Source organism: Schistocerca piceifrons, chromosome 2 (assembly GCF_021461385.2).
Source record: "Schistocerca piceifrons isolate TAMUIC-IGC-003096 chromosome 2, iqSchPice1.1, whole genome shotgun sequence".
Taxonomy (NCBI): domain Eukaryota; kingdom Metazoa; phylum Arthropoda; class Insecta; order Orthoptera; family Acrididae; genus Schistocerca; species Schistocerca piceifrons.
In genome coordinates, this window is record NC_060139.1 from 797,806,091 (window position 1) to 798,382,806 (window position 576,716).

The 576,716-nt window shown below is 43.1% G+C and overlaps 1 protein-coding gene, 2 non-coding genes and 2 pseudogenes across 3 annotated transcripts; 1 reads left to right on the forward strand and 4 right to left on the reverse strand.

Moving 5' to 3' along the window:
* Positions 1–38,687: 38,687 nt before the first annotated feature.
* Positions 38,688–485,703, reverse strand: LOC124775864 (1-phosphatidylinositol 4,5-bisphosphate phosphodiesterase epsilon-1-like). Its single transcript, XM_047250697.1, has 25 exons — positions 485,601–485,703; positions 333,270–333,419; positions 320,474–320,572; positions 301,817–302,003; positions 279,823–280,106; positions 264,385–264,530; positions 211,952–212,246; positions 192,286–192,464; positions 190,226–190,397; positions 172,813–173,264; positions 151,630–151,783; positions 148,513–148,647; positions 133,781–134,043; positions 122,908–123,030; positions 118,127–118,263; positions 117,736–117,962; positions 111,990–112,217; positions 110,876–111,100; positions 94,821–95,202; positions 81,790–82,061; positions 75,099–75,392; positions 73,893–75,062; positions 67,822–68,139; positions 53,490–53,618; positions 38,688–43,422 (listed from the first exon to the last, which is right to left on the reverse strand). Exons 1-25 carry the CDS (start codon positions 485,616–485,618, stop codon positions 42,991–42,993), a joined length of 6,471 nt encoding a protein of 2,156 aa, XP_047106653.1. The 5' UTR covers positions 485,619–485,703; the 3' UTR covers positions 38,688–42,990.
* Trnat-agu lies at positions 212,432–212,502 on the reverse strand. The gene has a single exon. It is a non-coding gene; the product is annotated as a tRNA-Thr (tRNA).
* On the reverse strand, positions 366,824–366,895 carry Trnaa-agc. The gene has a single exon. It is a non-coding gene; the product is annotated as a tRNA-Ala (tRNA).
* On the reverse strand, positions 454,488–454,605 carry LOC124778899 (annotated as a pseudogene).
* Positions 455,169–455,286, forward strand: LOC124778604 (annotated as a pseudogene).
* Positions 485,704–576,716: the final 91,013 nt, after the last annotated feature.

Consider the following 576,716-nt stretch of genomic DNA (forward strand, 5'->3'; position numbering starts at 1 on the left):
TTCACAAGGGTAGAGAAGGGGAAGTTGCTATGGTGTGCGTCCTTCACGTTCTCTCTAAATTACACGGGGGAAAGGGGAGGGGTCACTGTGAGTTGTGTCCAAGTCACTCCACGCTTTCACGCAGCTACCAGGCTGCCATTATCTGGTTTGTCCTGTAGAACAAACAAAAAGAGTGCCTCAGACTCTGTTCACTTAATATCTAAGGGTGGGTCACAATGAAATGGGGATATATACAGTTTATCCTTCAATATGTTGCTGGAACAAAGTTAACAGAACCTTTCTCAATTTTACTTATTTTTGCGGTTACTTAATTGTCATAATCGATAAACAAATGGCTCAAAACGCCGTTAGTCACGTACTGGAGAAAATTTATGCTCCTAAGGCATACAATCATAAATCATATTTAATCTGAATTTATTATTTCTGGGCCGGAACACTGAACCAATGCTCGGTATATTCCTGACAAATCTGCATCTTATTTACTTAACTGACTCATCTTTGATTACTTTATTCTTAGAGATAGTATGAGTATGATTAGTGGTTGTTTTCTCAGCTTCCATGTACATGTGAGTAACTTTTGGTAATAGTACAGTTGTGAGTGTTCAAAACACACTACGTTTAGTTGACTATAAAATCCAGTTATTGGTCCTCTGCTGTTGCCAGTTCCACATCTGCAATTAGGTACTTACTTACTTTGAAGTGTATTTATGCGGAGCTAAAATAATGTTTAACGCCTGCCATTATGTACTTACTTACTTTGCTAGTGTATGAACTTAGGTAATACTCACTCTATTAATTTAAAGCATAGGACAGCACATTTATTTCATATTCATAGTGTATTGCAGCTGATCAGTTTGCTCACGTGGCAATCCATTTCCACTCAATCGGACGCTGAAACCACAGGTAGTCTCTCTCAGACCTACCACTAAACTGTATCAAATAATTATGGACGAGCGTAATGCTAAATTCCTGAAACCTATAGGACACCATGAGCTGCTCTGTCTCATTTAACATAAGGGTACCTATGGTCGCATTCACGCCTCCAACTCATAACCTCAATACGTGTAGGTGTATCCTGTCACACTCTACACTAAAATAATGGCCAGCTCCAACCTTATAAATACTTCAGGGACGTGTCCTTCACGTCTCAACCATAAACACTGCTCAATTTTATTACACTGCCTTTCCTTGCTACACCAGGTGAGTTTATTCTTACAACTTGTCTGCATATTTTTTTTATAACACTAAGCAATCTCTTTTACTATTTCTTAGTTAGCTCTAATGCATACACTAGGTTTCATTACCACTTCAGATTCTGCTTGTACATGAATTCATATATCTTTTTAAATTACTGTTGGTGGACCATTTTCAATAAAACAACACTTCATACTTACTATATTACCAGGGTACTATACATAATTGTTACTCAAATACATTGTATCTTAATTACTTCATACTTCTCTATTGTTTGTCACTATTAGGTTTGTCACATTAGGTATTTTTCTTCACTAATCGGTAGATAGAATGGTTACATAACTCATGGCTTGATAGCCATGACAGAAAATTTTCATGTCTGGAAAGAAGAGGTCGAAATTTTTGAGGACAGGAAAGAGGAAGAATGAGTGAGACCTTAAGGGAAAGAAGATCTCACACAGCTGGGACTGCACAGCTGCCACACTGTGTAGAGGTTACAGAACAACCTCCTCCCTACAGCATTCATTGGTTTAATGCTGTAAAGAAGAGTTAGAAATTTTAGGTGGATAGAAAAGATGAAGAGTGAGTGAGACCTGAAATGGGAAAGAAGATCTCACACAGCTGGGACTGCACAGCTGCCACACTGTGTAGAGGTTAAAGAACAACCTCCTCCCTACAGCATTCATTGGTTTAATGTTGACTTGATAGTCATAACGGAAAATTTTAGTATTTGGAAAGAAATGGTCGAAATTTTTTTTTTAGTGGATAGGAAAGAGGAAGAATGAGTGAGACCTGAAAGGGAAAGAAGATCTCACACAGCCGGGACTGCACAGTTGCCACACTGTGTAGAGGTTACAGAACAACCTCCTCCCTACAGCATTCATTCATAACCTTTGACCACGCCACGTCGATCTGAAAATACTTTATGATGCCTTTTTAGAACCTGTCTCAGTTCTTCCTTCTGATTGGCTGAAATCTTATCGATTTCCTGCAACTTAGCTTCTATCTTGTCTAAAATAATTGCTTCTTCTTCTTCTTCTGTATTCAGCTTATTGTTATTAAGATTAACATCCTCGTCCCAATACCTCCTATTTTTCAGAACTCGTATAGGCAGCTCCCAAGTTTCATGATCAGTTACTACATGTTTATCACTAAAAGGTACTATAATTACTCCGGTTATTGGCAAGACCATTTTTAACTGGCTTCTTTCAAAGTCAACAACACTCTGATATTTTGACAAGAAATCTATGCCAATTAAAATCTCAATACTGAGATTATTTACAATTAAACATGGATGATCAATTAAATTACCACTTATGTTAAAAGGTAGCAAAGCTTCTTGCTTTACTGTTTTTGACACCTTGCCAGTAGCACCAATTATTCTTAGTCCTGATATCCTCATTACTGTAAGTTTGTCCTTACCAGGTAACGCATCAAAGAAGGACTGAGATATTGCACTCACCTCACTTCCACTGTCTAAGAGACAACGTACATTGATACCCAACATATTCACTATTATTATAGGGTGGCTTATTCTAGGTTGTACAGGTGGTTCCTCAAATTTATCTAATAGTTCCTTTTGGATTTGTCTCCAAATAAAGTGATCAACACCTGTCTTCATTACATTTAGGTCACAGTGTGTAGGGGTTTCCTGAATTACATTCTCAGCTGCTTTTTCCAGTCGGTCTATTAATTTTAAATCGAAACACCGCACGACTTCATTACATTTAGTTTGCTGAACATAACCCAAATTACTGTAGTCTGAGCGATTCTGCGCCTCCAGACCGGGCATAACATTAGTTACAGCTAAACCACTTTCACCATTATCGTCGGTTTCCTTCTCAAGTGACAACTGGTCACAGCTACTGGGTTCATCGACCCCAAACAGCCTACCCTCTACATTCTCACTTATCTCCTGTCCTAAATCTATTAGTACATTATCAACATCCTGCACAGGCACTTTAGATAAGAGCACATCATCCTCATCGTAAATATAAGCATGAATTTCTTCTGCTTCTTCACCTGACAATTCAATATTTTGTAGCTCATCCCTACTGTTACACTGCTGCGCCTTCTCTTTCTCTTCCCACTTAGAAAGCGTTTCTAACACGGTATCTATCAAATACTGTGAGTGATCTAATATTTCTGTTGTATCCTTAGGTGCTACCGACTCTTCATCCGCATGTTCAGTTTGAGTATTCTGATCTGTCTTACCAATTCCCTTAACTACTGGCATAGGAAAAGTAACCGCCTGGTGAGCGCCAGTGTCCTCATACACGGGAACTAGTTTTCCTGCCTCGGCATACTACTGTTTCCTTTAGTTTCATTATAGTTAGCTGTCATAGCCTTACCTTCCGTACTGTTGTTTACATGCATATTTCTGTTTGGAACAAAATTATTATCCCTTGGACGCCATTGTTGGTTCTGATAATTATTTCCCCAATTCCTATCTCTCTTAGGATGACGAACACCTACTGTTCTGATGTTTACATTGCCATTTTGATCGTTCCTAAAATTACTACCATTATTATTAGCATTTCTATTATTACGTGCTTGCTCCTCATTGGCAGCAACACGTTCTACACGTTCCAAGTACTCAATGAAACGATCCAGATTGTCTCTAGGGGCTGATATAATTCTAGTTTGCCAGTACCATGGCAGTTTAGCTTCCAGACCTAGTATAATCATTTCTGGTTTTAGCTTTTCCGCCAAATGTGACAAACGTGAAATCCATGATCTAGCAAACTCTTTAATAGATTCCTTGCCTGCATTGAAGCGTTTTCCACTCCAAAATTCTCTCAACACTTCATTTTGCTTATTGCTAGACCAATATTCATTAATAAAAGCTGTTTTAAATTCCGCTAATGTTTTACATTTCAACATAACATCAGCTGACCAACGCATGGCGTCACCTGCTAAATGGCTTCTAATAAATGAGATTTTCTCCCGCTCAGACCAAGTTGGTGGAATCACATCTTCAAAATCGTTCCAGAAATCTAGCGGGTGGATATTTTTATCTGGATCGAACCGCAAGAACTGCCGACACCCGATAAAAGCGGCGTTTGCAGCTACAACTTGTTGTATACTACCATTACCAGAAGTTACTGAAGCTACTTTACTCTCAATGTTAGCAATGTTAGTACTTATATTTTCTACTTTCATTTCAACATTATCTACTCTTTGCACAATATGAGTAGTGTCAGTTTTGATTGCTTCTACTTCTGCTTCACATATGTTTACTTTTATATTAACATCTTTAAATCTATCTGAGCACAGTTCAGACTCCGCCTCGATCTTTTCTGTTAACTTGTGCTCCAGCTTCGCATCTTCCATTTGGAAGTCTTTGCGAACCTCAGCGACTTCGGATTTTATTGTCTTATACATTTCAGAAAATTGTTGAGCAACCTTTTTCTTAATATCCTCATGATTGCAATCAATTTTATAATTCAAACTGTCTAGATCCTCTTTCAACTTACTGCAACCAGCCTTGAAGGTATCGTCCATTATCTCCAATCGTTTATTAAAATTTGTTTGGCTGGCCAAAATTTCAGACTTTAATTCAGCGTTCATTCTAGCATTACTGGCTGACATTTCAGCATTACTGCTTTTGACCTGTTCACTTATTTCAGACTTTAACTCAGCATTCATTCTAGCATTACTGGCTGACATATCAGCATTACTGCTTTTGACCTGTTCACTTATTTCAGACTTTAACTCAGCATTCATTCTAGCATTACTGGCTGACATTTCAGCATTACTGCTTTTGACCTGTTCACTTATTTCAGCCTTTAATTCAGCATTATTGGATTCTAACTTATTGTCCATTGCCTCAAACCGCATATTAAAATTTGTTTGACTGGCAGCTATTGCTTGTAATATAACATTTAGATCAACAGCCCCAGCATCTTTGGGTTGCTCACGAGCTGGCTTTTTATCACACTCAGGTGACGAAAAACTAGCTCCAATACCAGAATCATCAAAACTAAATGAAACTTCTGATTGATTAGTCATATCTAACTTCTCCTTCTTAAACTCTACCATTTCTGATGACTGTTTCATTTTTAATTCATCAGAGAAACTATCATCCAATAAATTTACAATTTCTACTTTCCGCTTTACTACTGGGGTCTCTATTATGGAATCATTGCCCCTTCCCACACTACTGTCAGGAGACAACACTTCATATTTCACTTTAACATTACTACTTTCATGCATATTTACACTCGAACCGTTGTCTGTATTTACAGTTCCCTCAACAGACATAGGTTCTAATTTAAGTTTAACCTCAGTATCTTTTGGCGGTTCCATCGCCAACAGTCTTTTAGTGCAGGTTAGTAAAATTTTTAACAGCTTTTCACTTAACTTAGTTCCTTCTGCACGACGTATGGCGTTGCCGGCGCGGCGTACCAGGATTCCTGATGCGACGTGGCACGTTGAGCTGCGGACGGCTCTCCGACGGCTGTTGTGTGTTTGCGTGGCCCGCAATTGCAGGCTCTGCGCCGGCTGCTCCAGGGGACGACTGCTGTGCGGCGAGACTGGCTTCTCGCGATGCCGGCAGCACCGCTAGACTCAGTGCCAACTCCGTCAATCCAGATGCGTTGTTAATCCAATTGCGTCGTCCACATGCACACGTAACACATTCACTGTTTTATACTCAGTTGCGTGTCGCATTTCACTCGCGAATCCGAATAGTTAAAAATCACTTTCACCTAGTTGATTTCCCGGCCGATGCACCATATGTGGGGCGGCGGAATGAGTTTGTAGAAAATAATTTGTAGACTGTAGAAACATTTCCCGGCCGATGCACCATATGTGGGGCGGCGGATAATTTTGTGTAAAATAATTTTCTGTATATAAAAGCTTGCGTGTTGAATCAGTTTCTAGCTTTTAGAATGTTGTTAATGCTGTCTTTTGCCGTTCTCAACACTGGCTCTCTATTTACTTCGTGGCCCCCAGAAAGTGATTTAATAAAACTTGGAGCCAGTAAATAGATATCCTAGTGCCCACTTTAACTGAGAATGTTCTTATAGCTGCAGCTTATAGCTCTGAGGAATTAGGAGATTGTCCGGGATTTCTAATCAAAAACGATTTTCCAAAATAGTTGAGTATATTCTGAAATTCACTGATAAACAACACAAGTATCCCTACAACCTAACTAACAGAACAGTCCAGAGTCTAATACGCTGATGCAACTATAAATGTCCGACTCAAATGTTAAAAAGAATGCTCGCCATAATTTGATGAAAATATTTCATCAAACGCCACGCTAAATATTTGGTAGAATGTCTGTCCCGCGACGGCACGTGAAAATTACGACAATACGCAAACTGAAGCTAGATAATGAAAATCATTCCAGAATTAACACTTCACATATAATGTTTTGATAGTTCCGCGTATCTCTAGTAACTTAATACGGCACCCGAGGCTGTTTGTAGCAGATACACTGATGCGACGCGACTACCGACACAGATGGCGTGTCATTCAGCGTCTGGAGAGAACTGGGGCCTTGCTTCCTCGCGCAGTGTTCTTATATATAAAGCCGCGGTGCGGACGGCTGAGGGATCGCCTGATCAAATCCGCTCTCCCGACTAGCCGCTGGGCTAGTAACGCACCACTTCAAGTTACATAATAATTTATAGCTTCTTTGGCTGATGGCCGAAGAAGCTCTTAATTTAAACGTGCATTCAGCACGCAGGTAAGTATTGATAATAAAATTTTAACGTGGCTAAGTTAAATATTCTGGGCGAGAATTAATCTAATTACACTGCACGCAGCAGATGAGCTCTGAACTGTCCCTTTTGAGATCCGCTATCGCTATAATTTTATAGGTATTAAAAAGAAACTTTACACATTTTCATAATCATAGCGGACCTCCAACCTATTTAAATCTAAACATCCTAGCCTTATTTACTAGCCTACTTAATCTATCTTGCTTCCTTCAGTTTTGAGATGAAAACCACAAAATCATGAATTTCCACTAAAGTCTTAATTTGTGAAATCCAAAGTACTGTTTTTATTAAATCATTATGAAAGATGAATCTAAATATAAATTTTGAAGTCTCTAGCTCTTTTCTGTTGCGCCAATGATTTTTCCAGAAAAACGTCCAAATCTCGGAAATGGCTGAAGTTATCGAACTGATTTTTAACACACACTAATTTAGTATTATTTCTGACCTGCTAGAAAAGTTTTAGTTCATTTGCTTGATTTTTAAGGTATTGCGCAACATTTATGACGTCAGAGCTAGTTACAGCAGACCGGCTGGCACATAATGGAAACTGATGTGAATTTACTACAGCGTGAGTAGGCTGCTTCCCTACAAGTGGGGAACGTCTGATTTACACTGGACGAACCTGCCGTTTTGTATGCTCAAGATATCCAGTTTATTACTTCAAATAAATAGGCTAACACGGTTTTACCAGCAGATCTCCAGTCTTCGCCATGTGATCACCAAAAGTTAATAATTATTACAAATGTTTTTAGGAGATCGACTGACAATTTTCGTCGCACTGAGATTTTGAAATTCCTTCACTGACTTATGGAATTTAAGTTAAGCTCAATTTAATCAGGATAGAACAGTATTGAACTGTGTGAATGTGATAAGCCTGCTTTGTGAATGAGAATTCCCTTAAAATACGCATGTTTTTTACTATCCTGAGCAGTGAAGCTAAATGAGGCCGGTGTGAGAGAGGTTTTTTAAATTTTAGATCCCACAAAAATATTAAATTTGGCTTCACTGTGACAGGACACATTTTTGAGCATTACTTAAACATTGCGTGAATTTTATGTTGCATGTGCACGAGAGAAAAGAAGACGAGGCCTGTTCCAGAAGTCACAATTTCGCCACAACCTACGAGAACGTCGTTCAGACCAGACAATATAAAATTAAATTTTTGTAGATAGAAATTTAGAAGAACTATTTAAATGTCTATCGGTTTGAATCAGATTGATTGAGTGACTGTTGGGTTGAACTTTAGATAGGAAGTGTTTATTATAAGTGAGTATTATGCAAAGTTTAGGTCAGTGATATTATTAACTCAGATACGAGTGACTATATATTTGTTGTTCTGTGTGTTAATGGTTCTTACTAGGGCGGCTTATAAAATGGCAATGCAACAGCAGAGCGAATCACAACAGCCCTCAGCTGTTTCTGAGGTTAGTGAAACATTATACGCTAGCTTAACTGAAGTAGTGCCTAGCGGCAGCATTAATCAGGCCCCACAACAAAGCTTAAGTGTTTCGATGTTATCTGAGCAGGACGAAATAAACCCACTGACCGTAATCATGCAGCAGTTAACACTGTTAGCCAAAAATGTAACAGACTTAACTAAAGCGCAAATAGAGACTAAAAGGGAAATGAATGAACAATTAGCAGCCAATCAAGTGAAAGTGGAACAAATAGCAGCCAATCAAGTGAAAGTCCAGGAGCAATTACTAACTAATCAAACAAAGTTGAATGAGCAATTAGGAGCTGATCAAGCGGAATTAAATAATAAATTAGTAGAGAGTTTTCAGAAACTTTATGATAAATTAAATAAAACTGCGGAAGAATTGAAAATTCAGAATGAAAAGACAGAATTAAAATTAGCTGATCACATTGAGCAAGTCACTCAGCAGTGTAATGAAAATGCGAAGAAGTTACGCCTAGAGCTAACCGAGTATGTTGCTACTAAGCTTGATACTATTAAAGAGCGGTCGAGTCAATCCCACTGATAGTTCAAGCACAAGAACAGATGCAATGTTCTATGGCGGTAATACCGGTATTAGTTGAAGTTCAAGATGAATTAAAGCAACAAGTAAATGAGATGTCAGTAGATATGCAAGATTTGAGACAATCACAAGACAAGATTCCGGACATCCAAAATTTGGATAAATCCATAAATAACATAAAGAAGAGACAAGACGAGGTTGATCATAAGGTAAACATTCTCGCGGGAAAATTCTCGCAGTTAAGTTTGGAAAGGCAAAGCATTTCTTCAGACAGTATTGCACAACCGGTAGGTACAGGTATACAACCTATGACTGAGAGTTCGGAAGAAAGTTTATTTAATAAAGGTTTGCGAGAAGTCGGAGAACAACTAAGCGAAGAACTTAAACAATGGGAAGAAAACACTGAGAGATCCTTAAATCTAGCCCGAGAAGATTAGTGCTTCACGCAAGGAAATGAACCCATAACAAGATCTATCAACGAAGCTACGCTATTTAACCGATCAAGTACAGAAAGGGACATTAATGCACACGTTCGTTTTTGCAATCAACATCAATCACAATGAACCCATAACAAGATCTATCAGTGAAGCTACATTATTTAACCGATCAAGTACAGAAAGGGACATTAATGCACACGTTCGTTTTTGCAATCAACATCAATCACAACACTATGAGGGTAGTCACAATGACTGTAACTGTAAAAGCAATACTAAGGAGAAAATGCTGAAACAACGCCAATTCCAGATCTACAACCCAGACAAGAAAAATGTTCATCCCGTAGCGTTTATAAGAAGTTTTAGGGGAGTATTGCCAAAAAATTGGAGTGAGTGGCAAAAGGCTAGTTTCGTGACCGGTTATATTCAGGGCTCAGGAGCTATATGGGCATCTGATATGATATCAACTTGGGACACATATGAAGATTTTGAACGAGCATTTTTATCCAAATACTGGTGCGAAGGAGTACAAGAACGTTTAAGGCGGGAGGTATTATACCCGGAACCTTTTTCCATTCACGTGGGTCTTGAAAGAAATACTTTGAGAAATATATAAACAAATCGCGGTATTGGGATAAGCCTATGTCTCTACAAGACGTGATTGGCATATTAAAATCTCGACTTCCGGCCAGCATCAGAAATAGAATGCTGTATATTAATGAGCATGACCTTGACTCTTTCATGACTACGCTCGACACTATAGATATGATCGAGGAAGATGAACATCGGCCAAGACAACCGGTTATGCAGAGGAGAGCGATTGAGGCACCAAACGCAAACCGGAACGGAAACGGATTTAATAATTATTATACTAGGAATAGTCAGAGATTCAATGGAAACAATTGCAACGGAAATGGAAATTTCAATAACAGAGCTGCGAGGGGCAGATTCAGAGACAATTGAACAGGTCGCAGATACAACCCAATGTTTGGAAATGCAAGAGATTATCAGATCCAGCAGTTTTCAAACAATAATAATGCGTACAGAAATTCTTACCCTCGTTTTGAAGCAAATAACACAACCAGTCATCAACAACAACCAATCATAAAAGAAGTAGTAGATGATTCAAGAGGAAATAATATTCGACATTTAAACTGAATGGGGCTGCTTTAAGGCCCGTCCGCACGCAACGATCTGTCTGCGCAAATGTCTGTGCACGTCACATCTGCGCAGACAGATAATTGCGTGTGGACAGGAGATTTGCACTGGCATGAGGTGTGTGCAAACCTGGACGTTGGAGTTGGAGGTTTGAGCGAATCGTCTCAATTCTGTGGGTTCAAACCACATCTGCGCAGACAAGTTGGAGCATGTGGACAGGAGATCGCCGCAAATCTGGCGCGAAACAGCTGCTTGTTCAGTAGTGTTTGTCTTTGTGCGCACGGAGCATTAAAATGGCTGACGCTCGTCAGTCTTCTAGACAGTTTATCAGTGAATTCATTGAACTTTATAGAAATGACCCATGTTTGTGGAAGATTAAAGGTAAAGAGTACAGTGACAGGAACAAAAAGACAGCTGCATACAATGCATTAATTGAAAATTACGAGAAGTTGACGCACCAGCGAACTGAGAGACGGTAATAATAAAAATCGTTGTGGACTGTTTACTGTAAATCATTATCAAAAGTTCAAAAATCTCGAAGATCTGGTGTTGGAGTGGATGAAATGCACCAGCCAAGTTTGTGGTATTTTGTTATTCAAACACGTCTAAAACAGCAAAAATATTGTGATTCTTCATCAGCAAAAATATTATTTGTAACTTGACAGAATTAATGTACTTGACTTGCTTTCATGAACTCATCCTTCAGGACAGCGTAAATAGCTTCATTTGTGTTGGGTATAATTTCACTCAATGTTTGTTTAGAAATTGCAGTTGAAACTTTAAAGTCCTTATAGCTCCTTCCTGTTGCCAGGAATCTTAATGTCACCGTCAGCCGTTCATGGAGAGAAATTGCTCTTCTTATTCAAGTATTATTTCGTATAATATGAGAGGTTACGAGCGTTAAGAGACAATTATAAGTTTCGACATCCATCTGTAAATAATTACGCCAGTCGGGGTGGCCCAGCAACTCTCGCCGTAAATGTACGTTCGAAAAATGCTTTCGCTTTAGCAGCCACTATGTATACCATTTTGACCGCTCTCTCTGTTTCCTGCGTTTTGTCTGTATGTTTTTTGCAACACAAGTTGCGAACACAGACCACAACAGAATTTCTTCAATTCCTAAATTTCAAAATAAATTGATTAAACTTCTGACGTTTTCGGCGAGCGTAGTCGCTTGCCACTGAAATTTCTTTTCTCTACCGACAGATGGCAGGCGAGTAGTAGATTGGAGTTTGTGTCGTGTGAACACAACGCATTTGCAGCGATCTTTTGCATGTACAGACATCTGCACCGATATCTGCGCAAACAGATCGTTGCGTGTGGACCGGCCTTTATGCTCCGTAAAGTCGGCCGGGGAATACAAAAGGGGCAAACCTGTTTTAAACGAAATTAATTCCGTGGCAATGTTGAGATATAATGAAGGCGAATTAATGACAGATGAATTGGCGAGAGACTTAGAGGCCTGTGTAGTCGAAGATAAAAGGGTTCCTGTGTCTGAGATCATCACAGAAGTGGGAGGAATTTTAACCAATGTTGTATTGGACACAGCTTCATCTACAGACGTAGTATCCGGAACTTTGTTTCGCAGAATTAGTAAAATTAAGAAAATCCCTGTCCTACCAGTACAAAATTGCCGAGTTATAGGTGCAGTAGGAGCAAAATCCCTGAACGTCAAGATACAAAAGCTTATAGAGATAAAATTGGGAAATGTAGCTAAACAATGCACATTCCTTGTAGTGGAAAAGTTGTTAGTAGATTGTATTCTTGACATTGGAACTTTGCAAGCCTGCAATTGCAAGTTGGACTTGGTAGAAGGAAAGGTGCATTTTAAAATCGAAGATCAATTTGTTACACTGATCTTACTGAGAAAGGAGGCAGTGTATGAGCGATATTTCCGTGGTGCTGCTGTGCAGTTGATTGGTGCTGAAAAAAATAATATGTACCGACTACCGATCAAGTCAATTCAAGTAGAGGATTTCAGACAAACAGTCGAACAGAAGATTGCTGAGTCAGATTGCCTAACGGATACTCAGAGGGAACAACTATTCAATATATTAACAGAATATGAGTCAGTTTTCGATGAAAAGCCCGGAATTATTAAAGGATATGTTTGTACATTACAGATTAAGCCCCATAAGACATTTTGCCGCACACACTATCCCATTCCCTGGCGATTAAAACTACCAGTTCAGGAAGAGATACAAAAAATGTTAAACTGGAATCTTATTGCACCGTCGAACAGCCCATATTGTTCTCCGTTGCTTGTTGTACCAAAGCCAGGAGGAAAAGTTCGATTGGTATTAGATGCAAGGGAAATTAACAAAATTATAGTACCTGTGCGCACACATCCGGAGAACATCGATGAGTTAATACAGAAATTTCAAGATGTATCCTATTTAACCAGTATTGATTTGAGAAGTTCGTTCTGGCAAGTCCAGTTAGACAAGGACTCAAGAAAATATACTGCTTTTATATATGGAGGGAGAAACTATCAGTTCAAGGTCGTTCCGTTTAGTCTCAATATCACCTCTGGAGTTTTTATTTCTGCGTTGGACTATGCCCATGGACCAGAACTACGTAGTCGAATAACAATTTTTGTGGACGATTTATTAATTGCCTCTAAAACTTGGGAGGAACATGTACAACTTATTATGAGGATTTTTGCTGTGTTCAAACAAACTGGTATAACTGCAAATCTAAAAAAAATTCCCCATTTTCTCTACAGAGAATTAAATTCTTAAGACATATGATTAATGCAACAGAAGCGAAGATTAATGCGATAAAAAATTTTCCAACTCCAAGAAACAGAAGACAACTGAAAGGCTTTATAGGCTTGGCTTCATTTTTTCGTCGGTTTATTAAAACTCAAGCAATGAACTCTGAAGCACTAAACCGGCTCCTGAGGATGATGCACCATGGCAATGGTCTAATGATTGTGAAAAGGCTTTTTGTGAAATTAAGGATCAACTGATAAACCCTCCGTTATTATACCGCCCTGATATGAATGTCGGATTCTGTTTAGCCACTGATTCATCAGATGTGGGATTAGGATCTTGTTTATTTCAAATTAGGTACATCGATGGTGTAAAAACCTTTTGTCCAATTGCATTTGCTAGCAGAGTTTTATCCACCTGTGAAAGAGCATATACCACTACGGAATTGGAAGCTTTTGCAGTTATTTGGTCTTTGAAAAGGTTTAATTATTATGTATATGGCTCAAGGATAACTGTTTATTGTGACCACCAATCACTAGCCTTTTTACAAACTTGTAAGTTGCTGCATCCTCGCTTGTCAAGGTGGACGCTGGCGCTGCAAGAATATCAGTTTCAAATTATTCATGTAGCCGGAAAAGAAAATATTACAGCTGACGCATTGTCAAGATCTCCAGAAGGAATAACACCTGAAATGGATGTAAATAATAAGGCAGAATTTCCAGTGCTTCTTCTTCAAGAAATTAATTACAAGTTATATTATATTCATTTATGTAAGACAACGGCTCAGCTTCAGAAGAAGGATCGGCGATGGAATGCTATAATACGACAATTCAATCAACAAAATCCTACGGTCAATTTGGAATACTACCGGATTGTGAATAATATTTTAATTTTTAAATCTGGGAAGACTGAGAATCCATAGTGGTGTGTCTGCATACGCGAAGAAAATGAAGAACGATTAATTTGGTTTACATATTTGACCTGGGGTCATGTTGGTGTTGTAAAGTGTGCTAATAAGATTAGATATTATTGTTACTTCTCAAATATAAGGCGAAAAGTGCACAAATTCATACAGAAATGTGTTCTCTGTCAAAAGGCTAAGCCGGACAACAAGGGAAATAAAATTGCCCTTCACTTAATAATATCTGAAGCACCAAGATCACTTATATCATGTGATATTTGTGGACCACTTCCTAGAGCCAGAGGTACATTATTGGCCGGCCGAAGTGGCCGTGCGATTCTAGGCGCTACAGTCTGGAGCCGAGCGACTGCTACGGTCGCAGGTTCGAATCCTGCCTCGGACATGGATGTGTGTGATGTCTTTAGGTTAGTTAGGTTTAATTAGTTCTAAGTTCTAGGCGACTGATGACCTCAGAAGTTAAGTCGCATAGTGCTCAGAGCCAAGTACATTATTGGACTCTGTGATGTGTTTACAAAATATGTTAAACTATATCCTATAAAATCAGCAACTGCAAGAGCTGCCGCTGTAAAGTTTGTAAATGACTACATTCCTCATGCAGGGATTCCAAAATCTATAATCTCTGACCATGCGAAGATATTTACTGGATATTTATGGAGAAAATTAGTATCACAACTAGGAATAAAACAGATATTTACATCTTGCTATCATCCACAAGGGAATTTAATTGAACGGGTTTTTCGAGAACTAAACAGATTCATGAGAACGTACTGTCATGATAAACAAACTACCTGGATAAACTATTTGACCGAGTTTGAGCAGATTTATAATAGTTTACCACATAGTTCTACGAACTTTACCCCGAATGAACTGATGTTCAGAGACGACGAAAGAAACTTTTGGGTAGATAACTTGCCTAAACTCGAAGACACCAAAATGTCATGGGAAGAAAAATTCGCAATGCTCTCATTAATATTACGGAGAAAGCAAGACAGCGAAAGGAAATCCATGATAGAAACATCAAACGGATTCAGACTTTCAATATCGGACAAAAAATTCTTTTAAGAAGACACATCAAGTCATCAAAGTTGAAGAAGACCGTCAGAAAATGGAATCTAATTTATACAAGTCCATATATAATAGTTGATATACCGAATCCTGGTGCGTATTTATTAGCATATCCGGATTCTGGAAGAATAAAAGGATTATTTCCCCATGTAGACCTAAAGAGGTACTTTTAAGGAAAGTGTTTCAAATTAAGTGAAAAGTCTGTATGAAGTATTTGGGTGTTAAAAAAAAATTGAAGTGCGAAGGACAGTATGCCTCAGCTACTGTGATAGGTTAAATGACAGCATGCCAAGCATCTGTGATAGTTTAATGAACAGTAAGCGATTGCTTCTGTGATAGTATAGGAATATTTAGAAAAGTAAGTGGAACTGCAGCTATTGCTGTTGTGAAGACTTAATTATTTGAGGTGAGTCTGCGCTAAGCAGCCATCGATAAATGTTCATGCAGCCAGTCTATGTTTAGCGTTCGTGCAGTCCATGTGCGTTTAGTGCTCTGTTTATAAAACGTATGGAGATTACTATACAACTGATTATTGTCATGCCAGAGAGTGATAACTAATTTACATAAACCTGAAAATCTACTCCAACGAAAATTGTTTAAATTCACTTAACGCAACTGACAGGTCAGTAAACTTACAGGTTGTGTATCCAGCTTGTCTAGATTGCTTCTGCATCAACTTCAAATCCCAGTGCCCATACTGCATCGAAACAAGTCTGCACTGTGGAGAGAAGGATCAAATGGCGGAAGTTTGTAGAAGCGAACTATGAGCTCATGTTACTGACTGATATGCCAATGGATGTCCATGCTATTACTGTAAAGGTGTGTACAAGATCGGACGTTCCCAAGCATCTATTTCTTCAACTTGAAACTGATGAGTACGCGGTGCATTTTCGCAATGAAATAGGCGGGGGCTCATTAGTCTCGAGACGTATAATCGACTCGGTTGCCCGCCATTCTAACAGTTACCTCTTAAAGTCATTGCATATAACAAACAAACTCTTCCCGTGTGCAGCATAATTCCCACCAAAGCGACGCCGCAGCTAGTCCAACGCTGCCTGGGCCGAATAAAGGTAACAACCGCAGCAGCTGCACGTTTATTGGGGCTAGAAGCCTTTTTGCTTTTTGGTATCTCTATCTGTGATCCTGTCACCTTAATCTCTAACACAATTCTGTTTAATAATCTTCTGGAAATCTGTCAAAAATTCGCTTCTTCCTTTGAACTTCCGATGGCCTGCTCCAATGGAGCCGTAGTCCATACCTGTCTCGAATGTACAGCAGTTCTCAAATTTTGTCATGCTCGTGTTTGAACTCGTTCTTAAAACCGAAGTTGATTGCCTCCAGGTGCTTGGAGTGAGTCCACTCGTGTTTAAACTCGTTCTTAAAAACGAAGTTGATTGCCTCCAGGTGATTGGAGTATTGAACGAGTCACCATTAGCAATAACGCTTCACCCAACGTGGTGAGGCGATAAAAATTTCGGGTAAAATATGCATCTGTGAGTACTGAAGGGCCACTATTAAATCTAAAGTCATCTTCGATTCGTATCCTTTTCTGCTGTCTGATGATGTACGCTCTGAATTAACATTTGGGCAATACTTTGCTAAAAGTGACCTGGCAAATGCTTACCTACAAGTTTCGCTGGACGTAGAGTCTCTCTACCTTGCACGTCTGAATACACCTTTTGTATTATCTTATATATAAAAGGCAATGTTCTAACTGACTGACTCATCATTGTCCAGCTCAAACCGTGAAGAATAGAAACTTGACATTTGAATGGGGTGTTGATCGTACACTGTAGGCGCCGTTTAAGAAGGGATTCCACCCTAAGACGGTGAAATAGGAGATGAAACGTTTTCGAAAATATTTCAATGTTAAGGCAATTTTAAAGCTAGACCTAAGAAAACTGGTATTTGGTTACTCGGTTAGAAATAGAGAATACGTGTCTCAGCACTTTTGGAAATTTAGCCCCTATGGGGGTGAAATAGTCGGTATATGTTCTTTTTGAAAATAAATCGATATTAAAGGACTACAAACTACTTTTAAAGCTGCAGCTATGAAAATAGCAATTTGAACTCTCGGTTGCAAATAATAAAATATGTGTTTCAATGCTTTGAAAATTCAACCCCTAATGGTGTGAAATAGAGGATGAAAATATCAAATATTTCATTATGAAAGTATTTTTAAAGCTAAATCTACGAATATTTGAATCTGGGTTCTCGATTAACAATAAAAAATACATGTTCCACTGTTTTTGGAAATTCAACCGCTGAGAGCGTGAGATAAGGCCTGTTTCACCATCGCCCAGCCCAAACCGCAAAGCATAAAAACTTGAAATTTGGAAAAGGTATGGCTCTTTCACTGTAGTCGTCATTAATAGGGGATTGTTCAAAATTCCACTTCTAAGGGGTGAAATAAGGGATTAAAGGTTTTTTGAAAATAAGTCACTATTTAGACAGTTTTGAGCTAGAAGTACGAAAACTGATAATTTTTTTTTCAGTCAGAAATAAAAAAATATGTATGTGTTTCAGCATTTTTCGAAATTCAATCACTGACTGGGTAAAACAAAAGGATTTTTTTTTTGAAAATGAATCATTATTAAAGACCTACGCAAGTATTTCTGAAGCTCCATGTATGAAAATTGGAATTTGGCTTCTCAGTTAGAAATAAAAAAAAAACATGTTTCAGGGTTTAGGAAGTTCAATCCCCTAAGGGAGGGAAATAGAGGATGAAAAGTTTTGTGAAATTATTTCATTATGAAAGCATTTTAAAACCTAAATCTATGAAAATTTGTATTTGGCAACTCAGTTAGAAATAAAAAAAATATGTGTTTCACTGTTGTTGGAAATTCAGCACCTAAGGTGGTGGAATAGGGATGCATATTTTTAAGAAACTATTTCGTTATATTAAAAAATTATGAAAACTAAATATATGAAAACTGGTGTTTCACTTTTCAGCCAGACATAAAGAACCATATATTACGGGATGAAAGTTTCTATGGAAACATTTCCACAGGAACGCAAAAGGTGTGAGTAACAAAAGCCTTGGACTCCAGCTATAGAATCGGTTTTGGTCGGAAGTACATTCCAAAAAGGCCATGCTTCTATGGCCTGAATTAGGGCGAAAAGTTTAGAATGTGTTGCAGTTTGTGAACAACATACAACTTCGATTAAATGAAAAAAAAAACCTGTGTGGACCATACCGTCGAAGCGAGCGAAGAAGTGGGGCAAAGCTGGTATCCTGCAAGTGTCTTACTTTTGGTGTTAAGTCAACCTCAGTAATTTTTCAGTGCCATCTGGAAGAACTAATGGCTGATATCTCATCCTGCACAATTTACTTGGATAATATTGTTGTCTTAGGAAAAACTCAGCAGGAACCAAACACAATCTTGACCTCCTGTTTTAACATCTGCAAGCTGCTGGCTTGTGCTGTAATCTACAAAAACAAGTGATTTTTCAACAATACATTGAATATCTGGGCTACGTACTCACCACTAGTTAGAGACTATTCGCAGCCAGTCCAGGAAATTGCTGTCCCATGTGTAGGCTACCGTTAACACCACAACACATATGACAACAACTGGAGATGTGCCGTGACTGTGAAGTGTGGACTGCTGGTGAATGGCATCGTATTGTGTTCAGTGATGAACTGCGGTTCTGTATTATCCAGAGTGACCATCGCTGGCGAGTGTGGCCGCGAACTGTGGCGAGATACCATTCTTCCACTGCTTTGGAAAACCACAGTGGTATTACTACTGGTGTCTTGGTGTGGGGAGCCATTGGATATAACTTCAGGTCGTGGATGGTGTGAGTGAGTGAGTACAGTCTGAAGCACAACAGGTTGCCATGGACCCCTGCACTCTCAAGTGTCACCTCTCATGTGACAGTTCCTTGGTGTTATTTCTAGGTTTGCATATCTCAACCGGCAAAAATGGAACCCTTGGGGGATCACTTTACCGTCTGTCTGTCTGTCTGTTAAGACCACTTGTTCTCAGGAACAGGCAGAGTTATCAAGCTGAAATTTTTGTCAAATTAAAAACTTTAAGCTTCTAAGTCATTGCGACCAAAAGATACGCCCATTTATGTCACATACTGTGATACTCGCAAATTCAATTATCGAAAGCAGTAGGGAACTTTCCGTTCACTTGGTATAATGAAAAACCAGGATTTCACAGTACAAGAAAACGGAAAGATCCAAATTTTTTAATTTGTAATTATATCACATAAAAATATTTTTTCCACTTGTTTGACAGCGGTTTGTCCACCTGGTAAGACCCCCTTGTCCTTCCGAGTGGGGTGGTTTAGTAGTTTTAGTAGTTAGCACACTGTACACACATTCGCGAGAATGACGCATCAAATCCACATCCGGTCATCCAGAGTTAGGTTTTCTGTGGTTTTATTGACGTTGTGGTTTGTCACACCACATGTTTCATAACGTTATATGAACATCTCCATGGTCAATATAGGCAAATAGGCTACCATTTCATGCCCCATAGTAACTGCAAACAGTATTCGATACTACCAGTGACTGCACAGTTTGATGTACTTCCCTCTTCCCTTCCTTTCGTTACGGTGTAGAGCCTGCCATTTTCTGCAGCCTTGGAGAGCTTTTGCTAGGTGGCTTGCAACATGGGAGTCATAAATTTGTTTCGAGCTGAAAACTACCTTTGAGACTAGGTAGGCGAAGCAGAATTTCCTACATTAAATTAGATTAGTACTTGTTCCATAGATCATGAATACGACACTTGTGTAATAATGTGGAACGTGTCAAGTTAATAAAAGGTGTCTATGCAAGATATTACATTACACAAAATATTACATGACACTTAATGTATATTTTTTGATGTTTCGATCTTCCCAGAGCTAGCAACATCCTCTGATTCATCCCTGAAAGAACATGTGTCAGGTCAGGTCGTGTGTCAGCTCTGTCCCAGCGCCAGTATCCATGATATCAAAGATCAGTTAAACAGTTGTGGGCCAAGTTTCATCAGGAGGAGGGTGTAATACCGAAAATGCAGGATGCGTGGCACCTGCTACCGATATATAATTTTTTTTAATTGTATGTAAATATTTGTAATTTGAATGCTTTCTTTTAATAACTAAGGACATTCCTTCACTGCATGTGTAAATTTAGGTAGAAGCCTGTTGGCATTTCATTGTATTTATTTGTGTTTTACTGTGAAACTTATAAGCTCTGGGAAAAAGCCAAAGAAATTGTTTATTTTCATCGACTAGCAACGATAATAGCAGTGCTTGTGCGTTGTAAAATCTTTAGGTAGGGAGCTGTTGCGCAGATTGCGCGGTATGTCTAGTAGCAGGAGTACGGACAGTGGACGGGCGTAAGAGGCTGTATTAATTACGATTGACTGTTCCTGTAATTAGCAGAGACTCCACAAGATGCTACCGTCTTCAACAACAGCAGCAGTTCCAGCAACACAGTTTCGTCGTCGGCTCCGAGTTTCGTCGTATGCACAGCACTGAAGTAAGACTGCTCGTTGGTAGAAAGTATTAACGGCTAACCCAGCAGCACAGCTGAATGTGATTTGATTGATAAAATTTATTTAAATAAATAATTTAACTAAACTCAGGGCGCTTGTGTCGTCATTGCCCCTCGACATTGTTATCAAGCAGGGTCCTTGTTCCTTTTTTACCTTATATGCTAACCGAGTGTCATAAGAAACAAATTGAATGGTTACAGCCAGTTTATTAATGAATAATTTCACTTTTAAGAATTTTAGCCTGAGTCTACTTTCACTTAACTGTTGTTCTACAGAGGTTCCAGTATATGACTAAAGTAAATCAATTTAATTTTTCAAGTTTGAGAATCAATTACTGGAACGAATCCAAATCTAAAGAAATGCACAAATTAAGAGTGCGGAAGTTTTATTTATTTTACACATAGCTTGGAGCACATGGCTGTTTGGTTTGGTACATATTCTAGTGTTTAATTCTGTTCAAGTCAGTGAAAAAGGCTCAGTTGTTCAGACAGTAATATCAAATCCAATTTGCAAAATAAGTAACGGCAAAGTAAAAAGTGCTTGCTTTTTTTCTAAATTTCTTTGATGTCGTTAAGTTGAGGTCACTGAAAGTCATTGTTCGCGTAACGAAGTTCAGTACTAACATACAGTTTAATTACATATTTTCAAATCATTACTCGATGGCTTTTTTCAAAATTTAATGCCAAACATAACGTAACAGTGACTTCTCAGTTTTCTTTATCTTTACATACTCACTTAAAATTAGTGTCAAAAAACGTGACAACCTTCAGTTGACACGCAGTGCTTAATAATACATGTTTTTCTTTCCCATCATCTTGTACAAGATTTTGCTTGTAAATTGCCCTAGTGGGATGGCGACCATTAATTATTTCCTTTTCGTTCACTAGTGTAACTTTTGGATTTATGATCAGTGGTACCCCATTTTTGTCCTGTGTTGTTCGTAAGTGAATGCACAAAATAACTTTCATTTTCCAAATTATAGCCCTGTTCGGTTTCATTACTTTTTATTTTAGCAGACTTTCCATCAGAAGGGTCGGATGTACACTTTCCTCTTACTTATCGGTGTCACTTCTTCGGGAAAGATAGCCTTATCTAATTAGAAAAAGTCGATTAGACATACATGCGATATACGGTCATTTTTTATATCGCAAGCAGGATAGGCCGATTAGTAAGAGGGAGGTTACAAGGGCACAACGGTTTTCTGACACACTTTCCAACGGAATCAGTGCATCACTTTGTAATCATCGAAATAACGTCACATACCATCTCAACCCGTGAAATTTCAGTTAGCTTCCTACTCTCCTTCTTTGTGCTTCACTTTCTTGTCACTGGCACTGAAAAACAGCGAAAGTCATAGAAATTAAATAAGGCTACAAAGACCAGTGGAATCACGTAACAGATTCTGTGCAGAATGTGTTACTGAATTAGTTTGTATTTTAACCATAATACATTGTAGATTCCAAGAACAAAAATTTGTACCAGTTAGATGGAAAGGAGGAATCTTAGAACATACTCCGACATCAAACGAAATGGATTATGCGAAACCCTGCGATTTTGTAAAATGACCCCTTGAATGCCGTGAATGAAACAAACAAGATAGATGCATTATTTCTTCCTTTCCGAAAGGCGTTTGCCTTAACTTATTAAGAAAAGTGCGATCATCTGGGATATCAAACAAAAACTGTGACGCGGCTGAGCATTTCTTCGTATGGAGCAAGCAGCATGTAATCTCCGATGGAGAATCCTCTACAAACGTACCAGGCAGCGACTTTCAATTACAGCGTCCTCCCCTGCACGGTGTGTACAAGTACACGTTGTGGACGTCGGCATATGGAAGTCTGGGTGTGGCCCTGGGTCGTTCGAGGACAGCCAAAGCGGTTAAGGCGACCGCTTGCGTAAAGCGGGAATTCCAGCTTCGAGGCTCCGTTCAGCACAAACTTTTACTGTCGATATTCCCTTATACAGCTTTTTGCAGTTAATGCAGTTGTCTGTACTGTAGCAATGTCTGTAAAAAGCTGCGCACGTATTCAATTAATCCCTGATAAGACTTCAAAGTGTTACAAATATCAAAATTTTGTTTTTATTGTTAAGAAGTGTAAAATTGTGTGCTTCACAACGTGTGGAAATGTATTATCCTAAGACCGCATTATCAAAGAGTCACAATTGGAATCTGTCAGCTCATACAGGTAATAATTTGACGGCATTTGGAATATCATGATCACAATGGCTGAATTATAGGTAAAGCATCTGGCAGACTTCGCTTCATTTTTAGGATACTGAGAAAGTATAATCGTTCGCAAAGAGATTGCTTACAAAACACTAGTGAGACCAATTCTGGGATATTAATCAGGCATATGGGACACATACCAAATATGACTAACATATACAAAGAAGGACAACGCGGATGGTGACAGGTTCATAATGAAAAACTTGAGTAGGCGCGTGCTTGAAAATACAGGAAATGTATTCGCTATTCTTCTTATTAACACAGGCATTGCTGTTTCATATTCGGCCACGTCAGGTGGTTCAAAACCTTCGAGCCATCGACGGAATACTCCTTGGCCTGAGTCAAGTGACGACTGTCGTGTGTTTTTTTTTCTTTTAAAGAGAGTGTGGAGCCCCTCCACACGCACACTAGCATGGTGGGCAACACAAAATGTTCTTCTATCACCGCCGGCCACGGTGGCCGAGCGGTTCTAGGCGCTTCAGTCCGGAACCGCGCTGCTGCAACGGTCGCAGGTTCGAATCCCCCCTCGGGCATGGATGTGTGTGATGTTCTTAGGTTAGTTAGGTTTAAGTAGTTCTAAGTTCTAGGGGGCTGATGACCTCAGATGTTAAGTCCCATAATGCTCAGAGCCATTTGAACCATTTTCTACTATCATCTCTGCAAACGATCAGTTATTCAGTTGAGTAGTTCACAGGATACAGGTCTCAGATGTTGTTCGTACGTTTGGTTAAGATCACCCGTTAATACTGGCCCTTCGGCAGATGGTAGACAGAAAAGTTTGAAGAATTAGGGGAATTTTTGCTTATATATTGGTGCTAATCTCTGTGGCTTCACTGGCCGTATAAGGTAATGTTTCAGTTGCAAGATCACTATGCCCACTTGAACCCACTGATGGCCGTAACTGCAGACAGCCGTCTTTATTGAGGGTATCTTCAATTTTTTTTTCTCAATCGCTTCTTATATAATGCTGTCCTAGAAACTATTATTCCGTTTAACAATACATGTTTCTTTGAATACAATTCGGTGGCCATTTCCCAGACGATGCTCTGCCAGCGCTGATTTCCAGGTTGCGTAGGTGGACACACCGCTCGTATTGTGTACGATGTTTGCAATTGTACGCACAGTCTGTGCAGTATAAAACTGTCCACCCCACAGGGTGGCGTTCTGAGGCCCGTATCGTCTTCCACCGATCTCGTGAGATGTTGAATACTGATACGACTATGCCTCTTTTACAGCCAGATAATCTTTCCTGTTACTAAGCCTCAGATCGGCAAAAATCCAAGCTTCTCCATGCCCTCCTTGTTGATTTTTGTAGCCGTTTTCTTGGAAAACTTTCCGTGAGTAGCTCATGTCTTTCAGTAGGTTTTCAGCTTACGCTCGATGCACAAAGGTCCTCAAGCGGACCGTTTCTGTCCTGAGTAGTGGTAGCTGGTAGCGTGCAGATACTGGTCGCTGTGTGGCTTTTTATTTTATTTTATTTTATTTTATTTTTATTTACACGTCTCGTTCCGTAGGACCAAACTGAGGTGCAAATCTCCAAGGTCATGGAATGTGTACATGAAAGTACAACATAAAAGTAATAACGGATAAAATAAAATGTTTATGAACCCTAAAAAAAGTCAAACCATAAGTGTAAGTAAACGCAATGAACAATATAACATAAGAATCGGCTTAAGTTTTCAAGGAACTCCTCAACGGAAGGAGTATCCCATGAGGAAACTCTTCAGTTTCGATTTGAAAGCGCTTGGATTACTGCTAAGATTTTTGAATTCTTGAAGTAGTTTATTGAAAATGGATGCAGCAGTATACTGCACACCATTCTGCACAAGAGTTAAGGAAGTACGATCCAAATGCAGATTGGATTTCTGCCGAGTATTAACTGAGAGAAAGCTGCTAATTCTTGGGAATAAGCTGATATTGTTAACAAGAAACGACAGTAAAGAATATATACAGGGTGTCCCATTTATCTTGACCACCCTAAATAATTGTTTGTCCAGATGCAAATTACAAAATGTTTCAAGCAAATGCTCTTTAACCGTTAGGGGGGCACTCAATCAGCGTGATTGCCTTCGTTGCAGCTTTGTTTTTTTACAAAGATATGAACAGCGGTACGACTTTTTAAATGGTACCCTGTATTTTTTATTCGGTAATTCATTTCCTCTCCTAAAGACCTATTCAAAAGTGTATCACAGTGTACCATTCACTGAAACACAACGCTACTAATTACATAAGACAACATTGACGTTGACGCTCCCAGCGCTTGGTGCAGGTACTCGGGGTAATGGAACACATCCACGCGCTGACGTTGACAGAAGGCAAATGTAAACATAAGTAGAATGCACACCCGTCGTTCCATCAACCATCGTCAGTTGAAGAGTTGTGCGAGTAGAATGTACACCAACGAAGAGAAGGTAGAAAAGTTACTCATCTACGGCGAATGTAAGTTAGCAGAATATTGTTTTCTTATGTATGGGTACATTTAGTACAGCAGTTTAGTCCTTTTAAATACTGTTGAGTAGAGTAGGCATTCACTAAAGGCTGTCATTCCTACAAACTGCATCGACATAACGTTTCTTTTATTGTTGTTGTTGTTGTTGAAGATAGGTAAAATGCTACGCAGGCAGCGGAACTGTGCAGAGCGCGATGTCCTGACAAGAACCCACCTTCCCGACGGATGTTTTCTCGTCTTGTAGAGACGCTTCAGGAAACGGGAAGTTTCAACGCACGACAACGCAATCGTCGTATCATTCGCACAGACGACGCTGCCGAAGTTACTGTTCTCGCTTCCGTTGCTATGAATCCACATGTGAGCACACGATAGCTTGAACACGAGGTTGGCATTCCTAAAACCAGTGTACATCGTAGTCTTACACGTCACTGGTTCCATCCTTACTATGTACACCTACATCAAGAATTGCACGGGAATGATTTCCAGAATCGTGTAGTTCTGTCAGTGGGCACAGTAGCAAATCCTCGCCAACCTGAACTTCTTCTCCAATGTTCTTTTTACCAATGAATGTTCCTACTCAAACAAAGGACAGGTAAATACAAAGAACATGCATTATTGGTCCAGCGACAACCCACGATGGCTTAGACGGGTGGAACATCAGCGTCAAAGGACAGTTAACGTTTGGTGTGGGATGCTTGGTACAACAATTATTCGCCCTTATTTCATCAATGGTAGTCTAAACGGCACAGCGTATGCCAACTTCCTCAGACGACTTCTTCCTGCTCTTCTGGATGAAGTGCCGCTAATAACCAGAAAGCTTATGTGGTATCAACACGATGGATTTTCAGCACATAATGCCTTGATTGTACGGCGTGTTCTCAACCGAAGGTATCCTGCCAGATGGATTGATCGAGGAGGAATAGTTATTTGGCCTGCTAGATCTCCTGATTTAAATACTCTGGACTTTTTTCTTTGGGGGTACATTAAAGACGTTATCCATCGCGATATTCCAACAACCCCAGAGGAAATGCAGGAACGTATCGTGCTTACTTGTAATTCTCTTCAGCAGGCAACACTGGAAGCAATAAATAATTCTTTCATTCAACGAGTACACCAGTGTATCGGTGTCCAGGGTCACCACTTTTAGCACCTTTGAATGGTCTACTCCTGGGCGATGGTACAGGAGAGTCAAAGTCAATTTTGTGTTATGTTTTTACTTGTTTTTCATTTGTTTTCTTACAACTCCAACAAGTGGACGAGTTTGTGATCCCGGGCTCAAAGTCAATGTTGCGTTATGTAATTAATAACGTTGTATTTCAGTGAATGGTACACTGCGATACATTTTTGAATATGCCATTATGAGAGGAAATGAATTACCGAATAAAGGATATAGGGAACCATTTAAAAAAGTCATACCGCTGTTCATATCTTTGTAAAAACAAAGCTAAACGAAGGCACTCACGCTGACTGATGTCCCCCTGCCAGCTAAAGAAAATTTGCTTGAAACATTTTGTAATATGCATCTGGACAAACAGTTATTTAGGGTGATCAGGATAAATGGGACACCCCGTGTATTGAGAGGGTAATGTCAAAATACCCAGAGTAGTGTACAGGGGTCGACAACAGGTTCGCGAACTTACACCACTTATTGCCCGAAATACCCGTTTCTGAGCCAAAACTATCCTTTTAGAATGGGAAGAGTTACCCCACAATATAATACCAATTTCGTTAACACTATGACTGATACGCCCATTCGACGCAGGTGCCATGTCGTCACTTGCCAAGTAACCTAATTTTACACCATAGTCAAGGAGTATCCCTTTCGCTGACATAATAATTGGTGTGGAATAAGGTGTTCGAAAGATTACCAATGAGACTTCAGAAGAAATTCGTCGAGAAACGAGCCGCATTCCTTTAGAATTCATGATGGCAGTACTGACAGTGATAAGAGTTGAGCACAGTGACCGTCACAAGCTCTTTAACGATCCTGCCATTTGACAAGTGCCTGCAGCCCTCATAATGGTAAAGACCGTCTCCGATGCGGAGATTTGATTGATACTGGAGACCCAAAAATTGTCACAACCTCCAACATCCAGAATAATGAGGAAGACGGCGGAGTTTTTGAAGCAGCCTTCATTGGAAGAGAGACATTATAAACCTCCTCCCTCAGACGCCTCAGGCACCTCGATCACCTACGTTTCATGGCCTACCAAAAGTTCATAAGAAAGACACACCCATACAGCCAATCGGAAACGCCGCTGGATGGCTGACTTACAGACTCGCAAAACATCTGGCCATTATCTTTACTCCACACGTTGGTCACTGTGTACAGAATTCCAAAAACACGGCCGATTTGATCAGCTTAATTAAAGGCCTGTGTCTTGAAGATATAATGATCAGCTGTGACTTCTCTCGTTGTTCATGCTCGTTCCTATCAAAGACTGTAGATAAGATACTCCAGTTATTTGACGATACTATTGTGGTTTTATTTAACAGAATTTTGGCGTCATCGATTTTTTTGTATGGCGGAGGATAGTTGAACCAGACGGACGGCTTCGCTTTGGTAAGTCCATTAGCTTAAATTATAGCCAACCTGTTTATGGAGTACTTTGACGACGTGGACCTGGACACGCCACCTACAAAGCCTAGTTGTTTTTATCGATATGTCGACCACACACTTCATGGGCGCGAAAATCTGAAAGAGTTATTGGACCACATCAACAATACCCGTGGCCACATCAAGTTTATGATGGAGGTAGCGATGGACAGTGCCTTCCTGGTCTCCTGAAAAGAAATTTTTGATGTCACGGCTGCAGTACCTAACGAAAACACACCAAACACATACACCGATATATCTACATCTACATTTATACTCCACAAGCCACCCAACGGTGTGTGGCGGAGGGCACTTTACGTGCCACTGTCATTACCTCCCTTTCCTGTTCCAGTCTCGTATGATTCGCGGGAAGAACGACTGCCGGAAAGCCTCCGTGCGCGCTCGAATCTCTCTACATTCGTGATCTGCTCGGGAGGTATAAGTAGGGGGAAGCAAATATATTCGATACCTCATCCAGAAACGCACCCTCTCGAAATCAGGACAGCAAGCTACACCGCGATGCAGAGCGCCTCTCTTGCAGAGTCTGCCACTTGACTTTGCTAAACATCTCCGTAACGCTATCACGCTTACCAAATGACCCTGTGACGAAACGCGCCGCTCTTCTTTGGATCTTCTCTATCTCCTCTATCAACCCGATGTGGTACGGATCCCACACTGATGAGCAATACTCAACTATAGTTCGAACGAGTGTTTTGTAAGCCACCTCCTTTGTTGATGGACTACATTTTCTAGGGACTCTCCCAATGAATCTCAACCTGGCACCCGCCTTACCAACAATTAATTTTATATGATCATTCCATTTCAAATCGTTCCGCACGCATACTCCCAGATATTTTACAGAAGAAACTGCTACCAGTGTTTGTTCCGCTATCATATAATCATACAATAAAGGATCCTTCTTTCTACGTATTCGCAATACATTACATTTGTCTATGTTAAGGGTCAGTTGCCACTCCCTGCACCAGGTGCCTATCCACTGCATTTCTTCCTGCATTTCGCTTCAATTTTCTAATGTTGCAACTTCTCTGTGTACTACAACATCATCCGCGAAAAGCCGCATGGAACTTCCGACACTATCTACTAGTAACACTAGTAACTGGCTACCACTATCCAACAGAGGAACATTCTGCTGTGAGTGGCTTGGTGCATCGAGGGAAATCCGTTTCACATACTGAAAAGACGAAGAATGATCCGAGCCACTCACAGAAAGCTTTAAAGAAAACGGCCATAAAAATCTACAAATTTCACCACCTGTTTCACCGAACACTCGTGAGAAAACGGCGTCCGTGGAGGAGATGAAGAAGCTTGCATGTTTTCCATTGTGTGGCTCAGTAAGAGAAACGATTAGCCTGCTCCAAAAGATTCAGTTTTCGGGTGAGCTCCTACATGTGAAAGATGATGTCCATTCAAATCTCGCACCTGTCATCTAAGAGTGGCACTAGTAGCGACACTATGTGGATGGTTCAAATGGTTCAAATGGCTCTGACCACTATGGGACTTAACATCTGAGGTCATCAGTCACTAGAACTTAGAACTACTTAAACCTAACTAACCCAAGGACATCACACACATCCATGCCAGAGGCAGGATTCGAACCTGCGACCGTAGCGGTCGCGCGGTTCCAGACTGAAGCGCCTAGAACCGCTCGGCTTCAAGGGCCGGCACTATGTGGATGTAAATCAGGTTTGTACACTACTGGCCATTAAAATTCCTACACCAAGAAGAAATGCAGATGATAAACGGGTATTCATTGGACAAATACATTATACTAGAACTGACATGTGATTACGTTTTCACGCAATTTGGGTGCATAGATCCTGAGAAATCAGTATCCAGAACAACCACCTCTGACCGTAATAACGGCCTTGATACGCCTGGGCATTGAGTCAAACAGAGCTTGGATGGCGTGTACAGGTACAGCTGCCTATGCAGCTTCAACACGATACCACAGTTCATCAAGAGTAGTGACTGGCGTATTGTGACGAGCCAGTTGCTCGGCCACCATTGACCAGACGTTTTAAATTGGTGAGAGATCTGGAGAATGTGCTGGCCAGGGCAGCAGTCGAACATTTTCTGTATCCAGAAAGGCCCGTACAGGAACTGCAACATGCGGTCGTGCCTTATCCTGCTGAAATGTATGGTTTCGCAGGGATCGAATGGAGGTTCAGCCACGGGTCGTAACACATCTGAAATGTAACGTCCACTGTTCAAAGTGCCGTCAATGCGAACAAGAGGTGACCGAGACGTGTAACCAATGGCACCCCATACCATCACGCCGCGTGATACGCCAGTATGGCGATGACGAATGTGCGTTCACCGCGATGTCGCCAAACACGGATGCGACCATCATGATGCTGTAAACAGAACCTGGATTCGTCCGAAAAAATGACGTTTTGCCATTCGTGCACCCAGGTTCGTCGTTGAGTACCCCGTCGCAGGCGTTCCTGTCTGTGTTGCAGCGTCTAGTGTAACCGCAGCCATGGTCTCCGAGCTGATAGTCCATGCTGCTGCAAACGTCGTCGAACTGTTCGTGCAGATGGTTGTTGTCTTGCAAACGTCCCCATCTGTTGACTCAGGGATCGAGACGTAGCAGCACGATGCGTTACAGCCATACGGATAAGGTGCGTGTCATCTCGACTGCTAGTGATACGAGGCCGTTGGGATCCAGCTCGGCGTTCCGTATTACCCTCCTGAACCCACCGATTCCATATTCTGCTAACAGTCACTGGAATTCGACCAACGCGAGCAGCAATGTCGCGATAGGATAAACCGCAATCGCGATAGGCTACAATCCGACCTTCATAAAAGTTGGAAACCTGATGGTACGCATTTCTCCTCCTTACACGAGGCATCACAACAACCTTTTACCAGGCAGCGCCGGTCAGCTGCTGTTTGTGTATGAGAAATCGGTTGGAAGCTTTGCTAATGTCAGCACATTATAGGTGTCACCAGCGGCGCAACCTTATGTGAATGATATGAAAAGCTAATCATTTGCATATCACAACATCTTCTTCCTGTCGGTTAAATTTTGCGTCTGTAGCACGTCATCTTCGTGGTGTACCAATTTTAATGGCCAGTAGTGTATTAAATACGCGCCGTAAAGACCGTGGGTTTTACTTACTTTTCAGGTTGGACGTTGTGGATTGATGTCTGTCTTTAATGCCATAAAGACGCCATTATAAACACGACACTGAGTTTCAGTGAGGTGGTGTAACAGAGGTACGAGAAGCTGGATGTTCCTTCTGTGATACTGCAGGAAGACTTGACAAAACTATATCCATTGTACGTGTCTGCTGGCAGCGGTGCTCACGAGAATGTGTGGTCGCAAGAAGATGGGGCTTCAGAAGACCACGTGGCACTACCGGCAGCACTGCCGGCGTCTGGCTCTGGCGCGCCGTACGGCAACTGCAGCAGCAATTTGAGCAGCACTTGGCACCACAGTGACACAACGAATTGTTACAAATCGGTTACTTCAAGCACAGCTCCGTGTCAGACGCTCCGTAGCGTGCGTTCCACTGACCTGAACCTACCGTCGTCTTCAGTGGTGTCAAGCAAGATTGGAGAGCAGGGTGGAGGTCAGTTGTATGACAGCAAGAGCATTCTCGCGATCATGCTAAGCCCTTTCATTAACAGCATTCCAGTTGGTGTTTAGCAACAGGACGACGTTCGCCCACATACCGCTGCTGTAACCCGACATCCTCTACAGAGTGTCGACGTGTTACCTCGGCCTGCTCGACCACCAGATCTCTCTCCAATCGAGCACATATGGGATATCATTGGACGACAACTCTAGCGTCATCCAAAAACAGCATTAACCGACTCTGTATTGACTGACAAAGTGCAACAGGCATGGAACTCCATCCCACAAACTGACATCTACAACACAATACATGCACGTCTGTATGCTTGGATTCAACATTTTAGCGGTTACACTGGTTATTAGTGAACCAGCGTTTCACATTCGCGCATACATTAACCTATGAGCTTGAAATGTTAATCACTTAAATGTAATCCCGAAATTTCAATATTCTGCATTAATTATTTTTTGGTGTGGTGATTTTTTTCCCTTCAGGCTAGAACGGTCACCCATTCCCAGCTGCATGTCGCCTATGTACTTAAATGGCTCTGCGCACTATGGGACTTAACTTCTGAGGTCATCAGTCCCCTAGAACTTAGAACTACTCAAAACCTAACTAACCTAAGGGCAACACACACATCCATGCCCGAGGCAGGATTCGAACCTGCGACCGTAGCGGTCGCACGGGACCAGACTGTTGCGCCTAGAACCACTCGGCTACTCCGGTAGGCGCCTGTGTAATTATTTCCAGTGACAACAAATATTTGATTTTGAGTGTTTCATACAATTATTGACCAAATTTAAAAATTTAAGATCCTCTCGTAATATACTCATTAAAAGTATAACGTTACGTTCAACATTTTTAATAACAATTCAAGTATTAAGTTAGAGACTATGTTTTGTGGCAGCGAAACTCACGGCACACAAATTAAACAGACTGTTTTCATCCAGTATTTGAGAATGAGCGGACTTGGCGACATCCAACACTTTTTAAACCTTTCCCGATTATTTTCTCGTTGACACCCCGAACAAAATAATGAACGGAAAAAAGTTTATTGCTTACTATATTTTTGCTGTTCATGCAGTAAAATGTCAGCATCATGCATTATGTTTCAATTTATTACTTCTTTACCGCCGGCCGCGGTGGTCTAGCGGTTCTAGGCGCGCAGTCCGGAACCGCGCGACTGCTACGGTCGCAGGTTCGAATCCTGCCTCGGGCATGGATGTGTGTGATGTCCTTAGGTTAGTTAGGTTTAAGTAGTTCTAAGTTCTAGGGGACTGATGACCACAGATGTTAAGTCCCGTAGTGCTCAGAGCCATTTGAACCATTTGAACCTCTTTACCATTAAATCTATTCGCGACACAATATCCAGCCGGTAACTATGTAGACTCCTGAGTATACATGCAAAATTATATCACTGGACGGCACTTAGTTCAGGAAATATGACGTCATACATACTGGGATGTACGTCAAACTAGCTTTTCTTAAAACGGAGCGCAAATTACCTGTAGTACACCCACTCAGTGTTTGACATCTGAAGCTGTTTTATACCTGTGACTTCGATTCTGTAATGAATTACAGGTGGGAGTACTGGTTTCATTAGGTCCAGAAAATCAGTAAAAAGAACTGAACACATGTTTTATAGAAATAGTAATTCTATTTATCTTTTTGCCTTCATTCTCTTCCACGAAAAAGTTAGATGAATTTCAGTTACTGTATCTGCTAATTAATTGAAACCCTCAGCTGCCGACAGGTGTTGTTGATATACCTCGATGAGGACAGCTGAAAATGTGTGCCCCGACCGGGACTCGAACCCGGGATCTCCTACTTACAAGGCAGACTCTCTATCCATCTTTTTTTTGTTGTTGATCGTTGTGTTTGGTAGTTGCGGACGTCACATGACATCCGTTAAAGTTCGTATGTTGATCCTTCCACTCACTTTTTTTTATTACAGAGGCCAACCAGCACTCTGACCGAACGCTCTGAGCTACCGTGTCGGCTAATTACAGAGAGCACGTAGCATTTTAAATGAAATGATCGTATGGCATGATTGGCCGGCAGGCAGTCCATCTGAGCCACAGAGGAAACGGATGAATACCGCGATTGGAGGGACTTATGCCTTGCACGCTTCCCGTGAGACCCACATTCCCAACTGTCCACAAGATGGACTGCCTTCCGGCCAACAATGGCTCTCTCTAATAAAAAAACTGAGTCAAGGAATCAACGATCAATTTGAACGGATGTCTTGTGACGTCCGCTCAGACCAAACGCAACGAACTATATCGAACAAAGAGAAAAGAAAAAAAAATATGGATAGAGCGTCTGCCATGTACGCAGGAGATCCCTCGTTCGAGTCCCGGTCGGGGAACACATTTTAAGCTGTCCCCATCGAATATATCAACAACATCTGTGGCAGCTGAGGGTTTTAATTAATTATCATTTATTCCAGAGAAGCTCCACGGTCATCAATGGTATCTGTTCTTTCGAGAACAGCTACTATCTTTATATATACTGTATGTGCGTATGATACTTCATTTGCAGCTCTTTCGCACGTTTTATTTTGAGCATCCCTGTCGCAGTATTCGGAGCAACGGACAAACAAAAATGAATACTGAACACAGGATCGTTTCTCATTTTCCTTGGCGCAGAGACCATCACAAAACCATAGAAGAAACGTCAGTAAACTTCACTAGCAGAGCTATGGCGTGTGCCAAAAATGGAGCATTGTGCGGTCATCTGGCAGCGGCGTGGTGTGCCATACGACTCAGTTGCATTGCGTCAATGTGGCAGGCACTGCTCCTTAGACGGAGTGTGTTCCATCTGAAGTTGCAAGAGGGATTCGTGCACTGTGTCTTGGCTTGTGCCACATCACTCCGATGGGCGATCTGCCTTAGTCCTGCATAGTCAAGTCTGTCAGTAAATATGCCTTCATGCGTTGGGTATACAGGGTGTTACAAAAGGTACGGCCAAACTTTCAGGAAACATTCCTCACACACAATGAAAGAAAATATGTTATGTGGACATGTGTCCGGAAACGCTTACTTTCCATATTAGAGCTCATTTTATTACTTCTCTACAAATCACATTAATCATGGAATGGGAACACACAGCAACAGAACGTACCAGCGTGACTTCAGACACTTTGTTACAGGAAATATTCAAAATGTCCTCCGTTAGCGAGGATACATGCATCCACCCTCCGTCGCATGGAATCCCTGATGCGCTGATGCAGCCCTGGAGAATGGCGTATTGTATCACAGCCGTCCACAATACGAGCACGAAGAGTGTCTACATTTGGTACCGGGGTTGCGTAGAGAAGAGCTTTCAAATACCCCCATAAATGAAAGTCAAGAGGGTTGAGGTCAGGAGAGCGTGGAGGCCATGGAATTGGTCCGCCTCTACCAATCCATCGGTCACCGAATCTGTTGTTGAGAAGCGTAAGAACACTTCGACTGAAATATGCAGGAGCTCCATCGTGCATGGACCACATGTTGTGTCGTACTTGTAAAGGCACATGTTCTAGCAGCACAGGTAGAGTATCCCGTATGAAATCATGATAACGTGCTCCATTGAGCGTAGGTGGAAGAACATGGGGCCCAATCAAGACATCACCAACAATGCCTGCCCAAACGTTCACAGAAAATCTGTGTTGATGACGTGATTGCACAATTGCGTGCGGATTCTCGTCAGCCCACACATGTTGAATGTGAAAATTTAGAATTTGATCACGTTGGAATGAAGCCTCATCCGTAAAGAGAACATTTGCACTGAAATGAGGATTGACACATTGTTAGATGAACCACTCGCAGAAGTGTACCCGTGGAGGCCAATCAGCTGCTGATAGTGCCTGCACACGCTGTACATGGTACGGAAACAACTGGTTCTCCCGTAGCACTCTCCATACAGTGACGTGGTCAACGTTACCTTGGACAGCAGCAACTTCTCTGACGCTGAAATTAGGATTATCGTCAACTGCACGAAGAATTGTCTCGTCCGTTGCAGGTGTCCTCGTCGTTCTAGGTCATCCCCAGTCGCGAGTCATAGGTTGGAATGTTCCGTGCTCCCTAAGACGCTGATCAATTGCTTCGAACGTCTTCCTGTCGGGACACCTTCGTTCTGGAAATCTGTCTCGATACAAACGTACCGCGCCACGGCTATTGCCCCGTGCTAATCCATACATCAAATGGGCGTCTGCCAACTCCGCATTTGTAAACATTGCACTGACTGCAAAACCACGTTCGTGATGAACACTAACCTGTTGATGCTACGTACTGATGTGCTTGATGCTAATACCGTAGAGCAATGAGTCGCATGTCAACACAAGCACCGAAGTCAACATTACCTTCCTTCAATTGGGCCAACTGGCGGTGAATCGAGGAAGTACAGTACATACTGACGAAACCAAAATGAGCTCTAACATGGAAATTAAGCGTTTCCGGACACATGTCCACATAACATCTTCTCTTTATTGGTGTGTGAGGAATGTTTCCTGAAAGTTTGGCCGTACCTTTTTGTAACACCCTGTAGATAGAATGGCTTGGTGCTGACTGTTAAGGCGGAACAACATTTTAATTCTGTACTAGAAAAACTGTTCATATCTACAAAAATGATTGCTTTTGAATGACATAGTAATTTCTGTGATCTTCTTAAGTGTTCTTACTTAATGCCGCGCGGAGTGGTCTTGCGATTTGAGGCGCCACGTCACGGATTGGGCTGCCACTCCCGCGGGAGGTTCGAGTCCTCCCTCGGGCATGGGTGTGTGTGTGTGTGTGTTGTTCTTAGCGTAAGTTAGTTTAAGTAGTGTGTAAGTCTAGAGACCGATGACCTCAGCAGTTTGGTCCCTTAGGAATTCACACACACATATTTTTTATTTATTTATTTCGTTTCCTAAAATGTCTGTTAGTGAGACATATTTTCCATAGCATTTAAAATTAGTAGATTATCAGAAGCTGCAGAGATTGCCAACAACTGCATTTGGTGACCTTTGTTTCTGAGTTTGCCGTACACTGTATCTGCCACAGCTGTTGCCTGAATGATACCCAATTTAATTTGTCTATTGTGTTTAGTTATTTTTTTCTTTTTTAAACTACTTGAGATTCTGATTTCAAACTGTCATCTGATTATATTGTGTTCTCTCTTCCTGATATGAGGTACTATAATCCTCAGTGTTATCAGTATTATGTCCCTGATTGTCTGTAATGTTACCCTTACCTCATTTAGAAGAAACAGAATTCAGAGTGCTGCAGCAATGTGTTTAAGAAAGAATTCCACTATTTTTTTATCTCCATTGCCTGCTTTGTAAATATTTTTCCTGGCTTTTGTCTTTAAATTTAAGTTGTGGGCTAGGTTTTATTAGACACTACTTTCCTTTTGTGACTGAAAGATCATTGACTAGCATATCATTATGATATGATAAATATTTTACTACTGCTACAACAATTTCATGGCCCATGCAATAAAAGACCTTTAAGAGGTACAAAAAAGGCAAACTGTACAATATCCCACCAAGATAGCAAAACAATCTCCTTACCTGGAAGTGCGTCATTGTCTATAATTTATAGAAGTTCATTCATAGTAGTGGTATTCATAATAGATTTTTCCATAATTGATTGTCGTTAGTGGCAAACCACATATTGTTAAACCCATGTCCAAGGTTTTTCTCTTAGCAAATTCCTTTTATCCTTCATAGAAATTAGTTTAACATTGTTATTAAGAAAACAGAACTTATTTTTGTAATGACAAATTGTGGTTGCTCTTGGTAAAGACTACTCCATTTCAGTTTCACATGTATGTCTCAAGATGTTTGATAACAATATGGACATCATCTTTTTTATTTACAGTTGATTAATAATGATTTGAAATTAATACGTATGTTGTTACATTATTATTCACATTGAATTTATTCAGTTATAATTTATTTTATGTAACGTAATGTTCCAAGATTAATTGTATGACATTAGTGATTTACTTTAGGACCTTTGTAGCTGTCTAAAACTTTATAATCTTGCATGTATATTATTAAATAGATGCATTGGACTGACTACAAATAAATCTGTAAAATGCATTGATATGCAAAGTTCTGTACATCATACAAAAAGCAAATATTATTTGCTTTTTATACGTATTGTGTTTGTTTATATTAGCTTATAGTGTTGTTGAATGTTTTGTTTTCGAAAATTAAGATGTATTGCTTATAAGAAACTGGATTTTTGTGAAGTTTTATGGACACACTTGACCTTACCATACTTTTAGTACTTAGAGAATGAGGTTACAAAATTGTTCTTAAGAATTCATTTTTAAAAAAAATCATGAACAGAGTGAAGAAACACCACCATAATTTTATTCTACACTCAAAATAATTTCCTACACACATCTTTTTGTCGCACATATAGTTTTTTGCTTAATTTTCATACAATAGGACTGATCTAAAATGATGATGTAAATGATTTCAAACTGTGTAGAATTTTCTGTAGTATGTTTATTGCTGCTTTTAGTATTACATTTGTGGCTAACTCCACTGCTTAAATTGTGTAATCCTTTGCCCTAGCAGTTTTTTTATGTTGGCTGTTTAGTTCTATATACACTTTCTTTAATACTTATAGAAAGGTATTCTTGAATTTAAACAAATTTATAAAAAAAGATTTGATTCTATAGTTCTTATAACCACAAACTTTAGACGAAAACATCTGTAATGCTGATGATTAGTGCTTATTTTAACCATTCACTCCAGAAACATACCTGAAATAAAGGTTAAAACTGAGTAGTTACTCCCTGATGAAGGGGGCAGCAACAGCACATACGGGGCGTTTGATTATCCCATTAATACTGTTTTTTGTTGTGTTTGAGCAATATTTTAAGGCTTTTATTAGCTGTTTTATTTCATGGAAATAATTGCTTAAGCACCAATGCTATAACATGAAAGCTACTATGGCTTATTTGAAACTCATGTTCCCCAGCAGAGAATTTAAAAATAATTCACTTTGATTTTGTTATAAATTTATATAGGTGTCTTATTTTTAAATATAAATGTTTAGAGGTCATTTTAAAATGGACTCTTGGTGAAAAATTGAAAAGGACGTTCTGTGATAATAAATGTAACTTTTAATGGTTTCCAAGCACTGTAGTGGAGAATTTTTTTCTGAGCACATTTATTTTCACAGTGGCTATGAGAACATAATGTTAATTTATTTGTAATTTTCTTTTGCTTCTGTGACATTGTAACAGCAGAAAATATACTACACTTATACCGACATTCACAAAAGAACTCAGCATTATACTGTGAATGTTTAATAAAGTGTAAAGTAAAACATTAGGCCAACATTGATTTCTGTAGCCTGTACACAATGTCTGTTGTGATTATCCACAGCCTGAACTCAAACAAACACATAAGAAGTAACAAGACAAAGCCACTATGGACAGAGAGTAAACATGAAATGTTTCAGTTAGTTGTCATTTATTTTAATGTATCAAGGGAAATGTTTGTTCAGAACAATATATCAAATATAATATTATAGTTACAGCTGCATGAAAAATCCTCTGACACGAAGGAAACAAGAACAAGATATACATATATTTATATTTATGTATATATAAAAGTGGAAAATTATTTACAAGCAACTTTCTGATATGGAAAGAGTGGATAATTAGTGTTCTGACATTTAATTCTGATTCCGAAAAGTCACAACTGCTGTCATAAAATATAACATGTACAATTTCCTCAAATAGATTTGCATTGAGTTGTTTGAAAATAGAAGAGTCATAACATATTTCAGTTGTATTATAGATAACAGTGGGTAGCAAAATTAAAATAAATTAATCTCCAAGGAATTGATATAAAAAGCAACAGTTACAGTACTGTTATATCACCATAGCAGCTTTCTTACATACCTTGTCATGATTATACCTGTAAGAAGCTTGTCAGTATCAATTCAGAATCTGAATGATGATACATAATTAGTGATGAATGTATACAGTGGGCAAATAGATTTTTATGATTTACAACTTTCTCTCAAGCAGAAGTTGTAAGCACATAAACATATTTCTCACAAAGTTTGTAAAATGGATTTTTTAATGAAAATGTCTTTCATAGTCTGAAATAAATAAACATAATCACAGAGTGTTGAAAAGTTTGGTGGTCTGAAATATATAAAACACTGTACATTATTTCACATCTGGTAAAAAGAACACATGCATGGTACAGTATACTATTTAAAATACAGCTAGGGTTTAGCTGCCTCCATTACAACTTTTTAAACTCAGTCAGCTACTGTAGAAGTAATAAGGAACTCTGATTAGAAATTGTGCAAAGTTAACCACTTCTTGTGCTGCAATGTTATTTACTGGTCGAGAAATTTAATAAATTCATCACATTTGTGCATCAGTTTCAACAATTACATTCAGTGTAATGCTTTCATTCAACAAGTATATATGCTCCATTTGTCTAATATTGCAAGCTAACACAGAAAAGGCTTAGCTCTACTAAGGTAAGATGTATCTGAATATCTAGGAATCATTATTATATAGTTTAACATTTTTAAAGAAATTAGTCAGGTTTCTTTTATTCTGAAGTAGTTCTCATGCCAGATTATTTGTTCTACTTATGAGACCCTATATTTAATTTAGTTGTAGGGCCAGATTCATTCACAGAATATAAACTAAATATATGACTAGCTCCCTGTAAGTAAAGTCATTCTACCTATATATTTTTCTATGAAATGTAATCCTTATCATTCTATAACTTTTCTTAGTGACTGATGTCATTTTAACATTTTATGATGTATGTATCTAAACATGACTCTGGCAAAGTTTTGTTTTAGATCTTTTTCAGTTCAAACTAAAGTTTGTTCTATCTGACTTCAACAAATTATGGCTGAATGTAAATTTCCAGTGTACAGAGTAAGTGGTACCTGTAGCACTAACTATGATAACATTTGCAATATGTGTAGAAATTGCTTATATCACATATAGAAGAATGTACTGAGACAAGAAGAATTTCTATAAGGATTAAAAATAAAAATAAATAAAAATAATACATTACCATATGTAATTAATAACAACTTTCTGTCACAGCCATAATGACATACAGAATTAATGATGATTTAATGAAATTGCAAATTATGAAATCTGATTGTCTCATTGGTAATACTTTAGACATGATATAGGAGTACTGAATTCATGAATTATGTTTGATGGAATATTTAATATTAAGCTTTTTCTTGTTTCAGTACACACTTCAGTTATACTCCTAAACTGGCAACATTGAATTAAATGCAATACTTAATTTCGTTTATTTCTTCTTAAGTAGCAGCTTTATTGGTACAGAACAAAAAGGTACAGGTACATATTAAAAAAAATATATGTAAGAATAATTTCAGAGTAAAATGTAATCACAATACTGATCCAGTTTGTTGCATATCTGTAAATAAATTATGCAACTACATTCCATTCCTTTTTATAGGACACACACATCCAAGATGTCACCCTCACATTAACTCTATGCATAGAACTTCAACACTTAGAAAAATAATTAGCTCCTGCTCTGCTTATACCAATAGGAAGGCATCTGTGCTGATACTTAACCACTGCTTTCTTGGCTCAATTAAAAATCTGGTAACAACATTTTATAAATATGTGTATATAAATATATTTACAAACAGAATAGATGTTTTTACAGTCAATAAAAAGAATATATTTACTTTGAAAGCTGTCAACAAAGAACCCTCAATTTATATGCCATTTACAGGAAAACACTTATCAATCTTAATATAATTTAGGCAACAGACAATATAACACTGCATCTGCAGCAGCATTTATCTTTTTAATACTAAAATTTGTACAGTGTACAATATGCACATTTTGATTTATAGCTGATGTTCCAGGATTTTTGTTTCTTAATGTCTTTAGATGTTATCAATGACTCATGCACTGTAAAGTATTATTTTCTCACCACACGGTATAGTGAACTGGTAAAAATATAACAGTACCTTCTTGGGCAGAGAAGATCAAGCTCAGCATAGCACTCAAAAAAACCTGTTCTCAATATTACAGGAAGTGAATTATCTGAATAACAGAACAGTGTTGAAATATGTGTCATAAAAACAATCATTTGAACTATTATCCAGCATAGTAACAAAACAAAGGTCACATTCGATTAAAAATGTGTACTAAGCTACACACGATGTCATGTACAGTTCAAACAAAAATGAGGAAATTATAAATAATGAAGCAGTAATAATGATTTGAACCTTACGATTATGAAGGTCGGTACCACAGTATAAAATCATGAGACGAGGTATCAGATTTAAATACAATACATAAAAGTATCACAGAAAGTTTCTTATGACTAGATATGGGCAACAACAAAACATCGGGACAACTATTCAGTCAACGCTAATTACAGGTATGTTCCGTTCTCGAAACTTCAAGCAAAATGGGATTTTTCATATTTTTATTAGTACGTTAGTACCTAATTTTAAGAACAAAAATATTGAAGATATGTTAAACATTTGATGTCGAACTTTGGTTTAGCGTTACAAAAATATCCCATTTTTGCAGAAGCCGGTTACCATCGGTGAATTTACCTGTTTTGTGTATTTGAAGTCTGTAACTGTACATAAATCACTGTTCAAAAACGCCCAGCCAACACCTGTGTCACTGACAACATTGAAAAACATTGAGAGATCCACTACAAACTCACATTTACAATACTGTTGACAAAACTGAAGTGAAACCGGCACTAGCACTGACATTAAGGCAACAGGCACAAAACATATCCACACGGCGACACTTCCCTCGAAGCAAAAAGGAGTCTTCTGCACACCACAGAAAACACGGCATTCTCTACAGACCTCACCAGCCACACGGAAACACAGAAACGCACACACGACACGCTACTGTCCTCTCGCACACTGGTCGGTTCGCAACCGTTTCCCTGTTTTCCAGTCTGGGTCGATACGTGAAAGAGAGGGAGGGGGAGGGAGGGAGAGAAGGGGGGGGGGGTTGAGAGAGAGCGCATTTGATGTAAAATGGTTCATTTCGACGATATTTGGGGATTTTAACCCGAACTTGTTCCAGCACAGTACAGAGGAAGGCAGTTTCTAACTCAGACAGAGGCCACTCGATAAGTTACGTCACTGTCAGGGAACCACCACATACGACGAGTGGTTCTAGAAAGGGAGTGGTGACGGGTACCGCACAGCCGCGCCCGGATCGGACGTCTCGTATTTGTAGCCGGGGTGGAACGTCCGTCGACAGAGATGGGAAGGCACCCGGGGTGATCGTCCTCCAGTGTACAGTCTGCTCGGTCTCCGACTGCCACCTCGAGACTGCGAGTGAAGCGAGAGGAGCTCCGGCGGCTGCACGGCGACTCACATCCAGGACGCGCCGGTGTGCGGCGAGGAGTCCTGTCTGGCGCCGTACAGCGCCACCTCCACTCAGGACTTCCAGACGCGCAGCTTGCGCAGCGACACCTTCTTGAGGCGGGAGACGGCGGCGCGCAGGTCCAGGTCGCGGACGTCGTCGTCGCTGAGCGTCTCGCCCTCGGAGTGGACCTCGCGGTGCTGCGTGGCGACGGGCGGCGGCGGGCGCGGGCGGCCGCTGCAGCTGGCGGGGAACTTGTGGTGGCGCACGTGGCGCGACGTGGTGGGGTCGCTGAGCGCCTCGGCCACCGGCGCCTTGCCCGCCTGCGCGTGCGCGTGGCCCGCGCTGCGCCCGGCCGCGCCCGCCGCCGCCGCCGACAGCCCCTTGCTGAGCCGCTCCAGCGTCGCCGTGCGCAGGTTGGCCGCCACGCGGTGGCGCCGGCCCGCCGGCGGAGTCGCGCGCTCCCGCTCGCGCAGGATGAACCGCCCGATGGTCTGCCAGTGTGCCTGCCGACCAGAACCGGACACTGTAGCAAAGGATGCTCACACCTACAGACAACATCTACATCTACATCTATACTCCGCAAGCCACCCAACGGTGTGTGGCGGAGGACACTTTACGTGCCACTGTCATTGCCTCCCTTTCCTGTTCCAGTCGCGTATGGTTCGCGGGATGAACGACTGCCGGAAAGCTTCAGTGCGCGCTCGAATCTCTATACTTTTACATTCGTGATCTCCTCGGGAGGTATAAGTAGGGGGAAGCAATACAGGGTGTTACAAAAAGGTACGGCCAAACTTTCAGGAAACATTCCTCACACACAAATAAAGACAAGATGTTATGTGGACATGTGTCGGGAAACGTTTAATTTCCATGTTAGAGCTCATTTTAGTTTCATCAGTATGTACTGTACTTCCTCGATTCACCGCCAGTTGGCCCAATTGAAGGAAGGTAATGTTGACTTCGGTGCTTGTGTTGACATGCGACTCATTGCTCTACAGTACTAGCGTCAAGCACATCAGTATGTAGCATCAACAGGTTAGTGTTCATCACGAACGTGGTTTTGCAGTCAGTGCAATGTTTACAAATGCGGAGTTGGCAGATGCCCATTTGATGTATGGATTAGCACGGGGCAATAGCCGTGGCGCGGTACGTTTGTATCGAGACAGATTTCCAGAACGAAGGTGTCCCGACAGGAAGACGTTCGAAGCAATTGATCGGCGTCTTAGGGAGCACGGAACATTCCAGCTCGCGACTGGGGAAGACCTAGAACGACGAGGACACCTGCAACGGACGAGACAATTTTTCGTGCAGTTGACGATAATCCTAATTTCAGCGTCAGAGAAGTTGCTGCTGTACAAAGTGTCGTTGACCACGTCACTGTATGGAGAGTGCTACGGGAGAACCAGTTGTTTCCGTACCATGTACAGCGTGTACAGGCACTATCAGCAGCTGATTGGCCTCCACGGGTACACTTCTGCGAATGGTTCATCCAACAATGTGTCAATTCTCATTTCATTGCAAATGTTCTCTTTACGGATGAGGCTTCATTCCAACGTGATCAAATTCTAAATTTTCACAATCAGCATGTGTGGGCTGACGAGAATCCACACGCAATTGTGCAATCACGTCATCAACACAGATTTTCTGTGAACGTTTGGGCAGGCGTTGTTGGTGATGTCTTGATTGGGCCCCATGTTCTTCACCCTACGCTCAATGGAGCACGTTATCGTGATTTCATACGGGATACTCTACCTGTGCTGCTAGAACATGTGCCTTTACAAGTACGGCACAACATGTGGTTCATGCACGATGGAGCTCCTGCACATTTCAGTCGAAGTGTTCGTACGCTTCTCAACAGATTCGGTGACCGATAGATTGGTAGAGGCGGACCAATCCCATGGCCTCCACGTTCTCCTGACCTCAACCCTCTTGACTTTCATTTATGGGGGCATTTGAAAGCTCTTCTCTACGCAACCCCGGTACCAAATGTAGACACTCTTCGTGCTCGTATTGTGGACGGCTGTGATACAATACGCCATTCTCCAGGGCTGCATCAGCGCATCAGGGATACCATGCGACGGAGGGTGGATGCATGTATCCTCGCTAACGGAGGACATTTTGAACATTTCCTGTAACAGAGTGTTTGAAGTCACGCTGGTACGTTCTGTTGCTGTGTGTTTCCATTCCATGATTAATGTGATTTGAAGAGAAGTAATAAAATGAGCTCTAACATGGAAAGTAAGCGTTTCCGGACACATGTCCATATAACATATTTTCTTTCTTTGTGTGTGAGGAATGTTTCCTGAAAGTTTGGCCGAACCTTTCTGTAACACCCTGTATATTCGATACCTCATCCAGAAACGCACCCTCTCGAAACCTGGACAGTAAGCTACACCGCGATGCAGAGCGCCTCTCTTGCAGAGTCTGCCACTTGAGTTTGTTAAACATCTCCGTAACGCTATCACTCTTGCCAAATAACCCTGTGACGAAACGTGCCGCTCTTCTTTGGATCTTCTCTATCTCCTCTGTCAACCCGACCTGTACAAAGGATCCATGGCGCGAACAGTCCGATCGAGGTGGTTCCACAGATACGCGATTGAGTTTGAATCCGGGGATTTAGGCGGCCAGGGGAGTACAGTACACTCGTCGTGGTGGTCTTCGAACCACGCACGTACACTGCGAGCGGTGTGACACGTTGCATTGTCCTGCTTGTAGATCCCATAGTGCCAAGGAAAAAAGAAACTGCATGTAGGCTTGACCAGGTCCCCAAGAATAGATGCAAACTTGTGTTGATCCAATGTGCCTTCCACAATGACGAGATCACCTAGGGAATGCCCTGAAAACATTCCGTCATCCAATGTGAATCCTTCCGACGATTATTGCACGGCTGTACACACCGAAGGCCATCTGCCCGATAGAGCATAAAACCTGTTTCATCTGAAAAGACTACCATTCGCCACTCAGCGGACGTCCAGTTCCGATAATGGCGTGCAAATTCCAGCCTTTGTTGCTGATGAGCAGCAGTCAGCATGGGTGCATGAGCTGCATGCCTGCTGGTGGTGGCCGTGCGCAGTAACATTCGCTGATCGCTTGTCGAGGAAACACCTTGGTTCATCTGGGTGGCAGTTGCTCAACAGTTGTACGTCTGTTCACACATTCACATCTCTGCACCTGTCTGTAGCCTGTGGTGCCCTTGTCAGTTTTGGATAGCGTCTTTTTGCCATGCATAGTATACGTTTACCACAGTGGCATATTGATCTTCTGGTTAAGGACAACCACACCGTAAGCAATACAAGGTCCATCTTAATCAAATTAAGTTTGGTTAGGCCACTTGTTGGGTTACCCCCGTGCTGGTGTTTGAGGGGGGCAGATAGAGCCATGTTGCGGCTCGTGTCGGTGCCATTGGTAGGTTGGCATCGTGTAATAGGAATATTGGTGTCTCGTTTTCTTCTTGTGTTTACTGGCACCACTATGTTTGCTAGCACTGTCTGTCTGCAAGTGGCAGCAGCAACGTTTATCGATATCTAGTACCGTGGTACTATCTTGGGAAAGACGTCAAGTGTTTTCTGCGTCGGAGTGTGTCGTGGAGTTCGGTTGGGACGGAGCAGCAGTGAGGTATGGCAGTACGTGGACATGACGGGACTGCTGGCGGCATGCAGGCACTGCCAGATCGAAGGGCTGCATTTGCGAGGGCCACAACCTCGTTGTCCAGCGGACCCAGGACATTTGAGTTAAGTGAACATTAACCCAGCAGACAAACTTCCACTATTTTGAGAACACACCGTTTGTTCGTCGTTGAGACGAAGAGCAACGAGTGGAGTGTTTGGACTTTGCGAGGTTAGTTAGCCATCTTCCGCTTCTTATTATTAATCATTGAATTCCTTGTGTTTATTGGTGAAGTTCAACCAGCGGTATCTTTCTGCCTAGTGGCCGCTAGCGCCCCAGTTACCTGCCCTGGAGGTGAGCATATTTTCGCGGAGTGTACCTATCCTCGCCTTGCCACTGCTGTCCAGTAAGGCGTGTAGTTCGACAGCCTCCTTGATTGTGATCCAGATATGTTGTTTCTTTTGGACTACTTTGGTCGTAGTGGTTCCTTCTGCTTCTGGATGTTCTAAACACCAGATTCTGAAGACGCAGTACTGTCCATCAAATCCGCCTTGCCTGGGTTATTCCATCGTTGTATTGGTTATCAGACATTATGTAGATTCCGCAAGAGTGTTAGTCTATGTTTAAACTGTCACTAGTTTGAGTTGCCATTCGGTTAAGTGAATACAACTCTTGGCTGCCTATTTTATCGGTTACCAAGTTGAGCGACTTTCCCAGGCCGATCCTTGGAGCGCTGTTTGAGGCCCGCTTCTCTCTTGGTTTGATCAGATTGTGATTATTGTTTTTTAAATACATTTTAATTTTGAGTTATTACTATTGGGGCCTTCATCCAACAAGTAATTTGAATTTCTTGTCAATAAAGCGTTCCGCCGTGAATGCAACTCTTAAGAATTTTTAATTAGATATTGTCCCTTGATAGCGAAACTTTGATGATTATGTTTTTTTAAAAAAAATATTTTAATATCTCTTGGAGAGTTTTAATTGTTTTTAAGAATTTGTTATCCAGGCCTTCAACCATTACATTGTTTTGAGTTATTACTATTGGTGCCTTCAGCTGACAAATAATTTGAATTTATGTTCCATAAGGCCTTCTGCTGTGAGTGCAACTTGCTTAAGAATTTTTTATTACACATTGTGTCTTAATAGTCAAATTTGATAAATGTTCCTTATTGTCAACCTCATTTGCAATTGGTTCCAAATAAAGCGTACGTGATTTTTAAAAAAACTAAGCAACCAATTGTAACTGAGTAAGGCCCTGTCCACACTGAATCCTGTCTTTCCCTAAGTCCCATGTTTCAGTGGTAGTTACGACAACGGCTGCACTGATTTTTGCATCTCCCTGACACAATATACCCTCCACTGCTAGAACTGCTATCTGCCGTCTATGAGTGGTTGTTGAAAGTTGACATCGAACGTAGGAGGTGCTCACATTAACGTAACTCGACCTTATATATCTCTGCTTCAAGCAACATTGCCAGAACGCCAAGCTGGAAGTCAGTGAAAGGAACAATATTTTGAGGACACTCATAGCCAGCAGCTGGGAGCTAGTCGTCATGTCCTGAGAACTTCTGCTCTTGCTTTGTGCGTGTCACAGCAGAGTACATCTCACCCGTGTGGCGAGTGTCTGCTCACACCATGCATGCTGACAGTGCAGTCATTGAGTCTGTTCGAATCCTGTTGGGATGTATAAAGCCAACTCCAGTCGACAAGCTCTACCTGATGGTATGGCCCCCTCTCCCTCTGACAGAAGGGTTATCGCTGCCGATGTGGGGAGTGTAAAGCTGATCAATGATCCCTATCGTACACTGCATGATAATCAAGCCTCAAGCTGTAGCCTGTTGATTTGTCGATTGGAACATAGAACGCGCTTTATCATTAAGATTCAGTCTCTAGAGGGGAAAACCAGAGTATAATCGCATGATAAGATGGAAGAGTAAGCTGCTGACGGATATCCCTACGAAGGAGAAACTAGCCCCAGGAAAAGATATGCCCTGCTCTGTTTGGACATCACCCAATCGCTTTAGGGGGGCGTCCCTCATTGGAAGACCAACATGCAAAAATGGAGCATCCCTCCAGCTATGAAGATGTGCCCCACGGTTGCGAAACAGCAAGAGATCTGGGCCATTTGCTCATATGCCCTACTGGAACAACTGACACAACACAGGACTTGATCGAGATGTGCGGCCCCTCCCGTCAGAGGTTCGAGTCCTCCATCGGGCACGGGTGTGCGTGTTGTTCTTAGCATAAGTTAGTTTAAGTTAGTTTAAGCAGTGTGTCAGTCTAGGGACCAATGACCTCAACAGTTTGGTCCCTTAGAAATTTACACACATTTGAACATTTTTGAACTTGATTGAGCAAGAAACAAGGCCATTGGAGTTGTTGCATTCTGGAAATGCAGACGGGACAGGAAAATGAGTGAATTACTGTATGACACCGCGCTTCTAGACTTGACAATGGCCTCGATTCGGCGAGGAAGACAGTTCACAACTTTGAGCATGATAAATCCAGCTGACGCTACCCACTGATAAATGGATCCTGTAGAGCTGCCAAATAACGGGGATGTTGACTATTACGTTTCACTTGCTGATCCAAATAGTCTCAGCCATTTTCCGTGGCATTAATTTTATGTGACTTCGCGGGTCGAGTTTCGATAGGGTGCCTGAATCAAATCAAGAATGTATGCATGCTGCCCTGAGGACACGACTGTTGTCATCTTGTAAGACGAGAGTGTTCACGGCATACTAACATGAAGATACTGATGAAAGGGCAAAAGCTACTCACAAGTAACGTTGAAATAAAAATCCTGTCTCTTGTTCACGATAATATGAATGAGTCTGATCAAGTTATGGTATCCACAAATCACCGATACCTCTAAAACAACATAGCACCACCTCTGGCCTGATATATACCGTCTCCATATTGAGGGTTAAAGGCCTGCACTTACCGCCTAATATCATTTCAAAACAGGGAAAATCGCGACTAGTCGGACTACGCTACACACTCCATGCAGCTACAGCCCAATTTTTGTACTATCTGGCCCACTGAAGACGCGAAACTTAATGTGCTGGTCTGACCAATGCCTTTTGAGAGTTACTCGACTGCATATCACCTTCGCAATATTCGCTGGGACGCTGTTTGAGACAACGTTGCATTATCTGACAATGGCAACTCTTTCTGGATTTGAAACGATTACTGTTGACAATCCGTCACACTTGTCTCCGTCCCTTGTCGGTTTGGATCTTTTTAGGTCCTCTGTTGTTACACTGTGATACTAATAAAACAGTGGTGACGTTTATGATATGATGTTATAATGTGCGTTTTTCTCTGAAGTCGTGATGGTGTTAGTGGTTGGGGTAAGGAATTTACTCCTATGTATAAATAGGACTGGGGAAGATGTTTTAATTGCAGAAAAAGACACGTAATGGACATGAGTGAAGGCACTGAGAGTTGGGATGTAGGGATTAGGAGATGGGAAGGATAATGGTAGGCTGGAGGCTTCGTTTGAATTTTGATGGGTGGGATAGGCTGTAGCTGATAAGATGCATAGGAACCACAGATTATTGCATGATCTTAGTGAATGTAGGAATTCAAATTTCGTTGGCTGCTACCAGCAGCAATTCAGGGTTCTCAACCCTAGGGGGTTTAATGAGGTACTGGAACTCAAATTTAAGAGAGATATAGAGCAGACATAGGTATTACAGGTGTTTGAGGTGTGGAAGCCTTCTGAGCTGGTACAGGATTCCGGTGGTAGAAGGCTGTCATAAACTGAAAGTGAGGCAGAGCGCATGTTGTTCAAGAATTTGGAGGGGGCGATAAATCTTGGGAGGAGTGAAACAAAAGCAGATTAAGACATATCTCCGCATCGATGATGAAATCATAAGAGACGAAATACGAGCTCAGACTGTGCAAGAATGGTGAAGGAAATTCGGATGAATCCTTTTCGAACGAACCATCCCGGCATTTGCATTAGGCGACTTTGGGAAGCCATGGAAGCTAAACCAGAACGACTGTACGAGATCTGCACGACTCTTGGCCGGAGTGAGAGGCTAGTATCTTGCCTCTGCGATTCCTGACATGGTAAAGCAGTGCAAGTTCGTGATACAACTGCATTGGCGAGAGGATGGGTTGGGTGGACGCTTTGAGTATATGGATGATGGTCAAGGGATTTGATCGCCCTGTCTCGCCTGTTGATAGCTTAAATAGTTGTATTGCGAACTCTTTTTCATGGTTTGTAGGTGGGAATTCCAATTTAGTTTACGACCAGATATTAATAAAGTACTTTGGTGTTTTGATTACGTGGATTGGACTATTGAGGACTCTTAGGCAAAGGTCCCAGGGATGGAATACGTGCGTGATTTTCCCTATAACTGTTGCCTGATTTTTTTGTCTGGGGTGATAAAGACCTACCATCGGTTGCAACAGCCAACGGCCTTGGCACAGTGGTAACACTGGTTCCTGTCAAATCACCGAAATTAAGCGCTGTCGGGTATGGCTAGCATTTAGATGGATGACCGTCCGGATGTGCCGAGCGCTGTTGGCAAGCGGCGTGCACTTAGATCTTGTGAGGCCAGTTGGGGAACTGCTTGACTGAGAAGTATCGGCGGTCGGTCGGTTCCGTTGGGTCTTCCGAGGCCTCTTCAGATGGTGTTTTTTATTCCTTACAACAGGAGATGAAATTGTTGGTGTGGAGTTGTAGGGATCGTTCAATGGATGGCCATAACAATTTTTTCCCTACCCCAAAGGCTAGACTAGACTTTTGAGACCATGCACGCTGTAGAGACCAGTTCTTTTCAAGCAAACAGCATCCAGTGGGACAGAGTGGGCCCCAATTAACAGTGTTTTGAAGGAGATTTTTAGTTTCGGTACTTGCCTTGCAGCAGGGAAAACTCGCGAAAACCTTGATCGAAACCGGTGGATTGGAGTTAGTCTTAATTTATTTCTGGGACAGGACGTCCAAGAAAAAATATGAAATATGAGGCCTAGTGTGTATTTGAGTTTATGTTTCGGAGTGTAACAGAGCCGATGACTTACTCGACATGTGTCCCTTGGCAGCAGGACGCTTAATGCATACAGGCAGAATGTCAGAACCCTCACGTACTCACTTAAAAATGCGGACATATACTTAATCTTTCAGTGTAATCTGTTAATTTATACTTCAATCTGTTATTTAATTTCCAACATACTTATCATTTTAAAAATAAGTGTATTTGTTACTCTTAAGATAGAAAGAATATTAGTGAGCGTACGAAAGGACTACCTGCGTCGGACAAGATTTCACTTTTTAAGTTCTTCGGCACTTATCACCGTGATAACGTTCTACACCTTCATAATCCGTACAGTCCTCGTGTAATGTATTTCTTTACGTTTATCACATTACAACAAGTCGTCAAGTTTGCCTCCGCAGCTGAGTTTTTTTGCCTGGTTAACTACCATGCTTCCTGATGCGAAACAAGGAACTCGAAGGTCTACAAGACCGACAACAGCCGGGAGAGTGGTCTGCTCACCCCACACTCCTCAGTACCGCACCCAGACTGATCCATCTGTGGCCAGATTTGGTTGGTCTGGATCCAATCGTCATCAAGATCACACCAGCACCTTGTGCAAAGGCAACCATTTTGTTCTTTCTTTTTCATATTTGTGGAACACCCTTTTTCTGGTCTACAAGTTCCTATTTTCTTTTTCTCTCTCCCCTTCGGTTACCCTTCCCCCATTCTTCATCTATTTCTGTTCGAGAACATATGATGAGGACAGGATTTCCGATTTTTGTGCCCTCCATTTTCTTCTGTCAGCTGACGGCAATTTTTGCAGATTGCACTTCAGAAATGGGCTTATGCGCTTGCAAGCTTGCGACGCTGACTTCTGGCACTCCTGCAGAGCTTCCTGCTTGGATTTCCTTCGCTGGATCACTGTCTCCAGTCGTATCATTCTCCTCGATGATCAGAACTATAGTGTCATCTCTTGCCGTTACACGAGAGGGAGCCAAATCCCGGTCGAATGAGCATTAGGATTATATTATTCGGTTACATCAAATGATTTTGCTGTCTGCTCTACTGTTACTGTGCGGCAATGGCCACTAGTGAATAAACGGCTGTAGTGGTGCGTACTCTTACCGGAAATTATCTAGTTGACAAAGATATCGTTAGGTCCCGCTACATGATAGTCATCTAATACCATGTGTACGAGGGAGCAATATCAGTGAACTTAAGAACTGAAGCAATAAATTAAACTACAGTTTCTGTTTCGTATAAAACATTAAAATACAGGTTGCGTATGTTACATTAGAGCCTAACAAAAACGCTTCCTTGTCTGAATTCCAAGAAAGAGTAGGGGAGTAACGTCTGGTCTATATGTAAGTACGCACTGCTAAATGTGTTAGAAAATGTCAGTTTCCCATCAAGTGCAGCCAAACAGCAAAACTTAAAAAGCGTAGGCCTAGTCCTAGGCGATGCGCACTCTTGACCGACACTCCCTTCTGTCATTCCTACACGCGGTAGACAGCATATCTAGGAGTCATACCTGGATCAAAATAACAAAGTGATTGACAGTTACGTGTTTACATGACATCTGTCAAGGCATCAACAACGTCTTCCATTCTGTCCATCGTCATAATATCGGTAATGATATCGTTCTGCTAACTCAGGTGCCAATTGACACTGTCGGTTGAAAACGATGCTCAAGACAGGTAAGGTAACAATAGGATTTTGTTTTCGCTTTTTGAATCGTTTCTCAGTGAAGTTTGTTTATTTTACGCGACAGAACGTCGTAAATTAGATGTAAAAGTGAGAAGAGAAATGATAAATAAATTACTACCCTGCTAAGAAAACCCAGTACTCTACGTTAATAACAGCTCGTGAATGTATCCAGAACAGAAACACCCAGCTGTTGCTGCCGCACCATACTGTGTGCGGTTATTCACTTTGTTAATTTGATCGAGGTATTGTTGTAACGAAGTAGCGCAGTCGTGTACCTGTGTGCTGTAGACGTTTTCGTCGTCAGCTAGAACCCTCTGTTGGCGGGTGACGGAACTGCCGCTGCCGCTGCTCCACTCCAGCTCTTCCACCAGCACGAAGCGGGCCGGATCCTCCATTCGTCGCGCCTGCACAGAACATCAGCTTTGAGAAACGCTCCAAGCTGTCACCTCGAAATCCTAGTGAGCAGCAGAGAAAAGGCCGAACACCACAGCCAGACTACATAAAATCGCAAACTGCAAAATTTCATACGAAAAACTTAGAGATTGTCACAAGTTAATCTCCCGACAGCAATTATCCGCGAGAAAATCGCCCAAGCGATACTTTGGATACCTTATTTAACCAGCAACTTGGAGGCAAGTCAAGAAAGAATAAAAAAAAACTATAAAAAGTATGTATGCTCACGTGGAATCACTTCAAAGAAAGATCCATTTCCATTAACACAAATTTAAAGGACTACAACACAATCATTCATCTGGAAGCACTATACGCAGCAGAAAGAACACATATTGCTGGACTAACAAAAATTAAAGAATATCGGATGCAGGGACGGAAAATCTTAGTAAAATTTACGGACCAATAAAGAAAGAAGGAATTTGACTGAAGAGACCGACAACAGAAACACACAAAAACACAGTCCGGACCACGGACACGTTCAGGAAAAGAAGAATAAAATTTCTCGTACATATTAATAAGGTGAGAGAGGATCACAAGAAAAATTATTGGAAAAAGTGTACAAAACTATTTGAGCACAGAAACACATTTTCCCCGGCTGCTTTGCACGTAATATGCTCTATCAGGCCATACTGTATAGCCCCATCTTTAAAATTAATTTAGTTTCAGGCGAGAAATCACAACAAAATAAAATTTACATGTTATAGTTTTTAGGCCTAAAACAGAGAGCCAACCACAAGTTTGCATAATATTTTACAGAAGTAAACAAAACGATACCCAGGGAAGTTGACACACAGGTGCTGAAAGATGTTTACGCACATAATAAAGAAAGAAAAAAAAAGTATTTTTAGAAGGCATAATTTTAAAACCAAACCTTAAGAGAATTTGAGAAGAAGGAAGAAACACAAAGAAATCATATTAAATTACTATTAAATTACTTCAAACGTTTTCTGTAAGAGGAAACGGTCGTATACAAGGCGTATCAAAATAATAGCGAAAACTGAGGCGGATCAAGTTATATGAAAATAGCAGCGAAAAAGTTCTATTAAACCCAGATCCGCAAGGGAGCAGTTTGCGGGATAACTGCGATTACGAAGGTTCGAGTCGCCTCTGACTTTTTAATTTTTTAATTTTATTGGCTTCAGGCAAAGCCTGTCTCACGAGATACAATTGTACCACATAATGATGCAAACAGTACCTTTGTCTAACTGCATTACAAAATTTCAAAAATAATTGTACGAGATATTTAGTCTGCAAAATACATTAGACTAACTGTAGCAACACAATAGAAGTCACAAATTTTTAATGTAATATACATATATACAATGAAACACACGAAAAGCTCCTTACATTTTAAAATTCTCTTGTACAAAGACGGATGAAATGCTAGATACAGCCATGTAACTAAAAACCATCGCAATTTTTAAAATATTATACACTATAATTATTCCTGGATGTCGTCTTTGTCACAAAAAATGATTCAAATGGCTCTGAGCACTATGGGACTTAACATCTGTGGTCATCAGTCCCCTAGAACTTAGAACTACTTAAACCTAACTAACCTAAGGACATCACACACATCCATGCCCGTGGCAGGATTCGAACCGTAGCAGTCGCGCGGTTCCGGACTGAGCGCCTAGAACCGCTAGACCACCGCGGCCGGCTGTCTTTGTCACATTCTGTCATTATATGTACAGTTGCCACGTCAACAAGCAGTAATCACAGCATGGAAAGAGCATTAATTTTAATAAATGTCTCTTATCATTAGTATTCAAGTGACCTGCTCTTAGCTTGTTAATAGTAAGAGTTTATTTCCTCGGGAGCGCCGAGCTAAGAAACTACGGGTGGCGAGGAATGTGTTGCTGAATCGCCCAGTACTATGTGCCTTTGATGATACGGTCCAAGTCCTCCAACTTTTCACATTCCCTTCTTGCTTGCGTGACGAGTGTACCACTGATTTCAATATGAAACACTGGCCTAATTAACACAAATGTATTTGAAGTGCAAACGTTTTGGTTAAGTTACCATCTAACTAGACTTTATAAATCACCACATCAGCTCTGTTTCCCATTCAATGTTTGGAGAAGGCTGCTAGGTGATGGTCTCATTAGGTCACATATTCTTCAAGAGAACGTGGTGGACGGGGATAGCTTCGGTTTCTGCGGCGGTATCGTTGAGGGTCTCCTGAGAATATACCCCTTGCGCAACGTTGGGGTAATTTGGAAGATGCATGTTGGGGCAACGGCATATTTTGTTGCTAATGTAATATATGTGGCGTATCCATATAGTCCACGACGGATAGGTCACGCAGGGCCTGTACGCAGGACTCCGAGATCACCTGACCTGAATTCTGTGTTGTTTTTCTGTCTGGTGTCGTCAGAAAAGCGAAGTGTAAAGCAGTATAACTGATATGGCTGAAAAGCTGGGATAGCGAGTTGTACAGTCTCATCAAGCTTTGCGCTATCGTCCGGGGGTGTCTGAAAGAATTTGTAGCTCACTGCAGATACGAGTGTAATATACAGCATCCAAATGCGATGAACACACACTGAGAGCACATTTCTTAATAGGTAGAAGTACACAGTCAATTAAAGGATCTTTCTTTAAGAGTGATACTTTTTAAAATTGTAATTCCCAGTTTCCAATATATTCTTTGTGTGCTTCCAGGTGTGAAAATATCTAGTACAGTTTGAAGTTTCATTATGCATTGACACACCGTTCCTGAAGGTTAAGAAATCAGCTCAGTTGTGTGTGCTCATCGTTTGTTCATCAGAGAACTGGGTCGCCATCACCGTTTCTCTGCTCGGGCTATACGCCGCACTGTGGCCAAGGTTTTGCGGGATATCACTCTACACAACCAAAGGCCACCAACAACATAACGCAAACCACGGAGTGAGGAAAGTATCACACCAGTAGGAGCCAGTATTGAGGGAGAGCCGAATGTGTCAGTTTCAAGACTATACCAACCGTTGCGGCTATCTCAGACGACAACTTCGCAAATCTTGCGAAAGTATTTGTGTCTGCATTCACACAAAGATGTACTGACTCAAGAGCTGAAGCCAAACCATCACAGACTGCGTCGTGAGTTCGCTGATTGGGCCATACAGCAGTTAGAACCTGATCTTGATTTCAATGGAAAAACCTTCTTCTCAAGCAAGGCGCATTTTTGTGTTAGTGGCTTAGTCAATACGCAAAATTGTCGTTATTGGAGGTGGAAGAACCACAAGTGGTCCATGAAGTGCCACTGCATTCAGAAAAACTCACTGTGTGGTGCGGCGTTTGGCGTGCTGGGGTTATTGGACGTTATGTGTTTCGAGATTGTGAGAGAAGAACGTTTGCTGTCAATGGAATCCGCAACAGGTCCATGTTACACGAATTTCTGTGGCCAGAACTTGAGACCATAGATACTGAAAACATGTGGTTCCAGCAGGATGGCGCTACACAGCCGATGCTACGCTCGATTTGTTGAAGGAGAACTTTGGCGATCGGATCATCTCAAGACGTGGATCCGTGAATCGACCGCCACGGGCGTGTTATTTGGCGCCCATGGATTTGCTTTTTTTGGGGTTACATAAAAGCCCAGGTCTATGCTGACCAGCTACAATTTTTGTAACATTTTGAGGAGGATATTTGTCAGGCTATTGAAGTCATAATGTCACAAATGTTGGAAAGCGCGCGTAACAATTAGGGCCATCGTGAGCGTCAGTGTGTTCGAACTCATTGTGTTGCAGCATTGTTTTTGTTGATGTCTAATTCTATTGGGAACCGTGTGCATCACGACCATAATATTGTCAATATATTTGGGATAAATGGCAGCATCGGTTGTAAAGATTGGAATCCTTTATTTTGAAGATTGATATCGGTCACCGTGTGATTATCTTCAGTGCAATGTACACACATCAAAAAAAGTTTTGCATCACCCCAGTTCCCAGAACTCATGAAGATAGACGTTGACTGTGGTTTTTGTATCACAGACACAGTCCCTTTGACTGTTCAGAGATGTCACTAAACCCGTCTAAAGATGTAAACAACCATGCATGAGCAGCGCCTATTAGACTGACGGGGTCCGACAGCCGATCAGTTCCAGTCATTCCACCAGGAAGGAGGTACATGGCTCGTGTTGTCTGTAGTTAACCATGCCTAGAAGGTGAATACCCGCGGCTCGATCGCCTCCGCATTGTTACTTTGTGCCAGGAAGGGCTCTCAACAAGGGAAGAGTCCAGGCGTCTCGGAGTGAACCAAAGCGATGTTGTACGGACGTGGAGGAGGTACAGAGAAACAGGAACTGTCGATGACATGCCTCGCTCAGGCCGCCCAAGGGCTACTACTGTAATGGATGGCCGATACCTACGGATTATGGCTCGGAGGAATCCTGACAGCAACGCCACCATCTTGAGTAATGTTTTTCGCACAGCCAGAGGACGTCGTGTTTCGACTCAAACTGTGCGCAATAGGCTGCATGATGCGCAACTTCTCTCCCGACGTCCATGGCGAGGTCCATCTTCGCAACCACGACACCATGCAGCGCGGTACAGAAGGGCCCAACAACGTGCCGAATGGACCGCTCAGGATTGGCATCACGTTCTCTTCAACGATGAGTGTCGCATATGCCTTCAACCAGACAATCGTCGGAGACGTGTTTGGAGGCAAGCCGGTCAGGCTGAACGCCTTAGACACACTGTCTAGCGAGTGCAGCAAGGTAGAGGTTCCCTGCTGCTTTGGGGTGGCACTATGTGGGGCCGACGTATGCCGCTGGTGGTCACGCAAGGCGCCGTAACGGCTGTACGATACGTGAATGCCATCCTCCGACCGATAGTGCAACCATTTCGGCAGCATATTGGCGAGGCATTCGTCTTCATGGACGTCAATTCACGCTCGTGCACATCTTGTGAATGATTTCCTTTAGGATAACGACATTGCTTGACTAGAGTGGGCAGCATGTTCTCTAGACATGAACCCTATTGAACATGCCTGGGTTAGATTGAAAAGGGCTGTTTACGGACGACGTGACCCACCAACCACACTGAGGGACCTACGCCGAATCGGCGTTGAGGAGTGGGACAATTTGAACCAACATGCCTTGATGAACTTGTGGATAGTATGCCACGACGAATACAGGCATGCATCGATGCAAGAGGACGTGCTACTGGGTATTAGAGGTACCGGTGTGTGCAGTAATCTGGACCACTACATCTGAAGGGCTCGCTGTATGGTCATACAACATGCAATGTGTGGTTTTCATGAGCAATAAAAATGGCGGAAATGATGTTTATGTTGATCTCTATTCCAGTTTTCTGTACAGGTTCCGGAACTCTCGGAACCGAGGTGATGAAAAACTTTTTTTGATGTGTGTATGTTGGATCGGCGACTGCTGAGTTCACAAGATAGGTTTTTCTGTAATTCAAAATTATTGTATGCAGTAAATGTGAAGATATCCGTTGGAAGTAATCATCACAGTACATATTACACCTCATGGAAAATGTACTGTTATGATATGGGCTAAAAAGTTCGAATAGTTTGCACTGAAGATGGTCACACAGTTACCGAAATCGATCTGTAAAATAAAGGATTTCAATCTTTACGACAGATGCTGCCATTTATCCAAAATATATTGATTATTTTTGTTGTAGCTCATCAGCGCAGTGTGACGAGACAGTTGCAGCTTGCGAGTAATCACCTCAATACAGTAACTACTTCCTACGGCAGGGTGTTCGGTTCCTGCTACCTTTCTGTTGGGCGCTAAACTTGTTTGGCGAATACAACAGTTGCACATTTTTAAATCGCACACATAAACAGCAAAGGCTCGAAGGAAGTCATTTTCCTACGTAGACTGAATAACCACTTCATTTCATTGTTTAACGACTAACTAATGTCTTCAGCGAGTAGCTTGGGCATTACAAGGTACATCACAGTGAAAAAAAAGAAAAAAAAATAATTACAGTGCTTATTTTGCTGTGACGTAGGTTGATAATTCCCAAGGGGGTGAAAGTAGCTAACTGCTAAATAATGAAATGAAGTGACTATTTCAAAATAAAACGGCCTAAGTAGGAAAATGACTTCCCTCAAGAAATTAACGCCGGCTGTCTATCCATATATACAAAAGAATACTGAAATAGTAAAGGACCGTTCCTGTTCGTTGTTATCGTCAAGCTGGCGCCAACGATTACAGAAGTGATGGGGGAGGATTGCGCCTTCAGACAAAAACGTTCTTTACGTATAAATTGAGCTTGGTATTTTCGTATACCTGCTACCCACACCAGTTTTCAATATTAATCACGGTACACCCTGTACCGTATCCGATCAGAAGTACCCTCACACATATTAGTAGACGTTAATATGGGGACTGCGCACCCTGAGCCTTTATGATGGTTTGAACTCTGTTGGGGACACTTTCAATGAGGAATCTGAATGTCTGAGGACGAATGGCAGCCCATTGTTCCTCAAGGGCCGAAAATAGAGAACGTAGTGACGTTGCACACTGGAATATACATGGTGTTTCACTAAATGTGTTTGTCTCTGTAAGTTACGAAGTAATAGGTGACGAAAATATTTATTGCGGTAGGTCACCATAAGAAACGTTACACTGTGTGCGGAGCTATGAACATTGTTTATTGTGTTATGATCCAAAGAGTTACAGCAAAAGATACAATTTTTTAGATGGAACAATAGTTGTTTATATGATGCACTGGAATCAGCAACACCAGCTGTGTATACATCAGTTTAAATTACATTTCTATCACTTTTAGTTTGGGAGCAACAACCCTTCAAAGTTTCAGGGGCAGATACCACACGCTGTACATAATACATGGCTGTGTGGTGGGTGATGGATGTTCTGGCGGTGGGAAGTTAATTTAAATGAGATGTTCAAATATGTGTCCATGTTCCTGATTGCACAATGCAATGCGCCTTCTAAAGGATCTGCGGATGAGATGTAACATCGCCGGTGCCACGGAGCAACATGCGTCCTCGATGCGCCGTATTAGATCATCTGGGGATGTGGTCTCAGTGACATAAACACGATCCTTTAGATGTCCCCACAAAAATAGATCTAATGGTGTTAAATTGGGCGACCTTGCGGGCCATGAGTGAGGACTATGGCGCTCCAACCACCTTCCTGCAAACCTGTTGTTTAGTTCTTCCACAACAGCACGCGCAGAGTAGGCTGGGTGACCATCGTGCTGCATCCACGTATGGACTCTCGTGTTTACACACACATGTTCAAGGAGACCACCCAACCTGTCGACTATAAATGCGCGAGGTAACTCACCTGTCAGTGTACCTGGGAAGTAGTGCGGACCGATGATTTCATCCCGAAGAATTCCACACCACACATTAATAGACCACCTATGCTGACGGTCGACAGATCGTACCCACCGAGGATTGTCTGCGGCCCAGTAATGCACGTTATGGCGATTCACTGCACCATAATTTGTGAGCATAGCACGTGTAAAGACTCCAGCGTGAAACTACGCATGGCCCATTCACAGAATGTACCCTCGCGCGGAAATAGTTCACGTGCAGCTCCTGCGTCAGTGACAGGTGGTACGGTTGAAACCTGTGCCCGTGTACTATGACTGACACCAGCGACTGCAGCAACGGCTCGTAAGCTGACATGGCGATCGTGGTAAACTGCAGCTAAAACAAACACCTCCGTCTCCTCACTTCTTGCAGTTCTTCGTCTGTAACTGCGGCGCATTACCAAGCTGCCTGTTTCCCGAAGTCGTTGTTCGGCACGTAAGAACGTAATGGCTGCCAGAGCTCTTCGCCTAGGATATCTCGCGGCGACGCCATGGCTGCTTCAGTGGCATCGTGTCGGCACTCGCTGAGCATCAGCAACATGTCAACGTACTCGTTGTTCGTGTATGACATCTTCATCCGATGTCAGTAACTGTGGTATATTGAGCCCCGTTTGTTTGTGTGGCTAGAAGTGTCGGGTATACGGCTGTGTGCGGCGACAGTCGGCAGTCTAACAGCGCATCGAAGAAGCTTCTCGCTTCTTGACATCGGCGACGTTACGACTCGGCCGCACCACATTCAGAAGGCGCGTTGCGTTATACGCAGCGTGTGTGGTATCTACCCCTGAAACTTTGAAGGGTTGTAGCTCCCAAACTAAAAGTGATAGGAATGTAATTTAAATTGATGTATACACAGCTGGTGTTACTGATTCCAGTGCATGATAGAAACAACTATTGTTCCATTTAAAAATTGTATCTTTTGCTGTAGCTCTTTGGATCATAACACAATAAACTATGTTCATAGCTCCGCACACAGTGTAACGTTTCTTATGGCGACCTACCGCAATAAATATTTCCGTCGCCTATTACTTCGTAATTTACAGAGCAAACACATTTAGTGAAACACCCTGTGTGTTCTAACTCATCCCAAAGTTGTTCCAATGATTGCAGGCCGAGACTCTGGTGAAGTCGGTTTGTTTAAGGAATGCTGTTGTCAGGAAACCAGTGCCTCAGAGATGCTGCTTTACGACAGGGTGCACTGTCCTGCTGAGACAAACATCCATCGTCTCCGGCTGTCCCTCTGTTGTATGCAGAACACAGTGCTGTAAAATGTGTTCATATCCATCCGTATCCAGCAATAAATGGTCCACACCCTAACTAAGAAAAACATCCCTGTACTGTAATACCACCTCTTCTGTACTTTACTTATGGAACTACACGTGACGCCAGTAACGTTCTCCAGACATTTAACTGGAACCAAACCCTTCTGTGGGATTGCCACAAGGCATAGCGCGACTCATCGCACGAAATCACTCGTTTCCAGTCATCCACCGTCCAGGTGGGTCGCTCTTTACACCACCTCAAGCGTCACTTCGCACTGACTACAAAAATTGTGGCATACGAGGAACTCGACCGTTGTACCCCATTCTTTTAACTCCAACGCACAGTCATTGTGATAGCTGGACTCCTGGTAGTACTTTGGAACGCACAAGTGATTTCTTCCGCTGATTTCGTGCGACTATTTACAACCACCCTCCGCAACATTCGACGGTACGTGTCCATCTGTCAGATCTGCCTGGTCTTGATTTAGGTGCGGGTGTTCTTTCACGTTTCGACTTAACAGTTACATCAAAAACAGTCGACATGGGCATCACTAGAAGGGCCCAAATGTACATGGTGGATCTGTTACTCAGGTGACATACAATGCGCAGTTCACGTCCGATATGACTGTGCTTTCCTACCTGATCTGTACTGCTATTACTGTTTCTCTTCTGACAACACAATGTATGTATGTACGTATTGAACTGGGGAACTAGAAACGACGGAGACACTTCGTCCCCGCCATGACCCTCAGTGGTTCACAGCCCCACAACAGGGTGCAGCAGTCCACGCACCCTACCACCGCCCCGCACCGAACCTAGGGTTATTGTAAGGTTCGGCCCCCACGGCACCCCCCCACCCCCCCCCCCCCCCACCCCACCCCCATCCCGGGAACGTCTCATTCCAGACGAGTGTAGCCCCAATGTTTGGGTGGTAGAGTAATTATGGTCTACGCGTCCGTGGAGACAGTGTTTGCGCAGCAGTCGCCGACATAGTGTAACTGAGGCGGAATAAGGGGAACCAGCCCGCATTCACCGAGGCAGACGGAAAACCGCCTTAAAAACCATCCACAGGCTGGCCGGCACACCGGACCTCGACACTTATCCCCGGGGCGGATTCGTGGCGGGGACCGGCACGCCTTTCCGCTCGGGAAACAGAGCGTTAGACCGCACGGCTATCCGGACGGGCGGCAACAAGATACTACCCGTCTCCTTTTGTAGTGGCTTGTCCGCCTGTCATGACATCAAGTGGCACATTCCGCGCTCCGTAGGTGTCTCCGCATACCTTTGATCAGATAGTGAACAGAAATAACTGGAGTTGCGCTCTACCAAAACTGGTGTTCGGCGCGTATGTAAATAACGTAGTTAGTGGTAGAACTTCCCGGGCGGGAAAGCGTGCTGGCCCCCTGGCACGAATCCGTCAGGCGGATTAGTATCGAGGTCCGGTGTGCCGGCCAGTCTGTGGATGGTTTTTAAGGCGGTTTTCCACCTGCCTCGGCGAACGCGGGCTGGTTCCCCTTGTTCCCCCTCAGTTACAGTATGTCGGCGATTGCTGCGCAAACATTTTCTCCACGGAAGCGTACACAATAATTATTTTATCACGCAGACATTGGAGTTACACTCGTCTGGTGTGAGACGTTCCTGGAGGGGGGGAGGGGGGGGGGTCCACTGGTGGCCTAACCGCACAGTAACCCTGGGTTCTGGTGTGGGGCGGCGGTGGGGTGAGTGGACTGCTGTAGCCTGTTGTGGGGTTGTGAACCACTGAGGGCTACGGCGGGGACGAAGTGTTTCCGTCGTTTCTAGGTCCCCAGTTCCATACAATACAATACAATATGGTAGAACTCCCCGCAGTAATTGAATGTGTGAAAGTGAAAGTTGCAGCCGACGGCTTCTCTTCATTTTTGGGTGTTTTCCACATAATTGGAACCTCACATCATTCAGTTTTAGTCTATTGTGTATTTTATCTTCTTATAATATGTAAATTGCATTTTATACGTAACAAAAGCTAGTTGATCACGTAACTTCTCGCTTTCATGCAACCAAAGCAACTAATTTTGATGTAAGTACAGTTTACATGCGTAACCATAAAAAATCAATACAATTATTGTTATTTTATACTCAATAGAAAGCTCATCATAATCAACGGGAAGAGTTTCCCGTTATTATGGATTAGTGCGAATGGCGTTTGTGAATAGTAGAAACATGCTTTATATACTACTGGCCATTAAGACTGCTACATCACGAAGATGACGTACTACAGACGCAAAATTTAACCGACAGGAAGAAGATGCTGTGGTGTGAAAATGATAAGCTTTTCAGAGCATTCACACAAGGTTGGCGGCGCTGGCGACACCTACAACTTGCTAACATGAGGAAACTTTCCTACCGATTTCTCATACACAAACAGCAGTTGACCGGCGTTGCCTGGTGAAACGTTGTTGTGATGCCTCGTGTAAGGAGGAGAAATGCGTACCATCACGCTTCCGACTTTGATAAAGAGCGGATTGTAGCCTATCGCGACTGATGTTTATCCTATAGCGACATTGCTGCTCGCATTGGTCGAGATCCAATGACTGTTGGCAGAATATGGAACCGGTGGGTTCAGGAGGGTAATATGGACCGCCGTCTGGATCCCAACGTCCTCGTATCACTAGCAGTCGAGATGACAGGCATCTTATCCGCATGGCTGTAACGGATCGTGCAGCCACGTCTCGATCCCTGAGTCAACAGATGGGGACGTTTGCAAGACAACAACCATCTGCACGAACAGTTCGACGACGTTTGCAGCAGCATGGCCTATCAGCTCGGAGACCATGGCATCTATTACCCTTGACGCTGCATCACAGACAGGAGCGCCTGCGATATTGTACTCAACGACGAACCTGTGTGCACGAATGGCCAAACGTCACTTTTTCGGATGAATCCAGGTTCTGTTTACAGCATCATGATGGTACCATCCGTGTTTGGTGACATCGCGGTGGACGTATATTGGAAGGGTGTATTCGTCATCGCCATACTGGCGTATCACCCGGCGTGATGGTATGGGGTGCTATTGGTTACACGTCTCGGTCACTTCTTGTTCGCATTGAACAGTGAACGTTATATTTGAGATGTTTTACGACCAGTGGCTCTTCCCTTCATTCGATACCTGCGAAAACCTACAGTTCAGCAGGATAATGCACGACCGCATGTTGCAGGTCCTGTACGGGCCTTTCTGGATACAGAAAACGTTCGACTGCTGCCCTGGGCAGCACATTCTCCAGATCTCTCACCAATCGAAAACGTCTGGTCAATGATGGTCGAGCAAGTGGCTCGTCACAATACGCCAGTCACTACTCTTGATGAACTGTGGTATAGTGTTGAAGCTGCATGGGCAGCTGTACCTGTACACGCCATCCAAGCTCTGTTTGACTCAATGCCCATGCCTATTATGGCCGTTATTACGACCAGAGATGGTTGTTCTGGGTACTGATTTCTCAGGATCTATGCACCCAAATTGCGTGAAAATGTAATCACATGTCAGTTTTAGTATAATACACTCCTGGAAATGGAAAAAAGAACACATTGACACCGGTGTGTCAGACCCACCATACTTGCTCCGGACACTGCGAGAGGGCTGTACAAGCAATGATCACACGCACGGCACAGCGGACACACCAGGAACCGCGGTGTTGGCCGTCGAATGGCGCTAGCTGCGCAGCATTTGTGCACCGCCGCCGTCAGTGTCAGCCAGTTTGCCGTGGCATACGAAGCTCCATCGCAGTCTTTAACACTGGTAGCATGCCGTGACAGCGTGGACGTGAACCGTATGTGCAGTTGACGGACTTTGAGCGAGGGCGTATAGTGGGCATGCGGGAGGCCGGGTGGACGTACCACCGAATTGCTCAAGACGTGGGCGTGAGGTCTCCACAGTACATCGATGTTGTCGCCAGTGGTCGGCGGAAGGTGCACGTGCCCGTCGACCTGGGACCGGACCGCAGCGACGCACGGATGCACGCCAAGACCGTAGGATCGTACACAATGCCGTAGGGGACCGCACCGCCACTTCCCAGCAAATTAGGGACACTGTTGCTCCTGGGGTATCGGCGAGGACCATTCGCAACCGTCTCCATGAAGCTGGGCTACGGTCCCGCACACCGTTAGGCCGTCTTCCGCTCACGCCCCAACATCGTGCAGCCCGCCTCCGGTGGTGTCGCGACAGGCGTGAATGGAGGGACGAATGGAGACGTGTCGTCTTCAGCGATGAGAGTCGCTTCTGCCTTGGTGCCAATGATGGTCGTATGCGTGTTTGGCGCCGTTCAGGTGAGCGCCACAATCAGGACTGCATACGACCGAGGCACACAGGGCCAACACCCGGCATCATGGTGTGGGGAGCGATCTCCTACACTGGCCGTACACCACTGGTGATCGTCGAGGGGACACTGAATAGTGCACGGTACATCCAAACCGTCATCGAACCCATCGTTCTACCATTCCTAGACCGGCAAGGGAACTTGCTGTTCCAACAGGACAATGCACGTCCGCATGTATCCCGTGCCACCCAACGTGCTCTAGAAGGTGTAAGTCAACTACCCTGGCCAGCAAGATCTCCGGATCTGTCCCCCATTGAGCATGTTTGGGACTGGATGAAGCGTCGTCTCACGCGGTCTGCACGTCCAGCACGAACGCTGGTCCAACTGAGGCGCCAGGTGGAAATGGCATGGCAAGCCGTTCCACAGGACTACATCCAGCATCTCTACGATCGTCTCCATGGGAGAATAGCAGCCTGCATTGCTGCGAAAGGTGGATATACACTGTACTAGTGCCGACATTGTGCATGCTCTCTTGCCCGTGTCTATGTGCCTGTGGTTCTGTCAGTGTGATCATGTGATGTATCTGACCCCAGGAATGTGTCAATAAAGTTTCCCCTTCCTGGGACAATGAATTCACGGTGTTCTTATTTCAATTTCCAGGAGTGTATATCTGTCCAATGAATACCCGTTTATCATCTGCATTTCTTCTTGGTGTAGCAATTTTAATGGTCAGTAGTGTATAAGCACTATGAAGTTTTGAAGCAATGTCTGATACGTTTTTGTTTAGCTTTTTTGTTAAATTTTACATTTTTTGAGGGTACTGTGTTTTCTAGCACTATGTGATAAACGTATTATGTTTTTTATTTTTTCTACAGCACCCCTTTGTTTCACGCTGCAGACAAACAATTTTCGGATAAAACCTGAATTGAAAGTTGAAAGTTTCAATTATGCTATAAATACTGTTTATTTTTAAGCAACAGACAGGTGAACAACTATGCAGAACAGAAATGTTCCTTAGGTTACGCGACACTTTATAGATCCTCACTCAGTTTGCAGACGGCACTGTACTTCTGGTTTCTAGGGACTCCAGTAAGCAGTGATCGTATTCGTATGCAAAGTGATCGAAATGAGGTAACGACCAACAGGTATGTAAGACACATAATGTATGGGTAACGCAGTTTCGGTCATAAGTGACCAAGGCTACGAGGAAAAGTACCGTAGTCTAAGCTACTACGGTAGGCTACGGTAGTCTTACAACTGTAATAATAACGTATAACTGAATTAGCAAGTAGGGAAATCAGTATGCGGACCGACCTTGACGAGCGCCTGGGCGAGCACGTCCTGGGCGCAAGCGCTGACGGGCACCTTGAGGATGGCGTAGGGGATCTCGGGGGAGACGTTGTAGACGCAGACGAGGAAGGTGTCGGTCTCCTCCCAGGGCCGCAGCTGCAGACTGCTGGCGGCGGCGGAGGCGACGGCGGCGCCCTCCGAGTCCTCGGTGGCGGAGCGCCGGCCCGAAGACGTGCTGCGGATGGAGGAAAGCCAGGCGCGGCTCGACGGGTCGTCGCCCATGCGCTTCAGCAGGAAACGGCCCTCGCCCTGCCACTGCGCCTGCGCCTGCAGCGGCCGCTCCTGCCGCACGCAACACACGTTTCTCTTCCGTACAAGGCTACGGTTACACGCCACACAAATGACTTCAGAAAAGACATCTTAACACTTAAATTTACAGGGTGGCGCACGAAACGTGTTACCAATTGTTTCTTTCACAATTTACGGCGCACATTAGATATCCCGCTGGGATCTCAACAGCAGTACCAGCAGAGCTTGGAAAAACAAATGAGTTGCGAAATGACGTGTAATTCACGATACTGCCGCTAGGAGACTAGAAAGCAGCAATGGCTGATAATGGAAGACTAACGACACATCAACGATCGGGAATTGTGTTATTTTTTCATGAAACGAAAAACGTTGTTGTGACTCACAGGCGTTTTCGACAACAGTTTAACACACGATGGGTCCCTTGCAAGAAGACCATCCACAGGTTGTACGATAAATTTGTACAGGAAGGAACAGTATTGGAAGCGAAGCGACCTCGGCCTAAGCCTGTTTGTTCGCTGGAGAATATTGAAGCGGTACGAGCTGCTGTACAGAGAAGTCCCGGGAAATCGTGTAGAAAGGCAGCAGTGCAAGTGGGAATATCCAGACACGCAGTGGTTCATGCAAGATGGAGCAAGGTCACATACTGCAAACACTGTGTTGCAGTTTAATTTTAGAAAGCGTCTTACTACAGCACGTAAACAACGTTAAGGATGATCCTTCACATTTCTGCTTTCACCCTGTCACTTAAAGGCATGTAAATTATGACAAGTGGAAAAACTTAATATTGTTTAACTGCTTGAATAAATAATTCAAATTTACTTGATTAGAAACAATTTTGAGGTGCATTTGCTTTCAGGAACATATTCAGGACCTTTATCTGACAAAGAGACCCCCAGACAGTCTGATTTTGGTTATTTGTTATATTTCTGTGCGTGATGTTCAGAAACCAATAATCAATCTTTCAAAACAGTTCGACGCAATTCTAAAAAATTTTCGACAAAATTGACGTTGATTTTCTCTAGGAACTTTAAATTCACTAAAATTAAGACAGCCGCATGGCTAACTCGCTAGCATGCTAATTAACATATATCTAATTATCATTTTTACGAAAAATGCATGTCTTTTGTTTCTAATTAGGTATTGCAAGTAAAGTTCCAGTTGAAATTCCAATTATTATTTCTTAATATTTTATAAAAGATTGTTCAAAAATGGTTCAAATGGCTCTAAGCACTAAGGAACTTAACATCTGAGGTCATCAGTTCCCTAGACTTAGAACTACTGAAACCTAACTAACCTAAGGACATCACACACATTCATGCCCGGGGCAGGATTCGAACCTACGACCGTAGCGGCAGCGCGGTTTCGGACTGAAGCGCCTAGTACCGCTCGGCCACAGGGACCGGCTAAAAGATTGTTAATAAATCTGTAACACTGTTTTTAATTAAGCAGTCTTTATTAACAGACTTTTATAAAAGTCGATAAATAAGAATTTGTATTTGCAATATGTGGGATATGTAATCAGAAAAAAGATGTTGTGCATTTTTTCACAAAAATGATGATTAGATATTGGTTAAATGAACCACGCGACTCGTCGTAAAAATCGTCCGAAATTAAGTTAATTAGATTAAGTTCCTCGGAAATCTTCAAAGTCGATTTTGTCGGGAACTCTTGAGAGTTGCATGTACTGCTTTGAGTGTCTGCCCCCGGTAGCTGAGTGGTCAGCGTGACAGAATGTCAATCCTAAGGGCCCACGTTCGATTCCCGGATGGGTCGGAGATTTTCTCCGCCCAAGGACTGGGTGTTGTGTTGTCCTAATCATTATCATTTCATCCCCATCGACACACAAGTCGCCGAAGTGGCGTCAAATCGAAAGACTTGGACCAGGCGAACGGTCTACCCGACGGGAGGCCCTAGCCACATGATAAAGACTGCTTTGAGTGATGAGTTCTGAACTACACGTAAAATAAATATGAAAAATTAGAAAAATCCAAATGCCGGATGGTGTGCTTGTGGGTCTATACCATCCTCAGACTCGTACAAATCATCCCTGAAAAGCATTTTCCTAACATGGACATTGCACGCGTTATTCCTACTGGCATCCATGTTTTTGACAGTTACCATTGTTTACATGCACACAAGCCGCGCGGTGTAGCCGCTCGGCCTTGGGCGCCTTGCCGCGGTTCGTGCGGCTGTTCCCGTCAGAGGTTCGAGTCCTCCCTCGGACATTGGTGTGTGTGTGTGTGTGTGTGTGTGTGTGTGTGTGTGTGTGTGTGTGTGTGTGTGTTGTCCTTAGTGTAAGTTAGTTTAAGTTAGATTAAGTAGTGTGTAAGCCTAGGGACCCATGACCTCAGCAGTTTGGTCCCACAGCAACTTACCGCCACATGCACACATCCTGACAAAATTGCCGTCAGCGAGCATTTGAAATTAGAGAAAGTGATGCCATCTCTCGGTCTATCGTGGGACTAGCAACTAATACGAATAAAGCACATCACTTGTTAGTCAACCACAATATTATTGCACCTGGGAGCGTGGATGCTTCGGCCGATTGATTGTGAGCGAGCACGTAATCGAGGTTGACAGTAGAGATCAGAAATAAACTCAGTAAGCTCACTTTATACTCACCAGCGAGTCCTGTGACGTCATATCGGAACTCGCCGTCTCCGTGTGCCCGCAGACTCGACTCGTGGGTCACCAACGCAGCCCACTCGTCACCTGAGCCTGTTGTCGGGTACAAGTGGACTCCATTTGATCAGAAAGGGGAGCGAGTACACGAGTTCGCAAGTATAACCGCGGACTCGTGACATTCCCGCTACATACGCAACCGTTGTGAAAGAAATTTCCCGCCTTAAACTGTAAATTACTATTTATTTATTTTACAAAGTCATCATTTCGGCTTTTAGCCATTCTTATGCGCACTCTGAAATGTCATAAAATGTGCAACTCGCCTAAATGATAATAGCAGATTTCCTACCAATACAGCGACTGGTCAGTTAACATTGAATATTGGGCTGTTTATACATACATTTATTAGATAAAACGTTTTCGAAGACTGGTATAAATTTATTTTAATATGTATTCAGAAAACGTCTAACAAGCACGTTGACATATACACACTTTCAACGTTGGTTGGTTGGTTGATTTTGGAGAGGGGATCAAACATCGAGGTCATCGGTCGCATCGGATTTGGGAAGGATGGAGAGGAAGACGGCCGTGAACTTTCAAAGGAACCATCCTGGAATTTGCCTGAAGCGATTTAGGGAAATTACGGAAAACCTAAATTGGGATGGCCGCACGTGGGTTTGAATCATCGTGCTCCCGAATGCGAGTCCAGTGTGCTAACCACCGCGCCAATTCACTGGGCACTTTCAAGGCATTACCGTGTTTGTAACACCAGTACCAGGAAACATAACATGAGGATGAATTGCAATCTCTAAACGGTGATTAATTATTCAAATGAATTACAGAAATGAATGATAAGCTACACAACTCTCTGTTAGCCTACAAACGCAGGCTACCATGTCCAAATGAGAACCGAAATAACACGCTTTTTTGTCGCAGGGATATAACAGTGACGTTGCTAGGTGCCCAGTTTTCGTTTGTCGCAGGACATTTTTTCTCATGGTGGAGGTGGAAAAAACAAGAATATAACCATTTTGTTTCGCACTAGACGAAATATGTACGTTTTTCGCCTGAAGCGTGAGCTATAGCGTGAAACATATTCCAGATATCACTCCTCGTCTAATGGAAAACATTTGAAGATGTGTACCTTGTATCAAGTAATTTTCGTGTTACACCCTCCACGGTCTCACAAAACATAGCTTCGTTAAACGCCACCACAACCAGAAAATCGACCATATCGTCTCGTCAGTGCTACTTTACAGCAGCAAGATTGAGTATTCACCTTCCGTAGCGACAATAAGTCGCGACTATCCTTAGACTTCCGCTTGCTTCGGTAAGAGAGCAGAAGTCGACGAGTATGAAGTGTCCGCAGCGCCACAGTTCACAGATTCGTTATATTCGCGGAACAACAGCGGGATCGAAGTATGCCCGTTTGCACAGTTGTAACAGCGGGTTCTTGATTTGCGAAGTCTGGAAACCGAACATCAACTTGGCACGTGCATAGCTCCTGATCGCTCGTTGACAGTATGCGATGGTTTTTCTTGTCAACACCGTACTTGTTTACTGTAACGCACAGCGGCCGAGTGCAATAGTACCTGGTTGAGTTTTACCTCGCTTTATATGAAAGAACACTGCTTCTCATCGCCTGCCCCTTATTGTTGTTCACAGGCGAGGTGTTTCAAATACACTACTGGCCATTAAAATTGCTATACCAAGAAGATGACGGGCTACAGACGCGGAATTTAACCGACAGGAAGAAGATGCTGTGATATGCAAATGACTACCTTTTCAGAGCATTCACACAAGGATGGCGCCGGTTGCGACACCTACAACGTGCTGACATGAGGAAAGTTTCCAACCGATTTCTCATACACAAATAGCAGTTGACCGGCGTTGCCTGGTGATTCGTTGTTGTGATGCCTCGTGTAAGGAGGAGAAATGCGTACCATCACGTTTCCGACTTTGACAACGGTCGGATTGTAGCCTATCGCGATTGCAGTTTGTCGTATCGCGACATTGCTGCTCGCGTTGGTCGAGATCCAATAACTGTTTGCAGAATATGGAATCGGTGGGTTCAAGAGGGTAATACGGAACGCCGTGCTGGATCCCAACGGCCTCGTATAACTAGCAGTCGAGATGACAGGCATCTTATCCGCACGGCTGTAACAGATCGTGCAGCCACGTCTCGATCCCTGAGTCAACAGATGGTGACGTTTGCAAGACAACAACCATCTGCACGAACAGTTCGACGACGTTTGCAGCAGCATGGACTATCAGCCCGGAGACCATGGCTACGGTTACACTAGACGCTGCATCACAGACAGGAGCGCCTGCGATGGTGTACTCAACGACGAACCTGGGTGTAAGAAAGGCAAAACGTCATTTTTTCGGCTGAATCCATGTTGTCTTTACAGCACCATGATGATCGCATCCGTGTTTGGCGACATCTCGGTAGACACACGTTGGAAGCGTGTATTCGTCGCCGCTATACTGGCGTATCACCCGTGATGGTATGGGGTGCCATTGGTTACACGTCTCGGTCACCTCTTGTTCGCATTGATGGCACTTTGAACAGTGGACGCTAAATTTCAGATGCGTTACGACCCGTGGCTCTACCCTTCATTCGATCCCTGCGAAACCCTACATTTCAGCAGGATAATGCACGACCGCATGTTGCAGGTCGTGTTCGGGCCTTTCTGGATACAGAAAATGTTCGACTGCTGCCCTGGCCAGTACATTCTCCAGATCTCTCACAACTGAAAACGTCTGGCCAATGGTGGTCCAGCAACTGACTCGTGACAATACGCCAGTAACTACTCTTGATGAACTGTGGTATCGTGTTGAAGCTGCATGGGCAGCTGTACCTGTACACGAAATCCAAGCTGTATTTGACTCAATGCCCAGGCGTATGAAGGCCGTTATTACGGTCAGAGGTGGTTGTTCTGGGTACTGATTTCTCAGGATCTATGCACCCAAATTGCGTGAAAATGTAATCACATGTCAGTTATGATATAATATATTTGTCCAATGAATGCCTGTTTATCATCTGCATTTCTTCTTGGTGCAGCAATTTTAATGGCCAGTAGTGTAATCCGACTGGTTCGCGTGCGGAAGTAGTAATTTACGCATAAACGTTTAGCGCCAGATGGTGGGACAGGTAGACGTACCTCGAGGTCTAGGACGCGCTGCGTGGCCGGGATGTCGCGGTCCTTCTTCTCCCAGCTGCGCGCCACCTCCTCCACCAGGATGTAGTCGTGCACGCGGTCGGCGCTGAGCCCCGCCTTCTGCAGCGCCTGCAGCACCACCTCCTGCGTCGTCGACTCCTGCGTGATCTTGAGGATGGTGTACGGCTCGTCGGGCATGACGCCGTACACCATGAGGAAGAACATGCGGCGCTTGAGCGGCACGCTGCCGATGGCGGCGGCGTGGTCCTTCTTGACGGCGGCGGCGGCGTCGGCGGCCAGCTCGCGGCTGTGCCTGGCCGCCCTGGCGCCCGCGGCGGACGCGGCGCCCGCGGAGACGCCGGCTGCGGCGGCGGGCGCGCGTCCCGCGTGCAGCGCGTCGCCGTTCTCGACGGAGACGCCGTCGTAGTCGAGGCTCTCCTCCTCAGCGCGCGAGTACACGAACAGCGTGGCCAGCTGCAGCGGCTGGTTCTGCGGCGAGCGCAGCCGCACGTGCCGGTAGCCGGGCCGCAGGCACTTGAGCGGCAGCACGCGTTGCGCCAGCACGTGGCTCGTGCTCGCGTCCAGCACGCTGAAGCGCAGGAACGCCAGGTCGCGGAACATCACTTGGAAGAAGAACGTGTCGTTCCAGATGGGGTTGAGCGCGTTGCGCTGCACCACCTTGGTCTTCTGCTTGTTGCAGTCCACCGGGATGCCCACCACCTCCACCTCGACGTAGGTGCTCGCCTGCAGGTTGGTCTGGTTCACGTACTGGCCCGACACGACGTTCACGAACAGGTGCGACGAGTGTAGCCCGTCGAACTCCTTGTCCCACGGGTTGAAGCGGCGGTACATCATGTGCGTGCGGTCCCACATGACGGTCGGCTTGAGCACGTAGCCGCAGCGGCCGTTCTGCTCGAACATGGCGGCGTTGAGGTGCAGCGCCGCGTCCTCCGTCTGGTAGTTGAGCGCCACCATCTGGATGCCGAACGCCCAGAAAATGACCGGGTTGAAATTGGACGAGTCGATGCGCATGCCCGCCGGGTAGGTCCGCATCAGCTGCGTCTCGGTGTGGGCGACGAGCGCGTGCGGCTGCTTGCGGCACAGCTTCTTGGCCGTGTTCTCGTTCAGCGACGAGCACTGGTAGCAGGGGTGGTTGACGTTGGGCGTGCCGCGCTGCGGCCCCGCGCCGCCGCCGCCGCCCCCGCCGGCCGCCGGGCTGGGCCCGCCGCTGCCCGCCCCCGCGCCCGGCCCGGAGCCCGCGGCGCCGCCGCCCGAGCCGACGCCGGGCGACGCCGACAGCGAGCCGGAGCCGTGCGCCGTCGGCGTCGGCGGCGCGGCGGCGGCGGCGGCGGCCGCGCTCGAGGGCAGCGTGGGCGGCGTGATGCCGCCGATGCTGCTCTTCTTGAGTGCAGGGCCGCCCACGGCCGGAGCCGTGCTCGCCGACCGCTTGCACTTGACCGAGCTGTTGGGGCTGATGGTGTTGAGTCCGCGGAACTTGATTGCCTGAGCATACAGAAACATACGAATGTAGTAGGCTCACATCTTGCTCCATCGACACTACCTCGCTCGGCTGTTATTATTGTCTATTTATTTTAGGCCAAAACAAGTGTATATATAAAACGACTGAAGCGATAAATGAAATTTTGTGCCAAGCTCGGGGTTCGAACACAGTCTCCTGCAGCCTAGGCAGTTGCACTAACACTGGCACAGTAGCTTTCCACAGTTGTAGTGATTGAGAACCGACATGTGTTTACGTAGTCAGTGCAGGTGTGGAAAGCCACTATGGCAGGGTCGCGCACTGATTAGCGCATCTGCCTAGTGAGAAGCAGACACGGGTTTAAGTCCCGGCCTTGGTACATATTTCCACTCATTCCTTCAGTCTGCATGTATACATCACATATGTTAGAGACCCGAAAAGGTCTCTGGAACCATACTGTTTCATTTAAAAAACAAGTAATAATAATAATGGGCGTATGGCATTGGTGGCTGGGAGACCCCTCGCGGGGCGGTTCGGCCGCCGCTCCACAAGTTCTTTAACGCCACTACGGCGACTTGCGAGTGAATGAGGATGAAATGATGATGAAAGACACACAACACCCAGTCATATCGAGGCAGAGAAAATCCCTGACCCCGCCGGGAATCGAACCGAACTCGGGACCCCGTGCGCGGGAAGCGAGAAAAGACCACGAATCTCGGGGAAAAAAAAAAAGTATGTCATTAAACGTTTCAGTGAGAGGATCTTACAGGGAGAGTGCAGACCATGCGATCCACCATTTTAGTAGTCAGATCACTCTAAAGTACTTAAAATAGCAGACAACAATGCGTTTAGTGCAAGTGCATCTAAATCTACGGAAGCAGAAGTCACATGCGCAGTTAATGATCACTGAAGTGTTATGATTAATTGAGTATGAAATTATCTTACTTATCCATGTTAGACAAATTATAGATAGTTTGTCTTCGATGTAACCTTGGCTGTGAGGAGAAACCGGTCAGTATCGGTCAACGGTATTCCATTTATGTCAATATTGTTACCTACGTCAGGCACCTATGCGAAAGAGTTTTTTTAAAGCGTGTGTAATGGTATAAAGTACCATTTCATCATCACTGCCAACGCTGTCACATCATTATGGGCTTATTATCTGAAAATGATGTAACCGGAGACAGTCACAAAGATTAAATAAAGCAATATTTGCCGTTTCTGGATTATTCGCCTACGCTATTATTTTGATTCATTGGCAGTCCTCGTATTTGTACAGCGAAACGAACAATCAGCATAATTAGAACAAAAAATAGCTTAAGAATAAAGAAAGAAAACACGATGGCTATGAAGAGTAACAGAAAGCGCAATAACGACTTTCTTATCAAAAAACTTACGAACGACATATCAGCGAAGTGCAAGGGTTCTCCTACCTAGGAAGCAAGATTACGCAGGAAGCCTGGTGCATATAGGATATCAAATGTGGAGTGGTACAGCAGAAGAAAGCATTCGTCAACGAAAAATTTCATCTAGTAAGAAGTAATGGTATGAAACTGAGTAAAATGCTCCTGAAAGCGTTCGACTGGAGCACGGAAGTGTGTAAAAGGAAAACAGAAACCACCAGATGTACGGAGAAGAAGAAAGAGGCAGCATTTGAAATGCGGTGCTATCGAAGAAGGAAATAAAGTGGGCAGTTAAGATACGAAATTAAAAAGTGCTATCAAGAATAAGTGACGGGAGAAGTCTATGAAGATTTCACGAGAGAATGGGACAGGTTACTAGGATATTTGTTAGGGTAGATTTGACGAGAGAAAGTGACAGGTTACCAGGATATTTGTTAGGGTATTCAGGAATAATTAGCTTCGTGCTGCAAGGAGAGGCAGACAGGAAAAAATAGAAGGTGCAGACAGAGAATGTAGTTGCTGGGGTCTTCGGTCCGAAGACTGGCTTGACGTAACTCTAGCCTGTGCAAGCGTCTTCATCTCTCGATGACTACTCCAGCGTACAAGTACTTCAACATGCTGACTGCACTCAAGAATTGTCTCCCTCTACAATTTTTAACTCCCCGCCTCTCCTCCAAACGCTTTCCTCCATTCCATATTGACGATTCATCGATAACTCAGAATGTGTCCTACCCAGTTATCCCCTCTTTTAGTCACGTATTTATCTTTTCCTGAATTCGGTTCAGTTACCATCTCGTTAGTAATCCGAGCAGTCCCTTATAAACTCCAGCATTTTTCTGAAGTACCACATTTCACAGACTTTTGTTCTCTCCTTGTCTGAACTGGTTACAGTCCCTGTTTCATTTCCGTACGAGGCTATACTCCAGACAGCTACGTAGACTTCCTAAGAATCAAACTGAAATTCGTTTTCAGCTAATTTCCCCTTTACGAAAATGTCTTTCTTGCTATTTCCAGTCTGCGTTTTATACCCTATATTTCTCCATTTTGTTACCAAAACGGCTAAATTCCTGTACTATTTTGAGCGTCAAATTTCCCTCTCTAATTCCCTGAGCACCGCCTGATTTAATTGGATTACATTTCAGTATCTTGCCTTGCTTTTGTAGAAGTTCTTCTTATAACCTCTTTTCAAGGCACTATCCACTTTCGTCACCGAGAGAGTTGAAATGTCAATGGCAAACCTCAGAGTTGCTGGTGAGCCTTTCAGGTTGTATGGTCATGGTTCACGAAACTTTTTCATTCAAAAGGTTTCATGCAGAGGGATACCTGGACTCAGCGCATGCAGGAGCACTTCTATGGTATCCAGTGCAACTTTGGACGAAATGTTACGAACGGAAAAGTTTCATGGATCACGATTATACAGCCTTGAATACTCACCAGCATCTAAGGCATCAGATACTGAAAACCTGCATTGTATAAGGCTCAGTCAAATGAAAATGAGGTAAATGGGAAAATGTAAGGAAACTTTATTATTTCAACAGTAATCGCCATAAATGTTAATACACTTATCTTACGGTGAGACAAGACGGTCAGTGTCTTCATGGAAAAACGTTTGAAGTTGCTTGCAGAACCATGATTGTACAAGGCGTGCACCTCTTGGTCCGAAGGATATCGAATTTCTTTCGTCAAGGCTCCAAAGTATGTAAATCGCATAAGGAGGGATCCGGACTGTCTAGAGGATGTGTAAGGGCTTCCTAGCGAAGCTTCTGTGGCATACTCAAAACAACTTTCGCAATATGTGGCCCTCCTACCACCGTCCATTTGTTTCGGACGAAGAGGTGCATGCCTGGATACACTCACAGTTCCGTAGGAAAGTGGCTCTGAGCACTATGCGACTTAACTTCTGAGGTCATCAGTCGCCTAGAACTTAGAACTAATTAAACCTAACTAACCTAAGGACATCACACACATCCATGCCCGAGGCAGGATTCGAACCTGCGACCGTAGCGGTCTCGCGGTTCCAAACTGCAGCGCCCAGAACCGCACGGTCACTTCGGCCGGCGTTCCGTAGGAAACAGCAAACATTTTTACATCAAGAAATTAATGGTCTTGTCTCACAGTGGCATAAATATATTAATAATTATGGCAATTACATTTGAAGTAATAAACAGTTTACTCACTTTCCTCCATCTCTCTCGATTTCATTTGACTGCTCTTACATGATAGAAACCTCCTTGAACCCTAATTCCCTTTCCAAATATTTGTTGGTTTTCTTCATAGCTTGCTTAGTGTACAGGTTCTGTAACATCGGAGAAATGCTACAACCTGACTCATCCCATTCTCAACTACTGCTTCCCTTTCTTGACCATAGACTCTTGTAACTGCCGTCTGGTTTCTGTACAGGTTGTAGATAACCTATTACACCTTGTACCATAACCTTGCTTGCTTTAAGAGGTAAAATACCTGGATGCGATTTACTTGGTGCTACATACGACAGGGTTTATGGTGTAGCAACGTACATCTGGGAAAGTGTGGAAAAGGTCCGCACTCTCTCTACCGGTACTACAAATAATATCCACGAAGTCACTGTCAGAATTGGTGAAATAACTGTTGTGAATATCTATAAACCACCAGGAACCATGTGGCCAGCACATGTGCTAAATACTGGTGACCACCTTACAGTGTACTTGGGAGACTTCTACGGACATCATGGACTACGGAAATACAAACGTAACGATGGACATCAGAACACACAGGTTGATTGGTCTGAAGAACACAGCCTCCGTCTTGTTTTTGACGCTAAAGACAAGTGTACATTCCGTTCTAGTGTCTGGAGAACAGATCACAACCTGATTTATGTTTGTGTCTTCTGACAAAAATGGACTGCTATTGTTAGTGTCAGTGAAAATCCTGCACAATTTCACGTACAGCCAACATTACCCACTGCATCTCGAAATAGCTAGCAGCGTACCTGTAATAAGATCATTTCCGTGACGTAGATGGAACATCGAAAGAGCCGAGTGGTCTGCATTTTCGGAAAATCTGGACAAATGTGTGGGATGTATACCACCAATAAGCACAAACTGTAAAAGGTCAATTGGAGCTATACTATCCACAGTAAAGAAATGTATTCCAAGGGGCTTCCGAAACGTGTATATACCCGAACGCACGGAGAAATGTGAAACCCTGTACAAACAGTTTTGAGACAAGAGTGACTGTGAAGTAGCTGACGAACTTAAGCACAGTATCGACGCACGTCGCCGTATGCATGGACTGAAACACCTGAGACCTTAGACTTCTGCATCTGATGCAGGAAAGCCTGGTCCCTGCTGAGAAAAGTTGGAAGTGCCAACCCACCAGACAGCACGATGGAGGCTGATAATCCCAAGGAATTAGCAGAAAACATTGGACTACCCTTAGAACTCCTAGGATTTGATCACATACAACTAAAGCTAAACAGGAATTGAAGGCTCTCGAACTAGTCTTTAAACATGAGTCAGACCTCCATACCATTGGTCATAAGCCTGTGATCTTCTGTGCTTTGTAAATATAGTAAATTTAATCAACTTATAATCAGAACTTCCTTTTCTGTGTGTTAAATACCTGTTGACGTATTGTTAAAGAAAAATGTTTCCTTATATGATGTGAAGTGCTCAGGAAAATCTACGAGAATTCTTCAGCTTATGTTAACATCGGCGAATCAACTCAAGAATTCCGCATCATGAGGGGTGTCAAGCAAGGCGATCACATCTCCCCAACACTGTTCTCTGCTGTATTGGAAATGGCTATGTCAAAGCTGAGCTGGGAAGATAAGGGAATTAGAATTAATGGAAGAAGGCTTACCAACTTGAGATTTGCTGATGATATTGCCTTACTGGCCAAAGACTTCGCAGAGCTCCAAAACTTAGTCATAGATCTTGCATCGGAATGTCAGCTGGTTGGCTTGAACATGAACCTTTCCAAAACAAAAGTAATGTCCAATAAATGGGTCCCAGCTAGAGATGTGAAAGTCAAGGACAGTCTATTAGAAGAGGTCAGTGAATATGTCTACCTTGGCCAGATTATAAATATGAAGGGAGACATAAGGCTAGAAATCTATCGACGCATCAAGCTTGGCTGGCAAGCATTTGGGAAGAATTCAACAGTATTCACATCAAAAATGCCAGTAAATCTGAAGAAAGCAGTATTTGATCAATGCATTGTTCCTGTGATGACGTAAGGGCTGCGAGACATGGACACTGAACTCATTTACAAAAGGGAAACTTAGGACAGCACAGAGAGTCATGGAGAGATCAATGCTGGGCTGTACAAGAAAGAATAGGAAAAGGGCAGATGACATCCGGTCTGTGACGAAGGTTAACGACATCTTAGAGACGGTAGGTTCCTTGAAATGGCTGTGGGCTGGCCACTTCGCAACAAGAAAAGACAACAGATGGACGAAGCTAGCACTGGAGTGGAGTCCGAGAGAGCACCGGAGGCCTAGAGGAAGACCACCAGACAGATGGGACAAAGACATCAAGAAGATCGCTGGTAACACCTGGCAGAGAACTGCCCAAGACCGTTCCACTTGGAGAAGACTGCTGAAAGCCTACCTGAATCCACTACTCGAAGAGGCCACATCATTTAATGATTGAATTGCCTGATGATGATCATGATGATGATGATGTGATGTGATGATGGCCTTATACTAAATAAATAACCCCTGCTACCTTCAGAATTTCAAAGTTAGTATTGCAGTCAACATTGTCAATACCTTTCTCTAAATCTCCGAAGTAAATTCTGAGTTAAGTCATAGAGTCAATCCTACATTTCTCTGGAATCCAAATTTCTTATCTTCCCCCAGGTCAACTTCTACCAGCATTTCAATTTTTCTGTGAATGACGAACTGATTACAGAACACTTTGGTGCAGTATATTAAAACATTAGCAGGACTTAAAGGTGGGAGACAGGAACAAACCAGCCAGGAACAAAAAGCACGTTACGTCCCAGTGGGGGACTGCCCTATGGGAGGGCGCCCGCCTACCTGCACGTAGACGACCATGTCGGAGAGCTCCTTGGCGATCTGGCTGCTCTGCTTCTTGGGCTTGGTGGGCGCCGGCTCCTCGTCGGTGTACCAGGCGTCTGCCGGCTGGCCGCGGGCCGCCGCCGCGCGCGCCGCGTGCCCGCCGGGCCAGGCGCCGCGCTCCAGCCGCAGGATGCTCTCGTGGCTCGACATGGAGCCCGTGCGCGACGGGCACATCGACGTCGACTTGCTCAGCGACTTGTCCTCCGTGCCGTACAGCCCCAGCAGTTTCTCTGCACACACACACGTACATCTTTACAGTTATTTAATTCCACAAAATCACATAACAGATAGCCGACCAGGGTGGCCGAGCGGTTCTAGGCACTACGGTCTGGATTCGCGAGACCGCTACAGTCGCAGGTTCGACTCCTACCTCGGGCATGGAAGTGTGTGATGTCCTTAGGTTAGTTAGCTTTAAGTAGTTCTAAGTTGTAGGGGACTGATCACCTCAGAAGTTAAGTCCCATAGTGCTCAGAGCCATTTGAACCACGCAACAGATAAGAGTGTCCTACCGGAATGCATTTTCACTCTGCAGCGGAGTGGTCGCCAATCTGAAACTTTCTGCAAGATTAAAGCTGTCTGCCGGACGGGGATTCGCACCTACGACCTTTGCCTTTCCGCAACCAAGTGCTCTACTACTCACTATCCCTCCTCTCTACTATTTTCCAAGAGTCATAAACTTGTAAGGTATGTGGCAAAACTTCCGTGAAATTTGTAAGTTAGTTAGTTACACTACTGGCCATTAAAATTGCTACACCAAGAAGAAATGCAGATGATAAACGGGCATTCATTGGACAAATATATTATATCATAACTGACATGTGATTACATTTTCACGCAATTTGGGTGCATAGATCCTGAGAAATCAGTACCCAGAACAACCACCTCTGAACGTAATAACGGCCTTGATACGCCTGGGCATTGAGTCAAACAGAGCTTGGATGGCGTGTACAGGTACAGCTGCCCATGCAACTTCAACACGATACCACAGTACATCAAGAGTAGTGACTGGCGTATTGTGACGAGCCAGTTGCTCGGCCACCATTGACCAGACGTTTTCAATTGGTGAGAGATCTGGGGAATATGCTGGTCGGGGTAGCAATCGAACATTTTCTGTATCCAGAAAGGCCCGTACAGGACCTGCAACATGCGGTCGTGCATTATCCTGCTGATATATATAGATTCGCTGGGATCGAATGAAGGGTAGAACCACGGGTCGTAACACATCTGAAATGTAACGTCCTCTGCTCAGAGTGCCGTCAATGCGAACAAGAGGTGGCCGAGACGTCTAACCAATGGCATCCGCCGGGTGATACGCCAGTATGGCGATGACGAATACATGGTTCCAATGTGCGTTCACCACGATGTCGCCAAACACGGATGCGACCATCATGATCTTGTAAAGAGAACCTGGATTCATCCGAAAAAAATGACGTTTTGCCATTCGAGCACCCAGGTTAGTCGTTGAGTACACCATCGCAGGCGCTCCTGTCTGTGATGCAGCGTCAAGGATAACCGCAGCCATGGTCTCCGGGCTGATTGTCCATGCTGCTGCAAACGTCGTCGAACTGTTCGTGCAGATGGTTGTTGTCTTGCAAACGTCCCCATCTGTTGACTCAGGGATCGAGACGTGACTGCACGATCTGTTACAGCCTTGCGGATAGGATGCTTGTCATCTCGACTGCTAGTGATACGAGACCGTTGGGATCCAGCACGACGTTCCGTATTCTCTCCTGAACCCACCGATTCCATATTCTGCTATCAATCATTGGATCTCGACCAATGCGAGCAGCAATGTCGTGATACGATAAACCGCAATCGCGATAGGCTGCTATCCGACATTTATCAAAGTCTGAAACATGATGGTACGCATTTCTCCTCTTTACACGAGGCATCACAACAACGTATCACCAGGCAACGCCGGTCAACTGCTGTTTGTGTATGAGAAATCGGCTGGAAACTTTCCTCATGTCAGCACGTTGTAGGTGTCGCTACCGGCGCCAACCTTGTGTGAATGCTCTGAAAAGCTAATCATTTGCAAATCACAGCATCTTCTTCCTGTCGGTTAAATTTCGCGTCTGTAGCACATCTTCGTGGTGTAGCAATTTTAATGACCAGTAGTGTATTTACTAGTTGCATAGATACTTGGAACGTTTCCTTTATAGTAATAATGTGGAACGAGTCAGTTTACGGGATGTGTTTACTTATTAGTGTTAACATCAAAAAAATGATTCAAATGGCTCTGTGCACTATGCTACTTAACTTCTAAGGTCATCAGTCGCCTAGAACTTAGAACTAATTAAACCTAACTAACCTAAGGACATCACACACATCCATGTCCGAGGCAGGATTCGAACCTGCGACCGTTGCGGTCGCTCGGCTCCAGACTGTAGCGCCCAGAACCGCACGGCCACTCCGGCCGGCAGTGTTAACATCAATGAACACATTATCATTTTATTCCTGCTCATACCACTACACTTTAAGAAAAGCCTTTTTTTACTGTTTACCAGGTTTGAAGTAGAAATTCGTCAATGGAATAGAAGGAGTTGTCCACGAGAAATTATTTTAAACTGCATTTGAAACTTGCTTCTCTGCCAGTCAGATATTTTATGTTATTAAGAAAATGACCAAAACTTTTTATTACTGCATATTGAATTCTTCTCTAAGCCACTGACAGCTTTAACAATGGGTAACAAAATTCATTTTCCCCTTTGCTGCTCTAGGTAAGTTCGTCACTGTTCTTCTCAAATTGTGATGGATTATGTATAGCGGATTTCGTTAATGAAAACACTTATTGTGGCGATGGAGTTAAAATGCCTAACTCCTTGAAGAGGTACGTACATGATGCCCATGGGTGAACACCGCATATCATTGCTATTGCTCGGTTTTGTGCAATCGTTACTTCATTCGTAAATGATGAGTTATCCCAGAAAGTTATTCTGTACGACATTACTGGGTGTAAATATGCAAAACATGTCAATGGGTTGATAGTTTGTTTCCAAGATTAACAATTATATGAAGAGCGAAAGTAGCTGAACTTAATTGTTTGAGAAGGTCTGTAATATGTTTTCATGAATACGTACACCTAAAATTGTGAAGTGTTATACCCTGCTTACTGACACCTGCTCATGTCCTACATCAATTGCTGGTATGACTCTCTTTCTTGAACAGAAATGAATGTAGTGTGATAGTTTAAAATTTAGGTAGAGTCCATTTTCAGAGAACCACTTAATAATTCTTTGGAAAATATCATTTAATAATTCTTCTGTTGCTTTCTCTCTAATGGGATTTATTATAACACTAGTATCATCCGCAAAAAGTACAAATTTTGCTTGTTTAATATTAAGAGGAAGGTCATTCACATGTGTAGAGAATATGAGTGGAACCAGAACTGAACCCTGTGGGACTTCCTTTGTATGTTTACCCCAGTAATTAAAATATTCTACCTTTCCAACATTGTATGAATTATTCACGGAACTTTCATATTTCTATTTGTCAAGTATGATCGAAAACAGCTGTGTGTGAAGCCAACAACTCCATAAGACTTGAGTTTTTCGAAGAGAGTATCACAATCTACACAGTCGAAGACCTTGGAGAGATCACAAAAAATACCAATTGGTGAGATGAGATACTGACAGAAGTAAAGTTGTGGATGGGAGTCGTGAATCATGGTTGGATAGCTCAGTCAGTAGAACACTACCTGCGGAAGGTAGATGTTCCAAGTTCGAATCCCAGCCTGGTATAAAGTTTCTGTCTTCCAGGAAGTTTCAAGTGGTTCTTTACACTGACACTATATGGATTGTACCCAGTATAAGTGGAGATGTATTTATATGTGGTACTTTAATATGTACACACATCAGTGTGTTGGTCGTTTTTTCTCTGTGTCAGTCTTCTGCAAACACGTCACAAACTTTACGACCTACTGTCTTCTGCACAGTCTACTGCACAATTAAGCACACTATGTCTGTCAGTATAGACAAACCTTTTTGCGTCCATGCGTCTACACTTCAACAGCTGACCTGCTGCCCAGGGGAAAATAAGCATTAATGGCTTGCTCTTGGCACATGCAGTTAAAGGTACTAACCAACCTAAAACATATGACTTGTAATGGCTATAATTATTAGTCTGCAAATGATGTGAACACTGATGTAGTGTTGTTCAGTGCATCATCCTCAGTCACCAATAGAAATATCTGCACTTATATCCATTACAACCTGCGTAGATGACACTATCAATAAATGGCAAAAGAAAATGGAAGATTCTTATGCACTGACATGTACAGTATTTAATTCACTACTTTTAGCAGATGACCAGGTAATACTGGTGGATACAGAAGATATACTACAACGAGCTGTGTACTCCTCACATTTAATGACAAAATGATATATATCCGCAAGCAAAACTAAAGTTGTGGTCTTTTGTTGGAAAGAAAATCTTTGAGCGGAAAGCATAATCGAGAATTACATATTGGATCAAGTCCATGTATTCAACTACGTGGGCTGTGATATCTGTTACACATATGACAATGATCCTGAAAAGAAACTACAAAGGTTACACATAACTGAGAAAACGTTCCTGAACAAAAACGAGGAAAGAGACAATACTGTGACTGAACCTTCATTGCTCTGTGGATCCAAAGTATTGAAGTGGCAGAAAAAGACCTTTAAGACCTCTGGCAGAATACAAATTAGAAGATAATAAGAGGAACAGCGAGATAAAAACGGTTTGGAAAGGAATGGATCAAAGCCCAATACCAAAGAGAACCCATGATTACAGACCCATGGGCAGAAGAAGGATAGGACGACCACGAACAAGATAGTGCGATCAGATTTCTATTGTTTGGTTTCGGAATGGGAAAAACTGTCTAATCCGAAAATATACATGATGATGATGATAATTCCTGAAAAGGCGAAAGGTGAGGGAGGGACTGACAGTAGAATGTTATTGTTCTTCAGTTGCGCAGTTTTAAAATTCAATCCAGTGAAAATCAACCATGCTATTTTGCCGTAAACTGAAGTGGCGAGACTGTGACCGAGTAAAGAAGAAGCTTTAAAATCGATTCACACTTGTCAGAATGAAAGGGACAGAATGTCAAAATATTTCAGAATGCTTTTCAAATGGCGGCATTCACACAGGCGTGAACGAAATGGAACAGGACTTCAGCACCAAGAACTATCGGCAGACAGTTTTGATACTAACGTGCTCACATGTTACAGTACTGGATTTCGTGCTTTTGTTTCATTTTAGTCTCGTCTGCTTTGTTTTTGTCCCCCTCCCCCCCCCCCCCCCCCTTAGCACTGCCCCTGCCGGGTAGACCGCCCATTCATCACGACGGCGCGCGGGCTCATCCGCCATCAAGGCGAAGCCAGAGGCGCGCCCTTTGGCGGCCGTATCACTTTGCTCGCCTCGTCACGAGCACCAATTGGGAAGATGGATGACAGTACTTTGTCTGGGAAGCCAACCAACAGGGCACATGTTATTGATAGGCACCGACAACCAACCACACGGATTGTCAGTATCGGTCCGCACGGCTATTTAACTGGCGCCGTAGTCAGTCAACAGCTGTTCGTATCCAGTCCGGGCGTGTGCTGTGTGGAATTTGAGTGCTAGCAGCAGTCTCAAGAGTATAAGCGCCAATCAGCAGTCCACAGCAAACAGTTCACGAGCATAGCAGCCGCCACAGCCTCTACTGTTCAGCGAAGTCAACAACGGACTTAGTAGCTCTGGACAGCGTTTATTTCTGGGAAGTGACTATATTGCATATTGGACTTACAAGGAACCCCTTGAGTCGAGGTCACAAGTTCAGTCTTTAGTAAGGGTTATTTAAAACTGCTGTGTTAACAATAATGACAGGAAAAATATTAGCTGCTTATGACACACGATTTGCACCAGGAGGGCGATTGAAAATGAGTGCCTGAGAGGACCAGAGATCAGAGTGTGTTACATTTCACAAAATGGACATCATCGACATTTAAGAAACGTACAAAACAAACAATTAACTTGCACCATGAACACCGAATGAAAAATGGTGCGCCACAGTGATCACAAATGTTTGCACCATCAAGACCGAAGGAGAACTCAGTGGGGAGTTCAGGACGTTCAGCTAGGCATACACTCTTAAAGAATGCATATAGAATCAGACTGATGTAACGGGATGATCAGAACTGATGGAATGTGATGGCATGCAGCCGAATGCGAAATAGTCTGTCATGGAGCTTATCGTGAAACTGGCTATCCTGTAAGGCGTAGCTGCAGATCGTGTGATAATGGGTTTTATAGGCACGGAAGAAACAAACATCCAGAGGCTGAATTTATCCAGTGGTTCCAGGTGGTAAGAACTGCAATGTTACACAATTTTCAGGAGGGATCGTTTGCTCTAAAGGAGTATGATTTTTATGTGCACACCAGGAATCAGGCAAAAGCAAGTAATTTTGAGAATCTATTGGCCAAAATCAATGCTCATGCCACGGTTGTAGTTCTCTTACGTCCATTTCCGCACCCTTGCTTGCTGAGACGTAAATATTTCCTTCTGCCCTTGCAAGGTCACGCACACGATAGAGAATCGTAAGGGACAGAGGACTTCCAACTTCTCGAAGCACAATACATAACTTTCCAGCCAATTTACCATCCAGAATAATAGTCATTATAATTGTATACAAATACGTTAAAGGCGTTGATGTTAGTTGGTCTTGATACGAATCTCTTCGTACCTCTAATTTCCAGTGTTCCTTCCATACGAATTTCCTCTTCAAATCACAATTGGTCGAAGCTAAAAATAGATTCCTTTCTGAACGATGGAATAATTTTGTTTATCTCATCTACAAATTTCCGGACCGATTCCGCAGTTTCCTGTGCACCATCAAGTTGACGCTTTGTTTGAAATTTCGTTAGCTTACGCGTTCCTACTCTGTAGCACTGTTTGAAGTTACGCAGCCATTCACTAAAAAAACTAAAGAAAATTCCTTCCGAACATGCCATGAAGGCCCAACGGTACTGACCGGCCACCGTGCAATCCTCAGCTCATAGGCGTCACTGGATGCGGATGTGGAGGGGCGTGTTGTCGGCACACCATTCACTGCTTCCCTTCAAACCACTGTAATCTGTGTCGCGCGCAGTTTGACGTGCATAGCGTAGTACATCACTATCTTGCACATCCTGTGAATTGTATCGAACATCATTGAAATGTGCACACACAAGTTTTTGTAACAAGTGCGCCTTGTCCTTCTTTGAACATCTATAGTTTTTCTTATGACTTCACGGTCATATTGCTGCGGACTTATTTGAAATCTGTTCATAATTTTTTTAGTATGCTAAGGATGATCAGTGGTTAGACACTGGCCTCGCATTCGGGAGGATGACGGTTCACTCCCGCGTCCGACCATCCTGATTTAGGTTTTCCGTGATTTCCCTAAATCGCTCCAGGCAAATGCCGGGATGGTTCCTTTCAAAGGGCACGACCGATTTCCTTCCCCGTCCTTCCCTAATCCGATGAGACCGATGACCTCGCTGTCTGGTCTGCTTCCCCAAACCAACCAACCTAAGGATGATCTTCCATGCACATAATTATGTTTAGTACCCCCTCCTTGGACACCAAAAGTCCATTACTATGTTTCACTGGAGGCCAGATTTTTGGCTCCCTCTCTGACAAGGATGAACTATACTTGTTAAGCACTTATCGTCATCAGTGTATTCCTCTTGTATACTGTCCGCACAGTCGAGCGTATACGACACCATACAGTCCAATGACTTATCTAGCACAAACGCTAATATTTCGTCTGTTACTTGTTTCTCACATACGAAATTCCTTGGGTTTCCTTCTGACGATATGTCAACTTCGGCAAGTGTTGTTGTAGATATAGTGCTATGTTTGCTTTATTTACCTTTGCCATTGCTCAGCTTAGTATCAACACCATTACCATTATAGCACTGTTATGAGTTACTCGTCGACTAAGCAATTCATATACACTCCTTTAGTCTCACGCTGTGCTCACCATTGGATATCTCCAGTTCCGCACCCTGTTGCCATTAGTAGCCAATATTGGGATCCCATGGAAGACAATATATGGGGCGTCGAATCCCTTTAACATCATTGGCCTCTTACAACCTCGCACTCGAAGGGTTTCTTGTTAGTCTCAGACAGGACAGAGGGATGTTAGTGTCTGACATGAACTGGATGTTATGGTTTGTGTGTTGCAGTATATGAGTATTCACGTACATTGCACTAGTTGAAATGATAGCGGTGTTCCAGAAACAATCACCATAGTGACGCAGAAAACAAACCACAATACATCAGTTTTAGTGACCATTGGGAAGATTCCATTATCACTTTAATATTTTCTTCTGCGGTTTATTCCATGAAAGAGATCAGATATCTGAAAGCGAAAAATAATTTACGTTTTACAACGAAGGACATAAATCTATGAAACCATTTTCGTCAAACAACACTTTTAACAATGGAAATGTTGGCTTTGTTTAAGGGGAGAAATACAGTTTTTACCGTTATTTGGAACTTGCACTTAGGAAGAGAAAAGCATAATGTATAAAGTAAAATGGCTGTATTAACTGCCTTCTAAATGACATTTGATGGGTTTGTATTTATATGTTTTCTCTAGAAAATAAATGTTGGTGTTTTAAAACGTTTTTAGACTTCTCTTCTAGTGTTTCATTTCTCATTGGGCTATCGCAAAACTTTTTGAAGAACATAGATTATGAATATTTCTTTGGCCATTAATAAACAAGTATAAATGCTGTTTCTTAATTGTGATGCTGTATTCCGACTTTTTGCGTCACTTGTTGTATCCCATGACCTCACTTTCACAGTCTGGTATTGAGGTAAGCGAAGTGACATTGTTTGACACAGACTTTGCGTTATGTTCTGTCCCGTTCCCTTCAACTGACGTCCAGTACGAATCGAGCATAATTCTTACAAAAAGTATCCAGTCAGTATTAATAATGCCGTTAATGGTTCTGAACCGAAGTATTGAGACTGTATCGCTTATTTCTTGGTTGTCAATAAAAAGCACATGCCCCAAGTACTTGTTGCGGCACAGTTTAATGAAGCTCCAATGGCCCATAAAAAGCAAGGTGCCTCGAGTTATCGTCGTTTAGGAGAACAGATACCGATTTGAGTTCAGACTTGGGCTGCTTAAGGTAATATATTGCAGGTGTCGATAGCAATATTCTTGAAAATAAATCCGAACTTTAGTTGAAATCGTGATTTTATTTGCCAGACGTTCGTCCCAAAATTTGACACATTAACATCATTTACTGTCACATGCTTCTACAATTACATTACAATTACATAATCGGATTAAATATGGTGGTTCGCCAACGTATATTCAATACTATATCTCGCCAGAAACCAGCAAAAAGGGATTACAAAAGCTCTCGTAAAATAATCTAAAGAACTTGGCAGTCACAGATTTCCCAGTCAGCTATTTGACCAGTAACCAAGGCACTACAGATCGACACATAGATCGATCTGAAGCAATTGATCCAATTACATTACAATGGTAATCGTTGAATGGCTGTTCATGTTTCATTTCGGCTACGATGCACACGAAATGTTGCCTGATGTTGACTGAGGCGAAAGTTTCTTATTTGTGTGGTGTCATCGAAAATCCTGCGTGTTTTTATGTTTTTTGACTGTTTTCTCAAGGGTTGAGATCGAAATATTAAGGTGTATGTCTCATCCTGTATATTATTGTGCAAAATATGATCTCTTCAAAAACCGTCAACAGTGTGATAAATGGCTTTCAATGGCGCTGCCACTGCAAGGAACAAAAATCTCGTTTTCAACATAAGCATGGTAGGGTACGATTGAACAGGTAAATGCGAATTAGAATGGGAGAAAGTGATTGTGATTTTAGGTGAGTTTGAATTTTATGCGTTTTTAACTGCAAGCACATTCAGATTATTTTAACAAGGACGCTAATAGATAATAATTGAGCATCTCTCTCTCTCTCTCTCTCTCTCTCTCTCTCTCTCTCTCTCTCTCTCTCACACACACACACACACACACACACACACACACACAATATCGGTCACAATAAAAATTCAAGTACTTGCTTCAAATTATGGCAATGGCCATGAAAGAGTAACCAGTAAAACCTTTGCAGAAAAATGCGTAAAGCCTAATCATTTATCTGGAATATCCATGACAATAAATCCCTTTCCACGAAAGCCATACTACGTTTCTACCAGACAGTAGTTTTCCAAAAAGCATTCTAAGCAGTTGAGCATTATCATTTTTTGGAATGACGGATACTGAGAAAAATATTCGGACCGAATCTGAGTCGGTATCAGAATGTGCAAAAGCTAACAAGCATTGTATTTCCTGACGGAACGGTACACTTCCATTGCTTGGAGAAGACTTCTATAACTCTATGGGCATACAGGACTAATGGATGACTCAAGATTAACGAAGGAAACCTACATCATAAACGGGACACGAACTACCAGAGTAGGATAGTTAACCGATACAGAAAAGGGTCTCACAGAGTATTCACTCCCTGGCAACTGCATGGACTAGAAATAGAACATAGACTTACAACTAGCTGAAGGATGTATGAAACACAAAAACGGGTGGACACAAGAAAGATATGGGACTCATAGTGAGTGGATGTAGAAATATTGAGAAAAAAGAATAACAAGGAAGACTAAAACTAACTAAAGGTTCTATATGCTCTTAACAGGGACAAACAAAATAACAATAAACTTAAATAAAATAAATGACCATGATACGATGGTGACATTCTCCAAACTGAACGTTGGGAGAAAGTAAAATGTGAGTGTTTCTGGAAGTGCGTCGTATTGGCGTTTCGATAAAGTAGGGACCAGTCGGCTAGTGTGATTTTTAAAAGGAGCGGACAGGGTGAATGTCATGGAGGATGGCCGTGTAAAAACACACTGTGCCTTGTGAGGGAGGAAAGAGGTAGTTGTATGGATGGAATGGTTTGTCGATGGGGAGTGTTAGTTAAAGTTTTGTGGGAGGGGGTTTTGCGTTACACCTGTGGGAATAGGTCAGGTGCTCAAAATGGTTCAAAATGGCTTTGAGCACTATGGTACTTAGCATCTGAGGTCATCAGTCCCCTAGAAGTTAGAACTACTTAAACCTACCTAACCTAAGGACATCACGAACATCCATGCCCGAGACAGAATTCGAACCTGCGACCGTAGCGGTCGCACGGTTCCAGACAGAAGCGCCTAGAGCCGCTCGGCCACTGCGGCCGGCTAGGTCAGGTGGAATAAATTAGGTTGCAGGTTGAACGTGATTGGATATGGTGTGAGATAAAATAGATTTTTATTTTCTTGGTACTTTTTCATTTCCCTGCTAACAGCTGGGAAATCTAATCATAAAGCAGATCTGATATTTCGTACGCTAGTATTTTGGTCACTAGCCGACAGTGCGAAACTGCAGCTAAACCCTTCCGGAAGTCAAGGAACGCGGTACAAACTTGTGCGCTGGCATCTACAGCCTTGCCAGCGAACGGATCAGCTAGGTTTCGAACGATCGATGTTTGTGGAAGTCACGTTGTACAGAGGATATCGCGGTCTGCGGAGACGTCAGAATACCCCACTTTAAAATATGTTTCAAAATTCTACAAAAGATTGACTTCAGCAATGTAGTTCTTTACCGATAATGGACAAAAAGGGTAATAGCCTCCATTAAACGGCAATTGTGACATACATGAATAAACGTAACAGTTTACTTGCTGCGTCAGATTCGGACAGAAACCAAAGCTTTCGATGATAGCCCTCATCATCGGAGGCTAAGTCTAACTGTCTTCAAACTGGTGCGGCTCCCAGCTTTTCTTATTCAGAAGAGCCAGGACTGTTTTAGAAAAGGAGCCCTCGGCTCCGAGATTAGCCGTCTGTCGACGGTTTTCAGAAGAAACGATTATTTTTTCCGTGATATTAGGTCAACGCTCTCTATGAAATCGAGACTCAAGACGCGATGCTATTCAACCAAGTGAAGAGGACCAGTATATAGCGTGGTTTCCATTCTGCAGTGCAGCAATTTGTCACATAGATAGTGTTCTAAACAGGCGAGGAATGAGACCACCCTCCCAGCTATCTGGAAAAATTAAGCTAATGTTGCTATCCGTTTAAGATAATCTCGGCTTGAGAGTACCAGGGATGTATGATGTTCCTTGCAAGACTGGAGAAAGTCATGCAGGCCAGTCTATAGGTACTGTTGCCGAAAGCTATGTTGAGGATCAGCGTCACCTCAAATACAGGAATTTCGAGCGATCAGCGTTGACCTAGAATACAGCTTTTTAAATATACACAAGAATTTGTCTGAACAAGAGAGCATTCTCAGGCATCGAACTAATGGGTCTCTGTGATCAGAATAGCAGCTGGAATTAGGATATGCACTCAGCAATGCATGGAAGCATTTGATAAAGAGTACAGAGGAAAGCTTCTCATAGTTTGCCGCCTAACGTAAGTGGTGGCACTGCAAGTGATGGTGGAAAAAAATGGTTCAAATGGCTCTGAGCACTATGGGACTTAACTTCTGAGGTCATCAGTACCCTAGAACTTAGAACTACTTAAACCTAAGTAACCTAAGGACATCAAACACATCCATGCCCGAGGCAGGATTCGAACCTGCGACAGTAGCGATCGCGCGGTTCAGGACTGTAGCTCCTAGAACCGCTCGGCCACCGCGGCCGGCGTGATGGTGGAGAGCAAGTGCAAACATAATCCATGGACGCATAGGGCGCCATCTCCCTGACGTTGTCCAACCAGTCAGATGGGTTGACAGAGAAGCATTGAGGTGGAGTTACATAAGATTCCATGATGCCAACTGCAGTCATAAAAATAAACTTTTATTTAGCGATCTTGCCTCTTTGATGTTTTTGCATCTATGTTTCGTATTAGTCTAGATCACCCCCGTACTTGAATAATGTCAAGCATATACAATAATGAATTGGACGTTCACGTTCAGAAAATGTCGCCATACAAATGTCGGCCTTTGAGGTGCAACTCACCGTCGATGTTCTCGTCGTCGTCGTCGTCGTCATCGTCATCGTCGTCGCTGAAGTCGTCGTTGGCGGAGCCGCCGCTGGTGATGGAGCTGGCCCTGCCCGAGGAGGGCTGCTTGCCCGAGCCGGGCCCTATGGTGGCCGCCCCCGCCAACCCCACCGCCCCCGCTCCCGCCGCCCCCGGCGCCGCGCGCACGGGCGTGTGGGAGCTGCTGCCGTGGCGCGGGGGCGGCGCCTGCGCAGACGGCGCCACGGGGATGTCGGCCGTCAGCTTCTTGTTCTTGACGAGGATGCGATAGCGCAGCTGCGCCGGCGACGGCAGCTGGCACTCGTCCGTGAAGTCCGGCTCGAATAGGAACTTGGTCACCAGCTTGTCGCCGAACACGCTCTGCAACCGACAACACGTCTGTAGATGGCGGTTTAAGCTCAAACACTGAAAAGAAAAATACCGAGGGGAAATAGCTATTTTACTGATTAGTAGTAGCAGAACCAGCTGCAGTAGTAGTAGTTACTTGAAAATCACCAATGACTGCCCTCAGGGATCAGTATGCGGACCTGTATTCTGTGACTTCATGATAGAATCCCTCCAGGAATCATTAAATGGAAGGAATGCAATTAACGAAACAGCGGCCAACGCTGATGACATCCTCCCTGTGCTACCTGCAGACTACAGAGCAAAGCTGAAGGAGAGAGTGAACGATGCACTCGAACATATGAAGCAGTGGCGTGCAGGCAGCGGATTAAAAGCCCGCACTAAATATAGTAGGAGCCTGATAATCCGTGATTCTCGGGGATATGTCAATGGCGGACTGTCATATATACCGGATTATCAAGGTCTTTGTAAAGTCTTCGTTAATAAAATGGATTTAAGTAAAACCTATTGCTTTAACGTCCAAAAACAAGTAACAGTTACTAATTAAAGCCAATAGGGGTAATACAATACAAAAAATTAAAAGCATGTGTTACGTTTCTGTAAAAACAAAACTGAATTAAAAGTCGAATGCTGTTTTGCTGTATTAAATCAGTTTAAAGCTGAAAGTTTTGGAGACGTTCAATGTACATAAATTATGTTTAGTGTGCCATTTACGAAATAAAATAAGCACCAATGAACCGGAAAGACCAAGAACAAGAAAATTAATGTTAACTGTTTATAAAAATTTGGTGCAGTTTAATTAGAATCATTGTCTTTAAGAATACGATTGAGTCCTTTAGAACATCGGAGAAATGCTAACTTGGTTCTCGGACTGAGCTATTTTTTTGACAAAAATTATTTTGTATCATGTGCAACCTCATAACTTCAGAAGCGATGTATTGTTGGTTACTCTCTGCGAATTTCAGAAAAGTGTTTTTGGCTTCTGACGTCAGCATAACAGATGTCAGTTGTATGCGTTTCATCTTTGTCAATCTGTTTCTGGTCCCTCCTGTGGGTTAAAACCACGTTGCGATATCACGTCGTCAGGTAGCTCTTCTTCGATAGCTGAATTTCTGGCAATGTCGATCCATTCGTCAACTTCTTCTGGTGAAAACGCACTCAGTCCATTAGTGGATTTCAGACCGATCAGTTGACGACTCATCATCATTTACATTGCTTTTCATGTCGGCTTCTTCGACCAGTTTATCTCGGCGAGAATATAATCGCTCAGTGAGGCAGACAATTATTACTGACGAGGCGTTGCGCCATGTTTCTCGAAGGCGTCCAACTGTACTGACAACCACGGCAGACTAAAAATCCGGGAACATTTCTGACGTATAGCGGATTAACGCCTCTGTCGGATATCGAGTGCAGGATTATCGCGGTCTTACTGTAGTTTTCCAAAACAAAAACACTCAAAATATTCCCGATGTCCTGGTGTAAATTAAAATAATAACAACAACATATTTAGCACGATATTGCAGTACCTGTGTTGTTCAGAAATACAATGCAATGTTGCTTCGGACATGCGCGCATGCAAGCGTATCATACAGGGTGTCTCACGAAAGACGCCCGGAAAGAGACCGCAGGTCGTGTGGCATCCACCGGCCGCCGCGGTGCCCGACTCTCGGACACTAATCTGCCGGTAGTTGGCTGCGCGCACGCCTCCCCTGAGTTAAGGGGACCACATCCTGCCTATCTAACCCATTTTAATTCAGGCAAGTATTTAACCCATTTCTGAAAAAAACTATTTGATGCAGGACCTTAATATTTTTACTGTATGTTACATGATGCTAATAGAGTCCACTGTACTATAATCGCCGGCTGCGGTGGCCGTGCGGTTCTAGGCGCTGCAGTCCGGGACCGTGGGACTGCTACGGTCGCAGGTTCGAATCCTGCCTCGGGCATGGATGTGTGTGATGTCCTTAGGTTAGGTTAGGTTTAAGTAGTTCTAGGTTCTAGGGGACTGATGACCTGAGATGTTAAGTCCCATAGTGCTCAGCACCAATTTTTGTACTAAAATCTACATTATCCATTTTATAGTTTTTAAGAAATACTTTTTTAAATTTATTAAGAAAAAATATTAAGTTTTTTCTGCAGAAAATTTTTTTTTGTGGACTTCCTACTGGGGGAATATTAATGAATGTAGCACCAGAGATGACTTTTTATGTTATGCAGAGTCTCTGAAAATTTCATCATTTATCTATGATGGTTTCTGATATAATGGGCATATGTACTGAAAATTTTCGTTTGTGGGAAATTGACTCTAAAGACAAACTTTTGAAATTTTTTTCTTACCGTTAATTAAAACTGTCCTGCTGCATATTATGGCCCTTCTTTGGCCTCTAGCAGGTCTTTCAGCTTCTTTTTCACCTTCCTGGATGTTTGTCTTGCTTTCTCGGCCATATTAGATGCAGACCTGTCTGCATCGGCTATCTTCATTTTATCGCAATGTTGCATCCCAGTGATCATATTTTCACCAGGATTAATTCCCAGCTTTTTCAGTACCCAACACTTTCCAATATTGCCACAATTGAATGTAATAACAGCATCATGAACTCCTAGTTTCATTGTATGCATGCCTACAAATAGCCGGCCGGTGTGGCCGTGCGGTTCTAGGCGCTACAGTCTGGAACCGCGTGACCGCTACGGTCGCAGGTTCGAATCCTACCTCGGGCATGGATGTGTGTGATGTCTTTAGGTTAGTTAGGTTTAAGTAGTTCTAAGTCCTAGGGGACTGATGACCACAGATGTTAAGTCCCATAGTGCTCAGAGCCATTTGAACAATTTTGCCTACAAATACACTTTTAGAAAGGCGGTTCCAAATTATGCTGTTGAAACATTCATTTGGGTTCTGTGTCTGCCCATGCAGTCATTTCCTTAGATGGTCAGGATGAGCCAAGTCTCTGAAAATAGGTTTAATTGCTGTTATAACAGCAGCAGGAAGAGAATGCTAGCGAGAATAAGATTCTCCAGTTGCCTGAGCCCTATTGTATTCGCACCACGAATTTTCTTCTGATGGACACAATCCATGACATGGCTTATCATCAGTAGAGGACTTACGGAAGAATATGGCCCAAACATCTCTCTTCATTGCCTCCAGATTTTCTTTATTTCTCCTAATTGCCTACCCTTAGTATACCTGTAAGTTTTCTATTTCAGTTTTAGTTAACCGACCCTGTCCGGTCAGCAATTTTCCATCCTCTAATTTTTTTCCTCTCATATCAACAGTTAGTTTTCTCAGCCTTGTTCCCAAACGTTTTTGAACATGGCCTACACATTCTATTTTGTTAATAATGGCATCTACATATGGCTTACAGTTCACAGGGGATGGGTTGACAGTCGGTGACTGAAAAGTGGGCGTGGTACGTATGCTCGTAAAAAAATTTTTTTCAGAAAAATCCTTTTCAGAGTACTTAAATAAAACCTTAATCTATTGAAATATGATGGAAACCGAAAATCGATTTTTTTCCACCTGAACCACGGTGTGGTCCCCTTAAGCATAAACAGCGTTGCCATCTGATTAATTTAAGCTTATCTGTATTTACAGTAGGTGCTCAAAATGATGTCCCTCTGTGGTAAGTGCAGCTTGACATCTGATCAACACATTAGCAAACACTCGACGAATCTCAGCTGCCGAAAATTGGGAAATCACTAGCCGAACCCTGTCTTCCAACTCTTCGAGCGTATGGGGATTGTTTGCACACACTTTGTCTTTTAACATTCCCCAAAGATAAAAATCACGCGGATTTAGATCTGGAGAACGAAGAAGCCAGTCAACTATCCTATCATAAAAAACACTTCTTATTGCCGTCATAGAAGCATTGGTGATGTCTGGTCTTTCATTGTCCTGCGTGAAATAAGTACATCTTTTCGTTAGGTGTTAGTTCTCAAAAAGAAGGATTCAGTATATTGCTCACATACCAGTCAGAACGTATTGTTTCGTGGAACAAGATTGGTTCAATAATTCGTCTTACACTAACTGCAATCCACACTCATGTTTTCACATCATGCAGTAATTCATGAGGATTTTCGAAGCTCCAACGTCGATTGTTCTGAGAATTTACGTACCCTGCAAATGCAGCTGTTCTTCATCAGACAAAAAAGCATCTCAGGATTAACTTCACCATCGTGCAATAACGACGTCGAGCAACAGTATCTGAGTTCCTCAGTTGATGCACGACCGTTATTTTGTATGGTTTCAATTTCAATTTGCGGGCAGCTCTGTGAGCAGATGCTCTTGACACACCAGTCTGAGTACGAAACGGCGTAGAGATTTTCTCTGACTTCTTTCAAAGGCCTCCCCTATCTCGTCTAATTTATTTTCGGTTAAAGCACGATGTTCCCTAGCCCTTAGTTTGTGTAACAAAGATCCCTTCTCTTGAAATTTCTTCACTAATCTACGTATCGTCGAGTCATTGGGAACATGCACATCGGAAAATTTTCTTATGAATTCAAGCCATCATTCCACCTGAGATGCTGTTTTTGTATAGTTCAACACAAAAACCACTCGTTGAATCTTCGTGTGCACCGTACCAGATGGAATCTCAGTCTTACAGTGTTTCTCCCTGAGGACCGGGGCAAGCGACATACGTATATGAAGATGGTATCTGTTCTTTCGGACAATGTCCGATATACTCGTATAGTTAAGGCTGGGTTCGAGTCCCAGTCGGGGCACACATTTTCAACTGTCCCCGTTGATGTATATCAACGCCTCTCGACAGCTTAGGGTCTTGATTTCACTACCATTTCAAGCGACATACGGGCTGGGAAAGCCCCAGACTCTGCACACTTGCAGTAATGACGCCTAGCAAGAATATTTGAAGTGATTAAACTTGACAAAAAAACTCAAGAGAAAACACCAGTACACTCGGTCGCACATAGTAGAGGGCACGCGCAAAGTATTGGTGTCCGAGAACTACGCTTAGCGACAACTTGCAGACGCAACGGCAACAACCGGCAAACGCACTGCGCGACCCGCGAATCCCTCTCGGGCGTCTTTCGTGACACACTGTACTCGTATTTATCCGGCGATAATGAGCAAGCGACTTTCAATTAAAATGTCACCCCTTTACTGGAATATACGTAAGGAACGTAGGAGTCCAGGTTGTAGACACATATAGAAGTTTGGGTCTGGCCGCGAGTCAATTTCGGGTAGCCCAATGGTAAGGCGAACGCTCATCATAAGCGGGAAATACGGTTTCGAGTCCCGGTCCCGCACATATTTTCACTGTCTTCATTCCATTATACAGCTGACGGTTGTTCATGTACATATTTAGCAGGCTGATAATAATCCAAAACATCTCAGGATAAGACAACTATAGGAAAGGTAAGCGTCAAAAGTTCTATATGCCATTGTTTAACTGTAATACATAATTTGGAGGTTAAATTCAAAGCAAATATTGAATGCAGGCGTTGCCCTAACATCCGAGTGTTGCAGATGACGAGCTGTATTAATACAGACTTGTAGCTGATTATCTTGCTAGTCACAGGGAACCAATATGTAAAAATTGGTGAGCACGTATGCAATCTAAACAAAAACAAAAACCTGGTACAACATGCTCCTAACGTACATAAAAATGGTATGAATATATTTCAGAAACAATAGAGGAAAAAATGCAGCCAAGATGAGACAAATCTGGTGAAAGATTCCTCGGGGTTAAACAAAACAAGAAGTTTGGTTTCGTGAGAAGACTGACCGTTTTTACGTTATTGTTTTCTGCAGATACGGGAACAGGACTTAATGTTTCGTTATGATAGCAGATCAGAAACTGACAAATTCAGTGCTGTAACTCCTTTGTCTATCTGACTAGAAGATAAAGGGCAAAAATATATTGAACACGGGAAGTTATTTTCTGTTGTTGCAGCCATCCGAATGGAGCGCTCCTTGAAAATAACTCCACTCTCCAGCCGCTGTCCAGAGTGGCGTAAAAGCCATCATGTATCGGGTACAGCGGTGCAGCTGGTTTCTGCAGCAAATGGCGTTAACTTCCTGGCAGTTTGCGATTCAAACGATCGCAATACAAGCACATAAATCTCCGTCTTCAATGGATTTTTAGTCTTTCATTTCTAGTCAGATCTCCAGATGAGGTATAAACTCAGATTTGTGTAATAATGATCTGCCATTTTGAAGCAAAAATCACGAACGTTTCATTAAAAGAATATATTGACCGTTGAATTTTTTGGAATACATAAATCAAGTGATCTTTAATACAGTAAGTCTTTTGGAAGACGCAACCTTCATTTTCTTGTAATTTTAATAGCTATGTGCATGCAACGTTTACAGTTGCAATAAACTGAATCTAGTTTGTCGTAAGGCAATAAGTCAAAGTCATATTACACGGTACAGTCACGTTAATGTGACCACCGTCTACGTTCGATGTCAAGCTGCAATAACAACTCACAGAAGGTAGGTGGCAGCACTAGCAGTGAAGGGTATATAATGCGTCTCGTGTGGATGCGGAAAATAGCGCACTCGTTGTCGTTATGTGGAAACGGAGCGATTTATTGGACGTCCAAATGGGCATGATCATTGGCTTTCGGTCCAAAGGTGGAAGCGTTTCCGAAATGGCTAAGTTTGTAAACTGTACGCGTGCTGACACGGTCCAAGCATACAGTGTATGGCAAAATAGCGCCAACCAAAACCTGCATCGTGGCAACTGTGATGCTCCATGGGCCAGAGATGACATGGGTTAAGACGGCTGCGAAGATGTGTACTACCAAATAGACGCGCAAGTGTTGAACAACTGACCGCCCATGTGAACCAAGGTGCTACCAACAGTGTCTCTTCAGCGACTGTTTTAGTGAACGTTGCTGCGTGCGGGTCTCCGCAGCGGGCACCTGGTTCATGCACCCATGCTGGCTGCTGTTCATCGGCTACAAAGATTTGAATTTGCTCGCCAGTACCGTAGCTGGATGTCCTCTGAGTGGCGACAGGTGGACTTTGCAGAGGAATCACGTTTTATGATTCGAACCGTCTGTAAGCATACACCCTGCAACATCCCTCGGAAGGGTACAGGTCGGAGGAGAGAGATTATGAACTGGAGAATGTTATCGTGGCATTCCCCGGGTGATCCCGTCATTTTGGAAAGCACAATAGATCAACACAAGTATGCACCCATCCTCAGGGACCATTCCCACTCCTACGTGCAGCTTGTTTTTCTTCGGCAGGAGGGCATCTACCAGCAGGACAATGCAACGTGTCACATGGCTCGCAGTGTATGCGCGTGGTTCGACGAGCGCCGGGATGATTTTTCCGTATTCTGGAGGACCACTTCGATCGGACTGTTCGCGCGATGGATCCTCAACAGAGAAACCCAGCACTGTTGGCCACTTCACTGGAGTCGGCGTGTCTCCACATCAGTATTGGTACTTTCCAGAACGTCATTGACTCTCTTGCTGCGCCTCTCACGGCGGTCCGCGTGGCGGAAGTTGGTAATTCAGGCTTTTTCAAGTGTCCACATTAATGTGAGTAGACAATGATGAGATTAGAGACAAAGCAGTGCATGACGTTAATGTTGGTATATACACTCATGCTCATAAAATAAGGATAATTGCAGAATGTTGTGCCACACAACGTGGCACTACACAAAACTTCCGCTAATAGCATAGACACAGAGGGAACACACACGACGATCTGTAAGTCCACGGTATTGGTGATAAGTTGAGAAAACCGTCCTGAAACACACGTGCTACAAAACGTCACTGTTTCCTGCGTATGTACCCCGACATCAATATGGGATATGATCACCATGCGCACGTACACAGGTCGCACAACGGGTTGGCATACTCTGGATCAGGTGGTCGAGCAGCTGCTGGGGTATATCCTCCCATTCTTGCACCAGTGCCTGTCGGATCTCCTGAAGTGTCATAGGGGTTTGAAGACGTGCAGCGTTACGTCGAGCGAGAGCATCCCAGACGTGATCGATGGGGTTTAGGTCTGGAGAACAGGCAGGCCACTCCATTCGCCTGATATCTTCTGTTTCGAGGTACTCCTCCACGATGGCAGCTCGGTGGGGCAGTGAGTTATCATGCATCAGGAGGAAGGTGTGACCCACTGCACCCTTGAAAGGCGGACATACTAGTGCAAAATGACGTCCCGATACACCTGACCAGTTACAGTTCCTCTCTCAAAGACATGCAGGGGTGTACGTGCACCAATCATAATCCCACCCCACACTGTCAAACCACGACCTCCATACAGGTCCCTTTCAAGGACATTAAGGGATTGATATCTGGTTCCTGGTTCACGGTAGATGAAAACCCGGCGAGAATCCATTGTTCAGACTATACCTGGACTCGTACGTGAACATAACCTGGGACTACTGTTCCAATGACCATGTACTGTGTTCGTGACACCAGGCTTTACGGGCTCTCCTGTGACCAGGGTTCAGTGGAATGCACCTTGCAGGTGTCTGGGCGAACAAACCATGTCTGTTCAGTCGTCTGAAGACTGTGTGTCTGGAGACAACTGCGGTAAGGTCCCGAGCAAGGCTACCTGCTGTACTCCGTGCCGTTTGCGGGCATTGATGGTGAGATATCGGTCTTTTTGTGGTGTTGTACAATGTGGGCGTCCCGTACTGTAGCGCCTGGACACGTTTCCTGTCTGCTGGAATCGTTGCCATAATCTTGAGATCACACTTCATGGCACACGGAGGGCTCGTGCTACGACCTACTGTGTTTGACCAGCCTCCAGTCGCCCTCGTATTCAACGCCTCATAACGTCATCAATATGTGTTCTTTGAGCCATTTTCAACACACAGTCACCTTTAGCACGTCTGAATACGCCTGCACACTTACTCGCTGCACCGTACTCTAACATGCACCAACACACCTCTGCGTATGTGGACTGCTGCCAGCGCCACCGTGTGACGACCGCAGGTCAAATGCACCGCATGGTCATACCCCGAGGTGATTTAAACCCGCATACCGCCCACCAGAGCTTTGTTTCACCGTGTATCAGCATTATCCTTAATGTATTAGCATGAGTGTACATTTACGCAATTAGTGCAGTGATTTTTTTCCATATTCTTGTTAACACCAGACTACATAGAAGTGTTTGGCCACACAACGATTAAATATATAATGACCCAAAACTTCATGACCACTGCCCGGCGCGACTCTGAATGCCGCCTGTTGACGTCGCAGGCACGCTACGCGATAAGGAAAGCGGAGCAGAGACGAATAGGGAATAGTTCTAACGACGTTACGGGCCGAAAAAGGGGAAATCCACGGATATAAGCGACTTTAAAAAGGGGCAAGTTGTTACGGTCCGATGCCTGGAAACGAACATCTCGAAAATGTCGAAGCAGGTCGGCTGTTCGCCTGCTACTGCCGTAAGTATTTATAGAAAGTCGTTGAAGGACGGTGAAATCACAAGTAGGCGACAAGATGTTGGACGAGCACACCTCTTTACAGGAAATAAAGGTCAGAGGCTCAGCCGTTCTGTAAAGTAGAAAAGGGAGCAATCTGCGGCAGATCTGATGGCCGACTTCAACGCTGGAGCATGGAGACGTGTGTAGTGCCTCAAGAATATCGGGGTAAATTCTAGAAACACTTGGCCTTCCACCGTCTCGAACACCCGATATTTTAGGTAGGAGTGCGGGAGAGGGAGAACGCTTCTACCGATCCACTTGTTTCTAGGTGCAGGTCGGAAGTTTGATATTAGAAGACTGTAAGAAGGGCGAGTCACTGGCGACTGTCTGTGGTGATTGTAAAAAAGACTAATAAACAATTGAATATAGATTTCTATGCACATCCATGTATTGGACTCGCTCGAGACTAGAGACTTTTATCTTACTTCATGTCTCAGCTCTGCATGGGGCAGGACGCATGTGACGTCCATAAATTATTGGATTGTTACTATGATATTGTACTTGTGTTTTGTCGGGTCTGACGTTTAAAGACACCAGTTGGCTTGCCAGAGTTTACTTACTTATGTGAAAAAGAGTAAATGTTGCTTTATGTTGATAGATGAAAATATACCAAGACTGAACTGAAAGTGTTCCACGACTACACAAATTATTTCAAGAATAGAGAAGTAGCTTAATAAATTCCTGTAATTCGCTATAGTTTTGGGAGAAGAAGCTTTTGGGAGATCGACGTGGCTGGTTACCCCGAGAAGAGAATCGGCTACACACAACGTGCAAGTTAACTGATTTGAGAGACGTGTGTGCCTTGCAACCCAATACCACACGGTCTCTTGTCGTCCGAAAAACGTTAGACGTGTTGTGGAACACACTGTTCAGTGCATATTGTTGAGCATAGAGCTCTCCAGCAGCGGGCACAGGATCATCGAGACTGGACCGTTAAACAATGTGAACGTGTTGTGTTGCCTGGTTGGATAAACCACATTTCTTGTTACATGATCGTCTCCAGATATGTCCTCATCTAGGTCGACTGCTGCTCGAAATAGCACCGCGCACGGGCACAGGCTCGTGGAGGCGGTATTACGCTATGCGGAAAATTCACGTGGGCGTCTAAGCGACCTGAGGTACTAATCGAAGGCATCACGACAACTCTGGACTGCGTGAGCATGTCTTCATTCTTGATGTCTTCGCCGACGGCGATGACTTTATTCAACTTCATAACTTTTCGTGCCACAAGCCCAAAATCATGCTACATTCATCTACATCTACATCGATACTGCGCAAATCACATTTAAGTCCCTGGCAGAGGGTTCATCGAACCACCTTCACAATTCTCTATTATTCCAATCTCGTACAGAGCGCGGAAAGAATTAACACCTATATCTTCCCGTACGAGCTCTGATTTCCCTTATTTTATCGTGGTGGTCGTTCCTCCTTATGTAGGTCGGTGTCAACAAAATATTTTCGCATTCGGAGGAGAAAGTTTGTGATTGGAATTTCGTGAAAAGATTACGTCACAACTAAAAACGACTTTCTTTTAATGATTTCCAGGCCAAATCCTGTATCATTTCTATGACAATGTCTCGCATATTTCGCGATAATACAAAACGTGCTGCCTTTCTTTGAACTTTTTCGATGTACTCCTTCAGTCCTATCTGGTAAGGATCCCACACCGCGCAGCGGTATTCTAAAAGAGGACGGACAAGTGTAGTGTAGGCAGTCTCCTTAGTAGGTCTGTTTTTTAAGTGTCCTGCCAATAAAACACAGTCTTTGGTTAGCCTTCCCCACAACATTTTCTATGTGTTCCTTCCAAATTAAGTTGTTCGCAATTGTAGGTATTTAGTTGAATTTACGGGTTTTAGATTAGACTGATTTATCGTGTAACCGAAGATTAACGAGTTCCTTTCAGCACTCATGTTGATGACCTCACACTTTTCGTTATTTAGGGTCAACTGCCACTTTTCGCACCATTCTGATATTTCTTCTAAGTCGTTTTGCAGTTTTTTTTATCTTCTGATGACTTTATTAGTCGATAAACGACAGCGTCATCTTCAAACAACTGAAGACTGCTGCTCAGATTGTCTCCCAAATCGTTTGTATAGATAAGGAACAGTAAAGGGCCTTTAACACTACCTTGGGGGACGCCAGAAATCACTTCTGTTTTACTCGATGACTTTCCGTCAGTTACTACGAACTGTGACCTCTCTGACAGGAAATCACAAATTCAGTCATAGTACTGAGACGATATTCCATAAGCACGCAATTTCACTACGAGCCGCATGTGTAGTACAGTGTCAAAAGCCTTCCGAAAACCGAGAAATACGGAATATATCTGATTTGAGGAGCATGATAATGACCTCACGTTGACGTCTCGGCCACCAAACTTTCCTGATATGAATCCGATAAAACACATCTGGGGCGCGTCCACAAACCACAGGTATTGGGTGACCTGGTGCCACATACCTTAGGAAACTTACAGACTTGCATAAGGGACGATCAAAAGAGCTTTATTTGATGGTGTTGCCGTAGCGTATATGCAACATAAAGCGACTACGATGCCGGTATATAAACAGCGTCATATAGTCAGGGGATTAGAGAGCCATTCACGTCTTCCCGACGTGCGTGCGGTAAAAGGGGAAACGTGAAAATGGCGACGTTATTACCAAACGTGTCTAAACAGAATCAATGTGCTGTTATTCCTTTCTTGGCTGCCGAAGGACAAACATAAGCAAAATCCATCGGAGAGTGAAGAATGTGATTTTTATCATCAGTGGGTTGTTGTTGTTGTTGTTGTGGTCTTCAGTCCAGAGACTGGTTTGATGCAGCTCTCCATGCTACTCTATCCTGTGCAAGACTCTTCATCTCCCAGTACCTGCTGCAACCGACATCTGTCTGAATCTGGTTACTGTATTCATCTCTTGGTCTCCCTCTGCGATTTTTACCTTCCACGCTGCCCTCCAATGCTAAATTTGTGATCCCTTGATGCCTCAGAACATGTCCTACCAACCCTACCAACCGATCCCTTCCTCCAGTCAAGTTGTGCCACAAATTTCTCTTCTCTCCAATTCTATTCAACACCTCCTTAGTAGTTATGTGATCTACCCATCTAATATTCAGCATTCTTCTGTAGCACCACATTTCGAAAGCTTCTATTGTCTTCATGTCTAAACTATTTAACGTCCACGTTTCACTTCCATCAGAGGGTTATCTGCTCAGAAATCAGTGAACGATTATCGAGTGGCAGTTATATCCGGTCGTCTCTCCTTAGAGTCGTCAGGCGCATTTTCACTAGTGTTTAGGTAGATATTTGCAGTTTAGTTTTTCCATTGTGTGGCTGGCGTCAGCCCAAATAATTTCTGCTCGTCACGTTTTTCATACGAAGCCCAGTGCCAACAGAAAAGGTCGGGTTGTTTCCCATCGCAAATAAATTTTTTTTTTAAATCAGGCTTTTGTGTTCCCATTCGACTTCAAAATTAGTCTAGCCCTGTACGTATTGGCAGGGACAGTAAACGTGAAGAATAAACGAAAATCCGACATTGACTCAATAGCGCTGCATGCCTGGCGGTAGCAGCCAGCAACGGGTGGGGCAGTGCTGTCGCGGGATGGGCGCTGGTTAGTCTTCGAGTTTAACTATCCCTGTCAATACACATCACTAGACTAATTTGGGGCCGCTCTATCGAACTGGCATGTAATATTCCGCTTTAAAAAAATATTTTGTTTATATAAGGTGTCTGTTCTTCCGGACATGTCCGAGAGAACAGACACCATATAATTCAGGCGAGGAGGACCAATGATCTCTTCAGTGCGGATGCACACAATTCTCGAACTCTTACGGGAGTCGGCGAAATGCTGCGAGTAATGAGGATAACGGCAAGGGACACAACATTAATAGTTCCTGCATAGGTTGAGAATTTGGGTCTGGATAATGCAGTGGTCAGCACATCTGCCTGGTAAGCAGGAGATACGGATTCGAGCCCCTGTCGGGCACAAATTCAACCTTTCCCACGGAACAAAATCCTTTGGGTCATAATCATTTTGTTTGTGACGGGAAAGAAACTGATGATTTCCGACGGCACTGAGTGTCGCTTCAAAGACATGATGAGCACTAATTGTTTGGGCTGACTCCAGCAAAACAGTGCAAAAACAAAATTGCAAATATCTGCTGAAACACCAAAGAAAATCCTCCTGACGACTCTTCGGAGAGCCGCGCGGGATTAGCCGAGCGGTCTGAGGCGCTGCAGACAGGGACTGTGCGGCTGGTTCCGGCGGAGGTTCGAGTCCTCCCTCGGGCATGGGTGTGTGTGTTTGTCCTTAGGATAATTTAGGATAAGTAGTCTGTAAGCTTATGGACTGATGACCTTAGCGGTTAAGTCCCATAAGATTTCACAAACATTTGAAAATTTTTTTGAACTCTTCGGAGGGACATCAGATATATAAGGGAATATCTTTGTCCATCAGTTGTGCATCACAAAGGGTGGATATGTCAGATTTATTGTGACAGTGTTTATATTGATTATTATGTGGCCATAGGCAATGAAAGTGGAACCTGTCAGGTGGATGTTAACAATACCATTTCTTCTGCCGCATTCAACAAACAAGTTCGTTTTTCTTCGCAACTTACCATGTAACTAAGACACAGGGCGACACATTTAAGTGTTTTCTATCTCCATGTCTTGGAGAAGCGAACTCGAATGCCCCGAATATTGCTAAACCACGCTTATGTAAACTTCTGCATGCCTCATCTCCAGATGAGCCTGAAAAGGCTCGAAAACTATTTGATAGAAATGAACAAATATCTTTAAGTGACTGGTCAGTTGCCTGTCTTTACATTTCAGTTAATACAGGGCTATTACAAATGATTGAAGCGATTTCATAAATTCACTGTAGCTCCATTCATTGACATATGGTCACGACACACTACAGATACGTAGAAAAACTCAAAAAATTTTTTTCGGCTGAAGCCGCACTTCAGGTTTCTGCCGCCAGAGCGCTCGAGAGCGCAGTGAGACAAAATGGCGACAGGAGCCGAGAAAGCGTATGTCGTGCTTGAAATGAACTCACATCAGTCAGTCATAACAGTGCAACGACACTTCAAGACGAAGTTCAACAAAGATCCACCAACTGCTAACTCCATTCGGCGATGGTATGCGCAGTTTAAAGCTTCTGGATGCCTCTATAAGGGGAAATCAACGGGTCAGCCTGCAGTGAGCGAAGAAACGGTTGAACGCGTGCGGGCAAGTTTCACGCGTAGCCCGCGGAAGTCGACGAATAAAGCAAGCAGGGAGCTAAACGTACCACAGCCGACGGTTTGGAAAATCTTACGGAAAAGGATAAAGCAGAAGCCTTACCGTTTACAATTGCTACAACCCCTGACACCCGATGACAAAGTCAATCGCTTTGGATTTCCGGCGCGGTTGCAACAGCTCATGGAAGAGGATGCGTTCAGTGCGAAACTTGTTTTCAGTGATGAAGCAACATTTTTTCTTAATGGTGAAGTGAACAGACACAATGTGCGAATCTGGGCGGTAGAGAATCCTCACGCATTCGTGCAGCAAATTCGCAATTCACCAAAAGTTAACGTGTTTTGTGCAATCTCACGGTTTAAAGTTTACAGCCCCTTTTTCTTCTGCGAAAAAAACGTTACAGGACACGTGTATCTGGACATGCTGGAAAATTGGCTCATGCCACATCTGGAGCCCGACAGCGCCGACTTCATCTTTCAACAGGATGGTGCTCCACCGCACTTCCATCAAGATGTTCGGCATTTCTTAAATAGGAGATTGGAAAACCGATGGATCGGCCGTGGTGGAGATCATGATCAGCAATTCATGTCATGGCCTCCACGCTCTCCCGCCTTAACCCCGTGCGATTTCTTTCTGTGGGGTTATGTGAAAGATTCAGTGTTTAAACCTCCTCTACCAAGAAACGTGCCAGAACTGCGAGCTCGCATCAACGATGCTTTCGAACTCATTGATGGGGACATGCTGCGCCGAGTGTGGGAGGAACTTGATTATCGGCTTGATGTCTGCCGAATCACTAAAGGGGCACATATCGAACATTTGTGAATGCCTAAAAAAACTTTTTGAGTTTTTGTATGTGTGTGCAAAGCATTGTGAAAATATCTCAAATAATAAAGTTATTGTAGAGCTGTGAAATCGCTTCAATCATTTGTAATAACCCTGTATACAGTTACGGTTTCCTATATTATCTATAATCGACAAACGAAATTAGAGATTAAGAGTTAAGTACCAAGAACATTTAAAACATTTACGAAGGCTCACCTGGAATATTTGTGCCATCCGAGTTTGTTGCTGAACGGAGCAGTGGTTCTCTATGGACAGGATGACGGGGTACGGCGACGTGACAAAGGCACTCCTGTTAATGGCTTCGACGACTGACCTGAACGGTATCTTGGTGGTGAACGTGTGCCCGTGGTAAATGAGCGGCGAGCCGTCATCTCCATCCCAGCAGTCCAGCTCCACACACCTGCATCCTGTTAGTAGCACCTGCAGGAAGTTGTTTAATTATTGTTCTCAAATTATTTCATAAATTAGTTTAACGAAGGCTGCTTGTCTAAGGAAGACATGGGAATAATACAACTTAGAAAAGCTATCGGGGCGGGGGGGGGGGGGGGGGGTGGAGGTAGTAGTGATACAAACTGATACAAATATATTTCCCTGACAAACTTCAGAATATTGTCAAACTGCACAATGCAATGCAATTAATTGTAAATTTCTCTCGCCACAGTGGAAGAAATATCGGAAAAGAACAAAAGACAGACATTTTTAATTATAAATTAACAGTGAATCACGTATAAGGAAGCTTAAAACGCAAAACAAGTTTACACAACTATTTTTTCAAATACGGTACCGAAACAGTGTAACAAACAGTACCTCCCGGGAAATTATAATATTTTTCTCAAGTTTATATTAGCTTGATAAAATTATCCATGAATAGTGTAATAATGAAACAAGAGATGAAGTGATTTCCTTGATGACATGGAGAATTCTTTGTGTTGTGTTAGAGAAAAGCTCCAACACGGGCATGATGCGACAATGACAATTAAAAAGTAAAACATAATGGAGAGGTACCTACTAGTGATTAAAGAATAAACTAATAGACCAGAAATTTATAAAATAGAGTAAAAGTAAGTGTGATATGCAAGTGATTAATTTGAGAAAGATCACTGAATGTGCAGGAATATATTTTCAAATTAGTTGTCTGGTAAAATATCTTAATTTCGCTACTCATCAGTAACTAATGTTCTAGTATAATAATGTTAAAAACAAGTAACATTTAAGAAAAAAAAGCCACGGTACTCTTAACTGTAATGCCAGTCAGCAATCGTACTCATCAGAGCGAATGGATTTAAGGAAAACGCTGATGATCTAGTACCTGACTATATAGCTCGACAGAAGATTCCCCTTTCAGTTGATGGCCTGTGAGGTACGTATTATGGGAAGATGCAATATAATAATGCGACAACGGTTGGTCCATTTCACTTTCTTCTGGGCCCATTCTTTCACTGATAAAGGCGTAGTTGTCCTTGTCCATCATATACCTCGCAAAGCCCTCAAAAGAAAAGCAGTTCTGACTTCGCAACAGAGGATCTGGTTCGTGCCTCTGAAACAATCGAGTATTTTATGAGACACTTTGCACATGAAACACAGTGAAACAAGAAATATAAATAAAGGAATCATTGGCGTGTAGCTTAAAGTGAACAATAACAGTACTGAATGTACACTATTTTGTTTCTCATTTGAAACGAATTCCAGAACAATTATTTTCAAAACTGATACAAGCATAGTTATAGGAGAAGATTCTGTGTGGCTTTTATGATATTAAAAGGAGAGTTCAACACCAGTAATACCAAAGCCAAAAGTACTTTGTGCAGAGCTATATGTGAAATAAGTGTGAAGTAAGGAATATTTGTGGTCGAGACGAATTTCTGATACTTGTCGTCGTTTTTGACCTGTAACGTTGAGATGTTAGTCTTTTTTATTGCGAAATCTGTCCGAGTACCGTACCGGTTTTTGCTGATATTTTTGAAGGTAGCTTCGGCATCGATAGTGAGTTATATAGCTAACACCATTTTTATGATACTACAGGACACTAGCGCGACTCACTTGCAGTATTGTTCGAGTGTTTGGCATCCAGACCAGGTCGGGTTTAACGGAGACTTTGAAGCAATTCAGAGGCGGGCTCCTTGATTTGTCATCGTCAGGTTCTAACAACACGCAAGTATTACGGAAATGCTTCAGGAACTAAAATGGGAATCACTGAAGGGAAGGCGACGTTCTTTTCGGGGAACACTATTGCGAAAATTTTGAGAACCAGCATTTGAGGCCGACTGCAGAACGATTCTACTGCCGGTAACGTACATTTCATTTAAGGAACGTGAAGATAAGACTAGAGAGATTAGGGCTCGTGAAGAGGAGTGTATGCAGCTGCTTTTCCTCGCTCTTTTTGCGAGTGAAACAAAGGAAATGACTAATAGTGGTGTAGGGTATTCTCCGCCACGCACCATGCTGTGGCTTGCAGTGTGTGTGTGTGTGTAGATTAGATTTAGATCTATTTAACATTACATATTTCTGGTTTATGAACTGTACAGTAGCCTGCACACCAGGTATAGAGCTTTTTGTATGACGGACGGTCCGTTCTCTTTCCGATAAGTGCTTCTTTTATAGATGAGTATCACAGTTGTAACTGATGCTATTTTTTCCGGCGTACAGAATTCGAGTAATGAAACTGCGTAACATTTACACTTTAAAACACGGTCAAAGAAATGCCTTTATACTCGCTACGTTTAGTCACCTTGTTCATAGCGTCGTTGCTCAAATTGGGTGCGTAATACCGCTGTCTCCTCTTTATCTAATATTTGCAATTGATGTGTATTCACCATGTTAGCTATGGCAGCACGTGAGTACTGGTCTCTCAACATCCATTTCTTGATTTCTCATAGTATATACATTTTTATTCTGTGTTTTGTGTTGGCATCGACTGACTACTTAAAGTGCGTAACAAAGGGGAGTGCAAATGAGGCTATTAGCGAAAATCTCGTTACTCCTCAGACCTATCCTTTTAGCTACAGCTACTCCTAACGCTCAGTGATTCGTACTTTTTACTATCTATATATTTTATTTTTGTCCATGCACATTTCTCTTGCTTCATTTTCATGATGAGTGTTGAGTATTGGTAATACTGACGGGAATTTGCAGTACCATCACTTTGTGCAGCTCTGAGTATATGTTTTTTGTTTAAACGGGTGGCTGTGGTCTTCAGCCAGATGGTATGACAGTCAAAATTTTTTCAAAATTTTTGTCGTTATTGTCTCCCTACATTTTATTCTTTGTTTTGTTTTTCTTTTTTCATTTTCACTCTGAAGCGTCTGAAATATCTCTTGCTCTTCGAATCTGATAATAAGTCGTTGGCATTTTCATACAGTCATGTCTATTTTTCCTTTCCATTATGAACATCGTAATCCCAATAACTACTCGCCCGTCACAAGCACCTCATCGCTGTCATTGTCAATGACACCCATTCATTTTTCCATATTTTTCCTGAGTCACCTTTTGTTAATGCTGCCTGAGGTGAAGTGACATTTCAAAGTTCCAGCTCTGGAAATGTGAATAACTATTTTGTTCGAGCATTGCACTAGCCAGTTCATGAACTCCATTTTGTTTAGTTAAACAGCAGTTTATCTTTTAAAAGTAAATTGCGTGTGTACATTTCATCTTTCTGTCTTGAATCATCCCTCAGAAGCTTGTAATCTCCCCCACGGAAAATTACCCTCTACCACGCAATAATTAATAATTATCAATCAAATCATCCACATTTATTCACTTTTGGAAAGTATCTGATAGGATTTTCTAGTAATATATGCGCCGACAGCTCGTCGACGCCAAGATATTTTTCTAGTATGTTTATTCTTTGGAAGAACAGAGATACATATATGTACTCTCCATTGTTGTTAGGGACGGATAACTAGGACAGCTTCGGAAGTATCTGTTGGAAGATTGTCGGGTTGCTAAAAGAGACATATTTGCTCTTCTTCTCGCTAAAGCGAGCTATTAACGTTTGTGCCACTAGCGGGTTATTTGAAGAGAGAGAAAAACTGTAAACGCAAATTAAGTAAGACTTGGAATCAACAGAAAACGGAACATGTAATGGAGATGGATTGAATATACAATTTTCCTCAGAAATAAGGTTTGTGACCCTTTTATTCTAGAGTGAATGACGAATGAGTTCTCTGTCTGAATCATTGATGATTGTCTTGGCCCTGTAATTAGTGGGGAAGTTTCAGTTGTGACGAAGAGAGCCTGCAATCACCGAGATTTTATAAAATCGTCCAAAAAGGCTTCGGACACATCTGAAATTCTAAATCTGTCGTAAAATGAACGAATTGTTCAAACGATCGATTTTCCCAACTGAATGCAGCGCTTAACAATAATAACAGATATAAAGATCTTTTACAGCAAGCCAGCCGCTGAATATTAAGACGAAGGGCTCCACCAGAGATTCTATTGGGCTGAGTTCACGTAATGAAATATTATATTTAAAACTGTATATAGATAAAGGACAGCGAGAGAAAGAGAGAGAGAGAGAGAGAGAGAGAGAGAGAGAGAGAGCGAATGAAATTAGAGAAAATACGCAGAATCCTCCATTAGTATAATTGTTTGCCTGTCTTATCACGGATCAGCCTAAAGATAAAACAGGAGGCCCTTACTTTACTGTACAGGTTTATGTGTGAGAGACATTACACCAAGTTAGCGGCAAGCTGCATTCACATACTTTCATCATTTACAGTATAATCCATTATAAGCTCTAGTAATTCCCTACAGAAGAACTGATCACACCTTTCCAATTATTACCTACAGACAGAAGAGAAATGTCCTGCAAGTGATCCATTGCATCGTAACTATAGTGTTCTCATACACAGGTCAATTTATATCAACATGATACCCTTGGGTGTTTCTCTCATCGAACATGGGGAATTACAAGCAAGAAATGTCAACTGTAGTTCTTGCTTTTACCACTCTTGCGTCACCACTCTTAACACGTTCTAACAGCTTTTCTCGAGCTATACAGTTCTTACCATTGCCATAAGACGAAGTTTTTAAAATTTCATCTCTGTCTCTAATCGTTGTTCTAATTTCTTTTGGATCATACCGTTTGTCTAAACGTGGTGTATTTTACTATCGACTTTATCACTTTGTATTATCATAGCAATTTTCCTCGTACATTTTGAAAATTAAACTTATATTCAAGAGGCAGTTTGATCACATTCCTTCTATTTTGGTTTTGTCTTTTAATTTCCATTTTCTGACACGTATTTTACTTGTCTGTTTTTCATGGAAGTATTGTATTCTGTAATTGTCACTTTCAGCTATTATGAGCTTAGAGTTCTGTATTAACTGAACACCGGTATAAGGGATACAGCACTATCTTCTGGTCCCCTATTTTGACGGTTCACATGCAAAAACACAGAGGAAGACTATTAATCATTACAAAATTATTTTTTAAACTGTGTTAAAGTGTAGCGACGACGATACTTCAATGAAGGAGATATCTTATACTTTTCTCACCAGCGAATAATTATTCCCCATTTTCAGCCCTTAAACGGAAACTGGCAGCAAACTATAAGCCAATATTATTGATTTTTTAATATGCCACATTTCAACAGTTTTCGGATAGCTACTGTACGTGGATTAAAACGCCATATACTTTTCACAAATCGACGTTTTACTTCCAGCAACAATATTTTCAGTTATTTAGTTTCATGATCACGCAAACAGTAAATAAGTTAAAGTGTAGAAAGGTAATGACCCTCCTCTGTAATCCGTAAAACAGTATAAAGTGCCCGAGAGAAGCACTTCATTATAACATGCATATTTCGATTTCCTTTATGAATAGGGCTTTGATAGTGCGAGTGCTAATATAATGTTGCATAAGAGGATACTGCCGCGATTTAAGCTCTATGGACTTTTATGGATCTTATGAATGTTACCAGCAACAGCCCTAACAATAGGATCTTGGTTTTATCTAAGTAAGACACCATGAAGCCGTTTGCGTCTTTTTCCGAATATCTGTAGTTTCTGTTTTTCAGCATTTACGTAACCTTCCAGCTAAATAGATAAGTAACCGTTTCTTAGAGTAGACCAAAGATCATTTCCGCATTTGTCGAACCTGATGTGAATTCCATTTAGCTGAGTAGTAATTTATCGTAGTTCTTATCAGTCCCTTTGGTAAATAATTGCGGTTTGTCAGTATCATACCAACAACTCAAAGCCTGTTATTTGCTCTGCCGAAGATTTAATATATGTCATCACTGTAGTTCGCTTCTACAAACATTCTTAGTTCAAGATCGATGGCATGATGAAAAATAAAGCGTCTGAGAAAGTAGTTCTGTTATAATTGTTCACGTTTGTCTTGATACTGCATGTTTCAAACCTGCCTGAAAGTGATCCACGCTGTTGGAGACTTCATCAAAGACCATAAATATTCCTTTCATTTAGAAGAAATGCTGGTTCCACTTCCTGAAATGGAAGCTAAGGCGATTATAGAAATTAACGCAGTAGACTTTTTATATAAATATTGAAATAGATGTATCCTCTTTGGTGGGAGGAACGAAAGGAATCACATTTCTCAGAAATACAGCTGTCAAGAGGATCATTGACGTAGCCCATGGTCGTTAGCACCGATTCAGATATAATAGTTCACTTCTCTAGAGGACATGTAATACCTACAGACACCAGGGATGAAGTTGGAGAAATAATTGTTCTATGTCGCAAACTATAAAGTAGTATTGTTCACTGTCAGTGAATTACGTAAAAAAACTTTTGGTGAAATATTCAGCAGTTAAAAGTGCTTCTGTACAAACGATTCCTGCCTGGCGCTTTATTACAATGTAGTGCAAGGTTTTCGGCAAAGTATAGTATGCCTTCTGTATCACTGACTCTTCGGCAACTTAAGTTGAATAATTCAAGATTTTAAATTTCCACATGAAAAAAATCGGAGGCATTCCTTTCCAGCACGCTCTCGTACACAGAGGACCAAATTAATTTGATACGCTTTAGCTGTGTTTGTGTTGTCGTTTCAAAGGAAACGGGAAACAGATAGAACAGAAACATTAAATACTCACCTGTATTAACGCTTTTATTTCGTCTTCTGTCCTCTGCTCCATTTGGCGGGTTTCTAAAAATTTTGAAAACGTCTGCATAGTTATCACTTGTGATTTCGAGGTGTCCATTCCGGCACAGTTGGTTACAATACTAGCCGTTGCTATCGCGTCGAAGATTTTCTTCTTTTGTAGGGTCCCAGAGCTTCGGTACTCGTAAAGATCCAAGGAGCTGTTTCTTGTGAGCAGTCCTGTGAAATGCAGAACTTAAGTTTCCCACAAACATTTCGTCTAACATGCAAACTTTTCACATTCAAACCGTGGCATGCAAATGTAGCATTTTGCTCTGCAGTGGAAACGGCAGTCAGAGATACATTGTTAAACAAAGAAACGCAAACTCTTGTGTGCAGCTTACCTATTTTCTGAGGAGGTTTCATTAGGTGTTCAGGAGAACTCTTCAGACTGCCATCATTAAGAGAACTGTCGGACATACTTCTGCATGTTATAGCCAGTTGATCGAACAAGTCTCGCAAATCCTTCCTTGCTCTTAAGCTGAAATGAAGAAAATTAAGTTGTCAGAATCGTTTGAAAAATGATAAGGACTGTCCAGGAACGAATCTGATTGAGAATTGGAATTTCTTTCTTTTAACGCAGAGGTATGAAACATGAAAAATCTGCTACAATTTTTCGTCTGTATTGTGGCTAATCGTGTATGGCAGATTTGTAGCATGGCAACCACGCTGTAGAACTGTATAAATATCTCCTACTCCCTTTTTTATTTTCTTATGTCAGAGTAAATAATATTGATTCAATTAAATTGCTGTCAATAACAGGGACAACTAAAGGCTTCACCTAAATTTAATTCAAAAGAATCATGCCACACATAAGGTGACATAATGATGCTATGTTTTTCTCAATCTATTTCTTTTTTAAATTTTAATAGTAATAATGGCAAAGAGCACAAGAAAGGACGTGCGCACGCATACGTAAACGTTGCGTAGAAAAGGCTCCGCCAACACACGTGGCCGAAAACGATTGGAGTGTAAGGTGCACGAGAAATAAGCTTCTTTCGAGAATGGTCCAGAAGGTTCTTGGCGCATGTAGATCTCCCAAGGCGTGAAAAACGTGCGGGACGTATCTGTGCAAGGGGAACCTCTACAGGAGGTGTGCTGTTCAATACAGAGAGATATCGCAGTCATAAGGAAATTATAGTATTTTATTCACCCTACATGTTACAGAGAATTGAGCTGAACAAAAGCTGAAGAAGAAAATTGAGAATGTGAACTAATTAGGTAAATTTCACTGTCACAACAAACTTTAATTCATTACTTAGTAAATTTGAGATTGGCTTTTATCGTTTACGTCGCCGAACTGCACATAGGTGGCGTGTGTGCGTCACCTAACGCTTTGGCGCGCAGTCTGACTCCGTCATGTAAGGACGCGTGTATTAATGCTTCGCAATATGTTAGCCTCGGACATAACAAATACTTTTACAAGTGATAATGCTTGAGGACATTGCGGTGAGTTCCCGAAGTAATTTCTGAACAGTAGTTGGTTTTTAGCTTCGCACAGATACAGGTAAGCTATTTGTCGATGAGGTAATGTACCTTGCAGTGTGAAAAAGTATAATTTTCGCCTGTGAAGTTATTTAGAATGATCGTGGTACTGCGTTCTCAAAACAAGATGCTGCTATATCACAGTGGGAAAGTCATTCTGACGCTTGGCTGAGAATCTGCACTATTTTCGATGTTAGCCAAGGCACATGTTTGCTTATTTTCGCTCACGCTGATGGCGTACTGTTCGCGTGATGAAGTTTTAGCTACAGACAGTTTGTTTAGAGCTCACAGGTGAGCAAGTCTTCCATTTCACAGTTCAGTTTCACGTTATGCTTTGCAAGGATAGTATAAATAACAGTGTGGCAGTGTGTGTTTCATTTCATATTATTTATCAGTTTATAGTCCCAAATATCTTTTAAATTCAGGATCCTGTTGAAGGTTATTTTCAGTCATATTCTAACTAACGTATTATTAATTATCAGGCAGAGAGTACTTGGCTCACGATTTTTCGAATGTAATATGACTGACGGGGAAATCATAAGATGCGTTGGCGAAGGCATACGCCGCAGACCAACATCTTTCGTGTGTTATTGTTAATTACAAAGTGCCTAATACGACTGTACTTACCAATCCCTTATATTCACGTGCAGCCGATAAGGAGAGGCTTACGCTTCTGGACATTAAATATAATCTTCATTAGAGTCTCGGCTACATTATTTTAGTGGTTAAATATCTCCTTCCCTGGCAAAATCTTAAAAACTCTCCACTAGGGAACTAAGGCGTCTAACAGCGGAAGCGTAGCAGCTGGTTTGCTCTTGACTGTAAAGACAACTCATTAATTGGGACTGATTTTTTTCTATGTAGCAATCATTTTTCTGTTCAACTTATTCAGGCCGATGGATACAGATGCTTGTCCAAAAATATGTAAAGTTCTACATGAGCCTGAACGACACAGTTCCTTTATCTCTTACTGATAGTTCTTGTAGTAATCTCAAGATCTGGGCCGTTGACGTAAATGTGACTTGATTTGCACGTAACTTATTTAAATTCGTTCTCAAAACAAGTTCATTCTGTTTTCTTTTTTCTGAAGAGTAGTGTTTCGTAATTCCCTTTAACCAAAAGTATCAAATTTTGTATGAAGAATGAGTTCGCACTATCTGTTGGTTCGTAAAAAGCAGGACTAAAATTTAGTCAATATTTTTATCTTCAAAGACAGGCAGTTTCTTCAGTTTCCCGTAAAATCATTCCTTGACCAAAATACGCCATAAACGGTTATTTTTCTGTAGTGTCGGCTTGTTGTCTACCTATTTTATGTGTGTATAAAACATTTGTCAAGCTTGATCACAGAACTACGTGCAATGTGACAGAACTTTTCTTCATTCCAAAACCGACAAATTTAGCTGACTTTCTCCAAGTTAAGAAAGCTCTTGGTTCAGAGCTGTTGGTATACTTTGTTGTTTCTACTATAATTTAGGTTATTTTTATTTATTTATATAAATATCTTGGGACAGATTTTATAAACAGATTCGTGTTATTCGTAGTTTATTCCTTATTCTTTTCTCTTTTCTTGTCTTCCCTTTCCCTTTGTAATCTGTACCTCGCTCTTTTGTAATCAGCTCAACAGCTAAGTGATACGTCAAACTGTATCTCGGTGTACAGTATTATTTTTAATGACATCCACTCTTGCTATAGAGTTCATTCATATTGACTATTGTACTAGTTGTTGTTATTGCTGTTTTACCATTTGTAACTGTACTTTCCTATTTCTCTGCATTCCTCATTGCTTATTACCAACTAGTTTTTGTGGCATCCTTCGACACCGGTACCAAGCCAAGCCAGACCACGTTCAGAAGTGATTGCACCGCCAATCGGACGCCGCACTTCGCACCTGGCCAGTCTAGCTTGCAGTCTGTTTTTGGCGCCTCGACACACAGCCTCCGATCTGCAGTGTATCTGTGGACTTGACCTGACTCACGGACTTGTACTGTTTGGTGACTTGGATTTGTCATTAGAAACCGAATTAAGTAAAACAAAGGTTATGATACACCACTTGCGGATTTCATTCTTGTGCTCTCTGTCATAGCTCCACTAACTCCTTGGTATCCATTACGGGCCGACCAAACAGTTTTTATGGCTTTCCCTTGTGCAGTTGCTTGCATATGCTACTACAATTTACTGCATGAGATCCGCTTTTCTATTATCAGGATCAACACACAAATTCAGTAAGAATTATTTTACACATTGACACTTGAATATTTTTATTTGGGCAACAAGTCTGCAGTTACATACGATATCATTATTGACAAAATATACTGAAGAAATGGTGTGTAACAATTATTACAGTTACAGTATGTTGATAATTTTTACTTCGTGGATCTTCTAATTACAACTGAATGAAACACAATTTTTGTGCCATGCGCATATCGCTTTATTCTTTGCAAACATCTTCAGTGGCTTGGAATACATACATATTTTTGTTTACACTACATAGTTTACATTTAGAACGTTGTATACATAGGTTGCAAACAGTTCTGGTACTTTTTGCATTTCTACGATGCAGTAATAACTTAACGTTCCACTTACAGATTTCGTTGATGATGATCTACATGTTGTGATTTTGTTCCTTTGTTATCGCTGCCCTGCTTCTTACAAGTACCGTTTGAAATTTTGCTTCTTAGACTTCACAGCACTAGAAACTGAAGAGTTTTTTTGATGTTATGTTTTGGTTGACGTTGCCAATTGTCTAATGTTATTGCCAACTGTCGAATGTTACTCCAGATAATGAATGTGTTTTTGTGGTATCTGTAATCCGTTTGTGTTTGCAATTGTGCGTGTGTGTATGTGTGTGGGTGTGTGTGTGTGCCAAATAGTACTTGTTTTGTTTTGGTATGATTAGGTGATAATATTATTTTTTATTAATAACGGTGTGTGTGTGTGTGTGTGTGTGTGTGTGTGTGTGTGTGTGTGTGTGTGTGTGTGTGTGACAGAGAGAGAGAGAGAGAGAGAGAGAGAGAGAGAGAGAGTACAAGTGGAATGATTTTTATCGTGTCTTTCTTTTACTAAGTTTTGCAGAGATTCTGTAACAAAATTTCAAATTACAGTTATAAGAAGGAGAAAATAAAATTTCAAATGGCAATTACGTGAAGCAGAACAGCGATAACAAAGGAACAAAAACACAACATATACGTCAATATCCACGAAATCTGTAAATAGAACTTCAAATTATTACTGCAGCACAGAGGATCAAAAAGTGCCACAACTGTTTGTAACCTATATAGACAACATCCTAAACGTAAACTAAATAGTATAAACAAGAATGTGTACAAGTTCCAGGCCATTTAAGACGCCTTGCAAAGAATCAAGACGAAACACGTATGGCAAAAAAAAAAAAAAAAACACCGTTTCTTTCAGTTAGAATTACACGGCACACAAAGTGTAAATTATCCACATACCGCAAAATTATAGGCAACTGTGGGCGATACGACAACAAAATTTGAAAATGATTACCTTGTTTACTCTTCAGCTATAGTTTGAGATTTCGGAAAGTAAAAGCTACAAAGCGAGAGGGAATCAAGAAGAGGTGTCTCGTCAGATATTGGGCTAAGTTATATAAAATAATATCAAATCACACTACGTTTACCTGAACGAACGAAAAAGAGCCACAAAGTCAACGAAGTCCAGCTGTGTTTCGTGAGTGATGGACCCAGCTCTGAAATGTCGCATCTGCCATATCTGTTCGGGAAGAGTGGACTTCCCTCGATCCCTGTGAAACGAAAAACAAGATTATCATGTTAGCAGTACATTCGGAATGTTATGAGACATCTGATGTAATTGAGAGTCAAGAAATGTAAAGGTTAAGCTTCTACATTGAAAGCATCACTTGGAAAATCTTATTTAAATTCGTTTGAAGACAGCATTTCCCTCGTTTAATTAATGTCATTTCATATCTCACAGGATTACTCCAAGTACTTATTTATGTTCATTAAGTAGGATTCGTCAGATGCCAAGCCCCGATAGCTGAGTGATCAGCGTGACGGATTGCCATCCTACCAGCCCGGGTTCGATTCCCGGCTGGGTCGGGGATTTTCTCCGCTCAGGGACTGGGTGTTGTGCTGTATTCATCATCATTTCATCCCCATCCGGCGCGCAGGTCGCCCAATGTGGCGTCGACTGCAACAAGACCTGCACCAAGGCGGCCGGACCTGCCCCGCAAGGGGCCACCCGGCCAATGACGCAATTTCCATTGTCAGATGCCAAAATTGGATAGTCTTCGTCAGATATCGAACTGTGAGATTCAGGAAGCAAAAGTAGACAATATTATGAAAAATTTTGGGTATGTTTTTCGGGCATGAACCTCTCGATCCGTACGTCCTTGTTCGGGATCGCAGTCTCGTACAACACAGAACGCAGAGTAATGCAACCCTCAGTACCGTGGCGCTGCAGGAACTGTTCAACGCTTCGTCCCTGTGCCGCTCTTCCGCTACGGTCAGTGGACTCACACAGAAAGTGCACACCGACCAACTCTTCACCAGTAAACCTATCAATACTGATAGGTATCACTCTTAACGTACAACCAACCTCACCGGAAAAAACAAACCCGAAACAGAACAAAGCAGAACGGAATGCCAGCTTGAAGCCGAAGAGAAAACTGGCCGTTACAGTTTACAACAGCAATCATCGTGAGCGAAAGAAACAAGTTTGTTTCCAAGCAAGGCAAACAGCGCGTATAGCGCTGTTGTGCAGATATTTTCAGTGAGCAGATACGCAAAGATGAATAGGGGTAAGAAATCAGAGGCCGGCCGTTGTGGCCGAGCGATTCTAGGCGCTTCAATCCGTAACCGTGCTCCTGCTACGGTCGCAGGTTCGAATCCTGCCTCGGGCATGGATGTGTGTGATGTTCTTATGTTAGTTAGGTTTACGTAGTTCTAAGTCTAGGGGACTGATGACCTCAGATGTTAAGTCCCATGGTGCTCAGAGCCATTAAGAAATCAGTCCAAATACAATTACTCTGTAGCGAACCACTGGAGACCAAGAGCCCCCTATGCCAAAATGCTCAGAAAACATTCCCGAACACCTTACAGAGTATTGTCGGTGGAGTTCTCTTTCAAGCTGCATATTACGACACTTCCGAGGGGTACGTCCAAAGTTTCGTGCACGTCTGACAATTTCTCTTTAATTAAGAATAACGTGTTGAGTTCTGTGCGCAAAGAAGTCTTGACTCCAATCAAAGCTGGCCACGTATTCGATAATATTGTTGTTTGTTCTGTAGGAGACAGTACGGAATTTCGTCGTTGATAGAAGGCATATACAGGGTATTACAAAACGATACCGACAAACTTGGAGGTAATGTAGAGCGTGTCTGATGAACAAACTGAAAAAAACTCGTGTTCGGAAACGTCATCCAACGACGCTACTTAGCGTCGAAGTTATAGGCGCCGGCGCCTGCTGTTAGGACACCACTTCGACAGCAAATGTGACTTTGTGCACTGCCGGACCATAGGCGGAACGTCTCGCAACGTTGATTATCATTCAGTGATCGCGACTGACTGCCGTGATCGAAAATGGAGAAAGTGAAGTTACCTGCTGTGTAGACAGGCCTTGTCCCCTATGTATACGATTCTCTGTTGCCTCGCTGGATGCCGGCTTCAGACACGGATCTATCCGCAGATTATTTTCCTCCTGGAACCTTCTAAAATCCTCAACGTTTTTCGGTATAAAGGAGAAAAATAAGCTGCAGATGCAAACCAGTATCCGAGACCGTCATCCACCGACGCAACTGACAGTCGCATTCATATGAGACAAGGTCTGTCTACGCATCAGCTAACTCCATCCTATCCAGTGTCGATCGTGCCAATCAGTCACCATCAGTGAACAACAAACAACATTGCGAGACGTTCCACCAATGTTCCGTCAGCGTACAAAGGAACGTTTATTGCCGAACGGGTGGCCTAACGGCAGGCGCCAGAGCCTGTAACTTCGACGCTTTGTAGCGCAGTTGGACGACGTTTCCGGACACGGGTTTCTGTCCTTAATTTGTTCCTCAAGACACTATTTACAACCTGTCGAAGTTTGTCGCTGTCGTTTTGTAACATCCTGTGTACTACAAATAATTTATATATATTTTCTGGAAGAAGCGAAACTGAGAAGCATTCCACTGTGAAACCTGAGTCTGGACAGTTTAATTTTTACGAAGGTAACCCAGAAAGTAATGGCCTAGTGCGCAATCCAAATGCGCAAATTGACGTCAGGCATCTGTCCAAGACCGTGTTGTTTCCTTGGCACCTTATCTCAATGTAGCATGAATGTAAGCCGAACAAAGACATTATTGTATATTCTGTCACTATTGGCAATGAATTCAGTGATACAAAGCCTCGTCGACTGAATACTGAGAGGGGTCATTCAGTTTCTGAATGTCTTACGTTAAATACAAGATGACATAGTAAAGAACGAAAGAAATGGAATGAAGTGATACGAAATGTAGAACGATCGACAAACAAACATGCATGACGAATCTGACCCTCTCGTTACAGATGATTTGAAGAGACAAGTGACTTGTGCAAGCCAGCGTTTTGATGACGCTCAAGGAGTTCTGAAACTGATTCTGAGGTGAAGCATTAGATCATCTGGCTTAAAGCCCCTATAGATGGCGCGAGTTGTTGGACTCGATATTGGTTACGACGTGTTCGGTCTCAATATCGTGCCGTGTGTAGGCTAGTCGCCGAATAAATAACGGGACTGCCGATATCGGATGGTCCTGACGGCCAAACTTCTCGGCCAGGCCGATCGGCCCGACTACCCACCCGTTCTGTCTGCTGGTGGACACGAGCGCAGTATCGGTAGAGGACGAAAATGCCCACAAGCGATGGAGAGAGGGGAGCAGATCAACCTCAGTATCCAGTATCGCACCTGGTACGTACAGAACGAAGCCTACACAGCTCTGTTACAGATGTGTCGGAAAGTGAAACCTACAGCGAATTTATCGGATTTGGGAAAGAAACTGTAAAACATGAGCAATTCATATGAAAAGGATAGCTGAATTGTACTTCCCAGATGCCGAAAATAAGGATAAAATGCAAAGAATGTCCGGCATTTTGCAGTGGTTTAGTAACGTAAGATAAGAAATTAGGTTCTGCACAGAATCTGCGAGGAAAGGAGCATATACAGGACACTGACAAGATGGAGGGGCAGGCTGATAAGATGTATGTTAAGGCATCACGGAATAAAGTCTGTGGTACAAGAGGTAGCTGTTCAGGGTAGGAACTGTAGAGGGAGACAGAGGCTGGAATACATCCAGCAAATAATCAAGGGTGTTGGTGCAAGTGCTACACTGAGATGTAGTGGTAGGAAACGGAGAGGATGTCGTGGCAGATGGCATCAAATCGATCATAGAATTGATACCTCCAAATATGTAACCAAACTCACATTATATGCCCACCTTGCAATGCATATCAATTTACGAAAATACTGACGTGACAACGGCTCACACCAAGGCGTGAATCGATTTTTGAAACTTTCCATGTGACGGCAAGCAAACCAGAAAAAGATATTATAGCATCAACAAGACAACAAAAAATATGAAGAGCATTACAGCGCATCTCAGTTCAAGCGACAAAACAGTACAGTTACTAAGAAAATGCCGTGTCTGAACCGTCGGTGCAGAGCAGGCACCCTGATATCAGGTCCGAAATTACGGTGTACATATTGTTGGTCAGACGTCAACCACACAAAACTTGATCTGATAAACCATAGTATCAGTAAGGGCTCTAGTACACACTCTCTGATAAAAAATAACAGGACATTAAAATGGCGCTTGAAATTTGCTGTGGACATGAAGTGTTTGAATGTCTGTGGAGGAATGCCACTCCAATCTTTCTGAAGAGCCGAAACCAGAGAAGGCTGATATTGAACGCTGAGGTCTCAAGCGAAGTCGACGTTCTAATTCGCTCCAGAGGTACCATTGGTTTCAGGTCGGGTCTCTGGGCAGGCCAGTCCATTTCAAGAATGTTATTATCCGCAAACCATTGCCTCAAATAAGCTTCTTTGTGACAGGTCCCATTCTCATGCTGACGCGAACAATCATCCTTTCTGAATTGTAGTCTCTTGTACGCAGTAAAATTTATTCATAGCCTTTCCTAATTAGTGTTTTCTTACCCACAAAAACTATCCCCATTCTGTAACACCATCTCCTCCACGCTTCACTGTTGGCAACACACATACTGGTAAGTAACGTTCTACATCTACATCGTCACTCTGCAATTCACACTTAAGTGCCTGGCGGAGGGTTAGAGGGTTCATAAAACCATTTTCTTACTACTTCTCTACCATTCCACTCTCTAACGGCGCGTGGAAAAAGGAACACTTAAATCTTTCCGTTCGAGCTCTGATTTCTCTTATTTTATTTATCATTTCTCCCTACGTAGGTGGGTGTCAACAAAGTATTTTCGCATTCGGAAGAGATAGTTGGTGATTGAAATTTCGTAAATAGATCTCGCCGGAAAGAAAACCTCCTTTGTTTCAGTGACTGGCACCCCAACTCGCGTATCATATCAGTGACAATCTCACCCCCATTGCTCGATAACACTAAACGACTTGCCCTTCCCTGTACTCCATCGATGTCCCCCGTCAATCCTACCTGGTAAGGATCCCATACCGCGCAGCAGTATTCCAGCAGAGGACGGACAAGTGTAATGTAGCCTGTCTGTTTAGTGGGTTTGTCGCATCTTCTAAGTGTTCTGCCAACAAAGCGCAGTCTTTATTTCGCCTTCACAACAATATTATCTATGTGGTCTTTCCAATTTAAGTTTCTCGTAATTCCTAGGTATTTTGTCGAATTTACAGCCCTTATATTTGTGCAATTTATCGTATACCAAAAATTTATCGGATTTCTTTTAGTACCCATTGGATGACCTCGCACTTTTCTTTGTTTAGTGCCAATTGCCACTTTTCGCACCAAACAGAAATTCTCTCTAGATCATTTTGTAATTGGAATTGATCGTCTGATGATTTTACTAGATGGTAAATTACAGCATCATCTGCACACAATCTAAGGGGACTGCTCGTATTATCACCTAGATCATTTGTGTAGCGATGATTTACCGTCTATCACTACGAACTGTGACCTCTCTGAGAGGAAATCACGAATCTAATCACAAAGCTGAAACGATACTCCACATGCACGCAATTTGATTATTAGTCGCTTGTGGAGAACAGTATCAAAAGCCTTCTGGAAATCCAGGAATAAGGAATCGATCTGAGATCCGTTGTCGGCACCACTCATTACTTCATGGGAATAAAGAGCTAGCTGTGTTGCATAAGAACGATATTTTCTGAATCCGTGTTGGTTATGTATCAATAAGTCATTTTCTTCAAGATGATTCATAATGTTCGAGTACAGTATATGCTCCAAAATCCTACTGCAAATTGAGGTCAGTGATATGGGTCTGTAACTCAATGGGTTACTGCTACTTCCTTTCTTGAACATTGGTGTGACCTGTGCTACTTTCCAGTCTTTGGGAATAGACCTTTCGTCAAGTGAGCGGTTGTGTATGATAGCTGAGAGAGGCGCTATTGTGTCTGCATACTCTGAAAGGAAGCTGACTGGTATACCATCTGGAGCGGAAGACTTGCCTTGCTTAAGTGATTTGAGTTGTTTCGCAACACCTAAGATGTCTAATTTTATGTCACCATGCTAACAGCTGTTCTGGTTTCGAATTCTCCATGCATTCGCTATACCCGAAATCCTTGCATAGGATTGGTACAGGGTATGAGCCTGTCGTGATTCTTCAATCATACACACTCGATTCCAGTCATCCACTGTCCAGGGGCATCCTCTTTACATCGCCTCAAGTGTCGCTTAGACTGACTACAGAACTGTGTGTCTTGTGAGAAGCTGCTCGATCACTGCACCATATTCTTTTTAACTCCTTTTGCAGTCTTTGTGCTGCTGGACTGCAGGTAGAACTTTGGAGCTGAGGAGTGATTCCTTCCAATGATTTCGTAAGAGTTTTTACAACCACACTCTGAAATCCTCGGCGGTCCCTGTCAGTTAGTTCATGGAGTCTGCCTAGTCTTGGTTTACTAGTGGTAGATCCTTTGTGCTTCCACTTCACAATCACATTACTAACATTCCACTTGGGCAGCTTTAGAAATGCAGAACTGACTGTGATGGGATTTGTTAGTCAGGTGACATCCAATGTGTAGGCTGTGTTAGATGTCATTGAGTTCCAGCTACTGAGAATTTTTCCGGATTGGATGGCCATGGTCCACGGAACTCTTCAATCCCCGACGGCAAGACTCAGCAAAACCAGGAGCACCTCCGAAGATGTCCAATGTAGCCTTGGACGAAACGTCAGGGATTGAAGAGTTCCATGGACCACGGCCATAAAACCCGGAAAAATTCTCAGTGGCTGAAACATCCGGTCGTGAAAGCCTTCATTGTGTCATTGAGTTCCCCCGTCCAATATTCCTTCCCATGTTACTGCTTCTCTACTGACAGCACAATAATCCCATGGCCTTTCATGCCAATGGGTCCAGATCTCGTGGCATTTAGTGGTCAATTTCGAATTGTATAGGGGTGTCGGGAGGCTTTTGGTCAGATTGTGTATCGACTGCCTCTGGCTACGACACGGGAATCGGAAAGGTAAATGCTTAAATGTCGTAGATGATTGTGCAGACAAATAAAATAATCATGAAGAAGAAATTCAACGTTGGGTTATGCGGCATGTTTTACTTGAATAAGCTGTTACCCAAATAAAACATACCGAGGATCCAGATATTTATTTTCTTCATTATAATTGAAAGTGGACGTGCACGCCAAGTCCATTACGCAACAAGAGCGGTGCATTGTCAGAAGAGAGTACATGTTGCGGGTTTCCTGCAGACACTGTTCTACTGCAGTACGGATAACAGATGCATCACGGTGTGGAAGTGAAGCGGCGCAGAAACTGGAAACGTACTCCACAGTTGAAGCACCCAGGACAGTACGGTTATTATGGGTAAAACGTTTAAACTGAATACAAATTCACCGAGAAATGCCAGTAACATATGGTCTAAAGGCAATTTCGCGTCCAGCCGTACTGAAATGGTGCCATTACTTTGACGAAGACCGCAGAGATGTGGAGGATTCTGATACTGGAGGCAAGATTTTGCACCTTACGATTTGGTTTTTTTTTCAGCTGGTTGAAAGAATATTTTGGGGAAAGAAATTTTCCAAGGAGGAGGACTTTGACACAGCGAATGGCTCCGTGATGAGGGAGTGGATTTCTGTCGTCGAGGAACTGAACGATTGGTAGAACGTTCCGACTGTTGTTTGTACAGACTTGGTGACAATACTGAAAAATGGTGTCATACGTTTGTGTCACTATGGAGTGTAGTGCAGCATTCAGTAAGAGTTACTTGGTCTGCCATGATAATGTGTAACTTACTTTTGAATTCCCCTCGTGAAATACGAGGGCTATCGAGAAAGTAGATTACATTTTCACCTGCAGCAACAATGGATGCGGCTAGCGTTGCCATACTGAGAGTTGCCCGTTCAGTCGGCATCCATCCTCCCCAGTGTATTGTATCGTTTCCTGTTATTTCACAATAAAAATTTGAAATGTGTGCAGCAATAGAAAATCCCACGAGTTGTGTCGTGTGGTCAGTAACAATGATTTTTTGGCAAAAAACATAAACCGATTGAAATTTATCAGCTACGTTGTGAAGTTTACGAAAACAACGTAATCGCTGAAGAAGGAATGCGCCAATGGTGCATTATGTTGCCGGTCGGAGTGGCCGAGCGGTTCTAGGCGCTACAGTCTGGAACCGCGCGACCGCTACAGTCGCAGGTTCGAATCCTGCCTCGGGCATGGATGTGTGTGATGTTCTTAGGTTAGTTAGGTTTAAGTAGTTCTAAGTTCTAGGGGACTGATGGCCTCAGAAGTTAAGTCCCATAGTGCTCAGAGCTATTTTTTTGCATTATGTTGAAGTGTGCGATGAAGAGCGAGGTGGACGACCAACATCGTGATTGGTGAAATGGTCGCAAAACTCGATGAGAGGATTCAAGAAAACCGCCAATTCACAGTGCCGGCTTCTCGTTTGGTTTTTCACAAATTTCACGACTTTTGTTGCATCATGTCGTTGCACAGAAGCTTAGGCCATCACAAACTTTGTGCGAGACAGGTACCAAAAATCTCGACTGAAAACCGCAAGCTTATAACTGCATCATTGACTTTCTGGGTTATTGCGAAAGGTGGTACCTCCTTCCTTGATCGAATCGTAATTGGATACGATACTTGCGTCAGATATGCGAACTGCTATACAAAATTGCGGTCTATAGAGTGGAGGCATACAAATTCCCTCAAAAAACCAATAAAATGCTTGCAAAAGTTCTCTGAAATTGTTTTTTGGTACAGGAAAAGTTGCTTCTTGTCGATTTTCTAGACCGTGGCACAACAGTAAATTGTACGAGGTGTTGTCAGACTTTGAAAAAAATAAGAAGAGCAACTCAGAATGAGTAGAGAGGAAAGATGGGCTCAAAAATTCTGTTCTTGCACGACAACGCTCGAGCACACAGGTGAAATAGAGTCGAGAAATACTTGACGATTTCAAGTGGGCTGTGCTTCCTCATCCTTCGGACAGTCCGACTCTTGCACTCAGTGACTTCCATCTGTTTCCAACGATGAAAACCTGGCTCTCAATGCAGCCATTTGACGACGACACGGAACTGTGGGAGAGGGCTTATAACTGGTTGAAGCCTCAGGCGGCAGCATTTTAAGACTATGGAGTTTCAAAGCTTGTTCTCTGGTATAATAACTGTCTAAATTGGTGCGCAGACTATGTTGATTGTAGTTTTTAAGTGTTACAACAGTGGTATGTAGGCGATCGTTATTCTGTTGGAGAACGCCCCGTGGAATGCTGTTCGTGCCATGACAACAGGTCGAATGAGCAGATAGATGTACAAATTTTCAGTCAGGCTGCGTCGGATAACCAAGGGAGGGCTCCTGCTGTAATACCAAAACAAATTCTACTTTCTTGATACCCTTCGTATTTTGTTTCTAATTTTCTCCGAGCGGGCTTTACTTCTTGCATTGCCGTCGTACAACGCCAGTAGCGGACACAAATAGAGTATTAAAGTGCGCGTCATTTATGACGGCGGCCGAGTTTAGGTTCGTTCTGCGCATCTGACGTCACAAAACACAGTCAGCCAATGAACAGAGAACGACGTTGCCAGAGCTCGATTGTAGTGCAGAGCACGGACGAGTGCCTTCAGTTTTAGAAACGTTCAGTAATAAATAAAGTAATTGAACAAAAGCAGTGTCTTGATAGCAGACTTTCTTTTATAGAAAGTTTGGAAAAAGCATTATTCATACCAATTGCTTCATATTCTATTAATTAATTAAACCAAACAAGCAATAAGCCTCCTAATTCAGGCGATAGCAAGGAAAGGTGTTTGTATCATTCTCACAAAACGCTTTTCCGCAATAAAGAACAGCGGTAATTGTTTATTTCATATTATACTTCGACGAAACGTGAATAATTCATAGTCATACCAACGGTGTTTGTCGGTATTTTGCGTGACATTTTAAAGTCCTCCGGGAGATGTATTGAATGACGAGCTGCGTTAGCGTAATGGTTAACGTGTATGGATGCTAAGCGAAAGGATCTGAGTTCAAGCCTTGTTCAGTGCTTAATATTTCTTTATTTAAAACAATATCGAAGTGTCTTACTTCATGAATTTTATTCGTTAGAATGTAATTTTGTGAAATTTCTAGTGATAACTAAAATCGACTATACGGAAAGTATACGCTATGGACTTTTACCTCTGCAAACCTTCAAAATTTCGTGCAACGGTTTACTACATCTAATACTGTACAATAACTGCGTTGAACTTCGAAACAAAATTAAGTCATTTATGGGGGGAAGGTATCAGTCAAGAAGATGTGTAAAAATCAAATTTTTGGGCCAAATAGTTTTTGTGAAATCGAATGATAAAGTGTGTCAAAGCAGTCGAAACACCATGTGTCTGCACAGGCGACAAGTGCAGTGATGACAAAATCGTGCACGTCCGCAGCTCGTGGTCGTGAGGTAGCGTTCTCGCTTCCCGCGCCCGGGTTCCCGGGTTCGATTCCCGGCGGGGTCAGGGATTTTCTCTGCCTCGTGATGACTGGGTGTTGTGTGATGTCCTTAGGTTAGTTAGATTTAAGTAGTTCTAAGTTCTAGGGGACTGATGACCATAGATGTTAAGTCCCATAGTGCTCAGAGCCATTTGAACCATTTTTGAAAATCGTGCACATCGCGGAATGCGGAGAGCACGTCTCTGTAGCTGCGAAAGGGTTAATGCGGCCGTGGTAGCTTTACTTCTTAAACTGCGCGCTCCCCCCTAAACGTAACTTTGCGGACTATACTATGGCGCTGCTTCTCTTGGCGCGTACAACCGGCAACGCAGCTATCTCCCGCGTCTAGGCGGGCATGAACGAACCGCCGAGATAAATGAATTGAACTATAATTGGTGATAAGATGATGATGTTGTGAACCTGTGTAGTCCGGTGGAGCTGGAGCTGTAGTGGTGCGTGGGACTGCAGCTGGAGATCTTGTCCAGGTTGTCGGTGGAGTCGTGCAGGTCGAAGTCGCTGGAGACGGAGTGCGATCGCGGCGTGGCGGTGCTGGGGCTGGGCCCGCTCACCGTGACGGAGGTGGTCACCCGGCGCCACGACGGCGGCTCCCCCGGCTGCAGCTGGCCCCCGCACGGCTCCGAACCCGGGCCCCCCGGAGCGCCGCCCGGCTTCGAACCGGAGTCCTGCCGGCAAGCGCGCACAGCCGCGTCAATTACCCGGCCAGCAGCGGGGCTCCGCCTTCTTGCTCCCTAACCTCCTCACCAGAATACGTGCTGCTGTTCATTTGAATACACCGGTCCTTAACAGTGAAAGACTGATCACAAACAATGTAGGTTAATTCTTACAAAGAAGAAAACAGCAACCAGCCACTATTAATACTGCAATTTATTTAGGTAAATAGCGCCGTTACCGGTTTCGAACTGGCAAATTCATCATCGGACGGCTGTTCACATGATTTTCAAGATACGCTTTACATTATCGTCCGTTTTATATTTTTATTATTCCACTGTGGCGAAGTATTTTTGGTGTGTTGTTGCCGGCGAAAATTCCGCGCGATTTTGTTGCGAAGTTGCAGCATTGTATTTTTCGAATATTCCTAAATATATCCAGCACTTATGTAATTTGTACATCTCAATATTGTGCAAAGCACTACACACACACACACAAACACACACACACCAAAAAGAATTTGCCACATGTGAAGTTATCACAAAGATTGCAGATTTACAAACACAACAGTGTCAGAGACGTTCTGACACTGTTGTGTTTGTAAATCACAGTGTCGGAGACGTTCTGACACTGTTGTGTTTGTAGATCTGCAATCTTTGTGATAACTTCACATGTGGCAAATTCTCTTTGGTATGTGTGTGTGTGTCTGTGTGTGGTGCTTTGCACAATATGGTGATGTACAAATTACATAAGTGCTGGATATATTTAGGAATATTCGAAAAATACAATGCTGCAACTTCGCAACAAAATCGCGCGGAATTTTCGACGGCAACAACACACCAAAAATACTTCGCCACAGTGGAATAATAAAAATCGCAAACGGACGATAATGTAAAGCGTATCTTGAAGATCATGTGAACAGCCGTCTGATGGTGAATTTACCAGTTCGAAATCGGTAACCCGGCTATTTACCTAAATAAATAGCAGTATTAATAGTGGCTGGTTGCTGTTTTCTTCTTTGTAAGAATTAACCTACATTAATTGTACACAGCCACGGTCTCACCGTGGCCGGCCGCGGTGGTCTCGCGGTTCTAGGCGCGCAGTCCGGAACCGCGCGGCTGCTACGGTCGCAGGTTCGAATCCTGCCTCGGGCATGGATGTGTGTGATGTCCTTAGGTTAGTTAGGTTTAAGTAGTTCTAAATTCTAGGGGACTGATGACCACAGCTGTTAAGTCCCATAGTGCTCAGAGCCATTTGAACCAACGGTCTCATCATGTCAGTTTTAGACAAAATAGCATGATCACAAACACTTCGGCAGAGTGTAAATTTAGTCAGACTATAATAAAAACTGCTCCTGTCATATGGCGAATATGTCCAAGGCAGAGTTAGTGTTGTAAAAGAAAGGGACTAGCTTATCTGGCAGCTTCATAGACATTTAAATAAAAACATCTTGATATAATCGCGCTTTTTTCATGTTAGTATTATTATCAATGTCATTTAATATAACGTATCCAACCCCAGAAATTTCATCCCGTAAAAAAAAATAAAAAATAAATAAAAAATTACCCTATTAAATGTATCCTCATGACATTTTACACTGACGGAAAAAAATCGCAGCACCAAAAAATAATTAACGAGAATAATGAAATTTGGGGAATGCGTTTGTCTAGATAACATATTTAAGCGATCAACATTGCAGCATGGCAGTTTGATGTAAGTGTGCGGTATGCCATTGCAAATGTGAAATGCTGTCACATTAATAATCCGTGTTACCGCCAGAATATTGAATGCAAGCATGCGAACGTGCATGCATTTTGCTGCGCAGGTGCCGGATGTCAGCTTGTGGGATGGAGCATCACGCCTGTAGCGTTTAGTCGGTCAGTAGAGGGGCGTTAACGCTGTTAGTGAATGACGCTGAACTTGTCATCCGATGATGCCTCGTATGTGTTCGATTGGAGACACATCTGGTGATCGAGCAGGCCAAGGCAACATGTTGACCCTCTGTAGAGTATGTTGGGTTACAACAGCGGTATGTGGGCGAGTGTTATCAATATGGTTCAAATGGCTCTGAGCACTATGGGACTTAACATCTGAGGTCACCAGTCTCCTAGAACTTAGAACTACTTAAACCTAACTAACCTAAGGACATCACACACATCCATGCCCGAGGCAGGATTCGAACCTGCGAACGTAGCGGTCGCGCGAATCCAGACTGAAGCGCCTAGAACCGTTCGGCCACTGCGGTCGGACGAATGTTATCCTGTTGGAAGACGTACCATGGAATACCATTCATGAATGGCACTACAACAGATCGAACGACCAGATTGACGTATAAATTTGCAGTCAGGGTGTGTGGGATAACGGCGAGAGTGCACCTGCTTTCATGCAAAATAGCACCCCAGACCAGAACTCCAGGTGTTGTCCAAGTGTGTCTAGCAGGCAGACAGACTGGTTGCAGATCCTCAACTGGCCTCCTTCTAAACAACAAACGTCCATCATTGGCACTAAGACAGTGCCGGTTTTCATCAGAAAACACAGACATCCACTCGGCCCTCAAGTAAGCACTCGCTTGACAACAATGAAGTCGCAGATGGCGACAGCTGAGGGTCAGTGGAACCGACGTTGCGGGGCATCTGACTCGGAGCTGCCCTTGAAGTAACCGATTTGCAACAGTTCGCTGTGTGTCTGTGGTGCCAACTGCTACTCACATTGCTCCTGAATATGCAGTAAGATGCGCCAGAACCTTGCGCCGAACACGATGGTCTTCCCTCCCGGTCGTGTCACGTGGTCGTCTTGAACCCCGTCTTCTTGAGACCCTATATTCTTGTGACCGCCGCTGCCAGCAGTCATGTACAGTGGCTGGATTACTGCCAAGTCTTTGTGCAATATCTCAGAAGAAACATGCATCTTGTCTATCCTTATTACACTACCTCGTTCAAACTAAGTGAGGTACTGATAACGCGTCTTTGTCACCTTAAAGGAATTCTTGACTAACATCAGCTCACCACGCCCGATCTCAAAGGCAACAGATGCTCACGGCCGTTAGAGCGTGTATTTAAAGCAATCCTGATCTGCATCCTCACAGTGGCGCTACTACCACCACTCTTATGTTTCTGGCGCGAAATTTAAATAGACGACATCTTTCAGGTGTGGAAACCCGCCTACCAACAACTCCTTCTTGATGTTGCGACTTTTTCTGTCAGTGTATTTACTGTGGCTGGCGGCTCTTCTGGAGTTTGAACACAGGATCAGGGAATTTGACCTAAAAACTGCAAACTGCAGGTGTGCCAACACCTTGCAGCTGAGAGAGCTCACTGCGCTAGGGAAGTATGAGCGAACATGTCAAGATATTTTGATTTAAATGTGTTTGAAGTTGCCAGATAATAGAAAAGCTAGTTCGCGTCTTTTACATCCCTAACTCTGCCCAGGAAATATTTGCTTTTTTGTGCTACGATAGGAGCTTTTTCCTTTCTGGCCCCCAACTTTTACTCTATCCTAATTTGGACATTAAACCACCTTAGCTTGGCAACCGATGTAGATCTTTGCTGACTCAGGTGACGGCAGATCCGGTATAAGTTTCTTATTGTCTTTCGAACAATGTTCCTCATATCGTGGCAACGGATGACGCTTCCACAGAACAACAGGATGACTATTGATGACATGTATCTGTTTACCTTTGTACAAAATTTGAACCGATTCGCACAAGTTTGAAGTGGCGCGCGTAAAAGAAAACACAGAAATGTGTTTGTATTGTACGTAAAATCATAATGCAGCTAGAATTTTGAAAGTGAGCTGTCAATTTTATGGTAAGAATGAATTTTTATTTTTATTTATTTATTTATTGTTCCGTGGGACCAAATTAAGGAGAAGTCTCCATGGTCATGGAACGAGTCAATACATGAAATTATAACACGATATTAGAAACAGGTAAAATGAAATATAAAAAAAGACATATTCAGGTGACAAGTCGTAAGTTTAAATAAAGAAAATCAACAATGTAACACTGGAATTTGCTTAATTTTTTAGCTCTTCCAGGAGCTACTCGACAGAATAGAAGGAGTGAGCCATGAGGAAACTCTTCAGTTTAGACTTAAAAGAGTTTGGGCTACTGCTAAGATTTTTGAGTTCTTGTGGTAGCTTATTGAAAATGGATGCAGCAGAATACTGCACTCCTTTCTGCACAAGAGTCAAGGAAGTGCATTCCACATGCAGATTGGATTTCTGCCTAGTATTAACTGAGTGAAAGCTGCTAACTCTTGGGAATAGGCTAATATTGCTAACAACAAACGACGTTAAAGAAAATATATACTGTGAGGGCAATGTCAGAATTCCCAGACTATTGAATATGGGTCGACAAGAGGTTCTCGAACTTACACCACATATAGCTCGAACAGCCCGTTTTTGAGCCAAAAATACCCTTTTTGAATCAGAAGAATTACCCCAAAAATAATACCATACGACATAAGCGTATGAAAATATGCGAAGTAGACTACTTTTCGTATTGAAGTGTCACTTATTTCAGATACTGTTCTAATGGTAAATAAAGCAGCATTTAGTTTCTGAACAAGATCATGGACATGGACTTTCCACAACACCTTACTATCTATCCGAACGCCTAGGAACTTGAACTGTTCCGTCTCGCTTATAATATGCCCATTCTGTCTATCAAAATATCGGTTCTTGTTGAATTGTGAGTTAGAAACTGTAAAAACTGAGTCTTACTGTGATTTAGCATCAAATTATTTTCCACAAGCCACGAACTTATTTCATGAACTACATTATTTGATACTGTTTCAATATTACAGACAAGATCCTTCACTATCAAGCTGGTGTTATCAGCAAACAGAAATATTTTTGAATCACCTGTAATACTAGAAGGCATATCATTTATATAAATAAGAAACAGCAGTGGCCCCAGCACTGACCCTTGGGGAACGCCCCACTCAACAGTGCCCCATTGGGACTGAACGTCACTACCACTCACAATATTGCTTTCTGTTCTTAAAGTAAGAGGGGAACCAATTGTAAGGTACTCCCCTTACTCCGTAATGGTCCAACTTCTGCAGTAATATTTTGTGGTCAACACAGCCAAAAGCCTTCGTTAAATCAAAGAAAACACCTAGCGTTCGCAACCTTTTATTTAATCCGTCCAAAACCTCACAGAGAAAAGAGAATATAGCATTTTCAGTTGTTAAACTATTTCTAAAACCAAACTGAACATTTGACAGCAAATTATGTGAATTTAAATGCTCCAGTAACCTTCTATATACAACCTTCTCGATAACTTTAGCAAACGCCGATGGCATAGAAAAGGTCTAAAACTGTCAACATTATCAATGTCTCCCTTTTTATAAAGTGGCTTCACTACCGAGTACTTTAATCGGTCAGGAAACCGACCACTCCTAAAGGAAAAGTTACAGATATGGCTAAGTACTGGGCTAACATACATAGAACAATACTTCAGTATTCTGCTAGATACCCCGTCATATCCATGAAAGTTCTTGGTCTTTAGTGATTTAATTATTAACTCAATCTCCCTCTTGTCAGTATGATGGAGGAGAATTTCAGGTAACAGTCTCGGAACACTTTTTTCTAAGAGCGCTATATGATTCCGTGTCGGGACTAGGTTTCTATTTAGTTCACCTGCTATATTCAGAAAGTGATTATTAAATACTGTACATATATGCGACTTTTCAGTAACACGGAAATTCCCATTACGCACTGATTCTATATCCTCGACCTGTCTCTGCAGACCAGCCACTTCCTTTACGACTGACCATATGGTTTTAATTTTATCCTGAGACTTAGCTATTCTATCTGCATACCACATACTTTTTGCCTTCCTAATAACATTTCTAAGCACCTTACAATACTGTTTGTAATGGGCTGCTGCTTTTAGATTTTGACTGTTTTTAACGTTTTGATATAATTGCCACTTTGTTCTACAAGATATTCTTGTCCCTCTAGTCAGCCATCCAGGCTGCCTGTTTGTGCTAGTACCCTGTTTTGAACGTTCTAACGGAAAGCAACTTTCAAAGAGCACGAGAAAAGTCTTGAGAAAAGCATTATATTTATCGTCTACTGTATCAGCGCTATAAACATCTTGCCACTCTTGTTCGTTGATAAGGTTTACAAAGGTCTCTACAGCAACTGGATCAGCTTTCCTAAACAGCTGATGACTATATTTAACATGTGTTGCAGCACAAAAATCTTTTAGACTTAAAATTTGTGCATCATGATCTGAAAGGCCATTCACCTTTTTACTAACAGAATGCCCTTCTAGTAATGAGGAATGAACAAAAATGTTGTCTATGGTTGTTCTACTGTTCCCTTGCACTCTCGTTGGAAAGAATACGGTTTGCATAAGATTATATGAATTAAGGAAGTCTACCAGCATCCTCTTCCTTGCACAATCACTTATACAATTAATATTGAAGTCACCACAAATAACTATCTTTTTGTATTTCCTATCTTTAGTTATTTAATTCACTATAACCAGTTTCCGTGCATTCAATTCACGTAACAACGTATTTTGTGTTCTACATTCAGTTCGACTTTAAAACATCGTTTTTCGACAAAGTATGGAGGTTATTGGATTAAAAAAGCTCAACTTTACCCTTTTATCTACCTTCATGCAAAGTTTGAACCGATTCGTACATGTCTAAAGTATAGAAATGGTGCGCTTCAAAAAACTCCCAGAAAAACATGTTTTCTGTACGTGAAATCCACATTCTGAGACATCAAAGGATCATCAATATAGTACTGGAGGGGGGGGGGGGGGGTAACAATCATAGAGGGAGACCAAGAGATGACTACACTAAGTAGATTCAGAAGGGTGTAGGCTGCAGTAGTTACTCGGAGATGTAGAGGCTTGCGCAGGATAGAGTAGCATGGAGAGCTGCATCAAACCAGGTCGGACTGAAGACCACAACAACAGGTTCTCGTATTTTATACTTTTCAGAAAACACACGGTGTGTAGTTTCAGCATGTTTGAAACTGTTCGAGATTGACTCAGGTGATGCAAAACCAATTATTGGAGGTGTGAAAGACATATTAGGTGACTCTGAAGTGCATCTGCAGAAAAATGGGTGGTATAGGCACAGATAACGCATCTGTTATGCTCGGCAAAGGAAATGGAGTTTATGCTCTCCTTAGACAATAAATTCCACAATTAATCGTTACACTATGTTCTTCTCACACCATCCCGTTGCCCATTTCTCATTCTTGTATAGATGAATTACCAGCCGATTTGGAATTCATTTTTCAGAAACAAACAACTGGTTCCACCGCTTTTCGATAAGGCAAAAGGCCTACAATGATTTGTATAATACACTTTGCGATGAAGATACCTTGAAGATACTACACATCGCCGGAACGCGTCGGGTCTTAATTGAGACCGTCTCTGAATGTGTATTTCATCAGTGGGAGGTACTAACATAGTCCTTCACGGAAGCCTCAGTGAATGAAGAGTGCTTTATCGCTCTGAACTGTGTAAAATGTATAAAGGCAACAACCAAAAATTGTTTTTCATATTTGTACGACCAATTCTGCGAGAGTGCAACGTAGTTAATAAGTCTAGATCCGCTGTTCCCACCAAGCTGCTGCAAAGGTCTGTTTTAATCAGAACACTTGTCCAAATTGTTATAGTAAAAGTGTGTCAAGAGGATCTGCTTTTTCTTCATCCCAATCCACATTTGGGTCCCGCTTTTGAAAAGCAAGTAGGAATTTTGCTTACCAGGGGAGAATTACTGTTGATACTGAAATGAGAATTCGGAAAACTTGCACTAACTTTACTGTACGCTTGTCATTTAGCTATAACCCGTCTCCCGAAGAACGTTGAAGTGCTATGCAAAGTATCATCTATAGCATCAGAAAACTGTTTAAGAAGAGTAAAGGACAATAATAACACATCATTAGCTTTATAAATAGGTACCAGACCGGCTATTGTATCTGATGCAGAACTTCAGCAGCAGAACATCAATTTCTTGTAGTGGGAGGCTGTGACAGCCACGGCTGGATCGTGGTTTGAAGTATCATAATATGAGGATGCAGATAAACAGATGCCTTTTAGCGAACGCTACAGTTTGGTTAAGATACTTCTAGTAGTGCCTTGGTCAAATGCAGATGTAGAGAGCTGTTTGTTGAAATGAATATTGCCAAAAGTTCACACAGGAAAAGAGTGGGGAATGCCAAACTAAGTTCTATTCTGACCATTCGTGCTAGCCTTCGGCGCCTCGGAATCTGCTATCTTAACTTTCAATTTGAAGATGCAGTTCTGAAAAAAAAATAAAGATTCGAAATAACTAAAGAGCCGAGTTTTCTGCACTACCATGCTTTACAAAATAAATATGGTTTGTTTCATAGCTACCATCCACGCCTACGGCAAGAGTAGCGACATTAGCAGTGACAACCGACGATCCTCAACATTAACACAGAAAGTGGAAGAAGAAGTGGACGGCACCGAAGTACGTGTTTTTCATGTGGAGTGAATTGTTCCATTCAAAATTCGCGTGTTATATTTAGGAGAAATATTATCATGATAAGGAATTTTTGATGTTCATTAGTCTGAAGAAAGAAATGTTATGCAAGTAACAGAATGCTGAACAAGGTATATTAAAGGTACACGTGAGTAGAGACGACAAGAAACATACGAAGCGTTTTAGTAAACGATATTCTCATCTACAGAGGGCAGTCAGCTGGACCGGTAAAACATTGTGTGAACATGATTGTATGATCGGGCTGCAAAACTGACAAGAATATCACCCGGGTCGATTGTTTCTGGCTGACAGTGAGACTCTCTCTTTTTTTTTAAAGGAGAGGCCAGACAAACCTGAGGTTCCCGCAGAAGGGGACCAACTTTTTGAGTAGCGGCAAGGAAACAGTCTCGTAACAGTCGCCCCACGGCTTTGCTATGCTGGTTCTGCGAACGGCTGAAAGCAAGGTGAACTACAGAGCTTATTTTTCCCGCGGACATACGGCTCTGTTCCATGGCTTGATAACGATCACATCCTCTTGGGTAGAATACTCGGGACGTAAAATAGTTCCCCACTGAACCTCCAAATGGGGACTACTCAAGAGGATGTTGACATCAGGAAAAAAGAGATTAGGTGAACGTCAACAAAAGTAAAATAAGGGTAAAGGAAGGTAATCGAATTAAATCAGACGATAGTGAGGGAAATGCGAGGCTACAAGCAGTAAATGCGTTTTCGTTTCGGGCACAAAAATAACTGACGATGGCCGAAATAAAGAGGAAAAGAAATTGGACCGCCAATAGCAATAAAATCAGTTCTGAAAATGAAGGATTTGTTAAAATACACAATGAATTTAGATGTTAGTATGTCTATTCTGAAGGTATTAATTTAGAGTGTAGTTTTGTACGTGGATGATAGACAAATCAGACAAAAAGAGTGAGGAAGCCGCCAGTAAACCCCTAATTCTTTAAAGAATCGAACTCCCATGTATAAAACAGTTTCAGACGGCTGATTACTTTACAAAAGAGTTAATGCATCGAGCATATGCGACGTTAAGCATGCAATCGAGAAAAAGTTTGCAAAAGGTTCGAAATTATTTTTAATGCTTGTCGGAAGTCGCTAAGTGCTCTCCTTCCCCAATACTGGATGAATGAAGCCTGGGTAATTTGCGTGTCGTGAGTTACGCTGCCTCTAGGTGCACATTCAATTTCTCACTATAATACTTATTGCTATAATATTTGTTGTGTTAAAGTTTAATAAAAGGTTATAGCTCTTAATGAGTAGATTATGACAGCATTTTAAATTTTTAAATTCGGTCAGTAGCTGTACAAACTGAGTTCTGTAATAAATATCAGCTAGTAACTGCGGATACTCTGTTCAAGAATCACAAGAGGAGGAGTTATACTTGGAAAAGGTCGGGTGATACGGCAAGATTTCTGTTAGATTACATCATGGTGAGACAGATTCCGAAATCAGATACTGGACTGTAAGGGGTATCCAAGAGCAGATATAGACTCAGATCACAATGTAGTAGTGACGAAGAGTGAGCTGAAGTTTAAGGAATTAGTTAGGAGGAATCAGTATGCAAAGAAGAGGGATACGGAAGTGCCAACGAATGACAAGATACGCATGGAGTTCTCTAAGGCTATAGATACAGCAATAAGGAATAGCTCAGTAAGCATACAGTTGAAGAGGAATGGAAATCTCTAAAAAGGGTAATCACAGAAGCTGGGAAGAAAAACAAAGATGGTAACTGCGAAGAAGCCATACGTAACAGATGGAATACTTCAGCTGATCGATGAAAGAAGGAAGCACAAAAAAATGTTAAGGGAAATTCTTGAATACAGAAATACAAGTCCTTAGGAATGAAATAAATAGGAAGTGCACGAAGCTAAGACGAAATGGATGCAGAAAAAATGTGGTGAAATTGAAAAAGAAAAATTGTCAGAGGGACTGCCTCAACATGTAGGAAAGTCAAAACAACTTCGGTGAAATTAAAACCAAGAGTGGTAACATGAAGAGTACAACGGGATTCCACTATTAAATGCAGAGGGGAGAGCTGGTTGGTGGAAAGAGTACACCGAAGGCCTCTATGAAGTAGAAGATGGTGGAAAGAGTACACTGAAGGCCTCTATGAGGTAGAAGATTTCTCTGATGTGATAGAAGAAGAAACAAGAGTCCATTTAGAAGAGATAGGGGATCTAGTATTAGAATCAGAATTTATGAGGACTATGCAGGATTTAAGATCAAATGAGGCAGAAGGGGTAGATAACATTCCATCACAATTTCTAAAATCATTTGGGTAAGTGGCAACAAAACGACTATTCACGTTGGTGTGTAGAAGTGTATGAGTCTGGCGACATACCATATGGCTTTCGGAAAAATGTCACCCACACAATTCCGAAGACTGCACGAGCTGACGAGCGCGAGAATTATCGCACAATCCGCGTAACAGCTCATGCATCCAAGTTGCTTACAAGAATAATATACATAAGAATGGAAAAGAAAATTCAGTATGCGCTAGATGGCGATCAGTTTGGCATTAGGAAAAGTAAAGGCACAAGAGAGGCAATTCTGACGTTGTGGCCGATAATGGAAACAAGAGTAAAGAAAAATCAAGACACGTTCATAGAATTTGTCGATCTGGAAAAAGCATTCGACAATGTAAAATTGCGCAACATGTTCGAAATTCTGAGAAAATTAGGGGTAAGCAATAGGGAGAGACGAGTAACATATAATATGAACAAGAGCTAAGAGGGTATAACAAGACTGGACAACCAAGAACGAATCGGATTAAAAAGGGTGTAAGACAGGGATGTAGTCTTTCGCCTCTACTGTACAATCTGTACATCGAAGAAGCAATGATGGAAATAAAAGAAAGATTCAGGAGTGGAACTAAAATCCAAGGTGAAAGGATATCAATGATATGATTCACTGATGACACTGCTGTCCTGAGTGGAAGTGAAAGAGAATAACATGATCTTCTGAATGGAATGGAGAGTCTAATGAGTACAGAATGTGGATTGAGACTACAACGAAGAAAGGCGAAAGTAATGAGAAGTAGCAGAAATGAGAACAACCAGAAATTTAACATCAGGATTGATGGTCACGAAGTAGATGAAGTTAAGGAATTCTGCTATCTAGGCAGCAAAATAACCAATGACGGACGGAGCAAGGAGGACATAAAAAGCAGACTAGCACTGGCAAAAAGGGCATTCCTGGTCAACATAAGTCTACTAGTTTCAAACATAGACCATAATTTGAGGAAGAAATTTTTGAGAATGCACGTTTGAAGCACAGCATTGTATAGTACTGAAAGGTGGACTATGGGAAAACCGGAACAGAACAGAATTGAAGCATTTGAGATGTGGTGCTACAGACGAATGTTGAAAATTAGGTGGACTGATATGGTAAGGAATGAGGAGGTTATGCGCAGAATCGGAGAGGAAAGGAATATGCGGAAAACAGTGACTTCCATGGTACTAGAGGGAGCTGTAGAAGGTAAAAACTGCAGAGGAAGGCAGAGGTTGGAATGCACCCAGCAGGTGATTGAGGACGTAGGTTGCAAATGATACTCTGAGATGAAGAGGTTAACACAGGGAGAGGAATTCGTGGCGGGCCTCATCAAACCTGATGACAAAAAAAAAAGAACTGTACGAAATATTGAACACTAAAATTTTGGAAGCCGTTAGAAAGGAAGCTGCAGTCGTGACTTGATGACAGTGCCCCGTATTAGCTTATTACTAATACAGATTACAATATGTTACTACAGAGGAATGCTGAAGATTAGATGGGTAGACCGAATAACTAATGAGTAGGTTGTGAATATAATCGGGGAAAGAACAAATTTACGGCACAACCTGAGTAAAACAAGCGTTCGGTTGACAGGATACATCCTGGGACATCAAGGAATCGTCACTTTGGCAGTAAGTTAGAGGGTAAAGATTGCAGAGGGAGACCAAGGTTCCAATACTGCAATCAGGTTCAAATGGATTTAGGCTGTAATAGTTATGCAGCGGTTATAAAACAAGCACAAGATAGACTAGCGTGGGGAACTGCATAAAACCAGTCTTCCGTTTGAAGACCAAAACAACAACAACAACAACACTGATTTTACTTGTATTTGAGAAGGGTATTCAAATCCGTTTGTAAACCTACAAGAAGGTACATATTTATACCATCACTAGCTGAATTTCTGGCGTCGCTCAGTTATGTACTTACTCTAATCTTCTACTGTTCCATCTCCTCCTTCCCTCTCTCTTTCTGGCTGTCTCCAGCAACCCCTCTCTCTCTGTGCACCTCCTCCACTGTGCACTCTGTATCCATCTCCTCCTGCCCTTTCTCTGACCAACCCCTCCTCTTCCTCGCTCTGTCCATTTCCTCCTCCCCCTCTGTCTGTTCACTTCCTCCTCCACCATATCTCTGCTTATGCCCTTCTCCCCTGGCTCTGTCCATTTCCTCTTCTTTCCTTTCTCTGTCTATCTCCTCCTCTCTCTGTCTATTTCCCCCTCCACTACCTCTGTCCATCTGGTCGTCTGTGCGTATCTCCTTCCCACTCGTTCTCTGTCCATCTCCACGTCCCCCCTTCTGCCTCCACGTTATAACACACAGCCTCAACAGGAGGTTGGTGGTTCTTACTCCCACAGTATTTCAGTATTTCTTTCCAGATTGTAGTCGATATGCGTGAAAAATTTGATTGAATTAAGTGTTTAGGATGAGCTTTTTACTCGTGACGTTGCTCTCATACGCACATGTCAGATATATTTCACACATATTTAATATATTTCATGCTTGAAACTTCCTGGCAGATTAAAACTTTGTGCCGGACCGAGACTCGAACTCGGGACCTTTGCCCTTCGCGGGCAAGTGCTCTAGCAACTGAGCTACCCAAGCACTACTCACGCCCCCTTCTCAGAGCTTTACTTCTGCCAGTACCTCGTCTCCTACCTTCCAAACTTTACAGAAACTCTCCTGCGAAACTTGCAGAACTAACACTCCTGAAAGAAAGGATATTGCGGAGACATGGCTTAGCCACAGCCTAGGGGATGTTTTCAGAATGAGATTTTCAGTCTGCAGCAGAGTGTGCGCTGATGTGAAACTTCCTGGCAGATTAAAACTGAGTGCTGGACCGAGACTCGAACTTGGGACCCGAGTTCGAGTCTCGGTCCGGCACACAGTTTTACTCTGCCAGGAAGTTTCATATCAGCGCACACTCCGCTGCAGAGTGAAAATCTCATTTATTTCACGCTTATTTGTGCACATATTTTACCTATATATATAAATAGCGAATTTCGCCCTGCAGTTTCATTTTCACGCAGCTCAGTGTTTATAACGTTGTATCTCCGGAGCTATGTGCTGTACCATGATATAATCCTGCAAGTACGTCCAGTATTACATGTGCCTACTGTCTGCGAAATATGTTGTGAAAAGCATTTTTAGTAAAGAAGTAATAAACTAAAACGTAATGCTTCATGTGGCAGTTTTATGAACAGCGAAAATGTAGTAAGCGATAAACTTTTTTTCATCATTTTGTGGGGATCGTCAGCGAGATAGAGTTTCATAAAGGTAAGAAATCATGTGCAAAGTTCGTTGCAAGTCTCTAAGTGCTCTCATTCTCAAATAATGGACGACTAAAGTATGAGTACGCTGGCGACGTGGGCGAGGTCTTGATTGCTTTTTCACCCCCGCCCCTTTGATAGGTGAGTAGTTATTACCCCCACCATGATTCTCTGCAGACATTAAATGATTTGTGTACCAAGTTTATAGGAAATAGTTCATTTTTATAATTTGTGTGGATACGTGTTTCGTGGTATCGATTTTAAAGAATGGTCAGTGGTAGTATTTTACGTCCGACATTCACTTACATCAGGAAATTTCGTCTCCTTGCACATTTTTGAGGTAGTCCTTCGTTTGACACCACTGCTTGTAACCTAATACGACGTCAGCTTGCGGCATAGTTATCACGACGTTTACGTCAAGTGGTGTGGGCTAAGCATGGAGACTGCGGCTCACCTTTAGCGTCTGTATGTTGCCGATGGACTTCTTCTTCTTGAACTTGGCGGAGGCGCCCCTGCGCAGCGTCCCGTTGTCGGGGGGCGACATGCCGGCTACGGCCCCCGTCATGGCCCAGTCCCGGCCTCCGAACACCTGCAACATCAAAACGCATTCGCGCTCTCACTCTGCCGTGACAGCTGGGGCGCGCCACATCCGACCACCAGGCGTAATATTTCGTCATGTGGTTACTAAATGATTTTGGTTACCAGCATCCTTAATGTATCATAATTTTTCTGCAGTGTCCTACGTCGAAACACTGCTCAGTGTAAGGGAGAGAAATAAGCACCTACTCAGTTTCAAAATGTTATAATCAAAGAAAAACATATTTGTGATCCATAAGTAATCGTCTTGCTGGAATTGAAAGATCCTGATGACATGTTTTCCGCGTTAGCGATTACATTTGGGTTTTTAAAATTTCGCGTTCTACAGAAATAACACGAGACACACTAAAGATGACACAAAGACCTCCAAATAAGGTTGGGTAAAGGACAGAAAACAAATTCCTTGTGTTTTGCAGAGCGCGGGGTTTAAAAAACTCAAACTAATAAAAATTACCAACAGCTGAGATGTATCACTATTATATATCATCTGTTTGTAATTTATAATTTATTAAAGACAAGATTATTTTGTTCAGCCACGTCTTTGGAATATGTCACCAAAGCTTATTGTTCAATTGTGTTCTTTCATGTAAAACTGTTGTAATTTGTCTATAGTTAATGTGTCACATATTTTATCTAAGTTAAATATCTTAGATGCATTTACACTGAAATAACCCCGCTTGATTTATTCCTATACTAACACAAACAACTTCATCTCTGGAAATGGAGATACTCTGTGTATGCAGCCGTTTAAAATCTTTGATCCAACAAAATTTCACTGCACCACATACTTATCATTGTACCTGATGATGGCTTAACAACCGAAAACCGCTTCGAGTAACAAATAATAAATATTGTAGACTGTTACACCAGTGTTGTGTGTGTTTCATTCATAATACTTGTATTTTATTTAGGATCTTTATGCCTCTCTGGCAAATGATTTCTATATGTGCATGAAAGTTTTGCTTTTCGTCGACTTTAATTCCAAGGTACCTAAATACTTCTTTTCTTTTCACAGGTTGAGCATTTATTCCGCTTGAGAGATAACTCATTCTTGATAATGTTCCTTTTCGTAACATAAAAAGTTTTTTGTGCCCTGATATCGTTAGTTTGTCATATACGCACCAGGTGCTGAGTCTTTCAAGAACTACCCTCCTGTTTTCCTGTAATTTAGCCCTTGTTTTAGCAGATACTCTAATTAGCAGATCGTCTGCGTAGGCGATGCAGCCTCTAGTGTTTGTTATACTCTGAAGCTGGTTTAGTAATCGCTCTATGCCAACATACATGAATTCTGCACCACAAACAGTGCCTTGTGGGCAGCCTATGGTGATATTTTTCATTATTTTCTAATTGCAATTGTCTGTCTGTGCAATAGTCTCGTAGACTATTACAGAGACACCTGGGACAGTCCGTTTCAGTCTTTTGAATAGGGTAGGTCACGACAAATTATCAAAGCCCCAGCCATATCAATCAGTATGCCTAAAACATAGTTGTCCTCTAAGATGCTCACAAAATTCATCGCGTGATTTGTTGCATCATCGGTGGATTTCCCTTTCTTGAAACCGTACTTCAGGGGGCGCATGCCCACTAATTGGCTGTGGTCCATCAGGCGGCGGCAGAGAAGCTTTTCCTGTACTTTTTCTAGAGCATTTACGAAACAAATCGGCCTATATGTTTTCGGTTCTCTTGGATCTTTTTCTTACGCTTCTTTTAGCATAACGATATTCGATAATTTCCAGATTGTGGGCACTCAATCCTTCAAAAGATATCCTTTTAATAACGCTGTTGTGTATGACACGATTTGGTCCACAAGCTGATGCAACACTTTGCTAGTATTCTATCAGGTCCTGGTGCTTTCTTCTTCTTCATTATTGACAATCTCATTTCCTGCTGGACAAATGGAATCACAACGCTGTTATTCACATGCTGCTCTAATAATTCAGGGCATGAATCGTCATCCGTGGTGAACACGCTCTTCATTAAGAACCATGTCCCGCCTTTCATAATGTCCAGGGAACCAACCATGAATCGCGGTGAGTTCAGCGTAATTGTTATCTTTAAATAAAAGTGTTATTTATGTTCCTTTCACTGAGTATTTCTTTTCGTTACGTTCTGTACTATACGTAGTAATTATTTCCATATATAATCCAAGTTTCATCGAACAACATTACTTGGTAGTGACACATCATGCGAAAGTTGTGGTTACGTGTAATTTAATTTTCTTTGGAAGAAGCTTGATTTTGTAAACTGCCATCAGGTAAAATAAGTAGTATTAGAATGGTCACTGACGTGCACATTATTTACATTGGTGACTGTGGCGCGCTTTGTTAACATCATGTGACCGAGGTCACCGATGACGTCCGTCACTGATGATGTCACTGATAAGCATGTTGACGTCACTGGGTCAATGACCTTGGTCAGTTGATTTGAACAAAGTGTGTCGAGTCACCAACACAAACATAGTTCTTATGAATGCTAGCAATAATTATACTGCCGTAGTGGCATCTGTTAGCCTTTTGAATTCGTGAGTCAATTTCGGACTTTATGGATTCGTCAGAGTATAGCAGAAGGTCAAGGTAATTAAATTCATTGGCCTTTGCGAGCCTCGTGATAATAAAATACGTTGATCTTTGCGAAAGTTGTGTTATTATTTTGCAGAGTATTATTACTTTCCTGATTATAAGATAATGTGAAGCACATTGTTTTATGTGTATCCATCTGCAGATTCGTGCCTTTCGAAACATTTATTATTCATGCTGTATGAGATTTTAATAAATTTTCACTGCCAGCTAGTAGTGCTATGTCGCCAGCATATGCAGTTGATACTTGGCTTACGTTACTACGCAATGCGTACCAAAATAACAAAACCAAAATTTTACTGGTACCCGTACCACGTCGGTGGCGACGTATTTCTTGGTTAACAATCGCTTAAGAGACTGATTAAGGTAACCGTGTTGGGGCGGAGACGTGAACTCACCCGAATGGCGTCGGCTGTCATGGGTCCCTGGCAGAGGCCCTCGTCGAAGTAGAGCTGCAGGTACTGCTCCTTGAGCCAGAGCATGCGCCGGTCCGTCAGCTGCATCTGCCGCTTGAGGCCGCGCACCACCCAGCACAGCCCCGTGTACCACATCCTGCACACAGCCACCGCCACCGCAAACGTCAGTCACACAGGTGGCGTTGCACGGAAAACTTGCATTTGTTATTATTTGCTCAAGCTGTTCATTTTGCATCGTGTTTACGTGTGAATCTCTCAGATAACCTTAGATTTTGTGGAAGTGATGCTTTTCAAGTATTTGTTTTCAGTCGTACTTAACGTAAGGAACGTAAAAAAGTTGAACTGAAAGAAGGCAAACAGCGCTAGAAGGAGGAAAAGTTTCAACGAGTGGAGTGAAGCTACGAAGAAGTTCCCTCAGGGTTCAGTTTCGAGTCCGCTCTTATCCCTTACATATGTGAATGACCTTCCACTTATTTTGCATTAAGCAGAATTAGTACTTTCTCCAGATGGCACAAGTGTTTTAGTTAATTTCCTTAGAAAGAAAAAACCAAAGAAATTATTAATAACGTTTTCAAATAATTCTCATTTGCTTTTCTGAAAATGGACTCTCCGTTATCTTTTTAAAGAAAAGAATAACTCTAAAAATTAATGTAACACATGACTAGGCGTCTTTAAATAGAGTAACGATTTATAAATTTCAATGTCTAGCGAGAAATCACGAAGACGTTCATTCCTGCAGGGCTCACTTTTGAGTCCACTCCTGCCGGCCGGAGTGGCCGAGCGGTTCTAGGCGCTCCAGTCTGGAACCGCGAGACCGCTACGGTCGCAGGTTCGAATCCTCCCTCGGGCATGGATGTGTGTGATGTCCTTAGGTTAGTTAGGTTTACGTAGTTCTAAGTTCTAGGGGACTGATGACCTCAGAAGTTAAGTCCCATTGTGCTCTGAGCCATTTTTCTGAGTCCCCTCCTATTCCTTAAATATGGGAGTGATATTCAATTTATTATACGTTTAGCAGAGTTGGTACTTTTTTCAAACGGGAGATGGTTTACATAAAACGAAATGTAATATCCATTGTTATCAAAAGGAAAATCTGAATAAAACTGTTATCACCAGAAACTGAATAATAAAATAACCGAATAGAATACGAAGCTGTTAATCATGTAAGAGAAGGAAGCCAAATAAATTGTTAACTATGTTTTCAAAGAATTCTCAAATGCTTTTCTGAAAATGGAATCTCCTTTAATTAAAAAACACACTCTATATTCAATTCTGTACAAGAAATAATTCCACTGGTATAACTGAACTTAGCTAATGTAGACGTTTAGCTTTTTTCAGTAACTGTAAAATTTTACCATGAGTGAGAAATGTGGTCTCTGTCGTAGGTCTGTGAGTAATGGGTTACAGTGTGGGATTTGTTCAAAGTATTTTCACTGGGGGGAATGCAGTGCGGAAGTCAGTGGGCATTCTAGCGAGATACTCTCCGGGGAATGCAGAATCCTTAGCAGAATTGAGTTGATAGAGGAGCAGGAGCGTAAGAACTGTGCCCTTCAGGCGCGTTTAACACGAAAAGGAGATAGGTTGAGGGCGGTGAAGGGTGCTGCAGAATGGGAACTGGCAGTTGGCATAAGGCAGCTAGGAGGAAGAGGTAGTCAGACAGTAGTACTTTGCGTATATGCAATAGATCTGACCAACTGTTTGAGCTGAGTGGAGAGGAACCTCCAGGAACATGCAGAAAACATGCAGCAGCCCTCAGCAGTTAGGAGGCCTAAGTCAATTGCAATGTCTAACACGAAGAAGAAGGTTCTGCTGCTAGGTATTTCACATGGTAGCGGTGTTGGCTAGCAGTTACAGGAAGTTTTAGGAGTGACCACCAGGTCACCAGCATTGTGAAGCCTAGTGCAGGGTTGGCTCATATGACTGACGCATGGGGGAGTTACGTAGGAATTTTATGAAGGAGGATCAGGTAGTGATAGTGGGTGAAGCAGAGAATACTCTTGATAGGGACGGGGAATATGATGTGGGTTGTGACCTGGAAAGGATAGCTACTCAAATTGGTGGCAGTAATGTGCATTTCGTGCAAGTTTCAGCATCATGATCGGCCTCATCTTAATGCGGCTGTTAGGCGTGTTAACATGGGGATGGAGAGGGACCTGAAGGCAAAGGGCATGGGTCACATTGCAATGATGCCAGTTGAGTCTATCAATAGATCAGGTTTCACTAGGCATGGCCTGCACCTCAGTAGCTATTGAAAGGGAAGGCTGGCATAACTTATAAGTGACAGTGTAGTGGGTGGTGGTGGGATCACTCACGGAAAAATTCCTGTAGTGGTTGGTGTTAGAGCTGCATCTTTTTTAGATTGAAGTCAGCTGACAGATATGCCTGCTTAAAGGAAGTCCCTCTAATTAAGGAATCACCTTCAGAGGACGTCATGTTTCCAAGTAGCGAAGGAATCAGTATATTTCATCAAAATATAAAAGGTATTAGAGATAAAGTTAGTGTACTGCTTATAGATGTTGACTCTGAAATGATTGGTATATTCGAGCACCACTTAAATAATTTGACAATTAAGAGGCTTCCTTTACCAGGATACAGATTAGCTAGCTGTTTTTTAAGGAGTACCTATAAGAGTGGAAGAGTGGCCATGCACGTAAAAAACAGTATTCCGTTTCAGTACATAGGTGTATCATGGCACTGCACTGAACAGATATTTGAATGTTGTGCAGGGGCAGTTGAATTTAGTGAAACTAAACTTCTAATTTTTTTTGTTTGTAGGTCCCCTAATTCTGGCTTCAAAGCATTCCTGCTCAAGTTAGAGAGGATTCTTGATTTGCTTTATAGGAAGTACCAGAAACTAGTTATATGTGGTGACTTCTATATTAATTTTATATATGATTGTGCAAGAAAAACGATGTTGGTAGATCTCCTAAATTCATATGATCTGATGCAGATTGTGTTTTGTCCAACTAGGGTGCAGAGGAACAGTAGCACAGCCATAGGCGACCTTTTTATTCATTCTTCATTACTAGAAGGGCATTCTGTTAGTAAAAAGGTGAGTGGCCTTTCAGACCATGATGCACAAATTTTAGCACTAAAAGGCTTTTGTTCACAAACAAATGTCACATATAATTACAAACTATGTAGGAAAGTCAATCCAACGGAAATACAGAGTTTTTTAAACCTCGTCAAGGAACAAGAGTGGCGGGATGTTTATAGTGCCGATAACGTTGATGACAGATATAATGCTTTCCTTAATACATTTCTCATGCTCTTTGAGAGTTGCTTTCCATTAGAATGACCTAAACTGGGCACTAGCAGTAAAAGGCAGCCTGAGTGACTGACTAGTCGGATAAGGATATCATGTAGCAAAAAGCAGGAATTATATCAAAATGTTAGAAGTAGTCACAATCAAGCTACAGCAGCCCATTACAAACAGAGGTGTAAGGTGCTTAAAAATGTGACTGGGTTACACAAGGTCGACAATATAAAGTCCGTTCGCAGTAAAAATATTTCTGTTACTGATACATCAGATATATGTACAGTATTTAACGATCATTATCTGAGCATCGCTGGTGAATTAAAAAAAATTAGTTTCTACAGGGAATCATATAACTCTCTCGATAAATGACTTTATGAGATTGATGTCTGAAATACTCCTCTGTGATACAGACAAATGGGAGATTGAGTCAATAACTCAATCACTGAAGGCTAAGGACTGTCATGGATATGATGGAGTGCCTAACAGAATATTAAAGTACTGTGCTGCAAATTTTAGCCCTGTACTTAGTCATATTTGTAATTTTTCGTTTACGAATGGTCAGTTTCCTGAGCGATTAAAGTACTCGCTAGTAAAGTCGCTTTATAGAAATGGAGAAAGGGATAATGTAGACAATTTTACATCTATTTCTATGCCATCAGTGTTTGCTAAAGTTATTGAAAAAGCTGTGCACGTAAGGGTAATTGATCATTTTATATCACATAATTTGCTATCAAATGTACAGTTCGTCTTTAGAAGTCATTTAACAGTTGAAAATGCTAAATTCTCTTTTTTCTGTGAGGTACTGGATGGGTTAAACAAAGGGTGTCGAACGCTAGGCATATTTTTTGATTTAACTAAGGCATTTGATTGTGTTGATCACAAAATATTGCTCCAGAAGTAGCACAATACGGGGATTAGCTCACAATTGGTTCACCTCTTACTTTAACAACAGCCAGCAAATGGTCATTATTTACAATGTTGAGAATGGCAGTGATGTGAGGTCTGAGAAGGGTACAGTCAAATTGAGGATGCCCCAGGGATCAGTGTTGGGGCCACTCCTGTTCCTTATTTATATAAATGATATGCCCTCTAGTATTATTCTCATAATATTTCTGTTTCCTAATGACACCAGCTTGATAGTAAAGGATGTTGTGTGCAGCGGTGGCCCGGTTTCAAATCGTGCAGTTCATGACATTAGCTCATGGCTTGTAGAAAAAAAACTAATGCTAAATCACAGTAAGACTCAGTTTTTACAGTTTCTCACACACATTCAACAAAACCCGATGTTTTAATTTCACAGAATGGGCATATGATTAGTGAAACTGAACAGTTCAAATTTCTAGGTGTTCATATAGATAGTAAACTATCATGGAAAGCCCACTTTCAGGAGCTTGTTCAAATGCTCAATGCTGCCATTTTTACTATTCGAACGGTATTTGAAGTAAGTGATCGTTCGACACGACAATTAGTTTACTTTGGTTATTTTCATTCGCTAATGTCGTATGGTATTATATTTTGGGGTAACTCTTCCCATTCTAAAAGGATATTTTTCACTCAGAAACGGGCGGATCGGGGAATGATTGGTGTAAGTTCGCGAACCTCTTGTCGACCCCTGTTCACTAGTCTGGGTATTTTGACAATATCAGCTTATTCCCAAGAATACAAGAATAAGCAGCTTTCACTCAGTTAATATTCGGCAGAAATTCAACCTGCATTTGCATCGGACTTCCTTAACTCTTGTGCAGGAAGATGTGCAGCATACTGCTGCATCCATTTTCAATAAGCCACCATAAGAATTCAAATATCTTAGCAGTAATCCACGTGCTTTCAAATCTAAACCGAAGAGTTGGCTCATGGGTCACTCCATCTATCCTGTTGAGGAGTTCCTTGAAAAGTTAAGCTGAATCTTAGGTTATATTGTTGATTGCGTTCACTTAAACTTATGGCTTGACTTTTTTTGCGTTCATAAACATTTTATTTTTATCTATTATTACTTTTATGTTGTAATTTCAAGTACTGACACGTTCCATGACCTTGGAGATTTGCTCCTCAGTTTGGTCCTATGGAACTTGATTTGTAAATAAAAATAAAAAAACACCAACGATTGATGTAGCACATGAATAGGATTCATTAAGTACTCCAAATTTTTGGGGGTATATATTGACGAAAACTGGAACTGGAAGGAACGTGTTACTGAACTGCTCAATTAAGTCCAGAAACGTTTTCTCTACGTATAATTGTTAGTTGCTGGCCAACAAACAAATCAACATCTAACATATTTTGCATATTTCCATTCATTAACGTCTTACAGCATAGTTTTGTGGGGCAATTCGTCACTCAGAACGAAAGTGATGCCTGTACAAGAGCGAACAATGAGATTAATTTGGGGCGTTCATCCGAAATCATCTTGTAAATATTTTTTCAAAAAGTTACCACATTTTAAGTGATTCTTTAGTAAGTTAATTCGCAGGTGAATTTTGTCATAAATAATCCATCACCATTTAAGAACGATACTAATGCCTATAGCTAGAACATTAGTAGCAAAAATAGTCGTTACTGAAACAGTCAGTGGCACTTCATTGTCTTCAGGTATCCTGTTGTCCAATGAAATCCGTGCAACAATTGCTCTAAGTCAAGATGTAAGTTTAAGTAGTATCCACATCTAGTGTATTAAGACCGGAATATACACTAAAGGAATTTCCCTATGTCTGAACCACTCGAAGGGCAATTAGATTGCAAGGAATCCAGTTCTGGTGAAGAGATATGTAACGCCCTGGAAAATTAGTTGCGCCAGCTCATAAACAATTCTTTTTCTACGAGAATTTAGGCATTTTGTAAATGGTGATAAATTTGTGTTGAGTATGGATAGGCTTGAGTTTATGCCGGAAACTGGCACGGCTCTGTGCAGCATATGCACAATAAATAATCTGCAAAAAAATATTTCTGGTTTTTATCCAGTTCACTCTTGTATTTCAGCACGTTTGTGAAGTTGCAAGAATATGGACGCTATCTTTTTTATTTCAATTTTATTAGTGTCATTATATTTGATGTCAACTATGGGCAGTTGATTTACGCTGTAGGAGTATGCCAACACGGTCGTAATGTTAGGTGATTGGCGTAGACCGCGATTCAGTCATGGCAGTGAAAAAATTACGAAATACTGCTAAGAAAAATCGAACTTTCAACCAAGTGTTGAACGAGCTGATTGATGAATCAGCTATCGAGAAAGCGAGTGGTAGCTTTTGTGCCCCGAGGAACCCCTTGTAAATACGAACAAATGAGACCCAAATACTTATTTTGAAATAACCGCGCATTTCAAGACACGAACGAAATTTGTACTGAAGCTAGTTTTTTTAAAAGAATTAGTAAAATTTTTCAGGTTCGTTTCCATCAGCGACAGCGTGTTCTACGACCATGTTAATGAGATCCGAGATTGGGGGAAGGGCAGCATCGGTCGTAAATTTTTAATCTGTGTAGCTGTCTTCTGTGCAATTATATTCAAGTCGTGATGACTCATCGTAAATAAAATCGCACGTGGTACCACATTCCCATTAGAAATAGCGAACAGTTGCTGTTTCTAATGGCAATGTGGTACCATGTGCGATTTTATTTATGATTAGTCATTGTGACTTGAATATAACTGCACTGAAGGCAGCTACAAAGTAGCTGGACTCGATCTGAAGTCGAATTAATAAAAAACAATCAACGGAGTTCAAAACGAAGTGCAGCTCTCTGAAGGTAATTGTAATCAAAAGCTGTTAAGTGTTAGATGAAGAGGCACAATGAACTTTTGTGAGTTACTTGTAACTAGAGAATTGCTGAATTACACCATTCAGGCCGCGCGTGGAGTATCTTGGTAGCGTTGCTTTAAGCTGCTTGGCATACGAGCGAATTTTGGAGACAAAATTGTTCGGTATTTCCTACAAATTCACATGTCCCCGCGGAAATCTTACGTGCTGGTCTGAGCGGCCGCCCGCTGTAACGACGAAAATTTCATCTCATACCGGTGAAGTAGGCCAGCTACCTTAAGCTACTCCAAAGGTGCAGACACGTACACGCACTGGTGTTTTCTTAAACGAAAGAGGAGTCGATACGATACCCGTTTCATTGAACATTCAATAATATCTTTCAAGAAACAATCAATGTGCTTGTAAGTTAAATATTTGTTTTATTCTGCAAGTATTTGGAAGTAACGGATGAACTTCAGTACGCAAGTAAGAAATCTAATTTCCTCTCCGCTGCATATGCGAAGGGAATAATTAAAAAGTGGAAACGGAAAACAATCTTAGTCCAGATCTGACATTTGTCAGAGGATTGAAAAAACAACGTATCTATGCCTGTACATAACTGATTTGTACCAAAAAATGAGAAGGTATTCTGATGAGACAGGATTATGAGGCTCACTGTATCAGTACAAAAAAAAGAGAAATTAGAAAATAAATGCACTATTAAGGATGTTCTAAGTGCCATACCAAGAAAATGTTTAGTTCTATGCGTCAATAACAAAGGTTTTTAGAAACTGATTCTTACAAAGAAGGAAACAGCAACCAGCCGCTGTTAATAATGCTATTTATTTATGCAAATAGTAGTGTTAACGATTTCGGAAGTACGGGTTCATCTTCAGACGGCTGTTCAAGTTTATATTACATTTGTTCTTGTTTACTTTAGTTCTTGGCTGTTTTTCCAACAACTAATGTAAACAACAACTAATGTAATATAAACTTGAACAGCCGTCGCAAGATGAACCTGCCGGTTCGAAATCGGTGACGTTGGCATTTGTGTAAATAAATAGTATTATTAAGTGGGCCCGCCAGGTTAGCTGAGAGCGCTAATGCGCTGCTTCCTGGACTCGGGTAGGCGTGCTGGCCGCGGATCGAATCCGCCTGGCGGATTAACGACGAGGGCCTGTGTGCCGGCCAGCCTGGATGTGGTTTTTAGGCGTTTTTTCACACCCCCACTAGGTGAATGCTGGGCTGCTCCCCACGTTGCATCTCAGTTACACGACTCGCAGACATTTGAAAACGATCGTACTATTTTGTGGCTTACACTAGATGCAGACAGCTGGGGTACACTAATTCCATCTCGGGGGGGGGGGGGTGGGGGGGGGGGTGGGGGGGGGGCGGTGCAGGGTGGCGACAGGAAGGGCATCCAGCCACCCTCTGACACTAACATTGCCAAATCCATAATAACACAGCCGACCCTGTGTGGGTGTGCGACAAAGGACCAAAAGGAAATGATGATGAAATAGTATTATAAACAGTGACTAGTTGCTGTTTCCTTCTTTGCGAAAATCACTTTGTATTTTGAACACAGTCACGGTTTCAAAAAATTTCAGTTTTTGATAAAAGAGGAGGAAGAAAGATTTTTTTCCAAGTGCTGTTAATACAAATGCACGTTATATTCGTGATAACGCAAGTACAGAATTACAGCGTTAGGTTTGCAACTAATAGAATTATACGCAACAAAAACCACTTCTCATATCTTTTAAATTTTGGAACTCCAGAGGGAAGCACAGTTTGGCACAAGGACCATGCACCAGCCACTAACGCGTGTTCGTAAGACGTTCCCCGTTGTTTGGCACCAGGTTTAAGTCTAGCAACATACAGCAGAGTACCCAGAGTACAAGAGCATTGGCAATACGTTTTGTGAAACAACATGGGACATTTTCAATTTCCACTTTTCAATTATTCCATAAATCTTAACATTTCGTGCCAGATACCCTAAAGACACAAAGTAAATCGTTTCACATATTACTGAAAGTAAGTTCATTTCGGATATTTCTCGAACTCTCCGACAAACTCTGAAGGACGATGGGTTGCACATATATGATGACTTTCTGGGGAGAATCATATTGTTTCTGCAGAAAGGCGACATTGTGTCCCCAAAATAAAGCAGCTTGCTTTATAATTTTGTAAACGACACACAGTCTAGTACACTTCTTGTTATTGTAATGATGAGTTTCGGCCGAATTACGCTATCATCAGGCCTAAAACAGGAGGGACATTCAATACGTAACGCAACACATTTCTTCCTGTGCAAATTTCGGTTGAAAAACTGCGGGTGTTGCTGTAGGACATCGTGGAATATTCCCGCTTCAGCCCCAATAGTTCTACGTAGTTGAAATAGGTGGCGACTCAATACGTTGCCTTCAAATTGGCGTTTCTAACGGAAATGCGTTCCAAGAAGAACTGAGTTTCTTTTGGAGGAAACCTAGAGCATCGCAGATATTCGTAAGTGCTTGCAAAATGGCTACGGAGAACTGGCAGTGAACAAAAGCACGGTGAGTGATTGAGCGAGGCCTGTGTCATCATCGCAACAAAGTCGTGCAAAACTGTCCGATCTGCTGCGTGGCGGCCGGCAGCACACAGCTGTGACTCCTGCAGTGTTGGAACGTGCGGACACTCTCACTCGAGGTGATCGATGGATCTCAATCAATTATCTCGATGCGCAGCTGGACGCCTTTGCTGATAGTGCTGGTACACTCGTCCACCTGTAGGGGTGCTCAAAGGTGTGTGCCCGCCCGGTTCCTCGTCGGCTAACAGAAGACCATAAAAAGCAACGAGGGACCATTTGTGCGAAATTGTTTGCTCGTTACGAAGATGATCTTGAAAGATGATCTTGACAATTTTTTGTCGAACATGATCATAGGCGATGAAACACATGTTCATCACTTCGAACAGGAAACAAAACGGCGATCCATGGAGTGGCACCACACGACCTCTTCTTTGAAGGAGGAGGAGATTAGTGCTTAAAGTCCCGACGAAAATGAGGTCATTAGAGACGGAGCATGGTCAGGGAAGGATGGGGAAGGAAATCAGCTGTGCTCTTTCAAAGGAGCCGTCCTGACACTAGCCTGAAGCGATTTACGGAAATCACAGAAAACCTAAATTAGGATGGCCGGACGCGGGTTTGGACCGTCGTCCTCCTGAAGGCGAATCCAGTGTGCTAACCACTGCGCCGCCTCACTCGGTTCTTCTCTGAAGAAAAAGTTCAGATCCGCATCTCGAGCCGGCGTAGTCATGGCGATGTCTACTGGTACTCTGAATGAGTTATTCGGTTTGATATCCTCTCTCAAGCTGAAACGATCAACTCTGAAATATATCGTGCTACTCCCAGGAGATTGAAGAAACGACTTCAGCGTGTTCGATCTTCTCCTTCTCCTTCTCCGTGACAACGCAAGGCCTCACACAAGTCTGTGTACCCGAAAGAAGCTCACAAAACATCAATGGACTGTTCTACCTCATCAACCCTACAGCCTGGATCTCGCATCTTCCGACTTCCATCTGTTTGGCCTAGTGAAGGACGGGAAGCAATGCGTGGACGGTGGCTGGTTATTGATGCAGGAAGACTTTAGCTCCTACGTCGACCAGTAGAGAGGTATCATGCGAGCATACAGGCTCTCCCAGTAAGGGAGCGTAAGACTGTCGCATTGAACAGAGATTATGTTGAAAAATAGGGTCCTATAGCCAAAAGAGTGGGGAATAACATGGTGTATAGGAATACTGAATAAAATCAACCTGAGTTCACAAAAAATGTGTTGCATCACTTACTGAAGGTCCCTCGTATAAAGAGGAGGATACCTATCACCGGGTATCAACCGGTGCACATCCTCAAAACTGTGCTGAGGAGTCAAAACATTATGACCATCAGTTTAATAACGTGCTGGTCCACCTCTGGAATGCGATACAACAGTAATTCTGCGTGGCATGGATTCTACGAGTCCTTGGTAGGCTTCCGGAGGTATAAGGCACCAGACGCGTACGCTGAGGTTCAGATAGTTCAAATGTCTCTGAGCACTATGGGACTTAACATCTGAGGTCATCATTCCCATAGAACTTAGAACTACTTAAGCCTAACTAACCTAAGGACATTACACACAACCATGCCCTAGGTAGGATTCGAACCTGCGACCGTAGCAGTCGCGCGGTTCCGGATTGAAGCGCCTAGAACCGATAAGCCACAGCGGCCGGCTGCGCGCTGAGTCACGCAATTGCCGTAAACTACGAGCCGATTGTTTGTGGGCGCGGAGAGCACCCCAGATGTGTTGCATCATATTCAAGTCAAGGTGAATTTGACCACCTCATCGTGAGCTCACTGTCATGATTTTTAAACTACAGTAATACGATTCCGGCCTTGCAGGGCCATTTATCATGCTGGAACACGCATTCACCACTAGGGAAGACATCAAGCATGAAAAGATGCATGCGATCCCCAAAAATGTTCACGCAGACCACAGCCTTCGTGGTGCCCTGATCACTATCACAGGTCCCATGGAAGCCCAGCTGAATGTCTCCCATAGCATTATAATGGTCCCACTGTCCTGCGTCCTTGATGTGGTGCATATTTCGAGCACCCAGTCCCTTGGATGACGGAATATCCGGACACTCCCAGCGACATTGCGTAACAAGAATCTTTATTCATTCGCCCAAACGACAAGTTTCCATTGTTCCACCGCCCAGTCACGCCCATCCTATGCCCACCGCAATAGCAGTTGACATTGTCGTTATGTTAACATGGAAAAACATGGTGGTCGTCTGCGGTGGAGTCCCATACTCAGCAATATGCGCTGAACGGTATGCTCCCAAACTTTTGTGCCTGCACCAGCATCGTACTCTATCGTCGGATGTGCCATAGATCATCACCTATCCAACTTTACAGAACGGGCAAGCCTCCGATGTCCAAATACTATAATTATACTGCTTGTGGTTCTACCGTCTTTCAACCATTTTCCACAGACGCTCACAATAGCGTCTGAACAGCCAACCAGCGTCACCATTTTCTTGGTGGTCGGTCCTAAGCGCCGGGCCAGTACAACTTGCCCCTTGTCACAGTTTCCTATGTCAGCTGATTTCCCCTTTTGTGGCCCGTATCAATAGTGTGAAGCGTATGCTTTCCTGGAAATCTAATAGTAGTTTCTTGGTCCACAGCTTTTGAACCTTTTTTAAATATTTTAGTTCATGTAGCTCTTATTGATTTTAGCACAGAGGTGTGCACGAACGAAGTGTGCTACGTTATGCGCAGAGACTGGCGGAACATATGTCGCCTATTTGCCGTCTTTCTAGTGCTCTTGTCGGTGTCAAAACACTTGCTACACCGGCGCTCTCCTGGCAGGTAGCAAAATGCTGGGACGTGTTCCACACGCAAACTACATTTCTGCCGGTAAATTCGTCTCGAATAATTGATGTACACGGAGCACTGCCGTTCTCTATTGAGTTACTAATACCAGGCGTGTATTCATTCTTCGTCCCATAATGAACACTGCGATAGCAAGACGTGTGTCATCACACGTGCACTAACAGGAAAAATTAACACTTATCACTCAAAACACACAACATGCGAGTTAGACTACAGTGCCACTACTGGCAGACGCGTCGAGTGGTACGTTTCCTTACACACATAACTACTGCATCTCTAACTGCGAGTGTTTCTCATTTTTACAGCATTATTTTCCCACATCAACTGCCTTTCTTCCTACACAATTCAGGCCAGCTCCTTGGTATCGGCCGTCGGCGAATTTGTAAAATTTATCAGCCCTTGTGTTTGTACATCTAACCTCCACTTTTTATTTCTCCATAATTAAGTTTAATCTTCTTCTGTGCAGTATTAATTTTGTTCAATAATCTGTTTCTCAGTTTCTCTACATGTCCATATTATTAATTATCGTTTTGATTTTTTGAATTTCCCGTGAAATTCATTTCTTAGCATCCTATACGAAGCTTAGCCATAGACTTTTAATTATCACCTCGAAAAAAAGCCAAGCTAGGTAATTAATTTATTGTTAATTTGGGATGGACAGAAATATGAAAACATCAAAAACACATCTGATTACCACGTTTAATACCTCGTAAGAAAACCGTTGGCATTAAAACAGCTTCCAATAGTTTCGGTATGGGTAAATACAGGTCCTACGCGGTTTTCAACGGAATCTGGTATCGTTCTTCCTGCAAACCAGTAGCAAGTTCAGGTACAGATGATATATGTGAGATGGATAGCGTTCACGCATCCTCTTCCCCTAAGCAGACCACAAAGAAACAATAATATTGAAATCTGTTGACTGTGGTGACCAAGGGAGTAGCGAAAATTCATCCTCGTGCTCACAACGCTAGTGCCGTGTGATGCGAGCTGTGCGCACACAAGTCCTGTCGTCTTGGAACACAGGATCAACATTGGGAAACAAACAATGTACCATGGGATGGAACTGATAAGCCAAAATGGTCACTTAATCGTTGCCAGTAATGCGAGCTGGCGGAGTAACCATGGGGCCCTTGGAATACCACGATGTGGCTGTCCAAATCATCACCGAATTCCCATCATGTTTCACTCTTGGGACGTAAAGTCGGCCAGAAGTTAGAAACAGTGTGAAACACACTCATACTCACAGGGCTCGCTAGTGCGATGTTCAGTGCTGCAGCGACTTTCGCAGCTGTCGTCCTCTTAATTTTTCGTCAGAGTCCTCTTCAATGACCGTCTGTCACAATCATTCAACACACACTTTCGTCCGCGTTGTGACTTAACGGATGATGTTTCTCCTCTTTGCCCATAAGCGGTGTAAATCTTCGATACGGTGGCTCTTGAAACACCAAACACTTCAGCTGCCTTGGTTACAGAGGCACCCACCATAATAACACCAATAATTTGCCCACATTCGAATGCTCTGACTTCGAACATTATGCACTCAAAACTACACAAAGCACTGTCCTGCCACGACTGAGACTTGCAACGTATTGTGGACAGCATACAGGCCGTCCATGGTGAAGTACACCAGTGCAAACTGCAAGGTTGGGTAGCATCTGAATTTTTGTTTAAGTATGCATTTTTCGCGGTGTTGCCATATCTTTGTCCGCCCCCTCTACACGTCTGCATTAATGGTACACATGCTCCAAAACGTCGCAACACGGTGCTAGATAAGCCAAAACAAAGTGGCTCAGGCCATATGTAAAGTGGAGTACTGTGCGGTAATTCATTTGCTGCGCATGAGGAGGGGGAGGGGGCTACAACGCTGCTGTTAGTCTTGATAAGTTGGTGGGAGTGTACGTCAGCAATACACCATCATATGACACAATGGTTATGTCGAGCAGTCGTTTTCAATGTGACTGAACAAGTTTGAATGACGAAGAACGAAGTGGCAGACCATCTGTCTGTTAATAGCTGGGAATTGCAAGCATTGTGAAACCATGGAGCTCCAAGACCGGCATACCAGAGACGAGACAACAGTGGAAAAAGAGGAAATCAGTCATGGAGCAGTTTTAATCGTCTTTCACGACATTTTCAATGAGACAAAGATTGCAGTCCGCTGCGTTCAGCATTGCTCACACCTATTCAGAAACATAGGGAATGTTGTAGCTCTATTAGACCCATCCAAGCCACCTCACTACCATGGACGAGTTCGGGGTGTACCACTGTGACACCGAAACAAATAAGCGAATCAGACAATGCAAACATGTGGGTTTGCCACCGCCGAAAAAGGTGGAGACCCATCCGTATTGGGCAAGGTGATCACATGTGTTTTGGGACTACCATGATGTGGTACAAACCCATGATTAATGAAAAGCCGCTCCACTTACTTTTGTAAGAACTTTATTAACTTCACAAGAGACTTTATACGAGGTATGTCCACAAAGTAAATTCCGTTTGGTTATATAAAACAAACGTGTACAGATACAGAAATAATATTTATTGTTCAAAAATCTACAACTGTTAAACTACTTTTCTACATAGTTTCCGAAATTTTGTAGGCACTTGTCATAGCGTGGCACAGGTTTTTGTATGACTTCTTCATAGAAGGTTGCCACCTATGTACTCAACCACGCGGGAACATGTTCTTTCAGTTCGTCATCATCGTTGAAGTGTTGACCACCAAGGACAGATTTTAGGTGTAAGAAGAGATGAAAGTCGCTAGGAGCGAGGTCCGGGCTGTACGGAGGATGATCAAACGCGCCCCAGTGAAATTTCCTTAAGAGTTGTTTGGTCACATTCACCGTAGAGGTCAGGCATTATCGTGGAAAAAAACAACAGCTTTTGACAGTAATCCTCGGCGCTTGTTCTGTACTGTGCGGCGCAATTTCTTAATGGTCTCGCAGTAACCATGTGCATTGATTGTTTGGCCTCGTGGTGAGAAATCAATCAACAAAATGCGATTTCTGTCCCAAAAAACGGTGCACATGACTTTTCAAGGTGTCAAGATTTGCTTAAGCTTAACCTTCGTTGGGAATGAAGTGTGCCTCCATTCCATTTATTGCCGTTTTGTTTCAGCGGTGTCGTCGATACCCAAGTTTCATCCCCCGTGACTGTCCTAGAAAGAAAACCATCGACTTCTTCATTGTAGGGTGTCGAAAACTGAAGTGCACTGCCCATCCGTCGTTTTTTATGTTGTTCAGTAAGAATTTTGGGTACCCAATGTGAATAAAGTTTTCGAAATTTAAGTTTTTCATAACAATTTCATGAATTAGTGATTGTGAGATCTGTGGAACTTCCATAGCAAGGGCGCTAAGTGTAAACTTACGGTTGTGCTTATTCTTCTCTTCAATTGTGTGAACCAATTCATCAGTAACCACAGACGGACGTCCAGTTAGGTCATCATCGTGCACTTGATCACGTCGTTCATTGAACAGTATGACCTATCTTCTAACCACTGAATCATTCATAGCATTTTGTCCGTAAACTTCGCAGATTTGCCGATGAATTTCCTTTGGTTTAACTTTCTTTGCATTTAGGAAACGAATCACAGATCTGATTTCACACGCGGCGGCATTTTCAGTTACAGCTGACATTATAAAGAAGCACTACAAAGCACACGTCGGCAGCAGCGATCTGAAAACGGAGTACATGTCTTCTCCTTGAGTCAGAGTAACTGCCGCGCAAGCTCGGAACTGCGATCGTAGCGCTGCCGCAGATGGAAATAGAAACGGAACTTACTACGTGGACGACCCTCGTATTAGGCCATTATCAAGTGTATCTGAAAGTCATGCTGTAGAGCAGCAGTCAAATTAATCAGTTCATTTGACATTGCGTCTGTACAGCATAACTTCCAGATACACTTGATAATGGCCTAATTTAAAGGCCAGAACCAGTCTCGTGAACTTAATGTTCTTAAAAAAGGAAATGGAGTGGCTCTTCATTAACTGAACATCAGTTGCGGAATCAGAAGCACCTCCGTCCAGACATGGAGAAAATAACGAAGTCGTGATATTCATAAATGGGAAATCGACACAGGAGCATACTACCGATTTTTCCTGGCAAGGTTATGTCAGGCTGTCAAGACGAAGTTGCGCAGTAAGATCTCCGATCGGGTGTTTTTCTTCCACGGAGACTCCCCAGCTCATTCTGCACTGTACCCAGTCAGATGTGCTGCTTCTTTGAGCGATTAAATTATGATTACTTATGGACATGCTGTCTACGTTTCAGAACCCTGATTGTGTGGAATAATTACTTATTCGTAAGTCACATTTAATTGTTTTTATGTAATTGTCTGCAGCTCGTGATCTTGCGGCAGCGTTCTCGCTTCCTGCGCACGGGGTCCCGGGTTCGATTCGCGGCGGGGTTATGGATTTTTCCTGTCTCGAGATGACTGGGTATTGTTGTGTCGTCATCATCATCATTCATCCCCTTTACGGTCAGAGGAAGGCAATGGCAAACTAGTTCCACTAGGACCTTGCCTAGTACGGCGGTGCGGGTCTCCCGCATCGTCCCCTACGCTCCTCGGAGTATGGGACCTCATCATCATCATGCTTAACATATTGCAACGCGTTTCGAGGAGGGCCTGCTCATCTTCAGGCGTTTGTACATACAGAAAATTTTTACTTAAAAATAAAATGTCTTAAACTAAATTAAAATAGGACTTTTGCTCATTGTTATCTGCTGGTGTAGCTGTTGGGATACTTGTCTGGAGAGGGGTGGTGGTGAAGTGGTTGACCAGAAATTGATGTCCAGCGATATCTTCTGCTGGTGTGGTGGAGCTGCTGTGTCTTAACGAGACTTTCGTGTAAACGGCTCAAGATGAGCAAAACATGCTCGAAACGCGTTGCAGTGTTGTTAAATTAAACATAAAAACAGAAGTTACTGGCAGGAGAAAATAAAAGAAAGTAATTAAATTTTGCCTCGCCTCCGCAGTCTCTTGACATGATGCCCAGTGACTTCCCCCTCCTCCCTCCGGTGAGAAAAGCATTGCGTGTCAGGCATTTCAAGAAATACGACATGGTGATATTCTAGGTGTATTGATTGGTGAGCAATTAAAACGCAGGCTTCTACAATCAAGCCCTCTGGCATCACCGTGAAAAATGTGTCATATAGAAGGTAAACGTATAGGGAAGGACTAAAAACAAAACCAAGTGTCGCCGTCACAGTCTGATATTTTTCGACGCGGTAGATACAATTTTATGACTACATCTTGTACTGGCGAATTGTCATATCATCGTTCACTTCCTAATAATTATTTCTTTCCTCAATGAGAGGACATAATTGCAGAACGATCCATGGATTTTCGGCGCCTTATTTCGCTTGGAAGAGGTCAGATGCTGGGGTAACCTATCGCAAGGTACAGTCCATCTCCGAGGGGCCACGTCCTTTGAGCTTTTGTGTGTGGAGTGTGGAGCTAAAACACTAGTAGGTGAAGGTGGGGTGAAGTGCATTCTAAAGAAAACTGAATATTTACCAAACCATGGTTATTCACAGAAGCTTGTCGGTTACACATTTGGAACGTACATTTTATAAGGTATCGCACCAAATATTTCTAAATGAAACAGAAAATAATATACAGGAACTACATGCGGTTTGAGGCTTACAGAGTGATCACTTTCCTCTACGTAAGGCGCTAATGCGACCATTGCCATCGCAACAGCATCCCAAGTGTACTGTTCTGGTTTTTGAATATATTGTCTAGGCATTTTGATGCCCTAGCATATGAAACTTTACCAAGTGGCTGGAGCAGACCATTTTAGATCGAATTTTTCTATTAGGCTAAATAAAACAGAACAAAGAGGGTTTTAAATAGTACAAATTAATCAACTCAAAATTGTCACAAAGGAATAGAATGATGAGTGAAGGACAGATGGGTCTAGAAATCAATCTTATCTGTAGTATTGTGCGTGATATATGGAAGAACTAACTCGTATTGGGGTAAACACCTTGACCACTTTTCACGATGAACAGTGTGGTCACTTTTCCCCGATCGGACGCAAAGTCGTCATTAGTGGCCCACAGTGGAAACCATCAGACCGAAGAAACAACAAGGAACTACATTTGATGATCAAAAGACATTATTTAAACACTGTTACGATAAAAAGAGTATTGCTCTACCTTAAGCGCGGTAACAAGAATAATATAAATAACTTAACGAAGTAGATCACGGGGGAGCGGCTAACTGTCAGTGTCTAATGGGTACAACATTTTTACGCAAGCGACCATCTTGCCGTCATCAGGTGCGCTGATGAAGTGACTGCTTGATTGCCGGCTTGGGGCTTATATCGCTTCCCACCCCCTCCCTGCGTTGTGGCGGTCTATCCTCCATCGAGGCCCCAGCATTACCTCGACCACTCCTCGCGGTGTCACCAGCGCACCAGAAGATGGCAAAGTGGTCGCTTGCCGAAGGATTGTGCCCGTTGGACACTGACATCTGGCCGTTCACCCCTGAACTACACTGTGAAACAGAATTAAAGGATCACTTTTTCGAAATTCCGTAATGTCTCTCATTCAGTGGTGGATACGGAAAAACCTCAAGGAGGGGCGCTAAAGACATCTTGATCTACCTCTACTTTTACCGTGATAAAAAATAATCAAGTCACGTGCAGACGTTAAGAAAATTTTATTTAAAGTGGTTATACACATATACAAGAGAATCCATCTTGTGTAAACTAGCTTCCTATTCGGCGAATAGTCCGTATTTATTACGATACGTATCGAATGTTCTCTGTGGAACGAAACAATAGAATATTGGCGACTTTTCTCGAACCAATGCCAGACAGAATAGCGTATCGAGATCACTGGAATGGCTGCCACTTTTCACATTATTTCCTTCCTATCTCTATCCCATCCCGTTTCCTTTCCGTTCCTTTCACCCCAGTTATTCGTGTATACAGGGTGTTACAAAAAGATACGGCCAAACTTTCAGGAAACATCCTCACACACAAATAAAGAAAAGATGTTATGTGGACATGTGTCCGGAAACGCTTAATTTCCATCTTAGAGCTCATTTTAGTTTCGTCAGTATTTACTGTACTTCCTAGATTCACCACCAGTTGGCCCAATTGAAAGAAAGGTAATGTTGACTTCGGTGCTTGTGTTGACATGCGACTCATTGCTCTACAGTACTAGCATCAAGCACATCAGTACGTAGCATCAACAGGTTAGTGTTCATCACGAACGTGGTTTTGCAGTCAGTGAAATGTTTACAAAAGCGGATTTGGCAGATGCCCATTTGATGTATGGATTAGCACGGGGCAATAGCCGTGGCGCGGTACGTTTGTATCGAGACAGATTTTCAGAACGAAGGTGTCCCGACAGGAAGACGTTTGAAGCAATTGATCGGCGTCTTAGAGAGCACGAAACATTCCAGCCTACGACTCGCGACTGGGGAAGACCTATAACGACGAGGACACCTGCAATGGAAGAGGCAATTCTTTGTGCAGTTGACGATAACCCTAATGTCAGCGTCAGAGAAGTTGCTGCTGTACAAGGTAACGTTGATCACGTCACTGTATGGAGAGTGCTACGGGAGAACCAGTTGTTTCCGTACCATATACAGCGTGTGCAGGCACTATCAGCAGCTGATTGGCCTCCACGGGTACACTTATGCGAATGTTTCATCCAACAATGTGTAAATCCTCATTTCAGTGCAAATGTTCTCTTTACGGGTGAGGCTTCATTCCAACGTGATCAAATTGTAAATTTTCACAATCAACATGTGTGGGCTGACGAGAATCCGCACGCAATTGTGCAATCACGTCACCAAGACAGATTTTCTGTGGACGTTTGGGCAGGCATTGTTGGTGATGTCTTGATTGGGCCCCATGTTCTTCCACCTACGCTCGATGGAGCACGTTATCATGATTTCATACGTGATACTCCACCTGTGCTGCTAGAACATGTGCCTTTACAAGTACGGCACGACATGTGGTTCATGCACGATGGCGTTCCTGCACATTTCAGTCGAAGTGTTCGTACGCTTCTCAACAACAGATTCGGTGACCGATGGATTGGTAGAGGCGGACCGATTCCATGGCCTCCACGCTCTCCTGAACTCAACCCTCTTGACTTTCATTTATGGGGGTATTTGAAAGCTCTTGTCTACGCAACCCCGGTACCAAATGTAGAGACTCTTCGTGCTCGTATTGTGGACGTCTGTGATACAATACGCCATTCTCCAGGACTGCATCAGCGTATCAGGGATTCCATGCAACGGAGGGTGGATGCATGTATCCTCGCTAACGGAGGATATTTTGAACATTTCCTGTAACAAAGTGTTTGAAGTCACGCTGGTACGTTCTGTTGCTGTGTGTTTCCATTCCATGATTAATGTGATTTGAAGAGAAGTAATAAAATGAGCTCTAACATGGAAAGTAAGCGTTCCCGGAAACATGTCCATATAACATATTTTCTTTCTTTTTGTGTGAGGAATGTTTCCTGAAAGTTTGACCGTACCTTTTTGTAACACCCTGTATGTTCCAGCTGTTTCATCGCGAGTGGTGTCTGTTCCGTCGGACGGAACAGATAGCACTCAAATCTATAAGTATCAAAGATCTTTTGTCTTTACGATCAAGTGGGTCCACTTCCACTGGAATACCTCCATGTGTATGTACCTCCATTGGAAGGTATTTCCTGCAGTGCGTCCGTGTGACCTGTTTGGTCCTTGTCCTCTCACCTGCACTTTGTCCCCACTTATCAAAATCGGCGCGTGCACAGGACGGCGGACTTACTTGCAGAGCGTCGGCGGGCAGAGCAGGAAGAGGACGCGGTTGTCGCTGAGGTTGGCGCCGTAGACGAGCGCGAGCACGCAGTCGCGCGTGGCGAACTTGTCGAGGCCGTAGCGGCGGCAGGCGGTCAGCAGGTCGGGGTCGCGGTCTCGGTCGCGGCCGCCCTGAGAGATCTCCTTGACGCAGGCGAGGTCGAGGTAGCCCTCCTCGAGCGTGGGCTCGGCGCCCGCCAGCTTGAGCAGCAGGCCGGGCGCGACCGCCTCCTCGGGGTTGGCGCCCAGGCAGTAGTCGGAGGCGGGCCCGCCGCCGCCGCCCGCGCCCGTGCGCAGCGCGCTCCACGCCGGCCGCCCCCACGTCAGCGTGGCGCAGCTGCGCTCCAGGCGCGCGTACACCAGCGCCGTGCGCGATCCGCCCTCCGCGTCCCAGTGCACCGCCGTGCTGCCGTGGTGCAGCACCTGCAAGCGGCGGCCCACTCTCAGCGAACACGGCAAATGACTCTGAGCACTATGGTACTTAACATCTGAGGTCATCAGTCCCCTAGAACTTAGAACTACATCACACACATCCATGCCCGAGGCTGGATTCGAACCTGCGACCGTAGCGGTCACGCGGTTCCAGACTGAAGCGCCTAGAACCGCTCGGCCATGCCGGCCGGCTCAGCGAACGCGGATACTGCGAGCTGCGCACGAGAATTGCCAGACAGTCACTGGTAGCGAGTGACATCTATTAAATATCTGCAGGTGTGCGTTTGCATAAACTCTATAACAATGACAGGGAAGCAGTAGTGAAGAAGGGAGTGAGACAGGTGTAAAGATACTATAGTCGACATCCGTACCAACGATATACAGGACGACCCAAAAGTCCATTAACTTTTGAAAATTCTTCACAGAATAATCCAGGGTAAGAGGTAAACATTGACATACATGCTTGAAATGACACAGGGTTTTACGAGAAAAAAAGAAAAAGTGCACTAAATGACCAACAAATGGCTTTTCATACGATATTAAAAACAATCAGCACAACAATTGATTTTTAGAAAAGACAACGTTCTTTATGCTAATTGCTGAATATGTCGGCCGTCATTCTTCAACACTGGCTCTGAGCACTATGGGACTTAACATCTGAGGTCATCAGTCCCCTAGAATTTGTTGTTGTTGTTGTTGTGGTCTTCAGTCCTGAGACTGGTTTGATGCAGCTCTCCATGCTACTCTATCCTGGGCAAGCTTCTTCATCTCCTAATACTTACTGTAACCTACACCCTTCTGAATCTGCTTAGTGTATTCATCTCTAGGTCTCCCTCTACGATTTTTACCCTCCACGCTGCCCTCCAATACTAAATTTGTGATCCCTTGATGCCTCAGAATATGCTCTACCAACCGGTCCCTTCTTCATGTCAAGTTGTGCCACAAACTCCTCTTCTCCCCAATTCTATTCAATACTTCATCATTAGTTATGTGATCTACCCATCTAATTTTCAGCATTCTTCTGTAGCACCACATTTCGAAAGCTTCTATTCTCTTCTCGTCCAAACTATTTATCGTCCATGTTTCACTTCCATACATGGCTACACTCCATACAAATACTTTCAGAAACGACTCCCTGACACTTAAATCTATACTCAATGTTAACAAATTCCTATTCTTCAGAAACATTTTCATTGCCATTGCCAGTCTGTAACAACAACAACGCTGTACTATTATACAAATAATATTTTTTTTTGATTTTTCGATAAATTAGTGTAATCGATGTTCCGATTTCATTTCTTTTTTTTTTGTTTCATGCCATTATGTTAAAGAAAATGTAAACAATTTTCAATATGAATATTAATGTTTATGTCAAATTTCAAGCGATATTGTAATAGAATTGAAGTGTAACAAACGTTGAATCTATTGTAACATGTTTAAAATTGTAATTGTGCGTCTGGTCCATACGTAGGCAATGTGTTAGGATATGTAGAATGCAAAACCTCTGGTGAATACCCTGTCTGTAGGGGAGCGGTAAAAGGTGGATGGCAGGTGAGCGCGGGAAAATGCACGCGGGCACTGCACGGCATAACGGGCTCAGCAGTAGTAGTCGGAGTTGGGCATTGGTCTGAGCAACACGTTCTGGATCGAGGAGGCTCTCCTGGAAGACGTAGTTTCATTGAGCCTCGGATATGCCGTTCCGACGCCTATACAGCATGGCAAAATTCCATAGGCACTAAATGGAAAAGTATTGCGACGCTATGAAGAAGTAAAGTGCTGATACGTCAAGAGCCATTGCTGTGGTTGTATGTGTGCTCCGTGCCTCGCCATCTCGCCGCCCGCCAACCGCCGCATCGATACGAACAGGTTGAAACTTTTAGTACTGTATTCGTGTGGACCAGTGTTACTTTTGTTCTATACTGTTCAATAACAACTTAAATTTTACCAGAACTGTCCTATCATTTAATTATCCTCACAACTAACCTAGCCAGGGTCCTTTCCAAATATTGTGCAATCCGAGTGTCCCGAAATGAAGAATTAAAGCTTATGTTAATAATAATTACCTGCAGACCTAGCTATGTTAGAATGATGTTTAAAGAACTTTGTTGTTAATGAACTAATAGACGAATAACAAAGGTCTGACAAAGTTGGAATATAATTTTGAAATTGGTTTAGTAATGAAGTTTAATCATTTCGAGACCGATATAATGGTATTTAAATGAGCAGGAAATAAGATAAAAAGAGTAGTAACTCATATAGTGGAAATTTTGAGCACACAATGATTTCAGTAATTAAATTTTTTTAATACAGTGATCATAACAATTTCAGGGACCCCCCTCTTTTTTATTCATTTGAATTCTGAAGTGTTCTAGACTGATTTGATCAGCAAAGTTAAAGTCAATATAAAAAAACAGAATTTATCAGTGTTTTACCTTTATCAAAATTGACATTGTGAGTGTGATTCGAAAGTGCTATTTCTAGGGTAACCTATGCCCGATTTTAATCAGATCAATAGACAGTACGAAGTTTTGTAGTAAACATTATAGTGTAGTGTTATGTATTTATGGTTTATCCCTATCAGTACAGAAAGTGAAATTATCAGTGCAATACATGTTCTGGTTCTAAAATTTACCATATTATGCTGTGTTACTACGTGTTGTTTTGCTTGAACGTACATCAACTTGTAGAGGGAAGAAACTCAGTTAATGCCTAATTAGGCTGGCGACCGTATTATTAACAAATTGGTAGCATCTTCTGTGTTGTTTCTTGTCCGTCCTGACGTGTAGTTGCGTTTCGGACTTGCTTGACGTATCATTGTTATTACAGAGTGGGTGTAAGTCTGATTTGCCTCCATTCAGGTACACGGAGTCAATTTCTATATAAAATCCTTTCTCGTAAGGTGAAGCCCGTCAACTTACCATAGCACAGGCTTTAAGGAGTATCGTGTGCCCCGAAAGCGCAGCGTTACAAGTCTACATTTTCTATCCTCTCTACTTCGACCATCATCAGTTATTTTGCTCCCCAAATAGCAAAACTCCTTTACTACTTTAAGTGTCTCATTTTCTAATCTAATTTCCTCAGCATCACCCGACTTAATTCGACTACATTCCTAGAATTTAGAACTACTTAAACCTAACTAACCTAAGGTCACCACACACATCCATGCCCGAAGCAGGATTCGAACCTGCGACCGTAGTGGTCGTGCAGTTCCAGACTGAAGCGCCTAGGACCGCTCGGCCACACCGGCCGGCTCTTCAACACTACCTTCAGGCGAGGGACAATACTGTGAACGGCAGTGTACAGTGAGAAATTGCCGTCGGATGTTGTGTTTTAGCAGTCCTAATGAGGTCGGACGATTGCGGTAGACTTGCGACTTCAGCTGACCAAGACCAAACATGACGTACATCTGCATCTACGTGATTACTCTGCTTTTCACAGTAAAGTGCGTGGTAGTGGGTTCAATGAACCACCTTCAAGCTGTCTCTCTACCTTTCCACTCTCGAACGGCATGCGGGAAAAACGAGCTCATAAATTTTTCTGTGCGTGCCCAAATTTCTCTTATTTTATCGTGACGATCATTTCTCCCTATGTAGGTGGGTGCCAACAGAATGTTTTCGGGATCGGAGGAGAAAACTGGTGATTAAAATTTCACGAGAAGATCACGTCGCAACGAAAAACGTCTTTGTTTTAATGATTGCCACTCCAATTCACGTATCATGTCTGTGACACTATCTCCCCTATTTCGCGATAAAACAAGACGAGCTGCCCTTCTTTGTACTTTTTCGATGTCATCCGCCAGTCCCACCTGATGCGGATCCCACACCGCATAGCAGTACTCCAGAATAGGGCGGACAAGCGTGGTGTAAGCAGTCTCTTTAGTAGACCTGTTGCACCTTACAAGTGTTCTCCCAGTGAATCGCGGTCTTTGGTTTGCTCTACGCACAGTATTATCTATGTGATCGTTCCAATTTAAGTTATTTGTAATTGTAGTCCCTAAGTATTTAGTTGAATTTACAGCCTTCAGATTTGTGTGACTTATCGCGTAATCGAAATTTAGCGGATTTCTTTTAGTACCCATGTGAATAACTTCACATTTTTCCTTATTCAGGGTGAACTGCCACTTTTCGCACCATATAGATGTCTTATCTAAATCATTTTGCAAGTCTTTTTGATCATCTGATAACTTAACAAGACGGTAAATGACGGCATCATCTGCAAACAATCTAAGACGGCTACTCAGATTGTCTCCTATGTCGTTAATATAGATCAGGAACAATAAAGGGCCTGTAACATTTCCTTGGGGAACGCCGGATATTACTTCTCTTTTACACGACGACTTTCCGTCTACTACTACGAACTGTGACCTTTCTGACAGGTACTCACGAATCCAGTCGAAAAGCTGAGGCGATACTCAGTAGGCGCACAGTATCGTTACAAGATGCTTGTGAGGAACGGTGTCGAAAGCTTTCTGGAAATCTAAAAATATGGAACCAAGTTGACATCCCCTGTCGATAGCACTCATTACTTCATGAGAATAAAGAACTAGTTGTGTTTCACAAGAACGATATTTTCTGAAACCGTGCAGACTGTGTGTCAATAAATCGTTTTCCTCGAGGTACTTCATAACGTTCGAATACAGTATATGTTCCAAAACCCTACTGCAAATCGTACGTGGCGACGCAGTACGCGATCCACACTAAACGATGTACGCAAGAGATTTTTCACACGTATAGCAACATGGGGTGGAGTTCCATCCTGCATCTAAGTCGTACCTTCCAGCAGGTGTTTATCAGCCAGGCTAGGGACGATCTGACTCCCTCGCTGTCGTCGTCGCCCGCCCTCTGTCGAAGTGACCGATTGCTTGTAGACTCATCATGTAGTGCTTCTGTTACAGCTGACGTGTTGCTGTGGGTTCAGCTTGACAGTTGGCATTCCGGTGTCACCTATTGGTCGCCCATCAGACTCCCTCCGTCGTGTGGGCAAGAGCTTGGTGTACTGGGTATTATGGTTGGTCAGCCATCGGACTTCCTCCGTAGAATGGGCAGAACGTGGTGTACTGACTCCCTCTGGAAGTACAGCTCGTTTTATACACGATTCTCTTGCGAATTGACTGGCGTGTTGCTGTCCAGTGCTATCTGTCGGCCAGTTTTTGCTCTAGTTTTTGGTTTCAATAAAACGCCATGTTATTTCCGGGACGTGTGTGAAATTTCACACCTCTACCTACATTATTCTGTGAAGTAGTGCATTTTCAAATGTTATCAGACTTTTGTGTCACCCTGTACCTATCAGAGTGCGCTGCCCGGTGAGTCTTGCCTCCCAATACTGTATTTTCTGTCTTTGCGCGCCATTTCTGGGGGACAGGGAATTGTCGTGCCACGGAGACACTGTTACCAGTAGCGATCGCGCTCAGTCGGTAGTGGTTTTGAGTCGGTCGAGTTAACATGTATGTGGGTGGGTGGGGGGGGGGGGAGGGAGGGAGTGTGGGGGGGGGGGGGTGGACAATACTCGCGGGAAATGGACACGTCAATAGTTTAGTAGTTCTCTATACTATTTACTCGTACTATTGGCAGTACTATCGATGGGTATATGTAATTGATATATGAGGGTTAGTGAGAAGACGTGAGTTCGAGAGGGTTTAGGATTAAGCAGAACTGACTTTACGGGGCCAGTTGCCGACTTCGGCGATTCATGTGAGTATCTTTTGTTAGAGTGCCCACCGGCACGTGGAATAATTTAGATGTAAGGTTACGGGATTTATGATCAGCCTCATACAGAATTAGCTTGAAAGACCTGTGCTTTGTTTGGAGTTAATGGACTTAGATTTGTGAATGATAAGGACATAATTAGGCGTGTTTCCTTGTTTAAAGATCAATAAACTGTAAATGGACATCGTCCTTTATTGCAGGAGATTCTTCTGCTCATTTATTATTAAACTTACACAAACGTCACGAACAGTTAGGCACATGCTTTATTTTCGGTATCGGACGTGATCTGTTGTAACTAGTCTCCCTCAGGAACGTGGTAAGTTAGAATTTTGAAGAGAGAGTTTGCGCAGGGTCATAGACAGTCCCTGATGTTATTAAAGTTGTACATCAAGAGAGCAGTAAAGGAAACCGATGGGAATTTTGGAAAGTTAATCAAACCCCAGGGACCAGAAATTTCAGTTTTGCCGATGACAATGCAATTTTGTCAGAGACGGCGAAGGACCTGGAAGGCCAACTGAATGGAATGGGTAGTGTCTTGAGCAGGGCCGGTCCGAGAACATCTTTCTGCCCAAGCGACTTATTATTTGACGTTACCCCCCTCCTCCCCCCTTTACGTTCGTAGACGTCCACTAGTGCCAGTGGTACTAACTGTTGTACGCACTGTGTAGAAATCTTTCACTTGGCGCCCCTCTCCGGCCGCTGCTGATTGTGATCCTGTATAGAAATTTTAGTGTTGTGACGCCTCTGGCGACCGCTTCAGTTTCGCGCTGCAAGAGGTGGATTGTGTCCCTTGGGCCTTAAGCCGGTCCTGGTCTTGACAAGAGGATGTAAGATCCGTTTCAACGAAGGTAAAGTAATGATAATATAATGTACTTGATTAAATCAGGTGATGATGAGGGAATCAAATTAGGAAACGAGACATATATAGTAGATGAATTTTGCTAATTGTGCAACTAAATAATACCGTCATTGAAGTAGAGAGGATGTAAATTGCAAACTGGCAATAGCAAGAAAAACATTCCTGAAGTAGGGAAATTTCTGAACACTGATTACAGATTTAAGTGTTAGATTGTGTTTTCTGTAGGTATTTGTATCCAATTTACCCTTGGACAGAAACGAAACGTGGACTACAAACTGTTCAGACAACGGGAGAATAAAACGTTTTAAAATGTGGTGTGGAAATCCACAGTCACAGAGCTCAACCGCCATTATCATGGATAAATAAATGTACTGAAAACAGAATCCGTGCCAGGAGAAGTGGGAGGTAAGTGTTAAGGGTTACGGTGCGCACACTTCTTTCTTAAAAACTAGGGAATTACAAGGAACGCAGAATGGCAGTCCCACGTATCTTCAGCACGTGAACGTAACATAGAGAGGCAAAACCATGCGACCCACTGATTTCGACGAACTTTGGTATAGCAGCAGGCGGTCGTTCGAGATTAGGTCACTATGCTTCTGGTTTCGAAAAAATCGAGTATCCGTTTCGGACCAGGTGAATAGTTAGGAAATATGAAAATTTTATGTCTGCACATAAGGTTCTCACCTAAAATCTACAAAGTAGTGGAAGAAATAATGATTTCGATACGTAGCAAATACACGGGTGAAATGTCTTTTTTGACCTATGGCGGTGGCCTAGTGGTGCAGTTTTTGTAAATAAAATAATTTATGAACAAGGTAAAAAATGTGACCTGCTTACATTCCTACGAACTTAATCAACATGCGTTTATGTGTTTGATACTTGGTGCTTACTGTGCATATTTTTTCTAGACAGTGCGAGGAGATCTTTATCGAGTTCGATTAACGACCCATAACAGATAAATGCGCTATACGTATGACAGAATTACTTCTGAAAAATTCTATCAGTGCACACCGGCTATTGCAATGAATACCAACTCACACTGGAAAAGGAAAACGTACTTCCTCGAGGAACTGAGAGAGAGAGAGAGAGAGAGAGAGAGAGAGAGAGAGAGAAAGAAAGAGAAAGAGAGAGAGAAAGGAAAATACATTCTGTGAGAGAAAAATCACCGAAAAAACCCACACTCATCACTGAGGATTAAATATGTTTTGTCAGAGTTCACAGGCACACACTGAGGCGTACCGCCTTACATCGCGCATATTGAGATCGTAACAGCAGCAAACAGACGTCCAGTACGAGTCACGCGAATGACAGGTGGCATCAGATGCGCAAGAGAATGTAGTTTCTATGTGATCTGTCAGAGGTCCCTAGCTGACGGACACTGTTATAGCTGCAGTAAAAATACTGTCATTTTTATTTGCAGTTCTGTTTGTTTAATTTTCTAATGTTTATTAATTACTATTATAATTGTGCTTAGTTATCAGAGTGAATGAAGGTATGAATGTAAAATAATGTTTTATGTAAAGTTTTTGTACTGGTCTCGTGTGAAAGTTCGAGACTGACGTGTGTGTTAGTAATTCGTATTGGGGAATCTGTTATAAACTATTTCGTCAGTTTATAGTACTGGGGAAAAGAGATTAGATTTCGGTAAAGTAGTTTTGTTAAGAGGGAGTTAATTTTATATTTGTAGGTTTTTAAAATGTTATTTACTTTTCTGATTCAGTGACAAATTTTGATTGGTTCTGTGTTACGCGCGGAATTGAGCAGGCTTGATGCAGCTTTTCGACTGGCTGTGATGTTTCTCTGCCAATCAAAAATTAGCATATTCGTGCGTAGTTTGGGAATTAAAAACTTCTTTTGTGTAGAGAGATGAGTTGAGTCGGGGCTCGGATCTCATAGTGATAAGACCTATTAATAGCCGCTTCGATGAAATTTATTAATATTGTGATATTTTGGCACCATAATCTTTAAAAAGTGCCGTAAAGTTTGGAAGAGAATCCGATGAAATGGACGGTGTGAAACTCGTAACTTTTGATGGCATTTTAAATAACTAAATTTCGCGTGGAATGTTGCTTACTCGCGAACGTGAACATTTCGTTACGTGAGACTGATTATAGCAGCATTTGAGCGAGCTATTCTAAAAGAAGCAATCTGCTTGTAAACTTTCTGGGAAGGATAAAAAATATAAACTGGCTATCGTTATGAATGATATGTGCGTGTAGACTTTTCAGACTTTGCGCAGCTTGGAGTAAGGCTTCGTAGTAACTGGCGTATGCAAGCTTAGCGTAATACTGCGAAATTTTACGCACATAAATATTTTTAACATTTCTTTCAATGACAAAACAGTTTTTGGTGCAATTTGTGGTTACGATGCGTACAGCTATTTTTTTCTGTAGCTATTTTCCGGCTGAGAACTGCATTTCAGTAACTTCAAGGAGGTGTGCGTGTGGGAAGAGATTCACCGCGAGGTGAGTGGAACTTTGTTAGCAGCGGCACACCACACCGCGCCTCCCCAACACGTTAAGCACTTTAGTTCTCTGAAGCTTGAAAGTTCCTGGCAAAGTGTGTGCCGGACCGCGACTCGAACGTGGGGCCTTCGCCTTTAGCGGGCAAGTGCTCTACCGAATGAACTGTCCAAGCACGACCCTTGACCCTCCCTCACCGACTTTGCCTCCGCCAGCATCTCACACTGTCGTGTTTGGACATTTCGGTCGGTAGAGCAGTTGCTCGCTAAAGGAGAAGGCCCCACGTTCGAGTCGCAGTCTGCCACACAGATTCAAGCCAGGAAGTTTCAAATCAGTGCACATTCTGCTGCACAGTAAAATTCATTCTGTAAGCTTTCGTTCTTCCTTCACAATTGTGTTTAATTGAAAATCGCAGTGTAGAAGCTTCTCAGCAGTTTCCATTCTCTTGCTCAGGAGTATAGAAATATTGTAGAGCGCGTGATTCGAACCCACGTGCACTGAAGTTCACCTTGATCCAATGGCAGACCTCCTATCACTTGTTGGAAAAGACGACATTTTATTCATAACGGAGACTCAACTGATTGCTTGTTCTGAAAATAACGTATTTCCCTACACAATCACAACAATTTCAGTATTAAATTACCGTTTTCGGCCGTCACCGGCTTCATCTGAAGATGGCCGATGTCGACAGAAATAGGTCATTTACTACTAAAATTGTTGTGTTGTGCCGTGCAATAAATTCTCGGGAACTATTATGTTGCCAGCCTGATAAGTATGTATATAAAATTTCCTTCAGATTTGAGTGTGCTAAACATTCCACCTGGTCTGAAACCGATCCTGCATCATTAATTGGTACCTTGATCTTTATAAAAATAGAACTTATTTCACGTGCCCCCCTCCATCCCCCAACAAGTATGTCGAAGCTCGACTACATCAGTGGGTCGCATCCTCTACCCTCTCCCTATAAGCCTCCAGAAGAGTGTTTTATACAATTTCATTACACTTATAAAAGCACGCTGTTGGTAATCAAATTATTATTTTTCTATGTATGATTCATACTTCGAAAACAACTGATGTTTAAAGTTAATCACATAAACAGAAATCTGTGGAAATGTTGGTATTAAAATGATAATGTAATTTAAATCTTAATAGGAATTTTTCTGCTTTAATTGTTTCAGAAATATATTACGTCAAGTTTTGTACTAAAAAAGTACCTCTAGCGGGATTCTGCTTGCACAAAATAATTGATTCATTTTGTAAAGCTGCACCTAATTAAATGTCAGAATATGTATATGGTATATGAGTACTCAGTTTTTGTCAGAACTGATGATGTAATGTGAAAAGCTATGGTTCAGTGCACTGTCTAAATGAATATAAACCAATCTTCATTATCTATTGGGATGCCATTTCTAGAGGGTTGTTACACTGTCGCAGATGACCATGCAAGGCATGGGGCAGAAATGTGTTGTAACATCTTCTGTGGATAGTAATTATGAAATGCAGAGTCATGTATAACTTTGGTCCAATCAGAATTAGGCTAAAAACAAGAGCATAGTCGATTAACTTAGACTGAGAAACGAGAGTTACTGTTACCCTATCTTCATCAACAGTATGGCTGGAAGCACATTCCTTGCTTGTTATACACAGAGAAACATCCCCTCTGGATTAGAGTACAGCAGCATTTTTTGCTACTACATCAGCGAGGCCTGCCTAGGAAAGTTTGATGTTTTTCTATGTAGACGTATTATAATATATCATGGAGAAATGAAGGGTAAACCTAGGACAACATTAACATATGTTTTTGAGTGGGGTCCGCCTTTAGTAAAACACAATTTTGTTTTTTGTCCCAAAGAGGCGGACCCCACTCAAAAACATGTGTTATTGATAAACCAAACACAGACAAAAGAGCTTCAATATCAAGATGATTAGGACAACATTGTTAATATAGGCATTGCAAAAAAAAAAAAAAAAAATTGATCCTAAGAAGGCGGTGGCCATCTAATAAATGTTTCCTTTCCCACTTATAGACTATGGACTACCTAGCTAATCTAAAAGTACAGGCAGTTGTAGCTATTAAGGCGCGGAAGAATTACCATACAACTACTATCGTCATGTTACGGTTGTGTGGCGTGGAAAATTCAATAATGCTTTTAAGCTCTGTTATAGATTATTACAATGTTATTGTGTACCAACATTTTGAGTAGCGATCCGCATAATGAAATCAGAGGAACATCAAGTTACCTCTGTTACATTTAAACTTTCTGAAGCACTTCTTAATATGTGGCAGATGGTTTCCGAATTACACAAACGTGTTAAAAACGGGAGCTGACAGTCATGTACGACATGTCATTTGGTGTCAATTTATCTTACTGAGCAAATTGTTCCAGATTTCTCGAGAACTTTCGTATTTGTGAGTGTAAGCATTACTATAAAGAAGGCACAGACACTTGTTAGAACAATTCCTGTAATAATGAAAAGAGAAAGTTCTTGGCTGAGTCGATGTGTGTGTTGAAAGCTATCGAATCGAGAAACTAGAGCAAAACAAAAAACTACTTCATTACAAAAGTAACAGGGGATGTTATAAAGTGGAGAAAGAGCAGTAAAACAACAGAATTTTGGAAAAAAATGACAGTGAGAAGGTTGTTGCAGTAAAAGGAAAAAAATAGAATGGGTTAAGTCTCTGACTGAAACTTCCACAAACAAAATGTCATGGTTGGGCATACTATAGTGAGAGAAAGGAGGAACATGTCTTAGGTCACTAGAAGAGGACATTACCCACTTATGGATACAACAGTTACATATAAGTCTTAGTATCGTCTGTAATAAGTCGAGAAGAGCGACAAATTCATTTTGGCAAAATGAGGTGTCATCATGAACACAGAATTGATTTCAGGGAACGCCAGTATATGACTGTATTGATGAGTTAGCCACATGTTCTTGTGCAACAAATATAAAGTTTATCCATGGCAATCCAAAGTTCGAATAGCCATGAGTTTATGTTAAGAAATGATCTTACCATATTAATTAATGTTTGTGTTAACTTATTGTTGTATTTCCTTGTGAAATGCCACTTCAAATAGTTTTGCTTATTATTTAAACATATTATGCCATTTATTGTATATCTTACTTAGTATGCTGCAAGACAATTGATTTCACATTTAGAGCTGAAGATGGTTATATAATTCACTGGAAATGCATGAGAAATGTTCCCTGCTAATATCAGTCTACAACCAAGATGAATGTAAGGGCAAAGTGAAAAAAAGAAAAAGATTAATCTAGGCTAATTGATACTGGTTATAGTAACTAGACAGTCACATTAAATGTGTGTAAGCAGTAGTCGAGAGTGTTTTACATAATAGGTCATGACCATTCATTGCTAACAAAAAGAAAAATAAGAATGTGGACAGCTCTTTGGAAACTAATGTGACACAACAGTAACATACAAACATTGTGCAAACTGTCTCAGCACAGTAAGACCGTAGCATTATGAAAATCAACATTTCGTAGGAGAACACTAGGATATTAAAATGTAACACAAGTGTGAAGACATTAGCATTGTGAAAATCAATGTATCACATTAAGACACTAGCACACTAGAACCAACATAACACAATAAGAACAGTAAACACAGTAAAAGGAAAAATTATGAAGTAAGACACTAAACACTGAAAACAAACAAGTGCAATATAACCCTAATACAATGTAATAAGATACATAGTGCAGTACAGCACGAACAAAACTGACAGAGTAATCAAACAGTAGCATAGTGAAAACCAATGTAGTGTCACAAGATACTAAAATTATGAAAGCTAACATAGCACAGTAAGATAACAGTATTGTGAATACTGGCATAGTGCAGAAGCAACCAGTTTAATGAAAAGTAGCACAGTGCTGCAAGACACAGGACCTAATATAGTATATTATGACAGTACCATAGAGGAACATACCATGGTGCAGTAAGAAGTTAAGGTATGTAAAATAGCATATTTTATTAAGATGTTAGCACACTAAAAGCTATCATATCAGAGTAGGACACTACCATAATGAAAATGAACGTGACACAGTAAGACAATAGCTTAGTGGAAAGTAACATAGTACAGCATCACAGAGACAGTTACTGTAACACAGTACAGTGAGAAGTAATATATACAGTAATGTGCTAAAACAGCGAAAGGACAGGAAAACATTAGCATCATAAAAAGAACATAGCTTAATAAGGCATTTGGGAAGTAAAAGCTAACATAATGTATAAAGACAGTAGCACAGCAGACATTAACATAGCACAGTAAGAAATTATACAGGAAAATCTAATACAATACAGTGAGACACTAGCATAGTAAAAACTATCATGGAATATTAAGCCACTGGTATTATAAAAACTAATGTAGAGTAGTGAGACAGCAGGGTAGTGAAAACTGGAATAGCACAGAAAGGAGCTGTAATCATAAAAACGTACCTAAATTTTAAGCTACTAGTATAGTGAAACTTAACATAGTGTAGCAAGAAATTAACATAGTGTTGTAAGTGATAACACAGAATGAGACACTAGCATACAGAAAAGTGATACAGCACAATAAGGTACTATTATACAGAAAACTAACAGAGCACTGAATGAAGCCAGAATTGTGAAATTAAACATAGCTTAGTAAGACACCATATAGTGAATACTAAAGTAACAGAATAAGATATTATATCAAACATTAACATAATGTAAACTTAGACATCATAATATGACAGTACAGTTAAAGCTTACATAGTGCAATAAGACATTAGCATGTAAAAACTGTTACGGCTTAGTGAGACTCTTGCACTGTGAAAACCCACAGTGTAGAAAGACAGAAGCATAGAAAAAGGCAACATAGCATTGTAAGACACTTGCACTGCAAAAATGAAAATCAGATAATAAGGCACTAGCATAATCGAAAAAAGTTGCACACCAACATAACAGTGTAGTGAAAACTAACATAGTATAGTGAAACAGCAGCATAGTAATGGCTAACATAGTGAAGTAAGACTACAATAGTGAAAACTAATGTAATGCAATTGGGAAGTAGTATAGCGATAAATAATGTAGTACTATAAGACACTAGTGTAGTGCAAGCTTACACAGTACAGTAATTCACTAGCATATAGAAAACGAACATGTTACTGCAAAACACTATTAGAGTGAAACTTGGTGTTGCTTAGTAAGACACTGGCATAACAAAAACTAATATAGAGTAATAAGACACTGGCACAGTGGAATCAAAAATAGCTTTGTGGGGCAGTATAAAAGTAGCAACTAACATAGTAAGGCACAAGTATAATGAAAACTCAGGTAAAATAATGAGACAAAAACATAGTAATACCTAACAGAGGTAGTAAGACATTAAGATAGCAGACATTAACATAGTAAATTAAGAAAGTTCTATGATATATTACATTGCGACCTGTTATAACAAATTGTGACCTGTTATTGTTACCACAAACTCACATAAAAGCACAATTTTCTTGTATCAATTGACACATCAGATAAGCGAAAAAATATCATAGTATAAAGGGGTGCTAACACAGTCGAAACTAACATATTTGAAATACAGCAAGACATTACCATAGTGAAAAATACGTAGGGAAATCTCTGCAAAGTATATTGTTACCATTTAAATGTCACTTTATGATTATGTGAAAGTGTAAATTACTTGGAACAATTGACATAGCACATACTGGGATGGTAGAATACAAAAAAAGTTATACATTAAAATATTGACATGCAATGCTCACAACTCTATATTTATAGAAAATGACATTTTAGGCACTGATATTAGTTTACTTAACAGGATGGTGCAGGAAATCTGTGAGTACCAACATGAACAATAACTTAACAGCCCAAACAGCGTCCTCCATTCTTTGAGTGTCCAGTGATAGCATCTGTGTAACTCTGGCAACTCCTGTCCCTTATGAAGTGCAGCGATCATGTGTTGAATATTAGTTATTATGTGGTCTTGAATGGCATATCTGCTGTAAATGAGCAGTGAATTGGTGAGTGCTTTCATGCAATGAGGCCTATTTTTTCACTATAGTCATCGATATGCTGCTCCCCATGTCAAATGACTCTTAAGGCTACAGTTTGTCCCAAATTGAGGTATTCATGTTTCATCATTGATCCAGTGATGTAAACTGCCCAATGACTGCGGGTGTTGAGGGCCCATGGTCTAGTCACAAACAATTATGCTGATAATGTATATTTCGCCTACACTGTGGTTTACTGTCAAATGTTGGCTAGTACTTGTTACGTCATCTCAGTCGCACAGAATGCAGCCATGTGTACAATTTCTGTGATGTCTGTGGCTTGTTTGTCATATCTGGTGCATGTGCGTGCATCTCTGGATGCTCTAGGTCACTGTATGTTTCTTCGCAGATTGTATTGAGGTAAGTTTGGTGGATCTAGCTGACCACAGAAATGTGATAACACTGTGAAACCACCTGTATGACAGTTTTGCTTTGCACGTATACATAAACATAATGCCGATAAATGATTATGTTGTAAACCTACTGTAAAAAGTAACATTTTTGGTACCAAGGTGTTCTGCATACAATATTGCCCTTCAACCAAACCTTGTGTTACTAAATGTCATATCAAAGGTTAGGGTATCCATAAGTAAACCACCCTATTGAAGCTAAGACCAGCATAACACTTAATGCTTGTTGTTCACGGTGTCACGGCAACAAAAGATTGAACGACTCCTTATAAAGCCTTAAGACTCATATATGAGAGTTGTGTATGTCTACAAGGGTCCTGGATTCATCTCAGAAAGCAAACTGCTTATAGATTATGATAATCCACAACAAACAGAAGGCAAGAGGCAAGAGAAGAATGCATGTAGGGATCTCGAATGTCCAGGTGCCTGTCAGTGGTGTGGGTAGACAGTATCAGAGTTGTCTGTTTACAGTGGCTGGTTGGCGATGGCAAATCATGATCCACCAAATTTATTATCTGTACTAGCTAGTGTGAGTTCACAGATTTTTCTTATGAGCTGCGAGAGATCTTGGTAAATGATTATGTTTCTGTACTTCATAAATGGTGATTTTTTGTAGGTAAACACAGTCTTGATTGTTGACAGATAAAGAGCCTATAGGCACCAAAATTACACAAAATTGGACAAAACATCAAGTTTTCTGAGGCAAGAGCTCTCTTATGGTGAGATATGAAGAAACAGGAGAAAACAGAACAATGTACTGCATTGGTATGTTGCTAATAACTGTAGATTGTAGTTACTCTGTATGTCTTTATAATCTAAGAAACCCATGGAACGTTTTCTAGCTCCTTAGCTTTTTCTCTTAATCATGGAGGATTCCATGATTCTGAGAGTTTACAGTTCTTTCACATTTCTATGATGTTCTTAAAGCTACTGCAATATGAGCAACTATGTTTTAATGTACATTATAATTATATGGCAGATGTCAACTTACTGAATTTATCAGATTAATATAGCTTTTGTAGTCAATGATGCTTTGTTGTAATTCGGAAATGGAAATAACATGTGTGATACATCATTATGAAAATGTGTTTTGGATTACCATTAATTTTGTCTGGAAAATATTTTTATAGTTTTTGTTTTTTTGTGTTACTGGTAAAAGTCATGAGATAAATGTGTGATATATACAATATTTCATCTCAGGAAGCAAATGTATTGGAAGAACCATTTACCAGGAGCTACAGTCATGTAATACACAGAAATTATTTTGATTAATTTATACTACATAACAGTTATCTAATTTCTTATTTTTCTTATGGAAGTGGAACTTGTGACTTGTCACATAATAATATATTAGTCTCTCCATTGAGATACTTGAATATGTTAAATAATAATATCAGGGTTAATGACGGATAAAATATGCTAATGCTGTGTAGAACTACAATGAAAATGTTCCAACCTAAACACTTGCCTGTAAAACGTGGTGATCAATTCTGCTGTGTGGAGCAGATATGGGAAAGAAGCTGACACCATGGTCATTGCTTAAAGGCTGGACTGGCTGGTATGTGTCGAGATCAAGATCATAATCATGGTCCTCAGATTCATCCAATAAATAAGAGCGTTCAATACTGGATGTATGAATGCTGTAAGAAGAAACATGTTCTTAGTAGTTTGAAATGTTGGTCTGGCTGAAACAATTTTGTATTACAATAATAATGCGAATTCTCAAAGTACTTTCTAATAGTAAATGACAATTATTGACCCAAATCAGTTTGTGAATTTAGTTTCAAATCATAATCGCTATTGCCATTGTTCATGTCTATATTATCACCAGAGTTTTAAACATATAGTACAAGTTTTATCTATTTTGGGTGAAACTTCTTCACATCTCAGAAGTTCATGAAAACAAACCTTTTCATATTATATACCTCCCAGCAATGATTTGATGTACACCTCAATGGCAGCTGAATTAATATGATTCAATATTTGTAATGAGATACTTCTGATGTAACTTAATCTGGTAAATGTTAAAGTCACCTTGAACATAATATGCGTTCTAACTTTCGTTAGAATACTGAAGAGCATATCAACTCTTTTGCACAGTTTTGAGTCAATGTTCCTACCATAAAATCAGCTCATTCTTCTCTTGGCAGCCTGTGTCAGACGAGCAATGAGCTACATTTAGAATATCTGTCACTTGTTTATCCCACTTCTACTTATGTAGAGAGATACATTTCAAAACAGGTGCTGTTACCTTCCATGTTGCATAGTCTATGAATGTTTTACTCAAAGATAATTGAAGTTTTTCGCAGATACATTTATTTTATTTTCTTGAGAATTTTATGGAAGCACAACTTTAGTTGTAAGGGGTATTACAATGAAAACCAAACACCAACTACAGTGGGACTGTGGAATGGTTCCATTCAAACGTAATCGCCACAAGGGTTAAGACTATTATCCTCCTGGGAGACGATATGATCAATTCCTGTTTCATAGAACGCTGTCAGCCGCTGATGGATACACAACTGTATACACTCTTGCACTTTCTCATCAGACTGAAACTGACGTCCACACGTCTTACTTCAGGTCGCCAAAGATGTAATAACGTAGTGAACGATCTAGGCTGTACAGAGGATGTTGCAGTGTTTGGCATCGAAATCGCTGAAGTGTAGCATAGATCCAATTTACAGTGCAGGGGCGGGCATTATCATGCAACGTGATGACTCTGTCTGACGCATTCCTGGGTGTTTCGACTTTATGGCACATCACAGTTTCTACAAAGCGTCTTCACAGCGCTGTGCATTGATTGTGGCTCCATACACAAGGAACTCGATGAGCAGATGGCCCCTATGTCGAAGAAGAAGGTCATCATGACCTTACCGGCACTTGTGTGTACAGCTTTGGATTTCTTTTGCAGGGGAGATGTGGCATGTTTTCACTGCAGGGTTTGCCATTCGCTCTTTGGCTTAAAATGCTGGGGCCATGTAAGGTCATGATGACCTTCTGCTTTGACTGCAGGGGTCGTCTGCTCGTTGAGTCCTTCCTTGAGCGTGGAACCACAAGCAATGTGTAGTGCTATGAAAACACTTTACAGAAACTGCAACACTCCATAAAGTCAAAATGCCCAGGAATGTTTTTGGACGGAATTATACTGTTGCACAATAACACCTGCCCCAGACTGCCACTTGGGCAAAGGCTACACTTCAGCGATTTGGTTGGGAAACACTGCAACATCCTCTTTCACCATGTGAGTTTCATATCTTCGGCGACCAGAAGAAAGACAGGTATGAACATCGGTTTTAGCCAGATGGGGAAGTGCAACAGTGGGTGTGGTTTAGGATCTGCCAGTGGCCAACCATTTTCTACAAAACAGGTTTCGATCATCTCATTTCCCAGTGGGATAAGTATCTTAATAGATGGGGTGATAGCTTTTGAATGGAAGCAATTCGTGGTCCCATCGTGGCAGGTATTTGTTTTTCATTTCACTGCCCCTCATACAATGTTGATTAGAGTCATAAGAGGATGTTTCACCTGAGGTGGTCCCTGAGCAAGTTCGGCACTGATTCACGGTTGCGAGCATGGTAATGTTGATGGAATGAGGCAATTCGATCCATAACTGCCTGTGTGCGGTAGATTTTGTCCAAGTTGATGAGACCTCCTGGACCGATTCGCGTAAAGTAGTGGTCTTCTCCATTGTAGTCAGAGATGAACTGCAGAGATAACAGAACATAACCTTTAAATCTATGTGCATTAAAATGATGGTCAATTTTTGTTTGTACATGTGTATTCTGCATTGATAAAAAGGTTTCAGAAGTGTTATATTTATCAACTTCCCCATATTATTTATAAAATATTTATATTTTCATTTTCACAGTGAGTAACAGTACTGCTCCCTCTCTTCCATGACTTGTGCCACAAAAAAATTTTTCATATGGATTTATCCATGTTTCTTCATTACTTCCTAGTTATTTGCAAAATAAGTGTATTAAGAAGTGCAGTAAGAAAAATTGGATCTGTAGCTAAAATACAAAATCATACAAAAAAGAAAGAAGTTGTGATTTGAGTGTTAGTTCAAGATTACAAAGGTGATTCTGAAGATATTGTCAGATTTCCTCTATGCCTTTTTTACACAAATCTTAATTCTTTATCAAATTATCTGTCACTTATTGAATAGTTTAATTAATTCAGTAATTAATTGAGGATTAGCATGAAGAATAATTAAAATCTGAGTAAAATCTGTCTCACAAAGTGCCTTCCATGATTAATTCAGTTAATAAACAACAAAATCAAATAATTTTACATATTAATGCAATTTCAATTCTGGAAGTGATTCTCTGTGTTACATAACATAGGTACAGAACTTTTCAACTTTGTTCAATACATAAATATGAAAAAGAGTTATATGAGAATGAGTTACAAGTATAAGGAACAGGAATGTACTAGAAGTGTTCAGTCAGAATACAAATAACGTATAAAAAATAATCTCACCACTGACTTAAGTTGATTTAACTATCCTCACAATCTTAAGCTGAAGCAAGTCTACAGTCTGATTTAGAAGGAGCATTTTTCAGTTTTTCAACTTCACTAGATTGTCTGTCATTGTTGTTTTATGACAGATATGGTAATAGCAATTCGTTTCGCACCTTTTTATGTACTGAGCCGTTATATGTAGTGTGTTGCCTCTACTTTTTATAAAGCATGTTCTTACTGTATCTTGAACCAGAATAGAATTTTGTTTTCTGATTGTTGTGAACTAAATGATGATTGGTTTACATTAATTTGGGTTGTTATGCATTTAGCAGCTATGCAAAAGAAACTCTAAAGAGAACAACCATTGTTAAAAATTTTCTAGAGTTTTCAGATATTGCTAATTTTTTCTGTAAACATAGTCTTTCGCTTAAAGTAATGTATTTTGGATCTGTGTGTGTGTGTTAAAATAGTGCCACAATATAGACTGGAGAAAAAATATACAAATTAATGGAATCTTATCAATTTTAGATGTCATATACATTTTAAGAACTTCTCATGTTAGTTTTGCTTCAGTTATTAAATTTTAGAAATGTATATAAACACATGACTGCTCAGATGTCATTAAAGCACACAATTGTTTCAGTCACAATTACTTCAGGATTGTCATCTCTTGGTCAAAAGTCAAGGCACAGAACATTTTGTAGGTTGAATACAAAGTTAAATATTTCTGAATTAACGTATTTTTTCTCCCACAGGAGCTAGTAATGATGCAGCTTATATAAAATGATAGCTAAATTTGTTTACTTCCAAATATATAATTTAGAAAATTCTACATTTTCTGGTTCTGGTAATCTATAAATAAGTTTGTCCTTTTTATATCAGGAAATGTAAGGGCATCACAAAAATTTATAGAGGTGGTGGTTATAAAGAGAAAAATGAAAGCCAAAATTTTTCATGTATGATTTTATTCACTATTTTACCGAAAATTTTCAGTACAGTTGTAACAATGTAGCATTCCTTATCACAGATTATAATCTCTTCACAGAATTGTTTTACAATAAAATCACAGCTGTGTTTCAAGACATGTGATATAATTTTTATTAAAACTTTGTTAACCCTAATCTGTAAGTAAAATATCACACATAATTCATTTTGAAAATAGTCTTGCGCTAGAAATTAAGCTAAAACCATGGAAGGCACTTCTGACAAAATTTTCTTGTGATTAATATTTTTTGTAACTAGTCAGTCTATCTGGTAAGCAAATGTACAGAATAATTTGTAGGGTTGACACTGTATACAGCTTAACATGTAACGTTATTTAATTCCGTGCATATACACAACATTAGATCATAGGAAGTAAGTTTAAGAATATTTTAATTCAATGTTGTATGTGTGTACAACACTCAAAAACCAATATACTTAATGCTGAAAGAAGATTTGCTTCTAATGTACAATACTTTTTAACAAATTTGTGATTCTATGTACATTGCTTCTAGTTATCTAAGAATTACCTTATATATAAATGTTTCTAGAAGTAATTCAGCAGTTTACATAAATTTTTAAGTAAAATTTTCCTATATATGTAACATGTTAAAATTTTCTGATATGACACACTACATTATAAAACTGAGAGAAAAGACACACTCAAAAGAGTTATGTAATAAGAATCTAGCACTGGTATGAGTGCTTGAAAAATGATGAATATCTTGTACATACATTATTCAGGTGGATTTACACTAAAAGAATGATGCCTATGATTAATGTGGTTCACAGTACTATCATGTGGTGCTTGTAAGAACACACCACTTTTACACTCAATATGAAAGTTTATTCTGAACACTTTTAATGTCAACACAAACATTTGACATAAGTAAATGTAAGTGATAATGTGCATTTATGCTGAATGATAACGAAATACATAATATATACAGTACTTACAGAGCATGTGCAACCAAATTTGTAGAACTGTAACAAGACTCATACTATGCATAGCGCAGCACCGACATGCAGTTTATGCCATCCCTTCCTTAATATAGTGTTGATTTATCAAAATAGTGCAAAACATCATGCAAAACTCTTGATGAACAGGCAGATAGATGCAATTATTTCACTAGTATATTTTATAACACAGCATTGTAATTCTACAGTGAAAACATATTCAGAGAGAGAATAATTGAACACTGTCAAGAGAGGTATATTAAAACTCTGTCTACACTGTGTAACTAAACTCATGCATTCTATGAAGACAGTTTATAGATTTTTTCTCTTATAACATTACTGACAAGTCTCTAGAATGCATGCATCAAGACAATATAGACTGTTATTACAAATTATGCAGCAGAGCTGGAATTTTTTTCAATAATTATAGTTGTTTTTATTAATAAAAGCATGGCAGATAGATCTAAATGTTTTAGTATTGATGACATTATTCGTTGTTTTATAATTTCATGGTATAGGAGAAATATCTATCTCTTCAAATACATAATGTATTGCTACTGTTTGGAGCAACTGGGGCAGATGATATTTCCTTTCTCTTTAGCTGTTGGATAGCTTGTAATTGCTTAGAGTTAAAGTCTCATTATCACACCACTGGGCTATTCAGTTGTGAAGTATCCATCAACTGAGGTACTGTATCTTGAACAATTAGTGCAATTGAACCTTGATACCCATTACAAACATATAACTCTTGTGCATCACATATTCTAGATAGCTCCTATTAATTTATTTTGCAAAAGTAACCTCAGTTTTTAAAGAGAGCGTGACTTGAATATAATGTCAGAGTCGCTACATCTCCAAAATAAACACAATGCATACTACACAACAGCTACAGCTGCATACACATGGTTTAAGCTAATGTCAACTGTTTCCAATGACGTTCATGAAGTCTCTGTCAGCAAATATAATGAATATGTGATGAAAACTGAAAGATCATGCCATACTGGGACACAAACCTTGATTTATGAGTATGGCACAGATTTTAAATTACTGTGATATATTCATTACACTGCAGGTTCAGTGTATGAGAGCAATTTGCTATAATTGTAGGTATATCACTGCATCTTTGTTACTTTCATTGCCATCGATATATTTTTTCGTTTCAATACATTTATTAATTTCAATTAGTAAAACAATGATCAATATGTCTGTCTATAAATGATACTTATGAACATTATTAATACCACACTGCTGGAGTATGCTCTGAATTTTATGAAAACTGGCATTTATGCTGTATTTTCACTCATAAGCGTCAAAAGTCACAAAACAATTCGACACATTCTGTAATTTTATTACCTGTGGCTTAATTTCAAGTGGATTTGTTATGTCAAGAAATGATTGTCTATTCATCCTCTTAACACTATTAAAAAATGTTTTCCTGGTGAATATGGGATGTGTATATGACAGATTTACAAACTTGGTCATTCAGTTCATCACAAGAGTCTATATTCACATTTCTCTTATTAATGGACAATAACTGTTATTTACAAGTATGGAACTAACCTGTATCATCCTTTCCACTGAATAATTAATCTCATTTTTTCAATGTAACTGATATTTCTTATGACACATTTAATTATTGTTTCTCCTCTTGAAATGATAGGATCCCTCATCAGTTTCCAACTTCTAACAATAGTTTGCATCTTCCTAGATTTCTCATATGTTTTCACATTGACTGAAATTAGATGCCATCAGCTGTTAAATCTTTCTCATTAATCATTGCAAGTACTTGAATCTTCCTAATCTGCATTTTCTGTTAGTATTAAACTTACTGTCAAAGAGCTTAAGACTGAGTAGAAACTATTTCACTGTCATGTTAGACTGATCGTAGATAAGTAGTTATAGTTGTATTTCCTAATTATTCTGTAATCAGTGCGACTAGTGATGAGAGTTGGGGTTTAAGGAGCTTGCTAGGAGATGAAAAAATCTTTGTTTCCCATATAAACTGGTTGTTTACTTTTTGAAATTTATCACCATTCAATACTTATTCCAAATTTAAAACTTTTGTTTCATATTAGAAATATGGTACATTTTACATAATTAAGACTTTATGTTGAGGTATGTGTGTAAAACCTAACTGTATGTCTTTATGTAATGAGTGTCTTGCCAGACTCTGTTAAATATGACCCTTTTCCATTCCATACTACCCCTCCATTGCACAGTTAACTTACTTCCCTCTGTTGCGTATTATTTATGCATTCTAAAGGTAGTACTTCGGTTTCTGTCAATTGTTCACAGCACACTGTTATACTTTCCTGTAGTATTATCTTAGGACAGTGACTTAAGCTCGTTAGTGTTACTCATGAGTATTGTATAAGCTCGGATATTTTTTTTAGATCACCACTGATAGAATGATGTAAACAAAAGTGTTTTTCTTTCTACTTTAGGATCTTGCAACTATGTACAGTTTTACCCTGAGAAACGACATTTAGTCCTCCTAGTACCACTGCAGTCAGTATGACCCCATAAGCAGGCTGAAAATATACTCTGCCTGGTTTTCAAGCCTATTATTTTCAAAATATATACTTTCTCCCTTTGTGCCCATTGTATGCAACGATGTTTTATTCACTTCTATATTTACAACACATTAAAATTTATTCAAGTTGTTTTGCACCTAGTACCACTAGGGTCAGTATGCCCCAGTTTAAATTGTTTGCTTGTTTCTTGAATGTAAAATTTAGGAAAATAGAATGATAATAGTTACTTTGAGCAGCCATTATATGAAACACCTGCAACAATGAAAATATTATTTCAAACCCATTTTTGGTACTCATTTGAGAGTTCTTGCTTCAGCTATTGTTGTGTGATTCCTAGTACCACTTGGGTCAATATGACGCCATTGGCACATTGTAAATCTACTCTCCCTGGTTTTCAAACCCATTGTTTTCAAAATATATGACTTTCTCCTCCTGAGCCAATTATATTCAGTGATGTTTTGTTCAGTTTTATACTTCTAATACATTAAAATTTATTCACCTTCTTTGCACTGAGTACCGGTACCACTGGAGTCATTCTCTTGAACATAACATTTATGTTACCTTGTACACATATAATGTATATTTTTATGTTAGTTCACTAAAATACTGCCAATATATCTCATGTAACTTGCTTGGTGTCTTTATGACCCCACTGATGCCCAGTAAAACTAAAATGTCCTAGCAGTGGGAGGGTTAAAAACTTTTGCCTACATAATCGTCATGAGAGATTCAGGAATCGTTGTCATATTTAAAATTTATCATTTGTTTTGCCATCTCCATTGGACATTTGTTGTTTTAATGTGACTAGTTTTATTCTAAGTTAATGGTCTTCAGATCTGTTTAGGAGTAGTTCCACATGGACAAGACAGGATACTTATGCAATTACACAAATCTGAAGATGATCGACGTTGATCAAAACTAGTTATATCAAAAATATTCATGTGCAACAGAGATGTCAAAAAGACAAATTTTAAGCATTCAAACAGTTATAATCCTTTTCTGCAAAAAGTTTTTCTGATAAGCCCCATTCACTGTTTATTGTGGATCATGTTGTTACCAAGCGAAATAATGAAGGTTCAGTAAGATAATGTGTCTAATGATTTAAGAATATGAACATGTACACATGGCAAAACAGAGAGTGAGGAATGAAGTAAACGACAGGACAATTTACTTAATGAGTATAATAATTGTGTAAGTGTATATCTTCATAATTAATTAATTTGCAAATTATAATGTGTATGACACATGACTATACTGAAGAGTTCTGTCAGAAACTGAAATGGTTTTCAGTACATATATGTATCACGTGTAATGGTTTACAACACCTTCTATGCTGTGGTCCAAAGGGACATGATAGGGGGGAGAGGAAATGACACATTGGCCATGACTTTAAATGACAGAGTAGATTTCTGCACACACGTAGTTAGTGGTTTCTGTAAAGGAGTGGAAGACTTACAGCATCGCATTGGCGTGTGTTTCATAAGTAATGAAAATAACTGCATTGCATCTGGAATGTCTCAGTCGTGTTGTGGTAATAGTGTAGTCTTTGGTGAAGTATACACCACAGTGTCTGTTTTTGGACTACGACTCACTCGCGCCAGAAGTAGTCAGGTAGAAATCACAATCTGACCAGAGCTGAGTACACCAGAGTGTCATTCCAAGTCTTTAACGACGTCGAAAATCATATTGTTCCACCATAAGCTGCCAAATAAAACCTTTATAATTGCTTCCTTCGGTTGTCACAAATTACTATCAGGTATAGGAATTTTTTTCATTCACAGTGTCTGTGTGGACACATATACGATGTTCACTTCCTCTCTGCATCACGTCAAGACGCAAACTGAACCTCACAATGGTTCACATGGCTCTAGGCACTATGGGACTTAACATCTGAGGTCATCAGTCCCCTAGACTTAGAACTACTTAAACCTAACTAACCTGAGGACATCACACACATCCATGCCCGAGGCAGGATTCGAACCTGCGGCCGTAGCAGTTAGCAGCAGCGCGGTTCCGGACTGAAGCGCCTAGAGCCGCTCGGCCACCGCGGCCGGCTAAACTGAACCTCAGAAACCAACACATAACGATCAGAATCTAACACATAACGACGTCCTAATTAAGAGTCTATGGGGATGATGCTGTAACACTTTACAAGCATCCTTCATTGGATGTGTTTTACTGTTAGGTTATTGACAGGCAACATTTTCTGAAGAATGTGTAAATCTTATCTAACGCGCAGTTTGTGTTTTTGAGGTTATGTGGAGCAGAATTGACGTTATATTTGTATTCACAATGACTGAGAATATTTCTGTGCCTCATAATGATATGTGGCAGTCGAAAGTGGAAGTTATAATAAAGGTTTCTTCATAGCAATTGATGGTGGTACAATACGGTTTTCAGCGAGTATCTGAAAGTTATAGGACACCGTCAACTGGAAAGCTTTTGCGACAGTTCTGAGTTACATGGAATGTACGACGTACGCCAAAAAAGGGCTGATCGATATTAGTGTATGAGAAGATGTTTATCTGGACTTAAAAGCCGTAAGACATTGTTGGTTAGGTACTCCGAAGGGCTGGTTCAGCCACTTAATTACAAATGTTTTCCTGTACTTTGCGCACGACCTGATTTTTTCATCGTGAAGTGTGAGAATTGTTTGTTTAAGTGTATCTGATAAAGTGTAGGTGACCGTAATGGGTCCCTGTAGAGCGGTTTCATTTTTGTTTTGGACGATGATGAGGGATGGATGAAACTCGGTGCCAGCACGTATCTTACTCTTCTCGAATAATGCCAAGAAGTCTGCCTTATTTAAGGTCTCTTCCCGTCAAACGGACGGCCATCAATAGTGACACATATCCTCACTTCATGAGACACTGCAGAGAGATTCGGAATTTAATCGTAGTGATCAATACCCATAAACTGAGTAAGCAGCCAACAAGACGTGGGGTACCGTACCCATGTGGTCACCCATTCTCAAGCACTGTCCACGCCTGACGTTTCTTAAATTCGGTGCTCTTAGAGGAATCAGTGTATTCAACGAGATAAGGCCGTTGAATACTCTGGTTCTTGTATGATCTAGACTTAATTACATACTGAAATTCGGCCATGACGCAAGTTAACTGTCTTCAGAGCGTACGGGAACCGCACTTTGGCCACAAACTATATACCAAAGGCTCAGAGCAGTAGGTCTGTAAGCCACACCTCCGGTATTGTGTGCCACTGTTACTTAAGGACAGAATCGAGTCCTTTTATTGTAGTCAGTAACATCAAGAATGGACCAAAACTAAGTGAAAGAAAGTGCTCTTTAGAGATGGAACCCGCTCCGGGTTGCAGCATCAACCTCGTCGCACATTCGCCTGGATGGAAAATTTTAGCCACTAAATCACGGGAACATTGTACAATGAGACAATTCTCATACTGGCATAGTTCAGAAAAGGGTTGGCGTCCTCGTTCCTGGACTTAAGGATGGCCAGAGGAATACCAATACCCTCAGATATGAGGTACAACAACTGCATGTGTGACTTCTCAGAGTCGGTCCACACTTGCTTTCAGGGTCGACAATGTCCGTTCGTATCGAGATACTCTGGTAGATGTATTTACCATAGCTGAAGATATTCATCCCATGGATTCTACAGATATGAAACCTGTGGAAAATACTTGTGATACTCGGAGATACGAACCATATTTCCGACACCAGCCGTTTCTCACGAATGGGATCGACTGTCAACAGACCACCCGAACTATTTTAATTAGAACATCCCACGTCGCTGCCAAAAACTATCTGGCAGCCACATCCTTCAGCAGACTTTTTGTTACTGTAGAAGAGTTTTTCATGGTTGTGCTCCATTTTTCAAAATGCGTACTTTCACGTTCACAACAGGTTTTTGGACATAATAGTATGTAATATTTCTTGTGATCACTTGATTCCATAATGCTTCCGACATTCAGTTTGAGGGGTATGCTCATTTTCCTCAAGTATCCTATCAACACCGGGAGTCCCAAGACTTTCGTCAGAACTACACAGAAAGTAAGCTGAGTATACTGAGATAAGGAACCAACCACCGGAAATTAATATTTCATTAGGTACAAAATGCCTGACGAGTAATTCATGCAGTACAGTTTGTCATTGTTGTTGTGATTTTCAGCCTAAAGATTAGTTTTTTGTAACTCTTGGCACAGTGTCTCCTGCGCAAGCCTCTTCTTCTCTGCATAGCTACTACAACTATTTGAACCTGTTTGATGGAGTAAAGCCTTTGTCTACCTCTGCCATGGTAATCCCTCACACTTCCTGCAGTCACTACACAATTTCTTTAGGCCTCGGGTTGCGCTCTCTCAACCGGGTCAGTGTTTTGGTCCATTTGTGACATACATTTCTGTCTGTCGCAATTTGATTCAGTACATTGTTATTAGTTTTCAGGTCCACCGGTCTATTCTTCAGCATTCTCCTGTAGCACCACTGAAGCTTCGTTCACTTGTTGTCTGAACCGTTCATCGTTCACTTTTCACTTCCCTCCAAAGCTACACTCCAGAAAAATACTGGTAAAAATAGACTTTGTAATATTAAAATTTCTGTTCTGTGTTAACAAATTTCTCCTTTTCAGAAAGATTGTTCCTGCTATTGCGTTTTATACCCTCTGTACTTCGGTCGTCGTCAGTTATTTTGCTGCCCAAATTCGGAAACTCACCTACTGTTTTTAGAGTCTCATTTCCTAATATTATTACCACATCTTCGCCTGATTTAATTCGACTATATTCGATTATCCGTATTTTACTTTTGTTGATATTCATTTTATAACCTTTCTTCAAGATACTGTCCACTCCGTTTACCTAGTTTTGCAAATCCTTTGCCGTCTCTGACAGAAGTTTCTATTTTCCTATCCCTGAAAAATATCTATCCAAATTTCTCCTTGTTCACTGTACTTAATCCCTGCTGTCTTAAGAATTTCAGAGAATGTATTCCAATGAAGATTGTCAAAATATTTGTCTAAATCTAGACTTCTATAAATGTGTTTCTTTTTTTTTCAACTTGTATTCCATACGAAGTGGTAGTGTCAGTACTGCCTCCCGTGTTTAATTCCTCTCGAAAACAAACTAAAATAATCTTCTCTAGGGTGGCTTCTATCAGTTTTTCCATTCTTCAGTGCATAATTATTGTCAGCATTTCTCAACTGTGATTTATTAAACTTATGATTTAGTAGGCCATTTTCTTTTGAATGGGAAGTATTACACACTTCTCAACGTGTGAGAGTGTTTATAAACCGCCTATGTTTTATTTTTATTTGGCTTATAGCGGGACCTGAAGATGACGCAAATGTAGCATTGAAACTAGTCGTCTGAATAATAAATACCTTGAAAATACGGCTGTGGTGTTCCACTTCCATTACTTTAGTCAGAAGATTTCTGGGACTCCCATTCCTGTATATGCATCGTTTGCTTGAAGCCACAGAATCTAATTTAACAATATATTCTTCATTTCTGGGCACAACCAGAAACAATTGTTTTCATATTACCAAATCTCTGGAAAATGAGATACTTTGTTTTTGACAGTCAGGTCCCTCATGTCACATAGTCTACCGTGTCGAATTAGTATCACAAAGAATCCGCAAGATTTTCATAAACAGTGGCCAATAAGAATTTTTCTCCTACAAAGTAATGGTGTTTTACATAAACGATTATTCAAACTTTATCCAAGCAGCTTTCGGAATTCTTTGGAAAAGGTGACAGAAAATAAGCAGATCGCATCGAACAGTCAAAAAGAAATAACAGTTCAAAGAAACCGGTCCGTACGAAATAAATGTAGGTGCGTAGCCCTCTCACAGATTCAAGACTTCTTTACGACGAGGGTGATCAGCGAAGGCCTTTTTCGGATTATGGTTTTAAACTGAGCTTCTTCACAGACTGCATAAGATTAGGTCTAAACAAGCCCGTTTCAAGTCAGTAGTCCCTAAACTGCAAAAATGAGTCCCTGTCTATCCTTAGAAACTGATAAAACCGCCCTGTCTTTGACTAGGGCTACCTAATGTCGTTTGCTTCATGTCGTGCCCTATGAAGAAGTCCTAGTACCACGAAACCCATTCACATAGCCGGCCGAAGTGGCCGAGCGGTTCTAGGCGCTACAGTCTGGAACCGGGCGACCGCTACGGTCGCAGATTCGAATCCTGCCTCGGGCATGGATGTGTGTGATGTCCTTAGGTTAGTCAGGTTTAAGTAGTTCTAAGTTGTAGGGGACTTATGACTTCAGCAGGTGAGTCCCATAGTGCTCAGAGCCAGCCCATTCCCATATACAGTTTCAGGAGACCGTGTATTCAGGAGATAATTGTGAAGAAATTACACGGTCGTTACATTAATCTGACAACCGTTTCAGGAGATAATTGTGAAGAAATTACACGGTCGTTACATTAATCTGACAACCGTCTATGTTCGACGTCAACGTGCAATAACCACTCACTGACGGCAGTTGGCAGCACTAGCACTGGAGAGTAGGTAAAACGTACCGGGGGGAGCGGGGGGACGCGAAAAACAGTGCAGTCGTTGCCACTATGTGGAAAAGGAGCGATTCATCTGACGTTCAAAAGGACACGACCATAGGCTTTCGCGCCAGGCGTGGAGCCATTTCCGAAAGGCTAATGTTGGAAACTTTTCGCAAGCCGCCATGGTTAAAGTATAGCAGATGTGCAATTGTTGAGCAACCGACGCCCAGATGAATCAAGGAATTGCCAACAATGTCTTCTCAACGACTGTTCAGCGAACGCTGCTATGTATGGGCCTCCATAGCAGGCGTATCGTTCGTGGGCACAAGCTTGCTGCCATTCACCGGCGACGAAGGCTGGAATATGCACGACAGTGCCGCAGCTGAACGTCCACCGAGTAGCGACAGGTGGCCTTTTCAAACTAAATACGTTTTATGCTCCATCGGAAAGATGGCCTTTGGCTTATACGGCTCTGCAACAAACTTGGGAAGTGTCCAGTCCAGTGAAGAGAGTGTTACGGTCTGGGGAATGTTTTCGTGGCATTCCTCGGGTGAACTCGTCACTCTGGAAGGCACAATGGACAAACAAAAGTAAGCATCTATCGTTAGGGACCATGTCTACCCCTACATGCAGTTTATTTTTCCTCAACACGATGGCATCTATCAGCTGAACAATGCACCGTGTCACTCACTCGCAGCGTACGTGTCTGGTTCGAAGAGCACCAGGGTGAGTTTACCCTACTTCTCTGCCCATCAAATCCCACAGATTTAAATCAAATCAAGAGTCTGTAGGACCACTTCTATGGGGCTGTTTGCCCCATGGATCCTCAACCGTGAAACCTATCACAGCTGGGTATCGGCACCGGTATCGGCATAGCTCCACAGCACTGTCGGTGCCTTCCAGACCCTCAATGACTCCTTTTCTTTACTTCTGCGCTGCAATAAGTGGGTATTCAGGCTTTTGTCAAGTGGTCATATTAATGTGACAGGACCGTGTATTAGACAAACATAAAATATACATTTCAGCGGAAAGTTGTTAACTCAAATTAGAGGTGGGCAATATAGGCACCGTTTGTGACGCTCTGAATATCAATATGTGCCTTCGATTCCTTGCAGTCGTTAACACGAAATGCTCGAGAGAGCTCGACAGTAGCCCTCTGTGGAAATCTCTTCATTGGTATTGCCTGTCTCCAGGCGCGAACTGATTCGACGTGACAATACAGAGCGGATTACTTGCCTACATGTTCTGACAGTCTTAGTGCAACCACGTCATGGGGAATATTAGGAATCAAAACTCAGAAAGATGATCTCTCCGCCGATAAGTGTCAGTTCACTGTATGTCTTGTAGTTTCTGCGAGGTCTGCTTCTGAAACCATGGAGACGTTTATCAACAGCCCTGTATAGCTGACTGCACATTGAGTCTGTGATTTTTCGTACAATGGAAAATGGTTCCTGTACACATTTTTGCTGTTAACTCCAGAGAATCTGTGATTTTTCGTACAATGGAAAATGGTTCCTGTACACATTTTTGCTGTTAACTCCAGTGTGTATTGCTATTTGAAGAAAAACTACGAAATAAATTTTTTTTAGTGCAGGGTGAAATCTGATGCATGCACGACCACGATGACTTGCTTTAAAAGAGATTGATAGTAATGTTCTTGAGACTATGAAAATAGACCTTGTGTGGTCGAAATTTGTTCTAGATGAAACACTCTGAATACGTAATCCTCTCTACATGCTCTGAGTTATGCACTACAACAAGTCAGACGTTCCATAAAGCACACAATTTTAGTATGCTACCACATAATCATTTTGATTCCTTGTACAAAAGATGATAAAAGTCATTAATATTCTCGAACCATGTCTCTAAAGGAGACACATTCCTTATAACAAAGTGAAACAGAGTTAATGTTAGTACTATTTAATGCTATTCTATCCACCAGTTCAAAGAGTTTTATAAAACGTTAATACTCTACTGTTTGTTATACAACACATATTTTAAGTATGCTCCGCTCGAAAGCCACAGCTGCTGTCTCTGCGTGCGCTCGAAATACTCATCTCATTTGTGTAGCACTTTCTAGCGTTTCTACCACATGTTTTGTGGGGAAAGCACGATAATAACACACGAATTTGATGTTTTCGTCACGGAGCTTCCTAAAGTAGTTTGGGACGCCCATTGCCTCAATAATATTAACGACTGTACAAAATAACGTTTTGACACAACAGTGGAAAATTTTCTAAATGTTATTAGAATAATAATGCAATGGCATTTGTTCTGTAGGACTGCAATGAGGTCAATTATTTGGAAAAGTGAAGAGGAAGCACACACACTTCTAAAATAGGAAGTATTAATAAAGAAAAATGTGCAGGAGAATTCTCGGAGAAACTGGAAAGACGGAGGAAGATGCGAAAGAAGGTCGCGGGCAGCGTCTGGATATCTCAGTAGGAAGAGCACAGTCCGCGAAAAGTAAAATGCCGTGGTCGAATCTCGCCTTGAAAGACAATCTTAATCTGTCAGGAAATTCCACTACTGCGTACACAAACTGACGAATGAAATATTCATTCCGCGTGTACGATCAACTCGAAATCTTCAAAGCTGCGGATATCTGCCCCCCCCCCCCTTTGTCTGGCTGCGTAATTCTCAAACAAATAAGAACATTACACTACATTAAACGTGCATACTGACTCTGGTAGACAAAATCGCTCATGGTGAGTGAATAAATCAGAAAGAGCACTGGTTACAACACAACTCGTATTCGGAAGGAGTGGGGATCGAAACTCCCTTTGAAATAACCGATTTAGATTTTCTGTATTCACATTACCTAAATAATGGATTTATCCTTTCGAGAAGAAAAGAGCCAGTACCTTTTCCCTAAACTATGTCCAATAGAGCTAGTGGCCCATCCATAATGACTATTTTTAGAACGAACGAATAAGACATACTGTGTATAAAGTCACTGTAGCAATATTTGTTTATATTTATATGAAAATCATAATTATCACCAGAACAACTGCCAATAAAATTCTTTTTGTTTTATTTCCATGACTAATTGTGATTTCAGGCTGTGATATCAGTTATTTTTCCTTCCGGTCTTTTCGAGGAAAGTCACTCTGCTTCTGCTTTGGTCTTCCTCTTCCCGTTTATGGACTGTTTTTGACTCCTCAGAAACCTTATACTTCCTCGGACTTTCTCATTCTAGTTGCTCTATACATCTATCTAAGCATCTTCATTCGAGCTACAGCTAGCTTCTTGCCCACGTCTTTGCTCCGTACAGAAAAGGTCTCACAGCTTTTTATTTGACGTGCCTTTAGGTTTGACGTTTAGTCTATGTTTCCACTACCAAATATTCCAGAATTCTTAAGCAATCTTCCAATGTAGTTGATCTTATGTGATTCACCGCCGGAGATACAAAATAGTAGCAAGAAATGCAGAACAATTTCTGTAGTAGCTGTGATGGTTGTAGGTATATCCTTCATACGATAAGTAACAGCTGTGGCAAACGAAATGAATAAAATAGTCTTATCTATATTTTGAGATTTTTTTTTCTTAACGAGGTTCGTAGCTGGACCGCAGTCTGTTTTTTGCATTGAGGTCCGAGACACAGCGAGAGCTGGCAAGGCTACACTCAGGGAGACTAACATACCATCGTTACGTAGCATTTAGCACCAGAAATTTATCCATGTTATTCAGAGGGTAGTGTTTTTAAAAAACTGTAGCATTTGTCTTCATTTTGTCATATTTTTTTATCATTTATCTCTGTGATAAGTGGTATAGTGGTAAGGCAAAGTAATAGTTGAAGTTTTGTTTTCGGAGTTCCAACCGAGTTACGGTTCCATTTTTGCACATTATATTACGGAGACAGTAATACCCTTCTCCAGGTACTCCGAGTAGTATTCTTACCCTACCTTTTCTCTTTTTTCTTCTCTGTTTCTACCCTCTTGGACTCAACATCAGTTAACGATTTCCCCCATCCCTCCCCCCGTTCATGAATTTAGTGTTTTAGTGTTTTAATTGGTAGCATTTCCATGTTTATTCAACTATTTACTCTCTCTTTTCACCGTTTTTTTCTTTTGCTTTCTTTCCTTCTTTTCTTACTGTTTTATCGTCGTTTTCTCTCTCTCTCTCGTTTTCCCTATATCCTTCCCTGTATTCCTCATAGTCCTTATGCACTATTTATTCTACTTTTCATTTCTCTTCCTCTCAATTTTGACTCATCATTTTCTTTAAGACATCTGTGGACCGCTTAACAGTGTTCTATGTTGGACCACCTACTGACGCCTCTTCTTTCATCTTTGACTTCCCTCGTCCTCACAAGTGTGTGGCCTTCAACTGACTATTTGTAATAAATAACATTTTTCTTGATACGTTGAACTTGGGCTCTCGGAGGTTTGAAAGTAGGTCATTATGCATTAAGGCATCTTTCACAGGAGTTTGTTGATACTCTTGTGCTGACTGTACTACCCGTTACGAAGCGCACATTTCTTCTTTGAATCTTCCCTATTGCTCTCAATTCAGCTCGAAAATTTTTCAGGACGACGAACAGTGCTCAAGAATTCGCTGAAAACAATTTTATAAACAGTCTCCTGCATGGGCGAACTTCACTTTGGTTCTCTCGACACATCCGAGTTTGATCTACAGCATCTCCAATATCGGATTAAAGCTCAGACTAGTAAATTATATCAGGGAGATTAAAGGAACGAGCTGGTGCCCTGTAAACTGTACTTGAACCTTTATTTCAAAAGTATTGCCGAGCACTGTTGATGCACTTGTCTCACTGTGACACATGGCCGTAAATTACCGTCAGGTAAAATTCTTGTGGTTGCTTCGTGGACCAGTTACGAACCTTCTGCTCCACTTCCTTGTCTGTGGTGAATTGTTTCCTCTCAGAGCCATCTGTAACTCATCCGCAATGGCATAATCGCAGGAGGACAGGTGCAGACTGTATGGAGGATAACTGAGGACTTCTCGTTTGAATCTATGCATGAGCTCCTTGACTGTGTTTGTTGTATGCGATCTCGCTCTGTCGTGGAGCTGGTGGTTTGCCTTGGTCGTTTCAATTTGATCTCTTTGCGAAGGGTGGTCGAAGAAAAAGGCTTGCTTAATCTTTCCCGCACTTCAGTTTTTTGGATGACGTAGATGCTGCACGCTTCTACTGGAGACATCGTCGTTTTATCTCTGGTTCTCAGTGATGGTACTGTGTCTCGTCTCTGGGTACCATGCGTGACAGGAGCTCATCCCCTTTCCTGGCATAGCACCGTTGATGTTGGAGATAGACTTCCATTCGACATACTTTCTGTGCTGGTTAAATACTTTGAGGCATCCTTTGGACGCTTTTTTTCGAAATTTGAAACTATTCTTAAGTACTTTCGACTCTTAATCCGATTTCTGCTACAATGGCTGTACTTTAACTCGTCGCTCTCGAATAATTTGGCCATCCACCTGCTGGACCGTGCCATTAGTAATGCGGTGTATCGTTCCAGACCATAAATCACTGGCCAACGACATCCGTCCTTCCCTGAATCGCTTGTGCCACCCCTTGACTTTAGCAACGGACATGATGTGTTCTCCGTACACTGGTGCCATTCCTTGATGAATTTCGGTTCCCCGCACTCCTTACGCTGTTAGGCAACTCAATAACCCCCTTTTCCTTCTTTTGAAGCCTCCACTTAACTCTTTTCTGCACGACCGAGTGTAGTGGACGGTCGACGCACACGACTGTTTGCTCTATTGCCACGTGGGTGTGCTCCCATGTCCCTATAGCGGCGAATCTGGGACAGACATGTTCTTATAGGGACCGCATCTTCCTCCGCAGGGAACGACATTACTATTCATTCAGCGCTTTTCTTTTTAAAGCCCTCAGCTCGTTTCTTTTTGATTGCGCCTTATAAATTTCAACTTGTCTACAAGTTATGGGAAGGTAACTCTTTTAATAGGAAGCTGTCGACGGAGATGCGAAATCGGACATCTGCTTAGCAAAACGTGTGAAATTTGAAAAATGGAAGGTAGTACTGGTAGAAATGAATCTGTATGGGTGGATCGTGAGACGTGCTTGGGTACACTACCTGATCAAAAGTCTTCGGATATCCTTGTGTAATGAAGAACTGACCACTATATGTCGCAAGAGATGGATACACGAATATAAAAGGAGGGGGTGGGGGGTGGGGGGGTAGTGTGTTGCCATTACAGAAACAGTAACACCAGAGTGGGTTGGCCAGGAGGGCTCAATACCGTCGACCATGGACTAGACTTTGGATGTGACATGAGTAACAAATTCATCAGGGATTTTTCGATCCTTCCGAAGCCGCCCGGGACGATCGTTGGTGATGTGATTCTGAAGTGGAAGCACGAAACCAAACCAGTCAGACCCCATGTACTGACAGACATTGGCGTCGAGCATTATGGAAGTTGGAAGATCGCATGAAGTTAGTGGAAGGAATCACTCGTAAGTTCCAAACCGTTGCTAGCAGTCCAGGCAGGACGATGAGGCGTGTAGAGAGCTAAAAGAAGGGTACAGAGTGGTCGAGCAGCTGTAGTCAATGCTGAGTGACGCTTGAGGTGGTATAAAGAGCGAAGCCACTGAATAGTGGATGACTGGTAGAGTGACGAGTCACTCTATACACTGAAATGAAATGATCGTACCGCGTTGGTGGCCGGGGGTCCCAAATGCAGAAATTCGGCCGCTGAGTTGCAAGTCACTGGATGACTTGCATGTGGATGATGATGTAAAGGTGACGAGGACAATAAAACACCCAGTCTCAGATACGGCAGGAAATCGAACCCAGGCCCACTGCATGGTAGTCAGATGGGCTGACCCTTCAGCTAGGAAGGCGGGCAGGCTACACGCTTTGGCAGCCTGAGGGTTTGGTTTTCGCGAATGTCTGGAGAATATTACCTGCTACCATGTGTAGCGTCAACAGTGAAGTATGGAGGATGTGGTGTCATGAAATGTGGGTATTTTTCGAAGTTAGGGTGTGGTCCCCTTAGAGCGCTTTTGCAGAAGAATATGAATACATTTTACATCATTACGTTTTGCATACAGTTAAGGAATGTTTCGGAGACGGTGATTGTATGAGGATGATAATGCACCCTGTCATAAAACAACATCTTTGAGGCAACGGTTTGTGGAAAATAACATTCCTGAAGTGGCCGAGGCTGCCCTGTGTCCAGATCTGAACCAGATGGAACACCTTTACGATGAGATCTCTACTACCTGTGGTTTGGGCTCCGTAGGAAGAATGGGCTGCAATTCCTCCACAGACATTCAGACACTTCACAGAAAGTGTCACCAACACATTTCAAACCGTCATGAGGGCGAAAGGTGGACACAACTCATATTAATGTCCACTAATAGACGTTCAGATACTTTGCACCAGACAATGTAGATCGATAAGTGCATTACTTACAGAAACCACACCAGAGGCAAAATGATTCGTTCCGGAAAATCGTAGAACAGTTCAGTTAAGACACATTGGAATAGTAGAGAGGAAAAAGGAAGGTCCGTAGGGCTGACGTAACGAGTGCAGATGGGGATGATGACAGCGCGGGTGTCGGGTCGCGGTCAGAACGAGAAGAACCTGAAGGTGGAGGTGACGAGCGAGCGGACGGCGCGGCGCAGAGACAGCGGCCAGGCCACGTCGCCAGAGGCGGGTGCGGGGGCGGAGCGCGAGTGTCGGCGTGAGTGGGGGCGGAGGGATGGCTTACCACTGCGCGCCGGGCGCGGCCGCGGCCGCCGCTGCGGCTGTGGCTGGGGGCCGAGGAGCGCGCGCGCGCCCCGCGCCGCCGCCTCACCTCGAGCTGCGCCTCCGCCGCCTCCGCCGCCGCCGCCGCCGCAGGGCCCGCCGCCGGCGAGGGCGAGTGCGGGGGCGGCGCCAGCACCACGAGGCTGGGGCTGCCCGCCAGGATGTCCCGCAGCTCGCGCAGGAAGGCGCCGAAGAAGGGCACGACGCGGCACTCCGACATCGCCAGCGCCCGCGCCAGCGCGCGCTCGTACTCGGCCGACATCAGCGCCGCCGACAGGAAGTCCAGCACCGGAAGCGACTCCTTCTCCGTGATCGACAGCCAGAACGGTTTCAGCTTGTTTGACCTGCGGACACACGGCGGAGTGGCGCACTTAGACGTCGTAAATGAGACTCTCAGAAAATTCAAAACGGCCACGCGGGAATGGCTAATACTGGAAGAAGACATGATGGAATTTCATTTTCCTGGAGACATACGAGTCTCAACTTATGTTCGATAAGGACAGAACCTGAAGCAATGAATTAAATTTTGTGCCACGGCTGGGAATCGAACCCAGGTCTCCTGCTTACTAGGCAGATGTGCTAACCACTACACACCGTAGCACTGTGGGTACTACAGCTGCACAGAATACACTAGTCCAGTGCTATCCCTAAACAAACGTCAATTTACAACTTCAGCCCGATCCCCCCCCACCCCCCCACCCCCTCGCCCCTTACATAGTCAGTATTGCCAAGGCTCCCTGACAACTTATCAGATCATAGATCACCTGCAGCTGAGCTACAGGCAGGATTTCCCCATTACGTACTAAGATGGGTGCTATTCCAATGTTGGAGGGCATTTGCAACATTGACGATTTAAGAAGGGGAAAATGGGATGAAGGTGTGATCTGAAGTGTGTGTTAGGGAGGTCACTGGATTAGAATATAGTCTACGCAGGGGTGGCAGTCACGATGCTACAGTGGTGTAGTGGTTAGCACATCTCATTAGTGAGCAAGAGATTTGGGTTTAAGCCTCAGTCATTATACAAATTTTAATTCATTGGTTCAGCTTCTAGCCTTCACTGCGAGTAGAATTTGACGGAATACTGAAAGATATAAGGTCCCTGCAGTATACGACATTCCCTCAGAATTGTAGAGATCGTTGGAAAGCCAGCCACGAGAAAAATATTCCACTTGACATACAAGATATATGAAACAACTGAAATACCAGACGTCAATTAACATGTAATATTTCCAGATCCAACGAAAGTTGGTACTGACAGGTCTGAATATTAGTGATATATCATGTTTGCAATAGACTGGCACGAATTACACTCTAGGAATGAATAAATAAGTAAACACACGTCACACCACGAAGGAATTAAATTCGTAGATGTGATGTACATCTACAGACAAACATCCTATTACTATTTCAGAAAAAATTGATTATTTGTTCATGAGAAAGAGCTTCACAAAAAAATGGTTCAAATGGCTCTGAGCACTATGCGACTTAACTTCTGAGGTCATCAGTCGCCTATAACTTAGAACTAATTAAACCTAACTAACCTAAGGACATCACACACATCCATGCCCTAGGCAGGATTCGAACCTGCGACCGTAGCGGTCACTCGGTTCCAGACTGTAGCGCCCAGAACCGCACGGCCACTCCGGCCGGCAAAGAGCTTCACAAACTGTGCAAGTCACTAATGTGTTGGACCACCTCTGGCCCTTACGCAAGCAGTTGTTCTCCTTGACATTGATTGACAGAGTTACAGGATGCCCTCCTGAGGGATATCGTGGCAAATTCTAACTGGCGCGTTAGAGCGTCAAAATCCGGGCGAGATGGAAGGGGCGGCTCGTTGGAGGGCTCTGTTCATAATGATCTAAACATTCTCAATGGAAAGGCTCTGGCAAACATGAAGACAAGCAGGAGAAACTCTCGCCGCGTGCGAGCTGGCGTTATCTCCCTGAAATATAATCTCTGTAAAGTTTACCATGAGGGGCAACAAAACAGGGCGCGGAATATCCTCGACGTAAGGCTGTGTAGTAAAAGCGTGCCATGAATAGCAAACGATGACCTCCTGCTATGAAATGAAATGGCACCTCAGACCACCATTCCTGGTTGTCGGGCTGTACGCCAGGCGACATTAAGATAGGTATACCTCTGGTGTCTCCAGACATGTATTCCCTGGTCATCGGGGCTTAATTCGAAGCCCCAGACAGAGGTAATACCAACCCGACTGTCGCCTGGTGCCGGCCGGAGTGGCCGAGCGGTTCTAGGCGCTACAGTCTGGAACAACGCGACCGCTACGGTCGCAGGTTCGAATCCTGCCTCGGGCATGAATGTGTGTGATGTCCTTAGGTTAATTAGGTTTAAGTAGTTCTAAGTTCCAGGGGACTGATGACCTCAGAAGTTAAGTCCCATAGTGCTCAGAGCCATTTGAACCATTTGTCGCCTGCTGTATGGCCCAACAACCAGGAGTGACGATGTGGGGTACCATTTCATTTCATAGCATTATCCCTTTGGTTGTTAGCCACAACACACTTACAGCACAGCGATACGTTAACGATTTTCTACGCCCCGTTTAGTTCTGTTTTATGGAAAGCCATCCTGGGCTTACATTCCAGCAAGATAATTCCCACCCACACACAGTCGCCGGATCTTTCCCCAATTGAGAACATTTGGAGCATTATGGGCAGGGCCGTCCAACTATGTCGGGATTTCGACGGTCTCAGACGCCAGTTGTACAGAATTTGGTACGATATCCCTGAGGAGGATATCACACAATTTTATTAATCAATGCCAAGCCTAATAACTGCTTCAGTAATGGCCAGAGGTGGGCCAACGTGTCATTGACTTGCTCAGCTTGTGAGGTTCTTTCTCGTGAATAAATCAACTAAATTTTCTGAAATTGTAATCATTTGTTTGACTGTACATGTACATCACATCTACCGATTTCCGTCTCATTCGGATAATTCCTTGGTGGTGCGTCGATTTTTCGTTTTGTTTTAGTTTATTTATAGAAGTTGGAATACTGGTAGAAGCCATACTCAGAGAAGACTAATTTCAGTTCCGGAGAAATTTAGGAAAGAGTGAGGCGGTACTGACGCACCAACTATCTTAGAAGAAAGGAAAATCTAAATTTATAATGTTTGTAGATTTAGAGAAAGCTTTTGTGTTGTTGACCGGAACACACTCTTTCAAGTATTTGAGATGGGAATGACACACAGTTGTTGCCTATTCCCGATGCCTATATCCTGTACATTGAGCACTCAGTAAAGGAAATCAAAGAAAAATTTGGAGAAGGAATTCTACAACTACATCTACATGGATACTCTGAATATCGCATTTAAGTGTCTCGCAGAGTGTTCATCGAACCACTTTCACAATTCTCTATTTTTCCTATATCGTATAGCTCGCGGAAAGAACGATCACCTACATCTTTCAGTACGAGTTCTGATTTTCCTTATTTTATCATGGTGATCGCTTCTCCCTATGTAGGTCGGCGTCAGCAAAATAGTTTCGCATTCGGAGGAGAAAGTCGGTCATTGGAATTTCGTGAGGAGATTGCTCCGCAACGAAAAACGCCTTTGTTTTAATGATGTCCAGCCCAAATACTGTATAATTTCACTGACACTCTCTCCCCTATTTCGCGATAGTACAAAACGTGCTGCCTTTCTTTGAACTTTTTCGATGCACTCCGTCAGTCCTGTCTGGTAAGGATCCTACACCGCACAGCAGTATTTTAAAAGAGGACGGACATGAGTAGTGTAGGCAGTCTCCTTAGATCTGTTACATTTTCTGTGTCCTACCAATAAAACGCAGTCTTTGCTGAGCCTTCCGCAAAACATTTTCTATGTGTTCCTTCCAATTTAAGTTGTTCGTAATTGTAATTCCTAGGTATTTAGTTGAATTTACGGCCTTTAGATTTGACTGATTTATCGTGTAACCGAAGTTGAACGGATTCCTTTTAGCGCTCACACTTTTCGTTATTTAGGCTCGATTGCCAATTTTCGCACCATACAGATATCTTTTCTAAATCGTTTTGTAATTCGTTTTGGTTTTCTGTTGACTTTACTAATCGATAAACGACGGCGTCATCTGCAAACAACCTAAGACGGCTGCTCAGACTGTCTCCCAAATCGTTTATATAGATAAGGAACAGCAAAGGTTCTGTAAAACTAACGTGGGGAACGCCAGAATTCGCTTCTGTCTTACTCGAAGACTTTCCGTCAATTACTATGAACTGCGAATGTTCAAGAAGAAGACACAAAAATTTTCACGTTCGTCGATGACACCTTAATTCTGACAGAGACAACAAAGAACTTGAAAGAACAGCTGAACGGAATCGCAGGCGTCGAAAAGAGAGTATAAGATGAACGACAACAAAAATAAAACAGGGGTAACGGAAGGTAGTCGAACTAAATCAGGAGTTGCTGAGGGAATTAGATCAGGAAATGAGGCATCAAAAGTAGTTGATAAGTTTCGGTACTGGGCAGTAAAATAACTGATGATGATGGACGTAAGGAGGATACAAAAAGTAGACAAGCTATAGGAACGAAAATATTGTTGAAGAAGAGGAATGTGTTAATACTGAACACAAATTTAAGCGTTACGAAGAAAGTATTTGTCTGGAATATAGGCTCGTAAGGAAGAGCAGTGTGAACGATGAGCAGTCTATACAAGAAGAGAACAGAAGATTCTGAAGTGCGCCACTATAGAAGAATGCTGAACGTTAGACCGCGGAACTAATGAAGAGGTACTGAATCAGGCTGGGAAGAAAAGAAATTTATTGCATAATTTGACTGAAAGAAGGGATCGATTGATAGGAAATATTCTGAGGCGCAAGGAACTGTCGCTTTGCTATTGGAGGAAAGTATCAGGGAGTAAACGTTGTAGAGGGAGACCAAGGAAATGAATGTAGATTTCAGTAGTATTTCGGAGATGCTGAGACTTCCACAGGATAGATTAGCTGTTTAGCTGCCGAACTGTAGACAACAACGACAGTTTCTCCGATGGCGTCACAAACATTCAGGGAGAAGGGACAATGTATCATTTATGAACACAAATCGGGGTTGTGTGTCGATAGTTATGGAACCAAACGTGACGTGGGCTAACTCTGCCAGTGGAGTACGAGTATCTACAAATTATTCTTGGTGCAGTCAATAAAAATGATTATTATGAACGTAGAAATGAATATCGAGTCTGTGTTTATGTGGCAGTCAAGAGTGGACCCTAGATATGAGCAAGAAGGGAAAATGGAGGCAGAGTTCCTGAGGTTAGTTTCGCGGTGACAACGAAACAGTTTCCATATTTCATGATAAATTGTTACGGTCCGCTTTCTCTTGCTACTAGACAATATCCATTTCAGGTTCTTTCTTAGAACCAATTGGTACTGTATTAATTTGTCTGTCTGTGTGACAGGGCAGAATGTGAGTTCAGTTTGTGAAGATTTCTTTTCTAGGCAGTGGTGAGTGGGGTGATGGTAGTACTGGGGGACAACTGCGTTCCCTGAGTAGACGCTTGCTGGCAGTGTGTTAACCAATGTGAAATTTAACATATACATTGCATATAACACAATGCCGGCCGCAGTGGACCAGCGGTTCTAGGCGCTTCAGTCCGGAACCGCGCTGCTGCTGCGGTCTCAGGTTCGAATCCTACCTCGGGCATGGATGTGTGTGATGTCCTTAGGTTAGTTAGGTTTAAGTAGTTCTAAGTCTAGGGGACTGATGACCACAGATGTTAAGTCCCATAGTGCTTAGAGCCCTTTGAACCATTTTGAACAGTAAAATTACTCGCCTTTTGACATATTAGTTGCCTAGCGTGAGATAAGAAACTGCCAATCTTAACTGGAGGGGACTGGGAATAGTTGTTACAATTCATTTCAATGATGCTTGTACAAGAAGATTTTAGAGTTATTTTAATGCGAAACAGCTTGTAATGTAGCACCATTGTTACAGATTCACCGCATTTTTTTTTCCCTTTAAGCTCAGCTAACAGGAATATCATTGATGATTATTACTAGTGATGCACATTGTTACAGTTTGCCCTACAATGTGACATGTTGTTACAGTGGGTGGAGTAAACTGTTATTCATAGTGTAGCCTAATAGGCGTTGACAAAAATGTTACAGTTTTTATTATTGTTTTTCTCTTAAATGTAATTTGTTATCAATATTAGAGAAAAGTCTGTTTTGTTTTTAAAAATTGCTTGTAATCTGACATTACTTCGTTTTCCGCTTCAGTATATATTACTTGTGGCGTTGTGCCTCTGTTTGTCTTCTTTTTGCAATTTCTCATGTTACCTTCACATTGAAGATACATAATAAGAAGCTGCACATGACACGAGGCAGGTTTTTTCATCGTAACAACTAGCCCCACCGAATTTGTAATAAATTACCCCACAAATCGCCACTTCATGTTTGGTTACAGTTAAGCATCAGTTTTCGCTTGTAGAGAAATTTTAATCATATTAACTCTCATCTGGAACTAAGACTTCCACATGATACATTACTTGTACACATATACAGAAAGTCAACATTGCTAGTAGAAAAGTACTCCGAAAAGAAAAAAGTTAGAAACAGATAGAGAAACTAACATATATTATCGCAGTTCCTCTAATACTGACAACCCGCCAGGTTTTTTCATTTTTGTATGGGACATATTGTCACAGAATTAAATTAAAAGTAGTTTTCACTGCACCGTTCCAACCGAGGTTTCCCTTATTGTAACGTAAATGGTGGAACTAGAAATTTTCACCTGTGTCTCATAAGCAGCGCGCCTAGTTGTTAGTTGAAAAATCCACGACACTAAAATGGATCATGACTCGTACAGCCCTCTCTGCCTGGTTAATGAAAAGTTTTTATAAATGTACGTGAGGTCGAAATACACACTGGGTATAATCCAGTATCAAGAAGGTTACTCGCTTTCCGAGGTAGCGGTCGCCTACCGTGAACTGAGTGGCAGCCAACCGTAACTACACAACAATGTCAGTATCATCCTCTTAATAAGTTGTTAACATGGTTTGCACAAAAGCGCTTTGCTCGCATGTCAATTAATATGCGCTGCTCGCCGCATTGCACAAACGCGGCATAGCTAAACGTAAAAAAAGAAAAAAGAATACAGTTGTATCGAGGAGAGGTGCTAGTGAGCAGCATTATTCAGAAGCTGTTACGACCTATGAGAGCCTCTGTTTAGAGAAGTTAAGGCAATTTTTGTCGCTCCAGTCGCCAGCTACGTAGACAGATGGATTGTGTAGCAACAAGAATCTTGTCAATGTATGATCTCCAAACTGTTTCGTTAGCGAAGAGGTATGGTTTTAATGAACGTACGGATTCGCCAACGGGAAGCCAAAGGTTCTCATTAAAAACTTGCCCAGCAAGATTCACCCGCAACATTTTGTGGTGTTCGTTAGACACAAAATAGAGGTAAATGCAGCTTATAGTAGATCGTATAGTTAAGTGATCTACTTCTCCGTGCAAATATATACAGCGGCAAGAAAATATTAAACGCTATAATACGTGTTACAAATTACGTTTTAATACTTCTTACCTTTAATATAGGATACAGTTATATTGGTCGAGGGTCATGCAAGGACTGAACAATTTCATTCATAGTAAAACTTCACTCTTAGTTACATTCTCGTACACTGTACAAATAATCTATTGTATAAAATCTTTTACTTTAAAGAGAATATTTGATTGTACATGACTACTTAGAGTCGTACGCCATATCGAGATTTCAAACCAGATCCTTGTAGTCACCGGGAAGTTGGCCACCAGTGACGCCATCTTATCATATCTACCGGATCCTTCCGTAGCTTCAACCTGCCAAGCAATCCTCTCGTTTCCTTAAAAATTTTGCGTGGAGTAAAAGAATGAATTCTCGTTAAAATAACTTCCCTCTATATCATTTTTCTCGGAAGTCCTCGTCTCACAGTTTCGTGGCAAAGTTTCGGTGCGATGGTGTAATTAGTAGCATTATGCCCTCAATAGTAAGGCGTCCGGGTTCGAATCCCGGTTGGGCACACTGCTCAAACTTACCACATAATGCAGGGGTAATAAAAACAATAAGTAAGGAATAATTCTGTGGACAACTTCACGAGAGGAGCAGACAACGCATCGATCGTTGTGATATAAAGCACTGTCTCTCGAAGCAGGACAGCAGAGGAAACATTGTGGAAGTTAGATGAAGATCAGTCTACATGGATCTCACTGTTGAGAATTTTGAGCGTAGAAGGTAAAAGAAGATGAAAATATTTGCTTGCACGATATGGAAGGAGAGGGAGGACTATTACAAATGAATGGAAAGATAGAAAAATTAGACAGGGAAGAGATGCTTGATAGTTTTTTAAGATTAAAACAATTTTGAGATCATCGGCTATTTAATTTTCTTTTTAAATTAATATCTCTTTACTCCGTCATTCATTTTTACTTTATCAGATTATTTCAGCACGGCGTCATTATCAAAAAGTTCGTGAAATTTGCAACACAACAAGAAAAAAACATCGGTATAACGGTAACAAATGATATTAGTATAGTTTACGCAATATTACTTCGTCAAATAATATTGTAAAGAATTCTATTGTATCGGCAGCATACCTACAAAAATCAAAGCTCCATCTACAGAGGATGCCCCAGGAGGACGGTCAATATTTAAGATTGTGACGGGAAGGATCATTAAGCAAAGAAATCTAGCAGCATGGGTTCTTATATGACACCTTACGAGCTATGGGCACTTCCTCATCTCCGACAAAAATGGTTCAGATGGCTCTGAGCACTATGGGACTTAACTGCTGAGGTCATCAGTCCCCTAGAACTTAGAACTACTTAAACCTAACTAACCCAAGGACATCACACACATTCATGCCCGAGGCAGGATTCGAACCTGCGACGGTAGAGGTCGCGCGGTTCCAGACTGTAGCTCCTAGAACTGCTCGGCCACCCCGGCCGGCTCATCTCCGACACTGTAAAAGAAATTTCTACTGAAAGCTCTTTGCTTTCCATATTTTGGGAGGAGGCATTACGGACCAACCGAGAAAAAGCTCTGAAAATGTGGGTTCTAAAATGCATACCTTAAGAGCGATGAGCACTTGTTCAGTAAAAGACATGCTACACAGAAACGATGATGAACGATTGCTCATAGCTCTTAAAGTATGAACGCCTCCGTAATGAGTTTACAAACGTGATACAATGTTTCGATCTCCATACACCTGTGAAAGCCTTTTTTCGGTTGTGAAACTAGTTGAGTCATAATTAAGTTGCAAACCAAATGACAAAAATCTGCGAAATTAGCTGTGTGTGACCGTAATGTAATAGTTTGTACCGGGTATAAATTTTATTATGTCTTCAGCGTTCCAAAAATAATACAATAATACTGAAAATTTTTCTGTCTCTGATCTAAATCTTTACGAAATATGAAACAAAGGTGCAAGCAAAATGTTTAATGCTCTTTGTACGACTGTATTGCCATCTAAATACGACACGTTCGTGGTTTCCGGCTCTTCTACCTCAGATAGCATAGCGTGACAGCGGGGGAAATGTGCAGTCAGGCCACAGAACTCTGCACATGAGCGAGAGCATTGCACGCCTGCAGAATTCTGGGCTGCCCTTGATCCACATCTTCCTCCGATCCTCACTAAAATTTTAGAAGTACTACAGAAATTAACACGATAATATCCCCAAACACGTTCATAGGATTTGTCTGCCTGGAAAAAGTTTTCGACAATGTAAAATGGTGCAAGATGTTCGAAATTTTGAGAAAAATAGGGGTAAGCTGTAGGGAGAGACGGGTAATATACAATGTGTACAAGAGCCACATGGGAATAATAAGAATGGACGACCAAGAACGAATTGCTCGGATTAAAAAGCGTATAAGACAGGGATGTAGTCTTTCACACCTACCGGATTAAAAAGCGTATAAGACAGGGTTGTATTTTTCACCCCTACTGTTCAATCTGTACATCGAAGAAGTAGTGACGGAAATATAAAAAAAGATTTAGGATTAGAATTAAAATTCAATGTGAATGATATCAATGATACTATTCGCTGATGACATTGCTATCCTGAGTGCCAGTGAAGAAGAATTACAGGATCTGCTGAATGGAATGAACTGTCTAATGAGTACAGAATATGGTTCAAATGACTCTGAGCACTATGGGACTTAACTTCTGAGGTCATCAGTCCCCTAGAACTTAGAACTACTGAAACCTAACTAACCTAAGGACATCACACACACACATGCCCGAGGCAGGATTCGAACCTGCGACGGTAGCGGTCGCGCGGTTCCAGACTGTAGCGCCTAGAACCGCTCGGCCACCCCGGCCGGCAAAGAATATGGGTTGAGAGTAAACCGAAGAAAGCCGAAAGTAATGAGAAGTAGCAGAAATGAAAACAGCGAAAAATTTAACATCAGAATCGATGGTCACGAAGCAGATGAAGTTAAGAAATTCTGTTACCTAGACAGGAAAATAACCAATGACGGACGGAGTAAGGAGGACATCAAAAGCAGACTAGCAATGGCAAAAAAGGCATTTCTGGCCAAGAGAAGTCTACTACTATGAAATATAGGCCTTAATTTGAGGAAGAAGTTTCTGGAAATGTATATGTATGGTGGTGAAACATGGACTGTGGGAAAACCGGCACAGAAGAGAGAATCGAAGGATTTGAGATGTAGTGCTACAGACGAACGTTGGAAATTAGGTGGACTGATACGGTAAGGAAAGCAAGACTGATAAGGTATGGAAAGCAAAGAGCTTTCAGTAGAAGAGATTTACTTCACAGTATCGAAGATGAAAAATTGCTCGTAGCTCTTAAGGTATGCATTTTCGACCCTACGTTTACTGACATTTTTTTTGCTTCTAGTATCGTGTACTTTCAACTGTATGCGTTGCCATTAATTATGATACAAACTGTATATATCACGGAAAATAGAGTCTTACATCTCACGGTCTGAGGAAGGATAAAATACGTGTGGGATAGGGTACTAGAAGAGGATTAAAGCAACACTACAAGAGAGTTTACAGACAGATGCATGAGTTACTTCCGTTTTTATTTTTTTATTTTATTTTACTTTTTTGTGGGCAACGGCCTTGCCGCAGTGAATACACCGGTTCCGTGAGATCACCGAAGTTCAGTGCTGTCGGGCGTGGTCGGCACTTGGATGGGTGACCATCCAGGCCGCCATGCGCTGTTGCCATTTTTCGGGGTGCACTCAGCCTCGTGATGCCAATTGAGGAGCTACTCGACCGAATAGTAGCGGCTTCGGTCAAGAAAACCATCGCAACGACCGGGAGAGCGGTGTGCTGACCACAGCCCCTCCTATCCGCATCCTCCGCTGAGGATGGCACGGCGGTCGGATGTTCCCGGTAGGCCACTCGTGGCCTGAAGACGGAGTGCTTTTTTTTTTTTTTTTTTTTTTTTTTTTTTTTTTTTTTTGTGCGAGAATTGAGAATTGTGTGCCGAGGCATCTTTATATGATTATCGTCTGCTGACAATATAAATCAAGGACCTTACGAAGTCTTGAAGAGAAAAGAACATACGAAAATGAAGAACGAGTGGCATACCCATAGTGTGACAGTGAATGTAGTGGAAGACCCACGGTGGCGGAGCGGGGACCAGCTCTTGGCACACCGCAGCCCCTTCCTCGGCTGTCAGCCTGCTCTGGGACAGCTTTCGGAGTCAGCCGCTTTGTGGCGCCGCACAAAAGGCTGGCCCCCGATTGTCTAAATCGACCGGCTCGTTCGCGCGTGTAACGACTATATCCGTACAATTATCCCGCGCGGTTCTGCGCGTGCGTCGCGTCAACTGGACTCGCCGGCGCAGCGGGTAAAATTACCGGGCGCTTCTACCCTCGGCGTTTGCGTCACCTGAGTCGCTGCTACAACTCACTTCACCGACTGACTGAAAGCTGCGTCACACATGTCAACTGTCAGCTTCTACTACAGGGTGTATCAAAATCAGTCATTCGATTTGCTACGTCTCCAGGGTGGTCCATTGATAGTGATCGGGCCAAGTATATCACGAAATAAGCATTAAACGAAAAGACTACAAAGAATGAAACTCGTCTAGCTTGAAGGAGAAACCAGATGGTGCTATAGTTGGCCCGCTAGATGGTGCTGCCATAGGTCAAACGAATATCAACTGCGTTTTTTTTAAATAGGAACCCCCATTTTTATTATATGTTCGTGTAGTTCGTAAAGAAATATTAATGTTTTAATTGGACCGTTTTTTCGCTTTGTGATAGATGGCGCTGTAATAGTCGCAAACGTATAAGTACGTGGTATCACGTAACATTCCGCCAGTGCTGACGGAATTTGATTCGTGATACATTACCCGTGTTAAAATGGACCGTTTACCAATTGCGGAAAAGGTCGATATCGTGTTTATGTATGGCTGTTGTGATCAAAATCCCCAACGGGCGTGTGCTACGTATGCTGCTCGGTATCCTCGACCACATCATCCAAGTGTCCGGACCGTTCGCCGGATAACTACGTTATTTAAGGAAACAGGAAGTGTTCAGCCACATGTGAAACGTCAACCACCACCTGCAACAAATGATGATGCCCAAGTACGTGTTTCAGCTGCTGTCCCGGCTAATCCGCACATCAGTAGCAGACAAACTGCGCGAGAATCTGGAATCTCAAAAACGACGGTGTTGAGAATGCTACATCAACATCGATTGCACCCATACCATATTTCTATGCACCAGGAATTACATGGCGACGACTTTGAATGTCGTGTACAGTTCTGCCACTGGGCACAAGAGAAATTACGGGACGATGATAGATTTTTTGCACGCGTTCTATTTAGCGAGCAAGCGTCATTCACTAACAGCGGTAACGTAAACTGGCATAATATGCACTAATTGGCAACGGAAAATCCACGATGGCTGCGACAAGTGGAACATCAGCCAATTTGGCGGGTTAATGTATGGTGCGGCATTATGGGAGGAAGGATAATTGGCCAAATGCATTGAGGTTGACTGACATCATTTTCAGCATTTATTGCATTAATGTGGTATTTACAGGTAATCACGCTGTAACAGCATGCGTTCTCAGACATGATAAGTTCACAAAGGTACATGTATCACATTGGAACAGCCGAAATAAAATGTTGAAACGTACCTACGTTCTGTATTTTAATTTGAAAAACCTACCTGTTACCAACTGTTCGTCTAAAATTGAGAGCCATATGAGTGAGAGTATTACAGCGCCATCTATCACAAAGTGAAAAAAGTGGTCAAACTAAAACATTCCTATTTCTTTACGTCCTACACGAATATGTAATAAAAAATGGGAGTTCCTGTTTAAAAAACGCAGTTGATATCCGTTTGACCTATGGCAGCGCCATCTAGTGGACCAACCATTGCGCCATCTGCCCCCTTCAAGCGAGATAAGTTTTGTTCTTTGCAGTTTTTTCGTTTGACGCTTATTTCGTGAGATATTTGGCCCGGTCACGATCAGTGGAGCACCCTGTATATTTCTGAAAGCAATAAACATATACAATGAATTTTCTTTTTTGATGGCCGGGAAGTACCCCAAAAAGTTTTTTTCATACCTTTTCATAGGTGTTCAATATTCCCCCTTTGAGATACACGGCGCATATGTGAATCCAATATTCAAATTGTTCCCACACTGCAGCGAGCTTGTCTTGAGTTACAGCTTCCACAGCTGCTGTTATGCGATGTCTCAGTTCATTAATTGTTGTTGGTAACGGAGGCACATGAGCAGTCTTTTATAAACCCCTCACAAGAAATAATCACATAGTCAAGTTCGCTGACCTTGGGAGCCAGTAATCTAAGGCTGAATCATTTCGTCTTGTGCGACCGATCCATCGCTCAGTAACCTATTGATCTAAAAATTTCCTCACTTTCAGAGGCCAGTGTGGCGGTGCCCCATCCTGTTGCTAAATGCAGTCGTTCGAATCAGTCTCCAACTGTGAGAAAAAAAGAGTTCTCAATCATATCGAGATATCTGCTTCCTGTAACAGTGTTCTCGGCAAAGAAAAATTGACCATATACCTTTTCCCGTGAAACTGCACAAAACCAATTAAATTTCACTGTGTCCCTCTCATGCTGTGGAAATTCATGTGGTTGCTCCGTGCTCCGTATTCTCATATTATGACGGTTCACTTTTCCATTTAAAAGGAATTTTTCCTCGCTCCTAAACACGAAGAGAGGGAGAAAACTGTCACGCTCCATCTTGCCGAGGCCGAAAGTGCATAACTCCACTCTTCGTTGTTTGTCACCTCCACGAAGAGCTTGCAGTAGCTGAATTTTGTATGGTTTCATGTGTAAACGTCTACGCAACACACTCCAGATGTACATCGGGGGCATGTTGAGCTGTCGAGCTGCACGGCGTACGGATTTCTGTGATTCCTTGTGAAACTATGGCGGATGCGTTCGACGTCTGTGTCGGACACTCTGGGATGGCCCGATGACTTGCCTTTACGTAAACAACCTGTTTCTCGGAATTGTTCATGTCATCGTCTAATGCTCTGTGCTGTAGGAGGATCCACACCATACCTAGTACGAAAGTCACGCTGAACGGTTATCACCGAGCCGCACTGCGCAAGACGTAGAACACTAAACGCTTTCTTTTGTCCCGACACCATTTTTACTAGAACTGAAGTGGGTGCACACTGCTGCCACCTAACGGGAAAACTCGAGAGTTTGCTGCTTCCAAAAGCACGTTATTCGCGCACATATCTTAAATAACGTAACAGTTACGATTTTTTAAAAATCGGATGATTCTTTTTGGTACACTCTATATTTTCCGCGTTGCTAAATCGCGAGCAGTTTTTCTAAGATATTCTGTAACCACTAGTTGATATCCGAGATGGAGTTAGTCTTTGTTCACTGGAGATGCCTAGTTTGAGCGACGTTCTTTGGCGGGCATTATCTCGGCGCCAATAGGAGATCAGCACAGCCAGGCCGGTGTGGCTTGGTCGGCGTTCGTATCTTTAGTGTGTGTGTGTGTGTGTGTGTGTGTGTGTGTGTAGTCTGGAGTATGTAAATGGAGTGATTGGCTGGCAGTTGCTGCTTTTGTTTATAGGTACAAACTTGCAATGAGACTTGCTACCTACATTCTCGGTTACGTGCTAATAGTTACGAGGTAACACATTACACAGCGCAGCTTGACGTATCATTTCAGTGCAAGGAATTGACGCCTGTACTGAGCCACTACAAGTGATTGGATTCAACATGCTGTGTACTGCGTGGTATTCAGTCTCCATTCAGGTGTGACAGTATTCTGTTTCCCGATATAACACATCCGAATCATGGGCGAGCTACATAAACCTCTTGATATGTTCTTTTTGTCATTTCATGACACTGAATGTCACTTGGTTCTTCCATGTACTATAAGCTGTGTTTTGAGTTGATATAACCAGAAGTTTGAAAACGATCTCTCTTAATTTATTTGCATTCCTCGCCACTATCAAATTGATAAATGAAATTTCATTATTGTATCTCATTTGCTATGTGCTCATGGACTCTAACAGTTTCGGCTATAAGATGGAGCATGTACACATTTCGTAAGTCAAGAGCACATTTCGTAAGTCAAGTGATGAACTTGCTGGTAGAAAATTGGATCACTGAGGTATATTTAAAATAATAACTCTGAGGCAGTGAATAAACCAAAACTACTCCCTACATCCTTCCTCTGCGATGTGCTTACCTCACAGTTTCGTTGCAGAGTGAGGAAGAAAAGTGAAGGATTCCGTGAGGTTTTAATTCTTTGAGCCGGTCCATGAGCGTGGTTGGAAGGAGTAATTAGTAGCCTTATGAACACAATATTAAGGCGTCCGTGTTCGAATTCCATTCGGGCACACGGCTCTAATGTACCACATATAACAGAGAAGTACTAAAAAAATTGGGTAAGGCATTATTCTTTTGAAAGCTTCACCAAAAGAATGGACTACGGACCAGCTGTCGTGGCATAAAGCACTGGCTCTCGCAGCAGGAAGCTAGAAGAAACGTCGTGGAGGTTAGATGAAGATCAAAGTATATGACCTCACTATCAAGGGTTTTGGGCGTAGAAAGTAAAGAAAGTTGAAAATATTTGCGCAAGATACAATTGGAGGGCGGACTGCTACAAATGAGAAGACAGAGTGAAGACTTGCAGATAGAAGAATTAGATTGGAATAGCTGCTCGATAAGGTTTGAAGGTTAAAACAATTTTGCCGTTTCGCCTGATTAAATTTTTTAAAATGAATTCTTCTTTACTTAAGGCAGACAACTCGCAGTCTACTACAATTTTTATCCCCCACACTTTTGTCCCTTACCAAACTGTCGATTCTTTGATGACTGAAAATGAGTCAAGTTCTGCCATAAAAATCTGTTCTCTCCAATTAGGTTCGATATCTCTTCACTAGTTACACGATCTACCCATGTAATCTTCATCATTATTGAATGGCAGTAAATTTCAAAAACTTCTATTCTTTTCTTATCTGAACTGTTTATCGTTCGGGTTTCACAAGGCTACATACCCCAAAAATACCAAATTTATATAAAGCGTTAAAAAATTCCTCTTTTCCAGGATGCTTCACTTGCTACTGCCAATTTGCATTTTATGTTCTCTCTAGGTTGGCTATCATCAGTTATTTTGCTGCTTAAATAACAAAATCATCTTATAGTTTTAGTGGAAATTGGAAATTTGTGGTAAGGCATTATGGGACCAAACTGCTGAGATCATCGGTCCCTAAGCCTACCCACTACTTAATCTAACTTAAATTAACTTACGCTATGGACAACACACACACACATGCCCGAGGGAGCACTCGAACCTCCGACGGGGGGAGCCGGACGGTCCGTGACAAGGTGCCCCTGACCGCCCGGCTACCCCGCGCGGCTAGTTTTAGTGTCTCATATCCTATCGTACTTCAAAATGGCTCTGAGCACTATGGGACTTAACATCTCAGGTCATCAGTTCCCTAGAACTTAGAACTACTTAAACCTTACAAACCTAAGGACAGCACACACATCCATGTCCGAGGCAGGATTCGAACCTGCGACCGTAGCGGTCGCGCGGTTCCAGACTGCAGCGCCTAGAACCGCTCGGCCACTTCATCCGGCTAACGTACTTCCTTAGCATAGCCTGATGTCATTAGACTACATTCAGTTACCCTTGTTTTACTTTTGTTGGTATTCAGCTTATAACTCTTTTCAAGACGCTACCTATTCCGTTCACTTTTCCACGTCCATTGCCGTCTATGACGGAATTACTGTGACATCGCCTGATTTTAATTTCTTCTCCGTGAAATTTAATTCGGTTTCTTAGTATCTCTACTGTTTCCTTTCTCTGCTTGCGCAATGTACAGACATCGAAGACGGCAATAGCCCTGCGTCACTCCATTCTCAACTGCTGCTTCCCTTTCAGGTCCTTCAACTCTTAAAACAGCTCCTTGGTTTCTGTAAAAGTTGGCGTTAATCTTACGCTGATTACTACTTTAAAAATTTCAAAAAGTGTATTCCCTTCATTATTGCCAAGGCTTTCTCTAAATCTATCAGTGCTATCTCCTATGTATGCTGTTAAACCGAAAACTGGACTTGCTGTTGACGATGATAATATAATAAGCACACAATGAGACACATACATAAAATCGATGCAGAATCAGGTTTATTCGCTTTGAATTTCATGAAGTGCTAACTGAACAACAATGCCATATAAGTTTCTTTTATTTTGTACTTCGTCCAGTTCGTTACTGAAAAAGGTTATCGATGACCATACTCTTATAAAATTTCGCTGACGAGGCAGATCGTATTATTGCATGTTACAAATTCACTACTTAATTTCGTTTTAATTGGAAGTTCTTTTACTGCTATCGAATGTTGTTTTTGACGTTATTTATGTTTGTGAGCCCGTGTGTGAATGCAGTTACAACAGTACTAATAGTATATCTTGCAACCTATACTTATTCAGTATATTTTTCCGTCAGTTTCACCCCACATTGGTAATGTGTCCAACTTACCATTTAACGGAGCGGAATTCCCGCAAATTTAGTAACAAAATGGGCGGTATTGCGATAGAATATTATAATCCACAGTGACGTCGTTATACTAGCTACCGCAAACCGCAAATAATTTGTTCGCGGTTAGTCCAATTGCCACTGGGTCAGGTCATTGTAATCAGTGTAGGTGAACAGCGGCCGAGTTTCGAATGACTGTGGTAGTTATTATACTAGTGGACAACAAATTAATGTGGTAACAATGCCCAAGCATAACTACTGATGTGTTAGTGGGACACGATCCGGACTGTAAGCGGAGGAAGAGATTCCAAGTCACAAAAGGTCTACAGCACATTTGATTTCTACCTTCTCGCCATGCGCTATTACAACATTAGGCAGTTAGTATTAACTTTGAGAGCTACCAGAGACATAGTACGTTACTGTCACTTTATCACATATCACTGATGTTTGTAACATATTATGTTACGTGCTTGGTCCTACACTGATCGACTAATTAGCGTGTTTAGAGACAGTTCGTCTTCTCACGCGAGCGCAGTTACTGGATTCTTCTCAATTCATTAGAGATAAGCTGGAAGAGGACTTCGTGCGTCTCTTCAACCATGTCCTAACGTTGACAGCTTCCTATTCAGAAACCAATATTTTTAACAAACTGACGGTGTTGCTGTGAGTAGTCCTTTACCTCTCACAGTAGTTAACATTTAAGTAGATGACTTTGAGAATAAAGCACTTGAGTTTGCTGTTCCGACAAATATTGGTTATGGAGATACCCCAGTTGTCAATCTGGAGAAAGGGGACCAACAGTTTAACATAGGATGCAAGCCACGTGTAGTTTCTGGCGACTCTTTACATCGTTGAGGTGTTAAGTCTAGGTTAAAGGCAGACTGGAAAATTTCCTTGGTCTGACTGGGATTCGATCCAGTGACCGCTCGGTTTCCAGGCATGCCCTTTACCGCTAAACCGCCAGGCTCTACTTTTTGTTTGTACGTCGCTAGTGTTCCTGTTCTGTGAGATTATGTGTACTGTAGCGCTAATATTGTTTGTGGTTTTGTGATAGCTTGTATTCTCTGATTATTTTTATTTGTCTTCAGTTGTGTTTTGATTCTAGGGTTGAGTCTTTATATTATAAAGGTGTTATATCCATTGTTTTTGGCTGTGAACTGTGTTGTTTCGAATTCTCTTTCATAGTTTTCTCTGCCGAGTAATTTTTTATTCAGTTTGTGTATCGTGTTAGAGAGCTGTTAGTTTGTATTTTTTTGGGTGGATTGATATGGCATATGTAATTGTGTCTTTATGTCTATTGCTGTTAGCTTCGTGTAAATGTCAAATTTGTGTTTATTTTTCTCTCTCTTTATTGCTATATCCAAGAATGTGTATTTGGTTTTGTTTTTTTACGTCGTACGTTGAATATTTTTATGTATACTGTTTGTCTGCATGAAGTTCATTCAGTTTTGAGTTCACCAAAAACACATGAAAAATGACACGAATGTTATTGCTTGATTGCGAAGCCATACATACCACCTTGGAACGATATGGGCAAGCGTCAGAAGCGGAAATTAACAGAAAGAAACAACACTGATTGCCATGGCGCCAATACACATAACTCTGATCAACGCTAGTACAAAACAAAGGAACGACATAAAACATGGGAGTCTTTTTAGAGGTAGACATTATAAAAAAAAATCCTTGTTGATCTGAAATCAGACCGCTAGCGAAAATACTCTGGTGTGCAAAACTTAAGGACGCAAGTAACCTTTTGATGATGTCAGTGCCAAGTCACATACCTCGACTATATTTGCACCATACATAGAAAGAACTGCTATATTACAGTGCAGAAGGTAACTGAAAGAAATATGAAATGACACGAACATGTATGATACTTTTATTGAAAGACAGTAATTACACTGAAGTAGAGTACAAAACAAAACGCAGGAGGTGATTCTCAATAGGGTATGTAATCATGGATGGCAATGCATGCATTGCAGCGTGGCTCCATACTGGTCACGTGGTTGTTTAGGAGTTCTGCTGGTAGGGCGGTCCTCTACTAGCGCTGTTGAGAACTGCTGGATGGTTGCTGGTGCATGTGGGCGTACTGCAGTAAGGTTCCCAAATTCATTCCACACATGCTTGATGGGATCTTTAAGTCGGAGAATGGACAGCCCAGCCCATTCGCTGACTATTCTCTCAGTCCAAGAGCGCCTCAATACGTATTGTTCGATATTGTCGTGCACTGTCACGCTTAGAGAAGAAGTCAGCGACGAATGCACCACAGAACACAGGAATGTTAGGAAGGCGTAAAGTGCACAGTATCGTAGACAGATGTGAGTCCTGTGTTCAAAGATGTAACATTATGCGTCCCACACTGTAACACGTGCACCACCAATATATGAAACACCGCAGGATGCAGCCAGCTCGTCTGTTACATGTTTATTAAGAGTACTAGTTTCTCAGATTCAAGGAGGAGAGAGATTTTTCCCTTTTGTTCGTAGACTGTGGGTCTTAATATACAAATCAATCTTACTGCAGAGGTTACAATGTGCCTCTAACACAATACATTCAAGAGCCAAAGGAACTGGTACACCTGCCTAATATTGTGCAGGGCTCCCGCGAGCACGCAGAGTGCTGGAGGGAATTGGCACCATGAATCCTGCAGGGCTGTCCATAAATCCGTAAGAGTACGAGGGGGCAGAGATCTCTTCCGAACAGCACATGTCCATGCATCCCAGATATGCTCAATAATGTTCATGTCTCGGGAGTTTGGTGGCCAGTGGAAGTGTTTAAACTTAGAAGAGTGCTCCTAGAGCCACTCTGTAGCAATTCTGAACGTGTGGGCCATCGCATTGGCATTGTCCTGCTGGAATTGCCAAAGTCAGTCGGAATGCACAATGGACGTGAATGGATGCAGGTGATCAGACAGGATGCTTACGTACGTGTCACCTGTCAGAGTCGTATCTAGACGTATCTGTGGTCCCATATCACTTCAGCTGCACACGTTTCACACCATTACAGAGCCTCCACCAGTTTCAACAGTCTACTGCTGACATGCAGGGTCCATGGATTCATGAGGTTGTCTCCATACCCCTACACGTCTGTCTGCTTGATACAACTTGAAACGACACTCGTCCGATCAGGAAACATGTTTCCAGTCATCAACAGTCCAATGTCGGTGTTGACAGGTCCAGGCGAGGAGTAGAGCTTTGTGTCGTGCAGTCATCAAAGATACACGAGTGGGCCTTCGGCTCCGAAAGCCCATATCGACGATGCTTCGTTGAATAGTTCGTACGCTGACATTTGTTGATGGCCCAGCACTGAAATCTGCAGCAATTTGTGGAAGGGCTGCACTTCTGCCACGTTGAACGATTCTCTTCAGTCGTTGGTCCCGATCTTGCAGGATCTTTTTCCGGCTGCAGCGGTGTCGGAGATTTGATGTTTTACTGGATTCCTGATATTCAAGGTACACTCGTGAAATGGTCGTATGTGAAAATACCCACTTCGTCGCTACCTCGGAGATGCTTTGTCCCATATAGCACCACATTCAGACTCACTTTAATCTTGATAACCTGCTATTGTATCAGCAGTAACCGATCTAACAACTGCGCCGGGCACTTGTTGTCTCATATAGGCGTCGCCGGCCACAGCGCCTGTTTACATATTTAATCTTCGTGGTTCCTCCGGGAGCGATACGTAGCAGATTATACCATATCCCTAGATTCTTCACTTAATACATTTTCTTGAAAATTTTTCAAGCAGGGTATACCGGGATAGTTGGTGACTATATTTACGCGTCTGCACTTAGGTTTCTTAGCATCTCAGTGACACTATGTGCCCGAGTCAGCATGGTTTTAGAAAGCATCGCTTGTGCGAAACTCAGCTTGCCATTTTCTCACACGATATGCTGAGAACTATGGATGAAGGGCAACAAGCAGATTCCATATTTCTAGATTTCCGAAAAGTATTTGACACGATGCCCCATTACACGTTGTTAACGGAGGTACGAGCATATGGAATAAGTTCACAGATATGTCAGTGGCTCGAAGACTTCTTAAATAACGGAAACCAGTATGTTGTCCTCGACGGCGAAGGTTCATCAGAGACAAGGGTATCGTCAGCAGTGCCTGAGGAAAGTCTGACAGAACCACTGTTGTTCTCTATATACACAAATGTATTGGCGGAAAGAGTGAGGAGCAGTCTGCAATTGTTTGCTGATGATGCCGTGGTGTACGGTAAGCCGTCGATGTTGAGTGAGGGTAGAAGGATACAAGACAACTTAGACAAAATTTCTAGTTGGTGTGATGAATGGCAGCTTGCCCTAAATGTGGAAAAATGTAAGTTAATGAGGATGAATAGGAAGAACAAACCTGTCAAGTCTGGATACAGTATTATTAGTGTCCAGCTTAACACAGTCAAGTAGTTTAAATATTTGGGCATAACGTTGCAAAGTGATATGAGGTGAAACGAGCATGTGAAAACTGTGGTAGGGAAGGAAAATGGTCGACTTCGGTTTACTGGGAGAATTTTAGGAAAGAGTGGTTCACCTGTAAAGGAGACCGCATCTAGGACGTTAGTGCGACCTATTCTTGAGTACTGCTCGAGTGTTTGGGATCCGTACCAGGAAGACATCGAACCAGTTCAGAGGATGGCTGCTTGTTACTGGTAGGTTCGAAGATAACCTAAGTGTTACAGAGATGCATTGGGACTTCAAATGGGAATCCCTGGAGGGAAGGTAGCGTTCTTTTTGGGAAAAACTATTAAGAAAATTTAGAGAACCGACATTTGGAACTGACTACCGAACGATTCTACTGCCGTCAACATACATTGTGCGTTAGGACCACGAAGATAAGATACACCACATAAGGTTCATACGGAGGTGTACAGACAGTCGTTTTCCCTCGCACTATTTGCGAGTGGAACAGGAGGGGAAGTGACAAGTAGTGGTACAGGGTACCCTCCGCCACGCACCTTACGGTGGCTTGCGGAGTGTCTACGTAGATGTAGATATAGACGAATGGACTCACTCGCACGCACATGTTGAGAAAGAGGCATGGGCCTTCACGCGGCGACTACCCTCAAGGCGCACAGATGCAAACACACGTTTAGGTCTAACAAACCTGTGACCATTCTTGCTGCCCTTCTCTGCATACATTCAGTATTCTGTGTTAGCGCTATTCTGTGAAGGTCGCACACACCTCAACAATATTCTGATACTGTGCGTGCAATCATCTTTGCAGACGCCACGTCTATCCCGCAGTAAGCACGTGGGTGCAGGAGATGCAGCAGCCAGACAGCGATGTGATGCCCTCTGCAGGAAGATCTGAGGCGGATGGGGCGGACCTCGCGCTGTTTTTATGGCCACCTTAAGCTGTTATGGGCGTCGTTTACGGCCCCGGGATCTCTCCGGAGTCCCGCCCTCTTGCCCCAGAGGAAGCTACTTGCCTTTAAGTGATGAACAGCGCTGCCGATAGCCCGTGCTGACTGGCGCTAGAAATCGCGAGCTGGCGACGGTGAGCTCCCGCCTTGCCGATCTTATCACGTGCATACGCGCGTATGGGTGGTCTATGATACTGCTACCGCCTCTCTGAACACGAATCAGCTTATTTTCAATATAGCGTCAGTCAGGAGAAAAGGTCCACGCTTTGAAGGGTGATAGTATTGGCATTCCTGATTCTGAACAGCCGGACGCTGTGGACGAGTGGTTCTAGGCGTTTCAGTCCGGAACCGCGCTGCTGCTACGGTCGCAGGTTCGAATCCTGCCTCGGGCATGTATGTATGTGACGTCCTTAGGTTAGTTAGGTTTAAGTAGTTCTAAGTCTAGGGGACTGATGACCTCAGATGTTAAGTCCCATAGTGCTTAGAGCCATTTTATTCTGAACCAAACATTTCAATTGAGCATATGCTCTTTTCTTAACCATATCCGACATACAGCGGTTTGAAAATCACGTGGGCCAGTCGCATGTCCTTCTTCACTACGATTCACAACCAAAGCAACGTTAGGCTTCGTAGAGTTGTCTATAATGGCCATTACAAGGGGCACTTCACTTGTCCAGCATGGGGCGACGAATCCTGTATGCATTTACTCAAGTGAAGGACCATACGAACGAGCTAAGTTCAGCAACAGAGCAGCTGTTTATAATAGCTGCAAAATGCTCTGCAGCTGACAGTGGACTTTTTGACAATCTTTTGTGAGGAAACGTACAGAATTAAACGAAACATTTCACAATGTTTCATTTACTGTCACCTGCGCCTGTTCTGTTCCCCGTTGTTTTCATTAATTTCCTCGGAAATTCTTAAGAACAGGACTTATGTTCATACGACGTACTTCGTTCAGAATCACTAATACTGCCGCCCATCAAAGCATACATCTTCCCTCCTGACTCACCCTGTATTCCAGAAAAAAAGTCATATTTCGGGACCATCAAGTGTTGTTCCGGTCATCTCATCTCCTACATCTACATCTACATCTACCACAACTATAGTAACTGTTTCCTGTTCCGCGCGCAGAGAGAGCAAGGGAAAAAAGACTGTGATATGTTATCTTCGTGGTCACTACGTGGGATATGTTGGCGGCAGTAGGATCGTTCTGCAGTCCCCTGCAAATGCCGGTTCTCTCAACTTTCTCAGTGTTGTTCTTCGAAATGACTGTCTTCTTACCTCCAGGGATTCCTACTTGAGCTCCTGAAGTATACCCGCAACACTTGCACGCTGATCGAACATACCGGTAACAAATCTAGCAGCTCGCCTCTGAATTGCTCTCGATGTCTGCTTTCAATCCAACCTGGTGTGGATCCCAAACACTCGACCAGCACTCAAGAATAGGTTGCACCACCTTCCTATGTGCACTCTCCTTTACAGACGAAACACAGTTTCCTAAATTTATCCCAATAAACCGAAGGCGACCATTCGCCTTCCCTACCACAATTACGCTCACACGCTCGATTAGTTTCATATCACATCGTCAGGTATCATTAAACTTTTGACAGCAGCCTGTCTGGCAACGTTCTTTCTGTGGCGTCAAATAAAATAAAAGCAATGGTGCACCACTGCCCTCAGTAGTAATTGTGTATTACCTTTTTACCATTGACGTCAGCGAAATTTTTATTTTATTTGATGCAGCAGTATGACCGTTACGATCAACAATGTTGTTATACATGAACATGAACAGATGACCGAAACAGGTAGACCAAAAAAATTTATTTCAGCAGTTGTTCTTGACAGTTCTGAAATTTGCCTTTTTTAAATATCTGTGCGTTGTGAGGAACCACCTGCAAAGAATACGAGTATATTCATTTTATCGATTCAGTTCGACGTTTACTCTATTAAGTAGCATAATTCAGCCGGTTTTAGATCCTTCGGAAAAGCCGCGCGCGTTAGCACGACGCTCCCAGCATTCGAGGAGGCGCGCCCGCCCCAGAACGAATACGTCCGGCGGATTAATGACGGACGGTGTGCCAGCTAGCCTGGGGGTGGTTTTTAGGAGGTTTAGTACATCCGGCTAGGTGAATCCCGAGCTGGTACCCACGTCCAGCTTCAGCTACACCATATACAAACATTTAGAAAAAAAACTACTTTCTCACACTTACGCATTGGTTAACATTAGACGCAGACAGTTGGAGTACAAAAATGCCGTCGGGGGAAAGGGAAGGGGGAGGGGAGACAAGAAGGGTGTCCGACCTTCCTCTACCACTATCATTTTGCCAAATCTGAAAATTGGTATGACCTTGAAGGTACGGAATAAGGGCCAAGAAAAATAACAATTTAGTGGTTTTTAAGAATATTCGAAATTTTAATTCTAGAGAACTTATTGTAATTGTGCTGGCTCTTAGCTGACACGAGATTTCGAAAAAAAGGTTATTTATTGTCGTTTCAAAATAGCAAACATAGTATGTGACGTCAGAATATACGACAAAAACTTAATACATCCCGTTTTGTACGCGTTTGAGATCAGCTCCTGGAAAATAAAGGAACAGTTACTGACTTATTTTCTTTTGCGAATTGTTAGTTAGCAGTGCATATAGTGCCGTAGAAAATTGGATGATGAAGAAGAAGATGATGATAATGTGCTTTGACTGCACGACAGGAAAGTCTTTAACGCCCGTCCTAAAATTCTATACTCACAGTATACGGTAGTATGGCATTATTGGCTGGGAAACACCGTCTGGAGTGGTCCAGCTGCCTGGTGAAAGTCTTTCTATTTGACACCACTTCGGCAACATGCATGTCGATGTAGTGATTAGGACAACACATAAACCCAGCCACTGGGCGAAGAAAATCTCCGATCAGATCAGGATTCGATCTCCCGCGATTTTGAAGCAGGAAAGATAACCACCAGATCACGACCTATGGACGCAGTTGTCGTTAAAAGTAGCAGAATAATAATACGTCAAATACAATTAAAATATAAAAATGCCAAAATGCCTTCACCCACGTACACACACACACACACACACACACACACACACACACACACACACACACACACAAATTCTGCATTTTGTCAGTTTAATTCCGTGGAAACAATTAAAATAGCAGAATAGATAGCTGTGGTTGGCTGATCACTGGAATTAAAAGGATGGAGCAGTCACTCTCCAATACATTATAGTTATAAGCCTAAAAACGTAGGTTGACACTACAAAAAATTTTAAAAGCGAACAATGCAAATTTTTGGTCTCAGACGCTCACGAAGTGGTATCAGCGAGTCTAGTGGTAGCATGCAACCACCAACCAATCGTGGTTCTTTCTCGAGCACCACGTGCTCACTGCGTTGCCTGTTTTTGACAAACAAAACACTCAGGTTCCACAAATCTGGATGTAACCTCATGTGGCGAGAGGTGGGAACACGTTAAGCACTCAGGATCATTGTCGGTGGGGGGAGGCATAATGTTACATGGGCCTAAAGACCTCCAAACCTTTGTACACGGTACAATATCGGGTCAATTTTATTGTGATATTGTATTCCTGTGTCGTCTCATGGGCGCATTGGGCCCTGACTTCATTTTCATGGACAATTCCTTACCAGTTATGAATGAAAACGCACACGACACAATATTTATTATTTATTTCACAAACCTGTTTTCGGCTGTCACGCCATCATCAAGTACAAAGATACTCTCTACGGAAAAAAGACGCACCACGAAGAATTATTCAAATAGCATACTAATTATTCCAAATTAATAATATAAGTGTAGACCAGATGTGGCTTAAATTCAAAGAAATAGTAACGGCAGCAATTGAGAGATTTATAGCAAATAAATTAACAAACGACGGAGCTGATCCTACTTGGTAAACAAAACGGGTTATAACACTGTTTCAGAAGCAACGAAACAAACATGCCAAATTTAAACAGACGCAAAATCCCCAAGATTGGCGATCTTCTACAGAGGCTCGAAATTTAGCGCGGACTTCAATGTGAGATGCTTTTAACAGTTTCCACAACTAAACTTTGTCTCGAAACCTGGTAGAAACTCCGAACAGATTGTAGTCCTATCTGAAGTATGTTAGCAGCAAGAAACAATCAATGCCTTCTCTGGGTGCGGTAGTGTTCTCGCTTCCCGCGTCCGAGTTCGATTCCCAGCGGGGTCAGGGATTTTCTCTGCCTCGTGATGACTGGGTGTTGTGTGATGTCCTTAGGTTAGTTACGTTTAAGTAGTTCTAAGTTCTAGGGGACTGATGACCATAGATGATAAGTCCCATAGTGCTCAGAGCCATTTTTGAACCTTCTCTGGGCGATAGCAATGGAGATACCATCGAAGACAGTGCAGCGAAAGCAGAGTTACTAAACACAGCCTACCGAAATGCCTTCACAAAAGAAGACAAAGTAAATATTCCAGAATTCGAATCGAGAACAGCTGCCAAAATGAGTAACGTAGAAGTAAATATTCTCGGAGTAGTGAAGAAACTTAAATCATTTAATAAAAGAAAGTCTTCTGGTCCAGACTGTATACCAATTAGGTTCCTTTCGGAGTACGCTTATGCATTAGCTCCACACTTAATAATCATATAACACCGCTCGCTCGACGAAAGATCCGTACCCAAAGACTGGAAAGTTGCACAGGTCATACCAATATTCACGAAAGGTACTAGGAGTAATCCACTAAATTACAGGCCCATATCTTTAACGTCGCTATGCAGCAGGACTTTGGAACATATATTCTGTTCGAACATTATGAATTACCTCTACGAAAACGGTCTATTGACACACAGACAACATGGGCTTAGGAAAAATCGTTCCTGTGAAACACAACTAGCTCTTTATTCACATGAGTGTTGAGTGCTATTGACAAGAGATTTCAGATCGATTCCGTAATTCTTTGTATTTCCGGAAGGCTTTTGACACGGTACCACACAAGCGGCTCGTAGTGAAATTACGTGCTTATGGAATATCGTCTCAGTTATGTGACTGGATTTGTGCTTTCCTTATCTATATAAACGATTTGGGAGACAATCTGAGCACCCGTCTTAGGTTGTTTGCAGATATCCCTGTCGTTTGCCGGACGTGGTGGCCGAGCGGTTTTAGGCACTTCAGTCTGGAACCGCGTGACTGCTACGGTCGCAGGCTCGAATCCTGCCTCGGGCATGGATGTGTGTGCTATCCTTAGGTTAGTTAGGTTTAAGTAGTTTTAAGTTCTAAGGGACTGATGACCTCAGATGTTAATCCCATAGTGCTCAGAGCCATTTGAACCATTTCCACCCTGTCGTTTATCGACTAATGAAGTCATCAGAAGATCAAAAGAAACTGCAAAACGATTTAGAAAAGATATCTGAATGGTGCAAAAAGTGGCAGTTGACGCTAAATAACGAAAAGTGTGAGGTCATCCACATGAGTGCTAAAAGGAACTCGTTAATCTTCGGTTACACGATAAATCAGTCTAATCTAAAAGCCGTAAATTCAACTAAATACCTAGGTATTACAATGACGAACAACTTAGGAAGGAACACATAGAAAATGTTGTGAGGAAGGATAACCAAAGGCTGCAGGACACTTAGAAAATGTAACAGACCTACTAAGGAGACTGCCTACACTACGCTTGTCCGTCCTCTTTTAGAATACTGCTGCGCGGTGTGGGATCCTTACTAGACAGGACTGACGGAGTACATCGAAAAAGTTCAAAGAAATTCAGCACGTTCTGTAGTATCGCGAAATATGGGAGAGAGTGTCACAGAAATGATACAAGATTTCGGCTGGAAATCATTAAAAGAAAGGCGTTTTTCGTTGCGACGGAATCTTCTCACGAAATTACAATCACCAACATTCTCCTCCGAATGCGGAAATATTTTGTTGACACCGACCTAAATAGGGAGGAACGATCACCATGATAAAATAGGGGAAATCAGAGCTCGTGCGTAAGATATAGGAGTTCATTCTTTCCGCGCGATATACGAGATTGGAATAACAGAGAATTGTGAAGGTGATTCGATGAACCCTCTGCCAGGCACTTAAATGTGAATTTCAGAGTATCCATGTAGATGTAAATGCAGGTAGATGTGATGTTCACGTACGAGCAAAAAAAAAATAAAATTACAGTTTCAAAAGAAATGGATGATTTATTCAAGACGAAGAGGTCCACAAATTGAGCCAGTCAAATAACGCGTTGGTCGACCTCCTGGAATCTCAATGATTGGAGCAGAATTGTCCTCAGTAACGGTAACTGTTCGAACTGAGACCGGACGACCAGCGACGACGTGTCTGGAGACGTCCCAGACAGTAGTGGGATACAAACTTGACTGTCGACCGCTATACGGCCAGAGAAATAGGAGTTATGGTCTGGGGTGCTAATTATTTTCATAGCGGCGTCGCTTTGGTTGTCATCCGTAGTACCCTTACAGCACAGCAGTCCACCGACAATATTGTACGCCTCGTTTATGGGGAGCCACTCTGGGTTTACATTTCAGCAACATCATTCCCATTCACACACGGCGAGAGATTTCACTGCTTGCTTCGTGCTTGCCAAACTCAGCAAGGTCGCTGGATCTTTCCCTAGTTGAGAACATCTGGAGCACTGTGGACAGGGCCCCTCCAACTATGTCCGGATTTTGACGTCTAAGGCACCAGTTGGACAGAATTTGTCACGATATCCCTCAGGAGGAAATCAAACAAGTCTACCAATCAATGCCAAGCTGAATAACTGCTTGTATAAGGGCCAATGGTGGGCCAACGCGTTATTGACTTGCTCAGCTTAAGAAGTCGTTCTCCTTGAATAAATCAAGTAATTTTTCTGAAATTGTAATCATTTGTTTGCCTGTACATGTGCATCCTGTCTACCGATTTCCGTCCCATTCGGATAATTGCTACGTGGTTGGCCTTTTTTTGTCTTAGAGTGCATGTAGTGCAGTGACATTTGTGTGCGACCAAAGTTTTTTAATAAGTGTACCTCCAGAGTATCTCCATCTCCAAAGACGAAAATTGTTAATGCCGGATTTAGAGGCAGAGTATGCACTGCCGCTCGCGGAAATCACACTCCCTACTAAGAACCATTTCCCGGTTTTTGTAATGTCTATGGGACCATCATGAATCGCAGTGGCTTCAGTCTGTGAATGAATGTGTCATTTCTGTTCGTGTCATTGGATATTTCTTTCAGTTGTCTTCTGAACTATTCAGTACTAGTTCTTTGTATACATGGTCCAAATTTCATCGATCTACGTTTCTTGGCGCACCAGTGTGCTATAGGTAGTAATCATCATAATTATTGTATTTATATGTATTGTATTATGTTGTATACTGTACATATTGTATTGTATTTTGTATGTGTGGACAATTTAGCTGCTGGGTCTCATAAAATAGTAATGAGTGAGTATAATAGAAAAGTTTTGTAGCAGCCAAGAGAGAGAGAGAGAGGTGGAGAGGTGGAGAGGAGGAGAGAGAGCTTAGAGAACGAGTTTGAATCCCGGCCTTGCTGACTTAGGGACTGCTGACAAGAGACAGACGTGAAGTATGCGTCGCTGGTGGTCGGCCATGCGGGTTTTTCTTAGCCGTGCCCCTAATAACATTGTTCCGAACAGCGACAACTCACAGACGTCACGAATAGGGGCCACTAGGTAGTACATGCACGTATCAGATAATCCGGAAAGTGAACGCTTGCGGCGAGATAAAATTGTGTGATTTTCTGCAGATTTCGGAAGATAAGTAACAAAACAAATGATGAGTGTAATATTTTCAGTAACTGACGCCCCATGGCTTGTCAGAATTAAGCGAATTCGTATTAAACACCAGCAGCTGATATAATGAATCACTTAATTTACGCAACCACTTTCGATCGCTGCTGATTATCATCAGGCGAGAAAAATGTTTAACATCACAGCATTTCTATATCGTTGCAAACATGTTGCATAAAATACCGTTTGCAATACCGGATAGCTTATTAATAACAATAGAGTCCAATGCAAAAACATTATCGCGCTTGATCAGTTAGTTACGATTTAGAACTGGTGGCATAAATAACGCAATTCATCATATTAGCAGTTGGTTGTTTAACATTACTTTAACGATGACGCGTACACTGTTAGCACAATTGGACGGTGTAGTTTACGATACAGCAACTACTATCATTTTTTTAAGAAGAATTTTTGTTGTGGTCTTGCAGCAAGTTTTAAATACTATGTTAATTTTACCACAAACATAGAAGAGGTAAAGAAGAAATGTTATCCGCATGAAGTGAATTTCAAATCCTTTATTAATTTCATCTCACCATAAGACGATGATAGAGTTTCGTTTCTCCTCCAGTCAAGCTCAACAGGAAAAACTGTTGTCTCTGTCTTTCTTCTTTTAATCAAACAATTCGCAGAGAACGCTTTCTTTGCTAAGGAGAAATCTTCTTGAGAAGACCATTAGTTTAGTGAAGTGCTAACGTCAACGAAATATATTTTTCCAGGAGAATGATGGAGTAAAACGACACAATGGAGGCTCAAACTAAAATGAAAAAAAAAACAGATAGTATACATCTCGAAGACCACGAGTCCGGATTCGAGTCACGGAGCTGCACAAAATTTTCCACACATGTTCGTCCCAGCGTAAGCATCACTTCTCTGAAGTGTAGTGAAAGTTCATCTCAATCGGATAAATGTTTTTGTTTTAGTTCAAAAATGGCTCTGAGCACTATGGGACTTAAAATCTGAGGTCATCAGTCCCCTAGAACTTAGAACTACTTAAACCTAACTAACCTAGGGGCATCACACACATCCATGATCGAGGCAGGATTCGAACCAGCGACCGTAGGGGTCGCGCGGTTCCAGACTGAAGCGCCTAGAACCGCTCGGCCACTCCGGCCGGTTTTTGGTTTAGTGTAGCAACTCAAAACTGTTGCAAATGGCTCTGAGCACTATGGGGCTTAATTTCTGAGGTCATCAGTCCCCTAGAACTTAGAACTACTTAAATCTAACTAACCTAAGGACATCACACACATCCATGCCTGATGCAGGATTCGAACCTGCGATCGTAGGGGTCGCGCGGTTCCAGACTGAAGGGCCTAGAACCGCTCGGCCACTCCGGCCGGCTTTTGGTTTAGTGTAGCAAACTCAAAACTGCCACAGTTTGCAACCATTAACAGAAAACGGTATTTGTTCAAGACTGGAACTGACTGTGGCACGATGCGACCTTAAGTCATTCTAACGAGGTGCACTAAAAACTGTATTTTTTCCTTTTCATAGGTAATTGTTACATGTGATGCTGATATGGCGATTCCAGTAACTTGTATTATCTATTCTTTGATTTTTCTGAGTTGGTCTAAATGTCTTTATAATTGACATTACATTCTAATTTCCTTAACGAACTGTATTCAATGATAGGAAAGCATTGTTAGTCGTAATATATCTCCTACGTTTGGAGTACAACTCTGTTCTTATGGACGAGATTTTGTCACCTTATTCGGTCCCTTCCACTTATTGAAAATAGGCTGCCAAATGAAATGTAATGAAAAAAATTGTAACTAAAATTTTTAGCTGATTAACTACCTTCAACAACTGAGTTTTTATTATGAACAAAAGATGCAGCATTTTATCTTACACTTTTCGCAGCTTGCAGCTTCGCAGCTAACTGCACGACTGAAATGGTTAACAACGTCGCGTATTTTATATTTCCATAACATCAGTTTCTACACATTATCTTGTAATAATTATTAGTTATATTAAAGGTTTCTCGATGAAGTTGTAATTCTGTCAGAAACGGCAACGGACTTAGATTAACTGAACGGAATGGATAGTGTATTGAAGAGAAGTTGTAAGGTGAACACCAAAACAAGGGTAATGGGGTCTAGTCTAAAAATGTACGTTAAAGCAGGTGAGTAGGAAGTAGAACTCTGTAAAGTTCGACTGCAGCATTAGTACTCTGCTGATTGGACAGTTACGACGGTTAAATATCTAGGCGGTATGTTGCAAAGCTATGTGAAATAGAACGAGCAAGTAAGTTCGCAGCAGAGAAGGCGAATGGTAGACTTCAGTTTATTTGGAGAATTTTAGAGAAGTGTATATCATCTACAAAGGAGACCGCGAACAGAATGTTAGTTCTGTCTTGAGTGCTGCTCGAGTGTTTGGGACAGGCACCAGTTCGGATTAAAGGAAGTCATCCAAACAGCTCAAGAGGTGTGCTGCTAGATTTGTTACCGGTAGGTTCGATCAACACGCGTGTGCAAAGAAGATACTTCGTGAACTTAAATGGGAGTCCCTGGAGGGGAGACGACATGCTTTTCGCGAGACGCTATCGAGAAAATTTACAGAGCCGGCTTTTGCGGCTGACTGCAGAACTGTCCCACTGCCGCCGACGTAAATTTTACGCAACGATCATGAAGAAAAGATAAGAGAGATAAGGGATAGTACGGAGTTGTAGAAACAGTCTTGTTTCGTCGCTCCATTTGCAAGTGGAACAGGAAAGAGAAAGCACCCTCCACCATGAACCGTAGGGTGACTTGCGGAGTATGTATGTAGACGTAGATATAGATGAACTGGGCGATGCTGACGGAATTAGATGAGGAAATGAGACACTAAAAGTAGTAGATGAGTTTTTCTGTTTGAGTTGGAAAATAGCTAACGATGGTTGAAGTAAAGAGCATCTAAAATTTTGAAAAATCGAAATTTGTTAACATATATTGTCAATTTAAATGCTGGAAAGTCTGTTTTGGAAATATTTGCTTGCTGAACAGCCTCACATGGATGTGAAATATGGACCACAAAGAGCACGGACAACATAGGTTTTTAAATGGCTCTTACAGAAGAATGCTGAAGAGTATATACCTAGGTCAAGTAACTAAGGGAGAGATAATGCAATGAATCGGGGAGAAAAGAAATTTATGACGTAACTTCAGTAAAATAGGGGCGAGGTTGATAGAGGACATCGTGAAGCACCAAGAAATTTTTCAAGGAGAGGCGCATCGAACTAATCTTCTAATGACAGAGTTCACATGCAGTTTCGTATCCCTCATGGTTTACATATTATTAATTTCAATGAAGCGTTGTAATAATACTCATTTATTTTCTGAACAGCTCGAAAGTTGTTAGAAACTCACCATACTGCCTGTGTAGTCAGCAGTTTCAGTTACGACGTGCTGAAGTACAGTCTTTGGTTACGTTCTACCGAGCGTCACATAAATTATGTTTTGTGTTTTGGTTAGAGATTAATGAGTGTACAGGATGTATCAGAACAGATCATCCCATTTTAGACGACTACACATCCTGCAGGAATGCAGGTGGAATCATGAGGTTACTTTTAACTCACGCATGGGATTAAAAAGTTTTTATGTTATAAAGAACGATCCGATTTTAATGGAGTGTATCTTCAAATGCATGGAAATAAAACCATGGAGTACTTTTTACGTTTACGTCAAGGATCAGAGTGTAAATTTGCCTTCCACGCTTACGTTTAGGATCAAAATTTAATCTACATTTCACTAATATTCAATATGTCCACAGCTCGTGGTCTTGCTGTAGCGTTCTCGCTTCCCGCGCACGGGGTCCCGGGTTCGATTCCCGGCGGGGTCAGGGATTTTTCCGGCCTCGAGATGACTGGCTGTCGTTGTGTAGTCTTCATTATCATCATTCATCCCCATTACGGTCGGAGGAAGGCAATGGTAAACCACCTCCACTAGGACCTTGCCTAGTACAGCGGTGCGGGTCTCCCGCATCGTCCCCTACGCTCCTCGGAGTATGGGACATCATCATCATCATCATTAATATTCAATGTGGCCTTGACTGGATGCATGCAAGACATCCAGACGATAGTCATACGCGTCCAGACTTTTGCGAGCATGTCCGAGTTTATTGCATTAACTGCTGTTGCTACGTGGTGCCGCTGTTCATCTAAAGTGTTGGAAGGGGAGGAAAAAAGTCCTTCACAACATTCAGGGTCATTCCATTGTTGAAGCCGTATTCATGATGCAGATGCCTCCACACAGTAGTAATTTAATTGCGTCTGTTGCAATGGATAATGCAATAACGCCTATTGCTACTGTGTTGTCGCCATTTCGTCTCGACGCACATACGCTAATTGACGTGCATGCAAGCGAGCTGTCTGCACAGGGGAGACCCCTATCAACAACCAAATGAACCAGAAATTTGCGACTGCCACCAAGTTAAGCTGTTAGTTTCGATGTGAAGGTTAAAATTCACTCGAAATTTCTATATTCATTCATGTAAATAAGATGCTTCACAAGGTTTCAAAATAGCGCAAATACTGGCAGCATGTTTTAAAATGTTCGGAACTGTAAAATTGTGCACTTCAAAAATCGAAAAACAAGGTATCCCATCACATACTATCAATGAGACACAACTGGAATCGGTCATTTCAAGCAAATACCTGGGAGTAACAGTTTGAAGGGATATGAAATGGTACGAACACATAGGCTGAGTCGTAGGCAAAGCAAGTGGCAGAATGTGTTTTACTGGTAGGCTCTACAAAGGAAACTCCATACAAAACACTCGTGCGAACCATCCTGCAATATTGCTTAAGTGTATCGTACTCGTACCGCATAAGACTAGCAACGGATATTGAGCCACACAAAGGAGGGCAGCACGAGTGGTCACAAGGTCGTTAGACACACCGTCCGGGGTGGCCTAGAGGTTCTAGGCGCTACAGTCTGGAACCGCGCGACCGCTACGGTCGCAGGTTCGAATCCTACCTCGAGCATGGATGTGTGTGATGTCCTTAGGTTAGTTAGGTTTAAGTAGTTCTAAGTTCTAGGGGACTGATGACCTCAGAAATTAAGTCCCATAGTGCTCAGAGCCATTTTTTTCCCCGTTCGACCCTAGGATCTTTACGAAACAGAGAAAGAACTGTAGACGCTTGTAGATTATATATACTATCCCAAGAAAACCTACTTAGAAAGCTTTTAGAAGCAACTTAAAAAGTGATGAATCCAGGAATATATTACTACTAAGGGGACTGCGATAAAAATATCGGTTCCGCGGTAAATAATACAAATCTAAAGACTGTAAACTCAACTAAATTCTTAGTGCTTGCAATTACGAGTAACTTTTTTGGAACGATCACATAGATAAAGTTGTGGGGAAAGCAAACCAAAGACTGCGATTTATTGGTGGATTACCTCGTAAATGCAACAGGTCTACTACAGACACTGCTTACCCTACGCTTGTTCGTCCTCTTTTGGAGTACTTCTGTGCGATGTGGGACCCACATCAAATTGCATTGATGGAGGACATCGTTATCTATATTGCGAAATAGGTAAGAGAGTGCCGAGAATATAAGACGCAAAATGGGGTGGCAATCATGAAAACGAAGATGTTTTACGTCGCAGGAGGATCTTTTCATGAATCACCTACTTTCTGCTCAGAGAGCGAAAATATTTTGTTGGCGCCCACCTACATACGGAGAAAGGTTCATCATAAATCAGAGCTCGCACAGAAAGATTTAAGGGTTCGTTTTTTCTGTGCACTGTTAGAGAGTGGAACAATAAAGAAATATCTTGAAGGTATTACAGCCCCCTAGTGTCGCTCCCACAGGCATCGCGAGAACAAGATGAGATTAATAACAACATGCACATAGGCGTTTAAACAATGGTTCAAATGACTCTGAGCACTATGGGACTTAACATCTGAGGTCATCAGTCCACTAGAACTTAGAACTACTTAAACCTAACTAACCTAAGGACATCACACACATCCATGCCCGAGGTAGGATTCGAACCTGCGACCGTAGCGGTCGCTCGGCTCCAGACTGTAGCGCCTACAACCGCTCGGCCAACTCGGCCGGCGTTTAAACAATCTTTCTTCCCACACTCGATATCTAAATGGAACGGGATAAAGCGCTAGTAGCTGCTACAATGAGGGTTACCATCTACCATGTACTTCACAGTGGTTTGTAGAGTATAAAAAAAGATGTAGATATACGAGGGCTATTATTTTTCATCCTTCAATCGGTCCGCCAGCCGTAGTGGCCGTGCGGTTCTAGGCGCTACAGTCTGGAGCCGAGCGACCGCTACGGTCGCAGGTTCGAATCCTGCCTCGGGCATGGATGTGTGTGATGTCCTTAGGTTAGTTAGGTTTAAGTAGTTCTAAGTTCTAGGGGACTGATGACATCAGAAGTTAAGTCCCATAGTGCTCAGAGCCATTTGAACCATTTTTTCAATCGGTCCGAAATTAAACCCACAGTGAAAATCCAGTGAAGCTTGCCACACATGTGTTGGCAGTGTCTCGAGTATGCCTGTCTATCGCGACATGTAACGCATTTCAGATCTCAGCACAAGGTGAGTATCTGAAGATATCTAAACAACAGTGACTCCCACCAAATGTAACGTGCTGGTGAAGGGTCTCACCTGATTTCAAACAGCCCATATAACGTAACCGTCACGCGTTTCCTTCTTCATGACAATTCTGAGCCGCACACTACATGTGCAATGGAGACGCTCCTGCTACGTTTTCGATGGGAAGTGTTCGATCACCCACCATACAGACTGGACTTGGCTCCCTCTGATTTTCATCTTTTCGCTCACAAGAATCCCTGGGTAGAGATGAGGACAGCATTTTGGCCCAGACAAGATGCAGACCAACGCAAGGAATTAGCGGAAATCACAGGCGACTGCCTTTATGACGTTGGAAATGGTAAGTTGGTACCACTCAAAAACAAATGTCTAAGTCGGAGCAGCGACTACGTAGAGAAGTAGCTAGATGTGTAGCTAAATGTTTCACATAAAACATTTTTGATTTTCTCTGTGGTTTCCACATGGCGACGGACTGGAGGTTAAGAAAAAAACAAAAAAACAAAAAAATGGTTCAAATGGCTCTGAGCACTATGGACTTAACTTCTGTGGTCATCAGTCCCCTAGAACTTAGAACTACTTAAACCTAACCAACCTAAGGGCATCACAAACATCCATGCCCGAGACAGGATTCGAACCTGCGACCGTAACGGTCACGCTGCTCCAGCGCCTAGAACCGCACAGCCACACCGGCCGGCCGAAAAAAAACCCCTCATAGTTGTGTAAAATCGGAAGAATCTACGAGTGTAGCCATGACATGCAACTTTAAAATCGTAATACACCACATACACTGGGGTGACGAAAATCATGGAATAGCGATATGCACATAAACAGATGGCGGCTGTATCGCGTACACAAGGTACAAAAGGGCAGTGCACTGGTGGGGCTGTCATTTGCACTTACGTGATTTATTTGAAAAGGCTTCTGACGTGATGATGGCCGCACGACAGGAATTAACAGACTCTGAACACGGAATTCCATTTCGGAAATTGTTATGGAATGCAATAGTCCGAGATCCATAGCGTCAAGAGCTTGCTGAGAACATCCAGTTTCAGACATTACTTCTCACCAAGAACAACACAGTGGCCGACGGCCTTCACTTAACGACCGAGAGCAGCGTAGAATTGTCAGGGCTGACAGACAAACAACAGTGCGTGAAGTAAACGCAGAAATCAATGTGGGACGTACACTGTACGTATCCGTCAGGACAGTGCGGGGAAATTCGGCTTTAATGGGCTATGGCAGCAGACGACTGACGTGAGTTCCTTTCCTAACAGCACGACATCAGCTGCAGCGGCTCTTCTCGGTTCGTGACCATATTGGCTGGACCATAGAATACCGGAAAACCGTGGTCTGGTAAGGGGAAACCCGATTTTAATTGACAGGAGCTGCTGGTAGGATTATACTGTGAAGCAGACCACACGAAGCCGTGGACCAAAGATGTCGAAAACGCATTGTGCAAGCTGGTGGTAGATCCATAATGGTGTGACATGTGTTTATATGCAATGGATTGGGTCCCCTGGTCCAACTGAATCGACCACTGACTGTAAGTGGTTATGTGTGGCTACCAGCAGACCATTTGCAGCCAAACAAGGACGGAATTTTTGTGGATGACGGTGTTCCGTGTCACCAGTTACAATTGTTCACGAATGATTTGAAGAACATTCTGGACAATTCGAGGGAATGATCTGGCCATCCAGTTCGCCCGACATGAATCTCATCGAAAATTTGTGAGACGTAATCGAGGGATCAGTTCGCGTACACAGTACTGCACTGGCAACACTTTCGCATTTATGGACGGCTATAGAGGCAGCATGGCTCAGTATTTCAGCAGGGGACTTCCAAAGACTTGTCTATGTCACTTCGAGTTGTCGCACTACGCCGGGAAAAAGGAGGTCCGTCACGATATTATGACTTTTGTCACCTCAGTATTTATGGGTGTAGGCGGTACGGCTGCACATTCTAACAGAATAGTACGCATAAAACTTCACAGATTATTACAATCCCGAACGGCTTCGCCCTAGATTTTTAGCACGGCCGAGACGGATTCTCGTTCCGGTGTGAGGAAGAGGGCGGCCGGGGCCTAATTTAAGGTAAGCAGCGACTCCGGCGGCCGGCGGAGGATGCGCGGGTGGGAGCGCTGCTGCCGTCGGCGGTGACAGAAGTGACGGCTCATTTGGGACTGGGCCGTATAAATCAGTCAGCGGCAAAAAGCGCCTCCCGCACCCGCGCCCGCGCCAAGCGGCTCGGCCGTAATTTTTTGTGTTTCGCGGAAGAGCAGCGGCAGCGGCGGCGCCAGAGAGCAGACAGATGGCGGCAGCTGATGGATGGCGCGACAGATTGCAGCGGGCGCCTGCCGCCTGCCGAAAGCCCAGAGCCCAGCGCCGACCCGCAAAAACGCGCCACTTTCCGTCCTTCCGCTCATCTCTCCCTATTACGCTGCACTAACCACCAGCAAACTGCTGGCGTTTGAATTAGTACCGACGGGGACCGTCCGATAGTCTTTAGTAAGATAAAAACGTAATCAAAGGTTCAAGAGCGGAATTAAATTTCAAGGTGAAATGATATAAATGATAAAATTCGCTGATGACCGTGCTATCTGTGACGTGCTGGCCCCACCTTTTGTGTTGGTTTAAACCTTGAGTGTTACTCAGCGTTTGGCTAGCCGCGGTTATTGAGGTTATGCCGTGGTTCTTCCTCTTTCTACGTGTGGCAGCAGCGGTGTGTATCGATATTCGCACCGTGTATTATCTTTGGTCTGTGCTTATAGTTTCCGGCTAGCCGGTGTGCGGCAGACGGTTGGTTGGTGTGGATCAGCCAGGAAGTCTGCGCGCGTCGCAGTGGGCCGGGCCCGCTGGCGGTCTCTACGCAGTGTCGGAGTGTGTGGGAGCTGTTGCGATTGCTACGAGGTTCGTGGCTAACCGACCCAGGACATCAAAGTTGAGTGGTGATTTAATTACCGAAGCCAGTCTGTTCACATTGTGCCGTTGGTTTTCATGGTTGGCTGCTTGGAGTATTCCCCTGAGCAACACCGAGTGTTCCAGTTGGGGAAAGTTTGACAACCATCCGGTCGAGTTTAATTGTATTTTGGTTATTTGAAGTCCAAGTGCAGCAGCGGAATTTTTTGCCTTGTGGCCGTTAGCGTTCCGGTTACCTGCCCTGGCCGCTGACGTAATATTCAGGCAGTGTCCTTTCCTCACCGTGTTGTCGCTGTCCAACACGTGTGTGTAGTTTTGACAACTTATGCATACTTGGTTGTGAGCGGCTACGCCTTTTACGTTTTGGCTTTGGAGTACGTTGTGTACTGGTCGGTTGGAAGGCAAGTCGTCTTGTCGGTGGGTCCGTTGACTGTCTCTTGGTTGGGTTGCCGGCAGATCGGATATAGTTGGGCCGACTACCTCTCTCTCCTAAGCGAACGTTAATATTTCAAGTGCAGACCGAACCCCGGAAACTTCTGAGAGCCGCTGGCGGTACTGCCTTTCTTGTTGGTATTCGATTGTGTATTTTAATGGCTCACAGCCGATGGTTTGAATCTGTATGCTTTTGGTTGGGTTTTAAATAATGGGCCTTCAGCCGTTTTAAAATTAAAAGTTACTTACTTCTCAAGTCTTGCATTGTTTGGGCCTTCAGCCTCATTTGAAATATTATTTAAGAATTAAGCCTTGCGCTTTCTGCCTTTTGAAAATTTATTGTAGTTGTGTTTTAAATCATGGGCCTTCAGCCGTTTTAAAAATTAAAGAGGTTTTGCCCTTAAGCCGTAAGATTGTGTGACCTATTCAGTCGATAGTTAAGCTCTGAAATTTGCGTTGTAATGTTTGGGCAACTAAATAAAGTTATATGTGTTCGTGTGTAACTGACAGCCGCTCATTTTTGGCCCCTTTCAACAACTCCAACTACCTGTTCTGTCCTGCGAATTTAACCAGGCGTTTCACTATCCTCAGTGAAAATGAAGGAGAGTTGCAGGGTTTGCTGAATGGAATGAATTGAGAGTAAATCGAAGAAAGACTAAAGCAATGAGATTAGCAGAAATGAGAACAGCAATATACTTAACATCAGGATTGGTGATAACGAAGTAGATGTCGTTAAGGAATTCTGCTACCTAGGCAGCAAAATAACCCTTGACGGCCAGAGCAAGGACATAAAAAGCAGGCTAGCACTGGCAAAAAGGGCATTCCTGGCCAAGAGGAGTCTACTATCGTCAAAAATAGACTTAATTTGAGGAATAAATTTCTGACACTGTACGTTTGGAGCATATAATTGTATAGTAGTGAAACATGGACTGTAGGAAAACCGGAACAGAAGAGACTCGAAGCATTTGAGACATGGTGCTACAGACGAATGTTGAAAATTAGGTGAACTGGTAAGATAAGGAATGAGGAGGTTCTGCACAGAATCGAAGAAGAAAGGAATATGCGGGAAACACTGACAAGGAGCTGGGGCAGGATAATAGGAAATCTGTTGAGGCATCAGGGAATACATGCCATGGTACTAGAGGGAGCTGTAGAGGGTAAAAACTGTAGAGACATTGGAATACATCCAGCAAATAATTAAGGAAATAGGTTGCAAGTGCAGCTCTGAGATGAAGACGTTAGACAAGAGAGGAATTCGTGGTGTGCCGCATCATGTCAGTCAAAGACTGTTGACTCAAAAAAAGTTGAACAGTTATCTATGTCAGAACGTCTATGTTATCCCACGACACGTTTCGAGGACTTACACCCTCATCCTCAGGTGTCTTAGTCGATTACATTACATTTGTAATTTTTATCCAGAACAGAAAAAGTAGATATAACTCATCCAGTGACAAAGCTGAGATAGTGATAATGAACTCTTTTCAGTACCTTCTCAAGCATACTACACAATGAACGTAACTTTCATTATGATCTATTCTTTAGTGACCTAAATCATGGAAACAAGTCACAAATAACCAAAGCCATACATTAACAATTAAATAGGCTGTTACACAGGCTTGCAAGATTTTTGGTTTTTTTTGCAACAATATTTTTAACCGAGAAGACTGAACAGAGTGTATCTCTGACTCGCGACGTAAGTGGGTAATGCTCTTTGATTTACACGGCCTGTGTTTCTACATTTCTACAACTTCGGGACAGTTTGAGTTGTGTTGTTGTTTCCTGTTTCTGCCGCATCCAACGATGATCCTCAGGTTTCTCTCTGCAGGAACATCTTTAAGCATCTGTATTATTGTTTAAAGCTTATAATTTCAGTGGCATATTACAATAACAAGTGAAAATTATACTTTACTTGTAGTGGAATGGAGTTCAAAATAGCCGGTTGGATACATCCAACAAGAAAAAAAAAAAGGTCATGTAATCCACTGGTCCACCTGAAAACTAGAGTGTAAGCCCTTGAAACGCGTTGCGGAAGAATATAAAAGCGACTGATTCAGATAATTGCTTTAATTTATCTTTCATGCTACAAACAGTCGCAGTTTCAAAACCACAGTCCAACATGGACGACATAATGTTAAGGCAGTAGTTCTTGCCATAGACGACCGTCCTATACTATTAACTGACACTTAAAAACCTCGCATCCTGGCACAGACACAGGCGAGAGGAAGCTTAGGTCATGCGAAACTCAACGTCATCGAAAAGTAAGTTCCAAATTTCACAGCTAACATTGGGAGAATAAAATACCAGGAAAAATACATCTAGAAAATAGCAACGAATTCAACGCTTATTTGTGAGATATAATGAAATGTTGTAATACTATTTTCTCGCGTGATTCGCAACTAGCGGGCGACATCCGTGAAAATAGAACCAAACTCTGATGCAAGAAGTATCTGATCTCTTGTGCCGGCCCACAATGTATCTGGTGTTCGATGTATCATGAGCGCTGCAGTTCACACGTAAAGGCGAATCGGCAAGATCAATCGTATGCAATCTCTCTTTGTTTACCATCAAGTACCAGATCGACCGTACATATGAATCTAGCATTACCGTGTGCCATAGAGCCGTTATGGCAGCTGCTCCTAAAATGCCCCTCATACTCTACGCTTTCGCAATATGTTATACACATAAAAAAAAAATTACTGACCTGGTGCTGTAAGCAATGTAGCACTCGTAGTGCCGTAAGGGATGACGTCACACTAGGACTAGCACAGTCGAAACACAGACAGCTGCGTCCCTTATCTGCGTTGATTGTAGTGCGGCTTACCAACATTTCAGCACTCGGCACTGGTTTCTAGTTATCTCAAAGACCGCGCAATAAACATGTTTTCGTCTGTTTAATTTGCATTCCAGCATGCATTTGTAGAGAGATAGCATAGTTTTAGTGTGATTTCTGCCTCGCATTCGAAGAGAAATGGCATAATTTCAGTGCGATTTCTGGTTCGCGTTTGAACACAAATAGTATAATTTTAGTGCGATATTTACAACGTAGTATACAACATTGGCTCATGGTAACCGACTTCCACTGCGGAGGAGTTACGAAAAATCCTCATGTGACCAATTCTTGCCGGCCGCGGTGGCCGTGCCGTTCTAGGCGCTGCAGTCCGGAACCGCGTGACTGCTACGGTCGCAGGTTCGAATCCTGCCTCGGGCATGGATGTGTGTGATGTCCTTAGGTTAGTTAGGTTTAAGTAGTTCTAAGTTCTAGGGGACTGATGACCTAAGATGTTAAGTCACATAGTGTTCAGAGCCATTTGAACCATTTAACCAATTCTTGATAAAGTTTATCGATCTTGGATGAGCTTCATGTTGGATTAGGTCCAAAGAAAATATGTGTGCCTCTTCGTGGGGCTTGTTTAGTTACTGCAATAATGTCACAGAAATGATCACTGAACTCCGATGACATGCGCTCCTAAAATGCTACTGGTCTTTGGAGAATTCTTTATACTCAATATTTCAATGGGAGACATTGCAAATGTGACTGTAGACACACATCAGTTCCACCAAATAATACCACACCTGACGACCACACAGGAAAAATTGGATATATGCCCATGTTTGAGTGTGAATATAGAGGAACCGAACATATTCTGTCCAGATACCACCTCAGGCAGTGTCAAGAAGACATGAAAACGATTCTGGTGTACCACATATTCTCCGTTACACGTTGTTCGATGACGTGCATTGTACAACATCCGTAGCTACGTAAGCAAAGCTGACAATTCACCACATCGTAGTGTCAAAACTGCGATACTTGGGATGTAATCACAATGACCAACAATACCACATCTGGTACAGAGCACTGTAGGCAGCTAGTAAAACAGTGTAGAAAACAGGACATCCAAGCAAACTGGCACACCTGTACTAGTAGCTGTGATGCGAACGGCTGGACAGTGGGGTCTGCTAGACATGTAATTTAGCCCATGACACGAATCACAGTTGCTACTGAAGTCATAGAGGGACTGAAACGTTCCTCGTTCTCGAATCTTCCTTGTAATGACTGACAGCGACGTGCGACACGCGAAAAAAAATTCGTGATCTACTACTCTGCAAATTTACTCAGATACAATTATCAGCAGACCCGGATTAATCTTCTCTACTTCTGCACTTACGATTAAACTTCTCTTTTCTCTAAAACCAGATGCCCCGTTGTTATGTGTCTACATTCATTAAAATTTGGAAGTCCTCTTGTAGGTTTAGGAGCTGTTTCTTGTTCTTGAATTGGACTATTTTCATGCCCTTTTCTGTTGTGGTTGGGAGATTGTTTTCTTGCCGGGGGTGTCCTGTAAATGTTCAATGACTTGTGCTGTATTTCATTGTTTTTTGTGTGTTCCTTACTCCATATTTTAAAAGATCTGCCTATTTATCCTAAATATAGAGGATTACAGCTGCTACACTGGACTTGGTGAATTCCAGATTTTTGGTCCATGTCAGCGTGATCTTCCTTTTTTAAACATTTCTGTACTGAGTTATTGCTTTGGTGTGCTATTTTTATTCCTTGTTTCTTGAGGATGTCCCCAATTTTGTGTGTCAGTTTGTTTCCGTGATGGGTACCGTATGTCAGTCTGTATGTGAGTGTACTGTACGTGAGTGGGTACCAGCTTGCCTGCTGAGTTTCTGTGTTGTTCGCTTGCTGTCTAGTGGTGATGTTGGTGTTTGCGTATGTGGTGGGTATTGCGGGTCTGTAGATTTGAGTGGCGTTTTCATTTTTTATTTTCATGTTTTATCTGTAGTTACTTGTTCCATTTTGTACTGGGGGTTCTTGGTATCCATTATTTTTATTTTTGAATAATTATGTCCACCCGCTTGTAATTGTTATATTTGTCAGGGGGTACTGTGTTTAATCCGTGGACCACATATCTGACGGCAGATTCTTTCTGTGTTTCTTGGTGATGAGGTGATTGATGTAATATTGTCTCTCTTGTGGAGTCTTCCCTGTAAATAGAGAATGAGCAATGGCTATTATAACGCCTGCTACTAAACTCTATTGAACATCTCCGTAACAGTCTCACACCGAACAAACGATCTCCTGACGAAAAGCGCCGCTCTCAACTGGATCCTGTGTATCTCTTCTATTAATCCAACCTGGTATGGGTCCCGGGCTGCTGAGCTACATTCAAGAATCAGTCGAACAAGTGTTTCGTAGGCTAACTCTTTCGTGGATGAATTACATTCTCCAAATTAATCGCACTTGTGTTACATTTATTTACGTTCAGTGTCGACTGGAAGTCCCTGCATGTTTCATCAGTCATCCGCAGGTCTCTCTGCAAATCGCTACAGTACTCTGGTGCTGCTACCTTATTATAGACAACTGTATCATCTATGAAGAACCTTATAGAGTTTCCGATGTTATCTACTAGATCCTGTACATATATTGTAAACAGTAACGGTCCTACCGCACTTCCTTAGGGTACTCCTCAAATTACTTTTAAAGTCGTAGATCTTGTTCCGTTGAGAACGATGACTTCTACCTACAAGAAAGTCTTGAGTCCCGTCGCATATCTTGTCCGATACCAGGTAAGCACGCATTAGTTTTCACCAAGCAGTAATGCAGGATTTTGTCAAATGCCTCCCTGAAGTCAAGGAACACGGCATCAACCTAGGCGTCGATGTCTACAGTGGCATGGATATCATGAAAGAATAGAACGATTTCCGTTCGTAGATTAAGCAGAATTCCGCACCTGCGCACAAGAATGAATTTTCAGACTACTCCAAACCTGTTCAAACTGGCAGAATAGCTTCATTGATCGCTCAGGATCTCCCATTCCTAACTTTACACACTCAACGATCTCGACACGTCACCTACTACCGACAGGGCCCACCCCTGAAGGGTGTAGCGAATTTGAAGATTTCGCGAGCTTTCAGCAGCTCCATGAAACTGTTTCCACACCCAGGACTTCCAGTTGCAAACATCAGGAGCAGAATGCAGGCCTTTCTTTTTATCATTTCTATCTGCCACTAACATTGCTCAATATAGCTCCCGCCACAGGAAAATTGCTAGCCACTAAGCGAACGTAGCACGACTCGATCACAACACATTTGTGAGGATTACATCGTCTTCAGGCTGGATAAAAGCACCTACCACCCTGGATACTGGAAACGGTCTCTGGCATCCAAAAAAGTGAAGAGAAAGAGCCAGTGTGTGATATTTTAGAGGTTTAGCAACATGCAGTTTTCTGTACCCAGAACACAGTCCATGGCACAGAGTCACAGCTCTAACTAGGGCTCATAGGGCGGTTACCGATAAAAGGTGGATAGTTTTCTCCAGTGAACTTATAAGGTAGTGTCATTAACACAACACCAACTGCTTTCGACGAATAACGAAAGAGATATGCAGACAGCTGAAAAAGAAGTCATCGGAAAGCTTATAACACTAGTTCGTTGAAAGACGTCACAGTAACGCTCGTCGCAGTGGGGCCCAGAGGCAAGTAGTTTCCGCCGGCCTACAACATTTCATGTCGGCTGGAGGCCGAAAGAAACCCCTGCCCCTAAGCCCTCGTCTCGACGGCTGATGCATCTCCCAGTGGTACTTACTGGCTCCTCTGATGCAGGTGACTCTTGAATGGTTGCTGAAAAGCATCAACACTGGCACCAAGGAGAACACATACGTACTTCATTTCTGAAACTTACCTTCATGTTTTGTAGTAGTGTGACTCGTCAGACAACTTAATTTGAACTTTTTCTTTCTTTCTTATTGGACAAGTGTGTGGGTTTGCGTGAAGTGAGGACGTGAGTAAGGTCTGTAATCGCTGGACAACGATTGGTGCGGTATTTAGTTTTAGTATTAAAGAAGGCGCCCTTCAAGTAGTATTTCAGTGCTTGAACTACTATCTGAACGGCTACTTCTTTGATACTAAACAGTTCTTGAACACCAAAACATCTGGAATAAGATTGAGATTCCGGTTCTTGCCCAATCGTGAGATCTCGAGAGGCCAACCTCTCGGAGATGACATTTTTCTACTCTTAGTATTTTTCTGCCACGTCGTCATTGTTTCTCATTACATGCACCGTATGCTTAACCATAACTGTACAACCATTAAACCCCTGTCTTGTGCGGTAGTGCTCGTCTCGGAGGTAATAGGTTCAAACCCTGGAGGGGAAAGAAATTTTCGTCTTGGAGAGGTAGGTGCTCAGCATCACTGTTTACGATAGTAAGCGATGTTGTGGGTTAAGTCCCAAATAGCCTGCGAGTACCTCGTGGCAGTGAGGATATTTGATACTGTTGATGCTTGACATTGCTAACAAAGAAGGTGATGATGATGTTTGGTTTGTAGGGCGCTCAACTGCGCGGTCATCAGCGCCCATACAAAGTCTCAATTTTTACACAATCCAAGTTTTACACAGTCCAATGTAGCCTCTGTCACGAATGATGATGATGAAACAAAGAATATGATATTTGTCCAGCAGTATGTGCGATTAGTTAAGAATCTGACCGATGAAGGTTGATGTACAAGGCCAAGGGCAAGACACAACCAAATTTCTGGAAACTACAGCATTTCGCACAACAGAATGCGGGCAGGTCGGCAGATGTCACTGAAGTTTGTGCTGCTTGTAAACTATCTCTTGATCTCTACATTCCCTGTCTCTGAATCAGTGCAAATCGGATGACGTTTTATCATTGCGCTGCCTCTGCCAATCGAGCACTTTAATAGTCGTACTGCGCCAGCACTGTGTGATAAGGCGTAGCTTTTGTAATTCCCCCTTTCCCCCTCCACTTACTTCTACCTCCCTACTCATCTGCCGTCAACAACGATCCATCGCCCATGACAGTCCTTGTGTGTGTGTGTGTGTGTGGGGGGGGGGGGGTACAGTTTGCCTTGATCACTTGCCACACCCCTTTGTACTCGAGATCACTGAGAGGTTTATCAAAAGTTTGTCAATTAATTCTTGGTAAGGCTCTATTCAGTACTTAACGTAAATGTTTGGAAAACAACAGAAAATCAAGAAGACCACCGCCACTGCTTCATTCGCATTGATATTTTTTTCTGAATCGTTAAGTAGCGCGTAAAATTTCTCGCATCATTATTGCCTTCAGTAGTCTCGAAAGACAAAATTAGTTGCTAGCGGACTGATCTGTCATCCAGAACGAAAGGGTTTCAGGTCTTGGTTCGACCCAGTGTGTAAGACAGTGTTAGTGTTCTGGAGGTCAGGTACCATTTCCCCGTCCGGTCTTCCAGATTTAGGCTTTCCATGGATTTCTTAAATCGCTTAAGGCCTATCAGGCAAGGTTCTTTTGAAAGGATACAGCCAAATTTCTCCCACATTCCTCCGCAATCTTGCGCTCCGTCTTATATGACCTAGACGTCAGACTTTAATCCTTCCTTCCTCCCTTGTGGGCGACCACAAAGTCACTTAAAACATTTTCTCTTCAACAAAACTACTGCCATTTACATATATCGCCCGTGTTTAAATGTAGCAGCACAGCAATAACTTTCTGGTTAACGAATCGTTAAATTCTTATTTTCCTTGGATTTCGCCATTCCGAACCCCGGTAATCCGAACATGAAAAATGTTAGTCGAAGTATGGAAAACTGTGCGGTAAACTGCTGTACATACACACTGTTTTAATTTACACAGTACAGTAAACATGTATTAGAATAATTGGCAAGAAAACATTAGGTTTAAACAATGAATAACAATGAAAGAAAAACTGACAAACTTACTAAAATAGAGCGGACATTTTATCCCTACTTTTTAGATGACAAAACCTTAGTCATTTTTTTGGTTTCATGAAGACAGTCTGTTATATGACGCACAGTTCCGCCATCGTCTCATAAACATCAAATCAACAGGTGTAGCAGTGGGCTGATGCTCCAAATAACGTAGCGCGAGGTCAAGGACTCCTGCCGCGTCACTGTGTGGCACCAGCTCTCCTTTGTCGCTTTCAGGCTCATTCTCACTTCCTTCACAGCAGTCCACTTCTTCCTGGTCTTGAGTCACAGCAGCAATTATATCAGCGTCAGTAAGGTTCTCCACACATGCCCCATCAGCTGCCATCCACTCATCTACGTCTCATTCACTAGTTTGTTCACATCCAGGGATTGTCTGTATCATTTGTAGTAGATTTTCCTTTTCATTTTCAACTAGGTTATCTTGATATTCAAGAGATGTCCGCAGTTTTCTCCACGATTTTCTCAGAGTATTTTCTGAAATATTCTGCCATGCCTCAGCGGCCCAATAAACAACATCATGTTGGTCTCTTCTATTTTATCCACTAAAGGACTGTTATCATCTTGGATCAGAATTCTTAAAAATTGTTTTCGGTAAATCAGTTTTGATATTTGCAGACGCCGTGGTCCATCGGCTGTAGAAGTGGTGTAACATTCGGCGGCAAAAACTGCGCCACAATTTCTCCATCACATAATTCCTCAGTGCTGGGGTGAGATGGCGCGGTATCAATCAAAACGATTGCACGGGGAGACAAATGATTTTTCTTAGAAAACCGTCGAACAGAGGGAACAAACTGGCCGTGAAACCATTCTTTGAACAGCTTACCATCCATCCATGCTTTTTTTCTGGTTGCGATAATATACGGGCAGGGACTTCATGTTGCAGTTTTTAAAGCTCTGGGCCTAGCAGATTTGCCGATCGGCATTAAAGGCAGCTTGTGATTACCAGCAGCGTTGCTGCACGCTAATAAAGTCACAGGATCTTTGCACACTTTAAAAACAGGAGCATGGTCTTCTGATTTTGATGCCAGGCTTTTTGTTGGCAATACCCTAAAATTAAGGCCAGTCTTGTCAGCGTTATAAATTAGTTGGGGAGAATACTTTTCCTGTGTTATCATTTTTTCAAACTCACTGAGGTTAACAGCCTTCTCCAGTGCTCCACTCAAAGGAGTTCCCCTTTCTCTTTCCTGCGGAAACCATAGGAAAAGAGCTTCATCCACTTAATCGTACTGGGACTGTTTCAAAGTCTGCCGAATTTCGAGTGTTTTTCCCGAAGACGTCGCGCAGGACTGTTCAAGCTTCACTCGGTTCTTCTTCCAATCACAATGGGTGCTTTACCAACACCCAGTTCCGTTGCCAGTTTAGATACATTCTCATCACTGTCTATCCCCTTCAAGCATTCAGGTTTTCTTTGAGAGTTAACGTTGTATGTTTCCGTTTACTCGTGACGAAAATACGTACACCAGAACACCAGAACGAATACAACACAACTGTTACGCCTGCCAGCGATAGATAACTAACATAACCAAGCGCTTTGCTAGCCACATGGCAGTGCACTGACCTCAGACACTACAAAGGTTTCAACAATCCACAACAAAAAGGGCAGGGAGTGAGAGTGAGCCATTGTTCCCACACTTGTTCCCATTTGTTACCATCTTGTACCTATTTATCTGCTTGAAACACTTCATTATAGAAACTCGTCACCGTAATTCCGGATAATCCGAACAAATCGGTAATCCAAACAACGTCCGGTCCCAATTAGTTCGGATTAACGGGATTCTACTGTACATTACTGAGACGCTAATTAGTTAGATTTGTTGCATCATAAGGTCTAGTTACTCCCGGTTCGAATTCAGTACAAGCTCAACAAGAATCAAACACCTGTGATGTTCGATGTTATGATGAAATGACGCCCTTTCAGAATGTAATGCATCCTAATTTATCCCTGTTTACAAGAAAACGAAGTGAAGTCTACACGGTATGTAGCTACAGTCCTCACGAATATTTGTTTGCTTTTCAGTACATCCCAGACTTTTTCGATAGTTGTTATACACTTCTAATTATTCTCGTTTAGTAAAATTCATTGACACTGTTATTCCAACCAAAGCTGAACGGAAATTTGCAGTGTCTGTTTCTTCAAAGTGACGATTACGACAAGTTTCCTCTAATGTCGAGAACAGATGTTAGACCAAACTTTACGAAATTTCTTAAGGGAGCTGATCTGGTGCACAGAAGCAGTAGTCACCCTACAATCGGCGTTTGTAAAGTAATTCGTAACAGTCATCTCATCTCAGTGGTTGGCACTTGTGCCGCTTCGCATTTGATCTCTGATCGGTGTACAGCCGAGTATCTAACTACACAAATCCATACTACTCTCAAAAACATTCTTCAGTATTTGATGAATTACTGTCGGGGTATTACCATCAGTATTTTGGATTTTCTGCCACATCCCATTCTCAAATACGGAACCATATCGGCTTTTTCTCAAACATCTGTTAACCGATCACGCTGATATTTCTAAAGACTCCAAAAGAAAACCAGAAAATCGCCCCCAAAACCAAATTTTACATCAGTACGCTATTTTACTAAGTAAAGCAATTGGAGGCATTATTTTCTGACTGAGCGTCGAGCGTCGTCCAGTCCTTACAGGCAAAGGCGTGAAGAGATAAAGTGTGCGTTAACAAGTACTTAACATGGTTCGCCCTGAGAACTGTGTGATGGGGCCATACAGCTGGTTGTCAATTACTACGGCTACAGAGTGCAAGGCGATGAATACTCACTTGAGTCCCGCCACGATCTCCATAGCACCGTTGAAATTGCCGATATTCCAGCAGGATAGCGCGACGCGCAGGATGCATGATAGTACGGCTTTGCGGTCTTCGTGTGTTGGTTGCGTGATGATTAGGTGCGTGACCCACGAGCTCACCTGCAACATGTGAGAACGGCATTCTCTGATTAGCTCCGTGCGGGCGATGGAGGTACGCTATGAACGTAAGATCACTAGAAAAAAAAAAAGCCATGTGGAGTGTCGAAGCAAATAGTGTAGCGTTCGCACAGACGATAGTGAACAAGTTGCAGCTCAGAGAAACAGTTTCGGGAGCGTCGAATTGCATCCTGCGTGTTTTCAGAGGATCCAGTGCTGTGCTCGATCCTTTCTCCATCTGTAACGTGGGATTTAAAGCGGATAGGACGGGGTGACGAAAGGAGTAACAACTGCCTTCGATTATAGCAAAGGCATCTGCAGGACTAAATAATAAGTAGTTGAGGACACAAGATACGGGGCCTATTTAATAAAGAATGATTAAAATTTATTTACGATCACAATTTTTTGCGCTAGAGTTTAATTTTATGGAATTCTATTAGCTTAATGCATAACAAACGTGCCGTACTAGTTTCATTGCCGGTACTCCTGATTCCTGCCTGTGAGAGGAGGGCAAGCTAAGACACGTGCAGTATCGCCTACTGCAACAATGGACGTAACGCGCGATTAACAGTGTGCACCTTTGAAATTCTGCTTTCGTATCAACAAATATTCATCTGAGGCCTATGCAATGTTATTGGAGACTCTGTCCTTCCCTACAGCTCAGCTCAAAGATGGTTTAAATTGTTTAAAGAGAGGGAAGAATTAATTTGAAAGGAAGGTGAACCTGGCACTCCAGTTACCTCATCAACACTGCTGCTGTCGTTGTGAGAGACAATCGACGAATAACCTTACCAACAGTTTCTGAAATACTGAAAATTTCAGTTTGTGTCACCCACAAGTTGGTGACAGAAAAACGTTGCGAAACGATAATACAAGACCGCATACTGCAAAAATTGTTAGTGAATATTTTGCATCCCTCACCCACCCATCCTATATTCCGGACATGGTTCGGTGCGACAATTTAATATTCGTTATCTTGAAGAAACAGATTCGTGGGAGGCATTTTCCATTGTTAGAAACAATAGTGAAGGCTGCGGAGGCGACTGTGCAGGACCTATCAAAAAATAGTTTCTACCATGTCTTTGCAGACGGGCAGAAACGCTGGTACGCATGTATCGCATCCAAAGGAGCCTATTTTGAGAGCGGCCATGACAATTGTGAGTTTGATTAAAGGTATGTTGCAAAAAAATTATGGCCATTCTTTATTGAAGAGCCCTCGTATTTTCTTCGATTTAATAATTTTTTTTTTTTGGTTTTGTGGACCAAGCTATAACTGAGTACAAGTTTGAGCATTGTGGTGTTAAGAGAAACATCGCATCAAGTTATCCTTTCACTGCGCGCTCGGAACAGAAAAGTGTGATGTGATGAGATTGGCGCGTTTGTGGTATCCGTATATGTTATGAAAATGTGTGTATGTTTCCACATCTTCTCATAAACCACTGGACCGATTTCAACAACGCTTTGTACACATATCCTGTAGTGTCAGACGACAATCGATGTCGGGGTAAGAACCACCTACTTGTCATAGTTCTGGAGAGACGACGTCGCAAAGAGTGAGATGTGTGAAAAATTACCGCATCATGCATGACTTTAAATTTATTACTTCTGTGCTATTAACTCTATTCGCAACACATTTTGCAGATAGTATCCACATATATCGTTGAATGTACCACTGAATTATATCACTGTATCACACATAATCAGAAGATATGAGGTGATAAACATTGAGTTAGCGAAAAACTGCTGCATCATGAGTGACGTTTGAATTTACTACTTCTTTGCTATTAAATGTATTCGCAACATACATCGCAGACAGTATCCAAATATGCCGCTGAATGTATATACATAAATGCATCTTCGCAAAACACATAGTTCAAGAGATATGACCTCATAAGCACTGAGATGCGTGAAAAAAGCCTCATCATGCAGGAAGCTTTAATGCATTTACTCTTTACTACTAAGCCACTGCTTGAGTCGAGTCAACGTAAGAAAATCCCTGACACCTGACAGCGCTTTTAATAGCTTTCAACTGCACGACACCAACTGCTGTAAAAGAAAACAGTAGCCGTCCATAGAGCTATGAAGAGGCGTTGCCATAGAGAAGTTCACAAAACCGCGCTGTAGACGCGCGAAGCAACTGTAGTTATACATCTGTACATTATGCATATTCCTTTGTGCGCCAGTTTCACTATTTTGAAGCAGTTTTCACGAATACATAGAAATGAATTTTTTTCGATATTACGCTACAAATACAGTTCATTTGTTGTTTCCGTTTCTAATAGAAAATTGGCAAAATGGGTACCCAGGCAACGCCAGGTTGTCAGTTAGTGGGCTCTAAAGGTCAAACGCTGCGTAGAACATCGGCAATGGACTCGCCTTTTGCAACCCCAGGATGACAGTGGGATGCAATTAGAAACACAGTTTTGGCTATCGTTAATTCTTTTTGAGATTTCACTGCTTAAAGAGCCAGTGGAAATTCGCTTGGCAGGATACCTTGCTACAGCCATGGACTGTGCGGCTGGTCCCGGAGGAGGTCCGAGTCCTCCCTCGGTCATGGGTGTGTGTGTTTGTCCTTAGGGTAATTTAGGTTAAGTAGTTTGTAAGCTTAGGGACTGATGACCTTATCATTTAAGTCCCATAAGATTTCACACACACATTTGATACCAAGCTAACTGGGACAACGCCTATCAACTGGGTAACGCATGAAATCCCATCGTTCCTCACAATCTGTTCTCAGAAAAGACGACTACCCCGAAGGCCATGGGGAGCGGCAACCCACCGTACAGCTGAGCTTCGCGTTTCCGTCGTCGAGGGCGCTCTCAGCGGGTCGTGACGCAGGTCTTGCAGTCACGATCACTACGCATGCGCTAGACGCGTACAGCGCGCAAATAAATTGACATAGGCAGCCGATGTCAGTGTTCGGAGGCTCACACGAAGACATCTGGCAGGAGGGCATACGAAACGTAGTGCGTGGTATTAACCGGCGACCAGCTGCGCTCCCGGAACATCATCTCGCCTTTTGCAACCATCGAAGTTTGCCGTTGCTGTGCGCACACTATACACCCACCAGGCTCACGACAGAATGCAACAGAAAGAAATTTTGGCTGTTGCTAATTCTTTTTGGGATTCCATTGTTTAAAAAGCCAATGAAGATACGCTTGGCGGAATACGCCATTAACCGGGACAATAGTTATCATTTGGGTAACGCATAGAATCCCATTATTCCTCACAATTTGTTCTCGGAAAAGACGAAACAGTTCTTTCATAATTTTGACAAAAAAGTCAAAAACTGTCTAAACATACTCATTTGATCTGAAATATTGTGGCATTATCGTCTGCTTACAAGATGCGCCTCAAAGGCATCACATTGCTATCAGTCCGTAATAAACAGCTATTGAAATCACTAAGATCCACAGTTCTTTCGACGCTGAGAATACACAATAATTTTTTGCTCGATGTCGTTTATATCCACCGAATGTAACAAATTTTCTTTTACTGACGACTATATGAAATAATTCGTCTACCGGTACGGATATTTCTTGCAGTGAAACTAACAGCCTTAGGTTGAATAGCACTGGGCTGGAATGCGACAGTAACTTTTTTTTTCGAGCCGTGCATTCACCTGAATTTTTCGCAAGGCTCGTAACTGAATCAAATTCCATTTTTCACGCTCCAGACGTAATGAGTATCCTACGAGCGTACGGAGTGGCTTCACCGAAAACGAAGCATAATTAAGACTCGAGGCGCCGCATTAACGAGCACACCGACGAACGAGATACTCCCCGGCAAACAGGTCCATTTATTCTCTCGTCAACGGCCGCCGCCAGGCTTGGCTGAGTGCAACTAGCCATTGTCCCTCTTACCCAGCAACACTAACTCATCCACGTAAATTACTGTTTGTGCGAAACAGCATTTATCTCCTCCTTTCTGTTGTCTCTTTTGTTTTGCACTGAAATGTGGAAGCACTTCTGGGAAACCGTCGCTGCCTCGAAAACTGGAGGTCACGGGTTTGAGTCCTGCACAGTGAGCTTTACGTAATCAGCAAGAATGCAACAGTCTCATTTTACTTTATTGATGTTTTTTCGTAGATGACACGCAGCCGGCAACATGATGATAAAAAGAAATTTACGTACAGATAGTAAAAACACATTAAGGTAACGGCCAACGAATACAGTTCTTTTAGACTGTTGACGGTAGAAATGTTAAAGAGCTGTGCAATAATATTAATTTGCTCTAAAATATTGTGGCAGTATCATCTGGTTACACGATATACCCCAAAGGTATAGCACTTCTGGCTGTCCGTAGTGTGAGTAGAAAGCTTTCCGTAGAAATGCAGATCAATTACTCGCACTTGTGCAGGCTACGATCTATTAAAACGCTCATGCTGAATTTGTAGGTTGTTTGCATTTTCTGTTCCGCGGATAGTGGCGATGTTACTGGTAAATTGGTGTTCCATTTGGATTAGTGACTTGTATGAAGCTATTTGCTGATGGCGACACCATTCAAACGAAAAGATTTGGTGTTCTTTTGCTCTTCAGTCGAAGACTGTATTCAAATCGTTGTGCTACAGCTAAGTGAAATAATGTTAATGGTGAATGAACTGTTAGATTTTATACCAAAATTTTTAGGACGTTCTGAAAGTGTGTTGCTATGATACTCGTATTTGAAGGGGTATGCAAAGAGATCGGGGGCTGTAAACTGAAAACCATTCGAAGGATGGTAATGCCATTGACTACGGAAGAAGGTGAAAAGGATGCTTAAAGAGAAGAGCAAGGGGTTTCAGTGCCTTTTCTGACAATGGAAGGAGTGCCTGGAACAGAAATTCATCAAAGAATGGAACAAGAACCCTTTGGAAGGGCCAAGGCGTGGCAGAGGCGATTCCAGGAAGAACGGATACCGCTGACCGATGATGCACTATCTACTGCAATACCCGAGGCCCAAGAGAAAGACAGGCCGTGGCCCGTACGTCACAACATGTGACACTGCAGGTCTTACAGGTTCCAGCAGCCGTCTCCGGTTGGGAGCAAGTGACTGTTTCAGACGAGTTTAATAATTCTTGACAGCGCGTTTAACCTCATGCAAGCTCTCACTAGCGTAATACAAAGTTAAGACATTTACCAGGTACCTTTACAATTACGTACTGATTTCCGGTGGTCCCTGTATGGAGCCAAGCGTTCGTGAAGTGTGTTGGAGAAGCCGACTAGCGTGACTTCACAAGTTCGTTGCAGGGCCCGTATCTCTCTTGGACCCCGGCGTTATGGATGCTATTGTCCATTAGGTGGGTGCCCTCATAATTGAACATCGGCCATTTACAAAGGCATCTATTGCTGAAAAGATCTGATTGAGCGTTGGGATTACAATGGACATACACTGCTCTCGCTAAACTTGTGCCAGTCTTCGATGAATTTCCGTTCCTCACACTGCTTCCGCTGTACGGGAACGCACTATACCCTTTTGCTCTCTTTTCCAAGACTCCATTTCTCTGTTTTCACACTACTGAGTGCAGGGGACGGTCGGCGCGTGGAAATGTTCGCTCAGTCGTCACATGGGTGTGCGTCCATTTCCTTCTAGCAGAGAGCTGGCGCCTCAACGGTCTTACAGGGCTCACAACCTCTCCCGTAAGCAATGACATTACGATCCCTTCAGCTATTTTCATTTTACAGCCTACGGCTGATTTCTTTTTCAATGCCTCTGATAATTGTTAAATCACTTCTCAAATTCCTGATCGAACTGTATGAAGCTTCCTGAATAAATGTTCTTGGAAGCTATGCTAAAGTCAACTACCAAACACTGATGTAAACAAGTAAATATTATTATTGTTACTGTTGTTGTGATTGTGGCGTTGTGCAGTACATGTGCGAATTATCCCCTCCTTGACCCGCGCCGGTGGCGCCATCGAGAATCGTAAAGCGAAGGTGCGCACAGGCTGTACGAAGTCGAAAGGTGGAGGCAACACAGTGACGTCATGGTACACAAGTAATGCTGGGTTGTTGAAGTAATTGTCTGGCGAATAGCACTGGTTTGGGTTTTGGACTATGCCAGAGCTAACCTGGAGATTGATGACTTGATCTGCATGTGGAGATGTCTTGTGAATTGAGAAGGAGAAGCCTGAAGATTATTGGGCTTTCTTATAAGAGTAATACGATAGTCAGTAAAGGACTGATTTCATACATTAACTTGAAAATTCCTACGTCCACTACTTCTGCTGGGTTTATAAATGTCCGGCATTCGGTGGCTTAAGTTACTGGAGTATTAGAAATGGACAAATTATTCACTATGAATATGAATTTTAATGCCGATGGGCTTGGTGGTATGTTACGCCGTCGCCAAGGTAGCCCCTGTGGGCCGGCAACACATCTAACACAACATAGGACCGAGGTTGTCTATGCCCAAGGCGTAAGCAATGGTAAACATCTGCTGTTTTGATTTTATCGATACTGGACGAGAGGTCGTGGTTGTGAATGTCAATGTTAAAAAATATATCGGCTCAACCACTTGTTTATAGTGTAAAACACTAAGATTGACGCGTTTCGGAAGTCAAGCTTCCATCATCAGAATAATAAAAAGTAAAAGAACCTGTTAAAACCCGCTAAAATGGAAATGCACCAGGCACAATAAAATTGAGAATAAAATCAAAACATCGTGGCTACTTCCCCGGTTGCAGCCGTGTCTTCCAAGGTGGATCTCCACATAGTCGTCAAAATATAAAAAACTCTAAAATGGTGTCGCCTATTCTGTTAAACATCTAACCACATGGCTCTCTCCTCTATCGTCGTAAACCGCCCGTGCGTCTTCGTTGATACCACACACCACGTAACCAAACACGACACTGAAACGCGAATGAGCTCACGCGCTCGTAAACAAGGAAGTCACAGAGATGTCTATACAAACAGATGACGTATACATGTTCCAAGGACCTCATGAAATGATGGTATCCTGCCAATTGCTAAAAATGTAATTACTAAAAGCAACCAGTGAAATGTTTGAGAAAGTTATTTGTATCACCAGTTAGCTGTTCACTCAGTGTGTTCTGATTATCCACGCTATGTATCGTAATTTCCAGCTGTTCTAGCAGATCCAGCTTTTTGCCTTTGTCCTGTCTATGTAAAATAACGAGATCCTGATCTATTCCCAAAATGGGGTGTCCCGTTTCCCAAATATGCGTGGCTACAGCTGACTTTTCGAAATTATTAAGCCGGAAAGCATCGCTACGTTCTTTGTAACGTACTTTAAGAAATAATTTGCAGCAGGAAAGCGATAAATATGAGAGAGCTGGGGGTCTATAAAATTCAGTGTAACACGTGCAAGGCAAGCTATGTAGGCCAAAGGTCCTTTAAAGTACGCTACAAAGAACATAGCGATGCTTTGACGAGTGTCAAATTCAGTTCTACAGTGACTTTTGCAGCTGTCGTTCTCTTATTTTTCGTCATACATGTCTCCAATGACCAGCTGTTACGATCACTCAACACACACTTTCCTGCACGTTGTGACTCAGGGGATAATGCTCTTCCACTTTCCCTACATGCAGTGAAAAACTACGATACGGTGTCTCTTGAAACCCTAAACACTTTGGTTCCTTTGGAGTCTGGTAGTCGCTGGAAAAGATGGCTGAATAATTATGCGGATGAGTTGTGCATAGCTTTCAGCTTACTGGACAAGGGCTTCAGGGTCTCTCCTATTTACCAGACCGTTAGAGAAGGTTATGTCTTCCATGTCCTGTGTGGAATGATATACTTCCATTATTCTGGTAAGTGATAAGATAAAACTACAATGTAAAAGCATTTCAGAGACTTTTCGAAATACAAACAGGTCCCATTAGAACTAACGAATGAGCTGTGCTTGCCGAGAACAATCAATACGATTTACAGCACAATACCAACAGATTTTTATTACGTGCTGCATCCACGGACAATAACAAAGGGGTGTGTCTTCACCTGTTTACTGCATTTTGTAGGCTATTCATAACAGCAAACATAAGAAATATGTTTCACAGTAACGAAAATCAACAAGAGCGCGTACATCTTCAGATATGCGTTTTAGAACCCACGTTTCGTGGACGTTTTCATCTTGTTTTGGTCCATACTACCCGCTCTAAAAATAGAATACCCTTTTTAACATCCTGTTTGTGTAAATGAGACGTACATTTTAAACAGTGACACAAAGGATGACTTTGTAAAACACGGGGATATGAGTAAGCACTTGACACACTGTCGATACTTACCAGGTGGGATAGACAGAGGACATCGAAAGGGTGCAAAAAAGGGCAGCTCGTTTTGTATTATCACGTAACAGGGGAGAGAGTGTGGCAGATATGATACGCGAGTTGGGATGGAAGTCATTAAAGCAAAGACGTTTTTCGTCGCGGCGAGATCTATTTACGAAATTTCAGCCACCAACTTTCTCTCCCGAATGCGAAAATATTTTGTTGAGCCCAACCTACATAGGTAGGAATGCAAAATAAAATAAGAGAAATCAGAGTTCGAACAGAAAGGTTTAGGTGTTCGGTTTCCCGCACGCTGTTCGGGAGTGGAATGGTAGAGAGATAGTATGATTGTGGTTCGATGAACCCTCTGCCAAGCACTTAAATGTGAATTGCAGAGTAATCATGTAGATGAAGATGTATAAATCACCTGATAGTGTAAAAATAAATGACTATGACCATATTAAAACAGAGACGGAAAATGGAATTGATAAGTATTGGTAAGTCATAGGAGATAACTGTGAAACGTCCGGTCAGTGCAGGGAATGAAACGAGATGATATTGTCTCTCCTGTGGGTTGGTTAGCTTTCCCTTCCTACATGACTGCCTCCATCTAGTAACACTGCACGAGCCGGACGCTGGAGTGCGTGGTCTAGATAATTGGTTGTGTCCATTCTCCTGGCCAAATTTCCTCCCACTACTCAAGTCGCAAGCCTCGTCAACGGCGAGGCGAGTTCCCCACCGGATGTGGGTTGCCGGAAGTACTACGTGCTCAGACCAGGCACTGTTTGAGCGAGCGCACGCCCCAGCGTAATTCTTGTAATGGCCCGGGCGCTCCCGGGTTATCACATTATGAACGCAGAGGGCGACGCGACGCGACGCCGCCGCCAACCGGCAGTCTGCCCTACAGCCACGGATTCTTCCTGCGAGACTGCGGCCGCGTTTAACAGTCCCCTATGAGAGTGATACAGCGTGAAGATGAGAGTTTGACGCGCCGTCAACAGCGCGGTCAGTAACACGCACATAAACTGAAGCGCCAAAGAAACTGGTGTAGGCACGCTTATTCAATTACAGGCATAAGTAAATAGGCAGAATACGACGCTGCGGTCGGCAACGCCCATACAACACAAGTGTCTGGTACAATTATTAGATCGGTTACCGCTTCTTCAATGGTAGGTTATCAAGATTTATGTGAGTTTGAACGTAGCGTTATAGACGGCGCACGAGCGATGGGACACAGCATCTTCGAGGAAGCGATGAAGTGGGGATTTTCCCGTACGACCATTTCGCGAGTGCACCGGGAGTATGAGGAACCCGGTAAAACATCAAATCTCCAACATCGCTGCGGCCAAATAAAGATCCTGCAAGAACGGGACCAACGACGACTGAAGAGAGTCACTCAACGTGACAGAAGTGCAACCCTTCCGCAAATTGCTGCAGATTTCAGTGCTGGACCATCGACAAGTGTCGAGGAGCGAATCATTCAACGAAACATCATCGATATTGGCTTTCGGGGCCGAAGACCCTCTCGTGTGCCCTTGATGACTGCACGACACGAAGCTTTACGCCTCACCCAGGCCCTTCAACACCGACTTTGGACTGTTGATGACTGGAAGCACGTTGCCTGGTCGGACGAGTCTCGTTTCAAATTGTATCGAGCGGATGGCTGCGTACGGGTATGGAGACAACCTCATGAATCCATGAACCCCGCATGTCAGCAAGGGACTGTTCAAGCTCTTTAATGGTATGGGACGTGTGTAGTTGGAGTGATATGCGACCCCTGATACGTCTAGACATGATTCTGATAGGTGACACGCAAGTAAGCATCCTGTCTGATCACCTGCATCCTTTCATGTCCATTGTGCATTCCGACGGACTTGTCTAATTCTAGCAGGACAATGCGACACCCCACACGTCCAGAATTGCTACAGAGTGTCTCCAGGAACACTCTCCTGAGTTTAAACACTTCCGCTGGCCACCAACTCCCCAGACACGAACGTTATTGAGTGTATCCGGGATGCCTTGCAACGTGCTGTTCAGAAGAGAAATGCACCCCCTCGTACTCTTACAGATTTATGGACAGCCCTGCAGAATCAATGGTGTCAATTCCCTCCAGTACCACTTCGGACACGGCACATCGTGTTGCAGCACTTCTGCTTACTCGCGGGGCCCCTACACGATATGAGGCAGGTGTACCAGTTTCTTTGACTCTTCACTGTAGTAACTGACCGCAAGAAGCAAACACTTCTGTAGTCCTAACGAACTGTTGCCAAATACAGATCACTCCGAATATCCCTAAGATCCCATTTTACAGATCTGCACCATCTTTCCCATTCAGGTACCTTTCAGTTCATTTTTCTCCCCTCCTCGTCCTTCTTCTTCTTCTTTTGCCGCTCTTCCCTTTTAGTTTTGGCCTTTCGTGTTCTTTTTTTCGCCTCTCACAAAACCGTGGCTATACGGAAACGGCTCCAGGCCACGCACCTTGGCTGCCATAGCTCACTTGCGCTACCGGATACAATGATTGTAAATAGTGACGTAAAAGTCATGGAGACAAGATGAGGGCAGTTCATTTTATAACTATTCCCTTTCTCGTGGGGGGGGGGGGGGGGGGGGGGAGGGGGTTCTGTGGAGCTACTGGTTAAAAAAAATGGCTCTGAGCACTATGGGACTTAACTTCTGAAATCATCAGTCCCCTAGAACCTAGAACTACTTAAACCTAACTAACCTAAGGACATCACACACACCCATGCCCGCGGCAGGATTCGAACCTGCGACCGTAGAGGTCGTGCGGTTCCAGACTGTAGCGCCTAGAACCGCTCGGGCACCTCGGCCGGCTACTGGTTACAAATAGGTAAACAGTTTGAGGGGGAGTAGAGGGGATGGATGGAATTTTTGGAAGGCTAGGACGAGGATTTAGGTGTATCGATGGTATGAAGAGCAGGCTGTTCCACTCATGTGCTGTGGGGCATGATCGCCTGCGGGCGCCTATCAGCTCGCCCTCTGGGCAGTCTTCGGCCCTAGGTCACCAATCAAGTGGCCTTACTACATTGTATTCACATCTTGTTCTGTTGCGTGCGTACAACCTCTCACTCGCCCCAGTTACATCCAGACATATGCTTCATGGTTTATTAACAAAACACTATAACACTTCGTCAGGGTTTTGAGACAAAGATTCAGGACCTGAGTAACGTAAAGAACTGAAGTGAAATTATTTAGCTCTTCTTTTCGAGATCCATTTAAGGTAGCTACGTTTTGAAACGAAATTAAAAACGACTGATTTAAAACATTGCACTTTCTTCACGAATAAATACTACAGTTGCACGAGTCTGTTACGATGGTATCTTGATGCACATATAGAAGATGTTTCTGATCTACTCGCAATGCAGCTGACATCATGTCTGTGGATCAACATATTGTTCTGAATAGCTTTACTCTGTCAAGAAGGAGATGGAAACTCCAGAACCCAGATTGATTATTCAAAACTGAAGAGCATCTGCGTCTTGCGGCAACAAACGGATTAGAGAGAAAAAAAAATTGTGACTTGTGGATAAAAAGAAATTGTACAACCAGAAGTATTAGGATTTTAGTGTTTCTTTTTACTTTGACTGATTTTTAAGTCAAACACTTGATTTCACAATCGCACTTGCTCGGTCTAGTTCCCTCAGTAAACGCTTTTGAAATTCGCAGAGCGTTCGCTGCCCGTGCCCTAGCCATTTGCCCGTCCCCTGCTTGTGAGTGGCCGGCTCCACGACTGCCCGAGGACGAGCAGTTCGCCCACGCCTGGCCCACCTCTGATTGCGGGCGCCCACCTGCCAGTGAACAGGCACTCGAGAGTGTAGAATAGGAAACGTGCTATTATGTGGACAGTGTTGAACGACTGTGCGCTGTAACAGAGACGGCAAAAAACGAATCCCTGACAGTTGCAGTGGACTTAGGACGGCTGCTTTACATGTCTATCTCAGTCAATCACTAAAAGCGATTTTGTGTACGTCTGTGGCAAAGCCTCATTGTTGTCGCACCTCTAAAGACGACTATTGTTTTCACTTGCAACCTTTAGGGCTTCGTAGCCGAAAACTGACTACAGTGCTGCCAACTGTCAGCGATCTTCTTCCTCTACTGTACACCCATCTGGCCACTGCTGCCTGTGGGTGCCTGGATCGCCGACTGCCTGTGCTTGAGCAATGGCGCAGTCTACTTTCTTAAAACGGGACATTTACTGTAATACAAGCACCGACTGAAACATTTATGCAGAAAAGGAAATTTTTAACAAACATTGAAAATGCAACAGAATTTCTGAAAATACGTAAGGGCCAAATAGAGAAGGTTCAATCAATTTCATGTCTTGGATAGATAATATAAGAAAATAGTTCGGAAACGATAGATGAAATGGGAAGGAGATATGGAGCAACTATAGACATTTGCAATCAAAACGAAAAACTAAGGCATTACAATATAGTAGTAAAGCTAGAATATCTATATGCAAGTGAATTTCTAGCATTAAAGTACAATTTAGGTAAATTAGGAATAGCACAAAGTCAAATCGTCACAAAAATATCAGGATAACAAAAAACTATGGAAATTAGTAAGTAATGATACAATTTATCGATACAGAGTAAACATATCAGAAGTAATGGCAAAAATGGTGTTTCTGATAATTTATACCGGATGCAAGACAGAAGTTAATTATATCTTCAAACATTTAGTGTTAAAAAGTCTACAAGTCAGATGCACAAAAAAAGGAGGAGAGAGAGAGAGAGAGAGAGAGAGAGAGAGAGAGAGAGAGAGAGAGAGAGAGAGAGAGAGAGAAAATGAGGGGGGGGGGGGGGGGATTTAGAAGAAAGCAATACACTGGCCTGCAAAACTTAAGGACAAAAGTGGCTTTTGTTTTGCATGATGCGTTGTTGCTCGATGAAACTTGGACCACACAGGAAGAACTGTACAGTATAATCCAATAGCCAACCAAGAAAAATACGTAATGAGACGAACAGAAACGACACTTTTATTCAAAGACAATGATTACACTAAAGTCACGGCGAACCATGATGGTCCCCTGGAAATTAAGAAAGGCGGTTATAGGCGCTTCAGTCCGGAACCGCGCTGCTGTTACGATCGCAGGTTCGAATCCTGCCTCGGGCATGGATATGTGTGATGTCTTTAGGTTAGTTAGTTTTAAGTGGTTCTCAGTCTAGGGGACTGATGACCTCAGATGTTAAGTCCCGTAGTGCTTACAGCCATTTGAACCATTTTGAACGAAAGGAGGGAAATGGTTGTTATTAGGGTGAGTGATCACCACGCATAGCACTGTATGCTCTGCAACGTGCCCCCATGCTGGCCGCAAGGCTGGTAAGGACTTCTTGTGATAGGGCCTTCCATTCCTCCACTGGCGCCGTTGTCACCTGCTGGACGGTCGCTGGTGCATGTAGACGTTCTGCAGTACGTCTCTCCAACGCTTCCCAAACGTTCTCGATGGGATTTAAGCCGGGGGAAATGGGCAGGTCAGACCATTCTCCAAGAGCGAATCCACCTACACTGTTCTATGTGGCCGCACACTGTCATCCATGAAAATGAAGTTACGGCCGAATGCACACCTAAAAAGACCTTCACGGGGAAGGATACAGTCTCACAGTAACGGTGACTGGTGAGTGCTCTGTGTTCAGAGATTTGGAGGACAGTACGACAGTGCAACATTATGCCTCCACACACAATTACACATGGACCAACTAAACGAACATGTTTCAGAATGATCGTGGACGCATTGCGTGTTCTCAATTCTCGCCATATAAGGGTGCATCCAGAGTCACTACTCAGAATGAATATGCTCTCATCCGGGAAGAGCACGCGACACCAGTCCTCGATGGTCCAGTCCCTCCGCTCTTGGCACCACTGCAAACGGTGACACCCACCTGCTGCTCTCAATGGAACACAACAAACTGATCGTCGCGAAAAGAGACCACCCCCGTTTAGTCACCGAGCCAGAGTGGAGCATGAGATTGTGTGCGTTGCACTCCCGTTAAATGTGGTTACAATTGCACCCGCTGTTTGACGTTGATACATTCTATCCTGTTGTACAACATAGTTGTTATCTGCTTCTGTAGCTGACCATGGTCGACTACTTACTCTCCTTCGGGCAGCAGTGTCTTTAGTTCCGAATGCTTCCCACACACGTGAATCAATATTGTGAACAATACGATACGCCTGGGCTGCACTCGGCACACTTCGTTCTACTTCCAGTTTCCCGACCATTTTTCCATATGTGAAGTCGTGCAAATGTTGTCTCTGGGTCATACTGTAATGAAGAACACCACAACTGTGCACCGTAACTGCTCGTTGATTGACATACGTTGTCTTTTCCTGTCCATTCAACTCCCTCGTGTTGAGAACCCAGCCTCATTTGACGCTATATTCGCGGTATGTGGCATCGAACCTTCTGTGGACGATCAGGATACCTTTGGCAAGATGCTCCCGCACTTTCCTTCATTTCCATCGTGTTGTTAATATGTTGTGTTACTTTGTTCATCTTGTCAAATGGTTCAAATGGCTCTGACCACTATGGGACTTAACATCTGAGGTCATCAGTCCCCTAGAACTTAGAACTACTTAAACCTAACTAACCTAAGGATATCACACACATCCATGCCCAAGGCAGGATTCGAACCTGCGACCGTAGCGAACACGCGGTTCCAGACTGAAGCGCCTAGAGCCGCTCGGCCACAGCGGCCGGCTCCATCTTGTCCTTACGTTTTGCAGAGCAGTGAACAGAAGGTGAAGAATCATCTAACAGAGAAGTGTTTAGAGAAGAAGTATTGAATTTGTAAGGATTTGAAGGTAGTAGAGCGAAAAAATGAACTCGTCTGAAGTGATCAGGAGTCAGCAAGGAAAAACACAGTGATCAGATGAAAGAGTGCTGGAAGAAAATAAGAGAACAATGACATGGTGCTTTGTCGGTCCACCCGAGAGGAGGAAAATACAAAGGATGGGGCAGAGGCTGTGGTGAAGGATACAGGAGTTGGTGCTAGCTATAGGGCGGGCAGTTGAACAGAAAGTTGACCTCCTCTGTAAGCAGAAGGTGAGGGATGACCAGAGCGAGGCACTGACCTCGTTGAAGCGCTTGATGAGGCTGCGCACGGAGGGCCTCTGCGCGCCGTGTCCCGGTCCCGCCTGCTGCTGGTGCTCGCCGCTGCTGGGGCTGCCGCTGCTCGAGCCCAGGTCGAGCGTGACCTGGCGCAGGTAGTCGATGGGCGGCACCTGGTAGAAGAGGCGGTGCTCGGCGTCCGCCAGCCGCAGCGCCACCTCCTCGGGCACGTGCAGCAGGCGGTGCAGCGCCTCGAGCTCCTCGGCCGCCACCACCTGCAGGGTCAGCAGCGACCGCTTCACCAGCTCTGGAACACCCCGCCACATCCACCAGTGGAGCCCATGAGGCTCGGCCACGGGCCCCGTCCTGCGCACAAGCCAAACGCGGCCCCCGGCTGCAACGCTAACCGGCCGACCCTGCCCACACATCATGGCGGCGCGCGGTGCTCCTCCAAGGCGGGCCGTCTGCAGACCCTCCCATTTACGTGCTCACCCGGCTTACACGCCACAACTTAAAGATCTCTCAACAACACTTTATAGGGGAGAATCTTTCCAACGAATTTCATCTTCCCGATTTATCACCCAATAATTCATTGGTCTCGATGTAACCCTAGCGCTAGTTTTCTACTTGGCCAGAAGACGATAAGTTGGAAACTCGCCAGAACGATGCAGCAGAACGAAGCTGTTGCTCGGCTGACAAGACACGAGCTTAAAAGTTTTATGCAGGGTGTATCATCACTGCCAGCGAAGGCTTTTACGTGTCAAAGTATACGTTAATCTTACAGTTTGTATGTATTGTATTTATCGTATGTTAACCGGGGACCTAGAAACGACGGAGAGGCTCCGTCACCGCCACAGCCGCAGTGGTCCACAACCCCACGACGACTACCGCACTCCACTTCACCCCTCCACCGCCCCCACACCGAACCCAGGGTTATTGTGCGGTTCGGCCCCCGGTGGACCCCCCCAGGGAACGTCTCACACCAGACGAGTGTATCCCCTATGTTTGTGTGGTAGAGTAATGGTGGTGTACGTGGCGAACTTGTTTGCGCAGCAATCGCCGACATAGTGTAACTGAGGCGGAATAATGGGAAACAGCCCGCATTCGCCGTGGCAGATGGAAAACCGCCTAAAAACCATCCACAGACTAGCCAGCTCATCGGACCTCGACACAAGTCCGCCGGGCGGATTCGTGCCGGGAACCAGGCGCTCCATCCCACCCGGAAAGCCGTGCGTTAGACCGCACGGCCAACCGGGCCGACTAGTCTTACAGTTAGTCATAGAGTTTTAACTATGGTACTGCTTGTTGGCTTTTGGCTCTGGATCTTCGGCTTACATTTGTTGAACGATTTTTTTCCTATTTTAATTCCGTCAGCACGTGTAGTTGGCACTGTCAAAGGTTCAACCTCCACTTCTGGTGATTAACAGACTGTCGCCAGCAGTGGAGGGTGAACTTTCGACAGTGCGAGCCACTTTCGGTGACGAAATGTAGGTCTAGGACCCCAAGACCAGTCAATAAGTGGACTCGAAAGCCTCGACAATTTTGTTTTAACTATCGGCTGGACAATAACAAAATTACGTAATTAATTTTTTGTTTATTTGCAGGATCGTGAAATTCTGGTACATAGTGAACTCCCCGCGCCACACTACCATGAAACGCCAATTGAAGAGGCAAAAATGGTGCAGCCCAAAGTGGAGTAACGTGCGGTAAATTCGTATTCTGCAGCAGTGGAAATGTTGCAGTTGCGTCCGGGTAAACCAACTGACTTCTTCAGCAGTGTGGTCCATTCTAATACAGCTGAAACAATTCCGCTGCTTCCGGAAACTAATTAGCACACGATACTCCACTTTAGAAACAGCCTGAGTCTCTTTGTTTTGACTGATCTAGTGGCGTAATAAGGTACTGTAGCGAGACGACTACGATTTGTACCGAGACTACGGATTTGTACCTGCACTTAACCAAAAAATTAACAACGTAAATTTATGTTTTCGAGGTATTAAGTAAGCCCTTACGTCTACCCACTGTAGAAACACAACATAGCTAGTGAACATGGGTCCATAATACTGTGAATGTGTAGTTACGAGCCACCACTGACTGAGGTATGAAGTAGTGTCCGTCGCCGATGTCGCTAACGCATGCTTGCGCACTTGCTCTCGATCCGGAGGTAAGGCTGTTCGAATCCTTGTGGTGGATGAAATTTTCGGTACCAATATTTGGCTTACGAGGGGAGGAGAGTTGGTGATGTAAAGCTCCTTATCACCAGTCTCATGAAGTAAGGGCAGATTACGGTGTTGATGGTAATCTGTCCATGAGATGGGCTTGCTAAGACGGCGCACACTGGGTGCCACTGGAGAGCAGTACGCTATGTGCCAGCACCGGGTTTCACCCTCTTCCTTCAGTCATCATCATCATCATCATCATCATGATCACCACCATCGCACATCCCAAACATAACACTAAACCCAAGGCCGCTAAACTCATCTACAGTGAAGAAATACACATAAGATACACCTCTCCATATACGCGTGGAAAAGGGAGGAATGGAAATCTTTCCGACTCCCGCTTCCGAACGTGGGATCTCTCACCCAATAATCCCTTAGGACTTTACTTTTTTATAGCTCAAATCTAGCGTAAACGCGAGATATTGGAAAGAATTCGTAACTCACCCCACTGACGAGAGCAGTTTAGCGTCCAAATACGTCAATGACAGGTAAGTACGAGAGTCCAATGAATTGCAAACCTTAACATGCTGAAGTAGAACTGTATTTTACGAGGGCGTGCTAAAATTAATACCTCCGAATATTTTTATGAAAACTATTAGAGCCTTTATAATGCAGCAAAATTTATTCTTCATTGCTACATATTCATTTCTGAAGATAGTCACCTTGGTGACGAACACATTTCTTCCACCCAGAGAACAGTTTGTTGGTACCGTCAATGTACAATGTTTGACTTTGTTGACTGAAGCACAGCGTCACCTCTGCTCCCATCACTTCGTGTCACTGTCGAAGTGAAATCCTCGAAGAAGTTATCTAATTTTTGTATCGGGTGAGCGAAGTTGGGATTGTATGTAGAATATTCGACAGGGAACCCAAGGCGTCGAATTGCTGCAGATGTCGCAGAGCTGGTGTGTGGTGTGGCATTGTCATGCTGAAGGAAAGGGTGCTACATCTGTGGACGAGCTCTTCGAATTCGGCCTTTCGGTTTTGTGAATGTCTCTCACCCACTGACATAGTTACGCGGAAAATTGCGACGTTACACGCTACAATTCGGAGCCCTCTAGTGGTAAAGGGTTACAACTTACGTCAGTGAAGCGGGAAGGTCGGCCGAGTAATATGCATGACTTAAATACCTCAACTCTTAATGAGAACAGAACAAAAAATTCTGAGGCATAACTTTTCAGCACTGCCTCGAACGTTAAGGTAGGCCACGGGTGAAACTTGAGCTCAACAATATGGGGATTTAATCCAAAATATTATATTTTAAATCCATTTGTAGAAGATACGACATAACTTCATGCAGAATTCAATGGTGGCACGTACCAGTCTCGTTTGCGGACTCAAATTTCCTCAACGTTTTCGCTTCTATTTTGGTATACTTTCAGCCGTGCCTGTTAATCACGATAAACCCTGTACAATAGTGTCAGCAGCCCTCTTAGGTAGTTGGTTGACGTTGCTGTTGTGTGCTGCAAAATGCCGTACGCCAAATGATTGTAAGGTTTACTGAAGGAAGAGAGGCTCGGATTTAATGTCTCGTCGACGAAGAGATCAGTAAGATGGAATGAGGAAAGAAATCAGCTCCGAAGGTGTTTGTCAAGGCGACTTAGGAAGGAAGCCGACTGCATCATTAGACTCAAAACAAATTCTTATTGGGAGAGGCTGGAGGAAGGGACTCGGACGGTCTTTTGCTAACGAACCACACCAGAAATTACCTTCACTGTTATAGGGAAAGTGCGGGAAAGCTGAATCTGAATGGTTGTGCGGGAATTTGAACTTTCGTCCTCCCGAGTGCGAGTCCATTGTATAGAGAATCCAAGGGCATCCTGAATGTGTATGGCCAAACGTCAATTGACAGCCGCATTTTCGAACGCGAGTGCAGTGTCTTAATAACTGTGACAACTCTCTCAGTGGCTATACCGAAGAGAAGCTCGTCTTATGTGTGATAAAAGTGAGAAATACTTATAAACAAGAGAAACAACTGATATCGTATATCAGCTCTCGGAACCTGTCATATCCTTTAACATCAAAGGGAAATACCACGAAACGACATCAAATTGGAGAACAGATATATTTACTGGTACTCAAGGCGATTGATGGTGATGGGTGGTGGGGGATTATGACAAAGTGAGGCGGTGCACTGCAGCCGTAAAATACACATAAGTTATTGTGAAATTCGAATTTCTCCCGTCACATACAATGTTCAAAGAACTTACAGGAACTCGACCGCCGCTTGACGTCTTCGACAACCACCGATATCTCGCAAGGTGCACTCCCTGCCATTTTTAAGGCACAAATGTAGCGAGAGAGAGCGATGTGGAATGAAATCTAAAACCTCGGTATGCAGGGCAAAGGCCGAAAGACAGCATACACACACACAAACATCATAAACTCCAGCGCCACCACATACAAAAGGATGACCAATGTCAGAAATTATCGATAATAAGTATGAATTACTAACGGATGAGGTAACATTTACTCCAGCTGCTACCCCGACCAGGGATGGAGCAGGATTGCAAATAGAGTTTAAGCGAAAACTTCCATCTCTGCTCATAAGATCTCTAGCTAATTTAAGCTCAACTGTTTCCTTAATAGTAATATCACCGGAAGTAAGTGCAAGAGTCTCAGTGTTGTATTCGACAGGATGGCCGGTGTCAATGTCAATGCCTCGCAATTGCTCCCCGACAAGTGGAGTTTGTTTCCAAGGAATAATTTCGCCTCCATTTAATGACTGCTTCGAAAATTTCGGCATTTTATTAGAACTGGCTGGACTGCGGTTCTTGGTCGTAGTTCTCCGGGAATTTCTTTCCTGAGCGCTGTTTGATCGCCTAGTACTATCAACATGGCTCTAAGTGACTTAAATACATTTTAGGTTACTGGAATCCATAATAAAATCTCCGTTTATGCATAAATCACATTAACAGATGTAAATGAGACTAACATTGGCATTATTATGCATACGTATTGTAATTACTGTATGAAAATGAGGATTGTTTCTCAAAAACATCAACTCGGATGCACCTGAAAATGAATCTGAAAAACGCAAATGCACATCAATAGCTTCAACGGGCATCATTGTAGGTGAAGAATTTAGTGTGCTATCTACATTAAGCCCCAATTTCTCGCTTGTCTAGTTCTTGGTAACAAGTCCTTTTATAGACTCAAGCTAACAAATGAAATTTTTTGGCACACAACAGTGCTCTCATTTAATGAAATTTTTTCTGCCCGTAATATCCAACCCATAGACTAGATACAACGTTACGTATCGATTAGTGAGCAGCTTACTCTATTCAGTATGGAACTTTCACTCCGCAATAGCCTACACTGTGAGGTAAACTTTTGTGGTAGAATGAAACCATCGGAACAGGACTGGAAGCGGGATCTTCTCCTGTATGAACCACTGCTCTGCTATCAAATTCGATAACCAGTTTTATAGTCACTTCTGGTTCACTGACGATACCGTGTTCATAAGGGAAGTTGTGATTCAAGGATTCAATGTTTTGTGTCCAACCAATTGGAATTGACTTTGAAAACACTGAAGTTACATCCGATGGAGTGCACCTTGGGAAAGCTACCCAAACAGCAGGGATTTTCCAGCGAACTTGTAAACGGACGTGTGCAGTACTTTTGAGCTATCAGAGACAGTCTGCGGTACATTAACATTGTCTATGGTAAAGGAGAGCACGCAAAGAAAATGGCGAGACGGATACTGGCTGACTATCAGTTTCAAAAAAGGATTCGAATGGACGTGATCAAAGAAAACGTACTGGTAGAATATTTCCTGGAGAGAACTTAACCACTTGTGTTAAACTTCTTAGTGTGTGAGTGGTCTTTAAATTATGTGCATACGTATACATAAAAAAGCAAGATCACAAGCAGTCTGCACTGGAACGTAATGGCGCGGATTTTTCGTCGGAACCACCACCATCACAAGGAAATTTAATCAGTTGGGAAACAAAAAGGGAAAGCTAATGTAAAATGTATCTTAACGTGAACAAGCCGTCTGAAGATGAACCTGTGGTTCGATACTGGTAACGGCGCTATTTAAATACACTAGTGGCCATTAAAATTGCTACACCACGAAGATGAAGTGCTAGAGACGCGAAATTTAACCGACAGGAAGAAGATGGTGTGATATGGAAATGATTAGATTTTGAGAGCATTCACACAAGGTTGGCGCCGGTGGCGACACCTACAAAGAGCTGACATGAGGAAAGTTTCCAACCGGTTTCTCATACACGAACAGTAGTTGACCGGCGTTGCCTGGTGAAACGTTGTTATGATGCCTCGTGTAAGGTGGAGAAATGCGTACCATTACGTTTCCGACTTTGATAAAGGTCAGACTGTAGCCTATCGCAATTGCGGTTTATCTTATCGTGACATTGCCGCTCTCGTTGGTCGAGATCTAATGACTGTTAGCAGAATATGGAATCGGTAGGTTCAGGAGGGTAATACGGAATGCCGTGCTGGATCCCAAAGGCCTCGTATAACTTGCAGTCGAGATGACAGGCATCTTATCCGCGTGGCTGTAACGGATCGTGCAGCCCCGTCTCCATCCCTGAGTAAACAGATGGGGACGTTTGCAAGACTACAACCATCTGCACGAACAGTTCGACGACGTTTGCAGCAGCATGGACTATCAGCTCGGAGACCATGGCTGCGGTTACCCTTGACGCTGCATCACAAACAGGAGCGCCAGCGATGGTGTACTCAGCGATGAACCTGGGTGCACGAATGGCAAATGGTCATTTTTTCCGATGAATCCAGGTACTGTTTACAGTATCATGATGGTCGCATCCGTGTTTGGTGACATCGCGGTGAACGCACACTGGAAGCATATATTCGTCATCGCCATACTGGCGTATAACCCGACGTGATGGCATGGAGTGCCATTGGTTACACGTCTCGGTGACGTCTTGTTCGCATTGACGGCACTTTGAACAGTGGACGTTACATTTCAGATGTGTTACGAGCCGTGGCTCTACCCTTCATTCGATCCCTGCGAAACCCTTCATTTCAGCAGGATAATGCATGACCGCATGTGGATACGGAAAACGTTCGACCGCTGCCCCGGCCAGCACATTCTCCAGACCTCTCACCAATTGAAAACATCTGGTCAATGGTGGCCGAGCAACTGGCTCGTCACAATACGCCAATCACTACTCTTGATGAACTGTGTTGAAGCTGCATGGGCAGCTGCACCTGTGCACGCCATCCAAGCTCTGTTTGACTCAATGCCCAGACGTATCAAGGCCATTTTTACGGCCAGAGGTGGTTGTTCTGGGTACTGATTTCTCAGGATCTATGCACCAAAACTGCGTGAAAATGTAATCACATGTCAGCTCTGGTGTAATATATTTGTCCAATGAATAGCCGTTTATCATCTGCATTTCTTGTTGGTGTAGCAATTTTAATGGCCAGTAGTGTAAATAAATAGTATCTTTAATAGTGGCTGGTTGCTGTTATATTCTATTAAGAGGCTAGAGATTTCAAAACGACATTCCACGACACACCCGGGAACCATTTCTACAAGAAGTCTATATGAAAGACCTAAAGCAACACACCTCAACTGTGAATAAGATAACAACCTCTATAGCAATTCTTAATTTTTTTCGTGTGTCTTCACTTCTGGATGCACTCCTACGTTTGCGGAGACAACTGTAGCACCGCTGCAGGTTTAAGACCACCCGCGAAGGCTCATAGGGTACACGCGCACGCCGGAGTGGCACATGAGGGGTGTTACGGAGGGGGAGGGGGAGGGAAAATATACATAAAATCAGAAGGGACGGCGCGCCGATCGCAAAGTGGAAAGCGTACGGGATGGGAAATGGAACGCTTAGGGCGGGAAGCTGGCGCAACAAATTAAATTTGCCTCCACAGAAAATCAAAGGCGGCGGCGGCAGCAGCAGCAGCGAGTGAGGGTTCCCCTGTTCTTTTTTTTATTTTTGCCGGCGGCTTCATTTGCAGCGGCAGCAGCGACCTGAACGTACGCGCGTCACCGTCTCGGCGTGCTCGTGCAAACTCAGCCCGACGTCGTCTGTTGTGCCCGCGACTCCGCTGCCGCGACAGGTAACGAAGTAACACATTGGCGGGGCGGGCCGCGCCGGTGTCTCGCAGGCTGCAGGGAGGCGCTTGGAGGAACACCGGCGCACAAGTCTACTGCTTTCTGTGCATCTCCTGTATGGCGGCGCCTCAGTAACATTAATGGGTGAATAGGGGGGGGGGGGGGGGGGAGAGGCACTTCCCTGAGCAGGTGGAGCACGAGCTTCGCTCCGTGCCGCTACCTGCTGCATACACAATGTGAGTCATCCCATAGAAAATATTTGCTGCAACCATTCGGTACACGCCATTGTGGATCCATGGCAGAGCCCCATGCGATGTGCAACATATACAACTATTAATAACTCTAACTTGAAAGCATACAGTGTACAACAGGTTTCCCAGCAGGAGTGTTAGAACTTCCATTGCCACAATTTCTTAACTGCCCGAAGCGTGAGATACTTGCAGACAAGGAACAGTTGTTCAGCCACAAAATAAAGGAATTTTTATGATCTTTCGCGCTATCGAAGGAAGAAAAGGAGATACATGACAGGGAACACTCTTCGGTAAGTTTCAGCCAACACTTTTTTCTTGGTCCTCAGACTGGTTTGGCGCAGTTCGCTACGCCTTCCCTCCTGTGCCAACCTCTTCATCTGAAAGCCACACTTACACTCAACACTTTCAATTATTTGTGGGACATATTCCAATCTCTTTAGTCCTCTATAATTTTTTTCAGTACCTCACTCTTATACCATGAAAAAAAAATCTCGACAACTAATGAGGTCTGTGACAGACGATGTAGGATTCAGGACGCCATAAGTATATATAAAATATCGTGTGGATCTGGACAGTTTTATGTCGGACAGACTGTGGGTACTATTGCACAGCGGTGTGTAGAACATGAGAGATGCTTTCGCCTTCGTTACCCTGAGAAATCAGCTGTAGCACAGCATGCTGCATTTGACAAGACATCTGTCATTACAATGACTAATATTTTCTTGAATAGTTTTTTTTTAAAAAAAACAACCGTTATAAAAATTTATGACAACTCCCTCAATAAAGACGGTAGCCTGGATCTAAGCACGGCTTAGGACCCGGCCATCGGAAGGTTGAAGCAGGCGCTGCGGACACCTAAGGAAAGCTTTACCTTATATGGCGATGCAGCAAGTACAAGTGACGTCGAAGAAGGCATATAAGGACGGTAACAACAACCAAAAGACAGTTACCACTCGACAATGGCTGAGGTGTATTTGACCGGAAGCAGAGTATTTTAAACCACTAGACGCGGCTGGAAGCTCGAAAGAATTTTATCACTATCACCACGAGAGTTGTTAACTGATAGTAACATACGTCCCATCGTCCTGTCCTTTTTCTTTTCAGTGGTTTCCACAATTCCTTTCCTCGTCGATTCTGTAGAGAACTTTCTTATTCGTTATCTTATTACTTCATTCTTGAAGCGCTGTGTTATTTTCGTCATTGTTTTTCGGTATTCAGGTTGAGCAATAAGGCAGAACGCATCTTTGCTTTACGCCCTGTTTAATCTGACCACTTATCTCTTGGTCTTGCAGATTGGGGCGCTCACATATTTGACACAGCGTCTTGCCTGTGGGGTTCAGTCTTTAAACACTTTCACAGACAATGATCCCATCTGAGGCTTACCAAAGCGACCACAACGACTGATACAACATTCAGGATACGTTACATTAGAATGCTGTACTGCTGGTTTTGAGACATTTACAGAGTCTTCATCCAGTTGTAAGTAAATTTTACATATGTTGCCAAAGGGACATCCTACGAGTATCTCGTCAGTGGTAAGAAACGCCGTTAAAAATTGACAATTAAGCACATAAAGTAGCAATCTGCACCTTTACTCTCTCTTCCTGACACGGTTTCTACTGTTATGTCTTCATTTTCTCATGAATTGCTTGTGTTAAAGTATAACATTTATTTTCAGGTTATTAGTTTTATCTGAATTAGCCAAAGTGAATTGGAGATGTGAATTCCATGGCTGTGCCAGTTGTTTGACTGCCATAGAGCATTAGTGTAATTTCAGGCAGTTTTAGAGCATCAATGCCGTGAAACTGTTTTGGACGGACAAGGAAAGAGACAGCAGTGTCTGCCAAGAAATCTGATTGTGATTTACAAGGAACTTAGTTCAAGTTTTAAGGTTCTTCAGTTATTGCAAATACCTTACACTTTCGATAGCACAATCTCGAGTAAAACGGCAGCGAATATTCCGTACATAACTTCAAAGTTAGTATCAACTATTAAAAGTTATACTTTCTTTCATTTGCAACCCGTAATGTGATATTGACAAGAGCCATACTTTTATTCGCAGTATTACTTTACAAAACATCACGTGTATCTACTGAATCGGGTCGTCTTATTCGGATGATTTCTGGTGAATATAATCGCTGAACCTTACGAGATCAGAATGAGGAAGACGGTAACTACGAGTATATGTGTACGATGCCACATTCTTCGTTGTAAATTGCAATCTCTTACTTCGCTGAGCGGTAATTTAAAAAAAATATTGGTACAGGCCTATGCTTAACTTCACGAGGAGCAGCTCTCTAAGAGATTATATGGAATAAAAAATAATTTTGCATGCGCGATGAAGTCTTATTACATTATTACTAGAACTAACAAAGCACCCTCTGAGCATTTGAAAGTAAAATAATTGTTTTGATACTTAAGTAAGACCTGTACATTCACCTCCTACGTATTTTCCAAAGTTCTAACACTCGTATTGGGAAACTTGATAGTTTCAAAGTAAGCTAATTTTTTTAGTCAGATGTTTCTGGCAATGGACACACATTCAACCAACATACTAGTGCTGGAAACAGTACGAGGCAATGCTCCACATGTTTGAAAGAAAGCATTTTGAAAGTCTGCTGTACTCACCAGATGGGAGTGTAGCGCTCACGTCTACGATAAAAAGTTTACTCGGATTCTTCAAACACAGCGGTATTTGCATTAAATAATTACAGCTGTGTAGACAAATATATGGAAGTTAATTAAATCCATCGAGGAACTCTATGCAAGCAAAACGTTTCGAAACGTAATGACAGAGGAAATTCAACACAGAAATCATAAAATTTTTACTATATATAGTTAATATCGAGACACGGAAACGTTTAAACTGGCAGTAGTTGGAATAGGACACAAGTGATAAGGTCACTTAGCTGGCTATATAGACAGCATTCGTTTCGCGCTCTATACGTGAATGCCACAGGAAAAAATTCTAATACGTGTTACAGTGAGAAAGAAGCCTTTACTATACACGACACACACAGTTGTTTGCAGAGTTAGTTCGTAGATGTAGATACAGAAGATGCAATATGGCTATTATTAATGGTGCTGTATACATGTTTTCCTTTCTTCACGTAAGGTTGTAACTTCATTGTTGTATGACAATCATTCCGGTCTATAAGTGGCAAGCGTGCGAGATATAATGTGACACCTATAATTACCTGCTGTGATGTTCGTTTCCTTCTCCTTAATATTTCCTAGAACGATACCATCGGACGTTTTTATAGCAAAGTCCTCATACTTCCTTTATCGTAGAGTAGGCTGTTTATAAGGCATGCCCCATTTATGTTTCAAACTGAAAGCAACACCTTTCGAGCTAACTCTCTTATCGATCGCAAGTGACGAGTGCGAAGCGTCATTATACTCGAGGCGAAATTAGGACGAGCACCAAGTGCTACAAACAAAAGACGCGTTGCAATGCAACAGCAGGTTTTTTCTTTCTTTCACATGCATTTAGTAGTGCCTGGGTTTTCAGCCAAAAACTTGCTGAAAAACACCCAACCCGAGGAGCGTTTCTGTACGAACATGTGTGATTGGTATACTGTTTTGACTATCTCTATGGTTTATGAATACTAACAGTTGAAATACTCTGCTGACCATAAAAACTGCAACACTAGGAACTACAGCAAATATAAAAATTTTGTTGATGTGCGTATACCGTATAGCGGAAGACTACAGTATTTGCATTTGATTTAGGAGTGTAAAAGCTGCGATCTGGGTATGTTAGTACTTGCTGTTTAAACTCTGCGGAGTAGTTCGTCAATCGTAGTTGCTAGCGAAAGGTATGGGGAAGGTGTTGACCAGAGTAACAGTCACACATCCTTCGTATTGAAGTAGGAAAAACGTGAACATGCGGTCTTGGGTTATCTCGTTGAAAGAAAATGCCAAGGAGACTTCGAAGATACGGCATAGCCAGAGGCCTTAAAACGTCATAAACACAATCGCTGCTGTCCGATTTATCAGCTACACGCTTTATCCAGTGGTGCTGGACCGAATGACGACGAGGAATGCAATTTGGCAGCGTTCAGCCTCCTTGGAGTCTCTAAATTCGGACGCTTCCATTGTTTTTCTGTTCGCAGAAGCGGAACTCGTTTGGAAAAAAGACGTAGTGCCTCTCATGTGCTCGGTATCATCGTTGGGCACATCACTGTCTACTTCCCAGTCTACGAAAGCTGAAAGAATAGCCGCTCTGGCTGACAGTTTATGATGCTGCAGACAGTACCTTAGTTTAACCAAGCCCATTTCCTGATTCAGCGTATGTTACGTGGCTGTGCGATCGTACCTGGCCGCGCAAACAATATGTATGTCCTCTGCAGCGCTAGTCGCGGGGCGGTTGAATGGCGTTGGGTGTGTTCCTCTTGAACCCATAGATTCCATATTCACACAACAATCGTGGGATCACGACCCACTCGGGCAGTAGTATTACGGAATGACGAACCACAATCTCGAAAGCCACGATAGAGTCGCTGCCAAATTCTGTCACGTACTGTTATACACTCCTCCTTCGTATATGAGTCATAACACTATCACCTCTCAAACAAACAACATTCAAATGCGATTTCCGAAAGAGAAACTAGCTGCGTAATCTTTCACGTATACAAAAGCAGGTGGTGTTACGCCTACGTAGTTTGTGTGCTTGCGCTGGAACGCTACTCATTTGCATATCCATGAATTTAGTAGGCCGCACTCCATGCTCCACGCCTATTTGACGTTTGTTACAAGCTGCATTCATGGTGTTGCATATTTTAGTGGCAAACAGTGTACTTTTGCTGGAGGGGTGCACTTCAGACACTTTTTCATCTACGGTCAATTACACATGTAAGAAACTGAATTACAGTTAGCTGGACCTAATGATAAAGCGAACTTGATCACGTGACTGGGATGGCGAGAGAACTTTCAGTGGCTTTCTGAGTCAGTCGAGGCCAGAACAGCGATATCGACACATTTGTTCGAGGGAAGTTCCTACGTGACCGATGAATTGGACACTCCGTCTTCGGGACTGGGTAGATACTGGACCTCACACGTGCCACCGTGTCAAGGATTTTCCGTAAGTACCTCGGTTCGAGGATACTCACTGCTGCTTGAAACGCCTCGGGCAACTACGTAGTGGTAATGATGGGAAAGTAGATTATCGCAGACTGTAATAGCGAAGACGATGGTGAACAACCTGCAGGTCAGTCGCCTATTCAGTGCTGGACAATATCAACCGGGAAACAGCATTTCATTTTGAGTCATCGCTTTTTGATTGGTTTGATGCGGCTCGCCATGAATTCCTCTCCCATACCAACCTCTTCATCTCAGTGTAGCACTTGTTCCCACTATCCTCATTGTTGGATATATTTCAGTCTTCTACATCTACATCTACATCTACATCCACATCCATACTCCGCAAGCCACCTGACGGTGTGTGGCGGAGGGTACCGTCCGCAGCTCGTGGTCGTGCGGTAGCGTTCTCGCTTCCCGCGCCCGGGTTCCCGGGTTCGATTCCCGGCTGGGTCAGGGATTTTCTCTGCCTCGTGATGACTGGGTGTTGTGTGATGTCCTTAGTTTAGTTAGGTTTAAGTAGTTCTAAGTTCTAGGAGACTGATGACCGTAGATGTTTAGTCCCATAGTGCTCAGAGCCATTTGAACCATTTTTTTGAGCGGAGGGTACCCTGAGTACCTCTATCGGTTCTCCCTTCTATTCCAGTCTCGTATTGTTCGTGGAAAGACGGATTGTCGGTATGCTTCTGTGTGGGCTCTAATCTGTCTGATTTTATCCTCATGGTCTCTTCGCGAGATATACGTAGGAGGGAGCAATATACTGCTTGACTCTTCGGTGAAGGTATGTTCTCGAAACTTTAACAACAGCCCGTACCGAGCTACTGAGCGTCTCTCCTGCAGAGTTTTCCACTGGAGTTTATCTATCATCTCCGTAACGCTTTCGCGACTACTAAATGATCCTGTAACGAAGCGCGCTGCTCTCCGTTGGATCTTCTCTATCTCTTATATCAACCCTGTCTGGTACGGATCCCACACTACTGAGCAGTATTCAAGCAGTGGGCGAACAAGCGTACTGTAACCTAGTTCCTTTGTTTTCGGATTGCATTTCATTAGGATTCCTCCAATGAATCTCAGTCTGGCATCTGCTTTACCGACGATCAACTTTATATGATCATTCCATTTTAAATCACTCCTAATGCGTAATCCCAGATAATTTATGGAATTAACTGCTTCCAGTTGCTGACCTGCTGTTTTGTAGCTAAATGATAAGGGATCTATTTTTCTATGTATTCGCAGCACATTACACTTGTCTACATTGAGATTCAATTGCCATTCCCTGCACCATGCGTCAATTCGCTGCAGATCCTCCTGCATTTCAGTACAATTTTCCATTGTTACAACCTCTCGATACACCACAGCATCATCTGCAAAAAGCCTCAGTGAACTTCCGATGTCATCCACCAGGTCATTTATGTATATTGTGAATAGCAACGGTCCTATGACACTCCCCTGCGCACACCTGAAATCACTCTTACTTCGGAAGACTTCTCTCCATTGAGAATGACATGCTGCGTTCTGTTATCTAGGAACTCCTCAATCCAGTCACACAATTGGTCTGATAGTCCATATGCTCTTACTTGTTCATTAAACGACTGTAGTTTTTATTCTCCCAATTCTCTGAACTACCATGGAAGTTATTTCTTGATGTTTTAACACATGTCCCGTCATCCTTGGTCCTCTTTTTGACAATTTATTCCACATGTTCCTCTCCTCGTTGATTCTGCGGAGAACGTCCTCACTTCTTTCTTATCGAATCGCTTAATTTTCAACATCCTTCTGTAGCAAAAATTTCGATTCTCCTCGGCTCCGGTTTACCCATAGTCCTTGATGCACTTTTATAAAATGCAAAATGGTGTGTTCAGAACATACAATCACGTTAATGTTTTTTTCAATTTAACGCTGATATTGGACATTAGTAGACTTCTTTTCGACAGGTATGCTCTCTTTTCCTCTCATAGTCTTTTTGTTCCCTTCTTACTTCGTGTAACATGTGTTATTTTGCAACCAAGACAGCAGAATAAGTTCGTCTACTTCGTGATCCCCAGTTCTGGTACTAAATTTATAATTAATCTCATTTCTGATACTCTTTATTCCTTTAGTCTTACTTTGATTTTCCTACAATCCACAGTATGTGTTCATTAGACTGTTCGTTCCATTACATAGGTCCGTCAATTCTCTCTCACCTTCACTGATAATAGTACTGTCATTGCCGAATCTTATCGCTGATAACGTTTCATTCTGAATTATAAGGTCGCCTCTCACCTGAAGCGATCGTACTACCAATAATCACCACCTAGTCACAGGACACGCTAGTCATCGCAAAACACTCTGCCTGTACTCACTGGCCGTCATAAAAGACTGTAGTTAGCATAAGTGGGTGGACGCTGAAAGCAGGAGAAAAGGTCGCATAAACTTGTGAATCATGGCGCACGTTGGTACAGTAGAATGGTACGAGCGTGTTCAAAGGGACGCGAGATGTCACAGAGCACAGCTGAGGCAGGTGCTGGGGATCATATAATTCGAGTTTCTTTCATGTGGGAAATTTATTAATCTGTACCATGACTGAACTTCCACAACAAACTCTAGAGCTGCTTCCAACCGTCTGCGCTGATCTGTTCCCATATCAGATAATACTGCATACGACTCTCAAAGGCTCACAATCAGCAACGCACCGCAGTGTTCAGACAAATTTTTTGGGTGGTCATAGCTTTATTTTTGTGAAATCTAAGCGTCACAACTGAAAAGAAACACCATAGAAAGCAAAACATCGTATCTGTAATGCAAAAGAGAAAGAAAAATAGTCTATCTGTAATGCAAGATTGCATAAGATGATCAAGCTAAGGAAGACAAAACAATTATTAATCCAAATACTGAATGATTTGAAGAAGTTACTTTACATTGCGAGTAGAGTACATTCGGAAGCGAGTGTTGGAAAGTGTTTTGGGGAAGGTGAATCAAAGACTGCAGAACACTTAGCAGGAGCAAAATTCTACTAGCGAAACTGCCTACACGACACTTGTCTGTCCTCTTGAATGAGATCCTTACCAGACACGATTGATGGACGACATCGAAAAGCTTCGAAGGGGGCCACCTGGAGTATCATGGATATGATGATCCAGGTGGTAGTTGTGAAAAGGGAGATTTTTCACGAAATTACAGTCATTAACTTTCTCCTCTGAACGCCACAGTATTTTGTAGACTTTCATCTACATAGGGAAAACAGACAGTCGTGACAAAATAAGAGAAATCAGAGCGCACGCGGAAAGATTTAGATGTTCGTTTTCCCATGTGCTCTTCGAAATTGGAAAGGTAGAAGAATACTCTGAAGGTAGTTCTTGGAACCCTCTGCCAAATACTTAATCTGAATCGGAGAGTAATTTTGTAGCTGAAGCTATAGTTGACAGAAAATAAGTGAAGAAATTTGTTAACGTATTTGTAGTTTAACATCGCATCCAGTTCGAGATTACTTGAGATAGATTACTAAGCGGAGAGAGATTTTGGCGTGTAAGGTCCAGACGATATAAAGGTAATTACAGAGAAAGCAAAAACTCAGACTGTAGAAGGATGGAGTATAGTAACGGTCGTGCCCTTTTCTAAGGAACAACCGCATCATTCGCCTGAAGTTCTTATGGAAAAATTATCATCAGTAGCACGACAGCCCTTTTTAAGCCTTCCCCTTCGTTGCACATTATTCCGTTCTTTCCTGCTTAGTGTAGAACTACTCCGATTCTCGCTTGCTATTTTCCGATGTCCTCTCTGACACCTACCTCCCACCTTAGTTTCCGTCTTCCAACCCTCTTGACCCCTTCAGGCACTGCATTTACATCTTCTTAAGCATTTTGTCATTAGCTCCAAGTACCATGACCTGCCCATTCCAGCCTTTTGATCAAATTCAACTGACAGTGTACGGTTCATTATATAGATTTGTAATGCATTGTTGAATCTCCTACTCCGGATACCATTTTGTTTCACTGACTCAAAATTTTGTCTCAAGATTTTCCTTTCACATATTCCAAATTGATTTTCACCGAAATTAGTTTTCAGCACCATACGGTAGCACTCACCTCACTAAAGCTTTAAACATCATAGCTTAAGTTTTCCTGCACAGGACCTTAGATGTTTTTTGAGACAATGGCAGCAGTTGTTGGCCAACAATAATCGTTTATGAATTTGGTCGTTGAATTGTCCGTACAGTTTACTCCAGATCCAAGGTGAATTAAACTACATGCAACACCAAATGTATATGAATTTTTGTGAATGGGAGTTTTCATTACGATAATCTTTCTTAGTTACAGACATATAGTACAGTTTTCCACTTTATTTAGTTGCAGATACATCTTTCAAGCAGCTCTTTCAAGACTTGTAATGGCTTCTTTCCCTGACGTTCTTGCAATTGCATGAATACCATCTGAATACTGCAGCATCTCAACTGCTTTGTACTGACAGTCCCTCATGAATTCATGCCCACATCGCTTTCCTTAGGTTATACTAAACAGAGGACAGGATCAAGAATCTCCCTGCCTTGTTCCTTTCTTTGTGGGCACAGTAGTTGATACAATAGCCTGTATCTTAATTTGAATCTGGGTATTTTCCATAGTAGCTTCACTAAGGCGATCAGTTTATTAAGAATCTCAATTTTTAGTTGGGTTCCGTCAATACTGTTATAGTCTGAGAGAAATCTATAAGGAGGTGATGTGCATCAATTCCGAATTACTTACATTTTTGTAGTATTTGTCATATCGTGAAGATCTAAACAACAGTAGATCTTACTTGAAGAAATTCTAAATGATAGGCACAAACTTCATTTTTCAGCATAAGTGCAAACCTACCAAAGACGATTTATGAGAAAATGAAGGGCCTAAATCTCGGTAGCCACAAGGCGGGATTTCAAGCAGGTTTCTCCCGAACGCTAACAAGGTGTCTTGACACATGCGCTACCTCTCGCGTAGCAAATGGCTCTGAGCACTATGGGACTTAACATCTATGGTCATCAGTCTCTCGCGTAGCACCAACTAGGATAAGAACGAGAAGTCCAGTCTGTTTCACGTGAAATAAGTGGTCAAAACGCTGTAGGTACAATAATTTCAAATGAGTATCACCCTTCCATGAAGTACTTAAAGTGTTTTCCAGTGAAAGTTAGTTTCCTTACAGCTGCATTTTTTATTTTATTTTAATATTTATCTCATTAACTTATAAGACGGACATCAACAAAAGTATAACAATGTTAACGGAATTTAGTCGAATTAAATCAGGTGGTACTGAAGGAACTTGATTAGGAAATGGGACACTGAAAGTAGTAGGTGAGTTTTGCTATATGGGAAGAAAAATAAACGATGATGGTCGAAGGAGAGAGGATATAAAATGCTGCACGAAAAGCATTTCTGAAAAAGAGGAATTATTATCTAATATAAATTCAAATGTTAGGAAGTCTTTGCTGAAGTTATTTGTCTGGAGTGTAGCGTTGCGCGGAAGCGGAACGTGAACGATAAGCACTTCAGTGAGGAAGAGAATACAAGTTTTGAAGTTTGGTATTACAGAAGAGTGTTCATGTTTAAATGGGTAGATAGAGTAGCTATAGAGGTACTGTATCGAACTGAGGAAGAAATATATTTATGGCACAATATGTGTAAAAGAAGGGATCAGCTGAGTAGACACGTTATGAGACATGAAGAAATTGTCAACTTGTTTGCGGAAGGAATTGTGGGGGGGGGGGGGGGGGTACAATTGTAGAGGGATAACAAAGGGTGAATGGAATAAACAGGCTCAAATGATGTATATCGCAGCAGTTGTTCAGAGTCCTCCTTCGTAGCTGAGCGGTAAGCGTGGCTGACTGCCATTCAGAAGACACGGGTTTAATTCCCGGTACTGCCAGTGATTTTTCGTGATGCCGATTGAGGAGCTTCTTGACCGAGCGCTAGCGGCTCCAAGGACTGCAAAGTCGACAAAGGCCGGGGGAGCGGTGTGCTCACTCCCACGCACATCCATGTTTTTCTTTTAGTCATCAGTCTTCTGACTGGTTTGTTGCGGCCCGCCAAGAATTCCTCTCCTGTGTCAACCTGTTCAAATCAGAGTAGCACTTGCACGCTACGTCCTGATTTTCTGAATGTATTCCAATCTCTGTCTTCCTCTATAGTTTTTACCCCTTTACAGCTTCCTCGAGTACCATGGAAATTATTCCCTGATGTCTTAACAGATTTTCTACAATCTTGCCCCTTCTTCTTGTCAGTGTTTTCCTGATTTTTTATCCTCGCAGATTCTGCGGAGAATCTCCTCATTCGCTACCTTATCAGTCCACCTAACTTTCAAAATTCTTTTGTAGCGCCACATCTCAGACGCTTCGATTTTCTTCTGTTCCGGTTTTCCCACAGTCCATACTTCATTACCATAGAATGTTGTGATCTAAACGTACATTCTCAGCAATTTCTTTCCAGACTAAGACTTAGGTTTGATAGTAGTAGACTTCTCTTCGCAAAAAATGCGGTTTTAGCTTGCGCTAGTCTGCTTTTTATGTCCTGCTTTTTAATCCGACCAATTCGTTCTTTGTCTTCCTGTCTTATTGTTCCTCTTGGTTCTTGTAGTACAAATTGCTTATTACCCGCCTTTCTCTAAATCTTACGCCTATTATCCTCGGAATTTTGAATAATTTGCATAAATTTACATTGTCGAACGCTTTTCCAAGGTCGACAAATCCTATGGACGTGTCTTGATTTTTTCTTCAGTCTCACTTCCCTCATCAACCGCAACATCAAAACTGCCTCTCTGACGCCTTTATCTTTTCTAAAGCCTAACTGATCGTCATCTAACAGATCTTCAATTTTTTTTCCATTCCTCTGTATATTATTCTTGTCAACAACTTGGACGCATGAGCTGTTAAGCTGACTATGCGATAATTATTGTCAGCTCTTGCAGTCTTCGGAATTGTGTGGATGATATTTTTACGAAAGTCAGGTGGCATGTCGCCAGACTCATGCATTCTACACACCAACGTGAATAGTTGTTTTGTTGCCACTTCCTCCAATGATTTTAGGAATTCAGACGGAATGTTATCCAGCCCTTCTGCCTTATTTGGTCCTAAATCGTCCAACGCTCTTTTAAATTCTAATACTCGATACTTTATGTCATTTCTGCCGATTTCTGTTTCTTCTTCTATCACGTTATCAGACAAGTCCTTCCCCTTATAAAGGCCATCAATATAGTCTTTTTCACTTATCCGCTCTCTCCCCTGCAGTTTACAGTGGAATTCCCTTTGCACTCTTAATGTTACCACACTTGCTTTTAATTTCACCACGGGTTGTTTTGACTTTTCTATATGCCGAGTAAGTCCTTGCAAGAATCATTTCTTTTTCGATTTCTTCACATTTTTTTCCTGCAAACATTTCGTCTTAACTTCCCCGCACTTCTTATTCATCTCGTTCCTAAGTGACTTGCATTTCTGTTTTCCTGAATTTCCCTGAACATTTTTTTTATTGCCTTCTTTCGACGATAACCTGAAGTATTTCCTCTGTTACCCGTGGTTTCTTCGCAGGCACCTTCCTTGTACCTATGTTTTTATTTCTAACTTCCGTCATTGCCCTTTTTTTTTTTTTTAGATATGTCTATTCTTCTTCAACCGAACTGCCTAATGAGGTATTCACCATCGCAGTATCTGTAGCCGCAGAAAAGATCAAGCGTATCTCTTCAATCCTTCGTACTTCCGTATCCCAATTCGTCCTGACGAGTCTCTTAAACCTCTTGTTCATCATTACCCCTCCCTACCGCACCAAATAACGTCTTCGGCTGAGGATGAGATGGCAGTCGGTCGGTTACAATTCGCCCGTCGAAGGCGAGAATGATGAGGTTCAGTCACTTACACATAAAGAGGCTTGCGCAGGATAGAGTGGCGTGGAAAGCTGCCTGAAACCAATCTTTGGGCAGATGACCAGAACGACAGCAGCAATAACAATGTACAATTCATTTCAAGACACCATTGTCTCAGCCGGCCGCGGTGGTCTCGCGGTTAAGGCGCTCAGTCCGGAACCGCGCGACTGCTACGGTCGCAGGTTCGAATCCTGCCTCGGGCATGGGTGTGTGTGATGTCCTTAGGTTAGTTAGGTTTAAGTAGTTCTAAGTTCTAGGGGACTGATGACCACAGATGTTAAGTCCCATAGTGCTCAGAGCCATTTGAACCATTTGAACCATTGTCTCATCTTCAGATAGCTGTTAGATGAGACAATGTTGTCTTGAAAGTGATTGTCACACATATGAAATAACATCAAAATTGAATAAAATACAGCTATAACGACACTGACTTGACTGGAATAAACAGCTAATAGCTGACAGTCCTATAGACATTTTTTTTACGAAACTTTAGAATGTAGGCCTGATCGCGTAGTGAGTGGAGCATTGCCGGATCTGTTGCTGGCGCTACCTTGGCGTCCGACTCGTCGCTGGACGGCGTACTCCTCCAGAAAGTGGGAGTCGAGCTCCTGGAGGAGCTCCCAGAGGGCCAGCCCCACTTGGCGCATGGCGGCCACAGCGGGCACAACCAGCGACCAGCGCGTAGCCCGGAACTCCAGTTGCAGTCGGTCATGGGAGCGGCCGCCGCCCGTTCGCCACTGCAGGCACACAAACAGCAGCACCGTAATAACGGAAGTTCTGGTTGTTGAGTTACTCACTACGTATAGTCTGCATGCAAAACACAACAAAGCAATAAGTCACAACTACATCTGTCACCAATCACAACTATCGGTTGGTTGCAATTAATATGCGGATACTCACGCAGGACCAGTGTGGGCTGCAATTATCGTATAGCAGCTTGTAAGATATGCTAATGCGTTAATGCGGAACCGATTTACGCTGGAAAAAAATTAGTTCCAATATTGGCCACCAGGTGCAAATCTGGCGCTGTATAGCAGCTCATCGACGTCTCTGGTGCTCACAAGTAACAAACTATGTAATCGGTGGTTAATGATAAAATCAACATTATGCCTTTCTCACTTGTATGACCTTTGCTACCCGCATCACATTTCTAATCCAGTATATATGGAAACATTTCTGTACATCTTTTTTGTATTCACAGTGCCAGGTTTGCACCTGGCGGCCAAAATTGGAACTAGTTTTTTTGCAGTGTACTTCGGTTCACAATTAACGCATTAGAATATATACAAAGTTTCGCTGGTATAGTGTAACTATAGCTCACGATGGACCTCGGTGAGTAGCTGCACTTTAATTATAACAACCCGGTAATTCAATTTGTAAAGTAGCAACTATAAAATAAGCCTACTATATTACAGGAAATCGTTTTCTTGGATCTTCTTCTGCTTCTTCAACGCTTAATTCCGTTTCTCTACAGGGTCGGCATTATTACACTACTGGCCATTAAAATTGCTACACCACGAAGAAATTCAGATGATAAACGGGTATTCATTGGACAAATATATTATACTATAACTGACATGTGATTATATTTTCACGCAATTTGGGGGCATAGATCCTGAGAAATCAGTACCCAGAACAACCATCTCTGGCCGTAATAACGCCCTTGATACGAGTAGGCATTGAATCAAACAGAGCTTGGATGGCGTCTACAGGTATGGCTGCCCATGTAGAACACGATACCACAGCCCATCAACAGTAGTGACTGGCGTATTGTGACGAGCCAGTTGCTCGGCCACCATTGACCAGACGGTTTCAGTTTGTGAGAGATCCGGAGAATGTGCTGGCCAGGGCAGCAGTGGAACATTTTCTGTATCCAGAAAGGCCCGTACTGGACCTGCAACATGCGGTCGTGCATTATCCTGCTGAAATGTAGGGTTTCTCAGGGATCGAATGAAGGGTAGAACCACGAGTCGTAACACATCTGAAATGTAACGTCCACTGTTCAAAGTGCCGTCAATGCGAAAAAGAGGTGACCGAGACGTGTAACCAATGGTCGTGCGTAAGAGAACTTTTCTTGAAAAACGCAGAAAATGAAAATTATAGAATCCTATGAGCGTAAACTCCAAGAATAGTGATACGATACGAGTTTGCCGGGTGATACGCCTGTATGACGATGACGCATACACGCTTCCAATGTGCGTTCACCGCGATGTCGCCAAACACGGATGCGACCATCATGATGCTGTAAGCAGAACCTGGATTCATCCGAAAAAAAAAATGAAGTTTTGCCATTCGTGGACCCAGGTTAGTCGTTGAGTACACTATCGCAGGCACTTCTGTCTGTGATGCAGCGTCAAGGGTAACCGCAGCCATGGTCTCCGAGCTGATAGTCCATGCTGCTGCAAACGTCGTCGAACTGTTCGTGCAGATGGTTGTTGTCTTGCAAACGTCCCCATTTGTTTACTCAGGGATCGAGACCTAGCTGCACGATCCATTACAGCCATGCGGATAAGATGCCTGTCATCTCGACTGCTAGTGACACGAGGCCGATGGGATCCAGCAGGCGTTCCGTATTAACCCACCGATTCCATATTGTGCTAACAGTCATTGGATCTCGACCAACGCGAGGAGCAATGTCGCGATACGATAAACCGCAATCACGATAGGCTACAATCCGACCTTTATCTAAGTCGGAAACGTGATGGTACGCATTTCTCCTTCTTACACGAGGCATCACAACAACGTTTCACCAGGAAACGCCGGTCAACTGCTGTTTTTGCATGAGAAATCGGTTGGAAATTATCCTCATGTCAGCACATTGTAGGTGTCACTACCGGCGCCAACCTTGTGTGTATGCTCTGAAAAGCTAGTCATTTTCATATCACAGCATCTTCTTCCTATCGGTTAAATTTCGCGTCTGTAGCACGTCATCTTCGTGATGTAGCAATTTTAATGGCCATTAGTGTATGTTGTTTTCTCGATGCCGTTTCTGGCGCCACATATCCCTCGGGAACGGAATTCACGTACTCCATCTCTCGGTGTCTAAAGTAAATCACATATTCAAGCATCAGAACGTTTTCTAAATGTTTGCAAAGCGTGTATCTGGGGTAGGACGTGAGTAGCAGCTCGTGAATGTGAAAAATTGCCTAAAAATCACAGCTAGGGTGCTTGGCCCACCAGCCCTCGTTAATGCGCGAGGTGGCTTCGATCCGTGGCTGGTTCGTCTCCACGTATCCGGGATGCGCGGCTTTAACGTGCTCGGCTATCTGGAGGGGCGCGGGGTAGAAGAAGTCATTTTCCTGAATAATGCGACGATTTACCCCGATTAGGGAATGCCTTTTTTAATGTTTAAAAGTTGGCAAACAATGGCAATAAATAAGAAAGCTCGTATCGTATCACTATTCTTGGAGTTTACGCTCATAGGATTCTATAATTTTCATTTTCTGCGTTTTTCAAGGAAAGTTCTCTTACGCACGACCATTACATCCACGTTTGTGAGCACATACGAGTATGTAACTCCATTTCACATCTTAAAAAGCTGATTTTTGGGGCTGAAGCATGATAAACTTTGAAAGTGCTCGCATCTTGTATAAGGAATTGAAAAAGTATCTTTAATTTTTTATTGTATAACGAAATTTTATTTATGGAACACCAATACTATCCAAATAGTTTTTGATGGAGGTGCCTTATTTTTGTAGTTTTCAGTATGCTGAATAATAATACGATAAGGCAAACGTATCAATCACTATTCTTCTACAGCTGTCACTCAATATTTTAAAATATTACATTGTTACTAATTTTAGAGATAAATGTTGTTTTCAATATTCCCACATTTGTGGTGAGTTTGTGACCAAGAACGACCCGAGGGAAATAAAGAAAGTGCATTTGGAAATAAAGTTAGTAATCGGAATAAGTCGTTGGCGGCGTATAAGATATGTGCTGACGTTCACAAAGTTGTTGAAACAGGAAAACAAATCAATTAGATTTGCTAGTCCAGTGATATTGAGAATGTTTCAGACATCTCTGCAAGAACGTCTTTCATCCATGACAAGCGAAATAGAAAGGTGGTGTGTTTTTTGGACTTGACGTTCGAAAAAAGATGTTAGATTCCAACTTGCAATCAAAAATGACTGCGGGAGGGGGGGCTTTGGTCTCATTCAAGGAAGTTCTTAGGTAGAAAAAGGAGCTGTGTTATATACCTGTTCTTGCCAAGAAATTCAAAACGTTTGTATGACGAGTTTCAAGAATCACTTCTGAACTGCCATCTCTATTCATTTCTTGATAATTTGTGTGATATCATTGATGAACAAGGTAAGCGCTTCTATCAGGACATCAGAATGATGGAAATACCGTGTCATGGTGAGAGGATACTATTATGATGCGTTACTACTTCTGGTACCGAGACATACAACAGGCAACGTGTGTTTCAGTGTGTGGCGGTACCGAGCAATATCACACATCACGTGGAAACACTCGCGATTTCCATCAGGTGAGGCGGCGTGGTCGCCTGTCGCGCTGTGAGCGGAGCCCAGGCTCACATAAGCTAAAAAAAAAGTACTATGGAAGAATTACCCGTAGGTGAGGGAAATCGGTAGACGTGATGTGCATGTGCGAACAAACAAATGATTACAGTTTCACAAAAATTAGATGATTCGTTCATGAGAAAGAACTTCACAAATTGAGCAACCAATAACGCTTTGCACTCCCTCTGGCTCATATGCAAGCGGTTATTCGGCTTGGCATTGATCGACAAAGTTGTCAGATGTCCTCCTGAGGGACATTGTGCCAAATTCTGCCCAATTGGCACGTTAGATCGTCAAAATGCCGAGCTGGATGGAGAATGTTGCCCATAATGTTCCCAACGTTCTCATTTGCGCAGAGATCCGGCGACCTTGCTGGCCAAGGCTGGGTTTAGCAAGCATGAGGACAAGCAGTCGAAATTGTCACCATGTGCGGGCGGGCGTTATCTTGCTGAAATATAAGCCCAAAATGGCTTGGCATGAAGGGCAACAAAGCAGGGCGTGCAATATCGTAAGGGTGTAAGGGTGACAACCAAAGGGGTCGTGCTATGAAATGAAATGGCACCGCAGACTATCATTCTTAGTATGGCGGGAGACACTCAGGTTGGTATCCCACCACTGCCTGGGGCCTCTCGGGAAATGTATTCGCTGGTCATCGGGGCTTCGTTCGAAGTGGGACTCATCACTGAAGACGGTTCGATTCCAGACGATGAAATTTCAGCCCGACAAACAGGAGTGATGGTCTGGGGTGCCATTTTTTTTTACAGCAATTACTCTTTGGTTATCCTCGGAACCCCTGCAACACAACGATAAGTTGACGATATTCTACTCTACGGTTTGTTGTCCTTTATGGCAAGCCATCCTGCGCTTACATTTCAGCAAGATAATGCCCGCCTGCATACGGCGAGAGTTTCTACGGTTTGTCTTCGTGCTTGCCAAACCCGACCCTGGCCATCAAAGTCGCCTAATATCTCCATAGTTTAGAACGTTTGGAGCATTATAGTCAGGGCTCTCCAATCTCCTTCGGATTTTAAGGATCTAATGCACCAGTTGGATAGAATTTCTCCCTATACTCCTCAGGAGGACAGTCAACAATTCTATCAATCAATGCCAAGCTGAATAATTACTTGCATTAGGAGCAGAGGTGGACAAACGCGTTAATGACTTCCTTAATTTGTAAGGCCCTCACTCCTTAATAAATCATCCAATTTTTCTGAAATTGTAATCATTTGTTTGTCTGTACCTGTAAATCAAATCTACAGATTTCCGTCGCGTTCGGATGAAAAATGTGTGTGAAATCTTATGGGACTTAACTGCTAAGGTGATCAGTCCCTAAGCTTACACACTACTTAACCTAAATTATCCTAAGGACAAACACACACACCCATGCCCGAGGGAGGACTCGTCGTTCGGATAATTGCTTCGTGGTGCGCCCTTTTTTTCTTCTTCTTAAAGCGTTCGTAGTGCGGGCACTGATTTTAATTATGTTTTATTTCAGTTTTGTGTAGATACTACTCAAAGTGATCGTGAATACGAGAAATGTAAATTGGCATTGCTAAAAAATATTTGAATATTTTTTTGCAAATAGCCAAACAATCTACGAGTCACTTTTAGCGATCCACGTTTGAGTCAACGTATCTACGATTGTGCGATATCTTCTGCGAACGGACACAGCTACGAAAGACACAAGGTTAATGGAAAGAACATTCGCGTCTTGTGTATGACATGTACATGTCCACCTGCAATGCTCTTGTGAAATGTCTGGCTGTTACAATCTCCGCAAATCAACATGTTTTGGCAGTAATGACGAGTGGAAATGTAGCACAATGTTTGTGGAATGTAAATGGAAATCCTCGGAAGAAAGACGGCGTTATTCTTCCGAAACGCGTTAGGGTAAATTTCGAAAATCTGTATTCGAAGGAGACTGTGCGATTGTTATACTGCAACCGGTTAGGAAACATAAGAACAAGGTACGAGAGATTAGGGCGCTGACATAGGCAGATATGCAGTAATTTTTCCCTCGTTCAGTGTGAAAATAAAATAGGACAGAAAATGGGTGAAACTGGTGTAAAGTACCTCCACCACCGACTATACCAAGGCTTGTTTGGTTAATAAGTAGATTTAGATGTTTTCTACGTTTTCACTTCTGTAAAACATTTGGGCGCATTGAAAAATTAGATTACTTTTCATTTCAGTCACTTATGTTTTGTTCATTTTCGGGTTTATATTGAAATCTTATTGTGACAAAACTCCATGTGGACGCCAGATAGGGACTGAGTACCATCAAAACTAAACGATAGAGGTATTACCTAACAAAAGGTATCAAGAATAATTTTACGATATTTATATAGAAACACACAAATGACATTAGACCTTTTGTGTACTAGAAAAACGTTTGTTAATACACTATCTGCCATTTGAGTAACAGAAAAAAATGTAGACAAATATTCTCCAGGACGAAGTTGCATTCCGTTATTAACAGTCGTACGAACCGAAGAAGGCAGCTCTGCGAGTCAGGGTCGTACTGCGGTTAGCCTGGCCATCAGGCGCTTTCCCGCAACGGGTCATAAAGTTTTGGCAACTCCTCTTCCGAGTAAGCCTCTCACTGAGTAATCTTCAAGTTGGATGTTCAGTGTCTACCGGAGCAGCTCTCTCAGATTTCACTTTATCGTCGGAGAGAGGCTCATTTCTTAAAGTGAATATGCTGTGGCTATTTATTTTCCAACTCTCTTGTACGATGTTTGAATGAATGATTTCCTCTTTCCGAATATGGCCCGTATGTATCAAAAAGAAATATAATTTGAAACTAGATCAAATAACACATTTCAATTAATGTGATTTGACAGTTGTCAAAACTGAGGTGAAGGAGGAAGGAAGATTTGATTTAGCGTCCAATGGACGACGACGTTCCTAGAGAAGGAGTTCAGGCTCAGACAGAACGAAGATCATCATCATCATCATCATCTCAGACTTTTCCCACGTCACGTGGGGTCGGCGTTGCTTTGCTGGATCCTTCTCTTCTACAAATGCCTATCCAGTGCTTCTTCTCTGAGCCATCCTTTCTCCCGTAGGTCCCCTGCTACCTTGTCTTTCCAACTCAGTTTCGGTCTTCCTCTTCTCCTTGGTCCTTCGATTTCTAGATCTTCAATTCTTCTCCCCACGTAGTACTCCCCTCTTCTCTGTACATGTCCATACCATCTTATGCTACTTTCTTGGATCTTCGTCCCTATGGGCCCCACTTTCACTCTTCCCCTGATGTACTCACTCCTTAGTCTACCCTTTCGTATCACCCCACTCATCTACCTTCACATTCTCATTTCTGCCACTTCCATCTTTGTCTCTTGGGCTTTTGTAATTGGCCAAGTTTCTGCGCTATACAGCATCGCAGGTCTCACCAAAGACTTGTAAAGCTAACCTTCTTATCACACAGTACTTCGCTCAGTTTCCATAGTTCATCCATCCACTATTTATCCTGTGCTGTATTTCGGCCTCCAGTCCTCCATCACTTTGCTTGTAAGAGTCTAGGTATTTACATTTCTTGATCAGCGTCGGTTGTTCTCCTTACAGGTTGATATATAGATCTTTGGCATCCTTTGTACAAATACACTCTGTTTTCACCCTGCCAATTCTCATTCCCCTTTCCTCTAGAGCTTTTCTCCACTGTTCAAGCTTGTCTTGAAGTGCCTACTGGGTGGGTTCACAGGTTACAACATCATCGGCAAACATCAGGCTTCAAGGTGCCTCTTTTTTCACATCTTTGACAAGTACACCCATGACAAGACCAAAGAGATATGGGCTGAGAGCAGATCCCTGATGTAGTCCTTCTCTCACTGTAAATGCCTTTGTTGCACCTGGACTGCTCCCGACTTGTGTCATTGCACCTTCATACATGTCTTCTACCACACTGATATATTTTTCTGGCAGGCATTTACTTCTCAGACACCTCCATATCTCTTGCCTCGGCACTCTGTCATATGCCTTCTCAAGATCGATAAAGGCCATATGCAGTTCGGTTTGTACTTCTCTGTGCCTCTCCATCGGTTGCCTTAGTGCAAATATTGCGTCGGTTGTTCCTCTTCCCGGCATAAATCCAAACTGTTCTTCACATACTGCAGTTTCTAGACGCAATTTCTTCTCAGTTTATCCTTTTCCGGATCTTCATTGCGTGGGACATCAGTTTTATCCCTCTATAACGGCCACAGTTTTGGACAGGGGCGGGCAGGAATCCTGCACGTGTGCGGTGCACTTGTAGCGTGCAGTTAACAGGTGTTCTGCGTGCACACAGGGGCAAGCTGGCTACCCGCTTATCTCCCCTCCCCACCATACCTTCTGTCCGCTCCTTCCTCTGCAATGCGCTTTGTTTCCTAGCTTGCTTTATTGAATGTAGGAATAAGATTAGTAGTAGTAGTGCTTGAAAGATATCATCGTTTGAAAGAGTACCTATTACCTAAGATACGTTTTTTTAATTATCACAGGTGGAGTGGAACAAAATTTCTGCATACAGACAAACGCAAGCAGTTACTTAAATTTTCATCACTGATGTTTGCTCTTAACCGACACTTACTAATTCAGCAAATGGTTTTCCAGCTCTCGCTATATTGAGCTCGTACCGCTGGGCTATTATTGTTGTCGTCCTGAAAAATTGAAAACGGTGCTCCATAAAATGTTAAATCAGTTACATGAGAGACATGACGAAAGGAAGTCGCAGATCTCTCGTGACCACAGCAACTACGACAGATTCATCTAGTATCGTCAGATCGCTCTTCTTAAGCTCAGTCAATTTCCCCATCCGCTCAGAATCCGACAATAAATTGTACTCGTCCTTGTGAAATTTGTTATATTGGCCTTCAATACTAAACTTCCGCTGACCAGCGAGAATACTGCCACATATTAAACATTTTGAATTTTCACGTTTTTGCACAAAGAAAAAGTGATTCTCCCATTACTTTTTAAAACATAGCAAATCTCCACTTCTCCGTTTCCTTGTTTCACACTGCATTTTCCGGTTCTTGAAATACAACGTTCACTACGTAGTGGTCGCTACGCATTAACGTCCGCAGCTTAGCCTGGCACTACACTGCCGCAACCCGCCGGCTGTCGTCACTGCCCCAGTCGACGATTGCACGCGAGCAGCACACGTGCAGCGCTGTGCGCTCATGAGCCGCGTGCAACGTTTGCCCGCCCCTGATTTTGGATATCCCCTTTCCCCTTATATATGGGAAACAGTATACTGCTTCTCCACGCATGCAGCACTCTTTCTCCTTTCCAGATATTCTGCATTAGATGAGAATATCAGTTCTCTGTTCTCTCAGACTTTTCCATGCTTCTATTGGGATTTGGTCTGCCCCTAGGCCCTTCCCATTTTTCATTTTCTTCATCACGTGTTCGACTTCTTCCCTACTTATAGTTTGGGTCATTCCTCCATTTATATCTCCATCCTCGTACTTCTCTCGTACATTTTCCTCATTCATTAGCCTTTCAGAATACTCCCACCACCTATTCAGCATTTTCTCAAGGTCGTGTAATACTACACCTGATTCATCCTTTATATACCTCATTGATGTTATGTCCTTAGGCGCCTTATCTCTTGTTTTAGCAATCCGTAGGAGTTGCCTGCCGTCCTGTATTCTTTCCAGCTCCTCATACGCCTCTTTCATTGCCTCAGCCTTTACTTTTTCCACTGCTCTTTTTGCCATCTTTTTTTCAGTCTTCTAGGCTTCCCTATCTTCCTGTCTTCCTGTTAGGTCCCATTGTTTTTTTGCATCTTTCTTCACTTTTATCGCTGCCTGAACCTCCTCATTCCACCACCATGCCTCCTTATCTTCTGGTGGTCCCTTTCCTGTTGTTACACCCAGCACGTATTTTCCAGCTTTTGTAATTACATTGCTATTATAACTCCACCACTCCTGTACATCCTCTGGTAATTTCACTTCTCTTAATACTGTTCCTTGAATTTTTTTCGCAACACCTCTTTTTCAGTTTCTACCACTTTATTCTTTGTTCTCCTCGCTTGATACATCTTCGTATTTTTTTCACTACCATTTCATAATCGGCCACTAAGAGTTTGTATTGCACAGCCACACCTTCACTGTATATTACCAAGGTATTCTTTATTTCCTTTATGTGTTTCCTTCTTGACAACAAGTAGTCTAACTCACTTTTATGGTCTCCGCTCCTGTACCTTATAGGTTGTTCCCTTATACGATTGAAGTAGGTTTTGGCGATCATTAGGTCAAAAGATACAGCGTATTCTGCAATCTTGTGCCCAGCTGCATTTCCTTCTCCATAACTTTACCCACCATGAACTCTGTCTTCCCCACTCCTCCTCTCTCACCAACTTGTCCATCTGAATCTCCCCCAATTATCACCCGTACATTGTCTGGTATTTCCATTGTTACTCCATCTAGGATTTTACAAAATTCGTCCTTCACACAAAACGAATCTGGGGAAGGTAATTTGCCGTGTCCTCATCTAAAGTTACTATCCTGGCGTTTGCCATAAGCGATCTATGGGAACAAGGAAAACCCAAACGCAGAAGGTCAAACGGTAATTTAAAGGCCACTGTAAGAGTGAGCTATACTTCACGACTGACGTACAGTGTGACCAGAAAGTCAAATGTAGTAATTCACGAAATAATCTAGATAGAGAGGTAAAACATTACACACATTCCTGAAATGACATGAGGTTTCATTGAAACCAGATACAAGTGCAAAAATCGGCCACCAGATGACGCTGGACCGACGAAGCCAATTTCACACTCCGAGGGTCTGTCAACACCCCACAACTGCAGGATTTGGGCTACGAAAATCCTAGAACTGACGTGGAAACCCCATTGCATGGCGAAAAAGTCACGGTGTGGTGTGGATCCACCACATCACTCATGATCAGATTCTTTCTATTCGAGGAACTGCGGGATGATGCTCTTTAGACTATCAGAGTGACGCGTGCGAGATGCGCCGATATGTTATAGAATCGCATCGTCCTTAGTGTGTATGATAAACATCTGCCGAAAAGCGCGGCTTTTATGCAGAACGGCTCTCCACTCCATATTGATACACGTGTGAGAGATCTCTTGCGCACATCTTTTGGTGAGGATTGCATGCTGAGCCGCTACTTCTCTCATGCTTCGCCTCCCATACGCTGTGAGCCACACGCTATGAACCACATGACCATAGCATTTTGCTGTACGCATGTTATTGTTGAGACTCGCAAATAATCAGATACGTATAATCTTGTGAAGAAGGGCACTGAGAACCCGAACCCGGAAAAGAAATTTAATTTCTTTTCTCCAACCGGTACCTTATTACTTTGTTAGAAAAGTCTAATTGTTAATGTAGGATTGATTTAGCATGAAGCTGCAATTTTGATATTTTTCTGTCCACCATTATTCTGTCCAGTTCATGTGTGATGGTACGGCTAGGGACTTTGGCAAGCCGTTATATGGTGTGTCACACCATCACACACATAAGCTCACCGAACAAAATATTCGTGTTCCCCTTTAAAGAGCAAAAATGGTAGCCTTAGAACGTTGCAAACCTGTTAGAATTCATACCAGGTGGTGGTGTGACCTCCCCCACCCTACCCGACCCTCATCGCCATCCCCTGACCCCGGCCGCTAGCTGACAGTGAAGCGGTATGTATGTGCCAATCGATTGTATGGGATCAACGCTGTAAAAAGGATCTACGTGGCAGAATGCTGTCAAGGGGATATCGCGCTTGGACATGTCCATCACCACACCGTGAATGAAGTTACGAGGTTTGTTGGTAATAATAATAATTTCGTGTCGTTCAATGCCCTGGCGCCGTCTTTGAACTGGGCGCCACCTTGGCGACTTGCGCCTCCCTAAACTACCCCAATGATTCTATCGGGAAAAGGGGACCCAAATATTAACGTGAAATCTGAGTCTTAATTTTGTGATCCTCTGTCCTCCGATCCTTGTTCTGAGCCGCCATAGGTGTTCCCTTAAGAACCTCGTTCATGTGAGATTTAGAGTCAGTCTTATAATATTTCACGAAGAATGTGAATAATCTACCTCCGGGAGAACGAGTATTTTTTTTTTTTTGTGCAACTTTCAGCTAACAAGATAAGTGTACGTCGCAGTGAAGCTTCAAGACGTGTGCCTGCGATGATGAAGACGCCGATGTTTAGCTACCACACGAGAACATTTCAGTTTATTAGGTGCCGAAGAATGCAGAGTGTATATAAATGTGCCTTGAACGTACGAGGCCTATTCGGAAAGTAAGGTCCGATCAGTCGCAAAATAGAAGCCAAAGTGAAAATAAAAAATATTTCATTTGTAACAGTTAGCTACATCTTCTAGCTACTTCTCTACATAGTCGCCGCACCGATTTAGACATCTGTCGTAGCATTGTACGACTTAGTAAGACCCTCATCACAGAAGGAAGCCACCTGTGCTTTCTGCCAATTCTCTAAGCTGGTATACAGCTCGTTGTCTGTGCAAGAACGTTGTCTTCATAGTTAGCGGTTCATGTAAGCAGAGATGAAACTCAGGGAGAGTCAATTACGGGCTCTATTGTGAGTGTTGAAACACTTCCCATTGAAAATGCTGCAGGAGCATCTTCATTGTCCCTTCGGCATGCGGCCGAGAATTGTCATGCAGAAGGACAGTTATGTTTTGTGGGCTGCATGAATTCAGGCGAAATCTCACACCAGGCCCTCACACTTGGCGGGAGACACTATGTTCCAAGCATCTTTACGTGCTCACAGTGCGCTCAGAATTGAAAAGAGCTACGTGACGCGATCGACGGGTATACTAGAGATACTGCACAACATCTGTGCAAAGCTTCATCGGATTTTCGCTGTGGTTTCCATTTCGCACCCTATAGGACCTTACTTTCCGAATAGCCCTCGTATTACACTCATACGGTGTAATTCTCAAATAAATTGATAGTGAATAGTGAGATGAGATTTCTTGAAAGGGTTATCGTTTGAAATTATAGTGGTTTAACTTGTGCTAAATCCCGTTTGAGTTGTCGTGTTGCTGTGTGAGAAAGTCCTGATCACTACCGCATGTAAGGTAAAAATTAGTCAGATTTCGTTGTTGTTCATTTACGGATCTAATTTCATTAAAATTTGCATGTTTAAAGGCATTGTAACTGTGGTAGTAGTATATTATGAACTTTCAGGGTAATGTTTGAATATAGTGAACGGCTTTGAACACTAACTAGGGTGCTTACTTCAAAATTATCGTTGGCAAAATGTTGCCCTTTCTTCTACATCTTCATGATGTGGACATCCCCGTCGTTCAAGATGAAGATAATCTGGCGAACACTGAGGTCCTCCCCTCCATCGATTGGCTCCCTAAATGAGTCAATCTCATAATAATGTCATTTGGAACAGCGGAGGTAAAGTAGCATTCAGCTTCCTCGCAATCTTGTAGTTGTACGGGATCTCGAGAAACTTGTGGACACTCTTCCTCATCAAATTTAGCCCGTTGTCTAGGCTACAGCCGGAGTTAGACGCTATTAACGCGATGTGTACTCAGTGTGGACTGAATTTTGCCCTGTGTGCTCTCTTTCGTGCGTGAGGCGCGCACGCGGACGCTGCCAGATCGACCAGCCGGCGAGTGAACGCGGCTCCCAGCCCCCCACCTCCAAACCAGGCCCACTGAAAGGGCCAAATATAGCGACGCCATATTGCAATTCTAGTCAGTAAAGGGCCGTCACAGACAATGCACTGGCCGGCGCGTCGCTCACCTGTCCCCGCTGAAATGGAACGTTTCCTGCAATGGCAGCACTCGACGAATGTTAAACGGCATTTCGGATGAGCTGTAATCGCCCTAAACATCCGTCCACATCTGTATTTATACCTGTTCGCCATCTTACGAATGATAGAAGATACTAATATCAATTTCTCCATTCCCTGTTACATTCACCAATGGTGAGTGGAAAACTGCTCCAGTAAGACTCAGCACGAGATATAATTTCTCCGATTTTTCGTCGCTGTCACTCTGTAAGGGCGAACACGATCTCAGCAATTCAGTAAAGCTCGAGGAACGGACCATTATCCCCCATAATCGAATTCCGCAACTTCGTCTTTAGGTAGAAGCGCCCATGCCTTCCACCAAACCCGTTCAACGACGTCATTTTAGGATCAGTTAGCCTGTGGGCTGGTGGTGGAGACGAATATATTAGTGCTGAACTTAGTGCGAGAAACTAAGGTATGAAAAGTGGTCTTACGTTGGATAATCACGCCGAAGACGAAAAGTGCTTGCATTTGTAGGTCTTTATTATACACTTTCCTTTTTCAAAATGCTTTTTCCTCTTCGTCGTCTCAGGTGGGATGATTAAGACAATAATCTCTTCTTTTGTAAATTTTGCAATAAAAATGTAACAGCACTCTTAATCTTAACATTGCTACAGTCATCGAATATGGTATAATTATTCGATGAGGGAGTTAGCAAGAAAAGGTCGCAGGTATGCTGATAGTAGCAGAGTTCGGGTACTGGTGCTAATGGCAGTTTTGGACAAATTACGGAATTCGAATGTTGAGCGGTTAGAAGTTCATGAGAGCCTCTTCGTGAGAGACGTATGACCGGAACTGATAATCTGACCGACTATTCTTTCATAAACTCTGTCAGAAATTTATCAATAAACGTCTCCATGACGTCCAAAATCTCTCTTGCAGCGATTGCCACTTCAGAGCAAACAAAACGCTGCTGTCGCACTTACTAAACGAATCCTTGCCGAAATGTTCCGCTCTTTCTTGTGTCTCTTCTATCTCGTTTATTAATCCAACTTGGTAAGGATCCCAGACTGAAGAGAAATATTCAAGAAAGGTCAAACTATTGTTCTGCAAGGCACTTCACTCGTGGATGAATTCCATTCAAAATTCTTCCAGTGGCTGTATACATTCTACCTTGGATTGCTCCTGAAGTTAGTCGTCAGTATTTTTCGGTTGTTTTCATTGCTTCATCACCAAGACTGCAATAGAACAGTAATGGATCTATTTGCCTACTTATAAAGAGTACGTTATTAATAAATATAACACATCAGTTGCAACAGGGTCCTCAGTCGGGATAAAGGTTTTTCAGTGGCAGTAATCTGCCGCACAGACAGTCTTTGCTGAACTAGAATGTTTTTTTCATATCTTCATTACTACACAGTTTCGGCTGCATAGCCGAAGCAAATGGTACGACATGTGAAACGGACATATTCAAGTTGCAGTTAAAACTCACGTTGCCATACCTCTTTTAAGTGGTATCTTATGTCACAGCTACTCATGAAATACCACACTGAAGTGACAGAACTCATGGGACACCTCCTAATGTCCTGTCGGAACGCCTTTTGCCTGGCATAATGCGCAACTCGACATGGGATGGACTCAACAAGTCGTTGAAAGCCCACTGCAGAAAATATTGAGCCATGCTGCCTCTATAGCCGTCCATGATTGCGAGAGTGTTGCCGGCGCAGGATTTTGAGCACTAGCTGACCTCTCGATTATGTACCATACATTTTCGATGGGAACCATGTCGGGCGATTTGGGTGGCCATATCATCACTCGAACTGAGCAGAATGTTCTTCATACCAATCGCTAACAATTGTGGTCTGGTGACTTGGCGCATTGTCATCCTCAAAAATTCCATCGTTGTTTGGGAACATTAAGTCTATGGATGGCTGCAAATGGTCTCCAAGTAGCCGAACATAACTGTTTACAGTCAGTAATCCATTCAGTTGGACCAGAGAACCCAGTCCATTCCGTGTAAACACAGTCCACACCATTATGGAGCCACCTCCAGCCTGCACGATGCATTTTTTACAACTTGGGTCTTTCGTGAGGTCTGCGGCATACTCGAACCTTACCATCAGCTCTTACCAGCTGAAATCGCTACTCATTTGACGAGGCCACGGTCTAGGGTCAAACCCATATGGTCACGAGGCCAGAACAGGTGCTGTAAACGTCGTGGTGCAGTTAGGCACTCGCGTCGGTCTCCCATAGAACATTAAAGCCTAATTTAAATTCACTGCCCTAAAGAATACGTTTGCCGTACGTCCCTCACTTATTTCTGAAGTTATTTCACGCAGTGTTGCTTGTCTGTTAGCAGTGACAACTATGCGCGTTCGCTGCTGCACTCGCTCGTTAAGTGAAGGCCGTCGGCCACTGAACTGTCCGTGGTATTCTCGGCACACTCTTGACAGTGTGGATCTCGGAATATCGAATTCCCTAACGACTTCCGAAATGGAATGTCTCATGCGCCTAGCATGCGTCTAGCATGTGAAAACATTCTTCCAATGTCTTAGAGAGGCATAGCGGTGCTATTCCTAGCATCATGGTGCGTATGACTTCCGTTCACGGCTGGTTTGATCGGGGAAACTCTTACGGCACTACGGTGCCTCACGGACAACATGCGTCATCATGTGTTCCCTCACATGCGACAGTATCTTGGTGTCATTTTTCAAGAGGACATTGGTCGTCCACATATAGCTAATGTCTCTATAAACTGTTTGCGTGATACTGTCTGCGTGATACGTATCTGGTTCTACCATGAACAGTAACATTTCCAGACTTGTTTCCGGCAGAACATTTGTGGGACCAGTTCGGACGTCAACTCCGTCCCAGTGGCGGTATCCAGAATATCAAGGACCAGTTGCAACATTAGAGGGCCAACTTGCCTCTGGAAAGGAGACAACGGCTTTACGATAGCCTTTCCAACCGAGTGAGTGCACGCATCCAGGCCAGAGGGACTGCAACGTCATCCTGATAAGTGGGATCGTACTGCCAAGCTCTTCGTAAATTTGACTCGATTTTGTAACTACTAAAAGTACGTCGGATACCGTCTAAATCAGTGAAATTTCATTCTGTTTCCTCGTCCACACATGCGTGCTTCACTTTTTTTGTCTAGCCGTGTAATTTACGTAATATCAACTAGAGGCAACTGAGGAAATACTGAATCTGTCGATACCACTAGTCAGCTTTGACCCATGACGTCATCAAAATGACGGACATAAAACACTATGCCTAAAATACGCACTGCGACAAAAATTAAGTTATTCTCAATGCCTAGCGTTAGTTGGCCACACAATTTACAAATAAACTATCACCCTTGAGCCTAACGAATATCTCGATTTAGGCTCAGAGTGGCTGAGTCTTGGTTAGAGAAATGGCCTGTTAGAGTAAACGTCGACAAGTGCGAAGCCGTTCTGTTCACTGGAAGACCGAAGCAACTGCGCAAACACCGATACTGCAGACCAATAACTCTACATGCACGCCCAATACGTTTCCGCGAGAAAGTCAAATACGTCGGTGTCTGGCTGGACCGGAAATTACTCTGGGGGACCACATACAACACATGACCAACAGAGCAAGCACGAGGCTCACACAGCTCTACCCTATGCTCAACAGGCGTAGTACACTGAACAGAAGGGTGTCGAGGTCCATATACATGACACTTATTTGACCCCTTATGACGTACGCAGCCCCTGTCTGGGGATATGCTGCGCCCACACGCCGGCGCCGTCTGCAGATCATACAAAACAAAGTACTCAAAATCATAAGCAATGCTCCACGATACACACGCATCGCGGACCTTCACCGGGAATACCGACTTGAAACTCTCACGGAGGTAATCCACAAACTCACCACAAGACTATACAGAAACTCCAGACATTCGCAGAACCCGTTTATTCTGAATCTGGGGAACTACGACCACAACCATAGATGGAAACATAAAAGACCAAAAGACATACTTGCAAGGACCTAGCATCTATGGCCAAATACGCGCAAACACAACGGTGCAGGTGAGCCCCTGTTAATCAGCCACCATTACTGGCTATCCTGTTGGAACACACTTGCCGAATAACTCGCACCACTCAGGGAAGCCGTACCGTTCACTGTATGCAGACAAGCTACACCCCCCCCCCCCCCTCGCCGCCGCCCCCCCCCCCCACACACACACAGTGAGATGATCTATGGCCGATCTCCCACTAATATATAACGATCCTGATTGTTCCAGGAATGCAGCGGCTGCAGCAAACCGGGATGCATCGCCATCTCCTGCCACGGTAATGATGCATGATACGCACACTAACAAACCCAACCTTGCATGAACTATTGCAGCTAGTAAGCCACTAATGCTCTTACTACCCATCCCACTGTCGCAGAAGTTTCTTTCCCACGGCACGAGCCTTGGCACTTTTTTCCCCTCTGCTCTTCAAATTGCTACCCTCATTCGCGTTTCGTCCACTATCTATCACCGGATGGACCGTGCTATTGCGTAGTCTTAGCAAGACGTACGGATAACATCACAGCCCAGCATCCTGTGATACACCTATTAGATAACTAACATGTTGACGGAGGTGACAGTAGAACTTTTGGTTTGGTCACGACGTTGGTGCGGGCGTGGAGGGGCCCCATCTCTCGATTTAGGCTACAGATCACCATAGTTTAGGTTTCGGAATTCACATTCATTAGCTTCCCGAACTCACAATCAAACTGTTTCCTTACAAACCTAATCTAACTTCAGGTTATGCTACTGATCTGTCGCTACAACCTACAGCGCAAAAAGGGTAATGTGGAAGGGAAGCACATATAGTCTATATTGTGTTTTATCGCTGTTTGCGGACATCACGTGCTACAACTCCATTACGTCACAGGTCAAAGGCGACGACCGGTATCGGCACGTCTGGCCCACACTCCCGTCTGTTGATATAGAGAAAAAGATCCTTACCTGGAGAAGATCCGCAGTGTTCTGCGACTTGGCGAGGATGCGGGTCTTGTTGTCCAGCAGGACGATCTTCTCGGGTCCCAGGCCCAAGAGTCTCGCCGCCTGAAACAGACAGCCGTGGTTAGAGGTGTCAAACACTCGTCAACGCGCCGCCCAGCCGAGCGCACAATGACGATGACGTCACAAGCACACGTACATCGCCGCAGGGTGCGGGAATACAACTCGCGGTATTACGTAATGAATCTTATACCGAATTAACCAACTGATAGGGACAGAATTCCAGATTTTAAGACGAGGGTTGTATCGTATGGTACACTGTAGGTTAGTTGTAAACTGTAACGTTTGAAAATGGCAGCAGCATAGAAATATTCCGCACTCTTACGTCGTAGTGGAACGATTGTCCTCATCTGCGAGGGACACCTTCAAAATGGGAAACCGCACAGGTGGGGGGAAGAGGGCGGGGGTTGAGGGGTTGTAAAGTCTGATACGTACACCCTGGCTCGTTGCTGATTCAAGTAAAATTTCTTTTCCGCATACTCGCAGGCAGAGGCGTGACGTGCATGTCTTCAAAAATAAAGCACAATTAGCCATCGTCTAATTATTTGTATTGTTCTGCTACCAGTCACATTTATTTATTTTATGTTTGATGTACTGCAAGCGTTCCATCAATGTTCCGCTCATCGTCAGGAGTTCATGCGTGCAGACATACGTTACTTAGAAATAAGATGTCTTAATCTAAATTAATACAGAATACTGTTTTGTTCACTCCTTGCTACTGGAATGCCTATTGTGGTATTTGGACGGAGGGGAGGCAGTGGGTACTTACAAACGGATGCCCAGTGGTGTCTTCTGCTGATGTGGAGTTGTGCTTCGTTTTCTGTTGTGACTGATGCCACAGCTTGTTTGGGAAGCACGTAGTTTCGCATCAGCTCTTATGGTGCGGTAATCGTGTGATACACTTTTCATTCACTGATCAGCCAGAACATTATAGCCAACTAGCTAATAGCCATTATGTGTCTCTCTGGGACGTATAACAGTGACGATGCTTCGTGGCATGCAAGCAATGAGGCCTTGGTAGGTCGCTGGAGGGAATCGTCACCACATCTGCACACACAAGTCACCTAGTTCCCATAAATTCCAGGGAGGGGGGACGATGAGCTCTGACCCCACGTTCAATTAAATACCAGATGCGTTGGAACGGGTTCAAGTAAATCAATTGGCTCGCCATTGTGTTCCTTGAACCACTCCATGACACTGCTGGCCTTGTGACATGGCGCTTTATCTTGTGGGAAAATGCCACTACCGTCGGGAAACATGATCGTCATTAAGGGGTGTACTTTTCTGAAAGCAGCATACCATACTCGTTGGCCATCATGGGGCTTTGCACGAGCTCCACCGGAACCATGGATGCCCATGTGAATGTTCCACAGGGCATAACGGAGCCGCAGCCAGTTTGCCTCCGTCCCGCAGTACCGGTGTTACGTAGCTGTTCCCCCGAAGGCAAAGGATTCGTGGCCTGCTGTAGGACTGACGAAGAAGGTATCGGGGTACATCAGACGATGCAATAGTGTGCCACTGCGGCAACGTCCAGTGCCGATGGTCAAGGACCCATTGAAGTCGTAGTTGTCGATGTCGAGGTGTTAACATCGGCACATACATGGACTGTCGGCTGCGGAGGCCCATCGTTAGGAGCATTCGGTGGCTTGCGTGTTCAGTTACACTTTTACTCTGCCCACATTTAAAGTCCGATGTTAGTTTCGCCACAGTTCGCCGCCTGTCCTATTTTACCTGTCTGCCCAGACTACGACGTCCGACATCTGTGATGAGGGGTGGCCGCCCAGTTCAACGAGGTGTGAACGTGGTTTAACCTTGGTTTCGCCACGTGTTGAAGACACTCACCACCGCACTCCTCGAACTCCCGGCAAGTCGAGCAGTTTCCGAAATGATTGTACCGAGCCTCCGGGTCGTCACAAACTGGCCCTACTCAAACAAACTGATCGCGCGCCTTCCGCATTCTACACACGAACAGCACGCACACTGATATTACATGCGCCGTGTGTGTGTCTGCCTAGAAGTTTTTCTTCGCCAGGAGACGCTGCTATCGCCTGGACTTGTTTATATCGATAATAGATGTTGGTCATAATGTGGTCATAAATTCACACTATTGCACTGCTTAGTCTGACACTGAACTGGACGTAATTCACTGCACAAAATTGACACATAGATGTAAACTGTTTATACTAAGTATAATATAGTATATAATAAGTATAATATAATGTTGTGGACTTACTGTGCGTCGATAAGTATCGACTATCGCCAGTTTACAGCGATATTCGCGATACTGACAGTTGTTTCACACTGATACAACTTAAATCTATTGGATTACAGCTGTCTCAAGCTTTTTTCAGAATTTTCTGTTCTTAAATTCAGTTAGCTCATTAAAAATATTGCCTTCACGAAAACTGACAAGGGCCAGAAGAGCGGTATACGCCCCTCCATCTTCGCATCCAGTGATGCCTATGGGCTGAGGATGACACGGCGGTCGGTCAGTACCTTTCGGTCTTCCGAGTCCTGTTCGGACGGAGTTAGTTAGTTATTGTACTCCTACACGACAATGCAACAGAACGCACGGGGTGCTTATGCAGTCTCTGCTTCAACGTTTTCTATGGAAGGTTCAGTAGCATCCGCCATCCAATCCAGGCCATGTGACATGCAATTTCTACACTGTCAAGTCTTATTGAAGTGACCAGCTGTCAAAAGAGTGAATTATCACTTCTTGCAGCGCGGACTGTTGCAGACGTGCAGGAACAGAGTCAGTGAGGTTCTGGAAGGTGCCAACAAGGGTATGGACTATGGAGCCATGCTGGCTTCAGCGCCGTGGCCAGCTGCGGTCGGTTCCTCGGTTGAGGATGCACGGCGCGAACAACCCGACCGGGGTGATCTCACAGATTTTCGATTAGGTTTAAATCCGGGGAGTTTGGAGGCCAGGGGAGTATCGTGAACTCATCCTGGTGCTCTGCGAACCACGCACGTACACTGCGAGCCGTACGGCACGATGCAGTGCATGTACGGGTGGGCACGGTCCCCTACGATACATACATACTTGTGTTGATCCATCACCCAAGAAATGCCACTAAAACATTCCTCAGACTATGACACTCTCTCCTCCGGCCTGGACCCTTCCGACGATTCTTGCAGGATGTTTGCTTCCACACGTTTCAAACTGTACACGCCAACAACCATTTGTCTGAAGGAGCATAAAACGTGGCTCATCTGTAAAGGCCACCTTTCGCTACTCAGTGAACGTCCACTTACAGTATTGGCCTGCAAATTCCAATCTTCGTCGCAGCTGAACAGCAGTTATCTTGGGTGCATGAACCAGGCGCCTGCTGCGGAGTCCCGTACGCAGCAACCTTCGCTGAGAATACACTGCTGGTAGCTCCTTGGTTCACCTGGGTTGTCAGATGCTCAATAGTTGCACGTCTATTCGCCCGTGGACACAGCCGCAGCCGTCGTTTACACCTGTCACCTATGGCTCATGGTGGAACACAGTTGCCTCGGCGCCGGTTTTGGATAGCGCCGTTTTGCCATGTCGGTATGTTTTTCCAACTGCGGCACACGAACAGTCCACAAACTGCTGTTTCGGAAATGCTTCTACCTTTGGTCCAGAAGGCAATGATCATGCCCCTCTGGGCGTCAGATAAATCGCTCCTTTTCCGCATTACGACAACGACTGCACTGTTTTCCGTGTCCCTCCGACACACTAAATTCACTGAAGAGCCAAAGAAACTGGTACACTTGCCTAATATCGTGTAGGGCCCTCGCGATCACGCGGTAGTGCAGCTATACGACGTCGCATGGACTCGGCTAATGTCTGAAGTAGTGCTGGAGGGAACTGCCACCATGAATCCTGAAAGGCTCTCCGTAAATCCGCAAGAGTACGAGGAGGTGGAGATCTCCTCTGAACAGCACGTACCAAGGAATCTCAGATACGTTCAATAATGTTCATGTCTAGGTAAATTAGTGGCGAGGGGAAGTGTTTAAACGCAGAAGAGCGTTCCTGGAGCCACTATGTAGCAATTATGGATGTGTGTGGTGTCGCATTGTCCTGCTGGAATTGAACAAGTCCGTCGGAACTCACAATGAACACGAATGGATGCAGGTGATCAGGCAGAATGCTTAAATACGTGTCACCTGTCAGAGTCGTACCTAGACGTATCAGGGGTCCCCTATCACTCCAACTGCTCATGTCCCACACCACTACAGACACTACAGATCTTCCACCAGCCTGAACAGGCCACTGCTGTCGTGGACTCATGAGGTTGTATCCATACCCGTACACTTCCATTCTCTCGATACAATTTCAGACGAGACTCGTCCGACCAGGCGTCGTGTTTCCAGCCATCAACGGTCCAATATCGGTGTTAAAGGTCCCATGCGAGGTATAAAGCTTTGTGTCGTGCAGTCATCAAGGGTACACGAGTGGGCCTTCGCCTCCGAAAGTTCATATCGATGATGTTTCGTAGAATGGTTCGCACGCTGACACTTGTTGAAGGCCCAGCATTGAAATCCACAGCAATTTGCGGAAGGGTTGCACTTCTGTCACGCTGAACGATTCTCTTCAGTCGTCGTTGGCCCCGTTCTTGCAGGATCTTTTTCCGGCCACAGCGATGTCGGATATTTTATGTTTTACCGGATTCCTGATATTCAAGGTAGACTCATGAAATGGTCGTACCGGAAAATCTCCACGCCATCGCTACCTAGGGAGATGCTGTATCTCATCGCTCGTGCGCCGACTATAACACCACGTTCAAACTCACTTAAATTTTGATAAGCTACCATTGTAGCAGCAGTAACCGGTCTAAAAACTGCACCGAAACTTGTTGTTTTATGTTTGGTAGGCGCTGGCTACCACAGCGCCGTATTCTGCCTGCTCACATATCTCTGTATTTGAATACGCATGCCTATACCAGTTTTCCTTGGTGCTTCAGTGTATATACTTCACTGCTAGTGCTAACACCTGCCATCTGTGTATGGTTACTGTGCGTTGACATCGAAAACATGCTGTGTTCTCGTTATTACGACTGGGCCGTGCATCTTTACGGCAAGCTCAAAGAACATCTTCGGCGAAAGAGATTTTCCAAGGATGACGACGTCCACACGGCGGTTCTCGAGTGGATCCGTGACCAACCAGTAGATTTCTATCGCCGAGGAATTAAACCGTTGTTTACAGAGTAGATGACCATGTTGAAAAACAGTGTCATGTATCCGTATCACTCTGAAACGTAGTACAGCATTCAATAAAAGTTATTTAGCCAGCCATAATAATGCGTACCTTAATATTTGAAGTCCCCTGGTACAAATTTGTGCCTAGTTTCCTTGAACAACCTTGTCGTACATTGTTCCGAGGGCAGTAAGATGACTTAAAGATGTTGTAAGCAACAGTGACCAACGGAACGTGCGTTACATAATTTTATGGCAATTATAGGAGCCCAGTGCGGTGTGCGTGCATGGGACACGGCCCAGCGGCAGGTAATACTCCAGAGAGCCGCCGGCTCGGTGTTAATTTGGTGGCATCGATCCTCTGGATTACCTGCTGTCAGAGGACGCAGCAACTGTGTTTCCAGTGTTTGCTCGGGACATCAGTTCGCTGTCTGCCTGCTTCGTTGTCGTGGCATACCCGAAAAGTAGGGCAATGGGACCGATCTCTTGCACTAATTGCCAGATTCACACACTCCAGTCAAGGAAGAGCAATGTTTCTGAGAGAGACGAATAGGGATATTAAATCCACTCCTTTAAGATTTTCCGTAAACTGACTTTATTGTCCTGGTTCATGTTAAATACACGTTGGTGCGAGAAGCATTTGACGAGCACCAAAAGTCAGAATAAGGTTCCCGGAGTAGGCGGCATTCCCTCAGAAATATTGAGATCCTTTGAAAACTATTCCAACTGGTACGCAAGATAAATGAAACAAGCGAAATACTGTCAGGACTCTAGAAGAAGGTACCAACTCAAAATTCCTAAAAGTTTGAATAGTAACGTATCAGCAGCTTAGTAAGTCATAACTGCAAAATACTGAAATGAATTATTTAGAGGATCACGGATAAACCTCGGAGAGGATCGGTTTGGTTTCAAGATAAATGTAGAAATACAAGAGGCAATACTTACCACAAGACATAGAAGATAAGTCGAAGAAAGACAAATCTACGTTTATAGCCTTTATGGATTTAGAGAAACCATTTGAAAGCTTTTAACAATGTTGGCTGGAGTGCTCTCTTTAAAATTCTGTCGTTAGCATGGCTAAACATAGCTTGCACAGAAACCGGACTGCCATTGTATGAGTCAAAGGACATAAAATGGAAGCGACATCGTTGAGAAATGAGCGAGACAGGGTTGTAGCCTATCGCCGATGCTGTTCAATCTGCACTTGCAGGAAGCAATAGAGGAAACCAACATGAAATTTGGAAAATAAGTTAATATTCAGGGAGAGGAAATTAAAACTTTGTGATTTGCCGATAAATACATAATTCTGCCAGAGACGGCAAAAGTCTTGGAAGAGCAGTTGTAAGGCGTTGATGGCGTCTTGCAAAGAGATTAGAAGATGAACATCAAAAAAGCAAAACAAGAATAATGAAATGTATTCGAATTAAATCAGACGATGCAGACTGGCAACTGCAGGTAAAGCATTTCTAAGAAAGAGAAATTTATTAACACCGAATATAAATTTAGCTGTTAGGAAATATTTTCTGAAGATACTTGTTTGGAATGCAGTCTTCTACAGGGGTGAAACGTGGATTATAAATAGAGGAGACAAGAGGATATGAATTTTTGAAATGTGATGCTACACCCATAGAGCACTTCTATGCTCTTCCATAAAGAGATGTAAGCCTACTCAATAAATAATGAAAACTATTCGTCTAGATGATAATGCGCAGAAAGACCCACATAATCAGAATGATAACCCATGAAGAACGGAGGGGCATTCTAAGGTATAGATTTTGCCAGAATAATCTTTTCTTCTAACACAAATCCCTGGAAAAATATACGCGTTCAACAACAACAACAACAACGCATTTTTGTTTAGAGATTACGTAGAGGTATTTGCCAAAATAACAGAAAACGAATGTCGGATAGCACGTAAGAAGCTTCCCATTGAATTTTGTATAACTATTCTAAGATACATAGAAAAAAGTATATAAAAGGGAAGCAAGATGTTGTAAAAACCAAATATTAATATCAAACAACAGGATGTCGGATATGCATCACATATTTTGGAGAGCTTGATCAAACATGTTTACGTTTCAACAGGTGATTTGGTTCAGATAAATTTATAACCGCCATCAGTTTCGGCGACGATCAAATTACCAGTTCGGGAAGTTACTTTAAAACGAGAGTTATCAAAATTGGAAACATATCATAACATAAAACATCAGAACCTAAATGAATAGTAGCTTCAGTTATAATATCATTAATAAAACAGTCCTCGAAACCAGCACCAACGAACAGTTTAACCATTTCAAATTATGGGGTGTTTCACATCATTCGTCGGAGCAGAAGATGTCAGGAAGCTACCCGAGAATCTGAGGTTTAAGTGAAAAGATTTTTAGAATCCAGATGGTGGAATCAAGTACAAAAACTGCTTTACGAATATGTGCCCACGCAAATTATTCTTTAACTGTTGGGAGGGGTGAAATATGTTCAGCAGAGGTAAAACTAAACACCTGGGTTGGAGCTTTCTGTTGCTTGATTAAAGAGGAAGAAGAAGAGTGCAAGAGTTACCTCATATTAAATGAGCGTTCTTCACCTTGTTATTCTTGAAATTTTCTCTGTGTAAAATTTATTCCATGAACTTTCGGGATTGCAGCCGGTTTACGTCGACTGCTTGCCAACCAGTGTTGGCAACCAGTCAACCATCTTCAGGTGAGTGTCATTTTGTCTTATCCCTTGTCTCCACAGCGTCGGCATGTTATTTTGGTTTTGTTTGTGGTAGTAGGTAGCTGGGAGCTCTTCGTGTCTCTTCCCGTCCCCCTCATCTGGGACAGAATTCCTTTATCCCAGCTGTCTGAGTATGGTATTCTCACGGTCAAGTGTGAGGACGTCTTTGAAATGTTTACGGATAGTGTAACTGAGACTGGAAGTGCGTACCAGTCCGATATTCACCTAGTAGGATTTGGAAAATCCGTAAAAACTACATGTAGTCTGGAGAGCATACCGGGGGTATACGATCCGGGGCCAGCGCGCCTTCCCGTGTCCCCGGAAGCGGGCGCTTTAACGCGCTTGGCTATCCAGGCGGACGATCAAATAAGCAGAGTATACGTGCAGAGATTCTTCATAGCTATATCTCACCTTTCTGTCGAGTATAAACGCCTGAAAGAAGAGAGCGACAACTTTTGTTTGGAGTAGAGCGTCAACTTTTGTTTGGAGTTCTGGGTCAAATGGCTCTGAGCACTATGGGACTTAACTTCTGAGGTCATCAGTCCCCTAGAACTTAGAACTACTTAAACCTAACTAACCTAAGGACATCACACACATCCATGCCCGAGGCAGGATTCGAACCTGCGACCGTAGCGGTCGCGTGGTTCCAGACTGAAGCGCCTAGAACCGCTCGGCCACCACGGCCGGCTTGGAGTTCTGGTCATGGCTGCGTTCTATATGAGTTCATGACCAGTGTCAAGGAAATCAATAACCAATTTCTTGCAGTGTGATAGGAAATATTACTTTTATTTTTATCCGTCTTTACTATTTCTATAAGATTTGATAATATTAATTTCGTAACGTTTTCCTTCACAAAGAAATATGTTTCACTGTTGAGCCTCATTCTATACGAATTCTTTCAAAAGTGTACAGCGCAGTTTCTACGTACGCTGCCACGAAACTTTCGCGAACAAATGACTGTGCCTCCAGCCCAGGCGTTTATAATAGTTTTGCCTGAGGCCCCTGCCTAATTATCTCTCACTCATCCTGGAAGTAAACACAAACGCTGCGTCCTAATATTACTCTCTGTCTTTCTGCATATCTCTCTTTCCGTTTCTCTCCTTCTTTCGTGTGTACAAGAGCCCACTGTGGTCTGCTGGGTTCTTGTCATATTAACCGCTTATAATCTCCTTCGATACATAATATTTCAAGTTTTATATGTTCTATTTTATGTCCTTTTCATGATATAGTCATGTGCTGCTCGAAATATAGAAAACTATTATTCGGAGCTGAAACCTTCAACAAATAGTCCCATAATAATTCCCTCCAGAATTTTCATGTTTTGTCTCAAATCTAGCGTAGAAATTGTCACTTAGCACTAACAACTCTGCGCAAAAGCCTCTGCTCTCGCTCGTTAACTGAAGGCTGTCGGCCACTGCGTTGTCCGTGTGGAGAGGAATTGCCTGAAATTTGGTATTCTCGGCACACTCCTGACACTGTCGATCTGGGAATACTGAATTCCCTAACAATTTTCAAACTGAATGTCCCATTCGTCTAACTCCAACTATCATTCTGCCTTCCAAGTCTGTTAATTCCCGTCACAATTACGTCGGAAACCTTTTCACTTGAATCACCTAAGTACAAATGACGGTTCCGCCAATGCTCTGACCTTTTATACCTTGTGCACGCGATACTACCACAATCTGTTGTCTTTTGACTGTGTCACCTCAGTGTATATAAAGTAAAATACGTAGAATGCCCGCTTAGGGGTAATAGATGGACTGATGTTCCTAATCATGGCAGGTTAAATAAAGCTCTCATGTAAACCATATATCGCTTAATATTGAACCAGGAGCTGCAATTTCATAATAGCAAAAGTAGGAAACCAGTAAACTCTCCCACACGCTCCCCAATACTTTAGAGAGTAGAATTCCAATCTATAAAACAGATTCAAACGTCTGGTTACTTAAGTAACGAGTTAATGTGTTAAACTCATTGCTTGATACAAAAGTGAAGCACCCAGAAGGGGGGAAGGAAACGGAGTTTAACTTCATGGGTCGAGATGTTTTGTGATGTTATTTCAGTGATTACAATAACGAGTCAAATTTAACACATTTACAAAGAACTATGCACTATGAGACCACCTATCAGTGTGTCATTGCCCTTCTCTGTCCTGGACGCATGCACTGATTCGGTCTGGAAGTGTGTGATAGAGCCGTAGTATCGTCTCCTGAGGCAAGCTAATCCACAACTGTTGTAAATCGATCGTCCTTATCCTGAACACTGACACTGGAACGGAATTGACTCCCGAGATGCTCCCACGCATTTTCTGTCAGACAGATCTGGGGTGTCTTGCGGGCGACGGGAGTACATCAACATAACGCAGACAGTTTATACGGACATGTTCTATGTGCTGACGAGAATTGTCCTGTTGAAAACTGACAAGGGGACTCTACCACCGCAGTGGTAACAGATGAGGACCCAGGATGCGCATGACGTACCAGAGTTTCTTCAATCACTCCAGCCTTGACCTGAAATCCTAACCAATGGATCCCAATACCATGACTCCAGGAGTAACACTGCATTGCTGCCTCAGACACTGGAAACATCGGACGGAGATGATCATCCTGGGTATGCAGAACCGCAATTCATTCCTGAACTCAGTGCGAGCTCATTCATCAGTGGTGAAGAATGCTTCCTGGTCACGACACCACTCAAAACGCAGACGTTTGTGTTGTGGTGTCGATGGCAGCCTATGGATGGTACGGCACTCCTCTAGACCGGCTGTTTCTGGTCTCCGAGTAATGGTGCGGGATGAGACAGAATGTGGCAGAGAGTGTGCTACTTATTCTTGGCCGGCTGGCGCTGACGTGAAGATTGTTCCGATGTGCTCGGTGCACAATACGGCGATTCCCTTGTGGCCGTCAGAGGTGATTGACTGGAGCGTTGATGACGAGCACGTTTGCCCTTGCGTTCCCATACAGTCCAACATCGGGCTCTTGTTACATCCGAATGCCTCACAAATGAGGATGTGCACGATTCGACCAGCTGGCCAAATGGAGACTCAAATTCTGTCAGACGCTGATTATGCTGTCTCACAAATGTACATGATATCTCCGATCATTCATAGTGATAACTCAACCCTTGATATACTCTTCCAGCCTTGTTGAAGGCGGTAAACACGAAGAACACTACGGCGCTGTGGTAGCATATCTATCTGTCACAAAGAATTGCAACTCTAATCATTTACATACACTATGTGATCAAAAGTATCCGGATACCTTGCTGAAAATGACTTAACAAGTTCGTGGGGCCTCCACTGGTAATGCTGGAATTCAATATGGTGTTGACCCAACCTTGGCCTTGATGCCAGCTTCCACTCTCGCAGGCATATGTTCAAACATGTGCTGGAAGGTTTCTTGGGAAATGGCAGCCCATGCTTCACGGAGTGCTGCGCTGAGGAGAATTATCGATGCCGGTCGGTGAGGCCTGGCACAAAGTTGGCGTTCCGAAACATCCCAAAGGTGCTCTATAGGATTAAGGTCAGGACTCTGTGTAGGCCACTCCATTACAGAGATGTTGTTGTCGTTTAACCATTGCGCCACAGGCCGTGCATTATAAACAGGTGCTCGATCGTGTTGAAAGATGCAATCGCCATCCCTGAACTGCTCTTCAACAGTGGGAAGCAAGAAGGTGATTAAAACATCAATGTAGGCCTGTGCTTTGATAGTACCACAAAAACCAACAACGGGTGCAAGTCCCCTCCATGAAAAACACGACCACACCATAACACCACCGCCTCCGAATTTTACTGTCGGCACTACACAAGCCGGCACATGACGTTCACCAGGCATTCGCCATACCCACACCCTGCCACCGGATCGCCACATTGTGTACCGCGATTTGTCACTCCACACAACGTGTTTCCACTGTTCAATCGTCCAATGTTTACGCTGCTTACACAAAGCGAGGCGTCGTTTGGCACTTACCGGCATGATGTGTGGCTTATGAGCAGCCGCTCGGCCATGAAATCCAAGTTTTCTCACCTCCTGCCTAACTGTCATAGTACTTGCAGTGGATCCTGACGCAGTAAGGAATTCCTGTGTGTTGTTGTGGATAGATGTCTGGCTATTACACATTACGACCCTCTTCAACTGTCGGTGGTCTCTGTCAATCAAGAGACGAGGTCGACGTGTACGCTATTGTGCTGCACGTGTCCCTTCACGTTTCCACTTCACTATCACATCGGAAACAGTTGCCTAGGGATATTTAGCAGTGTGGAAATCTCGCATACAGGCTTATGACACAAGTGACACCCAGTCACCTGACCACGTTCGAAGTGCGTGGGTTCCGCGGAGCGCCCCGTTCTGCTCTCTCACGATGTCTAATGACTACTCAGGTCGCTGATATGGAGTACCTGGCGGTAGGTGGCAGCGCAATGCACCTAATACGAAAAACGTATGTTTTTGGGGTCTCCTGATACTTTTGATCACATAGTGTATGTATGATGTTACACTGACATCCGACCATGTCTTCTGGACGCTTCTTCTTTCTTGCCAGGAAGTGTATGTAACGTAAAATACGTAAAATGTTTGACTGTAAAAGAGGGGGCCATATGCCCCTGATCTTGGCAGATTAAATAAACTAGTATATGAAAAAATATGCTGTGCTTGGTGTACTGTCCTTGGTGTACCGAACGTCAACTGGCGCTTGACAATGGTACAGCAGCCGAACTTGCCAAAATGTGGAAATAAACAATAGTTACAGCGGAAGACGCAAGCGTGACTCCAGATGTTAATGAAACACAGCAGCCGCGGAGGACTGCGCTTCTGTAAGCTATGCTCTTTAGAGGTAAGCATTATGAGAGCAGAGAGCGTGTACGCACCTTCTTTTTGGTCTTCCCCCGCAGCAGCTCCTTGACCTGGTAGACCTTGCAGCCGTGCGCAGGAAGCCGTCGACACGTCTGGATGTAGAGCTTCTTCAGCTGCACCTCCGACTCGTACACCGAAGTGTGGAAGAGTTTGCGCTTCTGCTCCTGCAACACAAGGCGAGCGCGCCGCTCAGTGCTCCGCCCAGCGCCAACACCGCAAACGTCTCCACATCGCTCGAGCTTCTGCACGTCCCGACAGAAATGAGTACTGCGGATAGTGAGCTTAAAACTATGAGACTTCATGACATGGGAGACAGGACAGGCAGTCAGTGCACAAGATACCATCACAGTTAAACTAAATGACATAATTCAAAAGTTGTTAGTATTATTCATAATCACTATCGAAATGTAGCTGCTAAAACAGCATTAATGGTTCAGTTGAAGAGGCAAGAGACTATATTAAAAATGTCATTCAACAACATTTTTAAGCTATTAGAGGTAGCCCTAACACTTCACTAAATTTAACAGAATTACAAACGTTGTAAAAAAATATATATAAAAATAAAATCTCATATGGGATATGCTGATCACGGAATTTGAGATAGAATTCTGGAGAGTTGTTCCAACATCAGAACTAATGTCCTTAGTGATATATGTAATGCACCGCTGGCACAAAGAATTTTTCTACACAGTTGAAAATACGCCACTGTTGAACACCTTTATAAGAAAGGTGATAAGAAAATTTTAAATAATTACAGTCCATTTTCCTTACTAACATCATTTTTCAAAGTAATGTACTCAAGAATAGTCTTACAATCAAGTAGACACAATGTGCTCAGCACATTATAATTTTGATTCCAGATGTCTTGCACGATTGAAAAAGCTATTTGGACATTCGTTCACCCAAATATCAAAGGTCTTAAATAATAAAATACCACCACGTGGTAACTTCTGTGATTTTTTTCGATGCGTTTGAGTGTGTAGATCACGCCAGTCTCTTAGAAAAACTTATGTTTAATGGAAGTGGTGACTTAACAAAGAACTGATCTGACTCACACTTTGCAAACAGAATGCAGAAAGTTGTGATGATTAATTCAAACAATGTCGGAAAGATGCCTTATACAAGAGAACGATCTTCCTCTTAACGTTCACCAAGCAGAACTGGTACTTTATGCAGGCGGTACAAGTGTTATAATAACTCTCATTAGAGAGGAAGTAACAAATGAGATTGTTAATGAAGTTTTTCAAAGAACTATTAAGGGCGCCTCTGAAAATGGACTCTCCCTATATTTTGATGAAACACACTATGTTCAGTTCTGTACAATAAACAGCTGTACCATCAACTGATGTAGCTAATGAACAAGGCAGAATGCATCATATTTTTTGGGTCTACCTATCGATGAAAACTTAAACTGAAGCATATTACTGAGCTGCTTAAAGTTCAGTTGGCTCCGCTCTTCGTATAATTGCCACTCTTGGAAACAAACGAATCAATCTTCCAATATATTTTGGATATTTCCACTCAGAAATGTCTTATGGCATAATTTTCTGTGGTAACTCATGACTTAAAAAGAAGGTAATGATTGCACAATAGCAAGTTGTAAATTCCTCATAAACAATCTCTCACAATTTGAGAAGGATAGTGATGTCCACACCTCCAACACTACAACAAAATGTGACTTTTATTACACATTGTTAAAGATGTCAGTGGGTCAGAAAGGAGTTCAATATGCAGCAACAAAAACTTTTAATGTTTATCCGAATAACATAAAATGATTGACAGGTAGCAAAGTAAGTTTTAAATTTAATCTAAGATAATTTATTCTGGCTAACTCTTTCTATTTCAAGGAGAACCTTTTATTTAAAAACTGGTATCCTATAGAACAAAGCATAGTTTTCAAGTGTAGTTGCATGAATGGGACTGAAAAATAATGTGCACATTAATGTTAAAACTAATCATGTATATATAGCCTGTAAAATGACTCTTTTCACATCATTTCGATAAAATAATCTTTCAAATGATCAACGGAATATTTTGCTAACGAACCAACTAACTCAACTCGGAAACATCTTGCTTCACCTTACATGTAACACATCTTCAACGTAAGTACACACATAGAGGCACAAGGGCGTTTCCGTGGTAGTGATATCAATTTCTAGAGAGGATGAGGAACGGCAGATGTAACTCTCTGAGATAAAGAATTTTGAACGTGCCGTGGCTATTAAAAATATACGCTACATTGGGGCTCGAATCCGAATTCCCATCGTTTCGCGAGAGGTCACCTTACCCTTAAGCAACGTCAACAATCGATAGAGCACGATGTAAATTCCCTGAAGATCGAATTATATTACACACACGGCGCAATAAACATCTTCATGCATATTGTAGGGGAACTCAGGCGGAATGGATTCATAAACAGCTCTGTGACTTATATCACATAAATGTCTAAGGATATCGACCGATATCTGTGACATGTATTTTAGAAAAAGGCATGAAACAACACTGGAATATAGTAGAGATCGTCAATTGCAGTTCAATAAAAATCCGCGTAAATTAGGAGTCCCCAACAATTTTTTTAATGTAATCTTCAACAACTTATTTAATGGGTCTTTAGTCTTCTAATGTTCATAGGCATATCTCAAAGGGTCTCTTGAATGTTTTATGGGTTCGCTACAAATATAAGCATAACTTGTTATTAAATACTACAGTACTCGTAAACCAACTTTTATGCTTTACTGACGCAGACAATCCAGTCACATTGCAAACAACCTTTGTATTGATGAGAAGTGAAGAAACACATGAATTAAAACTCTATGTGTGCGACACAGCAGAGGTTATTTGGTGGTGTGATTGCATCGGAGGGACAATCTTCATCGACAGTCCTACTATGTTTTGACGCGTATCAAGTGCTTATCATTATTTCGCGTCTTGAGCGTTCCAACGATAGTATGGCATCCTAGATGGCACTGATGTATTTGTCCTTCATTCGTACTACCATGCTCCCAATATCTCTCTTGCCAAATACAGGATGTATACCGGCAACGAATGAACGTGTATGCGTTGCTCATGAGATCGTTCAGTCTCGTGTAAACTCATTCTGTGACTGCAAAAAAATTCTGTCTTGTCTACCCATTTGATTTACAGTGTCACATACGATTCAGTCATTTAAATTACAACTTTTAATAATTTAATAACAATCCAGTTTGTTCTCTAACGCATTGTTTCAATGACCCTTGAGTCCTCTGTGCAAAGAAGCTTAACAAGTCCAATTTTCACGGGCTTCTGAACACGGTTTCGCGGTTCACCGCTAAAATTCTTACATGGACGCAACATGCAGCTGATAACACGTGAAAGATTAATTATGGTGCTCTGAGCTACTTACGCGCACAAAGTTCTCTTTTGGTAGCGTATTTATGTTGTAGACAAATGCTGGTCTGAGCAAAATTACACTCTCTCTCCTTGCCGGACCTACCTGCTTCTCCATTCTCGATCACAGATGTAAAAAACTGTCGCTGGTCTAAGAAACAAATTCTTCGCTGTCTGACGCGCACCGTGGAGCAAAAATACTTCCTCGAAGTCTTGAAAAAAAAAAAAAAAGTCTCACAAGAAAACGCTCTGCAGCAGAATCGTCGATTGCAATTTACTTATTTATTTAGATACCAGAACGGTTTGCTGTATCTTCATAATGAAAAAAAAAATGTTACTGCTTGACGGTTTACACAAGTAATCAGTGTGTTAAATATGTGTTTTCATCCATCAATCTATTATTTAGAACGATAATACTGCAGACAACGAATTAGAATATTGACAATGTTGTGGGAAGGTGATATGATGGATCTTCTGATTGCACAATGTAGTATAAACGTACGCTCCATACTCAACGATTCTGAGATATAGCTTTTGATTACCAGAAGTGGGAATTGTGCAGTTAGTAGCAAATTCACAGATAATTATTTACCCTCTGATGTAGCCGATCTCCATTGTAATTTCAACAACAAAGGATAAGTTAAATAAGATATATTTGACGCTTATTAGCCAATGAAAAACTTGTATCGCATTAGGGAATCTCAAGGAGATAAGAGTCATGGTTGTAGACAAGGTAGAGCACGGGGATAAGGCAGATATAAAAACAGGCAATGAGGACCTCGAAGAAATAACCGAATTTCACTATCTCGGTGGAACTGGGTGTAAAACAACAGATGACTGAAACAAATCAAGAGAAGAGTGGTAGTAGGCACAACTACCTTCCAGAAAAAGGACATTCTACTGGAGAATCACAATGGCTTCCATACTAAAAAAAGGTGTGTAAATACCTTTGTGTGTAGTGTACTTACGTACAGATTTGAAATATGGACGTTACCAAATCAGGAGAACGTCCGCCACGAAGTTGCGGAAATGTATCTCTGGAGGAGTGCTACAGCTCTTGCTTCGTACACGCTAAGACGAAAAAGTTTCAAGCATTACCTCACACCACGTACAACGCCGTGGCCAACGGCCTTCACTTAATGACAGGGAGTAGCGGCATTTGCGTCGGCTTGTCAGTGCAAACAGAAAAGCAACACTGTGTGAAATGACCAAAGAAATCAATGCGGGACGTACAACAAAAGTATCCGTCAGGACAGTGCGCCAAAATCTGGCGTTAATAGACTATGGCAGTAGATGACTGGCGCGGGTTCTTTGGGCAATAGCACGACATCGCCTGAAATCCATCTCCTGGGCTCATGACCCGAGATGACAGGGGAACCTTGACCTGGTCGGATGAGTCCCAATTTCAGTTGGTAAGAGTTGATGGTAGGATTAGAGTGTGGTGCAGACCCCACGAAGCCATGGATCGAAGTTCACAACAAAGCACTGTGCAAGGTGAGGATGGCTTCACAATGGTGTAGGCTGTGTTTACATTCAACAGTCTGGGTCCTTTGGTACAACTGAAGCAATCATTGACTCGAATGGTTATTTTCGGCTACTTGAAGGACATTTACAGCCATTCATGGATTTTATGTTCCCAAACGATGCGCCATGTCTCTGGACCACAACTGTTAGAGGTTGGATTGAAGAAAGTTCTGGACAGTTCGAAGAATGACTTGGGCACCCACATCGCCCTACGTGAATCCCATCGCATATTTATGGGACATAATCGCGAGGTCAGTTCGAAGACAAAATCTTGCACCTGCAACACCTTCGCAATTATGGAAAGCTACAGAGGCAGAATGACTCAGTATGTTCTGTAGGGGATTTCCAGAGACTTGCTGAGTCCATGCCATAACTGTACTACGCCAGGCAAAAGACTCACCTCGTTGTTGACAGTTTCGATTCTGAGTGAAGGTTTAAAAAGCATTTTGAAAATGCTGTAATTCAAAGCAGTCGAAGTTGGATACCACGCAGAAACATTTGCCATCGATCACCACCGCGCGCTGCCCGATTCCCGCGAAATTCGGACGGCCAGGAAACACGCAAAAGGAGTGGGAGGATTTTCCGGTCATGGAAGGAGTCGTGTACGGTGCTAGCATAGCAGATTAGCTGTGAGTATGAACACTTTTTACCCAAATTCATTTGTAAAAACGGTAGAAGTCCTACTTTTATCTTCAAACGTGTATTTCTCGGTATTGGGGTTTTCAAGCTGACGGAATGGCTTGCTGGAATACTAATAAAGATATCTTTCTGGCATTTGGCTGAGTTACTTCTCTGACATGTCCGCAAGGTGCACTAGGCTAATATTTTTGTATTTTAAGTTATTCATTAGTTAATGCAAAATGTGTGACCAAACAAACACGAGAAAACTAAATCCTCGTTTCAAACGTCCGCAGGTTTATTGTTTTTTTGCCTTATTTCAAGAACGTGTGCTATTATTCCGTGCGATATACTCTACTGATTAAGAAAATTTTTTGTTTTTGGAGTTCCGTACCTCAATCGGTAAAAACTGAACTCTTGTAGGATGACCTTGTTGTCTGTCTGTCTGTTCCACTGTTAAGAATCTTTTTTGTCAGGTCCTGGTAGACATATAAACTTCATATTTATGTCACATACTAAGTTTATGGACGCTTGGCGATGTAAAGGATTTAAGCCCCTACGTCAGTGCGTCAAAAGATACGGCCATTGACGTCACATATTTTGATACACGCATACTCATTCATCAAAATCTATGGGATACCACCCGTTGACCTAGAATCATGATATTTGGTACAAAGCAAGGTTCCACAGCACAAGTAAAGGAAAAGAATCTGAAAATGGTTAGATTGTAATCACACGTAAAAACAATATTTTTTACTGTCTGTTTGTCCATTTGTTAAGACCCCTTTCCCTCAGGAACGGGTTGACGTGCCAAGTTGAAATTTATGTCACATGCTAATATGTTCCTTCTGTATGTGAAACATATAAGCTTGTATGTCGACGTAGTCAAAACATGTGGCCTTTTTTTGTAACGTATTTTTATAATCGCAAAAAGCTATAGGATGGTTCCCATTGTTTTACAATCATGAAAATTGGCAGTAAGCTAGGTTTTGCATTATAAGTAATAAAAAACCTGAAAATTGTTAATTTGCAGATATATCACACAAAAAATATATTTTTGCCGTGTTACCCGACTGACTGTCTGTCCCTCGGTTAAGATTCCTTTTTTCTCAGGAATGGGTATACGTACCAAATTGAAATTTGTCACATACTAACGTCTACGGTCTCTTGGCGATGTAAAATATTTAAGCTTCTACGTGAATGAAATCAATAGATGGGGTCATTTACGTCATATATTTGATATCTTGCCAGTGACGATAACAAACAAAAATCGTCGAAATTCTCTATTCATGAGATGGATGGAATATCTATATTCGTATTTAAGTTTGTGTGGAACACAAGTCCTACTCGTATTTACCCAGATTTTTTGATTTCAGAAAAGATTTGGAGACTGTGGGACTTCCGTCATAGACACACCTCGTTTTGAACAGAGCTACTTTAACTCGTCGTATAAGGGGCTTAATGATGACTCAATTTCTTACAAAAATCTGAAATGTTGTCCAAGAATCAATAAATAATATGCAAAAAGATATACGTTGGTTACTTAATTAGTTAAATAGTCGTAAAAATTGCTTGTTTTATAGGCTGTCTGAGAGGAATGGACGCTTAATCTTCTACAAGATTGTTGCTTCAGTTTCCTTGTTAGTGGCTTAACGTTATTTCGATACACTAGAGGCATTCAATAAGAAACGCAACACATTTTTTCTCGACCAATTTCGATTGAAAAATGGGGAATTTGCTGTGGGAAATCGTGGAATATCTCCCTCTTCAGCCCCTGTAGTTTCATGAAGTTCCGATAGGTCGCGGCGCTGTACGTAGCCGTCAAAATGGCTTCTGTAAGGGAGGTACATTCGAAGCAGAGAGCTGATTGGTTGTGGGAATAGACCAAACAGCGAGGTCATCGGTGTCGTCGGATTAGGGATGGATGGGGAAGGAAGTCGGCCGTGCCCTTTAAAAGGAACCATCCCAGCATTTGCCTGGAGCGATTTAGGGAAATCACGGAAAACCGAAATCAGGATGGCCGAACGTGGAATTGAACCGTCGTCCTCCCGAATGCGAGTCCAGTGTGCTACCACTGTACCACCTCTTTCGGTAGCAGAGAGCTGTCATTGAATTTGTTTGGCGGAAAACCAGGACTTGCAGGTATTTATTGGCGCTCACAGAGGGGTACTGAAATCTGGCAGTGAACAAAAGCACGACGAGTCTGTCATGATCGCATCAAGGTCGCGCAGAGCTGTCCGATCTCCCGCGTGACGGCAGCCCACACACAGCTGTGAATCCTGCAGTGCGGACACTCTCATTCGAGGTGATCGACGAATTACAATCAGACACCTCGCTACAACACTGGACGTCTCTGTTGGTATCGCAGACACACTCGTCCACCAGTTATGGTTCTCAACAAAGGCGTGTGCCTGTTGGTACCATGCGGGCATACAGTGCCCCCCCCCCCCCCCCCCCACAGTAAGGTGAAATACGGCCAAAACTGTGAGGAATAATATGGTGTACTTGGTGTACTGGAATCCTGAATAAAACCAACCTGCTTTCAGAAAAGAAAAATGTGTTGCATTACTTACTGAACGCCACTCGAATTTTATTCTCTTCCTTGTTTTCCGGGTTCCGATTCTGGATGCTTCACGGAAATCCGATTTGTTAGTTCATTAAGTTCCTCCCGCAGCCCTTCTCTTGTCCTCGTGAGGAGAGCAGCAAGCGGGAAGAACAGCCAGCACAGATACCGCGCCGCGTCCTTTCCATTTCCGGGCGTCGCCCGCGCGGCGCCGTTGCTGCGCCACCCCCGCAGAGGCGGGCTGAATGTCACGAGGCTACGCCCTGCAGCTGGAACGGCGAACCCGCGTCACGCAGCTACGCATCCACGCGTCCGCGGGCCGTCGCTCCTCCCACGCCTGCCGTGCGCCAGTACGAGCACTGTGGTGGCACACTCCCGCTCTCCATGTCCGCTCGGATGTTACAGTAAAACTGTTCGACTTGTGCAAAGTCTCCGCATCAGCTGGGCTTCCGTAACTGTGAAAGCACGTATTTCCTAGTTGCCCTGTTTCTGCGATGAGGCACGAAACTCATTTTGCTGGATGTTTCCTAAAGAGTGTCGCCTTCTCTCGGTGCAAGGGGCTCTTGATTAGTGCTCAGACAGACGAAATTGCCTCCAAGATGACGTTAGAGAGTAGGGGAATGGGGCTGGAGAGAGGAGGGAGTGAAGCAAGTACGGCAGATAGGGTAGCCGACGACGAGAGACAGATACCACTGAGAAACTTGAAAGAGAATGATTGAAAAAGTAATATTTACGAACAACCGAGAGCTGCTGATGAAATAAACTTTTATTCGATATTATTTACTCAGCTTGTATGGTACCGTTCTTTCTTTAGCCTGTCGTCAGTCTTCTGAAAGATTTGATGCAGTTCGCCACCACTTCCTCTCCTGTGCCGATCACTTCATTTCAGAGTAGTGCTTTCACCAAACGTCTTCAATTATTTCTTGAATGAATTCCAATCTCTACCTTCCCCTTCATTTTTTACCCTCTACACCTTCCTTTAGTTATCCACTGGTCTTTTAATATATGCCTTGTCATCCTGTCCCTCCGTCTTGCCAATGTTTCCCGCATGTACGAGGCGAGTTTTTTAAGCATCGTTTCGAAATAAAAATGAAACAAGTACATTTTTCTGAGAAACTTTATTTTTACATGAAAGCCTATCCTTTAAGCTACTTTTCGACGTAAGTTCCATCAGCATTAAGACATTTATCTTATCGTACAAACAGCTTTGAATATTATCCTCGTATAAATCTGTCACTGAAGGTACCTGGGCATAACTTTCGATGATTTAAATTTTCGTTAATAATTGCATAAAGCATATTTCTTGACAGTTGAGTCTAAATCGTTAACTATCTGTTCTCTATCACTTTTTCTTCAACGTTCTGTACCAAATCGTCAGCAATGAGTGAAGGTCGCTCACTTAGTTCCTCACCTTGCACATTCGTACGGCCATCTTTACGAGCTCTCATCCATTTCTGTACCATCCCATCTTCCATAAGTGTCAGGAAGTGTGCTTTGTGCAATTGTTACCCGAACGTTTAAATTACCGAAAGTTATGCTCAGGTACGTTCACCCGGCAGCATACGCTGAGTCACAAAACAAGCCATGTAAAAATAAACTCCTCACTCACAGAAAAATGCAGCTTGTCACTGCGGTTTTTCTCAACTGTATCTACCTAAAGAAACGTCGAGTTTGCAAGCTATCACTGATAAAATAAATTTGTTTGCACGCACTAACGTAACTCATCGATACCATAAAGGTCGTGCTTGTCTGGTTCACTTCATCTCTTCAGACGGTGCATTAATTTCGCTGAGTACAATGAGTGGCCTCATAGTACTTGCTGTAAGCTGACACCTTTTTGGCTGGTAAAAGCTTGAACCATATGTTCCACACTTCCAAATGTAAGTTGTAAAATTCTCATCTTGTGGAAATGTTATATTAATCCTCTTATCCCATTCCAACACTATCCTATTCTCTAGACCATTTTCGCACACAAAATATATCAGTTTTAAAAGTTCTGTGACCACGTTTTCAGAATCGGTCGATGATGCAGAATATGAAGGCTATATAATCAGTTAATTACGGGTAACAAGCCGGCCGGAGTGGCCGTGCGGTAATGGGCGCTAGAGTCTGGAGCCGAGCGACCGCTTCGGTCGCAGGTTCGAATCCTGCCTCGGGCATGGATGTGTGTGATGTCCTTAGGTTAGTTAGGTTTAATTAGTTCTAAGTTCTAGGCGACTGATGACCTCCGATGTTAAGTCGCATAGTGCTCAGAGCCATTTGAACCATTTCAGCGGGTAACAAATTCATTGTTTGTTACTCGATATGCTAGTCGAACACCACGTGACATGAGAATATGCCGCTTTAGTTTTGCGAAGTGCTTACACATTTCTTAATGTATAAATTGGTTACTTTGGTTTGATGCAGATAATTTGTAACCTTGTTCTAGATACAAGTTACCACGACTGGGACGCATATCCTGCAGTTAATATCGTTTTTTATACTTCGGGGTGTTCTGTTGTTAGGCCGAACCGAGTAGTATTAATAGAGTAATTGTTCCAAATCATATTTTATTTTAAAATTTAATAGCTGTTAATCGGCGCCTTCTTAATGTCATGTAATTTGTATAAGTTTGACCCTGATTATTAGGGGTATTTATTATTCTTTTTCCCCTTGGTCAATATCACTGATATTTGCTGGAAGTAGCCCGCACCGTACATTACTGAGCACCATGTGTGTGGTTGTAGATCGAGAAGCAGGAAGTGTTCAGCTGAGCGTGCAATTTTAGATGAAACATGAACGCAAAGAAGAATTTTGAACGTCGAAATAAACAGACTGCCACAAACTAATTAATAGAATAATTGTTTACTAAATAAATGTAAACAACGGAACAGCACTCAGAGAGTGTTGCCTGGCAAAAGCCATAACCGTAGCAGCAGAAGTCGCTAGTGTGTGGAACATACGGACGACGGGCGACCACACAGTCGTGGAGAAGGCGTGGTTCTGCAGTTTGGGATTATCTGGCACCACCGAAGACCGTGCATGAAGACGCGAGCTTTACCCCGCTGCTCTTCCATTACCCTAAGTGACTTTTACTGCACTGCGTAATTTATCTCTCCAGCGACTGCTATTTTGGAGCAAAAGCGTTTTTGTGCGCCTAATGCGCAGTGTGTCAGCGTCACTGAGCCGAGAGAAAAAAAATACCACAGGGGAAAGGTTTTAATTTGCAACGAGGCATGGCGAGTGTCGGTGAAAGGCGATGGGTCGACGACCTGCAACTCGTCTGCAGAAAACGCGCACACAGGCCTGATTAGACTCTAAAGCAAGTCGTCCTTTCTAAGGTCGTTTTTATGCTTCTACAATCACATTCACTTAAAAGTTTTCTTTTCAGGAATCACTCACAAGAGATTAACCTCTCTTGCCATACAATCCCCAACAGCTGATGCACTCACCATTTAGTTAGCAAAAATGATATTACTAAGTTTAGTACTGACCCCTGTTTAGAACGTGTTACTTAATCAGTATTTTCGTTGCTACACGCAAGCTTCAAGCGTGGACACTTGTTTGTTTACCTACTGATTTATTTAAACCGCCAAGATCATGGTCATCACGCCATTTCGTATACTTAACGGGACCGGCAGATGTGATGTACATGTACAGACAACAAATGTGTACAATTTCAGATAAAAACTGGATGATTTATTCAAGAGAAAGAGCTTCACATTTACATCTACCAGTTTCCGTCTCATGCGGGTAATTCTTCCGTAGTAGGTCTTTTTTTGTCCTAGAGTGATTTAGACTATGAGGGCTAATAGCATTAGATTCAAATGGTTCAAATGGCTCTGAGGACTATGGGACTTAACTTCTAAGGTCATCAGTCCCCTAGAACTTAGAACTACTTAAACCTAACTAATCTAAGGACATCACACACATCCACGCCCGAGGCAGGATTCGAACCAGCGACCGTAGCGGTCACGCGGTTCCAGACTGAAGCGCCTAGAACCGCACGGCCACACCGGCCGGCTAATAGCATTAGACATGAGAGGAGAGAAACCGAGCGTGATAAAACACAATTAGTGAAGATAGGGGAAAAGAAAGTGGTGTGACTGATTTGAAAATTGAAAAGAGAGAAAGAACCGTAACTGAGAGAAGATGGGAGCATTGGATTTACTGTTCGACATCGGGAAAACTGGCCATATACTATAATTTTTGACAAATGTTGTGAGAGTTAGAGAAGGAAATGGTTCAGTTTCTTCTTTAAACATCTTTTAGCCAATGATAACAAAAACTTTCGGCCTTTGTCAACCGAATACGCAACACTTGAAGAAGTAAAAAATAATTGGATTCTTTAGTGAATACGATGAATGGCATTAATACTTCATGTTAGCCAATAATTTGAACAACTCGGGTGAAGTCACTTATGCTCGTCTGTTGCATTAGTCTTTATTTTGCACGTTTTTATTTGATCCTTTGATCCCCTACACGTAACAGCGCTACCGTAGTCGGAATCCAATCTCGTTAAAAAAGAAGTCATGAAGAATTTTAACATTACTATCAACAGGTTGTGCAATGGGTCAACGTGACACATATACCGTATTACACACACTGATAATGATGCGCGAAAATGCTCAGTATAATTTGATTAGCAAATTAGGCTATTCTATAGGGAGCCATTGGAGACCAAGACTTCCTAGCATCATATTGTCCTAAAGGAGGTAGATTGTATGGGCCACGGTTGAGTGATTACTGGATGTTTCTCGGCACTTTCGGACCCTTAACAAGAAGTTTAATAGACGAGGTACTTAAGATCCAAAACAGGCTAGCTCGTATGGTCACGAGTTAGTCATTGGTAAGGACGAGACCGTCAAGTAATCGCTGTACTTCAAGCAGGGGGATATTATTAATGTTCCGAAAAGACGCACTCCAAGGAGAGTCACGTAACAAACTACCTCCTCCCACACAGAGAGTGACTCGACTGCCCCTACCTATGGTTTTATGCAACCCACAACGCCTACAAAAACCACGCGCGAGATTTTCATATTCTCTCGCTCGCTACGTCCAAACTATTAGTACTAAAGGTAAAAGATCAGAGCGTTTTTGCAACAAATTTAATGTAGTTAAATTTTGCACTGGAGCACTTTTACGCTGGAGGCCATGGTTTTTGCATTACCCGAGAAAAACGCGTTTGAAAGTCGCTTTAGTACGTTTTTCTCGAATAACTCGAAAGTTATAGCCTTAAGGTACTACGATAATGATAAAACCAGACAAGTTCAAGATCATGCACAGGCTTACTGACTGTCATTCACTCTGTGCACAATTCATGGATGGAACAGGTTAGGTTTTTTATCATTAGTTTTCCAACTGGTTTCATGCTGCTGACCACAAATTTCTCAGCTGCGCCAACCTCTTTATTGCGGAGTAGCACTTTAGTGCAACGTCCTTCATTATTTGTCGGATGTATTCCAATCTTGTGCTACAGTTCTCACCCTCTAAAACACTCTTAAATACGATGGAAGTTATTCCTTGATGTCTTAATATATGTCCTTTGTCTTTTCTTCTTGTTAATATTTTCTGCATATATCTCTCGCCACCCTTTCTACAAAGAACGTCCTCATTTCTTGTCAGCCCGATCTTCCTCAAGTTAAGGCCGATATTTGATAATAGCAAGTTTGTGTTGATCCGTGGTACATAAATTACTTTCCACCAAACACAGTAGGGTGGCTTACCGAATACAGGTATAAAAGTATCAAAGCAGTCAGCAGAAAATCCGAATGAAAATTTGATTTTGAGTTCGGATTGACGCTGTAACAATTTTTTGTTTGTTTGAACGGACATGAATTTCAGAGGAAGAAGGAAGATTAGGGTTTAACGTCCCATCGATGACGAAGTCATTAGAGACCCATTACAAAATCTGTTTGGAGAAGGATGGGAAAGGTAATAGGCAGCGCCTTTCAAAGAAAGCATCTCACTGTTTGCCTTAACCCTTTCGTATTTTTTATTGTTTTTTTTTTTTTTAATTGGCTTACTTTCCATGGCCATACAGCCATTTCACTAGTGTAACGTCAGTTACGACGACACGAATGTAAGGACAGCACAACACCCACTTCCTGAACAGAGAAGATCCAGTGGCGTAAGATGACACTGCCCTAAGTCGGACATGCGTTTTCATCGGGATCGCCCACCGGGGTGGCCGAGCGGTTCTAGGCACTACAGTCTGGAACCGCGTGACGGCTACGGTCGCAGGTTCGAATCCTACCTCGGGCATGGATGTGTGTGATGTCCTTAGGTTAGTTAGGTTTAAGTAGTTCCAAGTTCTAGGGGACTGATGACCTCAGCAGTTAAGTCCCATAGTGCTCAGAGCCATTTGAACCATTTTTTCATCGGGATCTCAAGGCAGAGTAATTTTATGATTTTGAAAATGATGTCGATACTTACCTGTTAATTCAGTGGATGAAACAGTGAGTCGATATATAGAGCGGAGAGAAAAGAAAAACCCGATAAATAAGGTCAGAGCAGGATAGGGATACAGAATCAAGCAAAATTTTCTAGATAACCGAATGTCGCTAATAGACTGTTGTACAGCTACGGCCATTAAAAGACTGCCAATCAGCAATTAGCGAGTGGAAATGTGTCTGAAGAGTGAACGTATTTGGGTGTGTCTAACGGTGCGGTTTTGTCCGATAGCTGCTGCTGTATTGTGTTGCGATAATTGTTCTTCACAGTGATGTTAGATGCAGAAAGTTTGAGCAGTTGCTGCAAAAAAGATGATATGAGAAAAGAAAACAGCGTTTAAAATTAAATTTCTGTTTCCTTTCTCGCCACTGTCTTAATTGGCACTTGCTGATATACTATACTCTTTAGGAATAAAGTTCCTTTATGGTCTCTGTTCAGCAGGGAAGATTAAAGCGTATGTCCTTAATTTTCGTTATTAATGACATTGCATCTAATAGTAAACTGTCTTACAGCAGTACTGGTTGTTCAGTAGAGGTTATCATCTCAACAAAGTAATGGCGTTGCGCTACTTTTACCGTGGTTAATTTAATAATCAAGTTGTATCCGGCAAACATAACGTAACCAGCCATGGATATGAATTTAAAGTTTTACTAGCTATGACTGTTCGGCTGAGTACATTACCTTGGGCTAATTTAATTAGAAAGTCTGCCGTTTAGCGTAGCAGGTGTTAGCTGAGACGAGTTAATTCAAATGCACACACTTCCGTCCGCTCGTCGATGAATGGTTGCCGTTTTATGGCCTCTAGCTCCACAACGGTGTGCATCAGACTTACGGCTGTCTGGAGAATTATGTTCGATTTGGTGTGCTCTACCTTGCTCTGGCCCTATCGGGTTATTTTTCTCAATCCTATTTAACGAGGAATCCTTACCACTAACAAAATGAAGCGACGGCAAAAATACTGTATGCGCAATACGAATAAATCAAAGCTCTCCTCAAGCAGTAGATTGATTTCATCAGTGCTGTGATCTACTACGCATCGTCCTAATGTAAGTGGTATTTCTTCGAGTTCTGTACTCACTTATCGAACCATTCACATACGGACATACGGTTAACACCACTCTGATCCATTGTGTAACTCGGCATTCTTTTTTTTCACGCATAACTCATTCCTCGAGTTTGAAGAATCGATAACTGACGCGAAAAAATCCTATGATCGGCTCAGAATTGAACTCCAAACCCTTTAATTGGTAGGTTTACATTTGAGGACATTTGTGCAGTAACCAGAAGTGTCCACTTTTGACCAAAGTGAGGTTTTACTACCATTGAATAGTATGAAAATTTCTCTCTCATGTGGTGCAAACATAAGATCTGTCCATGGGACCAATTCAGAATAACACAGGGAATGGACTTCTCGACGTCGGGTATTTGGGGTAAGAACATATATGTCCAGGGCTTGCTTTGTTATTACATCAAATAGTAAGCAAATTATTGAATGTGAAATACATCCAGAGCGTTCATTGTGGTTGATGCTACACAACATCTTTTTTTCAGACTTCTTGTTCCATACAGAAAAGCTGTTTCGGTCTTACATCAAGAGCGTTAATGACAAGTTTACTGTTTCAAAGTACAGCCTGTAGTTCGCTGTAGTGCATCATTATCACAATTACCTACCAAGACTTAGTCATTTAGAAAACGTCAACTACATTTTCTTGTACTGAGGAAAAGTTTCATAAATTGCCTCAGCAAGTTAGATCTGGAAAAAGTAAAGAAGTCATGAAGCTTGCCAAGAACAATGTGCTAGCCTCAGACTTGGAATTTTATAGTAAGGTGGTCTGTGAAACAACTTCATCAGATGGAGAAATGCAGTAAATTCCTTTAAACACCTCCTCCCCCCCTCTCACACAGACACAGACAGACACGTCTTCTAGTAGGGTATCCATTTTTTGTAATTCTTAGTTTGCTCATCATATTCTGTAACCTCTAAAGTGATAATTGTTGTGTGTCTTCAGTAACTTGTTTAGTTTTTGACATCACACTGAAAAAAATAAAGTTGTTTAGTGCAAGTGTATGACAAGTCAAATTTTTAATAACTATCGTAATAAGCATTTGTTTGGTTATGTAATAATCTTTTCCGGTGTGTTGGTGCCCTAAATAAAGGTTGTGAAAAGACAAGATCGATTAACAAAGTTACCTGGTCTTCATTTACCATCAAATTTTTTTTAATAAAGCTGTTGGTGGTTTAATATATTCTTTATTTTTAACTATGTTCCAGCTACTACCACCACTAGATTCAAACCTAGAATTTCTAAAATAAAGAATTTGTTCCTTTACGGCCGTGAGATCGCATATAGGACCCTACTGTTTGCTTTGAAACCAGCTTTAATGCATATCAGCTAGTAGTATTATTTTACATATAAACTAGCATGATTGTTGGGTATGGCAGACATGTAAGAAGTCTCGTACATCTAGAGCAACACCATATTTATTACACTTCAATGAACTTTCACTTGTTACCTTCTCAAGTAGTACACAACACACTTTTTTGTGACATTGTTGTTCTTCTCAGTTGGGGGTACGTTCATCCGGAAATAAGCCCATGTTTCCACTTGAAATCTCGTTCTGGCCGTACTCACTGATGGTCTCTTGCGAACACATTACTCAGGTTGCTACGCAGTCTCTAGCAGTTACTGTGCAGTTTTCTTCTTTTCACCGATCTTGTGACACAGAATGATGGAGCTGAAGGTATAGATATAAAAACGATAAAGTATTTTTCTACATTCCATCACTGTGTGTCGCAGGGTTGAAAAGAGAGGTATCATCTGGTCTTGATTGTCTATGCAGCTCATTCTCCTCCGGTATTCAAGGTAACTTTGAGCTAGTGTCTGCGGTTCTTTAGAATCTGAATCACTGAAGGACAAATCTCTTACTTCATTATCAATGCTCAAAACACTGTCAACAAGCTTCTGCAACACTTCCTCATCATCACCATCAACCATTCTCTTCGCCGTGTTGTTTGTTTACTAAGACCGCCAAACCAGCTTGTGATTCGTTTGAGAATACATCTAAGAGCCATCTCTTATCAAGAAATTGAACCCACGTCACAGAGTGAAGCGTACATTTGCGGCCTGAACATGTCAAACGATTTAAATGCCACAGCGACTACGTGCTACTACAGCTCACATTTCATGTGAATAGGTTAATCCCAGTATATAATCACCAAAAACTGTCGCCAGACTATGGATTTCGGTCCATAATGAACATCTTCAGATCTGATTAATATCACTGAGCGACTACCCCGGAACCTAGCATCAGATGCAGGTTGCCGACCTAACGGCTTGCAGGGGGAAATAAAAATCTTAGGTTTAATGTTTGGTATAATTACTGACTGAATTTAAAAATTTTAAATGCTTTCATAATCTACGCGCTAAGTGGTATGTGTATTGAGGCAATACGAATTACCCAGACTACATTCATCCAGTGTTTGAGGAGTAGGGCAGTTAGCTACTTGTCCGCAGCTCGTGGTGTAGTGACTAGCGTTGCTGTCTCTGGATCACGAGGTCCCGGGTTCGATTCCCGGCCGGGGTATTTGTATTGTTCTCATCATTTCATCATGATTCATGAAAGTGGCACGATTGGACTGAGCAATGGTTGGGAATTTGTACCGGCGCTGATAACCACGCAGTTGAGCGCCCCACAAACCAAACATCATCGTCATCACTTAGCTACTTACAACAACCCTTACGTATTATTTAAAAGCGTTTGGAAATTTTTTCTTGCTGACAGCCCCGTGCCATCTCCCTCCAACAAAATAATGAAAAGGTTATCTCTGTTCATGCAGTAAAACTTCAGCGTCAGATACGACGTTTAAATTTATTACTTCTTTACTACCGCCTCTAAACGCAACACAGATTGCAGGCAGTATCCACACAATACAGCTGAGTGTAACTGCGAAATTATATCATTGTACGACATATAGCTCAGGAAATATGAGGTCATTAACACAGAGATGTTTGATAAACTAGCTTTTGCTTAAATTTACCCAGGCTATAATAATTCAGTGTTTAACAATGAGACAATGAGAACGCTTAGCGAGTTCCAACAAACTTAAGCCTAATTTCAAAACTTTTCCATACTTTTTCTCGCCTATGTGCTTAGCTTTCGAAATGTGGTGCTACAGAAGAATGCTGAAGATTAGATGGGTAGATCACATAACTAATGAGGAGGTTTTGAATAGAACTGGGGAGAGGAGGAATTTGTGGCACAACTTGACAAGAAGAAGGGACCGGTTCGTAGGACATGTTCTGAGGCATGAAGGGATCACAAATTTAGCATTGGAGGGCAGCGTGGAGGGTAAAAATCGTAGAGGGAGACCAAGAAATGAATACACTAAGCAGATTCAGAAGGATGTAGGTTGCAGTAAGTACTGGGAGATGAAGAAGCTTGCACAGGATAGAGTAGCATGGAGAGCTGCATCAAACCAGTCTCAGGACTGCAGACAAAAACAACAAGAACATATGCTTAGCGTCCAACAGTCAACACTTTAACAAATTTGTATCACATGTTTGAAGGTGATTGATACGTGGGAGTTCAGTTCCTTAAAGAATCTGGGGTTTTCTGGAATTATCGTAATATGATGAAGTGAGTCATAATGAATGGCTGCGTTGATGGCTGCGAGCCTCCCCCACCCCCACTCCCCCCCCCACCCCCCCATCCCTGGGAAAGTTCTGATTTCGACTTGTATTTTCAGTTGACGCCACCTTGGGCGACTTGCTTGTCGATGAAGATGAAATGACGATGAGAACAACAGAACAACCAGTTCCCGAGCAGAGAAAACCTCTGAGCCGACCGCGAATCGAACCCGGGCTCACTGCAAGGCAGTCAGACGCGCTGACCACTCATCTGCATAGTCAATATATGCAAACAACGGTGCGAGGTTAGACATGCTGCAACAGGCCATCGACCACGTAGTTCACCGTTTGCTGTCGAAACATATATATACGAACCTCAACGTGGCAGGGCGGCCGGGCAACGAGCATCGGCAGCAGCGCGCCAAACACTGATAGCGGCGTGTCTTTTTTTTTTGTCACACGTTCGGCAGACGGAAGCGACAGGTCTGTCAGAAATCACTCTATAAGTGCCGGCCCGTTGGGCGACCCGCGTATAACAACTGGAATGAAGGGGAAAAAATAAAATGAGCTTTCGCCAGTCGGGACGCGCGCGACACAAAAAGAGAAAAAATACTGCAGCGGCAGTAGGGGCAGGCTTTTGCAATAAAAATAGCCAGGTGTGCAGTGGCTGATTAGCAACGACGAATGAACGAGGTGGGTGGTGGGTGTTGTGGGAATTGGAGGGGTCGTTCGATGGTTGGGGTGGGGGGGGGGGGGATAGGAAGGGTCGGAAGCGGACTGTCTATTATGGGAGAAAGCGGGCTGCATTAAAAAAGAGAAGTGGTGGAGTGGGACATAGCACCTGCCACGTGCGCGCTGTTGACGTGTAGGGTGCAGTAGTTTCGGAGGGAGGGGAGGGGAGGATGGATTTAGGGAAAGGAGAGGGGCGGGAAAGCTACCTCGATTCCCCTCGACCCCCTCCCCGGATGGCGTATTTGGAAACAGTATTTAGCGGGGAACAGCGGCAGCGCTCAAGTGGCCGGCGATACGAGAGGCCGCTCCACGCCAGAGGGAGGGAGGGCGGCCATTGTCGGCGCTGATTAACAGTAATTGAATGCCGCTCCAGCAGGGCGCCGGGCCAAAAAGCAGGCGATCCGGGCGCGCACCTGTGCAAGGGAGATGCCGCCGCGGCCGCGGGCCTCCCAAAGAGGAGCGCCGACAGCGCAGACGCCGGCCGGCTGCGGATGAGTGGCCCCGCATATGCGCCAGGCGGGCCATTGTCTGCAGCTGGCCGCCCGCGCAGGGGCCTGCCAGTCTAGCCGATACCACGTATGCCCTCTAGCTTTCCTCTGTCGAGTAAAGGGAATTCGTTAATGTACAATCAGATTCGTCACTAGCTTCATACGGAGGTCCCTGCTATGTAACCCTCTTCAGACGAGTGGATACGACTGGACGTGAATGTATGCATATAACTACACCCCAACAGGATTGAGCAACTGCCCATACAGCAGGCCGAACTTTTGAGAATACCTACGCCTGACAGAGCTGTTACCGATGTGTCTGGTCGTGGCCCTACCTGGCTGCCCAGTTCACCTAATCTGTCAATATGCGATTACTTTGCGTGGCGATCCCTCAAGTCTAAGGTGTATCGCAACGTCCTCATAGCCTTCAACAAACGTAGCAGAACACTTCGAATGAGGCTGCAGCAATTCCAGCAGTACATTTTCGATGCGCCTTCGCCGGCCGGAGTGGTCGAGCGGTTCTAGGCGCTAAAGTCTGGAACCGCGCGACCGCTACGGTCGCAGGTTCGAATCCTGCCTCTGGCATGGATGTGTGTGATGTCCTTAGGTTAGTTAGGTTTAAGTAGTTCTAAGTTCTAGGGGACTGATGACCCTCAGAAGTTAAGCCCCATAGTGCTCAGAGCCATTTGAACCATTTTTTTTGCTGTGTTTCTTTGTACCCTGGAACTCTGTTCTCCAGGCCTTTTTTATTTGTCCCACCCTATACCTCGTCAACCTTCGAAATTTTATCACTAGAGACATCTTTTTTTTTGTTCTTTTTGCCTCTGCTGTGCTAACTTCAGAGTTGTGTCCATTATAATTATCCGGGCTGTTATGCCTTGGTCGGTTGATGAATTCTGTGTCAATTCCCAACGTTTCGTCCCCGTCTGCGGGAAACATCTTCAAGGGGGTCTGTAGCTCGATGGAAAGTCCAAGACACCTACTGGCTAGCTAGCTTGAAGATGTCTCCCGCAGACGGGGACAAAACGTTGGGAATTGACACAGAATTCATCAACCGACCACGGCATAACAGCCCGGATAATTATAGTGGACATGACATTTCCGACCGTGAAAGTCTACATTTTAGTAACCTCAGAGTTGCATTTGCACCCTCAATTTCTTGGACATTTGTGGTAAGTTCCTACGGGACCAAACTGCTGAGGTCATCGGTCCCTAGGCTTACACACTACTTAATCTAACATAAACTAACTTACACTAAGGACAACACACCCACCCTTGGCCGAGGGAGGATTCGAACCTCCGATGGGGGTAGTCGCGCGAAGCGTGACAAGGTGCCCCCAGACCGCGCGACTACCCCGCGCGACTCAATTAATTGTTGGATATATTCCAATCTCCGTCTTCCTCTACGGCAGGGATATCCAATCTTTTAGCTTACCTAGGTCGCATCTGAAGAAGACGAGTAATTTTGAGCCGCACATAATATACTTGACATTAACAATAACTGCAGAGCATAAGAGAAAAAACGCGACTGTAAGGACATTATAGTTAACACATTTAAGTAATTTAGAGTTTATTAATTTATGAATCTTTATTCTAAAATAGCAAGATGGAATTAATTTGTTGTTTTATACCGGATATCTTTGATAATTTTATATGTAAGTACTAAAAATAATAGATTTAATGTGACATTTGACTTGCGGAGCTTACAGAATTACGGTACTGTTAGGTAACAAACACTAGTAGTAATTGCAATCCACTGAAAATTTCTTCTTCTGCCGACATGTAGGATCAAAACTACGGTGAAAAATATTCCTTATCACAACTTGCAAGTAGGCTGTTTAGGTTTTTATATTGGTAATGCCACGTAGCGCTCTGTATGAAAATCACTGGCTGTGCTGTAAGTAGGCTGTTTAGGTTTTTATATTGGTAATGCCACGTAGCGCTCTGTATGAAAATCACTGGCTTTGCTGTGTGCAGTCTGTGATTTTCATACAGAGCGCTACGTGGCATTACCAATATAAAAACCTAAACAGCCTACTTACAAACTGTACAGAAATAACACAGAACTTCCTTGAGGTTCCGTAAATTAATTTCATAATATGTCTCTCTAGTTTGGCAGTTTCAACAGAAGTGGTGGTCACAGACCAGCGCATCTGAGAGATTGCCCGGTTTAAAGAACAAGACTCTGACGGACCAGGTATAGCAAGGGCAACGTTTCAAACTGAAAATATTCATTTTATCATAACTTTACGCCGGCCGCGGTGGTCTAGCGGTTCTAGGCGCTCGGTCCGGAACCGCGCGACTGCTACGTTCGCAGGTTCGAATCCTGCCTCGGGCATGGACGTGTGTGATGTCCTTAGGTTAGTTAGGTTTAAGTAGTTCTAAGTTCTAGATGACTGATGACCACGGATGTTAAGTCCCATAGTGCCCAGAGCCATTTGCCATAACTTTACATAAACGGAATTTTCTGGGTTTTTCCCGATTGCTTGATAGGTGCTCACTTCCTGGGCCGCACCGATAACTGTTTTGGGCCGCATACGGCCCGTGGACCGAGAGTTGGATAGCCCTGCACTACAGCCTTCACCCTCTACAGCTCCCTTACCATCGAAGGAATTCTCCAATAACTTCACTCATGTTCTATTATCCAGTCCCTTCTTCTTGTCAGGGTTTTTCACACGTTTTCCTCCTCGCTGATCCTGCCGAGAGCCTCCTTATTCTGTAGCTGACCACCTAATTTTCAACATCCTTCGATAGCACTACATGTCAAATGCCTTGATCACTACGGGTTACCCACAGTCCATGGTTTTCTTCTATATAGTTCTTGGCTCCGTACGTACATTCTCAGAAATGCCTTCCCCAGGTCAAGACCAACATATTACACTAGTAGGATGTTTTTCACCAGAAACTCCCTCTTTACTTGTGCTACTCTGCATTTCATGTCCTCCAACATTCGACCCTTATACGTTATAAAGTTCTTGTGGTAGCGTAAACACGATGTGGATGATGCAGTGAACGACGCAAATAAGAGACAGATTGTACGTCGAATTTTTAAAGTATTCCAACTAACTACGAAAAAGATTAGTAACAGTTCAGATCGCACATGACTACCTGAAACCTCATCTTCACCCCCTTCCCTAGCGGTAGGTGCGACATCTTATTCTGATACTATTTTTATGCAAATAATGAGACATTTATGTAGTAAATTTAGTTGAAATTTCTCCAGGCGTTCCTGGGTCACGCTTTCATGTTACGACTTTTCACCTCAAACTCTCATCCATAGGGATCTCGGTGTGTCTTACGCTCACAGTAAATTTTCCAACACGGCTACTGATACGAGTGCCAGTTTTGGTAGAAATTCCTTGAAGCGCTACAGAGATATGCTGATATGTCACTGACTTTGCTCTCTCCCCTTACACCAACGTCATCGTGACTGTCACCAGTAAGTCTAACGACCGTCAAAACTAAAGATCTGATACTAACATCGAATATTGTTACATGTCTCGTGTTGCACCCCCACTCCCCACCCCCTAGGAGAGATTGTGGTGTCCCTATTACCTCGCAATATTATTATGCAAATAATTATCCAACTAATGAGCCATGTATATACAAAATATGATGGGAATTGCTCCAGACAATCTGTAGTTATGAACCTGCGTGACCACTATTTCATCCTCTCACGCTCCCATACATTATTCACAATGTCACATGTATGTATTGCGTGTGAGTGTGTGCAGTGTAGAGTAATGTTTGTGTTGTATAATGGTGATGATGACCTCGGCCACGTAGGCAGATTCTTTGTACAGGTTATTTCACACTGTTCTGTTGATTTTCAATTTGAGTAACGCGCGCTAGAAACAAGGAACAACGACGGTGGTGCCATGTATAGTAATGCGGAGTGTCGGGATTCATCCGGGGCCAAGGAGATATGTGGACCCTGCAACAAACGTGCAACGTTACACTAGTAGGCTTGTCCGCCACATTTCGGGAACGTTCGGCTCCGTGCAGTGCTCACGGGAAATCAATACTTAATGGAAAAGCTACCACTAAAGGTCTTAATTTTGTCGTATGCTATCGACAACTTGAATGCGTATAAACACGCAGTCAAGAATTACGAAACTCGACTGAAATAGTTACTCGCGGACGGCTCCTGGCACGTGCTGTGACGTACGCATCACGGCCTGTCTTTCTCGTGGGCCTCGGTCTCATCCCATAAACGGGTCAGTAATCATGTTGTGCTGGTCGAAGCAACATCGTGCTTCCGCGGCTGAGTGATACTTTCTCTACGGCGAATCTGTCGTGCGAGTGCAACGTGCCTTTCGTAAGCATTTCAAGATTCAGCTGCGATATCCATTTCCTGCTCGTAGAACAATATTGAATTGTGCAAGGAACTTCTGTGCAACCACCAGTGCAAGCAAACGAAAGTTAACCGTCAGGAAACTTGTGTCGAATGGCCGCCTCGCCCTCCTGCTGTAACACTGCAAGACTTCTACCTACAGTTTATTTGAAGGCAAGAGTGTACTCCGAACGGTCGAGAAGCTTGCAACAGTTAAAAGATCGAATTCACGATGAAATTTCCAGGGTTCCTCTAGCAGTTACGAGACATATGTTCAAAAACTGGTTGAAACGCCTCGAGTATTATGTAGCCGCGAATCGTTGTCATTTGACCGATGTAGTATTTCACAAGTAATCTTGAATAAATGTTGTGTTTTGTATAAAATGTTCAACTTTGTTTCGCGATTGATTTGTGTGATATACAAATTTGAAGTCACGCTTGAATTAATACAGTAACCTCTCTGTGTTTAGTCTTTTCTGTATTGTCTTAGCTTCGACGTTTATACAAATGAGTCAACATTTCTTCAATAAACATTAATTTTTTTGCTATCAAGACTAATGAAATTTTACCGAGAGAGGTGGCGCAGTGGCTAACACACTGGACTCGCATTCGGAAGAACGCCGGTTCAGTCCCCCGTCCGGCCATCCTGATTTAGGTTTTCTGTGATTTCCCTAAATCGCTCCTGGCAAATGCCGGGATGGTTCCTTCGAAATGGCACTGTCGACTTCCTTCCCCGTCCGTCCCCAATTCGATGAGACCCATGACCTTGCTGTCTGGTCTCCTCCCCCAAAACAACCCAACTAACGAAATTTTAGATGGTGTGACAATATGTGGATAGGTTTTATGTTCAACCGCCAGTCTGAGCTAAGATCCGTTAAGGGGGGTAGGACGTCAAACGGGCCGACTTGGAGCAGGAGAGGCACCACAGGACCTTTTAATTTCCACTGTCTATACTTTTACAAGTAAATTCATAAAACTTTGTCAGCACGACCAGGAAAGATTCAGGATTCACAACTGTAGCAGCGGAAGTTCAAAAACATAACAAAATAATTTTTTTTACATGTTTAATTTCATCATTTTTTCACTTACTATTGTCTGCATTTGTTGCTATTGGTACACTTTTCTTCATAAGTATGAGAGACTATTCGATGGATTTTGCAGAGCATACAAACCATACTTGCAGGTGTCTGAAACTCTAGAATCTATTTTACTTATGAAAAATGAATGAGCTGTTACGTTTTAAACTTTATGTTTAGAAAAAAATCAAATTTTGTACTTAATTATCTCAATTTTTAACAAAGTTTTTAACAGATTTGGAATATTCTAGAGTTTCATACACCTGTAAGTATGGTTTGTAAGCTGTGCAAATTTCATCAAAGAATCTCTCTTACTTGTGAAGAAAAATGTACCTATAGCAACAAATGCAGTCAACAGTAAGTGAAAAAATGATGAAATTTCATATCTAAAAAAATTTAATTTTTTATGTTTTTGCACTTCCACTGCTATGAGTGTGAATCCTGAATCTTTCCTGGTCATGCTGACAAAGTTTTATGAATTTATTTGTAAAAGTATAGACAGTAGAAAATAAAATGTCCTGTGGTGCCTCTCTGCTCCAAGTCGGCCCGTTTGAAGTTCTACCCCCCTTACTGTGAAAAATTAAAGTCACACGGTGAAACTACAAGTCCTCGGGGCGAAACGGGCGGCCAGCGTGTTGGGCGTAAAGCGGACGGACGTTAGGTCGTCGGACTGGGCAGGGCCGGCCAGCCAGTGGGAGGCATGCGCCGTGCGTGGGCGTGGCTATTAGCAGCAGTCCTAATCGCCGCCCGCCAAGTATTAGCGATTAATGACATTCTCCGCGGCGCCTGCGGTTCAGCAGATAATATTGCAGAAATTTAATGACCCGAAATTCGTTTCGGGTCGCCAAACAATATAGCGCCGTGGTATTAACGCGGTAATTCCCCCCACACACGGCGTCCGCCGCAAGCAGCAACCCAGACGGCATCGCCACGAGCATGCAACTACTCTCGCGTCCGCGACAGAATTGATCTACAGTTTGTCAATCCCGCCGTTAATCGATAATCACTTTACACAGACACCGGGAGTGAGCAAAGAGCCGGCTACGACCATGGGTTGAGAATATGGTCTAGCAGTGTTTGACTCCCATTCGGACCGATAAGAATTAGAACGGATTAGGGATAAACTGCTCGCTGAAGAAACGGCTTGGCTGATTCATATACGAAATTCTGCAAACAACAGAAACAGGAGAACAGGTATGTTCCGTCTTCCTAGATATCGGACAGGTGTTTGACATTGTGTCAGACGGTCGACTACCAACCAATTTTCGATCATAAAGAGTATCTTCGCGAGAATGTGATTGGTTCCGGAAAAAAAATTTTTGACTATATGATCGAATTTGGTATTATTGATGCTGTCCGTTTTGTCAAAATGTAACACAATATAGAGTGGGGGGGGATTACGAAAAAAATGAATTTTTCGACAATTGAGGGTGCAACACTGTAACGTATATTAAAAACATTTTAACTTTTATTTGAAGTTTTTTGTGTCTGTTACCGTTTCAACGGTATTCTTATCAAACTCACTTTTTTTAAGGGGGTATTTCACCCTTTTAACTTCCGTATGGGCACATATAAAAATATACGTCTCTTATTTTTCTCTATACTACAAATATTCAAAGCCGATCACAATGGAAGTGTACCTTGGGTACGTTTACCTGTTTGAAGGGCAGCTCTCTTTAAATGTGTGAGAAACCGGTAGAATCCGATTACGAGGTAGTAATGAACATCTTGAGCACATCACATCACATTTGTACTTAGGGATAATGAAATGATATGAAACGATATAAAATGAGAGATTACATAAAATCACTTCTAGAAGAGTTAGATTTATTGGAAGGCTAATGACAAAATGCAATACATATACATGGTGTTTAAAAATACTTTTAGAAACTTTGGGAACAGGAACCTTACACCAAAACAAGAAATAAACATCTAGTAAACATGATCTCTAAAATACATGCCTTAAGAACCATGAAAACTTGTTCTTCGATACTGTGTACCACATCTCTTCTACTGAAAGCTCTTTGCTTTCCATATTTTGAATGGACGTAATATGGACCAAAACAAGAAAAAAATTGAAACTTCCTGGCAGATTAAAACTGTGTGCCGGACCGAGACTCGAACTCGGGACCTTTGCCTTTCGCGGGCAAGTGCTCTACCAAGAAAAAAATTGTCCAGTAAACATAGAAAGATATGGATAGGATCGACGACTGATGCACGGAGCGGCAATCGACCTTTCACATGAAGAAATGTGATGCATTGCGAATACATAGACGGAAAGACCCTTTGTTGTGTGCTTACAGGGTTGCAGAACAATCACCGGAAGCAGTTACTTCCATAAAATATAAGAGAATGTGCGTACGGAGAGACCTGTAGTGGAAGGAACACATAAAATTAATCGTGCAGGAGGCAGATGCTAGACTGAGATTCATCGATAGAATCCTCAGGAAATGCAGCCCATCAACAAAGGAGATGGCTTACAAAATACTCGTTCGACCAACGCTTGATACAGCTCGTCGGTCTGGGATCCATACCAGGTAAGATTGATAAAGAAAATAGAGAATACCCAAAGAATACCAGCACTTTTGGTTACAGGTTCATTTAGTTAGAGCTAAATCGTCACGGAAATGCTCAACCAACTCCAATGGCAGCCGCTGGAAGAGAGGCCTTCTGCATCATGATTTGGTTTGGTTTACTGTTAAAGTTGCCAGAGCCTACGTTCATAGAGGAGTCAACCAATATTTTGCTTACTCCTAGGTATATCTTTCGAAAAGACCGTGAAGATAAGTAGCAGTCGAAAACGAAACTTTTGTTATTACGGATAATCGCATTTTCATGCGGTTAGTCATCAAACTAAACATAAAAGGATTATGGTCCAGGATTTGTTAACTAATATTTCGTGAAGGCTTACCACCAACCACACAAAGCAGCCTCCGCCACACCCTAAGGTGGCTTGCGCAACATAGATGTAGATGTTGTAGTTTCTATCTTCATTCACGTAGAAGATATGGCTGTGTGAAATCACATAAGTCTTTTTGAAATACCTTTTACATCTCTCATATCTGCACGCAAACTCACATTAAACTTATACTATGGTTAAATCGATATATACTAGTGATAAAAGGCCCAGAAAAAAACCGCCTGGCTGGTGGGGCGTAGGATTCATGACAGTGCCAGGAAAATTTAATGAAAATGGTTTCGGCCAATTTCCTTCTCCGTATTTTGACCTACCCGAGTCTATGCTCCGTTTCTAATGTCCTTTTCGTTGACATGGCATTGAAGGCTAATCTTCCCTCCTTTTTTCTCAGTAATAATAAAACAGCCACTGTATTTAGAAACGTCTGGAAACACAGAGACGTATCTGGTCGAAACGGGAAGAGGCGTTAGTAGCTAGCCAGTATACAGCGATACGGAGAACGGCCAATGCTCGTTAAACTATAGATAATATGCAAAGTTTGCCGCCATTTTTTCGTCACCATTCGCGCGGGAAATGGTGTCGTCTGTTGACAATCACAGAACATTGATCTGACAGTCACATTACACCAGAATTTCTAGCTTGTAATTTAGTATATGACTACTATAGGCTTACATGTGATGGGGAGTAAATTAAAGTATGGCGTGATACAGTGTATTAGCCATTTATTACCAGGTTCTGAAGAATCAAATGGGAATCCACCACGAGAAAAGAGATTCATTTGTGTTATTTTAGAATCAGTGAAGCGATTTCGATGCGTCCTGATTAAATATTCATGTTTGACGTTAGTAGCGTCTAAGTTCTACGAGGGCAGTTCAATATGTAATGCAACACATTTTTTTTCTGAAACAGGGGTTGTTTTATTCAGCATTGAAATACACCATGTTATTCCCCAATCTTTTAGCTAAACAACACTATTTTTCAGCGTAATCTCCATTCAACGCTACGGCCTTACGCCACCTTGAAATGAGGGCCTGTATGCCTGCACGGTACCATTCCACTGGTCGATGTCGGAGCCAACGTCGTACTGCATCAATAACTTCTTCATCATCCGCGTAGTGCCTCCCACGGATTGCGTCCTTCATTGGGCCAAACATATGGAAATCCGACGGTGCGAGATCGGAGCTGTAGGGTGCATGAGGAAGAACAGTCCACTGAAGTTTTGTGAGCTCCTCTCGGGTGCGAAGACTTGTGTGAGGTCTTGCGTTGTCATGAAGAAGGAGAAGTTCGTTCAGATTTTTGTGCCTACGAACACGCTGAAGTCGTTTCTTCAATTTCTGAAGAGTAGCACAATACACTTCAGAGTTGATCGTTTGACCATGGGGAAGGACATCGAACAGAATAACTGCTTCAGCGTCCCAGAAGACTGTAACCATGATTTTACCGGCTGAGGGTATGGCTTTAAACTTTTTCTTGGTAGGGGAGTGGGTGTGGCGCCACTCCATTGATTGTCGTTTTGTTTCAGGTTCGAAGTGATGAACCCATGTTTCATCGCCTGTAACAATCTTTGACAAGAAGTTGTCACCCTCAGCCACATGACGAGCAAGCAATTCCGCACAGATGGTTCTCCTTTGCTCTTTATGGTGTTCGGTTAGACAACGAGGGACCCAGCGGGAACAAACCTTTGAATATCCCAACTGGTGAACAATTGTGACAGCACTACCAACAGAGATGTCAAGTTGAGCACTGAGTTGTTTGATGGTGATCCGTCGATCATCTCGAACGAGTGTGTTCGCACGCTCCGCCATTGCAGGAGTCACAGCTGTGCACGGCCGGCCCGCACGCGGGAGATCAGACAGTCTTGCTTGACCTTGCGGCGATGATGACACACGCTTTGCCCAACGACTCACCGTGCTTTTGTCCACTGCCAGATCACCGTAGACATTCTGCAAGCGCCTATGAATATCTGAGATGCCCTGGTTTTCCGCCAAAAGAAACTCGATCACTGCCCGTTGTTTGCAACGCACATCCGTTACAGACGCCATTTTAACAGCTCCGTACAGCGCTGCCACCTGTCGGAAGTCAATGAAACTATATGAGACGAAGCGGGAATGTTTGAAAATATTCCACAAGAAATTTCCGTTTTTTTCAACCAAAATTGGCCGAGAAAAAAAATGTGTTGCATTACTTATTGAACTGCCCTCGTATATAGCTTTTTACTTCTTAGCTGATATATTTTAGATGAGATCACTGTGGATCTAGAAACTTGTTATATACCGAAAAAATCCGGAAGACATACTTCTGCAATCATGTTTAGAAACGCTAGAGAATGAAAGCGTGGTAAAACTATTTTACAGTACCTGATTTTCGAAAACGAAACTTTTGTTATTACGGATAATCGCATTTTCATGCGGCTAGTCATCAAACATAAAAGGATTATCATCCAGGATTTGCTAACTAATATTTCAGTACGGTAAACGCGACAGTACGACAGGCAGGCGAAATATTTTGGAAATAATGTTGCCTAGAAATTTTCGAATCGATTTTTGCTTCCCAACGCAAGAAATCCTGAGACATCGTACACCACAGACTGAAACAATTTTCCAAAGGTCTTCAAAACGACAGCCCGCTCCAGAAAGCACTGCGAACAAACTAACCGAGAGAGAGCAAAGGCAAAAAAAAAAAGAAAAAAATGGCGTCGCAGCTGATCAGCCAATCATGTTCGATTTCACCAGTGGCCACTCTCTCTCTCTCTCTCTCTCTCTCTCTCTCTTTCTCTCTGCATATAGGCTCTGGAAGCCTTAGGGACTTGCAGCGCCATTTGTTTATATGTTGTCTAAATGTAGAACTAAACCAGGATGGATTCTCTGCTTAGCACAATAGCAGCGTCATAATTAATCCAAACTGTAACTGAATGCGCTAACAGCGCTGTGATATTTTAGGTTTTCCGAAATTCGTACTGTGATAACAAACTGTATAATTTACCATTGTGTACACTGCTCTGAGCTGTTGACCTGCTTAATATTGAGAGACATTGTAGCTGCAGATGTATAGATCACTAACATCGCATCGTTGACCTCATATTATATATTTCTCGTAAGTTTTTTATTATTATTTTTTTAAAATCCAATGTTGGATGGAGGTTTTCTCCCTTGGAAACAGCGCAATATTTTGTATTCGTGATTCAAGATTGTACTACACGTCCAAAAGTAATGCATGTTTCAATTTTTTCTCTCTTGTTTAATTTACAAATGCAAATATATGTCTGTTATGTTATACGTATGACCGAACATAAAACATGTGTAAATATCATCTGTAAGTAGAAAATGCTATGACCAGGTAGGATAGACCTGTATATTTGTTATTAAAAATTGTGCGGACAGCTGAAAGCGGCAACTGAGAGTGAGAGGTCCGTAGTGGTTGGTGTCGCGTTCATGGAAGTTCACGTACGGAAATTTTGTGGCGAAAAAGCTTATTTTCAGTCTAATTTGGACACCGACCAGCAGAGTGAGATTAAATGAAGAAATGATTTTAAGAAGCAAGCAGACTGAAACAGATCATTGAAGATTATTGTAAGAGTTAAAAAACAAGCTTCCAGAGACTCAATGTGGCGTCGTTGCTGTAATGAGTCATTAATTTTAAGAAGACACATTGCGCCTGAAAATTTTCGACGGAGAAGAGAGAAGAAGGATGAAAGATGAGGATCAGTAGAAGCAGAACAACGAACATTAATTAATAAGATCTACGCAGGAAACGACATAAGAGCGAAGTTCCAAAACATCGGAATAGAATGAGACTCGTTGGCAGTTTTCATCACAGAACGAGACTCGGCAGTTTTCATCAAAGAAACACGAATAATTAGTATGTGTTGATGTACAGTGAATGGGTACGGAGTAAATGGCAGCTTTTATTTTGGCAATGGCGCGGACGATAAAGCAGAGGGTGGCTGTTGCGCTATCATTGTGTTACTAAAGACAGATTTGGAACAGAGCCTCATTTGTCAAAACCATTTACTGTGAGGGACAGAGCAAACGTTGATTTGAAAGTGCAAGTTTTAAAATAAATTGACGTCACGCTACTCAAACAAATTATTCCGCGATCGTTCATTGTTAACAATTTATAACGCAAGCATCCATCCACTGCTAAAAGCAAAACTGTGTGTCCGTAAATTAACGCCACAAATCCCCTCTAAATATCCCATATGAAATGTGTTGAAGAGATTCGGACGTTGGGCAGCATGGCAGGGTGAAGAAGCTTCAGTTTGAGGAAGGATATGAACACGTTTTACAGCATTATGCATTGTGTACATTAAAGGGAAAGTTCGGAGACGATGACTAATTGCTTCGGCATATCAGTATGACAATGAACCTGTCGCAAAGCAGCACGTGTGTGTCAACAGTTTATGGATAACCACGTTCCTGAAATGGACTGAACTTAATGGAACACGTTAAGGATGCTTTAATCAATTGAAACTATTGATTCCAGAGACCTTTTCAGGTCTCAAACATCTACGACGTGTATATGCAGACTGAAGCGACGAATGAAAATTTGTACCAAAGCTGGGTTTCGAACCCAGGTCTCAGGTCAGATGCGCTGACCACTAGGCCACAGAGGCTTTGTACAGCTGCACAGACTATCCTAGTACGGCTCCCTGCTCAATCCAAACTCGGATTCACGCCTCACCCCATTTTATGGTCCCACTAAACTCAGATAGCATTGCAGAGGCTCTCCAACTGTAATGGAATAGCATCTCAGCAGAGAATGAAACAGGGCATCCTGCCTGAAAGTCAGGCACAGGTAATTTAATCAGCTGAGACTACATGGTACCAGTGACTTTTCAAGTATCAAAGATCTATGATGTACATACGCAGACTGAAGTGACGAGTAAAACTTGTACCAAGGCTAGGTTTCGAACCCAGGCCTCCTGCTCGCTAGGCAGATGCGCTAACTACTACGCCACCCTGCCACAGTAGCTTTGCACAACTGCATGCACTACACTAGCATGCCTCTTGAATCATGTAGTTTTAACTGATTAAGCCACCTATCCGTGGGTTTCAGGCAGGTTCCCCTATTTCGTTTGATGCTGAAGTGCTATTCCGATAGAGTTGGAGAGCCTCTGCAATACTGTTCGAGTTTAGGGGGAATATCAAGTGTGCTGAGGCGTGAATGGGAACTTGGATTCGAGAGGGAGGCGTGCTGGGGTAGTCCGTGCAATTGTACGAGTTCACTGTGCCAGGCAGGCGTAGTGGTTAGCGCATTTGCCTAATGAGCAGGAGACCTGGGTTCGAGTCCCGGCCTTAGTGCAAATTTTCATTCGTCGCTTCTATACAGCTTTAAGATGAGTTAGAAAGTCGACTTGCCCAGGACACCAGAGTCCAATCATCACTACTTTGCACGGTTTCGGTACGTCAGGAAGAATGGGCTTCCACGTTTTCACAGACATCAAACACTTCATTGAAAGTGTCCTCACAAGCGTTCAAGCCATCACAAAACCGAAGGGTGTACGAACCTGATATTAATGTCTATCGATAGGTGTCAGGATACTTCTGATCAGACAGTGTGGGTGATTTCAGTGCTGGTGAAGGTACACTTGTAGCGTTATAACATAGACCAGCAATTTGTAATCACCGTCTATATCAAGCGACTGAATGCAGCGGAATGTGGAACTTGAACGTGGGTGACTGGGGGAGGGGGTGGAGGTGAGGCAGGCGGAGAGTACCCGCAGAGGAGACTTCATCAGACGCCTGCAGAGCAGCCGTGGCGTCTCTGTGGCACCGCAGGAGTGCCTCTGCTCGACGTTCCGTTCGGAATGAAACGCTCTCCTCTGCTGGCGCGCCAGTGATTCCGCTAACAAGTGTTTGTCGTCCGGCGCCCCGCTACCGCCGCCGCCGTTTTAACCCAGTTAGGCGCGCCATCTAAGTTGGCTGCCTGCGTTTGATCAATTACCCTACCCGCCCCTCCGCCGCTGCTCTTCCGCTTCCCCCTCCACCGTCTCATCGTAACTCTAGCCGCCGTCCCCCCCTCCCTGCCCTTTTGGATGCGAAGTAGCTGACCTCAAGGTCGCAGAACTCTCGCCCCGTACTTCCCGTTTCAGCTAGGGGACTTCAGTAACTAGCTAAGCGTCAGGTCACGTGAAAGTCTAATGCACGGCATTAAGTGATCGAGCCACGCAAAGCCGCTAGCGATGAGTCAGACACCGACACCAAACGTAATGATTCGCTCAGGTTGCATAACAACTTGCAACAAGAGCGTTCAAATAATATTAAATTTACTGTCAGAAACAGATTATTACCTCAGACAAAGGAAACACACAGACCGCGCACATCTCTAGTTCAGGTCTGAAACCAACATATAAGACAAGTGACAGAAGGCTAAAAGCCGAGTTTCTGTTGTGATACACAATGAGAAGTGGACTCAAAGTTACAGTTTCTCTCGTTTTCAACTGAAATCAAGAATTTATTTTAACAAGTAAACGGCTTGTTGTGTTAGAATTACCCATATAGTAGTACAGTTAGCCTAATTTCTTCCCAATCTATATGTATCAACAACAGTGTCCGTTTGTTTGTACCTTATACAAATCTACAGTTTTATTCCGATCTTGATGAAATTCTGTACACTTCATCTTAAAGACAAAAGGAATATCACTTTCTGCATAAGCTTTCGTAATTAGACTTGAAACATGTATGTATGTGATATACAAAGGGGAAATGATATCTGACTTGAAACATATGTGTATGTAATATATAAAGGGGAAATGGTGTTAGCAATGTCTCAAAAGTTCTTGGCTGATCTCCCAATGAATATTTAAGCAGACATAGGGTATATGTTTTTTTACTATACACAACATACATATAGAGAAACTTTATAAGCAAGCATTTCGAAAAGTACTTGATCGATTTACTTCAGAATTCTTGGCCGATTTACTTCAAATTTCTGCATTCAGATGAAACAATAAAGAAGATTAATAGAAAATTAAATACCTAACTATCGAAATATATCGTGGTAAACTGACTGTAATTCCTGTCGCGAGGATAAATACAGTGGCAATATAGTACCATCAGTCGTCACTAGATCACGAGACGAGCGAAAACTCGAGAATTTGACAGACATGTGACTGCAAACTCTCATTTATTGATTAATTTTCGTTGTTACATATGACATATACCGTAGAAGATATTTTAGTCTGTGGTTCACAGTTATTTTTATTATTAAAATTCACAAAAAATGGTTCAAATGGCTCTGAGTACTATGGGACTTAACATCTATGGTCATCAGTCCGCTAGAACTTAGAACTACTTAAACCTAACTAACCTAAGGACATCACACACAATCCATGCCCGAGGCAGGATTCGAACCTGCGACCTTAGCAGTCGCGCGGCTCCGGACTGAGCGCCTAGAACCGCTAGACCACGGCGGCCGGCTAAAAATCACAGAGCCATACCAGGGCTAAGGCTGGTGGTCGATATAGTACCTACAAAAGTCACTAGATCGCAGGCTAATCAAAAGATCGAACAGAACCCGAGATTTCTCGAACTGTGAAGTAAACAGTTCGAAAAGTTCGAGTCGTGCTCAAAGACGGTTCTACTTGAAACAGTGAAAACTGAGCTGAAACGGCAGGAGACGAATTCTCCAAAAACACAATGAGATAATTATCGCAAAATTTAACGTGATTGCAGTTCCCCATGTGACTTGCATTCGCTATGAGTATCAACAAGGCACAGGGCCTATCATTTTGTGTGGCAGATGGGACTATTAAACATCCGGGCAACGCTGGGCACTGCAACTAGTTCTCAATACTAATGCGGTGATTATCGTTTTTATATTCTATTTACAAACGGCAGAATTACAGTTCTTCAGTGAATTTCTGGTTTTTCTACGTAGTGAGTCACTTAGTTAGCCGCTTCCACAGGAGTGAAGGACGAAATGTCAATGTGGCCGGGAGCATGTAGTATTCTGATGGTCCCTAAACAATATGTATGACATATTTTATCATGGATTTATAAGAAATGACATCCATTATTATCCATAATGTCCGGTTTTTACACAAAATAAGCATTTATGTTATATGGATGTTGCTTAATCCAGTACAGATAGCGAAACATTGTCAAGACTGGAAGCGGAATATATTATAAAATGTTGATTACAGATAAAACTCTTGTATTGAGTTAGATACTAACACTGTGTTGTCTCTAAATCTTCGTCATTCATACAGATTTAGGTGGGAGGACCAAGATACATCATAACTTTTGAAAAATGTGTATGTAGATTTACCTGTATTCTTCAAACAAACTTTAATTAGGGAACGAAATATTACCTTATTTTGCGCATCTTTCAGTGCGACAAAACGCTACACAAGAATTTATCATTGTAATAAACCAACCTCAACTGAAAATACTACAGTTGCGATGAAAATAAGTTGAACGGTACTCCAGAAGTCTTCTGCAAACGGATGTCATCACTAGTCAGCTGATCGATATGTTGCTTTCAATATTATTCCGCCATACGCGGGCTGTACTGTCTGTGGTCTAGCAAGGGAACCTTCATAAGTGTTAGTTCCAGACTTTGTTGAGACTTAGGTATGTTGTAGAGGAACCTGTCGTGTGTACCTGGTTAGAGACTTTTCGTGCAACGGACCCTAATTTCCAAGAAAAATGATGTTGAAGTTTTACGCGTACCTTCTATATCGGTAACGTTAATCCTGTTTCGACCAAGCGAGCGTAGCGCATCGGCTAAGGTTCACGGCTACTCCGCTGGTGGTACTGAATTGCCAACCCTGTGATGTTTAATTTGACCGGTAGGTTAAAATTTTCACGAACAAAATTCAAAATTCTCCTGACTTGCTAAAGACTAACAGAGAAATCATTTTGAGTGAAGATTCCATAAAAATACTTTCTTTAATTCTGGATCAAATTAGTGCACCTGATTCGGCAGGAATGATCAAATATGCACGGTTCGCATCGAAGGTAATCGAAGAAAGAAAAATGTTTTTGAATTTAAACGAATTGTGTTTTCCGTTATCGCTTCTGAAAAATCCGTGTGTCTGCAAGGCAGTAGCTTTCATTAAATGTGTTTGGTGCTCTCAGAATTTGTGTTTCGGTTGCTTTTACGACAAATAACATCCGTAATTCTCTTCCAGTACAGCGAGCGATGCAAGCGGTAGTCAGTAAGACGATTCTATATACAATTCTGTAACGAACGAAATTCATGTTTGAAGAAATTCGTAATAGTGATTGTTTTGTTAATGAAAGTATAATGATGAAAATCACTATTTTTGAAAAAGTTTGAATGATATATACTATTTAAGACGATGAAATCGAAGAAATAGTTACGCATACAGCATTTAAGCTCTTAGCGTATACTTAGTACCCATGATACTTATCTATTGAGCTACGCTCGCTTATTCATAACAGAACGAACGTAGGGTATAGAATACGTATGAAAACTTATCATGGATTTTCTCGGTACTAGGAGCCGTCGCATGAAAAGCCACTAGCTAGGTATTCAGTAGATGTCTCTCTACGACATAACTAAGATTCACAAAAGTCCTTGGTTAACAAGTCTGATGGTATCACTGTAAGATCATTATACTGAAATGTTAACTACAGAAATAACATTTTTATTTTTAATACGATAACGAATTTTATAAAGTCATAACTAGTCTAGAAAGTCATAACTGCGTGCTATCAGAATTATGGCCCAGGTTTTCACGCGGGATCAATTACTGGAGCTCATATCTTGCAAATGTGCTTTTTTTTCCTTTTAAAATATGAGGCCAAGTTGGTGATGTTTTCTTGTCAGTAGATCCAATTTTTCAGCAGCGATGCCTGTGCGATACAAGCCTTGAGTTGATCTAAAAAACAACTCTTTCTTCTATACACTGTATTTTTAGTTTCGATCAATACATTTTCTGCAGAAAGTTGTCAAAGCTTCCGCTACATGCCAGATGAAATCAGAAGCGGTGTGAGTATTCATGGAGAACAAGAACTCAGTAAAATTCTAAAGTAGACAAGAAGTAAGCTTTCCGAGGCTTGGGGAAGGATTAAACGGGAATCATTTGAAGAGAGTATTAATGTTCGACCCGGACTGTCACCATCGTAAATTTCGATTCGGACGCAGACAGAAGATTCATTCTGTTGTATTCATAAGCTCCATTCTGGACTGCACCAAGAACTGGAGCGATCAATAACGGAGAGGCGCGTTACTGTAATAACTGGCACTGAAGTTTGCTGAGTACACATAGCGTGACGTGAGTTCCAGCTGTTAAGTTTCAGGGTTCGTTTGGAGGTGATTCCCTAGTGGGACCCTTTCTCCGTGGACTCCACAGTTGATATTCCTCAGATGATGACGAATAACTCTTTCAGGAACAAATCGACCACAATCTCCTTATGTTTCGACGACTGTATGAAGACGAAAAATATTACAAAAGCTTACAAAACAGTCTTGCAAAACAACATTAGCTCTTACTTTTCACACTTAAAAAAAAGAGTGGTTCCTTCTGTAGCGGACTGCAGGTTGTTTTGAAACTCCTTGAAAGAAAACACATCAGACCAGGACTCACGTATTGTCGCGTTTCACATGCAGTGTTCTTGCTATTGAGCTACCTATGCTTGATCCACGGACTATGTCATAAATTCAAACTTCCCACGCCGACCGAGATGTTATCGCATTGTGAAATAGATGCTAAGTCCCAATCTAGACCTAGTTATGTATATAGTATTATGCCTTTTACATTGTATACCCGCTCCTGTCGTACAGTTAGTAACGATGAAAAAATACATGTATGGATGAAAAGACTTGGTGTACTTGCTGAGAATGTAACTGTAACTGGTGATGTAACCCTGTACTATAATTATTAATAAAGAGTGATCTGTAGCGTCAGCCCCAGGTTTCTGCTTTCCAAAGTCTACAGCCACTCTTGATTACTTGTGAAATGCAGGAGTCTTTACAGGATCTGGCAGGAACTATCACATACACTTTTGTTTTGTTTAAACAAAATCTGTCAATGGTACTGCAGATGACAGGGTGATTCAGCAGCCCCTACCTATGGGTTTTACGCAACCTGCAACGCCTATGTACAAACTGTTAATCCTAAAGAAAAAAATTCAATTTTGTACTGGGATATGTTTTCACTGGAGGCCACGGTTTAGAAAATAAACGCATATGACGGTCATTTTTGTGCGTTTTTCTAGAATAATTCTAAAACTACGGCGTCGGGCGAAAATGTATCATAGTGCAAAATTTAACTATATTAAATTTTCTACAATAAAGATCATGTAAATCTGCAGGCTTTCGTGGGCGTAGTCACTGAAGTTCAAATCTTATGGGTTATTAGGCCGCATCATATTTCTTCTAAAATGATAAACGTTTCGACCCCTCTGCTGGGATCTTCCTCGGGATCTTCTGATGTCAGTATTCTAGCAGTAGTGGACAGTAAAAGGACCTGAGGAAGATCCCAGCAGAGCGGTCGAAACGTCTATCATTTTAGAAGATATATGACGCGGCTTAATAACCGAGTAGATTTTAACAGTAAAGATCATGTTCATTTTTTTTCTATGGGACTAATGGTTTGCTCGTAACGAGCGAGAAAATTTGAAAATCTTGTGCATGGTATATGAAGGTGTTGCAAGTTGCATAAAACCCATAGGTAGGGTAGATGAATCAAATGTTCAAAATGTCGACCTCCATGAACATGAGAGAAAACATAGCGAAACATCAACTGTAGCATTCGCTGTATCAGTCCTGGATATGTTGCAGTTACTCAGTGAAGACCCCGAGCTGTTGCTCATATGATACCACTCAGCCCCCTCCCCCCATCCAGACCTTCTTCCCGAGAAATATTGACGCTGATGTGCGGTTCCGCTGTGTTGACGGGCTATATAAATTCCTCAATCTGATATGCATCGTGGAGTGTTTTAACGTTCCATTTCCCCTCGTTCCCCAGCTCTCCACGAATCCATGCCCACTGACGTTGGCATATAGGGCGAAGTCGCAAAGCATTTTTCGGACAATTTATTAGAATCCAGGCGAAGACCTCATCTGTTAAGTTGGCGTCAAGTGCGGATCCTCCTTCGGCAATAAACGATTGCCGGAGGGTACTGTGGCTATATGGACGCAGGCGGCAGTCGCTCGGCGGGTCGATAGGTTTTGCTGCCATTTTAATTCCGCGCCGGCCCGCGTGGGCAGTAAAGGCGTCTGCTAATGCCGCCGTTAGAGGAGGGAGATCGGCTGCGGCGGCGCGCTCGTAAATCGCAGCAGTAAACGCGCTCGCAAGGCAAGCCAAACCAGACAAGACCAGCGCAGCGAGCAGTGGGCCAACGAGGGCGCTCCAGCCACAAGCGCCAGAGAGGATTAAGTCTTCAAGGTGGGGACAATGGTTATAACCCTCCCACCAGGAAAACAGCTGGGCTAACAGATGTCCAAACAAAATGCGAGAATGGTACAAATGTGCAACAAATACCCGAACAGTGAGCTTAATTCGACATATAAGCCGCAAACTGTCTAAGTACCAAAAATGAGGGGGAAAAACACCACTAGGCGAACCACACCAGGATGGAACTTCCTAGCAGATTAAAACTGTGTACCGGACCGAGACTCGAACTCGGGACCTTTGCCTTTCGCGGGCAATTGCTCTACCAACTGAGCTACTCAAGCACGACTCACGCCCCGGCCTCACAGCTTTACTTCTGCCAGTATCTCGTCTCCTACCTTCCAAACTTTACAGAAACTCTCCTGCGAACCTTGCAGAACTAGCACTCCTGAAAGAAAGGATATTGCGGAGATGGCTTAACCACAGCCTAGGGGATGTTTCCAGAATGAGACGTTAGAGCACTTTCCCGCGAAAGGCAGAGGTCCCGAGTTCGAGTCCGGCACACAGTTTTAATCTGCCAGGAAGTTTCATTTCAGCGCACACTCCGCTGCAGAGTGATTCAAATGGTTCAAATGGCTCTGAGCACTATGGGACTTAACATCTGTGGTCATCAGTCTTCTAGAACTTGGAACTACTTAAACCTAACTAACCTACGGACATCACACACATCCATGCCCGAGGCAGGATTCGAACCTGCGACCGTAGCGGTCACACGGTTCCAGACTGAAGCTCCTAGAACCGCACGGCCACACCGGCCGGCCGCTGCAGAGTGAATTACTCATTCTGCACACCAGGATGTTTCTGCTGGAAAAGAACTGCCTGCGAGCGAGGGCAGGCAAAGTGCCAGATCGAACCACTGCTCAACTATAGCGGCTAATGAACAACAACGGAAGAGTCAACCGTATGGAGATAAAGTTTCACTCCTAAGGACTCGTACTGTGGAAGAACGTCCACAGCTTCGAGGGGCGTTCGATAAGTAAAGGAACAGTTTCGGCTGAAAAAAATGCAGAATTTGCTGTGGGACGTCTTGGAATATGATACTGCAATCCGAGCTTTATTCCGAGTTACGCTGCAAAATCCAAAGGACCTTCGCATTGTAATTCAGAATAACGTAGTAGTAGTAGTAGTAGTAGTAGAAGGGTTTGGTGGGCGCACGACAGCAAGGTCTTCAGCGCCCGTTCAGTATCATAGTGAGACGGATGTCAAGAAAAAAAAACTCAGAACATTTACATAAAACGGAACATAAAACAAGGGGAACAATCATTGAAAAATATGTGCTGACCCACACCGAAGCGTGGGATGAAGCAGGGCGTCAGCAGTAAAACATGGAGAACACAGGAAGAAAAAGGTAGAGGGAGCTAAAACAATGTAGCAGATGGAAGTGGCTGGCTGACCGCAAGGAAAAAGGGGAGGAGTCAGCCACTCTGCAATACACTAAAACCTCCAGCCTAAAAGTTTAGGCCAGAGTCCAGACACATCACAAAACTTAAAAACCCTGGAATAACGTAGGCACTGCGATATCGTATTTATCCGCCGACACCGGGAAAGCGACTTTGAATTAAAATGTCTCACCTGTACGGGAATATACCTAATGGATATAGGAGCACGGGCTGTGGACGCGTGGCTGACGATGTATGGAAGTTTGGGTCTGGCCGTGAGTCACACGTGGATACCGAAATGGTAAGGCGACCACTCGCGATTGGCGGGAAATCTGGATTCGAGTCCCGGTCCGGCACAAATTTTCATCATCGTCATTCTGTCCTACAAATGGTTCAAATGGCTCTGAGCACTATGAGACTTAACATCTGCGGTCATCAGCGCCCTAGAACTTAGAACTACTTAAACCTAACTAACCTAAGGACATCACACACATCCATGCCCGAGGCAGGATTCGAACCTGCGACCGTAGCGGTCACGCGGTTCCAGACTGAAGCGCCTAGAACCGCTCGGCCACCACGGCCGGCATTCTGTCCTACAGCTGATGGTTGTCCATATTCACAATTGCGAATACATTTAATGTTTCGTGGAATATTTCCGCTTCAGCCACTGTAGTTGCATGAAGTTCCGACTGGCGGCGGCGCTACGTGTAGCCTTCAAAATGTTGTGTGAAACAGAAGTGCGTTTCAAGAAGAAAACTCTCACCGAATTTCTTTTGGTGGAAAACCAGAGCATCGCAGATATTCATAGACGCTTGCAGAATGTCTACGGAGAGCTGGAAGGGAACAAAAGCACGGTGAGTCGTTGGGCGAGGCGTTTGTCTTCATCGTAACAAGGTTTGTGCAAACCTGTCCTATCTCACGCATGTCGGTCGGCTGCACGCAGCTGTGACTCCGGCAGTGTTGGAACGGCGGACACACTCATTCGAAGGGATCGATGGATCACACTCAAACATCTCGCTGCACAACCGGACGTCTCTGTCGGTAGTGTGACGCAGTTGTCCACTAGTTGTGGTACTGAAAGGTGCGTCTCTCTGGGTTCCTCGCTGCCTAAGACAAGACGATAAAGGCAGAGGAAGATCATCTGTGCGAAATTGCACTCCGTAGGAAGCAGTACGTGGATGATGGGAAGGTCATTGAATGAGCAATTCGCTGGCTTCGACGTCGACGAGTAGAGTGGTACCATGTGAGCGAATAGATTCTCCCAGTAAGATGGCGCAAGGGCATCGCATTTAACGGGTATTGTGTTGAGAAATTGTTTTTTTTTTTTTTTTTTTTTTTTTAGCCAAAAGAGTACAGAAGAATGCGATGTATTGGAAACTTGAATAAAACCAACTTGCTTTCAGAAAAAAATGTGTTGCGTAACTTATTGAACGTCCTTTGTAAGTCCTAAGAGCCGACGTAAGATCAGCTTGATGCAAAATAGTTTATGAAACAATGCCAACGACAGAAAAACTTATCAGAATACATTTGTCGCAGTCTGACAAATGTGGAGAGTGTAATTGTATCGACACCGTACCACAGAGATACGTCTGTGGAGAGAACAACGTTATATGGGAATGGTGTAAAAAGAGTCTAGCTATCATTAGGCAACAGCAAGACAGCACATTACGTTAACATCGGTTCTAAAACCAGATGAAAACTAATATTCTGTAGCCAAGGAGAATCACCTTGACATGGTTAGGACGAAATGCCCCGCATCACTTAACTAGTGAACGCAAAGAGCAGTCGTGTCCGAGCTATAGAGTACACATCGCAACTCGAGCGCAACTACTGACAAAATTCGTTAAATATATGTGCGAGTACGCAAATTACATCTCATCACTGGAGATAAAGAAAATAAGAGGTGAAAAAAAGAGACGCGCGACCGCTACGGTCGCAGGTTCGAATTCTACCTCGGGCATGGATGCGTGTGATGTCCTTAGGTTAGTTAGGTTTAAGTAGTTCTAAGCTCTAGGGGACTGACGACCTCAGAAGTTAAGTCACATAGCGCTCAGAGCCATTTTTTGAAAAAAAGAGACATAAGAATGTGGCTATTGAAGTTCTTTATTTGACTGGTTACTGGAAATTTGGAAGAGGACGTGAGACAATGTTTTTCAACATTAATACCACACCCAGGAAACAGGATACTGCTAAGGAAAAACTGATGACACAGTGAAACAGTGAAGATGATCGTAGCGAAGGTGCCGGAGGTTAAGAAGAAGATGACGATGATCAGACTGGAATTTGAGACCCATAAAATCTTCATGAAAATCAGCAAAATTATAAATGCGCGCTGTGTATATGTGTATAGGATGTTAAATGATTGGTTATAACTCAGAACACAACATTCTCATTGCTTAAGTACAAAATTAAGACAGAACTTCACTGTATAATATGCTAAAAGGAGTAATAAAGATTGTTGTTTAAAAAAAGGGATGAAACCATCCGCTGCATCGACGTCTATGCCTGCACCTACACCCATACTCCGCAACCCTCCATAAGGTGTGTGGCGAAGGTTACGTTTGGTGAATCATCTTCCTCTTCCCTCCACCCATTCGCGGACACTGAGTGGCAAGAACGAGTGCACAGCGCGTCTCCATATGAACTTGAAAGTTTGCTGTTACATTGCAAATATCAGTATTTAATTTGATATTTTACAATTCAATCATTTTCGCGTATTAGTTACACAGGATTACTGCAGAGATGCAGTTCTGAAACTACATGGATTATGAACAACTTAGTTATCTTCTGGGTAGTCTGGGAGCTATCCGGAAAGTCAACTTTGAGTTCGAAGCGAGTGACCCAGTGAGATCACGGCCGGCTTTCTGGGTACACTGCGCACGAGTTTCAATTGGCACTCTTGTGTTCCACCGTGTTGAAGAAGGTCATTCTTGCTGTCGAATGGCGCGAGATGCTGATCGCTGGACGACGAAGTGGTCAGATGTAGTTGGACTGTGTGGAGGAAGCGCATTTCTGCAACGCGATTCCCTAAATTACTCCGACGAGCGCGTGGTTCGTGCTTAACTATTTCCTTGATTCGCATCGAGAAGTTCATTTAATTTTTCGTGTGTTGGACAAGCGTCTCGTACGCCTTTGTCGCGTATTTGTGTCTTTGTGAAGCGAGCATGTTTCCAAGCTCGGTAGAGAATCTGCCTGCTGTTAATTAAATGGAACAGAGAATATAATCAGTTTAGACACACACTCTATTGGTGAACCTTTGTAAATGCCTTGCGACTTGTGAGGATTATGTTTGTTTGATTTTCTTAAATTTTAAAAATGTGTGTCAAGTGTTCACTGGACACTGGCAATATATGTGTCAGTATGATTTACTCAATTTTCTGAAATCAGTTATGTGAATTGAAATTCTAATTTTCGTTTCAGCTGTTTTCCTTCTCACTCATTTTTCTGTTTAAACGAATTAAGCTGACTATCATGTAGTAGTTGGAATGTGATTATTTGATTCGAAATGTATTGTTTGCTATAATTCTTTGATTTTGTTGCTGTAACTTACGTCAACAACAGCAGTAGTCACTATAGACATATTATGCATGCTTTCGGCGTTCTGGAGCTTATGCAGGTGGTAGAGAAGCAGCGTTTTGTTCTTCAGAAAGTGTGTTTATTTCGATATCTTCTAACTGCATATTATCATACAAACTGAGTCCACATACCCATTTGCGCTGCAATTGGCTGCTAGTCACGTTGCTAAAACACTTTTGTGCTTGGTGAGATATCTGATACGATTGCTCATGTTCACGTCAATTCTTTTTTCTTTTGCAATGCCCCCTAATTTTCTACAAATTCCTTGAAGGCAGATCACGTTAATAAATTTGAATCATGTGTCGAAATTTTCTATATCAGAAGGCATAACTTTTTGGTTGCGAGAATTTAGGCGGGAGATGTCTTCCACAACCGCCGATATTTCAACCACGGTTGCGGCATCTTAATTTATGGTGTTACATCATTTACTGATCAGTACAGTGGTAGGTGGCAGTCATAGGACTGAGCTCACAGCTGAAGTGTTTCCTACGATAATACCAGTGTTAAACGACTCCACCTACAGGACTGTGTCTAGAAACACTACCCCTTTCCTTGGGAGTCGGACCCTCAAAGATGGGCACTCTTCGACACGGTACCGGAGTCGATTCTGCCGACCATTGCAAACGGGGGCCGATCTGGACGGGGTGCCACCTGACTGATCATTCAGCATCGGTATCCGTACAGTGAGCATCGCGTCAAAATTTCAGCACATAGAAAGTTGATGTTTACAGTTGCCAACACCTATCCACTGTCGAGCCTTCACCGCCTCACCAAGTTTTGCCAGCTCCACCTCAGTAAGCAAGTCCTCAGCCACATGCCAAATTCTCACATGGACTGAACTTGGAACTGGAATCTGACTACCTGTGTCTGTACATTGAGGTGTGAGAAGTCATGGTACAGCGATATGCACATATACGCACATCGTAGTATCACGTACACAAGGTATAATTGGGCAATGCATGGTCGGAGCTGCCATTTCTACTCAGTTTCCTACTTGATTATGGTCGCACGGCGGGAATAAGAGTCTCTGAACGCGGAATGTTAGTCGGAGCTAAACGCGTGGGGCGTTCCATTTCGGAAATCGTTAGGGAATTCAGTATTGCGAGATCTCCAGTGCATGACTGTGCACAGAATAAGAAATTCCAGGCATCACCTCTCACCACAGACAACGCAATGGCCGACAGCCTTCACTTAACGACCGGGAGTATTAGCGTAGACATGTCATTGGTAAGCAACACTGCATGAAATAACCACAGAAATCAGTGCGGGACATATGACGAACGTATACGTTAGGACATCGCAGCGAAATTTGACGTTAATGGGCTATCGCAGCAGACTACCGTCCGAGTGCCTTTGCTAACAGCACAACATCCCCGGCAGCTCCTCGCCTGGTTTCGTGACCATATCCGTTGGACCATAGACGACTGGAAAACCGTGGCCTGGTCAGATGAGTCTCGATTTCAGTTGGTAAGAGCTGATGGTAGGGTTCGAGTGTGATGCAGACCCCACGAAGCTATGGGCCTAAGTTGTCAACAAGGCACTGTGCAAGCTGGTGCTCGCTCCATAATGGTATGGACTATGTTTACATGGAATAGACTGGGTCCTCTGGTCCAACTGAGCCGACTGTTCACTGGAAATGGTTGTGCTGGGATACTTGGAGACCACTGGCAGCCATTCATGGACGTCACGTTCCCAAACAAATGGCTCTGACCACTATGGGACTTAACATCTGAGGTCATCAGTTCCCTTGGCTTAGAACTACTTAAATCTAACTAACCTAAGGACATCACACACTTCCATGCCCGAGGTAGGATTCGAACCTGCGGTCGTAGCAGCAGCGCGGTTCCGGACTGAAGCGCCTAGAACCGCTCGGCCACACCGGCCGGCGTTCCCAAACAACGATCGAATTTCTGTGGATGACAGTGCGCAATGTCGGCGTGCCCAATTGCTCGCAATTGCTCTGAAGAAAATTCTGGACATTGGGAGCGAATGATTTGGCTACCCAGACCGCCTGACATGAATCCCATTGAAAATTTATGGGACATAACCGAGAAGTTAGTTCGCGCACATAATTTTCCACCGGCACGATTTTCGCATTATGGACGGCTATAGAGGCACAATGGCTCCTTATTTCCACAGAGGACTTCGAACGAGTTGTTGAGTACGTGCCACGTCGAGATACTGAACTGCGCCAGGCATAAGGAGGTCCAGTACTATTTTAGCAGGTAGTCCATAACTAAATCTCAAAATAATGAATTCCCTAACCATTTTCGAAATGGAACGTGTTGGGAATGCAAGAGGGCGGCGTAGGTTATCTTCTGCCAGAAGATTCCTAAACAATAAGTAATAAAATGACTTTACTAAATATGAACACATACTCGACTTAAATGATGCTTCCTTTTGTGAAATGTGCAGCACATTAGACGTCTGAAACTGTTACAAGTCCTCTAAGATACTAATGTTCTGACGCTGTGCTTCTGAGTGATGCCTATGAAGGCATAGTCTGGGAGACGACGGACGAACACTGCAGCTTGTAGACTCGGCGGTAACTGGAGACTGTACATGATTCGGGGCATTGAAGAGAACTGCCCACCGTAGCTCAGCGCTGTGGTATTTTACGAGGCATAGACCACTCGTTAACAACACACGTGATGCCCATTGGCTGTCAGCTGTGGCCCGTGGCGGACCTCGGTATAGTGTGTACTGCCAATACATACAGCTGCTGTGCTACAAGTGTTTCGAGCCTGGCTTATCGACTCTAGTGCGGTAATCTCTGGAGTCGTGAGTACCATCACCACAGAATGTCCCATGCGTCTAGCTTCGACTATCATACCGCGTTTAAAGCCTGTTAATCCGCGCTGTGCTGCCACGCTCACGTCGCAAAACCTTTTCACATGAGTCATCTGGGTACATATGAAGGTCCCGTTGATGCACTGCGCTTTTGTAGGCGATAACGACTGCTATTTATACATGTGTAAATCGCTGCACCATCACTTTTGTCCCCTCAGTGTATAACATCTTTACAATATTCTATCCATGAACTGTTCTTCTGTTCTCTGTAACCTATGAGAAGGTTACAAAGTCATCGGCAAATCTCTAAATGTTTATTTCTTCTCTCTGAACTCTAATTTCCTTTCCAAATTTCTCCATTGTTTCCTTGATTGCTTGCTCAGAATGTATTTAGAATAATATCGGGTATATCTTGAGGTTTCGTGGATATGGAGAACGTATGGTCATGAACAGCACATAAATAACTGGACCGTTTTGCTGCGTCGATGGTGGTCGTAGTGTGGATGACGACGACATGATAGCCACAGCGCAAATAATACTAATCTTGGTATACGTCTGATTTCGAGTAGAAGTAAAATGCTAGAGAAACTGAGCTCTGCTGCGTTCTCTACAACATACGAGAGACAGCCACACACAGAGACGCTTGCTTCCAGGGAGGCGTAACACAGTTACGTCACACATCAGAGAGGGCGCACTTAACATGGACTATGTTATGATATCGCCTTGCGTCTCGCAAATACACAGCGCAACAGAAATAAAGGATAATTTTTTCGAAACTCTGTACTTGCCTCAGATTACGACTCATGAGTTTGAAACCTTCCCACATAATGGTGCGAAAGCATGGCCTCCTACTACGCCACGGTGACGCTTCAAACAGTAAAGTGTCTACGCATCCGAAAAACAGGCCACAGCTAAGAAGTTCATGATGTGTCATTGGCATCAAATTTCACCACAGTTCTGACCAACACCACCGTGGCCGTGTCACTGGATGAGAAGATCGCCACATCCTCTCTTACCTTTACTTCACCCTTCCTTTGACGTCTCTGCGATGAAGGTCAGAACCGCGACGCCCACTCCCCAGTGGTGCGATCGTGTTCAATGGGGGTGCAGCCCAACAATGTATTTAGAGAAGAATTGAAAGTCCGAGGACATCAGCAGTGTCGAAGGTTGTCAAGAACATCTTCCTATTGCTTATCGCACTGCGAATTGCCGCTTTCAAGCGCAAGATGTGTGGTAATCAACACCCGAGTGAAAGGAGTGGTTTCACTGACGTCCCTTACGTCAACCCCTGAGGCCTTTTCGTTTTGATTCTGAGCGGCGGTGTGTCTAAAATGTTTTCCTCTGCCACCCATAAGAAAACCTCTGAGTATCGCAGGTGTCACCTTCATCGTAGAGGCGTCAAAATAAGGGGTGAAATGTGGTTAAGAGGGGTGTCCACGACCTTCTCATCGTTTGACACGTCCACGGTGGCATTGAGCAGAATTGTGGTGAAATTTGATACCAATGACACATCATTAACCTACCTTTTAGCTCACATGAACGTCTGAGCTGTAACCTTTTTCTCGCTTTTGTCGACAGCTTGCCGTTTGTAGTGTCGCCAAGACCATTAGAGTGGAAAGTCGAAGGCACCTTTTGGCCAGATTTCAAACTTAGGCTTCACAGTGGGAAACAATTACGGGATTTCGAAAAAGTGATCCTGTAGTTTTGTTGTGCAATGTATTTTCCATGGATTATCCATCCGCTCAACTCAGATAGAATATATCAAGTTAGTTCGACTGTATAAACAGCAAATTTTAACACGCATTGACCGACCAGAAGAGCAACGGGACATTTTAATAGTTATTTTAGCTATGACCCACTAGACTCAGGACAAGACCAGTATTCAAAATTATAACGGTGCAAGTGAACTTGTAACAACATTATTGCGCATCATATTCATACTTTAGTTAAGTATTAAGCTTATCAAGTTTCTTTTAGCATATTATTGTTAACTGCTGCTAATCTGTGTTGCCTTCAGTTTTGTGGAATCTGCCTAAACCTATTTGGTTCTGCGACGAGGTTGTATAACTGCTGCATGTAAGCAAGCCACCTCGAGAACAGCAACGAACTCCGATGGTAGCGGGTTCTCTTCCTGTCCTATTTATGTTGGATGCCAAGAGTATCTGGTGTAGACAATAAGCTTCATGAGAGAAAAGGCGTTCTCACTGGACACTCCAGCATCTGCTTATAAACAACGGGCAGTATTTGTTTTGCGACTTTTGTTTTTAAATTCGGATAAAAAATTGCGAGTGGCGCCTGGGGCTGGCTGCAGAGCTGTGGAACTGGCTCGCGTGACATATTGGCTGCTGCGGCAGTGCTATCGCACCGTTTCACCGTTCATTGCGCCGACGTATTTCCCGCTGCATCATTTCCCGGCCGGAAAATGAAATCCGAAGAATTACAGTCCGCTTGGGCGCTCGCGGACCGCAGACTGCCTTCCGCGCAATTTCTAAATGGAGCGCGACCAGATCTGCTCTCGGCGAACGCACCGCGTTTCCAACTGCGCACACATGCCGCTGTTCCCGTTCTGGGTGTGTACTGCACGCTAGTACCATCACAAAATCGTTCCCCTGGAGAGACAGAGGTCCAAGTTCTACACTGAAATTACGAGCATCATTTATATGCGGAAGTGCAGAGCCCTTTTTTTTCTGGCACCTGTGTTCGGTGATTGAGTGGACTGATTCGGCGCTCCTCTAGTACCCCTCCTGTACTAATCCCGTCATCTAACAGCAAATTTACACCCAAGATACCAACCTGTGGTGTATACGAGGCGTATTCCGAAAGTACGCTCCGATGAGTTGTGGAAATGGAAACCACAGTGAAAATCCAATAAGACTTTGCATAGGTGTGTTGGGTAGTGTCTCTAGTATGCACGTTGATCGTGTAACGTCTGTCTTTTCACTTCTCAGCACACAGTGAGCATGTAAAGATGCCTAGAAAACAGTGTCTCCCGCCAAATATGAGTGGTCTTGAGAGATTTCGCCTCATATGATGCAGCCCACACAACATGTCATGCATTTCCTTCTTCATGACAGTTCTCGACCGCACTCTGTAGGGGCATTGAGGACACTCCTGCAGCGTTTTCGATGGGAAGTGTTCGATCGCTCTCCATACAGCTTGGACTTTGCTTCCTCTTTCATCTCTGCTGACATAACCGCTGGCTATGAAGTCAACGTTTTGGCACAGGTAACGAACTGCAGATCAGCGTAGAGAATCGGCGAAACGTGCAGGCGGCTCCGCAGCTCGTGATCGTGCGATAGCGTTCTCGCTTCCAACGCCCGGGTTCTCGGGTTCGATTCCCGGTGGGGTCTGGGATTTTCTCTGCCTCGTGATGACTGGATGTTGTGTGATGTCCTTAGGTTAGGTTTAAGTAGTTCTAAGTTCTAGGGGACTGATGACCATATATGTTAAGTCCCATAGTGCTCAGAGCCATTTGATTTTTTTTTTGCAGGCGGCTGCCTTCTATGACGAGGGTTTTGGAAAGTTGTTACAACGCTACGACAACTGTCTCAGATGGAGCGGCGACTATGTAGAGACGTTGCTGGAAGGTGTGGCTAACTATTGCAAATAAAACATTTTGATTTTCGCTGAGGTTTCCCTTTCGTGACCGATCGGGCCTTACTTTCGGAATACGCTTCGTATTTTAATATCTTACTTCTATATCTATATCTATAACACGCAGGCTACATTTTGAGCGTGATGGAGAATATTTTGTGTACCACCGTTACTCCTTTTCCATGTCTTATTACTAAGAGTCCGTGTGAACTCGACCTCCTCCTCTACGGGCAGTACGCAACATTAGTTTATATTAAACGTCAACTGTCAACGCCATACACCAAGACTTGATCCTCCGTTAGGTCTTTCTGTATTGTGCTACAATTTTCTAGCGTTGCCACTTCTCTGTATATTGCAGCATCATCCGCGAACACCCTCATGCAACCAAAATGAAGTTATATTCTTGAGTGGAGTTTGCGCTAATAGGAAACTTCCTGGCAGATAAAGACTGTGTGGCGGACCTAGACAAGAACCTGGATTCGAGGTTCTACTCTTGAACCGGCAGAGAGTATTAATTTTGTAAGAAATTTGCACCCTCTAAAACCACTGTTTTTAAATTGGCGTGAATATCTTTGCTGGGACGTCTTTCTAATGTGATTTTTGGGAACTTTTCGGATTTTTTCCTTATTGTAATCTCGTCATTCATACTAGAGGGCCTGCCACTTGTAAAAGGAGGTCTGGTTCTCGGAAGGTTTTCGAATACCAGTGTCACTCCTAGAGAACAAGTTATAATTGGGAACCTCTGAGTTCTCGGATTGCACACCAGTAAACCGCTTAACACGTGTTTCAGGATTGTCTTCTACGCAAGAAGTAGCGGAGTGAGACTCAAGTGGGAAGCAGGGCACGCATTATGCTGATCCCATGGTAGGGATGGCGATTATCGATGAAATAATCGGTTTTCGGTTACACCGATTCTTTACGTCTCCAGTTTCACCTGACTGTTACAACCGCTCAAAATAAACTGTTTCTGAAATAACCAATTTTCTACGATAGTGATCGAAGCAGACGAAATGAATTAAAATTTTGCTGCGGCCGCGACTCGAAGCCGGGTCTTTTTGATAGCTAGGCAGAAATTCTAATCATTACACCACCGCAGTACGATGGTCAACATTGCTGCACAAACTACGCAAGCTCAGTGCCCTCCCCAACACAACTTCAGTTCATTTTTCCCTTACATATTATCACTACTGCCACGGATCTCCGTCATCGACAAGTACCCATCGTACTGCGATGGTGTAATGGTTAGCATTTCTGCCTAGCAAGTAAGAAGGCCCACGTTCGAGTCCCGGCCGCAGCACAAATTTTAATTCATTTCGTCTGCTTCGATCACTATCGTAGATAATAAAAGAGACTTAAACGTCTCAGGGAAAGATTTAATTATAACCAGTTTTCCTTTTTATTGCTGTTTCTTCCAATAATAAAAGTCTACTTTGAACAAATAGTGAATAAATCTAATGAAGGTTTAGATGTAGGAGATCACGACTGATATGGGGTTGAGGCTGTGGCACAAATAGGTCTCATGGTCTCCAGCAAAGATTGCGAAGAAGATAGGTGCGACGACAATAACAGCGAAAGTTCACAAATTCATGGCTTCCTTGCATCGTCACTTTATGACTGTATCATTTTTTTCACCCTCAAGCAACCTTAAAATTAAGGATTCAGTTATTAGCCCAAGTTTATAGCACTTCAATAAAATTATAGACACATCAATCAAATTTACCTTCTCTCCCAAGGAACACTGAATGTTTTCTCCTTAAATGATGTCGCAAGTTTGTAGTCTCTCCTCCCGTTTTTAACCTTTTAAACCAATGGAGCTTTGCACTTCACTCTACGGCGCTTCGTAAACTACTTCGACTAGGTGTGGCCCCATTGTGCAATACAACTGGTGTTCGAGGACGACAGCGAAAAACTACGACTAGACCAGATGGGGCAAATCGTTCACACTGCACATACACAGGTACCGTCTAATAGGCCACACAACAAGGCAAGAGTTACATGACTGGCTCTGCAATGCTGTATCGATTCTCACGTCATATATTTGTTGCTACTTTCTAACTGTAGCCGTTATTATCAAAATAGTGCTGATCGCTTTTCCCTGTAATAACCCAATATTTCAAAGCAATAAACATTACTAGTTTTTAAAAGAAGTTTAATTTGAAAACAAAAATTTTCAGCACTGCTGCTATTGGAAACTGATATGCCGGCTTTTTTACTCGATTATTAGCAAAAATTAAAAAAAAATGTTGTAACTGAGACCAATCAAACACCGAAAAATGCCCATTATTCAGAACTGAATTCAGAACTAAAATATCGATATCGGTTTTAAGTGGTCGGTTTTTCCACCCCAGACCTACGCGATCTTTAGCTGCTGCGACCGCTACACTTTCTGTTTCAGGCAGCTTGCCAACCTTTGCGATCGTTCGCTGCACGCAGTAATTTCGTTTGTTTCTATTTCTTATGGCGGCGGGAGTTATTTCATTTGTTGCTACAGCTGTCTATTGTGTATCGCGTAACGATAACACGTTAATTTTAAACCTAGCGATTTGTTTCTTCTAAAGAAATCTAGCAGGGGATGGATTAACTAAAAATGAATAACGACAAAATGAAGATTGGTGCAGCTGTTCCAGGACATAGTTCCATTTGGGTTTATTGAACAGTTTACGGAAAAGACATGTACGATTAAGCATGTGTTGCAAATGTAACTTACTGCGCGTAAATAGGCGTCAAAACCCATTATTGTATGATTAAATGATTACCGAACCACTACTGCAAGCAGTCACGTTTTTAAATATCTGGCAGCATGTGTACGATCCTATTTAAAGTGCAATGAATACAAAACAAACTAATCGCAAGACTGGTAGATGAAAGACAGCTTCATAGGAAGAATCCTCATACACTTTAGTTCACTCACAAAGAAGGTAGCGGACGAAACCTTCGTTCTAACAGTAGATGACTACTGTTTGTCTGGAACGAGTAGCAGTTAGGACTCATAGAGCAGATGAAATCCAATGAAACGCGTTTCGTCATAGGTCCGTTTATAAAGCGAGGCAGCATGAACGATGTGCCCCTCCAGCTGCAGGGGCAGACCATACAAAAGAAGTGTTGGTCATTATGGGGTCCTTTACTGTTAAATTTTCGTGAGCGTACTTGAGCCCTATTTTGTATCCCGCGAAAAGACCATGAAGATAAAATTAGACATATTTTACGAAGGTTATGGCCCAATGCTCGTAAATACTTGAAAACGTCATGATTTGCTACCAAGAACTGATGATATATATATATTTTTTAATTGGGCAACGCGTTTAAGTCCACAGACCGTCGGCAGGTTCATAAAGTATTTATCACATCACACTAGGCAATATAAAATCAACAGCGTCAAATTCATGAATTTCATATTTGACGCCTTGATTTTATACCGTCTACTATGATGTGATAAATATTTTATGGACCAGATGATGGTCCGTGGACCGATAATCGTGATTCAATAAGGAACTTTTATTAGCTGCTTTTGGCGATAAATATGTTTTCCTGAAATTGGAGGGATTCCACTTCACACGGAAGATGACCAGTAACCTTTCTTCCGGCGCCCTATTTTCTGCTGGACGTCTTTTTAATGTGATTTTTGGGATCGCGCCAGTGGTGGGGATGGGGGTGGGGAGTGGGAAGAGGGGTGAGGTGCGCGGAGGTGGGGGTGACGGGTGCGTGACCGGTGGTTCACAACACGACGGATGTAGGTGCCCCTGCGGGATGTTTTCAAGTCTGCTCCGCACCTCGTCGTGCTCCTGCCGAAGAGTCAAGTCTAAAGTAACTCTGAACAAATCCTGGTACACTAAGCAAACTCCCCCCTCTACTGTACGCTGGTACTCCGAGAATTGTAAATGGCAGTGATCTGAATCCTAATTGCCACTTGCGTCGTCTCCCTGAGTCTCCCCTCTGGTAGCTAATTTATTCATGGAAGACTTGGAGGACAAGGCACTAGCCTTAGCAACTTTTAAACCAACGGGGGATGGATGAATTACATCGATTTATTGAGCATTTGAATTCTGCCCCTGCTAGTATCAAACTTACTATGGAAATAGAAAAAGACGGCTGCCTCCCCTTTTTGGATCTTGTCGTTCGCCGTAAACTTGATGGCACATTAAGACATGCTGTATATCGGAAGCCAACACACCCAAATCTATATCTACATGCCAGTAGCTGCCATCACCCTTCACAGACCATAGATGTCCTTAAGACATTAGTCCATAGTGCTCATTGTATACGAGGTGTGGCTAGAAAAAAACCGGACTAGTACTGGTGAAACAATAAAACGAATGCAATAAGGCTGAAAGTCGCGTGGCCTGTCACGTGACTCTCGCTCCGCCTACTGCTCGAGTTTCATCTGCCTCCTGCACTCAGTCTGCCCATGGCGTCTGTTTTAAGTAGTTGACGTTTTGTCTGTGCGTCGGAAAATGTTGAGTGTACAGAAAGAACAGCGTGTTAACATCAAATTTTGTTTCAAACTAGGAAAATCTGCAAGTGAAACGTTTGTAATGTTACAACAAGTGTACGGCGATAATTGTTTATCGCGAACACAAGTGTTTGAGTGGTTTAAACGATTTAAAGATGGCCGCGAAGACATCAGTGATGACACTCGCACTGGCAGACCATTGTCAGTAAAAACTGATGCAAACATTGAAAAAATCGGTAAAGTTGTTCGACAAGATCGCCGTTTAACAATCAGAGCAGTGTCTGAGTTAAGAGGAGTTGACAAGGAAAGTGTTAGGCAGATTCTTCATGAAAGTTTCAACATGAACAAAGTGTGTTCAAAAATGGATCCAAAGTGTCTCAAAATTGAACAGAAGGAACGCCGAAGAATGATTTGTTCTGACATCCTGGAAAACATTGAAAGTGATCCCACCTTCCTACAAAATGTTATTACTTGCGATGAATCGTGGTGTTTTACTTACGATCCCGAAACTAAACGCCAATCGATGCATTGGAAAACTCCTGGTTCAACACGACAAAAAAAGCACGAATGTCAAAATCGAAATTCAAGGCAATGATGATTGTTTTTTTTTTGACATCAAAGGGATTGTGCACATTGATTGGGTACCAGAGGGATAAACAGTGAATCAGCATTACTACATTAGCGTCCTGGCTACCCTACGTGAGCGAGTACGGAGAAAACGAAACGATTTGTGGAGAAAAAAGTCATGGATCCTTCACCAAGACAATGCCCCAGCTCACAGTGCGTTGTCAGTGAAGACGTTTTTGGCAAAACACAACATTCCCATCTTAGATCATCCATCCTACTCACCTGATTTGGCCCCCTGTGACTTTGTTCTTTTCCCTAAAGTCAAGTCAGCTTTGAAAGGAACTAGATTTGAGACTGTTGAAGCAGTAAAAGAAAACGCGACGGAAGTAATGTATGGACTTACCGAAAATGATCTGCAGCATTGCTATGAACAGTGGAAAATTCGTATGGAGCGGTGTAGAGACCGAGGAGGAGAGTACATTGAAGGAGATAACATGAAATTGTAAATAATTGTAAATAAATGTTTTTTCCAGCATCAGTCCGGTTTTTTTCTAGCCGCACCTCGTATCCGATAAGGATAATTTGCCAGAAGAGCTCACATACCTCAAGAGCATTTTTAAAGCGAATGGGTTTTCTCCGATACAAATTCGTAGAGCATTCAATGCAAAACGTAGAATGCAGGTATGTGATGGGGAAGAAGATAGTAATTCCTTCAGATCAAGTGCGTTTTTGCCCCATTTGGGTGCTCTTTCCCCGAAGATCAGCCGTATTCTTGAAAAACACTGTGTTAAGGTAATTTTCCGGCCCCCCACGAAGATTGCAGCTTTACTCGGCTCTGTGAAGGACGATTTACTGTTTTTTAAAGGGGGTGTGTATCAGATGTTTTACGGAAATTGTGAGGAGTAGTACATAGGTCAAACAACACCCACTGTTCATGCGAGATGTATGGAGCATCGAAGGTACACGCGCTTATCACAGCCAGACAAGTCAGCTGTGGCAAGAAATTGCATTCATGCAGGTCATTCCATGAATTACAGTGATGTGGAAATTTTAACATCCACCTCTTCCTTTTGGGAATCTGTGTTCAAGGAAGCTACAGAGATTAGATTAGCTAATAATTTAATAAATAGAGATAATGGTTTTAATTTGGACAAAGCATGGAATCCGACTCTTGGGGTAATTAAACTGCAGAGAAATCGTCATGGTGTCACCGGCGCCGATCATACATCGATAAGCGAATCGAATGTCTGTACGCCTTCGCCACAGGCGGCGAATGTGTGAGTGTATTTCTTAGCCGCCGACCAGCATCTGTGACCCGCATTCGCAGTACCGCCGCGGTGGAGCAAATAAGGCCGCGCTTGGCATCTTGTCATCAGTCTTGTGACTCACTCTGAGGATGGCCGGACGATACGCTGCCGAAATATCAGTGGAGGAAATTTTATTTGCACGGCTGCATGCCCAAAATTTAATGGAATATCCACAGGAGTTTTGGATTTGCGAATCTATGTTATTAGTGAGTCCGCCTCCGTAGCTGCGTGGAGAGCGAGGCTGACTTCCATGCAAAGAACCTGCGTTCCAGTGCCGGTACTGTCAGAATTTTTCTTTGCTGGGTGAAATGGAACAGGTTGCAGTCAGCCTCGTCACGAAGACTAACAGCGGCTGAGAGAGTGCTGAACTGACTCCACGCACCTCAATGACGCATGCAGTGACGCCATGGGCATAGGATGACACGGCAGTCGGTCGGTAACGATAGCCCAGCCACAGCCTGTGACAGAGTTTGTGTTACGTTATTAGCGGTAGTCGAATTACTGTCATTAAAATTATAGGCCCAGTACGAGATCTATTCAAAAAATTCTGGAACTTGGTCCATAAATTTTTTCTACACTGCCTTTTACTTATTGCGTATAGTCTTCTTCGAAATACTCTCATCCACAACTGATAAACCGCTTCCAACGCCGTTTCCACTTCCGGAAGCAGTCTTGGTACGTCTGTTGCTGGATCGCGCGAAGCGAATTTTCTTTTATCTCTTCTATCTTTGCAAGGCGGAGGAGCTGATAGAGGTTCAGGGCACTCTCTTGTCCTAGGGGTGGGAAATTGCCCCTAAAGGCGGAAAAATCAGCAATGATCAACGACATGAGGATGCAGAAGGCAATGGAAACCACTGCATTAAAGACACGTAACGTGTATCCATAGGACACGTGGCCTGTAATTGAAGAAGTGTCATGATGATCTCTCCATTGGCAAAAGATTTCGGAATAGTCCCCCATTCGGATCTCCGGGAGGGGACTGCCAAGGGGGAGGTTACCATGAGAAAAAATTGAATAATCAACGAAAAGAAAACGTTTTACGAGTCGGGGCGTGGAATGTCAGAAGTCTGAACGTGGTAGGGAAACTAGAAAATCTGAAAAGGGAAATGCAAAGGCTCAGTCTAGATATAGTAGGGGTCAGTGAAGTGAAGTGGAAGGAAGACAAGGATTTCTGGTCAGATGAGTATCGGGTAATATCAACAGCAGCAGAAAATGGTATAACAGGTGTAGGATTCGTTATGAATAGGAAGATAGGGCAGAGGGTATGTTACTGTGAACAGTTCAGTGACCGGGTTGTTCTAATCAGAATCGACAGCAGACCAACACCGATAACGATAGTTCAGGTATACATGCTGACGTCGCAAGCTGAAGATGAACAGATAGAGAAAGTGTATGAGGATATTGAAAGGGTAATGCAGTATGTAAAGGGGGACGAAAATCTAATAGTCATGGGCGACTGGAATGCAGTTGTAGGGGAAGGAGTAGAAGAAAAGGTTACAGGAGAATATGGGCTTGGGACAAGGAATGAAAGAGGAGAAAAACTAATTGAGTTCTGTAACAAGTTTCAGCTAGTAATAGCGAATACCCTGTTCAAGAATCACAAGAGGAGGAGGTATACCTGGAAAAGGCCGGGAGATACGGAAAGATTTCAATTAGATTACATCATGGTCAGACAGAGATTCCGAAATCAGATACTGGATTGTAAGGCGTACCCAGGAGCAGATATAGACTCAGATCACAATACACAATATAGTAGTGATGAAGAGTAGGCTGAAGTTCAAGACATTAGTCAGAAAGAATCAATACGCAAAGAAGTGGGATACGGAAGTACTAAGGAATGACGAGATACGTTTGAAGTTCTCTAACGCTATAGATACAGCAGTAAGAAATAGCGCAGTAGGCAGTACAGTTGAAGAGGAATGGACATCTCTAAAAAGGGCCATCACAGAAGTTGGGAAGGAAAACATAGGTACAAAGAAGGTAGCTGCGAAGAAACCATCGGTAACAGAAGAAATACTTCAGTTGATTGATGAAAGAAGGGAAGTACAAACATGTTCCGGGAAAATCAGGAATACAGAAATACAAGTCGCTGAGGAATGAAATAAATAGGAAGTGCAGGGAAGATAAGACGAAATGGCTGCAGGAAAAATGTGAAGACATCGAAAAATATATGATTGTCGGAAGGACAGACTCAGCATACAGGAAAGTCAAAACAACCTTTGGTGACATTAAAAGCAACGGTGGTAACATTAAGAGTGCAACGGGACTTCCACTGTTAAATGCAGAGGAGAGAGCAGATAGGTGGAAAGAATACAATGAAAGCCTCTATGAGGGTGAAGATTTGTCTGATGTGATAGAAGAAGAAACAGGAGTCGATTTAGAAGAGATATGGGATCCAGTATTCGAATCGGAATTTAAAAGAGTTTTGGAGGACTTACTGTCAAATAAGGCAGAAGGGATAGATAACATTCCATCAGATTTTCTAAAATCATTGCGAGAAGTGGCAACAAAACGAATATTCACGTTGGTGTGTAGAATATATGAGTCTACCCATATACTATCTGACTTTCGGAAAAGCATCATCCACACAATTCCGAAGACGGCAAGAGCTGAAAAGTGCGAGAATTATCGCACAATCAGCTTAACAGCTCATGCATCGAAGCTGCTTACAATAATAATATACAGAAGAATGGAAAAGAAAATTGAGAATGCGCTAGGTGACGATCAGTTTGGCTTTAGGAAAAGTAAAGGGACGAGAGAGGCAATTCTGACGTTAAGGCTAATAATGGAAGCAAGGCTAAAGAAAAATCAAGACACTTTCATAGGATTTGTCGACCTGGAAAAAGCGTTCGACAATACAAAATGGTGCAAGCTGTTCGAGATTCTGAAAACAGTAGGAGTAAGCTATAGGGAGAGACGGGTCATATACAATATGTATAACAACCAAGAGGGAATAATAAGAGTGGACGATCAAGAACGAAGTGCTCGTATTAAGAAGGGTGTCAGACAAGGCTGTAGCCTTTCACCCCTACTCTTCAATCTGTACATCGAGGAAGCAATGATGGAAATAAAAGAAAGGTTCAGGAGTGGAATTAAAATACAAAGTGAAAGGATATCAATGATACGATTCGCTGATGACATTGCTATCCTGAGTGAAAGTGAAGAAGAATTAAATGATCTGCTGAACGGAATGAACAGTCTAATGAGTACACAGTATGGTTTGAGAGTAAATCGGAGAAAGACGAAGGTAATGAGAAGTAGTAGAAATGAGAACAGCGAGAAACTTAACATCAGGATTGATGACCACGAAGTCAATGAAGTTAAGGAATTCTGCTACCTAGGCAGTAAAATAACCAATGAGGGACGGAGCAAGGAGGACATCAAAAGCAGACTCGCTATGGCAAAAAAGGCATTTCTGGCCAAGAGAAGTCTACTAATATCAAATACCGGCCTTAATTTGAGGAAGAAATTTCTGAGGATGTACGTCTGGAGTACAGCATTGTATGGTAGTGAAACATGGACTGTGGGAAAACCGGAACAGAAGAGAATCGAAGCATTTGAGATGTGGTGCTATAGACGAATGTTGAAAATTAGGTGGACTGATAAGGTAAGGAATGAGGAGGTTCTACGCAGAATCGGAGAGGAAAGGAATATGTGGAAAACACTGATAAGGAGAAGGGACAGGATGATAGGACATCTGCTAAGACATGAGGGAATGACTTCCATGGTTCTAGAGGGAGCTGTAGAGGGCAAAAACTGTAGAGGAAGACAGAGATTGGAATACGTCAAGCAAATAATTGAGGACGTAGGTTGCAAGTGGTACTCTGAGATGAAGAGGTTAGCACAGGAAAGGAATTCGTGGCGGGCCGCATCAAACCAGTCAGTAAACTGATGACAAAAAAAAAAAAAAAAAAAAAAAAATTCTTTGCAAACTCTACCTTTGCAAAATGGTTGAAATGGCTCTGAGCACTATGGGACTTAACTTTGTGGTCATCAGTCCCATAAAACTTAGAACTATATAAACCTAACTAACCTAAGGAAATCACACACATCCATGCCCGAGGCAGGATTCGAACCTGCGACCGTAGCGGTCGCTGGTTCCAGACTGTAGCGCCTAGAACCGCTCGGCCACTCCTGCCGGCTACCTTTGCAAATATTCGTCCTTTGAACTGGGTTTGCAGCTTTGGAAATACAAAAAAAAGTCCGCAGGGGCCACATATGGAGAGTACGGAGGATGAAGCAACACTGATTTCGTTTTTTGTGCAATAGTCACGCACCAATAAGGATGACAGTGCGAGTGCGTTATCGCGACGCAGGAGCCATGAATTGTCTCGCCACATTTCAGGCCGTTTCCTTCTCACAGTTTCTCGCTGGCGTCGCAACCCGTCCCGATAGTATCATCGATTCACAATTTGTCCCTGTCGGACGAATTCATGATGAACTAATCCCTGAAAGTCAAAGAAAACTATCAGCATGTCTTTGTCATTTGACCTGACCCGACTAGCTTTTTTCGGTCTTGGAGAACCTTTCTCGGCCCATTGTGAAGACTGAACGTTGATCTCAATAACATAACCGTAGACCCATGTCTCATCACCAATTATGAGTTTCTTGAGAAACACCTCGTTGTCATTTGCGCGACCCAAAAGCTCTTCACAGATTGCGAGACGAAGGTCTTTCTGGTCTTGACTCATGAGCCGTGGGACGAACTTGGCGGCAACACAGTGCATTCCAAGATTCTTTGTCGGGATTTCATGGAATGTTCCAACTGAAACAACTGAAATAGTACATTCTTCTGCAATCTCTCGGACAGTCAGTCTTCGACTGGCGCGCACAATTCGTTGACGTTCCTGACACGAGCGCCGTCGGTAGACGTCAAAGGGCGTCCTGAAGGACGGTCATTTGTCGCTTCCGTCCGGCCATTTTTAAGCCGTGTGAACCATTCGTAACACCAATAGAGCCTAAGCACCGATCACCGTAGGCTTGCTGCATCATTTGCCGTGTCTCTGTAAAAGTTTTCTTGATTTTCACGCAAAATTTAATGCAGACGCGTTGCTCTCCTAACTCTGGCATCTCGAAATTCGCGAAGTGTGCGACACAACGTTCTACTCAATACGGCACTGAACAATAACTAACAGACGTACGACAATGAAACTTCCGACAGTTACACTTTAAATACAGGCGCGTGCAGGGATGCCGACCGCATTTCGCACCAACACACCATTGGCGCGAAATTACGAATGATCCGGAATTTTTTGAACAGACCTCGCAGATCTGAGTTGGGACAGAGGGTACGTGCAGCGGCTGAGGGCGGAGCGCGTCCGCCAGATGTTGGCAGTGGAGCAGCCGATGTGCTTCCCCGGCTCGTAAATCTGCGGGCGGTCCGCGCAAACACCTGTTGCTCCGGCAGCCAATATTGGCCGGCGCTTCCATCCGCCAGCCGGCAGCCGGCAGCAGGCGCCTGGTTCAATACGTCACCCCCGGCGCCTCGGACAGCGCGCGTGCTGGGCGTACGGGAGCGGAGAGGTCGCTGCGCGGGACACAAACCTGATTCCTAGGAGGCGCATTCCAAAACTAAGGTCCCTTCGGTCATAAAAAAGAAAAGATTTTCGTTGCCAGTAATATTGTACGACTTATATACACTACTGGCCATTAAAATTGCTACACCACGAAGATGACGTGCTACAGACGCGAAATTAAACCGACAGGAAGAAGATGCTGTGATGTGCAAATGATTAGCTTTTCAGAGCATTCACACAAGGCTGGCGCCGGTGGCGACACCTACAACATGCTGACATGAGGAAAGTTTCCAACCGATTTCTCATACACAAACAGCAGTTGACCGGCGATGCCTGGTGAAACGTTGTTGTGATGCCTCGTGTAAGGAGGAGAAATGCGTACCATCACGTTTCCGACTTTGATTGTAGCCTATCGCGATTGCGGTTTATCGTATCGCGACATTGCTGCTCGCGTTGGTCGAGATCCAATGACTGTAAGCAGAATATGGAATCGATGGGTTCACGAGGGTAATACGGAACGCCATGCTGGATCCCAACGCCCTCGTATCACTAGCAGTCGAGATGACAGGCGTCTTATCCGCATGGTTGTAACGGATCTTACAGCCACATCTCGATCCCTGAGTCAACAGACGGGGACGTTTGCAAGACAACAACCATCTGCACAAACAGTTCGACGACGTTTGCAGCAGCATGGACTATCAGCTCGGAGACCATGGCTGCGGTTACCCTTGACGCTGCATCACAGACAGGAGCGCCTGCAATGGTCTGCTCAACGACGAACCTAGGTGCACGAATGGCAAAACGTCATTTTTTTCGGATGAATCCAGGTTTTCTTTACAGCATCATGATGGTCGCATCCTTGTTTGGCGACATCGCGGTGAACGCACATTGGAAGCATGTATTCGTCATCACCATACTGACGTATCACCCAACGTGATGGTATGGGGTGCCATTGGTTACACGTCTCGGTCACCTCTTGTTTGCATTGACGGCACTTTGAACAGTGGACGTTACATTTCAGATGTGTTACGACCCGTGGATCTACCCTTCATTCGATCCCTGCGAAACCCTACATTACAGCAGGATAATGCACGACCGCATGTTGCAGGTCCTGTACGGGCCTGTCTGGATACAGAAAATGTTCAACTGCTGCCCTGGCCAGCACATTCTCCACAACTCTCACCAATTGAAAAAGTCTGCTGAATGGTAGCCGAGCAACTGGCTCCTCACAAGACGCCAGTCACTACTCTTGATGAACTGTGGTATCGCGTTGAAGCTGCATGGGCAGCTGCACCTGTGCACGCCATCCAAGCTCTGTTTGACTCAATGCCCAGGCGTATCAAGACCGTTATTACGGCACAGAGGTGGTTGTTCTGGGTACTGATTTATTAGGATCTATGCACCCAAACTGCGTGAAAATGTAATCACATGTCAGTTCTAGTATAATATATTTGTCCAATGAATACCCGTTTATCATCTGCATTTCTTCTTGGTGTAGCATTTTTATTGGCCAGTAGTGCACTTTACTCTTCCACATAATGGTCGACCACATCTATACACTTTCTGTAATGCTGCACCAGATTCTTTAACGCCTCTGCGTAAAGTCTGCCGTCTGGGAGTCGCACCAGTTGGTAACTCCAGTCTTGAGTTCATCGTCGTTTTGAAATCGTTGTCCACCCAGCCAATTTTTCAAATGCAAGAAGAGGAAAAAGTCGCTTGGTGCAAGGTCGGGACTGTATGGCGGGTGATCAAAACGTTCACACTGAAACTGTTGAATCCTATCCTCGGTTGTAGTTGCTGTGTGAAGGAGTGCGTTGTCGTGAAGGAGGATTATGCCAGGCGACAGTTTTCCGCGGCGTCGGTTTTGGACCGCATGTCTCAGTTTGGTTAGCGTTTCACGGTATACATGAGCTCTAATTATTGGCCCAAGGTCCACGAAATCAATCAAAAGGACCCCCTTTTCGTCCCAAGGAACGGCAGCGATTCGAGAACAGAGACTGATTAATATTTTTTGGTTTGGGTGAACTTGAATGACATCAAAGCATTGACTGTTGTTTCGATTCTGCGCTCGTGTGCAATAACCATATTTCGTCACCCCTAACGATGTGGGAAAATAAATCATCTCCGTCCTGTCTACAGGGTTACAAAAACTGCTGTGCACTACGCACCCTTTGCTGTTTGTGCCGATCGGTGAGCATTTCTGGAACCCACCTCGCACAGTCTGTGATATCCAAGCTGTTCAGCGACGGTCTTGTGGTTCGAGCAACATTTCGAAATTCATTAGCTAGACCACTTCGAAGTTTTTGGTTCACCTGATCAAAGATGTCGTCGGTCCGAATACTGGGCGCGTCAATCCGCTGTTCATCCTGATCATTTGTGCGGCCGTTTTGAAATTCTTGACACCATTTTCGAACTTGCTTGTCACTCATTATTTCGGGTCCATACACCAGGCATATCTCACGACGAATTTCAGCATCTGAAGATCCTTTTGCCAGCAAACACCTAATCACATCGTGCACTTCACAACTGCCGGGATAGACGATTACCTCTGCCTCTGGCATCTGCTCTCACCGACTGACAAAAGACAACTGAATCAAACCAACAGTGCAGTAGTTTCCTAAGGAGTCAGTACACATCGCTGCATGCGTAAAACTTCATTGAGGCCTACCGTCAGGTAAATATTTGTCACTGGACCTTAGTTTTGGAATACGCCTGGTATAAATAACATTGCCAACCGAATAACTCAAAGATGGCTATGATTTAAGGCACAAAGAAATATAAACAGCTGAAGCCCCACGTTTTTCTCGCGTACCCTCAGTTACATTTTCAAACATTAATAATCGACATGTACATAAACATAATTAATCTGGCGATCACTATCAAGTGTCTGGCAGAGGGTTCATCGAGCCACCTGTAACATATTTATCTACCGTTCCATTCTCGAATAGCGCGCAGGAAAAGCCAACACTTAAATCTTTTCGTGCCAGCTCTGATTTCTCTTATTTTACTTTGATGATCGTTTCTCTCTATGTGAATGGGCGCCAACAAAATACATTCGGATGACAAAGTTGGTCTTTGAAATTTCACGAGGAAATCCTGCCGCAACAAAAAACGCCTTCGTTTTGATGATTACCACCCCAATTCGCGTATGATATCCGTGTAACTCTCTTCCCTATTTCGCAATAATACAGAATGAGCTGCCCTTCTTTGAACTTTCTCGATGTTCTCTTTCAATCCTATCTTATGCAGATCCCACACCGTTCAGTAACACTCCAGAAGAGGAAGGACAGGCGTAGTGTAGGCAGTCTATTAAGTAGACCTGTTGCATTTTATAAGTGTTCTTCCGAAAAATCGTTGTCTTTCGTTCGCATTTCCTATAAAAAAGTTGCTTCCGATTTTCTTATGTACATTGTAACACACATCAAAAAAAGTATTGCATCACCTCGCTTCCGAGAGTTGCGGAACCCGTACAGAAAATTGGAACAGTGATCAACAAAAAAACATTTCCGCCCTTTTTATTGCTCATGGAAACCACACATTGCATCTCGTGCCACCATATAACGAGACCTTCAGAGGTGGTGGTCCAGATTGCTGTACCCACCGGTACCTCCAATACCCAGTAGCACGTCCTCTTGCATTGATGCATGCCTGTATTCGTCGTGGCATACTATCCACAAGTCCATCAAGGCACTGTTGGTCCAGATTGTCTCACTCCGCAACGGCGATTCGGAGTAGATCCCTCAGAATGGTTGGTGGGTCACGTCGTCCATAAACAGCCCTTTTGAATCTACCCCAGGCATGTTCAATAGGGTTAATGTCTGGAGAACATGCTGGCCACTCTAGTCCAGCGATGTCGTTATCCTGAAGGAAGTCATTCACAAGATGTGCACGATGGGGGCGCGAATTGTCGTCCATGAAGACGAATGCCTCGCCAATATGCTGCCGGTATGGTGACACTATCGGTCGGAGGATGGCATTCACGTATCGTACAGCCGCTACGGCGCCTTCGATGACCACCAGCGGCATACGTCGGCCCCACATAATGCCACCCCAAAACAGCAAGGAACCTCCACCTTGCTGCACTCGCTGGACAGTGTGTCTAAGGCGTTCAGGCTGACCGGGTTGCCTCCACATACGTCTCCAACTGAAGGCATATGCGACACTCATCGGTGAAGAGAACGTGATGCCAATCCTGAGCGGTCCGTTCGGAATATTGTTGGGCCCATCTGCACAGCGCTGCGTAATGTCGCGGTTGCAAAGATGGGCCTCGCCTTGGACGTTGGGAGTGAAGTTGCGCATCGTGTAGCGTATTGCGCACAGTTTGAGTCGTAACACGACGTCCTGTGGCTGAACGAAAAGCATTATTCAACATCGTGGCGTTGCTGGCAGAGTTCCTCCGAGCCATAATCCGTAGGTAGCGGTCATCCATTGCTGTAGTAGCTCTTGGCGGCCGGTCGAGGCATATTATCGACAGTTCCTGTCTCTCTGCATCTCCTCCATGTCCGAAAAACATCGCTTTGGTTCACTCCGAGACGCCTGGACACTTCCTTTGTTGTGAGTCTTTCCTGGCACAAAGTAACAATGCGGACGCGATCGAACCGCGGTATTGACCGTCTTGGCACGGTTGTACTAAAGCCAACACGAGCCGTGTACTTCCTTCCTGGTGGAATGACTGGAACTCATCGGCTATCGGACCCGCTTCGTCTAATAGGGGCTGCTCGTGCATGGTTGTTTACATTTTGGCGGGTTAGTAACATCTCTGAACAGTCAAAGGGGCTGTGCCTCTGATACAATATCCACACTCAACGTCTATCTTCAGGAGTTCTGGAGCGAGGGTGATGCAAAACCTTTTTTGATGTGTGTATTATTTGTCATTGGAATTGATACGCTACTAATCTGAGAACACAAACTGCTGTGACCAGTCACATTTATTGTATTATAGTTTCCACTATGCGTACATGAATTGGATTTGCGTCAGTTAATAAGGCTTGTATGTACTGTGTACGTTTTTCGAGTAACCTGTGGCACTGTCTGGCTGCGGCAAAAAAATTAGTACAAAATCGTGTGACAATTTGGGTTTTCAGTTAATCAGTGTATTAGTTCCAGTTAAACAATACTTCAGCGCCGTGTTGGTTTGGTGCCGACGTGGTTCGTAAGTACGACATTAAGTTCTGCAGTGGATTTTGCAGCTGTTGCCCTCTCAGTTTTTGTCACAGTCCTCTTAATGACCGTCTGTCAGGATAAGTCACACTTTCGTCCGTGTTGTGACTTAGCGAATGATGTTTTTCCGCTTCCGCTGTGTGCTGTATCCATCTTCGATACGGCGCCTGTTGGAGCGCCAAACATTTCGGCTGCGTTAGTTACCGAATTACGCACGACACGAGCAACAACGATTTGCTCACGTTCGAATGCACTGCGATTCAACATAATACAATCACAATTACAGAGAACACTGTTCTGACCACGGCTGACATTTGCAGCGTATTGAGGACATTGCACATGTGTAATTAAAGTCCCAGTTTCAAAACGCTGAAGAAAGAGAATTATTGCTCATAATTACAATTTGAACAGCATGCTGGTGGTGCACGGGGAAACATCATGGAACAAAAGAAAATTAACAAAAATTTGACCAATAGATAGCGCTGTAAGCGTCAGAATATGCACACCAAGAGACGGGCGGCACACAGCTGTTCCTCCTTTTGCGTCCGAGACGCCTAACATGACTGTTTCCGTGAAGGATCATGCGCTGATGATAAAGCTCTTTTATAAGAACAGTGACTGTGTGCCAATAGCTCTGCAGAAGTTCCGGGCACTGAAGGGTACGAAAAAAAAAATGCCTTGTTCAGTTGTCTGCTAAAGGACTGGAGAAAATGATTTCGACAAGACAGGTTTTCCTAAAATAAAAAAAAAATAAAAAATTCAATGTAGAAGAGGGCGGAAAGCAGTTGATCCTACGTCTTTCGAAGATGTGGACACATCATTGCAGGAGGGGTCGAGCGGTGGTGTGCAAATATGCAGTGCACGGGGAACTGCCCTAACGATGGACGTCCCTGCGAGCACGGTGCATAAGGTCCTACGAGACATTCCGCACTGCTGTCGTTACAAAGTCACCCACGTTCTAATATTAAACAACAAGATTATTTAGATGCACGGAGAGTAAAAGATGTCTTTATTTGATAGGAATGGAATATTTATTTAGACGACAGAGAAGTGAGAGCTGCTGTAACGACGCATTTCTTGTGCGTTTCCCACGCAGACATGCAGCGTGGGACACTGCAAACGTACGGCGGCGAAGCTGGCGTGTGGACAGACTGGAGGAAACTGCCCTAAGAGTCTGGGCGCGAGGCGGGAATCTTGTCTGCGCCGGGTAAATGGGACGAGAATCCACCGGGGAGCCCCGGCTGTCCTGGAAACGCGGCGCCGGCCAGCAGGAAGAACAGATAAGAGGCGGGCAGCCGACGGTGCGTACATCGATCGCGAGAGGCGCCGGCCACCGGACGACAACACGGCGTCTAGGGGGGGGGGGGGGGGCGGGGGGGATGGGAGAAACGAGGACTCGAACCGACCTTCTCCTCACGCAAGTAGACTACTGCACTGACCCAAAGACGCAATGAAGGCGTCTTCAGTGGCCGACAGTATTTATTGTTTGTTCTTACATTCTAAAGGCGCGTTTACATCTCTGCGCCTTGTGGCCAGTCACCGTGCGGCTGTGCTTGCCACACACGTGTGTAGACGCACGCTTTAGGTGCAAGCTTCTTCCTCAACACGTGTGTGCGAGTGATTCCAATCACACCTGTGTTGACACTGGGCGCGTCCACTTCCGTGTGGGGCAAGCAACAGCTGCACAGTGCATAGCCGCAAGAGGCACAGGTGTAAACGCACCTTAACGAGGGAACATCAGATCAGTAATGTACACATTATTATTGCAGGACAAGTGAATGACACAGATACTTGGCACCGTTTTTCAACACGTCACCAAGTCACGGCAAATAACGACCGTACGTACTACCAATGGTGCACTTTGTGAGCGGCCCGTGTGCTAAGTTAATCTGAGTGCATCGAGAAATGCCTACAGAAAATTTCCCTGATTAAAATTCTCTTATGTATCTATAAATGTTGACCCCTGGAAGTGCTATTATAACATGATCTGGCTTCATTTCATGAACAAGCTAACACAGGAACGCCCTACTTTGCGAAGCTGTTAAACTGGCCGTAAAGAACGTTTAATTCACTTTCATAATCAAGCTTCCTAACAAAAGAACTGATATTTGACTTTAGAAGAGTTTATTGTGTTCCATCTCACAGGCAAAATTAGAAGAAGATTCTAGGATTATCTTGTATGCAGTAAGCGCAGTACAGTTAGCTGAACTGACAACCGTTATTGATTCGTAAGCGATTTCTGTGTTGCAGTAAACTCTCTTCAGGCCCTTGAATGCAGCAGAAACATAATTATGCGCCACAGCGTTTGAACTGTTTTATTTGACTGACACGAGAGAGCTACTGTCCTGCTCTCCTCCACCCAATAGTTTTTAGAGCGTATTTAACAAACTGATGTACATCGTTTCACTTCTATGTTTGTACTGTCCTCACCTAGTAATGTATCAACATTGGCTGGTGTTTCATTTTTTTCAATAAGGTACTAATACTGCGCTGGTCATATGCACGTATGTTATTGCAATTGGCTCAGTCTAATGTGGTTACTATATGATTAGTTTTTGAAACAAAAGAACTTTAAATATTTTGACGTTGGTTTGTAAACTATGACAAATGATATAATTGCCTGAATATGGTGTACTGTAACACCAAATCCACTGTGTATGAATAAACCGGTAAATACATCTGATGGTGCAACCATTAGTACACATAAGATATTAAGTTGGTGCATAAGTTCGTAGTGTTTTTGTTCTGCATGTTGGTATTATAGTTGTTATGGATTTATGTATGAATTGTCATTTTATTTGTAGTTCACTGTTCCTACTTAAGTTTACATGTTGTCATTTTGTCATTTGTGGATACTAAGTAGGGTGCGGACGCTAGGAAATCCAGTGCCAAGTGGAGAAATCGGGACAATTTCGACATATTCTTCTATTTGAGGTCAATAGAAGGGCGACAGCAGCGGAGGCAGCCAGAAACATTTGTGCCACGAATGCGGATAATGCCATTGGAAAGAGCACGACAAGAGAACGGTTTTCTTGTTTTAAGGAGGATCGCTTTGACATTAGTGGCTCTCCACGTTCAGAAAGATCTTCGGGTTTTGATGAAGATCGCTTAAACGCATTAATCCACATCGATCTACGTCATTTACTCGACAACTGGCAAATATGACGAACTGTGATCGCTCCACCATCGTGCGACATTTGCATGCAATGGGGAAGGTTCAAAACTCGGGCGTACGGGTACAGCATGGTGTAGGCCAAAATCACAAATATCAGCGCGTGGCCTCGCGTGCATCTCTTCCTGCTCCTCATCAATTGGCTCGTGAACAACACCAGCCATTCTTGTCCTGTATCGTTACTGGTGACGACCAATCGTGTCTTTATGCTAACATAAGGAAAAGAAGGGAATGGTTGAGCCCAAACAAAGCAGCAACTCCCAGTACATAGGCATGCCTACAACCACAAAAGATAATGTTGTGCATCTAGTGGAACTGCGACAGTGTGACATACTACGAATTGCTTCCTTGAGGTGTAGTCATCACTGTTGACATTAATTTTCCTCAACTGAGACGTCTTGAAGACCCAATCCAAAGACAACAACCAGGAAGACTGCATGAAGTGATTCAACTCTACGATAACGCTCGCCGGCATTCTGCAAGACTGACAAAAAACAGTGTACAGGAGTTATGTTGGGAAGTCACTCCTCACCGACCTCATTCACCTGATCTGGCGCCCTCAAATTTTCATCTTTTCCTCACTCTGTCGATCAGCCTTCAAGAAACTTTCCTTCAAGATGAAAATTTGCTCCGAACGTGGCTCGACGAGTTCTTTGTATCAAAACCACGTGATTCCTAAAATCACGAAAAATAAAAGTTACCCCAACTTCGGCACACTGTTGTAAATACTGAAGGAGAATATAATATTGATGACTAACGTCTACGTTATGTGTATCTGATGCGTAAATTTATGGAAAAACGCTACGAGCTAATGCACCAACCCAATACAATAACGTCTGTTGTCTCAGTAAGCCGGCCGATGTGGCCGAGCGGTTCTAGGCGCTTCTGTCTGGAACCGCGCGACCGCTACGGTCGCAGGTTCGAATCCTGCCTCGGGCATGGATGTGTGTGATGTCCTTAGTTTAGTTAGGTTTAAGTAGTTCTAATTTCTAGGGGACTGATGACCTTAGATGTTAAGTCCCATAGTGCTCAGAGCCATTTGAACCATTTTTTGGTCTCAGTAACCACAACAAGATGGATGTACGGAGATGTTAGAATTTATGTTGTTACGCAGCGAGGGATTACTTCCATGGAGTTGGAGCGAGCCGTACTCTCCGTCCGAATAGGCTTTGAAGGCCAAACGGTAGCGACCGACCACCGTGTCATTCTCAGCCTGTAGGCGATACTGAATTGGGATGTGGAGCGGTATGTGGTCAGTCAACGCTCTCCCCATCGCTGTCAATTTTCGTGACCGGAGTCGGGAGCTGAGTGGACAAAGCTTGCCAACAGCGCTCGGAAGACCCGTACGGTTGCCCAGTCAAGTATCAGCCAAGCTCGACAGCGGTTATTCGATGATCCGACGGGAACCAATGCTATGACTGCGGCAAGGCCTTTAAAATTGCTATACCAAGAAGAAATGCAGATGATAAACGGGTATTCACTGGCCAAACATATTATACTAGAACTGACATGTGATTACATTTTCACGCAATTTGGGTGCATAGATCCTGAGAAATCAGTAACCAGAACAACCACCTCTGGCCGTAATAATGGCCTTGGTACGCCTGGGCAAGATGCAGATGCCCATGTAGCTTCAAGACGATACCACAGTTCATCAAGAGTAGTTCAAATGGCTCTGAGGACTATGGGACTTAACTTCTAAGGTCATGAGACCCCTAGAACTTGAGAATGTGCTGGCCAGGACAGCAGTCGAACATTTTCTGTAACCAGAAACTCCCGTACAGGACCTGCAACTTGCCATCATGCATTCTCCTGCTGAAATGTAGGGTTTCGCAGGGATCGAATGAAGGGTAGAGCCATGGGTCGTAAGAAATCTGAAATGTAACGTCCACTGTTCAAAGTGCCGTCAATGCGAACAAGAGGTGACCGAGACGTGTAACCAGTGGCACCCAATACCATCACGCCAGGTGATACGCCAGTATGGGGATGACGAATACACGCTTCCAATGTGCGTTCACCACGATGTCGCCAAACACGGATGCGACCATCATGATGCTGTAAACAGAACCTGGATTCATCCGAAAAAATGACGTTTTGGCATTCGTGCACCCAGGTTCGTCGTTGAGTACACCATCGCAGGCGCTCCTGTCCGTGATGCAGCGTCAAGGGTAACCGCAGCCATGGTCTCCGAGCTGATAGTCCATGCTGCTGCAAACGTCGTCGAACAGTTCGCGCAGATGATTGTTGTCTTGCAAACGTCCCCATGTGTTGACTCAGGGATCGAGACGTGGCTGCACGATCCGTTACAGCCATGCGGATAAGATGCCTGTCATCTCGACTGCTAGTGATACGTGGCCTTTGGGATCCAGCACGGCGTTCCGTATTACCCTCCTGAACCCACCGATTCCACTTTCTGCTGACAGTCATTGGATCTCGACCAACGCGAGCAGCAAAGTCGCGATACGATAAACCGAAATCGCGATAGGCTACAATCCGACCTTTATCATAGTCGTAAATGTGATGGCACGCATTCTTCCTCCTTACACGAGGCATGACAACAACGTTTCACCAGACAACGCCGGTCAACTGCTGTTTGTGTATGAGGAATCGGTTGGAAACTTTCCTCATTTCAGCACGTTGTAGGTGCCGCCACCGGCGCCAACCTTGTGTGAATGCTTTGAAAAGCTAATGATTTGCATATCACAGCATCTTCTTCCTGTCGGTTAAATTTCGCGTCTGTAGCACGTCATCTTCGTGGTGTAGCAATTTTAATGGCCAGCAGTGTTACGTAAGACGCTGGTGCAACTGCTGCTCTTGAGACGAAGAGGTTAGAGTGGACAGGAATTCGTGTTGGACTGCATCGGACCAGTCGGAAGATCAATTCTCCCCCTCCTACCGCCCCCCCCCTCCCCCCAGCAAACGTGTCCTTTCCCGAAAAGCCGCTACCTCTCTGGTTGACCTACAAGAAGACGCTGTGCGAGTTGCAGAGGTTCCGCGCGCCTGTAGTCCGACCACGGCGTGGTATGGGGAGGGGGGAAGGGCGTCGCCCCGAGCGTTCGCGGACAAGGACTCGCAGCTCGTTAGGCGCCGTGTGCCGGTAAACAGCCGCCGGCCACCGTGCTCACACAGGGCCACGTATGCGTAGCCAGGCGGCGCATTCATACGGAGGACACGTGGCCGCGCCACCCCGTGCACGACGGCGGGCGGGCGACGCAAGTGCGAGGGAGCCGAGAAGCGAAGTGTTAAGGACTGTGAACCGACAAGTATGCGCCACAAGCTGTTTCCTGCTTACAAGGGAACCTCCCCATCGCACGCCCCTCAGATTTAGTTATAATTTGGCACAGTGGATAGGCCTTGAAAAACTGAACACAGATCAGTCGAGAAAACAGGAAGAAGTTGTGTGGAACTATGAAAAAATAAGCAAAATATACAAACTGAGTAGTCCATGCACAAGATAGGCAACATGAAGGATGATATGGACACAGGAACGCCGTCCTCCCGTGGTTAGCGTGAGCAGCTGCGGAGCGAGAGGTCCTTGGTTCAAGACTTTCCTCGAGCGAAAAGTTTACTTACTTTATTTTTGCAGAGTTATGATCCGTCCGTTCGTTCATTGACGTTTCTGTTCACTGTAATAAGTTTATTGCGACCGCACCGCAACACCTAGCGATTAGTAGACGAAAGGACGTGCCTCTCCAATGGGAACCGCCGGCCGCGGTGGTCTCGCGGTTCTAGGCGCGCAGTCCGGAACCGGGCGACTGCTACGGTCGCAGGTTCGAATCCTGCCTCGGGCATGGATGTGTGTGATGTCCTTAGGTTAGTTAGGTTTAAGTAGTTCTAAATTCTAGGGGACTGATGACCACAGCAGTTGAGTCCCATAGTGCTCAGAGCCATTTGAACCATTTTTTTCCAATGGGAACCGAAAACATGTGATCCAGGAAAACACGTCCGATATATTCTATACTACACTGGTGACGGCATGTGCGTCACATGACAGGAATATGTTGTCGACCCACCTAACTCGCACACATGGCGAATGGGTAAAAAGATTATTCTACCTTGCCCGATTTAGGTTTTCTTATGGATGTGATAATCACTCCCAAAAAAGTGTTGAAAATATAAGAGTGTGTCACATAAACTGCAACGAATGAATTCAACAGTTTCACAGTCGCACAGTTTTCTCTGTGCTCTGTCAAAACATATGTTTTTCAGGTTTTCAAAATTTTCCGTGTGTAGACCGTCAAATCCTGCATATGTCCAAGCAAATCTGAACATGTCCTGGAATTTTGGAGAGCGAAATTGATTATGTCTGACTGCCTGAACTCTGATAATTGTCTGAAAATAAACCTTTAAACTTTTTACTGGAGGGAAGACTTGAACCAAGGACCTCTTGTTTCGCAGCTGCTCACGCTAACCACGGGACCATCCATGATGTTGCCCATGTTGCCCATGGACTACTCAGTTTGTATATTTTGCTTATTTTTTCATAGTTCCACTCAACTTCTTCCTGTTTTCTCGACTGATCTGCGTTCAGTTTTTCAAGGCCTATCCACTGTGCCAAATTATAACTAAATCTGAGGGGGGTGCGATGGGGAGGTTCCCTTGTTAGCAACTTCATAATTATGATGTATCTTATCTGCTGCTCTGAGCTGTTCTCCCTAGACTATCACCGTGGTGAGAGCAGTAAACGAGATCGACCTTAAGCCGTCGGCACACGGACCGTGCATCCGAACGTTGAGCGTTGAGCGTGCCGAGTTTCTGACGTCATGGCGTGGAATAGCACGTTCGGGAATCTTTCCGAACGTGCACAGCAATATCTAGCCTGTCGGATATTCTGAGCGTGCGTCTCAGCGTTGACCAATCAGATGGCACAACGCCACCTACGTCACATGCACGCCATCTCTCTTCAGCACAGAGCTGTGAGGCGCCATATTCGCATTCAGTTCAAGCCTATACGTATATATTCCGTTTCTGAGCACCAGCAAATTGAGAATCACTCGCTAACCCATTGTTAACTGTGTGACTCGTTGCAATGAGAAACATCCTATTCGTGGCAAAAGAATTATTGTAACTTGCGTATTATGAGAGTATGTCATTTGAAGGTAGCGACACACTGAGGATTCCCTAAAAACACATTGTTCTTGGTACAATTTGTTACAATTAAATTTCTGTTAGCAAGTCGTGAGATGTTAGAATTTACCAGTATTTACAAGTTGTTGTTACTTTAGCGTAGTGAGTAGCGTTAATGGTTCAAATGGTTCAAATGGCTCTGAGCACTATGGGACTTAACATCGGAGGTCATCAGTCCCCTAGAACTTAGAACTACTTAAACCTAACTAACCTAAGGACAACACACACATCCATGCCCGAGGCAGGATTCGAACCTGCGACCTTAGCGGTCGCGCGGTTCCAGACTGAAGCGCCTAGAACCGCTTGGCCACACCGGCCGGCAGTAGCGTTAATGATACACGAACTACGCCGGCACGGTAACTCAGTTTGTTCGGTCAGAGGGTTAGCTGCCCTCTGTAATAAAAAAAAACTGAGTTAATGGATCAACGACGAACTGAAGCGGGTGTCTTGCGACGTCCGCCACGAGCAAATGCAACGAACGAATACGAACAAACGTGAGATTAAAAAAAAAAAAAAACAAAAAACAAAAAAAAAAACAAAAAAAACTGTAGCGTGATATGATGACGGTTTGCGCCTCGCGAAGTTTTAATGTTTTTTTTTCCCTAACATTCGCATATGTAATAGGTTCTGATGCTTTATTATTAGTGTTGTTGTTGTTGTTGTGGTCTTCAGTCCTGAGACTGGTTTGATGCAGCTCTCCATGCTACTCTATCCTGTGCAAGCTTTTTCATCTCCCAGTACCTACTGCAACCTACATCCTTCTGAATCTGCTTAGTGTATTCATCTCTTGGTCTCCCTCTACGATTTTTACCCTCCACGCTGCCCTCCAATACTAAATTGGTGATCCCTTGATGCCTCAGAACATGTCCTACCAACCGATCCCTTCTTCTGGTCAAGTTGTGCCACAAACTTCTCTTCTCCCCAATCCTATTCAGTACTTCCTCATTAGTTATGTGATCTACCCATCTAATCTTCAGCATTCTTCTGTAGCACCACATTTCGAAAGCTTCTATTCTCTTCTTGTCCAAACTATTTATTGTCCATGTTTCACTTCCATACATGGCTACACTCCATACAAATACTTTCAGAAATGACTTCCTGACACTTAAATCTATACTGGATGTTAACAAATTTCTCTTCTTCAAAGACGCTTTCCTTGCCATTGCCAGCCTACATTTTATATCCTCTCTACTTCGACCATCATCAGTTATTTTGCTCCCCAAATAGCAAAACTCCTTTACTACTTTAAGTGCCTCATTTCCTAATCTAATTCCCTCAGCATCACCCGACTTAATTAGACTACATTCCATTATCCTTGTTTTGCTTTTGTTGATGTTCATCTTATATCCTCCTTTCAAGACACTGTCCATTCCATTCAACTGCTCTTCCAAGTCCTTTGCTGTCTCTGACAGAATTACAATGTCATCGGCGAACCTCAAAGTTTTTATTTCTTCTCCATGAATTTTAATACCTACTCCGAATTTTTCTTTTGTTTCCTTTACTGCTTGCTCAATATACAGATTGAACAACATCGGGGAGAGGCTACAACCCTGTCTTACTCCCTTCCTAACCACTGCTTCCCTTTCATGTCCCTCGACTCTTATAACTGCCATCTGGTTTCTGTACAAATTGTAAATAGCCTTTCGCTCCCTGTATTTTACCCCTGCCACCTTTAGAATTTGAAAGATATACTAAAATATTTGATGTTATGTAAATATAAGTTCACCTTTTTTTGAGGAGTGAGTTGTTCGATTGGTTTGATCTACAAGACAGCTTGCGCTACTTGTATAAAGACGTTTTGTTCCGTTTTCTTTTGAGTTTTGTTTTTCAAATGTCGTAAAGATTCTGCTACCGGGGAGGAACAGTGATCAAGTAAGAATGACCTTAGGATTTTACTAAAATGTGGGAAATATAAAATAATGTTTATCTTATGTGGAGAACTATGCAAATTTGTGTCGCACTGTTTGTAATGAGCCCGTGTCCTTATCGATTGGACCTGGTCCTTCCTTTTTTGTCTTAAAACATGTACCTCGATATTGAAGTTTTTATTTGTGTATATTACATACAGAAGAACGTGACAAGAATATGGAAAATGGAGGACATGTGCGTTTTAATAGAGCTGAAGTGGGAATTTTACGCGCGCCCGTTTAGTAAACAGATTGATTTACGAACTAGAAACGCTCCACAACTGCCGCTGGAGTGCGTTGTGATCTCGTGTACCACGTCGAGGCCCACGTGCCGTGTGCACAAGTCGCATCATTCCGAGCGTTCAGCAGCTCGTTGATCGCGGCGCGCTCAATGCTGACGTTGGACAGCACGGTCTGTGTGCCGACGGCTTTAGGCTCACGAGCGTGGGACAGGGGCTGATCGGTGGAATGTAATGTACTGTAACAACAGCCGTTATGTTGACAGTGTTTTGTTAGGCAACTAGTTTAGACGTTCGAGTCACGTCATTTTTACGCCTGTTGCATGAGTGACATCAGGTACAATTCATGCATGTATGCGGTACTTGATGCCATTCATGCCATAGGCCTCAAAACAGCGTGACTGGAACGTAGAAACTAGTTGCCTACTGAAACAGTATCAAAATTGTTGTGGGTTGGCAGGAGAACCAACACCGGGTTACAAGAGGAAGCCGAAAGGCACGCGTTTTAGCTCACGCAGGCTGGCGTGAGGTCTGGAACAGGACAAGGAAATTAGAATTTAGAAAAAACGGACGTAGCTGGAGGAATACTTAACTTTAATCCATTAATGGTGAACGTCAGTCTGACGGTACATGAATTACAAGATCAATAGCAACAGATAATGGCGCCTAGCTAGGTCGTAGCAAATGACGTAGCTGAAGGCTATGCTAACTCTAGTCTCGGCAAATGAGAGCGTATTTTTTCAGTGAACCATCGCTAGCAAAGTCGGTTGTACAACTGGGGCGAGTGCTAGGAAGTGTCTATAGACCTGCCGTGTGGCGGCGCTCAGTCTGCAATCACTGATAGTGGCGACACACGGGTCCGACGTATACTCACGGACCGCGGCCGATTTAAAGGCTACCACCTAGCAAGTGTGGTGTCTGGTGGTGACACCACAAAAATAACTACAGTATTAATACATTTTGTGCTGAGAGCAGTTCTGTAAGGCTAATGACGTTCAGTTCCCCTAGAGACCATAGAAACATCTTGGTATGTGCTGTGGCGACGTAAAATGACAAAGACTTTACGAAGGCAAGTGAATGCGTTTTACGTCCCTCCATTTTCCGTTATGCAGTGTAATATCACATTTTATTACGGTAATAACTTTGTCAGATAATGTGCCGTGTGGGAACCAAAGATGTTACTCCTTGCATACGAAAAGCGAACATTGTCATTGCGATATCTCTGATTTTTATTGTCTCTGCTGTTGAATTTTATGTCAATGAGTCCGATTTTGTTCTTGCTCTAATAAAGTGAAGGGAACTTGACAATATGAATATAACGTTTTACAACTCGATATTAAGAATAAAAGTTGTATTCAAGAAAGACATAAAGGAGTGCTCATCTTCGATAAATAGTTAGGTGAGACTCGAACGAAAATATTACTCTTTCTGGTCATTCTAATTACTGTACAAAGTTTCAGCTTCACTATGTCGACGTGGAGTTGGAGAGACGCTGGGGAGATTGGCAAACGAATCTGCAAATAACTACGGCGACTTTCAACGCACTCAAGACCACGCAACAAGAAATGTGCCACAGTTCTTTAGCTGCGCATTACCACATGGCAAAAAACACACACAAGGAGAGTTTAGTTTCAAGGGAATTAATAAAAAATTCACCATTTGAAAACCAAGAATACATGCTAATTTTATCTATAAGACCACATAATACAATAAAAATAACAATATTGCAGGCATCTATCTGTCTGAGTAACTTTGGAGTTTGTGGCATCTTGTGGTACGCAGGGTGACAATACTGTTTCCCGTTAATCAGCGCAAGAATATAAGAAAAACAGGACTCTCATGCTCTGTACGAAGAGATGACGTGGACTGCAAAGTTAGATCGATACTGTATCTCTGTAAGGTACCAGAAGATGGAGACATTTGAATGTGAATTTGGTGCACGTCTGTCTGTGAGGATAAAAGAAGGTAAAAAAGACGGTCCTAAAATACGCCATCTCATCAAAATCATTGGAACAGCCCCCCAGGCAACGCAGAACTGGACAAACAGATGTCACGGGACGCCGACTCGTCAGTATAATGTGTTCGATATTGAAGTTTTTATTTGTGTATATTACATACAGAACAACGTGACAAGGATATGGACAATGGAGGAAATTTATGTTTTAATAGAGCTGACGTGGGAATTTTACGCACGCCCGTTTAGTAAACAGTGTGATTTACTAACTAGAAACGATCCACAACTGCCGCTGGAGTGCGTTGTGATAGCGTATACCACGTCGGGGCCCACCTGCCGTGTGCAGAAGTCGCATCGTTCCTGAGCGTTCAGCAGCTCGTTGATCTCGAACCCTTCTATAGGATTGGCACAGTGTATAGCGTGCTCCGTTACTCGAAATCACTCGTTTCCAACCACCCACGGTCCAACGGCATCGTTCTTTATACTATCACATGCGTCGCTTAAGGTGGACACAGCCAATATTAATGTCCACTAATAGGTGTCTAGATACTTTTGATTAGATAATGGAAACACATGTTCGCTTATGCGTTGGGGATGTAAGCTAATGAGTTCACTAAGGCAATGAAAAATGAATATAAAACAATACTGTCACGCTTCGTACCAGGGGATGGTAGATATTCCAAAGTTAAGATGATAGCTCCATCCTTGTATCTTAAAATGGAAACATTTGACTCTGAATTCGGTAGCAGGTAAATTTGATAACAGTAGAGACAGTTGGGAGGCTAAAGGAAGACGGAAAAAGAGGGCACAAAACATACTCATTTTACCAGAATGAGATTTTCACTCTTCAGCGGAGTGTGCGCTGATATGAAACTTCCTGGCAGATTAAAACTGTGTGCCCGACCGAGACTCGAACTCGGGACCTTTGCCTTTCGCGGGCAAGTGCTCTACCATCTGAGCTATCGAAGCACGACTCACGCCCGATACTCACAGCTTTACTTCTGCCAGTATCTCGTCTCCTACCTTCCAAACTTTACAGAAGCTCTCCTGCGAACCTTGCAGGACTAGCACTCCTGAAAGAAAGGATACTGCGGAGACATGGCTTGGCCACAGCCTGGGGGATGTTTCCAGAATGAGATTTTCACTCTGCAGCGGAGTGTGCGCTGATATGAAACTTCCTGGAAGATTAAAACTGTTTTAAAACAGATTTTCACTCTGCAGCGGTTTGTGCGCTGATATGAAACAGTTTTAATCTGCCAGGAAGTTTCATATCAGCGCACACTCCGCTGCAGAGTGAAAATCTCATTCTGGAAACATCCCCCAGGCTGTGGCTAAGCCATGTCTCCGCAGTATCCTTTCTTTCAGGAGTGCTAGTCCTGCAAGGTTCGCAGGAGAGCTTCTGTAAAGTTTGGAAGGTAGGAGACGAGATACTGGCAGAAGTAAAGCTGTGAGTACCGGGCGTGAGTCGTACTTGGGTAGCTCAGTTGGTAGAGCACTTGCCCGCGAAAGGCAAAGGTCCCGAGTCTAGGTCGGGCACACAGTTTTAATCTGCCAGGAAGTTTCATACTCATTTTACTCCGCAGAATGCTCGATTTATGCCTTGTTGTGTGTTTCATACTGTGGCGGAATTTCATTGCAGCTTTTAAATATTTCCGTTTTTCTCTGATTGTCGACTGGATGGTTTAATGTGAGAAACAGTGCATTAACAGCGACGTGCCTGTGTTCAGAACATGATCAACGAGTGCACAAAAGTGTCAATATGTTCCCCGAGTAAACTGCGACGTCCACTGACTGAATTGTCGGGTCTCTGTGCACGAAAAGCTGCGAATTCAGCAACGAAACTACAAAACAGAAAACACTGAATTTGTACTTGAGAGAAGCTGATAGTTGCTGATTATGTTTTGCCTCCCACTGCTAATTAAGTTTTAGTTCCTGTCGCTACTGGAGCTTTGTTTTGATATTGACAGGAAATGACAAATGTGTATCTCGGGGAGATAAAGGTTTAATTAGAACAACTAATTATGCCTTCCAATTAGAGATGAGTTGCAGCATCAGTTGAGCTAACGGACAGTTGACTGCACTCCTGAGTAACAAAAATCACAACCTAGCGAGCAGACTGAATTTGCACAATTGGCTAGACTGCAGTGTAAATGTTTTGCGAAGCGAAGATCATTTACAGAGGGGAAAAAATATGTGACTGGGAACTCGACATAATCGCAAACAGACATCTGACTACAAAAATCATTACCTACCGATTCCCTGTTGTATAAAGTTTAACGACGCTGAGAACAATGCAAATCAATACCGATAATAATCAGTTTCAAACTTTATATTCAAATGTATTGAAAGTGTCACGTGTCACTCTTGCGAAAACAACGTATCATTGATCACCAAAATAAATAAATCAGTTACAGGAGACAGAGTTACCTCTATGATTAAAGGAGTCTTTTGTCGAAGCTCTCAACCAGGCGCCGAGAAAGGTTTTGTGCACAATTGCCGCGAAGAGCGCTGAAGGTCGCTACCTTGACTTCTTAACGTTGTGAGAATTAAAACGGAAGTCGTACTTCGTCTTGTGCAAGATGGCCTTCCACATGAGGCTAATATGTGAAATGCAAGCTGCACATGTTTGAAAGAACCTCACGCATCGCATGGCATATCAAGCTTGATTAACGAACACAGAAAGAAATTGCGCTCCCCGTTATTAAAGTTAATTTTTACAGGCCTACTTTTCGTTGAAAGGGGAAGGGGGCTTCCCTGACATGTCTTAAGAGGAACATCGAATAAGAAGAATGTGACTGTACTGCCATGCTTGACACGGATGGAAAAGAAGTTACAGTATTCGGTTGGTGCACAAGTTCGTAGCGTTTTTGTTTTGGATGTAGATATTCCGGTTGTTATGAGTTTATTTACCGATTGTAATTTTTTTATTTGTAGTTCACTGTTACTATTTGAGTTTAATTATTGTCGTTTTATCATATGGAGATAATGAGTGGAGCTGTGGATGCTGTAAAGTGGAGTGCCAAGTGGAGATATCGGAACATTGCCGATATATTGTTCTCTTGGAGCTCAACAGAGGGGTAACAGCAGCGGAGGCGGCCAGACAAATTCGCACCCTGTAAGTCATTGGAAAGAGTACGGCAAGAAAATGGTGTTTTCGTTTTAAGAACAATCGTTTTGACAGTAATGACTCTCCACGTTCAGGAAGACCTTCGGGGTTTGGCAGAGATCGTTTAAAACATTAATCCACAATGATGCACGTCTGTGTATTCCAGAACTGGCACAAGTGATTGACTGTGACCACACCACTAGAGTACGACATTTCCATGCGATCGAGAAGGTTAAAAAATGGAGTGTTTGGCTACCGCATACTGTAATCCAAAACCAGAAAAATCAGCGTGTGTCCATACGTGCATCTCCTCTTGCTCGTCATCAACTGGCTCATGAAAACACCGATCATTCCTGTTCCATATCGTTACTAGTGATTAGAAATGGTGTCTCTGTGCTAACATAAGGAAAAGAAATGAATGTCTGAGCTAAAACGAAGCAGCAACTCCCCTTATACAGACCTGCGCAGACCTACAAAAGATAATGTTACCCTTCTTGTGGAACAGCTACGGTGTGGTGTGCTAAGAATCGTTTCCCCGAGATATATCAATCACTGCTGACATTTAGTGGTAATGATGATGATGATGATGATGTTTGGATTGTGGGGCGCTCAACTGCGCGGCTAGCAGCGCCCGTACAAATGCCCAACCTTTTCTCACTCCAATCTTGCGACGTGCATGAATGATGATGAAATGATGAGGACAACACAAACACCCAGTCATCTCGAGGCAGGTGAAAATCCCTGACCCCACCGGAAATCGAACCCGGGACCCCGTGCTCGGGCTGACATTTAGTGTCAACAACTGAGACCTCTTGAAGACGCAGTGCAAGGACAACGACCAGGAAGACTGCATGAAGTGTCTTCTGCTAGACTGACAGAAAACGCTATACAGGAGTTGGGTTGGGAAATCATTCCAGATGAAAATGCGCTCTGAGCATGGCTCGACGATTTCTTCGCCTCAAAACCATGTGATTTCTACATGGCGGCATCGATAACTTACCCGAGCGTTGACAAACTGTTGTAAATAGTGAAGGAGAATAAGTTATTGATGATGACCAAAGGCTCTGCTATATGTACCTGTTGTGTGTCATAACGCTTCGCACTTATGGTCAATCCAATAATAGATTTCACTTGACAGACCTAGAGTGGTTTTCGAAAACCGCTTTCGACAAGGCAAAATATCTGCAGAAAGGTTATTCATTTATGAGGGTTGTCAGTAAGTTTTAACTTTATCACACGAAGAAGTAAAGCTACGTAACTAATTCTTTGTTTGTTTGAAGGTATACGTCTGCAGTCTTGGTGCACACTGAAATCCCCGCGCTGCAGTACCGTAGCAGGCCGCTACAGAAATCAAAATTGATAATGTGGGGTGTCGCACGGTGATTCTTCTGTCGCAACAGCGAAAATATTGGAGCTGTGTCTGCCCATCCAAATGACTAAAAAAAGGCGTCTGACGACGTACAAGGAGTCGTTCTCAATGCGTTCGTAGATGTGACGATGTTAAACATGTGTGATTAGTACAGCATGATTATTGTGATCACTGCTCCAGCGAAGACTCGCGCATATTTTAAACGAAATCACAGGTGATCCAATTTCGTCCAACTATCTGATCTTATTTTGGTCAATAAACGGACAATGCCAGATCTGTAAATGCCGACTGAACCGAGAAGTTACAGATCAGGATGAAAAATATCGATAGCGCAGTCAAATAAAAGTTATTCTCAATAGCGTGGAAAGAAAAAGAAAAAATAAGCAAAAGAAAAATGCTGGAGGAGACGTTCAAGCGATAGATTTGGAATTCTATAACTGATAAACAGACCAGATAGAAGACTAGCCAACTCGAGAAGACATCGCGCTGATACTGTGCGACCGCTTGCTTTGGTAGTGGCCTCAATCATGCAAGGAAGAGAATTCATAAATTTCTTCAAGTATGCCCGACCTAGATGAAATCACTCACTAGATTCCGTAGAGCTATAAAACTGTGGGGATGATTGCTACGTTCCACCCCGTTCCAAAAAGTCATCTATAGTATTAAGATTCTAGTCAGATTACGTACTATGGAATATCGTCCCTGTTGTGCAACTGGAATCGTGATTTCCTGTCAGAAATCTCACAGTTCGTAATAATTGTGGAAAGTCATCTCTCTGCCGGGTACTTAAATTTGATTTGCAGAGTATCCATGTAGATGTAGAGACAAACAGAAGTAACATCTGGCGTTTCCCAAGGAAATGCGATACTCCCTCTGCTGTTCCTGATGTACATAAACGATTTAGCAGACAATCTGAGTAGCACTGTTAGATTATTTGCAGCCGATGCTATCATTTATCGTCTTGTAAAGTCATCAGATGAGTAAAACCAGTTGCAAAATGTCTTAGAGAAGATATCTGATGCGCAAAGTGTCAGTTGACTCTAAATAATGATAAGTATGAAGTCATATGCGTGAATAATAAAAAGAAAATCCGCTAAATGTTGGCTACACGATAAATCACACGCATCTACAGGCTGCCAATTCACCGAAATACTTTTCGCTTACAATTATGATTAACTTAAATTGGAACGATCACATGGACAATGTTGTGGCGAAAGCAAACCAAATATTTATTGGCAGAACACAGAGAAAATGCAACAGGGCTTCTAAAGAGACTGCTTACACTACGTTTGTCCGCTCTCTTCTGAAGTATTGCTGTAAGGTGTGGGATTCGTATCGGTTAGGGTTGACGGTAGGCATCGAAAAAGTGCAAAAAAGGACAGCTCGTTTTGTATTATCGCGGAATAGGGGAGAGAGAGGCACGGTTAAGATACGCGAATTGGGATGGCAATCATTCAAGAAAAGGTGCACTGCAGCAGACTCTTCTCATGAAATTTCAATCACCAACTTCGTTCTCAGAGTGTGAAAATGTTTTGTAGGCGCCCACCTACACAGGGAGAAATGATCATCATAATACAATAAGAGAAATCAGAGGTCACACGGAAATATTTAAGTGTTCGTGTTTCCCGCGCGCTGTTCGAGAGGTGAACGGTACGGACACAGCTTGAAGGTGGTTCGATGATCCCTCTGGCAGGCACTTAATTGTGAACTGCAGAATAATCATGTAGATGCACATGTAGAAGATCCGATGATTTAATGGCCAATTTTCATGTGATAGGGTGCCTGGCTGGGTAACGTTTGGGCTATCATCTGGAAAGACGGAAGTAATCTCCACAACATAATCATTGTGAAGATTTAGGAGAAAGTGTAATTCTTGGTCACCGAGAATGTTAGAATCGTGGTTCGTTTTCACAGTAGTCAGAATTATGGTTCAAATGGCTCTTAGCACTATGGGACTTAACATCTATGGTCATCAGTCCCCTAGAACTTAGAACTACTTAAACCTAACTAACCTAAGGACAGCCATCACGAGGCAGAGAAAATCCCTGTCCCCGCCGGGAATCGAACCCGGGAACCCGGGCGTGGGAAGCTAGAACGCTACCGCACGACCACGAGATGCGGGCAGTCAGAATTATGAGCCTAGGAGATGGTACTAGAAGACATCCCCAGAATGATATCAGAACCAACTTCAGCCTGATACACTCTCTATACATTGCGGACTGAACACTTGATAGGTCGTCGAACAACTCTACTCCTTGCATCATCTGAAAAGAGGTGAGTAGTCGGACTACGCGTCACCCCGCATTTTAGTTACCGTTCCGTTTCTGTGATGTCTGGACCACTGAAGATGTGCCGCTTTTTGTGACTATGGCCAATGGTCTTGGGCGAGGTATCCTGCTCCAAACGTCCACCGCTCGCGGTTCTCTTGGCAATGATGGTTCGGAAAATGGTTCTGCAGTTGCTAACAGTAGCCGTTTCTGACAAATTGTCGTACACGAAGCGAGACATTCGCTTATGGCCTATATGGATCAGGAGCCTCCTACGATCGCTGTTTCGCTTTCGGGAGAACAGCGGTTCAAGTCTCGGTCTGCGATTTCCCAAAATTGCTTGATGTAAATGCTGGGAAGGTTTCTTTGATAAAGGCAGGGATGATTTGCTTCCTCCATCGTTACCCAGTCACAGTGTGTAGTCCGTGTCTAATGTCCTCGTTGTCGTCATCATCGGGACGTTAAAATCTAATTAGCCTTCCTGTTCTACGAACTAGGTTCAAGGCATAATTACTTGCAGGCTAATGATGTGTTCAGTCTGTGAACATAAATGAAAGAAGAAAATAAGGTACTGAGCGCGCAGCAGATAGGTGTCAAGATATTTCACTGCTTTCCTGTGAGTGGCGACGGAGTTGCAAGAGCGAATTAGTTCAACTGAGTCAGTCATTTAATCCACTGTAGTTGTTTGTACTTGCATATGACGTTCATCTATGAGCAATGGAAAAGAAGTTGCACAGTTATAATTATATGAGGGTGGTTTCATACGTTTGGTAAATTTCTATGAAAGAATGGAACATTTTTGTTACGTCATCATGGTTGTTAAGGTTAATTAGTGTACGGATCGTATAAAAGATTTCAGCAATGTACATCGTACAGGTCAGTGTTGAGATCCGTCTGAATTGGTCAGTATGTCGACTGCGAATGAAAATGGAGAAAATGAGTTTCATGAAGTTATTAAACGTTTTCATTTGAAGGACTGAACTGCTGTGCAAACCAAAACAGAACTGGACAAAGTTCATGCGGGCTCTGCATGATCATTAAGACCATTTACTTTTGGATTAGTGTTCAAACGTGGTCGGACATGCACCGAACACAAAGGCCGCTCCGGCCATCCAGTTACGTCACCATAAAGGGAACCATTGACAAAATACATGATATGGATAAAATTCGTGAGATTCCTGAGACTATATGCATCTGAACTGAGTGAATGCATAATGTCCTGCACGGAGTGTAGACTACGAAGTAGCTGTGTGCCAGGTTGGTGCCGCGGTTGCTCACAATCGACCAAAAGTGCATGATTTCAGCACAGTGTCTGGCGATGTTTAACGCAATCCGCATGACATTTTCCACCGATTTGTGACTGTTGATGAAACCTGGATCAGTAATTACGAATCTGAGTAGAACACTGGACAAAGACCGGTAAAAGTGCGCCGAAGAGGGCAATGGCCATTTCGTCAGCTGGTAGGGTGATGGCGACTGCTTTTTGGGGTTCCCAGGAAACAGTGCTCATAGATTACTTGGAAAAGAAAGAACCATAACTGGAGCCTATTATGCTTCATTGCTGAAACGTTTGAAAACTGCATTTTCAAAAAAAGAAATAGACCAAGGTTGATACGCAATAAATTGCTCTTTCGCCATTGTAATGCACTAGCCGACACATAGGCGATAAAAATGACGAAAGTGCATAAATTGAGGTCTGAATTGGTTTCTCGTCCATTCTGCTCACCTGATTTTGCTTCCCGTTCCTTAACTTGAAACTTTCGTTTGCTGGGAAGAAATTGCCATCAAATGAGGAAGTGACAGTTGCATTCACCAAGTATTTGGCAGAGTTTGACACAACCAATTTTTCGGATAGCGTGAAAAAGCTGGAGATCGCTGGACAAAGTGTATGTCCGTCAAAGAAGACTGTGTCGAGAAAAAATGTCATTTGTTTATAAAACAAACATTTTTCTTTCTTTTTTCCATACTTATCAAACCACCCTCCTACAAAGTGTCCGGTTATCTTGATCGTCACAAATAACCTGTTGTCGGAAGTTACACGAAAGGCAATCATGCTGGTTAAGGTCTCCCTGGTAGCTAAATAATATTTTTTCGATATAATTTTTATTTTGTTTCTGGGCAGAAAGTTATTTAGGATGGTTAAGAGAAATGAAGCACCCCTTATAGAGTAATTTCATTAATCAATTTTTGCAAAGAAAGTGTGAATGTTAAGTAACGAATGTAGGTATCGATGACAGAATTAGCGCCAGAGCGAAAACATTATTGGCAGAAGAACGAAGAAGGTTGCAAAGTATGAGAACGAAAGAATACTGGACAAGCATAAAGATCGGAAGGAAAGATGCTGATCTGTGTTAAGTTGGTTCTTACGTGGCCCACTACGGTCACAGGTTCGAATCCTGCCTCGGGCATGGATGTATGTGATGTCGTTAGGTTGGTTAGGTTTAAGTAGGTCTAAGTTCTAGGGGACTGATGACCTCAGAAGTTAAGTCCCATAGTGTTCAGAGCCATTTGAACCATTTTGAACTTACTTGGCTAAAACGAGAAGGAGAAGACGAATAATACAAACAGGAAGCTACTTATCCATATGTGACAAATATAACTTGTCCATTTCAGATCAGATGAAACAGTGAAGTAACATTTCTCTTCCCCTCCCCCTTTTTCAATCGATGCGACTCCTGTTACTTGTGTTACCACTGTCGAAATTTATCTATTGTGCGTTCTGGAACAACTTGCTCATGGGAGCGTTCTAGATCCAGAGTTTCATACCAAACATTCTATCGTCGTTAAAGAACGGCGGATCAATACGGCGAGCGGTGCGAGTGTGGGGCGGTGCGTTATCACGCAGCAGTAGCACGTGGGCCCCCACCGGCAAATCCGCGCTTCTCTCCACACAGTTCGGGCCAGCGCGGGAAACACCTCGGCCTGGCGAGAAGGACTACGAAACTCGTCGCCAAGTCTAGCGCGACGTCAGCCGATAAGCATCCTGCGAGGAGCAGATCATAGCATCTGTGAAGGCATGTGGTTGGGCATCAGATCCCTGGACACGAAGTACTCGTAACAATGGCCAAATGCATTGTGTGTGTGTGTGTGTGTGTGTGTGTGTGTGTGTGTGTGTGTGCGCGCGTATGAGCCAACGGTGACTTCGCTGGCTGGGTATACACTCAGGTAACGTAAGTCATGGGATAGCGATATGTACATATACAGACGGCGGTAGTATTGTCATTTGTACTCAAGTGATTCCTGTGAAAAAGTTTCGGACGTCATTATTGACTGCTATGGTCTAGTGCCAACAGGTTATACGCGTAAAGGGCAAACAGTCACAGAAGCGTAGTACCGAAATCTCCCAGCGGGACGCTGAAACCTAACCTTCCTCCTTCCCGGATTTCGTAATCCAGACTGGAGAAGAAGTGGGCTACTCTTTCGTACAAAAAATCGTCTCGTTAACGCAGACTGTCTTGTGCTGTGCCTATCCTACAATGAGGAAAATTCAGCTACCGTGAGAGCTTAAGGTACACTCCTGGAAATGGAAAAAAGAACACATTGACACCGGTGTGTCAGACCCACCATACTTGCTCCGGACACTGCGAGAGGGCTGTACAAGCAATGATCACACGCACGGCACAGCGGACACACCAGGAACCGCGGTGTTGGCCGTCGAATGGCGCTAGCTGCGCAGCATTTGTGCACCGCCGCCGTCAGTGTCAGCCAGTTTGCCGTGGCATACGGAGCTCCATCGCAGTCTTTAACACTGGTAGCATGCCGCGACAGCGTGGACGTGAACCGTATGTGCAGTTGACGGACTTTGAGCGAGGGCGTATAGTGGGCATGCGGGAGGCCGGGTGGACGTACCGCCGAATTGCTCAACACGTGGGGCGTGAGGTCTCCACAGTACATCGATGTTGTCGCCAGTGGTCGGCGGAAGGTGCACGTGCCCGTCGACCTGGGACCGGACCGCAGCGACGGACGGATGCACGCCAAGACCGTAGGATCCTACGCAGTGCCGTAGGGGACCGCACCGCCACTTCCCAGCAAATTAGGGACACTGTTGCTCCTGGGGTATCGGCGAGGACCATTCGCAACCGTCTCCATGAAGCTGGGCTACGGTCCCGCACACCGTTAGGCCGTCTTCCGCTCACGCCCCAACATCGTGCAGCCCGCCTCCAGTGGTGTCGCGACAGGCGTGAATGGAGGGACGAATGGAGACGTGTCGTCTTCAGCGATGAGAGTCGCTTCTGCCTTGGTGCCAATGATGGTCGTATGCGTGTTTGGCGCCGTGCAGGTGAGCGCCACAATCAAGACTGCATACGACCGAGGCACACAGGGCCAACACCCGGCATCATGGTGTGGGGAGCGATCTCCTACACTGGCCGTACACCACTGGTGATCGTCGAGGGGACACTGAATAGTGCACGGTACATCCAAACCGTCATCGAACCCATCGTTCTACCATTCCTAGACCGGCAAGGGAACTTGCTGTTCCAACAGGACAATGCACGTCCGCATGTATCCCGTGCCACCCAACGTGCTCTAGAAGGTGTAAGTCAACTACCCTGGCCAGCAAGATCTCCGGATCTGTCCCCCATTGAGCATGTTTGGGACTGGATGAAGCGTCGTCTCACGCGGTCTGCACGTCCAGCACGAACGCTGGTCCAACTGAGGAGCCTGGTGGAAATGGCATGGCAAGCCGTTCCACAGGACTACATCCAGCATCTCTACGATCGTCTCCATGGGAGAATAGCAGCCTGCATTGTTGCGAAAGGTGGATATACACTGTACTAGTGCCGACATTGTGCGTGCTCTGTTGCCTGTGTCTGTGTGCTTGTGGTTCTGTCAGTGTGATCATGTGATGTATCTGACCCCAGGAATGTGTCAATAAAGTTTCCCCTTCCTGGGACAATGAATTCACGGTGTTCTTATTTCAATTTGCAGGAGTGTATTTACCGAGAGACCGCCGAAAACTGTCATAATCTCCGGTTAGGAATCCAATATAAATGAACAATATTCAGGTCATAGCTGACTCGTTACGTGTACTAGCTTTTGTACTACGTCGGTATGGAGCTGCAAAGAACTTTCTCTGTATAGCAGAGCACCAAGTCATTCAACAAAATGAGCACGTGAATCTCCTCGCAATGGGCGCAAGGCTCATCTATTCGATTTATCCATTCCTACCTTTCAACTTAAAGCGCGCAAAGAAAACACAGAGGCACAAAGGTCGCCAGTACCACAACCAGTAACATATTTCATCACAAAACATGCTTCGATTACAGCAAACCTCATGTGTACTAAAGTAACGTCTCTCGACAAGTGTGATGCTAAAAAATAAATAAATAATGAAAAAATCGTTATTTGAACGAAAACCGTGAGAACTAGTAACAGTGAAACGGCAGTATGGTGCTATAAAACAACGTGCATAACTGCAACGCAAAAGCCACACCAAAGGATGGAGGCACCTGGTGGTCCAGTGGTAAAGCGCGTGTCTAGAAAGCACGAGGTAGCGCCATCGAATCCCTATCAGACAACGGGAATTTTCAGTCTGCCTTTAATTAGCCTTCACCAGTCAGCATCTACATCTAAATGTACATGCATACTCCGCAAGCCGCCGTTCGGTGCGTAGCAGTGGGTACCCTGTACTTTTCCTGTTCCACTCGCAAATAGAGCGAGGGAAAAACGACTATCTATGTGGCTCCGTATGGGACCTAATTACTCTTAACTTATATTCGTGGTCGTTGCGCTAAATGTACGTATGTTGGTGGCAGTGAAATCGTTCTAGAGTCAGCTTCAAATGTCAATTTCCTAATTTTTTTCAAGACTGTCCATCGAGAAGAACGTCGCCTTCGCTCCAGGGATTCCAATTTGATTTCACGAAGCATCTCCGTAACACTTGCGTGTTGTTCGGACCTGCTGGTAGCAAACCTAGCAGTTCGCCTCTGAACTGCTACAGTGTCTTGTTTTAATCCGACGTGGTATACATCCCAAGCACTCGAGCATTTCTCAAGAATACGTCGCACTAGCGACGTACATGCAGTTTCCTACACAAATGAACCACCCTTTCCTAAAATTCTCTCAATAAACCGAATACTACCATTCACCTTCCCTACACAGTCCCCACGTGCTCGTTCCTTTTCACATTGCTTTGCAGCGTTGCGCCCATATATTTAAAAGTCTTGACTGTGACAAGTTGGATACTACTAATACTGTATCAGAACATTACAGGTTTGTTTTTCCTACTCATCCACAATAAGTTCCATTTTTCTACATTTAGCACTAGCTGCCATTTATCGCACCATGTAGAAATTGTATCTAAGTCATCCTGTATACTCCTGCAGTCACCAAACATTAACACCTGCCCATACACGACAGCATCATCAGCAAATAACCGCAGATTGCTGCCCGCCTTGTCCGCCAGATCATTTATGTATCTAGAAGATAATAGCGGTTCTATCATACGTGCCTGGGGCACTGCTGTTAACCCTGTCTCCGATGAATTCTCGTTGGAATCTATTCCACAGGCTCCTAACTTCTTTAACAGTCTGCAGAGGGTAACCAAGTCAAATGCTTTCCGAAAGTATAGAAATATGGAACCTGCCTGTTGCCCTTTATCCATAGTTCGCAATATATAATGTGACAAAAGGACAAGCTGATTTCCACACGAGCTATGCTTTGTAAAACCTTGCTGAAACGATGGGAGGAGACGCCAGGAACGAAACGACGTTCAATTCCACATTAAACTGTAAGTCCACTATTCGCCACACGCTATTATTATTACTACCAAAGCATGGACGGTACCTGAAAATACATAACAACAAGCCTCCTTTACAACGAACCTTTGAGTTAATGCAGCTTAAGAAATAAAATGAGACCTGTGGAAGATGACACATTCTTGATAACATACGTGACTAAGAAATAAGAAGTACGAAAAATATTGTGTTTCGCAGAAGACGAAGTGATTCTTATAACCAAATTTAATTTGCAAACATGGAAAAACCTCAGCAAAAGAAACACTGAAAACGTTTAAGCTACATCCAGTTCGGTAGAGAAGCGCCAATAATAATCATGTCAATGTTAGAGTTTTTTTTGGAAGGGAACATGACGTCAGTCCTTACAGTAATTTGTTAGCAGAACTTTGGTGATTTATCGATGAGGAATCACAATTAGAAAGTCATGTTTAGTAACATGTGGTTCAAAAATGGTTCAAACGGCTCTGAGCACTATGGGACTTAACATCTGAGGTCATCAGTCCCCTAGAACTTAGAACTTCTTAAACCTAACTAACCTAAGGACATCACACACATCCATGCCCGAGGCAGGATTCGAACCTGCGACCGTAGCGGTCGCGTGTTTCCAGATTGAAACGCCTAGAACCGCTCGGTCACCCGGCTGGCTTAATAACATGTGAAAGATGCCAGACTTTGAACTGCGAAATGTAACTTGGATAAATAAAAGCGTTTTAAATAGTATGAAAGAATAAAAGTGTTGTAACGTTTTCATGTAACACAAAGAGATATCTATTATTTCTTTATTTTTCCGTCTCAGTTGTTCTGACAATATAAGTTCGAACGTTTCTGTTCATTATTGAACCATTACCTGAGATATCCTTAAATGATTAATAAAGAATGACATTCGTACATGCTGAGCTGGCCGGCCTTTGTGACCGAGCGGTTCTAGGCGCTACAGTCTGGAACCACACGACCGCTACGGTCGCAGGTTCGAATCCTGCCTCGGGCATGGGTGTGTGTGTATGTGTGTGTGTGTGTGTGTGTGTGTGTGTGTGTGTGTTTGTGTGTGTGTGTGTGTGTTCCTTAGGTTAGTTAGGTTTAAGTAGTTCTAAGTTCTAGGGGACTGATGACCTCAGAAGTTAAGTCCCATAGTGCTCACAGCTATTTGAACCATGCTGGGTTGTAAACAACTGCGAAGCTTCGAACATTCTGTGGATTAATATAAGTACCTACTTCACATTAAGTTCTGCTAGAAAAAATCCTTTTACCAAAATAATGTTGGAATTCTACGAAAAGATATGCATGTGTGAATAATTCAGACTCTCATAACTGACAGCAATGATTTCTCTATGTGCATCTATCTGCATCTTCATCCATAATCCGCAAGCCACTTGACAGTGTGTGGCGGAGTGTACGTTGACTACCTCTATCGGTTCTCCCTTCTGTTCCACTCTCGGATTGTTCGTGGAAAGAAGGATTGTCGGTATGCCTCTGTGTGGGCTGTAATCTCTCTGATTTTATTCTCATGGTCTCTTCGCGAGATATACGTAGGAGGGAGCAATATACTGTTTGACTCCTCGGTGAAGGTATGTTCTCGAAACTTCAACAAAAGCCCGTACCGAGGTACTGAGCATCTCTCTTGCAGAGTCTTCCACTGGAGTTTGTCTATCATCTTGGTAACGCTTTCGCGATTACTAAATGATCCTGTAACGAAACGCGCTGCTCTCCGCTGGATCTTCGCTATCTCTTCTATCAACCCTATCTGGTACGGATCCCACACCGGTGAGCAGTATTCAAGCAGTGGGCGAACAAGCGTACTGTAACCTACTTCCTTTGTTTTCGGACTGCATTTCCTTAGGATTCCTCCAATGAATCTCAGTCTGGCATCTGCTTTACCGACGATTAATTTTATATGGTCATTCCATTTCAGATCACTCCTAATGCCTACTCCCAGATAATTTATGGAATTAACTGCTTCCAGTTGCTGACCTGCTATATTGTAGCTAAATGATAAAGGATCTCTCTTTCTATGTATTCGCAGCACATTACACTTGTCTACATTGAGCCGGCCAGATTGACCTAGCGGTTCTAGGCGCTACAGTCTGGAACCGCGGGACCGCTACGGTCGCAGGTTCGAATCCTGCCTCGGGCATGGATGTGTGTGTTGTCCTTAGGTTAGTTAGGTTTAAGTAGTTCTAAGTTCTAGGGGACTCATGACCTCAGATGTTAAGTCCCATAGTGCTCAGAGCCATTTGAACCATTTTTTTGTCTACATTGAGATTCAATTGCCATTCCCTGCAGCATGCGTCAATTCGTTGCAGATCCTCCTGCATTTCAGTACAATTTTCCATTGCTACAACCTTTCGGTATACTACAGCATCATCCGAAAAAATCCTCAGTGAACTTCCGATGTTACCTACAACCATTTATTTATATTGTGAATAGGAACGGTCCTACGACACTCCTCTGCGGCACACCTGAAATCGCTCTTACTTCGGAAGACTTCTCTCCATTGATAATGACATGTTGCGTTCTGTTATCTAGGAACTCTTCAACCAATCATAAAATTGGTCTGATAGTCCATACGCTCTTACTTTGTTGATTAAACTACTGTGAGGAACTGTATCAAACGCCTTGTGGAAGTCAAGAAACACGGCATCCACCTGGGAACCCGCGTCTATGGCCCTCTGAGTCTCGTGGACGAATAGCACGAGCTGGGTTTCACACGATCGTCTTTTTCGATACCCATGCTGATTCCTACAGAGTAGATTGATAGTCTCCAGAAAAGTCATTATACTCATTTATACTGATTTTAAGAAAATCTAGATCCTTTCTAAAGAGATCTGTAAGTCAATATCAGAGCTTCGTCGAAGCGAATAATTGCAAAAATGCGCAAGTCAAGTGTAAGAACTTATTTAAGCATGGAATTAATTTATTTTTACACAAGTGTAAACGTACAAGAATGAATCACATGTGTAACAAAGAAAAATAAGTCCATTAAATGATGTACGTATGATTACTAACGACATAGAGCTGTCCTCTTTCCACTATGAAACAGGACGAAGCAAAACGCAACTCAAATTACAGCTGCAATGAACAGCAGTATAGCTGTGATGACGCTCATAACTGCGAAATGCGGTCATATGTGAAGAGGGCAAAGCATTTATCGTGCTAAATGGACTGCGTGAGTGGCATTTAAAGGGGAAGCCGTGGGTGGAGGGAGATGATTAAAAAAACACGGGAACACGGGGCTAAGTCACAGAGTCGGTACTGACAATGAGATTCTGCCGAAGTAAAATATAAAGCTAATGATGCACGTACGTGAATGTCTAAAACTTTATCTGAAGAAACTTAACTTTTAAGAACAGCAGGTAAGCGAAAGAATAATCACTTAGGAAGAACAGAAGATAAATCAAATACGATGGTCTATTATAAAAACAGAAGTATGGAGTACAGAAGTTCAATGATTCACGCGATGATAGCATAATGATAATATGAAGATGTAGGATCTGAGAAGAATAATGCTGTTAGGCGTATTTCTTTGGGGTTATCGATTACGCTGCTTTATCTCAAAGTCAATAGAACATAAGAGGTTCACTTTTCTTGCTACACGGCTTTGTGTGTCTACTGTGTCTCACTATCTGACATGATCTTAGAAAAGTAGAGTTGTCGCTTGCGAGAAGGTGCGCCATTGACATCGTTAGTACCACACGGCGTAGTTGCATCATATTTAATAGAGACGACCTACCGTTCGATGTGACCTGAGAATACGATAAAGACTCGATACGCACCATATACACAAAGTGAATCACACATGACAGAATCCATACTTTACTGCCATTTCCGTTTCGTGGCAGAGCTATGTTAAAGGAAGCCCACTGAATCATCTTTGATACCACCAGGCATGGAAATAAGTTGGATGTTGGGTAAAAATGTGGTATTAGAAAATATTACCATGGCAATTACGAGCTGTATTTTTGCATTCGGTCACACGTTTCGACTATGTTTCGGCGTAGCTGAATAGAAATCTTTATGAAAGGACGTTAGCAACTACTCATTTTGCTTCTACGACATCATTAATTCAAGGAATACATCGAGCCAGAATTAAAGCTTATGACGTAACACAAATGCTAGTATGTAATAGAGTAGAAAGTTTAATAAATGCATCTCTCAACTATTTGTAGGTACATGTCTCGAATATTTCACAAATTATCATAGTTCGGTTGTACACACATATTTTATCAGGCTTAACACTACCTTATTATTTTCTGTATATTGATGGCATGCCTAACATCTTAGACGACAATATGCTGAAACGAACCGTGGTATTTTCTGGCAAATAAATTGTATCATAAGAACTATTGTTCCACAATTTCTGTTACGTAATTCAAGGGGTTGTAGACAAAGGTTTAGTGAAGAAAGTTATCCACAAAAACAAACTTCTGAAAACTATGCTATTCCTCGTACCTAAAAACAAATCGATACGTAGTATCTTCCGCATTAGAATTAGGTTTACTTTATGGTAGGCTACATGTGGGACGAAGTAAAGTCTGGTGGTAAATACACTCCTGGAAATGGAAAAAAGAACACATTGACACCGGTGTGTCAGACCCACCATACTTGCTCCGGACACTGCGAGAGGGCTGTACAAGCAATGATCACACGCACGGCACAGCGGACACACCAGGAACCACGGTGTTGGCCGTCGAATGGCGCTAGCTGCGCAGCATTTGTGCACCGCCGCCGTCAGTGTCAGCCAGTTTGCCGTGGCATACGGAGCTCCATCGCAGTCTTTAACACTGGTAGCATGCCGCGACAGCGTGGACGTGAACCGTATGTGCAGTTGACGGACTTTGAGCGAGGGCGTATAGTGGGCATGCGGGAGGCCGGGTGGACGTACCGCCGAATTGCTCAACACGTGGGGCGTGAGGTCTCCACAGTACATCGATGTTGTCGCCAGTGGTCGGCGGAAGGTGCACGTGCCCGTCGACCTGGGACCGGACCGCAGCGACGCACGGATGCACGCCAAGACCGTAAGATCCTACGCAGTGCCATAGGGGACCGCACCGCCACTTCCCAGCAAATTAGGCACACTGTTGCTCCTGGGGTATCGGCGAGGACCATTCGCAACCGTCTCCATGAAGCTGGGCTACGGTCCCGCACACCGTTAGGCCGTCTTCCGCTCACGCCCCAACATCGTGCAGCCCGCCTCCAGTGGTGTCGCGACAGGCGTGAATGGAGGGACGAATGGAGACGTGTCGTCTTCAGCGATTAGAGTCGCTTCTGCCTTGGTGCCAATGATGGTCGTATGCGTGTTTGGCGCCGTGCAGGTGAGCGCCACAATCAGGACTGCATACGACCGAGGCACACAGGGCCAACACCTGGCATCATGGTGTGGGGAACGATCTCCTACACTGGCCGTACACCACTGGTGATCGTCGAGGGGACACTGAATAGTGCACGGTACATCCAAACCGTCATCGAACCCATCGTTCTACCATTCCTAGACCGGCAAGGGAACTTGCTGTTCCAACAGGACAATGCACGTCCGCATGTATCCCGTGCCACCCAACGTGCTCTAGAAGGTGTAAGTCAACTACCCTGGCCAGCAAGATCTCCGGATCTGTCCCCCATTGAGCATGTTTGGGACTGGATGAAGCGTCGTCTCACGCGGTCTGCACGTACAGCACGAACGCTGGTCCAACTGAGGCGCCAGGTGGAAATGGCATGGCAAGCCGTTCCACAGAACTACATCCAGCATCTCTACGATCGTCTCCATGGGAGAATAGCAGCCTGCATTGCTGCGAAAGGTGGATATACACTGTACTAGTGCCGACATTGTGCATGCTCTGTTGCCTGTGTCTATGTGCCTGTGGTTCTGTCAGTGTGATCATGTGATGTATCTGACCCCAGGAATGTGTCAATAAAGTTTCCCCTTCCTGGGACAATGAATTCACGGTGTTCTTATTTCAATTTCCAGGAGTGTATATGGTCTTCACCCCATCTTTCAGCAATGAAAATACGTATCGGACAATCGGGACTTGATAAAGCGACTGCTGCTTTAACAGGCATCGTCCTATAGACTTTCTTTGTGTGTGCAGTTTTTGTTTTTTTATTCTGTTGAAGGACTTCTTTCTTTTCTTCCCAAATCCGAGTCCGTTCATCCAGATTTAGGGTTTCCGTGATTCCCCTAAATGGCTCCAGGCAAGTTCCAAGATGGTTCCTTTGACTGGGCGCGGCTGATTTCCTTCCCCATCCTTGAAACAAGCCGAGCTTGTGCTCCATCTTTAATGACGTCGATGTTACGGCACGTTAAACCCTATTCTTCCTTCCTTGTTCTTCTTTCCATGTAATTAGTTTTTGTTTTTACTTACCTGTTTTCGGGACGTGCCCATACATCCATCTTATTATACGAATGCCAGTTACGACAAATCGAACATGTAGACAACACAACAACCAAATCCCGAGCGAATAAAATCTCCGACCCGGTCGGGTATCGAATCCGGGCCGATTCGGTTAGCAATCTGCCGCGCTGACCGCGCAGCTGCCGAAGCAAACCATATAATTAATTAGTATTTACTAAGAACCAGACAAACAAACATTAGATGCCACCCAATTAGAACTGTTACGCTGCTTCCACAGCAACAATACAGCCGTCTTCCAGGGTGGTATTTGATGATTTTTCGTTGCACGTTCAACGAAACCGAATTAAAAAGTGTTACTTGCTGCTACTCGTTACTGTAACAAAGCAGCTGTATTTAGAATCTCCAGCGTAGTATTTCTTCGTACCTTTTCTAATGGAATCCAATGTAATCCAACGAAACGAACGTAATGTGTGTCTCTACACAATAAATTTAGAGATTGACTTCCTTACGTAGACTGTATGGGCTGATCGCATGTAAGCTTTATGTATAACTAATCAAAAGAGAGAATGCCTGTTTCAGAAGATGAAGTTGCGACACTAAAATCTCTCTCGTGAAATATGGATTAAAAAAGAGTCTCTATATTCGTCGAGATTGGAATATGTCACATCATCGACGATGTAGCCTGACTTAGACAAGTCGCGAGTAGAAGATCGGCTCAAGATAGATAGATAGATAGATGATAGATAGGTAGACAGGCAGATAGGTAGAGAGAAACAGGGAGAGGGAGAGAGAGAGAGAGAGAGAGAGAGAGAGAGAGAGAGAGAGAGAGAGAGGTGGAGGTACAGTTTTACAGCCGGAAGCATGATGATTGTCACTTCTTCAAAAGGCAAGTTACCTCAACTGTAAGAATGGTCCGTATACAGTGGTGCTTCACGAAGAGAGATTCAGAAAGAAAAATCAATTTGCATCAAACATATGATATTCAATGATCTAGCTCTCATACCAGTGCAGCATTTAGAGAGGTGTTATCTCGTAAACAACGTACAGATCCATTAGTTTCTTGTATTTTATTGTCCAAATCCTATGCTTAAAAATTGCATAATGCTGAAAATGCAGTCGTAAAATAAAACACTAACAACTGAAAACAAAATTACATTAAAAAAATACAGATCATTGTCAGAGCCGCGGCTAGACCGTAGAATGAAGAAGGTTGGGTGAAATTATGTGCTCTCGAACGAAAGAGTGATAATAATACCCAATAAGCACCACTGTGTACAGCCGATGATCAAAACGCACGTGACTAACTTCTACGACATAGCCGCAACTTTGGCGACCATGTGTGCGTGGTTCGCGAAACAAAGTTTCTTTAAAAACTTTTGTCTAGCGCCGCAGACGCCTCAAACCTAGCTCTTCGTAGGACAGTCATTTCGATATAGTAAACGATGACTGTGGTAAGGAAACTGTATTAGCTTCACTCCCCAATAGATAATGTGGGAGGAATAATTTTTATTGGAAGTTCGCCAGTTGTTTTTATTTCGTTTCTTATTGAAAATATACCTACTTTAGAGAGAGCTATCTTCGTTGCTTAAAGGTTTTAAATAAAGTCTCTATCGTGGCCTGGTGAAACTGCAACACCTGTGGGAGGCTGCCTTTATGAATAACTGGGGAGGACACATCTACTTTAATGGACAACAAAGTACAACTCGATTAAACACAAGCGATACATGAGTCTCCACCACTGTTTGACCAGAACGAACTTCGTTTGCACTGTTTCTTGTTTGGCTCACACATATCGTCCCGGCAAACTGATACGTGAAAGCATTGATCACATGTACTGTCTACATCCGCAAACATTCATTAAAACACTTTCATTACTTAAATATACCCCTTTATACTCCGCTTTGTGAAGAAAAATTATTTAGAAAGTACGACATTCATTTACAAATATGGTAATAAGTAGTTGACATTGCTACGTGTTTTGTAAGGGAGATTGTCAGAATTTGTGATAAACGTTAAAGAAACCTACCTACTGTAGTTCTCATATTCCATGTTTGGCTTATTTATTCTGTTCCGTCTGAAATAATTTATTTATCCAGGAGCAATCGTTCAACTACGTACATAACTACTTTAAATGAATGTTTTTGGAAGCAGTTAGTCCACCGTTTTATGGTCAACAAGCTGTGAAGCAGACTTTTGTAAAACAAGTGTGTTTAACAGCATTATGGTTCGTTCCGCTTTGATGTTCATACATCGTTTCTATTTACTAACCAACATTGCTTCCTTCATGTCTAACTGCTTCATCAGGTCACATTTAATATCGCTGAACCGTTACGCTGTTAATAAGGCATTAATAGGTCGTTTCAAGAAAAAGCTAGAAGTTCATTTTCTGTACAGGGTGATGCGTGAGGCACATTGCCACAGTATCCTTTCGTCCGAAAGCACACAATTCGATCTAGACGCTGTGACATGACCGAAGATTTGGCGATGGTCTGCCTGTCATCCATGAAGTTATGTTTCTGACAGTGCCAATGTCTGGTGATGAGATTGCCGTAGCTTCGAAAACTATTATTGGAAAATAAATATTTGAAAACAAAACATCACTACTAGCTGCTGGTTAAGGCCGAATCAATCGGTATCAAGCACCGTGATTTTTGGTGAACACTTTCCATTGTTTTTGTTGAAGTTACCAGCAATCTAACTGAATTCACAGCACCGTGCAATTCTCATATCGTATTCTAAGCTCTTGTTTTTCACGTTTTTACAACATCCGACATCCCTGATAATGTTTTATTGCTGGGGCGAGGTGGAGGGGTATGGGGAAGGGGGGTGGGGTTGAGACTAATAATTTACTAGAAATGGCTGTACCCAGAGAGATCTGCAAGTGTAAAGACAGCTCAGGATTTTTTTGTTTGAATTCACACGGAACGTGTCACAGAGCAGGAGATATCTGATGGACTGGTGGACACCTGTTGGCATTCCTCTATCAAGTGTTTTTCCACCGTTAATATTCATATATGAATGATATGCTAGGCGCTGGTTGTAGATCTCTGGGGCTCTTCGGTGACGATACAGCTGTATGTCAGCAGAAAATTGTAACGAAATACGCTTGATACAAGTAGTAGCAGCTGAAAAACCATACATAAATGTATGGCGAAGTACATAAACGTTTGACTGCTGGGTTGGCGATCACACTCTGTAGTTTGTTCGCTTTGATTTAAATCGATTCCGAAGCCTGAAGGGTCTAACTTCAGACGCATAATGTGCAAGAATATCATGTGAATAAGAACCAGCAGAGGTATGAAAACACATCAACTTGCAACTTGCAAGTAAAATGCCGAATATTCAAATGATATACTTACATATGTGCATCGATTCTGGCATTTATGTACCTGGAGAGCTGCAAGATACGTTGTGGGTCTGCTTAGAATGTGTTACATAGTTCCTGAACACAGCTCCAATGACAGTCGCTGCGTCAGTCGCAGAGAACCTTCTCTCAAGCTTTCGAGGGATTACGATTCAATGCAATAATCGTATTTACTGATTGCAACGTAGTTTTAGTTTATTGAGTACGAGAGTAAAATTAGAGGAATTCGTTATTGTCCTTGGGTAGTGCTCCTGTGCTGATCCGTACTGTATGAAACTCATAACGTATAAATACAATGACAACTATTAGGTGAATTTGTCTCATTTTACCTTCAGTTTCGGCCTTTCAGACATTCTTCAGGTACGAAAACGTCTTAATAAAACGACGTGCAGCAAGTGTGCGAAATCATGATGTTAAAAATTTGCAAAGATTTTGTCAAATACATATGAGCAGTTCGTGTCGCCCATTAAAGACATGTAGAACAGGAAATGCATGCGAATACATTTCCTGTGTTTCTTAGCAGTTGTAGTTGCTGCAGTGCCTGTTCCTGCGGACATGCATCGTAGCTCTGAACAATACAGGCATTGCAACATCGAAGATATCTAGTCTGAAGTTTTTGGCGAGATGATTTTAAGGAAAACTTGACTCTGACTGACTCGATAATCACGTTTGGAAGTCATAATGTGAACATGTGTACATCGTGGTGTGCTTATTGTACGTGAAGGTAGTGTAAAGGACCGAAACTAGTTGTTAAAAAAAATACTCACCTAGCACTGTCGATGTGTCTGTCTGTCATGAGTCTCGAAGAGAAATACAATTTTACATCTGAAAAAAAGAGTATAGAAATTTGCTGCTTCAGAAGAATGCTGAAGATTAGGGGAGTAAATCGGAAGACTCATGAGGAGGTACTCAGAAAAAAATTCACGGCACCTCTAGTTTAAAACAATTAATCAGTTGACAGGACACATCTTGGGGCATCAGATTAGTAATGGAGGTAAGTGTTGGGGGTAAAAACTGTGGATGGAGATCAAGACTTGTCTACATTAAGCATATTCAGGTCAGTGTAATAGATAAGCAAAAGTTAAGAGGCATCTGCAGGATAAACTGGCGTAAAGAGATGGATCAAACCAGTCTTCGGACTCAAGACGGCAACAAGACTAACAACAGAATCGTACGGAGGTGCCGCCAGGAGAAACAGAGAAGATTCTGATGCGCTCTGCAGTTTCCGACGTACATCGTCCTTTGATGTACAGATGTAGGACGAATACGGGGCGAAATGATTCCGGTATGGGTCGTCCGGAATCGATGATCATATTTATAAGATAAATTACAGTTAACCGGTTTCGACGCTAGTGACTCATCATCACAACTAAAAGTGCTCATCTTGTTACGGAAGCAACATATCAAATCGTGATCAGACATTCGTTGCGATCACTTAAAACTGACGTGTTACTTTTGTATCAAAGTACATGACGTATTTCTGATGATGATTCTGTAGAGACAAAACCAGTTAAATGCAGGGAGTTTGTTGGATTTATAACTCACTCAAATGGTATGTTGACTAGATGGTGTTTTATTTATTGTTTATGTAATTTCCTTGTATTTTAGCACTGAGGATGTCTATTTATGGCTGAAATATGGATATGCAAGAATAATAAAGAACCAATTGGATTGCAATTGATTGCTGTGTTCCTGTCCCTCCTTATTATCTACTAATTTACAGCAATATGGGAGGCATGACGTTAGCAGCTATTCTGGTTAACCAAACTGTGCAACAAATTTCAGAGAACCATCAAATTTGCAACATTGATTTCCTGTATAAACTCGATGACTAGTTTAGAGCTTAAGCTCATTATCAAAGCCTCCTATAAGCTATTCAATAACATACATTACGATCGCCACATGAATGTTCGTTGTAGTTAAAACATATCTTTAGTATAAAGCACTACAGAGCTGAACTTCATTCACCTAACAAGCCCTGTACTGCTTTATACTAAAACGTTTTTTAACTACAATGAACGTCCGTGTGGTTGTCATTATGTATATGCTGCATAGCTTATTGGACGATTTGATAATGAGCTTAGGCTCGAAACTGGTCAAGGTAGGAAATTAATAATTAGAACTTTGACGGTTCTCTGCAGTTTATTGCAGAATAGTTGCCGATGCCATGGCTTCCAGACTGCTGGAAATTGGTAGATAAATTACAGTTAACGGGTTAGTCTCTAGAGAGTCATCATCACAACTACGTCCCGTAATATGTCACAAAAATAACAAGTCAGTTTTAAGTGACCACAACGAATGTCTGATCACGACTTGACGTGTTATTTTCGTAACAAGATACAAAACTTTTTGTTGTGATCATCACTCTCTTGAATCGAAAACAGTTAACTGTAATTTATCTACTAATTTCCAGCATTCTGAATGGCATGACGTGAGAAACTATTCTGGTTAACCGAATTATGCAATAAATTGCAGAGAATCGTGAAAGATGCAATATTACTTTCCTTAATTACTTAATGACTAGTTTAGAGCCTAAGCTCATTACCATATCATCCAATAAGCTATGCAATAACATACATTACGACAGCCATACGAATGTCTGTTGTAGCTAAACACATCTTCAGCACAACGATCAATACCTTCACTGCGCGATAACAATGGTGATGTTATTGAAGACAGCGTCACATAAAGTAGAATAACTAAAGATGTATCCGAAATTTCTTCACAAAAGAAGACGAAGTAAATACTTGAGAATTAGGATCAAGAACAACTGCCAACATGAGTGACTTAGAAGTAGTTGTCCTTGATTTAGCTCAGCAGCTTAAAACACTTACGAAAAGCAAGGCTTCCGGTCCATACCGTATGCCATTCAGGTTCCTTACAGAGTATGCTGATACAATAGCTCCATACTTAGCGATCGTATACAACCGCTGGCTCTTAGAAAAATCCGTATCCAAAGACTCAGAAGTTGCACAAGTCACGCCAATACCCAAGAAAGGAAATAGGAGTAATCCGCCGAAGTACAAACCCATTTCACTAACGTCGATTTGTAGTAGGATTTTGGAATATGTACTGTGCTCGAACATTATGAATCACCTCGAAGAAAATGATTTATTGAGAAATAGCCAACACGAATTTAGAAAGTATCGTTCTTGTGAAACACAGCTAGCTCTTTATTTTCACGAAGTAATGATCGCTATCGACGGGAGACATCAAATTGATTCCACATTTTTAGGTTTCCAGAGGGCTTTTGACATCACTCCTCAAAAGCGACTTCTAATTAAATTGCGTGCCTGTGGAGTATCGTTTCAGTTGTGTGATTGGTTTCGTGATTTGCTGTCAGAATTGTCACAGTTCGTAATAACTATCTGGTCTGTACAGTTTTTCTTTCTTTAATCGAATTTTTATGTTGTTCACAAATCGCCGACTGCTTCTAAACTTCTGAGGCTATTTAAGTCTCCTGAAGCATGGTCTTTCGCAAATGAACTTCTGATCAAAAAGCGATTCTGGTAGCTGGAGTCAAAGGATATTTGTTAATCATGCCTTTTGCGTTCTTGTGGTGATATTTCTATAGAAACTATCGTCTTCTAACTCACAATTCTTTACATCTAACCGAGAAGTGAAATACCAGTTATTTTAAGTTTAGCTTTAAATTTTTTAAAAAATCACTAAATATTTCTTTAAACAATTTTTATTCCGTTTCACCCATTTAAGTGTTAAATTTCCAAAAACAGTGAAACACCTGTTGTTTCATCCCTGACGGAGATGCCAAATACAAATTTTCATAGATTTAAGTTTTAAAATGCTTTCATAATGGAATAATGTCATACAATTTTTCATCCCCTATTTGCGTCCCCTAGGAGGTTGAATTTCCAAAATCACTAAAACACATATTCCTTCATTTCTAACCGAGAAGACAAATACCAATTTTAATGGATTTAGGTTTAAAAATGCTTTTACAATGAAATATTTTCAAACAACATTTCACATCCTTTTTCACCTTCCTGAGGGTTGAATTTTCAAAAACAGTGGAATACGTGTTTTTATATTTCTAACAAAGAAGTCAAATACAAATTTTTCATAGGTTTAGCTTCACAAATGAATGCATAAAGGAATATTTCTACAAAAACTTTCTTCTCCGATTTCATACCCAAACGAGTTGAATTTCCGAGCACAGTAAAACACTTTTTATTTTTTTTATAACTGAGAAGCCAAATTCAAATTTTCGTGGATTAAGCTTCGAAAATGGTTTCGTAATGAAATATTTCATAAAACATTTCATCCCCTATTTCACCCCAGTAGGGGTTGATTTTCCAAAAACATTGAAATACGTATTTTTTAAATTTCTAACCGAGGAGTCAAATGCCAGTTTTCCTCTAGATGTTACTCCAGGATTACTTTAGTACCTCTTTAATACTTATTTCCAAAAAAACCTTTCATCCAATATTTTACCTCCACAGGGCTTAAATTTCCAAAAATGCTGAAATAGTCGTTATTTTATTTCCAAGCGAGAAACCAAATACTAACTTTCGCAGGGCTAGCTTCAAAGCATCCTTTGTATCGACTTCTTTTGGAAAAGCCTGTCATCCCCTATCTCATCCCCTTAGTGCTGCAATTTCGAAAGATCCCTTCTTAAACGACGCCTACAGTGTAAGACCAACAGCCTCTGCAAATTTCAACTTCCTATCCAGAGAGGTTTGTGCTGGGCAATAATGAGTCAGTCAGTCGGGACATTGCCTTTGAGAAGATCTGGTTTTAATTTACCTATCAAATACAATAATGACATATATACGAATGTGCCAAACAGATCGCTCGCGGCGGTTGCCCAAAGTCTACTAGTGTGGTGGCGACGGCGAGGTGCTGTGCCCACCTGTTGTCCGCAGCGGCGGCGGCGGCCGCCGGCAGCGGGGAGTCCGCGTCGGGCAGCGGTCGGTCGGCGGCAGTCGGCCGGCGTCGTGGTCAGCGCCGCGCCCAGACTGCCGCTGCGGCGGCGCGACGGCCCGCCTGGCCCGCGGCGGCGCGCATGCGCAGCGCCGCGCCGGCCCTCATAACGCGTCCGCGTCCGGAAGGACGTCCGCACCCCTCGTTATTTATACGTGCGGCCCCTCCACCCCTCGCCGCACCGACAGCACGGCGCACGCGCGACGCCGCCGCTCTGTGCGTAGGTGTGTGCACCGCCCTTTTTCTTTTTTTCCCCTTCCCTAATACGCAGTGTACCCGCTGTTAACTCACGCACCGATGACCACGTCGCTTATTTATTTCCTCTCCTTTCGCATCCAAAATCGCAAGAACAAAAACGGTTAAAAAATGGCCTTCTACTGCCAGAATCCGGCACTCTTCTGCGGAACTGCTCAACAGTTCGGCATACACTTCCGAACAACTGTCGACAGAAGACGCGCTGGGCGCGCCGCGAGCGGACAGTTGGACGTAGCGTGCAGCTGACGTCCACCTGTTGCTATCGGTGATATCACTACGCGATCGCGCCGCGCAGCTTTCATTGCCCATCTGCAGCTGGGCTCCTGATTTACACGTGAACTACACAACATCGAAACCGATTTAGATCACTTCCTTATCTTTTTTATGGTTGTCAGAAGTCTTATAACTGGTTTCATACGTTCTGGCAGATTTTCCTCTGTGACAGTCAGTTGTACATATACATGAAGATGGTATCTGTTCTTTCGGGAATGTGGGTCTCGCGGGAGGCGTGCCGGAGATAAGTCCCTGCAGTCGCACTATCCTCTGTGTCTTCGGTGGCTCAGATTGTTAGAGCGTCTGCCATGTAAGCCTGAGATCGCGGGTTCAAGTCCCGGTCGGGGCACACACTTTCGACTGTCCCCGTTGACGTATATCAACGACTGTATGCAGCTAAGCGTAGTGATTTCATTGTAATTTCAGTCACTTTTACATACAATGGGTGGGCAGAATACGAGGAGCGTTCAATAAGTAATGCAACATACTTTTTTTCTCGGCCTATGTCGGTCGAAAAAATGCGGTATTTGTTGTGGGACATCGTGGAATATTCCCGCTTCTGGTCCTATAGTTCTATTAACTTGCTATAGGTGGCGAAGCTATACCTAGCCCTCAAAATACCATCTATAACCGAGGTACGATACGAGCAGAGAGCTGTCACTGAATTTATTTTGAGGAAACCGAAAGCATTGTACATATTCATAGGTGCTGGTAGAAAAGTCTACGCAGACCTGGCAGTGAACAAAAGCAAGGTGAGTCGTTGGGCGAGGCGTCTCTCATCATCGCAACAAGATCGCGCCAACCTGTCCGATTTCCCACGTGGCGGGAAGAAATGACGTCAGTGTGTTCGCCGCTACAAAAACACAAACGAAGTACTCTTTCTCGGCGACAACGCAAGGTCTCAGTTTGCGCACCAGACAGGAGCTCGCAAAACTTCACTGGACTGTTCTTCCTCATCCGCCCTACAGCCTCTCGCACTTGCCAGTTTCAATCTGTTTGGCCCAATGATGCATGCACTCCGCGGGAAGCGGTACTTGAATTACGGGGAAGTTACTGGTGCAGCAAGGCGTTGGCTCCGACGTCGACCAGTACAGTGGTACCATGCGGGCATACGGGCGCTCCCAGTAAGATTATGTTGAAAAACAGAGTTTTGTAGGCAAAAGTGTGGGGATAACAAACTGCATTGAAATCCTGAATAAAACCAATCTGCTTCCTGAAAACAAAATGCGTTGCATTACCTGTCAAACGTTCGGCATAAAACTGGCCCAGGAAATAGACTGTGCAACACAATCAAAGGGTCATATTTTCGAATCCCATAATTGTCTCCCATTGCGACGCGGATAGTTGAAACCTGACTGAAAGGTGCAAAAAAAAGTTCAAATGTGTGTGAATTCCTAAGGGACCAAACTGCTGAGATTATCGGTCACTATACTTACACACTACTTAAACTAACTTGAGTTACGAACACCACACACATCCATGCCCGAGGGAGGACTCGAACCCCCGGCGGGAGGGACCGCGCAGTCCGTGACATGGCGCCTCAAACCTCGCGGCCTGAAAGGTGCCTGCAGCCTTCCTCTGTACTGGTGCAAAAGGGCACTGCTTCGTCACCCACGTGGTTGACGCATCAAACAGCAAGGTGTGGTCACATGAAAAAGAAGTCCGGAGCTCACAAGTTCATGTGTGGTGTAAGGTGGATTAATGAGGTCACATTAGGTCCAAAATGCACCACAATTTTGCGCAACGCCACAGTGGACGTGTCACACAGTGGGAAGGTCGCCACACCCCGTGTTACTTTTCATTCCTTCTTCTGACGTCTCTGCGACGGTGGTCACAACCCCGATGCCTAGCACTGGAATCACGTGGTTACCTGACAAGTGGCAGAGGGAAACATTTCAGACACACCGCCGCCCGGTATCGACACGAACAAGCCTCATGGGCGGCATTAAGGGCGTCAATGAAACTGTCCCTTCCAGTGGGGCCTCGATTCCCATACAGTGTGTGTGTTGGGGTTTATGGGCGCTCAACATCGAGGTCATCAGCGCCCTGATTCCCATACACATCATGCCCGAAAAAGACAGTTCGCTGTGGGACAACGTTATTGGCAACTTTGGGCACTGCTGACACCCCCGAACGATTCGTCCACTCTCTAACGACATCATGGGTCTGCAAACAAACTGGGCGTGATCGCTTCCCTTAGGAGTGTTGCACGGCTGCTGTTTCTGCCCCGGTATACCGGGTGGAACAACTATGGACCGTTTAAAACAATACGATGAAATTTGAACGTGATCCCAAGCAGCGAAGGTGCTTTTTGAAACCTTCTACTTCGTGGTCTCGTGCGGCGTGGTGGTGAGGAGTGGGATGGAGGAGGGGTGCGACATTGAATGGTTGGTTGGTTGATTTGGGGGTCACTGGCCGCTTCGGATTAGCGAAGGATGCGGAAGGAAGTCGGCCGTGCCCTATTAAATCACGGAAAACATAAATCAGGATGGCAGGAAACGAGTCCTTCCGAATGAGAGTCCAGTGTGCTAAACACTGCGCCACCTCGCTCCGTTGCGACATTAAACGTGCATGAAGAAAATAGCAAAGTGTTCCTCTAAGATCCCCCCCCCCCCCCCTCCCCGAGCCACCAGATAGGCAACGCCCTGGATGCGGGCCACACACCTTTCTTGAGCACTTTAAAAATGTACCTGTATAGAGACAGACAGTCACTGATTACTAGGCACCCGTGTGACAGGCATGCTCTTCAACAACCGCATTTCGTATGCGGCCAGCAGGCGCTAGTCTCATCGCCTTTCAGCTCAGGGTTATCGAAATAGTTCAGTCTCCAAGTAATCGGCGACCGTCTACCTCTGTAAAGATATATTTGTAAAGTGCTCAACAAAGGTGTGTGGATAGCACCGAACTGGAAGGCCTTATAAAGACTCTTCGCCGTTTTATTCACGCATGTGTCTCAATGTCGCATTCCCCCGCGATCACGTCCCAGAAGGGCTTGGAACAGGAGGGCTGTTAAGCATAAACATCACTTGCTGCTTCTGGTCACGTTCATATTTCGTTATATCGCTTTGAAAGGTCCGTAGTCGTTCCACTCTGAATACCAGAGCAAAAATTGCGGCTATCCTACACTCCAAACGGATGAGCTCGTTTTCATTTAGGGTTGAATCGCCCTGGGGATGTCAGCAGCGTCAGAGGTTGCTGAGAACGTCTCCCTGTTTCTTATAGCACTGCGAAATGTTGAACTCCAGGTGCAGACCGTGCAAAAGAGGCGTTTCGAATCGCGGTGGTTTACTGTTGAAGTTGAGAGAGTGTGCGTTCTTAGAAGAGTCAACCAGTTTACTGTTTCCTCCTACGGATATCTCGCAAACGGTCCACGAAGGGAAAATCAGAGAGATTGAAGCTGTGCCTTAGCAACGTCTTTCCTCCCGCGAACCATTCGCGACTGGAACAGGAAAGGGGAGAAGTGACAGCGGTACACAACGTACCCTCCGCCACGCACCGTAAGGTGTTTTGCGAGGTGTAGGTGTAGCTGAAGATATACAACGAATGTCCATTACTATGTGTCGTATGTAGACTATTATTTCTCTTCTTCTTCTTCAATTTTTGCCCCCTACAGCTCTCTCATGTGCTGAGGAAGTTATTCCCCGATGTCTTAATAGACGTCCTGTCATCAGTAGCGTAACGAGAGTACCTGGCGGACAGGGTAAATGTCAACTTCTTGCCGTGCTTCCCTCCTCCCTCCCATTTCCTCCCTGCCAACATCAGCACATTTTTTTGTTCAATCGTCGCTACTTAGCGTTTTTTGAGTTCAAAACGACTTCACAATGAATTAAAAATTGCACATTTCAATATTTATGTTAGGTACTACACATTAAAAGCTTGCAACAGCACATAGTCCATAATCGGATTTTTTACAAAAATAGCCCGATTGGTTTTTGTTGTTTCATTTCCGGTCAATCTAATGTCGCCACACGCAGAACAATAAACCTATAACATACTCTTCATTCTTGGTATAACAAGAGTTATGTATCTCGCAGCATTAACGTCTCAGTTCCAAGGAGAGGCAGGTGCCACGGGACTGTTGTTCAAAACAGTCCACTCTCGAGTTTCATCTACTCTTTTCGCCCCCTCCCTCCACAATTTTAGCGTCTTCGGTTCACTCCCTTCTCCTTCTCCTGAAACTTCGGCCACTCTTTGCTCGTTTCCCTTTTATCTCCATCTTATTCATCCATCGCAATATTGCACCCCCGACGGAAACAGCTAACACATGTTAGTGACGCTACTTTTCCACAAAATACCGTAGCTAGCAAACTAATTGACCGAAAATACGAAGCATACTTGAAATAATGGTATTGCAAAAAAAGAAAAAAGAAATTACCGAACTAGCTATACCAGTCCTCTGGTATGCCCCACCTCGCCAATAGAGATACCATCGTTACATCGACGTACATACAATTTCAATATTTCGCGCGAATTATGTCATATTCATGCATTAATGATTTAATGTTGATATGTCCACAAAATGAAAACATTTCCGCGATATACTGGGCTTCCGTAATTCTATTTCTGTGTACTTTTGCTGGGTACTAGATGAATGTAATCACTGTGTCACAGAAATTCCATATAATGAAATTAACAAAACGAAGATTCAATACGTGATTCTAGTATCACTTTGATATAGGACTTCATAAATAAGAGTGGAAATCTTGTTAAACTCACAAAACGCCCAGTAAATGCCAGTGCTCGTGTGAGATAAGAGCTTCAAATGAGAGGAATTTTCGACGGTGAAACTCTCAAAATGACATAACGTAAGGACACGTTGTAAATACATATTCTACATGATAGACCGATTTCTGTATTCTTCCAAACACTGTGAGAAGCGATAACGTTTCTAAGCCTGAGTCACCGCCAATGCTGGTTAATACGGAGATGGAGTCTGCAAAAGAGGAGAAAGAACGACAGTTCAACAGCTAAATAGTTTCCCCAGTCAGTAAACGCATCGTCACGCATATAAAGCTCAGCCACCAATTTGAAAGCTACTATTCCGAAGGAATTAAGCAGGATGCTTAAGCATACAAAGCAAACCCATTTTCTTGCTGTGTCTACGTTTTAGTTAGCAATGTTCAAAACGTACAAGTTTTGATTTGGAATTCACCTCGAAAAAATCTCAACCAAATTAAAAATGTCTTGTAGGTTCTCATCAGGACCAGGGACTGGAACGGTCCTTCAAGTACAAAGTCACATCACAACTTATTTGCTTTGAACAGAAGTGTTATTCCTTTGGTCAACACTGAACTGCGATACTACGAAGAACTTTGAAAAATGTTAATGTTTCTGGTTTCCGATTATTATTTTCAGTTTAGAAGAAATATCTGCGACAGTTTAGGTTTAGTGCACTCAACTATCTCTATTAATTTTCCTTGTTTTAGAAGCAATGAAAATAGGTTGTTTTAGACAAGTCAAATAAACTTATCAGTTTCACATTTGACGTGTCGTTAGCATCGATATCATTCATCGATTCATACAAAAGTTTACATATCGACAGCTAAGAAAATTTTCCCATCTCTGCCTGGAAAGTAGCAATCTTCTCTCCTAAGCGCTGCTGGGCGGCTGCTGTACTGAAAGTAACATACAAGCGATAGCAACTTCTTTATTAGCTCATTAACTCGAACTGTGAAAAAAGCAAGCGGATGTAGAATATGCTTCCCCTTTGTTTAATAACGCTATACTAAAGGAAAATTATGGAAAATGTCCTGTCGTGGACGACGATATTATAGCCGGAATAGAAACAGGGACTGAACCAGGATGAAGGAAAGTCTGCGCTACTGGTTTCAAGCCAGCTATCACAGCATTCACTATTAACGATTTAGAGATATCTCGCGAGGGTTTGGACCGCTGCTAGTCCAGTGTTTTAGCCACTGCGTCACCTCGCTGATGAGCTACCCTCACCCAGAAGTTCGCAAGAATGAGGGCGAGACGATTTGTGCTCAGTCTGTGAGCACTGAATGATGGAGATGACGTGATCTTTAAAACTTCACACGTAGTTGCACGGCTGGTTTAATGTCCACGTACGATAGACAGATTCAGTCAATAGTGAACAGTGACACACCGTGCAACGGTTTGGGATTCATTCTAGAAGTTCAGCGCACGTCGTGATGAAGCAACGGTAAAGAGCTTCCTGGATAAGAGAATTCCTCTTGCTACTACATCGCGCTGTTGACTTTTGTGTCCCCGGAGAAAAAGAAAGGTTAAGTTGCCGGCAATCAATATTTTATGTCATTGATGCTGTAACATTAACATATGCCATCTAAATTCATATATACGTATTATTACTAATATTGCGTGTTCTCAACTATATCTTTGAGATTTATTAAAAGGAATATTCGTATTGTAATTCATTTGTAAAAAACAGTTTTGTAATTTTTGTAATTTCGCTGATTCATAAACGATAGTCAAAATTTTGACGAAAAGGAAAAGAAAAAAAAATAAGAAAGTGCGTCTATGTCTCGGGGTTGTTAGCGCGCCAAAGGAAAAGGCGCGAGGAAGCGAATTAAGCGCGCCAAGAAGACTGCAGTCAGTCAGCAGATAGCCGCCGAATTGCGAATATCCTGGAGTGCAAAGTGAGGCAGAATGGCTTGCAAGTTACTGTAAATGGGCCTTGGTTAGGATTGTCTGAACAGTAATTTGAATGTCCAAGTTCAGTTTTATCTTTCAATCTACATCTTTTTTTCTAAATAGTACAGATTCATGATGGCGTCATTCAGCGCCGAATGATCGCTCTTGTAAGAAATCAACCTATAGTTGCCTATAGTCTGTTAAGAAGATTAACAAATAGACTAAAAGGATCACACCATCCTGTTAATCTTTGGTTGAAAAAGTGCACTTAAAAACTAAATTTGAGAGACTACTCCTTGAAAGTAAGCCATAATGAATGTCACGGCAGCCGCCGTGGTAGATTGGGGCAAACTGTCAAATTGTTACTACAGATTGGAGAAACGCAATTACTGTTTACTAAGACTACAAGATGCAGTCTACGTTTGGTTTTTAGTTCACCGTTAATACTGATTTGTATCAGCAAATCTCTCTGCACGATAAGCTTCGCAGCTGCTCTGCTCTGTTAACATATGTAATTTATGTATAATCGTTGAAGATATTCCCTAATTAAACTTCTCAGAAATATTACTTCTGTGCAACAGCGGTTTTCCTTACAGTTTCCATATCTAACTTCCTGAATGACAAGATAACACACCGACATAAAAAGGGACAAAGAATTAACATAAGAATTTTTTATGATTAATTCGCCGTACGCGTACTGAACACTAGAGGAATAAATTATTTTGAATTAAGTACTTTTTGGTCGTGATTCACATGTAGCAGAGAAACGTATCTCTATATACCCAAGGAAAAGAAGGAGAAACAGTTCTGCACAGGTCTTTAGGCAACGAAATTGCTTCCTGTTTACTTATTTCCTCGGCCTACATATTAATCAGTCTAACTCCAGACAAAGACAAAATTTTTTTAACATTATTATAAATCGCTTAAACCTTTCTTGTCTGTCAGAACTTAAAAGCCCTGTCACTTCCTACAGTCATAAGACAGCAAGGAGCTCAATTCATGCACTGCCATACTGACTGAACGTTTGTGTTCCTCGTCCATAGCACAGGAATCTCTTCAGCCGTGATAATTCATCTTTGCCTGAAGAGGACAGAAAACAGTGAAAGACTGTTGTACCTCTTGGCAGTTCATTTCGTAATAAGAAAGTATTGGTCCTCCTGACGTGAAAGGACATTATTGCGACCGTTTTGGCGCCTGTAGTCTAGTTTCGTATTGTTTTAGTTCATATAAACTGATATTACTAATGAAATAAGTATATAACCCGATCTAATACGAAGAGTACAGCTGACGGGAACCACAAGTCGCACTTCTATTATGTACATAAATTAAAAAATATTTGTATTGAAATGCACTATGTTTTTAGTTGCTTTAGTAATATTCTACATCTACATCTACACCGGTGCGTGTCGGAGGGTACCCAATACCGCTACTAGTCATTTCCTCTCCTGTTCCAGTCGCAAAGTCAACGAGAAAGAACGGATGTCTATGTGCTTCGTATGAGCCCTAATTTCTCGTATCTTGTGTTCGTGGTGTTAAGCGAAATGTATGTTGGTGGCAGTAAAATCGTTCTGTATTCACGTTGAAGCCCCGGTCCTCTAAATTTTCTCAGTAGTGTTTCGCTAAAAGAATTTCACCTTCTCTTCAGGGATATCCTAGTTGAGAACCCCAAGCATCTCAGTAGTACTTGCGTGTTGTTCTAACCTACCACTAACAAATATAGCAGTCCACCCCTGAATTGCTTTCATGTCTTCCTTTAATCCGATCTGATGCGGATCCCAAACACACGGGCAGTATTTAAGAATAGGTCGCATTAGCGTCCTATATGAAGTCTTCTTTATAGATAAACCACAATTTCCCAAAATTAACCCAACGAACCGAAGTCGGCCATTCGGCTTCGCTACTAGAATCCTCACATGCTGCTTTGCAGCGTTACGCGTAGATATTTGAAGGCCGTGACTGTGTCAAACAGGACACTGCTGATGCTGTATCCAACATTGCACGTTTGTTTTTCTCACTCTTCCGCATAACTTCCATTTTTCTGCATTTAGCACTAGCTGCCCTTCATCATACCAAACAGAAATTTTGCCTAAATCATCATGTAGCCGGCCGCTGTGACCGAGCGGTTTTAGGCCCTCCAGTCCGGAACCGCGCTGGTGCTACGGTCCCAGGATCGAGTCCTGACTCGGCCATGGATGTGTGTGATGTCCTTAGGTTAGTTAGATTTAAGTAGTTCTAAGTAAAGGGGACTGATGACCTCAGATGTTAAGTCCCATAGTGCTAAGAGCCACTTTTGAAGTCATCATGTAGCGTCTCACAGTCACTCAACTTCGACTACTTTCCCGTACACCACAGCTTCATCGGCAAACAACCGCAGATTGCTGACCACCCTGTCCGCCAGGTGATTTATGTATATAGAAAATAATAGCAGTCCTATCACAATTACCTGGGGCATTCTCGACAATTTCATTTTCCCTGATGAACTTTAAATTCTTTGGTGCAGTCTTCATAATTCTGAAAGAAAAGTTTTAACCGGAAAAGCTATGTTAATGCAGAGAAATCTTCAGACATAAAAGAAACCTTAGACTATTTCATGAGAATGTTGTAGGACCATTATGCTTATAAGATATATAAATGGTCTAGTGTATAACGTCGGAAGTACCATGAAGCTTTTCACGGATGGTGCCGTTGCATAACGAGAAGTCGCAAAGCAAGAAAACTGTAGCGAAACGCAGGAAGATCTGCAAACGATCGACATTGGACGCAGGAATTGGAGTTGACCCGCATCGTAAACAAATGAAACGTATTGTGCATAATTAAGCCCCGTTACTTTGTGTCTATACGACTGCCGGACAATCAGTGGAAGTAGCCACAATTGCCAGTCGGATTCACTGAGAGAACGCTGAAGAAGTGTAGTTCATCCACGAAGCACTAAACTGAATAAACTCTTGCTTGCCTAAATCATCATGTAGCCGGCCGCTGTGACCGAGCTGGTTGTAGCAAGTAGGTGTCAAACAAAGCGAACACTACAAATGACGCAATAATTTGATGGAGTCTAGTATTCACTGAGCTCAGGGAGAGCGATTTCTTTAAGAATTATAGGTGAGTACCATTTTCTTTAAACTATATGGTATATGTAGCTTAATCGTGGAATGAATGTTGCTTCCTGTCGTCCATCGATTACTATATCTGTATGCAATAAACCACCGGCCATTTTGCTTATAAATATGGAAGATAGAGTCACTCAGCAGTATCAAGAAAGAGCACCACTTCCTGTAGTTTTCTGGAAATAGCAGTTCCATGGCTGTGTACCCTGTATACAGCCAGATCTGCCGGGTTGCCTATACGGCAGACGTCAGCGTCAGAATACGAGGGCTTTATTTTTTATTTTATTTTTTTTCAACTTCCGATCGGCCTCGAAATAGAAACTACAGTGGAAATAAAAAGTGTGTTACTTGCAACATTTAGCTACACCTTCCGGCTACATCTCTACACAGCCGCCGCTCCGCGTTAGACATTTTTCATGGCGTGGTACACTCAAATGGTTCAAATGGCTCTGAGCACTATGGGACTTAACATCTGTGGTCATCAGTCCCCTAGAACTTAGAACTACTTAAACCTAACTAACCGAAGGACATCACACACATCCATGCCCGAGGCAGGATTCGAACCTGCGACCGTAGCAGTCGCGCGGTTCCGGACTGAGCGCCTAGAACCGCATGACCACCGCGGCCGGCACACTACTCTCGTCATGGAAGATAGCCACATGTGCTTACCGCCAATTTCCTACGCTGGACTGCAGCTCGTTGTCTACTCCAAAATGGTGTCGTAGTGGTTCAAGTGAGTAAGGAGATGAAAGTCAGAAGGAACCTAGTCCGGGTGATCAAGCACTTCCCATCGAAAATGCTACAAGAGCGTCTTTATTGCACCTGCAGTTTGCGGCTGACCATTGTCATGAAGACGGACACGTATGACAGTTGCGTTGTGTAAACTCCGTCATAACAGACGCTGGAAGGCCCAACGGTACCGACCGGCGGCCGTGTCATCCTCAGCCCACAGGCGTCACTGGATATGGATACGGAGGGCACACGGCTCTTCCGGCCGTATGTCAGTTTACGAGACCGGAGTCGCTACTCCTCAATCAAGTAGCTCCTCAGTGCGCCTCACAAGGGCTGAGTGCGCTCCGCTTGCCAGCAGCGCTCGGCAGACCTGATGGTCAGCCATCCAAGTGCTAGCCCAGCCCGGCAGCGCTTAACTTCGGTGATCTGACGGGAACCGGTGTTACCACTGCGGCAAGGCCGTTGGCCATTGCGTTGTGTGGGCGGTATGAAATCAGGCTGAATCTCTCAGCATTCCCTTCACACTGGGCAGGAGACATTACTGATCTAGACATCTTTACGTGCTCTCTGCGCGCCCAGAACCGGAAAGTACGACGTGACGCGATTGACCGACGTACTAAAGACATTGTACAACTCATCTGCGCAGAACTTCATCGAATTTTCTCTGTGGTTTTAATTTCAGGACCAATCGAAGGCTGAAAAGAAAAATAGGTTTCGTAACAGCGTTTGTTGTCTGGCTTGCGGAAGGCTCCACTCTCACCGGCGGTGCCAAAATCGCCACAGGCGGCGCCACCGTCACCGCACTACGTATTTCCTTACCCCGATTATGTGTTCTAAGGTGCCGTAACCTTCTGCTTTGCCAGTATTTAGGAAGCCAACAGTTCCGGATATCGAACCAGTTCCGGTGACAGCTCCACTTTGATGAGTTACCACCGAGTTCAACGAGCAGTCGTGCTCATGAAGAAACCATCGATGGATTATCCATCTCCCTCCACCAACAGGTTTTTGTTTCGGACTTTACGTCCAACTGGCCAACGGCCTTGCCGCAGAGGAAACATCGGTTCCCGTCAGATCACCGAAGTTAAGCGCTGTCGGGCTGGGCTAGCACTTGGATGGGTGACCATTCGGTCTGCCGAGCGCTGTTGGCAAGCGGAGTGCACTCAGCCCTTGTGAGGGAAACTGAGGAGCTACTTGATTAAGAAGTAGTGGCTCCGGGAGAGCGGTGTTCTGACCACATGCCCCTCCGTATCCACATCCAGCGACGCCTGTAGGCTGAGGATGACACGGCGGCCGGTCGGTACCTGTTCGGGAGGAGTTTACTTTAGTTAAGTATAGTTTTTACGTTCAACTGATCATTTAACTCTGTTAGATTGGACTTCGCGTCCAAGTGATCGTCACTGAAATTTTGAAGGAAGCAGAGATAACATACCGGGAGCTAAAGGAATCAATCAACTTGGACAGAAAGCAGACGGAAATTATAAGAGTCCAGATGCATGAAAGGGAAAGAGTGATTGAGAAGGTGGTAGTAAAACAGGTGCAAATAGTAAAGGAAGCTAAAGAAAAAACTGGAGAAGGAATTAAAGTTCAGGGAGAAGAATTAAAAACTTTGAGGTTTACCGATGGCATTGTAATTCTGTCAAAGACAGGAAAGGACTTCTGACTGAATGGAATAGACGGTGTCTTGAAAGTAGGATACAAGGTGAACACAATGAAAATCAAAACGAGGATAATGGAATGTAATTGAATTAAATCAGCAGATGGCGAGGGAATTAGATTAAGAGACGAGACACTAAGAGTAGCAGATGAGTTTTACTATCTGGGCAGATAAGTAAGTGATGATGGCCGAAGTTGAGAGGATATAAAATGTACACTGGCAATGGCGAGAAATGAGTTTCTGAAGAAGAGAAATTTGTTAACATAGAATATAGCTTTAAGTATCACGAAGTTTTTTCTGAAAACACACACATCAAAAAGGTTCTGCATCACCCCGATTCCCAGAACTCCTGGAGATAGGCGTTGACTGTGGATATTGAATCACAGACACAGTCCCTTTGACTGTTTAGAGATGTCACTAAACCCGCCCAAAGATGTGAACAACCATGCATGCGCAGCACCTATTAGACGGTGGGGGTCCGACAGCCAATCAGTCCCAGTCATTCCACCAGGAAGGAGGTACACGACTCGTATTGTTTGTAGTTCAACCTTGCCTAGACGGTCAATGCCGCGGTTCGATCGCGTCCGCATTGTTACTTTGTGCCATGAAGGGCTCTCCACAAGGGAAGTGTCCACGAGTCTTGAAGTGAACCAAAGCGATGTTTTTCGGACGTTGAGGAGACACAGAGAGGCAGTAACTGTCGACGACAAGCCTTGCTCAGTCGGCCCAAGGGCTGCTACTGCAGTGGATTACATCTACCTACGGAATATGGTTCGGAGGAGCCCTAAAAGCAACGCCGCGATGTTGAATGATGCTTTTCCTGCAGCCACAGAACGTCCTGTTACGACTCAAACTGTATGCAATACGCTGCATGATGCGCAGTTTCAATCCCGACTTCCATGGCGAGGTCCATCTTTGCAACCACGATACCATGCAGGGGGGTACAGATGGGCTCAACAACATGCCGAATAGACCGCTCAGGATTGGCATCACGTTCTCTTCACTGATGAGTGTCGCATATGCCTTCAGCCAGACAATCTGCGGAGACATGTTTGGAGTCAACGCGGTCAGGCTGAACGCCTTAGACACACTGTCCAGCGAGTGCAGCAAGTTGGAGGTTGCCTGCTGTTTTGGGATGGCATTATTTGGGGTCGAAGTACGCCGCGGGTGGTCATGGAAGGCGCCGTAAAGGCTGTACGATACGTGAATGCCATCCTCCGACCGATAGTGCAACCATACCGGCAGAATATTGGCTAGGCATTCGTCTTCATGGACGAGAGTTCGCGCCCCATCGTGCACATCTTATGAATGACTTCCTTTAGGAGAACGGCATAGCTCGACTAGAGTGGCCAGCATGTTCTGCAGACATGAACACTATCGAACATGCCTGGGATAGATTGAAAAGGGCTGTTTATAGACGACGTGATCCACCAACCCCTCTAAGATATCTACACCGAATCGCCGTTGAAGAGTGGGACAATCTGAACCAACAGTGCCTTGATGAACTTGTGGATAGCATGCCACGACGAATACACGCATGGATCAATGCAAGAGGACGTGCTACTGGGTACTGGAGGTATTAGAGGCACCGGTGTGTATAGCAGTCTGGACGACCACCTCTCAAGGTCTCGCTGAATGGTGGTACAACATGCAATATGTGGCTTTCTTGAACAATAAAAATGGCGGAAATGATCTTTATGTTTATCTCTATTCCAATTTTCTGTACAGGTTCCGGAACTCTAGGAACCGAGGTGATGCAAAACATGTGGTCATACATGGAAGTGAAACAGTGAAGACAAGAAGAAAACACAAGCTTTTGAAATGTTGTGTTACAGAAGACTGTAGTCAGTTTAGGGCGTGCATTCCAGCACTCAGTCCCTGTAGTCACAGAACACACGTTCAATTTTTTTAAAAATTTGTCGCCTCGCTACTACACGCGCAACAGAATTAAAGATTTACATTTTTTGAACTCCATAATTCCCATCCACTGCGACGCATAAGTTTGAAATTTGGCTCAAAGGTGTCTACCAGCTTACTATGTAACGGTGCAAAAGCATGGCGGCCTGCGACGTCACCCAAGGGCTCGACGGTGCAGGATGCAGCTCCAGTGTCTTTAAGGAAGAGATGAAAACGCCTGAGGGTGTGAGCAGTGTCAGAGGTTGTGAAGAACATCTTGCTGTTGCTCATCGTACTGCGAACTGTCGTTTTCAGGCGCGAAATTTGTGGGAATCAACGACTTAGGGAAAGCGGTAGTTTCACTGACACCCTTTATGCCGCCCCCTGAGGCCTTAACGTACTGCCTCTGAGCGGTGGTGTGTCCGGAACGTTTCCTCGGCCACTCAGAAGAAAACCCCGTGATTTCAACGCTGTACCTCGTGGTCCTAACCTGCATCCCACAAGGGTAAAAAATGGATGAAATGTGGGTAAGAGGGGTGTGTGACGACATTCCGATCCTGTGCAACGTCCACAGCGGCAGCACTTTGGTGGCGTGTGGCGCCAATCTGACATTACTGAGCCGTCTTACGCGTTACTTGTACTTCCGAGCTGTTGCCTTTTTTTCGCATGTGTCGGTACCCTGCCGTACGAAGGGTTGTCGAGCCCGAGGGTAGCGCTTTTGCCTCGTTACAGAGGAAGGTTTTAGGCAACTTTGAGCAATATTTCAAACTTAAGCGCCGCAGTGGGTGGGAATCACGGGGTTTCTAAAAAGTGATCCTGTAATTCTGTTGCGCAGTGTAGTTTCGGAATAGGTGGCCCGTTCTCAAGCTCTTATTCTCGCTGAAATCTGCCAAGCTCTTATGCTACAACCAAGAGCGAAGAAATTAATAAAAAAAAATCATGCGGATATGGAACTGCCATTTACAGACGAATTTATCAGTTATGGACCGGTATATAAGTTTCTGCTCATAATTACGTGGCTTACTCCGAAAGTAAGGTCCGATTGGTCGCGAATTGGAAACCACAGAGAAAATCCGATAAAGCTTTGGATGGGCGTGTCGGACAGTGTCTCTAGTATGTCTGTTGGTCCCGTCAAGTTTGTCTTTTCAGTTTTGAGCACACGCTGAGCACGTAAAGATGACCAGAAAACAGTGTCTCCCGCTACGTGTGAGTGCCCGTGAGAGATTTCGCCTGAGTTGATGCAGCCCACACAACATAAATGTCATGCATTTCCTTCTTAATGACAGTTCTCGGTCGCACTCTGGAGGGGCAATGAGGACGTCCCTGCAGCATTTTCGATGAGAAGTGTTTGATCGCCCTTCATACGGCCCGGATTTTGCTCCCTATGATTTTCGTCTCTGCTGAAGTCAAAGTTTTGGCACAGACAACGAATAGCAGAATGGCATTAAGAATCGGCGAGAAGTGGAGGTCGGTATCTTCTATGACGAGAGTATGGCTCAAATGGCTCTGAGCACCATGGGACTCAACTGCTGAGGTCATAAGTGCCCTAGAACTTAGAACTAATTAAAACCTGACAAACCTAAGGACATCACACACATCCATGCCCGAGGCAGGATTCGAACCTGCGACCGTAGCGGTCGTACGGTTCCAGACTGTAGCGCCTAGAACCGCTCGGCCACTCCGGCCGGCTATGACGAGGGTATTGGAAAGTTGTTACAACGCTACGGCAAATGTCTCAGCCAGACCAGCGACTTTGTGGAGATGTTACTGGAAGGTGTGGCTAGCTACTGCAAATAAAACACTTTTAATTTTCACTGTGGTTTGTATTTCGCTACCGATCGGACCTTAGTTTCGGAATACGTCTCGTAATAAGATCATGCACTCCGAATGCCTCTCATTACTATAGCAATTCCAGGAAACGCCGTTACGGTTTTTTATGTAAGGACGCATTCGAATGATCTGAGCTGGGGCAGCTGGCACCATTGTTTCTGTTTCCAGCAGGTACGACCCGCACCTGTGTCGGCAGTGTGTTGCGCGACTGCTCATCTCCAAATCTGTACGCCGGGCAGAAGCGGGAGAGGCGCAGAAGGGAGCGTCAAAGGCGGCGTCGGCGTCGGCGTCGGCGGGCGTCGCGACGCTGTCACGTGTGGCTGGTCCTGCCGGCTCATCAGGCGGGCCCCGCGGGCCGCTGGCCACTCGCGCGCACCACCTGCCGCCACAAAGGCCGGCCGAGCGCGCCGCGCCTGTGTTCCCCGCGCGGCAAAAATGCGCCGCCTTGCCCGCGCCTCTGTGTGCTCGCTCTTCCGGACAGCTAGTGCGCCGCCGCTCCATACTCCTGGAAGACCCGCCTCTGCTGCGCGAATCAGTCATACCTCGCCAGGCAAACCCGCCGCCCTCCACTGACAGGGACCTGCTGCGCGTACACCTATAAGATCACAAACCTGACGCCTCGCCCTCCTCCGAGTTTAATACAGTGGGCATATTAGGCCGCAAAAGTGTCGTTAATCTGTTGCGTAATACTCAGTCTGATACGCTTCGGAATCGCAGCATATCGGGAAGCGCTCAGTCGTAATACTGTTGTTGTTGTTATTGTGGCCTTCTGTCCTGAGACTGGTTTGATGCAGCTCTCCATGCTACTCTATCCTGTGCAAGCTGCTTCATCTCCCAGTACTTACTGCAACCTACATCCTTCTGAATATGCTTAGTGTATTCATCTCTTCCTCTACGATTTGTACTCTCCACGCTGTCCTCCAGTGCTAAATTTGTGATCCCTTGATGCCTCAGAACATGTCCTACCAACCGGTCCCTTCTTCTACCTGTCAAGTTGTGCCACAAACTCCTCTTCTCCCCAATTCGATTCAATACCTCCTCATTAGTTATGTGATCTACCCATCTAATCTTCAGCTTTCTTCTGTAGCACCACATTTCGAAAGCTTCTATTCTCTTCTTGTCCAAACTATTTATCGTACATGTTTCACTTCCATACATGGCTACTCTCCATACAAATACTTTCAGAAACGACTTCCTTACACTTAAATCTATACTCGATGTTAACAAATTTTTCTTCTTCAGAAACGCTTTCCTTGCCATTGCCAGCCTACATTTTATATCCTCTCTACTTCGACCATCATCAGTTATTTTGCTCCCCAAATAGCAAAACTCCTTTACTACTTTAAGTGTCTCATTTCCTAATCTAATTCCCTCAGCGTCACCCGCCGCAATTCGACCACATTCCATTATCCTCGTTTTGCTTTTGTTGCTGTTCATCTTATATCCTCCTTTCAAGACACTGTCCATTCCGTTCAACTGCTCTTCCACGTCCTTTGCTGTATCTGACACAATTACAATGTCATCGGCGAACCTCAAAGAACTTATTTCTTCTCCATGGATTTTAATACCTACTCCGAACTTTTCTTTTGTTTCCTTTACTGCTTGCTCAATATACAGATTGAATAACATCGGGGAGAGGCTACAATCCTGTTTCATCCCTTCCCAACTGCTGCTTCCCTTTCATGTCCCTCGACTCTTATAACTGCCATCTGGTTTCTGTACAAATTGTAAATAGCCTTTCGCTCCCTGTATTTTACCCCTGCCACCTTCAGCATTTGAAAAAAAAAATTCGTAATACTACCCGTCTCTAAATGAGCATTTATGAGGACAGACATAAGTTTTCATCATCATCTCGAAAAAAATCAAGCTGCGCTCGTGGAATTTGGTGTTAGTACCTCTCTACATACGCTTCGAGAAAAAAGTCAGAACCGTAATCGACAAGCTTCAAATGGTTCAAATGGCTCTGAGCACTATGGGATTTAACATTTGAGGTCATCAGTCCCCTAGACTTACAACTACTTAAACTTAACGAACCTAAGGACATTACACACATCCATGCCCGAGGCAGGATTCGAACCTGCGACCGTAGCAGTCGCGCGGTTCCGGACTGAAGCGCCTAGAACTGCTCGGCCACCGCGGCCGGCCAAAGGCAAGGAAAGAAACCAGGTAACTGCAAGTTTTGGCCCACGTTGGAACGAACGACACGTAGAAAAGTTTGAGAGGACTAACCTTCCACACGGAATTTCAGCTAAATCCAAAATTTGTAGCACTGACACCAGAGCTGATTCGTCTAAGTCGTCTATCACAATTTGAGAAGAACAGCGATATACCTACCTACAAAATAGAGGCAAAAATGGCCTTTTTCGCCCATTTTAAAGCTATCAGTGGCTCAGAGAGCAGTTCAATATGCAGCAACAAAAATGTTTGATCACTTGGCCAATAACATAAAATGTTTGGCAGGCAGCGGGGGAAGTTTTAAATCAACTCCTTCTATTCTAATGAAGAATTTTTAACTGAAAACTGGCAGCCAGTAAAAAAAAAAGTGTAATTGCAAGAGTAGAACTGAAAATAATAATGTGTTCATTTACGTTAACAATAATAATGTAAACGTATCCTGTAAGCTGACTCTTCCTTCATAATTTCGATAAAAATCGTTCACATGCTCTATGGAACGTATAACTAACTAATTAATTGTCCCCTTCCCGATCCTGAACAAAATGGAACTCTTCAACTAGAGACTTCAAAAGTGACATGCTTGGCTACGATTTCCAAGAGATGAATCATACTATTGATAACCGTAGCAGCACTTTGAATGGTTCATAGGTAAGCTACACATTAGAGGCTGTTATCTAGGTACGTATGTGTGGGGTGAACATAGAGATTTTCTTCAAGATTAATTTATTCTCGATCCAGTACAAGTAATAACAAAGTAGGAGACGGCGAAATATCAATGTATGATTCAAAGAACTGCCCTGCCCCAACAGATGAGACTTTTAAAATCCTAATTATCGTTTGCCGAAGTATTTACAGCAAAGTGACAAGCGTGTGTCGGCCAGAGTGGCCGTGTGGTTCTAGGTGCTACAGTCTGGAAACGCGAGACCGCTACGGTCGCAGGTTCGAATCCTGCCTCTGGCATGGATGTGTGTGATGTCCTTAGGTTAGTTAGGTTTAAGTAGTTCTAAGTTCTAGGGGACTGATGACCTCAGAAGTTGAGTCTCATAGTGCTCAGAGCCATTTGAACCATTTTGACAAGCGTGTGTGATAATAATAAGAAGCAGCGAGCTCACATAATAGTAAGTACACATAGCTGGTTAAAACTCGAAAATGACACAGATATAAGCGCATAGAGAAAATGTAGTGTGATCTGTGCCTCGCAACAAACAAAAAACTCATATTCGCCAAATTAGAACTTGAAGCTGCATACGAGATTTTTGGGGTAGCACTCATTATTAAGGGTGGACATAAGTCTATTGATGGCCACACTCACCCCAACATGAAGTCGCAAACTTGAGACGAAACCGCAGCGCTGTAATTCACCTCTCTCTCAATCCGAGGCGGGCATTGCAACACATCCTGGTAAACAATGCTAAATACTTTCTCTCAAAACTAGATAGAAAAGACACTATCGGAAAAAATGCAATACCCTCAAAGACAAGGTAGTTTTATTGAAAGTGAGGTCACAGATAGCTCACTGTTGTAGGAGTATGTGATAAATTCAGACCAAATGAAACGCATTGTTAAAGAAGCAGAAACAGTAACATTAATACACATTGTATCCCACTCTGACGGAAACGCAGACGTGTATTTTCGCAAGCGAAGGCTCATAAAGGTGTCGAATAGCATCCTGCGAGACAAAGTCCCAAGCATCTTGGGCTTTTTGTTAAACCTGGCAATGGTTCTTGCAAGTTCTGGAGAAGACTAAGTTCCCGCTTCATCTCGTCCCATACGTGTTCAGTTGGCGAGAGATCTTGTGATACTGCTGACCAAGGCAGCTGTTGTAAACAATGAAGATCAGGTTGCGACGAAGCAGCCGTATGTGGGCGTGTATGATCATGCTGAGATAGCACATCGCCTTGCTGTCGACTGAATGGCAGTAGCAGAGGGATAAAAACATGTGCTATGCCCTCTGCTTACTTTGCCCTGCAAGAACACCGCGCCGGCCGGAGTGGCCGAGCGGTTCTAGGCGCTACAGTCTGCAACCGCGCGACCGCTATGATCGCAGGTTCGAATCCTGACTCTGGCACGGATGTGTGTGACGTCCTTAGGTTAGTTAGGTTCCACTACGGTCGCAGGTTCGAATCCTGCCTCTGGCATGGATGTGCGTGATGTCCTTAGGTTAGCTAGGTTTAAGTAGTTATAAGTTCTGGGGGACTGATGACCTCAGAAGTTAAGTCCCATAGTGCTCAGAGCCATTTTTGAACCAAGAACACCACACATACGGACATAACTCTCACCACTGAAGACAACAGGGCGCCATTCCACTTTCCAGTCAACTCTATCACGACATCAGGGTAGCCATGCTTTTCGTTGTCGTGGTGCCAGTGGTAGCCTGGTAAAACGTGATCGTCATCCTGCTGCAAGCAGGCGGTCCTAGTGGTGCGTGAAGACGTAGCAGGTGCAACATGTCCCTGGATTTTTATCTCTGGATGATGTTCGGCGTGCCACCGCTGCTCACACAGTGCTTCGATATGACGTGCGTGTGTACTACGCAGATGTTCAGATCCTGGTCTCAGGTGTGGAAATGTTCCACAGACCACTGTTTAAAGCAGCGACGCTCCACCGATACGATGTGCCCAACATGTACAGCATACGTCCATCCATCTTCCCAAGAGCCCACGATGCAATCCCGTTCAAAAAGCTGAAGCTGGTTAACGGGTACGTACTCGTCGGTGGAGCATGGTTGTACCCTGGAATGAATGCTGGAAATCACTCTTCGCCTCTAAACTCCACACTTAAAACCTGCAGAGCCAAACCAGAGGGTGCACAGACAGGCCTTCTGAGCGCTGTCTCATTGCCGATGGCCGTGCAAATGAATAACTAACTCTGCAAAATGTTCAAATGTGTGTGAAATCCTAAGGGACTTAACTGCTAAGGTTATCAGTCCCTAAGCTTACACAGTACGTAACATAAATTATCCTAAGGACAAACACACACACCCATGCCTGAGGGAGGACTCGAACCTCCGCCGGGAAACTAGCTCTACAGACCTTCATTATGCACATACTATATCCTGGTGCAAATGAACATAGTCCTTGAGAGTGTTCATTTTTTATGGTATTGCATTTATCAGTCAATGCGATACAATGTCCTAGCGATTAGTCGCCGTTGAATTTATCTCGTTTGGAACTACGACGCCAGCAGCAGGGGTTACTACAGTTCCATTTGAAAAAGCAAAGTTGATACCGATAACTCTGCAATTAATACCAGGGCCGTTCGGAACGTAAGATCCGATCGGTTGCGAAATGAAAACCACAAACTCAAAAATTTTTTGTTCGCAACAATTATGCATACCTTCCAGCTACCTCTCTACATAGTCGCCGCTCCGACTTAGACATCTGTCGTGGCGTTGTACATACTTTCCAGTACCCTCGTCACAGAAAGCACCCGCCTGTGCTTTCCGCCAATTCTCTACGCTGGTCTGCCTTTCGTTGTTTGTGCTAAAACGTTGTCTTCGTAGCCAGCGGTTCCTGTGAGCAGAGACGAACAGCGGAGGGAGCCAGTTAAGGGCTGATGAAACACTTCCCATCGAAAACGCTGCAGGAGCGACTTCATTGCCCCTGCAAAATGCGGCTGAAAGTTGTCCTGAAGAAAGAAACGCATGACATTTATGTTATGTGGGCTGCATAGCTTCAGGCGAAATATCTCACCAGAGCCACATACTTGGCGGGAGATACTGTTGTTTCAGGCGTTTCTGCTTGATCACTTTGCGCTCTGAACTGACAAGAGTGACGTGACCGAAGACACTGCCCAACACATCTGTGCAAAGTTATATCGGATTTTCACAGTGGTCTCCATTTCGCGCCTAATCGGAACTTACTTTCCGAATACGCCTCGTATATTATAACTATGAAGTCAGACTATACGTCATTTAGTGAGGACTTTTCGCAATTCGTATGGTTGATAATAGTATTATAATATCTTGAATGGTTCAGCAGATACTTGAGGTGAATGTGTTAGCTGAATCACCTTGTATATGCGTTCATAATTTAATTACCTTCGTATCCAAAAATGAAATTAAACGAAGGTAAAGGTTTGAATTCTCGTCCGTGACGGCAGACGGATCACAAGCCTGCCCTGCAGAAGGAAGTCGGCCAGACGCCCATTCTGGTTTTTGAGATGTAGCGACACATGGAAAACATAATCTGAATGTAAGGACGTGGATATGAACCGGCGTTCTGTCGAATGTGAGTGCGGTGTCTTATGACTCTCTTGGCCGAAAGTGATAAATTTCCCTTAAGAGAAGCTACGGAAGAAGCCATTACATATTTTGTGAATATGTTTATTTTCCTGCGTTCAGTGCCGGTGATCACGGAGCTAGTACTTTGTCAAAGAAATGTACTCTGTTTCCGACAACAGTCGTTGTCAGGAGTGGCATGACATCTCGCTGCTGCAACGCTACACCGCAAGACTTTTCTATTCCAGCAGCCAATCTCTGGAAGCTGAACCGGGCGCTATGGAATTGTATTTTCCGTGCACAAAGCGTGATAATCCGCCCTCGAGCTCATGTTAAATTCATAAGACTTCTCGCTGTATTTTTCATACGAACAACACTGGTTCTTCGCACAACAGTCTCTCTGACGTTCTTCGTCTGAGAAATGTAATTTATCATAGTGAAAAGAGCATTGAAAATGTTGTCTTGTGAAGACTTTGTTTCAGATAGCAACGTACTGTCGACCAAAAGAGTTCAGTCTATGCATATTTCTTGAAACTTCTTCATTCACTTTTTGGTTTCCTTGCGGAAAAACCTCCAAGGTTCATTATCACATTATAAATTTTTCTCTGTCTTCTCAAATATCTCGCAAAGACGCATATTTGTTAACAAAATCAGCGACTCTTAACATTAACAAAAAAGATTCGCGCAATCGAAGCTGACACTCCGTGCTTAGGCTGCTGCAAGCGAGCGTAAAGGCATTTCCCATTAACAGGCGCTCCCATGAGCCACTGCATCGAATGTCAGCTTGGATTGCGCCAGTAGTATGCAAGCTTCACAGACAAAAGGGCACGAACATTCTAGTTTTATTGTGTGACACAATTTACCAGCCACACGTCATTTACGTTCACTTTATCAAGTCACATGCAGTCATAGTGAAAATCTGCGTTACATTCAGATTATTAATATTTCTTAAAAGTCAGTTTGAGTTAAAGTTATTGAGCCGGCCGGGGTGGCCGAGCGGTTCTAGGTGCTACAGTCTGGAACCGCGCGGCCGCTACGGTCGCAGGTTCGAATCCTGCCTCGGGCATGGATGTGTGTGATGTCCTTAGGTTAGTTAGGTTTAAGTAGTTCTAAGTTCTAGGGGATTGATGACCTTAGAAGTTAAGTCCCATAGTGCTCAGAGCCATTTGAACCATATTTAGAGTTATTGACTTATTTACACAGAATGACTTCTTCATGCGTACAGGAATGTCACATGGACAAATTATACGCAGTTGGTGTGTTCTATTCTGTTTAGGCAACACTGTCCCGTCGTTAACATCAAAAGTTTATGTTTACAGCAACGATGATCGAAAAGTTACGAGTGGTCAAAATAGGCAGCTGTACGTGCCTGTCGGTCGCGTGGCGTGCATTGTGCTGGCAGACAGTAGTAGGCATACAGTGCTGCCAGCCAAGCCAGAAGGAAATACAATGCCGGTAATCCAAAGTGTTTTGTGGCGGTTTACGCGCGTGCAAACGTTGTCTCTGCTATATAAAAGATCCGCTCGAGATAGTGTTGTACTCGGAACCCCGAATTCTTGTGTAATCTCGGATATGCTATTACCCAGCCGTCTTGCATTGATATTCATCACATGCTCATACTAGGCTACATCTTGAAGTCTTACCGTGTTCTTTACTCACCCGTCCGTAACACATTCCTCAGACATCTTGTCTCCATTCGTCACATGTAGCATCAACATTCAGACGTCACGCGCGGCTCTTCTTCAAATGAGACAAACCTCTCTACGATTTTTGGTCAATCAGTTTATGAATCATATGGTAAGATTCAATAGAAAATTTTTCCTCTTGTGCTCAGATACGTCTGTTGCAATACAGAGGAAACTGTAATATAATTATGGACTGGAAATGGGAAAAAGCTGATAATGTGAAATGTCAAAGTGTAAGAAAACAAAAAAAAGCATGATAGATTCACATTACAAACCATTTTACACGAAGAATTGTACGTTATAACAGTTTCACATCGTTTGTAACATCTAACAAAAAAGTGTAATATGTTTAGAAACAAAAACATATATACATATAAAAATGCAATCGAATGAAGCAACAAGTTTACTGTTATCAGTCATTATTTATTTATTTTCACAAAGCGCTTCAAAGGTTTAAACGTCCATCCTTAGGTGGATTTATTTGTGTCAATATGACACCTGTGTGTTGTATCACAACTTCGAGATAACCTGTGGCACTGTCTCCAGTGGTGACTGACTCCTTTCTCTCTCGTAAAACATCACATACAAACTGTCACATTTGGTGCACAAAGATAAGTCTTTGTAAACAAAGACAACATCTTTGCTTGCAAAGTGTGACAGTTTGTATGTGATGTTTTACGAGAGAGAAAGGATCCTCTGACCACTGGAGACAGTGCCACAGGTCTCCCTAGAGTCTAACACAACACACAAGACATATTAGCACAAATAAATCCACCTGTTGATTAAGGTTTAAACTTTTGAAGCGCTTTGTGTGAAATAAATTAAACAGTGACTGGAAACAGTAAACTTGTTATTTCATTCGATATCAATAACAGATACGGTATAGCGTAACCTAAAATGTCCACATTTGAAGATAAAAATGAAAGTTTAGGTAAAGATGTAAGTACCAAACTTATATTCCGAGAAATTACTGAATGAGCACAGCATCACGTCGCTTATTTCGGAGCACTAACAAGAATACAATACTGAGACCACTGGTCCAAAGAGAAAAAAAATTCTATGTATTTCACTCCAAGACCATGGCTAATATGTCCTCCTTTTTCAGCACTGAATTTGTTGGTCAATGGCGGGTGAGGGATATTTCCTAGGATGGGAAAATCATGTACTTTGAACCAAAAAATTACACGATATATTATTGTATTTCATTACGCTACACAATATGCAGTTAAATTCTTCTGATTTCAGCAGCTCCGAAATAAGTGACGGATACTGTGCACATTCAGCAATTTCTTGGAAGTGAAACGTGACACTTACATCTTTACCCAAATATTCAGTTTTATATACATTTTTTAAACTCCAAACATACTACGCTTTTGCAACACTTTTTTTGCAGATGTTGAAAATGACGTGAAACTATTCAATTTTCATTCATTTATTTGTTTCACACACATTTCCTTGAATTCTTGAAGAAGTATTCTTCTTTAAGTGTCTCGTCTTGCCTTTCCTTTTAATCAAAAGGCACTCGAGCCCAACGATTCCCGTCGAAATAAATGAAATGAAGTAAAATATAGTGTTTCTTGTAGGAATGCGAGCGAGAAACAGGTTCGAATATTTTTTATCACTGCGCTAAGACGCGCTCGGTACATTCAGCATTCCTCATGTCACGAACAAATGAACTTGCACACTGCTAAATCTAGTGAAGATATTTTGGAGTACAAGGACGCTTCTCTAGTACTTCCAACCTATCTCAGGTTATTAAGCATAGCACATGCAGCTATCAGCGGTTTGCACGAAAAAAAACAACCGAAAATGTCCAATATTTGCGGTTTCAGAGTTTCCGATTTCCCTTAATTTATTAGATTTACACATTTTTGGAGTTATCGAAGAGATACCAGTAATACTGAAGCTGTGAGGGCGGGCCGTGAGTCGGAAAGTCATCGAGTAAAACAGAAGTAATATCCGGCGTTCCCCAAGGAAGTGTTACAGGCCCTCTATAGTTCCTGATCTACGTATATTAACGACGAAGGAGACAATCTGAGTAGCCGTCTTAGATAGTTTGCAGATGATGCTCTCATTTATCGTCTTGTAAAGTCATCAGATGATCAAAACGACTTGCAAAATGATTTAGATAAGATATCTGTATGGTGCGAAAAGTCGCAGTTGACCCTGAATAAAGAAAAGTGTGGAGTTATTCACATGAGTACTAAAACAAATCATCTAAATTTCGATTACGCAACAAGTCACACAAATCAGAAGGCTGTAAATTCAAGTAAATTCTTAGGGATTACAATTACAAATAACCTAAATTGGAACGATCATATAGATAATATTGTGGGTGGAGCAAACCAAAGACTGCGATTCATTGGCAGAACACTTAGAAGGTGCAACAGCTCTACCAAAGAGACTGCTTACACTACGCTTGTCTGCTCTATTCTGGAGTATTGCTGTGCGGTGTGGGATCCGCATCACGTGGGACTGGTGGATGACATCGAAAAAGTACAAAGAAGGGCAGCTCGTTTTGTATTATCGCGAAATAGGGGAGATAGTGTCATAGACATGATACGTGAATTGGAGTGGCGTTTTTCGGTGCGACGGGATCTTCTCATGAAATTTGAATCACCAGTTTTCTCCTCCGATTGCGAAAACATTCTGTTGGCACCCATCTACATAAGGAGAAATGATCATCACGATAAAATAAGAGAAATCAGGGCTCGCACAGAAAAACTGAAGCGCTCGTTTTTCCCGCGTGCCGTTCGAGAGTGGAACGGTAGAGAGACAGCACTTTATCGTCAATAGCAGAGTAATCACGTAGATGTAGATGTGTATGAATAACCCAGTCGGTGAGAGAATTACCTGCGGAAGTTAGGGTTCCGGATACGTGTCGATGTCCAAGATACAGTTTTAATCACCCAGAAAGTTTCGAATGTTCAAAGCTGATTTCAAAAGGGAGGACAAGAACGGACATCACTTGCACTAGATAACCGAATTGGACTATAACATAATTGGTTGTAAAAGTTGAACGTGAAGAACTCTTAACATTGAATCTGCAGCTAAATTTTGGGGGGAAAATTGCATCACTACATGCGACAGACGAATTTTGCGACTTCTGTGCTGTCGCCGGGAGGAGCTAGACGGACTTAGAGGGAGAGACGGAGCTCCTTGGCGCAGCTGGAAGACTGCTGGTCGCACGGAAGAGCCGGTCTTTAATTTCCGGACAGTCGCTGGCGGCGCAGATGGCCTCGACCCCCGACTAGCCTTCTATATCGGCCGTCGATGGAAAATAAATCAGGAGCGGAGCGTGACTGGCAGCGGCAAGAGGTTGCTTCACAGATCCCGAGATTTTCCACCCAGCTTCGGGACGGACAATTTCCTGCAGGTGTCATAAGTTAAGGGAGAAAATGGAAATCAAAGTACGCTGCAAGGAACGTAACTAACAACAGATCTTGATTAATTTGTTTCAGGTATAAATGAATTCAGGTTGCTAAAATACACTGAAACGCCAAAGAAACTGCTAAAAGCATGCGTATTCAAATACAGAGATACGCTAACAGGCAGAATACGGCGCTTACAACAAGTGTCTGGCGCAGTTGTTAGATCGGTTACTGCTGCTACAGTGGCAGGTTATCAAAGTTTAAGTGAGTTTGAACGTGATGTTATAGTCTGCGCACGAGCGGTGGGACACATTATCTCCGACGTAGCGATGAAGCGGGGATTTTCCCGTACGACCATTTCACGAAGGAACCGTGAATATCAGGAACCCGGTAAAACATCACTGCGGCCGGGGAAAGATCCCACAAGAATTGGACCAACGACGACTGAAGAGAATCGTTCAAAGTGACAGAAGTGCAACCCTTCCGCAAATTGCTACAGATTTCAATACTGGCCCACCAACAAGTGTCAGCGTGCGGGCCATTCAACGAAATAATATCGTTATGGGCTTTCGGAACCGAATGCACGTGTACGGGGATGGAGTCAACCTCATGAATCCATGGACCCTGCGTGTCAGCAGTGGACTGTTAAAGCTGGTGGAGGCTCTGTAATGGTGTGGGGAGTATGCACTCAGAGTGATATGGGACCCCTGATCACATACGACTGTGATAGGTGGCACGTACGTAAGCGTCCTGTTTGATCACCTGCATCCATTCATGTCCATTGTGCATTTCGACGGACTTGGGGAATTCTAGCAGGACAATGTGACACCCCACACGTCCACAGCTGCTACAGAGTGGTTCCGGGAACACTCTTCCAGTTTCAACACTTCCGCTGGCCACCAAAGTCCCCAGACGTGAATATTACTGAGCATATCTGGGATGCCTTCCAACGTGCTGTTCAGAAAAGATGTCCATCGACTCGTACTCTTACGGATTTATGGGCAGCCCTGCAGGATTCATGGTGTCAATTTGTTCCAGCACTACTTCAGACTTTAGTCGAGTCCATGCTGTCACGTCGTGTTGCGATGTCGCTGGGGCCGTACACGATATTAGGCAGGTGTACCAGTTTCTTTGGCTCTTCAGTGTATGTTATGTTAGTGATATAAATTGTCCACAGCTCGTAGTCTACTGTTTGATCTCCCATCAATGCGCCCGTGGAAGGCAAAAGATTTGTAGACGATCCTTCTGCGGACAGTTCCGTGTGACGTGGTAGAAGGCAAGTACCCAACTCTCAACTGGCCACGAGTGTGGAAGAAGATAAACCTTTACTTTCTGCCAAGCACCGTGCACGTGCCGCAACAAAGACACCAACAGAGACACCAACAAAAAATATACGATGAGACACCGGCTGCATAGTATCGGATTAACGGACTCCCTACTTTGCCCCGACTGTCGTCTCTTGGACACCGATGAAAATCGATTCATGTGCGTATCATCGTCCAGCGTTTGGCGACTGACACAGAAGATCTTAACTTGTTACCTCCGTGCCATGCCTGGCGTGATTGATCCTCCAACCCTCCAGTGCCCGCATGTCTATTATTTCCCCTAGCAAAATATCATGAGCTTGATGGTTCAAGGGAATGACCATCGACTACGTCTTCGGCGAAGGGGAAAAGTGGAGCTTGATTGTTGGTGGTACCTGCAAATTATCTACGGAGTGCTTTAGTAACCACTCCCCTGAAGTTGTGGAGTGCTAGGCTGAGTGTGACGTTATACACAGCATCAAATGGAAGACAGAAAGACCTGAATTGTAAGCAGTGACGAAGAAAGGAGACTGATTAATTCATGGAAAGCTGCATTCATTGAGGCGTTAGCAAAGCATCATGAGCCCGTTGAAGGTATTTTATGAGACATTACTGGAGGTACAAAACGCCAATGGTAGTGGACAAGAAAACTCCAGTTGCATCAATCGTGAAGGAAGATTCTTTTTGCTGAAGTAGCACAATTAATATACAAAGTTATTTTAGTTTAACCTTTGAATATCAATTTTTGTAACATTTTGTTTTATAGGATTTTCGTTTATACACAATTATTAGTTAAAATTATTTAATAAAAATAAATAAATAAATTGAAATTAAAGAAATAATTAAAAAATTATAAGACAGTGTGATAACAGTGGGAGAATTTTCGGGAATAATTAGGGGCAACGCCTGAGGAGACAGAGTTCATTTTGTTTTATAGGTGGGTAAAAGTAGCGGTGCCAAGTAGGGGTAGATTCGATTTTCTTTTCATTTTTTTGGAGATTAAACTTAGTCGAATAAAGAGGTAGGCACGCAAAATAGTGCGAGAGTTGCTGCCTCTACATCCAAGGGTCCCGCGTTCAGTGCCCAACATAGTCGCAGATTTTCTTCACTTTTGGGCTGCATGTTTATTTTGTCCCCATCATTTCGTCTCATTATTACATTATTATTGACGCACAGGTCGCCGAAGAGGCTCCATATAGAATGACTTGGACTACGAGGCCAAACTGCTCCAAAAGGAGTCTCCCAGCCAATAATGCCATACTATCATTAGCTTTCAGTGTACTTTGACGTAAACTCCTTTTTTTAAAATTCTTGTTACTTTAATAAATGCCGTATCAGAAGTAACAATATGGCAAAACAATATTTCTTGCTCTCACTTTTTCCAAGGAGGGGAAGGATGGTATATGCAGTATTATTCATAAGTATCTCTGGGGCTTCATAAGACGACTACGCAAACACTGCAAGGCAGAAAAGAATGACACACATCAATGGATAGGGCATCTCTCCAAGTTTTTAACTCAAATTATAGATGCTCAATGTGGACACTGGTTTTGATGCGGCAAACGCCAGTACGTGCGTGCACATCACTGACACGAACTGTCTGGGCGGCGCGACAGCTGGAGCTCAGTAGCAGACCACACCTATTTGTTCACGTGTTGACCCAACGACATCAAAAATGGCTCTGAGCACTATGGGACTTAACATCTATGGTCATCAGTCCCCTAGAACTTAGAACTGCTTGAACCTAACTAACCTAAGGACACCACACACATCCGTACCCGAGGCAGGATTCGAACCTGCGACCGTAGCAGTCGCGCATTTCCGGACTGAGCGCCTAGAACCGCGAGACCACCGCGGCCGGCCCCAACGACATCATCAACTACGATTGCAGTGGGCTCGGTACATAGCGATTCGACCGTCGACCAATGCTATAGCGTCGGTTCTTCGGGTGAATCACATTTTTGCCACACTGGGTCGATGTTTGTCACCACAAACGCCGACCTCGAAGAGAGCGTTGGCTCGAAACATGCCGTGCGCCACGGACTTTGGCTGGTGGGAGCAGTATTAGGTATGAGAGACGTTCTGCTGTGCTTGCACGGGACCTGTGGTAGATATGGGAGACATGCTGACAGCTGCGAACCACCCGCATCCCTTCATGCTTGATGTTTTTTTCCGATCGGCGATGTCATCTTTCGGCTGTGTTATTGGCCATGTCTCGGAGCCAAAATCGTGCTACAGTGGTTTGAGGAGTATTATAGTGAACTCACGTTGATCTCTCGGCTACGAAATTCTCCTGATCTAAATACAATGGAACCCATCTGGGTCGCTATTGGGCGCCTTCACAGATTACGCAAATCAGTGGCCCGTTATTTACTCGAATTACATGATCTGTGCGTAGACATCTAACGCCACATACCTCCACAAAGCTGTCAAAAGACTGTCAATACGCAGAATCAGTGATGTATTTCGGTGCAAAGACGGACAAACAAGCCATTAAGCAGTTGGTCATAGCGTTTTGGCTCATCAGTGCACTCGTATATGCCTATGTTAACATATTCGGATGTCCTAGTGGCGGCGGAACGTAATTTCATTGAAAGGTTGTTATTGATTCGAAAGGCTAGTTGAATATTTATGGCTTTAAAGAGTGCATTAATTTTGTTGCCGATTCTACCAAGGTAGACTGTTGGTGCGTATCTTATTTTTTGTTTGTTTGTTTAGGTAAAGTTTCTCGGGTTAGGCGTATCTCGTTCTGTATTGTGTTCTGTTTTGGCCTTTTACATTTGGTGTATAATTCCGTGATTATGTTTGGGGTGAAAATCATTTCTATGGGCCATATAACGAAGTGGCTTAAGTTCTTTTTGAACTGCTTGTTCTTTTAACGATAGGTTATTTAATGTATTAACCACTGAATGAAAAAATCTTATAGTTTATGCGACTTTGGATGACAGGAAGAGGCATTTAGAACGTTGTCAGAAATGGTATTGTTTCTACAGATATCAAAAGTCCGGTAATTATTATTATTATTTTTAATTTTTTATACACAATCTCAGGAAACTTATATTCATAATTACCTGACAATGGCGATAAATGCCGAAAAGGTTGGTTGTTAATAAAGATTAATTATTATAAGCAGCTGTTCTGGTACACCTTTCTAATAAGGAACACTATTATTCTCACGTAAACTATATGTATCCTCAGTGCGAACTTACATATGAACTCCGCGACCATTGCTCAGACAAATGTTGTTCCCAATTTCTTAGAATTTTAACGTGACCAGAAAATTATACCATATCCCAAAACAGTTTTTCAAAATATTTGTAAGTAGGTGCGTAAGTTGATGTCGGAATATGTACAGTGGTCTGGTATGGACCACGGTGTTCGTTCACATCGGATGCCTTTGATTCATTTCTCCATTTCGGGAATCGCTGCAAAACACTGCATACGTCGATTTCGTCGAGGAGGGTTAATATTGTCAACTGTCAGAGCGTATGGCATGTTTATCTGGGAGACACTGTTTACAATTAGGAAAGTTCATTCGCTGTACAGATAAAGTGTACATATCGCAGCTGACCAACAGATAACGAACACAGTGATTTGTCGTTACTACGGTTCCTGGAATTCCAGTACGCTTGCAAATTCTGTGTCGCTGTTTCTATAGAAATATCGTGTCATACGATAATAGTGTTGCGTATGGGAGAATGAACTGCATTTCGTGAAAGCTAATTTGCATACGGATGACAATACTAATAGCTCTGATGTGAACATGTGTGCGTCACGTGTGAAAATAACCTCTGTAGCAGCAGGTCAACGATATCGCCACAGTAATTCCGGCAACATCCCTGACAGTTCGCTGCTAATGTCTCACTGATGACCGATCCTAAGTTAGGTTGTTACGAGGTTTTTGATACAATTTTGCTGTGGAGACGAATATAATTTAAGAATAAAGTACGGGTCAGCGTTACACCCTCGGCTACATCGTCCTTTTTTAGATACTGCGAAAATAAAGTTAAATACATGGCATTCATCCACTCGTCCAGATTTCCACAAACTCTAAAAAATCTACGATTTCCTTTGAATTTGGATTCAGAGTTGCTAAGCATTTTTAAACTATACAGAATGTTTATAATGTACCATAGCAAGCTGTCAAAATTTGGTCTTAGTTTATTTTACTAAAAAAACGATCGTTACCGATTTAGAATTTACATATTCAACGTCAGATGGAGTGCAAGCTTTGCATTTATCAAAACACATGGTACGTTGATTTACTGGTGAGTTGCCCCAGCATAACCCGACACAGTTTCAAAAGTGTGACGATGATGGTTGCGCTACAGACTCGTGCTGAAATGGGGCTTACGTGAAATGATCTCACGGAAGATTTGTTTTCACCGGCTTGTTGCATACTAACACGAGTTTACAGCGCAGCAAATGCCACACTTTTGGAACGTTACCTGCAAATCTAGGTACCACGTGTTTTGATAAAAGCAAGCAGGGCATATGCGGACGAAAGTACAACGGTACCTTTTTTAAAATAATGTAAACCAAAATGAAATTATATCTGTTTGTTACTATAAATCATAAACATTGTTACCTTATAACAGCCACGACTATTCAATAGCGTAATTGTTTGTCAAAATCAAATATTGTTAAATTATTCCATCGTTCCTGCAACTGCCTTTTTCCGGTATATTTTCCATGTTTCCTAAAAACAGTTGTTAACAGTGTCATCACTAACATCTACGATGCTGGTAACCTGTACACTTTGTGTATAAACCGTGTCCATAGCCTTATACTTTTGTGTCCTGATGTCATACGTACAATTTATTTTCACTGTGTCAAGAGCGCATGGGTAGCGTTTCAACTTTGGTCGTGCCTGTTTTCTCGTACTCACCTGCAGTGAGAAGCAAGGATTTGGGTTTATAAGTCTGAGCCGGCAGAAGTGGCCGAGCGGTTCTAGGCGCTACAGTCTGGAACCGCGAGACATCTACGGTCGCAGGTTCGAATCCTACCTCGGGTATGGATGTGTGTGATGTCCTTAGGTAAGTTAGGTTTAAGTAATTCTAAGTTCTAGGGGACTGATGACCTCAGAAGTTAAGTCCCATGGTGCTTAGAGCCATTTGAATCATTTTATAAGTCCGAGCGACTATTGCGTCATTAGAGAAGAAGCACAAGCTCTGATCCGGAAATGATGGCGCGAGGAAGAAAGTGTGCTGTCAGTATGGTGATTCACTTTATATGCCGTGATAGTGGGGATCTCCGCCAGCCTGCTTGTTGGGGCGAGTGTGTGAATGTAGCTCAAGCTTAGCGGTTAAGTATTGCGGATTAAAACGTCATTTTTGTTATGCCTGCACAAAAAAGAAACCATACAGAAAAATGATAGATAGCAGTGGATAGAGCATCCGCCCAAGTTTCAATTCATGATACGCACCATAGAGTAGTTGCAGGCGTGAAAAATATGCAGAAAAATCATCCGTTCCGGATTGTCTCATCCAATTGATGTGCTGCTGCAGATAGGCAACCCAGTTGACAGATTTTTAAAGCGGGTAGCAGCATCAGTGTCTTCATTGAATGTCCGCATGTACTGACGTTTGCCGCACCACAAACGATGCCCATATCGAGCACCTGTATTGCGAGTTAAAAATGTCGAAAGACGCTCTCTCCACTGATATGTACGCCATTTTATTAATCCAAATGAAACGACACGATTTCAGAGACTTTACCGCTCTTATACAGATGTGATTTTATGTATGTAGACTGAAACGGAGAGTGAAAATTTGTAAGAAGATAGGGAATCGAACCTGGGCCTCGTGCTTACTAGTCAGGTGCGTTAGCTATTAAGCTACCCGGGCACCGCCGTCCACACAACTGCACTGATTACCCTGGCACACCACCTTCTTCGATCCAAATTCTCCCTGCCGCCCCACTCTACTTTAAATTCCCACTTACACACGAAGTGTATGAGTACCTGCACCTGTGTTTCAGGTAGGATCTCCAATATACGATCGATGCTGAGCCGCTGCTCCAGAACATGGAGAGCCTCAGCAATTCTGTTCGTGTGCAAGGGGGAATTTAAAGTAGACTGGTGTGGTATTAGCCGGCCGCTGTGGCCGAGCGGTTCTAGGCGCTTGAGTCCGGAAACGCGCTACTGGTACGGTCGCAGGTTAGAATCCTGCCTCGGGCATGGATGTGTGTGATGTCCTTAGGTTAGTTAGGTTTAAGTAGTTCTAAGTCTAGGGGACTGATGACCTCAGATGTTAAGTCTCATAGTGCTCAGAGCCATTTGAACCATTTGATGTGGCAGTGAGAATTTCGATCGAGGAGGGAGGCGCGTCAGTGTAATCCGTGTATGTAAAGGTTTTTTTAAATTAGCACTACCAGTCAGTAACTTTGTCAACTATTGTATTACTTATTTATTTAGCGACATGTTTCGAGGGAATACCTCATCTTCAGGCTAAATGGCACTAAAAACAACTTTACAATAAGGTCATACTGACGCTACATAGTCTTTTCGTAAATGCTGTGGGCATCCTGTGGAAGAAGAGAGAACTTAGTAGGAGGAGGTGTCACTTTGGTAGCTGGACTGATGTATGCGCGAAAATGTTTTGTAACGGTCACTCACTCTGTTCTTCTGGCGTGGCAGTCTCGTTGTGATGCGCTGAGGTGTTTCCATTTCCGTGGCGCTCTTGGCCACTGTCACAAATTGTCACTAAAACAGCAGTAACTTGGAAACACGTTCACAAACAGTTCTGTAGTGCAGTGGACAAGATGGTGGTCGAAATACAGCTGGTTTCGATTTGACTATCGATTTGTCGATCTATGTAGTGTCAGATGTTTACATGTCTTCTGCACGTCTTGTTATCGTATTATAGATGTAAGTTGACGAAATACATTACAAATTGAGCACTTGTTACAATATTATTGAACACATCTTGATATAAATTATTTATTTTACATATTTCTAAGCTATTGCTGGGGCTAGAGTCGAACGACTGTCATGTTACGTATCTTTTATTATAGGAGTACTGTAGTGAAATCGGAAATGTGATTTTTTGAAGTCTGTCATTTCATGCAGGATCTCGTTATTCCTCCTGCGGCCATGGATGAATATTTCCATTTCTTCCAAGAAGTCCATTTTCCAGCTCTTTTCTAAATTATGCAGTACTCTGAGATCATTGTCTATTTTAACACTGTGTTCTGTTTCATTTATATGTTTCGCTATAGCTGATTTATTCGGTTTGCCAAGTCTGAAACAGTCAATGCGTTCTTTAAAGCAGGTTTTAAAATTTCTTCCCGTTTGGCCAATGTAATATTTGTTGCAATGACTGTATGTAATTTTATAAATTCCTGCTTTGTTAAGTTTTTCTGTGGGATGTGAGATGTCATGTATCAGTATGCCCTTATTGTAAAGTTGTTTTTGTAATGCCATTTAGCCTGAAGCATGTCGCTACATAAATAAGTAATACAATAGTTGACAAAGTTTGTGACTGGTAGTGGTAATTTACATTTTTCTTCAGACAGTCAAGGTCCAAAAATAGTCAAAATGACTTCAAATTCTGTAATCCGTGTAGTCGTGTGAACAGCTGTGCCAAGGTGGCTTGGTAGCACGAGACCTCGATACCGATCCCGGCCTTGGTAAGAAGTTCCACCCGGCGCTTCAGTCTATATACATAAAATTTGACTGATCATTATAGTTGCCAATGTGCAGTACTTTCGTCTAAACATAGGTGGCAGGACAATCATCAGGAATGTAACCCGCACAGTGTAGTCTAATTTCCCAACTGCTATCAATACGTGAGTGGGCAACCTGGAGTGTGCTCATCAAGAACAGTCTTGGATGACGTGATTTCTGTGGAAGGAGGGTTTAAACACTCGGGATATTCACAGGCGTTGGTGGCAGTGTTTTTGCAACTCAACAACGTTCGCTCCCATACGAGACGAAAACCACGGCTGGCATTACTGAAACGGGGTTCCACACTCGCCGTATTCTTCTTACTTGGCCACTTTATCTTCTGTAGGCCTTCATCGAACCACTCTTCTGAAGTCTGTAGCACTCACCGCAGGGCAGCTGCTCGCAATTCCTGGACGTTTGTGAAACGATATCCGTGCAAATTTTTCTTCATAGCCCCGAGTAGGTGGGAATCAAAAAGGATCAAGTCAGGAGAATACGGTGGTTATTGCGATAGCTGGAACCCCATTTCAGCGATGACAATCGTGGTATTGTGACTCTTATGGGGAAGAGTGTTGTCGTCTTGGAAAAGCACTTTTAGTAACGGTGCACACTGTGACAATACACTGCCACCTATCGCCTATGAATATCCGCAGTGTTTAAACCCTCCTTCCGAGTAAACCACGTTGTCCAGCGCTGCCCCTTGATGATACACTCCATTTTTACTGCTCACATAATGCCAACAGTTGGAAAATTGAACTGTACTGTGCAGGTATTACTTTTCTAGTGATTATCCCACCACTTACAGTTAAACCAAAGAACCATTGTAATGGTAACGGTGATCAAATGGCGCACCATGAGTGCAGGAAAAATAAAGTGTTAATCAATATGGAACGCCCCTCGCATGTAAAGGCTGACAGTTGTCACCATCTGGCTCAGTGCGAAGGGGTGCTCTGTACCTTTATTCACAGGGTACAAGTCATCTCAAATTCTGAAAATTTTTCATTGAGCAGCCCAACTCACCTGTCGTAGAAACGGCTATTGCACTATCTAACAATGATGAAACCGGTGAATGATGAAAACAACGAGATGACATCGAAGTCTATGGTCTTTTTGCCTAATGCTGAAGCGGTTCCAAAACTGTTGGTCGTTTTCGGCGGAAATGTGATTTGAATTTTGTTTCTCGACGCCTTTTAAGATTGGAGTCCTTTTAGCATCCGTAATGGATGATCCTGGATTGCGTAAGATGAGAGTCTATCGTATTCCATGCAGCTGTGGGATATCGTACGAGGGTAACCCCAAAAGTAAGGTCTCGTACTTTTTTATAAGTACATAGATCTGTTTATTTCTACAATGGTTTACATCAATTTACAGCTTGAACATTTAGCTATATTTCGACATATCACCATTTCCGTCGATGCATTTTTGTAGACGCTGTGGCAGTTTTTGTATGCCCACGTCATACCAGCTCGCCGCCATGCTGTTCTGAAAGTTAAGAACCTCTTCTTTCACCTCGTCGTCGGAGCTGAATCGCTTACCGGGTAAATGTTCTTATAACCTAGGGAACTGGGGGCCAAGTCAGGACTGTAGGGTGGGTGGGTGATTATGTTCCACTGAAATTGTTGCAGGAGAGCAACGGTTTGCAGAGCGATGTGTGGGCGAGCGTTGTCATGGAGAATGTGTACGCCCTTGCTCAACATTCTTCTTCTCCCTTTCTGAATTACCCATTTGAGTTTTTTCAGAGTCTAAGAGAACCTGTCAGCGTTAGTTGTGAACCCAGCGATTCAGCTCCAACGACGAGGTGAAAGAAGAGGTTCATAACTTTCTGAACAACTTGGCGGCGAGCTGGTATGAAAAGTCCATACAAAAGCTGCCACAGCGTTTACAAATACGCATCGACAGAAATGGTGATTATGTCGAAAAATAGCTACGTGTTCAAGCTGTAAACTAATGTAAACCATTGTAGAAATAAACAGGTTTATGTACTTATATAAAAATAGGAGACCTTGCTTTTGGGATTACCCTCGTATATTGGCCAGAGCACGAGCTTACAACAATAACTTACAATAGTCGGACAAATTGGCTATTGCAGAACACTGTCTTGGTACCCGTCATCCTATGGAGATGTGGCATGCAGTTACAGGTACAGGGGTAGTGTTGTTAAGGAAGCAGTTGAAATTAAATTCGCAAGTGATCTTATAAATAGAAGTGGATTGCTCTCTTTAATTATATGCGGAATCCTGCTATTTCTCTTGTCAAGCAACAGAGGAGCAGAGTTGGGTATTAATATTCACTATCGATACCTTCTGACACTGGTCATCTTTGCTTGTGTGGTGGCGCCATTGTTTACAGTGTGTGTGTGTGTGTGTGTGTGTGTGTGTGTGTGTGTGTGTGAGAATGTGTGTTATTTTTTCTCAATACTAAGGTTTTAAATGTACTTGTAGAGCACTTTCTCGTTACCTTTGTGTCTTGAAATTGGCAAAATGTGGACCTGTCGCAATATCGATGATTGTCGAAAGCGTAATCTGGCTGTACAGCGTATGTTATTTTAACATTTTACACGCCGGAAAAAGTTTCACGTCATTTACCACTCCTTTACATCAGAGCTGCCACTGCATGCCAGACTGCTCGTGAGCACGATGTGCAGGCTGCTTGCGGGCTGAGTCTCGGCCTGTCTCGGCTTTGCTCGGTATTTTTCGGAAGTACTCAGTATAGGACGACATTTCATTCAGCACTGCGATGCAACAGTTTTCGGTCGACACAGCTTTCTTCAGTTCAGTAGAATCGTGATGTCAGTGTTGTTTACCTTCCGCTACTTGTTCATCGTACAAAAGTTGAGAGGTCCAGCGGCAAAATTAGACAGTCTAGCGACCTATCGTCGTAAGCCATTAAAAGTGAATGGGAATGACAGAAGAGAAGGATAAGTGTTCTCAACATCTATTATGCGATATACAGTAGCATAACCTCAGGTAACAAAAATTGTTTTGTAGAGTGATATTACAAAACGAGGAAGCAAGAATTTAAATATTTAGTTGACGATGAAAGAGCAAGAAATTACAATGATCGACAGACAGGATCATTGTTCTGTATATCAGGAAGCACTTTTGCCTAAGTCTGCAGGCACGTATTTCGTCATGAAATTGGTAGTACACGCATTAAATTTTCTGAAAACGACGGATTATTCGACTGCCAGTTGCAACAGTTTTCGATGGAGTTGAACGGAGACTGTAGAGACTTCATATATCGGTTAAGTCAAGGGGCGTGCTTGAAACGATTCTTCGGCATAAAATCCGCTATTGTTGAATTTATGAATTGAAAAGGAGAGCAGGAACAAAAATTTTGAACATCCGGAATGGATTGCAGACCTCGCATATTAAATAGACTTGATTGGGCATTGCCCACAGTAAGACAATGAAAGGCGAGAAAACTTATTTCTGATTTGGTGGGGATGCATATAAACAGAAATTCGCATTATAGAAGGGAAAAAGTCTGACAAAAGACATCGTCCATTACTCTAAGCTCACCGGTGTTAAAGAAAACGTGGGGATTGAAGAATTAATTGTGGCTATGAAAGAATTACAAGGAGAGTTTTCTTTACGTTTTGAGGATACTGCCAATCTTACTTTTTTTTTCGAGGCCGTTTGCCATTTCACCTGAAAGTGCACCTGTGCATGTTCAGATAGAACCGATTGATCTGCACTGTGATTTTCGTTTCAAAGTCAAATTCTTTTGCGTTAAAACGTCCAAGAGTTCTACATTGTTTTCCTCAGGAGGAGTTTCCGTATCTACATAATGAGGTTGCATATCTGATACAATATTTCGATCAAAACATGTGCGTCAAAGGCGTTTTACGTGGCATCCTGACTGTGTAAATCTGTTAAATTATCTGTCTGTTTGCCGGCAGGATGCACCAGATAAAAATTATACTTTAGCGCACAAAAATTATGCACAACTGGCCATTAAAATTGCTACACCAAGAAGAAATGCAGATGGACAAATATATTATACTAGAACTGATATGTGATTACATTTTCACGCAATTTGGGTGTATAGATCCTGAGAAATCAGTACCCAGAACAACCACTTCTGACCGTAATAGCGGCCTTGATACGCCTGGGCATTGAGTCAAACAGAGCTTGGATGGTGTGTACAGGTACAGCTGCCCATGCAGTTTCAACACGATACCACAGTTCATCAAGAGTAGTGACTGGCGTATTGTGACGAGCCAGTTGCTCGGCCACCATTGACCACACGTTTTCAATTGGTGAGAGATCTGGAGAATGTGCTGCCCAGGGTAGCAGTCGAACATTTTCTGTATCCAGAAAGGCCCGTACAGGACGTGCAACATGCGGTCGTGCTTTATCCTGCTGAAATGTTGGATTTCGCAGGGATCGAATGAACGGTAGAGCCACGGGTCGTAACACATCTGAAATGTAACGTCCACTGTTCAAAGTGCCGTCAATGCGAGCAAGAGGTGACTGAGACATGTAACCAATGGCACCTCTCACGTCGGGTGATACGCCAGTATGGTGATGACGAATACACGCTTCCAATGTGCGTTCACCGCGATGTCGCCAATCACGGATGCGACCATCATGATGCTGTAAACAGAACCTGGATTCATCCGAAAAAAAAATGACGTTTTGCCGTTCGTGCACCCAGGTTCGCCGTTGAGTACAGCATCGCAGGCGCTCGTGTCTGTGATGCAGCGTCAAGGGTAACCGAAGCTATGGTCTCCGAGCTGATAGTCCAAGCTGCTGCAAACGTCGTCGAACTGTTCGGGCAGATGGTTGTTGTCTTGCAAACGTCCCCATCTGTTGTCTCAGGGGTCGAGACGTGGCTGCACGATCCGTTACAGCCATGCGGATGATATGCCTGTCATCTCGACTGCTAGTGATACGTGGCCGTTGGGATCCAGCACGGCGTTCCGTATTACGCTCCTGAACCCACCGATTCCATATTCTGCTAACAGTCATTGGATCTCGACCAACGTGAGCAGCAATGTCGCGTTACGATAAACCGCAATCGCGATAGGCTACGATCTGACCTTTATCAAAGTCGGAAACGTGATGGTACGCATTTCTCCTCCTTACACGAGGCACCACAACAACGTTTCACCAGGCAACGCCGGTCAACTGCTGTTTGTGTATGAGAAATCGGTTGGAAACTTTCCTCATGTCAGCACATTGTAGATGTCGCTACCTGCGCCGACCTTATGTGAATGCTCTGAAAAGCTAATCATTTGCAAATCACAGCATCTTCTTCCTGTCCGTTAAATTTCGCATCTGTATCACGCCATCTTCGTGGTGTAGCAATTTTAATGGCCAGTAGTGTAGAATACTGAAGATTTGTTTTGTTTCTGATTTATGTTGTTGAGAAATATGAAATCAAGCTATATGCAGTGTGACTATCTTGTCGTATAAATACGACACTTTCGCAGTTCCGCCCCGCCCTTCTGCCTACTCAGAGAACTTGGTGTGGTGGTGGAGGAAGTGTGCAGCCAGGCGAGAGAGCTACGGCACGTGAGCAAGAGCTCTGCTCACGTGCCGAATTCTTGGTCGTCCCTCCTTTACGCGCATTTCATTCGTACAGCTCCTTTCGATATTCGTACATTGTGGCGAGCTGCCTACAGAGTGTACGCCTATGAGAGCCGTGGGCGGCCTACCTTGATGAGCTTGGCCATGTTCTTGTTGGCGTGGTAGCACGGCGGCAGGCAGTCCTCGAGGCGGCCGGCGGGCAGGAACGGCGGCTGCACAGAAGACGAGGGGTAGCACTTGCGCAGCAGGCTCGAGTTGCGGCCCGGCGAGAAGCGCAGCACCGTGCCGCCGCCCCCGCCCGCCCCCGACGTGGCAGCGCTCTGCCCCCGGCGCCAGGAGCCGCAGGTGACGACTCCGCCGCTGCCGCCGCCGGGGCCGTCCGCCCCCGAGTCGCTGTCGCCGCCGGCACTGGTAGTGCCGCCCCCGCCTCCGTCCTCCGCCTCCTCGGTCAGGGGGCTGACGGGCCGGGCCACGCTGAAGCTGGGCACGTGCAGCAGCAGGCTCTCCTGTTGGACAGATACCACGTTTTCTTATTTATTTTATTTTATTTTTTTTTTGGGGAGGAGACCAGACCGCGAGGTCATCGGTCTCATCGGATTAGGGAAGAACAGGGAAAGAAGTCGGCCGTGCCCTTTCAAAGGAACCATCCCGGCATTTGTCTGGGGTGATTTAGGGAAATCACGGCCGGACTCGGATCTGAACCGTCGTCCTCCCACGTTCATTCTGAGACTGGTCGATACGTGGATAGACTATGAAAAGAGACAATGATCCCGCACAATCACCTAACTTCAGAGTATCATGAGTCTAGATTCACAGTATGATTGAAAAAACGCGCCTTTCCAGAATGAGAAAGTGGGCGGAATCATTCTAAAACTATAGATGGCAAACGTTACGCAAAGGTATCTGCAGATATTCTCCAAAAACACCTTGGTTTCCTTCTCTTACACGAAACTTCATTTTCTTCTTCTTTTACGCCGGCTGGTGTGGCCGAGCGGTTCTAGGCGCTACAGTCTGGATCCGCGCGACCGCTACGGTCGCAGGTTCGAATCCTGCCTCAGGCATGGATGTGTGTGATGTCCTTAGGTTAGTTAGGTTTAAGTAGTTCTAATTCAAGGGGACTTATGACCTCAGCAGTTGAGTCCCATAGTGCTCAGAGCCATTTTTTTTTCTTCTTTTGCACTTCATGGGATATGGTACTCTTACGCGCTCCGGATTCAAAGACGTTTCCAGCGTATCCCGGGTCGTCCTCGATCTCTTCTTCCCCTCTGCATGAAATCCAACGCTGCCTTGAGACGTCTGCTATTTTCTATTCCTTGTAAGTGATCAGCCCAGTTCCGTCTATTATTTAATATTCTATTACAAACACATTTCATATTTAATTCTCTCCTAATATCTTCACTTCGAATTCTATCCATCCTCGTAGATCCTGAAATACTGCTTAAAAATCTCATTTCTGCCGATTGCATTTTACTCTGGTGATACTGAGACAGTAGCCATTCTTTGCTGCCATACAGAAAAACGTGGGTATAAAGCCATTACAGTATACAATTTAATTTTCGATTCTTTTTTAACTTTATTTTTAAAAGTCTTTTGAATGGCCCCACGTACAGTTCGAAATATTCTAACTTTTTGCTCAATGTTCGCGTCATTAATAAAAACTCGTCACAGGCAAGATGTTTAAAAATCATTGCTTCTTCTAAAATATTTGTTTCCTAGAACAATCTTTGATCTTAGCGGATCCTTTTCTCTAAAGGCCACAATTTTCTTTTCATAAACTAAGATTTTAAAACTGTAAGATTTACATAGATTATTTGGCAGCTATATGGATTTTTGTAACTGTTTCTTATTTACTTGAATCATTATTTGATCTTCAGCAAATAAAAGACTGTGTGAATAGACACAGTTTGATCTGTATCTACTAGTTATTTCCATTTGTTTAAAATGTAGTCAATGTAGGCTGCACAGTCACATTAATGTGAAAACTCTCCCAAAGCCTTTTCCAGGAAGAGAGTCAGTAAGGGCTCTGGAAGGTATCCCCAGGGATATGAAGCCATGACAACTCAAGTTTCATGGCCAGCTGCCCTCCGTTTCTCCGCTGATGATCCAAGGGGCGAACACCACGATCGAGTTTGTCCCACAGATCGAGGTGCTCCAACATATTGACGTGGTGCCACTGATTCTCGACTGAGTTTTAAGCCAGGGAGTTTGGTGGCCAGGGTGTACGGTAAACTCACCCTGGTGCTCTTTGAACCATGCACGTACGCTGCGAGCTGTGTAACACATTGCATTGTCCAGCTGGTATATGCCATAGTGCTGAGGGTAAAACTAGCTATGTGTAGTGGTGGACAGCGTCCCCAAGGATACATGAACACTTATGCTGCCGGCCGGGATGGCCGAGCGGTTCTAGGCGCTACAGCCTGGAACCGCGCGACCGCTACAGTCGCGGGTTCGAATCCTGCCTCGGGCACGGATGTGTGTGGTGTCCTTAGGTTAGTTAGGTTTAAGTAGTTCTAAGTTATAGGGGACTGATGACCTTAGACGTTAAGTCCCATAGTGCTCAGAGCCATTTGAACACTTTTGTTGGTCCGTTTTACCTGCTAGAATGACAGGATCACCCAGGGAATGCCACGAATACATTTCCCAGACCACAACGCTCCCTCCTCCGGCCTGAACACTTCTGACGATAATTACAGGGTGTTTGCTGTCAGATGGCCATCTGTTCGATGGAGCAGAAAATGTGAGTAATCTGAATAGGCCATCTGCAGTCACTCAGTGGACGTCCAGATGCGGTATTGTCATGCAAATTCCAGCCCTCGTTGCCGATACAGCGCAGTCACCATGGGTGCATGACCAGGCGCCTGTTGCGGAGGCCAATACGCAGCATCGTTCGCTGAACGGTCGTTATGGTGACACTGCAGTTGGCCCTTGGTTCATTTGGATGGTCAGTTGCAAAGCAGTTGCGTATCTATTTTTCTTTTCTTTGACCTACTACTTGTCTAATGGTGAAGGTTTAAAAGAAGCAAAAGACAAAAAAAAATCTCTAATAAGGATGCAATTTTACAGTGGTTTAATTTGTTGATACTTACATCGAATTGCGATTATTCAGCTCCTATATTGTTAGTGTGATAGAACATCAAGCGTAGATTTGACCACGTGGTTTTTTTGTGATTCTTAAAGTTTACCCGGCCTAATGAGTATTTCATGAGGTTTCGAACTTGCAGCCGGATGACGTCGACATCTTGATCCTGTATTTCGGCTGAGAACCACTCAGCAATTTAAATGGTTCAAATGGCTCTAAGCACTATGGGACTTAACATCTGAGGTCATCGGTCCCCTAGATTTCGCCCCGATAGCTAAGTGGTCAGGATGACAGATTGCCGTCCGATGGGCCCGGGTTCGATTATCGGCTGGGTAAGGGATTTTCTCCGCTCAGGGAGTGGGTGTTGTGTTGTCTTCATCATCATTTCATCCCCATCCGGCGCGCTGGTCACCCAATGTGGCGTCGAATGTAATAAGACCTGCACTAAGGCGGTCGGACCTGCCCCACAAGGGGCCTCCCGGCCAATGACGCCAAACGCTCATTTCCATTTTCAGTCCCCTAGACTTAGGTTTAAGTAGTTCTAACTAACCTAAGGACATCACACACATCCATGCCCGAGGCAGGATTCGAACCTGCGACCGTAGCAACAGCGCGGTTCCGAACTGAAGCGCCTAGAATCGCTCGTCCACTGCGGCCGTCCACTCAGCAATCATCAGCTGAATTTTATCATGGAGACTGTGCTGCACGTTGTAGTTAAAGTGAGGGAAGTGTACTGACGATCTTCCAGTGTAAAACTCAAGTTAAGTCCTATAGTGCTTAGAGCCATCTCAACCATCTGTAAAACTCATCTGAAGACGGCTGAATGGTTGTCAGCCGAAAGGCCGTGGTAAGATGTCGCCTTGATCCGGTCGCAAGCCCCGAATATTATGGAATGTGTTGGTTTTCCTTTTTACTTTTTCCTGCAGGCGAAATGTCAGTTTCCATTCCGCACTGTAATGTTGTGCTGGACAATCCTCTGACAGAACTGAACGATGGCTTCAAAAACATTTGGTTTGATTGCTTTCAAACAGTGGCTACGATAGCTGCAGCTCCGTCTTTTCTCATCTCTGTATACACAGAAGTGCTCATTTCGCTGTCAAGTTGACGGTTGTTTAGTGATGAATCTTCTCCCACTGCATGTAGCACCATCTCATCAAATTCTAATGTGCGAGCAGTTCTTACCGAGACCTGTATCTGGGGATCCTGTAAACGTCTAGACACCCGGATTTGTAACAAAAATGTCAGATTTGTATTTTAATTTTAACAACTTAATTAAAGTTACTGAGCTAGATTTCAACTATTGTCGCATCTGCAGCAATCTCACTCTCTACCTTATCGATTACAGATTAAGGCAGTCGTGTGGCAGCTGCAAGAATAATTTTTGCCTTAAATTTTGAGTCACATTTAGAATCTTGCTATTACAGTCTTTTTTCTTATAAACGATTGTCTCGAACATACTCTTTGTAGTGGTAGATGAATTTACGTATAAGGACATACTGTTTACAAATTTATTATAAACCTAGCGACCTGACCCTGCTTCGTACATGCAGTACCACCTTTCTGCGGCAGGACGACTTGTTTGGAGACGTGGTAGTAAATTATACACACAAACCTTCCTGTCTACATGTTAGTGAGAACCGTACCAAAACCCCTACAGTATTTCCTGAGATTAGTCTTCAAACGTCCGCAGCTCCTGGTCTTGCGGTTGCATTTTCCTTTCCCGCGCACGGGGTCCCGGGTTCGATTCCCGGCGGGGTCAGGGATTTTTCCTGCCTAGAGATGACTGGGTGGAGTCGTGTCGTCTGCATCATCATCATTCATCCCCATTACGGTCGGAGGAAGGCAATGGCAAACCACCTCCACTTGGACCTTGCCTAGTACGGTGGTGCGGGTCTCCCGCATCGTCCCCTACGATCCTCGGAGTATGGGACACCATCATTATCATCAGTCTTCACATACAAGCAGAAAAACGCGGCAATTGACTTTAATGTAGTAGCATGTACAGATCAAAAGTGTGTTGAATTGTTTACCACTTGTAATGCCTCCCATGATGTGTACTATCTGCTTGGTCGGTGTTTGTGTACACTTGCTCAACTCGCTGTGATCTTAAAGTTCCCGCAGACTATTTTCCAACTGGGGTGAAATCGGTTGTTAAAGATTTCTCTGCACATTATTTCGATTTTCCAGGCACCATACATCACACGAATGACTGAAATCTTCGATGTCAATGTCCCCAATACTATGCATCCTACAATTTAATCAAAACACTCAATGTAGGATGTTCTACTATCTGTGTAATATTGATAATAAATGTTTGCGCCATCAAGTATACTATATTCCGCGGGTGGACAGCCGACGATCTGCGAACCGAATCCAGCCAGCAGTTGTTTTCAAGGGTGAATATAAAATGAATATACTCCAAAAACGTTTTGAGGCATAATTTGTTGACGTGGCGTTTCAGCTACGGGTTGTCATTCATTTTGGTGCATTACCCTATAAACAGTGGCGCTAAGAGCGATGCTTTCGATTTCACGTGACGAGGCGACACGAGAGCTTAATTATGTGAGTAGGCGCGCAGGTCACCACATGTTGCCGTCCATGCCTGCTATATTCCAAGGCATTCGCCTGAAACTACAGCTACACAGCAAACAGCCTCGATAGGCGGGTTGCAGCATTTCAGTACTGCAGGCGTTTACCGCCAGAGTAACCATACGAGCCAGCAGGTAACGTTATCAATCAAAACACTGGCTGGCGTCCGTTGTTTATAACGTCAACAGTAAAGCCGACCGAAACATACTCGCTGTAGTCGCTAGGAACTCCAGCAGATGCCACGGAAACGTGGGGCGCCTGCTTGCCACAGGCGGCACCTGTATCGCCGCTGGGGTGCTACATTCACAGGCACCACTTCGCATCCGCGAATCACGTATCCACCTAGCACAGAACTGGTATGCGTTCCCTGGGCACGTATTTAACGCAGAACCTTACCTCCAGCACCAACCTTGGAGAACAGGCAGCCGTTGCTGCTGGAGCCTTCGCTTATTCCGACATAGGCCTACCGTGACTTCTGTGCTTCAAGATTGTTGGTCTAACTGCCGTCTGATGTAACTGTTACGATTTAGCTCAGTAAATTTTGTCAGGCTTAGGAGTCCGACTGGACTTAGACTTTGTAAGTAGGCTGTTTAGGTTTTTATGTTGGTAACGAAACGTAGCGCTCTGTATGAAAATCACTGACTGTGCTGTGTGCAGTTTGTGGCTGGTTGGCATTGTTGGAATTTTTGATATTGTAGTATTGGGCAGTTGGATGTGAACAACGCATAGCGGTGCGCAGTTGGAGGTGAGCCGCCAGCAGTGATGGATGTGGAGAGGGAGATGGTAGAATTTTGAGAGCGTACGATCTGGATGTATGTCCATCAGAAAGAGTAAATTTGTAATACTGGATATCTTGAACTGATATATATGACTTTTGAACATTATTAAGGTAAATACATTGTTTGTTCTCTATCAAAATCTTTCATTTGCTAAGTATGCATTTCAGTATTTAGTGCCTTCAGTAGCTAGAATCTTTTATTTAGCTGGCAATTCGAGTAACGAAGATTTTTGTGAGGTAAGTGATTCAAGAAAGGTATAGGTTATTGTTAGGCAGGGCCATTCTTTTGTAGGGATTATTGAAAGTCAGATTGCGTTGCGCTAAATATATTGTGTGTCAGTTTAGTGTTGATCAGAATAACTAAAAGGAGAAATGTCTGAGTACGTTCAGTTCTGCTCAGCTGTTTGAAAATCAAATAACATAAGAGGTTTATCAGCACAGTAATACATTAATTTTTCTAAGGGAATCTTTCAACTTGTGCTGACAAACTCTCAGCAGTGATTGAAGGTTGATCCGGGCATATAAATTCAACTGTTGTTGTTGCTGTTGCCAGTCACGAAATAAAGGAGGCAGTTGCTCGTTACATACGTCAGATCAAGAATATATTTTATTAGTATGCTGTCAATTTACGTACTGCATCATTCCATTGTGTTGAAATAAAGAGTGTTTTGTTTCTCACTATCTAGGAATTTTGTTTGGAGTTGAGAACTCATATAAGGACTTAACAAATTGTACGTGACGGTCATATGCAGCGCCGAATGAGTGGAGTAAGACTTTTTCAAATAGCTGCAACGGACTGTACAATGCGAGTGCTGACAGTACTGTGGCGATGTGGACCTGTTTGCGACGATAGTTCTACGCCATTTACTGCAGCTGGTCGAGCCTGTATGATTACTTCGGCTTACAATTTGTCATCACAAGTCCACCATGAAGGGTCGTGTACACAGTTCCCAGACAAGTTGTCCTACAGTGACGGCCGAAAATGTTTTAAAATACTGCCGTGTTGCCCACAATCTCGCAGCCTTCACTGATGAACGGCACTGCGGACAGGCGTCTCATGTGATGAATTGCGCTGCCGCTGAATGCAACATTCGATCTCAAGTCTAACGCAAGGGGAGCAGCAAGAAATGCAATTTCTATATTGTGACCTTTTTACCTCAATATACTGCCTTTCTTCAAGCCACTCCACTTGGCATACGTAAGCAGGACGATGTTTAGAAACATATGTCACGAAATTTTGAAGAACGACGGGTGTCGTTGTCTCCACGGCCTGCACATTCGCCTGATGTGTTTAGCATTGTCATAGACCGGAGAAGGAGATTAGTGTTTAACGTCCCGTCGACAACGAGGTCATTAGAGACGGAGCGCAAGCTCGGGTGAGGGAAGGATGGGGAAGGAAATCGGCCGTGCCCTTTCAAAGGAGCCATCCCGGCATTTGCCTGAAGGGATTTAGGGAAACCACAGAAAACCTAAATCGGGATGGCCGGAGACGGGATTGAACCGTCGTCCTCCCGAATGCGAGTCCAGTGTGCTACCACTGCGCCACCGCGCTCGGTGGTCATAGACCGATGAGGCAGAACACTCTGAGAACTGGCTTAATACAGTGTTTGGCTACGTCTGGAACGCCACATCGCAGCGATTCTGAAAAGCGTCGGTTCCACAAACTTTGTTAAGTTTCCGGAGGTGTGTGGTACCAGACAGGTGTCAATGTCCAAGCCACTCAGTTTCCTTGAATTACTGTACGCTGGTTTGCAGGCTTGAATATGGCCCACATTAGTCTCCAAGACGTGTTGAGATCAGGCGAATTTGGTGGGCAAGACATCAATATAAGTTCACCACCATGCTCTTCAGACTACTCTAGTGAGGCTCTGGCCTTCTGACATCGACAGGAATAGTACTGGAAGATGCCACCGCTATCGGGAAAGAGATCAGGCAAGTGGTGCACGTTGTCCGCAATAGTGAACATGTTGTGTGCAACTGTCATGGCGCCTTCGATTAGTACTACTGGTCCCGTGGATGCTCGGGTGAACGGTGCCCGTAGTATAGTATTGGTGCCGCCCCCCCCCCCCCTCCCCCCCTCCCACACCCATACACCCCACCCGTCTCCAGCCGGCCTGCGTCCGTGACGTGGTGCATGTTCCGAGCAACCGTGCCTGTGGATAACATCGTGTCATACACAACCATCGACGTGGTGAAACAGGAGACGTAGTTCATCTGGTCGGGCGACACGTTTCCACCGAAACATCATTCAAACTTGATGATCCCGTGCCCGATGCAATCGTAATGTTGTCGGGTCAACATTGACCTAGTAGATAGTGTCGGAAGTTCCATGCGGCTTTTCGCGGATGATGCTGTAGTATACAGAGAAGTTGCAGCATTAGAAAATTTTAGCGAAATGCAGGAAGATCTGCAGCGGATAGGCACTTGGTGCAGGGAGTGGCAACTGTCCCTTAACATAGACAAAGGTAATGTATTGCGAATACATAGAAAGAAGGATCCTTTATTGTATGATTATATGATAGCGGAACAAACACTGGTAGCAGTTACTTCTGTAAAATATCTGGGAGTATGCGTGCGGAACGATTTGAAGTGGAATGATCACATAAAATTAATTGTTGGTAAGGCGGGTACCAGGTTGAGATTCATTGGGAGAGTGCTTAGAAAATGTAGTCCATCAACAAAGGAGGTGGCTTACAAAACACTCGTTCGACCTATACTTGAGTATTGCTCATCAGTGTGGGATCCGTACCAGATCGGTTTGACGGAGGAGATCGAGAAAATCCAAAGAAGAGCGGCGCGTTTCGTCACAGCGTTATTTGGTAACCGTGATAGCGTTACGGAGATGTTTAATAAACTCAAGTGGCAGACTCTGCAAGAGAGGCGCTCTGCATCGCGGTGTAGGTTGCTCGCCAGGTTTCGAGAGGGTGCGTTTCTGGATGAGGTATCGAATATATTGCTTCCCCCTACTTATACCTCCCGAGGAGATCACGAATGTAAAATTAGAGAGATTAGAGCGCGCACGGAGGCTTTCAGACAGTCGTTCTTCCCGCGAACCATACGCGACTGGAACAGGAAAGGGAGGTAATGACAGTGGCACGTAAAGTGCCCTCCGCCACACACCGTTGGGTGGCTTGCGGAGTATAAATGTAGATGTAGATGTAGATACGGATCATACGCTGTGGAGTACGGTGTTCAACAACGTGCGCTACACGGTGCGCTCCGAAACACTTGTGCCTGTTCAACATTGTGCTTTCTCATCAGATCTGCCACAAATGGTCGCCTATCCTGTTTTGCAGAGTGGACAAGCCTCCGACCTCCACGTTCTGTGACGAAGCGTGGACGTCCAACATCTTGTCACCTACTCGTGCTTTCAGTGTCCTTCAACCACTTTTTCACAGACGCTCATAATAGTAGCACGCAATCAGCCAACAACCTTCACGGCTTCCAGGACGATCGTTCGCAGGCACCGGTGGCTTAACAATCTGCCTTTTTGTCAAAGTCATCCATGTTAGTGAATTTGCAGCCCGTATCGTCACTAGAATCAACCCTCATTCGACTCTGCTTCACTAGTATTCTTTCTTCACCGCGTCACCCATCTGCAACGTCACTAGGTAGCTTTCAGTCATAACCTTTTGGAGCTTCAGTAAATCTGTGATTAGAAACTTGCTTGACATGTTACTTCAGTTAACAATGACGATGTTTTCTGGAAACATACAAACTATAAGAAGGAATTGCCATTTGAGTCAACACCACAATATTTCAGGAGACTGCTTGCAGGTTGTGCTTTGTACACACCACGCTGAATTCTCAAAGTCAGTTATCGTATGCAACTACTTAATAGAATCATTTGTGTATTGTGTGTTACTCATCCGCGGTATAACGGTAACATCAGTCATAGGGCGGGGCGTTCAATAAGTAATGTAATGCAATTTTTACCGGCCAGTACAGTTTGAAAAAAAGTGAAATTAATTGTGGGACATCGTGGAATATTCCCACTTCAGTCCCTATAGTTTCATGAAGTTTCGATAGTTGGCGGCGCTATACAAAACATTCAAGATGGCGTCTGGCCGGCAGGGGTGGACGGGCGGTTCTAGGCGCTACAGTCGGAAGCCGCGCGACCATTACGGTCGCAGGTTCGAATCCTGCCCCGGGCATGGATGTGTGTGATGTCCTGAGGTTAGTTAGGTTTAATTAGTTCTAAGTTCTAGGGGACTGATGACCTTAGAAGTTAAGTCCCATAGTGCTCAGAGCCATGGCGTCTGTAACGAATGTGCGTTTCAAGTGGAGAGCTGTCATTGAGCTTCTTTTGGCGGAAAACCAGAGCATTGCAGAGCTTCAGAGGCCCTTGCAGAATGACTACGGAGATGTGGCAGTGAACAAAAGCACGGTGAGTCGTTGGGCGAGGCGTCTGTCATCATCGCAACAAGGTCGCGCAAACCTGTCCCATCTCCCGCGTGCTGGCCGGCCGCACACACCTATGACTCCTGCAGTGATGAACTTCAGCGTGTTCATCTCGAGAAATAAGAAAACGAACAGGTTCTTCTCCTTAACAACGCTAGGCCTCACAACGCTAGGCACCCGAGAGGAGCTCACAAAACTTCATTGGACTGTTCTTCATTATCCACTCAACAGCCCGGGTTTCTCACCTTCCGACTTCAATCTGTTTGTTTCAACGAGGGGGGCACCCCGCGGGAATCAATATGTGGATGATGGAGAGATTATTGATGCAACAAGACGTTGGCTCCGAGTTGGTCGGTATAGTGGTACCATGCGGGCATACAGTCCCTCTTACTGGTGGCGTCAGGCCATCGCAGGGAACGGATATTATGTTGAAAAATAGGGTACTGTAGTCAAAAGAGTGGGTAATAATATGGTTTATTGGAATCCAGAATAAAACCAACCTGCATTACGTACTGAATGTTCCTCGTACTTATAGGTTATTAACGTTACAAATTTCACAGTCTTCGTTGCAGCTTAAATTCATAGATTCCCAGTTTAATAGATATTAAAACATGATGGTGAATCTCAGATACGGCTCCCATGCATAGTGAAGTTCGATCTACGAAAAAATAAAAGCATGACGAGTATAAATTATTTTCTCAAAAAAGTTAGGACTTCGCCGATAGTGATGAGAAGCATCTGACGTCCGTATATTATATCGGCCGTAAACGTAACTCGTTGGCAATTGCCGTGTTATTAACAAAGATTAACAATGAGCGAACTGTCTTTAAGTATAAAGTTTATTTCAATCAATCTTCACATGTACTTCTTAATAGCCATTAAATAATGTACTGGAGCTTAGATTGAAATATACTTTACATTCAAAACATGATTGACCAATTTCCTTGGCAAACCCCTGGGATTGTATACCTGAAACGCGTACTAGTTTCTGGTCGCCTTCATACGTTTCCACGACGATCGTCTGGTGTCCGACAAATCTTGCACTCGCTGGTGAAGAAAATCTAAAGACAGCGATAGAGATTCCATTATAGATGTTGCGTCGCCCACCTTCCTTATGCAGCGCGGAGCTTGAGGGAGGTTAGGGGGAGGGAGGAATTTCGATTGTTATTCGTAATAAATGCCGAGAGGAGAAATCGACCGTGTGGAGACGCTTGCTTACAATCTGGGTCAACATAGCTTTCTCAAGTGTGCCGCCAAAAAGGCAGCACGCAGTTTTGTTGCAGTCTCATCGGAGTACCTAAGAGCTGCAATTTGTAGTCATCAGCTGGGGTTGTTGACTGGGGGCCACCACTGTAATGTAGATCTTCAAAATGTTCTCTCTCAGGAGAGCAGTTGAATGTTTGAATGATGTCGTCATCGCTCTGACTCATGCCGATTCTCCACGCAGGTTCACGTGCTCCTTGCCTTAAACTGATAATGGGGCACGTTGTAAGTTTGGAAAGAAGGAACCACGATACTCTTATGGAGTCAGATTCTGGTTCACTGGCGGGTTGAAAACAGATGAAAGTGCTGGGGCCGGGGTATACGGCGTACAGCCTAGGGCCGGTCGGGGTGGCCGAGCGGTTCTAGGCGCTTCAGTCTGGAACCGTGCAACCGCTACGGTCGCAGGTTCGAATCCTGCCTCGGGCATTGATATGTTTGACGTCCTTAGGTTTACGTAGTTCAAGTTCTAGGGGACTGATGACCTCAGATGTTAAGTCCCATAGTACTCAGAGACCTTTGAACCATTTTTTACAGCCTAGGCTAGATAGCGCAATCTATCCATCGAAGCTGGCCACGGTATTCCTATTGGAAATATATGCTATCATAATGTGGACGGACAAGAATCTATATGGGTTCTACAAAGACGTGGCATCTACATTCATTCAGACTCCGAAGCAGCTCTGAAATTTCTATCGGCCGCTGCAACGAGATCAAAGATCGTTGTGGAATGCCAAGAAGCCCTTGTGAGGGTAGGAGAAAGCAACAGGGTAAACATTCTGTGAGTCCATTTTCACCCAGGGATTAGTGGCAATGAACAAGCTGATAGGCTGACGGGGGTAGGTACGGCGACTCCCTGTTTTGGAGCGGAATCCTTACTGGTCATCATTAAGGCGGTGGCAAAATCGAAACTACTTAGTTGGCCTAGGAGGCAGGACGTTGAATTTGGACCAAGATCCTAAAATAAAAACAGGGCGAGCTAATGATGCGGAAGCCATTTTCCAAGACAAGTTCTGCAAACATGACTCGAAGAGGAGACAGATTACTCTCTTGGTGTGATTAAGGACTAGCCATTTGCACTTTAAGAAACACCTACACGCGATGAGTATAGAAGAAGTAGCCCTAAGTGTCGACTATGTGGTGAGGTGGATGAAACAGCACCACAATTTAATCTTACACCGCGAAGAATTCGAGATCAAAAGACATAGAATATTCTGGTCCTTAATTCGTGAAGAAACTGTGTCTGATGAAGAACTAGTAAAGGGTCAGAGAACTAGTAAAGCGTGTACTCCTTTAAGGATACCGGCTGGCTTTACCAGAATCAGAGGGAGAGAAACTGCACTATAATCTTAGTCTCGGCGGGGGGTAACAGTGGGCTAATTCCCTGTTGTTTTGTCTCCCTGCTTAAATCAATCAATCAGTCAATCAATACATAAGCCGCATTGTCTCGCTCACGCACCACGCGCTACTGAATCGCACAGAGAATTCAGGAATTCACCTCTATTTCGCAGGTGATTGTACAGGGCGATATCCCGCAGCTAAGTCTATTTAGAGAAAATATCCGACTAAATAAAAACAAGATTTTAACTGAAATATGGACAAATATTTTGTTAAACGAATTGTCTGAAAGTAAAAAATAAAGTAAATTACAGAAACATTCCATGCGCCTTTGAATGAATCTCGAAATCATGCACAGCGAATGAGGAGTGTGAAATGTTTCTCTGATCTATATTATTTTTCACTTTTAGACAAATCATTTAAAGGAAAATTTGACTGTATTTTTTAATTTTTTCTTTTATTTCCAAGTTTTGTTTAAAATGCCTGAAATACAAAATATCTGAATATCGATCGGTATTCAATTATTATTAAGAAAATATAGTCCAAGAGAAAGATGAGAAGTTTCAACGGTTTACACTAACGTACTTTTCTACGAGGAAAATACGCCTCGAAAAGATGAACTTCTTAACGTTTCATTTATATAGCTAGCAGGAACTAACTGTTCCTGAAATATTTCAGTTTTCTCTCAAATCTTTTTTCCTTAATTAACTCATTTTTCCATTTCCCACGTTTCGTTTTGTTGTGAAAATGCGGAGAAAAATCCATTGTGTAATTTTTTCTCAAATCATTAATCACTTTTTTCCTAACTGCCCTGGTTACATGCATGAAATTACTTTAAAAAAAAATTTGACCTCATGCTGGTGAATTTGATACCTCATTTGTTAATTTGTCACTCTTCGGTTTGCTATGAAAATTCAGAGAAAAATACATTGTGTAATTTCTAGGGGAAGAAAAGATACTATACAAGTCATGGGGGTAATGCAAAATTATTCCTTGAGCAGGTCATATAGAAAATGAAATCTTAAAAATACAGCGGAGTATGGATGGTAAAAATTACAGAGGGAGAGGCAAAGGTTTTACGTCAACAAGCAGGTTCATGTGTGTATGCAGAGGTGAAGAGGTTTGCGCAAGCTGGCGTCGAGAGCTGCATCAGACCAGTCGAAGGATTGATTACTACACCAACATGGAAAGGAATTGGGAGAGATTTTTAAAATATGACGTTCTTTACATCATTTATAAGGGATCATATCAAATATGTTAATCCTTATTTTGAAAGGGACAAACGAAACCGTTCTGGTATTAGAAAGTAACAACCACGAACTTCAAAAAAAGGTTTTACCTGTAATGCAACCGTAAAATCGAGCAATAACTCATCGTATTCAAGATAACAACGAGATCGCCGGAAGAATAGAAGAAGAATGGAGGTGACGATGGTAAGCACTGTATTAGCGGATGTTTGCACGGCTGCGAAAACAAACCTGGCTGGCGGTGTAGTTCCGACTAGGCATTTCGCTGAGAGATGGCCGCACTGGCTCGCTAAACAGTGGAGAACTAGTACGCCGGCGGATGTGTGCTAAAGTTAGAGAGGGGGCACGCTGATGAATTAGCAATGGGGAGGCGGGCCGAGACCCGGAAGAGCGGGCGACAAAGCAAACGCCTCGACAATGTGATGAAGCACCTTTCCTGCGAGGCACTTCCACGTATCCCGACTACAGGAAAACCTCGCGGTTCTGAAAGTAGAGCAGCGTCTTCTGTCTGCCAGGTGACTATGGTGACATAAATTGATATATCGAACTAGAAATGCAAACTTTTTTATGATACAGAAAAAAGATACATCGAATACAGCACTTTTGTTCGATACACTTGTAACTTCACTTCAAGAGGGTATGGAATTATGCACGTAAGAACAACTGCCTGTAGAGGAGGGGATAACTAAATCAATAGTTAGTGTTCTCTGTTATACAGAAAAAAACGCTTTAATCCTCGGAAGAAATCACGTTAATACCGTATAATATCGCCTCTGTCCTTGAAAGGCTGGAATAAAAATTAGTTGCAATATTTGCCACCAGGAACAAATCTGGCGCTGTGCAGCATCTCGTCGATGCCTTCTGCGTTCATATTCATATTTAACAAATGGTGTAAGCGGCAGTAAAACATTATGGCTTTCTCATTTGTTTGATATTTCCTGCCCACGTCCTGTTCCTAAACTGTTATAAGTGGAACCATTTCTGTGTGCATTTCTTGTATTTGCAGCGCCAGATTTGCACCTGATGATCCAAAATTGGAATTAACTTTCTTCCAGCTTAGACCATTTCAACATTAACGCATTAGAATATCTATCGAGCCTGTTAATAGTCTGAATTCGGTGAGGAAGACAGTTTGCAAGTTTCTTGATGTGTGCCATATGTAGCTGAAGCCAATCATTGATCATTAGATTCTGCAGAGCTACCAAATTATGGGGAAGTTAATTACAACATTTCACTCCCTGTTCGAAATACTTTCAGACATTGTCTATGGGGGTGATGTTCGCTCAGAATCGATGTGCGATAGCATGGCTGAGTGTTCATCAAACCAGAAAGGTTCACGTGCAGCCCTCTGAATGCGGAAAATTTCATCTTGGGAGACGGGAGCGTCTACAGCATACTCTTCATGATGGTGCGGGAAACAGGGCAACATTTGCTCACCGAGAATGTTGAAATAAATGTCGAATGTTGAAATAAATGTCGTGTTCATATTCACCGTGACACGAATGAATAGCCTCAAGCCGTGGTACGAAAAATAACCCTCAAAAGTCACACAACCACCTCCAGTACCGAGCAACATCCATCGCACTACTGAGGGTGAAGCCCTCTTTGGCCCAGCTGCACTCGACGTCCTGCAGACGAGAGACAAAATCTCCACTCATCAGACCACACTACACGCTTCTGGTCAGCTGCTGTCCGGTTGCTGTTCTGTTTGGCCCAAAAAATAGTCGTCAATGAAACGTAGTTCGGCGACACAGTAATTACGTATACCACAAGTATCTTCATTCAGTACTATGTAGCTGTGCTACAGCAATTAATGTATCATATTCTCTCCAATAAAACGCCAACAATACGTCGTTATCACCTGCATCTTACTGAACAATACCATACAATTACGAAATACAGAAAGTAAAACGAAAAGTTTCGAAATTTGCTAAGAGTAGCACTAAATCAAGGAAGAATTAAAGTTTTTTAAATCATACGGAGGAAAGTGTGTTATTACTATTATCATTATTATTATCATTAGCTGTTTTGTCTGTCACCAAACCACAGTAACGTAGAGTATTCGCAAACATAGAACAAACAGAAGTAAAAGACCTTACGACTGTTCACACGTCCTCAAGAGTATTCGTTTGCGTTTTCCGATTACTGTTTAGGTTAACAAGAAGTCATGCTTTAATTCTGAGATGTACAGATAACGTAGAGAACAGTTTTATTTTAACAAGATCCTTTATTTCGTTTTTAGAGAAGCCGGTTTAATTCCGGGAGGTAAGAACCACAACGGAGGGGTATCTGTTGAGAGACCAGACAAACGTGTGGTTCCTGAAGAGGGGCAGCAGCCTCTTCTGTAGTTGCAGGGGCAACAGTCTGGATGATTGACGGATCTGGCCTTGTAACACTAACCAAAACGGCCTTGCTGTGCTGGTACTGCGAAGGGCTGAAAGCAAGGGGAAACTACAGCCGTAATTTTTCCCGAGGGCATGCGCCTTTACTGTATGGTTAAATGATGATGGCGTCCTCTTGGGTAAAATATTCCGGAGGTAAAATAGTCCCCCATTCGGATCTCCGGGCGGGGGCTACTCAAGAGGACGTTGTTCTACATCTACATCTACATCTACATCGATACTCCGCAAGCCACCCAACGGTGTGTGGCGGAGGGCACTTTACGTGCCACTGTCCTGTTCCAGTCGCGTATGGTTCGCGGGAAGAACGACTGTCTGAAAGCCTCCGTGTGCGCTCTAATCTCTCTAATTTTACATTCGTGATCTCCTCGGGAAGTATAAGTAGGGGGAAGCAATATATTCGATACCTCATCCAGAAACGCACCCTCTCGAAACCTGGCGATCAAGCTACACCGCGATGCAGAGCGCCTCTCTTGCAGAGTCTGCCACTTGAGTTTATTAAACATCTCCGTAACGCTATCACGCTTACCAAATAACCCAGTGACGAAACGCGCCGCTCTTCTTTGGATCTTCTCTATCTCCTCCGTCAACCCGACCTGGTACGGATCCCACACTGATGAGCAATACTCAAGTATAGGTCGAACGAGTGTTTTGTAAGCCACCTCCTTTGTTGATGGACTACATTTTCTAAGCACTCTCCCAATGAATCTCAACCTGGTACCCGCCTTACCAACAATTAGTTTTATATGATCATTCCACTTCAAATCGTTCCGTACGCATACTCCCAGATATTTTACAGAAGTAACTGCTACCAGTGTTTGTTCCGCTATCATATAATCATACAATAAAGGATCCTTCTTTCTATGTATTCGCAATACATTACATTTGTCTATGTTAAGGGTCAGTTGCCACTCCCTGCACCAAGTGCCTATCCGCTGCAGATCTTCCTGTATTTCGCTACAATTTTCTAATGCAGCAACTTCTCTGTATACTACAGCATCATCCGCGAAAAGCCGCATGGAACTTCCGACACTATCTACTAAGTCATTTATATATATTGTGAAAAGCAATGGTCCCATAACACTCCCCTGTGGCACGCCAGAGGTTACTTTAACGTCTGTAGACGTCTCTCCATTGATAACAACATGCTGTGTTCTGTTTGCTAAAAACTCTTCAATCCAGCCACACAGCTCGTCTGATATTCCGTAGGCTCTTACTTTGTTTATCAGGCGACAGTGCGGAACTGTATCGAACGCCTTCCGGAAGTCAAGAAAAATAGCATCTACCTGGGAACCTGTATCTAATATTTTCTGGGTCTCATGAACAAATAAGGCGAGTTGGGTCTCACACGATCGCTGTTTCCGGAATCCATGTTGATTCCTACATAGTAGATTCTGGGTTTCCAGAAATGACATGATACGCGAGCAAAAAACATGTTCTAAAATTCTACAAGAGATCGACGTAAGAGATATAGGTCTATAGTTTTGCGCATCTGCTCGACGACCCTTCTTGAAGACTGGGACTATCTGTGCTCTTTTCCAATCATTTGGAACCCTCCGTTCCTCTAGCGACTTGCGGTACACGACTGTTAGAAGGGGGGCAAGTTCTTTCGCGTACTCTGTGTAGAATCGAATTGGTATCCCGTCAGGTCCAGTGGACTTTCCTCTATTGAGTGATTCTAGTTGCTTTTCTATTCCTTGGACACTTATTTCGATGTCAGCCATTTTTTCGTTTGTGCGAGGATTTAGAGAAGGAACTGCAGTGCGGTCTTCCTCTGTGAAACAGCTTTGGAAAAAGGTGTTTAGTATTTCAGCTTTACGCGTGTCATCCTCTGTTTCAATGCCATCATCATCCCGTAGTGTCTGGATATGCTGTTTCGAGCCACTTACTGATTTAACGTAAGACCAGAACTTCCTAGGATTTTCTGTCAAGTCGGTACATAGAATTTTACTTTCGAATTCAATGAACGCTTCACGCAGAGCCCTCCTTACGCTAACTTTGACATCGTTTAGCTTCAGTTTGTCTGAGAGGTTTTGGCTGTGTTTAAACTTGGAGTGGAGCTCTCTTTGCTTTCACAGTAGTTTCCTAACTTTGTTGTTGTACCACGGTGGGTTTTTCCCGTCCCTCACAGTTTTACTCGGCACGTACCTGTCTAAAACGCATTTTACGATTACCTTGAACTTTTTCATTAAACACTCAACATTGTCAGTGTCGGAACAGAAATTTTCGTTTTGATCTGTTAGGTAGTCTGAAATCTGCCTTCTATTACTCTTGCTAAACAGATAAACCTTCCTCCCTTTTTTTATATTCCTATTAACTTCCATATTCAGGGATGCTGCAACGGCCTTATGATCACTGATTCCCTGTTCTGTACATACAGATTCGAAAAGTTCGGGTCTGTTTGTTATCAGTAGGTCCAAGATGTTATCTCCACGAGTCGGTTCTCTGTTTAATTGCTCGAGGTAATTTTCGGATAGTGCACTCAGTATAATGTCACTCGATGCTCTGTCCCTACCACCCGTCCTAAACATCTGAGTGTGCCAGTCTATATCTGGTAAATTGAAATCTCCACCTAAGACTATAACATGCTGAGAAAATTTATGTGAAATGTATTCCAAATTTTCTCTCAGTTGTTCTGCCACTAATGCTGCTGAGTCGGGAGGTCGGTAAAAGGAGCCAATTATTAACCTAGTTCGGTTGTTTAGTGTAACCTCCACCCATAATAATTCACAGGAACTATCCACTTCTACTTCACTACAGGATAAACTACTACTAACAGCGATGAACACTCCACCACCGGTTGCATGCAATCTATCCTTTCTAAACACCGTGTGTACCTTTGTAAAAATTTCGGCAGAATTTATCTCTGGCTTAAGCCAGCTTTCTGTACCTATAACGATTTCAGCTTCGGTGCTTTCTATCAGCGCTTGAAGTTCCGGTACTTTACCAACGCAGCTTCGACAGTTGACAATTACAATACCGATTGCTGCTTGGTCCCCACATGTCCTGACTTTGCCCCGCACCCGTTGAGGCAGTTGCCCTTTCTGTACTTGCCCAAGGCCATCTAACCTAAAAAACCGCCCAGCCCACGCCACACAACCCCTGCTACCCGTGTAGCCGCTTGTTGCGTGTAGTGGACTCCTGACCTATCCAGCGGAACCCGAAACCCCACCACCCTATGGCGCAAGTCGAGGAATCTGCAGCCCACACGGTCGCACAACCGTCTCAGCCTCTGATTCAGACCCTCCACTCGGCTCTGTACCAAAGGTCCGCAGTCAGTCCTGTCGACGATGCTGCAGATGGTGAGCTCTGCTTTCATCCCGCTAGCGAGACTGGCAGTCTTCACCAAATCAGATAGCCGCCGGAAGCCAGAGAGGATTTCCTCCGATCCATAGCGACACACATCATTGGTGCCGACATGAGCGACCACCTGCAGATGGGTGCACCCTGTACCCTTCATGGCATCCGGAAGGACCCTTTCCACATCTGGAATGACTCCCCCCGGTATGCACACGGAGTGCACATTGGTTTTCTTCCCCTCTCTTGCTGCCATTTCCCTAAGGGGCCCCATTACGCGCCTGACGTTGGAGCTCCCAACTACCAGTAAGACCACCCTCTGCGACTGCCCGGATCTTGCAGACTGAGGGGCAACCTCTGGAACAGGACAAGCAGCCATGTCAGGCCGAAGATCAGTATCAACCTGAGACAGAGCCTGAAACCGGTTCGTCAGACAAACTGGAGAGGCTTTCCGTTCAGCCCTCCGGAATGTCTTTCGCCCCCTGCCACACCTTGAAACGACCTCCCACTCTACCACAGGTGAGGGATCAGCCTCAATGCGGGCAGTATCCCGGGCAACCACAGTCGTAGTCCGATCAGGGGATGCGTGGGACGAGCTGGCCGTCCCCGACAAACCCCCATCCCGATCCCCACAGTGATGCCCATTGGCAACAGCCTCAAGCTGTGTGACCGAAGCCAACACTGCCTGAAGCTGGGAGCGAAGGGATGCCAACTCAGCCTGCATCCGAACACAGCAGTTGCAGTCCCTATCCATGCTAAAAACTGTTTTGCTAATAACGTCTGAACTAATCTACAGAGAGCGCAAACAAATCGACAAAATTTAAACGGTTATTAAAATACAAGATTGCCTAGTAAATGCAGTAATGCTGCTACTTGCGCACTGCTGACACTGCTCGGCGGCGGAAGGAGACTAAGCGAAATTACACTATTCAGGTACTAAAACACGATGCTACACTCTCAAATACTATAATACGCCCGAAATTTATGAATTAAACAATGCAAGAACCAAAAACACGCAAAGAAACTAAGAATTAAACTATGTAACAAATGAGTGAGCTAGGAGTATACGACTTGCTGCTCAGCTGCTTATCCAACGGCGGCAGGGAGCACACTGACTGCGACCAACCGACACTGGCCGTTCAGAACAAAACAGTAGACAAACGACTACGCGAATTTACACTATTCAAGTACTAAAACGCGATGCTACAACTCTCAAATACTATAATACGCTCGAAATTTATGAATTAAACAATGCAAGTACCAAAAACACGCAAAGAAATTAAGAATTAAACTATGTAACAAATGAGTGAGCTAGGAGTATACGACTTGCTGCTGCAGCTGCTTATCCAACGGCGGCAGGGAGCACACTAACTGCGACCAACCGACACTGGCCGTTCAAAACAAAACAGTAGACAAACGACTACGCGAATTTACACTATTCAGGTACTAAAACGCGATGCTACAACTCTCAAATACTATAATACGCCCGAAATTTATGAATTACACAATGCAAGTACCAAAAACACGCAAAGAAATTAAGAATTAAACTATGTAACAAATGAGTGAGCTAGGAGTATACGACTTGCTGCTGCAGCTGCTTATCCAACGGCGGCAGGAGAAAGAAAACTGGCGTTCTACGGATCGGAGCGTGGAATGACAGATCCCTTAATCGGGCAGGTAGGTTAGAAAATTTAAAAAGGGAAATGGATAGGTTAAAGTTGGATATAGTGGGAATTAGTTAAGTTCGGTGGCAGGAGGAACAAGACTTTTGGTCAGGTGAATACAGTGTTATAAATACAAAATCAAATAGGGGTAATGCAGGAGTAGGTTTAACAATGAATAAAAAACTAGGAGTGCGGGTAAGCTACTACAAACAGCATAGTGAACGCATTATTGTGGCCAAGATAGACACGAAGCCCACGCCTACTACAATAGTACAAGTTTATATGCCAACTAGCTCTGCAGATGATGAAGAAATTGATGAAATGTATGATGAGATACAAGATATTATTCAGGTAGTGAAGGGAGACGAAAATTTAATAGTCATGGGTGACTGGAATTCGTCAGTAGGAAAAGGGAGAGAAGGAAACATAGTACGTGAATATGGATTGGGGGAGAGAAATGAAAGAGGAAGCCGCCTGGTAGAATTTTGCACAGAGTGTAACTTAATCATAGCTAACACTTGGTTCAAGAATCATAAAAAAAGGTTGTATACATGGAAGAATCCTGGAGATATTAGAAGGTTTCAGATAGATTATATAATGGTAAGACAGAGATTTAGGAACCAGGTTTTAAATTGTACGACATTTCCAGCGGCAGATGTGGACACAGACCACAATCTATTGGTTATGAACTATAGCGTAATACTGAAGAAACTGCAAAAAGGTGGGAATTTAAGGAGATGGGACCTGGATAAACTGACTAAACCAGAGGTTGTACAGAGTTTCAGGGAGAGCATAAGGGAACAATTGACAGGAATTGGGGAAAAAATACAGTAGAAGAAGAATGGGTAGCTCTGAGGGATGATGTTGTGAAGGCAACAGAGGATCAAGTAGGTAAAAAGATGAGGGCTAGTAGAAATCCTTGGGTAACAGAAGAAATATTGAATTTAATTGATGAAAGGAGAAAACATAAAAATGCAGTAAATGAAGCAGGCAAAAAGGAATACAAACGTCTCAAAAATGAGATCGACAGGAAGTGCAAATTGGCTAAGCAGGGGTGGCTAGAGGACAAATGTAAGGATGTAGAGGCTTATCTCACTAGGGGTAAGATAGATACTGCCTACAGGAAAATTAAAGAGACCTTTGGGGAAAAGAGAGCCACATGTATGAATATCAAGAGCTCAGATGGAAACCCAGTTCTAAGCAAATAAGGGAAAGCACAAAGGTGGAAGTAGTATATAGAGGGTCTATACAAGGGCGATGTACTTGAGGACAATATTATGGAAATGGAAGAGGATGTAGATGAAGATGAAATGGGAGATACGATACTGCTTGAAGAGTTTGACAGAGCACTGAAAGACCTGAGTCGAAACAAGGCCCCAGGAGTAGACAACATTCCATTGGAACTACTGACGGCCTTGGGAGAGCCAGTCCTGACAAAATTCTACCATCTGGTGAGCAAGATGTATGAGACAGGCGAAATACCCTCAGACTTCAAGAAGAATATAATAATTCCAATCCCAAAGAAAGCAGGTGTTCACAGACGTGAAAATTACCGAACTATCAGTTTAATAAGTCACAGCTGCAAAATACTAACGCGAATACTTTCAGGCGAATGGAAAAACTGGTAGAAGCCGACCTCGGCGAAGATCAGTTTGGATCCCGCAGAAATGTTGGAACACGTGAGGCAATACTGATCCTACGACACATCTTAGAAAATAGATTAAGGAAAGGCAAACCTACATTTCTAGCATTTATAGACTTGGAGAAGGCTTTTGACAATGTTGACTGGAATACTCTCTTTCAAATTCTGAAGGTGGCAGGGGTAAAATACAGGGAGCGAAAGGCTATTTACAATTTGTACAGAAGCCAGATGGCAGTCATAAGAGTCAGGGGGCATGAAAGGGAAGCAGCGGTTGGGAAGGGGGTGAGACAGGCTTGTAGCCCGTCCCCGATGTAATTCAATCTGTGTATTGAGCAAGCAGTAAAGGAAACAAAAGGAAAATTCGGAGTAGGTATTAAAGTCCTTGGAGAAGAAATAAAAACTTTGAGGTTCGCCGATGACATTGTAATTTTGTCAAAGACAGCAAAGGACTTGGAAGAGCAGTTGAACGGAATGGACAGTGTCTTGAAAGGCGGATATAAGATGAACATCAACAAAAGCAAAACGAGGATAATGGAATGTAGTCGAATTAAGTCGGGTGATGCTGAGGGAATTAGGTCAGGAAAAGAGACACTTAAAGTAGTAAAGGAGTTTTACTATTTGGGGAGCAAAATAACTGATGACGGTCGAAGTAGAGAGGATATAAAATGTAGACTGGCAATGGCAAGGAAAGCGTTTCTGAAGGAAAGAAATTTGTTAACATCTAGTATAGATTTAAGTGTCAGGAAGTCGTTTCTGAAAGTATTTGTATGGAGTGTAGCCATGTATGGAAGTGAAACATGGACGATAAATAGTGTGGACAAGAAGAGAATAGAAGTTTTCGAAATGTGGTGCTACAGAAGAATGCTGAAGATTAGATGGGTAGATCACATAACTAATGAGGAGGTAATGAATAGAATTGGGGAGAAGAGGAGTTTGTGGCACAACTTGACAAGAAAAAGGGACCGGTTGGTAGGACATGTTCTGAGGCATCAAGGCATCACAAATTTAGCATTGGAGGGCAGCGTGGAGGGTAAAAATCGTAGAGGGAGACCAAGAGATGAATACACTAAGCAGATTCAGAAGGATGTAGGTTGCAGTAAGTACTGGGAGATGAAGAAGCTTGCACAGGATAGAGTAGCATGGAGAGCTGCATCAAACCAATATCAGGGCTGAAGGCAACAACAACAACAACAAGAACATCTCAAGAAGAATTTTCGCTTCAGCTATGTTCGTGTGTCGAACAATTACGAGGACACAGCAAATGGATTATAGCACTGATAACGTTACTGAAATCACAATAGTAAGGTCAAAGAGCTTACGCTGACAGATCAAAATTAAGAAAAAAAGGTGTGCCAAGACCCTGACTCGAACTCGAGTATGGAAACGCAAATCTGTCCCGCGCACAAACTAGGGAGCACAGCTACATAGTATTGAATGAAGGCTCTTGCCGAATCTGTGGTTAAAGTGTTTGTAAATTGGTTTTCTATGATGCTTATTTGTTTCGGAAGGTATGCACTGAACGAAATTTCGTTTGAAACATTTTTGTGCCGTTGGTGCAAAAGCAATAGCGATGTGGTGTCCTAGTGCGCGAAGTTTGGTTCACCCTGCGTATTATTGTACGAAGCCTTACGAAATACACGGGTGAAAAAAGTCATGTGATACCACCTAATATCGTGTCGGGCCACCTTTTGACCAGCGTACTGCAGCAACTCGACGTGGCGTGGACTCAACATGTCGTTGGAATTCCCCCGCAGAAATACTGAGCCATGCTGTCCATGCAGCCGTCCACAGCTACCAAAGTGTTCCCGGTGCAGGATTCTGTGCACGAACCGACCTCTCGATTATGTCCCATAAATATTCCAAGGGATTCATATCGGTGATCTAGGTGGCCAAATTATTCGCTCAAATTTGAGCTCTTCAAACGAGTCGCGAACAATTGTGGCCCGGTAACATGGCGCATCGTCATTTATAAAAATTCCTTCGTTGTTTGGGAACATGAAGTCCATGAATGGCTGCAAACAGTCTCCAAGTAGCCGAATATAACCATTTCCGGTCATTGATCGGTTCATTTAGACCAGAGGACGCAGTTCGTGCCATGGAATGCCATATCCATTAACGCCAGATTTCGCCGCACTGTCCTAACAGATACGTACGTCGACGTCCCACACTGATTTCTGTGGTAACTTAATGCAGTGTTGCTTGTATGTCAGCACTGCCAGCTCTATGCAAACGCCGCTGCCGTTGGTCGTTATGTGAAGGCCGTCGGCCACAGCGTTGTCCATGGTGAGAGGTAATGCTTGAAATTCGGTATCCTCGGCACACTCTTGACGCTGTGGGTCTCGGAATAATGAATTCCCTAACGATTTCCGAAACGGAATGGCCCATGCGTCTTAGTCCAACTACCATCTGCTTTCGCAGTCGGTTAATTCCCCTCATGCGGCCGTTATTTCGTCTGAAACCTTTTCATATGAAGCACCTGAGTACAAATGTCATCTCCGCCAATGCACTGCCCCTTTACGCTTTGTGTACGCGATACTATCGGCATCTGTGCATGTGCAGACGCTATTACACCACTTCGTCACCTGAGTCTATGATTTTCGCGGTAAGCAAGCGCACGATCACGTAAGAATTAAGTATATCACGGCAGTTTTCATTAAATGCTTTTATTTTTGCTGCTCTAGCCTCAGTAGGTAAATACAGATTAACAGCATTCGTGCCCTTGTTCCTTTCGTAAGCACTCTCACAGCTGTGTCACGCAACCTGTTACGGCCAGACAACTGCAAGCACGAAGGATATCCTGCTTGAGGCGCATTCGATCCGTTCGGAAGTTGTTGGGCAGAGGACTGACGCACGGCAGTCGCTCTGCCATGCAAGCAGTACCCGAGTCGCACCACGCAAACCCTGACATACAGACAGACGCGTTTCTTTTCTGTACTTTACGCTGCACTCTTCTCCTAGCGTACTGTGCAGACGTTACGTCCTACAGTGAAATTGAATATACAGGGTGAGACCAAAGTACACCGATAAAATTTCTAAAGTTGTTCCGGGATATTTTCATAGTACATTGGCACCAGGTGAAAAATACTTCTGTAGGAGCACACAAGAACGCGAATATGTTCGCACGCCAAATTTTTTAATGACGAAGGTGGAATGAGGAATGAGGCAGTTGGTTCTCCGCTTTTCTGTCAGGGTCTTTTGAAAGGGGGGATATTCGCAATTTTTGTACTCCGACACGAGCATTTTCAACCTGGTTTTCTTCTTTTCCCTTTACAGAAAGGTGTGTTGTTTATAGAAAACAAATTCTATAGGTCAGTACAGTTTTAACAGTTTATTTATTCACTTCGGTACATTTAGGTACTTTGACACGTGTAAACAAGAGATAAGTACGCATTATACACTGAAGCTCCAATAAAACTGGTGTAGGCATGTGCATTCAAATACAGAGATATGTAAACATTTTATTTTCACAAGTCCGTCTTGATCACACAGATTTCTTACACTTTATTACCGGTAACTGTACCACAACTACGTTTATGGTAACTGGTCTCTCAGGCTGGAAGACTTTTTAGATATTTTTTTTATTGTTACACTTTTTATACTAGCTTATACAAGTTGTATGTTTCACCTAGTCAGGCTAGTGGCTGTATTATATTAGCATTTGTACTTTTTATGGTATTTTAAGTATGAATCCAATTTCATATCAGTTACGTTATATTGTCAGACGCTCGTTTTGCTATGGGAAGTAATTTTAAGAAATTTTTATCTAATCACTGTGCAAGCTGCAATTTAATCATCACATTGGTGACACTGGTTTAATATGCGCACTAGCTGAAGTGTCCTCTGCTGGCATTAGTCTCTTGTGTAAATACCAGACGCATTCTGGGTATTACCAGCACGTACCATGTACTCACATGTTTAACTTGACGATGATTTACATCAGAATATTTTAATCTTACGTATGGCTGCTATATGTGGTTATAAAAATTTTATAATTTTATGTTTTATGTATCACAAAGGCTTGTTAGATTTAGCGTTAACTGTTGAACCTGTCACTTAAACAATACTTATCTTTGTAACAGATCTGAGGAAGGCAGTATGCTGAAACCGGTAATAAGGTGTAAGAAATCTGTGTGATCAAGATGGACTTGTAAAAATAAAGTGCCAAAAATGATTGCGGACTCATTTACAGACTTTATGTCTTCAATTAATAAGATATGTAAACAGGAAGAACACGGCACTTCGGCCGGCAACGCTTATATATGAGACAAGTGCCTGGCGCAGTTGTCAGATCGTTTATTGCTGCTACACTGGCAGATTATCAAGATTTAAGTGAGTCTGAACGTGATGCTACGATTGGCGCACGAGCGATAGCACACAGCGTCTCCGAGGTAGCGATGAGTGGTTTTTTCTCGTACGACCATTTTACGAGTGTACCGCGAATATCAGGAATCCGGTAAAATATCAAATCTCCGACATTGCCGGGGAAATATCCTACGAGAGCGGGACCAACGATGACTGGAGAGAATCGTTCAACGTGACAGAAGTGCAGTCCTACCCCAAACGGCTGCAGATTTCAATGCTGGGCCATCAACAAGTGTCAGTGTGCGAATAATTCAAGGACACATCATTGTTATAGGCTTACCGAGCGAAGGCTCATACGTGTACCCTTGATGACTGCACGACACAAAGCTTTACGCCTCGCCTAGGCCCGGCAATATCGCCATTGGACTGCTGATGACTGGAAACGTGTTGCCTGGTCGAAAGAGTCTCGTTTCAAACTGTATCGAGCGGATGGACGTGTACGGGTATGGAGACAACGTCATGAATCTATGGACCATGCATGTCAGCAGGGCACTGTTCAAGCTGGTGCAGGCTCTGTAGTGGTGTGGGGCGTATGCAGTTAGAGCGATTACAGCAGGACAATGACATACCCCACACGTCCATAATTGCTACAGAGTGGCTCCAGGAACAGTCTTTTGAGTTTAAACACTTCCGCTGGCCATCAAACTCCCCAGACGTGAACATAATTGAATATATCTGGGGTGCTTTGCAATGTGGTGTTCAGAAGAGATCTCCACCCCGTCGTACTCTGAGGGATTTATGGACGGCCCTGCAGAATTCATGGTTTCAGTTCCCTCCAGCACTACTTTAGACATTTGTTGGGTCCATACCACGTCGTGTTGCAAGCTTTGGGGAGGGGGGGGGGGGATACTCGATAGGTGTATCTGTTTCTTTGGCTCTCCAGTGTACAAGTATAATCAAAAACAACTGCCATCCAACGCAAGTCCACTTTACACAACATCGTAAAAAAACGCACATTTGTAGGTTACACCTACAGTATACTAAAAATGAAGTATTTGATTATCAAATACACTGAATTTCGTATGACAAGTAACTTTTTGTAAGAAGCTTACGCCGCTACGTAGCACAAGTGAATAATTTTCAGGTCAACACATGAAGTCATTATACAGAGACAGCGCGTCATAATATTTTATTGGTGAAAAAATTGCGACTAAAAAATAGGTTAGGACCTGAAAAACATTGCAATGACTCCAGAGCCCTCGCCATGTGTTCAACAGGTCAGTTAAAACATTTACGCCTCAGGCTGGCTGTTAGTGCGTGCTTTGCGTTCATAAATATAGCAATTTTGAACATCTGAGCTCGGTTATAAACAGTGATATTCAAAAATTTTCGAAGTTTCCCGAGAACGTCATCTTAAGAACATATCGTAAAAATTTCGACCATTTGCCATCAATAGAATTTGTAGAAGTGGCTGCCCCCACAAGTGCTACTTTTGATGCCCAGAAATCTTAGTTTTTCGGGGTTTTCTCTGGAACCGCACATGAACAAATGGTGCTTTCATAAGCGGCCTTAAGGCCGACCTTAGACCACACCTAATTCAAAAGAACAACCGATTTGCTTTGTTACCCTGGAATGGAGGAAGAGTGTAATGTTTAATTTTTGACCTTGAACCGTAGGACAGATACAGTGTGCACGGACCGATAAGGGATCTGTCATTTCCAGTGACTCGTTACGGAGTCATTGCACTGTGTTTGATTTCTCACACTCACTTATTTTAGTAGCTGTATTTCACTGAGAAAATCTGCACAACAGTGAATATATCGACGGTATGCGCTGTGTGTCCTGTATGGAAGCAAACTTGGTCTACTCATTCAATATCGCTCTCAAACTCATTTGAATAACCTATTGCAGTATTCATTAATTTCGGTTCTTATAGAACAGTTGTCTTGTTCTTCTTTGATATGCATATTTCCTACGTGAACAGCCCTTAACGATATATACGAATCTCACTGTTCTGCTGTTGCCGTAACTAAAGCTCACTTTGCTCCCCTCTCTCAAGGTTGCATTCAATGTTACTTTGTTGTGGGTCCAGTTTGTGCTTCCCACAGTGTTAGTTGTACGTTAACAGTGATAAACAGGCATAGGGATAAGTTTACTGATGAGGTATTGTCCAATATGCACCTCGTACACAGAAGTGACAAAAGTTATGAGGTACCTTTTCATATCATATCGGACCTCCTTTTGCCCCGCACAGTGCAGCATTTCGATGTGGCATGGACTCAAGAGGTCGTTGTAAATCTCCTGGAGAAGTATTGAGCCATGATGCCTGTACAGCCGTCCATAATTGCAAGGGTGTTGCTAGTGCAGGGTTTTGTGCACGAGCTAGCATCTCGATTATGTCCCATAAATGTTCGATGGGATTCATGTCGGACAACGTGGGTGGCCAACTCAGAATGTTCTTCAAACCAATGGCGGACAATTTTGGCCCAGTGACTTGGCGCATTTTCATCCACAAATATTCCATTGTTGTTTGAGAACATGAAGTCCATGAATGGCATCAAATGGTCTCATTTGGTTCAGTCAGTATCTTGCTGTTAGCGAAGGCACTCGTGTCGATGGTCTGTTGCCATAGCCCATTAACGACAAATTTCGCCGCCCTGTCCTGACGTTCGTCGTGCGTCCCACTTCGATTTCTGCGGTTATTTCGCGTACTGCTGCTTGTCTGTTAGCACTGACAATTCTACACAAACGCCGCTACTCTCGTTCGTTAAGTGAGGGCCGTTGGCGGTTGAGTTGTCCGTTTTGAGAGGTAATGCCTGAAGTCTGGTATTCTCGGCAGAGTCTTGACACTGTGGAACTCGGAATATTGAATTCACTAACGATTCTCGAAATGCAGTGTCCATGCATTCAGCTCCAACTACCATTCTGCGTTCAGAGTCTGTTAATTCCCGTCGTGCATGCATAATTACGTCGCAAACGTTTCACGTGAATCAGCCAAATACGAATGACAGCTCCGCCAATGCACTTCCCTTATATACTTTGTGTAAGCGAGAGTACCACCATCTGTACATGTGCATACATGGGCGACTACAAGCAGCTCTAGCCTACCGTTTTAGAAAGAAACCATGTTACAGGCTTTTTTACTCTTGTGAATGTATTTGCGCAGAAACAAAGGTAACTGTAATAATATACCGCGAGCGTCATAATATTGCATTATTACTCCGTAACGAGCCACCGGAGACCACGGGTACATTACACACACAAACAGACACACACACACACACACACACACACACAATGCTCCAACAACCTCAAAAAATTCTGTCGCTGGAGGTCGAGTGCTCCCTGTGTTGAAGCACGAAGCATGCAGAGAAGATCCGTTTCTTAAATATTAACTCTTATTTGTTGAAGGAAGAACGACTGCATTATTTAGGGTAGTTTGATGGCTTAGTTTAGTATTATAGATCTCAAATAAGCTAAAATTCACTCTGATGTTTTTAATCAGATGAAAACACACGCGAAACGTTGCTAATGTAATGGGAACTACGAGGACTGTCCAGAAAGTAAGTTCCAACTGATCGCGAACTGGAAACCACAGTGAAAATCAGAAATGTTTTATATGTAACAGTTAGCTACACCTTCCAGCTACTTCTCTACGAAGTCGCCGTTCTGACTTAGACATTTGTCGTAGCGTTGTACCAACTTTCCAATACCCTCATCATAGAAAAAGCCGCCAGTGAGTGCTTTCCGCCAATTCTCTACGCTGACCTACAGCTCTTTGTCTGTACCAAATGTTGTCTTCATAGCCAGCGGTTCATGTGAGCGGAGATGAAACTCAGAGGGAGACAATCACGGGCTGTATTGTGCGTAATACAACATTTCCAATTGAAAACGATGCAGGAGTATCTCCATTGCCCCTGCAGAGTGCGGCTGAGAATTGTCTTGAAGAACAAAACGCGCGACAGTTATGTAATGTTGGCTGCAAAGCTTCAGGCGAAATTTCTCACCAGGCCCTCGTACTTGGCGGGAGACACTATTTTCTACACATCTTTATTCGCTCACTGTGAGCTCAGAAATGAGAAGAGCGACGTGATGCTATCTAGGGTCATACTAGAGACATTGCCGAACATATCCGTGCAAAACTTTATCGGGTTTTCACTATGGTTTCCATTTCGCGACCGATCGGAACGTACTTTCTGGACACCCCTCGTATTTATACAGTGTAGAATACTTCGTGACTTCTGTGATGTAACGTCATATTTACAGCGAACGTGGGAGCGCGAAGCTATCTGGCCTGTTCAGGTTTTAAGTATACCTGATCCCCCCCCCCCTCCCCCCCCCCTCTCTCTCTCTCTCTCTCTCTCTCTCTCTCTCTCTCTCTGCGACATCCTACAGCGCGTCCCACACGGGGGGAAGGGGGACACTATGCAGAACTTATTTTGGTATGCAATTTTCATTCGCTCTCAAACTCATTTGAATAACCTGTTGCAGTATTCATTAATTTCGGATCTTACAGAAAAGTTGTCTTGTTCTTCTTTGATATCCATATTCCCTACGTGAACAGCCCTTTTCAATATACAAGAATCTCACTCCTGCGTTAACGGATTTGGGATTGATCTCGGCGTTTTAGCGTCCATGAGTCACGCCCATACAGCGGTGTCGAGACGGTCACTGTTTAGTATAATTATATTTGGACTTTTCTTCTGCAGAGACTTCCAACCACCCTATGCAGTGTGCTATATATTTTAGAAAATACGTGAACCTTGTCTTCAAGGTATTGGTCGTTCTTGTACTTGATGAAACATCCAAGTTATTTGGTTTGGTACAAATACCATAAAAGCACGTATCGGTTCTGATTACTGGTCAAATGAAGTTTTTTGCTCTAAATGTTATCTCCTGATGCGATACAGTATCCTGGATTTCTGAGAATAAGACGTTACCCACTGTCGTCCACTGACTTGGCTAAACCCCAGTAGCTGCTTTTGCTTTCTAAGCAGAATCACATCGGCAAACAATAATGTGAACGATAGCGCCAACAGTATCTACCCTTGCTCTATACTAGGTTGTTACATAAGTTCGTAGCGTTTTCGTTTTGCGTGTTGGTATTCCGATTGTTATGCCTTTATATATCGATTGCCATTTTTTTTTAGTTCACTGTTGCTATTCGAATTTACGTATTGTTATTTCCAGATAGTGAGTGGAGCTCTGTACGCTAGAAAACGCAGTGCCAAGTGGAGAAATCGGAACATCTCCGACATATCTTCCGTTTGAGTTCAGTAGAGGGGTGACAGCATAGGAGGCATCCAGAAAGATTTGCACCTTGTTTTGGGATTTTAAAGTCTTGCTCATAATGTATTTCCCAGATATTTTGTCACATAAGTCTGCTGTATGCATTTAGTATATTATAATCTGGTTTAAAAATATTAACATGGAATGTGTTTGTACTCTGCAACGGAATGTGCGCTGATGTGAAACGTCCTCACGGCACATACTCCGCTGCAGAGTACAAATTCATTCTGGAAACAATCCCGCAGGCTGTGGCTCAGCCGTTTCGGTGCACTATCCTTTCCTCCAGAAACAACGAAGAGATTAGAACAAAACAAGTTAATAAATGATAACAGTTGATCAGTAGGAAGATCAACAAATGATAATGATAATAATAATGTGTACTACCGTAAAAAGACAATCGTCGTTTAACTTTGTTACCAAAAATCTAGAAAAATACTTAACCGATTTGCTTCAAATTTCTACACGATACTCTAATAAACTTTCAGACCGACAAAGGCAATATAGTTTTCAAAATATTAGTAATATACAAACGTATAAATGCAATGCATAAAGGGAAAAGGTTTGTACGGAAATTTCGATTTTTTTTTTCTTTATTGTATTTCAATTCCCCAACGGGGCGGGCTGGCAGCAGCATATGCGCTGCTCTTCAGCCGAAAGACATAGAACAAAACAATAGAAGACATTTAAAAACAGCAAAGGAGAGAAGAAGGCGAACATAGATATAAAAAAGGGAGAACATCATGGAAGGCAATAGACAAAAAACGGGGTGACTGTAAAATGGAGATAAAAAACTGTTTAAAAGTAGCACACACAAAAGGCCACACACTGCGACGATTAAAAGAACAAGGCACAGTATGACTGGAGCATAAAGGTGTTGACAGATGGCATAGCACACAACGTAACACTGACGGCGAACCTGAAGGCAGTACACAATTAAAATCACACCTCTTGACGCACACGAGAAACAGCACTAAACACAACACTGATGTGGCACACTGATGATGATCAGTACAGAGGATCTGCCAGGTTCAAGGAGATGAGGGAGACCTGAAGAAGGGAGGGAGGGGAAGAGATGGGGGAGGGGAATGGGGGGCGCACGGAAGAGGGCCAGGTAGGGAGGGATGTGGGAAGGAGAGAGGCAAGTATGGGGTGCAGGGTCTCAGGGGAGGGGGGGATGGAGGAAAATCCGCTCTGGGAGAAGGAGGAAAGAGGAGAAGGGGGCCCTGGGGAGGGGAGGGGGAACAAGGCCGGGTTATAGTTGGAAGGAAGGGTATATGCCACGGCGAAGTTCGTCATCCGGGAGGGGGAGGCGTTGGAAATTGCCCTGATGAAGGAGATGGAGGGTGTGGGGGTGGAGAGAGGGAGGGATACAGCGATAGAGGCGCGGCAACGGGCGGGGGGTGGAGAGGAAGGAGGAAACCAGAGGGTGGGGGGGATCAACCCTGCGAACAATGTAAATGATGCGGAGATGTTGGAGGAACAAGAGGAGGTGGGGGAAGGGGATCAGTTCATACAGGAGCTGTGTGGGGGAAGGAAGGCGGATACGGAAGGCAAGGCGGAGCGCGTGGCATTCAAGGATTTGGAGGGCCTTGTAAAAGCGGGTGGGGGCGGAGATCCAGGCGACGCTGGCATAACAGAGGATAGGACGGATGAGGGATTTGTAGGTGTGGAGGATGGTAGAAGAATGCAATCCCCATGTCTGGCTGGACAGGAGTTTCAGCAGGCGGAGGCGGGAATGGGCTTTCTGCTGGATGGTCAGGAGATGAGGGGTCCAGGTGAGGTGTCGGTCAAGAATGAGGCCAAGGTATTTCAGGGTGGGGGTGAGTTGGATAGGACGACCATAAAGGGTGAGGTAGAAATCATGGAGGCGAAAGGAGCGAGTGGTGCAGCCTATGATGATTGCCTGGGTTTTGGAGGGGTTGAGACGGAGGAGCCACTGGTTACACCAAGTGGTGAACTGGTTAAGGTGGGTTTGGAGGGTACGTTGAGACCGTTAAAGGGTAGGATAGAGAGCCAGGAAGGCGGTGTCATCAGCATATTGGAGAAGGTGGACTGGTGGGGGTGGCTTGGGCATATCAGCTGTATACAAGAGATAAAGGAGAGGGGAGAGGACAGAACCCTGGGAGACGCCAGCCGTGGGATAAAAGATACGGGAGTTGGTGTTGTGGAGGGTGACATAGGAAGGACGGTGCGAGAGGAAGGAAGCGACCAGACGGACAAAATTGATAGGCAGGGCGTAGGTTTGGAGTTTAAAGAGGAGACCGGGATGCCATACACGGTCATAGGCATTTTGGAGGTCAAGGGAAACAAAAATGGCGGAGCGACGGGAGTTGAGCTGGAGGGACAGAAGGTGAACAAGGTTGAGGAGTTGGTCGTCAGCAGAGAAGGAGGGTCGGAAGCCACACTGGGTAAGGGGGAGGAGGTGGTGTTGAGCAAGGTGTCGATGGATACGGTGGGAGAGGATGGATTCAAAGACCTTACTGAAGACGGAGGTGAGGCAGATGGGACGATAGGAAGAGGTGGCAGAAGGGGGTTTGTTGGGTTTGAGGAATAGGAGGATGCGGGAGGTCTTCCACAGGTCAGGGTAGAAGCCAGTAGAGAGGATGACATTATAGAGATGGGCGAGTACAGTTAGGAAGGAATAGGGGCTTTCTCGAAGGTGACGGTAGGTGACACAGTCGTGACCAGGGGCCGTGTTGCGTTTGGACTGGAGGAGAAGTTTAATGTCTTGTGCTGTGATGGGAGTGTTGACGTCGGAGGGGGGCAACTGCCCCAAGTACTGGAGACTAGGGGCAAGTGGAGCGACTGAGGTATCAGCACGTTCCATGACGGTGGGGAAAAGAGAATAATCAAAGTGGGGATCATCGGGGATGGAGAAGACCTCGGAAAGGTGGGAAGCGGAAATTTCGAAAAGTTATTGACCATTTACCTTCACCTTTTACACGATACTATAACGAGTATTCGGACGAACATGTACCGTATATATATATATATAGGGTGGTCCATTGATAGTGACCGGGCCAAAAATTTCACGAAATAAGCATGAAACGAAAAAACTACAAGGAACGAAACTTGTCTAGGTTGAAGGGGGAATCCAGAAGGCGCTATGGTTGGCCCGCTAGATGGCGTTGCCAAAGGTCAAACGGATATCAACTGCGTTTTTTTAAATAGGAACCCCCGTTTTTTATTACATATTCGTGTAGTACGTAAAAAAAATATGAATGTTTTAGTTGGACCACTTTTTTCGCTTTGTGACAGATGGCGCTCTGATAGTCACAAACGTATAAGTACGTGGTATCACGTAACATTCCGCCAGTGCGGACGCTATTTGCTTCGTGATACATTAACCGTGTTAAAATGGACCGTTTACGAATTGCGGAAAAGGTCGATATCTTGTTGATGTATGGCTACTGTGATCAAAATGCCCAACAGGCGTGTGCTATGTATGCTGCTCGGTATCATCCAAGTGTCTGGACCGTTCGCTGGATAGTTACGTTATTTAAGAAAACAGGAAGTGTTCAGCCACATGTGAAACGTCAACCACGATCTGCAACAAATGATGATGCCCAAGTAGGTGTTAGCTGCCGTCGCGGCTAATCCGCACATCAGTAGCAGACAAATTGCGCGAGAATAGGGAATCTCAAGAACGTCGGTGTTGAGAATGCTACATCAACATCGATTGCACCCGTACCATAATTCTATGCACCAGGAATTGCATGGCGACGACTTTGAACGTCGTGTACAGTTCTGCCACTGGGCACAAGAGATATTACGGGACGACGACAGATTTTTTGTACGCGTTTTACTTAGCGACGAAGTGTCATTCACCAACAGCTGTAACGTAAACCGGCGTAATATGCAGTATTGGGCAACGGAAAATCCACGATGACTGCGACAAGTGGAAAATCAGCGACCTTGGCGGGTTAATGTATGGTGCGGTATTACGGGAGGAAGGATATGTTTGTGACTATTACAGCGCCATCTATCACAAAGCGAAAAAAGTGGTCCAATTAAAACATTCATATTTCTTTACGTACTACATGAATATGTAATAAATAACGGGGGTTCCTATTTAAAAAAACGCAGTTGATATCCATTTGACCTATGGCAGCGCCATCTAGCGGGCCAACCATGGTCCCATCTGTTTTCCCCCTTCGAGATAGACAAGTTTCGTTCCTTGTAGTTTTTTCGTTTGACGCTTATGTCGTGAGATATTTGGCCTGGTCACGATCAATGGACCTCCCTGTATATATATAATCTGTTAATATTTATGCAGTGTATAAAGGGCAAACGCTGTTACCTAAAATCTGAAAAAATTCTTACTTGATTTACTTCAAATTTTTACACGATACTCAAATGCACATTCAGACGGGCAGCTGTAATAACAATGTACAAGTTTCATGTTTAAATTGGTTGGAAGAAAGAAACTGCAAAGCTGTGCTCTGCTGTCAAAATGTGCTTGTTTTTTTCTGACAGTTTTAACTTTGGTGGCAGCGCATGTAAAGTATTAGACTAATAGTTTCTCCCATACAAATTCCTTCTCATTAAACACTGAAACGTCCCCTTAGAAAAATTTATGAATGATTATGCTGGTAAACCCCTTACGTTATTTGATTTTCAAACAGCTGAGGAAAACTGAACGTACTCAGGCATTTCGCTCTTTACTTATTCTGATCATCACTAAACTGACACACGATATTTTTAGCGCAACGCAATCTGACTGTTAATAATCCCTACAAAAGAATGGCCCTGACTAACAATAACCTATACCTTTCATGAATCACTTACCTCACAAAAATCTTCATTACTCGAACTACTGCAATACAGCGAGCGCCAATACTGCCAGCTATATAAAAGATTATAACTACTGAAGTCACTAACTACTGATAGGCATAGTTAGCAAATGAAAGATTTTGATAAAGAACAAACAATGTATTTACCTTAATAGTATTCAAAAGTCATAATATAAGTATCAGTTCAAGACATCCAGTCTTACAAATTTACTGTTTCTGATGGACACACGTCCAGATCATCCGCTCTCAAAACTCCGCCATCTCTCTCCCCACATCCACCACTGCTGGCGGCTCACCTCCAACTGCGTAACGCTGTGCGCTGTTAACAGCCAACTGCCAAACACTACAATAACAAATTCCAACAATGCGAACCAGCCACAGACTGCACACAGCACAGTCAGTGATTTTCATACTGAACGCTCCGTGACGTTACCAACACAAAAACCTAAACAGCCTACTTACAATACCTTTAGTATCAATATATACATACAATGTGCCGTTTTGTTTTCTTCCTCACAGTCACTATTCACAGAAGACAGGAAACTTGTGTCTACAGCTTGAAATAAACCAGGCTCATGGTCAGAGAGAAAGGGGAAAGTAGAAGGACAGGCAGATGGGGAATAAATGGACATAGAGACGGGGAAGGAGGAGATGGAGGGAGAGGGGCAGAAGTAGATGAACAGAGAGGGGGAGATGAGGTGACGGACAGAAAAAAAGTCTGAGGAGGAGGAGGAGGAGGTGATGGACAAATAGAGAGAGAGGAGGACATTAACAGAGAGATGGGAAGAAGGAGACTGGGACGTATATCTAATTGAAAAACATTTTGTTTGCAAGTCTGAAGCACTGCCAGGTTCGCTAGTTCGGTAGAATGGTGGAGGTTAGAGGCAGCGACACGCACCTGCCCCTCCGAGATGGGCCTGAGCGTGGCGGAATCGTCTGGCGAAGCGGGCAGCGGGTGCGGCCGCCCCCACGACTCCTCGATGCGCAGCTGGATGCCGGCCAGCGCCGCCGCCTCCTCCTTGCTGCATGGCAGCGCACCGCCCACCACCAGCTGCAGCAGCTGCAACATCGCACCACACACACACACTTGAGCCCCTGTCACACGGTGCACCTATGCAGCAGCGCCGCAAATGTACATGTCTGGAACTGCGGACTGGTTCAAGCCGCACAATTACTCGATACCTGCGAGATAGTCTTGGCGCGAATCCGCGCATGAGCACTACACGACAATATCCCATGAATATCGAAGAGGAATGTCACTGATTTCTTGTAAAGTCATTCATTGAAACTAAAATTTTCTAACAGCTCAACGTTCCTGTTTATTAAGTAATTGTTTTTATTTTTGTTATTATTAATCATTGAGGAACTATATGAAGGAGAAGATATTGCTAATGAGGGAGAAATTCTGGAAGAAGATAGCAATGTAGATATCGACATGATAGGGCCACCTATATCTAAAGAGGAATTCAACAGTGCCTTGAATGATCTAAGTAATAGCAAAGCGACAGGCACAGAAAACATCCCAGCAGAAATACTGAAGTAAATTGGAGAAAACAAAGGAGTACTTCTATAAACTTATTGAAGAGTACTATGAAGATGGAAAAGAACCACAGAAAACAGTAATAATAATAATAATAATAAAAGAAAAAAAAGGAAATGCTCTGGACTATGAGAACTATAGAACTATCTCCTTACTATCCCACACTTCCAAAAACAATGTTAAACATAATAAAAAATCGAATAAAAACGAAAATTGAGGCAAATCTAGGAGAAGAACAGTTTGTTTCAGATCCGGCAAAGAAAGTAGAGAGGCAATACTAGACGAGTTGGAGTTAATAGGAAAACCTACTTGACCTTTATAGATTTACAAAAAGCATTTGACATGGTTAATTGGAAATTGTTATTTCGAGCAACGAAGGAAATAAATCTTGATTGGAGGGACAGAAGATTAATCTGGAACCTGTACAGAAGGCAGGAAGCAGAGATAGAAGTGAATGGCGCGAAGAAGAAGGCAAAAATAAGGAGGGGAGTAAGGTAAGGATGCCCATTATCACCATATTTGTTCAACTTATTTATTGAAAACATCATTGAAAAACTGAAAAGAATAACCAAAGGAATTAAAATTAACAGGGAACGAATACACTGTATCCGTTTTGCAAATGATATAGTAGTACTTGCTGACTCAGTAAAGGAAATGGAGTTTATGTTGCTAAAATTTGCCATAATCCTAAGAGAATTTAATCTAAAAATAAATAAGAAGGAAACAAAAACTATGGTAGTAGGGAAGACAAAAGAAAATGGTAAAGTTAATATTATACTAGAAGATGATGCTCTAGAGCAGGTTGAGAACTTCTGTTATTTGGGAAGCACAATCACTGACGACAAAAAATGTATCACAGATATAAAGAGAAGAATAGCCTTGGCAAAGCAAGCTTTCCAAAATAAAAGGAATTTACTAACAGACAATCATACAAGCCTAGAAAGTAGGAAAAAGTTTGCCAAAACTTTTGTCTGGAGCGTCTTAACATACGGATGTGAAGCGTGGACTCTGGGAAAGGCAGAGAAAAAGAGACTGGAAGCAATGGCAATGTGGATATGGAATAGAATGACGAAAACAAGCTGGGTAGATAGAAAAAGTAATGAACATGTCTTAGGAGAAGTGAATGAGAACAAAACGCTGCTAAATTATATAGGAAAAAGAAAATCAAAAATGATAGGGCACATAATGAGACAGAACCAGTTCCTAAAAAATGTATTTGAAGGAAAAGTTTTAGGGAAAAAACCAAGAGACAGGCCAAGAGCAACGTATTTTAGTAACATCAAAGAAGATATGGGGACAAAATCGTATGAAGAATTGAAGAGGATGACAATGGAGAGAGGGAAGTGGCTAAATCGACAAGGCATAGCCTTTAGTTTATGATGGTGATGTTTAATCATTAAATAATTGTTGGTCTTTTATGTAACTATCACTGAATTATCTTATTACTGTTCTCAGGCATTGGCTGAACTATTCGCTTTATATTACACAAGAATATGTTTATCTAAATTTACATTTACACAGCAATTTGCATATGGAAGATACAGTTATTTTTGGAGTCATTGCCCTAGCAGTGTCTATAACCCTTAGGATTACGGCACGATAACGACGACGAAAAGCCAGAAACTGTCGAGTTCACCCCTGACTAAGAAAAGGGACGAATCCAGTGGCTTATATTCCCATTAATGAAGGACTTGAGACCCGAAGATCCGCAGTAATTTCGGAACTTTGGGAGAATTGACCTGGCTTATTCCGACAGGTTGCTGTCGATGATAAAGTATGGAATTCGCTCCAGTGAGTAATGAAGGAAACAGTTTCACCTAGTCGGAAATAAGAATTAAATCATTTGATTATACAATGTAAGCTTTCACGGATGATACTGACATCACATAAAACTTCCTGGCTGATACGCCGTTGTCGATAAACGTATATAACGTTCTCCTAACGTTTCCTCTCTGACTGCGGAGACATCTTCAGAAGTAAAATGGCGATCTAAAATCAGAACTCGAGGGCATATAGAGGTCACCAAAGTGCAACACATGACATCGGCTACGAGATTATCTCTGGTAGTGTCAGAATTCTCAGCTGAAAATAATCGATCGTCATTCTTACGCTGCAATGTTGACATCCAAATTTTATCTAATTTAACACATTTCTCTTTCCTGTTAATATTATTACGGTGTTATCGATAGCCTTTCTATACATACGGGCATGATAATGCAATGTTTTCAATATAACACTCGTCTCGCCAATGATGGGCTGTGGTGTCCTCTACACTGCCCTTATGTTGTGCCCTTCCTAGAGTTCTGGTTGCAGTTCTCCATTTTACCTCTGAAGATGTCTCCCGCAGTCGGAGAGGAAACCTTAGCAGACAGTTTATCGTCCACGGCCTATTAGCCCGAAAGTTGTAAATCATTTGTTTATTCATATTGTAATCGGACTCACTCTCTCCGACTAATGCCAGTATCTCCTCCCTGGCATGCTGAAATAAAGTAAAAGATGCAACAATATCAAACGTGACCTTCATCAGTTACGTCACTTCATATACAAATCGAAAATCACACGTATAAAGTTACATGCTTATTTACTCAGAAATAAACGATTTTCGACACACCTTATTATGATATAGTGAGTCGTGATGATCATATGGATTATAGACACTTTTCCTCACTACACACTTCAATTACGATGCTTAATGCTAATTTCTAGAAAACCAAGCTATCAGTACATAGAATGCCTTTCCAAGTAGCTTGCATAGTTAAAAAATGGTTGTCAAAAAATATTGATACTGTTTAGTTACTGCATTTACGAAAAATTAAGCACGGAAAAATTCGCAAAATCTCCAATATAAAAACCTTAAGTTAGCTGCTGGCTACAGATGTCGATAATAGTAGACCATAAAAAATACGACTATAACAAGCAGCAAACATACTCGGAGTACCCCTTTTGCGCTTGCCCGAGATATCGTCGTCTAGTGCATATGCCCAGATTCACGGGAGTTTTGAACCACTTTCGATTTCCGAGGGCGGATAGCGTGTCCGCTAATTCTGTCAGTTCCACCCGTTCTACCACCAGGTGAGTGTCACACTAGACCTGTGCCGTTCGTGGCGGATCGTCGCCTGATACTCGCTTAACACACAGTACGTAGCCTCCATGTCTCCTGTACAACAACAGCAAAAAGTCACCATCCAAAAGCTCTTAGGGTGGAAAATACCGAGGCAGGCTGTTGCCGTCAGACTTCACCACAGTGCATGTTATTTTGCGGAACAACCTCCATTCACTGAGCAAAACCGTAACGGTAGTCTTTACTGTTTATACATAGAGTGACCGTCTTTTTCTCCCATGCAAGTACCACATGAGAAGAACTAAAAACGTGAAGTGGACGGGTTCAGCAAGGCTGCGTCTCAGTAAACTGAACAATATTACGAGGTTAATCCCAAAAGTAAGGTCTCCTAATTTTTAATAAGTACATAGACCTGTTCATTTCTACAATGGTTTACATCAGTTTACAGCTTGAACATTTAGCTATTTTTCGACATAATCACCATTTCTGTCGATGCACTTTTGTAAACGCTTTGCCGGCCGGAGTGGCCGTGCGGTTCTAGGCGCTAAAGTCTGAAATCGAGTGACCGCTACGGTCGCAGGTCGAATCCTGCCTCGGGCATGGATGTGTATGATGTCCTTAGGTTAGTTAGGTGTAATTAGTTCTAAGTTCTAGGCGACTGATGACCTCAGAAGTTAAGTCGCATAGTGCTCAGAGCCATTTGAACCATTTTTGTAGACGCTGTGGCAGTTTTTGTATGTCCATGTCATACCAACTCGCCGCCATGCTGTTCAGAAAGTTATGAACCTCTTCTTTCATCTCGTCGTCGGAGCTGAATCGCTGGGACCACAATTAACGTTGACTGGTACTGTGAGACTCTGAAAAAACTCCAACGGGCAATTCAGAACCGAAGAAGAGGAATGTTGATCAAGGGCGTACACATTCTCCATGACAACGCTCGCCCACACATCGCTCGGCAAACCGTTGCTCTCTTGCAACAGTTTCAGTGGAACATATTCGCCCACCCAACCTATAGTCCTGACTTGGCACCTAGTTCGCTAGGTTAAAAGAACATTTGGCCGGAAAGCGATTCAGCTCCCACGACGAGGTGAAAGAAGTGGTTCATAACTTTCTGAACAGCATGGCGGCGAGCTGGTATGACATGGGCATACAAAAACGGCCACAGCGTCTACAAAAATGCATCGACAGAAATGGTGATCATGTCGAAAAATAGCTAAATGTTCAAGCTGCAAACTGATGTAAACCATTGTAGAAATAAACAAACTTTTGGGATTACCCTCGTAGGTAAAAACTATTGTCACAGTGAGTGATAACTGGGGTCGTGTGTCCACATCAAAGATTTCCGTCTAGCGGATATACATACCCCTTCAGTCCAAAAAGTTTCGAGAATGGATTAATAGAAAGTAGGGAAACTTTAATAATATATGGTGGTTCTAATGTTTTAGGTGTTCTACATAGGCTCTACCCATTTGAGTACAACATGCACAACCTTCGTACAAACAACTGAAACGGTTAAAAAAGTCCTTCTTTGAGATGTTGTTCCACTAGCTCGTCGTATTGGCTTGAATGTGGGTCTATCGTCAAAGCGTTGACCCTTCTTTTGAATTTCTCCGCTTCGTCGTTTTGTGGCAGCTTCGTATTGATAACACCAAATCTCGTCACCCAGATGTTTTAAAAAAAAAGGACTGTTCGTTTCTTGCGTTTTATTACAGTCAGAGCAGGCACCTACGCGTCGCTGGTTCAGTTCGGGAGTCAAGGGGTGCGGGACAATCTTGGCCTACACTTTTCAGTTCTTCAGAACATTGTGAAGCATGTCTTGACATTTAGAGATGTTGCTCCATTGCGATTTTTCAAACACCAACATCGCCACACTATGGTCACACTGCTTGCTCACTGTTGACTGGTCCATTGAACATCTTTTGTTTACGGTTGTTAGTTCAAGCTGCCACGGTAGTTACTACACTGACGTCGCTTATATGCCAGAAATAAAATCAGTCTCGGAACTTTTTGGACGGACAGTGTATACGTGGAATTAGTTTTAACTTTAGATAAGAACAAGTGGTCACTATATTTTTTATGATTTATTTATTCAAAACAAATTTTCATGAGAACCAAGTTGTTGTAATTATAATGTTCTTGTTATTGCCTATTAGTATCACGTTTATTATGATTTGTATCTTTAACACAGCTAAGACAATAAATTTAACCAAACACTGACGCAAGAGTAAGCTTCTGCTTCAAGATGAATATTACTGAAACATTTTTAACGTGGTGCAACGTTACGCCTACAGGTATGCCTGGAAAGATTTAATAGAGCGTCAGAATGTCCTGAGCAGTACGATACTTGAAATAAACTAGTACTTCTGGGCTGTAAATGCATTATTTTTGAAATGGATAGTTTATTGTTTATTAATTTATTTACGGAGAATCTGTGACTTTGCTTAGAACAACGAGGATGGGAACATGAACAGCTGCTCGATATTACTTCCTGAATACAATTCGTTATTGAAACAACGACAGATAAATATTTTATAAATTAAACAGTTTTTTTGCAAAAGAACATTTTATGGATATCGATTCACCAAAAGTCACAGTGAGTCACTCCGTTTTTAATCTGCGTTAAACTGCCTTTTTTCATACATATAACAGCATCAATTAAAACGACAGTATCGGGTCGGTCCAGAGGTGGATTCCTAGGAATAGGTGGGAACTGAGATAGAGAGCGAACTAATCAGGAAAAAAAATGGTTCAAATGGGTCTGAGCACTATGGGACTCAACATCTGAGGTCATCAGTCCCCTAGAAATTAGAACTACTTAAACCTAACTAACCTACGGACATCACACACATCCACGCTCGAGGCAGGATTTAAACCTGCGACCGTAGCGGTCGCGCAGTTCCAGACTGTAGCGCCTAGAACCGCTCGGCCTCCCCGGCCGGCCGAACCAATCAGAAGCTCGCGTATTAGTAATATGTTCTATCTCTGGTACATTTCAATTCAGCAGGTCCAGTTGTATACCACATCTGTTGTACAGGCATGTTCGTCGTAGGTAATAACACACAGTGCTGAAGCAAACAAACAGGCTCCGAATGCGTCGAGTGAACTCCACGGTTAGACTGGCTGGCGTCGGTGCGGCGTCTTCTGAAGCCGGCTCGGTGGTGGCGCCAGCCACGCGTGCTGCATTGTGTGGGTCTTCGAGCCGGCCTCGGATTGGCGGGGCACACACATGAGATATCCAAGTTTTTACGTTTGTTGTATTACGTTTAAAAACGGCTGCATTTCTTTCATAAGTTCTGCAACATAGTATGATTCGGCAGAAAATTTCAGGTATTATGTATGCTTGAATATCGATTAAATGTCCCAGATAAACATATTCATTAACATTTTTATACAATTATTGTTCAATATCATTTATCTCCAATTAGCCATCTGTTGTGCATAATGTTTGTTTTGGACAGATTTATTTTTAAGGCTCATTTTTTTCAAAATATACTAATAAATCCTTTATAAAGGACCGCAACTCTATCTTATTGTTGACAATAAGTACTATATCGCCTGTAAATTTCAAATCAGTTATTATTCTGATTCCTCTTTCTAGCCAAATAATTTTGGACGTAGCCATCTCAAGGACTGATATAAATAGTTTCTGGGACACCCAGTCGCCTTTCCTTACTCGTCTTCCAATGGTAAAGTCCCGCAGGCGTTTTCCTGTATTGACAGAACCCTTCGAAGTATAACAGATATTTCATGTGTTTGTGTACCTTGTTTGCACATATTGTTCGGTAAGCGTCTGTGTAATTGCAGTGTGGATGGCAGAATCAATAATCTTTTGAAAGTCTATAAAAGCTATCACAGTGGCATTTCATATCCTTTGGCTCGAATAATTATTTCACGCAGAGTGTGTACTTTCAATTGTGCTATAATCGTTGCTTGGCTTGTTCTATGGATTTCCACAATAGCACAGAAGTGATCTGTCAAGACTTTCTTGAAAACTTTGTAGATAACAGGGTGTAAACTAATGGGACGGTAAATCTTCAAATCGTGAATAACTTCTTTTTTGTGGAGAAGGGATATCTTTTATTTATTCCAGAAGGTGGAGATACTGCCTTTTTGTACATGAACAGTAAATATTGTAACCAGATGTTCGTGTGTTTCTTCATCAGTTCAAAAATGGTTCAAATGGCTCTGAGCACTATGGGAGGTCATCAGTCCCCTAGAACGTAGAACTACTTAAACCTAACTAATTTACTTCCACAAACTTTATCTAATTTGAAAAAGAACTAAATTGGTCGTGTATTCCGTCTGTAAACTGTACAGCTAGCAGACAAGTCCCTACACGCTGTACGCAATTGCCCCACAAGAACAAGAACAAGAACTAACTCACCCAAAATCCTAGCAACCACTGTTCGTCTCACTTAAGAAAGAATAAACACATGCATGCCCGAGGCAGGATTCGAACCTGCGACCGTAGCGGTCGTCTTCACCAGTAAGCTTAAGTATATCAGTCGTAAGACCATCATGACCCCTGGTTTGATACTATGCATTTCATTTATATGTTTGTTTTCTTACTTTTTTTGTCCGTGGATATACCGGTCCCCGTCAGAGCACCAAAGCTAAGCACAGACGGTCGTGGCTGTCACTTGGATGGGTGACCAGTCGGGGCCGCCGTGTCCTGTTGACTTACTGGGCTGCACTCAGCCTCGTGATGCCAACTGAGAGGCTACTCTACTAGTACCGCCGGCAACAGGTCACGAAAACTGACGACGGCAGGGAGAGCGGTGTGCTGACCACTTGCCCCTCCATATCCAGATCCAATGACGCCAAACGACTGACAATGACACGGTGATCGGTTGGTACCGCTCGAACTTCCAAAGCCTGCTCGGACGCTGAGGAAGCTTTTACTTTTTACTCTGGGAGGGCTTCTAAATCTTATTAGTTATAATACTTCCTTTTTTCTGTATTTTTTAAAGCTTTAACGCGGTTAGTGGAAGACAAACTCTCTCCGGTGTGACTGCGCACGTGTCGCCACGCATTTAAAAGGTGCTCTGCGGAACGATGGGTGCAACCTTGCGAAACAGCCAATAGTTGCTTCTTGTGGCTCAACTGGGTACATATTGTAGGGACTCGTCTGCTAACTGTACAGTTTACAGACGGAATACACGACCAATTTAGTTGTTGTTCAAATTAGATAAAGTATGTGGAAATAAAATCAATTATTATGTAGTTTAATACTGTTGCTACACTGATACACCTAATCCATATATTACTGACAGCAAAGCCCGCAATAAAGTTCACGGTTTGTAACTACAAATGAAATTAATGTCAACTAGCCCCTCAATCTAGATAACACAACAAATCTCAATAATTTTCCAAGGTGCGCCTAACAAAATTCACAATATGAATTAGTTTCCCAACGAGATGATAAAAATTACTCACCCAAGTTACAACGCAGCTGACATATCCGACAAATTCACCCAAAAACCTAACGACCATTGTTTGTCTCACATAAGAAAGAATAGACACAAATGATTTCATCGGTGTATTCCATAGAGTCAGCGCTTTGATAATAAGCAAAGACGCAATACACACTGTTATACATGTGATTCGCGCCTTTGAAACTAATAGTTGTAGCTATCTGGTGACAACTGGCCACAATGTGTTACGTTTGACGTGATCGTTTGAGTTGTACAGGAAGTTACGGAAGCTCAGCTGCTCAAAATGGTTCAAATGGCTCTAAGTGCTATGGGACTTAACATCAGAGGTCATCAGTCCCCTAGACTTAGAACTACTTAAAGCTAACTAACCTAAGGACATCACACACATCCATGCCCTAGGCACGATTCGAACCTGCGACCGTAGCAGTCGCGTGGTTCCGGACTAAAGCTTCTAGAACCGCTCGGCCACATCGGCCGGCAAGATCAGCTGCCCTCAACGCCCAAAGTAAGAATGAAGTTTTCCCCAGCCGGAAGTCTGGTTTGGCCGCCACAATCCTTTACTATATGATGTCGTATTGGAGGTGATATGCCACTGACTTCCTCCGATCTTCACACTAGCTTAACCTGCCAATTAAAGGGGAACCTAGAGGTCAAATGGGTTCCGAACAACGCTGTAACTCGACATTTTACACATTAACCAATCAGTGCCAGTGGTGAAATAAGCCACAATTTACAGAAAAGGATCCTGAGGCCGTCTGAGACTCGATTTCTAGACGTCTAGATTTGTTTTCTGACACTTTCCCACCAAGACACCGAGCCAAACCCTCAAGCACTTTTTTTTTGGGTCGTCTGTCTTCTGACTGATTTGATACGGCCTGCCACGAATGTCTTTCCTGTGCCAACCTCTTCATCTCAAAGTAACACATAGACCTAGCCACCTACATTATTTATTTTATACATCCAGATCTCTGTTTTTCTCTACGTTTTATCCCTTTATGGCTCCACAAAGTGCCATGAAAGCTATTTCTTGATGCCTTAAAACCTGTTATATCATGCTGTTTCTTCTTGATGTTCCTCTCCTCGTCGATTCTCCGTACAACCTCCTGGTTCCTCATCAGTCTACCTAAATTTCAACGTTCTTCTATGGCACCATAAATCAAACTTTTCGATTCTCTTCTTTTCCGATATTTCCGCCGTCCATGATTACCTTCCGTACAGTGTTATGCTCCAAATGTATATTCTCAGACATTTCCTGCTCATATTCAGGCCGATATTTGATAATAGTAAACTTCGTTTGGCTAGGCAAATTCCCTCTCTGGTTGTGGTATTTTGCTTTTTATGTCGTCCTTGCATCATCCGTCACGTGTTGTTTAGTTTCCTTGGTAGCAGAATTCCTTCATTTCGTCCATGTCGAGGTCCCCAGGTTGATAACTTTTGATATGGAAAGCTATCTCACCAGCGAGTTTTGTCATTTGTATGCTTTCACACTGACTTATAATCCCACTCCTTTAACTTCTTTTATTCCCTTCACTGCTTCCTCTACGAATAGATTGAATAGTAGAAGCGAAAGGCTACATTACCATCTTATATCCTTTCTGTGAGCACTTCGCTCTTGGTCTTCCATTGTTATTTTCCTCTCTTGATTGTTTTATCCGTCTGCCCATATAGCTTACAATTATTTTCTCGAGAATTTCGAACATTTTGTATAAGTTTATACGGTAGAATGCTTTTTCTAGGTCAACAACCTCTATACATGCCTTCATTTTTCTTAAGTTTTGTTTCCAGTATCATTACGTTCATAACTGTCTCTCTGGTGCCTTTACCTTACCCAAAGCCAGCCGGCCGGTGTTGCCGAGCGGTTCTAGGTGCTTCAGTCTGAAACCGCGCGACCGCTACGGTCGCAGGTTCGAGTCCTGCCTCGGGCATGAATGTGTGTGATGTTCTTAGGTTAGTTAGGTTTAAGTAATTCTAAGTTCTAGGGGACTGAAGACCTTAGACGTTAAGTCCCATAGTGCTCAGAGCCATTTGAACCATTTATCCAAAGCCAGATCGTTGTCTAACAGATTCTAATTTGTGTACATTTTTGTACTTCATCATGTCGTCATTTGAAGACTGTTGTTTGCCGACTTCGTCACTAGTGAAGGTAAATCAACTACACTCCTCATTTCATTGTCGAATTCAGTTCTTCATCTAAACTGTGAATTCAGACTGCTATAATATTTCTCACTGCAAATTGCTAAATACCCTCAAGTGAAGCTTGACTCAACCGCATTCGTCTTTTCGCTGCTCTGGCAAAACTCCTCGTTTTAAATTTTACTGGTGTTTTGGAATCACAATAGCAGGCTATTGTTTATTGCCTGCAGTATGAATTGTGGAAGAACACAAATGTCAACGGGATGCAAATTAGAAATGATTCGTCAATAGTTAGTAACTCACTTCTTATGCGAGATAAGCAAGTGCATGCAGTAATCCCGCTTCTCTCAACGTTATGTATAAAACTAAAGCATAACAGCTGAAACGGGGGAAGGGCGTGTCATTGAAGAAAATCCACAATCACTGGTGGTAAAACAGATTTTTTATTGTCCGGCTTGATGGTTTTAATTTGTCAAAAATGCTAGTTCCGGTTAAACATTAACCAACCTCAGATCTGAGTGTATCGGTTACAAGACTAATAAGCGAAAGTTACGTGCTATTTCATTCAGCGGATTAATGTTGTTACCGATTCAGTAATATATGACGTCGGTTCTTGTTGAACCGAAACAGGTTGCTTTAAAAAATTAAAGCAGTCAACACAGACAGTGAAATATCAGTTTTAAACAGTTGTTTACTGCAGGGTTACTTGGCTGAACGTCAGTGGAAGCGAATTTGCTTTCACCAATGACTACAGCTTCAGAAGCTAAAGTTACATCGATTAGAGATGAAAAGTGACTCAAAGATGATTTCCAAGAATCCGTGATTAACTTAACTCTCGCGTCTGAGGGGAACAAGGTCTTGGTTCAGGTGTGAGGCTAAGTATATTTCTGTCGGCCGACCACGCATCTGGAGTAGTAACATTGACCTCTTTCAACGTTTTTCCTGCGAAGAAAGATATTTACTTTACTTCGTTTATAAGCGAGTCTAATGAGCTTCGGAGAAACGGCTTAAAGAGGAGGTCGTGCGAACTCGGGGTGTCACGTTCAAGGCGTCCGCTGAGGGGAGGATGTTAGTGGTAAGTAATGACAGCTCAGCAGGCACTGCAAATATTTACTTTCATGTTACCGACTAGGCGGCCCACAAGCCGAGCTATTTTAAACAAAATGTAAGGTGCGATTGTTTCTCCTCAACTTGTCTGTACCTTACGGTAGACCACAAGACAACTTGTATCTCTTAACGGGCGTTGAATATACTGCATATGCTAACGTTAATAGATAGGAAAATGACGATGAACCAGATGAAACTTAAGTACGCCAATGAATGGAATGTGTAGGAGGGTAAGGTGAGCAGTTTTCAGTCTTTCTTTCAGTTGGTGCTGAAGGCGACGAATTATGAGACTCATGCTTTACAGTAACATATAAGATACTGGTCAATTCGTTATGCGGAACTTTATTGTGTATTCTAAGTAGTCATGTAAGTAGGGGGACTGGGTGTTGTGTTGTCCTAATCATCATCATTTCATCCGCATCGACGCACAAGCCGCCGACGTGGGGTCAAATAGAAAGTCTTGCACCCGGCGAACGGTCTACCCGACGTGACGGGAGGTCCTAGTCACGCGGCATTTATTTATTTTTAATGGGGACAGAGTACGCCATGGTGAGCCATGTATGTTTTAACATCCCATTTATTTCCCGACTCGTTGAAGATATGGAAACGAGTTATATATCACATGATAGCTGTTGTACTGTTAATACGACCAACTCTTATATCAACCGAGATATTAAAGCAAGTATTTTTGTGATGGAACCGTACTTTTTAGGGAATGCAAAGCTCTTGAAAAACGAGTATTGTGGTATAAGGCTTTTCAACGTTAAAGTTGAAACTACTCATACACTATATAATCAAAAGTACCTGGACACCTGCCTGAAAATGACTTACAAGTTCGTAGTGCCCTCCATCGGTAATGCTGGAATTCAATATGATGTTGGCCCACCCTCGACCTTGACGACAGCTGCCACTCTCGCAGGCGTACGTCGATCAGGTGCTGGAAGGTTTCTTGGGAATCAGCAGCCCTTTCTCCACGGAGTGCTGCACTGAGGAGAGGTATCGAAGTCGGTCGGTGAGGCGAGGCACGAAGTCGGTGTTTCAAAACATCCAAAAGGTGTTCTATAGGATTCACGACAGGCCCCTGTGCAGGACAGTTCTTTACAGGGGTGGTATTGTCGTGTAACCGCTGCGTCACAGGCCATGCATTATGAACGTGTGCTCGATCGTGTTGAAAGATGCATCCGCCATCCCCGAACCGCTCTTCAACAATGGGAAGCAAGAAGTTGCTTAAAACGTCAATGTAGCCTGTGCTGTGATAATGCCGCGCAAAACAACAAGGCGTGCAAGCCCCCTCCATGAAAAAACACGACCAGACCATAACACCACAGCCTCCAGGTTTTACTGTTGGCACCACACACGCTGGCAGATGACGTTCGCCGGGCAATCGCCATACCCACACCCTGCCATCGGATCGCCACATTGTGTACTGTGATTCATCACTCCACACAACGTTTTTCCCATGTTTAATCGTCCAATGTTTACGCTCCTCACATCAAGCGAGGCATCGTTTGGCATTTACCGGCGCTATGTGTGGCTTACGAGCGGCCGCTCGACCATGAAATCCAAGTTTTCTCACCTTCCGCCTAACTGTCATTGTACTTGCAGTGGATCCTGATGCAGTTTGGAATTCCTGGATAGATGTCTGCCTATTACACATTACGACCCCTCTTCAACTCTCGGCGATCTCTGTCAGTCAACAGACGAGGTAGCCGGCCGCGGTGGTCTAGCGGTTCTAGGCGCTCAGTCCGGAGCCGCGCGACTGCTACGGTCGCAGGTTCGAATCCTGCCTCGGGCATGGATGTGTGTGGTGTCCTTAGGTTAGTTAGGTTTAAGTAGTTCTAAGTTCTAGGGGACTGATGACCATAGATGTTAAGTCCCATAGTGCTCAGAGCCATTTGAACCATTTTTGAACAGACGAGGTCGGCCTGTACGCTTTTGTGGTGTACGTGCCCCTTCACGTTTCCACTTCACCATCACATTGGAAACAGTGGACCTAGGGATGTTTAGGAGTGTGGGAATCTCGCATACAGACGTTTGACACAAGTGACACCTGACCAAGTTCGGAGTACGTGAGTTCCGCGGAGCGCCCCATTCTGCTCTCTCACGATCTCTAATGACTACTGAGGTCGCTGATATGGAGTACCTGGCAATAGGTGTCAACACAATGCACCTAAAACCTATGTTTTTCGGGGTGTCCGGATATTTTTGATCACCTAGTGTATAAGTATACGTTGAGTGAGTTTGTGAGTGCCAAAATGTGTGATATACGTGGCTCTCTCTTTTGATTGTATTGACTTAGAAGCTTAAATTTTTATACCGTCAAGGGATAGTACATCTTAGAATTTTATGACTTTCAACCTGATACCGGTATACCCATTCCTGCGTTCCTGCGAAAAAGGGGCATTAACAGTCGGGCGGACAGAAGGACAACAAATGGCGAAAAATATTTTTAATATGGTATAACTATAAATTAATAGTTTTCGGATTTTATTACTTCACGTGTACTTTTAAACCTTGCTTCTTCTCAAATTTCATGATTCTATGTCAACAGACATTACCCTGTAGGTTTTGAAGAGTGAGTTTGCGAGTATCGAAATACGTTACACAAATGGCCTTATGTTTTGATCCGATTGACTTACAAGCATAATTTTTATACACCGCCAAGAGATTGTATACCTTAACAGGTAAAATAAATTTCAACCTGATACCTCTAGCCCACCTGAAAAGAAGTGGTATTACAAGCCTGACGAACAGACGGACTGATAGACGGACGGATCCCTAAGCTTACACACTACTTAACCTAAAATATCCAAAGGACAAACACACGCACCCATGCCCGAGGGAGGACTCGAACCTCCGCCGGAATCAGCCGCACAGTTCAGGACTGCACCGCCTTAGACTGCTCTTCTAATAACGCGCGGCTTAAAAAATGAAAATTTTGTAGTTCTATTCGTCAGTTAAAAGTTGTCTCTTGTTTCTATGACCGTCCTTGTTGAAGATATAGTCTCCTGAGAACTGATAAACCTCTTTGAAACAGTATTGCTTGGCGAAAGTCCGGCTTAGATAGCTTTAATCACTTATTCTGATCAGCCAAAACATTATGACCACTGACCTGCAATCGATATAAACCAGTCCAGGCGACAGCAGCGTCACCTGGCGAGGAATCACTGCTAGTCAGACACACGCCCCGTACATATAGTATCAGTGAGCGTGCTGCCCGTTTATACAGGGTGTTACAAAAAGGTACGCCCAAGCTTTCAGGAAACATTCCTCACACACAAATAAAGAAAAGATGTTATGTGGACATGTGTCCGGAAACGCTTAATTTCCATGTTAGAGCTCATTTTAGTTTCGTCCATCTACGCTCAATGGAGCACGTTATCATGATTTCATACGGGATACTCTACCTGTGCTGCTAGAACATGTGCCTTTACAAGTACGAAACAACATGTGGTTCATGCGCGATGGAGCTCCTGCACATTTCAGTCGAAGTGTTCGTAAGCTTCTCAACAACAGATTCGGTGACCGATGGATTGGTAGAGGCGGACCAATTCCATGGCCTCCACGCTCTCCAGACCTCAACCCTCTTGACTTTCATTTATGGGGGGATTTGAAAGCTCTTGTCTACGCAACCCCGGTACCAAATGTAGAGACTCTTCGTGCTCGTATTGTGGACGGCTGTGATATAATACACCAGTCTCCAGGGCTGCATCAGCACATCCAGGGATTCCATGCGACGGAGGGTGGATGCATGTATCCTCGCTAACGGAGGACATTTTGAACATTTTCTGTAACAAAGTGTTTGAAGTCACGCTGGTACGTTCTGTTGCTGTGTGTTTCTATTCCATGATTAATGTGATTTGAAGAGAAGTAATAAAATGAGTTCTAACATGGAAAGTAAGCGTTTCCGGACACATGTCCACATAACATATTTTCTTTCTTTGTGTGTGAGGAATGTTTCCTGAAAATTTGGCCGTACCTTTTTGTAACACCCTGTAGAATTGGGAAGGCGTGCGATCTATCTGTGTTTGACCGAGGGCAGATAGTGAAGCCCCGGTGGCTCTTCACGAGCATTTCGGAAACTGCACGACTTATCGGGTGTTCGGGGAGTGCTGTGATGGATGTGTTCAGCAAATGGCGAAACCAGCGTAAAACCACGTCTAGACGTGGTGGGGTTGGGCGACCACGCCTTATTACGGCTGTTGGACGTCGTAGGCCGGGCGGCTTGGTAAAACTGGACAGGCGGCGAATTGTGGCGGACTTTAATGCTGGGCAGAGTACAAGTGTGTCTAAACACACAGTGCACCGAACACTCCTAGCGATGGGCCTCCGTGGCCGACGATCCATGCATGTTCCAATGTTAACACCACGACATCGGTAGCTACGACTGTAATGGGCACGTGACTGTCGGTACTGGACGTTGCCGCAGCTGCAGAGCGCTGCATGGTCTTACGAAACCCTTCTTCATCATGCGAATGGGAGTGTGAGAATCCGTCGTGTTCCAGGGAAACAATTCCTTGACACCTGTACTGCGTGACGCAGAAAAGACGGCGGTGGTTCCATTAGGCTTTGCGGAACATTCATGTTGGTATCTATGGGTCCAGTGGAGCTCTTGCGAGGTACCGACGAGTAGTGTACACTGGTTGCAGACCACGTACAACGCTTGAAATGGTTCAAATGGCTCTGAGCACTATGCGACTTAACATCTGAGGTCATCAGTCCCCTAGAACATAGAACTACTTAAACCAAACTAACCAAAGGACATCACACACAGCCATGCCCGAGGCAGGATTCGAACCTGCGACCGTAGCGGTCGCGCGGTTCCAGATTGAAGCGCCTAGAACCGCTCGGCCACATCGGCCGGCACGTACAACGCTTCACGACGATCATGTTTTGATGACAGTGGCATTTTTCAACAAGATAATGCGCCATGTCACAAGGCCTGGTGTGTGATAGATTGGGTCGATGAACACAGTACCGAGTTCCAATTGATATGCTGGCCTCCCTTCCAACTTGCCAGATCTGAACCCGATCGAACACATTAGGGATGTGATTGAAAGTGACGTCAGAGCTCATCGCCCCCTTCCACGGAATTTGCTGGAATTGGGTGACTTTGTGTCTGCAGATCTACGAAAGTCTCATTGCTTCCATGCCACGACGCGTCACCGCTTTTATCCTGCCAAAGGTGGACGTACCGGATACCACATAGGTGATCATAATGTTCTGGTGATCAGTGTATATATGCAGTTTGTAGAACATTTTTTATACTTCATCAGTGGCTATCAGGCGGACCTCTGCCTCTGAAGCTGATGTAACCCGTGAAGAGGAAGGAGGGACCGGTAGCACTTCACGTTGCAGTTATAAGCGAGCGCTTGTCTTCCACTAAGTGGAAGGCCGCGGCCACCGGCCACTTTACGTAAATCAGTTAGTCGCGCGTCACGAGGCAGCTTAATAAACTTCCTACTAGTTGGGCGATATTTCAACTGATGCCCGCCGCTCGGTCGAATGTTGTCCAACAAGTTCGCTCTCCGTCTCGTTACTGGGATTTTCTCAGATCGCAGTTGTGAAAGTTTTCGCAGAATATGAGTTTTCGGAAACGGGCTACACGTTTCTGGCAAGTGTAACAGGCTCTACATTTGCAGAACGAATTCTCTGTCGAGATAAATCCCGCGTAAGATAAATAATATTGATAAAAAATCTGCGTTGTTACTGGTTATTTGTAAGGAACAGTTGTATTATTTATTTGTTAAACTGATTACTTTCGGCTGCACAACTAAACAAAGAAAAATAATTGTTGAAGCACTTATCTTACATGGCTTTAGAAAGAACCAAAAAAAACATATGTGGGGTACAATGAACGTAGCGTTTCTACTTTTGTAGGCGCTTCCCTGTAACGATTTGTTTGCAAAAGACGCTTGTTTTTTAAATTAAAAGTGGTCGTAGCATCGAGTGCCTCTTTTGGAGGTAGATTTAATCAAAACGATAGTTCATTCAGTAAACTGAGTTACGTGTTTTACAAGGGTACCGTGTCGTTGGAGTTCACTTAGCGAACTGTCACTGCTGTAGGCATGCGGCGAGCGAATCGGATTCCCGAGATAAATGTAATGTAGATTGTAAAATAAGCTGACAGGACGTACCATTCGCAGTGCGAGGGCATGCTGAAAAGTTAAGCCTACGAAAACTCTTAAAGTTTTTTGAGTAAAACAAACGTTATAAACTTTCTACATCTTTATTCTCCATATTCACATATTTGTTTCTGAACATAGTCACACATTTCTCTCAACGAGAGACCGGTTTGTTGATACCGTCACTGTGGAATGATTAACTTTGTTGGTGGAGCCACAACTTCACCCCTGCTTGCAGCGCTTGATCATTACCAGAGCGAAGTCCTCGAAGCTGTTCTTTAAGTTTTTGAAATAGAGGAAAATCTGATGGCGCCAAGTCGGTACTGTATGGAGGGTGATCGTCGTCGAAGCGCTCGTGTGTGGCCCCGCATTGTCATGCTGAAGCAGAGGGTGCTCCATGTGTGGATGAATTCTTCGAATTCGAGGCTCGATTACAACACGCTATTCCTCACGCACTGACATACGAGTTACACACTGCCATATTACACACTACAATTCGGAGCCCTCTACCGGTAGGTGGCTGCAAATACATTAACAATAAGAATAAAAGTATAGAATGTTAATAAGGCTCGTTTTATTTAAAAATCTTTCAATATTTACACATAAATATTTCGGAGGCATTACTGTTCAGAACGCCTTCGTATATACAATATTTGATTGAAACTATGTGAATTGAAACTGCTTCCCACATTCGCGAATTACGCTTTTACGTCACCCTCTTCTCACTCACAATGTTACGCGAGGTAGGTGGTTCTTATCTCCATAGTGCCTCTTTACACATAGTGCATAATAGGTTTACCAAGTTTGGTTGAAAATCGATCCAGTGCTCTAGGATATTTTTCAAAAAGAGGGTTAGTTATATATAGAGGTCGATCACTAATATGAAACCACATAATGAAATAATAATATGCCGTTCTCGAGGTCTTTTGGTGTTGTCGTATGACAGTTGGGTACCGTGTTGCATGTTGATTGGTTGATTTGGTGGGAGGGGACCAAACAGCGAGGTCATCGGTCCCATCGCATTAGGGAAGGTTGGGGGAGGAAATCGGCCATGCCCTTTCAAAGGAACCATCCTCGTATTTGCCTGAAGCGATTTAGGGAAATCACAGAAAACCTAAATCAGGATGGCCGGACGCGGTTTTGAACCGTCGTGCTCCCTAATCCGAGTCCAGCGTGCTAACCACTGCGCAACCTCGCTCGGTGGTGTTGACGGTAATGCTGTGAAACGTATCACAAAAATAGGTAAAATAGTGTGCTTTTCAACACCATATAGCGAAAAATTTTACAGCGAAACAACCTGATTAACGTTTCATTGCATTGTTTCTTTCTTTTTTGCGGTGGCGTGACCATGCATAAATTATAATCTCATCTGAAATTCTACGTTGACTTAATATGTGGCTGCATAATGTCTTTGGATGTGTTGTTTCACTGTGGTGAGTGAACTTGCATTTTTATAATCGCTTCAGGAAATTTTCGCTTGTCGGAGGAAATATATCTCGTATACCATACGCAAAGGCAACGGCGAAATAGGTAATGTACAAAATATAACTATCGTTCTTAGAGTCAGTAACTCGTGTTGTTGTAGCTAGCGTTGCTGACTCTCGATCGCGGGGCCCTGGATTCGATTCCCGGCAGGGTCTGGGATTTTCTCAGCAAGATACTGATTGTGTGAGTGTGTGTGTTGTTCTCATTATCATTTCATCATCATCGACACGTAAGTCGCCGAAGTGGCGTCAAATAAAAAGACTTTCAACAGGCGGCCGGGCAACCCCGGATGAGGTCTCCCGGCTACAAATGCCATCCGCACGTTGGCATCAGAAACAAATATAGAATGACGACGCTATTTGCAGATGATCAAGTTTTAATCTCAAACAGTGAAGATGGACTACAGAGAGCTGCCTATGAACTACACAACATATGCCACACATGTAACATTTCAATATCAAAACAAAAACCATGACTTTCTATGGGGAAAACCCCATAAGGACAAAAATCGCAATAGAAAACAAGATCATAGAGCAAGCAGATACATTTAAATGTTTATGGTCATGCTAACGTACAGAGGAGACCTAGATCAAAAAGACAAAACTGGGAAGTTCAGTTACCTGTATTGTATCATTAGACAGTCTCTCCAGAAAAATAAGAAAAGAAACTTACATTTTATAAAGTTATGTCGGTACCAACCCTGGTGTATGTAAAATGATAAAGATAAAATGAGATTACAGGTTACGAAACGAAGTTCCTCAGAAACACAAAGTCAGTTTATAAAAGCTATGTAGGTATTTGGAAGGAATTCAAAATATCTGACATAAATGAAACAGTTAATGTAGAATTTAGGAAGGAACTGAAAATATCTGACATAAATGAAACAGTTGAAAATAATAGGCGAAATGGAGGGTCTAGTTTAGCAGGGGATACAGCCCGTCGGCTTTGACCAATGACGTCAGAATTGGCCAGAGAGCATGTATTACGAAGATGAAAGAGCTGAGAAGAATGTTCAGAAACAAAGGAATGCAAGAGAGAAAAACTGTCGTGTTTGTATCTTAGTGTTTCTCCGCAAAATACAATGGAAAGAAATGAATGAAATATATTACTAGCAAAGAATACATCACGTTACATGTATGTCAGTTGTATCTCGAAACTCTTTCGAACTGTATTGCTTAAATGCAGTACGGGATACAAGTTTAGCGTATGTCGATTTCTTAGTTTCAACTAGCATTGTTGTCCTGTTGTTCACTTGAACTATGAATCCCCTGCTTCACTAAACCTTAAATGAAACACAGGATACAAATTAAAAGCTCATTCGAAGTGTGTTTCTTAAGTACAGTATGGAATACGAGTTTGTCGTAAGTCGATTTCTTCCTTTTCACTAGCATTACTGTCCTGTTGTTCACTTGAACGATGTATCCTCCACTTCAGTAAACCCTAAATGGAACACGGGATACATATTGTAGATATGTTGTTAATTTCGTCTCCGCTATTACTGACAGTCTATTCTTACGTACATATCAGTACTACTGATGACAGAAGGACCTACGTATGTAATATATGTATACCAGACTTCCATTGACCTCTATATATGTACACTGGTAACGAAAAGGTGGAAATAGACGTACGTTACATTTGCAACCTGTACCTCAATTGAACTACACGGAGACAAGAAGACGACACATGTACAATTTGTATCCCGTATTTCACTATGCGGTACAGTTTTTTTTGTTGCCTTGGACGCTAATAGTATCCCATTCGTTACTTGAGCTACGTAGCTATACGCAACATTTGTATCTTGCTCGCCAACTGACATATATAGCGTCAGTGTAAAGGCGAAGTGAAGGACGGGATACAAATTTTAGTTGTGTCGAGGGTTACGCCTTTAATATAGCAAGTACACATTCGAACATTTCGTACTGATACTAGTGCTGGGAAACGAAAGAAGATCGACAGCTGACAAATTTCTGTTAAGTACTTCACAATACGAAAATACACATATTGGTGGAATAAAACAGTGAAATATGTCAAAATAGTGGAATACAGTAAAAGAAGCAAATGGAAAAGTGAATTTACCAGACGGAAATATGGAGGAATAACCGAAGCTCGCCTGCTCGCCTAGACAGACGGGAACGAAAATCAAATACCCACACTCACAACAAACACATCACGAACCCCCCCCCCCCCAATCTCTCTCTCTCTCTCTCTCTCAGACACACACACACACACACACACAAAACATTCAAACGGGCAATATGTCCACGGAATACTTTGTCTCCACGAACACTCGTCTAGGTGGCTTTGAAGTGTCGAAATCTGACGTTTCCCCTTTCCTATAAGAGATTTCACCGCTGACTAGTAACCCTCTATACTGTTAGTGCAGACCCCTGTGGATAATGATCTAAATTCAGTGTTGTGGTTTACTACAAGATGTTGATAACCCCTATCGCCTAAATCCCTATATGGAGAAAGCCCGTCTGAAATAACAATAGAACCCTCTGCAACTTGATCTTCAAATTTTAGTTGTGTCGAGGGTTACGCCTTTAATATAGCAAGTACACATTCGAACATTTCGTACTGATACTAGTGCTGGGAAACGAAAGAAGATCGACAGCTGACAAATTTCTGTTAAGTACTTCACAATACGAAAATACACATATTGTTGGAATAAAACAGTGAAATATGTCAAAATAGTGGAATATAGTAAAAGAAGCAAATGGAAAAGTGAATTTACCAGACGGAAATATGGAGGAATAACCGAAGCTCGCCTGCTCGCCTAGACAGACGGGAACGAAAATCAAATACCCACACTCACAACAAACACATCACGAACCCCCCCCCCCCAATTTCTCTCTCTCTCTCTCTCTCTCTCTCTCTCTCTCTCTCTGTCTCTCTCTCAGAGCCACACACACACACACACACAAAACATTTAAACGGGCAATATGTCCACGGAATACTTTGTCTCCACGAATACTCGTCTAGGTGGCTTTGAAGTGTCGGAATCTGACGTTTCCCTTTTCCTATAAGAGATTTCACCGCTGACTAGTAACCCTCTATACTGTTAGTACAGACCCTTGTGGATAATGATCTAAATTCAGTGTTGTGGTTTACTACAAGATGTTGATAATCCCTATCGCCTAAATCCCTATATGGAGAAAACCCGTCTGAAATAACAATAGAACCCTCTGCAACCTGATCTTCAATTAAGCTAACCAAAACTTCCTTACTTCTATTTGGTACCACTCTGAACACTACATCGTCACATCCCACCGGAGGTTCCCCCCCCCCCCCCCCCCCCCTGTTGTGCTTCCTCTTCCCAAAATGCGAAAATGCGACTCGTCAATTTCGACCATAACACCCCCCCCCCCCCCCTCAACGGCCCCCTATATTTCATGTACTCCCCACAAACGTCCCTACAAAATTAGTACCAATCCACAACTGTACGCTTACTCACATGACATTCATACACACAGAGCCACACAGGATACCTCAAACACCAACAGTACGTGATTTTCATAATGCCTCTCGAGGCGAGCTTAAAATTTTTCGAACCACGTCCCTCGTCTAATCGACCGCCACAACCGATCTTTGCTGCAGCGCCATACGAGTAAGTCGTGAATACGGCTACTTGATACACTGGTGAGGCGCATATGTTCGCCGCACTCACGACATCGGACGTATTCAGCAATAAGACCGCACATTTGCAAGAAACAAATTGTGGTCAACATGTCTTCGCCCATAACTTGTCTTAAACCGTCAAGATTCATTGCAGCAGACAAATCCATTCCTATAAACTAAAATAAGACACTAAAAATTGTTCTTCAATAACAGTTACCTCAATATCATTACGAATAAAATTAAGTACCGTTTGAATAAGAAACAACCTATTAATTTAATTAAATCACACGATGAATAATTTACGGAATACCAAGCGATCACTTTTAGATTCACATTCAATTATTTTAATGTACAATGAGAGCGCTTATCCGGAACACAGAACTGTTTTATTATCTATGCCTCGAAGTAAAGACATTACTATCTATGACTAATGTATGATGTCATTGGTCAAAGCCGACGGGTTGTATCCCCTGCTTCACTAGACCCGAAATGGATATACCATCTTTTACGAATGGAGAAATCGAGATTATCAATACATTTTTTGGCCTTATATTCCGAAAGGTAAAATATCCATTGGATGACAAACAAAAAGATGGAAGGACCAAATGTACAAATTTAACTGTAACAGTCCGAGTAAGACCTGACGAATAACAGAAGAATAAGATAGTATTATTACAGTTTAATGCTTATTTTTTATGAAATCCACCTGGAAATAAAAGAGCGCGACGCTGCCTCTGATTTAAAATTATTGAGACAAACCGCTTGTGGTAAACGCTACTAATTTTGCAGACGCAATTCGTCAGTGGCTTCCTAGCTACGTGTGATTATGTTCTCACGCTGCAAAACCCGTGATCGCAACCGCGGACTCCTCTTGTTAGACAAAAAAAAAAAAAAAAAATTAAGGTTCTTCATTCATTTTCACGAGAAATACGACGATCCATACTGAAAGAGTAGGAAGCTATTAGAGTCCTGAACTCAAAAATTTATATGATCACTGGGATAATTTCAAACATGTCACAACCATCTTGACACAATAGAAACAACGTTGATCGCATTACGATGCATGTGATCCTTGGGAGAGTGTCGGGGAAACAGTGAAACAATTGGACGCCAAATATCCCGAAAAGTTTCAAGAACCAATGTTAAGTGAGTAATCTGAACATCACGCCACAGTCCCCTACGTGTCGCTCTTGCAGGCAGCGCGAAGACAATATAGGTACACAGCGAACATTTTTCTTCCCATTCTCCATACTCGAATGGAAGGGGAAAAACCCTAACACGAAGTACGATTGGAAACACCTTCGAGGGCGCATTTCACAGTGATTTCCAATACGTAGATGTAGATCTACTTATGGTGGATTTCTTGAGCGAGACTGTTTTTTGACGCTGAATTATGACTGCACGTATTGAAAGGTTTCATCAAAATCGCTCGAGTCAGTAGCATTGGACGAAAAAATAAGTACAGTGTAACCCATTGTGGACAATGCTGGAGACTGCTGGTGTTCATTTATGTTCTTACCTAACGCCTCCAGTAGTTGGCGATAGCCTTCTGAGTGGAATCCTATTAAATCGACGTGGGTCTGAATTCTGTCCTCCCACTGTTCAAAACAATTCTACATTCGTTTTCCGTGATGTTGAGTAGGATCTCCGACGATTTTGGTGGGAAAGGGTCTGAAGTGCCATTGGGTACATCTACTTGACGAAACTTTGTCACAGAGTAAGGGCGCAGTTCAGACTTGTAAACAACTGAAGCGCTAATACATCACGACAAACGGTTCCTTAACAACGCGAGTCGTCACATTTCTTTTGTGTCAGGGTAAGGTTATACGAACCAGTAATAAATACAAGCTCTGATCAGACCAGATACTTCAAAAATCTCTTGCTTTTTGATTAACAACAAGAACCATTAGGAGTACTAGTCTGTTTCGTCTAAAGGTTAACTGCGCAGATGCACATACATTCCAGTAACAGAAACACATCTTATTTTAAACGTTTGACGACAATGAAGTGAGCCTCCAAAGACCGGTAAGTTCGTGCTGCATTGTGATGAGTACAAAAACCTGACTGAGAATTAACTGAACAGACACACACAATTGCATCACAGAAAAAAATTAAAAAAATACAATTTCATGCCGTGTAACAACGACGTACGTTTATCGACACAAACGTAAGTAGCTTGTGGACGAATCTTTAGCTTGATACGCGGGGAGCGATAGTGTGCGACACACAGTTACACTAGCAGTTCTTCGGGTGGTACGTTGTAGAGCACCCATCGTTGAGACTTGATTTCACAAGTGATTTCTATCGTTAAAAAACTAGAAAGAGCAGGCCTACATATGAAGAAAGATTTTTCCGGGTGATGAAGTACAACAGACAATGGCGAAGGCATTGAGAGTGCTAGCCAAACATTCGTGCGACACCAGAATGAGAAATTTATTACGCACGTTGACAGAACATTTGCGCACTAATACGAATATTATTACATGGAAAATAACTTAAGAAATGTTTTAAACATGAGTCAAATTCATGCAGAACAGGCATTCGAAGATTTTTTGCACACTTTATTTTCATGATAGCCGACTTAGTTCATCCAGCAGAATCTTTGGTACATGTCATCAGATAAATAACATTTATATACTTCCTTTCAGGTACCCGTGGTCTAGGGGTAGCGTCTTTGATTCACAATCAAAACGTCTTCGGTCCCGGGTTCGATCCCCACCACTGCCTAAATTTTGATAAATAATCAGCATTTGCGGCCGAAGACTTCCGGCATAAGAAGTCAGCCTCATTCTGCCAACGGCCTTGTCAAAGAGAGCGGAGGAGCAGACAGAGGTTCAAGGCACTCTCTTGTCCTAGGGGTGGGAAATTGCAACTAAAGGCGGAAGAATCAGCAATGACATGAGGATGCAGAAGGCAATGGAAACCACTGCATTAAAGTCACGTAACGTGTATCCACAGGACATCTGGCCTGTATTTGAAGAAGTGTCATGATGATCTCTCCATTGGCAAAAGATCCCGGAATAGTGCCCTATTCGGATCTCCGGGAGGGGACTGCCAAGGGGGAGGTTACCATGAGAAAAAGATTGAATAATCAACGAAAGGATAACGTTCTACGAGTCGGGGCGTGGAATGTCAGAAGCTTGAACGTGGTAGGGAAACTAGAAAATCTGAAAAGGGAAATGCAAAGGCTCAATCTATATATAGTAGGGGTCAGTGAAGTGAAGTGGAAGGAAGACAAGGATTTCTGGTCAGATGAGTATCGGGTAATATCAACAGCAGCAGAAAATGGTATAACAGGTGTAGGATTCGTTATGAATAGGAAGGTAGGGCAGAGGGTGTGTTGCTGTGAACAGTTCAGTGACCGGGTTGCTCTAATCAGAATCGACAACAGACCAACACCGACAACGATAGTTCAGGTATACATGCCGACGTCGCAAGCTGAAGATGAACAGATAGAGAAAGTGTATGAGGATATTGAAAGGGTAATGCAGTATGTAAAGGGGAACGAAAATCTAATAGTCATGGGCGACTGGAATGCAGTTGTAGGGGAAGGAGTAGAAGAAAAGGTTACAGGAGAATATGGGCTTGGGACAAGGAATGAAAGAGGAGAAAGACTAATTGAGTTCTGTAACAAGTTTCAGCTAGTAATAGCGAATACTCTGTTCAAGAATCACAAGAGGAGGAGGTATACTTCGAAAAGGCCGGGAGATACGGGAAGATTTCAATTAGATTACATCATAGTCAGACAGAGATTCCGAAATCAGGTACTGGATTGTAAGGCGTACCCAGGAGCAGATATAGACTCAGATGACAATATAGTAGTGATGAAGAGTAGGCTGAAGTTCAAGACATTAGTCAGGAAGAATCAATACGCAAAGAAGTGGGATACGGAAGTACTAAGGAATGACGAGATACGTTTGAAGTTCTCTAACGCTGTAGATACAGCAATAAGGAATAGCGCAGTAGGCAGTACAGTTGAAGAGGAATGGACATCTCTAAAAAGGGTCATCACAGAAGTTGGGAAGGAAAACATAGGTACAAAGAAGGTAGCTGCGAAGAAACCATGGGTAACAGAAGAAATACTTCAGTTGATTGATGAAAGGAGGAAGTACAAACATGTTCCGGGAAAATCAGGAATACAGAAATACAAGTCTCTGAGGAATGAAATAAATAGGAAGTGCAGGGAAGCTAAGACGAAATGGCTGCAGGAAAAATGTGAAGACATCGAAAAAGATATGATTGTCGGAAGGACAGACTCAGCATGCAGGAAAGTCAAAACAACCTTTGGTGACATTAAAAGCAACGGTGGTAACATTAAGAGTGCAACGGGAATTCCACTGTTAAATGCAGAGGAGAGAGCAGATAGGTGGAAAGAATACATTGAAAGCCTCTATGAGGGTGAAGATTTGTCTGATGTGATAGAAGAAGAAACAGGATATTTGTCTGATGTGATAGAAGAAGAAACAGGAGTCGATTTAGAAGAGATAGGGGATCCAGTATTAGAATCGGAATTTAAAAGAGCTTTGGAGGACTTACGGTCAAATAAGGCAGAAGGGGTAGATAACATTCCATCAGAATTTCTAAAATCATTGGGGGAAGTGGCAACAAAACGACTATTCACGTTGGTGTGTAGAATATATGAGTCTGGCGATATACCATCTGACTTTCGGAAAAGCATCATCCACACAATTCCGACGACGGCAAGAGCTGACAAGTGCGAGAATTATAGCACAATCAGCTTAACAGCTCATGCATCGAAGCTGCTTACAAGAATAATACACAGAAGAATGGAAAAGAAAATTGAGAATGCGCTAGGTGACGATCAGTTTGGCTTTAGGGAAAGTAAAGGGACGAGAGAGGCAATTCTGACGTTACGGCTAATAATGGAAGCAAGGCTAAAGAAAAATCAAGACACTTTCATAGGATTTGTCGACCTGGAAAAAGCGTTCGACAATATAAAATGGTGCAAGCTGTTCGAGATTCTGAAAAAAGTAGGGGTAAGCTATAGGGAGAGACGGATCATATACAATATGTACAACAACCAAGAGGGAATAATAACAGTGGACGATCAAGAACGAAGTGCTCGTATTAAGAAGGGTGTAACACAAGGCTGTAGCCTTTCGCCCCTACTCTTCAATCTGTACATCGAGGAAGCAATGATTGAAATAAAAGAAAGGTTCAGGAGTGGAATTAAAATACAAGGTGAATGGATATCAACGATACGATTCGCTGATGACATTGCTATCCTGAGTGAAAGTGAAGAAGAATTAAATGATCTGCTGAACGGAATGAACAGTGTAATGAGTACACAGTATGGTTTGAGAGTAAATCGGAGAAAGACGAAGGTAATGAGAAGTAGTAGAAATGAGAACAGAGAGAAACTTAACATCAGGATTGATGGTCACGAAGTCAATGATGTTAAGGAATTCTGCTACCTAGGCAGTAAAATAACCAATGACGGACGGAGCAAGGAGGACATCAAAAGCAGACTCGCTATGGCAAAAAAGGCATTTCTGGCCAAGAGAAGTCTACTAATATCAAATACCGGCCTTAATTTGAGGAAGAAATTTCTGAGGATGTACGTCTGGAGTATAGCATTGTATGGTAGTGAAACATGGACTGTGGGAAAACCCGAACAGAAAAGAATCGAAGCATTTGAGATGTGGTGCTATAAACGAATGTTGAAAATTAGGTGGACTGATAAGGTAAGGAATGAGGGGTTCTACGCAGAATCGGAGAGGAAAGGAATATGTGGAAAACACTGATAAGGAGAAGGGACAGGATGATAGGACATCTGCTAAGACATTAGGGAATGACTTCCATGGTAGAGGGAGGTGTAGAGGGCAAAAACTGTAGAGGAAGACAGAGATTGGAATACGTGAAGCAAATAATTGAGGACGTAGGTTGCAAGTGCTACTCTGAGATGAAGAGGTTAGCACAGGAAAGCAATTCGTGGCGGGCCGCATCAAGCCAGTCAGTAGACTGACGACAAAAAAAAAAAAACTTTCTTTCTTTTGCCACCGCCTTTATCCCGCACTGTGCGCAGGGTCGGCAGGGTTAAGTACGCAATTGGCATGGTTAATGTTAAGTGGTGGCCAGATGTCCTTCCTGCCGCCACCCTGTATTCCCCCGGGACGGAAATAGTGTACCCCAGCTGTCTGCGTCTAGTGTAAATCGTGAAATAGTGTGAATGTGTTTCAAATGTCAGCGAGTCGTGTAACTGAGGCGGGACGTGGGGACCAGCTCGGTATTCACCTAGTAGGATGTGGAAAACCGCCTAAAAACCACATCCAGGGTGGCCGGCTCACCAGCCGTCGTCGTTAATGCGCCGGGCGGATTCGATCCGGCGCCGGTGCGCCTGGAAAAAATTAGAACACCAAGAAGGAGTTGTGCAACATAAACGTAAGTTGATAAGAGTGAGTATTTATACATCTGAAAGATGATGTCTGTTCAAATTTTGCGCCAGTCGCATAAGAGTGGCGCTAGTAGCGCCACTATAAGGTTGCAAATCAGGTTTTATTTAAATAGACTACACGGTGTACCGGTCAGAAAAACTTTGAGATTGGACTTCGCGAGTTGATGTTAGTCAAGAATGCATTTAAAGTGACAAAGATACCATTATCGAGACCTCTCTGGATTGGAGGGAGATAGTGTTATAGGGCTACGAGAAGCTGGATGTTCCTTTTGCAGTACTGCAGAGAGACTTGGTAGGAATAAAGACATTGTGCATGATTGTTGGCAGCGGTGTCACGAGAATGTACAACCGCAAGAAGACCGGGCTCCGGACGGCCACGTGGCATTGCCGAGAACGAAGACCATCGTGTTCGACGTATGACTCTGGCCATCATACTGCATCTGTAGCAGCAATTTGAGCAGCAGTTGGCACAACAGTAACCCAACGACCTGTTATAAGTCGGTTACTTCAAGGACAGTTCCGAACCAGACGCCCTGCAGCGCACATTCAACTGACTCCGAACCACCGCCAATGGCACCTTCATTGATGTCAAGCGAGAGTTCATTGCAGGGCTTTCTGATGAAAGCTGGTTCTAACACCGAGCCAGTGATGACCGTGTGTTGATTAGAAGGAAGCCAGTTGAGTGCCTGCAACCAACATGTCTGCGTGCTACACACACTGGACGTACATCTTTAGTTATTGTCTGCGGTGTCTTGAGCGCGATTTAGTATGACAGCAGGAGCATTCTAGTGGTTATTCCACGAACTCTGACTACAAAATTGTACGTTAATCTGGTGATTCGACCTGTTGTGCTGCCCACGAACAGCTTTCCAGAGGGTATTCTCGAACAGGATGAAGCTCGCGCACATACCGCTGTTGTAACCCAAAATGCTGTACAGGTTGTTGACATGTTGCCATGGCTGGCTCGATCACCAGATATGCCTCCAATCGAGCACATATGGGACATCATCGGTCAACTGCAGCGTCGTCCACAAACAGCATTAACTGGTCCTGTATTGATCGATTAAGTGCAAGAAGCATGGAACTGCATCTCACAGATTGGCATCCGGCCCCGTTACAACGGAATGCGTGCACGTTTGCATGCTTGCATTCACCATTCTGGCGGGTACAGCGGTTGTTAATGAAACAGAACTGCACATTTGGAATGCTTACTTCGCGCTTACAATAATCTGTGATCTTGCAATTTTAATCACTTAAATGTGTTACCTAAACAAATGTGTTCCTGTAATTTTATTATTTTACATGGTTTTGGTGTTGTGATTTTGCCGGCCGCTGGTGGCCGAGCGGTTCTTCGCGCTTCAGTCTGGAACCGCGTGACCACTACGGTCGCAGGTTCGAATTCTGCCTCGGGCATGGATGTGTGTGATGTCCTTAAGTTAGTTAGGTTTAAGTAGTTCTAAGTTTTAGGGGACTGATGACCTCAGAAATTAAGTCCCATAATGCTCAGAGCCATTTGAACCAATACTGAATCTAGACTTCCTCTGAAGAGAGTGTGTTGTGGGAGGCAGAGTGATCCTGCGCTTGATAAGACGTTAAACACATTTTCTGTCGTAATGTGCTGTCTAACCATAGAAAATAAATGTAGTTCGCATAGACTTGGCTCACAATTGTGCGCTGCATTTGGTGTACTAAAGTGCTGCCACTCAGTTTCGCCTTACTCTTGAAATACATTTTTCAGGCTTTGCGGTGCTTTTTGTCGAAATGGTCATTAGGTTCTTTAATCAGTGGGGAATGTCGCACAAATGTTCAACCATCTTTTACGGGAGGTGGCACAAGAATATCAATGCACATCGCGGAGAACTTTAAGCTCAAATTCCGAGAACGCACATTTCAATACGTGTCAAAAACAAATTACTATCTCCAACTTACATCTCTCATAAGACCACGAGAACAAAATCAGAGAAATTCACGTCTCTGCGGAGTACAGACAGTGTTTCCTCCCAGCATCATCTGTGAATGTAAAATAAGCAGGGAAAACTGTTATTGGAGCTCCACGTGCCTCCACCACACGCGGTATAGTGGTTTAATGAGAAGACACGTGGGTGTGGATGTAAGGCCGTGGAGAGTCGAACCTCCGCTCGTCGGAAGGCGAGTCTCCTTTGGACAATGGGAGGGCAGTTGAGCGCGTCTGTCGCTCGGGGCGTTCCAGACATATGTTCGCACATCGACTATCGATAACTCCCTGTCCCCTTACAGGCGGCTGCAAGGCAATGTGACAACAGTGAGATGGGGACTGTGTCAACATACACCGCAAGGAAGAGATTCGTGTTTTATTTCCACTTAACGAACAATGTATTAGAAGAATGCTGAATAGGAAGTTACACAATAACTTAAGTAACCTGTGGCATAAATGGTGCCCAGCGTAAACGTCGACTTTCACTTGCACTTCTACTCCTGCTAACGTCTCCCCATTTTTGTTTAATTCTCATAGCTGCCTAGACTATGGATTGAGATTTACATCGCTTTACACGTCTATAAATCTTGTTTAATTATAAAATTCAAAACACAGAACAATCGTGGAAAGCCGAATTTTTGTTAACAGTTTTTCTTTCATTGTTTCGTTGCCGATCAATGCAAGCCGTAACAAACCAAAGAAAAACGCAGAATATACACTGTGCGCCGCCGTAGCAGGGAGATGTAGGGAATCTGTTTCTCAACACAGTCCAATGCGAAACCCACGATTGTCTTTCACACATCTCTCCCCCCCCCCCCCCCCCCCCCGCTCCCGCCTCTACCCTACAATTTAATCGCCATACAATCCATCCACTTCTTCAACATCTTCTTCTTCTCCTCTCCTCTTTTTGTTTTTTGTCTGTCAGCAGAGTGCGCCCCCTCTGAAATGGCGTCCAGGTGACGTCATAGCCTCCTTACGCCACGGTGAGTAACTGACCTTTTTAACAAATGAGTAAGTCTGTACACAGTCCAGTCGGTTTAATGTGATCATCTATCAAAAGCCTGATTAACCATCTTTTCCAGCGCTCACGTGCGGGAATAGAGTCTCTGAGGTTCTGGAACGTATCGTCATTGATGTGGAGCCATGGCGACTCCAGTTCATGGCCAGCTGCGCTAGGTTTCTCGGTTAAGGATCCACGGTGCAAGCAGACCGATCGAGATGGTCCCACAGGTTTAAATCTGAAGAGTTTGGTGGCCAGGGGAGTATGGTAAACTCATCCTGTTGCTCTTCGAATCACGCACGTACACTAGAAGCTGTGTGACACGTTGCATTGTCCTGCTGGTAGATGCCACCGTGCCGAGGGAAAAATTAAATTCCATGTAGGGGTGTACCGGGTCCACAAGGAAACATGAATATTTCAGTTGATCCACTGTGTCCTTCAGAACGTCGAGATCAACCAGGGAATTCCACGAAAATATTCTCCAGACTATAATACTCCCTCCTCGCTGCACAGTATTCGCTTACAGACGTCTCAGGCCGTACACTTCAAAGGCCGCCTGTACGATGGAGTACAAAACATGAGTTACCTGAAAAGGTTACCTATCTCCATTCAGTGGACGTCCCGATGCGGTACTGAGTGCAAATTACAGCCTTTGTCGCCGATGAACTGCAGTCTGTGGAGGTGCACGAATCAGGCGCCTGCTGTGATAGCCCATACGCACCAACGTTCCCTGAATGGTCGTTGAGGAGACACTGTTGCTAGCCCATTGGTTCATCTAGACGGTCAGTTGCAAAACAGTTGCGTCTCTATTCGCCCTTACGTATCTCTGCCGACGTCTTTCTGCCCTGTCATCTATGGCCCGCGGTGCCGAATTTAAATACGTAGCCATTGTTTATGCCCTTTTCGATGTCAGGTAAATTGTTATGTTTCCATGTTACGACAATGACGGCACTGTATTCCGCATAGCCCCGACACGCTTTACATACCCTCCACTGCCAGTGCTGCCGCCTGCCGTCTGTGGGTGGTTATCACATGTTGACATCAAACATAGGCTGCGCTCATAGTAATGTATGTAGCTGCCGAAGCATATTCATGGTAAGCTGTTTGGCTCCTGTTCTGTTCAGAAAATAGTTGCAAAAATCTTCGGAGATTGTGAACTTCCACCACCGTTGGTATTCTCCGGTCCAAATATAATGAAGAATTACTTAATCAAAATGACGAAAAAAGAAATTTCCACCACAACTCGACTAAAAGAGGGGAACGGTAGTTAGGACACGCCTCGAAGAAAAAAGAAATGGTCGATTTGGTAATGGATGGGAGAGTGGCGCGTAAAAATTGTGGAACGAAAGAAGATTGCAGGTTCAAATTGGTGTAGGCTGCAGCAGTTATTCGGAACTGAAGTGGCTGGCATTGGATAGACTATCATGGAAAGCTGCATCAAATCAGTCTTCGGACTGGACCACGGTGGCAATAAAACGCTGAAACAACGAAGCTTTGGAGAGCAGACTTGTGGAATCAAGGGCAGTGGCCGGTGTGGCCGGAGCACGCGTCGTCGGCGCAGATCGGGGCGCCCCGCCGCTAATAGATTAACCTTTCGCGCCTCATTGTGCGGGGCACGGCTACGGCTATTCCGGGTCGCTCCTTCGCCAAGGCGCAACTCCACAGCAGACCGGCCATCCGTGGCGGATCCGCGTCTTCCGGAAATGCCGCTGTCACGCCGAAATAGCCTCGCGTAGCGCCACTTGCCGCTACCTGGCGCGTCATCGCACCTGATTTAATCCAGCACGTCTGAGGATAAGCCGCCGCTTCATGCAGGGCTGGTCAGAGGAGGGGCCGAAGGGCGGCTTTCTGGAAGCTCGTCTATAAATTGATTCTGCTAGCGAATCCAAGCAAGTGTCAGGAATACGGTGTAAGTGTTAGGAACTCTTTTTTGAAGGTGTTTGTCTTGAGTGCAACCTTGTACGGAGGTGAAACGTGGACAGTAAACAATTCCGACAAGAACAAAATAGAAGCTTTTGAAATACTCTGCTACAGAAGAACGCGGAAGATTAGACTGATAAATCAAATTCTCCCTTATTTCTTCGACGAAAAAAGACAGTGACAAGGGAGAAAGGTTAAACACCCCGCATATGTCGAGATTATTTGAGTAATAGCAGGACACAGATCGAGAAGAAAATGGCCTACTGCAATTTTGTAGGCATCATGTCAGTCTTTTGATAAAATGTTTCACCGAAGCCTTGGAAAAACTAAACTGTGTTGTCTAGACATGGATTAGAACTCCACTCATCCTGAATATGGGTCTAGTATACACTGCTTTAACAGCTACGCGTTCTTGAAGAACAAGAACGAGGAGAAGAAGAAGAGCAAGGAGAACAGGAGAGGAGAGGAAGAAGAGATACGAGTAGAAGATTGAAGGAGATGAGGAGGATAGGAAAGGAGGAGAAGGAGGAGGAGCAGAAGCAGGAGGAGAACGAAAAAAAGATGAAAGGAAGATAAGGATAGTTTAATGTACCGTCGAGAGGAGAGGAGAGGAGAGGAGAGGAGAGGAGAGGAGAGGAGAGGAGAGGAGAGGAGAGGAGAGGAGAGGAGAGGAGAGGAGAGGAGAGGAGAGAAGGTATGAAAATTATCAGCAAAAGTTTCCAGAAATGGTCTTCTATTCTTCATAGAAGTTTGTACTGTTTTAAAATTTACTGAAAATGTAAATAACGTGCAGGATCGGAACTGGAAACTTGGCTCCTACTGGGTCAGCAATCTAGGCAAGACTCAAAATTCGTCTTCACAGTTTCATTGCAGGCCACAATTATATCTGTGCAAGTAGCTCACAAGCTGTGCTTCGGTCGTTCTGGCGGTAAGAGAATTTCCTGCGAAAGGTATGTTTTAAATTCGAGTCTCTGTGCGGACCGTACACTTTCAAGGTAAATAAAATCAACCTTCCGGCGGTTTATTGCGAAGATACGCTACATGGCCCTATTAGTGATTGTATGGCCTTACCTTCCTCTGAAAGAGGCTACGCCTCGGGGAAGCAATCTGCAGAACACCACACTGTTGCTGTTTCGTCAGATGCATAACATTATCTTTTGCGGACACGCGCAGGTCTCCGTGTGGGGAGTTGCTGCTTTGTTTGGGCTCAATCATTCCTTTCTCTTCCGCGCGTTATCTTAAAGACACCATTTCTTGTGGCCACTAACGATACAGCGTAGGATGATTGGTGTTGTTCGCGAATCAACTGAAGGCGACCAAGCACAGATGCACATATCGCCACATTTCTCCCTTGCAGTTATGGGAGGCGGATTGAGGAAGCGGTAGAGGGAAGGTTACGTACGAGAAAAAAAAAATCGTGGGACCAGCAACCAATTAAATACCAAATGGGTGAATCACTGGCAGGTCATATACCGATACTTATCCGAACGAAATGTAAGGATGCGGAAAAGAATAAGTCTGAAATTAAGTTGTGTTTCACTTCGATTTTCTGCGCAGATGAATAAAAAACGTCGTGCACGTGACTCTGCTCTGAATTTTAAGTGTGGCGTGACTACTCTGATACATCCTTTATTTGTTGCGCTTCCTATAGTATTCTTACGTTTCTCCTTCACAACCAAAGCCCCTTGTGCCACCTCAAATACATACCTTAACCTGTTGTTTGACGAGACTTTCATAGTCTCAACAATCTTTGGCATGTTCGTCTGCAAATACTCAGCCTTTGACAAACATAATTTACACTACATCTACTCTTTGTCAAAATTAAAATAAAATATGTACTCTCCACAGTGAACGTGCTCCACAAGATTTTACGTTCTTGTTTAGGAGTCATTAACTCAGTTAAAAACGTGAGGCTTTTTTTTCAATATGAGCCGTTACAATCTACAAGCTGTTGTGAGTCACTATTAACTGTACAGAGAAAGGCTCACCCAATTATGCATGACTGCGGTAATTCTAGCGCTGATCATTCTGCAGAAAACAAATCAGTAAGAGATCAGCGTACAGAGACCTGAAGATCTGTTGAGGCTAAAGTCTATTAAAAATAGTCGTTTGCGAGAACTAAATTTCATTTTCCTGAAATGGTTCTCACAGTCATTAATCATATGTTTGGTGTTTATTACTAGATCTGCGCACACTATGACGTCATGTAAGTAGAAAAAGTTTCGTAACAACAGAGAACAACCACCTTCAGCCACAAATCGTGATTCCATTAAAATGCGTGATGCATTTCGAGCCCTGGGGGCTCATCTTCAGGTGCTACGACAGTCTACATCAACTTTACATTTCGTTTAGTTCTGGGCCTGGCTAGATCACATTGGTATGTTACAAAATGCCACGTTATGAAATATAAGATTATAAAACTATGATAAATCGAAAAGTAAGTTACTGTTTCTAGTAGTAGGTGTACGGCTCTAGAGAATGTGTATGTACAAATACACACTTTCTATTAAACATCACATTTGCAGAAACATTTTGACACAGCACATGTTGGAACACAATTCAAAACAAGTTAAAGATTTTTGAGTGTGAAGATGATGCATTTTTACAAATCCACAGCTACTATTTACAAGGTGTTACATTATTATTTACATAGATTCCTTAATATTACAAATATGCGAATGTGTTAAATGTGTTTATATTTTCTGAAATGGTTACGTTATTAAATACTTGTTTCTGAATGAGAAAATAAACTTTTTAAATTACTGAAAAAAATGAGACTGATAAATTCTGTTTGTTCGTTCAACAACTTTTCAGAAGCTTTTTCTTTATGTAACATTTTTTCTAATTGCTCTAGCAGATCAAGTGTTTGCCATTGTTTTCTGTTTGGAGTACAGTTAAGCTGTCATGGATGTCTCTTAGTCTGTGTCTGTTAAGGTAAGTGTGGTTAGCTGTTGCAGATCTGTCAAAGTGGTAAAGTATAAAGGCATCAGTTTGTTCTTGGCAACGTGTATTGAAAGTTCGTCCTGTTTTGTCTATGTAAAATTCAGGGCAGATGTTACACTGTAATTTATATACTACTCTTCTATCTGTTAATGGAGTCTTTATGTTTAATGTGTAAGGTAAGTGGTATTCAGTTGGTTGTCTGTGGAGAACGGAATTTTGGTATTGGTGTTTCTAATCAATTTCTTGTGTTAGTGCCTTGGGTTTTGATGGTAATGTGTGTGCCCTATTCAGCATATATCTAAATGCAGCATATTTGTGTGTGTTTGGATGGTGTGATAGTTCATGTATTGTGATATCAGTTTAAGCTGGTTTTCTGTAGATGTAAAAATTGTGTTCTTGCTGTTCAATAACAATTGTGAGATCTAAGAAATTGGAATGGTCAGTTTCTTGTTCAGTTGTAAACCTTATTTTATTGTGAGAATGTCATCAAGTTCATCTTTTGTGCCATCAAATGGGAATAGACTATTCACTCATGTTGAGCACAAATGGATGGCTGAATTCAAATAGGGCCACACTTCTTGCGAAACGGATTCACATGAATGATGTCTCAATGCTGCAGCCCCAGATGAATACCGCGCGAGAGAGCCCAGTATGGTATTGGATGTTCGCCGATTAAAGTTGTATGAAACAGCTGATGCTAAAGATATATTACATAACGGAAAAAGTGTGGTTCGTTTTATTCGAAATTATTAGCTATGAGAAAACTTCTTTGCGTGGGATGGTCCATCTGTTGAATGCTCAGAGAAAATGACAAAATGAGATTCTTTTCAGTGTTTTTCGGATCGGCTTGAAAAGAATCCAACTGATTGCAGGAGCCAGTTTGTTACCAATGAGACGCGGACATACAACATCCAGCCATTGACGAAACAAAAATAAAAGTAGTGGGAGGTAAAAGGAGAAACACGGATTTTCTGTTAGGAATTAAGACGGAGTGCTGTGAACGATCTATGCCGCATTTGTGAATGCTGAACGAAACGCATACCCGAAAATGAATCACTGAATTAAGTCTGTGTGCCCTTAAAACGAATCCAACTGATGCCGAGTGCCGGTTTATAGCTGTGGGTAAGACCTAGGTTCGTCACTTGGAGCCGGAAACCATCTGCAACCACCAATCGCAGCAGTAGGTGGCAGCCGACTGGCCTGCACCATACGTGGAAAAAATTGTCTGCAGTTTTTTGGGTTACAGTAGGGTTCTTCTATTGATTGAATAACTCATAAATGGCGTTAAAAAATAAACCAATTATCAGGTGCGAATAGATCTCGCGCTCTGAAGATTCCGTATAAACTCAGTTAGGTATGTGGACAGTTCGTGCATACCGGGGACTGAGTATCTCGAAGATTTTTGCCAGCTATCGACATTGATCATTGGTACTGGCAAGACATCGGTACCAGGAATTCCAAGATATTCGAGAGTATTTCAATTTTAAATCTGAAGTCAGATAACAAACGATAAAAGAACTACGTTTTTCGTTCTTCCAGTTTGCTGTAACTGCTCATTTCCACTTCATAATACGTATATATTTTTCACATCGTTTATTTAATTTTCGGAAATAGCATTTTGACTATTATTTTTCACATGGTTTTTTTAATTTTCGGAAATACCCATTTTGACTATCTGTTACGATGATTTGAAAATGGGTCCCAGCCCGAAACTAGTCATCGAGCAAATAAAAAAAAGTGAAATCTGAAACTTTGGCTGGTTTTTCGTTGTACTACGTTTTTCGTGTTGTATAATTACAGATTAACAATTTTATAATTGTTTTCCTTTACTTGTACTGTTAAACCTCGCTTCTTGCCCAGTTTCATGATTCTGCGTCAACTGGAAATATATCGTATGGCTTCTTACGAGTGAGTTCGACAGTGTCATAGCACGTGACTTAAATGGCCATATCTTTTGTTTGCGTTGACTTAGAAGCTTCAGTTTTTTTACATCCACTAGAGATCGGTGACCTTAGTATATGACATAAACGTCAACTTGATACGTCTGCTGTTCCTGACAAAAATTGTTTTTAATAGTCGGAGAACCAGACAAACAGGCTGACAACTGTGTGATCCTATAACGGTTTCGTTTTTACCGACAGAGGTACGGTACCGTAAAAATCAGCAAACTTTCCGCATGTCGGCTCGAAACGAGATGAAAAATACACAGTGATGCCAAGAGATATCCTGTTTCACAAGACAATGTCATCTACATGAATGCTTATAGCAACTAGGGGTGAATTTTAATTTTTGTATCGAAACTAATTTACCGCGGGGCCAGTTGCAAGTCGCTGTATCACATGGTTGCTGCTGCGGTCTCCGTGGTACAGTTCACTCGGTCGTCCATTACTCACTGTGCGTCTAGTCGATATGGTGATAAAACAGCAACAAAAGGCGTTTTATGTTCTACTTTTCAAGAGATACACTTCAGACTGCGTGGCGCGATTTCCGTCAAGAGTGCTGCACTGCGCTCCCCTAGAGCGTTGAAGGATTTCGCATTGTACCATTGTCCTGAGCAAGGTCGCCTGATCTCATGGCATGTGATTTTTTTGTAGGTATTTGCGAAAGTTTCCCATTATGAGCCCCCCATTCCAAAAATGCTGAATGGACAGTGACACCGCGTAGCAAGACCAGTGAATGCAGTAACGTCAGACGTGTTAGCAAAAGAAAGACGCGAGTTTGACTGTCGTCTATACGTTTATCGTGTGTCCGGTGAATGGTACATTGAACATTTGATAAAGGTTACTAAACGTAATTGCAAAAAGAACCCCAATATTGTACTTGCATGCATATAAAAGATTTTTCCTTGTAAAATCGGGCCATTATTTTGAAACTAAAAAGTGTTTAGTACTATCTGTAAGTTAAAATTCATCATCATTTACCAAGAACATATAGTCTTCCGAAGTCGGATGAATCATTTTAAAAAGAACCTGTAAATGAAACTAAGTATGGATTCCAAACTAAGTATGGATTGAACAAAGCGGCGCGGGATTAACCGAGCGGTCTTGGGCGCTGCAGTCATGGACTGTGCGGCTGGTCCCGGCGGAGGTTCGAGTCCTCCCTAGGGCATGGGTGTGTGTGTTTGTCCTTAGGATAATTTAGGTTAAATAGTATGTACGCTTAGGGACTGATGACCTTAGCAGTTAAGTCCCATAAGATTTCACACACACTTGAAAATTTTGATTGGACAAAATCAGCATTATCAAGTGACTGACCATACAGATAGACGTACAGATAACTTGGAAGTAAATGTCGTACTACATCTTCACATCTATGAAAAAGTGTCAGCATGTCTGCGCATTACCGTACTCGTTGACATACTTTGCGGACGTTAACGAGGCAGCGTTACTGATGAAATAAAAGTTAAATCAAATAATAAATTTATACAGGGTTCGAAGACTAGTTCTCAGAAATTTATAAATTCACTAGTCCAGGAAGAAGTTTTGAAAACAAAATAGTATATAGACTCTCAGTACGAATTGTTGGAGCATTTACACACTATTCACCACATTTGGCACCTTCATACTTCCAGTTATCCTCACAATCTTGATAAAGATTCGAATCCATTGGAGCGGTTATGGCAGACGTTAGCTGGTATTTTCCAGACAATATAGAATCGCTCATTAGATGTAGAATCCACTAATTGGACAAACGTAGAAAATAGAGGGTAGAGCTTGTGGGGCCTAACACGAAAAATTCCGACATTTTTGACCTGAAAAAAAGATACTTTGTTATGTGACAACCCAATGTGTCATCTAAAATGCTCACCACAGTTTCGCGTGTTTTCATAGGTCGACTGTTTCGATACAGCGCGTCAGAAGTCTGAATGGGAATATTCGACTTTTATGTAAACATATGCTGAAGTTAAGTTCGAACTGAGTGTCGGCCTAAACATGCTACTCGATGTTAGAATTTTTGTCAGATAGAAGGAAATACACTGTCCTCACTGGAGACCTATCGCCAGAAATTAATTATGGGACATCTGCTGGCCTCAATGTGATATCGCAAAACCTTGGAGTACTATAGAAGGTGCATGGAGGAACGAATTGAGACAGATATCTATCCGGAGGCTTCATTGCCGTGCCTACACCGCATAAAAAATTATTCGTGACAACAGCTACTACGTCGTCTGAGCAAAACTTATTGTAATCGAACATCGCTGCAGTCAGTCTACGTCTACATCTATACCTACACTCTGCGAACCAGTGATTTGCATAGCAGAGGGTACGTCCCACAGTATCAATTACTAGGCTTCTTTCCCGTTCCATTCACTTGTGGAACACGCCAAGAATGGTTGTTTAAATATCTTTGTGCGTGCTGCAGTTAATCTAATCTTGTCCTCACGATTCCTATAGGAGGTTGCAGTATATTCCTAGAGTTATCACTTAAAGCCGGTTCTTGAAACTTTGTTAGTACACTTTCTTGGCATAATTTACGTCGTGTTTAAGTGTCTGCCGGACAGTTCTTTCAGCACCACTGTGAATCTCTTCCGCGGGTCAAGCAAACCTGTGACCATTCGTGTGCTGCCGTTCTCTGTATACGTTCAATGTCCACTGCTAATCCCATTTGGTACGGACCCCACACATTTGAGATATGTTCTAAGATGATCCTCACGAATGATTTGTAAGCAATCTCCTTTGTGGACTGATGTCATTTTCCTAGTATCCTACTAATAAACCGAAGTCTGCTACTTGCTTTACTAACGACTGAGACTTAGCGATCGTTCCACTTCATGTCCCTGCTAAATGTTGTATCCAAGTATTTGTATTGGTTTACAGATTCCAACAATGACTCCCTGATATTAAATTCAAGAATACTACGTCTTTTAGTTTTGTGAAGTACACGATTTCACATTTCTCTATATTTAAAGCAAGTTGCCAATCTTTGCACCATTTTGAAATCTTATCAAGGTATCACTGAATATTTGTGCAGCTTCGTTCAGACTTTACTTCATTGTAGATAACTGCATCATCTGTGAAAACTCTGAGGTTACTATTAATATTGTCCGTAAGGTCATTAATATACAACATGAACAGTTAGGGTCCCAACACACTTCCCTGGGGCACACCCGGAATTACTTATACATCTGTCGATGACTCTCCATACGACATAGCTGGCTTCATCCTGCCTATCGAGAAATCCTCAGTCCAGTCACATATTTCGTCGGATACCACATACGATCGTACTTTTGATAATAAGCTTAATTGTGGTGCTGAGCCAAACGCTTTTAGGAAATCGAGAAATACTGCATCTAAATGACTACCTCGACCCATGGCTTTCAAGATATTGTATGAGAAAAGTACGAGTTGGATATGTTTTCGAAATCCATGCTGGTTGGCATGGTAGATCTATGATCTGTAAACTGCCGTTTGTCGACAGTACTTGCAACAAATCTCTATGTTTAAAAGATTATGTTCTGACTGATTCACTGCCTCATCATCTCCCAGCCCAAACCGCTAAGTATAGAAACCTGAAACTTGAGGAGGGTGTTGATCTTATAGGGGATGAATGGTTTTTTGAGAAATGTCGCTCTTAAGGTTAGAACGACGAAAATTGATATTTGGCTGTCGGTAAAAGAAAAAGTACTTCAACATTTTTGTAAATTCAACCCTTAAGGGGTGAAATAGGGGGTGAAAGTATTTTTTTAAAAATAAATCATGGCTGAAGAACTACGAAAGCACTTTTAAAGCTACATCTATGAAAATTGGTACTTAGCTTCTTGGTTGGAAAAAAAAAATTATGTGTTTCAGTGGTTTCTGAAATTTAGCCCCTAAGGAGGTGAAATAAGGGACGATCATTTTTATGGAAATTAGGGGATGATGGTTTATATTGAAATATCTCCATACGAACTCAAAAGGCAGGATTAACAAACCTCCGACTCCACCTACCAGTACCGCTTTTTGGACAGAAGTACTTTCGGAAGAGATCGTGTTCCTATGGCCTTAATTTGCGTGAAAAGTTTAGAAGGCGCAGCATTATTGTATAGTAAAAACAACAGATCTTTAATACATTAATTTTTCAGTAGGCCTAACAAATGTTTATAAAATCATTTTTGTTGTAATTACAACGCAATCTAACGATTACTGAGGATGAAATACATACCACGTTTAAACGCGATTCCATGTACAAACATATCTGTTTGAAATAACTAGGTAACTGTTTCTAGGTAGTTGATTTCTACATGAACAATGTGGCTGGGAATACACAAATTCAATTAATTTTTTTAAAAAATGTTCATTACTCATACGAAGGATTGCTGTATTAAATTTTAATACCCTGTCTGCAACTTAGTTCGCATAGACTAGGTAGATTGTTTACAGAGCATGTACGTTTATACATGAGCAATGCGCGCAGCAACAAATAGATTCGATTAGGAGATCTGTGTAGACCATACAACCTGCGCGAGCGAAGAAGCGGGCACCAAACTAATCAGTATATATGGATCACTCTCGCAACAAACAAGAATGGTTCTCAAGTTTCCGTCTATTGAAATTAAAACTTATTTTCAATAATAATTTTTGTAGTCTGAGAGTATTAACTACGTTGAGACTGCCATTACGCGGAAGAAGCTCGATCCAAAGGTAAAGAGAAGACTTTACTGGAACAGACATTGTACAGTTCTGATATTTTCACAGAAACATATAAAAAAAGAAAATCAGAAAAATAAGCAAAACATTGGAATTAAAATACTCTTAGAAGATCACGCAGCACAGTAGATGGGTATTTTTATCAATAAAATACTGTGTAATTGGTAACAGTGACTTTGAGATTTAACAATGTGCATGAAACTATTGACAAAGAAGATAGGAAACACTCAGTTAATTATTGCTCAGAGATTGTTCACTCGTAGAAGGCACTGGAGGAACATTTTAAAAATAGATAAGAACTGTAGTATAATCCAGGATGATCTGAATATTATCAGACCCTCGTACTAAGATTTGCAGCTGACTCTCGGTATACAAAAGTGTGAAGTGTAAAGTAATTCATGCGAAGAGACGCCTTATTATTTAAAAACGTGTCGGTAAAGTATTTATGTGTTATCGGTAGCAGTGATTTAATAAGATGATACGACTTTGTAAAGCTACCAGGAAGGACAAATCCAGACAGATTTCGACAGAGAAATTTTTGGAAAACTTAACTCAGGACACACAGGAAACATCTCGTCCCACTATGAATATTTATCTCCGTCAAGAATGGTTTCTAGAATAGATCAGCAGAAGGGATGGAGAAGGCAAAAAGAAGAAATGCGCGGTGCTTCAGATGAGTCTTTGAACAAGAGTGTAAAGTGGTGACTGATTTATTTGCGGTCATTAAGGAAAGAAATGCGATTTGACTGTTCTTGTTTTTCCCACTTTCCCGTCAGAGGAAAGTTAAACCTCAGATATTTAGGTCTTAACTCGATGAAGCGAATCTTGGGAGAGGTCATCAGTCTTTTGACTAGTCTGATGCAGTCCAGAATGACTTCCTCTCCTGTGGCAACTTCTTTATCTCAGTTTAACTCTTAGACCTCATATCCCGAGTATATGTTTGTTACATTTATTCCAGCATGTATACCCCTACAGTTTTGGTCCTCTATAGCTCCATTTAGTGCCTTATGTGTTAACACATGTCCTGTCATACTGTCCTTTCTTTTAGTCGGTGTTTGACACTTATTTTTTTCGTAGGCAATTACACCTAGAACCTCCACATTGCTTATCACTCCATTTAATTTTCAACGTTCTTCTATATCATCATATCTCAAACGCTTCTATTCTCTTCTTTTCCGGTTTTCCCATAGCTGACGATTTACGACCATGCTTCGGGAGAACGACGGTTCAATCCCGCATCCAGCCGTCCTGATTTAGGTTTTCCGTGATTTCCCTAAATCACTCCAGGCAAATGCCGGGATGGTTTCTTTGAAAGGGCATGGCCGACTTTCTTCCCCGTCCTTCCCTAATCCAGTGAGACCGATGACCTCGCAGTTTGGTCTCTTCCCCCAAACAACCCAACCCCCAACTACCATGCAATGCTGTACTTCAAAAGTAAATTCTCAACAGTTTCTTCCTCAAATTAAGGCCCATGACTGATACTACTACACATGTTTTAGCGAGGAATGTCATCTGTGCCTGTGCTATTCTGCTTCTCACATTCTTATTTCTTCATCTTTCATGCTTCATTTACCTCATACACCCAGTTTCGATGTTTATCCTATTTCATTACTGCTGCTTACCGTTACTTTCGTCTTTCTTTGATTTACTCTCTGTCCATATTCTGTAGTCAGTTGACTTTTCACTCCATTCAACAATTCCCGTAATTCTTTATCACTCTCACTGAGGATAACAATGTCATCAGCGAATCTTACCATTGATAGTCGTTATAGTTAATCTTAATCCCAGGTCTAAACTCTTTTATTCGCATCATTGCTTCTTTGATGTGACGGTTGAACAAGAGGGGAAAAAGACTGCATCCTTGTTTCACATCCTTTTAATGCGAGCCCCTCCTACTTTGTTTTCCATTCTTAAGCTCACTGGACAAAAAATTACTTACTTCCAGAGAAATCGTTGCAAGCATCACTCAGTACCGCGTAATTCTGCCTCCGCACTTGATAATCTCCTGAATTCGGTTAGGAACTGAGCCCACAAGGTTAGCCGTTATGTCGTACACTGGTTAAGTCACTCGCTGAGAAACTTATCGCACAATTCCGTCAAATTGCGGAGATGCTGTTGTCGGTGTGCTCCCGCTGCTCCAGCGTATCCCACAGATTTTCTATGAGGTTCAAGTCAGGTGATTTTGCAGGCCCATAGAGATGTAATAGGATGGGGCAGTGTTCAGAAAACCGGTTGCATATTCTTCCAACCCGACGAACTTCGCTGTTGTCGTCTTCACGTAACTGTGTGAGCAATGGCGAAGTGACAGACTGCAAATGTTCACTGCATGCAGTTCCAGTCGCAATATTCTCGCACTAACAGGTGGGGATGGACGTTCAATCACTGTCTCCAGCAATTCCTGTCTTGTTTGGAAGTTATTTTGCGTCACAAGCATTCATACGCACCTCTGGCCCCTCTCAGTCTGGATCTTTTACCGACCACAATATTCTGGAGTCGTTATCGTGGCCATGTGTTACGCCACTGCTTCTAGACACCTTCAACAGTCTATCGCGAAACACCAACAAATCCAGCAACTTCAGAAACCGTATGGCCATGGGCACGGCCAAACACAATTGACCCTTTTTGCCACTATGGTATGGTCTTTCATTTACGCATGTTTACGTACAATGTCCAGTTGGGACAGAAATGTCTCGGCGCGCGAAGCTGAGCACGTGACACGATCGCTATGCCGTCTTTAATAGCTTTACGACTAATCTCTGCATACGCACTGGGAGTTTATTATTCCCCCCCCCCCCCCCCTGTTGATTGTTGCAAAAAAATGTGTGTGAAATCTTATGGGACTTAACTGCCAAGATCAACAGTCCCTAAGCGTACACACTATTTAACCTAAATTATCCTAAGGACAAACACACACACCCATGCCCGAGGGAGGACTCGAACCTCCGCCGGGACCAGCCGCACAGTCCATGACTGCAGCGCTTAGGCCGTGATTGTTGCACATACTACGTATTACCGCTCTACAGTTTATACCTAGTTTCTAGTTTCCTGGGAATTTAAAAAATCTCACAACTTTCTACATTGTAGGCGACGACAAAACTTTATTCACACTGTGGTTCGACACAGAGATATTACTTAATAAAGGAGATATCGGTTTAGCTACGACGGCGGTTGCCAGAATCCCCTTTTACTATTCCTTTCTACATAATCGGTTTTTAGACACACTTTCACTGTCGGAAACAGATCAAATGAAGATTAATTTATAAATTTTACTGATTGTTGAGCATAGTGGCTGTGGATTGTATTACTTTAGGAAATAAAACAACTAGCCACGTTTTTGCGTATATTTATTTATACCAATACGTGTTTCGGAAATTCGTCCATCTTCAGTTCGCGTAATGCATATTTAAACCTTCAATTAGCACATAGTTAAAAACATCGATTGTAATTTGGTTGCTACAGCTGCCCTATGAAAAATTTTGCATGCGGTGTCTGTAGCATCCAAACTGCAGTCGACGTGCTAATTGAAGATTTAAATATCTATGCGACATGCGTGAGTCAGTATGAGTTCTCGCTTTAAATATGTATTCTCATAAAAATTCATGTGATACGTGAAGCTTGGTATTGCTGTGCTGCATCGTAATGTAATGTAGTGACCCAACGGTAATTCGAGACCGTACAGTATCCAGAGACACGTTAATACGAAAGTAAGCCCGGTGTGGCGCCGCGAGTTAATCGTTAGAGCCACTTGCGAAACGTCACACGCATACGTCATCGGTTATCTACGGCCCAGGCACTGCTGGCCCAACGAAATTTGAACTTCAGATGAAACTAAGTTTTATTACCATCGACGACAGCGATCAGTAGCTCAGTGCCTGCCAAGAAGTTGGTGGCGTGGTTAATGCTATCACGACAATGATTTATTTTTGCGTACCGTTTCGCAACGTCCTTCAAAATAGCGCGCAACTCAAAACAAACGAAAGGGCACGACATTCATAGGGCAGAGCGCCAGATAATTGTCGGCTCTCGACATCTCCTGTGGCGAGGATGGCGTCGACCGAGCCCAACCGTAATGAGCTGTCTTGAACGGAATGACTTCCTCCAAGCCAGCCAGTGCGGATTTTGGAAACGAAGAGAAACCCAATTCGCACTTTTCTCAAAAGTCAAGGGTCGCGTAGCTGCAACATCTCTCGAATTGCGAAATGTGTGACTCAGAACCATGGCACCACCCATTAACGGAAAGACCATCACATGGAATAACAAACGAAATTTATGGCTCGATAGAGTTTTTGTTGGCAAGGAGGGCGCAGCATTTTATCTTGGATTGAGAGTCGTCGACAGATGTAGTAGAGCCCCAGTGAAGTATGATGGTACACTGATGCTGATACAATAGCTCCATACTTAGCATTTATATAAAACCGCTTGCTCTTCGAACGATCCGTACCTAAAGAATAGAAAGTGGAACTGGTCACACCAATAGGAAATGGGATTAACCCGCTGAATTACAGAACCATATCACTAATTTCGGTTTGCAGAAGAATTTTTGAGTTACCTCAAAGAAAACCATCTATTGACAACTAGTAAGCACGGTTTCAGAAAACATCGTTCTTGTGAAACACAACTAGCTCTTTATTCACACGAAGTGATGAGTGCTATCGACAATGGATTTCAAATTGTTTCCATGTTTTTAGATTTTCAGAAGGCTTTCGACACCGTTCCTCACAACGCTCTTCTATCCAAATTGCATGCCTATGGCGTGTCACCTTAGTTGTGTAACTGGATTTGTCGTTCCCTATCAGAAAGGTAACAGTCCGTAGTACTTGACGAGAAGCTATCGAGTAAAATGGAAGTAACATCTGGTGTTCCCCGAGAAAATGTTATAGCCCCTATGCTGTTCCCGCTCTACATAAAAGATTTAGGCGACAATCTGAACAGTCCTTTTAGATTGTTTGCAGATGATGCTGTCATTTACCGTCTCGAAAAGTCATCAGATGATGAAAACCAATTGTAAAATAATTTAGACAATATATCTGTATGGTGCGAAAAGTGGCTAAGGACTCTAAATAATGAAAAGTGTAAAGTCATCCACATGAGTACTAATAGAAATCCGCTAAATTTCGTACTAATAAACCACACAAATATAAAGGTTGTAAGCGCAACTAAATAATTAGGGATTACAATTACGAATAACAAACTGGAACGATAACATAAATAATGTTTGTGCGTAAAGTGAACCAAAGACTGTTTACACCACACTTATCCGCCCACTTCTGGAATATTGCTGCGCGGAATAGGATCAGGATCAGATGGGACTGACGGAGGACATCGAAAAAGTTTAAAAAGGGCAGCTCGTTTTGTGTTATCGTGAAAGAGAGGAAAGCGGGCCATGGACATGTTTCGTGAACTGGAGTGGTAATCATTTAAACAAAGGCGTTTTTCGTTGAGTAGACTCTTATTGCAAAATTTCAAATTGACGCCAGCCTATATAGTGAGACATGATAATCGTGATGAAATAAGAGAAATAAGAGCTCGCACAGAAAGATTTAAGCACTCATTCTGCCCCAGTGTGCCGTTCGAGAGTGGAACGGTAGAGAAATATCTGGAAAGTGGATCAACAAACCTTCTGCCAATCACTTAATTGTGAACTGCGGAGTAATAACGTAGATGTAGATATATATGTAGAACTCTTGTTGTTTATGTTACAAATAGTAACTTCAGATTTTTCGCCTATCTAAAATGACGAGGAATCTAAAAAAAACCTAAAATATCCAGCCAGATATAGATAATATTTTAACTGTTCAGAGATGTACAATGGTGTATTCTACAAAAAGGAAAATTTAGCAGTATCCTATGGCTGAATTATCAATAGTCATAACTTGAGTCAGTCAACTCATATATAGGTCAATACCTATGTATACTAACACGAATTCTTTACAGACGAATGGAAAAACTGGTAGAATTCGACCTCGGGGAAGATCAGTTTGGATTCCGTAGAAATATTGGAACACGTGAGTCAATACTGACCCTACGACTTATCTTAGAAGCTAGATTAAGGAAAGGCAAACCCACGTCTCTAGCATTTGTAGACTTAGAGAAAGCTTTTGACAATGTTGACTGGAATACTCTCTTTCAAATTCTGAAGGTGGCAGGGGTAAAATACAGGGAGCGAAAGACTATTTACAATTTGTACAGAAAGCAGACGGCAGTTATAAGGGACGAGGGCCATGGAAGGGAAGCAGTGGTTGGGAAGGGAGTGAGACAGGATTGTAGCCTATCCCTGATGTTATTCAATCTGTATATTGAGCAAGTAGGGAAGGAAACAAAAGAAAAATTCGGTGTAGGTATTAAAATCCATGGAGAAGAAATAAAAACTTCGAGGTTCGCCGATGACATTGTAACTCTGTCAGAGACAGCAAAGGACCTGGAAGAGCAGTTGAACGGAATGGACAGTGTCTTGAAATGAGGATATAAGATGAAACATCAACAAAAGCAAAACGAGGTTAATGGAATATAGTCGAACTAAGTCGGGTGATGCTGCGGGAATGATGATAGGAAATGAGACACTTAAAGTAGTAAAGGGGTTTTGCTATTTGGGGATCAAAATAACTGATGATGGTCGGAGTAGAGAGGATGTAAAATGTAGACTGGCAATGGCAAGGAAAGCGTCTTTGAAGAAGAGAAATTTGTTAACATCAAGTATAGATTTAAGTGTCAGGAAGTCGTTTCTGAAAGTATTTGTATGGAGTGTAGCCATGTATGGAAGTGAAACATGGACGATAAATAATTTGGACAAGAAGAGAATAGAAGCTTTTGAAATGTGGTGCTACAGAAGAATTCCGAAGATTAGATGGATAGATCACATAACTAATGAGGAGGTATTGAATAGAATTGGGGAGAAGTTTGTGGCACAACGTGACAAGAAGAAGGGATCGGTTGGTAGGACATGTTCTGAGGCATCAAGGGATCACCAGTTAAGTATTGGAGGGCAACGTGGAGGGTAAAAATCGTAGAGGGAGACCAAGAGATGAATACTCTAAGCAGATTCAGAAGGATGTAGGTTGCAGTAGGTACTGGGAGATGAAGAAGCTTGCACAGGATAGAGTAGCATGGAGAGCTGCATCAAACCAGTCTCAGGACTGAAGACCACAACAACAACAACAACACCACCTGTGTGTAACAATTTATCGTCATCGTTGTCTTACATAGAGGGGTTAAGCACATGACTGTTTCCTCTTAACAAAGTTAGTCCATTGTTTCTCCTTGCTTTCGGATCGTAATTCAGAATTTTCTAGCGACAGTTTCTCCTCTCTCATTCAGTTCGCTTACTGCTTCCAGATGCCTCTGTTTTCAATTATTTTCTCATTAATGGGCAAGCATATTCAACTCGTTCTGACTTCTTTTATTTCTTATTTTCTGCTTGTGCAGTCTTTCACTTTCCTCAAGAATCTCATTTCCGCTGCTTAAACTCATATTTTACTGTCATCTTTTTTATTTATCAAACGTTCTCTTCCGTACAACAGTAATGATATCGCCATAGTCTTATGAAATTTAGTGTTTGTTTCTTTTCGGGTTTTGTAATTTCGTGTTGTGTTAATTGTTGCACATACTACTTGAAATTTGTACAGTTTCTCATCTTAACATTATCGCAATCATAGGTGGTGTTGCAGCCAAAATATTCAAAATGTAACACATGTTCAGCTTTTTTTTATTAATTACTATTTTGAATCATATTTACCTTTAAGGGCCATAATTTCGGTTCTCTGTAGTGAAATTTTAAGATCATTTTCTGTTCATACACTGATGG

Excerpts from the sequence above, each read along its gene's own strand:
- LOC124775864 (XM_047250697.1), bottom strand. Across the intron at positions 190,398-192,285 it reads TTGCTCAGGGACCACCTCAG|CATTCATACATCCAGTATTG; the intron begins GTGAAACATCCT and ends TTCTTCTTACAG. Across the intron at positions 68,140-73,892 it reads AGCGCGTCCTAGACCTCGAG|GAGCGGCCGCTGCAGGCGCA; the intron begins GTACGTCTACCT and ends TGCGTGCGGCAG.